The sequence below is a fragment of the Megascapheus bottae genome, chromosome 6 (assembly GCF_031878675.1).
Source record: "Megascapheus bottae isolate mThoBot1 chromosome 6, mThoBot2.hap1, whole genome shotgun sequence".
In the NCBI taxonomy this organism is placed as follows: Eukaryota; Metazoa; Chordata; class Mammalia; order Rodentia; family Geomyidae; genus Megascapheus; species Megascapheus bottae.
This window is the reverse complement of record NC_143514.1, coordinates 13,330,513-13,768,058: the sequence shown is the minus strand read 5'-3', so window position 1 is coordinate 13,768,058 and position 437,546 is coordinate 13,330,513. Positions and strand designations below refer to the sequence as shown.

At 37.6% G+C, this 437,546-nt stretch overlaps 1 protein-coding gene, 1 long non-coding RNA gene and 2 pseudogenes across 5 annotated transcripts; 1 reads left to right on the top strand and 3 right to left on the bottom strand.

Annotated features, from left to right (window-relative positions):
- The first annotated feature begins 9,034 nt into the window (after positions 1 to 9,034).
- On the top strand, positions 9,035 to 20,402 carry LOC150061402 (uncharacterized; annotated as a pseudogene).
- Positions 20,403 to 46,291: 25,889 nt separating this feature from the next.
- LOC150061399 (uncharacterized) lies at positions 46,292 to 388,341 on the bottom strand. 3 transcript variants are annotated; one of them, XR_016535821.1, is made up of 4 exons: positions 388,325 to 388,341; positions 58,454 to 58,521; positions 56,579 to 56,682; positions 46,292 to 46,451 (listed from the first exon to the last, which is right to left on the bottom strand). XR_016535821.1 is itself a non-coding variant. In XM_090333681.1 (4 exons), the coding sequence occupies exons 1-4, from the start codon at positions 75,414 to 75,416 to the stop codon at positions 46,324 to 46,326; spliced, it is 342 nt and encodes a 113-aa protein (XP_090189807.1). In that variant the 5' UTR covers positions 75,417 to 75,671; the 3' UTR covers positions 46,292 to 46,323. The 3 variants fall into 3 exon arrangements, 1 of the variants encoding a protein (XP_090189807.1); XM_090333681.1 differs by lacking the exon at positions 388,325 to 388,341 and adding an exon at positions 75,375 to 75,671; XR_016535820.1 differs by lacking the exons at positions 56,579 to 56,682; positions 388,325 to 388,341 and adding an exon at positions 75,375 to 75,671.
- On the bottom strand, positions 150,734 to 151,169 carry LOC150061401 (proline-rich nuclear receptor coactivator 2-like; annotated as a pseudogene).
- LOC150061400 (uncharacterized) lies at positions 247,960 to 253,781 on the bottom strand. Of its 2 annotated transcripts, none has more exons than XR_016535817.1 (4): positions 253,414 to 253,781; positions 252,273 to 253,040; positions 251,008 to 251,121; positions 247,960 to 248,154 (listed from the first exon to the last, which is right to left on the bottom strand). It is a non-coding gene; the product is annotated as an uncharacterized LOC150061400 (long non-coding RNA). The 2 variants fall into 2 exon arrangements; XR_016535818.1 differs by having other exon boundaries at positions 252,942 to 253,040.
- Positions 388,342 to 437,546: the final 49,205 nt, after the last annotated feature.

Sequence of the window (437,546 nt, the reverse complement as noted above, 5' to 3'; positions counted from 1 at the left end):
TCATCTCCTTGTATTCTGTGGTTCTGATATGTGTGGTCGTTTGCTCTTATGCTTATTAGTGGTCCTTACATTTATATGCACCATGTCAGAAAAAATACATAGAAATAATAGGTAAAATACCGAGATACATAGCATATACAGGGACTTCTAAGTGACATCTCATGATTTACCACCAGATGAGATTCCTTCCTCCATACTTAGGCTTTTTCTCTTAATGACTACTGACAGCCTTCCTTCCAAAAATGTCTTATCTTCAGAAAACTACTGTGAACTTGTCAATATTAGTATTATCTTTAAGTAGTTGGGATTTCCATTCATCATCTCAGTTTATGAGTACAGTGAATCTTAATTCATGTCAACCCTTTTGTCATTCTCCTGATTTTTAACAAGAAGCAGATCTTCATATCTGGGGACTCCTGGAAACCTTTCAATTACAAAATTTTCAATGAGAATTGTTGTGAAAATATAACTGAATAAACATTATTGCCCTTAAGACATAAGCTTTGTAAAAATCTGAGAGCAAAATGAAATGTACCCTTATAAGTTAAACGATTTTGAGAAATAAAATCATTACAATATTTTAAAAATCATGCCTTTTGCAAAGGGAATACTTTAAAAAGAAAAATGAAAATGGTATCTTTCTGGCTGGAAGAAGTGAGGACCATCTCAGCTTTTATCATACATGTAAAATAAGTTCCAGAGTCTAAAAGAAACTTCACTATCTCCATACTCATGGTAAGTGTGATGGACTACAACTAATTGTTTTATGTGGGTGCTCTAAAGCTGTAATCTCTGCCTGGAAAGTTAATTTTTCCCCTCTTTCTCTTGGTTCCAGGGCTTGAATTCAGGACCTTACACTCTCAGCTTTTATTAGCTCTCTACCAATTGAGCCATGAGTTCAATTTTAGTTAAGTGGAGATAAGAGTATGAGGCAACATGTATGGCTAAAACAATTACTTCTGAAAAAGACTCACTAACTAGTCTTCTGTTGAGTGAAAAGTTAGGCTGAAATTAAGTCCTGAAATGGTTTAGGATCCAAAGTTTAACTAAAGCCAGAATAAAACTATTAGGTAATAGTGTGTCAGGAGGGCCCTGAGTTTGGCCTAGTGGTACAGTGCTTGCCTAGCATGCACAAAGACCCAGGTTCGATTCCTCGGTACCACATACATAGAAAAAAAAAACCTGGAAATGGTGCTAAGGATCAAGTGGTAGAGCTGTAGTCTTGAGAAAGTCCAAGGACAGTGCTCAGGCCCTGAGCTCAAACCCAGGACTGGCAAAAAGAAAAAAAATAGTGTGTCAGGAAAAGTCTGGGATTTAAGAAAATATTTCTTGTGAGTTGTTGCAATTTTAAAATACACAATGAAGATATTAACACATGGAAGAAAAAATTTTGTTTTTTATTATTTACCTAAAAAAGTCATAAATCAGCCTTGCTACCTCAAAAGCAAACTTTGAAAGAATGATGGTTGAAGAGTATCTATCCTGGGCTAAAATGGTAGAAATTTCCCACCTCATCAAATAAGCTGATAATGTTTTGGGGTTTTTTTCATATATTTTTATTGTAATTAATAGAAGGGTTACATGATATTTGCAGCTAGGTGGTGCATTAATTCCCATACACTGAGACACTTTCACATGTCTTGGTACCCATTCCCCTCCCCCCCCACTCCTCATCTTGTTTTCCCCCCATTCCCTATCCAATTTCAAATAACCAAATACAAATATATCCAATATATCAGGTAACAAAGTGAGATACTGTAACAATATGAGATAACCAAGGGACAGCAAAGGAGATAAGAGATAACATAGTACCTTAAGAACACCAATCATTAATTATATGGCTTATGTTTCTATATCCTAGAGATCCTTTCAGTTAGCATCATACTATATGGCCTTTTGTATCAAGGTTTTGCTCTATTGCAAATCTCTGCTAGGAGAGCCCAAGGTTTCTATTGATTATGACAAATGAGGGAAACCATTGAGCCTAAGTTCTTTGAGTCTGGCTTACTTCATTTAATATGATCGTTTCTAAGTCTTTCCATTTCCTAACAAACGGGGTGATATCATTCTTTCTGACAGCAGCATAGAATTCCATTGTGTACAAATACCACATCTTGTTGATCCACTCATCAACTGAGGGACATCTAGGTTGGTTCCATATCTTTGCTATGGTAAATAGTGCTGCAATGAACATTGTTGTGCTGGTGGATTTAGATTTTCCTTGTTTCTGGATGATTGGGTAAATGCCAAGTAGTGGAATTGCTGGGTCATAGGGGAGCTCTATGTTTAGTCTTTTGAGGAACTGCCATACTGCTTTCCACAGTGGTTGAATGAGTTTGCACTCCCACCAACAGTGTAGTAGTGATCCCTCCTGGCCACATCCCCTCCAGCATCTGTTGTTATTCGTTTTCTTGATCCTGGCCATTCTAACTGGAGTGAGGTGGAATCTTAGAGTTGTTTTGATTTGCATTTCTTTTATGACCAGAGATGTTGAGCATTTCTTCATGTGTCTATAGGCCATTCTTATTTCTTCTTCAGAGAAGACTCTCTTTAAGTCTTTGGCCCATCTTTTGTTAGGATGGTTGTTTCTTTGGAGATTAGTTTTGGAGTGATTCAAGTTTTTGAGCTGTTGATATATTTTAGATATGAGGCCTTTGTCTGTTGTATGGTTGGTGAAGATCTTCTCCCACTCTGTAGGCATCCTGATTAGTTTACTAGCTATGTCCTTTACCATACAAAAGCTCTGCAGTATAATGCACTCAAACTTATCCAGCCTTTTTCTGATTTGTTGTGATTCTTGGTCCTTATTAAGCAAGTTTTGACCTGTGCCAAGGAGGCCTAGTGTATCTCCTATTCCTTCTTGTAAAGTTTTCAGTGTGTCAGCTTTTACCTCCAGGTCTTTGATCCATTTGGAGTTAATTCTAGTACAGGGTGACAAAGAAGGATCCGACTTTAGTTTTCTGCAGGTGCTTAACCAGTTCTGCCAGCACCACTTGTGAAGAGGCTATCTTTCTTCCATTCTATTTTTTGGATCCCTTGTCAAAGATTAGGTGGCCATAGGTCTGTGATTTAATATCTGAGTCTCAGTTCTATTCCACTGGTCTTCAAGCCTGTTCTTGTGCCAGTTCCAGGCTATTTTGATAATTATAGCTTTGTAATAGAGTCTAAAGTTTGGTATTGAAATTCCTCCTGTGCTGTTTTTTTTGATAAGAAGTGTTTTTGTTTATGGGGTCCTTTATTATTCCATATGAAATTTTGGATTGCCTCTTCTATTTCTTTAAAGAATGCCATTGGGATATTGATGGGTATTGCGTTGAATCTGTAGATAGCCCTTGGCAAGATTGTCATTTTCACAATATTGATTCTTCCAATCCAGAAGCATGGGAGGTTTTTCCATTTCCTCAGTTCTGCTTTAATTTCCTTTTTCAAGGTTTTAAACTTTTCATCAAAAAGGTCCTTTACATTTTTAGTTAAGATAATTCCTAGGTACTTTATATTCTTTGAGGCTATTGCAAAAGGAGTTGCTTTCCTGATTGTTGCCTCATTCCTCTCACTGTTGGCGTAGAGGAAGGCAGTTGATTTTTGAGGGTTAATTTTATATCCTGCTACCCTTCCAAAGTTTTGAATCAGCTCAAAGAGCTTGGGAGTAGAGTCTATAGGATTCTTTAAATATAGGATCATGTTATCTGCATGATAACATGATAGTTTTACTTCCTCTTTCCCTACTTGGATCCCCTTTATGCTTGCTTCTTGCCTTATTGCACTGGCTAGGAATTCTAATACTATGTTAAAGAGGAGTGGAGAGAGTGGGCATCCTTGTCTCGTTCCTGATTTTAGAGGGAATGGCTTTAGCTTTTAACCGTTAAGTATAATACTAGCTGTGGGTTTGTCAATCACAGCCTTTATTATATTGAGGAATGTTCCATGGATTCCTAGTTTCTCCAGAGCTTTTAACATAAAGGGGTTGGATCTTGTCAAATGCCTTTCTGCATCTATTGAGACAATCATGTGATTTTTGTCCTTGCTCCTGTTGATGTGTTGAAGTATATTAATTGATTTGTGTATGTTGAACCAGCTTTGCCTCCCTGTGATGAATCCAGTTTGATCATAGTGTATAATTTTTTTGATGAGCTGTTGTAGACAGTTGGCCAGTATTTTGTTGAGAAGTTTTGCATCGATGTTCATCAAAGAAATAAGTCTGTAGTTCTCTTTCTTTGATGAATTTCTGTCTGGTTTGGGGATGAGGGTTATACTGGCTTCATAGAATGAGTTTGGTAAAGAACCTTCATTTTCAATTTTATTGAAGAGCTTGAGGAGTATTGTTGTGAGCTCTTCTTTGAAGACCTTATAGAAAATCTGGTAAAGTTTATATTGTTGTAATCCTTATCAGCAGGAGAAGCATAGGTAGGGAAATCACAGTCCAGGCTAGTTCTGCAAAATGGTGAGGGGAGGGGAGGACAAAAGGGAAAGGAGGAAATGAAGAAGATGAAGGGGGAGAGAGAAGTGGGGGAGACAAAATTACCTAAAAAATAAGTAATTAAAATTATCATTATTTTTAAAGAATATTTGTGGGGCTGGGAGCATAGCATAGTAGCAGAGTGCTTGCCTAAGCATGCATGAAGCCATGGGTTCAATTCCCAGGGTGCCCCATTTTTTTATATTTTTATTGTAATTAATAAAAGGGTTACATGATATTTGCCAGGTAGAAGGTACATTAATTCACATACATTGATACCCTTTCACATGTCTTGGTACCCATTACCCTCCCCCCTACCCCCCACCCCCATCTTGCTTTTTCCCCCTTCCCTATCAAATTTCAAATAACCAAATACAAATCAATTCAATATATCAGATAACAAAGTGAGATACTGTAACAATATGAGATACCCAAGGGACAGCAAAGGAGATGACAGATAACATAGTACATTAAGGACAACAATCATTCATTATATGGCTTTTGTTTCAATATCCTGGAGGTCCTTTCAATTAGCTTCATGCTATATAGCCTTGTGTATCAAGGTTTTGCTCTATTGCAGATCTCTGCTAGTAGAGCCCAAGGTTTCTACTGATTATGACAAATGAGGGAAACCATTGAGCCTAAGTTCCTTTGAGTCTGGCTTACTTCACTTAATATGATTTTTTCTAAGTCTTTCCATTTCCTAACAAATGGGTCGATGTCGTTTTTTCTGACAGCAGCATAGAATTCCATTGTGTACAAATACCACAACTTGTTGATCCACTCATCAACTGAGGGACATCTAGGTTGGTTCCATATCTTTGCTATGGTAAATAATGCTGCAGTGAACATTGTTGTGCTACTGGATGCCCTAGATTCTGGATGATTGGGTAAATGCCAAGTAGTGGAATTGCTGGGTCATAGGGGAGATCTATGTTTAGCCTTTTGAGGCACTGCCATACTGCTTTCCATAGTGGTTGAATGAGTTTGCACTCCCACCAACAGTGTAGTAGTGATCCCTCCTGGCCACATCCCCTCCAGCATCTGTTGTTATTTGTTTTCCTGATCCTGGCCATTCTAGCTGGAGTGAGGTGGAATCTTAGAGTTGTTTTGATTTGCATTTCTTTTATGACCAGAGATGTTGAGCATTTCTTCGTGTGTCTATAGACCATTTTTGTTTCTTCTTCAGAGAAGACTCCCTTTAAGTCTTTGGCCCATCTTTTAATGGGATGGTTGTTACTTTGGAGATTAGTTTTGGAGTGATTCAATTTTTTGAGCTGTTGATGTATTTTAGATGTGAGGCCTTTTTCTGTTGTGTGGTTGGTGAAGATCTTCTCCCACTCTGTAGGCTTCCTGATTAGTTTACTAGCTATGTCCTTTGCCATACAAAAGCTCTTCAGTATAATGCACTCAAACATATCCAGCCTTTCTCTGATTTGTTGTGATTTTGGTCCTTATTAAGAAAGTTTCGATTCAAGAAAAAAAAGAGGAAGGAAAAGGGAAGGAAGATAGGAAGGAAGGAAGGGTGGGAGGGAGAGAAGGAAGCAGGGAAGGAGGGTGAGAAGGCTATTTACTATTAAACCAATCAGAAAATCCTCCTGAAATCTGAGCTCATGGAGATGATTTATCTGAAAGTCTGTTATGCTGTTTATCTCTCCAGTGATCTGCTCTATCCATCCCATTAAAGGAATTTTCAACCTTTTTCGAATCTGCCCCACTTCCCAAATGTCATACTGGTGGTAGAAAACGTCCCCCCTTTAAAACTCACTCCCCAACGACCAAATAAGTCTCACAAAAATAAATGATTCCTAAGGTTAAAAATGGTGCATAAAAGAGCATAAATTCATACCTTCTCAAGAAATGTACAATAACCTTATAAGTATGCCCTACGTAGACATATAAAGATATACAGTGAATACAGAGGGCTTCTCTGTGAAGCTCAGTACTACAAGAACAAATGTGGGGCCTGGAGCACGGCCCAGTGGTATACTCACTTAGCATGCATGAAGCCCTGGGTTTGATTCCCTGGTACCACATACACTGAAAAAGCCCGAAGTGGTGCTGTGGCTCAAGTGGCAGAACAGTAGCCTTGAGCAAAAAGTGTCCAAGGACTGTGCCCAGACCCTGAGTCCAAGCTCCAGAACTGGAAAAAAAATATGAATGTGGCTGCTTAACCATGCACATACCAGCAGCTCAACACCTGAATGCTGAAAGCTTAGGGCTGTGTAAGTAAGTATGCATCTCTGAGTCCTGGGATTTCAAGTCTGTACCATCATTTTTGGCCCCTGTTTATTATTATTAATATCATCATCACCTTTATTGATGGCATTGGGGTTTTGAATTGAGAATGGCATTATACTGTGTGAACAAGCCTCCATCCTAATTTATTTATTTATTTATTTATTTATTTATTTATTAATTTTTTAAAATCGAGCCAGGTGCTTTATTTACTTTTCCTTCTTACTGTGGCCTTAGCCAACCTCAGACTTGGAATGGGGTTTCCCCAGGCCTGTCTTCCAGCAGCTCCCAAGTCTCTTCTACACACATGTCATATGTCACACCTTCAGTGTTACCCCACATCTCGACACAGATTCTGAGGCTGTTTTAAAATAGAACCATGTCTCATGGACAAAGACTCGAGTCTCATTAAAATAAGAGAATCACTTTAAGTTTGTGTGGTTTTGTGTGTGTGTGTGTGTGTGTGTGTGTGTGTGTTGGTCCTGGGGCTTGAACTCATGTCCTGGGCACGGAGCTATTGTTGGTCAAGACTTTTGCTCCAAAACTTACTTATTTTCTTCTTTTGATTTTTCTTCCTTTTCCTTTCTTTCTTTCTTTCTTTCTTTCTTTCTTTCTTTCTTTCTTTCTTTCTTTCTTTCCTTTCTCTTTTATTCTTTTTCCTCCTTCTCCTCCTCCTCCTCCTCCTCCTCCTCCTTCTTCCTCTTCTCCTTCTCTTTCTGTCTCTCTCTCCCCCTTCTATCTATTTGACAGCACTTCAAAGTTATGACAATCTTACCTCAGCCTCACAAATGGTATGATTATAAGTTCACCATACTGGTTTGTTTTCTTTACATTTCTTCTTTTATGAAATTTTAGACTACAAGCTAATGTTAGGCTATTAGAAAATTCTAAACATTCTACCACGGAATGCCATGATAAGATGAGTTGAGTGTGGTTAATTAAAAAGCTCAGATAAATAATAAAAATATATGTAAGATAATAATAAATAAATAAATAAATAAATAAACAAAAAGCTCAGATTTAAATCTACAGGTTTCACTAGCAGTAATAATAGCTGAAGAGATGAAAGGAGTGTGCTTGTCACTGTTTTCACATCACCTGCCAAGTCCTCTATTTAAGGCCTAAAAGTATAGTTAAAAATCCTAGGTATGGGGCCGGGAGTTTGGCCTAGTGTTAGAGTGCTTGCCTAGCATGCACGAAGACCCGGGTTCGATTCCTCGGTACCACATGCATAGATAAAAGCCAGAAATGGTGCTGAGGCTCAAGTGGTAGAGCCCTAGCCTTGAGAAAATCCAGGGACAGAGCTCAGGCCCTGAGCTCAAGCCTAGAACTGGCAAAAAAAAAAGAAAAATAAAAGAATAAAAAAAAATTAAAAAAATCCTAGATATATTTTAATATGTATGAAGGTTTTTTTTGCCATTCCTGGCCTTGAGCTCAGGTTCTGAGCACTGTCCTTAGACTTTCTCAAGGCTAGAGCTCTACCACTTGAGCTTCAGCACCACTTCTGGCTTTCTTCTATGTATGTGGTACCAAGGAATCGAACCTGGGTCTTCAAGCATGCTAGGCAAGCACTCTACCACTAGGCCAAACTCCCAGCCTATGTATGAAGTTTTTAAATAAAGATTAGTGTTTAGTTTTGTTCAACAACCTAGCAAACAAAAATATTTATGCTTCTGATTAACTACCAATTTCCCTAGCTGCATTAGCTTTCTTCAAATTAATACTGACTACACAGATCTAAACAATTTTAATTTCACAAGCTTGGTTTCATGATATGTATGAGAGGATACTTCAGAATATATTTACTTAATTTAAAACAAGGAGAAGGAGAATGAAAGAAAAGGAAAGTAAAGGAACTAATCCTAACTTTTTGTCCAGGAAGTTCTCAAATTGTATTTTTCCTGACCTCCGCCTTTTAATTAGCTGGGATTACAAGCACCAGCTACTGTACCCAAGTCTGACCTTCACTTGTTATGTGGCTGAAATATTTCCACAATATGTATTTTCCTGTTATAATTTAGACTTACAAATATTGCAGATTAGCAGATCTTTCTAAAATTATATGTGATAAAAGACTAAACTGGAACAAGAATGTAGCTTAATGAAAGGCTTATCCTTTTAAAATTAAACATATGTAGAAAATTATCATACTATACTTAGGCCAGTATAGCTATTTATCTAAAACATTCTTAACTTGGCATGACTTTGTTTATAATACCAAGGGATGACTAGGGACTTTGAAAGCTCTTAAGATGGATAATTTATTAGTAAACACTCAACAGGCAACATTGTGATATCAGATGCTCATATATGATTACATTCTGGTATAAACAGGGTACAATGACAACAAAAATGAACAGAAATGAAGCTGTGATTGCGTTAGCTGCTAGAAAGAAAAACTTCAAGTCTATATACAAAGATGAATGGACGTTTTCTGGGGGCAAGGTGAGCAGAAATGATGTTTAGTTGAACTAGTTAAGAGAGACATCTGTGCAAAGCTGCCTGCTCTGCTAAGTTTATTCCAAGAATGCGATGGCACTATTGAGAGCAGTGAAAAATTTACATCTTCCCTCCTACTCTGAGAAATCTATCAGATAAATATCTTTGATAGTTTTTCTCCATGTCAAAATTTCAGAGCCTTTGGTATGTTTTGCTTTTCAAATTTTGGTTCAAGAAAGCACTACTGGTGATACTGATTCTCAAAAAAAAAAGAAGAAGAAGAAGGAGAAGAAGAAGGAGGAGAAGAAGAAGAAGAGGAAGAGGAAGAGGAAGAAGAAGAAGAAGAAGAAGAAGAAGAAGAAGAAGAAGAAGAAGAAGAAGAAAAGACACCCACAAGCCAAAATTAACATGTCTTCGCTGTTAGATCTTTCTAAGAATGTAGAATTGTTTCAATGTTCATCTAATTCTTTGAGTGATATAACCCATATCAAACTTATCAAATATGTTTCCAACAAGCAGTGAGTGAAATTTCAACTTTATTCCAAAAAGAAATAAAACTCTTAATATTTTTGTTACACAATTATTTTCCACCAGAACTTAAATATATATTTTTCTTTAAGAACTGATGAAATTTTGTTATATTTGGAGTAAATTCAAATAGGATGATCCAGATGATCATCATGTGATGATTGAACAAAATTGGGTTTTATTTTCTTGTTTTCAATGTGCTCTGTGAAGCTATTTCTTTTTTTTAAATTTTGTTTTGTGTTATCTTTTGGGTTACCCCATGTTGTCACTGCATGCAATTTTGATACCCTGTGTCTTGTATACATGTTTATCTGAATTAGAGAAGAGAAGAGGAAACACCAAATGGTGATACAAAGGACAAAGGGTAAACCAAGGTAACATCATGCTCACAAGACAATATTTTGGAAATGAACATTACAACTTGGGGGGTTAGAGAGGGAGGGATAGTGAGAGAAAAATGAGAGAAGGGGTAACAATGTTCAACAAGAAATGTACTCATTACCTTAAGTATGTCGCTGTAACCCAACTGTATATCACTGAGACAACAAAATTAAATTTAAAACAAATAAACTAATTAAGGATTCAGGTGCTAGTCTCTCAAGTCTATAATCCTAGCTACTCAGGAGGCTAAGATCTGAGGATCGCTACTGGAAACAAGCAAGGGAAGGAAAAACCAGTCTTTTTAGGCACAATCCTGTCAAATTTGTTGATCAATCGGCTTCTATTACAAGGTCTGTCATCTAGTCCTCTATTTGTGTTGGAAAGCAACATCTTATAATTCCAATGCAGCCTTTTGTCAAGGCCATTGGACTCTGAAACTAAGAAGATATGGTACATTGTATCAAATTTAACAGTGAACTGTTTTTCTGAAAGTAGCCACCTAAGTGCAAAGGAAAAGGCTTTCACATGAAGGTTGGATTAGAAACATTTTTAGCTGCCATGCAATTAAAGTTACACTAAGTGGAGAAATAAGGCTTTTCTGAAATATGCTCACTTTATTTTTGACCTCCAAATGACCTTTGTAGCTATGCTTTCAAAATAAACCAAAATTAATTCTTAAAAATCTAACTGTTTTTTTTCCTTTTGTCTTTTTGTAATGTCTTATTCTTTGATAGGGTCTAGCTATGTAGTTCAGGCTGGACCTAACATAATTATTTTTTGCTTCAACCTTCCAAGATATGGGGGGAAAACTATTTTCATTCTTTAATGTCTTTATATTAAACTCCATTAGTAATGACTTGTGATATTACCATTTTTAAATATATTAAACTACCTATTACTTTAATACTTTTGTATGTCTGTGTGTGTGCCATTCCTGGGACTTGAACTCAGAGCCTGGGTGTTGTCTCTGAGCCTTTTTGCTAAAGTACTTTTCTACCATTTAAGCCAAACTTCTACTTCCTTACATTAGTATTTTATTTATTCGGATATAGATAGATATAGATATAGATATATGTGTGTGCCAGTCCCTGAGACTTAAACTGAACACCTGAGTGTTGTCCCTGAGCTTTTCTCTCTCTCTCTCCCTCTCCCTCTTCCTCCCTCCCTCCCTCCCTCCCTCCCTCTCTGTCTCTCTCTCTCTGTCTCTCTCTCTGTCTCTCTCTCTGTCTCTCTCTCTGTCTGTGTCTCTCTCTCTGTGTCTCTCTGTCTCTCTCTCTCTGTCTCTCTCTCTGTCTCTCTCTCTCTCTCTCTCTCTCTCTCTCTCTCTCTCTGTCTCTCTCTCTCTCTCTCTCTCTCTCTCTGTCTCGCTCTACCACTTCAGTTGCAGCTCCACTTTTGGCTTTTATTCTTGGTGGGGTGCCTAATGGTAGATGAGTCTCACAAATTTTCCTTACTGGGTGTGTGTAGAACTGCAATCCTCAGATCCCAGCCATCCTATATAGCTAGGATTACAGGCATAAACCACTGGCATCTGGCTCGTTAACATTTTTTAAAAAGATAAAATCTAACGATGCAAATCAATGGCTGTTCTAGGTATTTGTTTCAAACCATTAGCTTCTAATTTGTGTGGTTCACCTATTATTTTCAAATGTTATTTCATCAGTCCTCAGATTTCCAACATTTGGAGAATTAACTCGCTGATCCCTGATTCCATTCCTATATAATTCTGTTAAAAAGGAGAATCAATATTCCATCTACTAATATCCTCTCTAATAGTTCTGCTGTTTACATTAACCAGTGACCACTTTTATTAACTATGGCTATATGGGAAGGCTTACTAATCACATTAGCCCTGGTTTTCTAAGGTAGTTAGGCCAAAGGTGAGGTGCATACCTATCTTCATAACTCATGCTCAAGACTGACCTTTCACTCCGGGATTCAATTCTGATTTATCCTTCAAAATTTGTTTTTAATATTGCTTTATTTCTGAAGGATATACAAAGGTCACTTTTGTGTTCCCATTATTGATTTTATATTGCCCACATGATATCACATTGCAGTCATTTGTTTCCCTTAAGTTTGTCTTTATGCCTTGTCAGTAGGAACAATTCATTCTTACCCAGACATTTCATTTCCAGAAACAGGACTAACACAGAATGTGCCATAAAAAATGTCTATTACCTAAGAGTTGTTTTTGTTTTTATTTTTGTTCAGACCTGGGGCTTGAACTCTGGACCTAATCACTGTCCCTGAGCTCTTTAGTTCAAAGCTAGCATCCTACCAGTTTGAGCCACAGCACCTACCTAAGAGTTTTGAGACTACATGGCCAAGTCTTAATGCCAAAAATGTTTAGAGCATTTTGAAAAACGCATTTTGAAAAATTAACATTTGCAAATTTATTGTGTTGGAAAGGGATTTCCGTTTCTTGTGTAGCTAACATTATACATACAAGAAGAACCAAGAAGGAAAACAGTATATCATTTACTTTTCTGGATGCATTGTCTCTCCCTGATATGACAAATTTTATCAGAGGATACAGGTATCAAAAGAGGACCTCTATTTATCTACCATATTCATATTCAATTTTTCAAAGACAAAAAACTATTGTAGCTATGATAGCTTTCATTTATTCAAATTTTAATTTCCCTATTTAGGATATTTTTCCTCTATAAATAAACATTGCTCTTCTGATATGCTTTATTTTAAAATAAATCTCCCTCTTTATAATTAATATAAGTTAATAATAATAATTAAGAAGGCATATGCTTTGTTTTTTGCAAAATAAACAAGATGTTAACAAAGGACCATGTGGTACCAGGCCTGATAAGCATGAAGAAGCCATAGTACCTTCATATTGCCCACCCTTCCATAGTAGCTGTGCTTTGTGAGACATCATCCACATCATCATGCAGTCTGGTGTTCAAAAACCATTCAAATACTTGCTTCTGATAATGTCTTTCTGAGGGGGAGGGGACTTTAATGGAACTTCAACTCAACACTTGATCTTGAACCACAAGTTTTTGCCTAGCTTCTTCTGTTGGCACTCTACTACTCCAGCTAAACCACTTTTGGCTTTTTGCTGTTTAACTGAAGATAGGAGTCTCTTGGATTTGTCTGTCCTAGATGACTTCATACCTCAATTTTCAGATCTCAGCCTCCTGTAAAGCTAGAAAAATAGGCTTTCACCCCTAGTGGCCAGTTTTGGTAATATGTCTTAAGTAACATTTATTTTAAACATTGAGAGACTTAAGGACATGCAATTGAACAAATTTCTGTTTTATGTAAACAAAAGTGTGGAGTGCTGTCAATCATCTTCAAAAGCTGCTCCTTAGGGTAGGAGTATCTGTAAGATTCTCTGAGAATCTACCATGAAGGAACAGATGAACATTTAGGTAGGTTATCAATCACAAACTCTACCCCTCAACCCCCTCCCACACACCCAATGAAAGCAACTTCATTCTTTTCTACTTTTTAAAATGTTCCCAGGTTAAGCTTTTATTTTCATTGAAGTCCTTTGATGTCCTTTAAAAAAAAGAGCATGAAAACCACTTAACTAGATGGAATCCAAGGTTTCCTTCTGCTCTAACCTACTGATCTGTATTTCCAAAAGATCAATAAAAGCTTTGCATGAACAAAGACTTGGATACTTGTATAGCTCAGTCCAGTGGGGGAAATACTACAGGGAAGAGAGAGATGAAAGTGAAAGTTTACTCCCTTCATTTCCAAAATCTTTTCAAGCAGTTTCTAGACAAGTTCCTTATATTAAAACTAAAACAAACATTTCCTACTACTCTCTTATTATTCAACTCAAACTTTCTAGCTATGAACTTTATTCAAATCCAACTTATATTTTTATTCTGCATTGTTTTTATGATTTGACCAACAGGTTCAAGATGACTTACAATTCCATTTTGGATCTCTAGACTTAGAACTATAAACTGTCTCACTAGCCTTGAGCAAAAAGTGTTCAAAGACAGTGTACAGGCCCCGAGCCAAGCCCCAGGACTGGTTAAAAAACAAAACAAAACTGTAAACTATCTAAATGGTGCCCATGTGCAAATGCTCCAGCAACCTAAAGCTGCATATTTATTAAGAAAGCAACTCCTTAGATTCTCACACTCCTAAGGGAAAGGCCTCATAAGCAGGCACAGTTCACACAGCCCTCTGTCACCCTCAAAAGTAAAAACTCAGGCCTCATTCTCCTCATTTTATCCCTATTGCCAGTAACATGTGTTACATGTCTTTTTTATGTGCTTACTTCCATCCTATTTTTCAAAAAGCAGCTGCTTCTTCTAAAATGCTTTCTTACCATCCCTTAGTTTTGCTCTTTTCCCCTTTCTGTATGCTGTCTATTAGCTTGTATGTATCTTTACCATAGCATTTCTACTACACTAAGTTTCTCTCCTTCAACCCTAGAATATGGGTCTCCTGGAGTCAAGAGAGATGTCTAAATTAATGTCATATTTCCTGAAAACATGTAAATGATGTCATTGCTTGATCAACCAGCCAAATGAGTGTATTTCATCCATAATATCACTATTTTCTGGATAGACTGTGGTCTACACTATCCTAGCAAGCAAGCCAAGAAAGTCCCAGGGCATAAATCTCAATACTGTCAAAAAAATTAGAGAAAGAGAACAGAAGTAAGATTAACTTAGATAGAATTGATGATTTTGTCTGGCCAGAGTAAAAATGATTTTCCAGGAAAGGACTAGTTCACATGTTTATAAAACATATACAAACGACCTTGTGCTTAACTGTTTAAAGTTCAAAAAAAAATCGCAGGCTAGGTTGACGTTGCAGATGGATATTTCTGCAAGTACCAATTCTAGTTGAAGGAGATTCCTTCTCCAGTGAATCTCCAAAAGAAATTGGAGTATTTATTGTACCTTTCTTTTTCTTGAGTTTTCTTGTTTTGGAGTCTGAAACCTAACATTCAATGAAATGTCTTGAAACCCTCCTACCTCAGCTTCACCCAAACAAGAGAGGTCCCCGAACTAGTTTAGATCAGAATACGTAATGAATTTTTTTTAAAGTGTGTGAGGGGGATAAGAAAGCTGATAGGATAAAGTTTTTAAGTAAGAATTCAAAGAAGCAGTTTAGGTTATGCACAAGTCAGATAAAAGATAAAACAATCTGTTCATTTCATTCAGCAAAGTTTTATAGTGTGGTCAGGAAATAAATACCACACAGAAAGTAATTCCAGGCAGATTTCAGGGCTGCTGTGGTAAATCTTTCAGTTTGTGGTAAGTAAAACTGGGTGTTGAATGTTGTAGGAGCAAATGAAGCATTGATTACCAGTGAGAACCTCCCTGCTCCCCACTGTAAGTAACAAAGCCTGCTTTTATCCACTGGTCACTTTGCTAAATGATTCTTAATCAGATCCATGGGCAAGACTCAATTGCACATCATCAAATCTGATCATTTCCTCTAATTTTTATGCACTGCCAGCCAGTGCATAAATTCCACCACAGCAGAAGCTATGGTTGTCTTACTAATGTTTTCTTTTTAGAGCCTAGATTAGTACCTAGGATAAAGCAATCTCCCTGCTAAATACCTCTTGAGTCAATTAATGTACAAACCAAAGAATAAAGCAATCCATTGTCAAAAATATAACCAATCATCTTCAAGTCAGAACTCAATGACATGCTCAGTTTTGTATTTCCTGATTAACTTTAACCTTTTATGGATGTTTTAAGTTCTTATTTGTAATTAAATTTGAGTAGGTTAAGTAGGGTTAAATTAACACATGGTAATTTAGAAGGTAGTTTGGAGAGTCCGCAAGAAACTAAGTATGGAACAACTCTATTATCTAGCAATACAGATCTTGGGCATTTTTTTCAAAAGGTTACAAATAGGATGCAATAAAGGTATCCAAAATTTCTTATAAAGGACCTATAATGAATGAGTGAATTCAGAAAACATAACACACACATATTCACTTTCTCTCTCTCTCTCTCTCTCTCTCTCTCTCTCTCTCTCTCTCTCTCTCTCTCTCTCTCACACACACACACACACACACACACACACACACACAATGACACAATGGATTTTACTTATCCATTAGGAGAATAATATTATCCATTAGGAAGAATAATATTATTATGTCACTTGCAGGGACATAGATGGACCAAGAAAAATTATGTAAAGCAAAACAAGTCAGGCTCAGAGAGACAAATGGTACATGTGTTTTCCTATATGTAGAGGTTGTATATAAATCATAAACATATGTGGAAACACTTTTAAGGCCATATACATATATGCAATAAACAAACTGTTTGAAATATGGTATACTCAGGGGAGTACTTCAATGACATAAGTCCTTTGAACAACCAATTTATAGTTTATAAAAACGAATAACAGCTTTGCCTCCCTGTGATGAATCCTGTTTGATCATAGTGTATAATTTTTTTGATGAGTTGTTGTAGATGCTTGGCCAGTATTTTGTTGAGAAGTTTTGCATCGATGTTCATCAAGGAAATAGGTCTATAGTTCTCTTTCTTTGATGAATCTCTGTCTGGTGTGGGGATGAGGCTTATACTGATAAAGAACCTTCATTTTCAATTTCATTGGAGAGCTTGAGGAATATTGGTGTGAGCTTTGCTTTGAAGACCTTATAGAATTCAGCTGTGAATCCATCTGGCCCTGGGCTTTTCTTGGATTGAAGGTCTCTTATTGCCATTTCTATTTCAGTGCTTGAAATAGGCCTGTTGAGTTGGGTTAGTTCTTCTTGGTTCAGTGTGGGTATGTTAATATTGGCTAGGAATTCATCCATTTCTTCTAGATTCTCAAATTTGTTGGTGTAAAGTTTTGAGAAGTATTCCCTCATGACACTCTGGATCTTGGTAATTTCTGTAGTGATATTACCATTTTTGTCTGTGATTTTGTTTATTTCTGTATGCTCCCTTCTCTTTTTTGGTAAGATTTGCTAAGGGTTTGTCAATTTTGTTAATTGTTTCAAAGAACCAACTCCTTGTTTTGTTGATTCTTTCTATAGTTTTTTTTTTGGACTCCAATTCATTTAATTCTGCTTTGATTTTTAATAATTTGCTTCCTTCTAGTGGGATTAAGGTTGGTTTGTTGCTCTTTTTCCAGGAGTTTAAGGTGACACATTAAATTGTTGGTTTGCGATTTTTCCAATTTTTATTGTAGGCACTCAGAGCTATAAATTTTCCTCTGAGTACTGCCTTTGCCGTGTCCCAAAGGAACTGGTATTTTGTGTGCTCCTTTTTGTTAAATTTCACAAACTGTTGGATTTCTCTTCTGATCTCTTCAATGACCCATTGGTGATTCAACAATGTGTTGTGCAGTCTCCATGAGTTACAGGGTTTTCGTTGGTGGAGATGTGTGTTCAGTTCCAATTTGATGCCCTTGTGGTCTGAGAAAGTGCAGGGAATAATTTCAGTGTTTCTGAATCTGTCCACGTTTGTTTTATGGCCTAAAATGTGGTCTATTTTGGAAAATGTTCCATGTGCTGCTGAGAAAAACGTATATTGTGTTGTTGCTGGGTGGAATAATCTGCAGATGTCTGTTAGATCTAGTTGGTCTATATAGTTGTTCAATTCTAAGGTTTCTCTGCTGAATTTTTGCCTTGTTGATCTGTCCAAAGGTGAGAGTGGTATGTTAAAGTCACCAACAATCAGCGTGTTTCGATCTATGTATGGTTTCAGTGAAAGTAAAGTTTGCTTGATGAAGTTCGGAGCTCCAGGATTCGGTGTGTAGATATTTAGGATGGTTATTTCCTCCTGGAGGAAAGATTCCTTTAGTAGTATGTAGTAACCTTCTTTGTCTTTTCTCACTAATTTTAGTTTGAAGTCTATTTTATCTGATATGAGGATGGCAACTCCTGCCTGTTTATGGGGGCCATTAGCTTGATACAGTTTATTCCATCCTCTTACTTTCAAAACACCAATCAATTAATATAATTCAACACATCAACAGGAGCAGGGACAAAAATCACATGATTGTCTGAATAAACGCAGAAAAGGCATTTGACAAGATCTGTTGTGCCAAGATTGTTCCAAGTTCTGGGAATGACCCCCTCTCCCCTTGTTTAGGGCCCATGTACTTGAACCCCAGGTGGTAACAGCTTGGTACTCAGCGGTTAGACACCTGAGTTCTAATTCTACCAGTGGTTAATTGTGATTCTCCTTTAAAAGCAGTGTAAAGTTCTTGCTCAGGGCCTTTCAGCGTTGCCGGCTGTTGGTACACGGAGGCCTGAGTCTGGACTCGAAAATAAACGAACCCCTACTTTTTAGCTTTGGCTGTGGTCTCTGGTGGTCTTTTTGGGGTTCTAGAAATTCGGGTACAACATTTGGTGCATTGGCCGGGAACCCCTAAGTCCACTCAGACGCCTCGTCAAGGGGTCTTGGAAAACCGCGGTAAATAGGCTGGCCTCGTTTGTCTCTGTGTATTGTGTTTTATTCGATAATCTGTTAATCTGGGTTGCCTATAGATTCTGTATCTGGGTCACTGAAGAATCCCGGCAGACGTGCTATAGGATTGTTGACGGGGCCAGTGGGAGACATCCCTTGTGCCCCTATTGGGAACTATTGTTAGGATGGTCATGCTGGCTTCGACCATCCCTCTGTCTGATAGTTCCATCTAGGCTGTATTGAGGAGCTATTGTTAGGATGGTCGTGTTGCGACCATCCCTCTGTTTGATACTCCCATTCAGGCTGTATTGGGGAACTGCTGTTAGGACGATCATGTTGTGATCGCCTCTCTGGTTAACAATTCCCTTCTGGTTATTGGTTTAAGCACGCACATGTTGTTTTTGTTATTTGTTTTTTTTGTATTTCTGTTTGTTTTTTTGATTTGGATATCTTCCCCTGAGATGGGTACTACTCCGCTTGCTCTTCTAATAATGGATTTTAAGGATGTTAGAAGCAGAGGTTCTGATTTGAGTAAAAACAAACTAATTACTCTTTGTAATTTGGAGTGGCCGACCTTTGATGTTGGATGGCTCCCAGAGGGCCCATTTAACCTTTCCATAATATGGAAGCTAAGGGAGAGGATACCAGAACAGTTTGGCTACTTTGATCAGATTCCTTATATTCTTGTTTGGCAGAATTTGGTAAAAAAAATCCCCCTGCCTGGTTATCTCCCTTTCTTCTCTCAACAAGCGACGTCTTGACCCTGTGCCAGGCTGACGCCTCTCGACCCAAGCCCTCAGCTCCTTTTCACCCGGTCCTGGCCGATAGTACAGACCCCCTTCTTCTTGAACCCCCTCCATCTTCTCCTCCTCCTTTCAATCTGCAATTTTCTATGTCAACAGGAGGAGTAGAGGTTTCTTCTTCGGGCGAGGTGGAGGCGAAAGTGGCTTCCCCAAATGCCGCTGAAGGCCCAGCGGGTAGGACAAGGGGACGTACTCAACGAGCAGTGAGCTCACGTTTTCCTGATTCCACAATGGCCCGCCACTGCGTGAAATTGGTTTTCCAGATGATACTGGGAATCCTAGGTTCCAGTATTGGCCTTTTTCCACCTCTATAACTGGAAAACCCAGAGTGCTTGTTTTTCTGATAACCCTAAAGTTTTGATTTCTCTTCTAGAAAGTGTTATGTTCACTCACCAGCCCACCTGGGATGATTGTCAGCAGCTCCTTCGAATCTTGTTTACTATGGAGGAGAGGGAAAGAATCCAGGTGGAGGCCAGGAAATTGGTCCCTGGCGATGATGGGCAGCGCACTGTTAATCCAGATTTGATTAATGATACTTTTCCCTTAACTAGACCTCCCCAGGATAAATGGGATTACAACACAGCAGAAGGTAGGGGAAGGCTAAGGGTGTATCGTCAGACTCTAATGGTGGGTCTTCGGGCTGCCGCTTGCAAGCCCACTAATTTGGCTAAGGTATATTCAGTTCTTCAAGGTAAAATAGAAACTCCTTCTGAGTACTTAGAGAGATTAATGGAAGCCTTTAGACGGTTTACCCCAATGGACCCAGAAGCCCCTGAAAATCAGGCAGCTGTAGTTATGTCTTTTGTTAACCAGGCAGCTTCAGATATTAAGAGGAAGCTATAGAAATTAGAGGACTTAGAAGGAAAAAGTATCCAAGATTTACTCAGGATTGCTCAGAAAGTTTTTAATAATAGAGATACTCCAGAGGAGAAACAGCTGAGAGCAACACAGAGCATGACTAAAGTACTAGCTGCCATAGTTCAACAGGGAAGACCACCACAAAGAGGTTCACATGGCCCACAATCTTCGAGGCCTTCAGTTCGAGATTTAAGCAAAGATCAATGTGCTTACTGCAAAGAGTTTGGTCATTGGGCTAGGGAATGCCTGAAAAGAAAAAAGAACAGATTGGACAAGTGGCAACGAAAAACTTCCGTGTTAGTCACTCATGACGTGGAGGACTAGGGGAGACGGGGTTCGGATCCCCTCCCCAAACCCAGGGTAAGTTTGTAGGTGGAGGGGACTCCTGTCCAGTTTTTAGTGGACACAGGTGCTCAGCATTCGGTTCTTACTAAGCCTCAAGGAAAACTCTCCACAGTTACATCGTGGGTGCAGGGGGCTACAGGAATAAAGAACTATCCTTGGACAACTCAAAGGATGGTGGACCTGGGAGCTGGTAAGGTGTCACATTCTTTTTTTGTCATCCCTGAAAGCCCCTACCCCTTATTGGGGAGAGACTTATTAACCAAGTTGGGAGCTCAGATTTACTTCCTGCCAGATGGACCTAAGGTAACAAACTCCCAGGGCAGGCCACTGACAATATTGACCTTAGCACTAGAAGATGAGTATCGCCTTCATCAACAACAGAAGCCCCCTGATTCGGGAATTGATGTTTGGCTTAAGCAATTTCCAGAAGCATGGGTGGAAACTGGAGGGATGGGATTAGCTAAGCACTGGCCAGCACTCTATATAGAAATAAAACTTGGAGACGACCCATTGCTTATCTATCTAAAAAGCTGGATTCTGAGGCTGCTGGATGGCCTCCCTGCCTCTGAATGATTGCAGCCACAGCATTGATGGTAAAGGATGCAAATAAATTGACCCTGGGACAGGAGTTACAGGTCACAACACCTCACGCTATTGAGGGCATTCTTAAACAGCCCCCAGATCAATGGCTCAGTAATGCCCGGCTTATTCATTATCAAGGACTACTGCTAACACCCCTCAAGATTCTTTTCCAGCCTCCAACTGCCCTTAACCTAGCCTCGCTACTGCCCGATCCAGACCTGGAAGCCCCACTTCATGACTGTGCTGAGGTTTTGGCCCAAGTGCATGGAGTCAGAGAGGATTTGCAAGATGAGCCTCTGCTAAATGCGGAGATTGTCTGGTTCACCAGTGGAAGCAGCTTTATGCACCAAGGGCAGAGATATGCAAGGGCTGCAGTGGTCTCAGAGACTGAAGTCATCTGGGCTTAGTTCCTGCCTGCAGGAACTTCAGCACAAAGAGTGGAACTGGTGGCTCTAACCCAAGCTTTAAGACTGGGTAAGGATAAAAGCCTGACAGTTTATACAGACAGTCGGTATGCTTTTGCCACTGCCCACATACATGGGGCAATATACAGAGAGAGGGGCCTCCTTTCAGCAGAAGGAAAGACTATCAAAAATAAGGAGGAAATATTGGCACTCCTGGCTGCTCTTTGGGAACCAAAGAAACTGGAAATAGTCCATTGCCCAGGACACCAGAAACCTGTAGATCTAGTGTCCAGGGGCAATTATCTGGCTGACCAGACTGCCCAGGAGGTGGCTTTATCTTCAACTCCAGCTCTAGCCCTCCAACTCCCAGACCCAGGACCCAGGGTTTTACCACCGATCCCAGGGTATACAGAGGAAGATTTGCAATGGATTGAGAAACTACCTATGGTACAGCTCCTTGATTGATGGTGGAGAGATTCCAGGAGTCACATAGTACTCCCAGAAAAATTAGGGATGAGGGTGTTACAAAAAATTCACCATAGTACTCATCTGGGAGCTAGAAAGATGCAAGACTTAATCAGACAAACTGGACTACGAATTAAGAAAGCAACCGTCAAAATTGATCAGATTATTTCAGGTTGCAGAGTATGTCAGCTAAATAATGTAGGGAGAAATCAGCAAAATTTAGGGGCAAGACAGCAAGGGGATAAGCCAAGAGCCTATTGGGAGGTAGACTTTACTGAAGTAAAACCAGGGAAGTATGGATATAAGTATTTGTTAGTTTTTGTAGATACCTTCTCAGGATGGGTCGAGGCTTTCCCCACTAAAAGGGAAACTGCACAGATAGTGGCTAAGAAGATACTTGAGGACATTTTACCCAGGTATGGTTTTCCAGTAATGATAGGTTCGGACAATGGACCTGCATTTGTCTCAAAGGTAAGTCAGGGACTGGCTTCCATACTTGGGGCAGATTGGAAATTACATTGTGCCTATAGACCACAAAGTTCAGGACAGGTAGAGAGAATGAAGAGAACATTAAAAGAGACCCTGACCAAATTGACCATGGAGGCTGGCGCAAACTGGGTAGCTCTTCTCCCCTATGCTCTGTTCAGGGTTCGAAACTCCCCTTTTAAATTAGGACTTACCCCTTATGAAATAATGTTTGATAGACCTCCCCCTATAATACTTAATCTTAAAGAGAATCTTGTTAAGAAAGAAGAGGATGGTGATTTTGAATTTTTGTTTTCACTCCAAGCCCTGCAAAGGGCTCACCAAGAAGTCTGGCCCAAGTTGAAGGACCTGTACAAGACAAAACCACCTCTGGTGCCTCATCGCTATAGACCAGGTGACTGGGTATTTGTGAAACGCCACCGGCAAGAAAATCTGCAGCCATGATGGAAAGGACCCTTTCAGGTCATCCTGACAACACCCACCACCCTCAAAGTAGACGGAGTAGCTTTTTGGATTCATTACACCCCGGCCAAGCCAGTGGATCCGTTTCCAGACCTTATAGAATCCTTGTCCAAAACAACTTGGAAGATTGATTGGACTAAAAGTAGCCCTTTAAAAATTAAGTTACATCGCCAAAATCAATAATAGTTATGGGCAGTATTTGGACAGGGACTTTGTGTGGGTAAATACTCGTAGTTGTCTATTTCCATCTACTGGTGTTAAAACGGGAAAGGGAGCAAAGTGAAGGAGTTTTTCCCCTTGGTTGATAACTCTGTTCTTTGTCTTAGCTGGACCCTAAGGCCCTTGTGTGATTATGCAGAGATAGCCAAGATTGGCTCTAAAAGTATCATGGGAAAGGGGAGAATGTCGTGCCAAGATTGTTCCAAGTTCTGGGAATGACCCCCTCCCTCCTTGTTTAGGGCCCATGTACTTGAACCCCAGGTGGTAACAGCTTGGTACTCAGCGGTTAGACACCTGAGTTCTAATTCTACCAGTGGTTAATTGTGATTCTCCTTTAAAAGCGGTGTAAAGTTCTTGCTCAGGGCCTTTCAGCATTGCCAGCTGTTGGTACGCGGAGGCCCAAGTCCGGACTCAAAAATAAACAAACCCCTACTTTTTAGCTTTGGCTGTGGTCTCTGGAGGTCTTTTAGAGGTTCTAGAAATTCAGGTACAACAGATCCAACACCCCTTTATGTTAAAAGCTCTGGAGAAACTAGGAATCCATGGAACATTCCTCAATATAATAAAGGCTGTGTATGACAAACCCACAGCTTAATGGCGAAAAGCTAAAGCTATTCCCTCTAAAATCAGGGATGAGACAAGGATGCCCACTCTTTCCACTCCTCTTTAACATAGTATTAGAATCCCAGCCAGTGCAATAAGGCAAGAAGCAAGCATAAAGGGGATCCTAATAGGGAAAGAGGAAGTAAAACTTTCCCTCTTTGCATATGACATAATTCTGTATTTAAAGAATCCTATAGACTCTACTCTCAAGCTCGTTGATCTGATTCAAAACTTTGGAAGGGTAGCAGGGTATAAAATTAACCCTCAAAAATCAACTGCCTTCCTCTACGCCAACAGTGAGAGGAATGAGGCAACAATCAGGAAAGCAACTCCTTTTGCAATAGCCTCAAAGAAAATAAAGTACCTAGGAATTACCTTAACTAAGAATGTAAAGGACCTTTTTGATGAAAGCTTTAAAACCTTGAAAAAGGAAATTAAAGCAGAACTGAGGAAATGGAAAACCTCCCATGCTCCTGGATTGGAAAAATCAACATTGTGAAAATGACAACTTGCCAAGGGCTATCTACAAATTCAACGCAATACCCATCAATATCCCAATGGCATTCTTTAAAGACATAGAAGAGGCAATCCAAAATTTCATAAGGAATAATAAAGGACCCCATAAACAAAAACACATATTAGCAGAAAGAACAGTTCAGGAGGAATTTCAATACCAAACTTTAGACTCTATTACAAAGCTATAATTATCAAAATAGCCTGGAACTGGCACAAGAACAGGTCTGAAGACCAATGGAATAGAACTGAAGACCAGATATTAAACCACAGACCTATGGCCACCTAATCTTTGACAAGGGAGCCAAAAAAATAGAATGGAAGAAAGACAGCCTCTTCAACAAGTGGTGCTGGCAGAAGTGGTTAAGCACATGCAGAAAACTAAAGTTGGATTCTTCTTTGTCACCCTGCACTAGAATTAACTCCAAATGGATCAAAGACCTGGAGTTAAAAGCCGACACTCTGAAAACTTTACAAGAAGGAATAGGAAATACACTAGACCTCCTTGGCACAGTTTGAAACTTTCTTAATAAGGACAAAGAATCACAACAAATCAGAGAAAAGCTGGATAAGTGGGACTGCATTAAATTGCAGAGCTTTTATATGGCAAAGGACATAGCTAGTAAACTAATCAGGAAGCCTACAGAGTGGGAGAAGATCTTCACCAACCATACAACAAAGGCCTCATATCTAAAATATATCAACAGCTCAAAAAATTGAATCACTCCAAAACTAATCTCCAAAGTAACAACCATCCCATTAAAAGATGGGCCAAAGACTTAAAAGAGTCTTTTCTGAAGAAGAAATAAAATGGCCTATAGACACATGAAGAAATGCTCAACATCTCTGGTCATAAAAGAAATGCAAATCAAAACAACTCTAAGATTCCACCTCACTCCAGCTAGAATGGCCAGGAAAACAAATAACAACAGATGCTGGAGGGGATGTGGCCAGGAGGGATCACTACTACACTGTTGGTGGGAGTGCAAACTCGTTCAACCACTATGGAAAGCAGTATGGCAGTTCCTCAAAAGACTAAACATAGAGCTCCCTATGACCCAGCAATTCCACTACTTGGCATTTACCCAATCATCCAGAAACAAGGACAATCTAAATCCACCAGCACAACAATGTTCATTGCAGCACTATTTACCATAGCAAAGATATGGAACCAACCTAGATGTCCCCTAGTTGATGAATGGATCAACAAGATGTGGTATTTGTACACAATGAAATTCTATGCTGCTGTCAGAAAGAGCGCCATTACTTCATTTGTTAGGAAATGGAAAGACTTAGAAAAAAATCATATTAAGTGAAGTAAGCCAGACTTAAAGGAACTTAGGCTCAATGGTTTCCCTCATTTGTCATAATCAGTAGAAACCTTGGGCTCTCCTAGCAGAGATTTGCAATAGAGCAAAACCTTGGTACATAAGGTCATATAGTATGATGCTAAATGAAAGGATCTCTAGGATATAGAAACATAAGCCATATAATGAGTTATTGTTGTCCTTAAGGTACTATGTTATCTCTCATCTCTTTTGCTGTCCCTTGGTTATTTCATATTGTTACAGTACCTCACTTTGTTACCTGCTATATTGGATATATTTGTATTTGGTCATTTGAAATTGGATAGGGAAGGGGGGAAACAAGATGAGGGGTGTGGGGGGGGTGGGTAATGGGGACCAAGACATATGAAAGGGTATCAATGTATGTGAGTTAATGCACCTTCTATCTGGCAAATATCATGTAACCCTTCTATTAATTACAATAAAAATATAGGAAAAAAGTGCTAATGCACTACCATATTACAGCATTTCTTAAAACTAAAAAAAGTGAATAACAGTAGAGCTGAAACATATTTTCTTGTAGGGAAAGGAGACCAGTATGTGTGTGGCGGCAGACAAACGAACAGAGAGAAGGGTAAGTGAATATGTTCATCATATTCAATGCATGTTACATAGATGAGAGGGGAACCCAGCAGCTGGAAAGGATGGAGGTACTGGGAGCAGTTGAAGGTGACATTGGTCACTATGAGAAACTGACTTGTTGCATTGCAATCCCTTTGTGCAACTGCTTTCAAAAACATTTGGAACTAGGCAGTGGTCATTCCTGTGGCTGTAATTCTAGCTACTGAGGAGGCTGAGATCTGAGGATGACAGTTTGAAGCCAGCCAGGGCAAAAATGTCCATGAGACTCTTATATCTAATTAGCTACGAAAAGCTGCAAGTGAAATTATGGTTCAAGTGGTAGAGCACTAGTCTTGAGCACAAAAGCTTAATGGCAGCCAGGCCCTAAAATTAAGCCCCAGTATTCACCCCCATTCCCCTCCCCCACACTTACAAAAACTTTTGAACACAAAAAAAGAAGTAAATTAATAAATAAGAAAGTAAACAAATAACAAAATGGAGTGATTCCAAGCCTTGCTTCTGCAATTACACAATCCAATTGCCTCTGTTACTTTATGGGTACTATTTGTCATCATACTCTCCATCAACATTGCCACGACTCTAACACTAACACTAATACCAAATAACAGTGTTAGGGAAGATAAACATCTGTTCCACTTCTGTGGTCAGCTTAATTATTGTCTTGAATCAATTAACACAAATTAGTATTTTGTACCATTGAGCTAAACCTTTCCCTCTTCCTTTTATTGTATGGATGGAGTCATAACAAAGAAGGAACCATAGATAGAAATTTGCTTCCTCTTTAATAAGAATAGAGATGAGTCTTTGTTATTTCTTTCTCTTTTTTTTCCTTCTCGGAATTTTAGTGTTTCTTCTTTTATAGCTAAGCTGTTCAGCCCTTCTGTCCTGAAAGCTAGAAGGCAATTGGAAATTCCTTATTTTTCCCTAAGAGAGAGAGAGACTTCCCATATAAAGTCCTCATTTCCCTAAGAATGATCAACATCTGTTGCAGTATTAAGTAACATGCCTGGAGAATCTCCCCAGAGTACCTGAAGAGCTGTGCCTACCCCCACTGCTTTGCCAGAAAAATAAAATAAGTGCCCTCGCAGAGTGATGTAATGATTTAAGGTTGTAGAACACAGTTGCGTAGAGAAGGCATGAGGTTTGCAGGGTACTTATAAGAAGAGGTATCTAGTTTCATTAAATCAGATAACTTGGATCATTTGTTCAGGGTTCCTGCCTATCAGTTTTCATTGCCTTCCAAATGCCATAGTTTATGAAAATAGTAGAGAAAAATTTAGCTCCTACAGATTCTCTTTCACACTTAAGTATAACATTCACTTATTTAGTTTATTGCCTTCTTTTTTTCTGCCACCATTCCTGGGCTTGAGCTCAGGCCCTGAGCACTGTCCTTGAGCTTTTTCAAGGCTAGAGCTCTATCATTTGAGCCACCACACCACTTCCACCTTTTCCTATGGACGTGGTACCAAGGAAATAAACTCGGGTCTTCTTGCATGCTGGGAAAGCACTCTACCACTCACTTTATTGCCTTCTTAAATTCTTAATTCAAAGTACATAAAACTTTAGTTCATGTCAACAAGTTCTGTTTTTCTCTGATATAACAACTCTCAGAACTAGTAGAACGGTCAAGCCTAGAGAATGTCAAGCCAGACTTTAAAATTTAATCCTCAAGGGAAGAATGCTAAGTTTTCATCCCCAGCAAGGACATCTGTGTCTCCCTTTTTTGTCATTAACTAGCAAGTTGGGCTAGGATGATTTCCCTTTTATTGAATGTCATTTATAAAACTGGCTTGGCACGGACTCCCTCGTTTGTCAAAACTGAAGTTGATTATCAGCATGAGATACAAGTTTTCTATACAGGAGAAATGACTGAGAAGCAAGATTTTGCACTTCTCTTATCAGGCATATTAACCATAGCTAATTTGGAAAATTATTGGTACAAACTGAGGCTGATAATTTGAGTGTCCTTAAAATTATGAATAATAGCTGACCACCAGAATTCATGCCTATAATCCTAGCTACTCAGAAGGCAGAGCTCTGAGGATCAAAGTGTAAAGCCAACCTCAGCAGAAAAATCCATGAAACTTATTTCCAATTAACAACCCAAAATCTAGAAGTGGAACTGTGGCTCAACTGGTAGAGTGCCAGCCTTAAGAGAAAAAGCTCAAGAATGTGAGTTCAAATGCCTGGGCCTTGAGTTCAAACTCCAGTATTTAAACTGGGTAACTCCTTAGAAAAAATAATCTCAGACCAGCAAAATGGATATTAGGAAACAGGGACTTGAAAAATATTAGGGAGGTCAGTGAGAGGGAAATAAAAAGATGAAGGGTGAGAATGCAATCACACTATTCAACACATATCCTATGACACTAGAAAACTAGAGGGGAGAAGGTGGGCTAGGAGTGGAAGAGGAAGGAGAGTGATGAAAGGAGGAACATCAATCAAAATTCATTCTACTTATAAACAATAAGCCAGGTGCTGATGTCTCATGCCTGTAATCCTACCTACCAAAGAGGCCTTAGTAGCTTTCTAAACATAACAGAAAAGCCATTAGCCAGCAAAAAAGCTGGAGATGGAGTACTGACACAAGTGGTAGAGCAACAGCCTTCAGTAAAAGAGTTCAGACACAATGCTCAGTCCCTAAGTTCATGGCACAAAACTGATGAAAGAAAGAAAAAAAGAAAGAAAGAAAGGAGGGAGGGAGGGAGGGAGAGAGGAAGGAAGGAGAGAAAAAGAGGAGAGATGGAGAGGGGGAAGAAAGAGTAATAAAGAGTGGAAAATAACTTCACTTTTGATGTATCCTCATTGCCAAGGTCAGGATCAAAGGAATGATGAGGAGGTTGCCTGCTAAAGTAAAGCTTTCCCTACCCTTTCCTGCTTGGGCCTTTTGGTAAAGAGAAAAATGGGAGGCTTGGAGTGTGGCCTAGTGCTAGACTGCTTGCCTAGCATACTCTTGGTTTGAGTACCTGGTTCTACATATATAGAAAAGCCATACATGGTGCTGTAGCTCAAGTGGTAGCCTTGAGAAAGCCTAAAGGACAGTGCCCAGGCCCTGACTTTAAGCCAAAATGAAGAATAAAAGGTAAGAAGAAACCCCTGAACACCAAGAATACCCTGCAGCCCCAACCACTACCAACCTAGCTCCCCAGGAAACTGGACCTTCACTTCTCACTTTACTGGAATGTGAAATTGGTTACTGACAACATTCCCCCATTTTTTCTGTGTGTAGAGCCTGGGGCTTGAACTCGGGGCCTGGCTGCTGTCCCCGAACTCTGCCACCACTTGAACCAAGCCACAGCTCCACTTCTTGACATTTTGATAGTTTACTGGAGATCAGAGTCTCACAGACTTTTCCGCCATGGCTGGCTTTGAACCACAATCTTAAGTTCTCAGCCTCCTGAGTAGCTAGGATCACAGTAATGAGCCACCAGCAGCCTTGTTCCTCACTTTTCTTTTTACCTCTGCTCCCAAAGTGTTTTCCCTTCATCTACTTGCACAAGCTCAAAAGCCATCTACAGTAGCAGCTCAACCTAGCTCAGTTTCCTGCACATGTTTGCAGGAGTTTGTTTTTGTTTGTTTGGGGGAGTTGCTTATTTTTTTTTTTTGCCAGTCTTCAGCTTAAGCTCAGGGCCTGAGGACTGTCCTTAGATTTTTCTCAAGGCTAGAAAGAGTTCCTCTACCATTTGAGCCTCAGCTTTTTCTGGCTTTTTCTAAGTATGTGGCACCAAGGAATCAAACCTGGGTCTTCGTGCACGCTAGGCAAGCACTCTACCATTAGGCCAAACTCCAGACCCAGGGAGTTGCTTATTTTTTGGTACCCTTTATTTTTAAGCAGTTTTGAATTCACAGAAAACAGCAGAAATGACAGAAATACCTCCTATATCCCCTGCGTTGTTGACTTTCTCTTACTGCAGCAAGTAACTGATATGCTCACCTTGTGGCTGGAAGCAATAGTGTGGATGAGGTCAGGGAGCCCTTCAGAGAACCCCACAACTCACCTACCCTCTCCCAATATTGCCAGTCTGTTTGTGAAACAGCCTTTTATGCACCTGGTGGGGATATGCACAATCCAAACTCTATAGCACTGCTATAGAGTGTTCTGTGTTTGCAACTCATGAATCTATACCAACTCATTATTACTCAATGTCTGAAGTGTCCACTAGGTTTCTCTCAGTGACATTCAGCCTGTTGACTTGGACAATGGTAAGAATGACAAATGTCCATCATTCGTGTATATGTGTTTTTGAATTCCTTTGGGTAAATTGCAAGACTTGCATTTCTGCATTGTGTTGCTTTGTGCTGCTTTGTATTGCATGGCATCGTACTGTACTGTGTTGAACTGGATTCTATTGTGTTGGATTGGATTGTGTTGTGTTGTTGCATTGTGAGAAACTACCAAACTCTTTCAAAGTAGCCATATCATTATTTATTAAGAATTGAGTCCTGGGCTGGGACTGTGGCCTAGTAGTAGAGTGCTTGTCTAGCATGCATGAAGCTCTGGGTTTGATTCCTTGGTATCATATACACAGAAAAAGCTGAAAGTGGTTCTGTGGCTAAAGTGATAGAGTTCTAGATTTGAGAAAGCTCAAGGACAGTGACCAGGCTCTGAGTTCAAACCCAGGACTGGTCAAAAGGGCAGGAAGGAAGGAAGGAAGGAAGGAAGGAAAGCAGGAAGGAAGGAAAGCAGGAAGGAAGGAAGGAAAGCAGGAAGGAAGGAGTTTCTGTTTTTCACATCTTCACCAGCAGTTAGTACTGTCAGTGATAACACAATTTTTTCCAGTAGTATGACTTGAACTCAGGGCTTCAAACTTGCTCAGGTTATTTACTCAATGCTGGTACTCTACCATTTGAGCCATGACTCCAGTCCAGCATTGTACTGGACATAGACTCTAACAAGTTTCAAACCACTATCCTTCAGGTCTTAGTTTCCTGAGGGGCCAGGATTCTAAAATCCCATAATCACTCTATAACTCTATAGTCATTCTTTTAATAATCTACTAGCACTTAGTTGGAGCTTTATTTTATATATTTTCTTACCTTCTGTATGCCTTCTTTGATAAGTAATCTGTTAAAGTCTTTTTTGCAATTTTCAGACCTGTTATTCTTAATACATTTTAATGATATCTATGATATTTTTAGCTAACAATCCTTCATTGAGCATACCTTTATCAAATATTATTCCTGAACTATGGAGGAAATTCTTCAATGTTTCGTGTTTTTATTAGTATGATAGGATCCTTCACAAAGCAGAGATTTTCAGTTTTAATGAAATTTCATTTATCAAGTATTTCCTTAAAGAATTTATCAGGCACAACGTCATGTGGACTTTTTCCTCCTACATTTTTTCCTAGCAGCCTCATACAATTTCACATTTGTTCTTAGATTTGCAGGTAATTTTGAGTTGAAGTTTATAAAGTGTATAAGGTGTGTGTCTAGATTCATTCTCTAACATATGGAACCCATTTGTTCCAGCAGAATTTACTTAAAACAAATGTTCTTTGCTCTCTTGTTAAAGACCACTAATTACATTTACAAAATTTTCTTTTTTTTATTGTTTTAGTTTTGTTTTGTGCTTTTTTGTTGTGCTGTTTGGGGTTTTTGTTTTATTTTTTTTCTTGTTTTTGCATTTACTTTTTTATAACTTTGAATTCTTTAATTTTATTTTAATGTATAGAGGGATTAGTTATATTTGCCAGATAGAAGGTGCATTATTTCTCACACATTGATACCCCTTCTCATGTTTTTGTCCCCATTTTCCTTCCCTCATTTGTAATAATTAGTATAAACATATGACTCTCCTAGCAGTGGATTACAATAGCTCAATCCCTGGATACATAAGGCCATATAGGATGAGGCCAAATTAATGGACCCCAAGGGTATAGAAACAAGAGCTTAATTATAAATGACTGTTGTTCTTAATGTACTATGTTTTTTTCCTCTTCTCTTGTGTTACCCTTTGGTTAATCTCATATTGCTACCGTATCTGGCTTTACTGCATTTACTTGTATTTTATTCTTGCTGTCCATTTCCTTCTCTGGAATCTACCATGATATAACCTGATTTAGTTGGTCTTGACTGAGGTACAGCAGGAGTATTGCTTGTGTAGTTTCTGGGAAGATTCTGAAGTGATCTGTGCTGAGAGGCTCTGTGGATAGAACACAAACCTCAGTCTCCCAAAGGTTACCAACTCCTCTTTCAGAAGATAACCATTACCTCTCCAGGTGGTCCTCGAACACTGGCAGGATGTGAGGCTGAGGCACTCTCCCGATCATTTGTACTCATTGAACACCATCTTTACAGAAGCACTGTTGAGTTCATCTTGGGTCCTTAGGTTGCAACATCCATTCACCTTCCTTGAAGAATTACTTGTATATTGAAGTCTTGTTTTTCCATAACTTTTCATCCTATTCATCAGTACTCCATTCAACCAACCCTACTACTAGGGGCTTCTTGACTCCTTGTTGACCTGCCAACCAGAAGCCATGTCATAAGCCAAGTGATTAGATGGTCATATCCCAGACTAGAGTGTTTCTACACAAATGGTTTTGTTTATTTGTTTGTTCATTTGTTTTGTTTTTGTTTGCTTGGTTATGGGGGGATTTTCCCCAATGGAAACTCTCTTTTCAGAGATTGGGAATTCTTTTCATAACACTGCTTTTTTTTATATGCTCACCTGACTGTTTGTTTTAGCCAAAAAGCAGAAGGAATCAATTAATCAGGAAGAGAACTAGGGATTGAGTCAACCTTAAAAACAATGTTTTAAAAACTCTATATCTCCATTTCCATCTATAAGTTAAATTTATGCTATTACTACAAATATAATAACTAAACCTTTAGCCAAATATTAAATCTGTTGTTATTAAATAAATATTATGATTTTATTTAGCATGAAGGGGCCCCACCTGTTTTTCTACATATCACCTACCATCATACTTTCTTCAAGCAAATTAGTCACATTTCCAATTAAAATAAATGTTTTTCAGTCATTATGTTGCATACAGGAAAAGGAAAAATGTCTTCCTTAATGGCACTTTACATTTCTACAGCAACTCTCATTTAAGAAGCTCAAAGCACTAATTTAATTAAACCTCCAAATGCTCTCTGTGATGTGAGTGTTATTATTTCCATTTGACAAAGACATGAGAGAAGTCACAGGAAGATTAACTTACTTGACTGTGGTTACTGAGTGAACAGGGGAGAGTAGGATCGACACAGATCTCAGATAAATGTCCTCTACAGTCTGAACAAACAGGGTCTTAATAGCTCCACTTTGACTTCAAGTCTCTCTAGCTTGATTCCTGCCTGTGGTTACAGCACTAGGAATGTTAATTCTTCATGAGTTTGGGGAATATAAAGAAGAAATCATTTCAGATTTTCATTCACTTATCTTATCTTCCTGGGCTGATAGACGTTCCAAAAATTCCAGGGGGGTAAATTCTCACGGTGTTTTCTTCATCTTCTTACTTCAGTCCTTTTTATTATTAACATATTTTCTCTTTCTCTCCCACCCTCCTTATAAGTAGGTACCTAATCCCAGAAAGCAAGCCTGTTTGCTTTTAATTAAGGGATGAATAGCACATCAAAGCTTCATGGGAAATTCTCAAAATCTTCATCTAATCTTTCCTTAATGAAAACAGAGCTGATGGCAGCTCTGTTTGGATTAGTCACAGCACACACTGTACGTGAATTTGAGGACTGCCATGAGCAAACAAAGTTAATATATACCAGGAACTATTCATTATCTAAGGGATGACTATTCAGACATTTCCAAGGGCAAAAAGTCCATTACTACATTAAATTACTATGTAGAGATCTCCCAATTTTGTTACAAGGCACTAATTTTAGCCTTTCAACCAAGGGCCCTCACAGACCTTTTAAAGCACAGTATTTTTAGAAAAGCTCAATCAGTCTCAGCTAATCATGTGCTACTTGATAGACATCAAGACCACCCAGGTCACATGGGCGAAATCAAGTCATATCCCTTATTGTTATATATTAGTGAACATGGGCTGTCCTAACAAAATGCCACGTATTGTGAAGCTTAATGAGGAGAAATGCATTTCCTTTTAGTTTGAGAGACTAGTATTCTACCACCAGAGTGCTAGTGGGGCTTTGTTTTGGGAGCACCTCTCTCCTTAACTTGGAGTTGGCTGAATTTCTCCTATGTCCTTCTATCGGCTGTATCCTATATTGTGGAGAAAGAAATGACACCTCTTTTCCTAAGAAAATACTCCCTGAGGCCCTCATATTGGCTAAACCTGCTAATGTTTAAACCACATCCTCAGTCCTTCTGTACCTTGGTATTTTTTAAAAAATGGATCTTCCATTTTTTGCCCTGGCTGGCTTGTCCTATTTTGTACTTTTCTCCAGTCACAGCCACATTGTGGATTGGCCTTCTGCCTATGAACCTGAGGAATTTACAATTCAGTCTGTGTAGAATGCTTTTTCTCTCTTTGTCAATGAAGAATGAGGAAAAAGGAGCAACTAGAGAGTGACTTTGCTCCATAAAGATATAATTTCATTTTCTTTTTCAATAAGTTTTTTATTTCAATATATAAAGGGGTTACAGTTATATTCACCAGATAGAAGGAACATTACTTCTCACACATTGATATCCTTTCTTATGTTTTTGTCCACATTTCCCTCTTCTTATTTTCCCCTCCTATTTCAAATAAACAAGTAAACTTCTATATAATATATCAGGTAACAAAGTGAGGTGCTGTAACAATATGAGATTAATAAAAGGTGAACACAAGAGAAGAAAGAAACACATAATACATAAAGAGTAACAGTCACTTATAATTAAGCTCTTGTTTCCATGTCCTGGAGGTCCATTAATTTGGCCTCATCCTGTAAGGCCTTATGTATCTAGGGTTTGAGCTATTGTAATCCTCTGCTATGAGAGTCTTAGATGTGTGTGAGGGAAATCCTTGAGTCTATGTTCCTTTGGGTCTGGCTTACTTCACTTAATATGATTTTTCCAAGTCTTTCCATTTCCTTACAAATGGGGTGATGCTGTTCTTTCTGATGGTGGCATAGAATTCCATTGTGTATAAATACCACATCTTGTTGATCCACTCATCACCTGAGGGACATCTAGGTTGGTTCCATATCTTCACCATGGTAAATATTGCTGCAATGAACATCGTTGTGCTAGTGGATTTAGTATGTCCTTGTTTCTGACCAATGGGTAAATGCCCAATAGTGGAATTGCTGGGGCATAAGGGAGATCTATGTTTAGTCTTTTGAGGAACTGCCATACTGCTTTCCATAGTGATTGAATGAGTTTGTACTACTACAATGTAGTAGTGATCTCTCCTGGCCACATTCCCGCCAGCATCTGTTGTTGGATTTCTGAGATTCCCCTCACTCCCGTTAGAATGGCTATGATCAATATATCCAACGATATATAATTTCATTTTCTAAACACAGATACTCAAAAATTTAACATGGATTTTATTAAATGAAAACCACATCCACAGTTCAATGCTGCCTTCCCTGCAACAAATCTCTTATTGCATAATATTTAGTTAATTATTAACTATCTTCCTCATATAGTACAATCTATTATCAAAAGTCAGTCATTCTGATACATACATGTAATCCCAATATCAAGAAATTCAAGGCAGGAAAATTGAGAGTTCAAGGCTAGTCTAAGCTACACCAAGACCTTGTTTCAAAATGATTAAGATAGCTGGGCAGAAGTGGCTCACAACTGTGGTAATTGTAGCTACTCAGGAGGTTGAGCTCTGGTTATCATACTTATAATCCATACTAGGCAGGAAAGTCAGTGAGATTCTTTTACTTTTTTTTAATATTCATCAATAAATTATTCATTGAGTCATAAATTGGCAAACCACTACATGTTACTTTTATGGAAAATAACAAACCATGTCTAAATCTGCATTGGCTATGAACTTCATTGCTTAATTCTCTTCTTGTGTTTACAGAATTTTTTCAATTTAATATAGTTGTACAGAGGGGCTACCATTGCATATATAAGGTAATGAGTGCATTTCTTGCCAAACATTGTTATCTCCTCCTTTGTTTCCTCCCACTTTTCTTTCCTTTCAACTCCCTACCTGCAAACTTGTAAAGTTAATTTCCAACATAATGTGTTGTATCACTGTTGCATTGGTTAACCCTTTGTCTCACCATTTTGTTGTTTCCATTCCCATTCCCAAATCAGATTATTGTATATAAAATACACAGGGTATGAAAATCAAATACAGTGACAATATGGTATAAACCAAAGAAAAAGAGAAGAAAAGAAATAACTTTACATGGTGCATTAAAAACAACCACATAGAGCTCCCCTATAACCCAGCCATCCCACTCCTGGGCATTTATCCAAATGTCCACAAGCAAGGTTGTACTGTACAGTACAACCATGCTCACTGCAGTGTTTTGTTTTGTTTTGTTTTGCCATAGCTAAGAAATGGAACCAACCCAAATGTCACTCAGTGGATGAATGGATTAAGAAAATGTGGTGTATATACAAAATGGAATTCTATGCCGCCATCAGAAAGAATATCACCCCATTCATAAGGAAATCAAAAGACTTGTAAAAAATCCTATTAAGTGAAGCCAGACTCAAAGAAACATAGGCTCCATGGTTTCCCTCATTTCTAATAGTTACGATAATCCTAGTAGAGGCTCATAATAGCTCAACAGCTATGTACATCTGACCATATATGATGAAGTTAATCAAAAGTATCTCCTTGATATGGAAACAAGAGGTTTTATTTTTCTTGTGGTTGTTGTTTTTAATGCCCAGAATGAGATTGCTTTTTCCTGCTTTTTGTTTTTTCTTTTGCCAGTCCTGGGGCTTGAACCCAGAGCTTGGGCACTGTCCTGGAGCTTCTTTTGCTTAAGGCTAGCACTGTACCATTTGAGACACAGTGCCACTTTCAGCTTTTTCTGTTTATGTCACATTGAGGAACCTAACCCAGGGCTTCAAGCATGGTAGGCAATCACTCTACCAATAAGCCACATTCCCAGCACCTGAGTGAGATTCTTATCTTGAATTAATCATCAAAAAGCATAGAGCTAGAAGTAAAGCTGTGGCTCAAGGGCTAAAGTGCTATCCTTGAGCACAAAATCTCAGTGACAGAACCCAAGCCATGAGTTCAAACATCAGGAAGAGAAAAAAAATAGTATAAATCCTTCATTGAAATGTATTTTTAGTGAAATTTCTTTTCACACTTGTTGAAATACATGATGCATAAAATGGCTCAAAACATTTTTGAACAATGGAAAAGTCCTCAAAATTATAGACAAATATATTCTCTAGAAGTCTGAAAAATTCTCTTAGCTTTTATAGATCTACATAAAAATGAAGAATGTAATAAAGTATTCAAATTATCATTTTTTTTATTTTTACCAGTCCTGGGGCTTGAACTCAGGGCCTGAACACTATCCTTGGGCTTTCTCAAGGCTAGAACTCTACCACTTGAGCCACAACACCACTTCCGACATTTTTCCACATATGTGGTACAAAGGAATGGAACTCAGATCCAGTACTAATTGAACTGCAATGCTGGACTTCAAAATAACAGACCTGATTAAATGCATATCATTAGAGTGGCCTTCCTGCCTAAATGTAATGCTTTTAAGGCAAGCACTCTACTTCTAGGCCAAACTCCCGCCCCCCCTCCCAAATGATTACTTTTAAAGATATTTGTCCTTTAGACACAATATAATTCATGTTAGCCTCTAAGTTAGATGTCTATACTGGCCAGTTTTAAAGTTGATTTATAAATTAGTATAAAAGCATGAGACATGGGGCCAGGAGTTTGGCCTAGTGGTAGAGTGCTTGCCTAGCATGCACAAACACCTGGGTTTTATTCCTTGGTATCACATGCATAGAAAAAAGCCAGAAATGGTACTGTGACTTAAGTGGTAGAGCTCTAAGCTCGGGACTGGCTAAAAAAAGTATGAAACATGAGATGATACTTAATCTTTGGTAGTCTAGAATTCTGAGAAGTTGTGATATAAATAATCAATTATCTATGGGATTGTGTTTACTAAATTTGTCTTTTATAAGAGTATTTTCTATATACTGTCAAGAAAATACCAGCAGGCAAGAGGGATGCATAGCCAGTGACTGGTTATTCTAAAGGGCATGAAGGACAATTGTCTGTCTGTCTGTCTGTCTGTCTGTCTCTCTCTCTCTCTCTCTCTCTCTCTCTCACACACACACACACACACACACACACACACACACACACACACACACACCGACAGCAGCAGCATCTGCATCATCATCCATTTCTCAATAATAATGTCCACAGGATACTGCAATGTACACTGATAGTTTCCACATGTTGCAATAGTTTAATTAACGTTCTGAACAGAGTAGGACACTGGAGATGAAAGGATTTCTTAAGTATATAAACATGTATGACTTACGAACTTGAAGACACATCTTCTCCACAAACACATTTGAGTAGTCTTTGACTCTTTTTTGAAATTTTTATTATAATTAATAGAAGGGTTACATTATATTTGCCAGATAGAGGTACATTGCTTAACAATCATTGCTACCCCTTCTGATGTTTTTGTTCCCATTTCTCTGCCGCACCCCCTCCCTTCATCTTGTTTTCCCCCTTCTCTATGCTATTTCAAGTAAACAAATAAACATATAGAATATGTCAGATAACAAGGTAAGATACTGTAACAATATGAGATAACCAAGGGACAACAAAAGAGATGAGAAATAACATAGTACATTAAGAACAAGTCATACCTTATATGGCTCTTGTTTCTATACATTGGAGGTCCTTTCTTTTTTTCAATATATTTTTTATTGTAATTAATAGAGGGGTTACATTATTTTCACCAGATAGAAGGCGCATTACTTCACAAACATTGATACACTTTTTCATGTCATGGTCCCCATTTCCCTCCCCTCACGCCCCGCTAATCTTGATATCCCCCTTCCCTATCCAATTTCAAATAACCAATTAAGCATATATAAAATATATCAGATAACAAGGTGAAATATTGTAACAATATGAGATATCCAAGGGACAGCAAAAGAGATGAGAGATAACATAGTGCATAAAGGACAACAATCACTCATTATATGGCTTTTGTTTAGAACCCCAAGCAGACCTGATCAGAAAAGGACAGGGAGAAGAGAACAATCACCTAAAAAGAAAAACCAATCCGAATAACCACAGATTTCACAGCAGACACCATGCAAGCAAGAAGATATTGGAAGATATATGTCATGCCCTTAAGACACATAACTACCAACCAAGAATACTGTACCCAGCTAAGCTCTCATTCATAACCGAAGGAACAATAAAAACATTCCATTCCAAGGAAAAGTCACAACATTATGTGGCAATCAAACCAGCATTACAGAAAATTCTCAAAGATGTTCTATGCATTGAAAACCAACACAAACGTAATACTGACAAAGAAATGGCACCTAAAACTCATACCATCTAAGTACCACAAGAATTGTCAAGCCACAGGCCCTAATGAAATTTTTTAAAAATGTAGAAACTAGTAAATATTTTTCAATCCTAACTCTCAATATCAATGGACTTAACTCTCCAATTAAATGGCATAGACTATCTAGTTGGATCAAAAAGCAAGATCCACCATTCTGCCGTCTTCAAGAGACACATCTTGCCCCTCCCCAAAAAACAAATATTTTTTGAAAGTGAGAGGTTGGAATAATCTTTATCAAGCTAACGACCCCCATAAACAGGCTGGAGTTGCCACCCTCATATCAGAAAAAATAGACTTCAAATTAAAATTTGTGAGAAAAGACAAAGAAGATTATTACATACTAATAAAGGGATCTCTCCTCCAGGAGGACATAACCATCCTAAATATCTACATACCTAATCCCGGAGCAAAAAACTTCATCAAGCAAATTTTACTTTCATTGAAACCATACATAGATCAAAACACAGTGATTGTTAGTGACTTTAACACACCACTCTCACCTACGGACAGATCAATCAGGCAAAAACTCAACAGAGAAACTTCTGAATTGAACAACAGTATAGACCAAATAGATCTAACAGACATCTGCAGATTATTCCACCCAGCAACGTTTTTCTCAGCAGCACATGGAACATTTTCCATAATAGACCACATTTTAGGCCATAAAACAAACCTGGACAGATTCAGAAACACTGAAATTATTCCCTGCACTTTCTCAGACCACAAGGGCATCAAATTGGAACTGAACACACATCTCCACCAATGAAAACCCTGTAACTCATAGAGACTGCACAACACATTGTTGAATCACCAATGGGTCATTGAAGAGATCAGAACAGAAATCCAACAGTTTATGAAATTTAACAGTAAGGAGCACACAAAATACCAGCTCCTTTGGGACACAGCAAAGGCAGTACTCAGAGGGCTCTGAGTGCCAACAACAACAAATTTAAAAAGTTGCAAACCAACAACTTAATGTGTCACCTTAAGCTCCTGGAAAAAGAGCAACAAACCAACCCTAATCCCTCTAGAAGGAAGCAAATTATTAAAATCAAAGCAGAATTAAATGAATTGGAATCCAAAAAAACTATAGAAAGAATCAACAAAACAAGGAGTTGGTTCTTTGAAAAAATTAACAAAATTGACAGTCCCTTAGCAAATCTTACCAAAAAAAGAAGGAAGCACACTCAAATAAACAAAATCACAGATGAGAATGGTAATATCATGACAGAAATTACCAAGATCCAGAGCGTCATGAGGGAATACTTTTCAAACCTTTATGCCAACAAATTTGAGAATCTAGAAGAAATGGATGAATTCCTAGCCAATATTAACATACCCACACTGAACCAAGAAGACCTAATCCAAATAAACAGACCTGAAATAGAAATGGCAATAAGAGACCTTCCATCCAAGAAAAGCCCAGGGCCAGATGGATTCACAGCTGAATTCTATGAGCTCTTCAAAGCAGAGCTCACACCAATACTCCACAAGCTCTTCAACGAAATTGAAAATGAAGGCTCTTTGTCAAACCCATTCTATGAAGCATGTATAAGCCTCATCCCCAAACCAGACAGAGATTCATCAAAGAAAGAGAACTATAGACCCATTTCTTTGATGAGTATTGATGCAAAACTTCTCAACAAAATAGTGGCCAACCGTCTTCAACAACTCATGAAAAAAATTATACACTATGATCAAACAGGATTAATCACAGGGATGCAAAGCTGGTTCAACATACGCAAATCAATTAATATAATTCAACACATCAACAGAAGCAAGGACAAAAATCACATGATTGTCTTTATTGATTCTTTACAGTTAGAAATTTGGCTTCATGCTGGGCATAGTAGTTCCTGCCTGTAATCCTAGCTACTCAGGGTGAGATCTGATGATCAAGTTTCAACGCCAACTTTGGGCACAAAAGGACTTGAGACTCTTATCTCCATTTAACCTCTGGAAAATGGGAAGTGGGGCTTGGCTCAATGGTAGGGTGGTAGCCTTGAGCAGAATAGCTCAGGGACAGCTCTTGAACTGCAGACTGAGTTCAAGCCCCATGCCCCCCCATCCAAAAGGAAAAGAAAATTGGCTTCATTCAGATCCCATGTTTTAAGATTACAGAAGGACTTAGTATAAAGACAAATTTTTAGTGTCCTCATTCCCAGGACTGCAATATCCAAAACTGTTGGGTGAGACCTAACAATCTGTGCTTTCAAAGTCTTCAATATTGTCAGAAATCTTAGAATTACTGGTACAAACTAATACCTGATGGTTAAGCCTAATTTTTCTGCTTTAAATCCCATTTTGCTTCAAATATTTTGATTTTCTCTTGAGACAATCAATGAATATCTCCTGATGGCATTGTTGTTGCTTTGTGCTCTCTGGGATTCTCTGGTTGGGCACTGGTGGTTCACAAGTGTAGTCCTAGCTACTCAGACAGTTGAGATCTGAGGATTGAAGATCAAAGGCAGTCCTGGCAGGAAGTCCGTGAAAAATCTTATCTCCAATTTACCAGTACAAAGCCAGAAGTAAATCTAGGGTTCAAGTAATAGAGAACCAGACTTCAATGAAAAAGGTATGTGAAAGTGAGAGGTCCTGAAGTCAAGTCTAGTATGACACACAGGAAATAAATAAAAAACAAACCATGAACTGAAATCAATAACTCACATCTGTCTTTCATACTAAAGTCTTTATATACCTCACAGTCATGTGCTCATTTTCAGTGGCCTCTACCTTTCGAGCATCTGTGGCTTGATTTTATCTTCCTCTCTGCCCTCTTTCTATTAACCATGATCATCACTTACACCTTCTCTAGCCCTGCAACTTACTGAATGAATTTTAATGCCAAGTTGTTTAGATAGAATTTGAAATTACAAAGGAAATTTATAGTTCAGGGAGCATCATCTGGAGCAGACCCTAATTTATTTTTTCACTTATGTAAAATTCAGTTCTCTTGTGTCTGTACAACCACCCAGAAGCAGCAGTGAATGTATTTCACAAGCCAGCCTGTACACATGATTTAAGCCAAACTCTAGACATTAGATATTTTCTGCCTTTTCTTTTTCTCTCAGCAACTGTGTGAATGTTTTGTTCAAAAGGAAAGGAAATCAAACTCTCGTGAATATAAACAAAATCAGACGATCCTCCCACATCCAGAAGCTCTGTATGTGGACAGGAAAACTGGATCAGGCAGCTCTTTCTAACTCCCAGTAATGTTGATGCCTTATTCTATAAGTGCAAGAGACCTGCTTTACCAATGCAGCCAATTTGTATTCCTTCCAAGACAGCCAAATAATGTCTACAGAATTGAAGAGTAGCTTCTTGATCTTGCCTTGTCCCCAGAGAATCACCTGGGCTGCTGAAGCTCTATTTACACGTTATGTAAACTTATCCAAATTCATATGTGTTGACCCTGACACCTGTAAACTAGAAAAGTCTCTCTCACACACACACACACACACGCCTATGCAAATAGGAGGATAAATTCAAAATCCATTCCCAGTTCCTAAATGAAAATAATTTTGGCCCCTAACATTTAACAATGTCTGGAGACATTTTAGGCTATCATACCTGGAGACAGGTAGAGTAGGTAATTGTGGATCTAGATTACAGTGGCCAGGGAGAATCCTAATAAGCCACCACCACATACACTAGGTAGGATAGTCGTTCATGAAAAAAATTGCTTCAGCACAGAATAATCAATAGTATAAAATCACTTTTTAAATTGAAAACACAGCTGACAAATACCTAACATATATTAGGCAGTGCTAAGAACCAAATGGTAGATTCATTTTAAACCTAAATGCAAAACATTGAGACATTAAAGTCCATAATCTTCGATCAGTATCTAAGGACTAACCTGTGTCATCCTAGTATCTTCTATCAATGATTGATATTTATGATTTACTTGACTGCTCAGTTTACTCCATTAAAACAAATCCCACATGGATCTTAAAAGTTGCCAGTTTTTCTTTTTTTTTTATCTGATATCAGGATTTGAACTGGGTATCTGATGATTTTGCTCATTGATTGGCTCTTTACCCCCTGAGCCAGGCCTCCAATAGTCCAATTTTTATTTTAATATTCAAAAATCCCCCTGTTAATCACCACCACAGCTACTCAAAAGCTGACAACACTTTTCACTCTTCAACAATAATTACAATGCTTTTCTGAAAATAGTGTACATAGTCAAATACCATTCCAGAACTGATTGTGTGACAGTATCATTCATTTTACTTGGTCAGCAAAACAAACAAACAAAAATCTCAGGGCTTAGGATCAACTGAACTGTCAAATTTGCATCACAACTGATGAGGAAAAAAAATAAGTTCCAGCTAGTTCAGTACTTAAAATATTCCAGGAATTTTCACTAATGTGAGGGTAATTAAGCCACACACCAATTTTTGAGGTAATAATTATTTTTATGTAGGGAAAAAAATGAGGCACTGAGAAATTCAGTAAATTTCTCAAGACCATATGCTTACTGGATGACCAAACTGGGATTTGAACCTCAAGTGTTACAGTTTGGATCTGGAATGATTCATGCATTAAGAGCTGTAGGGAGATGGGTCCTGATAGGTTTTAAGTTGTTGAGATGTGCCTCAGAATGATAGTGGAATGGGAGTATCTTACAAGTTTGACTCCAGACAAAAGTGTGCGTCTTCATTTTCCACTGGGATAAGAATTCAGCACATGATCCAAAAGCAGTGGACCCAATGGTCAGACCTCTGGAAGCATGAACCAAATGAAACCACTCCTCTTTCCAAGCTGATTGTCTCAAGCATTTTGTCATAATAACAAAATGCCCAGTTAAACATCAAAATAGACTGGCTCCAGAAAAATGCCTCACCACAAATCCATCAAGGCAAGAGGCAACTCTCCATTTTATCCAGCAAAGCCACAGCTTTGGCAGGCATTTATTTTACTGGTAGAATTAATAGATCGGCTTCATTCAGAACACTAGCACAATGAAACAGTTATGCACAGATGGAGAATTGTCCTACTTTAAAAAAAAAAAAAGACGTGCTGACATAGTTGAGTCAAAGCATAACGCCCCCAGTGAAGTGAAGTTGTAGCACTTCAAAACTCTGGGGCCCTTTGGCTTGGATCGAAGTGTTTACATGGCTTAGCACCTGACCTTCTAGCTTCTAAACACATGTTCTCTGTAGATGACAGTTCAGCAACTTTTTGAAGCAGAAATTGCTGCTTTCACTTTACACCAACCAATTGTGCAAAATGGCCCATTTAGCTCTGGTCTCAGTCACAGGCAACATCAAAGGCAGAGAGAAGAACAGCACTCATCTGCATGTCAACCAGCAAATCTAAGCCCATTTCCCACACTGAACTAGGAAGAGTGACACTTCCTGCCCTCAGTAGCACTCAGCAATGGCTTTATCTACATTCCAGGTTTTCTTCTTTCTTCTGCCAAATTCAAATTTCCACTGGATATGATACCAAGCTACAAAGCGTTTTCTTTTGTGAAGAACCACATCGTCAGCTTACAGCAACTTAGCTTGCAATCTAGGACTAAATCAAAGTAGCGTGGCCTCAGAAGGATCATGGAACTCCAGTAGATAAGACCAGTTTGCCTGTTAAAGTGATTGAAAGTCAGTTATTTCATTCATTCTGGCTATAACTTCCATTTAAAAATCAAGACTTTTAAATCTGCTGAGAGTACAGAAAAAGAAAACTCAGATTTATTCATGCACAAAAAAACCTCATTTTGACAGCATTATGACATGCCTCATTGACCAATCTTTGAAAACAAGGCTATAAACAACAATAACAAAAAATAACTTGCTACACATCCCAGAATTAGCCCATAAAACAGATGTTGATCTCTTCTCACAATTGTAAACATTTTTGAAAATATCCCTTTATTTCATTTAACTCCAACATCTTCCAAATGGGTGTGCATTTTAGAACATTGAGATAACATGACATGCAAAATGTAAGGGGGAAAAAAAACAATAAAAAGATACCAAAACTTGAAACTATGTATTGGAATGATCTCTGCAGCAATTATTCTAAGCTTTGATATATTCTCCTTGAATTTAAATAGCCATGTTACCAACATCACTGAGAGGATAAATTCAAATTTCACCAGCTTTTGAGTCATAATCAAAGGTAAAAAATAATATATGTGTATTAAAATATATTAAATATATAAAATATATGTGACTTAAAATTTTTGAACACTTTTATATAAATCAGCCTAGAATGTTTTCTCCAGAGCTTGAATATGGAAAGAAAGAAATAATTTATTTTCTGGTTCAAACTAAGAGACCATAGATGCAAATCACTGAAGTAATTCCTTTATCTACTAATATGTAATATCTACAATAATAGTGAGTCTGAGATTTAAAAGCTGGTCTCCTGCATCCCAGTTGGTTACTATCCCATTAAGCCAGGCATTCTTCACTATCCTGTAATCAGATTTTCACTTACTTTAGTAATAAATATAAACTTTAAGTGCAATGGTTTAAAAAAGTTAACTGATTTCTATTTTATAGGATTTTCTTTTGTTATCTCTACATGAAAATTTAAGATGTGAAAATGTTCTAATTAAATTTAAATGATAGGGGTTAGGAAAAGATGGTAACTTTCCATTTCTATATTGAAATAATGACATAAAGATGGAAACTTTGTATTTCTAAAGTCATCTTAGTCTATCATTTTGTACCCCTAAGGTAAAAACTAATTAAAAATTATTTCAGCTAAAAAGAAAATCTACTGACTCATTAATGGAGGTGTAGTTGTGACTTCACCGTGAAGTTAACTGATGTTTTCAGCACTCAGTTTCTCTTCATCTCTTAACTGTTTTGTTTTTTTAAAGGTCTTGTTCTCCAATTTGCTATGGTGGCCCCAGATTCCAGCATCTGTCATTCCTCTTTCACATCTTACTGTTGGAAAGAAAAAGTTATTCTTTCTGGCAGTTGTATAACATCTTACTGGATGTTGTTGCATCATACAGCTAAGCCTGAAACTAATCCTTTTGACCAATGATAGGATCATCTAATTGTCCTTCCAGGTCCAGGCAAAAGACATCTCTCATGAACTATACATGAGATGTATGTTGCACAAGCAACACCAAACGTTTATTATTAGAACATGCCTATAACTTTATAAGTAAAAAAAGCTGTGTGTTATGCAAATGGTTATAAATAAATTTGCTGAAATATATTAGACCCTATGGAGAGCTCACATAGTATAACTCTTTAGGAAAACTGCCAAAGCTCAAACCTCCAGGAAATGGGTACATCCAAGGAAGTGTAAGATCAAGGGGAAAAAGACAGATGAATGAAGGTGGGAAAGGGAGAGGCATGCAGCCAAGAATTCAAAATTAAGACAAATAAGGGAAGGGGTGAGCTGACGGGGGAGGAAACTGTTGAAGGCGGTGACGTGGATCAAGCTCAATTGCTTTGTTAAGTGACAAAAAGGTCAATTCATATCATACAAAATTAAGAATAGTGAGGGACAAGGTGGGGAGGGGAGGGATGGGTGAGAATGCGGAAAGGGGCATAACTGATTACGATGCATTGTATTCTTTTTTTTTTTTCTAGCCAGTTCTGGGCTTGAGCTCAGGGCCTGAGCACTGTCCTTGGACTTTCTCAAGGCTAGAGCTCTACCACTTGAGCCTCAGCACCACTTCCAGCTTTTTTCTATGTATGTGGTACAGAGGAATCGAACCCTGGTCTTCATGCATGCTAGGCAAGCACTTTAACCACTAGGCCAAACTCCCAGCCCAGATGCATTGTATTCTTAAACTGCTTTATTGAATGGCAGCTTCTTTGTATAACTAAGGCTAATAAAAATATTTTTTTAAAAGGAAGTGACTATGAATAAAAAATCTCCACCAAGCTTATTAAAATACTTGACCATGAAATATCAGCTTTTGTTACCTGAATTTCCAAAGATTGTACAAGATGCTTGTGATTCAACATGGCCATCCACTGCTTCGTCCATCATTCTCACGCATTCCGTGCACCCCTTCCCCGAACTTATTTCACCTTTGCCATTTCCTAATGTGTATGCACAGTGTGTATTCTTTCCTGCTCCTTTTTTTTCACTCATCTACACCCCTTCTACAACCTCTAGTCCAACTTATTTCAGCTTTCCGATACTCATTTTGTTAAATTATCTGATGATAATTTAAATTGGTTTGGGTTCTGTTGTTTGTTTTTTTAATTTGTTTGGATTCTTTTGTGGGGTTAAGTGTGCTGTCTCTGAGCTTTTGTGTTCAAGGCTAGCACTATTTTAAGCCACATCTCCACTTCTAGTTTGAAAATTAATTGGAGATTAATGTTTCATCACCATTCCTTCCTGGCTGGTTTTGAACCACAATCCTCAGATCTCAGACTTCTGAGTAGATAGGATTACCAAACAACCATGAGAGACCAGAATCTGGCTCTGTTAATTCTTTGAGAAATCTATTGCATGAGATTTCAATCCTTCATGTAACTTTCTAACAATGTTGCAATGCCTTCAAATTCCAAAGACTAAGAACCACTCTATTTAGAATACATGACTTGATAATAAGTACATTTTGAGGATGCCTACAGAAGAATCTTAGAAGTCTAAGACAGCTTCAAGTGCCACCAACCATAAGGTTTATAAGGCTACATAAATGTCTCAAAGTCCAACTATTCTTTACTAATAGAAGCATATGCCCATCAAAATTCCTACCCAAAGAACTGGGTTATTGAAGTAATAAAATACTATGGTGTGTGTAGCTACATATTAACTTAGTCTTATCACAGTTGAGAGAATAGAAGACAATCACATTAAAACAGTGTTGCCTACCAGCGCTGCCTCCTCAGGCAGCCTGTGCTTAAACAGAACTGAGGGTCCACTTCAAAAACTAATCCTGGGGCCAAGAGCATAGCCTAGTGGTTGAAGGCTTGCCTAGTATGCACAAAGCCATGATTTTGATTCCTCGGTACCACATATTCAGAAAAAGCCAGAAGTGGTGCTGTGGCTCTAGTGGCAGAGCACTAGTCTTGAGCAACAATTGTCCAAGAACAGTGCCCAGTACCTCAGTTCAAGGCCCAAGACTGGCAAAAAAAAAAGCTAGTCCTAACCATACCTGCTATCTGTTTGGCAGATAAAAACATGTTAGAAGGATTATGCAGTTTCAGAATTGTGTAAGAATAGCCTCTTACGAAAATAATACATGTAGAATCTCCAAATTGCTCAAATTGCTTTCTGTAGTAGCTGTGCCAGTTCACATCCAACCTGACATGGTGTTAGGGCTCGTTTCTTGCACATCTGCATCATATCTGGGATTGTTTGTATTTTTTTGATGGCTATGCCAACTGGGGTGAGATGAATCCTCGGTATTGTTTCGATTTGGATTTCTCTTACAATTAGAGTTGATATTTCTTCATGTATCTATTGGCCATTTTTACTTCTTCCGAGAAGTGTCTACTTAGCCTTGCTTGCCCATTTGTTAACTGAGAACTGAAGATTTGAATGAGAGGATGGATCAAAATGCTCAGTAAATTGATTACAGAGTGAGTTATTTCAATTTAACAGGCTTTCTGAATCTTCATTCTTCTGGTTGTATTTAGAGGTCTAGAACGAGCTGAAAGTTTTTTCTCCTGACATGTCCTCACAAGTAAAAATGGAATTCTATTTTTTTTATATTCCCAGGATCTAAGCAGTGTCTGGCCCAAAGGAGATAATAAAAAGCTTTAAAAAATAGCAAGTACCACTAAATGTCTAGGGCATATGGTCTATGAAATAGAATAATAGAAGTACTAAAAATGAATGTGGGGCAATAATAATCTGAAATTGAAGGATTTTGAACTGATTCTGTGTATATGGCAACCAGGTGAGGGGTCCTAGATATAATATAGATTATTTAATACATGTGAAAGCATTTAGGCCTATGTATGACATGTAATAAGTCCTCTATATTTCTTTTTTATTAATAGGAAATCTTATCTTTAAGAAGTTGTACAAAGGAGTTTCCATTTAATGTAGTAGTTTAGGAATACAATGCATCTTGATCATGTGACCCCTTTCTATGCTCTCACCCATCTCTCCAATCCTGACACCTTCCCTCTCTCTTCTTAATTTTCATAGAATAACCTTAATTCTTGTCTGTATTATCCCCTCATTCTTCATTCATCAATCCATTTCCCCTTGACCCTACCTCACCTCTTTCAATTAATTCTTATTTTTTATTACCACTGTGATCTTTATGAAAGTTACAGTTCTTTCATAATAAGTACTACTCCTCAATATTGTACAAATTCATATTCTTCATGTTCACATTAAATGTAACACACCTTGAGTTCATACTTTACTATTTTCAAGGTGCCTACTTGTAAAAACAAAACAAAACAAAACAGATTGCAGGGAAAATTGTTCCTACTTTTAGTCTCCTACTCTGTAAAAGTCTAGTTCCAAAGTTAACTACCTGCTTTAATCTCCAAAGCTCATCTCCATGTTAAAAAATCACTGGATTTTAGTCTGCCACAAAAGATGAAAAGTGTCAGCTTGAAAGGACTCCAGTCTCAGCTTTGCACCATGGGCCACAAGCTCAAGAGAGCAGTCGCTGACTGTGTGCTCAAATGAAAAGGATGAGTCAGAGCATGAAAGACATATGATCTTCGCAAAAAAAAAAAAAAAGAAAAAAAGTATGAAGGGACAACCACAGAGGTGACCCAGCTCAGGGAACAGGATAAATGAGCAGGCAGACTACAAGAATTAAGAAAATTGTTAGGCTTTGGAGCAATTTTATGATTCGACTTTGTGGTCGTTGGGGATAACTTCCTCTCAGTAGCAACTAAATGGCAGATCCATAATGCCTGCCAAAGATCTCATTTAAATTACCATGTTTTTGCATATATTGACATGCACAAAAATGCAGTGCTGCCAGCTCATCATCAGAAGGGCGATCTACCATCTCAGGAAAGCACTATTTTTTTCCCTGTGATCACTGCATTCACACAGGAAGAGTAGTCCTAGAAATCAGAATCTCCTTTGTTTTTCAGTGACTCAGTAGCTGCACTGCTCTAGGAAAATCCACTTTGGATCCAATAGCGATTCCAGGCCTTGCTTTTCTCATAAAATGAATAGAAGAATGCCTGAAACTCTCCAAAAGGGTCAGGAGCGTAGCCTAGTGGTAGAGTGCTCACCTAACATGCACAAAGCCACGGGTTCAATTCCTTGGTCCCACATACTCAGAAAAAGCCAGAAGTGATGCTGTGGCTGAAGTGGCAAAGTACTGTCCTTGAGCAAAAAGTGTCCAAGGACAGTGCCCAGGCCATGAGTTCAAGTCCCAGGACTGGCAAAAATTAAAAATAATTCTCCAAAATTCCAATTTCTATAGAATTTATTATTCCCAAAAGTGGGCTGGTGATCTAATTTCATCCTTGGTAAATGACCGAGAGGTCCCATCTTCCTTCCACCTGTATTTATCTAGCACATCTATTCATTCACATCCTGTGTAAGGATGCCTCTGTGCTACCGTAGAATCAAGAGCTTGTGCCCCAAATATTTACAATTTGTCTCTAGAAAACACTTTGTTATTCCCTGAACTGAATGAAAAACAGCAAAACTGTTCATTTTCTCATCTCTTTGTTATGTTAATAGTGTTTCCAATATATGAGTAAATTGAAAGGCCTAGAGACAAGTCGTGGTTGAGGCAGTGAGCACAGTTATGTGTTCTGCTCTTAAGCAGTATGTATTCAAGCAAATGGATGGCATGTTTGTGGTAAATTGCTTTGATCTTCAAGCCATCTGAAAAATGCAATTGGAGATGCTATCGTCACACCCCAAATCGTTTTCTGAACGCGTATGGCAATTGTCTAAATTGAAAACCCAAACTGTCATTATATTTTATGTAATTTTCTTGCACAACACATTCAAAGTAGGTCCTTATGTGTTCTCCAGGTCACTCTACTGGGCTTTATAAAATGAAAAATGTTTTAGCATCCTCGTCCCCCATTCTCACTCGAATGACTTCTTAATTAATAGCTGAAGGTAGTAACTATATGAGTCCCAGGGTGAATCTCATTCTAATTATACAAAAAAGGAATGATGTGAAATCATGTCATGAGTAGAAAAGGACTCAAAAAAACCTTAGCTAGGCAATACATGCAAAATACTTATGGACTGCTTTGTGTCTGAGTTGAAACTTGAATTTCAGAGTATCTCCTTAAGAACAGTAAGTACCAAATGCTATCAAGATTTTTATATACTTTTAAAATGGGACATGGATAAGAAAATATAAAACGCTTATGTTGAGTTGCATGGGTAAATACTCTTACTCAATTTGAACCTCAAGGTATTCTATGCTTCACACTTTCCCTGTTCTATCTTTCCTTTATTCTTTCCCTTTGATTCTTGTTTCTTGTGGTCCATCAAATAAAAAGCTCCTGCTTGTTTTTATCATTAAAATTTTATCAGCTGAGTATAGTAGCCCAAACCTGTAATTCTAGCTACTATGGAGGCAAAAAGTTGGGAATCAAGACTCTAGAACAACCTCAGCATAGAATTTTGTGTGATTCCATCTCAATCAGATGCACAGATAGCCTTAGCCTCTCTATCTTTTGCCCATATAGTAAGCATTCTTAACATCCCACAGCTATAAAGTATTAGCTGCGTTGAGTGTCAACCTGAAATTCAAAAGTCCAGAGACTCATTTGAATCACATACTGGTAAGACTGAAGTCATAATTGATTCCAATGATATTTTCTTTTCCACTATAAACAAATGGAATCTACAACTCACATGCTTCCAAAATACAAGATGACACAGGTACTATTACATAAGGGACAAAAACAGAACAGTAAGTGGTCCCAAAGAAGATTCCAGACTCTTAGGGTGGAATCCTATTAGTTACCGTTCTGCCACTGTTCAGTTCTGAGGTCTCATATAGTTTTTCTATCACATCTCTAGCTAGCTAGCTCTTCTTTCACAGTTCTATCAATGCTTTAAGATGCCTTACCCCTTGCAATGGCCTTGTTCCCATGGTTCTACTCTACTCCCTGTTGTCTCACCCAGGGCCCACTAGAGTGGCTGTGCTCCATGACAAATCTATGTCTCAGCTCTCAGGTTGTCTGCAACATCCTTAGAGATCTAGATGGAAGCACCCATAACCACATAATTCCTGTATTTTCTACTTCTGCAGAATTAGCACTATGGAGAACTGAGAAGGTAGCCCATTTATAGAACACCTGGATAGCATGAGAAAGACTCTGGGCTGATCCCTATCATTGATATATATGCACATACACATATAGAACATACATATAATATATATACATATATACATATATACATATATGCATGCATGTGCATATATGCACATACACATATATCTGTGCACGAATACACATATATACACTTACATATACATATAATGTATATGCACATATGCATATTATTATGCACGCATGTACAGATACATACACATAGCTATGTTCCATGGAAACCATTATTGTTTACTACTCCAGGATTCCAGAGCGGCATGTCAGTATGCACTTGGAGCCCTTGAAGTGTGGCTGGGGTAGACGTGTGGTACTCTGCCAAAATACCAAAAGCAGAGTAGGACAGTGAGTACTGAAGATCCACAGTCATCTCTCTATTCCTCACAATCCTCTTGCCTCACATTTGCTATATCTAGAAGTTCTGAAATGCCTTGTGCTAGCCGGGAGCTGGTGGCTCATGCCTGTAATCCTAGTTACTCAGGATGCTGAGATCTCAGGATCACAGTTCAAAGCCAGTCTGGGCACTAAAAGTCGATGAGACTTTTTTTCATATATTTTTATTGTAATTAATAGAAGGGTTTCATTATATTCACAAGATAGAAGGTGTATTACTTCACATACATTGATACCCTTTTTCATGTCTTAGTCCCCATTTCCCTCCCCCATCCTCACCCATCATCTTGTTTTCCCCAGTTCCCTATCCAATTTCCAATAACCAAATACAAATATATCCAATATATCAAATGACAAGGTGAAATACTGTAACAATATGGGATAACCAAGGGACAGCAAAAGAGATGAGAGATAACATAGTACATTAAGGACAACAATCATTCATTATATGGCTTTTGTTTCTATATCCTAGAGGTCCTTTCATTTAGTATCATAATATATGGTCTTATGTATCTAAGTTTTGTTCTATTGTAAAACTTTTATCTTCAATTAACAACCAAAAAAAATCAGAAGTGGTGCTATATCTCAAGTGGAAAAATGCTATCTTGAGCTGAAGAGCTCAGAGATAGCACCCAGGCCCAGAGTTCAAGCCCAACAACCACCACCACCAACAGCAAAAGAAATACCTTTAGGAAAGTTCTCAAATTGCATTGATAAATTGAACCTTTGTTTCACAGCAGTATCTGTAGTGAGCAATTTACCATACACTTTGTGATCTTTAAGGAATTATTATTCTTTAGATTCTTGAGAATTTTCAAATGTTTCAAATTTGCTTTCCCTAAAATTATATATTCTGTCTTTAATTCATTTGTCTCCTATAGGCGTTCATAAGAAACCCTGCAACCCTTTAAAGCATACTAGTAGCTAGGTTTCTTTTGGTATGCATTTTTAGTTTACTATACATAAATTCTGTCTTCCACAAAGTCCTAAGGCACAGACACAACTTCCCCAAGTTCTTTGCAGCTCAGTCCTCATTTCTACCTCACAGAGTGGCTTTTATATTTCTATAAGCACTGTGCTCTCCATCAAACCACTACTTCCTAATGAGACACAGCTCTGCCTTATAGCTCTTATCTACTTAGCTTTAAAGAGACTCGACCATAAAACTCTATTTATAACAAGCTGGGCTTTATAAAATAATCTTATCCTTCAAATTCTCCAAGTTTTCATTCATTACCCAATTCCAAAGCTATGTCTAGATCTTTAGATATTTATTTTAACAAGTGCCCTACTCCTCAGTTCCAAGTTCTATTTTCTTCTGTTTTGTTCTGCCACAAAACATAAAGGCTACAGGTGTGTTTATTACAGTTCTAAAAGTTGGGAAGTTCAAGGTCAGAATCATGAGGGAGAGGGAGAAAAGGAAAAGGAGACATAGAGAGACACAGAGAAACAAAGATAGAAAGAAACAGAACAAGCCAGAGAATAGATGGAGAAAAGGAGAAGATATGAGATGAGTCATACACATTATACCTGGCACCCATTCCTCCAGAAACCTACCCAGTCCTTCATTAATCCATCCTTGAAGACATTGCTCTTCTGACCCATGATTTTTACAGGTCCTATCTGTCGACACTGTTTTATGAGAAATTATGTATCCCAGACACATGAACTTTGAGGAACATATTCAGCCAGTAGCCTGGAGGTCTAATTTGAATAATCATAGTTGTGACTTCATGGGGTTGGTGTGAGATATCTATTAGGTAAATGAACCTCCTTAGTAGATAGCATATTCTAGTCAGTTCACCTTCTGCAAAAGAAAAACGAGGTCTTTCTTCTCTCTCCTCTTTGCATCCATTGGTGTTCTAATATTAGTGGATAGTGTCTGCCACTCAGCTCACAGAGTTCCATCACTCTCATCACCGACATGTTCAGATGGTAGGTATCAATCAAATCATATCCTTTGTGGGAATTTGCTTTTAAGTTACATTTACATGAAAATAAGATCATCCTTTTGCAGAGTGGAAATAAGGGGCTATTCTCAAAGACACTGTTCTGGATGTATTACTAATGAGATCCTAAAGGTTTAAAATGTCGTGAGGCAAGCAGTCCATGAAAGCCTAGAGGATTGCTGTTACTTCATCATTCCTGACAGTAACCTAAGTGGTGGTTAATTATTTTCTCCTTTCCTGAATACATCAAGTGTAAATCCACAGAATATATTAACCAAAGTCAATACTCAGAGAGGGATGAAACACTTAAAAGCATTACATTTAGGCAGGAAGGCCACTCTAATGATATGCATTCAATCATGTCTGTTATTTTGAAGTCCAGCATTGCAGTTCAATTAGTACTTTTATTTGTGAGATGCATTTTCCTAGAATAATTATTCATCTCAGCTTCCTAAAACATTATCAAGATGCAATTATATATATTTTTATATAATACAATATAAATATATTATTATGTATATACCATACATAATATATTTATATTACATATAAATTATATAAAGAAATTATAGTTATATATGAAATATATATATTATATATATATATATATGAAGGAATTCTCATAAGACTTCTTGGTGTGATTTCAAGCTTCATGTTGAAATTGTCCCATCATCTCTCAGTCAACTTTAACTCTCAGCATAAACACATTCAACAGAATAGATAAAATCTTCACACAGACAAGTAAACAAGACCAGGAGGATATTTATGGTGGTAAGTAATCTCTTTAGTTGGTTCTGCCAATAAATACCTCATTGAGTCTAAGTTGCTACTGTAAATCTTACTCTGAAATTTCCTCCTTCCTTCCTCTTTCTTTCTTTCTTTCTTTCTTTTTTTCCTTTCTTTCTTTTTTTTTTTTTGTGGGTCATGGGGCTTGAAATTGGCCTGAGCACTGTCCCTGGGCTCTTCAGCTTAAGGCTACCACACTACCCTTGAGCCAAGCCCCACTTCCGTTTTTCTAGAGGTTAAGTGGAGATAAGAGTCTCAGGTCATTTTATGCCGAGGCTGGCTTTGAACTTTGATCCTCAGATTTCAGCCTCCTGAGTAGCTAGGATTACAGGCATGAGCCACCGCACCTGAATAAAAATTTCTAGAAAATTAATTTTATAAGTATGACCAACAAGTATGTCAACTTGTATACACAATAGGGTCTACATTTCAAAATTTGTATTTTATATTTGTATTTATAAAGTATATAGTAAACTTAGAACAAATGCCAAAATTATTTTCAAAAATTGTCAGTATGATCTTCCCCATGCAAAAATGTTGGAGCAATTCAAGATAGGTTTATTTCATAGTAAGAGAAGTTGTTGTTTAACATAATCTGTTGCCAAAACTTTATTTCTGTTATTTGCATTGGGCTTATTGAGATTAAAACCACGAAATAAGAATTATTCCATAGGTCATTACCATTAGGCAACTGTACAACCTGATCACAAGTGAACATGTCAAAAGCCATGCTTACATTTTTTTCTTGCATTAACTGCAATGGTTTCTGTTGATTTGGGATGGCTCTGGAAAAAAAAAGAGGAATTTGAGTAGTAGAAAAGAAAGGGTTAATTTTGATTTGCACCAGAAACAACTGAGAGATGATTGCATGAATAGACTCCTGCCTATCTCTTTCTCTGTTTCTTTTTTTTTCTCTCTCTCTCCTCATGTGCTTGGGGTGTGTGCTTGTGTGTATGAATATGTGCTGTACTTTAGCTTTTTCACTCAAAGCTGATGCTCTACTTGAACCACAGCCTCTACTTCCAGTTTCTATGTTAAATAGAGATAAGGGGTTCATAGACTTTCCTTCCCCTGACTAGCTTCTAACTTTGATCCTCAGATATTAGCCTCCTTAAAGGTTAGGTCTATAGGCATAAGTCATTGGTACCCAGCAATTATCTATCAGTTTCTAATAAAATAAATTTTAAATTAATGTAAAATATGTTAGTAAGGCTGGAGTTTGGCCTGGTGGTAGAGTGCTTGCCTAGCATGCACGAAGACCCGGGTTCGATTCCTCGGTACTACATGCATAGCAAAAAGCCGGGAGTGGTGCTGAGGCTCAAGTGGTAGAGTGCTAGCCTTGAGAAAGTCCAAGGACAGTGCTCAGGCCCTGAGCTCAAGCCCAGGGCTGGCAAAAAAAAATAAAAATAAAATAAAATATGTTAGTAAATTAATGAGTTTGAAACTGGAATTGCTCATTTAATGCTCTTCACATTACAGATGATATAACATAAATGTTTGCATGTATGTATAGGGGTGACATTCTTTTTTATTGTAATTAATAAAAGGGTTACATGATATTTGCCAGATAGAAGGTGCATTAATTCACATACATTGATATCCTTTCACAATCTTGGTCCCCATTATCCTCCTCCCATCCCCCATCTTGGTTTTCCCCCTTCTCTATCCAATTTCAAATAACAAAATACAAATATATCCAATATATCAGATAACAGAATGAGATGCTGTAACAATATGAGATAACCAAGGGACAGCAAAAGAGATGAGAGATAACATAGTACATTAATGACAACAATCATTCATTATATGGCTTTTGTTTCAATATCCTAGAGGTCCTTTCAATTAGCTTCATACTATATGGCCTTATATAACACAATGTCAATATATTCGGAGAAAAGATGCAAATGCACAGCAAGCAAAATACTTTGTTAAACCTCCACAAATATTTTATTTTGTGTATCTGCTCAAAACAAACCAACTCAACACCACTTACACCCATTTTTAGACAGTCCATGCGCAGACATTTTCTTTAGGTTTATTATTCATTTCTCTCAACCGTTTTTCTGAACCAATTATTGAGCTTAAAACCAACTACTGCAGAACCTACCAGGTTTTCATCAGTCCAGCTACCTGATTTGTTGGCAGGCATTTCCCTTGGTTAATTGGAAAGATTAGCAATGCCACATCGAAAGAATTGGTAATAATGAAAGCCAGACTACCTGCCTAATGACACAATTTAGACCTCATTAGTGGACTGGTCGGCTCAATGTCTAAAGGCTGTTACACGGAAGAGGTAGGGCTAGCCCCCATCTGGGGCCTCTTCTTTCTGGCCCTGGTCTGCTCCAGCCCAAATAGAGATATCAAAAGTGTTCTGACCTTATTGGGTTGGAAGATAGAAAATAAATCAAGCAGGATATTGGCTAATTAATCATCCCCTAATATTAACATAAACATGACAGGCACTTCCTCCTTGTACCATTCTAACCTAACATTCACTTTTCAAGTGTATGAACTGCTTTGTAAATGGGGTCTCATTGTTTACTTAGCATTCCTTACCTCTCCCGCTGGCCACCAATAGGCTTCCTCAGAGCAGAGACTTTATTTAACCACTCTTTATGGGTACTCTGAAAATGAAGGCATTCATTAGAAGTTAATTGAAAGAATGACTGGATGAATAATTGAAACTTGCTAGCACCGAAAAAGAAAAAAAAAAAAAGGGAGGGGGAGAATCACATAAGAACTAGGATAGATGGACCAGGGTTAAATAGGTATACAAATTAAAAAGACATTTCTAAATTGTGTTCACCAGAAAGGCCCTGGGAAGGGAAAGAGGGGGGTCAAGAAAGGAGGGGGGGGGCAATCTGTGAGCCAAACAGGCTTGAGATTTGGGCGCCACCTGGTGATCTAAGGAAGTAACTGAAGCACCTAAGCCTGCTTGGCAAGAACACTGGAAAAATTGTGGACTTCAAATTGGAACAGGTCAAATACTCTAATTACATATATGTTCCTAGCCCAAAAGGTGCTGTCCTCAATACAGAGATATGCGCTTTTTCTATTCCTTTGAGTGTTTTCTGGATTGTGGAAGCTGAGTTGCAATACAATGGGCTATCTAGAAGAGCAAACAGATTGAATGATGGGTCAGAGGGATAGGAGAGGATGATAAAAGGGGTGATATTGACCAAGATGCATTCTACTCATAAACTGGCCAATTCAATTCAACTCATGCTGAATTGAAACCTTTTTACAGCTACTTGAAGATAACAAAAATTATCATTAATAAACATTGTTCACAATAGAAATCACATTTTTTTTAAAAAAAGAAAAAGTGCCTGTAGAATCCCATTCTCTAGGAAGCTTTATCTACAGAAGCACCATTTCTCACAAGAAACTGGGGAGAAATAGTCACAAGGCTATATCTAAATGTAAACATCAGAAGATATAGGCTGGTTATATGCTACCTTGTATCTTGTTATTAGGGAAAGAGAGAAAGGAGATGGAAGAGAGGAGTGAGCGAATTTGTATGTAAAATAATAGTATGCAGTTTAGTATTTCTAGAATTAAATGACAAAAACGTCAAAAGAGCAGATAATAGTAAAAAAATACATAAAAAGATTGACTCACATAGCTAGAGGAACCTCTGATTGTGCTAAAAGATTACTATAGCTTCTACTCATCGAAGTAGTAGAAGCAGTAGTAAAAGTAATTACCAGATAACCAGGCAATGCATTGAGTGCCAAGCACTGTGCTAGTCCCAGAACACAAATGAGATAAAAACACTGAAATCAATGCACAAAATTGACGTTCTGTCTTTAAACAGTTATTTCAACAGAGATGCTTAACATCAGTTATTAATGATCATTTTCCATCTTACCTTCTGTTCATCTCTGAGATAAAGGATATTTAAGAGAAACAACAATGCTGTGTATTGTGGGATATCCATGGATAATTTTCCTCATAATTAAGAACCATCATTTTGCAAACTAGTAAAACAAGAAAATCCTGTGTCCTAGAGAACAGTGAGTTGAGGAACTGATCTGATCTGTAGGTGACGGAAGTGGCAGGTGAACTCACACCCTATGACAGAGTTCTTGGTGCCCGGGGTATAAACTGAGGGTGACAGGGAATTTAACATGCATACCTGTCTATGGCTGGAAGACGCATGGACATTGACTGAACTGAAATTTGTCCAGTTTTTTTGATAATATACAATAAGTCACTAGAACTCCCTTGTGATCCAGCAATTCTACTGCTGGGTATTTACCCACACAACCACGAACAAGGCCACACTAACGCTATCAGCACATCTATGTTCACTGCAGCATTATTAACCATAGCTAAAATATAGAACCAACACAGATGTCTCAAGAAGATGTGGTATATATGCACAAAGGAATTTTAGCTTTCATCAAAAAGAATAACATTGCCCCATTCATATGGAAAAATTAGAAAAAAATCATATTAAGAAAAGCAAGCCAGGCCGGGAGTTTGGCCTAGTGGTTAAAGTGCTTGCCTAGCATGCATGAAGACCCGGGTTCGATTCCTTGGTACCACATACGTAGAAAAAAGCCGGAAGTGGTGCTGAGGCTCAAGTGGTAGAGCGCTAGCCTTGAGAAAGTCCAAGGACAGTGCTCAGGCCCTGAGCTCAAGCCCAGGACTGGCAAAAAAAAAAAAGAAAAGAAAAGCAAGCCAGATCCAAAGAAACATAGACTCCACGATTTCCCTCATTTGCAATAACTAGTATACGTATGTCTAGGATAGTCCTAGCCAAGGATCACAATAGCTCAGTAGCTATATACATATGACCATATAAGAGGAGGCTAAGAGAAATGATCTTCAAGATATGGAAATAAGAGGGTTTTGGGGGGGAGAGTTTGTTTGTTTTTGGTTTTTATTTTTAATGCTTGTAAGAATTCATTTCTTTTGTCTTTTTTCCCTTTGGTTTATCCTTTGTTGTCACTTTTTTCTTTTTTGGTACTCCATGTCTTGTGTACACATTTATCCAAAGGGGAACAGTAAAATAGTGAGGCAAAGTACAATGGGTGAACCAATGTAGCCGCAGCACTCACAGTACACTGTTTGAAATGAACTTTACGGCTTAGGCAGGGGATCGAGGAGAGAAAGCAGAAGAAAATGAGGGGGGAGTTAACAATGTTTGACAAGAAATGTACACATTGTCTTACTAGGTAACTGTAGCCCCTCTGACATCACACTTACAATAAAACTAAATTTAAAAAGTAATCATAGATAGTTGTAAGATATGCTATTAGAATAAATCATACAGACCTATAATCTATGTCACATCTTTTGAAGAAAAACGTATCCACAAACCTTTAAGCATGATTAATTTACATGTTTGTTATATTCTAGACAGGGGACTATTTTGTCTTGAAGTAGTGTGATAGAAAACAATTGATTCTGAAAAATGATTCTGAGAATGGTAATTGATAATTGGTTGAAGAAAAAGATCCATGATTCTACATTTAAGAACAGATCAATGAATAATACATTCTGTTTTAGGAAAAATTCGTCTAGGGAATACTCCAGCACATTGTACAGATTATTATTAGAAAATATTTTCTCTTTCTATTATCTTAACATGCTACTTTTATCATTCTTAGTATAAGTAGTTGTATCAAGGGTTTGAATTCAATGTGTCAGTTTGTGAGTAAATGCATCTTGATCACTGTCACCTCTTTCATAATTCATCCCAATCTCTGCCTGATGGCTCATACTTGTAATCCTAACTACTCAGTAGGCTCCTATCTGATGATCATGATTTGAAGATATCCATGCCAGAAAAGTTCTTAAGATTCTTATATCCAGTTAACCAGCAAAATGATGGAAGTGGAGGTGTAATTCAAGTGGTAGAGCACCAGCCTTGAGTGTAAAAGCTAAGGGAAAGCACAAGGCCCTAAATTCAAGTACCCCATACAAAAGTAGGGTATGTATACACTTGCATATGCTACATACCTATTATAATACTTGGAAGAGTACAGAAGAAATAAAAAAAAGAATTCATTAACAAGAGGAAATCCTAGCATTGTAGAACTATTTCATTTTGGGTTTTTTTTTTGACAACTTCAAAAAAATAAGCTTGGATGCTACAATGCTATACTTCCTCAGCAGCAGTACAAGGAAGAGTTTTAGTTTTCTTCTTTCCCTTTCTTCTTTCTTTCTTTCTTTCTTTCTTTCTTTCTTTCTTTCTTTCTTTCTTCCTTCCTTCCTTCCTTCCTTCCTTCCTTCCTTCCTTCCTTCCTTCCTTCCTTCCTTTCTTCCTTCCTTTCTTTCTTTCTTTCTTTCTTTCTTTCTTTCTTTCTTTCTTTCTTTCTTTCTTTCTTTCTTTCTTTCTTTCTTTCTTTCTTGTTGGTTATGTGGCTTGAACTCGACCTGGGCATTGTTCCTGAGCTCTTCAGATCACGATTACTGCCCTATCCCGGAGCCACAGTGCCACTTCCGGTTTTCTAGAGGTTAATTGGACATAAGAGTCTCTAGAACTTTAATGCCCAGGCTGGCTTTGAACTGTGATGCTCAGATCTCAGCCTCCTGAGTAGCTAGAATTATAGGCATGAGCCACCATGCCTGGCTAATTATTTCTAATTTATAGATTTGCAGTTATAATTAACTAGGATCATCTATATGAGTTCTAGTACACTGTAACCATTCAACCGATGGGCTAGTATTAGGTAATGTATTTATCAAGAGCTGAGTATCAGTGGTTCATGCCCCTAGGTACTTAGGAGGCTGAGATTTGAGGATCACAGTTCACAGCCAGCCCAAAAGGGGAAGTTTATGAAATTCCGATTGCCAATAGACTAAAAACAAAAGAAACAAACAAAAAACTAGAATTGAAGCTGTGGCTCCAGTGTAGAGTACTAGCATTGAGCAATAGAAGCTCAGAGGCAGTGCCAGGCTTTGTATTCAAGCCTCAGGACTGGAACAAATTAGGAGGGGGTAAGGGGAGGGAAATGGGGACAAAAACAGGAGGAGTATCAATGTGTGAGAAGCAATGCACCTACTATCTAGCAACTGTAAGTATAACCCCTCTATACATTACAATTAAAATATGACAAAAAAGAAATAAAGATAAAGGGAGAAGTAGAAGAACAGATAACTTTTTTCAAATAAATTCGGAAATATTATTTGTTTTTACACAAAAATATTCACTTCCTTCAATTTTAATCTTACAAATAAACTGGTACATATTAACTACTAATTATATCTTACACTTCCACATCAATTGGTATTTTTCAAATTTCTTTTGTGAGCATTAGTTCATTCAAATGTCACCCAGTCCATGTGAAATAATCATGGTAGATATTATTACCTATATTTATGGATAAGGTCACTGAGCCTCAAAGAAAATTGTATTAATTATATAGTTTGTGTACAAAGGGACCAGAACTTTATACTAGCTTTTTTCAGCCTTAGATCAACAGCAAAGTATAATCCTGCAAGGGATATGAGGAGAGGCATTCCCTTATGAGTGGAAGGAATAATTCCCTCATACAAATTCCTTCTAAGAGCCTCATCTGTCCCACAGTTTAATACTGTAGCTTTGAATTTCAAAATCAGTCTGCAGTGGAATACATGAACTATATTATGCTAATTTCAAAAAGCACCTGGGATTCTGCTTCAGAATTTATGATCTCACATAAATCTGAATCTTGTCAGCAAGCTGGTAACTGGAGCTTATCGGAGAAGGGAAAGAAAAATGCTATCAAGATTTATATCATAATATTTCTGCAATTGTATATCAGGAGCACTACATGTATTTACTAAATATTTACTGACTATCTATTTTAAGCAATCAAAGCACAGTCATATTTACTGGGAATTTTTGGTTAAATGTTAAAGATAAGATAATGAGACACAGAGCAGTATTTCAAAAAGTTACCAAGTAGTCAGGGAAAAGGATCATAGAGAGAAATTATTACAATGGTGTTTCCACTATCCATCATGGTTTTCCATATGAAGCTCTTCTTTCAGCTACCAGTGTCTCTTCTGGACTGAGAGCTTTTGATATTATCTGTACTTACAGGATAGTAAAGATAATAAAGAGATGTGTGTTTCAGGAAAAGAACGTGAGTGAGAGAAGGCTCTGAGATGGAGGCCATGTGTCTTTAGGGAAGGAGGGAAAGGAAGGTCTGTGTTGAAGATGGGGAAAGCAATTGTCTAATAGGTAAGACCTAAGGGAGTGTCCAATTTTCCATGTCTATCCAGTATGAGGAAAGCCCAGTTTGAAGAGAATAAGCTCAAACTTAGAGAAATAGTCTTTGTAGAAGTGTCAGATGATAACTCACTGGAAATACAGCTCTCCAACTCCAAAATTAAAGGTGGTTAAATCATTCTTGAGTAAATGGTGGTTAATATGATTTCCCAAGAAAGAGAAAATTATTTCTAGTAGAGATATAGTCCTTGTCCAAAAAGAAAATCCCCATTTTATTTGACATCATCAATAATATGGCTAGAGCTTGAAAAAGAATCTTATATTGTACCAGGAAATAGAAATTTTTGAAGTGGCATCATGAAAATCTTGGATTCTTTTCATATACTAAAATTGGAGCAAAGGTGACATATTTCATCATTATTGTAAAGGATAGAGAATTTGAAGTTTAAAAGAGCCACCTTCACTTGGGAGAAGCCCCTTGAAAGAATCATAACTGAAAATGGGTCCTTTTCTATTTTTCCTTCAAAATATTAAAGGACAAAGGAAGAGAGTTTTTCTATCATTGTGCTTCCGGATCTTTAGAGGCTTTAAAAATCTGTCTATGTCATTTTTTCTCCCTTTATAATAATACTCATCAAAAACATGTCTTACAACAAATTAACATCATTCTCAAAGCTTCACTTAGAGGCATTCAACTTCAGTAGCTTTGCTCATAATTGTTGGTGGAGACAATTTCCCTGATTATTTTATGAGTGTTTTAAAACTTTGCCAGAAGGATACAAATAAAAGAGAATCTGTAATATTCATTCTCATATTTTAAAGCAAAGCTGTGAAAATGTCATTGTAAGAACAACACAACAAGAAAACAATTAAAAACATGTAGCTTTACATTAACTGGTCTAAATGCATCAGGCTTAAAACTACGCCTGCTTAAAGCATGTTAATATACCATGCTGTATCTATTTGGGCATGATCCCAAAGAGTATTTAATCTACATCTCCATATATTATTTTTTAAAAAAAGATCTTAAATGAGTCAACAGAAATGCTTCAATGTATTTTTGTAATTTGGCCTTTTTAAGTCTGAGTCACATGAATATTCTGAATTTTATGTCCTGAAAAAGTCCAAAGATAAATTAAAGAAAGTACACATTATCTGGGGATAGGTGTCTTTTCTCAAGAAATATTTCAAGGTCCAGTGGTTAGCTCCACAAGTCATGACATTTTGTTTCATATATATAGATGATTATATGACTGTACATACATCCAAAAAATGGAAGAAAAAACTCAAAGAAGAAAAGTGATGGGACAGCCTCTAGTGGCTCAAACCTGTTATCCTAGCTACTCATCTGAGGATGGCAGTTCAAAGCCAGCCAAGAAAAGAAAGTCCATGGGACTCAATCAGAAACCCACTACCAGGAAACCAGAAATGGTAGATCAATAACCTTGAGCATCAAAGTGCAGGATAATGCCCAGGCCCTGAATTTAAGCCCTAAAATCAACAAAAAATAAAGAAAAGAGAACCACACATTAAGATTATTTTGTCATTACTTGAGTATGGTTAGTTCCCTCCCAAATTCTTGTCAGAATTTGATTCTTAATGGGATTCAGTTGAATAACAGTAGAACCTTTCAAGTGATTAAACCTTTAAGAGTGATTGATGTTGCTTTGAGATTTGAGTTCATTCTTACAGAAAAGAATGTCAGAAAAACCTCTAAAATTCCTTCTGTTTGCTCAGAAAATGGCAGAATGGCAAAGAAACACATGAAGAAATGCTCATTATCCCTGGCCATAAAGGAAGTACAAATCAAAACAATAAGTGCAATTCCATCTAGTTAGATCGCCAACATGGTGAATTTAAATGACAGTGAATGTCGATAGGTATGTGGGTAAAAAGGAACCCTATTGCATTGTTGGTGGGAACGTGAATTAGGGGACCCACTGGTTTAGCAGTGCAGAGGTTCCTCAAAACCCAAAGAAAGATCTGCCTTACAACCCAGCAATGCCACTCCTTGGCATCTATCTTAGATATCAATAGCCAGGATACTGTAAGGATATTTGCACATCCATGTTCATTGCACATCCATGGTCTTTCCACAATTGCCAAGTTGTGAAAACAGCCCAGAAGCCCTGCAATAGATGAATGGATAAAAAATGTGGTATCTGTACACAATGGAATTTTACACAGCTATTAGAAATAGCAATATTATGTCATTTGCAAGAAAATGGGAGGACCTACATTTGTAATAATTAGTACAAACCTTGGACTCTCCTAGCAGAGGATTACAATAGCTCAAAACCAAGATATGTAAGGCCATATAGGATGAGGCTAAATGAAAGGACCTCAGGATATGTGAACAAGGACCATATAATGTGTGATTGTTGTTCTTAATGTACTATGTTATTTCTCATTTCTTTTGTTCCTGGTTATTCTCATTGTTACAGTATCTTACATTGCTATCTATATATTATATGCATGATTATTTATTTGAAATTGGAAAGGGAAGGAGGGAAAAACAAGATGAGGGGAGAGGGCGGGGGGAGGAAAATGAAGACAAAATCATGAGAAGGGGTATCAATGTGTGTGAAGTAATGCTCCTTCTGTCTGGTGAATAAAACCGTAACCCTTCTATTAATTACAATAAAAATATGCAATTTAAGCATAAAAAAAGAAAATGGGAGGATCTAGAATAAATCATGTTAAATGAGGTTAGCCAACCTCTGAGAGACAAATGCTGCATGCTTTCTCTCATACGAGGAAGCTAGACCTAAAGTACACTGTGACAGGATAAATTATACTGTACTCTAGGCATTCACACCCTGTGACAGTAAAGGATGATATTCTTAGGAGTGGGACACAAAGGTTCCATTCCTACATGCATCTGGCATATTACAAAATAATATGTATTGAAATGAACTGTAACAAATGAAACAGCAATATTTTTTCTTTGTTGCTGCTTTCATTTTATTTTCTTTTGGTCTTGTTTATCCATTTATATGCCTTTGGGAATGTAAGGGGAAGTATAGAAATGGCCCGGCAAAGGTGAACAAAGGCAGCAGTGGTACTCACTAGACACTATGTTGAAAATGTGCTCTACAATTTGTACATGGGGACAGGCAGAAAAAATCAAGAGAGAGGGAGGGAAGGGTGACATTGTCCCAAAAGAAATGGGCTCTTTGTCTGATTTATGTAACTGTAAAAACTATGTACATCACCTTTATAAGTAATAAAACTTTTAATTCTTTATGATTCAAAAACTCCAGTCAGTAGGAAAAAAATGTAAGAACCTTTCGAATCATTTTGATATATTGATTGCTGGTTCAAAGTCAGTTATCTTCAGAGATATGCTTTAATGCAAATCTATCTACAGAAAACATGGGATGATTTATTTATTTATTTATTTATTTATTTAAAGGCTAATCCGGATTCCTTTTTTTTACAATGTTGTATTTAGTTTATTCAATTTCCAACCACCACTATTATCTTTTTCTTTTCTTAAAAAAATTATATTGTAATGTGGGGTTACAGTTATATTTGTCAGATAGTAGGTGCATTACTCCCCACACAGTGATACTCATTCTCATGTTTTTGTCCCCAATTCCCTCCCACAACTCCCTCCCAATAATCTAACTTGGTCCCTTTCTAACGAATAATATCAAACAGAATCACCATTATAGCCTTTTAAAAGCTAATTCATTTTGTGATTTCTGTCCCTTGCTTATTTAATCGTTCTCTCCAGTTAAAGTTACTAAAGCAGAATTTTTGAATACATTAAAAATTTTGAAGAGAATTACTTAAAAAACATGCTCAAGGTAATTTCTCCCTCTTAATTTTCTTTCCTTTCCTTTCTTCCTTCCTCCTTCCCTCCCTTCCTACCTTCCTCCCTCCCTCTCTCCCTCCCTCCCTTCCTCCCTCCCTCCCTCCTTTCCTTCTTTCCTTCCTTCCTTCCTTCCTTCCTTCTTTCCTTCCTCCCTCCCTATTCTTATCCTCTTCTTTCTTTCTTCCTCTCTCTTTCTTTCTCCCTTTCTATTTTTCTCTTTCTTTCTCCCTTTATCTCTTTCCTTCTTTCTTTCTTTCTTTCTATCTTTCTTTCTTTCTTTCTCCATTTCTCTTTGTTCCTCTCTTTCCTCCTTTCTTTCTTTCTTTCCTCCTTTCTTTCTTTCCTCCTTTCTTTCTTTCTTTCTTTCTTTTTTTTCATATATTTTATTGTAATTAATAGAAGGGTTACATGATATTTGCCAGATAGATGGTTCATTAAATCCCCTACATTGATACCCTTTCACGTGTCTTGGTCCCTATTTCCCTCCCCCCACCACCACCCCTCATCTTCTATTCCCCCGTTCCCTATCCAATTTCAAATAACCAAATACAAATATAACCAATATATCAGGTAACAAAGTGAGATACTGTAACAATATGAGATAACCAAGGGACAGCAAAAGAGATGAGAGATAACATAGTACCTTAAGAAGAACAATCATTCATTATATGGCTTATGTTTCTATATCCTAGAGATCCTTTCATTTAGCGTCCTACTATATGGCCTTTTTTATCAAGGTTTTGCTCTATTGCAAATCTCTGCTAGGAGAGCCCAAGGTTTCTGCTGATTATGACAAATGAGGGAAACCATTGAGCCTAAGTTCCTTTGAGTCTGGCTTACTTCACTTAATATGATTTTTTCTAAGTCTTTCCATTTCCTAACAAATGGGGCGATGTCATTCTTTCTGACAGCCACATAGAATTCCATTGTGTACAAATACCACATCTTGTTGATCCACTCATCAACTGAGGGAAATCTAAGTTGGTTCCATATCTTTGCTATGGTAAATAGTGCTGCAATGAATATCATTGTGCTAATGGATTTAGTATGTCCTTGTTTCTGGATGATTGGGTAAATACCAAGTAGTGGAATTGCTGGGTCATAGGGGAGATCTATGTTTAGCCTTTTCAAGCACTGCCATACTGCTTTCCATAGTGGTTGAATGAGTTTGCACTCCCACCAACAGTGTAGTAGAGATTCTTCCTGGCTACATCCTCTCTAGCATCTGTTGTTATTAGTTTTCTTGATCCTGGCCATTCTAACTGGAGTGAGGTGGAATCTTAGATTTGTTTTGATTTGCATTTCTTTTATGACCAGAGATGTTGAGCATTTCTTCATGTGTCTATAGGCCATTCTTATTTCTTCTTCAGAAAAGACTCTCTTTAAGTCTTTGGCCCATCTTTTAATGGGATGGTTGTTACTTTGGAGATTAGTTTTGGAGTGATTCAATTTTTTGAGCTCTTGATATATTTTAGATATGAGGCCTTTGTCTGTTGTTTGGTTGGTGAAGATCTTCTCCCATTCTGTAGGCTTCCTAATTAATTTACTAGCTATATCCTTTACTATACAAAAGCTCTGCAGTTTAATGCATTCCCACTTATCCAGCCTTTCTCTGATTTGTTGTGATTCTTGGTCCTTATTAAGAAAGTTTCGACCTGTGCTAAGGAGGTCTAGTGTATCTCCTATTCCTTCTTGTAAAGTTTTCAGAGTGTCGGCTTTTACCTCCAGGTCTTTGATCCATTTGGAGTTAATTCTAGTACAGGGTGACAAAGAAGAATCCAACTTTAGTTTTCTGCATGTGCTTAACCACTTCTGCCAGCACCACTTGTTGAAGAGGCTGTCTTTCTTCCATTCTATTTTTTTGGCTCCCTTGTCAAAGATTAGGTGGCCATAGGTCTGTGGTTTAATATCTGGGTCCTCAGTTCTATTCCATTGGTCTTCAGGCCTGTTCTTGTGCCAGTACCAAGCTGTTTTTATAATTATAGCTCTTTAATAGTCTAAAGTTTGGTATTTAAATTCCTCCTGCACTGTTCTTTCTGCTAAGAAGTGTTTTTGCTATACAGGGTCTTTTATTATTCCATATGAAATTTTGGATTGCCTCTTCTATTTTTTTAAAGAATGCCATTGGGATATTGATGGGTATGGCGTTGAATTTGTAGATAGCCCTTGGCAATATTGTCATTTTCTCGATATTGATTCTTCCAATCCAGGAGCATGGGAGATTTTTCCATTTCCTCAGGTCTGCTTTACTTTCCTTTTTCAAGATTTTAAAGTTTTCATCAAAAAAGTCCTTTACTTTCTTAGTTAAGGTAATTCCTAGGTACTTTATTTTCTTTGAGGCTATTACAAAAGGGGTTGCATTCCTTACTGTTGCCTCATTCCTCTCACTGTTGGCGTAGAGGAAGGCAGTTGATTTTTGAGGGTTAATTTTATACCCTGCTACCCTTCCAAAGTTTTGAATCAGCTCAAAGAGCTTGGGAGTAGAGTCTATAGGATTCTTTAAATATAGGATCATGTCATCAGCAAAGAGGGATAGTTTTACTTCCTCTTTCCCTATTAGGATCCATCCCCTTTATGCTTGCTTCTTGCCTTATTGCACTGGCTAGAAATTCTAATACTATGTTAAAGAGGAGTGGAGAGAGTGGGCATCTTTGTCTCGTTCCTTATTTTAGAGGGAATGGCTTTAGCTCTTCCCCATTAAGTATAATACTAGCTGTGGGTTTGTCATAAACAGCCTTTATTATATTGAGGAATGTTCCATGGATTCCTAGTTTCTCCAGAGCTTTTAACATAAAGGGGTGTTGGATCTTGTCAAATGCCTTTTCTGCATCTATTGAGACAATCATGTGATTTTTGTCCCTGCTCCTGTTGATGTGTTTAATTATATTAATTGATTTTCGTATGTTGAACCAGATTTGCCTCCCTGTGATGAAACCTGTTTGACCATAGTGTATAGTTTTTTTGATGAGTTGTTGAAGACAGTTGGCCAGTATTTTGTTGAGAAGTTTTGCATCAATACTCATCAAAGAAATGGGTCTATAGTTCTCTTTCTTTGATGAATCTCTGTCTGGTGTGGGGATGAGGGTTATACTGGCTTCATAGAATGAGTTTGGTAAAGAACCTTCATTTTCAATTTTGTTGAAGAGCTTGAGGAGTATTGGTGTGATCTCTGCTTTGAAGACCTTATAGAATTCAGCTGTGAATCCATCTGGCCCTGGGCTTTTCTTAGGTGGGAGTTCTCTTATTGCCATTTCTATTTCAGTGCTTGAAATAGGCCTGTTTAGTTGGGTTAGTTCTTCTTGGTTCAGTGTGGGTATGTTAATATTGGCTAGGAATTCATCCATTTCTTCTAGATTCTCAAATTTGTTGGTGTAAAGTTTTGAGAAGTATTCCCTCATGATACTCTGGATCTTGGTAATTTCTGTAGTGATATTACCATTTTTGTCTGTGATTTTGTTTATTTCTGTATGCTCCCCTTTTTTTGGTAAGATTTGCTAAGGGCTTGTCAATTTGTTAATTCTTTCAAAGAACCAACTCCTTGTTTTGTTGATTCTTTCTATAGTTTTTTTGGATTCCAATTCATTTAATTCTGCTTTGATTTTAATAATTGGCTTCCTTCTAGTGGGATTAAGGTTGGTTTGTTGCTCTTTTTCCAGGAGCTTAAGGTGACACATTAAATTGTTGGTTTGCAACTTTTTAAATTTGTTGTTGTTGGCACTCAGAGCTATAAATTTTCCTCTGAGTACTGCCTTTGCCGTGTCCCAAAGGAACTGGTATTTTGTGTGCTCCTTTTTGTTAAATTTCACAAACTGTTGGATTTCTGTTCTGATCTCTTCAATGACCCATTGGTGATTCAACAATGTGTTGTGCAGTCTCTATGCATTACAGGGTTTTCATTGGAGGAGATGTGTGTTCAGTTCCAATTTGATGCCCTTGTGGTCTGAGAAAGTGCAGGGAATAATTTCAGTGTTTCTGAGTCTGTCCAGGTTTGTTTTATGGCCTAAAATGTGGTCTATTTTGGAAAATGTTCCATGTGCTGCTGAGAAAAACGTATATTGTGTTGTTGCTGGGTGGAATAATCTGCAGATGTCTGTTAGATCTAGTTGGTCTATGTAGTTGTTCAATTCTAAGGTTTCTCTGTTGAATTTTTGCCTTGTTGATCTGTCCAAAGGTGAGAGTGGTGTGTTAAAGTCACCAACAATCACTGTGTTTCGATCTATGTATTGTTTCAGTGAATGGAATGTTTGCTTGATGAAGTTCGGAGCTCCGGGATTCGGTGTGTAGATATTTAGGATGGTCATTTCCTCCTGGAGGATAGATCCCTTTAGTAGTATGTAGTAACCTTCTTTGTCTTTTCTCACTAATTTTAGTTTGAAGTCTATTTTATCTGGTATGAGGATGGCAACTCCAGCCTGTTTATGGGTCCGTTAGCTTCATAGAGTTTATTCCAACCTCTCATTTTGAAATGGTTTTTGTTTTTTTGGATAAGATGTGTCTCCTGAAGACAGCTGAACGATGGATCTTGTTTTTTGACCCAACTAGATAATCTATGTCATTTAATTGGAGAGTTAAGTCCATTGATACTGAGAGTCAGGATTGAGAAATATTTATTAGTTCCTGCCATTTTTACAAGCTTTCTTTTTTCTTTTTTTTTTTTTTTTTTTTTTTTTTGCCCGTCCTGGGCTTGAGCTCAGGGCCTGAGCACTGTCCTTCGGTTTTCTCAAGGCTAGAGCTCTACCAGTTGAGCCTCAGCATCACTTCCAGCTTTTTTTTATGTATGTGGTACCGATGAATCGAACCTGGGTATTCATGCATGCTAGACAAGCACTTTAACTGCTAGGCCAAACTCCCGGCCCTTTACAAGCTTTCATTAGGGCCTGTGTCTTGATAGTTTTTGTGGTACTTAGATGTTATGAGTTTTAGGTGCCATGTCTTTCTCTGTATTACATTTGTGTTGGTTTTCTATGTGTAGAACATCTTGGAGAATTTTCTGTAATGTTGGTTTTGTTGCTACCTAATGTTGAAGCTTTTCCTTGGAATGGAATGTTTTTATTGTTCCCTCAGTTATGAATGAGAGCTTAGCTGCGTATAGTATTCTTGGTTGGTAGTTATTTGACTTCAGAGCATGGCATATTTCGTTCCAATCTCTTCTTGCTTGCATGGTCTCTGCTGAGAAATCTGGGGTTATTTTGATTGGTTTGCCTTTATAGGTGATTGTTTTCTTCTTCCTGCTGCTTTTAAGATCCTATCTTTGGTCTCTATTGATCCAGTTCGGATTATAATGTGGCGGTGGGATGTCCTTTTCTGGCCAGGTCTGTTTGGGGTTCTAAAAGCTTCTTGTATCTGGATGGGCCTGCCCTTCTGGATATTTGGGAAGTTCTCTGAGATGATTCCCTGAAGTATATTTCCAATACCATTGACCTCTTTCTCTAGACCCTCCTCAATACCAATTAGCCTTAAATTAGGCTTCCTAATTGTATCTTGGTCCTCCATTAGCATTTTCTCATATTCCCTAGATTTGAATTGACTCATTTTCTGTTCTTTTTCTATAACAACTAAATTATCTTCAACCCCGGAAATTCTCTCTTCTGCATTGTCTACCCTGTTATCAAAGCTTCTACTTTATTCTTCATCTCCGTTGCTTCTAATTGCTCATTTTTCATGTCTTTCATCTCTTGTTTAAATCATGTATGAATTTCTTTAGCTCCTTGATTTCCATTTGAGTGGTTAGCTCAACAGCTTTATTCTCTTTGGACATTTGTTGGAATTCAGTCACCTTTTTGTTTGTGGATTCTATGAATTCGTCCATTTTTCTTTGAAAAACCTTTATTATGGCCTCCTTTATGCTTCCCCTTTTTCACATATCACCTTGTTTATGATTTCCTCTTGTTTAGCTGTGGCTTCCTCCCTTATCTCTTTCTTTATGTTTTCACATTTTTCATTAATGATGTTTATCAATTGCATTTGTATAGCACTTGGAAGGCTCTACTCTAGATTTGCCCCGACTGCTCCATTGCCTGTTTATGTTGGGTGGGAGATGTCATTCCTTGATTTGACAATTTTCTTGAGTTTCTTGTTCTGCCCATTTGAGGATGGGAGCAAGAATAATACTAAACAAGATTATAATTTTTCAGATATAACCAACCTAGACCTTTTTAGTTGGCTGACAATAGATATTAACTCTTTTAGATTGGTAATAACACTCTTTCTTTTTGTACACTTACATACAAATCTAATACAATCACAGATGACCAATTTATGACCAAAATAATAAGCCCCTCAATCCAATCTCTATTGTATTTAAGTCCCTCTGGACCTAGAGTATAATTGAACACCTAGATACACAGCATTGCTCAACAACCATCAAATGTAGATCCATGCATTATAAGAGTTGAAGGATGAACAGAGGACCAGAGATAGAAAAATAATAATATGAAAGATGACAAGGGAGGTAGGAAAAGAATAATACAGGAGTGTAAGAATATTATAGTAATGAAGAAAGGGTATCATGTAAGGATAACTGACCTAAGGTGATAGACAGAGAGTATTTGTGTAGAAAGTTTAGAGGAACTTAGATAAAACTTATCAAAATAAGAATATATAGAGAAAAGAGAGAGGTTGATATAGGAGATTTCAATGATACCAATTTAAGAAAGAAAAAAAGAAAAAAGAAACAAAACAGCAACAAAATAAAAGAAAACAAAACACACACACATACACACACACAAACAAAAACAAAAAAGAAAAGAAAAGGTGCAGGGAGATTCCTCACTGTTCTGAGTTCTTACCCAAGAGATACTAGGGTTGAGAACCAGCAGTTTAAAAAGCAGGTGACTGTATCAATATGGATATCGTTTTTATTCAAACTGTACCCAGAGCTGTCACTGTGTTTCTAGGAACGACCACAGTGACAGCAGGATTGAAGAGAGGAGAAAAAAAAGAAAAAAATTTTTAAAAAAAGGAATGAATCATAACATTAGAAAAAATGGTGTGGGTTAAATGGCAAAGAGAAAAATAAGAACATTAGAAATGCAAATGTAATGGGATAAAAAAAATTAAAGGGTATTCTTCAGTTTTGGTTTTTTTTGGTGGGGGCAGGATAGGAAACTTGTGTCTCCACTAAATTTAGGATCTATACACTTCACAAAGCCTTTTTCTCTTGTGATTTGGCTTTGCGGTTTTTCGGATGAGATTGCTTGTTTGGTAAAACAAAGCTGAGAGATCCACGGGCTGCTTTGTTTATCAGGTCTGTGGTGGGCACAGGGGATGGACTTCAGCAGCGCTGGGGCTGGATTTCTGGCTAAGGGATCTCTGGGAATTCTTTTGCCACTTAGAAAGATGGCGCTGTCAGCAATACCTCTCAGGCTCCAATTGCTTTGGCCTGGGTCCTTGCCAGCAGTCAAGATGGTGCTGCTCTCAGCTGGTGAGGGAGGGGCTCCCTCCCAATGCTGCTCCCTGAGCAGAAGTGGAAACTTCTTAGAGGTACTCACAAATTGCTGGATTCTCCGGTTCCATGAAGCTGGCAGGTCCATGCACGGCTGGGTGTGGGCTCTGGGCTCGTGCAGGCTCTGTGTGGCTCTGTCTGCAGCCGGCGGGTCTGTGCTGCTGTGGAGTGCTTTCTCTGCTCTGTTTCAGAAGAGCCTTTGTCTCCCTGGCCGCTCCATGGCAGAGCTCCACGCTCTCTTTTTGCGCTGGTATTCTTCCTTTTTTTCCTCTCTGCATGAATTCTCTGTGGTCCTAAAGCTTACTTAGGATTAGTTTCTGGTAGAGGACTGTCTCCTGCACTGCCAGTATGTCTCACCCTGAACTGCGCCATCTTCTGCCAATCTCCTCCAGATTCTTCTTTCTACAGTGATTTTGTCAGTAATTCTTGAGAATAAATTTTAGTTACAAATGTTACTTTTTACTGAAAGGCTATTCTTGTATAACTGTGAAAATACATAATACCATAATAGAGTTGTCCTGTTTTGTTTCCAGCCATACCCATTCTTCAAATGCCCATCATCTGATTTTGAATTTCCAGCCTCCCAAACTGTAAACTAGAGAGATTTGTTGCTTGGCAACTTTACCATTCTTAGGTATTATGCTATCACAAAAGAAAATACATTCCTTGAGCTTTGTATGCGTGATGTCAAGAAAGACCTTGCCAGAGATCTTCCTGAACTTTTTGCTAGAAATCTTTCTAAATTTATTATAATAGATGAAATCTCAGAATCCTTCAAATGCCAAAGGAATTTTTCTTCAAGGGAAAATTGAGTCACGATCAAAGTTCACATGGAAGATGAAAAGCTACTTGATAACAATTGTCAATTATTGTCAACATAATAGCATGCTTAGAATTAGATCTTTCAAAGATCAGCCACAGTTATCAGCAGTCCCAGTCAAAGTAATAACTACCTAGTACTGATAACTTAATATCTCTGTGGCATTATTCAAAACACTAAATGTGTATTTACTATTGCATATGAGAAACATCACATTAGATATATTTAACATACTTTAGAATTGAAAGACAATGTACAATAAAAATCCTCCAAACAACAACAAAAATTCTCTCTAGATCTTCCAGTTGATTATTAAAGGAGTAACCCAGTAAGTAGAGTATTTTTGTTTTTTTTTTTATGAAATAAAGGAAATTCTCCATTACAAATTTGTAGCCAGATACCTTTAAATACTCCCAAAACAAAACATTTAGAAATTATCTGTGAAATATAGAAACATAATTTTTAAAGATATAACTGAATTCACAAGCAACTTAAGACATCCCAGAGGCAAAATAAAATGGGACTAGAAATGGGAGTTGTGAGCCTAGTCCAAAGCTATTGCTAATAATCAAAGATGATTTACTGATCTCAGGTAAATACTCTGATCTTTTTATGCCAGTCACAAGACAAGCAGTAAGATCTAGAGTTTCACACAAGGCACAATATTAGAAATGAGCTCCTTATATAAAGACAGATGCCTCAGAGGTCCATAACATCAATAAAACTGTGTGGAAAATATACCATTGGCAAAGGGGATAAATATGAAAACCATACTTTCATGTGAAATCTTGATGCAACAATAAATTTCCTCTGGAAGAATCTTTAAGTCACATCTATAATGGCAGTTCTAATTCATCCTATCTTGACACAGTAGAAAACACTAACAACTAAAATCAACTTGGGGCGTGTGTGTGTGTGTGTGTGTGTGTGTGTGTGTGTGTGTGTGTATACTAAGGATTGGACTCAGGGCTTCATACTCTCCTTGTCTTTTTAGCTCAAGGTTGATGCTCTTCCACTCAAATTACATCTCCACTTCTAGCTTTTGTTTTCTGGTTAATTGGAGACAAGAATCTCTTGGATTTATCTGCCAGAGTTTAAAGATTTAATACTCTTGGATAGCTAGTATCACATGTGTGAGTCACCAGCCCTTGACGATTTTATGTGTGTGTGTATGTGGGGGGGGGGGTGTTACTCGGATGGGAATTCAGAGCCATTTGCACTTGATATGCATGTTATTTATCCTATACTTCAGACCAGAACCTTGACTTCTTCACCGATAACAAAATGTTAAGGAGACCTAAAGTAAGGTAATGTAAAACCTTGACTTCTCCAGGCATTTCCTGCAATAATGTTTCAACTTAGCTCCTACTGTTTATTGGCCTGATTCAGAGAAGTTGCTCTAAGCAGGCAATGGGTCACCAAAGTAAGTGGGCTTACTGAGTAGAGTCTCACCTTGAACTTCAGTGGACATAGTAAGAAACTTCCCTGTTTACATCAGCAAACTGTCTAAAGGATATTATACCCAGAGAAAGAGTCCAATGGTGTAAACCCTGTGAACACATAATGAACATTTAACAAAATGAATACCAAGAAACTTAAACATGTTTTGAGAAGGGGAGATGGAAAAAGTGGGAACACATGAATAAAGGGAGGAAGGGTGAGAAAATGTAATCATTATAGTCAATATATATTCCATAAAAATTAAACTAGGTAACTTGAGGGGAAATGGAGGATGGGGAAAGATGCAAGCGACATTAATTAAGATGCATTGCGTTCATAATCTGGTTATGGAAGTGAAAGTCTTTGTACAACTTCATTAAAAGAAATAATAATAATACAAAGAAGCAATATATGTGTGTCTAACCATATAAAATAATAATATTGAAATGAACCTAGTAGTCATTGGCTTTTTCTTTGTTACCGTTTTTGTTTTCTTTCCTTTTGTCTTGTTTGTCTTTCTTTGGGAGGGTAAGGAGGAACACAGAAATGGAAGACAAAGAATGAACAAATGTAACAGTGGAACTCACTTTACACTATGTTGAAAATAAACTCTACAACTGTGAAGGAAAAATGAAGTGAGAGAGAAAGGATGACATTGTCCAAAAGAAAATGAACTCTTTATCTGACTTATGTAACTATAACCCTTCTATATGACACCTCTATAATAACAATAAAATTTTATACACCTATATTTTAAATTTTTTAAAAAGAAGGATGTAATAATAATATAAAAAGAAACTACAAGCAGGACTGCAGAAAGTGATAAATGTGGATGAATATGATAGATATAGTTTATTTAAATCTATGAGAATAGTAAAACTTTAGCTTGGTGAAACTGTTTTAATAAGGAAGAGTGGAATAAGGAAGAATGAGAGTGTGAGATTGATATATTTGTACATGCATGCAAATGGAATAATGAACCACCACATTCAACTAATGTGTGCTAATAACAAGAAACTGTTTTGTCTTATACTCTTTCTGAATTTGACATGGACATATGAAGAAACTTTCCTCAGCAGTAGAGATTGACAATTGTCCCCAAATATCTATTCCCCCAGTCAATCATCTGAATATTTAGATAAGCAGGTAGCCTCTTATTTCCTAGCCTACCTCATACCTGGATATGACCATGTAATGAAGGACAGGGCTTCAGTAAAACAAACTATTCAGGACATTTCCTTTTCCCTATCTTTGCTTTTCTTCTCTTGTCTTTGTCTTTTATGTGATGATGCTAGTCACTTCATGATGTACCTGTATATAAAACCATCTCATATGCATTAAGTATACATACACTATTTTCATTTTTCAATAAAAGTAAAATAGAAGAAAATTCCTGAATATTAAAATCCTGCTGTGTGCTTTTCTATCTCTGACCTCAACTCTGTCTCTTTATCTCACTTTCTCCCTCTTATGATCAAAGGCCTAGTGTAAGGCCTGCTAGAACTGAGTTACACACCCTTAGTTCTTTATTCATGTGATCTGCACTTTTTACTTTCATCTTTGTAAATTTATTTTCCACATCTAGTAAAAAGGATGGTTAAAGATTTGTGTCCTACTTTACATATCCACCTTATTTTTAATTGTAAGTAAAATAATTTGACTTCTTAGAGCATTCCAGAGATTGTAGCTATAAGCACATGGAGGCCCAAATATGTTTTCACAATATTTTGTGATATAAAAAACATCTCAATCATAAGTGCAAAAATGTGAGGTCAACAAAACTTAACAACACATCCAACACCCATGAAGCTTGTTAGTGGTCTTGCCCACAGAGCTAGAATTTATCTTCTTAAACTTCCTGCAGACTCCAGTAAGGCTTTGGAATACAGCACCAGGAACAGATGAAGTAGAACAGATAAAGGGCGTAAAGGAGAAATAAAACAAAGATATAAAATATAAGAGGAATTCATATCATCCATATCTCTATGTGATAATCCATCCTATTCTGTGATCCCGCATTCATTTCCAGCAGAATTTCACAACTACAGCCTCAGGAAGTCATTGTATATGTATGAAAACAAGCTTATATTCAAAAAGACCTTTCATTGGGCTTTTCCTGGCAGGCAAGTAATGAGCCGCCACACCTGATTCCATGAATCAAAACAAGCCTTATCTTTGCAACATTAATATGGAAGAAGACTTCAGAGGCCAACAAAATGATTGAGCTGCAATAATGAAAAATAAGATGGCAAGTTGTTCAAGAAACTTCAAAGTGGGATTTTTCTCAGGAGAACAAGTTATTGGAATCACTTTTTCTTAGCAAGACATCATGTCTAATGGAAAGCGAAAACTTACACCACCTGATCTAAGTCCCAATATGCAGAGCGAGTATAAGTTATAAGGATTAGAGATTAGGAAAATTATCACTGTTGCAGCAGTCTATCATATGGAAATGCAGCACCAGAGGCTTAGCCCATATTTTGGTAATTGAATCAACAAAAGTAAATTGATTAGATATGAACTGAAGATAAATATTACAGAAAAGAAAATGACTGTTTTCATGTGACAATTTAGGAACATAATTTTTTCTTGTTTTAATATCTCTAATTATCATCTGGATTTGCAAAGGAGAATAACCATACTTTGATAAAATAACTAATTTTTTTCAGTAAGAAATAAGAACAAAAAAATGAAATACCTCAATCCAGGTATATGGACATTTTCAAATATTTAATTATGTTTGAGAATAAGCTTTTAATAATTTCAATTTAAGAAAAATAGTACCAAATGGTGAATTTAAAGATTTAGCAACAAATAGTTCCTTCGTTTATATAACAATCACTATTTCTTATGTATATTTCTAATTAGGAAACTATCATTACACATAATAAAGAAAGAAATCACAAGCTGAATACAATGGCTCACACCTGTAATCCTATATACTCAGGAGAGTGAGTGGGGAGAATCAAACTTTAAGGCCAACTCAGGTAAATATTAAGTCCACAAACTTCATCTTAACAGATAAATTTGAACATGGAGTTCACACTCCTGCTTCTACAGGAAGCAGTCTGGGACAAAAGGCGAGATCTTATTTCAAAAATTAACAGAGCAAAACTGGCTGAAAATGTGGCTCAAGTGATAAAGCATCTGTCTTGCAAGTCTAAAGCCCTGAGTTCAAACCCTAGTACAGAGAGGAAAAAGGAGAAAAAGGTGATGAACACTACAGACAAAAGTCAAAATAAAAGAGAGCAGGAGAAAGTCCACTTCATTTTTCCAACAATTGGTCTTCGAGCCCATTAACAGATCTGGTGAATACCAGAGGGAAGGGTGGCCCAGATACAGCCACTATACCATAGACCTGTCCATGAACAGTTCCTTCAGCTTCCTCCAGTGCTGAGTGGATTCGGCTAATTGTATTTCTAGGCAAAGCTCCTTTTCTAGATCTTGGTGTCTCAGATTCCCACACTTGTCTGAGGCTAACTTCCTCTAGTAAATTTCTATTCCCATGAGATTCTAATAACCCTGCTTCCCCATTAGATCCCTCTCTCCCTCCCTCCCTCCCTCCCTCTCCCTCCCTCCCTCTCTCCCTCCCTCCTCTCTCTCTCTCTCTCTCTCTCTCTCTCTCTCTCTCTCTCTCTCTCTCTCTCTCTCTCTCTCTCTCTCTGTGATACACACACACACACACACACACACACACACACACACACCATTCACAGTACCACTAGTGTGTTCTTTCCAAAGACAAATTGTGCTATATCCTCACCTACTAAAAGAGGCTAAATGGTAGCCCATCTCCTTTAAGATAAACACTTGTATTGAAAAATAGCCTACCAGACCTTTATGATCCAATCCTACCTACCCAAATAGGCTTTTATTTCTTGTCCCAAAAGGCAGCAGATTTCTGTCATTCCCTCAAATACTCTTATTTCTAGTCATCAAATAACCTTTTCCTTTCCCAGAGAAATTCTCTCATTTTTGATCTCATAAGTTCCTCATTCTTCAAAAAAATCTCCAAATGAAAGATTACACTTTCTTTTTCAGCCATATGGACCCACAGAATTCTGTGATTTTCGTCCATACCTTCTTTAAGGAAATATCTAATCTGATAATATATCCATTCCACCACCAGTTCTCTTCAAGTCAACAATTACCATGTTTTCTCTTTCACCATTGTATTCCCAGAGCCAACATTGCTGTGATCATAAATACTTCATCAGCATTCTAGAATGAACAGATGGATTGAATGAATAAGTCAGATTGACATTAGTTACTTATCCCTGTGGAAAAATACCACAAGCTGAGAGGATTAGAATAATAAACATTTATTATTTCATAGCTTACTTGGGTCTCTCTCACACATAGCTCTCATTAATGAGTCAGCAAAGCCACCTTCTCATCAGAAAGCCTGACCAGGAAGGACATCCTTCTGAAATCACGTGGTTGCTGGCAAGATTTCATTTCTGATGGGTGACTGAGAGCTTGAAAGCCGCTATTGCTTTATAGCAACTGGGCAAGGGCTAATTTCAGCTCCTTCCAACATGTAACTTGCTTTATCAAAGCCAGTAAAGGAGAGTCTTTTTTCCAAGACACAAGCCAGGATCTTTTTAAGCCTAACAAAATAAGTGACATCTGGGTAACACTGAGGTACGTATGGTGTAAGTTAGAAGCAGGTTATTTGATAGAAGGGAAATACTCAAAGCCATGAATTCTAGAAGATGATGATTATTTAGGGCCTAAATTGTGGCCTGCCTGCCATTACAGATGAGTGTCAAATTGTGCTGGAACCTCTTGACATCCCTGGCAGTCAAATGCATGCTATTTTAGTGATTCAGGTCAGCTTACAAATTCAATGACTCTTTATTGAGGTTGCATCATACAGCCCATTGATTCATCTTGTCTAAACTTACTAAAATACTTGAGAGGTAAAGGTAATAAGATACTTTCAGAAATAATTTAGCCAAGATTGGTGGCATTTTAATATTAAATGTCTAGTTTAGAAAATCTACAGTACATAGGAAAGCTTAAAGAATCAGTGAGTGAAATGGTTTGCAACAGTTGTCTAATGGTCATCCACTGAACATACAAATTCTAGGTCAGCTCTAGATCTAAATAAATTTTTTTCTTGGCTGAATACTGAAATGTCCCCACATGTGTTCTAATCATAGATGGGAAACCAAGCTTATCTTCAGGAAGCCAGGTAATAACCTGGAACTGACGGGATTAGATTACTGATTAGAAATAATAGGATGCTATTGATTAGAAACAATAAGAGGATATAGCACAAGTTTATTCTATTCCAACACCTACATGGTATAGGAAAGAGGTACAGTAAGTTTAATGACTAACTAAATTAAACCTCAGGTCATTGATCTATTTGCTCATTTTTTTAATTGAAGGTTTACTTCACTTATATTCATACTACTAGAAATTATAATAGAAGCCGAAGCTACAACAAATAAGTAAACCTCTCATTTTGAAAATACAATTTATCCAGACCGATTAAGAATCAGGGCTAGATGAATACGAGTACAGAACACTTACACTATAAGTCTAAATGCTTGAGTTGGATATCCAGTACTAAAAGGAAAATTGTATTGACTGAGAAGGCCTCCTATATCAAGGAACACTCGTATTCAGGTATATGTTTAAGCCACAGTGCTTGCCTGTAATCCCAGCACTCAGAAGACTGAGATTTGAGGATCATGGTTCAAAGCTTGACTGAGCACAAATTCAGTGAGTTTCTGTCCCAAATTAACCACCAAAAAGCCAGAAGTAGAGGTATGGTTCAAGTGATAGAGCACCAGACTGGAGTGAGGAAAAAAAAGTGAAACTGAGAGGCCTTCAGTCTAAGCCCCAGTAGCAGCATGAAAAAAAATAAAAATAGATAAAATGCAATCATAAAATCCAATGCATAACCTACTAAATTAAGACATTGAAGAGATAGAGTAGCAAGGGATGGGGAAGAGCAAGGAAAGAGGTTACATTGACCAAGAGGCCTTATAGTCATAAACTGCTTTATTGAATGGAAAATCATTTGTTCAACTACTTACAGATAATAACTGATATGTATATATATTAGTTTTTTATTAAAGAATTTATTAACATTGATTTTTTACATCGTATTTCAAATGACATGTTAAACAAGTATTCAAGAAGGGAATCTCTATATGCAATTACTGACACTTAGATTTTAAAACATAATTAAAATTAGGCTGAGGGTTTGTATGTCATATATACATATTAATCTACGTAATAAAGCATTATATCTATAGAGTCATAAACTTGTATGTCTATGTAGCTGTGTTTATATTACAATACCAGATCCATGGCATTGGGTACAAAAATATTGAGTCCTCACTCTTGTGCTGTTTGGATCTAATAGCCACATACTAAGGATACCACATGTGTTTTGTTCATTTCATCTTGACCTGTATCACACAATATGATTTGCTCTAGATTCATCCACTTCCCTGTAAATGCCATTATTTTATCTTGTCTGTTGGCTATGTAGAATTTCATTGTATATATATAGATATCACATTTTCTGCATCCATTCATCTGCAGTAGGGCATCTGGATTGTTTCCATCGCCTGGCTATTGTGAATAGTGCAGAGATGAACATAGCTGAGCAGGTGTCCTTATCATATCTTGGGTTATGATGTTCAGGATAGATGCCGAGGAGTGGTATGGCAGGATTGTAGGGAAGGTCAATTTTCACTTCTTTAAGAAATCTCCACACTTATTTCCAGAGTGGCTGTACGTGCTTAAAATCCCACCAGCAGTGCAGTAGGGTTCCTTTTTCTCCACAACCCTGCCAGCATCTGTCATTGTCTGAGTTCAAAATCTTAGCCATTCTTGTTGGGGTAAGGTGGTATCTTAGGGTTGTTTTTATTTGCATTTCTTTTATGACCATGGATGATGAGCGTTTTCTCATATGCTTTTCTGCCATTTTAACCTCTTCTTCTGATAAGTCTCTCTTTAGTTCCCTTGCCCATTTAGTGATTGGTTTGTTGGGCTGGAGGGGGATTAGTTTCTTGAGTTCCCTGTAGATACTGGATATTAAGATACTGGATATATATATTTGTCTGATGTATTATTGTTAAATATCTTTTCCCAGTTTGGTTGGCTGTCTCTCTACTTTAGTGAATATGCTTTTATCTGTGCAGAAATTTTTTATTTTTAGGTAGTCCCATTTATCGAGTCTCTCCAATCTGTTATGACCCTGGGATTCTGTTCAGGAATTTTTTGCCTGTTTCTATGAGTTCCAGTGTCTCTCCAACTTTATCGTGTAGGAGTTTCAAGGTTTCTGCTCTGACATTGAGGTCTTTGGTCCACTTTGAGTTAATGCTTGTACATGGTGAAAGCCTAGGTTCAATTTTTAGTTTTCGGCGTGTAGCTGCCCAGTTTTGCCTACACCAATAATTGAATAGGCTGTGATTGTTCCACTGTATATCTTTGGCTCCTTTGTCAAATACTAGTTGACTATAGGTCTGTGGTTCTGTTTTTGGATCTTCTATTTGTTTCATTGATCTTCTGGTCTATTTTTGTGCCAATACCATGCTGTTTTTGTTATTATGGCTCTATAGTAGAGTTTGAAGTCTGGTATTGTAATACCACCTGCATTGCTCTTTTTGCCTAGAATTGTTTTGGCTATTCTACGTCTTTTCTTGTTATTTGGATTGTATTTTCTATTTCAGAAAAGAATGTCTTTGGGAATTACATTGAATTTGAATATCAGTTTTGGCAGTACGGCCATTTTCACTATATTGGTTCTACCTAGCATGAGCATGGGATGTCTTTCCATTTCCTGGTGTCCTCTTTAATTTCTTTCATTAGGCATTCATAGTTTTCATTAAATAATTCCTTTACATCTTTGGTTAAGTTAATTCCTAAGTATTTTATTCTTTTGGGGCTATTGCAAATGGGATCATTTTCTTGATTTGGCCTTCTGTTTGTATTGTTGGCATACAAGAAGGCTACTGACTTTTGCAGGTTAATTTTGTATCCTGCCATTTTGCTAAAGTGGTTTATTAATTCCAGGAGTTTGGGAGTGGAGTTTACTGGGTTGTTCAAGTATAGAATCATGTCTTCTTTTTTCCCCTATGTGGATCCCTTTTATGTCCTTCTCTTGCCTTATTGCTCTGGCTAAGGGTTCCAGAATTATATTGAAGAGAAGTGGAAATAGTGGGCATCCCTGTCTAGTTTCTGATTTTAAGGTAAATGGTTCTAGTATTTCTCCATTTAGTATAATACTGGCTGTAGGTTTTTCTTATAGGGCTTTAATTATTTTAAGGAATGTACCTCTTATTCCTATTTTTTCTAGTGCTTTCAACATGAATGGATGCTGTATTTTGTCAAATGCCTTCTCCGCATCCAGAGAAATTATATGATTCTTATCCTTAGCTGTATTGATGTGATGTATTACATTGATTGATTTGTGAATGTTAAACCAGCCTTGCATCTGTGGGATGAAGCCTACTTGATTGTAGTGTATAATTTTAAAATTTTGTTTCTGGATTCTGTTGGCTAGTATTTTATTGAGGAGTTTTGCACCTGTGTTCATTAGAGAGATAGGTCTATAGTCATGTCTGCGATCATCTCCTTGAACAATGTCATGTTTCCTGTTTCTTCAGGTGTCATTTCTTTGGATGGTGACATCTCTCTTGTCCCTTCACTCTTGTTTCCTTTTGGGCTTTGTGTGGTACTTTGATTATTCATATATGTCCTAAAGTCAATGTACTTTCCAAGGCATCAAAGACTGTTGTTGTAGGTTCGCTCTGTGGTCAGTAGGTGGCAGTCTTTACTTGTTTTGGGGCTGGTGGTTCTGGGAATCTGTGTATACGTGGTTCTCAGCCAAATTAGTTTAGCTGCTGACTGGTCAGAGATTGTAGCTTTAACAGGTGTGGCCGCCTGTTTCCGGAGGCTGTGTGCTGCTGCACAGCTATCTCTCAGCCCAACCTGTGGCTCCACAGTGGGCTGTAGGTCTCAGCTAGCCCAGGGGGATGGCTAGTTTGTCTACCCTGTTCCCAGGGGAGGAGCCCAACCGAGGATGTTGACTCCGAGGGCGGAGCCACACCTTTCTGGCTCTCCTAGTGTGAGCTTGGCCCCTGCTGATCTGCCCTTCAGGTCTCTGCTGTGTTTCAGCTGCTTTGGCAGAGAGTCTTTCTGTGACTCAGTGGGGGCCCTTTGGTGTTGTCTTGCTGGAGTCTCCCAGCAGGAGGGTGTCCCACTTAGGTTTGGGTCAGTCAGATGCTGGCTCCCAGACTCCTGCACACCCCTACCCACTGTTGGAGGGCAGGGTCTCAGCGCCCCTCAGTCTCCAGGTTCAGTGGCCTGGAAGAGGAGGCTATTGGGCAGGTGGGAGCAGGGACACCTCTGCCCCCTTTGGTGAGGTGCTGGATCTTAGCACCTACCTGCCTGTCAGTCTCCAGTAAATGTCCTGGGGGAGGGGGCTGCTGGGGAAATGGACAGGATTCTGAATTCCTTGCCCCCCTGCACTTGCCAGTCTTTCTTGGGCAGGGTGGGAGGGGTCTGGGTTAAGTTCTGTAGCTCGCCACCAACTCTGCTTTCCTGAGGGGTTTTGGGGAACCCGTTGGACTACTTACTCATCAGGGTTTGGCTGTGAGCTGGTTCGTGGTGTTGGAGGGTCGTTCAATTCCCCCTCTAGGCTCTGCCACCATCTGTGCTGCCTGTACAAGGTCTGTGTGGTTCCTGTGTATAGATTCTACCTCTTGCTGGTGTTGCTGGAGGTCAGGGCTTCCTGGCCCTGGCGCCCTCTGTCATGGCTTTCGAGGCTTGGAGCCAGAGGCGAGGTGTGGGGGAGGGGTCCTCGCATTTCAGATATGTTGGATATAAGCTGTATCTGGATTTCTTTTCGGGTTTGTATACTTCCCCATTGCTTCTAGAATTTGTAGCTGTGGATTTCTTAAGATAGTTGACTCATGGGATTCCCTGATTCTCTCTTTTTGTGGGAGAGAGCTAGGCTGGGTCCCTATTGTTTCAGCACCATCTTCCTTCCACTGCTATATATATTTTTAAAATCAGACAACTGCAATAACCTTAGTGAATCTTTTCTACATCTACAGAGCAGGAGAACATGAAGTCAGAATGTGGAGTATAGGAAGACAGAATAACCTCTTTCTTATTGAAATGTGCCATATTTGACCCAGGTATGCTCTGTAATCCATGAGGAGTCATCCTAAATTTACCAGGGCTACCACACTTACTAAAATTACAAATTGAGTCACAAAAGCATTATTTGACTATTTCCTTACTGTGCTTTCTCAATTAAAATCATCTGATGGTAAGTAGAAAATGTTTTAAATATGTTTATAGCCAGGGGTGGTAGAATATACCTTTAATCCCAGCATAGGAGGCAAAGGTAAGAAAATATTGTATTTGAGTTGAGCCTGGGCAAATGTAGTGCTGAGATCCCGCCTCAAAGACAAACAAAACAAAACAAAATTAGGGACATTGCTCAAGTGGTAGAATGTTTGCCTAATATGCTTAAGTCACTGAGCAAGCATTCCAAAAGCAATAGAAAAATGTGTTCACCTAAGGTAACACAGAACTTTGAAGGCCTTTAGTATTCATATATATTCTGTCAGCAGGTAGGAAGCAAATTTCACAGGTATCCATATATATTCAAGGATCATAAAACATTTCAAATATATTGACCTCAATTGTAAGGGTAAGGAGTGGTCACTTTTATGGTGAAAACTGCATTTATATTTCCTGTGTAAAGAAAATGTAAATCACTTCAGATTTTATGTGAACAAAACATACTTGTGCAAAACCAGAGGCATGTGACAATTCTTGAGTGCTTGTTTGCATGCTTTCCCCATGTGTTCATTCCTTCCTTCAAGACAATGAGGATGAACTTTATTGTCTCCATCTGTACACACATAAAAACAGAGGGGGGGAGGAAAAAAGCATATATTACTAGGCCTAGTGACAGACAGTATTAATGATGATTCTTCAATTTTTATATCTTTCCATTTCCCTGAGTTACCACAGCTACAGAGCTCTGAGCTGATAAGAAAGAGAGAGAAGGATTTTTTGCCATTGATGAGGAGGGTGACACGCCATCCCAGCTTTCATGAGATAGTCCTGATTCTCTCACTAAAAATTGCCTCTCTCAGGACATCCTTGTTCCTGATCATAATTTGTTTTGATATCCACAAGACAGAAAGTCATCAGGACCCCTTTGTCTGAATGTGGAAAGATTCAGAATTTTCATAGATACCACAGGAATGACGTATATATGGGCCAGAGAGATGAAGGGAATATAGTGAGGAATATAACTGGTTTTTCTTCCTACCATAAAGTTATCTTTGCATTTTTTGGTTCCCCTCGTTCTCTGTCACCATTCTCATTCACTTCAGATCAGCTTACATGCCTCCCACATGCTTTCTGACACCATAGATAGTTTCACCAGTGCTTTTATTTAGTCAAGGTGAATTTAGCTCATTAGCACAAGAATGAATTGAATATTGAGGCTGTTGCCACAAAGGTGTTATCACCAAGGGACCTGTCCTGCCTCTTGAGATGGACTACTCAGCCTGTTTCTAGCTCCCAGGAAAGACTGGTTAGGTTTTGGCTTATTCAACCTGGAACATTGGGCAGATCTCCCACTCTCAAGCATCTCCTATCCTGACTCGATTTCAATATCTGAAATGCTACATTAGTCAGGGTTGGGGGGGATGTGAAGATGTTCTAGGTTATAATAGGAAGAGGCAGGGACTGTAGATGGCTGATCAGAACTTTCATAGGCAATTTCATAGAGTATAAGTCCTTGTCTTATTGAAGAAACAGTAAATGCACACTTCTAGCAGTTTCTGCCAAGGTGAGCTACAGGCCAGTGAGACAAAAGTATCACAAATTCATGTATCTGTAAGGCTTTTGCTCTAAGCTTATTTATAAATGTAAAGACAGCATTTCAGAGAAATGCTAATTCCAGTCAGAGATATATGTATTTTTTTTATTCAAAAGACAGTTTCATTGAGTCAGGTAATTCACTGGAGACACAGTAGCTGTATTCATGGTTGAAGTCAAGGGTCTATTCCTCCAAGAGCTGTTTTTATCACCTTCAAATGACCTCTATTGGGCTGGCAGTATACTACAAAATAGTAATTTTGATCCCTGGCAATGTTTATTGCCTCTTTATACAACTGGGAGAACAGTTGTATTCCAGTATAATGAGGACACTTCCCAAGCCGCAAGTGGAATGTTTGGCCTTGAAGAAAGAATGAAGCCAAATCTCTGAGAGAGCATTACAAAGCCAGCTTTGCAAAAATGCTTTGGAGTACACAGTGCAACACAAGATCATTCTTTAATATGAAGAATCTTGCTGACACTGTGATTTGTAATGCTTAAACTACATATGCACAGACTTTACTTCTGTTGATGTATGAGAAAAGGAATTGCTTATTTTCTTTTTTTGAAATGTTTTATTAACACTGATTTTTACATCATATTTCAAATTATTTTCAGTGCTGTATGCAGATACTCATAGAGGGGAAAATGTGCTATGGGAAAAGTCACCATATTGACCACATTGAAATAGAACTGAGTATCCAGAATCCAGTTTCTCAAGAAAGAAAGTGGTCATAATTATAAAAAAAAGGTAAAATAGAAAAAATAAAAGCATTTATAGCCAAATAAATTCTGTAGAGTCAGAATGTAGATGAGTAAAATAAAAGACCCCTGGTATATTAGTTCAAATAACCAATAAAATTACAAGAATTTTACTTGAAGTCCTATTTAATGTGATTATCCTAGAGCACACTTAGAAAATATTCCTAAGGATCAAAGATTTTAAACACTTACTTTATAGAAAGGCAGAATCATTTCATATTGATATGGACTTTCATTAACTCTGAGTGATATTTAGGTGACCTTGTGAAACTATAGGATTAATTGAGATATGAAATTGTTATCCAATCATATCAAATCTTAGGTCTATGATCTTATAATGTTGAAATCATTCTCTAGTCTCCTTAAGCTGACTTACTCTGAGCATCATGTTATTTTCTTAAGATCCTTATTCTCTCTTTGAAATGAATGGAGCTTGTTGGACTCTGCTGCATTGACTAAATGCAAAGGACGTATGGAATGTTAGGAAATTACAAATCAAAATAATCTATATTAACTTAGTTCATTTGGGGTCACATGATCAAGTGATAACACCCCACTGAATAATGTCCTCCATTACTGCTGAAAATGGAAAACTTGCCTGAGACAGTGGCAATCTTAGTATAATTTACACATACCCAGAGAAAAGCATCATTATAGATGGCTAGTACAGAAGATTAAGCTTGATTTCATAGTCTGCCTGAGACTTCTAAGAGCTTTTATTTTGTTTCCATATAAGGATTATGTTTTAATGAATGCAGTTTTATTTAAAAAATTTAGACATGACTGGATGAATATACATTATATATATATATATATAATGTAGATTTTTTTTGTTCCTGGTTGTGGGGCTTGAATTCTGGGCACTGTCCTTGAGCTCATCAGCTCAAGGCTAGTACTCTACCACTTGAGGCACAACACTACTTCTGGGTTTCTGGTGGCTAATTGGAGTTAAGAGTCTCATGGACTTCCATGCCTGGTCTGGCTTTGAACCATGATCCTCAGATTTCAGCCTCCTGAGTAGCTAAGATTATAGGCTTGAGCCACTGGCACCTGGGTTGAAATTGTTTTGCTTTCTTTTCAATTTTTTCTTAATCTTAAAATAATTATAAAAGGATATGCTGTTCCAATAAGCATTATGTGAATATAATGCATCTTAATGTCACCCGTTTCATCATTCTCCCTCGTTCCTCCCAACACCATATCTTCCTTCAATCTCTTAATTTTATATAATATGTCCTGATGTTTATGACTGCATTAGCCTCCACCTCCTCTCTTCATTTGTCTCTAAGTCTTCTATAAGTCATCACAAAATATTAAAACAATAAAAAAAGAACAAAATATCCTATCATTGTTAAAGAGCCAAGATCATCTGTGTCTTGGGGATTGTAAAGAGGGCACAGAAATGGAGGACAAAGGGTGAACAAATGCAGGAGTGTTGCTCACTGGATACTATGTTGAAAACGAATTCTACAACTTGTGGGTGGGAACAGGAGGGGAAACTGGGAGAGAAGTAGAGACAGGTGACACTGTCCCAAAAGAAATGTACTCATTACTTGAATTATGTAACTGCAACCCTTCTGTATATCACCTTTACAATAACAATAAAAATGTAAAAGAAAGTCAAAACCTATGTTCTTTAGAAATCAAAGAATTCTTTATTAATGAGTTCAGAAAAAGGCAGCTCAATGTAATTATGAGGCAGGTAAAAGACGGCCTTAAATAATACCATGTTATACTCGTATTTTATGTGTTAAACTCATTTGTGAAGAGTAGAAGAATTCCTATATATGACTCTAATGTTCTGAGGAAGCATCTTTCTATAAACATTTTTTTCAATAAAATTGAGAAATTCTAAAGCTCTTTACTGCAGAATACTTTAGGAAATGACTCAAAGGAGGTATTTTATCATCACGAAGCGATTGATTCCTTCACAATGTATGTCCACTGGCACGGTGAAATAGTTTCAATGTAACTAAATCCATCAGCGTTAACACTGAATTCTCTGCATAGAAACAAACATTTACATTTCAATTCCTAGCTAAAATAAGTGTTTCAAAATAGTAGGAGCAAAGTATGCCAAGTAAATATTTGTTTGTGTGGCTTTAATGAATCCATAGTCAATAATTTCTTAAGTTATCATTTTCATCTGCAAATAATGTTAAAGTTTACTAGTGCTTATTTTAAAATTTCACGTGGCTGGACATCTAGCATGATAAAACTTTCACCAAAAGTTAATTAAGAATTTTACATATATAGAATTATTCTAGGCAACAGGATCCAAAAGTTGTTAGACAAGAGGGAAAAGTTTAGAAGCTCTATTGCATATCATGGAGACTACACTGTATATGGACTGTATATTTTAAATGAATTAGATTTTTCACATCCTAATAGAAAAGTATTCAATTTATAAATAAGTAAAAATGACACATTTCTTATAGTCAGGTAAAAGCAAACTGAAATTTAAAGTTCAATCTGGATACAGTAGATGAAATATATTTACAAAAGTTAGTAAGCAGGACCCCTTTCAAAAATCATTTTCTATTAACGAAGTACATTATAACACAATTTCATAAATTAATTCCTACATATGAGGCATTTATACTTTATAAAGAGACGGTTTAATAGTTCTGGAAAATATGTTAATGTAATTCTACAGTTTTAATTTTGTGCTTTTTCTATACCATCTAGAGTTCATTTTATCATAAAACTAGTGCTGTGTTTTGAGATGCAGAGAAGATGACTTTTAGAGTCATGTTTTCAGACTTAGTGTCAACTTCATGGCTTTGTTTCCTGAGGTTACCAAAAAAGCTTCTATTTCAATTCATTCAAACAACAGGAAGTATAAAATGGACTGCCTATGTTTTTCAAAGCCAATAACCTGCTCTTTCTTTCTTTGAGGGCTTTCTTCAGTGCAACTCAGTATTATTTCAGGTTTCTTGAGCAGAAAAAAAGTAAAAACTAAAAAAAGCAATAAATTGGTGAGAACACTGCTGGGAACAGTAATTGAATGAATAAAGTCTGAATGCTTACCGAGTTCAGGTTCAGCAAATAGAAGACATTTTAGAATAACTGTTTCCCCTTTGTACCTGTATTAGATGCAGTCCTTTCTTTAGATTGTGTACGAAACTATTCTGAAAACCATCCTTTGAATTTTCAAGTAGCACTGCCTAGGACAGAGATAAGTTTTATTATTTTTATGTCTTCTGCTTGCAATCGCATGGCCTACTTTTTAATTTAGGCATATAGCCATTTCAATCAAATTTATCTAAAATGTAGCACACAGCGAAGACTTCAAATAAATAACTGTGCTTCTTCAGTTGTTGAGAACAGGAACAAAACTTATCCTGAAATAGCAACTCAACTTAAACTAAAAAGCTATGACCAATCCTGTTTCCAGATATCTTTTAGTTTACAAACCCAATCTGTCATCTCTAATAGGATATGAGCATAGATCCCCTATTGGGTAAAAAAAAGATATTGAAAATATACATCGTATGTATAATAGAAATGGTATTTCCCTTCTTTTTAAAGCTCCTTTGTAATTTATCTTCCTTGTTACAGTGAATATAATATTTTTTACAAAAGGAAAGCAAAACAGATGCATGCCATTAAAGTTTAAACGAAATATCTTTGCCTTGTAAATTCCATATATTAATTTGTCTGCAAACCTATTTGTTCTAGAGGAAACATGAGCAACTTGCACCATGCAAATCACTGAAGGACAGGCTTCTTCTCTTCTGAATTACACTTGTAATCAAGTGGAGTAGATCAATTTGCTTGAATGTCCAGTGAATTAGAATGAAAATATAGCTATAATTCCTACTATACCATTTTTAAAAAGAGAAATTACACTTATAAAAGACATCATCTTACTGTTTTCATACAAATACCTTTTCCTTAAAATATATACATATATACATATATAGAGAGAGAAACTCTGGTCCTATGAGAGAAATGTAATTGTTCTCCTGTAAAGGGTTTTTCTAGTTTAAATCTATATTGTCTTCATCTTTCTGCATATTTCTCCTAGTTAATATACTTTATAGCTATTGCCATTTGAACATATACCACATGTAACACATACCACTTCAAAGATGGGACAGATGAAGACATAAACATTCTCTCGTGATTTCTTTTCTGTCTTCCCAGATGGGCTCTTGGAATCAGTGGGGACGGTATGCTTTCACCTGGTTTCCAGGCAGATAAGAGAGGGCAAATTTAGCCCAAGCTGAGGAACATGAATCTCGATCTCCGGAGAAATGAGCTCTTCTTGTAGAAATAATAATCCCTTATGCATGACTATTTTATTGTACTCTTTTTGCATTGCTGAAGTTTCAAGGTCAGAGCTTCACACTTCACACTTACTAGGTAAGAACTCTACTGTTTGAGCCAAGACTTCAGTCTCTTTGTTTTGGCTGTTGTTGCTATTGCTGTTGTTGCTGAGCCTGGCCAATTGGGGCAGAAGAGCAGGGCTGGTGGTGTATTCTTCTCAGAAGTAAATGTTGCCTTGCTAAGACAATTCTTTGCTGTCTTGTCTTTACTTGTGACTCCAGTGGTTTTTGGTTGTTATTTTTCAGCTAAGGTCTCACTTTTGCCAGGGCAGACTTGGATCATGATCCTATTTACATTTCCTGTCTTAACTGAGATGGCAAATGTATATCACCATGCCCACCTATTGGTCATGAGGAACTCAGGAACATTTTGCCTGAACTGACCTCAGCCTTCTAAGTAGCTAGGAGAATAAGTGTGAGCCTCCATGCCTAGTTTTCCTTGGATATTTCTTACTGATTTTTAACTTACAATTTATAGCAACACTATATATATATATATATAGTGTGTGTGTGTACATATATATGATATATATGTATGTATATATGTGCATATTTATGTGGGGATGTGTACACACACATACATACATACAAAAATACCAGAAAATTTACCTTCTTTATCATTTCCATACTTAATTGTCTTAAAGTTATGTGGCTAAACTTCTCTCTTGTGTTCTTCATGGGTATCTTCTTCCTTGAATGGGTAAACACTTTTGAAATGGGCCCAGGTTTGTGTCCACTATGTTTTCCATGACTAATGTAACCAATGCCCTCACCCTCTCACCAGCCATGCACCGTCCCTTATGTTCTAGCAGCAGTAAAGGGATTCTACATTTCCCAAGCTTCATCTCACCTGAGTGACCTTACTCATATGGGTCCCAAACTCTGCTAAAACCTTTCCTCTCCCCTACTTCATTCACTTAACATATTGGTTTTAAAAATCCAGCAGTGTTGTCTCTTCAAAGAAGACTTCTCCCATTATTCTCATTGGTCTCTTTGTGTTATCTAAGTCCCTGTACGAAACAATCCTTTTTGTCTTTTCATAGTACTGTGCACTGTTTTGCCTGCAAACTGTCTCCATGTCATTCTTGTTTCTGAACCCTCAACACAGTACCTGGAGCCTAAAAGGAGACACAGAAACCTTTGATTCATCAATGATGTCACGAAATGAGGAATTCATAGAACTGACTCACTCGCATGGGCAGAATTTCAAAATCTCACACATGAAGATTTTCAAAGCAAACTCCAGCTCAGTGTATGTATGGGTCCTACATTTTCCCCTTATCATAATTTCTGCTGAAATACTGTGTACAATTGGGAGCTTGAATCTATCAGGATTTGTATGGATTTTTTTTATTATATTACTCTGTGAAATGATTGCTTTGTGCTTTACACTTATATATGAAACTACTGGGGTATTTTCCTTCATCACTAGAGTCCCAAAAGTATTTCCAGAACACCAAGATAAACTTAATTTATCAAAGACACCAAAAAAGGTTGGGGGTAATATATTAAAGGAAAAGCATAGTGATGATTTCTAAGGCATAACACTCAGAGGAGTTACAGAGATATAAAGTTTATTTTACCAAAGGAAAATTCTGACTTCCACTAAGTCAGAATCTTACATATTCAGAACAACTGAATATGAAAACTAAGTATTAAAGAGAATGTATTATCCTCCTAGTTTGATGATTCTAATTATGACCTACATAGCCATGTTTGATTTCTTTTTTTGCTTGTTTTTTTTGTTTGTTTTTGCCATTGCTGGGAACTGAACTCAGGGCCTCAGCACTATCCTTGGGCTTTTCCTCAAGGCTAGTGTTCTGCCATTTGAGCCATAGTACCAGTTCTGGCTTTTTTATATATGTGATACCAAGGAATTGAACCTGGGTCTTTGTACATGCTAGGCAAGCACTCTACCAGTAGGCCAAACTCCCGGCCCTCTCCATGTCTGATTTCTAACATTACTTCCTGGCCTCCATGCCTCTGTTGTTAACTCTCAAAGGGACAGTTTCATATCAAATCCATAAGTGACAGGATTCAGCACACTAATATTTTTATCAGACACTTCCTAAGGGCTAACATACAATGGAAGCTATTTTTTGAGTAAAATGCATGTATATACTTGAATTTGAACATATGTTTATCCATATATGGTATGTATGTAACATACCTACATCATTTAAACACCAAAAAAAAATCTGACATGGTATATATACAACTGTTTTCTCCTGTTATTTACCAGAGTAGAAAGTGAGGCACAAAATACTTCAATATGTTACTTCAAGCCACACAGCTTACAGCCATGAGGTGAGACAGGCTGCTTGCCCTCGTTTTTGTTTTTGTTTTTGTTTTTGCCAGTCCTAGGCTTGAGCTCAGGGCTTGAGCACTGTCCTTGGACTTTGTCAAGACTAGAGCTCTACCACTTGAGCCTCAGCACCACTTCTGGCTTTTTTCTATGTATGTGGTACTGAGGACTTGAACCTGGGTCTTCGTGCATGCTAGGCAAGCACTCTACCACTAGGCCAAACTCCCAGCCCCCTTGCCCTCGTTCTTTTACCCGAGGATCACCACCAACCCCCAGTACCTCATCATTGTAAATTTGTGAATTAGAGTCAAGCGTGAGCTGGTTTCAAATCTGAACCCAGATAAAGTAATCATAGGACTTTTCTATTCTCAGAGAGAATTGACAAGTATATTAACTAAGCTGGATGGTAGGAAGGATTGTTATCTACATAATGAAGTTTTTAAATTTCATGGTGGTGTTGGAAAGTGTAAAGGCATTTATCATGGTACCCAAGTAGACAGTTCATAAGTAATGAATGGTAAGTTTTCCTGCTCCTTATTCCTCAGATGCCTCACATTTAAGACATCACAAAGCCAAATTCCAGATATGTGTTCTCTTCTTCACATGCCTTCATGAACTGAGGTACTCACGTGTGCCCAGTGATTCTCCCTAGAATTCTCTCCCACCCTCACTTGCAAAAGTTTTCATCAACTCCACCATTTGTTTTACTGGTTAAGTGTTCAAATCTTCTAGTCACTTACTTCCATCCTACCACTTCTTACTTTGGACTCTTAGGAACTCCATCTCAGCTAATCTCTCAGTTCTCAAGCTTCTGTACTATCCTCATTTCCCAATGCTCCAGTGGATGCCCCAGTCACTGATTCACTAAAATACAAATCTGAACCCAGTCCCTGATACTTAACAACCATTACTATTTCCACAAGTCTGATTTGATCCTGCCGTGGCTAAGAGCCCATTGCCCCTTTCTCAGTACACTCCTATTCAATTTCTTTTGCCAGTCCTGCAGCTAGAGCTTAGGGCATTGTCCTTGGGCTTTCTCAAAGCTAGCATTCTACCACTAGAGCCACAGCTCCACTTCCACCTATTCATTTTTTTGAATGAGGGAATATGAACTGATGGTTGCTTTCCCTGTCTTTGCCAATATTCTTTTTCTCAATTGAGGCTGGTGAAATGTCTAATGTTTATGCTAGGTAGATTGATAGATAGCCAGTTTGATTGTTAGATGAATCTGTCAAATAATAGATTTGTGAATTGCAATTTTCACCACTACTTTTGTCTCATATCTTGAGTCTTACATCATCTAGAAAGTGGTGGTATAATTGATGTAAATACATTTACAATGAAATCAAATGTAGGGAAAAGATAGTATTTCTCTTTGGCCATCACATATTAACTAGAAGTCACTAGAGGAACAATTCCAAAGAGACATAAAATGTCAGAAACTTTCAATGGGCATTATATATCAAAACTTTGGAAATTCCATAATTACAGAGATTACACTATTACACACAGTAACTTGTCATGAAGATGAACTAGGTATTAAGAGTCTGGTTGTAAAACTGTTAGAGCAAATATTTGTACTAACTCAAGGCACACCAACTACTTACTGGATACAGAAACTACACTAAGCACAGAATAACAAATTTTGAATTGAATTTTAAGAGTTCAACACCCAACCTTGTCCTCCCCTCAGCTATCCCCAGTTATATATTTTATTTTCAAATCTACAGAGAGTAAAACCTGTAGAATGTAGTATGAGGAGTAAATGGAGTTCTTGGTTTGCACATTGAATACCGGGAAGTTAAATAAAGTAAGGAAAAGTATAGGAAGTGGACATTGAAGTAGTGATAACATTACTGTGACATCATTTTCCACATTGCTCATATAGAAGACAGAGTGACAGTGGGATACAGACCATTTACAAAGCAAGGATACCAGTAACCAAAGCCAAGGTAAGTCCTTGAGTTGACCTTGGTGTATGAATGATCATGGTGCTTGACAAGGACAACTAAGGACTGAGAACACAAAAGAGCCATTCAGGGCCAAGTGCCAGGATGAAAGAGGCTGAGGACATTACATCCATCACCTGTCAACCTGCTGGAAAATGAAACCCATTTATTCAAGAGTGAGTAGATAGGGCAGACAAAGGCTGTGAGATTTCTGAAAGCATATTTATAATGTCAAGTAATCTCTGTTTTGAAGGCATAGGAGGAAAAAAACAGCACTGCAAATTGTTTTCCCGAAGATAAAACAGAAAAATTTGGAAAATATTCAAGAAAACATGGTCTGTAGATAGCAAAAAGAAATGACCCCCCTGACACTAGAGATGTAAAAGAACCTGGCTGCACTTAGAAAAATGTCACAAAAGATCACAATCTTAGTGCATAAATAAAGTCCAGAGAAGACTGAGAAGGAAGCAGTCACCACAAATGAATCCTGTAAAAGAAAACTGTGGAGAATCCTTTCAGAAAGAAGAGGAAAAGAAAAAAGCATCCAGGCAGCAAGAAGAGTATACAATTAAGGAATTAAGAACAAGAAATTGAAAAAGAACATAGAGAAGAATGATGAAAGGGGTAACTGATCAAGAAACACTGGGCACATTAATTAACTAGCAATCCTACTGGACAACCTTTTGAACATCAAGGAAAACAGAAACACTGAGCAACAGATTTTTCCTACACCCAAAAAATACCACAGAGAAAAATAAGAAAGAAGGACTAAAAGTATTGAATGAAAAAAAATCAAATATATAATTAATTTATGAGCATAAACATAAAAGATTATAAATCCAAATAGCTCATTATGGTCTTTAAAGACTACAAGGCTCCTGTCATATGAAGCTATTTCTTTATGAAAGTAGAGGAAAGATACAAACCTGAGACAGAGAAAGTACTGATAAATTTTGAAAACCTATCACAAACATTCAGAGAGGGAGCTACACAAACAGGAAAAAAAACATGGTGCACAGAGCTGCTCACCTCTGACACAATATTCTACAAGACAAAACTGCCAAACATTCAGATGCTACCTATAGGAAGGGTTGAGCAAGAGGAAAAATAAAGGTATTATTTGAAATATTAGATGAGAATGATTTTTTGCCAGGGTAGGCAGAGTTTAGTTCATCATCTCTACTCAGTTTGTGAGAAGGGGAAGGGAGAAAGGAAATCCAAGCATGAAGGACAGATGGTGAAGGTACTGGTATGGGATCATGAGACTCTTTAATTGATTAATTCTGTAAAAGAAAACTACATTCTTTTTATACATTTTAATACAAGGAATATAATGTCATAGTAACTGAGGAATTCAGCTAAGAACATGGATTCTTTTTTACTTTTACTGTTATTGAAAAGGTGATTATAGTTACATAAGTCAAGTAATGAGTATATTTCTTTAAAAAATTATTGTAAAGATTATATACAGAGGTGTTATGTAAGTCAGGTGCTGAGTACATTTCTTTTAGAACAGTATCACCTCCTTCCCTCATTTCCTCCAAGTTTTCCCTTCCCATCTCTCCCCTAGAATTGTATAGCTCTTTTTCAACATAGTGTCTAGTGAGTACCACTACTGCTTTTGTTCATTCTGTGTCTCACCAATTCTGTGTCACCCCTTGACCTCTCCCAACAGATAAACTTATATATAAGACAAAAGTTATAGAAGTCAAAAACTATGATGAAGGAAAAAAAATAAAGATTGAAATAAAAATCAAACTAACATAAAAATTCTTATTTCCATTTCTTGGAGTTCATTTTAAAAAACATAATTTTATATGATTATATGCTCATAGCTATTGAGCCTTTGTGATCCTCTCCTAAGAATATCCTCATTCGAACTCACTGTGTGAAGATCTAGAATCCTCTATAATCTATTAATTCCAAGTGCATTTTTGTCTTTTTCTATCTCATATGTCTACTTGTAGATTTATAGATACATTTTAGTTCTGGCTTGCTTCACTTAATACAATTTTTTCAAAGTCTTTCAATTTCTTTACAAAAGATACAATATCATTCTTTCTGATAGAAGCATAGAATTCTTTTGTGTATATATACCCCATTTTATTCATCTGCTCAGGGGAATCAGGGTTGATTTTTGTCTATGGGAAGAGTTGTGTTGGTAGCTTAGTGTGGCCTTGTTTGTGTTGTATTAGATAAGTGCTCAGTAGTGAAATTGCAGGGTCATATATGTTGTCTTTTTTTTGCCATTCTTGGGCTTGACCTCAGGGCCTAACCATTATCCTTGGGCTCTCTCAAGGCTAGAGCTCTACCACTTGAGCCTCAGTAACACTTCCGGCTTTTTTCTATGTATGTCATACTGAACAATCTAAGCTGGTCTTCCTGCATGCTAGACAAGCACTCTAACACTAGGTCAAACTCATGGCCCTCTATATGTTGTCTTTTAAGGAAACTCCATACTGCTTTCAAGAGTGGCAAAGGGCACACTAGGATTAACTCCAAATGGATCAAAGACCTGGAGGTAAAAGCCAACACTCTGAAAACTTTACAAGAAGGAATAGGAGATACACTATGTCTCCTTGGCACAGGTCGAAATTTTCTTAATAAGGACCCAGAAACACAACAAATCAGAGAAAGTCTGGATAAGTGGGACTGCATTAATCTGCAAAGCTTCGGTATGGCAAAGGACATAGCTAGCAAATTAACTAGAAAGCCCACAGAGTGGGAGAATATCTTCACTACCATACAACAGACAAAGGCCTCATATCTAAAATATATCAACAGCTCAAAAAATTGAATCACTCCAAAACTAATCTCCAAAGAAACAACCATCCCATTAAAAGATGGGCCAAAGACTTGAAGAGAGTCTTCTCTGAAGAAACAAAAATGGCCTATAGACACATGAAGACATGCTCAACATCTCTGGTCATAAAAGAAATGCAAATCAAAACAACTCTAAGATTCCACATCACTCCAGTGAGAATAGCCAGGATCAAGAAAACTAATAACAACAGATGCTAGTGGGGATGTGGCCAGGAGGGTCACTACTACACTGTTGGTGGGAGTGCAAACTCATTCAACCACTATGGAAAACAGTAAGGCAATTCCTCAAAAGACTAAACATAGAACTCCCCTTTGACACAGCAATTCCACTACTGTGCATTTACCCAATCATCCAGAAACAAGGACAAAAAATCCACTAGCACAACAATGTTCATTGCAGCACTATTTACCATAGCAAAGATATGGAACCAACCTAGATGTCCCTCAGTTGATGAGTGGATCAACAAGATGTGGTATTTGTACACAATGGAATTCTATGCTGCTGTCAGAAAGAATGGCATCACCCAATTTTTAAAGAAATGGGAAGACTTGGAAAAAATCGTATTAAGTGAAGTAAGCCAGACCCAAAAGAACACAGGCTCAATGGTCTCCCTCATTTGTCATAATCAGTTGAAACCTTGGACTCTCCTAGCAGAGATTTACAGTAGAACAAACCTGAGATACATAAGGGCATACAATATGACACGAAATGAAAGGACCTCCAGGATATAGAAACATAAGCCATATAATGAATGATTGTTGTCCTTAATGTACTATGTTATCTCTCATCTCTTTTGCTGTCCCTTGGTTATCTCATATTGGTACAGTATTTCACCTTGTTATCTGATATATTTTATATGTGCTTAATTGGTTATTTGAAATAGGAGAGCGAAGGGGGAAATCAAGTTGTGAGGGGGTAGTGGGGAGGGAAATGGGAAACAGAACATAAGAAAGGATATCAATATTTATGAAGTAATGCACCTTCTATATGGTGAATATAATGTAACCCTCCTATTAATTACAATAAAATATATGAAAAAAAGAATAGTAAAGGACATAGCTAGCAAGATAAACAGAAAACTCTAAGAACAAGAGAAAAATTTTACTCACTATGTATTAGACAAGGGCCTCATATCTAAAATATATTTAGAGCTCAAAAAATTAAACTCCAGAAAAAGAAACCCTCAAAGAAACAACAACCCAATTAATAAATGGGTAAAGATTAAAAGAGACTTCTTAGAAGTGAGAAAGGACTATAGACACATGAAGAAATGTTCAATATGTCTGGCCATAAAAGAAAGACAAATCAAAACAATATTGAGATTTCACTTTGTCTCAGTTAAAAGTTAAAAGAAAGCTAACAATAACAAGTGCTGGCAGGGATGTGATCAAAAGGGAACACTACTACACTGATGGGAATGTGAACTTGTTCAAGAACATAGATTCTAACGACAGACTTTCTGCTTAGAATAAAACTTATTAACCTTTTTGTATCACAGTTCTTTCTGATTTTAATTTGAGGGAATATGTGTAGACTACCATACATATTAAAATGTAAGTATTAGTACTTATAATTACTAGGTACTTATATATTTAACATTTTAATATTGACTATATATTATACTATAGTGCTAATTATAAATACAAATGTATTATTATATAAAAGTTACAGAATGTTTTAATATTAAGCATGTACTAATACTTTGGTATTATAGTATAACTTATACTTAATATTATGGTATTGTTTGTTAACATGTATAACACCTTTAATGTTTTAATATTACATACTTAATATAATGTAAAAATTAATGTTTAATGTATGGGGGACAAATGTTCATTAAATATATGTGTTTCTACTAGGAATAGTGGCTCATGCCTGTAATTGTGACATTTAGGAATCTAAGACAAGAGGATTATGAGTTTGAGGCCAGCCTCAAACAACCTAGGATACATAACAAGACAATAAACAAATAAACACTAACAACTATATGATGCTAATGCTCTACACCAGGCAATAAACAAATAAACACAAACAAATATATGATACTAAAGCTCTAAACAAGTGTACATATCAGTATATTCTCAAAATCTAAATTATGCCTCATCTAAGACACTTTGAAATTTTTATATTAGAGAAAAAATACACAAGTATTCACAACCTGTTTCTCTAGGCTACAGGATTATGTGCTAGTTTCTAAATTTGTCTATAAATCCCCTACTGTATATGTGTACTGAAGCATACCTTATTACTTAATCAGATACAAGCAATAAAGTTTACTTCCAATAAATATTCAGTCTCCAAGTCAAGGTTAAGGAATAAGTTAACGTCTTTGACACTTTAAAACACAATTGCAAGAAAGGAAATCAATCTATGATAGTTAAGGAAAGAAACTAGAAATCAGTAGGCAGACATTATTGACAGATCAAACAGACCTTCATGCTGTAATCCAGAACTCAGCATAAAGAAATTGCAATACAAGAGGGAGTCACTATTTCAGCCTAGAAAATCTCTGAGCTTAGTCTCCAAGAACAACTAACAACAAGCAGCAGAACTTCAAAGTCTGTCTACAGAACAAATGCACTGGTCACTCATACCTCACCTCTCCTAGAGCAAAGCTGAGAATTCACCCAAAACAGAAAAGCTAGTCTAATTACCAGACTTTTCTTCAGAAAGAATAAAGTAGCAATAAAGTTGCCAATTCTAATAAGAGTAGTGTTGAAATGTTTGTGCCTGTTCTTATCTACTTTTTCTAAATATAGTATTCATATCCATTTATCTATGGGAAATGGCTAACAAACTGACATAGTATATAAAGTAGACATTTGATTGATAATTGGTTAAGTATCTAAATTCCTTTCCACAATTAGAAGGAAAAATGGAATAGGAGCTAAACCAAATAGTAGTAGAAAAGAAGCAAATACAAACTAAGTGAAGATATCCAAGTATTTAACAATGACAATGCTAGGAGAATCTGAGAAAGCTATGTACATATCGTCATACAGGATGAGACTAAATGAAATGAAATCTAGGATATGGAAACAAGAGGTTTATCTTTGTGAATGTTGTTCTTAATGTACTATGTGAAGTGTTTTCTTTTCCACTTATACTTAATCTCATCTGGTTACCATATCTGACTTTGTTACCCGGTATATTTTATATACATTTATTTGTTTATTTGAAATAGGGAAGGGAAGAGGAAAACAAAGATGATTGGGAGGGTGTGAGGGAGGGAAAGGGGGACAAAAACATGAGAAGGGTTATCAAGTTTCAAGAAGTAAAGTACCCATTGTAAGTGTAACTCTGACATTATCACCACAATAAAATACAATAAAAATAACAACATCAACATTAGAGGCAAATTTTCCAGTTCAAAAATCTGAAATGGATAATGTTCTCAAATAATTATTTTTCCAAAATTAACTCAAAACCTGTTTATAGTATATATAGTCAGAGCTACAAATGTAGCAACAAATACACTGACTAAAATACTAATGGAGATTCACTAAGCTATTTTTTTCATAATAACTGGTATAAAGACTTCAAAAGTGATAATTAGAAGCAATCAGCAATTGCCTCCTTCTCCCAGGAGTGGAACCAAAATAGTTGGAAAGCAGCTGTCTTCTTAGGTGAGTGTGGGAAGGCTTTAACTGTTTAACTGTGAGGTCACAGGGACTTAAAAATCCTCCATGACTAAATGAAAGGACCTCTATGGTATAGAAACAAAAGCCATGTAATGAATGATTGTTGTCCTTAATGTACTATGTTATCTCTTATCTCTTTTGCTGTCCCTTGGTTATCTCATATTGTTACAGTATCCCACTTTGTTACCTGATATATCGGATATATTTGTATTTGATTATTTGAAATCGGGTAGGGAAGGGGGAAAACAAGATGAGGGGTGGGGGTGGGGGAAGGAAATAGAGATCAAGACATGTGAAAGTGTATCAATGTATGTGAATTAATGCACCTCCTATCTAGCAAATATCGTGTAACCCTTCTATTAATTACAATAAAAATAAGAAAAAAGAATCCTCCATGATCCTGGTGCCAGTGGGTCATGCCTGTAATCCTAGCTCCAAGGAATCTGAGATCTGAGGACTGAGGTTTGTTGTAGCCAGGCCAGGCAGTAAAGCCAGTGAGACTCTTATCTCCAATTAACCACTAAAAAACCGGAAGTGCTGCTGTGGTACAAGTAATAGAGTGGTAGTCTTGAGCTGAAGAGCTCCGGGACAACACCCACGACCAACCAAGGAAAGAAAGAAAGAACGAAAGAACGAAAGAAGGAGAAAAAGAAAGAAAGAAAGAAAGAAAGAAAGAAAGAAAAAAAGAAAAGAAAAAAAGAAAAGAAAAAAAGAAAAGAAAAGAAAAGTGAAGGAGGGAGGGAAAGAAGGAAAGAATGAAGGGAAGGAAGGGAGAAAGAGGACCTAAATAACAGATCATAGCACATTGTGTTGCATGCTTGGCCCTGAGTGAGGCTTGTTCCTCATGGTGTGGTATCAGGGAGACAGTTTAAGAAGATCTTGTCTGAGCCAGTTTATGATTATCTTTGGTAGTCAAAGGTCTCTGTATTTGGGTGTCCCAAGGAACCCCACAGCAGGAGTCATAAGTGTTGGCTTACAGAGCTAGTCAAGTATGATAAATGACTCTAAGTCAAATGCACTTTATGTATAAATACGGGCTTCTGGAATAATGTGTCCCACATTGTTTTGTTGAAAGAAGAAACTACTTTGAACGTGAGTCCTGTGCTCCACATCCGTCTTTTCCTACTCATGTTTCGGTTTTGTGCTCACCAACATGAGAACCTATTACTTTTGAGACTCTCAGATGCAGTGTCATTTTGGGGAGGTTCACAAGGATTTGCTGTTTGACTCCCAACAGACGAGACTATGGAGGAAGACAGACTGAGCCCTTGTACTGTTGGAAACTGTTCCCAGCCAGGAAGAAACCATCATCTGAGGCCTGAGTCATCCATCCTAAATTGCCATTTTATTCTTGGATTAATGTGGAGGCCACTCTAACCCTTCTTGTTTAGAAGATCATTTGGACTAATGGATGATGCTGTACCCTTGAGTTGGCAAGGGTAGAGAATAACACAGTGAAGAAGGATTGGGTGCATTTGGTAAGTGCAGAGACAACCCTGGGTCTGTGGTTGAATCAGTGCTGATATCAGTGGTTCCAGGCCCACTTTGTAAGGGTCATCAGTTAATGAGGCCTTAACAGAAAATCTTTCCCAGAGGATCTGAGAGATTAGAAGAAATCTCTATTCTGATTGCCAGAGATTTCAAGAGTGCAATGTTGGAAAACATTTCCACCCATTTCTTTACCTGTTTATAAAGGTAAAAAACTCCTGGGGGTGGAAATGTGAGGTCCCTGCATGAAGTCTCTGAGGTTGTTTTCAGTTTTCTTTTTGGTTGGTTGATTGGTTAACTGGTGGGTGGGTTGACTAGCTGGTTGAATGAATGGTATTCTTTGTAGATTGCACACCAACAGATGTGTACTTTCACACTTTCAATGCTATAAAATACTGAAGTCAAAAATTCAACTAGGTAGAGAGCTACAATTCATCACAATTTGCCTAGCTACATTTTCTTTACCACGGCTAATTCTTCTTTTCTGGCACATGGCTACAAGTTATGATTGGCCAGCTCATATCCAATCTCACTTTTTTTTTGGGGGGGTGGGATCTGACCAGATACAACACAAAGGGTTAATTACAGAAAGTGAAGGGAGTAAAGTATATTTTGCCCTACTTATTGAAGGACTACTTTCTAATTTAAGGACACTTGATGCCCTTAATAGGACATAATTAGCTATAAATCCAGAAAACTGAAATAAAACTTTGATTTAAAAGGCTAAAAATTGAAAACTGATTTGGGAGAATAAATGTGGACAGATGCCAAGATCTTGCTGCACTATGTGCTCTCTCTGGAAAAGATATTTTCATTTGTTATTCTGTTGTTGTGAGCAGCAGATTTTCATCTGCAGAAACCCTGACTGCTTTGCTACAAACAAAATATTCTGATTTGTTTCTCTTACGCTGGTTTATAAATCAATTGACTTTTATAGAGTAGTAGCTTGATTTGGGAGATGAGTTCCCAGAATGATCAGAATACTAAAGACTCAGTGTTCAATTGATGGTCAAAGTTGAGCAGAATTGAATTAAAAAAATACCATGAAGAAATTCTAAATATATATATATATATATATATTTGTTCTATTTCTTCTCATTTAGTTTTAAACACGGAAGTCCTTTCTTAACTATCTTATGTATTTCTACATTCTCTCAAAGATCATTTCAATTAGATACAATATTTAGGCAAAGTGTTCCCACATCTTTTGTCACAGAAGTGTGATCTGCACTATACAGTAGTTTTAGCTGTATAAAGAGGTGGTTCGAGCTCTGCTAGTTGCTTATACTTTACATAAATGCTACAAATTGATCAGAATATCTTGCGTTGTTTTTGTGTGTCATGATATGAAGTGGAATGGAATACAAGCCCTGAGAAATTTCATTGTTTAAATTAACTTAAAAACAATTCTTAGCTTCAGCCATTCTGATACAAAGCTAGTGAGCCTTACTTGGATGATTTCCATACAACAGTCTTCAATACTAATAATAATCTTTAAAAATGAAACAAAACTCTTTTTGTGCCAGACAGTGACGGCTCAAGCTTGAAACTGTAATTATTGAGGATGCTGACATTCGACATTCACAATTTGAAGCCATCCTAGGCAGGGAAGTTTGTGACATTCTTATCTACAATTAACTACTCTTCCCTCACTCCCCTCCCCCCAAAATGTAGAGCTTTGGCTCAAGTGATAAAGTGCTATCCTTGAGTAAAAAAGCTCAAGGAGAACATCCAGATCCTAAGTTCAAGTCTCATAACCGGCACCAGAACAAATTCTTTTTTAAGGACTACAGAGAAACAAACTTAAAAATAATCCTAACGTCTATGAACTTCTATTAATTCTAACATTTGAAGTTAAAGACACTTGAGCTTTATGTGAAAGCTCTATAGCTTAAAAAGCAATCATTGTCTCTGTTAAGAATTTTAGACACTTGGTTTTGCTCTAAAATTTATGTCTTCAGTTGTTCAAAAGTTCCACAAATGAGAAGAGTGGAGAACCTTGCACATTTCAGCCACAATTTCTTTCACATAGAAATGTTTCCTTTTAGAACAGACAGTATAAAAATGAATCTTCAGATATTTGGGGGTCAGGCTTAATACAGACTCAAATTATATTTATTCAAAAACAAAATTGATCATTGACTTTCTGTTGTAATTTGTTTTCTTTTCCTTAGTATTTTCTTATTTTTTTGTTTGCATTGAATCTATAGTCAGGGAAAACACTCACAACATTTCACATGAACTGCTGTTGAATCAGATCTCCAGTGCTACCCTAAGGAAAATACAGCAAGTAAGAACACAAGGCCCTGAGTTCAAAACCCAGTATCAACACAAACAAACATCTTTCTTCAGTCCGAATTTACTCATTCTGTTGACTAGAAGAAAGACAGAAATTTCTTCTTCTTGTTCCTATTTCAATTTTTTTTAATTTTGTTTGTTTTCTGAGGAAAAAAAAATGAGAGCTGGGCAAACATTCGATCAGGAAATAACACCAAGTGATATTGAAATAAATTACTTTGATTTCTCAGCTGGAAGTAATATTTTAATCTGTTTTGTAATCAATTAGCTTTAAGTGTTTATGGATCTTAGAAACATGATACATCTTGTTTATGTGTCATTAGTCAAATAATTAGAATGTAGTTTCAAAATGTGTTCTTTTTAAATTTTAATTTAATTTAATTTTTTATTGTCGGGGTAATGTCGGAGTTATAGTTACATTTGCCAGATAGTAGGTGTATTACCTTCTCACACATTGATATCCCTTCTCATGTATTTGTCCCCATTTTCCTCCCCCTACCCCTCCCAATCATCTTGTTTCTCCCCATCCCTTTCTTATTTCAAATAATCAAATAAACATATATACAATATACCAGGAAACAAAGTCACATACAGTAAGAATATGAGATTAACCAAATGGCAACAAAAGAGAAGAGAAATGGCATGGTACATTAAGAACAACAATCACACAAGATAAAGCTCTTGTTTCCATATCCTAGAGATCCTTTCATTTAGTCTCATCCAATAGGACCTTATGTATCTAGGTTTTGAGCTATTGTAATCCTTTGCTAGGAGAGTCCTAGGTATGTACTAATTATTAGAAATGAGAGAAATCATGGAGCCTATGTTCCTTGGGTCTGGCTTACTTCACTTAATATATTTTTCTAAATCTTTCCATTTCCTTACAACTGGGGCGATGTCATTTTTTCTGGTGGCTGCATAGAATTCCATTGTGTATAAGCACCACATATTCCAGTCAAGTACTGAGAGGCATCTGGGTTCATTCCATATCTTTGCTATGGTAAATAGTGCTGCAATGAACATCATTGTGCTAGTGGCTTTAGTATGTCCTTGTTTCTGTGTAAATGCCAAGGAGTATAATTTCTGGGTCATAAGGTAGCTCCGTTTAGTCTTTTGAGGAACCACCATACTGTTTTCCATAGTGGTTGAAGAAATTTATACACCCACCAACAGTGTAGTAGCAATCCATTCTGGCCACATCCATGCCAGCATCTGTTGTTATTAGATTTCTTGATCATGGCCATTCTAACTGGAGTGAGGTAGAATCTCAAGGTTGTTTTGATTTGCATTTCTTCTATGGTCAGAGATGTTGTGCATTTCTTCATGTGTCTGTAGGTCCTTTTGTATATTATTTTCCCTTACATCTTTCTCTACTATGATATAATAGAAAATAAGCAAAAATTCGTGTCCAGGTTCTGAGCTAAATAATGAGTTTACCTTCAAAAAGCTATCTAAAAAGATTAACTTAAATGTGTTAAAAATCATTTCTTGGCTTTTTCAAGGACTATAAGGTTTTCCTGACCAAAAACATTCCTCCAAATAATAATTCAAAGATGACAGAGACTCCTGCCCATGACGCTGCCACTCTCCACACAGGCCATTCATAGTGCTTATGCCCTCCAGATCAAGCTAAGAGAAATTGGAAAAGCCACCAAAAAGGCATACCAGCTTTTGAAGAACCCTCGCCTGGGAATAGGCAAAGTTGAGGAAATGGCTGGTTCAAATAATCTCATGCCAGTAAAAATTTCACCTCATAGAAGGAGAGAAATACATTGCATTGCGCTATTCTCCATCTTTTTCCTCTCACACACATTATATAATATGTGTATATAACATTTTTTACATAGTCAAGCCTTTATCAAGTAACATAATTCTGTTTCACCAAGGCACTTAATTCATGTCAAAATTCAGGCTGTCATGTTGAAACGTACCCTTCTTTATCTGCTCAAGGGATTCCTATAACTAAGCTTCTTTTCACCTACCGTATTCTCTCTCTCTCTCTCCCTCTCTCCCTCCCTCCCTCCCTCTCTCTCTCTCTCTCTCTCTCTCTCTCTCTCTCTCTCTCTCTCTCTCTCTCTCCCTCTCTCTCTCCCCATCCCTCTGTCTCTGTCTCTCTCTGTGCATCTCTGTCTCTGTCTCTCTGTGTGTGTCTCTGACTGTCTCTCTGTCTCTGTCTCTCTCTATTTTTCTCTCTCTCCTTTCCTCTGTTTCTATATAAATTCAGGAGCAAGATCAAAACTATAGTAATATTGACTGAGAGGCAAAGAGAATAGAAAATAATAACTTCACAAAGATTATTTCCTGCTGTGTAAGGATTAACACCCCCACTCCTTACTGGCCAGTAGAGGATATTTCTGTAAAACAGATCTCTGGTAGGAGCTTTCTTGCTGTTGTTTCCTTGGGCTTTCTATGAGCTCTAACCCTAAGAAGTTAGCCCCTTGCCCTCTGTCAATGTTGCAGAATTAGTCATCTTTGCATTTTCTTTAATCTGTAGATGCTTCTTCCTACTGATGCAAATCTGAGGATTAGAATATAGCTTGACAGTCACAGGCATTTTGTAGGATAAGTTCATGGGGATTTTGACAATAAGCATTCAAATCAGAGATAATTCTGATTCTTCACCCTTCGGTTTTTCCCATGTGTCAGTAATTGCAACTAAAATTTTTCATTGAGAATAAATTTCAAGTCCAACTGATTTCATTAATTTCTTATTCACATGCCATTCTTCCTCCTGTCAGTACTGTAGAACTCAAAGCCATTTGACAATTTATGCTTGATTGTGAAGAAAACACACATAGTCTGGTATTTGTCACAGAGGGGCTTTCCTGGGAAGCCTTAGTTTCTCTTAATTATTCAAAAATTTAAGTCATTTTTGTTGTTTAAGATATAGGAAAAAATAGCTTTTCTAACTCTACAAGACCATCATTCTATTCCCTTTAATTCTATTTTCACACTTACAATTCATCTTATTTTTGTTTTCTGAAACCTTGCTTTATGTAATAAAGAACAAACAGCATATGACCAGTATTTGTGTCTTATGAGTAGAGATTAATACAGTTGATAAGTTTCTAACCAAATGCAATATCACCAAATGTTACAAAACAAAAATTTAGCCAAACTAGATCTAAGGGCCTGGACACTGACCCTGAGCTTGTTTGGCTCAAGGCAAGTGCTCTACCACCTGAGCCGCAACTTCTGGATTTTTCTGTTTATCTGACACTGACCAATTGAATGCAGGGTTTCATGTAGGTAGACAAAAAATCTACTACTAAGCCAAATTCCCAACCTCCTGGTAGCCTCACCAGTTCACCAGCATAACACCAGACATGGAGGTATGGCTCAGGTGATAGAGCCCTAGCCTTGAGGGAAAAAGCCAAGTAAAAGTGCAAGGTCCTGAGTCCCCAGTATCAACACACACATGCACAAAACTGTATATAGATAGGCAACCACAGACACTTAGGGGAATGCTCAAAGCAAAACATCTGTAATAATTAAGGCAAGGGAAATGTAACTTTATTTTCAAATAACATAGAATGATTGAAAATGATTAAGAACACTCTATTACTATATGACACCATAGAAAGGAACCCCATAGATATTATGGAGTGTAAAAATGAGATTAAAATACTTACTAGATTACTTGCATTCATAAAAATATAGAAACAAATATAATCTGTGTCATTGAACTCTGAATAGTTGTTGCCTTTGGTTTGGGCTTAGAATTTAAGAAGTAATGTTCTCGCTACCTTACAAATGTAACTGAAATCCCTTTATACATTACCCTGATTATAAAATAAAAAATGCTAAGATAAAGAAAAAAGAATTTACAGGTTGGAACATGCATAAAAGGTTTTTTTAGATACTAGGTATTTCTATACCTTTATTTTGGAAATTTACACTTGTGTATTCAGTATTAATAAAATAAAAATTTTCTAGACTCAATATTTACAGATTTACAAAGTATTTATATTGCTAATGCTTAATTTTCTTTGTATTATTATTTCTAAGCTACTGACACTATAATCTCAAAGGATTTAGGTTCTAACCAAACTTCATTTCTTAATAGACAACAGGCTTTTCCCCTTGTACACATTCATGTTTTACGCAAAGACTCACATTATTTTGCTCACAATGTTTATGACCTCATAGCTTAGATTAGCAATAGTGAGACTAGTAAGGAATGGATTTAGGTGTGAAGATGCAGAGTAATGATGCTTCTCATGACTCATTTGGTCATCACTCATCCTTGCATCCAAGACTGGTCACGTGTGGTACAGATTCAGTGCATCATAGTGTCCATCTGACAAGTGGTTAAGTCACCTTAAGTCAAAGTGTACTGTTGCTTATATATTCTAAAAATATCTGCAGTATCACCAGTAGCCAGTCACCACTTAAAATTTCAAAATGTACTGTTTTATTTCATACCAAAAAGGAAACAAATTGTGTTCGCTAGAAAGTCCAATTCTATGTCTAATTTCAAAAGATTACTAAAATAGTTTTTATGTCCAAGATTTTTAAAACAGTCTTCATGAACTCTAAAAGATCTAGGAACAAAGAGCATATTATTTCTAGTACAATGTTAGATTAAGTAAGGGCAACCTTTTTCCTTGTTTTCAATAGGTGAACTGACATTGAAATTTTTAAAGAACTAAAAGAGTTTTTTCATAGTAAAATTCTGAATGATTTGTATTTGGATTGTGAATCTGATCTTGGGTCTATTGATTTCTTAAATCTTCTCATTGTAGTTCAGTCTCTGCTCTCTAAGCCCCTGCCAGCTTCAAAAATGAAAGGATAGCTTCTGGATTTAGATGTCTTTCATGTTGATGCATTAGTTTTAACTTAGTATTTTTGTTTGATTTCTCAGGGAAGATAGTATTTGAACTACTCTGTCAGGAACTTTGATAGGTAATTGGCATATAGCAATCATGGTAATAGGCTTTTGCCCTCCAAAAGATAAAAAAAATACTTTGGTCTAGCAAAACTTTAAAGATGATAAATTCAGATATGCACCACATACAATGAATACACTGAAGAAGTGAGAATCGATTGGACTTAACAAATCAAGAAGGCTTTAGAAAGTGGTAAGTGGTAGAAAATGAAAGAATGGGGTAACAATATTTAGAATGAAATGTAATCATTACATGAATTTTGTAACTGTAACCCCTCTGTTCATCACCTTTACAATAAAGAAAAAGTCAAAACAAAAAGCACAAAAACAAAAGAAAGCAGGTACCCTTGACATCTTAAAGGATCAGTAATAATAACAGCTTACATCCTATAGCACATACTATTTGTGAGCAGGTCATGTGTATTTTTTTGTGGGTTGTGGGGATTGAAATGGAACTGGGCACTGTCCCTGAGCTCTTCAGTTTAAGGCTAACTCCCTAACCCAGGGTCTGGGCACTGTCCTGAGCTCTTCAGCTCAAGGCTATTACCCTACCTTTGAGCCAAGCCCCACTTTCAATTTTCTAGAAGTTAATTGGAAATAAGAGTCTCAGGTCCTTTAGTGCCAGGGATGGTTTTGAATCTTGATCCTCAGATCTCAGCCTCCTGAATTACAGGCATGAGCCACTGCACTTGACTATTTTATTATTTTTTTCTTAAGGAAAACTGTCCATGATTTTTCCAATCATTATTGTTAAGTAATGTTGGGAGAAATTTATAGCATAAAATTTTGTGATAAAAGCTTCAGATCTGCCAGGTATGGTGGCTCACACCTGTAATCTTAAAATCTCAAGAGGCTGAGGTCTGAGGATACACTTTCAAAGCCAGCCCAGGCACTAAAGAATGTGAGACTCTTGATATTTGCCAGATAGAAGGTGCGTTAATTCACATACATTGATACCCTTTCACATGTCTTGGTACCCATTTCCCTCCCCCCCCCACACCCCCCACCCGTCTTGGTTTTCCCCCCTTCCCTAACAAATTTCAAATATCCAAGAATGTGAGACTCTTATCTCCAATTAATCACTAGAAAATGGAAGTGGCTCAAAGGATAGAGCGGGAGCTTTGAACTAAAGAGGTTTGCTAGAGCACCCAGACCCAGAATTACTCTACCACCAATGTGTGAGAAAATTATTTGGCTGTTTAGAGACTCAGTTTCTTTTTTTTCCTTTCCTAGGAATTGAACTCAGAGACTTTTGAATGGTTAACAAGTACTGTATCCATTACCAGCCTCTTCCAGCAAGACTTGGTTTCTTCTCTTTTTATTTATTTTTATTTTTTATTGTTGCTGTTCCTGAAGTTTGAACTCAGGTTTTGGGTGCTGTCCCTGAGCTGTTGTATTAAAGGCTAACACTTTATCCTTTGACCCGGAGCTCAATTTCCAGCTATTTGGTGCTTAATTGGAGTTCAGAATCTCATGGACTTTTCTGGCCAGGCTGGCTTTGAGCCATGATCCTCATATCTCAGCTTCCTGAGTAGTTAGGACTACAGGTTTGAGACACTGGTCTATAGCAAGCCTTGGTTTCCTAACCATGATACAGCCTGGTTTTCACATCCCTGTGAGATAACAAATACTTATGAAGGGTCAACTGCATATTGAATTGGCACTGAATAAACCAATGCTTTTTATTGTTCATCAGGTGCTGGGAGATGGAATGGTGACATGATTAATAAATGTTATAGAAAGATAATTAGGGAAGGAATGCAGAAGGTGGATCGAAATATCAAGAATTACAAACATCTGCATTGTTCTGCAGTAGTCATGTCAATAGAAGATGAATGTCAGAGCTAAAGCAATAGTTGTTGAGATGGAGAAGAGAGAATGATGAAAAACATTCAAAAGTACAAATGTCTTATCAATGAAAAGAGGGACAGAATTAACAGACAGCTAATAGTTTCAGAAAATTTTGAACCATGGTGTTAAACATGAAAATAAGAGGAGAGATGGGTAAGTTCGTAAGGAAGATACTGTGTCCCATTTTAGCCATGTTGATTTAAGTTGTTTTTTTTTGTGAGAGGAGATGCATATGGAGATAGTAAAGGCACAGCTTAAGAACTAAAAAAAGATGCCATGAATATTCTTTTTTAAATTTAGAGTTAGGAGTTGAGAATTATATGTGAGTCAAATATCACATATCATTATGAAGCAAGATCTATCAGAGAAGATATATAGACTACATAGAGAAAAAAATGTGAGGAATGAAAATTTCAATGTTCAAGTATGTGAGATGGGGTAAGAAGAATCCAAGAAAAGTCCAAACATACCTATTAAGATATTATAAGTAACGGGGCTGGGATGTAGCTCAGTGGCAAAGTGCTTGCCTTGCAAGTGCAATGTCCTCGGTTCGATCCCCAGTACCAAAAAAGAAAAGACAAAAAAATACAGTTAAAAAAAGATATTATAAGGAACATAAAGGAGAGGAGAAGAAGGGGAGAAATAAAAGAAGTTGGAGAGGAAGGGAGGGACAGAAAGGAGGGAAGCTGGAGAAGAAACTAAGTGAGGAGAAACTTATGGAGCAGGGCCAAGAAATTATCAGCAATGTATAAAAAAATAAAAATTAGCTGGGTGCTGGTGGCTCATGCCTGTAATCCTAGCTACTCAAGAGACTGAGATCTATCCAAGAATCAAGGTGCAAAGCTAATAGGGGCAGGAAAATCCATTAGATTCTTATCTCCAAATAAATCACAGAAGTGGCGATGTGGCTCAAAGTGTTAGAGTATTAGCCTTCAGCAAAAGAGCTCAGGAACAGTACCCAGGCCCTAAGTTCAAGCCCCATGACCAATTAAATAAATCAATATGGACAATAAGGCCAAGAATATGAAGAAGATACACAAAAATCAAAGTCCTAGACATAAGATGAAGTAAAGGGTGTTTGAGGAATACTGAGTGGATAAGTCCATCATGAGCTTATCTCTTTTGAGAATAAGATAGACAGAAGTACCCACTGTGGATGACACACTCTAAAAGCACCCAGCTAAGAAAGAGTACCAGCTGAAATTTTGCCTATTATACCTCTGCTGTAGAGCACCGTGCGGACTATGCAACCATTCTGCAGCATCCTGGAGAATTATTTTTTTGTGGTTCACATAAAGGGCACGGGAAGGGTAATTTTTGAACAAAAATGCTTATGGCTTCTTTTATAATGTTTGTAGGGCTTATATGATCACAAAGAGACAGTGGGGACCATGTTTTTCTGTGGGGTGCAGTGCAGGAGCAAGATCCTAGCAGTGCAGGGGATGGAGGGGGTAATGGCACAAAGGTTGGAGAGAGCTACTTAGAAAGCTATTTCAGTTGGAGACCAAAGTGTACAAGTTCAATTTCCCTTTGTGCTGGTGGCTTAAGATATCATAAATGAAGTCTAGAACAAAATGAAATGAGGTCAGGAAAAGCATAGTGTTTATCCATAGAACATTTGGATTTTCAACACTTCAAATGAATTAGCTCCTCCAGGAGCAAATTAGGCAGACAGAGAGAAAGAAGGTTTTAGCTCACCTTGGCAATAAGACTTAGACATCTCTTTCCCATCCTCTCACAGAAGCAGAGATTCTTTGATGTTACTAATGGTGGCCTCTCTCTGGGGTATTCCTTGTGTTTTCTGTTCCCAGGAAAAAAAACTGAATCCTAAAAGGTCAGATTTTTTTTATTGCATTTTATTGTCAGGATAATGTGTAGAGGAGTTACAGTTATATTCCTCAGGTAGGGGATTCATTACTTCTTGAACTTTGATAGCCCTTCTCATGTTTTTGTCTCCCTTTCCCTTTCCCTCCCTCTCCCAATCGTCGTTTTCCCCCTTCCATTCCCTATTTCAAATACCAAATAACAAAGTCAAATACAGTAATCACATGAGATTAACCGTAAGTGTAAAAAAAGAAAAAAGAAATGACTTCTCATAGTACATCAAGAACAATCACAAAGAAAAACCTCTTCTTTCCATAATCTAGAGTTTATGACCATATGTACATAGCTTTTGAGCTATTGTGATCCATTGCTAGGAGAATCCAATATGTGTACTAATTATTAAAACTGAGGGATGTTTTGGAGCCTATGATCCTTTGGGTCTGGCTTACTTCATTTAATATGATTTTTTTCATTCTTTCTGGAGAGAGCATAGAATTCCATTGTGTATAAATACCACATCTTCTTGATCCATTCATCTACTGAGGGGCATCTGGGTTGGTTCCATATCTTAGCTATGGTAAATAATGCTGCAATGAACATCATTGTGCTGGTGGCTTTAGTATGGGGGTATGCCCTTGTTTTTGGACATTTGGGTAAATGCCAAGGAGTGGAATTGCTGGGTCATAGGGGAGCACTATGTTTAGTTTCTGAGGAATTTCCATACTGCTTTCCAGAGTGGTTGAACGAGTTTACACTCTCACCAACAATGTAGTAGCGATCCCTCATGGCCACATCCCCCCAAGCTTCTGTAGTTATTAGATTTCTTGATCATGGCCATTCTACCTGGAGTGAGGTATAATCTCAGAATTGTTTTGATTTGCATTTCTTATATGGTCAGAGATGTAGAGCATGTCTTCATGTGTCTATAGGCAATTTTTATTTCCTCTTCAGAGAAATCTCTTTAAGTCTTTAGGCTACCTTTTAATGGGTTGGTTGTTTATTGGAAGGTTTGTTTTTGAGAGATTCAATATTTTTAGCTATAGGTATATTTTAGATGTGAACTAATGCCATTTCCTCTAAAATCAGGAAGGAGACACAGATGCCCATTCTTTCCACTTCTATTCCAAATAGTACGAGAATGCCTAGCAAGAGCAATAAGGCAAGAATCAAACATAAAGGGAATCTAAATAGAGGAGGATGTGAAACTTTCCCTCTTTGCAGATGACATGATTCTGTATTTAAAGAATCCTATAGATTCTACTCCAAAGTTGCTTGAGCTGGACCAAAACTTTGGAAATTTTGAGTAGGGTATAAAATTAACCCTCAAAAATTAATGGGTTTCTCATATGCCAACAAAGAGAGGAGTGATTCAGAAATCAGGAAAGCAAATCCTTTTGCATAGGCATCAAAAAATACTTAGGAATTAACTAAAGATGTAAAGGACCTTTATGATGAAAACTTTAAAAAATGAAAAAGGAAATCAAAGCAGAACTTAGGAAATGGAAAAATCTCCAGTGCTCCTGGATTGGAAGAATTAACATCATGAAAATGGCAATCCTGCCAAGGACTATCTACAAATTCAATGCCGTATCTATCCATATCCCAGTGTCATTCTTTAATGAAATAGAGGATTCAATCCAAACATTCACATGCAATAAATAAAGGACCCCCAAATAGCAAAAACAATCCTTAGCAGAAAGAACAGCATGGGAGGAATGCCAGTACCAAACTTCAGACTATTGCAGAGCTATAGTAATCAAAACAGCTTGTACTGGTGCAAGAATGAGCCTGAGGACCAATGGAATAGAACTGAAGACCCAGAGTTCAACTCACAGACCTATGGCTACCTAATTTTTTATAAGAGAGCCAAAAAAATAACCATAGAAGAAAGACAGCCTCTTTAACATATGGTGCTGGAAGAATTGGTTAAGCACCTATAGAAAACTAAAGCTGGATCCTTATATGTCACCGTGCACCAGAATTAATTCCAAATGGATCAAAGACCTTGAGGTAAAAGCAGATACCCTGAAAAATTTACAAGAAGGAATAGGAGATACACTAGGACTCATTGACACTGGAGAAAACTTTCTTAATGAAGGTCCAGAAATACAATTATAGAAAGTTTGGACAAATGGGACTGCATTAAACCGCAGAGCTTCTGTATGGCAAAGGACATAGCTAGCAAGTTAAGAATGCCCACCAAGTGAGAGATCTTCACTAGCCATACAACAGACAAAGGCCACAATTTTTAAAACTTTTGTTCATTTAAAAACAATGCACATGGTGGGATTGTAGGGAAGGTCTATTTTCAGTTAAGAAACCTCCACACTGCTTTCCAGAGTGGCTGAACTAGCTTACAATCCCATCAGTAGTGCAGTAGGATTCCTTTTTCTCCACAACCCTGCCAGCATCTGTCATTGTCTGAGTTCAAAATCTTGGCCATTCTTGTTGGGGTAAGGTGGTATCTTAGGGTTGTTTTTATTTGCATTTCCTTTAAGATCATGGATGATTATCATTTTCTCATATACTTTTCTGCCATTTTAACCTCTTCTTTTGATAAGTCTCTCTTTAGATCCCTTTATCCCGCCGTACCACTCCTGAGCATCTATCCTAATCATCATAACCCAGGATATGATAAGAACACCTGCTCAGCTATGTTCATCTCTGCACTATTCACAATAGCCAAGCAATGGAAACAATCCAGATGCCATACTGCAGATGAATGAATACAAAAATATGTGGTATATATATATACAATAGAATTCTTCATAGCCAAGAGACAAGATAAAACAATGGAATTTGCAGGGAAGTGGATAAATCTAGAGCAAATCATGTTGAGTGAGACAAGTCAAGACCAAAGAAACAAAAGGCTTGTGGTATTCTTAATATGTGGTTATTAGATCCAAACAGTACAAGAGAAAGAACTCAATATTTTCATACCCAATGCTATGGACATGGTATTGGAAATATAAACACAAGTACATAGACATACAAGTTTATGACTCTATAGATATAATGCTTTATTACATAGATTAATATGTGTCTATGACATACAGCCCCTCAGCCTAATTTTAATTATATTCTAAAATGTAAGTGCCAGTGATTGTATATAGAGATTCTCTTCTTGAATATTTGTTTGTTAAACATGTCAATTGAAATATGATGTAAAAATCCATGTTAATAAATTATTTAATAAAAAATAAAGAGTGCACATGGGCCAGGAGTTTGGCCTAGTTTTAGAGTGCTTGCCTAACATGGATGAAGACACAGGTTCCATTCCTTGGCACAACATACATAGATAAATGCTGGAACTGGTGTTGTGGCTAAAGGGTAGAGCTCTTGCCTTGAGAGAATTCCAAGGACTGTGCTCAGGCCCTGAGTTTAAGCCCCACAACTGGGGGGGAGGGGTGGAAACAGTGCATATGACCTCACAAGGAATGATTGCTGATTTTTCTACTCTGAATGATAATTAGCCTCAATGATTGTATCAGACCACCAGTTACCCACATTTGACGAATCCTGGAAGGCAAAACGAAGGGTCAAAATGAGAAAAATAATAGGAGAAAAAGGGATTAAGCTAGGAATCATATTGTCTATCATGTATACCTGGATCCATTTTAATAATATGACACATTATGTAATCCTTATTTTGCAGGAAAACAACATTTAATGTAGAAGTTTAACTTAAAAATTTGTACTTTGAAGATTTTGCTGAACTTTCCAATGTCTCATACTTAGCACTCAAGGTATTCAGTAAGCATTAATCTGGAGGATTAGAGTCTTAAGCCAGCCTAGGAAGAAAAACTCACAATAGTCTATCTCCAGTTCACCAGTAAAAAGCCAGACTGAGAGGCACTGAGTTCAACCCTTAGAGCTGACAAAAATGTCCAAATCCTTAAAGAAATAATAGCATTTTCCAAATACTCCTACCACATTTCAGTTTAAATGAATTTATCATGTGTAGTGAATTCACAGAATTATATTTCAGTAAATCAAAAAGTAACATATATGTTTTAAATATTTATGTGCAGAATGAAAACATTTTAACTTGAGGTTTTATACACACACACACACACACACATATATATATATATATAAATATACACATGTGTATGTATATTTTTTCTTTAAAATATCCTGATGATGGAAGTATTATTAACATTGCTATGCTTGGTGCTAGATAGTCTTCTTTGGTATAAAACTTGAGTTCAGTTTTCAACGACATGGAATATATTTTTTTTCTTCTGTCAACCTAGAATTCTACCCTCAGTGAAAATGATTTGTTCTTTTGTTTTCTTTTTTGGTTTGGGGTTTTAGAGTTTTTCCTCCTTTGTCACTGTTTTTGATTTCTGTACTTTTTTATCTTGTGTGTAATTTTCTCTATTTTGGAGAGTGTAAGGTGGAGGAGCATAGAAAGGGAGAGACAAAGGTTGAACAAATGCAGTATAGACTATGTTGAAAACGATCTATACAACTTGTGGGGGAGAGATGAGAGGGAAAAACTTGGAGAAAATGAGGGAAGAGGTAACACTGTTCAAAAAGAAACACACTCACTACCTAACTTATGTCACTATAACCTTGCTGTCCATCATCCTTACAATAAAAATAAACAAATAAATACAAATGTAAAAAATTACTGTTTTAAATAGGTGCAAATATTTCCCTAATTTGCACACTGGAGGAAATTGCTGTTAAAAAAATAAAAGAGAAACAAAAAGAAAATGCACTGCAAAATATAAAAACAAATCAAATGACTAAAGTTTTATGAAAGCTGAAAATATTCACTGTAGTTACTCTACAAGAAATGCTAAGAAATGTATTTCATCAAAATGAAACAAATCTATGCTTTAATAGGTAAGTGACATTATACCTGATTTTGAATATAGAATCTAGGAATGATTACATACTTCCCAGCTGTGTGACTTTGGACAGAAAATATTTGGGGACACAGTTTCCAGATAAGTATGTTGAGAAAATATATGCAACTAGCTTACTAGAATAATAAAGGCACAGTAACTTTTGCTTAATACTATGATTGCATTTTTCCATGGTAAGAGCAAGAATACATTGGTGAAAAGGATGCACACACTACAGTTCCATCACAGGAAAAAGTAAAAGACATGTTCCAGCCATGCAATGCATGAAGACTGATGGAACAGAGCAACCCTCATGGTCCCTGCACTTGAGAAGTAAAATGGAGTTCTGATGGTCTTCTTCTGCCATTTACATAGCATAAAGAAAGTAAAGAAAAGAATCCACTTAACTCCACTGAGCTTTTGAGTCTTTTTGGAAGTCCAACCTCAGAAAATATGGACACCTGGGATAAACACCCCATGTCTTTGAGGGGATGGATAGGAAATAAAGCTCTAGGGACTCAATAAGACACCTCTGCCAGGTAATAAAGTACAAATTTTGAAATTCTGAAGTCTGTGAATGAGTTTCAGAGATTCAAGATCCCTTAGAGGTTGAAGAAACAAAGGAAAATATAGTATTATGGGGTGTGTGTGTTTGTTGGGGAGCAGTTTCTTAATCTTTGTTGAACTATTACAACCAAGATTTTTTCCTTCCATATAGTTTTATTGTAATTAATAGAAGGTTTACATTATATTCACCAGATAGAAGGTGCATTACTTCACAAACATTGATACCCTTTCTCATGTTTGGGCCCAATTCCCTCCCCCCACCTCCGCCCCTTATCTTGTTTTCCCCCTTCCCTATCCTATTTCAAATAACCAAATAAGCTTATATACAATATGTCAGATAACAAGGTGAAATACTGTAACAATACGCAATAACGAAGGGACAGCAAAAGAGATGAGAGATAACATAGTATATTAAGGACAACAATCACTCATTATATGGCTTTTGTTTCCTTATCTGGAGGTCCTTTCATTTAGCTTTATGGCCTTATGTCTCTAAGTTTTGTTTTATTGTAAATCTCTTCTAGGAGAGCCCAAGTTTTCTACTGATTATGATAAATAACGGAAACGTTGAGTCTACGTTCCTTTGAGTCTGGCTTACTTCACTTAATATGATTTTTTCTAAGTCTTTCCATTTCCTTACAAATGGGGCAATGTCGTTCTTTCTGACAGCAGCATAGAATTCCATTGTGTATAAATGCACCTTGTTGATCCACTCATCAACTGAGGGGCATCTGAGTTCAACCAATATTTTTAAATAAAGAAAACAGCTGTAATACAAACTACCGAGCTAGATGAATGCAGATCAAAACCAACAAGTGTATTTAATAAAATTTTCTGGCTCATAAAAGTAGCTCTATGTGGTAAAGACCCCTGGAATTTTTGTCAGTCTAGAATATAATTCATTATCTGACTGAAAGAAACACAATTGCTTTTCAACATGAGTTCTAGACAATGGGTCCACAGTATTCTTTCACTTAAAAATCAATTTAAAACCAAAGCTTTGATAATTTCAGATATATTGATAGACTGAGCACTGGAAGAATATAGATGGTTTTACCAAAAACTCTCCAAATATAATAGTTCATCTTTCCCACTTAAAAACACTGTTCACGGGGCTGGGAGTTTGTCTGAGTGGTAGAGTGCTTGCCTAGCACGCACAAAGACCCAAGTTTGACTCCTCTGTACCATATACATAGAAAAGCTGTAAATGGTGCTGTGGCTCAAGTGGTAGAGCACTAGCCTTGAAGAAAGCCCAAGAACAGTGCTCAAGCCCTGAGTTCCCCAGGACTGGCAAAAGAAATAAACAAAAAATAAAATAAAACAATAAAAACAAAGTTCACAATAAGATTAGTGATGAAATATTTTTACTTTAGGGACATTCTCCTTTCTCTGAGTATAGCTTTTGTTTGCTTTCTGAATAAGCCTTTTGAAAGCTGCTTGATTTATGATTTATGTGTGTGTGCATTTTATTTATGACCTAAAATTTGCAATTATGGCATGGAGAATAAATGTTGGTTTTAACTTAAATGCACAACCCTCCAGAACTAGGAACATTTTCAAGTAAACTCAAGTATAACCTTATTGCCCAAATAAAAGTACTTCTCAATAACCCTTTATTTTATTGGGGCTATGGGATTTATGCTTTCTAAGAACATCCTTGGTAACTTTGGTAACTTGAGACATATTCCCAGCCATTTTTCATTTTAGTTTTTTTTCCAGAAAAGGTAAAATCTGATTTCTGATGTAGACCGATCTTGAACTGTTATTTTCTTTTGCACAGGTAGAATTATGGGCACATGCCACTGTGCCAGACTTATTTGTGAAAATGGGATTTTGTTACTGACATCACATTGTAATCCTCCTGATTTCTACCTTCTAATCTAGGATTACAGGTGTGAGGTGTTGTGCCTAACCAATGATCTTTTAATACTACAAAAGTTTGGTTGACTGAATTTTCAGCAATATATTAGATAATATGTCTCACCCTTCTTCCCTCACTGTCATTTCCCATCCCTACACATTGTTTATCTCAGAGGAAGGAGATATCAAATGTTCAAATGTGTGAATTTACATGCATGTCAAGCAAGTTCACATACACACATACAATCATATTCTAATATAAGATCTTTGGGGTTACTGTGTAACCAGTAGACCTTCAACAGCCCATCTCACAATTATCAGTCAATATTTATTTATTTATTTATTTGTTTGTTTGTTTGTTTGTTTGTTTACTGGTCAGTCATGGGCATTGAACTCAGGGTCTGGGCATTTTCCCTAAGCTCTTTTGCTCAAGGCTAGTACTTTAAGCCACAGATCACTTCTGTTTTCTGTTGGTTAATTGGAAATAAGAGTCTTGTGGACTTTGAACAAGGATCTTCAGGTCTCAGCCTCCTGAGTAGCTAAGATTCCAGGGTAAGCCGTCAGCACCTGGCTTCACTCAATATTAAACAGAGAGATGAATCACTCTGTAGTACAGGAAATAAAAACACTGTTGACTGGGGCTTGCCTTGCAAGGATGTTGGAATAACCAGTTCATGATAGAAAATCTCCTTTGAGAAATTAAAAAGGAACTATTGTAATTGTCTCCATGCCCTATTTCCATATATGTGCCCATTAAAAGAAGATTCTAGGTTTTATCCTCCCCATATGACTTAAAAGACTTTACATATTAAATGTTTCTTGGGAACACTAATTAAGGGCAGGACTATCGAATCACCTGTTATTCTTTGCTACTTTCCTTTCTCTGCTGTACTAAGGAAAATCTATGAATAGGACCTCTGATTATTTCATAATTATTTTAGGGAGTGACTTGGGGATGAAGAAGAGAAGGAAAATATTAACCCCAAACTACTTTTGTGCTCTGTACTTGTACAATTATGGCTTGTAAAGCTCTTGTCTCAGAAGAGTCAGAAATTCTGCAGAGATAACAAATAAAAAGCATTCCAAAAGAAGAAAAGTTCTCATCACATTTGCACTCCATAAAAATGGAAAATATTGAACATAAAAGGAATGAGAGTCCAAATAAGGAGATTCAAAACAAATGACTATTGTAAGACTACCCTGAAGGGGAGGCAGGGGCGAGGGAGTGTGTGTGTGTGTGTGTGTGTGTGTGTGTGTGTGTGTGTGTGTGTGTGTGTAATGAAGAGCTATAAAAGGTAAGGCAATTAAAAATGACTCAAACTTTTCAAATATAGAGCATTATAATAAAATTAACATGGAGGCAGTCGTAAAGTAAAACAAGCACTAATAGCTAAAACGATCCCTTTCTCTATCCTTAGGAATACCCCTCATCTCCATCATCCCTTTATCTCTTTAAATAGGCACCTGTTTCTTTAGAGCAGTGTAATATGGAATTTGCTTTTTTTTTAAAGCAACAGAAATGTATTTTTCACACTGGAATTTAATTTTAGTAAAGCTTCACCAGTAGCTAACTGAGGGTTAAATGAACACCTATAGAACACTTTCGGTTAACAAGGACTCTGCTAAGAATGGAAGCCATGGCTGGGTGCTGGTGGCTCATGCCTATAATCCTACCTACTCAGGAGGCTGACATCATGGTTCAAAGCCTGCCTGAGCACTAAAGACTAAATTGAATGCTTTCTTCAATTATGTATAAGTCATAGAGCCATTCTTCATTGATCAAAATGCATTGTACATATAAATTGACTAAAACTCCTTTGTATAACTATTTAAAGATAGTGATATTTATTAAAAGTAGAGCTATGTCTCACTCTAACTTCAAATGTAAGCTCCAGGTCTTCTAGATTTGTGACATTCTGAGCCTCAATTTCTTATTTGGTAAATAGTACTTATATTAGAACCCTTTTTGCAGTCCTGTGGCAAGAAATACCCGAGTTAATACAATAAAAGTTAATATGCAAATTGCATAAAGCAGCTTCTGGAATATGTAGGTCTCAGAAAAATGCTATTTTAAATTGTATTTATGATAAATATATGAATAAAATAGAACAGGAAAGTAAGAAGAGGAATTGGCAATTCCATATATTATTTCCAGAATGTGCAAATATTCCATCATTTGAAGAACTAAGGGAATTGAAAAGGATTTAGCACAATCCTGGCCTAGAAAGGAGATCCATCATTTATGTAACAAGAAGGCCCTCCACAGTTTGAGACATTAATGTAATGAGATATTTTGAATGGAGAATGACATGGCTATATTTCCATGTTAAGTTAAATGTCTATGCAAAAAACACAATGTAAGGAGAAAGTGGATGAAGAAAACTACAGTGATGATAACCTTGGGATGAAAAATGTTTAAAATAAACATACAACTATAAATACAATAGTTAAAGCTACATAAATTACTCTTTTTATTACTTAGGTTCCAAAATCTGTAATTGAATGGGTGGTAGTATTAACCACTAAAGTAGCAAATGATAAGAAAAAGTTGATGTAGCACTCAACTTGAAGAAAATCAGACTAAAGGAAAAAAATTATAAAAAATAAATTTAAAAAAGGCAATTCATGAGGTGTGGCCTATTAGCATACAAAAACATTAACTCAAAATTGATCAAAGACCTCAATATCAGACCTGAAGCTGAAACTGCTTATACTATAGAGTAGAAGAGACACTGGAACTCATAGGCACTGGCAAAAACTTCCTGAACAGAGTCCCAGGGTCACAACAGATTGGAGAGAGACTCGAAAATGGGACTACCTAAAAATAAAATGTTTTTGCACAGATAAAAGCATAGCTACTAAAGTAGAAAGACAGCCAACCAATTGGGAAAAGATATTTACCAATAAAACATCAGACAAATGCTTAATATCCAGTATCTACAGGGAGCTCAAGAACCTAGCATCCAGTTCCCCTCCTCACCCCCCCCCCCCCGCGCCCCCTCACAAACCCAACAAACCATTTACTAAATGGGCAAGGGAACTAAAGAGAAACTTATCAAAAGAAGAGGTTAAAATTTTAAAGGCTCTGGTGTGGTAGAGGGCTTCCAGAACTTAGATTCTGGACATACTGGACAGGTCTGAGATGCTGACTGCTTCATTAACTGATCTTTCATTCATCTGGAGATTATCATTCTTCTTTCTGTCCTGGCATGGATGTGACACACATACTTCTGGACAGTGACAGCATGGAATTCTCAGAGTGTGTGCAGCACATGCACCTAGGAGGGCAGCATGGCAATGCCCACCAAGAGGAGCCCTGGATCCCTGATATCCCTGAACCCTCCAATCCAGAGCAACTAAAAGAACAGGTTACATCAAGGTCATTATGAACATCAATTGCTCCCTAATCAGAATACAAGTGTCAGTAATTATGACAAGAGCATAACCTAATTCTGCACAAAGACCTGAAAACATTGGACACAGACAGATAGCTGTGTTTCTTGGTGCCACTTCCAAAAGGGCAATGGAAGCCTGGTGGAAACTCTGGGGACCACTGTTGTGTGATGGAAGCCCAGAAAGGTAACTTGTAAAAGTGTGCACCTATCCAGCAAGCTCAAGTCCCATCCCTCCCCCAATCAAACTGGATAGGAATGTATGGGGGAAGGCTGCAAGAGCAGCTGTCAGTAAGACTCTGTCCATTCTGTCTGGATCACAAGGTTCTGGCCACATCCCCTATTTTTCTTGCTTCTCTCTGACCACTGGTATGCAAGAATTAGGGCCACACCTGCATTTCATGGTGCCTAGTAGCACTGTTGTTCCCTCTGCTGACTTACACCACTACCAGCAGTTGAAGGAGGTAGAGGTGCTGCACAGTGAGTGAGCTAATTTTGGTGATTTTGGAGACATGGTAGGAAATAGATGTTGTTGGTAGTGATTGTGAGAATGGAGGTGATTTCAGAGAGCCTGGGAATGTGGACTCCCATCCTTCCAAGTCCCAGCACTGGGATGTCTGAACAAATAAGATGAAAAAAAGTTAGCTGCAAGAAAGAAACTACTGCAAGAATACAAGCAGAGGATTTGTCCTGATGGATCTGCAGAATTCAAGAAGAAAGCAATGAAAAAGATAGGTAACCCCAAAATCTACAGCACTGGAGACTGCCATTCAACTGAGGGTACAGCCAAAGACCACACTGACCCTGAGCCTTCCCTGCCTTTGGGCACAGTTAGAGCTGCTGGAGTCAAGAGCATCACAGGACCCAAAACCACCAAGGATCTGGAGAGGGATTACCAACACCTGGGGCTTGCCGTGGACTCCAACAAGAATAAGAAGCCAACAGCTCTGCAGTGAGATCAAACAACTGAAGCAGGAAAAGAAAGAAAAATCCATGGGATCAATAGGGGAAAGAAAATGAGAAGATGGCCTGTGTGCAGGAAGCATGGAAAACAGAGCTGGAGTTCCACAAGCTATCCATATAGATGTTGGTTTCAGAAAAATTCGATTTATAATCTGCCCTGGCCCACATGCAGCAGGCAGCCAATGAAAGAGAACTGGAGCATGAAGATCTTGCCAGCTGCCTGCAGGCTGCACAGCAATGCACTGCAGAGCTAGAGATGGCATTGTCTCCAGTCTCCACCATACAGAATGAGACAGAAAAAGAACAACCTAGATATCATGATAACCCCAAATTGCATGAAGCCTCAGGACTAGAAGTTATGAAGAGTTGGGGGATAAGAACACAGAACTAGCTGCAGGAGAGACTGGAAGTGCTCTTGACACAGAAGTCTGATTTGAAGATCAAAATTCATGAATTATAACAAGCACTAGAGGAGTGGGCACAGTTGAAAGACCATTAGATAACATGGAAGACTTGATGACATTAATGTTGTAGAGATACCTATGCAGAGGAACTGAGAGTAGAGGAGTTCCATGAGAGAGGAGAAGATCCAGCAGCTCTTAGAGCAGATAACTGGGCTGAGAGAGGAAAAAAAGAAAGGGCTGAGACAGGTGTTGGAGCTAGAGAGCAAGCTGGTAGACATGAAAATGCAACTAACTGGCAGAGCTTATGCCCCTGCAGCTTCCTGCCAGCCCATCTCAGGTGACAGCAGCTGCAGACCCAGGCACATCAATTGCAGAAGGTGCTTAAGAACCTGGAGGAATAACTTCATATCCAGGTAGAAGAAAACCAGAGCCTCCATCTCCAGAACCTGGAACAGTAGCAGTGGCTATGCATACTGGAGAAGGCTGAGGACTAAGATCAGCATGTCAGCACGCGATCCTTAAGACAATGGAAAAGGAACAAGAGACCATGAGATGCACAGTGGTGCACAAGCAAACCTGGAAAGATCAGCTTGCCCAGCTGTGGGATGCCTGCCACAGATAGAGCCGTGAGAAAGAGGCGATCATGACCATCCTGTACTCAGAGCAGCAGGTGAAGAAACAGCTGCAGAAGAAGCTGGAGCAGCAAGATGAGAAGTTAGGAGAATGGAAAGAATTGGCTGAGGTAAAGAGCCAAGCAGCTCCAAATCTATAGGAGTTATACGACCAGTATCACGTCCAGGTGCAGGATTTCAGAGAGACCTGTGAAAAGCACTGGGCCTGCAATCAGCAGCTGACCTAAGAAAAAGGGGCTCTGCAGCAACACCTGCTGAGGCACGACCAGCTGCTGGAGAGGCTGGAATATGAGCAGGTGCAGAGCAAGTTGGAAGACCAAACAGTACCTTAAAAGTTACAGGATATACTCAAGTGCCTGGAAGCAACAAGACAGGAGAATATGCAGGCTCAGCATAGCTTCCTGGATTTCCCTAGGGATGATGGAGTGAGCCAAGGAGAAGTGTGAGGAGGTCACCCCTCCTGATATGTCTGTCCCAAAGGATAAAGACAACCTTCAAACCATGTGGGACATTTTACCTTGGTGTGCTAGCAGTATCTGAATCAAGGAAAGTGAAACTCAGCCAGTAGCTGCAGGAATAGTGAGCCCATTACCAGTGTCTGGTCAACCTGTCAGGCCAATGCCAGAGAAAACTAGAATGCCAGGCTCTCTTACTCAAGAGCTGGAACCAATGCACATCTGGGGTCAGGAGGCAGGACACACAGATGCCCAAGAAGAAGCCAAAATCTGCTTCATCCACAACCTGCTCAACAAGGCATACTACCAAAGTTGAGTGGATGACCTCCAACATCGAGGCAGCCAGCTGGCACAGCACATCAGTGCCACTGCAGAATACTAGTTTTCCATAAAAACAAATGCATGTCCTAGATTAGCTGTATCAAGAGAAAGATGAGCATGTCAACTATCTCTCTCAGGAGAAAAGGGAAAAGAAGCAAGAGATACAGGAACTGCCTCTGCTTCTTGCTGGTGAGAGCAGAGTGCCAGAACAAGATGCTGGCAGCTGCCCAGACCTCGTCTGCTGAGGTCCCCTCAGACTTGTCAGGCCCTGCAAAGATGGAAGTTACAGAGGATCCGCTAGATTTTGAAGAGGTGTGACTTGAAGACAATGTGGAGCCTGTCCAAGGAGAGGTTGTGGGGGCGCCTTGCCCCCCGGAGAGCCCTGCCACTGAGCACATGTTGCCACTGTGTCTGATATCCAGCACCATCAAGAGCTTGCAGGCTTGGGCACAGAACCCTCCTTCCCTTTCTTCTCCAGACTGATGCAAATGATGAGTTTGAGATAAGTACTATCTAAAGACCTGCAGCCACTACAGAGAGAGGCTTCTGTTCTCTTGCATTACTTTGGGACATGGCAGCCGGGTGGCATTCTCTTGACCTTGTTATAATGGTGGATGGGAGGGAATAACTACAGGCTACACAGGGCAGAGGCTGCTGGCTGGTGGCCCAAATTCTAAAGACTTCTAATAGTCCTTTTTTTGGGGGGGAAAAACTGGATGGGACCAAATGATCCTTTTTACAAAGAGCAAGTCCTTTACAAAGGTAGAAGGGTAGCTGTGGAAGAGCCTTCTTTAATATATTGTATTTGTGATGTTAGTTTGCAAATCAATTCTATATTAGCATAGTCATGTTATTTTCTGATATGTATATATTCATGCTGATTTGTGCAACAGTTTTCATAATTATTCAGATTTTCAAGAAAAAAATTATATTATTTTCTCAAATAAGCTATTCCTCATTATTTAATAGTATATGTTGATGCATTCATGTGTTTTCTGTGGTTAGGGCTCTACAGCATAGTATATACCAAGTTAAAAAAAGCACAAACTGTGAAAAAAAGAGACAAGTTTATTAAACCTGATAGTATGGGGGGAGAAATAATATTAAAAGAACAAATGAAGATGTCCTATAGTGGAAAAATATACACCAAAGAAGTACAGAAATGTAATGCTGAATTACAATTATAGAACAATTATAGTGAGAATATCAAGCATCCCAATTTTGCACTTACCAATTTTTCAAGTGATAAATGTAGAATATTGTTCATTGAATTTAATACAATATTAAAGTTCAAAAATTAATGCTTTTGTTTGGGGATAGCTTTTTGTTTTTAAGTCACTAACTGAATGTTTTGTGGATGTAGTATTTATGTTCATGCTATTTTTAATTCACTAGAAAGGAAGCCGAGTTTTACTGCATCTTCCACTACTCCGAAATCCAGACAGCTATCTTTATTTCAACTTAATAATTCTTATGTTTGGTATTCTTAAGACAATATTTATAGATAGGGCACTAAGAGTTATTTATGCCTAAATTTCAATTACCCATGTTTTTTCATCCAACTAGCACATACAGAAGGCAAATAGATTTTATGATTTATATTTGTACACAGGGCATTGATCCAAATGAAAAAAAGCCATGAGTGAATTATCATTGCTTTCTCTACTTGAATATTCAAACCCTGTCCTATGTTGGTTTTGATATACTTAAAAAAATTCCAAAATTATTTCGTTTGGAATGATTTTCCAAATGTCTAGAATTGTCTCCCAGGTTTCTGGTTACATCAACATTTTCATGTGAAATAGGCTAAACGTAATGAGCTATTACAGACCTAAGATCCACTTCATTGTTGTAGCATCGAACAAATAAATATAGTAATTCAGATTAAACCAGTGATAGAATCAGTGTCAGTCTCTGGAAACCCCCAAGGCTGTGAAACCTGCTTATTAGCTATAGGAGCAAAAGCCTACCATTGTGATCAAGTATATTTGTGGTTCATGATGAAAACATTGCTGAGGAGCACAAGTTTTGAGTAAGCATAGGTGTAAGATGAATCATGGCTCTGCCTCAGGGCCATGTTTACAGTCTGATACTTATTCTCTACCACCTCAGAGTATTGTAGTAAAATAGGAAGATTTCACTTTCTAGGCTGGTATTGAGAAAATATATGTCTTGTGTGCCTGGCACATAAAATTGTGTTCCACACAGAACTGCCACATACACTAAGACAGCAGAGAACTATTACATTGTTTACACTGCTCTCCTCCATATCTCACATAAAAAAAAACATCATTCCTGCTGGGCACAGTAGCTCATACCTGTAATCCCAGCTACTCAGGAGGCTGAGATGAGAGGATCACAGGTCAAAGCCAGTTCAAGCACTAAAGAACATGAAACTCTTATCTCCAATTAATCACCAGAAAATGGGAAGTGGGCTGTGGCTCAAAGTGTAGGGCAGAAGACTTGAGCTGAAGAACTCCAATACAATGCCCAGGCCAAGGGGTAGGGTGGTAGCCTTGAACTGGTAGCCTATATTCTAAGTTTTCTAATTTTGTTAAACTCTGTTGTGGATGTGGTAGTTATAATTTATTTGCAATGGTATAATTTCTCATTGTTCTGTAAGAAATACATAATTGCTATCATATTTAAATGCTCAGTATCCATACCTAAAATCCTGGATGCAGTTACCAATTGATCTGTGAGATTTGGGGGAGACTAATTTTTCCAGAGTAAGAACTGACTTCAGGACCAATAGAGAAGGTCCTGTCCCCTCTCCCCAAATGACCTGACCAACTCCTCCTGCTTACCAGTAGACAATAGTATTCTTTCCATAATTAATGATAAACCTTGTCTCCAGTGCTGAGACGTATACAGATATATGTTTAGTATTTTGTTTACATATCATTTATATATTTATATGTAAAGTATTTTGTTATAGAAATGGAAGTCTGAAAGACACAGAGGAAATATTAATTGCTGGAAAAAGGAAAAGCAAAAAACGTAGAAAGGAGAAAATGGAATTGTTACAAGAAACCAAGAGTACCAAAGAAACATGACATTAAACCCACAGTAGAATTATACTAAAGGTAAGACTTTTCTGCAGTCATTTTGATACCCCACACCCCTAGCCTCATCCATGTGGACTTGTTCATAAAGGCACAGTAAATGAAAGACACTGCCTAAATGTCACATCGTGAAACTGCTTCTCCATTAGCACTCATCTTAAGAAGTTTAAAGCAGTAGGATGCTCTAACACCCTTTCTTAACAATGTATTGTTTGTAACATGATCCATTTCAAAAAGTACTAAACCATACAGCCCTCTCTTTTTAAGCAATTTAAGGTGTTCATACTGTAGTTAGTGTTAATGAACATTTGTTGCAATCTGTAATCCCACACACGTAAATTCTGAATACTCTCCTAATGCCCTATATTTCTTCTAGGGTAAATGTCAGGTTGTTGGCAAATGCTTTATTACGAATAAACTATGCATAGAATTAAGGAATACACTGTTTTCAACAAATAAGACCTATTTCAAACTGGACTGTAATGAGCAGCACAGCTTTTTTAAGTGATTTACAAATCTTGGAGCTACATAAATCCATGCCAGCATCTTTCTGAATAAGCTTTATGCCCTATGACTCAAGAGCCTTCTTTCTTGTAAAATGGAGAGGGAAATGATCAGAAAAAATGGGAGAGTCATAGGTGTTCCATCCTAATTAAGAACAATATGAATCAGGTTGTTCTCAAATCCTGATAAGAACCAATGCTGATGACAATTCTAACATAACTCTTCAATGATAATGTCTTCTAGGGCTGAATGATGTGACCAGACACAACAATTTGCATATGCATCTTTGTAGTGATGGAAATACAACTCAATAAATGTATAATAGGCTAAAAATGTCATAAGTCCAAATACATTTACAATGCTACACTCAACCTACCAAACATCATAGCTTAGAAATACTGTAGGGTATCTCTTATCCATCCTTGTGGTGATGTGGCTCACTAGTTGAGGATGTTGGCTTCTAATGCTTCCTGAAATTGAAAATCATACTGCACATTGCAAAATTCATTGGGTTGGGATGTAGCTCAATGACAAAGTACTTGCGTAGCAAGTACAATGTCCTGAGATGGATCCCCAGTACCAAAAAAGAAAGGACAAAAAAATACATTTCAAAAAATGTTCAAAGTTTGGTTTCATATCATTTCCCCAGTACCAATAACTTCAAAGGATGTTTATAATGAAATGTGTATTAATTACTGTTTCAACTACCTTCAGATACACTTTCCAATCACTGGACTATTGAGCAGAGAAAGATGAATATGATGCCATGCTCAGTAATTGTGTACTTTTATGTATGGATTCTAACTTCCTAAAGTTAGAATCCTACCGAGATCTCTTTGAAACATTTTTCTTCAATGAAAAGAAAGAAAGCTATTATTTTGGTTGTGCCCATACCTGCTGGCTGTGACACACTGTCCTATTAACTCAAAATTAGCAGTAGAATGGTTTTGTGACAAGAGAATTTTTTTTTCTTTGTCAGTCATGGGGCTTGAATTCAGGCCCTGGGTTCCCTCCCTGAGCTCTTTTGCAGAAGGCCAGTACTCTATCACTGTAAGCCATAGCTCCATTTATGGTTTCCTGGTGGTTATTTGGAGATGAGTCTCAAGGACTTTGAATTGTGACCTTCAGATGTCAGAATCCAGAATATTTAGAAATACAGGAATAAGCTATCAGCCCTTAGCTCTAGAGAATCTCTTAATTATGCATTCATTTAACTATATGATTGATGTAAGGTATTATTCTTAGATATGTAAAGCAATCAATGGGATAACTTCCCTACATCAATGTATATAATGGGATAGACAATAATATATTCAAAAGACAGAAGATTTATGGAAAAAGAGTTATGTGACTCATTATGTAGGTATAAGTTCCCTATATATTATGTATACATTCCCTGTTGTATGTATAAATTCCCTACACATTATGTAGGGATAAATTCTCTACATCAATGTGTTGTATATGCTAGAAGGCGGTAGATAATCTACTCAGAAGGCAGAAAATGAAATAGAGTCCTAAAAATGTTGAGAGCTTTCTGCTAAAAAATGGTCAGTGAGAAACCTCTAGAGACAGGCTTAAATTGTGAAAGTCAACCATATCAGAGATGAGATTCACAAGCATTGAAACTATTACAGTCTCCATGATAGAAATAGGCAAAGGTTAGCCTGAACAGAAAGAAGAGCCATGAAGTGGGCACAGAATGGGAGAAGGCTGGAGCCATTAGAAATTACTCTTCCAGTGCACACAGTTTTCAGGTACAGAGTGAAATTTGAGTTTATATTTCAAAGAACAGAGAAAGCCATGGAAAAGCTTTATGGGAAAAGAAAGATTTGATCTGATACATATCAGATGGAAAAGCCTTTACTGACTGAGAATGAGTTTGAAGTTTGGAGGATGGAGTTAAGGCCAGCAATTGAAAGATCAATTAGACTTATTAAAAAATTTTATTGCAGGATGATGTATAGAGGGGTTACAGTCACATTTGTAAGGTAGTATGTACATTACTTCTTTTTTTTTGCCAGTCCTGGGCTTGAGCTCAGGGCCTGAGCACTGTCCTTGGACTTTCTCAAGGCTAGAGCTCTACCACTTGAGCCTCAGCACCACTTCCGGCCTTTTCTATGTATGTGGTACCAAGGAATCGAACCCGGGTCTTCGTGCATGCTAGGCAAGCACTTTAACCACTAGGCCAAACTCCTGGCCCTGTACATTACTTCTTGTATATTGTTACCACTCCCCATGCTTTTTTCTCGTTTTCTCTCTCCCTTCCATAACTCAGATAAATGAACATAAATAAAATATGCCAGGTACCAAAGTCAGATACAGTAACAACAGGGGATAAACCATGAAGGGGGGAAGGAAAAATAAAAATCAAAGAGAAAAAGTAACTTCACATAGTACATTAGAAAAAAACAAGCTGCATTGGTGCCTCTCAAATAGACTTCTGCTGTATCAGAAATCAGAGATTATGTTGCATTTACCGGTGAAGTAAAGATGTTGAGAAGTAATCAAGCTTTGAATATCATTAGAGAGAATACCAATAGCCTTCTTGGTGGATTACCTGTATGGTGTTAAAAAAAACAAAACTAAACAAAATACTGCATCATATAGCACTATCCTAGACAGTAAAATTCTCCTCAAGCAACTTGTTCTAGGAAACAAAGGAAACATTTCTAGCAAGGAGAGATTATATAACAACGCATGTGATACAGGCATTTAGCATTATTCTTTATTATGTACTCCTAAGGCTTATGCGAAATTATACTTTGAGATTTTGAACGGATGGTGGTTTAATCTCCTTAAAATATTTCTTCAACTAGAGGTAATTTATAAAGGTACAAGTAAATACATATGGAACTACATGCAAGTATACAGAAATGTATTAACCAAAGTATGGAATTTGCAGGGGAAAAGTCGAATGATATGTTTAGAATAAATAACACAATTCAACAAAATGGATACCAGGAAAATGACACTGAAACAGTGAGGGATAGGAGCCAAGTGAAGGGGTGTAGGTGAATAAAGAGTGGTATTAGGGAAATTGTAAGCATAATATTCAATGAATAGCCTATGAAATAAAGTTGATTTGGGATGTAAAGAATGAAGGAGAATGATAACAAGGATCAAAATGCATTGTACTTATAAACTGACTTGTTGAATGGTAATTCCTTTAGTAATGACTTAAAGATGATAAAAATATATAATTTGTAAATGAATGAAGGAATGAATATTGCTTCTAAATTCATTTAAATGGAATCTACTAGAAGGTTTCATCTGCTTCATTTTTGTGGCATTCAATGAAAATGTAATCCGCTCTGAAGCTGTGTTAACATACTAGATACTCGATGTCTAAATTTTTAGCAGGTTTCTTTATAAATCTCATCTCTAGATTCCTAGGTTAAAAGTAAATTTCTCTGGATTAAAATTATCTATCTTAATTTTCTTTGGTGTTCTTATTTTTCATTCTGACAGTTGAATTTCTATTCTTACAGCCAATGCATACAACTGTTAAAGGATGGCTTTTAAAACAGAGCATTTTCCATGAAGCACTTGAAGTACATTGGACATGAAAAGGTCACGGCTTGTCAAACATCCCAACTGCTGTCAATACTTTATTGACTCTTGGTAAAATCATGTTAAACTTCAAAGCAAATATCTTACTGTGTTTCTCAAATACAGACAAATTGTTTAAGAACATGAGGCCATTGTTCTCTAACAAAATGGCCATTCATCCTTATGGAAGGAGATTATAAATAACAGTTCCTTACAATGCATCCTTTTTTCAGGATACCTAGTGGAAATATGTTTATTTCCCCACATGAAATCTTTTTTATGAAGTAATATCAGAAACATGTCCCTGTCTAATCAGAAGATGAACATTTACATCTAAATGTACTCACAAAATAAATGATTTTTCCTTTATTACCACTGTGAATTGTGTGCCTCAGTTTTCCTGATTTCATAAACTGTCAAAATAAAAGTAACACTTAAGTAAGTCATTACAATACTCATCTTAATGTTACTTCTGGTTTTCCTCTCTTTATATTTTATTTATTATTTTTTTTGCCAGTCCTTTGCTTGAGCTCAGGGCCTGAGCACTATCCTTGGATTTTCTCAAGGCTAGAGCTCTACCACTTGAGCCACAGCACCACTTCTGGCTTTTTTCCATGTATGTGGTAACAAGGAATCGAACCTGGGTCTTCGTGCATGCTAAGCAAGCACTCTACCACTAGGCCAAACTCCCGGCCCATCTCTCTTTATATTTCATAGATTTCGTGTTATATTTATTTTGTGCATCTTTATAAACTACTGGAATATGAGGTTGTACAAGGTATTTGACTTAGTTCTCTTTTTATCTCTTTTGCTTCATTCAGAATGTGAAAGTTAAGATTACAGCATCTCAAGCAATCTTTCCTTTAGTTGGGGGTATGGAACAGGAGCTCAAACTCAAGGTCCTGGGCTCTCTGCCAGTTTTGTTGCTCAGGGCTGGTACTCTACTATTTGAGCCACTCCTCTACTTTAGAGTGTTTGGTAGTTAGAGATAAGAATCTTATAGACTTTTTTCTTGCCAGAGCTGATGCCTCATCAAACTCTGATCCTAAGATCTCAGCCTTTTAGTAGCTAGGATTGTAAGTGTGAGTCACCTGTGTCACTCTCTAAGCTTGTTTTCCATTTTTGAGTGTGAATTTTTAGAGATATGAATACATCAGTTTGAAAGAAAGGATTGCAATATCCTTTAAATCCTTATATAGAAGTAGTCACTTATTCTGCCTTCATATAAAACCTTCCTTGGAGAAATTGAAATGAAATCCAATTTCTATCCTATGCTCATAAATTGAAAAAGTCACAATTAAAACATTACTCTTGAAGCATTATCTTTAGTTTTAGAACTCATGAGGTTATTTTAGGTGACTATACCCCTTCATCACTGTGCTACCAATGCCTAAGTCGTGTTTTTGCTAAAATGGTTAATAAAAAATGTATTTAGATCAATCGTAAACTTCAAGGGAGTATTTTATTTCAGCTTGAACTATTGACAATTACATTCTTTGTGTGTTCAGATGATCATGAAGTGAAAACACTTCTCTCAATCAAATATCAACTCTCAAGTATGAAGCTACTATATGAACCAAAATATGAAGATTATAAGGGAAAGAGAAATATTAATCTACAAATCAACAGGGAGAGTGTTTTATAAATCTTACTTTATTCTGTGCCTATGTCAAAAGCTCAAATGGCTGGCTCCAAGTACTGACAATATTTCACTACCATACATCTCCTACCTGGTGTTTTTAAAATGATTTGCAGACTAAAAAACGTTGGAACTACTGCTTTTGAATCTCTCGTGGCACTGCAAGTAAAGTAGGAATTATGAAACCACAGGCCCACAGGCTCCAGGAGTGCATCTTTCATTCAGTGGCCTTTTTGGGGATTAATTATTGTTTTACATACCCTTAGGCTCTTCCCCTTCACTATGTGTGAGTGGGACCCATTAAAGTTTATGCCTTGGGATTCCTGCCCAACTTGTGAACTTTGCCATAAAACATTTCTTTACTTGCTCTCCTTTTGCCCTAGTCCCTGTTTCCTTGCCAGTAAGATGAACACAAAGTGAATACTTCCGAAGTGATCATTAGTAAAATGTGAAAACTCATTCTTTCCATGCAGAATCTCATCACATATTCTATAGTTTCCATTTGTCACTTTTGCTTGATCACTCTACATTTTAGTCTGATGTCAATTCTTTCATTTCAGTAAAATTGCAAATCAGGCTACATTAAACAACAAAAAAAACCCTATAAAACTAAATATGGATGCCTAATAATCACCTCCACAGTAATTTCTTTGATTGTATTACCATGTAGCAACTAAATAATAATGTTATTATCCTTGAAGCACTAGCCTCATAAGCCCTACAACTACTTGATTTGTGTATAAGAATACATAGAATATGTGAATGTGTGTAGAAGCTCATTGATTTGGACTCTCAAAATGAAGTCAGATTAATTCTATTATAATTTCCCATTAATTCTTGGTTGTGTGCATAACTCTGAGAGTTAGCCTCCTTCAGTGCCATAGAGGAATTGAACCATTGGTTGGAAAACAAAAAATCTTGATAACTTAAAGAATCAGGATAGGCTGGGAATTTGTTATCTGATATATTGGATAAATGCATATTTGGTTATTTGAAATTGGATAGGGAAGGGGGGGAAACAAGATGAGGGGTAGGGTGGGGGGGAGGGAAATGGGGACCAAGACATGAGAAAGGGTATCAATATATATGAAGTAATGCACCTTCTATCTGGTGAATATAATGTAACCCTTCTATTAATTACAATAAAAATATATGAAAAAAGTTTAAACAGAATGTAAAAAACTAAATAATGTATTTTAATTAATAGAACAATACTGAAAGAAGACATAAAGAAATTGTAATAAAGTCAGTAAATTATAAGATAATTTATTTAAAAACCTAATGAATAATAAAACGTTGTAAAGATGAAGCAGAAATAAATTTAAATGGTAGATGAAACCCAAGTAATATAGTAATCATCTCAAATATTAATAAATTAAACTGTCCAAATAGAATGTAAAAATTGTCAGCATATACTTTAAGACAAAATTCCATGTACTCTAAATATAGACAAATATAGATTGGAGGTACACAATGAAATGTATTTAAATTATATGAAAACTTTTATATGTTGATATTTTATAAGTGCAACACAATCATAAAATAAACCTTGACATGTAAAGAGTCAACTCAATATTAAGATCTGAATTTGAATTATAAAGGAAAAATATTTCAAGTCATGCATGAAAATGATAATAAATCTTTTACATCATGTATACTTAAGGACTTAATGAATATAGAGAGAAAAAAATAAAACGTTCTAAATAGTCTCATTAATTAAACTTAAGAGCATTAGACAGTACAATAATGCTTTAGAAAGACATTTCTTAAAGTTCTGCGAGTAGGGAATCTATTGATTCTTTTTTAAGTCTTAGTTTTATTTCTAGTAGGTGAATACAAACTTCTCTGACATACTAGAGTCATAAATTCTTCTAGAAAAAAATTCTACTTTCCATGTGGTACATGATCAGGAGAGTCCTTTATACTAGTCCCAAAATTTAGTGTGTGTGTGTGTGTGTGTGTGTGTGTGTGTGTGAGAGAGAGAGAGAGAGAGAGAGAGAGAGACAGAGACAGAGACAGAGACAGAGAGAGACAGAGAGAGAGTCAGAGAGATAGAGACAGAGACAGAGACAGAGACAGACAGAAAGATAGGGGATGGGGAGAGGGAGGGAGACAGAAACCTAAGCAGAAATTTCTCCTGCCGAATCTCCTAAACTGCCAAGGATTATAAATTTAAAAGACCAGGAAAGTTGCTGTAATTGATTTCTTCCTCTAGGTAAAGAATTAAGGACATTAGGAAGAAGTATTTCTTCAAATGAATTTCTTAGGCCCTCCCTATACTTGGGCCTATACCAGGCACTGACTAAAAACATGGGGAGGAATCAAAAGAGGTTCCTATCCAGATTAAACACTAAATGTAGTGAAAAATGTAATTGTTTCAGGAAAGCCATTTACATTTTCTGAATTTGTCTTCTTTACTTCCTACTTTGTCCTCTGCTCATTGCATCTTGGTTCCACATCAACCACAGGACTAAAAGTATATGCCCTGATGCAGGCGGAACAAATCCAGTGCACTTTGTTCTGCAAAGTGCACACTCTTGCATTGCCTTCCACCTAGCAAAGGGGTCAATTCATAAACAGAATATTATAGTTATGAACATTTACTCCCCCAATATGGGAACACCTAAGTATATCAAGCAAACTCAGAGTTACAGAACAAGATAGACAGATCAACTCAACAAAAGATAAGCAAAGACACCAATAAGCAAACAAACCAATTTCATACAATGATATAGCAGAAGCAATCAGTGAAATACCAACCAAAAAGAGCCGAGGTCCAGACTATTTCATTACAGAATTCTACAAGACTTTTAAAGATGAATTAATACCTGTACTTTGGAAACTATTCCAAAAAATAGAACAAGAAAGAGCCATACTAAATTCATTTTATGAAGCTAATGTCACACTCATCTCCCCACCCTGGGAAAGACCCAAAAAAAGAGAACTACAGACCTATCTCTCTAATGAACACAGACACAAAGCTCCTTAAGAAAATATTAGCCAACAGAATCCAGAAACAAATTTTAAAAATTATACACTATGATCAAGTAGGCTTCGTCCCACAGATGCAAGGCTGATTTAACATTTGAGAATCAATTAATGTAATACATCATATCAATAGAGCGAAGGATAAGAAACATGATAATTTCTCTGGATGCTGTGAAGACATTTGACAATATACAACATCCATCCATGTTGAAAGCACTAGAAAAAATAGAAAGAGGAAGCACATTCCTTAAAATTAGAGCCATATATGACAAACCTACAGCCAATATTATACTAAATGGAGAAAGACTAGAACCATTTACCTTAAAATCAGGAACTAGACAGGGATGCCCACTCTCACTATTTCTCTTTAATATAGTGCTGGAACCCTTAGCCAGAGCAATAAGGCAAGAGAAGGACATCAAAGGGATCCACATAGGGAAAAAAGAAATTAAACTATCCCTTTGCACAGATGACATGATCCTATACCTGAACAACCCAATAAACTCCACTCCGAAACTGCTAGAACTGATAAATCACTTTAGCAAAGTGGCAGGATACAAAATCCACCTGCAAAAGTTAGTAACCTTTCTTTACACCAACAATACACAAACAGAAGGCCAAATCAAGAAAATGATCCCATTTGCAATAGCCCCCAAAAGAATAAAATATTTAGGAATTAACTTAACCAAAGATGTAAAGGAATTAATGAAACTTATAAATGTCCAATGAAAGAAATTAAAGAGGATACAAGAAAATGGAAAGACATCCCATGGTCATAGGTATGGAGGGCCAATATAGTGAAAATGGCCATACTGTTAAAATTGATATACAAATTCAATGCAATCCCATCAAACCCAAAGACAGTCTTTACTGAAATAGATGACATAAGCCAAAGGTTCATATGGAACAACAAAAGACCTAGAATAGCCAAAACAATTTTGTCAAAAAGAAATGCAGGTGGTATTACAATACCAGACTTCAAACTCTACTATAGATCCATAATAACAAAAGCAGCATGGTATTGGCACAAAATTAGAATGAAAGATCAATGGAACAGATTAGAAGATCCAGAAATAAAACTGCATACCTACAGTCAAATTATTTTCGACAAAGGAGCAGAAATATACATTGGTAGAAACACAGCCTATTCAATTATTGGTGTTGGCAAAACTGGGCAGCCACATGCAGAAAACTAGAAATTGATCCTAGCCTTTCACCATGCACAAGCATTAACTCAAAATGGATCAAAGAACTAAAACCTTGAAACTGTTACATGATAGTGTAGGTGAGACACTGGGGCTCATAGGCACAGGCAAAAACTTCTTGAACAGAGCCCCAGGGTCACAACAGATTGTAGAGAGACTCGACAAATGAAAAGAGACCTAAAAATGAATACTTTCTTCACAGATAAAAGCATAGCTACTAAAGTAGAAAGACAGCCAACCAACTGGGAAAAGATATTTACCAATGATACATCAGACAAATGCTTAATATCCAGTATCTCTACAGAGAATTCAAGAAACTAATCCCCGCTGAACCCAACAAACCAATCGCTAAATGGGCAAGGGAACAAAAGAGAGACTTATGAAAAGAAGAGGTTAAAATGGCAAAAAAAAAAATGAGAAAATGCTCATGATACATGGTCATAAAGGAAATGCAAATAAAAACAACTCTAAGATACCAACTTACCCCAATCAGAATGGCCAAGATTCTGAACTCAGACAACGTAAACTGCTACAGCAACTCTGGAAGGCAGTTTGAAGGTTTCTTGAAGAACTGAAAATAGACCTTCCCTACAATCCTACCATACCACTCCTGGACATCTGCCCTGAGCATCATAACCCAGGATACGATAAGGACACCTGCTCAGCCGTATTCATCTCTGCACTACTTACAATAGCCAAGCAATGGAAACAATCCAGGTGCCCTACTACAGATGAATGGATAAAAAATGTGATATATATATATTCATATATACAATGGAATTCCACATAGCAAACAGAAAAGATAATAATGGCATTCACTGGGAAGTGGATGAAACTAGAGTGAATAATTTTGAGTGTGAGAATTCAAGACTAAAGGAACAAAAGGTGCATGATATCCTTAATATGTAGATATTGAATCTAAACAATACAAGCGATGACTCAATATTTGGGTACCGAAGGTTATGGAGATGGCCTTGGATATATAAACTACATACACATAAAAACCTATTTGGAAGAAAGACAGCGTCTTCAACAACTTGTGCTGGCAGAACTGGTTAAGCACATGCAGAAAACTAAAGTTGGATCCTTCTTTGTCACCCTGTACTAGAATTAACTCCAAATGGATCAAAGACCTGGAGGTAAAAGCTGACACACTGAAAACTTTACAAGAAGGAATAGGAGATACACTAAGCCTCCTTGGCACAGGTCGAAACTTTCTTAATAAGGACCAAGAATCACAACAAATCAGAGAAAGGCTGGATAAGTGGGACTGCATTAAACTGCAGAGCTTTTGTATGGCAAAGGACATAGCTAGTAAATTAATTAGGAAGCCTACACAGTGGGAGAAGATCTTCACCAACCAAACAACGGACAAAGGCCTCATATCTAAAATACATCAACAACTCAAAAAATTGAATCACTCCAAAACTAATCTCCAAAGTAACAACCATCCCATTAAAAGATGGGCCAAAGACTTAAAGAGAGTCTTCTCTGAAGAAGAAATAAAAATGGCCTATAGACACATCTCTGGTCATAAAAGAAATGCAAATCAAAACAACTGTAAGATTCCACCTCACTCCAGTTAGAATGGCCAGGATCAGAAAAACGAAATAACAACAGATGCTGGAGGGGATGTGGCCAGGAGGGATCACTACTACACTGTTGGTGGGAGTGCAAACTCATTCAACCACTATGGAAAGCAGTATGGCAGTGCCTCAAAGGGCTAAACATAGAGCTCCCCTATGAACCAGCAATTCCACTACTTGGCATTTACCCAATCATCCAGAAACAAAGACATACTAAATCCACCAGCACAACAATGTTCATTGCAGCATTATTCACCATAGCAAAGATATGGAACCAACCTAGATGTCCCTCAGTTGATGAGTGGAACAACAAGATGTGGTATTTGTACACAATGGAATTCTATGCTGCTGTCAGAAAAAATGACATTGCTCCATTGGAAAGACTTAGAAAAAATCATATTAAGTGAAGTAAGCAAGATTCAAAAGAACTTAGGCTCAATGGTTTCCCTCATTTGTCATAATCAGTAGAAACCTTGGGCTCTACTAGCAGAGATCTGCAATAGAGCAAAACCTTGATACATAAGACCATATAATATGAAGCTAATTGAAAGGACCTCCAGGATATTGAAACAAAAGCCATATAACGAATGACTGTTATCATTAATGTACTGTTATCTCTCATCTCCTTTGCTGTCCCTTGGGTATCTCATATTGTTACATATTGCTAGTCTGGCAAGAACATACATTTGGTTAACATTTGGGGAGTCCTACTGAGGCTGAAGGTAAGAAGTTCCATGTGGAACTTCTTTTGTTTTTCATATATTTTTTATTGTAATTAACAGTAGGGTTACATAATATTTGCCAGAGAGATGGTGCATTAATTCACATACATTGATACCCTTTCACATATATTGGTCCCCATTTCCCTCCCCCTCACCCCCATCCCTCATTTTGTTTTCCCCCGTTTCCTATCCAATTTCAAATAACCAAATACAAATATATCTGATATATCAGGTAACAAAGTGAGATACTATAACAATATGAGATAACCAAGGGACAGCAAAAGAGATGAGAGATAACATAGTACCTTAAAAACAACAATCATTCATTATATGGCTTATGTTTCTATATCCTACAAATCCTTTCATTTAGTGTCCTACTATATGGCCTTTTGTATCAAGGTTTTGCTCTATTGCAAATCTCTGCTAGGAGAGCCCAAGGTTTCTACTGATTATGACAAATGAGGGAAACCATTGAGCCTAAGTTCTTTTTTTTTTTTTGCCAGTCCTGGGCTTGAGCTCAGGGCCTGAGCACTGTCCTTGGAATTTCTCAAGGCTAGAGCTCTACCACTTGAGCTTCAGCACCACTTCCGGCTTTTTTCTTTGTATGTGGTACCGAGGAATCGAACCCGGGTATTCATGCATGCTAGGCAAGCACTTTAACCACTAGGCCAAACTCCCGGTCTGAGCCTAAGTTCTTTTGAGTCTGGCTTACTTCACTTAATATGATTTTTTTCTAAGTCTTTCCATTTCCTAACAAATGGGGCGATGTCATTCTTTCTAACAGCCACATAGAATTCCATTGTGTACAAATACCACAACTTGTTGATCCACTCATCAACTGAGGGACATCTAGATTGGTTCCATATCTTTGCTATGGTAAATAGTGCTGCAATGAACATTGTTGTGCTGGTTGATTTAGTATGCCCTAGTTTCTGGATGATTGGGTAAATGCCAAGTAGTGGAATTGCTGGTTCATAGGGGAGCTCTATGTTTAGCCTTTTGAGGCACTGCCATACTGCTTTCCATAGTGGTTGAACGAGTTTGCACTCCCAGCAAAAGTGTAGTAGTGATCCCTCCTGGCCACATTCCCTCCAGCATCTGTTGTTATTCGTTTTCCTGATCCTGGCCATTCTAACTGGAGTGAGGTGGAATCTTACAGTTGTTTTGATTTGCATTTCTTTTATGTCCAGAGATGTTGAGCATTTCTTCATGTGTCTATAGGCCATTTTTGTTTCTTCTTCAGAGAAGACTCTCTTTAAGTCTTTGGCCCATCTTTTAATGGGATGGTTGTTACTTTGGAGATTAGTTTTGGAGTGATTCAATTTTTGGAGTTGTTGATATATTTTAGATATGAGGCCTTTGTCCGTTGTTTGGTTGGTGAAGATCTTCTCCCACTCTGTAGGCTTCCTAATTAATTTACTAGCTATGTCCTTTGCCATACAAAAGCTCTGCAATTTAATGCAGTCCCACTTATCCAGCCTTTCTCTGATTTGTTGTGATTCTTGGTCCTTATTAAGAAAGTTTTGACCTGTGCCAAAGAGGTCTAGTGTATCTCCTATTCCTTCTTGTAAAGTTTTCAGAGTGTCAGCTTTTACCTCCAGGTCTTTGATCCATTTGGAGTTAATTCTAGTACAGGGTGACAAAGAAGGATCCAACTTTAGTTTTCTGCATGTGCTTAACCAGTTCTGCCAGCACCACTTGTTGAAGAGGCTATCTTTCTTTCATTCTATTTTTTTTTTTGGCTCCCTTGTCAAAGATTAGGTGGCCATAGGTCTGTGGTTTAATATCTGGGTGTTCAGTTCTATTCCATTGGTCTTCAGGCCTGTTCTTGTGCCAGTACCAAGCTGTTTTGATAATTATAGTTGTGTAATAGATCCTGAATTTAAAGAATCCTATAGACTCTACTCCCAAGCTCCTTGAGCTGATTCAAAACTTTAGACGGGTAGCAGGGTATAAAATTAACCCTCAAAAATTAATTGCCTTCCTCTACTCCAACAGTGAGAGGAATGAGGCAACAATCAGGAAAGCAAATCCTTTTGCAATAGCCTCAAAGAAAATAAAGTACCTAGGAATTACCTTAACTAAGAATGTAAAGGACCTTTTTGATGAAAACTTTAAAACCTTGAAAAAGGAAATTAAAGCAGAACTGAGGAAATGGAAAAACCTCCCATGCTCCTGGATTGGAAGAATCAATATCATGAAAATGACAATCTTGCCAAGGGCTATCTACAAATTCAACGCAATACCTATCAATATCCCAATATCATTTTTTAAAGCAATAGAAGAGTCAATTCAAAATTTCATATGGAATAACAAAAGACCCCGTCTAGTAAAAACACTTCTTAGCAGAAAGGACAGCACAGGAGGAATTTCAATATCAACTTTTTTTGGGGAGGGGGATTAAAAGTTTTATTTCATGTTTTGAATTCACATGTAAAGTACTATATGAACTTATTCTGTTAAGATATCCAGTATTTATCTGGAGAAAATACACAACTTAGGTGTTGTGCTTTATCAAAGTATCAAATTAGCCAGGCACTGGTGGTTCACACCTGTAGTCCTAACTACTTGGGAGGCTGAGATCTGAGGATGGCAGTTCAAAGCCAGCCTAGGGAAGAAAAGTCCATGACATTCTCATTTCTAAGCACCCAAAAAAAAAACCAGAAGTGGAGCTGTGGTTCAAGTGGTAAGAGTGCTAGACTTAAGCAAAAGCAGCTCAGGGACAGCACCCATATCCTGAGTTCAAGCCCCAAGACTGCCTCTCCTCCCCCCCCTAAAAAAAGTCAAATTAGAAAACAGGACATTTGGAACAGGAGTGTGGACTCGTGTGGTAGAATGTTTACCTAGCATGCACAAAGCCCTGGGTTCAATTCTTTAGTACCACATACACAGGAAAACCCAGAAGTGGTGCTGTGGCTTAAGTGGTAGAATGCTAGCCTTGAACAAAAAGTGTCCAAGGACAGTGCCCAGGCCCCTTGTTCAAGCTCCAGAACTGACAAGAATAAAGACATTGTCTTGTAAATTGGCCCACATAAGTGGTAAAAACACATTATTGGGCTTCATCTTTTACATTAGCCTCTTATCCCCACCCCTTTGTTATAACTAGTCCTGATTGAAAAAATATATATATATATATATATTGAAAGTCACTAGGACCAGGTACAAGAATTGGTGAAAGCCAAAATGAATCTTTGGGTTTACAATTGAGGTGGAAAGATCCTGTACTGCATTTTACATCTCTCAAAAATAGAAGTGTTTAGCAGCTTAAAACTTCAGTATAATATAATTACACTAGGGTTTACTTTGTAGTATACAACCAAATCAATTTTGAGTACACAGCACTTAGCACAAGAGCAAACTAAAAACACAGGGACCTTTAAAATTAGGCCATAGCATAAAAACAGTCCATGATCTTACAGTCTGTAAATTCATACTAAAAATAAGTATTTTGTAGGATAAAAGCCAAGAAAAGTTGACATATGCTACAGACTTATTACATGGCTCTTTCTTCCCTCAGTACTTAAAACTTTCATATTATATAATTCCCTATTAAGCTAGCTTTGCAGGGATGTGAGACCAGGTCACTGTGAGAATAGCATGTATAGTGCTCTGATATAAACATAAACATGTTCTTAAAAACTACTATGTGGCTTGAAGCTGGTGGCTCACAAACCTGTAATCCCAACTACTCAAGGAGGTTTAGGATTTCACAATCTCATTTCAAAGCCAGCCTAGGCAGGAAAACCCATGACTATCTCTACAAAAAACCACCAAAAAAGCCAGAAGCAGAGCTGTGGACCAAATGGTAGAGCACTAGCCCTGAGTTAAAGGCCCAGGACAGAAAAAAAAGGAAAAAAGAAAAAAACTGGTGCATCTATTGGCATACACCTATCTACTATTTTTAAGAAATCGGACCACTGGGGTCTACTGTGCTCATTCTAATAAACCCCAAGCATCAGTACACATTTACTGCTGTACAATTCAATAAAATGTTGCTACTATTAAGGAAAATTCACATTTTCTTCTGGCAGTGCATTAAGCTATTGGCATTAAGCTTTCAAATGTCTTCAATCTTTGTACATCTTTACAAGTAAACCTGATCTACAAACCTTAAATTGCTCTCTCCCCCAATAGAAAGATGAATAATTTCTCTAACATTCCTCCCATATCTAAACTTCAGTGGTCTAACTTAAAAAGTTACTCAGTTGAGAACACTTACTCCCAAGTACAATCATTTAGTTATCTGAAGTTTCACTGGTACTATTACACAGTGCACATAAAAACATGATATAGCCTATACTTTTACATCATTAACAGTTTTGCACAAATAGATTCATTCTCTAATGAAATGTGAGACAGGTCAAGCACCATTTACAAATGTGGCTAAATTTAAACAGTAATCTTACATCTGTACTTTAAGTAAGGTTTTCAGTTGAAAAGTCATTGTTTCCTTACCTGAAGGATTTAAGGACACAGGAACCCAGTGGCTGGGTGGCTTCGGGAGAACACTTTGACATGGTGTCACACTGAATTTGGCTCCAGCATAGTTCTGGTTAGTTTCAGACTTAAAAAGTAAGCTAGGACTCGTTAAGTCAGAGTTCCAACCTGAATTATTTGAGACGTTTTTGGTTTTCCCCCATTTTGCATGGCTTGCCGCCTAGCTGCTGGCGAGTTATAATCCTGTCCTCTTTCTTCTTTCATATGAACAGTCTTCCTCTGGGAATTCTGATCCTTGCTCTTCTGTCTGTTGAGCTGTGGTTGGTTCTTACTAACATTTCTAGATTGAGGGTCTGGAATGTCATACCTCTCTCCACCACCCATCTTCAGCTTCTGTGTCACCTTTCTTTTTTTTTAATATTTTTTATTGTAATTAATAAAATGGTTACATGATATTTGCCAGATAGAGGGTGCATTAATTCACATACATTGATACCCTTTCACATGTCTTGGTCCCCATTACCCTCCCCCCCACTCCCGTCTTGGTTTTTCCCCCTTCCCTATCCAATTTCAAATAACCAAATAGAAATAAATCCAATATATAAGATATCAAAGTAAGATACTGTAACAATATGAGATACCCAAGGGACATCAAAAAAGATGAGCGATAACATAGTTTATTAAGGACAACAACCATTTGTTATATGGCTTTTGTTTCAATATCCTGGAGGTCCTTTCAATTAGCTTCATACTATATGGTGTTATGTATCAAGGTTTTGCTCTATTGCAGATCTCTACTAGTAGAGCCCAAGGTTTCTACTGATTATGACGAATGAGGGAAACCATTGAGCCTAAGTTCTTTTGAGTCTGGCTTACTTCACTTAATATGATTTTTTCTAAGTCTTCCCATTTCCTAACAAATGGGGCGATGTTGTTTTTTTCTGACAGCAGCATAGAATTCCATTGTGTACAAATACCACAACTTGTTGATCCACTCATCAACTGAGGGACATCTAGGTTGGTTCCATATCTTTGCTATGGTGAATAATGCTACAATGAACATTATTGTGCTAGTGGATTTAGTATGCCCTAGTTTCTGGATGGTTGGGTAAATGCCAAGTAGTGGAATTGCTGGTTCATAGGGGAGCTCTATGTTTAGCCTTTTGAGGCACTGCCATACTGCTTTCCATAGTGGTTGAATGAGTTTGCACTCCCACCAACAGTGTAGTAGTGATCCCTCCTGGCCACATCCCCTCCAGCATCTGTTGTTATTCGTTTTTCTGATCCTGGCCATTCTAACTGGAGTGAGGTGGAATCTTACAGTTGTTTTGATTTGCATTTCTTTTATGACCACAGATGTTGAGCACTATAGGCCATTTTTGTTTCTTCTTCAGAAAAGACTCTCTTTAAGTCTTTGGCCCATCTTTTAATGGGATGGTTGTTACTTTGGAGATTAGTTTTGGAGTGATTCAATTTTTGGAGTTGTTGATATATTTTAGATATGAGGCCTTTGTCCGTTGTTTGGTTGGTGAAGATCTTCTCCCACTCTGTAGGCTTCCTGATTAGTTTACTAGCTATGTCCTTTGCCATACAAAAGCTCTGCAGTTTACTGCAGTCCCACTTATCCAGCCTTTCTCTGATTTGTTGTGATTCTTGGTGCTTATTAAGAAAGTTTTGACCTGTGATAAGGAGGCCTAGTTTATCTCCTATTCCTTCTTGTAAAGTTTTCAGTGTGTCAGCTTTTACCTCCAGGTCTTTGATCCATTTGGAGTTAATTCTAGTGCAGAGTGTTAAAGAAGGATTCAACTTTAGTTTTCTCCATGTGCTTAACCAGTTCTGCCAGCACCACTTGTTGAAGAGGCTGTCTTTCTTTCATTCTATTTTTTTGGCTCCCTTGTCAAATATTAGGTGGCCATAGGTCGGTGGTTTAATATCTGGGTCCTCAGTTTATTCCACTGGTCTTCAGAAAACAGCTTGGTACTGGCACAAGAACAGGCCTGAAGACCAATGGAATAGATCTGTGTCACCTTTCAGTCCACTTTTCAGATTGCTGCATTACCACCTGGACTCTTCTTTGCAGCCAAGCCCAGGATAATAGGTGTTGCTTTCTACAGGATCCTTTTCTTTGTCTCAAAACAGAAGTTTTCATGGGCCAATCTGCCCAGTTTAGCCAACATCTGAGTCTCCTCAGCACACAAGCTTGAGTCCTGGCGACTTCGAACTCTGCGACCGCAGTGGCTGCCTTCCGAGGTCGAGGCCTCCTCCCTTTCAGGGGGAAATGGAGGCTTGGTTGGAGTGAGACCGCGAACAGTGATGAGCTGGCTGAGGACGGCCTGTGCCTCGCCTCTGATCTGACTCCTGCGGCCCCTGCCTACAAAATCTTTTTTTTTTTTAACCAGTCCTGGGCTTAAGCTCGGAGCCAGAGAACTGTCCTTGGATTTTTCTCAAGGCTAGAACTCTAGCACTTGAGCCTCAGCACCACTTCTGGCTTTTCCTAAGTATGTGGTACTAAGGAATCGAACCCGGGTCTTCGTGCATGCTAGGCAAGTACTCTATCACTAGGCCAAACTCCCGGCTAACACCAAAATTTTTAATATTTTTATAAAATAAATAATTTGGATAGATGTTTTATATGTGATTCAAAAATATATTATCAGGAGGCTGAGATTTGAGGATTGTGGGTTAAACCAGTCCAGACAGGAAAGTCTGTGAGACTCTTATCTCCAATTAAGCACCCCAAAATATGCAAGTGGAGCTGTGGCTCAAGTGGTAGAGTTCTAGTCTTAAGCAGAAAATTTCAGAGACAGTATCAAAGCCATAAATTAATACCCAGGACCAGCACGTTCACACACGCGCACACACACACACACACACACACATAGAAACACAAACACACAACGCAAGCTAAGTAAATCATAATTCAATGAATTACTGACTGTGTAAAGATAAATATTGGGCCAACTTAATTATTCTTTATTTTATTTTATTTTATTTTACTTTATTTTTGTGGGTCATGGGGCTTGAACTCAGCCTGGGCCCTGACCCTGAGCTCCTTAGCTCAAGGCAACTGCTCTGTCCTTGAGCCAAGCCATACTTCCCCATTTCTAGAATCTAATTAGAGATGAGTCTCAGGTTCTTTTGTGCCTGGGCTGGCTTTGAACCTCAGATCTCAGCCTCCTGAGTAGCTAGGATTCTGTGTGAGCCATCATAACTGGCTAAATATTCTTTTTAAGACAAAATGAAAACAAATGAAGACTTCTGGGAAAGTTGAAATTATCCTTCAAATCCTATATTAAAATTACACATGAATGAAAGGAAAACCTTAGCACAGATGTTACAAACATACACAATAGAGTAGATTTCACTTAACACTCAATCAATGATTTCTTTGTAGATAACCAATGTATTTTGAGATTACCATAATTTTTTCAATGGTGTTTGCTATTAAATCAAATTCTTATTCTATTGAAAGATGATGATAATAGTTCAGACACTGAAATCTAAGATAAGATAGAAATTCGGACCAGAATTGCTGAAGAAAATATTTTGTGTACTTACAAAATTATCACAAATATTGAAAACTTGATTAAAGAACATTTACCTGAAAAGTCATACTTAACTAATGTATGTTTAGAGATTTAATACTAAATTAGCCTCCCAAATTTCAGATTTTTCTGGCATCTCATATAAATACACTTTAAATTATATCCCACATATGTCAAGAACCTCATGAATTTGTCCAAAAAACATTACAGATTTTTCAGACTATTAGAAAGTTCCTCTTAACCTGAACACAAATGTTCTACTCATATAGTATATTTCAGAAAGGATAGAAAACAATGAAAGAATCAAAGAAATGACATTTTAGAAGTCTCTTGATGTAAATTATCAGTGAACTTGTGTTCTAAAATAATCTCACCTTTAATCTGTAATAGTGTAATTTTTCTAATTGCTGCCCTCTAACTGAAATTGCACATCTTGCTGCATTTAACCTTTTAGACTTTTAACTATTTTTAAATGCTGTTTGGGAAATAAGCTTTTAAAATATTTTAACAGCTTGGAATCTTCTTGAACGATTCTACTGGAATAGTCATGAGCTGGTAAAATAGATTCAGAGCAAATTTTCAGAGTCAATGACCTTTTCTCTTCCTAAATAAGCACATGAAAATGGCAGATTTGTTAAAATAGCTTCAGGACTAATAGATATGGGTTTTATTCAGTTTTCCAAAGGCCTAGAAGCAGGGGAAGTTGTGCTTAAAATTTTTTATTAGCATAAATTAATTGTTGAAAGAGGTTTCATTGGGATATTTATAACATGCACATAATGTCACATTGCTGCTCCTTACAAAATTCTACTTTAAATTAAATTTTTTTCTATTTATTTTTGCTTGGAGAACAAGGTAGAAGGCACACACAAAGACTCTGTAGTTTATTCAAAGTTCAGAAATGATCCTCCTGTGTGAGAAAGTCAACTGAGTTTGAAGAGGAAGAGTTATTACAGGGAACAATATTGACAGGAATCCTATTCTTTCAGTTATCTTCCCACTGATGTGCATGCAGAGGCATTGCCAAAGAGTGAAAATTTCTCTCTGAGCAGATTCCCCTGCAAAGGCTCTGTCCACAGTCTTTCTCAATTTCATTTATCCCTTATGCTCCATTCATGCATATTTTCTTTTCTGGTACATTTGACATTACTATAATGCAGTCATTAGGTAATTTTTTTATCATAATGCCCCTATAATGATGACTTGGAATGGATTCCCATATTTAGGTATTTATAGTTCCCATGTAGCTTTGCCTTTTTGAGAGAATCCCAATTTCAAACATTTTGCCCTATTGTTCTCATAAATGCATTCATACTTATTAACCATCTGCCCTGAATGTTTTTTAATTCTCAGATAATGTCTGGGCACTATTACAAGCTAGAATTGGAAATGCCTTTTTCCTCGGAAAACAATGTCGTACATTTTGTCTGAAATCCTAGAACCAAACTCATTTAACCCATAGTTAACTACATAAGGACAATATTAATGAATTATTTCTAAATCAATCCCCATTCTAAAACAGTTTTCATGGTGGACAAAGTGCTAAGAAACATCTCAGTATTGTGAGTTAACGGGACTTATAAGTTTACTCCAAAGCAGGACATTCCACTAATGGAGAGCAGAGAATGCTGGAGAAAATACAAATATTTCAGTCCAGGTGTATATCTATGTTTTAGGCTTTTGCAGATGATAAGGAACTAAGATAGAATGAGTTCCTCTTAGGTAATAAATGATTATAATGTGGATTATCAGGAAGTAAGCAATAACTGTAAAGAATCTCAATCACAAGAGATCTGAAGTAATGGGAAATATCTGGCATGAATCTGAGACCAGAATAGCAGCAGAGGGCTCTCTAGCACAGATACAGCTGCAGTTGTTTTTTATGCCCTCTGCTGTAAGGCTGTGTGGTCTATTTGGTGATTCAGCTATTCAAGTTCACCATTTCTCTTATTCAAGTTCCACTTCTCTTATTTGCTACTTGACTCAGATGATTTTTCATTTAAAATACCCCAGTGAGAGAACAGTATTGCTTTACATAGTCCCCATCTAATGCACTGAGATCCCTATTCATGACTGCCATCTACTCAATAGACAATTGCTTTGGGGAATACCACCAATCTTTTAATTCAATCGTCCCACCAGTAGTACTAAATTAAGGTGTCTATATGCCCTGGTTTGTCTCTGCTTACATTTATTATCCTGATGTCAGAGCAATACTTTCACTCTCAAAAGAATTTGGTTTATATTACATATCGTATGGTTGTTCAATGTGCAGAATCACATTGATCCAATGCATGAAGATTTATAGATTTATAGGTCAAAAAATGCCCACAGGATCGCAAGCGCTGTTACTCACCCCAACCATTTGTCCAATTTTAGTATGTTGTTGCCTCAGCCAGAGCCAACCCAATAAATTGCTAGATTATATGACCAAGTATTATCAATAAGACACTCCTCATGAGTTCTAGATGAAATGTACATTCATGCCTAGAGTACATTTTAATAGGGTGACTCTTTATTCTGGGCACTATTCTAGGCACTGAAGTTGCAGCAGTGAATTAAAAAAATTTTAAATCTCTGACTTTGTATATTGTATATACATTTATTTGTTTATTTGAAATAGGAAAGGGAAGGGGGGAAACAAGATGATGTATGAAATTACAAACCTTCTGTATATCACCTTAATGATAAGTTAAAATTTAGAAAATAAGAAATATGTCAAGGTAAGATAGCAGAGGAATCATAGACCTAGGATTAACCTGCTATTTACTTCTGTTCTTGTTCATAACTACTATTCTATACCACTTCTCCATTTACAGAAAGTATAATCTCCCTCCCTGAGAATTTCCAAGTACTACTGAGGAAACTTGAGAGACTATAATTCCAAAGGAGGACAGCCCCACTTAAAATACCAAAGGAAATCTTGCCTCAATTTTCCACATTAGTGTGGCATGGCTGGAAAAATTTCCATCTATCCCATCTTGCAGTCCTAAGGAAGCAATATCCATCATACTACATGTTCGAAGGTTGACTTTTTTTTAGATCACATGTATGTACATAGGCATCATTTCCCAAGTCAGTAGCACTTCCACACTGTATCCTGAGACATTTTCAGACTACACTTTGCTAAGACCAATGGTGTAACTGTACAAATACTAAAACTCTTGTCTTTCAACAAGGTCACTGGCCTGAACAGTATCTTTCCTCAAAAAATTGTCTTAAAATATGAATGTATATGGTTACCTTTTAATCTTTCTTTTTCAGTACAATGGTTGGTTATTTCTCAGAAAACTCTTAAGCTAAGAACCAAGAATGCAAGATTCAGTTGATACTTAAAAGCAAATCAATGTAAGTTATACTATTTGCAGAACCAAGGAGAAACATTTGGAGCCACAGAAAAGGCAACTGCTAAAATTCTTTATGCACACTTAAAATCCCATTAAACAAGGCATAGAAGAAAACCGCACCAATTTGATTTAAGGTGTTCATGGAAAACTTTTAGCCAACTTCTATAGTGATAAATTATATGAATTCAATTGCCCTGAAATCAGGAACAAGTTAATGTCTGCTCTTATTCTTCAACATTACAATGAAAATCTTAGAGTTGCCAGAAAGCAAGAGAAAGAAATAGATGTAGCAACAGAAAGGAAAAAATTAATATCACATGACATTTTTCATGTAGGAAGTTGTAAGGAATCTATAAAAACTGTTGAAATTAAATTTCAAATTAATTAATTGTCGGTAAATATAAGACTTTAACATGAAATCAATCTGATATTTCAATTATATTTCTTTCTGTCAATTAGAATTTAAGACCAGCAAATAATTTTGGCTAAATATTAATTTGTAAAACAGTAACAAAATAAAACCTTGGGAATTTTTGCTAATATTTATCATTTTAAACTACTAAAGTATAAAAATTTTGCATGGAATAATGTTTTTAAGAGAAAGTGATGTTTTCAAGGAACAAAAGCTCAATTGTGTTAATAGATTGTAAGATAATATTGTTGAAATATTAACAATCTGTGTTCACAATTACATGGAATCCCAAAAGATCCAAATTCAAAACTGTTTTTTTCATATATTTTTATTGTAATTAATAGAAGGGTTACATGATATTTGCCAATAGATGGTGCATTACTTCACATACATTGATACCCTTTCACATGTCTTGGTCCCCATTTCCCTCCCCCCTACTCCCACCCCTCATCTTGTTTTACCCCCTTCCCTATCCAATTTCAAATAACCAAATACAAATATATCCAATATATCAGATAACAAAGTGAGATACTGTAACAATATGAGATAACCAAGGGACAGCAAAAGAGATGAGACACTGTTGGTGGGAGTGCAAACTCGTTCAACCACTATGGAAAGCAGTATGGCAGTTCCTCAAAAGACTAAACATAGAGCTCTCCTATGACCCAGCAATTCCACTACTAGGCATTTACCCAATTGTCCAGAAACAAGGACATACTAAATGCACTAGCACAATGATGTTCATTGCAGCACTATTTACCATAGCAAAGATATGGAACCAACCTAGATGTCCCTCAGTTGATGAGGGACAAGATGTGGTATTTATACACAATGGAATTCTATGTGGCTGTCAGAAAGAATGACATCGCCCCATTGTTAGGAAATGGAAAGACTTAGAAAAAATCCTATTAAGTGAAGTAAGCCAGACTCAACGAAACACATGCTCAATGGTCTCCCTCATTTGTCATAATCAGTAGAAATCTTGGGCTCTCCTAGCAGAGATTTGCAATAGAGCAAAACCTAGATACATAAGGCCATATAGTATGACGCTAAATGAAAGGACCTCTAGGATATAGAATCAAAACTGTTTTTGTGTGCTATTCCTGGGCTTAAGCTAAACATTTTTACTCAAGGCTATCACTCTGCCACTAGAGACACATCTTCACTTCTGGCTTCTTGGTGGTTCATCAGAGATAAGTCTCATAGATTTCCTGCCCAGGCTGGCTTTGAACGTCAAGCCTCAGATCTCAGCCTCCAGATTAGCTAGGATTACAGGCATGAGCTACTACTCCTCTGATGAGTTTCAAGTTTTAAATGTGGACAAATATAAATCCTGTACAAGCCTTATAGTTGTCTACATTTGAATTACTCAACACAATTAGATCTTTTTATTTTCAAATTGCCTCCCCAAATACATGATTATATGTTTATGTTGGCTTAGCCCATAATGACTTCATATCAAAATCAAACATCTATCTCCTTCAGTGTTCATACACATAGTCATCACAGCAATTCTAATCCTATTTTGTGAATCAGATCACTTCTTCATTAGGATATATATCAAGTGAACAGTCCAGAATTGAAGCTCAAAATAAAACTACCACCAATGCCTGGTTAGTGGATTGAAAGATAAATATCATTTTGGCTCCCCAAAGCTAAATCCACATGGAACAATTCCTCCCCTAATAGAGAAGCATTCCCCCTAATTAAGTAGAAAATGAAGGCATATATCTTCTCAGCTAATTTTCCTAACGGTAACTTGTTATTTGGCTAAAAACGCACCAGAAACTACAATCATTTTAATACATGTTATTTTCTTTTATTCTTGGTCTCTAAAAACAAGTAATTACTGTTTTGGGTACAATAGTGAATGGAAGACAGCTAGACTCAGGTGTTTACTGTGAATCTCAGTCTCATAAAGAAGAATATGAATGACAAATTTAGGTTCAAAGTGCATCACTAGCATTTATTCTTCATACAGGGCTAGGCCAAATACTTCATGTCTTTGAGTCTTACTATCTTTTCATTATTTTATTTCCTTCCACATAGGGCTATAGTTGGACATCTTTGGTCTAATATATGTATGGTATGTAGGAAGGAATTAAAGATATTGTAACCTCTTTCCTATTCACTATTATAATCAACATAAATTCCTTGTGCTTATACTCCAAAGCCATCAATTATCACTGAAGCTAGCAACAACTCTTTTCTATCAATATCTTTTCTGGAAACCATCAAACACACAGAATTTCAAACAAATATAGATTATTATAAAACAGAAATTAAATTTAGACGAGAATGTGAAATTACAGAAAGCTAGTATGCTTGATGACATGGAATCCAAGAAGGATTTCATCAAGCCCTAATTATGAGCTAAATCTAACTGGAATTTAGGACGGATAAATTAAAAATCTAGAGCACAAGTCCAAAAATACAGCACCCCATACATAATCTTTTAGGGGGTTAAGATTTATATGAATCAACAATCTATCTGTACTTTAACACATACTAAAAAGGAACATGTTATTAAGCTCTACTTTAAATTTTCAAAATGTGGTGTTTCTCCAAAATCATCCTACCGTATCTGCATTGCTGGGTAAAAAGTACCACTTGATTGATGAATTAAGCTATTGAGAGAGACATTTATGTATGTAGTGCCAGAAGCAATATAAAGAACAATGAGTAGAATTTTCTGGGAGCTAGACTTGATTTCTCTTTATACATATATATATACACACATATGTATATTAAAATTCTCTAATTATATCTATTATTAAATTGAATAGACTGTCATAAAAAATTAAATCACTGATATTTTGTAAACAAAACCATTAGGGTTGCTCTGCTAAGTAAATAACCTCCAGTGAATCTTCCAAATAGACATTTGTTTTTCTTCATGCCTATAATCTACCAGCTTCACTGAACATACAAATACTGAAAATAGCATGACAGCTGGGCTCAAAAAATTCAAACAAGATCCCACTACATCTGCATATTTTGCTTAACTTTACCCTGGCTGTTTAAATTATTAGTCCTTCACTTAGGAAATAGTGTAAGGTTAGCAATGGCTAATATATTTTGAATGCAATCATATGCCATCTACAGTGTTTCACTTCCAAAGTAAGTAGCATTAGGTCATACTCAGTGTTTGCCATTCTGTTATTTGGTAGAACATAATAGGTCAGTTACCTCATTCCATGGTCCTAATATAAGAAAAAATGGCTTTAGATTTTCACCATTAATGTAATACTAGCAGTGGGTTTGACATACACAGCCTTTATTATATTGAGGAATGTTCCATGGATTCCTAGTTTCTCCAGAGCTTTTAACATAAAGGGGTGTTGGATCTTGTCAAATGCCTTTTGTGCATCTACTGAGACAATCATGTGATTTTCATCCTTGCTCCTGTTGCTAGTAAATTAATTTGGAAGCCCACAGAGTGGGAGAAGATCTTCACCAACCATACAACGGACAAAGGCCTCATATCTAAAATACATCACAACTCAAAAAATTGAATCACTCCAAAACTAATCTCCAAAGTAACAACCATCCCATTAAAAGATGGGCCAAAGACTTAAAGAGAGTCTTCTCTGAAGAAGAAACAAAAATAGCCTATAGACACATGAAGAAGTGCTCAACATCTGTGGTCATAAAAGAAATGCAAATCAAAACAACTGTAAGATTCCACCTCACTCCAGTTAGAATGGCCAGGATCAGAAAAACGAATAACAACAGATGCTGGAGGGGATGTGGCCAGGAGGGATCACTACTACACTGTTGGTGGGAGTGCAAACTCATTCAACCACTATGGAAAGCAGTATGGCAGTGCCTCAAAAGGCTAAACATAGAGCTCCCCTATGACCCAGCAATTCCACTACTTGGCATTTACCCAATCATTCAGAAACTAGGGCATACTAAATCCACTAGCACAACAATGTTCATTGCAGCATTATTCACCATAGCAAAGATATGGAACTAACCTAGATGTCCCTCAGTTGATGAGTGGATCAACAAGTTGTGGTATTTGTACACAATGGAATTCTATGCTGCTGTCAGAAAAAAATGACATCGCCCCATTTGTTAGGAAATGGAAAGACTTAGAAAAAATCATATTAAGTGAAGTAAGCCAGACTCAAAGGAACTTAGGCTCAATGGTTTCCCTCATTTGTCATAATCAGTAGAAACCTTGGGCTCTACTAGCAGAGATCTGCAAAGAGCAAAACCTTGATACATGAGGCCATATAGTATGAAGATAATTGAAAGGACCTCCAGGATATTGAAACAAAAGCCATATAACGAATGATTGTTGTCCTTAATGTACTATGTTATCTCTCATCTCCTTTGCTGTCCCTTGAGTATCTCATATTGTTACAGTATCTCACTTTGTTATCTGATATATTGAATTTATTTGTATTTGGTTATTTGAAATTGGATAGGGAAGGGGGGAAACCAAGATGAGGGTGGGGTAGGGGGGAGGGTAATGGGTACCAGGACATGTGAAAGGGTATCAATGTATGTGAATTAACACACCTTCTATCTGGCAAATATCATGTAACCCTTTTATTAATTACAATAAAAAATAAAAAAAGAAAAATGGTAGATTCCCATCAAAATCTAAAACTTACTATCTTGATTTTTAAAAATATTTTCATTTTAGAATACAAATGCATTGTGTGTGTGTGTGTGTGTGCCTCTGTGTTTGTGTTACCAGAGTTTGAATTTACAGCCTCAAGCTCTCACTCATCTTTTTTATTAGCAACTAGTTTTGAACCACTTAAGCCACACATCCAGTCCAGAACTGGATTATGGGAGATGTGTCTGGGTTGCAAACAGTGTGAGGACATGAAGAATAATGTGCATTATGCTCCAATTCAAAGATGATTGAGATTCTATGATCCAGAAGTCTAAATGTGCATTTCCAATTATACCTAAAATTTAGTAAGTTAATGCACATTATATCCTTCATAGGGAAAATTTCTTCTGCACCCAGATCCATACATCAGTCTTTTTGTTTATTCACCATCTCCTGTACTGAAACCACACCTGTTGTCCCCTCTTACAGTCTCAGCCTCAGACATTTGAATGGTATCACATATTATATCTTGTATAATAAAAGCCTCTGGAAGGGTTAGATAAAAAAATGAAGGTAATCCAGAGACTTTTCTTCCTTGTATGTTTTATCTATTCTTTTTTTTAATCTGAGGGTATAAATTATAACGTATTTGCCAATCTGCCCTGCATCCTCTCACTTGAAATCTGATTCTCATTTATCCAAAGAATTGTATAACAGGAAGTCTTTCTAGAAGCATGTAGAAAGCTGTGAACTCTTTTAAAATAAACAGAACCAGTTCTGTAATTAATTGTTCTGGCTGCATTAGAAACCCCCATTTATGTGTTGTGAATTCTTTCAAATCCAGCCACTCTCTATTTTATAATTAATATTCCATAGTTTTGATGGCAGAGTGTACACTCATCACAGCAAAGCTATGCCATTTTTTTCTTTTGATCGTTTTTGTTACCATGCCAAGTACTGCTGTGCAGTTTTCTCAGGGGAATTCTATTTCAACTTCAGAAAGTTGTTAACATAAGGCTGAGCCTGTAGTGTGACCTTATTATGACAGCTTGTTGAAAACTACAAAGGAGAAAGGACAGAGAGATGTTTGGAAATCATGTCTGTTGTATACATGCATGGCCCTACAATATGCTGACTTCGGAAATGCTAATGACAATCATCCAAGAAGAAATCAAAGCAGTCAACCATTCCTTCCTCCTTCCACCAATTACAATAGACAGTGGATCTCCAGAACTCAAAATAAATGTGTTAAAACTGTAGGGTAACCAGGTGCAGTGGCTCAATCCTGTAGTCCTAGCTACTCAGGAGGCTGAGATCTGAAGATCAAGGTTCAAAGCCAGCACAAGCACAAAAGGACCTGAGACCCTTATCTCCAATTAACCTCTAGAATATTGGAAGTGGGGCTTGGCTCAAGGGTAGGATAGTAGCCTTGAGCTGAAGAGCTCAGAGACAATGCCCAGGCAAGTTCAAGCCCCATGACTCACAAAAAAACAAAACAAAACAAAAAGTGTAGGCTAGCAGATAGTCAAACAAGAAAAATCCTTTAAAATATTTAGCTAATTGACTTATCTTATTCAACCCTTTTACATTAAACTAAATTTGGGTAGAGTATTATCCTCAACTAAGAAAGTGGGGAAAAAATCCTTTCTGATTTCACCTCGTGAAATAGTTTGAACTACTAAATGGCAGGAATTGAAGGCATATGCATGATATAATATCTAGATAAGGAAATAAAACCGTAAATATTAGTAACATATTTATTTAAACTGTATTTTAGCTAGAAGCCAGTGGGTCATTAATGACTCAGAAGGCTGAGATCTAGTCTGAAGCCAATCTGTGTGTGCTTTTGTATCCTGGTATTTTAATTGAAGAGACCATGAATAATTACTTCCAAACTAAATGTGAGGGGGAAAAATGAGTTCATTAATGTCAAATATTTAAACTGGGCCTAGGTCCATCACTCTGTTTAAACATAATCATAGATGATGTTAACATTTCAGATTTTTTTATGTTGGCTTTATGTTGAACTCAGGCACTGAGTTCAAGCCCCAGGACTGGCAAAATAAAAGGAAAAAAAATACTCATTACCTTACTTATAATTGTAACCCTTCCTTACATCACTTTCACAATAAAATAAAAGTTATAAAACAATCAACAGGGCCAGAAGTTCAGCCTAGTGGTAGAGTGCTTGCCTAGCATGCATGAAGACTGGGGTTCAATTCCTCAGTTCCACATACATCGAAAAAAGTCAGAGGTGGTGCTGAGGCTCAAGTAGTAGAGCTCTAGCCTTGAGAAATACCAAGGACAGTGCTGAGGCCCTGAGCTCAACCCCAGAACTGGCAAAAAAAAAAAAAAAAACACCAACAGCAATACACACACACACACACACACATATATATATATATATATGTATATGATCATATGAAATGTTTATGTGAATGACCAAGAAATGGAAACATGGAAACAAGGTTTTTGTAATGATGCTTTGTTTCTTTTTTTCTTTTTCTTTTTTCCAGTCCTGGCTTGAACTCAAGTTCTTAGCACTCTCCTTGGGCTTTCTCAAGGCTAGAGCTCTACCACTTTCAGCTTTGAGGAATTGAACCCAGGTCTTCCTGCATACTAGGCATGCACTCTACTGCTAACTCAAACTCCTAGCACTCCAATTTTCTTTTTTTTTCTTTTTTGGTCATGGGCCTTGACTCTGGGCCTGGGTTGTGTCCCTGAGCTCTTCAGCTCAAGCCCAATGCTCTACCACTTTATCCACAGCCCCACTTCTGGTTTTCTGGTGGAATTGTAGATAAGAGTCTTTCAGTGTTTCCTGCTCAGGCTGCTTCCAACTGGGATCCTCAGATCTCAACCTCTTGAGTAGCTAGGATTACAGGTGTGAGCGATGAGCTCCTGGCACTTTTCTTTCTTTCTTTCATTCTTTCTTTCTTTCTTTCGTTCTTTCTTTCTTTCTTTCTTTCTTTCTTTCTTTTACATTTCTCTCTGCTTCATTTTTTTTATTTTTATGCCTACTTGGAGAGGCTAGGAGGATTGCAGAAATGGTTGAACAAAGGGCAAGCCAATGCAACAGTGACACTAACACTGTGTTGAAAATGAACTACAGAGCCTGTAGCAATCACGAGGAAACACTGGGAGAAGATGAGGGAAGAGGTGACAAAAGGAATGTACTCATTATCTGACTTATGTGACTGAAACCTTTGTGTATGTGTGTTTCAAGAAAATTTGAGATATATATGTATATATAGCTGTTTTTGTCTCTATTTATCTCTATAGGTACACATAGGTTCATAAAAACCTTATTCTAAACATCATTGGTATAGAATAATAAGTATTAACCCAGCCATTTTTATTGTTAGTTTATTTTACCACACCAAACAAAATAATTGACTAAGGTATGTAAATATTTGTGAGAATTTTAAATTTCACCAAGTACCAACAAATGTCTTTAAATATGAAGAGTAAAAGAAGTCTGAATAATAGTTTCTTAAAAGCTGAGAAAGTGATTCCAGAGAGCCACAGTCTATTTTATAAGTGGGAGGAAAAACAGAAAAACACTAGATTCAGCAGAAGTATGGAAATGGAATGCCAAAGGCTATTTATTTTAAAGATTCAGAGGGTTACGGAATAGTCAATAAAATACGAATGCAAATTGTCTTGAGTTTCATTGTGAAACATGCCAACAAAACCTGGCTCACTGAACATTATTTTTATCATCCAGATGCAGAAATGTAGAAGATATACATTTTTTTAATTCAGAATCTCTGGTATAAATTTGTACTCTGACTTCCCCAGAACATCAGAAGTCCCCTATGGATCAATGATCTCTGTGCTTCCTGTTCTTACATTGTACAGGGAACACAAATAAGTATCCATTGTAACAGAAGCACTCTTCATAGACTTATACTATTTTTTTTAGTGAGGATGCTTTTAATTCTGTTGATAAGTAACCAGCCTAGTAATATTTTGTTGCTTGTTTAGAGAAGTTTATTTTGTTGCAAATTATGATTTCCCAAAGTATGCCTCAATTTAAGTTAATGTATAAAAAGCCATATCAGTGTAGTGTGTTTCTAATTTTGTACTGATTTCTCATGACTTCTCTTTCAGTTGATTAGGTACAATAAGCCAAGTTCTAGGAAACGTGTGCCTTTTACTGGGATTTCCATTATGTCCTGATTTCCCAGAATATAAGTCCTAAAAACAAAATAATGTGCTCTTCAATCCTCTACAAAGTATATTTAAAACTCTCAAGAAAAGAAATATTAGATAAAAATCTATCCAAAGTGGCAGAGTTAGACTTTAAAAGTGCATCTGAAATAAAATGTTTACACATGAGTACTTAGTACATGAGTTTACACTCGATTTTTAGAGGACAACCAAAGCAAGGAGAATCTTTAACTAGACTAAGAGGACTATAGCTACAGCCTATTTATGCAAGTTTTAAAGGCTTTATACTTCCTTCCATCAAATAACCCTAGAGAGGTTCTATTCTTGTTAGTTCCACAACAAAAAGCAAGAACTACTCTATTAAAAATGCTAGTCTGGGGGAAAGTGAAGGAAGCAATGATATTATCCAAAAAAATAAAGGTACTTATTACCTGACTTATGAAATTGTAACTCCTCTGAACAACATCTGAGTAATAACAATAAAATTATATTAAATTTTTTAGAGTTGATTAAACCATGTCTCAAAGTATAATCAAAAACACAGAAGAAAATCTTACATTTTCACAGTTTCTTTATTTAAAATGGCTTTATTTTGGGTTATTTTGGGGGTTCTCATAAAATAAGAATGGATTTATGACCAAAGTTGACCCAAAATTAGATTTCCAAGTATGATCCCTTCAAGCTTTCACACTGCTTCCTTTATTGCCTTGAATAGAAAAGTCACAGTCTTCCAAAAACAAAGACATAGATTATAAACACTTTCACATTTAGCCATAGCTATCAGATCTTTCCTGACAAAAAATGTGAATTCATTGTGCTTTCAATTTTTTTTTCAGATATCTCTTGATAGAAATTGTGAGGAAGGACAATTCAGTTCTTCAGGAATACCTTCTCCAGACCCAAACAAAAGCTAGCATATCTCTGTTATCTTCAGATATAAACAATTTGAATTCTGCCTAGTGACAACTCTCTAAGCACTGACTAGCAATAAAATAGTGCAGAATTTATTCTCTTGGTGGTAAGAGAAGGTACCACCTTAACATGGACTTAGTAGCTCCTCAGGGCAGGGAAAGAAAACTCAGGATGCTCATTGTTTCTTCAGTTTACTAGGTCTTTTAATGCATGAGCTTGTTTGGGTTTGGTAAAAATGATATCTTCATTTAGATCTCAATAGCAAAGCAAGACAACAATGTTCCAGCAAATGTAATATTAAACGGTCATTAGAAGCTATCTATTCTCTATTGCAGAGTTTATTCTGTATTTATTTAATGTTTGTTTACTTATTGCAATGTTGGGACTGAACCCAGAGCTTTCTTTGCACATACCATGCAAGCATTGGGTTACATTCCCAGTCCTGAGTGGAATTTTCAGAAGTTCTTGGAACAAATACATAAAATACATGAAGTTATTTGCAACTTCTGTCTTCCTAAGCAAGAGTTTTCTGGAAACTGGACACAAAGGTTAAGTAAAATAACTAATCTTCGTAGGTACAAATTTACTTCTCAAGGTCTCTAATATCAATGACCCCATGAGGTATTATCCAAAATAAGATGCCTGTGAGATTAAAAAATGACCTTTATTAATAATTGCATTGAGACACAGATACAAGTTGGGCTGCTGTGATGATTTGAATCAGAAATATCCCCTGAAGGCTCATGTATTGAGAAGTGTTTGTTGGATGATGAGTTTTAGGAAAGTGACTGGATTCAATCAATGTCTTAATTCTTCAATGGGATTGATTCTTCCCAAAGGAGGTACTATTCTTTTCCCCCTGGCACCTTCCTGTAACTCCTCTGCTTCCTGGCTACCATGAAGTGATCAGTTTTCTTTCACCATATTTTCCCCACATATTTCTATAATGCTATTAACCTTAAAGCAATGGAGCAAGCTGACTATAAAGTGAAACCCTGAAAATTATGGATGTAAATCAGTATCTCCTTATGTTAATTTTTTCAGGCTTTAATCACAACAGCAGAGTCTGACTAACACAAGTAAAACAGGCTAAAGGGCTAACCTATGTGTGACACAATCTGCATTCTTTCTAAGTACAAAATCTTGAGTCCTTTTCTTGAAGTAAAAGAACTGCCTAACTTCCAATCATGTTGTTTCACTGTGTGAATAAACCACTTTAATATCTACTGACTTTCCATCTAACATACTGAATAATGACCTAAAACATTCCCCAATCCACCATGACAACCATAAAATTGGAAATTATGTTCTTTTTTCTTTAGTTCACTTCCTATGTAGCCCCAGAAGTATCAGTAAATGGAGATTCATTATATTATCTGTGTAATGTAATATTTTTTGCTTCTTTAGCATGTTTGTGTTTAGGTCAGATAAAATTGGGCACAATAGTTCACAGATTAGACTGGATGGACTACATATACATTGAAAAATCGAGTTATGCTGCTTACTAGCTAAGTAACCATGATTTGTAGAGCATAATTTGCTAGCCTCTGAGTAAATTAAAGATCTATTATTTTAGAACTATTCATGTATCTACCTTAGACTGCATTGAAGTCTGTCTATCTTTAGGTGGAGGAAAAACTCCAAAAACCCAACTCTGACATTCCACAACACTGGTATGCCACATCAACTATATGATATGTCATGTAGACTAATTGGAAAGTTTAATTACAATGTTTTCTCTCAGAGGACATGTGATGTCATCCTCTGTATTTTAGGTTTCCTTTGCATTTCCCATTGCTTATGACAAGCTGTTATCCATCGTTACCTCCTCAAATACTTGTGACCCTGAAATCTTTTAAGAAATGGAAATTTGAAATTGGTCTTCTTCTACTTGCTGATGGTATAAGCCCATGTGAGGAGTCTCCTGTCCTTATTCTGTTTTGATAGGAATAGCTGAGGAAGCTAGGACAGCTGGGATTCTGACTCTTGGATGACTGGAGATAGGGACTGCAGAAGGTGGTATATCTTTTGGAGATCATAACCAGTTATACTTTTGTTTAAGAGGATGGGGGACCCAAACTGTAGAAACACTGAGAAAAGCCAATTGAGACTGATGAAATACAGCTGTAAATAAGGGACCAGAACAAGATCTCTCACATGTGATTATAGCCAGGTCAAAAGAGTAAAACAATAGTGTTTTCTCTCACCATGTGAACAAGGGACGAGAAGGGTGGGAGATACTCCAAGACTCTAGCAAAATCAGATGTTTCATTAATCTGGGCTCAGCTATATTGGATGAACTGTCTGAAATGTGAACACAGCAGTAATTCTTAATGAGGGCCCCCTTGTTGTCCTGTGTCATAAGATATCAAAGGCCATCTTCTTTCTCAGTATGGCTTATTTTGTCATCTCTACCTTAGAGTTCACTTGAATTAGCTCTTAGCCAATCATGTGCATGATTTTAAACATGATTTAAAAATAACAATAAAGACAAATTAAGTATTAAAAAATGCACCAGGGATCAATGGCTCACTCCTGTAATCCTAGCTACTCAAGAGGCTTAGCACTAAAGACTACAGTTTAAAGCTAGCCTGAGTCTGAAAACTGTGAAACTATCTCCAATAAAGTACTCAGAAAAAAAAAAACAGAAATAGTACTGTAGCTCAAGTGGTGACAGGCTAGTCTTGAACACAAAGGGACTCAGAGACAGTGCACAGGTTCTGAGTTCAAACCTCAGGACCAAAAAATAATAAAAAATGTAAGGTTTAATGAGGAGAGGAAACATCTAGTTATTTTTTTTGAATCTCTAGAAATAGCAAGTGAAAGGAAAATAGGGTGCAATTCCTGTCCAACTAGAAAGTAAAGAGGCATAAGTGACTCCATTTGGGATCTGACAATATTCCCTCATTAACTGAATCACTTTATCTTAACCATCCCTGAGTCGTCCTTCATTACCAGGATAAGCTTTGCTCCAATAGATCTCTTCTCGATGCTAGGATAAGACATCCTGTTGACTTTTCATCATTTCTGAGGTGAGATACCCCAGTTGATCATCCACTTTAGATGGAATGACAGGTCATGTGGAAGTCTATATCAGTAATAACCTTTTCAGGCAAATTTAATCAATGAAGGTATTAGAAGGAATTAGCTCTTACGAAGAGCTTACTGGTCCAGGAGTTTGGCCTTGTCACAGAGTGCTTGCCTACCGTGAAGGAAGACTGGGGTTTGATTCCTTCCTACCACATACATAGAAAAAGCTGGAAATAGTGCTGTGGCTCAAGTGGTAGAGTGCTAGCCTTGAGAAAGCCCAAGGACAATGTTGAGGCCCTGAGTTCAAGCCCCAGGACTGGCAAAAAAAAAAGAGCTTACCTGGATTCTATTAAATTTAAAACTCTAACTTGTGTGATAAATACTTATAAGAGCCATCTTCTATGAGCCCAACTGAAATGCTCCAGAAAAGGACTGATTCTTCAGTGACAAAAAAAATAATCATGCAAAAAATGTGGAAATGGCTATCAATTGACATAATAGCCTACTTATTTCCATGGTACATTGTAATTTGGGATAATAATTAAGTTAGACAGCACTGTTAAGTCCATTACATTTTCATTACCACCATTAAGAATGAATCCACTTAAATCTGAAAAGAATCAGCATCCTCAGCAACTTTAACTTGGAGGGCACCTACTTGGTAAAGTGTCTCTCAAAGTTTTTATCCTAGGAAGATTATATAAGATGATAATTAAAAATAAACCTTGATATGAATGCTCCAATAAATTGACCCAGTTGAGATTCAGTTTCATAAGTAATCCAATCCAGATAAGATCAACAATACACAAGCAATTACTCTGATAAATAAGTTTCTTGCAAATGGCACTAAGGGCAAAACATTATCATTATGAAAGTCTCAATCTTGAAGGCATAAAGAATTGACTGGCATTTCTACATGTGTGTATTAAATATTCAGCTTAGAAAAGCCCTTAGGTATTTTTTAAATTATAATCAACTTAATTACACATATTTTTACAGTTACCATCTTTTCTACATGCCACAAAACTTACATATATACTTCATAACTTTTTCTTAGCCTCCTGATTTTTTCATTCTAGCTTGCTCTGTCCATTTTGGAACACATTTGAAAACAAATATTACTTTTGAAATACTATTGCATCCAAAAGTATTTTTCTTTAATTACTTCTTCAAAAAATTGTTCTTGCACTCCCCTATAACTTTCTACTTGCTGATTTTCTTCTTACAAATTGGAAATTTGAAATAACTCTTATAAAACCTTTGAAATTAGATAACATTGTTTCTTTTCCCAGTAAAATAAAATACTCCAGGAAGACGAGAAATCCTAAATTGTATCTTTATGTAATTTGTAGTCCCACATATTATAAAAGAATTGAACTCAGAATGAGACAGATTATAATTCTTTATCCAGATAATCACATTTTAAGATCCCTATAAACAACTGTGATTAAAAGAGTCCCCTTCCATATTTTCTTTGGTTTGAACCTGAGTTAATTTCCAAATGCTTTCAGTTTTAGTTAAACCCAAGTAAGATAATATAACCAAAAGAATAACTATATATATATATATATATAATATTCACATACTCAACAAAGGTTTAAGTTTAGGCACACCACAACTGAAACTTACATAAAAAGTTGAACTTAAAATGAATATCAGCCATCATAATTAGTAATAACATTTTATGAAATTCCAGGACCTAAGGGAGATTTTGCTCAATACTCTATAGTCCAATGAATAAAATTAATATGTTTAAGGAAGTGCATACATTTAGAGTAGTCTTGGAAATTTGGTCCACAGGTTACTTATATTTTATCTTCCATGTTTGCCATGCCAGCAGTATTGTGGCAGGATGGATGCTGTGCAGTTAGCCTTTGAAAAGTATATCTCTGTCATGGTGGCAGAATATTTATGGATTTTCCACAAAACTCATGACCACCTGCTTTTCCCAAAAGACTTTCTGACTGCTTACGGACTACATAAGCCAAACTACATACAACATATAAACACAAATAAGCATAGAACAGAGCAACTAGAAATTTCTTTTATTCACTTGTAGCCCAAAGGCAGAAGGCAGTGAAACCAATTTAAGGAGCTATACCAAAACTAGGAGAACTTGTTTATTTTCTGATAGCTTGGAGAGTTAGAACAGCACAAAGATATATGTGAATGCTATTCCCTTGGGCAGATGGAGGACTGGCAAGTCTGTCCAGAGAGTTAGAATAGTAAAATAAGACAAGGAATTTAATTCCTCAGAAAATAAATCAAGGACCCATTGGAACTTCGCAGATGTTTTTCTTTTAATTTTTTTTTTTTTGCCAGTCCTGGGCTTGAGCTCAGGGCCTGAGCACTGTCCTTGGACTTTCTCAAGGCTACAGCTCTACCACTTGAGCCTCAGCACCACTTATGGCTTTTTTCTATGTATGTGGTACTGAGGAATTGAACCCAGGTCTTCATGCATGCTAGGCAAGCACTCTACTACTAGGGCAAAATCCAAGCCCTCTTTTAAAATTTTTAATGAAAACATTTAGTTGACCTTCTACATATCTATGTCATGCTGTGCTACTTTCTTTTTTGTTTTTTATTGTATTTTATTGTCAAAATAATGTATAGAGGGGTTACAGTTACATTCGTCAGGTAGTGGGTATGTTACTTCTCCAACTTTGATACCCCTTCTCATGTTTTTGTCCCTCTTCCCCCACTTCCCCTCCCAGTCATCTTGTTTCCCCCTTCCCTTCCCTATTTCAGATAAACAAAGAACCCGGGTTTGACTAGTGTTGGAAAAGCTAGTCATATAGGGTGATAGAAGAAAGTACTGAGAAGAAGGGGAAGAAAGACAAAGGGACTGTGTATGGAAGAATCAAACAGAAGACAGTTGAACATCATCTAGATTTTTCTGCACAGGCCTGACACATCTGGTATCCCCTCCTTATGTCAAGCCTGAGAAGCACATGAAGACCTAGACAAAGGAGATCTCAGACCATTTAGAGGTAGTACGGTAGAAAATAACACATATGAATGAGTGCTTCTTAAGGCCACTTACTTTTTTAATCTGGTAGTTTTTAAATTGGCTGTGACATATAACAAGTAGTAGAGCCCCATGATAAGCCTGTGAGAATACATAACCTGCCATCGCCTTTATGGAAGTGGGTCTTGTAATCATCTGTATAGATCAGACTCTTCCACCAAGAAAACTTTAGTTTAATTTACTTGAAATAAAAAACCTGGATTCTTAGACCAGAAGCCAAGTATCTTTGAGAGACACTTCTATTATACTTAAAGCCACTGTAGTGCTTTCTTTCTAGCCCCTGCCTGACACTTCTGTTTCTCCCAATGTACCTCCTATCTGTTTCTAGGTATCTCTCATGGCATGAATAATTTCATGTAGTTGAATCCACAATAGCACAGAAGGAAGACCTTGAAAAGTACAAACAGTAAGCCAGCAACAAAGAACATGCCTGAATAATGAGGTAAGACCATACTTGGAAAGGTTTTGTCTGAGGTGAGAATCTCAAGCAAGAATGTCAGTTCTAATTCAGAAGATTAGAACAGTAGGAACAGAGGAAGGGAAGGTTCTTAAAAAAGGAAATAAAGCTTGAAAAACGCACATTCTGGGAATATTTCAACTATCTTTCTTACAAGGGACAAACAAGCCCAACTCTGCTGGGTATTGGAGCAGAAGGAAACCATCAACTAAACTAGTTTCTGAGAGGGATAAAAGCAAGCTGCAAAACTGAGTAGGAGAAAGAAGCACCAGAAAGAATGACTGTAAGAAGTCAGTGGAAATGCCTGGAGGAAATACTAAGGCAAGTCAAACTAAGATGAGCTGTCAGAAGATAATACGGAGTGAAGAATACCGAACAGTTCAAAGTGAAAGTACTTGAAGAGTGGGGCAAACAGGTATGTCTTCAGTCAACAAAGAGGTGGTGGGGAGAAAAGATCTGCAGAAGCAGACCTGTTTGATCCTAGTCATAAAAGCAGACCCAAGAAACTTCCCAAGTCATGGCTCCAAAACATACTAGGGGAATTCCAGCCCAACCATTGATCTTGATTCTTAGCTCCAGAAAGAGAAGAATTCGAGTAAGATAAGAAAGACACTTCTATTGGGAAAGAAATTTACTTTCAAAAGACTGGGTGCCAAGTATTTATAGGAAGAAAATAACCACATTTATATTTTAATAGATAAAAGAGCCAAGGCAACATGATAACTTAATAACATGAAAATTTTGTAAAATTAACATTTTAGTGTCCATATTATTATGTATTACAAAATTGTTCCAATTATTATTATGGATTACAAAATTACTAAAAATTATTATTGTTAGTATTAACTAACTATGCAAAGGGATTATAGGAACCTTTCCTAGCCCACAACAGGCTTATTTATTGTAGCTACTTTGTGCTATAGTGGCAGAGATGCAACAATTGTTTTTTAAAGGAAACAACTCCTAGGCAAGCATCAATGGCTCAGGTGGCTGAGATTTGTTGTTCAGAATCAGAAGTGAGAGTCTAAAGTGAGAAGAAATCAGTCCTATTTTGATTAGAGTGAGGGAACAGACAGATCTATAAGACTCTTCTCTCCAAATAACCAGAAAAAAATACTGAAATTTTGGTTTCCAACTAACTAGGAAAAAAAAGTGACTCGATGGCAGAATACAGCCAATGAGCAAGAAAAGCTGAGAAAAGCCCTGAGTTAAAAACCTCAGTTTCAGAACACACACACACACATACACACACACACATTCTGTTCTTGCTAAGGCAGATACTTGTGTTCGAACTAAAGTCCACTTCTATGTCTATACTCCTGACTGTCTAGTGATGTTAGTGGACTCTCCCACAAGTCATGGTAAAGTTCCAGAATGAGAAGAATTCAGCTTAGACAAGAGACTGAATATAATAAAAAAGCTTATTAGGAAAGAAATTTACTTTGAAGAGACATTTTGGAGGTTTACTCTTGAACTATTAAGACACTAACTACAGAAAGAGAAGTCAGAAATACCTAGAGATAAAATTGTTTCAATGTTAACTAGTATGAATGTAGAGCCTCAAGATGGAATAAATTAGGTGGTAATTTATGCTTCCTAGATACTGTCATACTTCAAATATCTTTTCTTGGAGAATGGTTAATGTTCTTGCTTGTTAGTTCTTCATGGTAATAGTAAAGTTGAGCTTCATCCATATTATAGTCTTCTTACTAAATGAGGCAATGCAGTTAACACTAAATTGAAGATGAGCTGATTTTTTTTATTTTTTAGAAATATAGATGCCATATACTCTAAGACCTTCTCTTCTTTATACAGTTGTCTTAAATATTAGCTACATGATGAAATACCAAAGGCTGGGAAATCTTGTCATGAGCTTCATTTTTCTAGTGAACACATCCATTAGTTTTCTGTTATCTATTATGTACCAGGGTTCATGCTAATTGTTGAGAACACAATGTATGTACATGATCCAAACCTGAAAAAGTTCATAGGTTTTAGAGGTATTTGTAATCTCATGTGCCAATAGAGTTGGGAATGAATCTCCTATTCTGTGTCATATTATCAGATTGCCAAGCATAGTGATATGAATAAATATTTGTTAAATGCAATTGTACCTTATCATTCTCAAAACTGGAAATCCAGCTGGCTGTGGTTGCTGCTTAATTCTACATGTAATTCCTAGTAAAGCAGTTGTTGGCATATACACCAGCATTATGTAATGTCATCAGAATAGGAACCAGTCTGATAACCAAATAGCCTCACTTTTATTTGTTCTCAGACTATTAATAATCCCTGAGTGATTGTGCACAATTCTTTCCATTTCTGAGCATCAGTGTCTCTGATTATAAAATTATGAAACCAGACTACATTACTTAGAAAGATCATTTTTTACACTAGAATTGTAATTCCTTGAAATTATTCAACTAAATGGAAATGTTTGATTTCTCATAAACTAATAGTTTTAACATCAGAATCCTGTATAAAACCATTGGAATACAAAATTTGCTAGTGTTAACTTTAGCTTTGAGACAAAATTTATATATCCCATGATTTATTTATCTCAAGTGTGAAAAGAATTTTTCTTCATTTCATCATTTTTAGATTTTAATATTTTATAAGGAGATTATTAGTAAGTTCTTTAAACATTTATGAAATATTTTCTTATTCAGATTTCTATCCAGGACCAAGTTCCAATTGCTGTCATTATTTTCTGACCCAGCAAATTACTTCACTGCATTTTAAAAGTTATTTTTCAATTTCAGATAAAAAGAACTTAACACACTCAAACTTAGTATTTTCCTCCTAATCACTTCCTTTCTTCCTACTGCTTCTTTCTTCTCACACTTCCTTAGGTCTTCAGACCTCAGTAGAAGTCTTAAGGCCTGTAGAGAATGCCAACATAATGGAGGAATTATAGTTTTCAATACTCATCCTACATAGAAATGCCAATTCAAATAGCTCTCTCTGCATGAAACACCTTTGCAATGGGTAGGAACTTCTAAGCAAGATACATTGAAGGTTCACCTTACCTTCACCATACTTTCTTCATGTCCAGCTATGAATTGTATAGATATAATAGGAAAAAGAGAATAAAGACCTTAAAACGTTCCCACTGAGACGGGGAATAAGAGTTTCTCTTCTCCACTACTCAAGATAGTACTCAAGTCAGGACCTGAGAAATTAGACAAGAAAAAATACATAAATAGGATCCACAGCCAGAAATACAGAGATTATACTGTTTTCAGATGGTATGGTTTTACATGTAGAAGACCCTAAAGATGCTACCAAAAACTTTTACAAATAAAAAAACCACTAGTGCACAACCTTGAATTTATTTTAATACAAAGAATGTATTGTGTAGTGATTTAGAGTAGAGCTTTAGATCTGGTTATAGTTCTGTTACTGAGTGTTAACCTTATACTAATATTTGTCAGAAATTTATTTTAATGTTGTTCCAAGCATAAACTCATATGTAGAAATCTTGGCTACCTTTTCCTTATCTCTGAAGCTATAATTTCCCTTATTATCCTCATTACCAGTACTGATATCTTTATTGTCTATCCACTTCTTCTAAACACAGGGACACTTAGTGCTGGTGTTAATTCTAAACCAGGAAAATATCAGGAAAGAAGATGAGGAAAGTTTACCAGAAATTATATTAAATTTCATTTTGAAAGATAAGTGAAGTTATTTTATAAGCAGAGACTAGAAGGTGAAAAATACCCTAGAATGGCTGAAGAACAGCATCCTCCAAAAATTTTAGTAAGAATAATCAGATAGCAGAATATGCTTGATTTGTCTATGTAACCAGCACTGTTTCCTCTTCTTTGATGGATCAACTACAGGACTAGTTATCTCTTTCCTTTTTCCATTTGCAATGTATCAATCAACACCATCATTCAGTTCTGCTATCTTCTTAGGCCCTATTTGAGTTGTCATTTTAAAGTAGGAACCAATTGCAAATCAGACTCAAGGTCAGTTCTGCATTAAAATTCTGGCATTCAGCAGTTATGGATTTAGAAGGCTAAAAGCTAATCTTTTTAAAGAGGCAGGAAAAAAATTGGCTGCAGGTCCAAATCTTACAATCAGCAATGTATTTTGTAGAGTCATGGGTATATAAATCCCTTAAGACCATCATTAGAGAAAATGTAGGAATTGAGGGAAATTAAGAACAACTTAAAGTTATCTAGAAAGGTGAAAGGGAGCAGCACATTTGATACAAGGAAAAAGAAGAGAGATGATTATTTTATAAGCTGAGCACCTGCTTAGTCTCCCACCGCCATGAGGAACTTAATGTGTCAAAAATAAAAAATAAGGATAAATACTATTCCCACAATAGACAACCACATCCTGAATGGTGTCACAAACACATTTGTCTACATATATGTACATGTATGTGCACTCCTATAACCTTGTCCTTCGATAGAGGATAAAATCTCATGACATAGAATCAAGTCCAAGGGGCAGGGCGCAGTGGCTCACACCTGTCATCCTAGTTACTCAGGGGGCCGAGATCTGAGGATCACAGTTCAAAGCCAGCCCAGGCATGAAAGTCCTTATCTCCAATTAACCACCAGAAAACCAGTAGTGGCACTGTGCCTCAAGAGGTAGGGCGGTAACCTTAAACTGAAGAGTTCAGGACAGTGCTGGGGCCCAGAGTTCAAGTCCCATGACCAATAAAAAAGAAAATAAAACAGAAGAATCAAGTCCAAGGGTCAGACTGATTACTCACAGTCAAAACAAAGTATCCACAACTATCTCAATGAAACACACAATAACAGGCCTATCCACCCTCCCACACTATATTTTTTCCCCTTGTATTTGCTGAAGGTATCATGACCCTATTCTCTAATTTTATTTAATTACTTAATCACCTGAATCAGAAAGTAGCAGGCAAAATATAGTTAATTGGATTTTCTGTTCTGCTTGTTTTCACCCCCTTTTCTATTTCTGAGCATTGAAGCTCTTTCACTTTTGTTCCATTTAATTTTATGCCTTACTGGTATTGTTATGAGAAGCTTTCCCCTTATTTATGAAAAAGATTCTCTTCTTGACCAACTTCTACTCAACTCCCTCTGAATCCTGATCTTGACTAGTTCTCAACGCTACCTATAAAACTAGGGTTTAGTCCAAATCATTTAATAATTCCTCCAATCCTAAACCACGCATTCAACAGATTACATTATCATCTCACTATCAAAATCACATATTCTAGGGAAAACTAGCTTCACAAGCTATCTACCTGAAACAGCTCAATGCTACCAGGAAAAGATTCTCAATGAAACAATATGATATAATACAAAATGACCAAAAACCTCCTCCTAGAACAAGAACTTCTGAAATCTAACTGCAAACCTTCTATTTCCCTTTTTAAGATATGCGTCTGTCACTACTTAGATATTTCTGCAAGGGGACCTGAAAGTCCCTAATATGCAAAAATTCAGGTAAATAAATCCTCTTTACCCATAACCTGGTGACATTGCACTCTGTTAAAATGGTAAGAGGTCACTTCTGAAAGCCACCCATTCAATATAAAAACCATCCGTTATTCAAGCCCCCTTCTTGTTTCCTCTCTACTCTCTCATTCTCTGATTAAAATTCCCAATCACAGGCACATAAACCAAACCTGAGTTTAGTTCACTCTAGACTCTTGCAGTGGGAAATTGGTAGAATATGCCACCCCTAACACAGTATTTTGGCAAAAGGATTGTTTTTAACTGCAGGTGCTTGAGAAAAATCAGATCAAAGAGAAAGCTCTCTGGCTTACCCCTATTTTTTAAAGCAGAGAATAAACCTGCAAATGTTTTTTCTCTCCTGTTTCTATATAGAAGCACAGAAGTTCATCACTGGAAAAAAATATTCTAGACTCTTATCAGACCAGATGGCAAAGGAAGGGAAAGATCTACACAATGCACTTTACCAGCTAGATTTCATCTACCACAATTCAGTATATTTACTTCTTTACCCACAACTTGCAACCTTAGAAACTTAAAATCCCTTTATTTTTGTCTTGCAGTGAAAAATGTTTATTGTTCTTATTTTTCAGAATACTATATGGGACCAAGTTTGAATCAGCTTGCTACTGCACTAAAATACCATAGACTTCATAATTTATAATGAACAGAAAGTTTGTGTCATCATTTTGGCCATTGGAAAGTGAAAGATCATGGGGCTAGCAGATGCCATGCCTGGTGAGTGCGGGTTTCTGTTGTTCCTGTTCTCAAGATCACAGCTAGAGCACAGCCTCCTGTAGAGAGGATGAGTGCTGTGTCCCATGTAATGTTTGTTGCTCTGGGTCTGGCTTACTTAGTATAATTTCTTTCCATGTCTTTCCATTTCTTTATGAATGATACACTATCACTCTTTCTAATGGAAAAATAAAATTCCATTGCAACAGTGTGTGTGTGTGTGTGTGTGTGTGTGTGTGTGTGTGTGCACGCGTGCATGCACATGTGCATGTGATCACATTTTCTTGATCTTTTTAAGCACTGAGGGGCATCTGAGTTAATTCCATATCTTAACCTTGAAGACTTTTTACCAGCCACACATCAGAAAAATGTTTAATATCCAGAATATACTTAGACCTCAAAATATTAAATTTTCAAAAGTTAACCCTCAACAGAAGAACAACCTAGATAATAAATAGGTTAATGACTTAGAGAGGGACTTCACAGAAGAAGTAAAAATGACTAACAGACACTCACAATTTCTGTCTATAAAGGACATATAAGTCAAAACAACACAAAGATTCTACCTTATGCCAATTAGAATGCCCACAATCAAACAACAAATAATCACTGCAGCACTACTCACCATATTTAATACTTTTTCATGTGCACTATTTTACATTATCTTATTGGCAACTTAACATTGTTGAAATGAAAAAAAAACACCTCATAGTCCTGTATCTCCAATCTAAGTTTACTTATTTTAAATAAGTGTCTTTACCACCTTGTTGTTTACATAGGAAAATAAAAAGAATTCTCCGGGGTGACAGTGGCTCATTCCTATACACTAATCCTAGCTACTGAGGGGGCTGAAAGCTGAGTATCACAGTTCAAAATATCACATCACAGTTCAAAGTCAGCCAGGGCAGGAAAGATCCATGAGACTCTTATCTCCAATTAAATACCAAAATGCCAGAGTGGAGATGTAGATCATGCGATAGAACACTAACCGTTAGCACAAAAGTGTCAGAGATAGTGCCCAGTCCCTGAGGTCTACTCCCAGGATTGGTACCCAGACGAAAAAAGAATTCCTTTCTCAAGTATACTTCTAATTTCTTCCTTCTCACATCTTGTTTTTAGACATAAAACCTACTGAACTCTCCCTTTTCCCTGAGGCATAACGGAAACAATAGGATTTCAGGCCAAGTATACAAGCCTATCATGGGAGCTTAGAAACCATCAAACCTGTGACCAAATTGCAATTTTGATTCATGGTAAAATACATGGTTCCCAGAATCCAATGATGGAAGGCACTACCAGCATAGCATGGTGATTCCATTTTTTGGGACACTGAAGTATGATCACTTTTGATAGAATCAAACCATTTCTCCTCTTAACTCTTTAGTTGTGTAACCGTTTATTCTGTTATAATTCTACAGTGTCCACAGACGAAAGTGTTTGAATGGCTTTGGTAGTAGGTGATTCTTTTACTGAAGAGCAGAGCTTTGCTTTAATAAAATCATATGCTAAATTGAGAAATACGTCAGTTGCAGGCTTTCAAGAATAGCTGCTTTGTCATTATAAAGTTTAAGAAAAGTATTTATAGGAGTATTTTTAACATAAGTATTTTAATTTTATTTAACACATTACAATGCTTTAAGATTTGGTTGCACATTTTTCATATCTATGTTTTTATTCTTTTAGTTCAAGGCTAAAATGAAACCATCAGCACATCCATGTTTATTGCAGCACTATTAGCCACAGCCAAGTTATGGAATCATTCCCGATGCCCCTCAGTGGATGAATGGATTAAGAAAATCTGGTATGTATATACAATGGAATTTTACTCATCCATTGGAAAAATCATATTGTACCATTTTTATTTGTAAAGAAATGGAAAGAACTGGAAAAAAATATGTTAAATGAATTAAGTCAGGTCCAAAGAGACAAAGTTTGCATGTTTTCCTTCATATAGTCACTAGTTTTAAACATATTTGATATTGGAGGAAGGTAGTTTTTAGTTATTGTAGAGAAATCATGCACACATTTGTTTCTTCTAATCTTGGAAATTATAAAGACCCCAAAGCAACTCATTTTTTCAGCGTATTTCCTGTCAAGAAGCAATGAAGTGAAAATGGAAGCCAATTGAACTTAACATTTTGTTTACTCAGAAGGAAAACAGCTAGAGAAAAAAGCAGAGTATTTTAAAAATTAGTCAGTTGTGTCAGATAAGGGGCATTGTAGCTTATGATCTAGCATTATAATAAGGAGACTGCCACTTCCAGTGATGAAAAACTAGCAATTAACCTTCTTCTAGCTCAAGGAAGAGAACTCAGAAAGGGTATTTTTTAATGCAAAGAAGCAAGCTTTAATTTTGAATTGTATTCACTATGTCTCAAGGGTCAGAATAATGATTTTGAAAGTTTTACAAGATAATATGGTTTTTCATAGTACATTCACTGGTAAAGTGACTTTGTATTCAATGTGCATTGTGTAGAACATGAACTATGACACTTGAGAGTAAGAATAAGAAGGCAAAAAATTGGGCCAGGAGTTTGGCCTACTGGTTAAAGTGCTTGCCTAGCATGCATGAAGACCCGGGTTCGATTCCTTGGTACCACATACATAGAAAAAAGCCGGAAGTGGTGCTGAGGCTCAAGTGGTAGAGCTCTAGCCTTGAGAAAGTCCAAGGACAATGCTCAGGCCCTGAGCTCAAGCCCAGGACTGGCAAAAAAAAAAAAAAAAAAAAAAAGAAGGCAAAAAATGGAGGAGAATGAAAGAAGGGATGACATTGATTAATAATAACCTGATTTATAGAATTATAAATGCTTAGTACAACTGCTTAATAACAATAAATAAATAAATAAAATGACTTTATAAACTGTGCTAAACAAATTGCTTATAAAAGTCAAAATAAAATAAAAGTTGGAAAATAGTATAATTGTTTTAAGACACTCCTCAACTCTCTGAGCAGAAGTTTAAATTTGCTAACCCTTCCATTGTAATGTTTATACTCATTGAAAGAGTTATATGAAGTGAATTAAGTCAGACCCAGAGAAACACACCTTACATAGTTTCAGTCATTTGTAGGAACTGGAATGTGTTTGTGAATCTAGTTGGCACCTAAGTAGTTTTAAATAAATTATCTGAAGTACAATATCATATATGCAGTGCACAAATAGTATAATTCTTTAGAAAGACTGTCACTGTCAGGAAATGGGTCCTGGCAAGGGAGTTGGGCCAGAGTTGAGGGGCAGAAGAATGGCTGCGGGGAATGAATAGAGTGCAGAATGCATTGCATATGCCACAGAACTGAGAAAAATGAGGGAAGGGGCAGGCTGAAAGAGAAGTGAAGATGGTGAAGGGATGAGACAGATCAAGGTGCATTGTCTACATAATTGCTTTGTGAACTAGAAGACTGAGGGAAGGAGGAGGGTGGAAGTGGTGGGTGAGAATGCCAAAAGGGGTGGCATTGATCAAGAGGCTCGGTATTCATAAATGAATGGCAACCCCTTGTGACGACCCCTAATGAGGACCAGGACAACAGAAGCCAGGAATGCTTCTATCTTTTTCTTACCATCTTCCAGAAAATGCAATGCCTGAGCCCTCTTACAGAGAAGCACTGAGACTGTCAATACAGAAGATGTGAATTATAAATATATACGTAAACCTATACAGAGGAATGTGCATACATACAAAAGGTATAACAAAATAGAAGAGAATTTCAACTACTTTCAACAACTAACTTGACAGTTTGACAAAGTAAATACCAGGAAGCTGGAACACTTATTGTGGTGAATGGTAAGTTGAAGTCAAGAGGTGAAGAGGGCAGAGGAACTAAGAAAGGAAGATTAGATAAATGGAGTCATAATACTCAATGTGAAAAAGAAACTTGGTAAATTGAGTGGATGGGTGAGGCAGGGAGAAATGGGGGAGAATGATGAAAGGGAGGATGTGGGGCATGTCACATCAGGGGGACGGAAATCTATGCTGTAGAAAAAGAGGCCTAACTTGTGGCCCAGTGCTCATTTCCTGGTTTTGGGACCACACCTGTTTCCCAGTTGGAAGGTGTGGCTGTGGTTTGTGATGCAAAGTAAGGCTACCTCTGGGATAGGCCCCGAACCCTTCTGCCCATGATTCCCCTTCTTTACCTACCTCCCCTACCCTGCCCACCTTTGTGCTGATAGGCTCCTGCATCCTATATTAGCTGAATGGACTTCCTCAATAAAGGAGTTCCTGCCTTGATGGGTCTCCTGATGCATCTGATTGTCCTCAGGCTAGGGAGAGCTGGGTGTGGGTGCTCTCTCCTTTTTCCGCTCTCCTGGTCTTGTCTGTTCTCTCTATCCCTCCTACAGGTTGGGAGAGACCGAAAACTAAAATCCCCTACAGGAGGACATTAATCAAGATGCACTGCATTTACAAACTGACATATATTAAAATTCTGTACAACTATTCAAGGTAGTAAATATATAATTTTAAAAAAACTGACCTAGACTATAACCAAACAGATTGTTCCTTGGGGTCTCGAACAATTAGAGGGCTAACCCAAATAATAGATGTATGTGATCGATTTCAAGTAGGGTACAAAATGAAGTATGAATCATGTGAGAATTGCTTTAAATACCAGGAAGGGAAAGAAGAAAGGGACCTTACTAAAGGAATTGGGCATTATAGTACACCTCTATTAACAACAGCTCTCAGGAGGTTGAGGCAGAAAAAATCATGGGTGACAAAAAGAACAACAACAAAAAAAATCTAAAAGCGAATGTGAAGCAAAATAAGGATACTTTTTCCTATTGTTGGAAATTCTAGAATTGGTATACCAATTAAAATAAACAGCTACACTAGAATCAGAACAACTAATACCTGGAATCCAGAAAATGTAGCCATTATGGTTACAAGATGACTATTGTAATTGCTGGCTCTGTTGTTCCCCAAGAATTTCTCAAACAGCTGCAGAGAAACATTTGAGAACCTGGAGTCTGTGCAAATCAATGGCACAATGCAGCTGAATTGCTCATGGGTTTCCAACATCCAGAGAAATAAATCCACATAGCACTAACATTTCTTCCCATAAAAAATAGACTATTTTCCTCCTTCTTTGATCCCATAGATGTGATATAATGATTTTTTTAATCAAAACCACTTTATCCTATTGTTCGTTCTGCCAGAGAGATGGTGTATTGCATCTTCCTGGCTTTGATGCAGACAATGAAACTTTCTAATAGATCGCCGATTTCTGTGACACAAAAGCTAGAGAAAATGTAACTTATCCCAGAGCCCTGTTCCCAATCTGTCTCCAGCACTGCAGCTGTCAAATTTGGCCCCTAAAATGCCCTTGATTAAGGGAGTGAGCCAAAGAAAGAGTAATAGTCCGCCAAGTTAGGTGGTTATAATCTTCAATATTGGTAATTACACTTCAAATACACTGAGCTTTGTTGTTGAAGCTCCAAAAGCAAAACTCTGATTCATCTAAACAAAAGTTGATTCACTTCTTGCCAGCTTCAAAAGAAATGGATGCTCTAATGTATCTCCTACAGCTAAATTACCTTCATTTATGATTTTGTCAAATCTCTCCTAACCACTTCCACCTACTATGGACATCTGAGAAAATTGTAAGCAATCATAGAAAATACTACAGGTGGTTCATTTTTCTAGAGAAAAGCAACATGTTTGGTGCTAGCTTTTATGGATATGTTAGAGGCTTCTGCCACTTGTGCCAATAGTTCATGAAAAAGGACTCACTGACTTCTCCTCTAATGCCAGACAGAAGAATTAGTTCATCTTTTATTGCTAACCATGCATCTACCTGGTAATTACATTCAAAATATTCTTTTACTTACGGCAGTTCTTGTACCTAATGTTAGCAAGAATGCATTGTTCGATTTTACTCTGTACAACTCAAAATTTAGAAACAATTACTACCTAAATAGCAAAGCATAGTTGTCCCTTCCTAAGTAGTATATGCCATATCTAGAGTTTAGGTAGCATATTCTTTCTTCTACTTATGAATTTCTATCCTGAACAATAGAACAACTTTTTTGAAATTTCTATTGTTACCTATTTAATGCATCATGTAATTAGTTTTGCAATCAACAATGTCAATGTGAGTGTTGAAATCTTCTGCTGGTCCATTGTGGAGATAGATGGCTGCTTATGTAGCAAAAGGAAAGAGCAGTGCTGCCAGTTCACGAATAGGGTTGAATAACCCAAGACTTATGTCACAATTGTCACCAAAGAATTCATCCTCATGGACTTTCTCAACCACCAAGAACTCTTGTTACATTTATTCCTATTTTAACCTCGCTAATCAAGTCTAATTATTACAAGCAAAAGTATATCTGGACTATGTTTGTTCTTTCTGTGAGTGTTGTGCCAGTCCTAGGGCTTGAATCAGGGTCTGGGTACTGCCTCTTAGCATTTATCCTCACCAACAGCACTCTTTTTTTTTTCTTGCTAGTGGTGGGGCTTGAACTCAGGGCGTGAGCACAGTCACTGAGCTTTTCTCCAAGCTAGAGCTCTACCACTTGAGTCATAGTCTTCTGCATGCTACACAAGCATTCTATCACTTGGCCAAACTCCTGGCCCACTCTATCATTTTTTGAACTACATCTCTATGTCCAGATTTTTGGTGGTTAATTGGAGATAAGTATCTCCCAGCCTTTCCTGCGTAGGCTGGCTTTGCACCTCACTCCTCAGTTATCAGCCTCCTGAGTTGTTAATGATTGACTACCAATGTGAGCCACTGACACTCAGCTAGTTTTCTTTTCTTTAGCTCTTCTACCTAAAGTTCTCTTCACAGTTTCAATTAATTCCTTCAAAACATCTCTTACAATCATTTTAAAGTGATTTTTGAACCTACCTTTATATCTTAAAATCATTTCTTCATTACATTTTGTATGAACTTCTCTAACTCCGAACTGGATATGTTCAAATCCCTAGCTTAAGAGCTCATTTCAAACATTAATCTCACCAGAAAGCTATATTTCTTGTATTGTCACAGCTATGGCCAAATAATATTTTAGCCCTAGATGATGGTATATTGTCATAAATACTTAGTAGATATCATTCAAAGTTAGCGTCTTCAACCTTTAGTGCAAAGCCAAACCAGAGCCAGAGAAGCAACTCTAAGTTGATACTATGTGACTTCACTTTTCCCCAGGCCAGTAGTCCATGAAAGAAGTCACAATACTTTGTGTTTTCTAAGTCTGATATTTAATATTTTTATTATATATAATTATACTAAGAGTATATTATTTTATAATATATAATGTATGTCATGACATTATATATTTCTGTAATATATTTACCATACTACATATAATATATGATAATAATATATGCTGCAAAAGATATATTATTACTACAAGTAGTGGAAAAGTTATTTATTCAATATTATGCCTCAGAAACTATGTGAAATACACTACACATATTTCTACGCATTAATAATTAAATATTGGAGAAATATTAGCTTTAATGTTAGGAGCCCCATACCTCTGAATTGTCAAAAGAAGACCTAGCTTTCTATGCAGAATTTGACATTAGATAGCAGGAAAGTACTTGCCTAGCTACACAACTACCAGCCTACTGGAAAAGGAAAGAAATCTAGATAAGTAGTATCTTTAGAGGAATATTTGGGTTACTTCCAACTGAGCAAAAGAATCTAAATGAAAAGGGAATCCAAAGGGACTCTGAATCCAAATGGAAAGGGTGAAAAAGTAATATTTCAAAAACAAATCCTTAAGAACAATATAAGTACCACTCACGAAGTAATATCTCAATATTATACAGTGCTCATATTGAGAAAAGACTAAGAAAATACATTAATGGATGATCAAGGAAAGTTGTCTACTATATTCATGTCAAACAAAAGAAGATCAAGCCAGGTGCGGTGGCCTGTAATCCCAGCTACACAGGAGGCTGAGATCTGAGGATCGCGGTTCAAAGCCAGCCTGGACACTAAAATCCATGAGACTCTCATCTCCAATTAATCACTAGAAAACTGGAAGTGGCACTGTGGCTCCAGAGGTAGGGTAGTAGCCTTGAGCTGAAGAGCTCAGGGACAGGATTCAGGCCCAGAGTTCAAGTCTCACAACCGACAACAACAAAAAGTTCAAAGCAAGCTATATGAGGGAGCACACACCTGCAATCCTAACACTTAAAAGGCTGAGATTGAGAATAGAGAGTTGAGGACAGCAGACTTCCTGAAGGAAGGTCAAAGGAAAAAAAGGAAGTAACAAATAAATGGAGAGGGAAATGGTGTAGAATAATGATGATATTCAATGTATATTTGTAATCATGGAACTGGAATAAGTTATGAGGAGATGAGTTAGGTGGGAATAGAAGGGGAGAAATAATTCAAGTGGTGACACTGATCAAGATGTATTGCAGTTGGTTATTTGAAATTTGATAGGGAAGGGGGGAAAACCAAGACGGGTGGGGGGTGTGGGGGGGAGGGTAATGGATACCAAGACATGTGAAAGGGTATCAATGTATGTGAATTAATGCACCTTCTATCTGGCAAATATCATGTAACCCTTTTACTAATTACAATAAAAAAAGATGTATTGTACTCATAAATTACCTACCATGTTAAGTTGCAAACCATTTATACAACTATTTAAAGATAATGAGAAAAGTATTTAAAATGCTAATTTAAAAGAATAAAACAAAAACAGAAAAGATAAAAGAAAACAAGGTAGGCATTCTGGATCACCTGCTTCACTTAAATATACCTTTGCATTCATTAGCAAGCTGAGTATTTAAGTTCTAGAATATCTTTACCTGGTAATATTCCATCTGTGTTAAAGTTGGTATAAGACAAGAAATTCATGTTTTGGTTGCACTCTTTTTTTTCTTTTTCTTTTTGAAGTTAAATATTTTTATTGTCATTAAATAGTTGTGTAAAGGAGTTATCATTCAAACAATCAAATTATGAATACAGTGCATGTTGATCAATGTCACCCAGGTTATATTCTTTATCAGGAATCAGGACTAAAGCAATAGAATTTTAGGATACACTTTCACTTTCTATCATAAAATACAAATGAATCAAACTACTCTGCCAACACTGAACATTTCTATATAACATAGTATGTGAGATAATAGATAGGGAAGCTCTCTGAAATAATAGGAAACCCAGTCTAAGTACAAAAAGTATTCTCACTCTGTATCTGGATATAACTATCTTCAAACTGATAGCTAGATGCCACAACCTGTAATGAGAGTCACTGAACTACATAAAATATATCATAATCTAATAAGCCACTTGAGTTTCTGCCTCGTAGCTGACACTGGGAAAGAAGCCACTGGGCAACTTAGATAAGAAAACTAAATCTAAAAATACTTGCTGGAAGTTAGAAAGTATGAAAAGTGATACAGAGAATTCATTTAAAGTAAGGAAAAACTAAAAGCCAAGATATAATATTGTAATTTAATAATTCCACACATATCCCTGAAGATAAAGTAAAAATGAGGAAGAAGAAATGTAGTAACAAATGGTAAATTGGTGGGAGGTTCTACATGAGATAAAATGGTACTATGTAACCATTAGTGCACAGACATTTCATGTAATATTATGCAGAGTTGTGGACAATCTATGAATATTTACTTAACTGAAAGATATTGGCACGTGTTCATGTATGTGTAAAAGAACACGAGAAAGCAGGATAGACCTGACTGTAAATAAACTGAAATGATTAATGTTCCAAGAAAAGGTCAAAGTGCTCATTTTAATTATAAAATAAACACACACATAGCACACACACACACACACACACACACACACACACATCTGGGGTGGTGGGAAAGAAAGACATATCTAGAACTTATTGCCTGAAGGGGAAAAAAACAAGAAAGGAATCAGAGGGCATTGATCTCACTTTTCACATTAAAGGAAGGGAGAGATACCGAGATGGCAGAAAGGTTTTCTTAGTTCAGAGCTACAAGAGGCATTCTATCTCTCAAATTTTGTGTAATTCAAAGAGGCAACATGATAAATTGTTGAGCAGCTTAGTTTTATCTTTTATTATGAGGATCAAGTTGATAAAATGGGACATAAGATTATTATAAGCATGTCATTTGGATTTGAAGGGCATAGCCTGAAAAACTAGAATAAGTGTAGAGATATTATTCTAAAGGTAGGACAAAAGACAGTAAAGGATAGATACCTGCAACTTTTTATTTTCATTTCTCTGATTCTTTTCATACTGTGTATATATAAAATTTGGGTCACTTATATTTGGTTGTAATTGTATAATTTAATATCAAAGATACATATTTTACGTGAATACTGTATATATATATGTAGTACATTAAGCTTATAGCACACATGTAATTTATAACATAAATGTTGATGGAATGGAGTTTAAAAAAAACAGACACATTCTATGAGAGGATGTGCTCAAAAAATAAAATTAAATATAGCTCCCAAATCACAGCTGGTGAATAACTTCTGGACCAGACACAAAGAAGAACTGATGGGAGTATTATAAAATATTGCAATTACTGGGGTAGCAGCAATAATGTCATATTGGTGGTGATATAATAGCCATTTCTCCACAGAGAAATTCCCTGGTCCATCAGAGACTTGGCGTATTCCAGGTATTTCCACTGTGAGGATATAAAGTGCAGGTTTTTGCTATAATGACAATATTTTATTATACAAGAAAAAAAGTCATAGTACATACATTTTAAGAAGTTTCATTTCAAACATTTTTCAAAATGCTGAATGCAATTGGAAAAAGAAGGTCACATTGAAAGTCAACTTCACATAAACACTTACTCAGACAAACGCTGGCAATACATAAATAACATTTGAGAAGCAATTGTTTTGCCCTGCTACATACAAATGGACAAAGTTTTCCAATGCTTCGCCACCTTCATCACAAAAAGATTGTCAAGCACAGATGCTGTTCCTGGTAATGCATTATTGGAGATGTGTGCACCTTGCTTTCAGAGCCATTAGCCAAATGTTAAATATTACGCAAGTGCCATTTGAAAACATGGGTTTCTGAGATGTATTGATTTTGTAATTCATTCGGTAATGTTCTCACAAATAAGTAAGTAAGCACAACAGAAAATTTAAACAAGGACTAATTTAGCAAGAAAAATATAACGTTTCCGTACATGAGTTATTGAAAACAACAGATTTATTGTCAGGTAATAATTACAAGTGACATGTAAGTAAAAGGATGAATTAAGTTAATAAAAGAAGATCATATCCTAAATTTGATAGCATATTAACATAAGTCAATTTTCTACTTTCTTATTTTCATTCACCATGATTAATGATTCAACACAATTAAGAATTAACTTTCTCTATTTGAAGTACCATCACAAGGATCACCTCTGGAGAATGGTGAACTCCAATCTTTGACCAAAAGTCAAATGATTCACTGATAAAAACTGCAATTAGGTACATGGGGGAAAAATAAACAGGAGAAAACATTCTCAGATGAATCCTTCCATAGAGCCAATAATTAGCACCTGAGCCTTGGAAACTCAAAGCTAGTATCTTTCGTATGGACTCAAGTTCAAGGTCCTTGTGAATGACCTCCTTGATCACTAGACAGAGTATCCATCCAAAAGACTCTTTAGCTTTGTTGATTGACAAAAGTTATTGTAACACATGCCTTTATATTAGCAGAATCTTTTGTCTGGACATAATACTAAAATATTATAACCACTGTTGACTTAAAGCAGGAATGAAGATATAGACATTGAAAGGAAGAGAATATGGAGAAAAGGAAAGCAATTTCCTTATGTTCTATTAATCCTGATAAACAGTAGCAGTCCTGTTGATATTTCACTGTACAGTAATAATGCAGCTATTAATGTAATAGATGGATAATGCTGTATTTTCCATGTTGTTTTGAAAAAATTTTCCTAGCAGTCTTCCATTGGCAATGGATCTATTAGACATCTTTTTTTGTTTATTTTCTGTTTTGTTTTTGTTTTTGTTTTTTGTCAGTAATTGGGCTTGAACTCTGGGCCTGGGTACTATCTGAGCTCTTCAGCTCAAGGCTACTACTCTACCACTTGACCCACAGCATTACTTCTGGTTTTCTGGTGGTTAATTGGAGGTAAGAGTCTCACAGACCTTAGTGCCCAGGCTGGCTTTGAGCCTCGATCCTCAGATCTCTACCTCCTGAATAATTAAGATCACAGGCAGGAGAGTACGGCATGAGCCAACATCTTTCTCTAATTATCTTGCAAGAGGAAAAATCTCTGTCTTCAAACAACAGGGAGAGACAAACTCAACCACTACAAGTGTTCTGTCTCTATTCTTTAAAACAAGGTAGATAGCAAATTAAATACTATTTGCCAAGATTAAATTCACCCAATCTCCTCAAGAGAGTAAGAGTAAGGTTTGGAACGACTATGACTTATGAGGTATCTAGCGAGAAGGAAGAATCATGCCCTCCACGCAAAGCTCAAGCACAATGGGCAGCATATATTGGTGGATTCTGACATTGAACTTTCTGAAACTGGTTCCCCTCCCACACCTAGCAGTTTACTAATCACACAGTCTAAGGAAAGATATTCAACTTCTTTATTTCTCTATCTCCTTATCTATAGTTCACATAGGTATAATAAATATTCCATAGTATTATTGTGAAGATGAAATAGAGTAATATAAAAAGAGGGCCAGTATAATGTCTGGTATTTGATAAGAGTCCAATAAATTACCTATGATTTTTAACATTCCTGGCCTCCTATGTGCCTGGCCTGCAAAACAAGGGGCACAGGATAAACCTGAGTTGCATACAGGCTCAGCTCATATCCCTCGAGTTTCTAGACATATCTACTGGTTTTCCTGAAGAGTTAGAATTACCCTAGAACTAAGACCTATACAGGAATGTGTATGGCCTTGCAGTGGGAGTTAAGGCAGTGTAAGAGAAAAAGGATTTCTCTTCCTCAAATTTGTATAAAAAGCAAAGCTCCATGCTGTTCCAGAAGCAATGTACCTGACCTATGTAACTGTAACCCCTCTGTGCATCACTTCACAATAAAAGTAAATTTGAAAAAATATGTAAAGAAACAAGGATTTGACCCAATGGACCAGGAACAGTAAAAGAGCCTGAGTCTAGAAGAAAGCAGTAATTTCTCAATATGTAGAGCCGTCATTATTCAAGATTCTCATAATTCAGCTCTTCTAGTAGAATAAAAACACAAAAATATCAAAAACATTATTGTTATACTACATTAGAATCCAAACAATCATGGGAATATGCACTTCCCCTGACATAAGTCAGCAGAAGGTAGAAGATGTCACTAACACAGCAGGGGTAAATCAGTAGCCATCTGAATGTCAATAAAGCTGGGCAGATCAGAGCATCTCACACACTGAGGGTGGCAGCCATGGAATCCAGAATGAGCTCATCATGAGGAGAGCAGACTTGCAGACTGATGAGCATTGAGGTGGTAGAGAGAGCCTAGATAGACCCATCCAAGTTGTGACACATTTAAGAGAAGAAGAAACTGTCTAGAGGAATGGATTTACACTCTTAAGCAAGCTCTGAGACACTTAAGAAAATAAGCTGGGATATGGGGGTCCTCATGATTACAACAAGAATATTAATAGCCCCCATTTAAGTCATGTTTTGCTGCCTTTCTCACAGAAACCTGTCTATTATAGTAGCTGTTGTCCATATGGTAGCCCGACAAGTTGCTGCATAGAATTTTTCATAAGCTCCCTCTTCTTTCTGTCACTGCTGCTCCAAATCCCAAATGCTGAGTCACAGTTTTGTAGGTTTGGATGTGATAGCTGAGCTGAGAAAGAAGGTCCTATTTTTCCCACCTGAGGAAAAGAGATAGTTAGACAAGAACACATAGCATGTCCTCAATACTGATTCTATTCCTAAAATTTTTCCACAAATAAAATATAGGTAATCATGAATAGCAGTTGGAAAAAGGACATTATCTTAAAGAAATTACAGTTCTCTCAGATATGATCCTGATATGATACTTAGACATATAACCACCACTATTTTTTTTATTTTGTTCCATACATCAGAACAAGAAACATATTCAACTGTGAACTCTCCTCCCAAAAATCTAGAAGAAAACTCAGCTTTTGTCATTCTCAAGTTTTCCTCCCTTCTTTGCTTAACTCTGTTGCCTCCTCCTCTGATTTGAGCAAAGGATGAATATTTTGAAATTCATTTCACTTAGCATCATCTTATATGGTCAGAGGCACACAGCTATTGAACCATTGAGATCCCCTGCTAGGACTATCCTAGGCATATACTAATTATTTCAAATGAGGGAAATCATATACTCTATGTTTCTTTGGATCTGGCTTACTTCACTTAATATGATTTTAAATACCAGGACACTGGGAGGTCTTTTGAGTCTAGACCTATCAGATCCTGCTCTTTCCCCTGGAGACACACATGCCCCTTTAGTTCTTTTGGCATTATTGCTGTTGTGTCATATTTGAGTCAGGAAATCTTCAAGGAGGGTGGAGATTCCAGATTGCGTATAGCCTATTGTTGGAAACCCTAGCTTGGCCTTTCCCTCAGCAGTTGATTCCTACCCAGTGTGGAAGTTACTATTTCCTATTAAGAAAACATTTTTACCTTCTTTTTTCCTTTAAAGACATTTGGCAAAAGGAATCTTTAAAAGAAAGTGAATGTTCAGCCTGTTACCATTGGTTCACATATGTGATTGTCGCTATGCAGAAACCTGAGATATGAGAATCATGGCAGAAGCCAACACTAGCAGGAGATTCAAAGGCACTCTTATCTCTCATGTACCACCAAAAATGTGGAAGCCGTGCAGTGGGTCAAGTGATAGAGAGCTAGACTTTGGCAAAAAAGTTCAAGGATAGCATCCAGACCTTAATTCAAACCTCAGGAACCACACACTTACACACACACACACACACACACACACACACACACACACCCCTCTGAATTTTATCCAAAAAAAAACCCAGCAAATATCTAGAAGTCAAAATCATTTTAAACTCAAAATTTCTTTTTTTTTTTGCAAGTCTTGAGCTTAAACTCAGGGCCTGAGCACTGTCATTGGGCTTTCTCAAGGCGAGAGTTCTACCACTTGAGCCCACTGCACTATTTCGTGCTTTTTTCTATGTATGTGATTCTGAGGAATCAAACCTGGGTCTTTGTGCATGCAAGGCAATCACTCTACCACTAGGCCAAACTCCCGGCCTTAAACTCAAAATTTCTGAGCTTGAGTTTCTTCAATAAAAGAAATAGAGAAAATTCTAAATTAACATCATATGGTTTGCATGTTTCCTTATACTCCAAGCAACAATACTAGGAGGTGAAGCCTGAAGAGAGATGTTTAGGTCACAAGGACTGACCCCCTCCTCAATGGAATGGTGCGCTATAAAAAGGACTTGTAGCTGAGGCTATTTTTTCTCCACTGCTACATGTTCCTTCTGGAAGGAAGAGCTGAAACTGTAGAAACTTAACTATTTTGTTCTCCCAACTGCTACCCTCTTATCCTGACCTGTTATATCTCCCGGGCCTGATATATGATACCCAGGCGTCAAGCTTATATTCCAGGATAAAAATTTCCAACTGGACTTAAATTTCATCATTTTGTTTCCATCATTCCTTTCACACTACTCTTGTTTTTCTGTTTTCATTATCATCCTTAACACACAGAGCACTGAGCAGATTTGATTGTTCTGCCTTCAACCTCAGCATCTCCTCATGTTTCCGCTGGGAAAATTCTGGCTAATCCTGCTGACAAACTTTTAATGCTTAAAATCTAATTCTGACACGAGGCATCTTGACTACAGTCCTTGTCAAGCTTTGTTTAGACTCAGTGAAGAGGCTTTGTGCCCCTTGATCTCAGGGATTTTGATCTCAAAAACCCTTTTAAAAATAAGAATTTTTCTTCAAAAAAAAGAGATTTTACATTTGTATGTTTTATACTTGGAAAGTATTAGTTTATCAAACTTTTATTATAGCATAGCACTATTCTATCGCAGCAAATTCAAAATTAGCGGTAAGTTTATTAAAAAGATTTTTCACATGCAGAGCTTACTTTTATAGCATGCGCATTTGTACATAAATTTAGCAACAAATCCTTGAGCTCAAGAAACCTGAGCTGCTTTATGACAATGATTTTCAAATATTTTTGACTGCAGCCTACAGTAAGAAAAACAGATACTCGTGTAGCCAGTGCATAAGCCTGAAACAAAGAAAACAAAATGCCCTAACTATAGTTATTACCTCCCCAATATATAGCACATTCTGATTTGCGTATGTTTTGCTATTTTGTTTTTTTACATGAAATTCTCAATAATTTATTTCTGATTTGAAAAATAACACAGAATACTATTACAGAAGTACTCATAAATCCATGCTCTCCTTGCTTCTTACACATACACACATTTGCATGTATTGTAAATATATATTTCAAAAGTATGGACTATGGGCAGAATATGGTCTCTCAAACCCTGGCTGCTTTTACAAGCCTAATGGCCCTCAGAATAGTGTGTGAACACATGGATTTTCTGTCCCTTGAGTCTAATGGAACCATTTAGCAAGTACCAGGAGGTGTTCTGTAAGACTATCCTTAAGAAAATGACATGGGTAGAGCTTGTTATCTTGATCTAGATGAGGTAGTATTTGACCCTGGGACATATATTATTTGTCAAAAACATGTGGAGTTTAAAAGAGGTACTTAATACCGACCCCAAAAAACATGTCCTTTCTCTAGAATAGATTCCTTTCTGTTTGTAAAACCTTACCAGATCAAGAAAATGGCCATTTTCAACAGTCTGTCAAACTATGCATTCTTTTCTATGTTTGTGATGAAAACATAATTTACTTCAACCGCTTTCTCAAGAGTAGAGGGAAAAGCCTTAGATATCCTGAAGAAGGTCACAAAAGTCTTGTCAGTTTTTCCTTCATTTGACAAGGTTGGTGACCAAGACTGCTTGAGACCAGTTTTACAACCTCTAGTGTCAGCTCAAGAGGAATTATTTTCACTGAGCTAACAGAATTTATTTCCACTCAAAAGAACCACCTGGCAACATGGGCCAAAGAACCTAAGGGATTCTTCATAGGAGCTACCTCACTACCCTTCAGAGGACTATGGGGAGGGGAAACAATACCACTTTGCAAGGGGGCTCAGGCCATGGGAAAGCATCAAGCAGTCTATCACAGGACCTTTTTTTGGACTTAATTCTGTTAACTTTTAAATGCCCAAGGATAAAATATGATAAGGACAGGAGAAAAGCCAAGAATGCAAATGTATACAAAAATGAAGACTTCACTCAGGTGTCTGTTTTTACTTCAGATAAGGGAGTTAACACTCAAATGAAAAAAGGAATGAAAACATTCCTCAAAAAGCAGGAAAGGACAAGACCCCCAGCTCATTTAGGAGTAGACAATGTGGCATTTATAAATGATTTATTGTCTTCAAAACACCAAAGCCTGTCATTGCCTAGAAAAATATTTCAATTATTTAGTAAACTCATTTCAAAGTTCTATCACCTGTATTCCCCAGATTTAGTCTCTCATTTCAAATGTTACTCAGAATTCAACCACAACATAAAGACCATCCCATTAGACATCCCAATTCCCAGTAGTTGTTATCTGCATCCCTTACTTTTGCACCTGATCACATTGACACATTCATTTCTCCTCTCTCCCATGGGCACATAGATGAACATGGCTAAAGAGAAATCATATAACCACATGGGAAGGCATTTTGAGTTAATCATCCTAGTTCAAGCTGAGTGTTTATGCACCTGTTCTACTGAACTTCCATAGTCCAGCCACATAGTCCAGTCAGTCAGCAGCTAATGATAATTCACCATTTTCTCCTAATACCTCAAACATCTTTTTTTTTTCTGTCTTCACACAGTGTAGGAATCTGGTGACTCTGCTTTCTACAACAATGAGGAAATTACTACAAACAAAGCAATCTTTCATAGGGATGACATTGCAGGAGATGCGTGGGACTCATAAATGAACAGGTTAAATTGAAACCTCTTTATACAACTACTTAATGATCATTTTCAAAATTATATTTAAAAAAAGTTCTGTGTATATTCCATTTACTTAGTTCATTTTTCACTCATATTCTCAGTCCTTTCCTTTGTATAACTGTCACAAAGAGGACATAGTAACCAACTGAATAAAATTGCATTGAATCTATAGATTGCGTTGGGTACTATGAATATTTTAACAATTTTAATTTTTCCAATCCATGAACATAGGATATGCCTTTAATTTCCTTCATCAGCACTTTGTTATATTATATTTAGAGAAGATTATTTATAAGTATTGATTTATTTACTTTTTCTTTATTTTGATGCTGTTGTGAGGGGATCCTTTAACTACAACAAAAGAAAAACACTTTTTGAATGCTAAATTGGAGATGACTCTCAGAGGCTTTTCTGCCCAGGCTGGCTTTGAACCAACAAATTTCAGCTTCCTGAGTAGCTAGGATTATGGGCATGAGCCACTTAAATATGTTTTTATTAAAATATTTTATTAACACTGATTTTTTACATCTTTGTTGGGACCTGGTCGCCATCTCTGGGGCCTATTCTTTATTCCGGCTCAGCGGCCATTAAAGGGCTTTGGCCAGGCATTCCTGGCATACCTTCTTGAGGTATTTCTGTGTACTTGACTCAACTGAACGCCCCCAGCCCCTGTGTGCTTTCCTGCAAGGGTCCTGGCCAGTACCTGAAAGTTTGCCCTGACCCTTCCTGATAGCACCTTGGCCCTCTTCCTATTGGTCCTTTTTTTTTTGCTTCCCGATCCCCTCTTTCCCCACAGTATATAACTAAGTGCCCAACAAAATAAACCTGAGATCTGTTGCACTTTATTGCTGACATAGCTCCTGGCTCAGTGTTGTTTTCCCCCCGGTAATTGGGGGAAAGCTGGGTTATCGATACACTTGCCATCTTGCTCGGCTCCGAGGGACTTCAGGCTGGCCCTGGGTGTCCCTCTCATACCCGTGTTGCTGGAGAGCAACACATGGTATTTCACAAGTCATGTTAAACATGTATTCAAAAAGGGAATCTCTATATGCAATCACTTGCACATAAATTTAAGAGAATAATTAAAATTAAGCTGTTTTTGTATGTCATAGACACATATTGATCTATATGTATATCAGTATGTCTATAGAATATATCTCATCATAGATGTATATGTCTATATAAATATAGTTATATCTCCAAGTTCACGTCAACGATCTTGAGTAGCCAAGTATTGGTCATTGCCCTCATACTGTTTGGATCTAATATCCACTTATGAAGGAGACCATGGGCCTTTTGCTCCTTTGGTCTTGACTTTTCTCACTCACCATGATTTGTTCTAGTTGCATCCACTTACCAGTAAATGCCATTATTTTATCTTGTCTATTGGCTATATAGAATTCCATTGTAAATTTATCACATTTTTTGTAACCATTCATCTACAGTAGGGCATCTGACTATTGTGAATAGTGCAGAGATGAACATAGCTGTGCAGGTGTCCTTATCATATCCTGGGTTATGATGCTTAATGTATATTTCTGGGAATGGTACGATTGGGTAGTAGTCTATCTTCAGTTTTTTGAGGAACCTCCAAACTGCCTTCCAGAGTGGTTGTACTAGTTTATAATGCCACCAGCAGTGCAGTAAGTAGAGTTTTTCTTTCTCCACATCCTCACCAAATTTTTTTTGTCTCAATTCAAAATATTGGCCATTCTGATTGGGGTAAGGTGGTATCTTAGTGTTGTTTGTATTTGCATTTCCTTTATGACCATGGATGATGAACATTTTCTTACATGTTTTTTTGCAATTTTTACCTATTCTTCTGAGAAGTCTTTCTTTAGTTTCCTTGCCCATAGTGATTGGTTTGTTGGGTTTGTGGTGGCAGGGATTGGTTTCTTGAGTTCCATGTAGATATTAAGCATTTGTCTGAGGTATTATTGGTAAATATCTTTTCCCAGTCAGTTGGTTCTTTCTACTTTAGTAGCTATGTCTTTGTCTGTGCAGAAACTTTTTATTTTTAGGTAGTCCCAATTGCAGTTTCTCTCCAATCTGTTGTGACCCTGGTACTCTGTTCAAGAAGTTTCTGCCTGTGTCTATGAGTTCCAGTGTCTCTCCTTCTCCGTTGTGTAGCAGTTTCAGATTTCAGGTCTGATATTGAAGTATTTGATCCATTTTGAGTTAATGTCCATGTATGGTGACAGGTTGGGATCAATTTTTAGTTTTCTTCATGAGCCATTTAAATGTTTGTTGCATATTTTTTTCTTCTTCTCTTGCTGTTGGTGGATATGATTTTATCTGTCTGCTTTTCTATTGAATCTTTAACATACTGTTATATTTATACTTACTTTTATCCTTCAAGTGATTTTCATATTATCATTACAACATTGCCCCTATATTATTAACACATTTTCAATTTGATCATGTACTTTTTATATGAAAAATATACATTTTATTTTGTGTTGTGAGAGATGTTTTATTTCAGCATGAGGAACTCCCTTTAGCCCTTTCTGTAAGGCAGTCCTGGTGATGATGACCTTCCTCAGATTTTATTTGGGTGGGGAAATTTTTATTATCCTTCCTTTCTGAGGGACAATTTGGTTAGTAAATGGGTTATTCAACCCATTCCTTGCTCACTCCTCAATTTTTACCAGTCTTTAGTTCATTTAATTATGTGTCTATATGTTTATTTCACACCTACAAACAACATATTTTGATAATAGTCAGCCCCATATAATTCCTACATTTTCCTTCTTTCCTGTCCTGCAGGGCTCCCCAGACAGCTTCCCTTTTACAATCATGTCATGTCACTACTACGGCAATTGGTGTTACCATTTTTAGAACTATGTTCTACATATAAGCAAAGACATGCAATAATTGTCTAAGTTTTTTTCCCTTTACACAGTAATCTTCAGTTCCACCTATCTTCCTGCAAGTTACACAAATTCCATTCTTCTTAATTGCTGAATAGTCTAAGTAATGAATCTGAATGGTAAGTTTAGGGGGTTTCTTTTAATACCTTAAGTTCATTCATCATCTCATTGTCTTTATTCTTATAAAGTTATTTACTGAGAAATCCATAGATAATGTCATTAAGGGTACTTTGTATTTGATTATCCTTTGCCTTCTCTGCTTTAAGGTTTTGTTTACCTTTCACTTTATAAAGTATTCATGTTTGTAAAATGATAATATATCTAGAACACTCATTTCTTATGTTGAATCTAATTAGAAACCAGTGAACTACCGGTAATCTGACGTATATAGTTTGTGTCTTCCCCATATTATTTTTTTCTTTTTTTCATATATTTTTATTGTAAGTAATAGAAGGGTTACATTACATTCACCAGATAGAAGGTGCATTACTTCACATATATTGATACCCTTTCTCATGTCTTGGTCCCCATTTCCCTCCCCTCCCCGCAATCTTCCCCATATTATAAATATACTTCAAGACTAATTCTTTTTTTTATATTTTTATTGTAATTAATGAAAGGGTTACATGATATTTGCCAGATAGAAGGTGCATTAATTCACATACATTGATACCCTTTCACATTCAAGACTAATTCTTAAACTTTTGGATATTCTCTTTTTTATCTCCTACTTCTTGAGATACTAAAATGCAACAATTCTCTCTTGTGATGTTTCCCCCAAAATCCAGATGGCTTTCTTCATTTCTTTTATTTTTTCCTCCTCTGCTGCTTTCAAATAATCTGAATTTTTACTTAACTAGATCTATGCTACTTAATCAATTCTTCTGTTGGCTCTATTGCACGTTTTATTCATTCTTTGTATCCATTAGGCTTAAGACTTTCATTTGGCTCCTTTTATGTATTTAATTTATAGGCTAAATTCATTTTAATGAATTGTGTTGCTTATTTTCCTTGAATTAGTCCTCGTTTGTTTATAGTTTACTTAAAACAAAAGCAATGTTTTGAAGTATTTGTGTCAAAATATTTGTTATTATTAAGGAGTTTTACAAGTGGTTATAATTCCGTAAGTCAGATTATGAGTACGTTATCCCTCACTTTATTTCCCCCATTTTACTCCTCCTGTCTCTATCCAAGTTAAATAGTTGTACATCATGTACACTGAATACAATGATTATATTTGCTTGTCCTTCTTATTCTGTGCTCCCCTTTTATGCCCCCAGACATGTTTTCCCTTTCTGCTATTCATTTTGATATATAGTTCTTTAGTTATTCAGAGGAGTTAGGCCTTTTTATTCCTCCCCTGTATATACTCTCCTTTACTCAATTTGTTTGTGCATATATACTATCATGCCTAGCCATATTTTAGATCTAGTTTCCATAAATAAAAGAAAATATATATTATTTGTTTCTCTGAGCCTGGCTCACTTCAGTTAACATGATTTGTTCCAAGTCTTTTTGTTTCCCTTCAAATGATGCATTAGTCTTTCTAATGGATGAGTAAAAATTGATTGGAAGTACCATATTTTCTTGACCATTTATTGTTTGTAGCACAATTGGACTGCTTCCATAATTTATCTAATTTTTTTGCCAGTCCTGGGGCTTGAAATCAGGGCATGAACACTGTCCTTAGGCTGTCTCAAGGCTGGTTCCCTACCACTAGAGCCACAGCACCACTTCCAGCTTTTTTTTCTATGTATGTGGTACCGAGGAATTGAACCAGGGTCTTCGTGCATGCTAGGCAAGCACTCTACCACTAGGCCAAACTCGAGGCCCCATGACTTATCTATTGTTAATAGTGCAGTAGTGAACATGGATGTGCAAGTGTTTTCACCACATACTGCCTTGCAATGTCCTGAGTACATGACTGACGATGGGATTACTGAGCCATAAGGAACAGAGTCCATGTTTAGGTTTTTGAGGAGCCTCCAAACCTCCCTCCAGAGTGATTGCACTAGTGTACATTCCCACCAACAGTAGGATTCTTTTTCCCCAACACCCCTACCAGCATTTATTATTATTCAAATTCTCAATGTCAGCCAATGTAACTGGGGTAAAATGGAATCTCAGTGTTTAAATCTGCACACCCAAAGGGCCAGAGGTGTCAAGCATTTTCTCATGTGTTTATGGCCAGTATTGCTACTTCTGAGAAAATTCTTTTTTTGCTCTTTTAGATATTCATATCTGTTTCATCAACAGTCAGAAAACTAAGTGTTCTTTTAGTAACATTTATTCATATACTCATTTATTTATTTAGAATAACTATGGATGAAAGTAGGATCTTTACTGAAGAGACTAGAGCAAAGGTATTGGCAGACTGGCAGCAGATTCAGAGCCTGAGGCATAGACTGGCTCTCTTCTATACTGCAACCGTTGTCTAGAACACAAGCACTTCCTGGACCTAAGAGTTCAAGCTAGCCTATTTAGCAGTGGCTTTAATGTTGGATGCACAGTTATATGTAATATAGCCACGGATACAGATATTGAAGGAGCAATACAGATTTGAATCTGGGATCTAGGGAATGGGCGGCTCTCTATGGAATTACCTCCATTATGTTACTCCAAGATTTTTAAATGGACCCATGAGCCTTATTTAAGCCATTTTCATTTATAGTGGGCTATGTATTTTTTAAAATATTTTTTGGAAAATGGAATTGGTGACCTCTATCATCTTGCTGACATCACTGAAAACAGAGTTGTCATAAAAAGAAAACCTATAGGGTGCTGTGACTTTTGTAAAACAAACTAAAGCAGAATTAAATAATATATTGTTTCAATATGCATGTGTCTGTGGTGAAGCAGAAACATGAGATTGATATGCAAAACTTCCTGCTTACTGGTTTCCTTGACTGAAAACAGGCAGTAAGAAGGGGGTGGAGGAGACAAGGAGCAATCCAAATAAGCTGGTGGAAGAACCTGTGAATGATAGTTTACTCTTCTCCCAGGTAATACATATGCTTCATCATATTAATGACAAATATTTCATAATATCCTATTTCATGGAAGAAAATAAAGCAGAAGGAATACACAAAGCAAAGTCACAAAAGCAGATGTTTCTCTGGAGAGCAGAGATAATAAGGCTAATGGTTTAAGAGGATATTTCATGTCAATAAGTTTTGGGGATTTTTTTTTGTTTTCATTTTGTTTTGTTTGGACAGGGCTTGAACTCAGAGCCTTGCTGACTTAGTCAGATATTTGTTCATGGTTGGAGCTTGACCACTTAAAGCAGCTCCAGTTATTTTCTTTAATGAAAGTTGAAGAATATAGAACAAATTAAGTACAATATCCACAGGCATCAACTATGTAGGTAATTGCAGGGAATTTGATTTTTGTTGTAGCATTATTATTATTGCGTCATTTCAAAATAAAATCTGGTATGTTTACCCTTCTGTGGTGCAATTTAAGTCTTAAGTGTCATAGAGCCATAGGTAGACCAAAAGATAACTAGACAGACAAAACTCTAAGAAAAGTGAAGGATAATAGAATGTCAAGAAAGACAATAGATGCTTTGTTTTAAACTATGAGATACACTAAGTGCAGTGATGTAATGGGAAAAAATAAATAGCACTTAGCTCTTCATGACAGATACAAAAGCACTTTGAGTTTTTACCAAATCATTTTACTGGGAATCATTTTAGCACTATCTGAATCACCATAAGATCTTTTTCTGACAACAAAATTAAGAGAAGGTAAGCATTGAAATGAGTCCTGTCTAAGGAGGAAAAAAAAAACAGAACTAAGCTATTTACTACCAAATGGTGCCATTATATCAAATACAAACATTCAATGACTATAAAAAATATTTTAAAGGCTACTTCTACAATACCAACTGACAAAATAGCTTGAAGTACAATTGAAACCTACAAAATGCTAAAAGATGTTATTTGAATTCTCTAAGGCTTAGCAGTCAGAATGTGTCCTTTTGGAAAGCAAAGGAAAGAAATTTGTACAATGGAAAGATAAAATCTTCAATTGAGCAAGACTCTTGTTTAACCCAGAAAGAGTTATAAAATTGATATGTCAAGAAACTTGGAGAGTGAAATATGGAAACTATCAAAAACAAAGAAATGAAAAAAATACACAAGAAGATAAGGAAATTCTGTGTAAAAAATGTGGAAAGATTCATTGAGAATGTCAAAGACTTCAAGACAGCCACAGGAAACTGGATGCTGTATCTCTGTGGAAAACAGACAATCTTATATCAGCAGAACAAACAAGATTTGTAAATACACATACAGTTTATAGAATGCCATTGTCATTCAGTTTTCTTTGCTTGAGTGCTTACAGCCCAGCTAATGAATATAGAGAGACTGCTTTGTCAGCCCAGAAACACTCTGGCAACTCAAAGATGAACAGAAACTGTAATGTCCCCCTGAATCTCAAGGTGGTATCTGGTACATTTTTATCTCCCTAGTACTTATCATAGAACTTATTTGTTAATAGATGCTTGACAATTTATGAGTACAAACAAACCTGGATTGCTAAAGAAAAGATATATTCTCTCCTATGTTAATAATCAAGTATGCCCTAAAATATGTTAAGTACTTTTGTCAGTGAGGAGATGGGAAGCATCATATTAACCATCCACTGTACCTCAAGAGATCTATTTTCATTTGATTTTCTCTAACGTGAAATTGCAAATATTTGCTGTGCTCAGTAAATAAAAGCTTTATTATCGGAGAGTCTGTATAGAACAATAAAACAAGCTCTAGCTAAGAGATGCAGATATAGATTATTACCTCCTGTGGCATCTCCAACAAGCCACCTAACTTCCTTGTCTTTTGGTATCTCAATTTTGAAGGTGAGGTTGTTAAACTAGATTCCCTACTGCTCTCCTCCCATGTCACCTCTTGTTTTTACATAATGTCTGATGTGAATCCACAAGAAAACTAAACATAATTTATGATATTCATAGATGTACTTTCTGGAAAATATCTTTTCTGGTATGAAATAAAATCCAGATCTAAAATGGGAAAGAATAATTTGCAAGAACAACCTACCTGGGACTTTCCTAGCTAGGGGAAGATGTAGTAAAAACACTAGCAGAAAATGCAAGGACCTCTAGAATATAGAAACAAAAGCCATATAATGAGTGATTGTTGTCCTTAATGTACTATGTTACCTCTCATCTCTTTTGCTGTCCCTTGGTTATCTCATATTGTTACAGTATCTCACTTTGTTATCTGATATATTGGATATATTTGTATTTGGTTATTTTAAATTGGATAGGGAAGGGGGGAAAACAAGATGAGAGGTGGGGGTGGGGGGAGGGAAATGGGGACCAAGACATATGAAAGGGTATCAATGTATGTTAATTAACGCACCTTCTATCTGGCAAATATAATGTAACCCTTCTATTAATTACAATAAAAAATTTAAAAAAACACTAGCAGAGCTGTATGAATGTGATGAGGGCAAAATCGTTGCATCTGAAGTTAGTGTGCATGAAGAGATCCAAATTCATGACTAAGCTAACAAAAAAGGAAAAAACGTCTTGTTGCTGTTCTCTTACCAATACACAGGCCAGCCCCACACATAGAGAGAAGACACAGGAAATAACAGTCACATAGTTCTGCTCCTGCCTAATCACCTTCATCCTGCCCCATTCTACAAAAACAAAGCTCAGTGGAAAACTAGGGTTTGAAACCCCGGGCACTACTAAGGCGAGGTAGCAATTCACTGTTCTTAAAAACTTTGTGATGTGAAAGCCAAAACAAAAATAAAAACAAAAAAACACAAAACATTCTGAAAAGGATACTGGGATTGGGTGAATCCAGGGACCTGGGAAAAATTAAGGTAAGTTAAGTCAGGTCTCAGAGTGACAAATGATGCATGCTTTCCATCTTATGTGGAAGTGTTAGAGGTAAATACATACAGGGTTGTACACACATATACACAAGTAAGTTAACAGAAGTAGGGTTTATTCAGGGGAGGATTCCAGTGGTGTAATTTCCTCATGCAATTAACTTCTAGTCTAACAAAATGATATATTGGAAGCTGGAACATGTATTGTGAAAGGTGATAGTGAGGTCAAAAGGAAAGAAAGAAATGGAGAGGGGTAGGGGAGCAGAATGCAATCATGATGTTTAATGTATCTTTGTGAGGAAAAAAACTTGAAAGGATGGATGTGGGGAGACTTCAGGGAGAAGCATGGAAGCATTGTAATCACAAACCAACATGTTGAATCAAAACTTCTGTGTACAACTAAAGATAATGAAAAGAAAAAATATTGAAAAGAAAACAGAAACAAAACGATATGTCCTGAAACAAATGCAAAAGGACAAAAAGAATTTCATGAGCCATTTGTTTTGGCCTTGGAGGTAGAAATGATTCAACACACCTTCACTCTACAGTCTTCCATTTGTTTCCGTAAATCAACTTCCCTTTGCTATATCATCACTAGTTCTACAATGTAAGAGCTACACTAGATCAACCATAAATATAAAATATAATGTTCTTTTTTTCTAATCCTTTCTACTTGACCATAATCTTCATCTCACAAATAAAGAAAAAAACAACACAATTCCTTAACACAGAACCATTCCTCATATTTAAAAACAAAGCAAAACCCTATTTGCATGCCCAGGTGCTCAATGGCTCACATCTGTAATCCTAGCTATTCAGGAATCTTCAGATCTGAAGTAGTTATTCTCCAAGTAACCTCCACAAAACTCATAAATACAACATGGTCAAAGTATAAGAGCACTGTCCTTCAGTGAAAAATCTCAGGGATAGTATGCAAGCTCCGAGTTCAAACCCCAGGACTAGTGTGTGTATGCACCCGGGCACGCGCACACACACACACACACACACACACACACACACACACACACACACACATTCTGCAATAAACTAACCATTTCTAAGTCACAAATAAAGATACTCTAGAGTCGAGACTTTATTTGCAACTTTGTTACTTTCTGTTTGACATGTCTGATTAGGCTTAATGAGTTAGCTAAATTAATGAAGTATGATGTCCCAGTAAATACATCAACTGACAACATTCAATTCCTTGAGGCATGTTCTCTATTTGATTGATTGTTATTTATCAGTGTAGAAGAATTTAAGTGATGTAAATCTTTTAGCAGAAAGCAGGAGTTGAAACTCTAGGGCTTTAATTCAAAGAACATGATCAAGTGAACTTTATGCATCTGTTCAGAGAATGAAGTTGATCAATTGTCAAGAAGTTAAGGGAAACAGTGTAAAAACAAGTTACCAGTTAAGTTTTAAAAATTCCTATCATTGAAAGTCTTAAGTTGGGATTCCTTGAGTATCTCAAGTATATAGGATATTGTCTGCAGATATTATCTTCGATATATTAAATACTTCATTAAACTATCTGTACATAGAAGCAAAAAGAAGTTTTCAGAATTGGAAAATAAATAGAGAAAATTAATTGTGGATGTAGGGAGATTATTCATTTGGATAGAAGCCCAACTTTCTCTAAAACACCTATTTCTAAGAGGAAGTTTGTAAATAAACTATTTCATTCATAATAGGCTGGTACCAAGAATTCTTCAGGAATTCTGACAGAAACTATACAGGGTTTCTCAAGAGATTCACATTCTGTTCATAAATAACTCAAAATGACCAGAAGTGAAAGAGAAAAATATGCCAGTTAGAACTCTAAACTGTCATTTAAAGAAATATATCTATATTTGGGAAAGTTGGAATAATCCAAATATTACTAGGGAGAGTTAACTCAAATGTTAGGAAAAATACTAATTGTATATAAGCAGCAAGTACATGATAACAAGAAACTTCCATGACCCTGTCTCTTATATTGACACAGAAAGGACAGAAGATCATTACCATGTTAGAGAAGCACAGAAACTGAGAGATAAACTCTATGTCCTTGGAACATACATATGTATACTCCTTATGAGAGTGGGGTTCCCTATCTTGGTGCTTGTATGGTACAAAAAGTTTGCTTTAAAAAACAATACGTATTCCATTAAGTAGACTTTTAATATTTGCAAGCTAATCAAAGAACCTAATTGTTTGCTTCATCAGTTAATGAATATCAGATTAATATTAAATATAGTTGGCTGTGTCAACAATCCATTTCCAGTTCTTTTGTTTCAAGAGTGCTTAAGTCAGGACATAAAAGGCAATGAACAGCGATGGTGTTTTTCTATGTTCAGTTAAAATCCACAAATACATGTTTAACCTAACAGTTCATGAGAAACGTATTCACAACGTTCATGGTAAAAATTAATAACTTTATAGTATGTTATGGCTCTTCTATACATTCATGAAGTATAGAATCCTAAAAATTGATGAAACTGAACTGTTCTAAATGAAAGTAGGTGAAATTCCTTGACTGAAACTAATAAATATCTGCTTACTTCAAAAGCCTGGCCTGGATGAATACTAGCCATTTCTTAGCTACAGTCTAGCTCACTTCATAGTGGCCATTTCTACAACTTCCTCAGAACTGGTCTCAATGGAGGAAGATGAAGAAAGCATGTGCTATTCATATGCAGTTCTACCTTGAATCCCTCCTTCCTTAACCAGGAAGACTAAATCATTCTTCTGGTTTCTTCTGTTGTCCCTGCAAAGTGTTCTTTTTTATTTTAAAAATGTGGAAAAACTAGACTCAATGGTTTCCCTCATTTGTCATAATTAATATAAACCTTGGACTCTTCTAACAAAGGTTTACAATAGGGCAAAACCAAGATACAAAAGGCCATATAAGATGAGGCTAAATGAAAGGACCTCCAGGATATGGAAACATGAGCCATATAAGGCATGATTGTTGTTCTTAATGTACTATGTTATTTCTCATCTCTTTTGTTGTCCCTTGGTTATCTCATATTGTTACAGTATCTTACCTTGTTATTTGATATATTGTATATATGTTTATTTGTTTATTTGAAATAGGATAAGGAAGGGGGAAAACAAGTTGAAGGGAGGAGTAGGGAAGGGAAATGGGGACAAAAACATGAGAAGGGGTAGCAATGATTGTTAAGTAATGCACCTTCTATCTGGTGAATATGATGTAACCCTTCTGTTAATTACAATGAAAAATTTAAATGTGGAAAAAGTTCTTTTGAAATAATGGTTTCACCACAGACACGTTCAGGGACCACTTACTAAGTATTTTGGTTGCTTTCTTGGTTGCCACATAGAAGTTGCTGCTGTGAGCAATGAAGATAAATCCTCTGTCTATTCAGTTCAGGCTTCTACTGCTGTACAATCCTCATTGTCATTCCAATGTCTCATTCCAATAAATTTTATTTTAAAGGTACAAACAGCAAGCAAGAGGCATGTTGTATATTTATTATCAGCTAGTCCTAACATTAATTTTCTCTGTGTAGTCCAACACATCTCCAAAGTGTGGGCTTAACAATATCAGAATTGCTTCAGAAACACATTTATTAGAAACACAACAAGATTCTGGGGGAAAAAAGATTCTGGATATGAAAATGCCATTGGAGAGGACCCTGGGACTCTTCATTCACAATAAACACTATCATTATTATTTGTACAAATCTTTGAAATTAACAGTCAAGTCACTGAGCTAGTATTATTTCTTCTTCTGAATATAAAGAAAAAAATGTTATGAGTTGTTCCCACTAGTAATAGAAATGTTAAAATATTATCTTCCACAGGATTACAAATATACAAAAACAATTAATTGGGAAAATTATTCTGGGTCCTTACTTCTCTATGCCACACCTTCATTTAGTCTTAAATACAGTCCTCATATGTAATTTTTTTACATCATATTGTAGTTTTGATCCTAAATGTCCTCTGTGTTCCATTAGTTAAAGACATAGTCCCCATTTGAAGGTGATGGAAAGACCTTTGTTATAGTAGTGAAAAGCCAATGGATATAATATTTGCTATACCTTATTGTTCCTTCTTGACTATAATTTATTAGGAAACACTACTAGTGTCTTCTTTTCTTATCCACCTCACTGCCAATTAGTATTCTTCATTGATAAAAGCAATCTCCTACTTAAGTAGTTTTAAGCAGAAGAATGAATTTATCTTACTTTTTCACACCAATAGCTTTTATGTGGCAACTAATAAAGAAATCAATTATTTATTAAGGAGATATCAATAATATATGCTGAAATGAAGCATCTCATAAAGTTAACTTACTTATGAGTTACGTTGAGGAACTTCACTTAAACTTTCCAGAATAAAAATACATCACATCCCCTTAAATCTCACATGATTAAAATATTTGCCATTATGTTATGCATTACTAAAAAAAAGTCAGAAAAGTAAATGTGACTCCATCAATAATTGGAAGATACATTCCAGTTTTAGGATGATTAAAATGAGAAAAGTATGTGTGTACCATTAATAGAACAGCTACTACATCGCATGAAAACCTTGTGGCAATGAAGAGTAAAGGCACATATACTGAAACAGTTTTCTTGTCCTTACTGTCCATTCATTCCCATTTTAACATATTGGCAAGTATAGGTGATATTTTATCCCAGAAATCACAGCCTGGGGAACTATGAAGGAAGATGCTTTCCTTTCAAATTCTATTCAAAACATTTACAACCAGCTGTGATGTATGGACTTGATAGACACTGGCTCATTGATCATTCAAATAGGTCACTTGTCTCTCCATCAAGCATGTATTTAATTTAGGCCACAGAGCTTCATAACATGCGTCTTAAAGTGTATTCAATGTCTAAATGGGAATAATAAAAGTAAGTGGGTGGGCCAGGGATTGAAGCCATCTATTTAAATGAATTTTAAACCTAATTAGGTGACTAATTGTGCATCAGAACTTAGTTGGTGTACACCATGTCACGTATAGTTAATGATGATTTATTCCCAAATTCTCTATTTGGATTGCTTTGCTCTCAATTTTCAATGAGTAAAACCACTAAAAGACAGTTTTAAATTTGCAGCTGTTCTACTTTTTGATCATTCTCGGCCTGTTACTCTTACCGAAATTCAAAGGCATCATAAGATAAAATCCATGTTAGGAAAATAAAACTTAAAAACAAATTGCTGTTTATAAGCCTTCCACAGAATTGTATTGAAAAAGTAAATATTAGACCATAGTAAGTAGTATATGAATAATTACTAATATTTTAACACAAAGGAGTGTAGTATGGGTAAAACCTCTCACCAACATCGGTTGTATAATTGTCAGTAAGCTAACTTATTCGCCTGAGAACTACAAGCAACCTCTAGAAACTCAAAGGACTTGGTGGTGCTTTATATCCAAACATGAGAATATTTTGGAATCCTCTAGGACAAAGGAGAGTAAAATATTAAACTAACCAGGAGCCAGTGACTCTTCTCTGTAATCCTAACTACTCAGGAGCCTGAAATCTGAGAATCACAGTTCAAAACCAACCACTAAGGAAATAATTATGAAGGTTCTGTAACATGTAAAATAGAATGAGCTACCATAGGATTCTTCTTCGATATTACTGCTGAGCATATACTCAAAGGAGTCTTTTTCAGCATGCAATAGAAATACCTGCTAACTCACATCTCTTGTGGCACAATTCACAATATCTAACTAATAGAATTGGCCTAGAAATACAGCAATAGGATAAATGGATCATAAAGAAATCATGAAACACACACATACACAAACACGCATTCTCTCTCTCTCTCTCTCTCTCTTTCTCTCTTTCTCCTCTCTCTCTCTCTCACACACACACACACACACACACACACACACACACAATGATATTTACGTAGCCATAAAGAACAATAAAATTATTTCATTTACAGAATAGTGATGGAAATAGAAATTGTGTTAAGTAAATTAATCCAGAATTAGAAAACTAATACCATATTTTCTCTTATATGTGATATCTAGACCTAAAAAATTATAAAATGCAACAAGAAAAACAAAACACAAAAGAACCTACATGAACATAGGAAAGATGCTACTTGCTATTGGTAGAAAAAAGAGTAGAAGGAAGAAGTCAAGAGGTTCATGGAGAGTAAATATGATCAAAGTAGATTATAGACATGTATAAAAATAAATAGAATGGAACCAATTCTTTTGCAAAAATTTAAAAGTACAAAAGATATGAAATAATAATTGGTATATTAACAAATGATTGGTAATAATGTCATAACACTTTCTGCTGGTCATAATGTTAAAGATATTTATGTCTTTTTAAATTTAATAATTTAACTTTTTTTCATCATTTATATTCATTTATACATCCAAAATATGATAAAGTTTCTCTGGCCAACTGGCAGAAAAGTTATTCCAGGCAGAGAAAATTACTGAAGAAAATATTTCTACAAATGAAAAAACTTATGTATAGGAAAGACCCGTTGTTTCAATACCACATGTACATGAAGAAAGGGCCAAAACTGAAACTAATAATTTCTTAATGAGTTTAGACTTTGTCATTGAACAACAGCAAATAAGAGGCTTTTAAATCAGAGAGGGTCCAGGAGTTTAGCCTAGTGGTAGAGTGATTGCCTAGCATGCATCAAGACCCAAGTTTGATTCCTCGGTACCACATGCATAGAAAAAAAGCCAGAAGTGGTGCTGAGGCTCAAGTGCTAGAGTTTTAGCCTTGAGAAAGCCCAAGGACAATGGTCAGGTCCCTGAGCTCAAGCCCAGAACTGGCAAAAGAAAAACATCAAAGAGAGACTAAATCAAATCCTGTAAAGATCATTCTCATGCTAAGGTAGGAAACAGATTTCAAGCAAACATTTGGGAAGGGATTCCAACAGGAAGATCGTATCATTCCAGGAGAGAATGAATGAAAATACAAAACGAGATAGGAATAATTGTGAATAGATGGGAATAGAGACGTGAGAGTAACTAAGGGAAGAATAGAAGATCAGTTCTTTATATGGCTGTGTGAGCCAGGATAGGTAGGAGACAGAAATATTTAACAGGGATTTGATGAATACCGAGAAATCATATACTGTGTGAAATGACAGGATGCTCCTTGGTAACCAGAGGAGAAGAACCTTGCACAGGTGAAGTTTTGTTTCAGACGGTCTTATAATGTCTATAATAGTTAAAATGCCTTTCAGGAGGTAGGTGAAGTCTTTATGTGAAGATTATAAAGTTTAGTCAGCTAGAAGTACTACATATGGAGGAAGAATTTTTTACTTGTCATCACTATTTTTCAGTCTATTTTCTTCCCAAAACATGACTGGGTCTTTACTGATGACAGTCATTCTGAATGTCATAGACCAATTTTATTTTCTCATATTTGTTTTCAAAACTATGACAAATTTGTGCTAGAAAAGACACAGGAGGGAATGGCATGTGGCTCAAATGGTAGAGTGATAGCCTTGAGCTGAAGAGCTCCAAGACAGCTCCCAGGCCCAGAGTTCAAGTTCCACAACAAAGAAAGAAAGAAAGAAAGAAAGGAAAAAAGAAAGAAAGAAAGAAAGAAAGAAAGAAAGAAAGAAAGAAAGAAAGAAAGAAAGAAAGAAAGAAAGGAAGAAAGAAAGAAAGGAAGGAAGAAAGAAAGAAAGGAAGGAAGGAAGGAAGGAAGGAAGGAGAAAGAAAGAGAGAGAAAGAGAGAGCGAGAAGAAAGAGAGAAAAAAGAGAGAAAAAGAAAAAGGGAAAAAGGGAGAAGAGAGACAGAGACAAAGAGAGACAGAGACAGAGAGAGGAAGGAAGGATGGAAGGAAGGAAGAAAGAAGGAAAGAAAGAGAAGAAAAGAAAAAAGAAAAAACAGACACAAGAGCTAGGGGCCAGTGGCTGGTACCTGTAGTCCTCACTACTCAGGAAGCTGGAATCAGAGAATCAAGGTGCAAAGAACCTGAGCAGGAAAGTCTGAGAGACTCATTGCCAACTAGCCATCCAAAAACATAGCTAAAGTGAAGTTGTGGCTCAAATGGTAAAACACCTAGGTTTGAACAAAACTGCTCAGGGACAGCAATCAGCTCATGAGTTCAAGCCCCCAGGATGAGACCTCTGTCTCTGTCTCTGTCTCTCTCAGTCTGTCTCTGTCTCTCTCAGTCTGTCTCTGTCTCTGTCTCTGTCTCTGTATCTCTCTGTCTCTGTCTCTCTCTCTACACACACACACACACACACACACACACACGCACGCACACACAGGAAAGCATTTAAGGGAGCCAGGAGTGTGGCCTAGTGGTAGAGTACTTGCCTAGCATGCAAGAAGACCCAAGTTCGATTTCTCAGTAGCACATACATAGGAAAAGCTGGAAGTGGTGCTGTGGCTCAAGTGATAGAGCGCTAGCCTTGAGAAAGCATGGGGGACAAGACCCAAGCCCTAAGTTTAAGCCCCAGGACTGGCCAAATGAAAAAAAGAGGAAAGCATCTAAGTTTTGCCAGCTCTGCTGGCAGGACGCTGATAATTTTTCTAAAGAATGGTTCTCGATCTTAGTATGCAAAGACAGCAAACTGCATTTGTTGTATAAAGGCCAACTTTTCTCGATGTGCACCATTCATCTGACATTTTGTCAAAACATTTTCTAAGTAGACCTGAAAAGGCTGCGGCAGCAGATTGACTTGCCTAACACGTGGCAGGCTTTTATCAAATGTGGGCTGAGAGGGGAAAAGTGAGAAGAGGAGGTTTTCTATGCCGGAAAATAAAGAGCAAGCCAGGTCAGCACACTCTGAAAGAAAGAGATTTGTAGCACAGAAAGCTTGATAGAATAGTCTGTATAGTAATCTTGCACAAATGGAACAGAACATAAAAAGATGTGGCAACTAGCACACAATTACAAGCAGAAGCTAGAACTTTCCTTATTCATTTACTACTCTGGAAAGCTCCGCTTTGTATTCAACAACCATGAACGATGCCTTTGCCAATTGCATCAGGCACTTAAGAAAATGTTTTCCAAACATCCTAGTAGCACATCTTATTCTGATGCTGGTCATGTTCCTTTGGGCTAAATCAATGCTTCGCTTCTGAAATTCATTTTCAACAATTCGATCCATGAGCAGCACAAAACTGGCCTGGAATTCCCTTCCAAAGAAATGCTGATTATATTTCAGGTACTCATTAATGGAAGAATAGCAATATCCTTAATCCAAAATACTTCTGTTGTTCTTCTCATTTACATTAGAACTTTATTTTTATTTTTCCCAGTCCTGGGCTTGAGCTCAGGGCAGGAGCACTGTCCTTGGACTTTCTCAAGGCTAGAGCCCTACCACTTGAGCCACAGCACCACTTCCGGGTTTTTTCTATGTATTTAGTACCAAGGAATTGAACTACCTAATAGGACTCTTCTAAACAGTATGACAAAATGTAAAGTTCTAGGACCAGGAGTTTGGCCTAGTGGTAGAGTGCTTGCTGGCATGCACAAAGCCCTGGATTCCATTCCTTGGTACCATATACATAGAAAAAGCCAGAAGTGGTACTGTGGCTCAAGTGGCTGAGTGTTAACCTTGAGAAAGCTCAAGGGTCGTGCCAAAGCCCTGAGTTCAAGCCCCAGGACTAGCAAAAATAATAATGATAATAATGAAGATGCTGATGATGTTTCTGATGATGATCTGTGGACTCATCAGAGTGGTAATTGGTACAGGCAAAATTTAAGATTAGTTTTTTTTCTTTTTGTTTTTTTGATTTTTTTCTTTTTTCCAGTCCCAAGCTTGACCTCAGGGCCTGAATACAGTCCTTGGGCTTTATCAAGGCTGTATCTCTACCACTTGAGCCACAGCACCACTTCTCACTTTTTTTTTCTATGTATGTGGTACTGAGGTGTCAAACCCAGATCTTTATGCATACTAGGCAAGCACTCTACCACTAGGCCAAACTCTCAGCCCAAGATTAGTTTCTTTTGGTCTCCAAAGATGAGCTACTTATCTGTAGTCCTAAGTTAGTGTGTTCTGTTGTATTTTCTCCAGCTTGTTACATTCTCTTTTCTAAAATTATATGTTTATTATCTTTAAATGGTTTTACAGAAGTTATCATTCAACAAATCAATTGGTAAGTACAAAATATCCTGATCAATGTCATTGCTTTCAACATTCTTCCTCTTCTCTTCCAAATTAACTCCTCTCCATCTTCTTTTAAGAATCCATATAAATCAAACCAAATTGATGTTAAAGTCATGTTTTTTTAAATCCTAGATATATAAATGCTGCATAGAAATTGTAGTAGGCAGAATAATGTCCTCTGTCCTCTGAGATTCCATCTTCTCTGGAATTCATGAACATGTTACTTTTCATGCACCAGTATATTGTCAGATGTGATTCAACGAAAAATCTTGAGGAGATAGATCCTGGACCATCCACATAGACCTAATATTAATTACCACATACAGATTTTTATGAGTGAACTGAAGATGTGGTTGAAGTGGTAGACTAAGAGTGTAAAACTAGCAAGCATGTAGCCCAGTTCCAAACCAGTACTGCCAAAATAAGTGGAAGAGACAGGGAATTACAAAGGCATAGTCATCAGGCATTGGATGCAGGAAATATGAGAATTTGTTTGGTACAGACAGACTTCGTTACTTTCTGAGCAACCAAAGAATCCTAGCCAGGAAACACACTTGGATCCGTTTTCCTCCAGGATACTTTAACAAGATTAATCTGAAGCTTCTTTGGGACTTGTCTGATAAATGTCTCATTTTCCTTCTCCTCTCCTTCCTTCCATTTTAATCTCAGGGTAGATTTTTCCTCTGTATTATTTCCCAAAATCAATCTTAAAAAATTAATCATATCTACAGCATTTTCCTAAAAGATATTAAATCTGAATCCATGAGTATAATAATGTTTCTTTGTCTTCTTAATGCAGTGGAGTAAAGAAGAAAAAATTGGGGAGATACCAGCTCTAAGGAGCATGATATGAGACATGCTTGGAGACAGGCCCTAAGGGCTTCGGAAATATCCATCCAACGTCACAGATTCCCTATGGTTAAGTTAGAAACATGTCTCTACCTTCTCAGAACTTCGCTTCAGAAAAAAAAGCAAACAGGAGGCCTTCATCTTTTATAGATCTAGAAAGTTTGGCATCCCTTTTCTTCCCAAAGATTTATTTTGTAGGGAATGGTGATGCCTAGAGCCTTTGCAGAGAGATGTATAAAATCAGTGATCATGAGAAATTATAGTAACTTGGGTGCATGGCAGGACTTTCCATTTCCAAGCCTAATAAATTTCTTCTTCCTCTTGGAAAAAGCCCTAGTTTGTCTGCCAGAGGCCTGTATAGGCATTAACTTCCAGACAGCGTATTATTGGATATCATGGTCTTTTTCATTATTATAGTATCAACATTTAACAGCTTCTAATATCAGTGTTTGCTAACCAAATTTGTGGGAGGTTGACATTAATTCTTAACTAATATACTGCTCAGGTGACAAAAAATGTAAGGGAACTAGCTCCCAATCAAACCTACACACCAATCTGTAATAAGAAGCACAAACAAATCATGACACATTTACTTACACTGTCAAAGTATACCAAAAATTAATAATTTAAGCAAATATCTTGATATCATCTTGATAATATTATAAAAAATACTATCCATTCTCAATTAATCTATAGCTTTGGTGCAATTCCATAAAAGTAAAATTCTAGCAAAGAATTTGAGGAAATTGACGATCTGATTCAAAACTCTATAGAGAAAGAAAAAGGCACTGAATACCCAACACCACATAGGAATAACAAAGACAAAGATCCTATAATGCCAAATGGACTAACTATAAAACTAAGGACTAAATTAAGATTGTAAGAACAAAAATATCCTAATCAATGGTATTAGTACATGAGCCTAGAACCAAGCATACACATAATATCAAATCAGTTTGCACTCTGAAAAGGCTCTTCTCATATTACCTGATTACAATGAAATCTATTCCAAAGATATTTATGATATTCAGAGAAGGAGTTTCCAGTCAACTTTCTAGGTGCACTGGCATAGGTGAAAAACGTATCAGTCTACCTAACAAACCAGCATGTCCAGTTGCAGGCTTTTGAAGAGAAAGCTAAGAGAAATCCAATCGAAAAATGCTGTCTCTATGTACCTCCTAATTCTTGGGTGCATCTTACCTAACCCCTGGAGTTAATAAGCTGGGCAGAAGTCTAGAGGAAAAGCTATCCATTGAGACAAAGAGCATTAGGACAAACTAGAGCCCACCAGTATCTCTATTCTACCCCTTATCTACTTGAGAACACCTTTAAAAAGTCAAAGCCATTTCCTTGTGTTCTTCCTAACCTGTACATGTAGTTGTAGCCACTTGAATGGGAAATCACTCAGGAAGTTCTGGGAGATGCAGTTCCTAACATAGCCAAGTCAACACAGAACAATTCTACTAAGTTTGTAGGCAAAACTCAATTACCAGATTTATAGCAAACATAATACTATGGTACGATGCAAAAAAAAATACTTTCAATAAATCTTCCTAGATCAATGGAATATTAATGTGGGAAAAATAAATCTTTATGCCTAGCATATAGCATAAACATAATCAATTTCAGATGGATTATAAGACCTAAATGTGAAAGATAAAGCCATAAAACTTTTGGAAAGGTACACAGGCAAATACCTTCAAATGTTGAGGTAGGCAGCTATTTTTTTCCCAGTCCTGGGCTTCAGTTGAGGCCTGAGCACTGTCCTTGGATTTTCTCAAGGCTAGAGCTCTACCACTTGAGCCTCAAAACCACTTCCAGCTGTTTTCTCTCTTTTTTTTACATTTTCATTTTTTTCATATATTTTTATTGTAATTAATAGAAGGGTTACATGATATTTGCCAGATAGATGGTACATTAATTCACATACATTGATACCCTTTCACATGTCCTGGTACCCATTACCCTCCCCCCTACCCCACCCTCATCTTGTTTTCTCCCTTTTCCTATCCAATTTCAAATAACCAAATACAAATATATCCAATATATCAGGTAACAAAGTGAAATACTGTAACAATATGAGATAACCAAGGGACAGAAAAAGAGATGAGAGATAACATAGTACCTTAAGAACATCATTCATTATACGGCTTATGTTTCTACAGCCTAGAGATCCTTTCATTTAGCGTCATACTATATGGCCTTTTGTATCAAGGTTTTGCTCTATTGCAAATCTCTGCTAGGAGAGCCCAAGGTTTCTACTGATTATGACCATTGAGCCTAAGTTCCTTTGAGTCTGGCTTACTTCACTTAATATGATTTTTTCTAAGTCTTTCCATTTCCTAACAAATGGGGCGATGTCATTCTTTCTGACAGCAGCATAGAATTCCATTTTGTACAAATACCATATCTTGTTGATCCACTCATATCTTTGCTATGGTAAATAGTGCTGCAATGAACATTGTTGTGCTGGTGGATTTAGTATGTCCTTGTTTCTGGATGATTGGGTAAATGCCAAGTAGTGGAATTGCTGGGTCATAGGGGAGTTCTATGTTTAGCCTTTTGAGGCACTGCCACACTGCTTTCCATATTGGTTGAACGAGTTTGCACTCAAACCAACAGTGTAGTAGGGATCCCTCCTGGCCACATCCCCTCCAGCATCTGTTGTTATTAGTTTTCTTGATCCTGGCCGTTCTAACTGGAATGAAGTGGAATCTTAGAGTTGTTTTGATTTGCATTTCTTTTATGACCAGAGATGTTGAGCATTTCTTCATGTGTCTATAGGCCATTTTTGTTTCTTCTTCAGAGAAGACTCTCTTTAAGTCTTTGGCCCATTTTTCAATGGGATGGTTGTTAGTTTGGAGATTAGTTTTGGAGTGATTCAATTTTTGGAGCTGTTGATATATTTTAGATATGAGGCCTTTGTCTGTTGTATGGTTGAAATAGAAATGGTTGAAATAGAAATGGCAATAAGAGAACTTCCACCTAAGAAAAGCCCAGGGCCAGATGGATTCACAGCTGAATTCTATAAGGTCTTCAAAGCAGAGCTCACACCAATACTCCTCAAGCTCTTCAACGAAATTGAAAATGAAGGTTCTTTACCAAACTCATTCTATGAAGCCAGTATAACCCTCATCCCCAAACAAGACAGAAATTCATCAAAGAAAGAGAACTGTAGACCTATTTCTTTGATGAACATCGATGCAAAACTTCTCAACAAAATACTGGCCAACCGTCTACAACAACTCATCAAAAAAATTATACACTATGATCAAACAGGTTTCATCACAGGGAGGCAAAGCTGGTTCAACATACGCAAATCAATTAATATAATTCAACACATCAACAAGAGCAGGGACAAAAATCACATGATTGTCTCAATAGATGCAGAAAAGGCATTTGACAAGATCCAACACCCCTTTATGTTAAAAGCTCTGGAGAAACTAGGAATCCATGGAACATTCCTCAATATAATAAAGGCTGTATATGACAAACCACAGCTAGTATTATACTTAATGGCGAAAAGCTAAAGCCATTTCCTCAGAAACTATTTTTATATACTCTACCCTAATCTTTGATACCACAGGGTAATCTGTTTATAGTTCTCTTTCTTAGTGTTCATGAATTTATTGCTTTATGATTATTTTAGTTCCCACTGAGGAAGTACAACTTCCCTCACTTTCAAAAAAATTATTGCTTTCTCAAAATACTTCTGTGGATTTTTGTTTACAATCTATTGATTGATTCTTGCTGGGTGAATCAATAAACTTGTATTTGTCTCAATCATGGAAAAAACAATCTACCAATATTTCACAGGAATATTTTATGGTGTGAGAAAGGATATGTGATAAACAAAGATGGGTCAAAGATTTTTTCTGCGTATTTCTGTAAAAACTTATTTAAAATTAATTTATGCAGTTGATGGAAAAATGATCATCTACGTGGTAAAATTTTTGCAGTGTAAACAGATTTTCTGTATTTTCTATATTTAATTATCATAGTACTTGAGAGTTCAAACATTCATTTCTATATAATACCATACTGCTATGATATTTATGTGTATATAGATAACTCACCTTTGAATGATGCAGGTTAAGCTCTAACCTGCAAACAGGTCTTCAAAAGTGATATGTTTTCATGGCTCTCTAATGGATTTACTATTCATTTCAGGTACCTGGTACATTTATTTTCTCCCTTCCTAAGAATATTATGTTTTTTGTTATGTAATTTTCATTCTTTCTACTAGGAATCCAATAGAACAGTATGTATTTAGAAGAACAAAAGCATAGATACATGCTGACACCATTTGCTATATCTTTTCACTAAAGCAATTAGGCAAGAAAATGAAAGGAGAAAAAGATTAGAAGGTGAATTAGTTTGCCATGCTATGGTAACAAATTTTTACAAACTGTAGTTAAAAATAACATAAATTTACTGTCTGGTATTTCTTGAGGGCAGGAGTCCAAATTCATCTCACTTGATTCAAAGTAGCCTGGTTTCTGTTGTAAGCTTTAAAAGAATGGTCTATTTCTTTGTACATTTTTGGTTCTACAGACCCTCAGAGTTTCTTGGCTCATGATTCTTCCTTCAATCAATAGAAGTTCATATTTTCTTCATCACCTTTCCTGCTATTGTAATAAGATAGCTTTTGGCCCCTCCCCGTCTCAAGTTCCTTACATTTGCTTTGGGCCTTGCATGAATAATGCAAGAAAATGTCTATTTCTCAACATTTAATTGCATTTACAAAGTCACTTTCATCATATGAGGAAACAAATTAACACATTATAGGGATTTAGGATATAACATTTTTGATAGTCTTTATTCCATCTAACACAGATATACATCTGATATTCTATAGATAGGATTATAGTTTTAACATAGCCACAGAAAATTTGTTAGATATTGGTAACAAGAGTTCAGTTAGGTATCTAGATATTTTACATATCTAGATATTTTACATAGTTATGTATTTACATATTTTACAAATGTAGTTAATTTTTATAGATCAGAATATTAAATGCAAAAAAGAAGAAACTAGAAACAAGTGGTGTTGAGACATGTTCACATAAGAAGAAAAAATCCATCCTCACTCTCCTCTTTATTGAACCCCATGTGGAAAAAAATGATTTGGATATACATAGCAAAATTTGTGAAACTAGAAGAAAAATAGAATCTTGCAAGAAAGATATGAGCTGTAAAAGGAAATGTTGATAATGTGACTACAACAAAAGGGTTTCTAACATCTAAAGAAACTATAAGGGAAGTAATTTGGTTTAGGTTCTCTGGACAATGGAGAGTTCAAATAAAATGCAACTGCTCAGGATGAGGATGTTGGCTGGTGGTACAGAACTTGCCTGACATTTGCATGATCGCTCTAGGTTAAATTCCCGATCCTGCTTCTTCATCTCCACGAAGAAAGAAAAGTAAAATCCAGATCTTGTGACTTCCAATGCAACTCCACTGTTCCTAATAGCCAAGTGACTTTCCCCCTCTCAGCATTCAATTTCTTGATCCAATAAAATATATATTACATCAGAAAATATCATTTGAGTGTCAGCTTTGTGGAATCCCTTTTCCCCATTCACAGATAAGGCCAGGATATATTTTTATATCTTGTTTTATCAAAACATCAAGAGAATTGCTAAATCTACAGTAAAGATTCTGGGCTCCTTCGGTTACTGTAGGTTTTAGTGTCATTTTAGTACTAGTAGAATATAACTAAGTGCATTGTCTCCTAATATTAGATATGGGCATTTATTTGTTATAGGAAGAAAACCCCAACAGAAGAATAGCAATATTTTCCAAGGTTTTTGTTTACCAGCTCAGGAGTTTTACATACATTAATTTCCAATGTGTCTCACTCACTCTGTCTTTCTTACCTCTGCCACTCCCATGTATAGAGCTGGTGTCTGCTTGGGAGTTTACAATCCTACATTCATACTTTGGGGATGGGAGGTATTGTTCCTTTTATCTAGAACAATTTGAAAATTTGGTTCCCTTAGCTTATCCAATTAATATTTGATGGCATGTACTTTTAAAGGGGCTTTGCACAATAGCCGTAATATGTTTGCACAAAGCAGGCTTTGTAATGAAAACTTGATTGGATGGAGAATTTTTCAAAAGTGGCCTCAATCAGAGGCTATCAATTCTTAGTAAGCTATTCATTTGTTCCTTGGGTGATTTGTTTAGATTAATGCATTAATAAACACCTTGTGGTAGTTTACCACACTGGCTTAGGAGCTGTGGATCAAATGGTGGTATAGCATGAGTCTCTAACAAAAAAGCTCAGGGACAGTGCTAAGGATCCATACTCCTTTCTTACCAAATTAGGAACTATTAAACAGTGACTGTGTTTGTTCAGGAATGTAAAACATTTGAGATCTATGAAACATAGTGTTTTTCAGGGTGAGTTATACTGAGATTCTTCTTTGTTGATTGAGACTTTGATTTGTAGATTATAGAATATGCTTTTAGTAATAACGGTAATATTGACTTGCATATTATTAGGGCCCAGGAAAGGAAACACTCTAGGAGACAAGAGGAAGCATTTGTAAATGTTTAGAAGGAGTAGTAGTTTCTTTGTACTGCAGTGCGGTGAAGAGATAGAAATCTTGGTGTCATTTTTCCAAAAGGAAAAGATTTTTGCTTTGAGAAATGTTTACTAAGCCATTATTGTGAGAAAGAAATTATCCCAGGTGATGGAAAGAATAAAGAGAAGGATCTTTAATATTTAGTAAAACATAAAGTTTATATGAAATATAAAAGATAATTAAAGAGTTTACTAGGTGACAGTGAAAGACTATAGAATTTAATATAAGATTGTATGTACTTGTTACCTTAAATGACTTAAAGTATGCAAACATCGTGATTGTGTTTTCCCCAATAAAACACCTCTTTTAATCATTTTTAAAGGGAAGTAATAATGTCACACATTACCTGATTAATTACATATATTAGTGAGTTTTGTTTTATGGCTTTAAAAATCCTGACGAGAGTAATTGTGTGTGTGTGTGTGTGTGTGTGTGTGTGTGTGTGTGTGTGTGTGTGTATTGTGGCTTGAATTCAGGGCCTGGGCATTATCCTTTACCTTGTTTGTTCAATGCTGTCACTTTACCACCTGAGTCACATCTCCCTGGTTAATTGAAGAGTCATAGCCTTTCTTGCCCATGCTGGCTTCTACCCAAGCCTCCTGAGTAGCTAAGAGGACAGGTGTGATTCAAAGCATCCAAACAGGAGTAAATTTAACAGGCTAGTTTCATGTCTAAAGATGGTGACTACAACATATTATCTAGTGTCTGAAGAGCCTTAAAGTTCATTATCAGCTGCACTTAGGAGATTTGTCAATTCCCCTTCTTTCTTTGCCTACTTCATAGAAATCAATAAGTCCTCTATTTCAACTTGTTAGTCTGGCTGCCTTATGCCTGCTCCTGGTGATTTCAACATTTATCTTGAACCCTATAGACCCAATTCCTCTAGAATCACAGCGCCCTCTCTCAGAAAGAAATAAGTCCTAAAACTCCCTGGTGGCTTCTCAAACTTACCAGTACTATCACGTAGAACAATACTTCTTTTATGATGATATTACATACATGTTATTGGATAAATAATTAAACTTGAGCTCTTTTCATACCATTCGTCTTCTGCATTTTGATGCAGAATTTTCACATGTGTGCCAACTTCTTCAAGAAGGAAAGTGGAATTAATTACATCAGGATCCGAGCTCCAATGCTATGTAGCCTAATCTGAAGTAAAGTTTTTCTTGTAGATTTGCCAGATTCTACCTTGTGAGTTTGAAACTTAATATACCCCAGATTATATATGACTTACCAAGCAATCAGAAAAAGAGAAAATGCAAGAGGAAATTACAAATAAATTATAAACATTTTTAATACTATGTGAAAGTCTTCAATACTGAAAATGAAATAGTAACTATGTAGCTTTTTAGCATCTCCTGTAATATGCAGGCTATACAATGTATATGAATTTAGCATTATCTTCTTTTCTGAAAGCAATATTGTTAGGCTTAATGTGGAAGCAACTATGAATTGAAAATGCACTGTGAGTAAATTTTTCTGCTTAGTCTAGCTGTAATTCTGAGTTTGGTTTACATTTTTAATGGTATACATTTTATTTAAATTTATCACAATCATTTGGTTAATCACCCCTGATCCTGCTAGATATTCTGGGAAGTCTCCTAAAGCTTTACTAAAGATTATTTTATGTGCGACTAGCTTCCTTGAAAAAAAAATAGTGCCTTAGATCATCATTAGCAAAATAGATGTCTATCAGCTCACCAACAAGACATTCTGGGAGGGTTTTGTGAAGATTCTGTATCTTCCCATCTCTGAACTATCCTTGACTTTGCCTCCACTGTGTCAAACCATCATTATTATCTGATGCTGCTGAACTTTCTACAGCAAGTGAGGAAAGACTGGAGTTACAGTTGTATTTTCCTAAAGAAAAGAGAAAAACCATAAGATCATTCAATCATTATTCAACATCTGTTTAGCCAATGTTAATTGAGCAATTTCTGTGTTACTTTAATTTTGAAAAAAATTGTTGTTTTGTATGTTTGTTTTATGTGGGCTCATTTGGTGAATGTGATGATCAATTTAAATTTTGTATTGTTATTATTAAGGTGATGTACAGAGGAGTTACAGTCACATAAGCCAGGGAGAGTGCATTTCTCTGTGGACATTGTTATCCTTTCCTTACTCTCCAAGTCTTCCCTCCTGCCTTCACCCATAAGTTACATAGTTCATTTTTACACAGTGTCTTGTGAGTACCACTGCTGTGTTTGTTCACCCTTTGTCTCTGCATTTCAGAACAGGGTATTTTGATATCCAACATACTCAGGTTCTATTACCTTGTTTGGAGCGTAAAGGGGACTAATATTTATTTGATTCTCAAAGGTTTCCTGAAAATAGTAAATAAACAAATAACCCAGATGAATTCCTTCCAGTTACAGGAAGAGCCAGCTCTTATGAGTAAACAAAAACATAGCTACAATATGTATCACTAAGGTAATATGGGTCCTATATAATTAAGAAGCTGTGTATGACGTTCATGGTAAATGGAGAAATACTTTTAAAAATCACTATTACCTTAAGAAATTAATTCTGTTCTGATTTTGTGACAATCCTGGGATTTCAATTCAGAGTCTTGGCACTCTCCCTGAGATGTTTTTCTCCAGGAGGGTTCTCAACCACTTGAACCACATAGCTCTGCTTACAGATTTTTTGATAGTTAAGTGAAGATAATAGTTTCATGGGTTTTTCAGCTGGGGCTGGCTTGAGCCTCTATCCTCAGGGCTTAGCCTCCTGAGTAGCTAGGATGACAGATGTGAGCCAATAGAACCTGACTTCAATCTATTTTTTAAAATAATATATTAGAACAAAAGTCTTAACTGATCAAAGTGTCTTTGTTCATGCTTCTTTTTATCTCTAGCTGGATTTTTTATGTAATTCCCTGTGCTATTTCACTGAGATGTATCTACAGCTTTAAGGCTTGTTAGATCTCATAACTCCCTTGGTACATAAAAAAGGACTTTCCAACTGAAGGTAATACAAGTGTTTCCTCTGCCCCATGTGCCTTGTAAGAGTAGTGCTTCTGTTAATCTTGACACTATTGTAATCATAAATTTGAGCAAAGTATGTGTTTCCAACTCTTTCCCCAAGCAAATTTTTCTTTCAAACCCTTATGACCCTAATTCAGAAATGTCTGCATGGATGAATCAATTTGTTCTTATTCCTTGATCCCTTCTAGTCCTGGCTGAATATCTCATTTAATTTCTGTTGTGTGCTGGTAGAAAAGTTATAAGTACTCTCTCATTTTCTACCATACATATGGACTACCAGCTGCAAACCAAATAGTTGGCTGAATTAAAGGTATAAAAATGGCTGCCAGAAAGGTACTTGGTTGCTTATTAATTTGTCTTCTTTCCTCTCCTTTTCCATCTCTACTGGTTTCCAACATGTGTGTTAAGAGTCTTATTTTGGTATAAATAGCAAATAGTTGGGATTTAACACATTTTTTGTTTTATATTATCATCTTTGGTAGTATGTTGGATAGTACTAATTATTTTACATTCTTTTGAGTATGGTCCTTCCTCTATTCATTGTGTGTGCATGTGTGTGCGTGTGTGTGTGTGTGCGCGCATGCTCACTGATACTGAGACTTAAACTTAGATTCTAGCCACTATCCCTGAACATTTTTGCTCAGGCTACTATAGCACTCTAACACCTGAGCTCCACTTCGGGCCTTTGTGTGGTTAATTGGAGATTGGAATCTCAATGACTTTCCTGATCTGATTGGCTCCAAACCATGATTCTCAGAACTCAGTGTCGGAGTACTCAGGATTAGAAGCATGAGTCCGGATGTCTGACTTTTATTCCTTTCTCTGGAGCTCTCCGAGCTGGTAATGGAGGGACTTTGAAATATGAGCACTTCTCGACTCCCACTGGTCTTCTGAGGAAATAAATTTCCAGTTGCCATATGTTTCTGGCATTTCCTAGTGGTATTTAAAGAGCAACACGGTGACTCTGACATGGTGTGCCCTTGGAGTTTTAATTTCAACACAGTCAACAGTACTGTGATAGCAAATGCAATTTTGATTTCTTTGCCTGGAGAATTTTGGGGTTTACGTTTTCATTCTTGCTTTCCTTGTGGCTTTTCTAACCTTTTTTATGGCATTCTCACAAATCTCATTATTTGTCTTCTCAAGAACTGAATGTTTGCTAAAATGATACTCTATCTTTTTAATAAGACTCCTTCTTCTTCTCCTCCTCCTCCTTCTTTCTTCTTCTTCTTCTTCTTCTTCTTCTTCTTCTTCTTCTTCTTCTTCTTCTTCTTCTTCTTCTTCTTCTTCTCCTTCTTTCTTCTTTCTTCTTCTTCTTCCTCTCTGTCTCTTTTTCATCAGTACCGGGCTTGACTCAAGAGTTTCACATTTACTTTGCATTCTCGCTCATCACTGATCTCTTATCCTTTGAGTCGTGCATATAACCTCAGTTGGTTTTTTGGGTTTTTTTTGCTGGTTATTTTGGAGATGGAAACTTTTCTTGCTTCCATTTATGATCCGCCAGATGTCAACCTCCAAAGTAGCTGAGATGATAGATTTGAGACACTAGTGGCTAGCAAGACTGTAGTTCTCTCCTGAGTAAGATTGCCACATGAAGCTGAACCAAGAGCTACTTAATTCTTTTGAGATTTCCTTTTCTCTTTTTAAACTTGTGTATATCAATTGTACAAAAGGTTTCGTTTATGAAATTTTCATAAATGTACTCTCCCAATCTTTCTTATCCTTCTCCCCATGTCTTAAACAATTTAACAGTTTTATACTTCTGTATTTGGACATGCACATGAAATGTGTTTTTTCTTCACAAATTCTACACAGTGGACATTTACCTAACTCGACAATGAAGAATGACTAGGAAGGGGACAATCATCTTTAGAACATTCTTATAGACTGGCTAGATGTACGTACAATGGGTTCTAGCGTGTTCAGAAATGCTGCTCCTTGTTTGCTCATAATTATGGAACCTGAGAGGAGGAAAATGAATGCCCTGGAATCTACTCAAGATTGTTTTGACAGAATAAACAAAGGCTGCCCACTTCTATTGATCTTGGGTATCATAACAGAGAGGGTGAATGTATCGAAAGAGAAATGATGGCCTCTTTCCCTGTCTCAGTGTTATATTGGCCAAGTTACTTTCTTTAATTACTTCAATACTTTTTTTTTAATGCAGGAGTTTTGTGCCAGGGTGAAGTGATGGAGTTGGATAACCCACTATACCTCTCTGTGACATAATAATGGGGCCAGGATGAAGACTTGCTGTGGCTACTTGTGGCTAATGTTTTAATGAATTAATAATAACTGGGTTACTGAATGTGTATTATCTTGTATTGTTATTTATTCATTCCATTATTAATTTTTTCTGTTATTAATTTGTGAGCACCTTGGTAGATTATAGGATTTTTTCATTGTTTGTCCCTGTTCTTCCATCCAGGGATTTACATATAACTGAGGAAACATTTTTTGATGAAGATGATAATCTTCATTTGAATAATATTAATGAACTTTTTTTTGCCAGTCCTAGGGCTTGAACTCAGGGTCTGGGAACTGTCCTCAGGTTTTCTCAAGGCTAGAGCTCTATCACTTGAGCCATAGCGCCACTTCTGGCTTTTTCTGTGTATGTGGTATTGAGGAATTGAACCTAGAGGCTTTGTGCATACTAGGCAAGCACTGTACCACTAGGCCTTGCTCTTGGCCCCTACTGATGACTCTTTAGGTAAACTCCAGGTCATTCTTGTGAAGATATGAGGATGGAAGATATGGTGGTCTTACATATTCCTGCCATTGTTATGTTTAGTAATTTAGCTAAACTCTCTCTTAACATTGGAGACTGTATTCTCCCATCCTTATTCTGGGTGTAGTAACAAAATTGGCTTATTAATGACAATAAAATATATGAAAAAATGGCTTGTGAAGAAAGTACATGGTTTCAGAAGCTGTCTCTTATCAGGGTCTCAATGGATAAACCCTAGTAGTACAAACTGTTGGCTTTCACTGTACCAAAGGAAGTCCTCATGTTGTTATTGCATGCCTGCTCTTCTTCACTATTGGCTAGCTCACCCATTTCAGTGTCCCATTTATCTTTCATTGGCTTCTTAGTAGAAGACATATATGGGAAAATATATGGAACCAAATAGTTTATTTATTCATGTAGAATGCTGTCTGCATTTCCTGATCTGAAATCACTGAAGGCAAACAGGTGTTAAATGGGAACTTGAAAACAGAATGCTTCAGGTAAAAGTGTGTTCCTTGGGATCTTAAGGTAAGGCTTTTGGGAATTTTTTTTTTGGTGCAGCATGATGTTTGTCTGGAATGATACAGGAATAAGAAATAATTTCTAAGGAGATGTATATTAGATACTTGGTAGAGGAAATAGATTAAGTATAAAATATTGGGAAGGGCTGGTTGCTGGTGGTTCATGCATCTAATGCTAGATACTTGGGAGGCTGAGATCTAAGGATCCTGTTCGAAGGCAGTCCAGGCTCCTAATTCTCTATGACACTCTTACCTCCAAATTAACCACTAGAAAACCAGAAGTGTTGCTGTGGCTCAGAGTCATACAGTGCTAACCTTGAGTGTATAAGCTCAGGGATAGTGCCCAGAACCTGAGTTCAGGTCTGATAACTGATGAAAAAATAAATAAATAAAAACAAAAAGGAAGGATGTTTGGAAGAATGTATGGAATAAACTTGTTTGTTTTGAGACAAGACGTGGATAGAAAATATATCTTTAATTTGTGATTTTGGACAATTGCTGGTGTCAAACTGAATTATATTTAGTACTGAAAGATCTAATTGCTTATTATTTTCATGTTCACTATTATTGAATGAAGTTATTTAGCATTGGTATTTTTAAAGTTTTAATTATTCAGAACAAGAAAAATCAGCAAGATGAATATTGCTTTGTTTATGCTTCTTTTCTTCACTCTTTTCCAAAAGAAAATTATTTAGCATTTTTATGTAAATAGCCATTAGGTCTGGACTTAATTGCATTTAGATGTGTGACTGTAATTTGATAGAAACAAATCTCTAATTTTATACTTTCTAGATTTGTGAGTCAAGGTGGAATTAAGTAAACATGTAGTTATGTACAATTTCTTCATATAGGTATATAAACTTCTAGTTTATGGATAACTATTATCTTCAAATTTAAATATGTATTATGATGTTTTGAAAAGAATTTGTTGGTCATATGTGCAGATATTTGAAGTGCTTCCTTTAGTTATACAAGGATATTCATACTTATTTAACCAGGCCATGCTCCATCTAGTGAATATCTATTTATATCATCTATTAGGTTTTTCGTACCATTGAAAATGGTAGGTAGAGACTATCATAAAGTGTTAATAATCAACTTGTTGTTATAGGACACATATATGCTAAATGTTAACTTCCATTAGATTTATGATTATTTAGGAATTAAAATCTAAAGACAAATATTTCAACTTAATTATTATCTCTCTAATATAGGAAAATAATAAGGAAAATATAAACATATAGAATATAATAGAAAATATGAAAGAAAATGATTAATATGGGCTATGAACTATTTATATTCATTTGGCAAATGTTTGAGTCAAGTAAATAAAATATGAAATAAGCATTCATTGGGAATATACATTGTATAATTTCTGTCTGTGACCAGTGCACTGGCAAATAATTGAAAGCTTCTGATTTCAGTAAAAAAAAATTGTCTAGGCCGGGAGTTTGGCCTAGTGGTAGAGTGCTTGCCTAGCATGCACAAAGACCTGGGTTCAATTCCTTGGTACCACATACAGAGAAAAAAGCCAGAAGTGTTGCTGAGGCTCAGATGGTAGAGCTCTAGCCTTGAGAAAGTCCAAGGACAGTGCTCAGGCCCTGAGCTCAAGCCCAGGACTGGCACCAAAAAAAAAAAGTTGTCTACCAAAGCAACTGTCTTAATAGTAGTTATGAACAAATAACAGTTTACCCCCAATGACTTAAAAAATCAAGTAATTGGTTTGATGTAGTAAAGCTCCTAGAAGCTGGATGGTATAGATGATTTCATTGTTTTCTGTCTACATAAATTCCACTTCTCCCTAAGTTATCTGTGAGCCTCTTAGGCATCTATTAGAAGGAATGAGCACTGTTGATATAAAAAGCACTCAAGGAACCAAAATCCGTGGCCCATGTCTCTAATCCTACCTATCTGAGAGACTGAGAATGAGAGGATTATGATTTGAGGCAAATCTGGGCAGAACATCCATTACATTCCATATTCATGGAAGGAAAATTGGAAACTGTGATATGTGCCAGATTTTCCAGCTCTATGATCAGAAGCCCATCAACTGGATATTAACAGATGTTAATTTTGTCCATAGCTTTTGACCTTATGTTAAACACAAAACTACTAATTTTTTTACTTCAGTAATTGTAGACAGTCTCTATGATTCTCCTTGGTATAAGTCTGTACTGATCCTTGTTTAGTTTTTGTGATCCTCTTCTTTCTTATCCTCTCTAAGATTCCGGGTCTCTTATGTATTTATTTGACAAACATGTAGAGTGGAAATTGCTCTTTTTTGAAATTTTCTTTTTTTTCGAGTTCTTTGTGTTTGTCTGAGAAAAATCTTTCTATCTTTCGTTTTTTGAAAAAATGTTTATTTTATTTTAGGGGAAGGGGAACCTACTTATGAAATTCTCTACTCAGTAGAAGAGGGATTGACATTAAACAAGTTGATTCATTTGCAGATATTGATAAATGCCATGGAAATAAAGTAGGTTCTGGAGAATTTTTAGAGAGTGGTAAGGGACCCTTCTCTGTTGTACTCATATTTGAATTGTGTGAAGAAGGTGAAGATGAGTGGCATTTCTAGAATCTGGGGCAAGAGATCTCTGGGCATGGGAACACCAAGAGAAATGCCTAGGGGTAGAAGCTTGGTTGTAGGGCTTTGTGGAAGAGGAATAAGTAGGAGAGGACAGGAGATATTGGAGGAGTTTAGGAGACAAAACACAGTCTTGTACTTCAAAGAGTTCTAAACCAGATGGGAAATAATTAAATGACTTTTAAGCAAACACATGAAGAGTCTTATTAGACTCACCCCTTTTTCCTAGCTACAGCACTAAGAAATCTGCATTTATGCTGACTTTTAACACCATAGATTCATTTGGTTTATGGTTAAATTTTATATAAAAGGGAATGGTGATGAGTGTCCTTTACAGTCATATTATGTTCAAGATACTCATCAGTGTTGTTGGATACAGTCATAACTTACTCAGTTTCACTGGACTGTACAACTAAGGTCATAGTGAATTTATTTTTATCAGCAGTTGATATTTAGGTTGGCAGGGTTATCATAAACATTGTTTCTGTGAACTATATCGCCTGATTTTTTAAGAAATGGTCACATGTGTATATTTTGCTTAGCCATCTACAAAGCAATAGAATTAATGGGTCAGAGAATAAGTATGAAATTAATACATACAGTTTGTCTACTTTCTAAGAAGGTTACAATGTCCTATACTTTCATCAGCAGTGTTTGAGAGTAGATAATCACATACAACTTTGTATAGCACACTCCCCTCCCTGTTTGAAGGGATGGACTAACAAAGACTGTACCATCCTTATTGCTGGCATTTTTGCTACTTTGCTTTTTTGCTCTGATGATGGTAGCCAGCCATGCTGTGAGTTACTGGGTATAGAAAGTACAACACCAAGGAACATGGGAACTGAGGCCATCTGCCAATAGCCAGGGGGGAAGGAAATCTTGAAAGCAGACTCATCTCTGTTGACCTTAAGATGTCTGCAGACTTGTGAGATGTTCAGAGAACTCAGATAAATACCCGAGGATTTGTGATTCAGAAGAATAATGTGCATATGAGACAATTGAATGTGTGGTTACCAGCATATGCTGTTTGAAAATACTACTTTGGGGGCTGGGCATGTGGCTTAGTAGTAGAGTGCTTGTCTAGCTTGCCTTAGTCCCTAAGTTCAATTCCTGTGTATCATATAAATTACTTAGGGATGATTGGTTACATAGGATGAAACTAATATATACATTGAGTATTTGGGCCATGTTCATTCTTATCTTTGACCTGTTGATTTTTCTTTCTTTGTGAAATACTTACTTGTTTAGTTATCTGTAGTCTTTTTGTTATGCAGTACATGAATTCTTGAGACATACATTGCATAAAACTTCTTCCATTTTGTTTCAAACCAGTGACTTTACTCTTGTATTTGAAGTGCAACTTCCAGAGATGAGCATAAATGTTTCCCTCACTGCCATAGACTCTGTTATTAGTTTGATATATTTGGTGAAATCATAAAGGTCAGCTCAGCAAATCTAGAATTAAATAAACCTCATGGGGAAAACCATATTTGTGGCTTGTCCTTGCCAAGTAAGTATGGTTCTGTTAATTTGGTATAGTTCAATATATCAAGCCTCTAAAAAATTATTAATGTGTTGATGTTTTAGTTAAATATCTGGGCTGGGAGTTGGGCCTAGAAGTAGAATGCTTGCCTAGCATGCTTCAAAACTCGGGTTCAATTCCTCAGTACCACATAAAGGGGATCCAAATTGGAAAAGAGGAAGTAAAACTTTCCCTTTATGCAGATGACATGATCCTGTATTTAAAGAATCCTATAGACTCTACTCCCAAGCTCCTTGAGCTGATTCAAAACTTTGGAAGGTTAGCATGCTATGAAATTAACCCTCAAAAATCAACTGCCTTCCTCTACGCCAACAGTGAGAGGAATGAGGCAACAATCAGGAAAGCAAATTCTTTTGCAATAGCCTCAAAGAAAATAAAGTACCCAGGAATAACCTTAACCAAGAATGTAAGGGACATTTTGTGAAAAGTATAAAACCCTGAAAAAGGAAATTAAAGCAAAACTGAGGAAATGGAAAAACCTCCCATGCTCCTGGATTGGAAGAATCAATATCATGAAAATGACAATCTTGCCAAGGGCTATCTACAAATTCAACCCAATACCCATCAACATCCCAATGGCATTCTTTAAAGAAATAGAAGAGGCAATCCAAAATTTCATATGCAATAATAAAAGAGTTATAATTATCAAAACAGCTTGGTACTGGCACAAGAACAGGCCTGAAGACCAATGGAATAGAACTGAAGACCCAGATATTAAACCACAGACCTATGGCCACCTAATCTTTGACAAGGGAGCTAAAAAAATAGAATGAAAGAAAGATAGCCTCTTCAACAAGTTCTGCTGGCAGAACTGGTTAAGCAAATGCAGAAAACTAAAGTTGGATCCTTCTTTGTCACCTTGTACTAGAATTAACTCCAAATAGATCAAAGACCTCAATGTAAAAGCTGACACTCTGAAAACTTTACAAGAAGGAATAGGAGATACACTAGACCTCTTTGGCACAGGTCAAAACTTTCTTAATAAGGACCAAGAATCACAACAAATCAGAGAAAGGCTGGATAAGTGGGAATGCATTAAACTGCAGAGCTTTTGTATGGCAAAGGACATAGCTAGTAAACTAATCAGGAAGCCTACAGAGTGGGAGAAGATATTCACCAACCATACAATGGACAAAGGCCTCATATCTAAAAGATATCAACAGCTCAAAAAATTGAATCACTCCAAAACTAATCTCCAAACTAACAACCATCCCATTGAAAAATGGGCCAAAGACTTAAAGAGAGTCTTCTCTGAAGAAGAAACAAAAATGGCCTATGGACACATGAAGAAATGGTCAACATCTCTGGTCATAAAAGAAATGCAAATCAAAACAACTCTAAGATTCCACCTCACTCCAGTTAGAATGGCCAGGATCAAGAAAACTAATAACAACAGATGCTGGAGGGGATGTGGCCAGGAGGGTTCCCTACTACATTGTTGGTGGGAGTGCAAACTCGTTCAACCAGTATGGAAAGCAGTATGGCAGTTCCTCAAAAGGCTAAACATAGAACTCCCCTATGACCCAGCAATTCCACTACTTGGCATTTACCCAATCATCCAGAAACAAGGACATACTAAATCCACCAGCACAACAATGTTCATTGCAGCACTATTTACCATAGCAAAGATATGGAGCCAACCTAGATGTCCCTCAGTTGATGAGTGGATCAACAAGATATGGTATTTGTACACAATGGAATTCTATGCTGCTGTCAGAAAGAATGACATTGTCCTATTTGTTAGGAAATGGAAAGACTTAGAAAAAAAATCATATTAAGTGAAGTAAGCCAGACTCAAAGGAACTTAGGCTCAATGGTTTCCCTCATTTGTCATAATCAGTAGAAACCTTGGGCTCTCCTAGCAGAGATTTGTAATGGAGCAAAACCTTGATATAAAAGGCCATATAGTAGGACACTAAATGAAAGGATCTCTAGAATATAGAAACATAAGCCATATAATGAATGATTGTTATTCTTAAGGTACTATGTTATCTCTCATCTCTTTTGCTGTCCCTTGGTTATCTCATATTGTTACAGTATCTCATTTTGTTACCTGATATATCGGATATTATTTGTTTTTGGTTATTTGAAATTGGATAGGGAAATGGGTAAAACAAGATGAGGGGTGGGGGTGGGGGGAGGGAAATGGGAACGAAGACATGTGAAAGGGTATCAATGTATGGGAATTAATGCACCATCTATCTGGCAAATATCATGTAACCCTTCTATTAATTACAATGAAAAATATATGAAAAAAGTAGTTTCTGATTGGCTGGAATTTCCACTGGCTTTTCTAGTCAAATCTTACATCCTAAAACTAACATTTTTAGCTTTTTTTTAGGTAGAAAAGTGCCCATGAGATTATTCCAAATATCTACTCAAATACTGAAAAGTGGCACTGTGGCTCAAGTGGTACAGCACTACCCTTGAGCACAAAGAGGCTCCAGAACAGTTTGTTGGTGAAGCTCAAACTCTTTGTAGAATAGAATTTCTTTTTATATGCAGTATAGTATATTAGATCTAAAAAACAATATAAGGCTGGACACTGGGGGCTCATGTCTATGAAACTAGCTACTCAGGAAACAGACATTTGAAGAACATGATTAAAGCCAATCCCAAGCAGACAAATCCATGGGACTCATCTCCAATTAACCAAAAAAAATCTAGAGCTGAAGGATTGGCTAAGATGTTAAAGGACCATTAGTGGGCAGAAAAAGCTACGTGAGAATATGGGGCCCTGAGTTCAAACCTCAATACCAACAATAATAATGAAGATTAAGAAGAAAAATGCAAAGAATAACAGAGATGTCTTACTAATACTTCCTAAACCTAGTCACATAAAATAATACACTAGAATTCAACCAAGCACACATTTATTCTATTCCACAGGTGTTTACTGGACTTCGTATACGTCACAAACTTGCAAATAAGATGCCAAAATCAGAGTTTCAAGAAGAAAGAGGAAGGTGCATGATCTGTCTTAGAGATGTCAGTGTTAATGAGGAAATAGCTTGTCAGTTATGAAAGCTGTGACTCATATTTCCTATAGAAACCAAAACACTTGCCAAAAAGAATAGTGCAGATGCTAAACCTTAAAAGATGGATCAGTAATGCTTTATAAGTAGGACACTTTTAATTTGAAAATATAAATTTTCATTCCTAAATAAAATTATTGGTTGTAGTTAGCATTTTCTTGGTATATAGTTCCTATGGAAGCCTAAGAATAAGGCCTCTTCATTGCCACATTAAACTTCATATGTGGCAAATCAGTCCTGGAGAATGACTTTTGGAAAATCAATTTAGTGAGAAGCCAGTTGGTAGATCAGTTGACACACATAATGCCATTAGTATCCTCATGCTTGGAAATGATAAGATTAAGAACAGAAAGAAAGATTTATAAAATTGTATCTATTGCAATATCTTTTTATTCATTTCAGGAATCAAAGGATTTGAAAAAAATTTGTGGGTTTTTTGGTAGTGTTATTCATTTTACTTTTAAAATATATTATTGTGGAAGTAATATACAGAGGTGTTACAGTTACATGTCAGGTAATTACTATACATATATATATGTATGTATTAACCATATCACCCTTTCCTCTCTCTGTTTTCCCCTCCCATCCCCACATCCCCACTCACAAGTTATATAATTCATTTTCCACAATATCTAGTGAGTACTACTGCTATATTTGGCTATATTTGTTCATCTTTTGTCCCTTTTCTGGGTCCTGCTTATCCTCTCAAACACATATAAACTAACAAGGCAAAAGAAAAAAGAGAGCAAAAATAGCATTAACAACAAAAATCACTTGTTTCCACTTTTAGAGCTCATTGTGTATAATACTATATAATCATATGCACATGGTTATTGAGGCTTTGAGGATATTCATACGAACAGATCACAAAGGTTATTTGTTTTCAGCAATGTCAAAATCCAGTATTTTAACATATACGTGTATATATATGTATATATATATATATCATGTGTGATATATATGATCTACTTCAGATGCATTCATGATAGCATAACTCTTCAATCCCCTAGATCAGGTACTTTGTTTTTAAGGTCTCTAAGAATGAGTCCATGGACACAGGGGAAGAACTAAAATGGCAAAGATTTACTGAAGAAAAAGGTAAGGTGAGCTCCTGCTACACAGGAGAAGTCTTAAGGTAGGGCACCGCCTGATGTGACCTGTGTAGTAATAGTTTCTGGGAGACAGCTATGTGACTCAAAATCATTGGATAGCCTGAGAGCCATTACAGTCCCCAGAACCAATCAGACAATATGTATGACCTTGACTAGTTTTCTACACTTTCTTTAGCGTCTTGGAATGGATGTCTATTATAGCTCACACTTCTGGGGATCAGTAAAACCATTGTTCACATGCAAATCTACCAACAACTGGGCCATGAGATGTTAGGCAGAAGCCAGAATAAGCCCCTGTTGAAGATTCTGGTGAGGAATGTAGACTTTTATAACATAAAAGGCCTTTGCTTTAATTGCCTTCCAATGCTCTATTTCTCTCTCATTTTTCCAATATATTTTATCATAAACCCACATTCAGAGAAGGCATTAGTCTAAGAACAAAGAATACAGAAGTTAGCAAGGCAAGTAAGAAGTCAGCTTCAGGAAATTCACATCCTAATAGACAAAAAGTGACCTTACATACATAAAAATTAAATAGCATATTTTTATTTTATTAAAAGGATTTTATTAACACTGATTTTTAACATCATATCTCAAATGTCAAATTTAACAAGTATTCAAGAAGGTAATCTCTATATGTGCAGTCTCTGGCACATAAATTTAAGAAGAAATTTAAAATTAAGCTGTCTTTGCATGTTATATATACATATATATATATATATATCAATGTGTCTATATGTATCCCATCATAGACTTATATGTCTATATAGTTATATTTATATCTCCAAGTTCATGTCAATGACCTTGAGTACCTGAATATTGAGTCGTTGCTCTTCTGTTTGGATCTAATATCCAAATATCAAGGAGATCATGGGCCTTTTGTTCCTTTGGTCTTGACTTTTCTCACTCAACATGATTTGGTCTAGTTGCATCCACTTCCCAGTAAATGCCATTATTTTATCTTGTCTGGTGGCTATGTAGAATTGCATTGCACCTTTCTTGTACCCATTTATCTGCAGCAGGGCATCTGGCTTACTTTTTATCACTTAGCTATTGTGATAGTGCAGAGATGAACATTGCTGAGCAGGTGTCCTTATCATATCCTGGGTTATAATGCTCGGGGTAGATGTCTAGGAATGGTACGAATGGGTCATAGGGAAGGTCTATTTTTAGCTCTTTGAGGAACCTCCAAAATGCCTTTCAGAGTGGATGTACTAGTTTACATCCACCAGCAGTGCAGTAGGATTCCTCTTTGTCTATATCCCCACCAGCATTTGTTGTAAGTTCAGAATATTGGCCATTCTGATTGGGGTAAGGTGGTATTTTAGGGTTGTTTTTATTTGCATTTCTTTATGACCATGATGATGAGCATCTTCTCATATGTTTCTTTGCCATTTTTACCTCTTCCTCTGATAAGTCTCTCTTTAGTTGCCTTGCCCATTTACTGATTCTTTTGTTGGGTTTGGGAGGGATTAGTTGGGTTTTTTTTTGAGTTGTTACCAAGATGGGATTCGTTTTTTGAGTACACTGTAGATATTGGGTATTAAGCTTTTGTCTGATGTATTGTTGGTAAATATCTTTTCCCAGTTGGTTGGCTTTCTATTTTAGTAGTTATGTCTTTGTGCAGAAACATTTTTAGGTAATCCCATTTGTCGATTCTCTTCAAGTTGTTATGACCCTGGGACTGTATTCAAGAAGTTTCTGCCTGTACCTATGAGTTCCAGTGTCTCTCCTACTCTGTTGTGTCACAGTTTCAGTTTCAGGTCTGATAAGAAGGTCTTTGACCATTTTGCATTAATGTTCTTACATGGCGACAGGCTAGGATCAATTTTTAGTTTTCTGTATGTGGCAATAATTGAAGATAGCCTAATTTTTAAAATAGATCAGTGCTATGAAGTAAAACATGATAGATTAGACAGTGAATAGAGGGTCTTAAAGTAATATATTTTATATACAATGGCTCCTACAGCTCTCTGAAGATGTAGCACACTTTGAAGTCTCAGATGGGAAGGAGGAAAAGGTATGTGCAAGATATAGTGCAAAGGATTCCAGGGAGTGGAAAAAGCATATACAAAGGTTGTGAGTCAGAGCAGATGTGCTTGACAATAGAAGGAAAAGTAGAGTGACTTGAGAACAACAAAAAAGAATGTGGGGTTAGAGGATTAGGTCCTGAGGAAAAAAATAGACAAATTACATAGGATGCTAAAAAATAAGAAAAGAAGTTGGGGTTATTTTTCCAATTGCCATGGAAAGCCACTAGGTTAATATGGTCAAAGTAATGATACGATTCACTTTGAACTTTGAAAAATTGTTGCAAGAATTGAACAAAGTTAGAAAAGAATAAAGGCAGGAAAATGAGTCAAAAGGGAAGTGTAGTTGTGTAAGTAAGAGATGGTGGTAGAGCTAGGTACTATTGGCCTGTGTCTGCAAACCTAGCTTCTCAGGAGGCTGAAAAATGAGGATCATGCTTTGAAGCTAGACCAAGGAGGATGCTTTTATCTCCAATTAACTTCCAAAAAATAATTAGAAGTGTAGCTGTGATTCAAGTGGTAGAGCAACATCCTTGAGCAAAACAAGCTCAGAGACAGTGTCCTGAGTTGGAGGGTGGGGGTTGCTGGATCAAACCAGAGTTCTGGAATATGGTGAGATATGATGCAGTTTTGGACCTTGTAATAACAAATTGGGGTTTTTAATTTGGAGGATACTTACAAACATTAGACCTAGGAAGAAATTGAAAATGAACTATAAGGTAGAAAAAGAGGTTTTCCATGTTAGTATTATAGTATTTGGCTCTGTAAAAATGCCAAATATGCTTCTAAAGCTATGATTTGGGAAATTCAAATACATAGTAAATGGGATATGCATATCTGAGAGATATAGAAAATGTAAAAATTAATGGAAGTAAAAAATATACATATGAGAAGGAGAGCCACACATGTACCCTATAAACATCAACATTTAAGGATATGGAAGAGGACTGAAGAAGAGTACAATGAGGTAGATGAATTAGCTTTGTGGTAGAATTAGAAGGGCCTGATGACTTGGATAAGAATATTTCACATACTTAGTAACAACATAAGCTCTATTACCAGAATACAATAGATAAATGTTGCTACATAACACAAATCACCATAAACTCGGTGATTAACATAACAACTATAAAATCTTACAAGTTTGTGGGTCAACTGAGTGGCTCTACTAATCTATGCTGACCTCACCTTGGCTAGTATATGTTCCTACAATCAAACAGTGGCTAAACAAGGAATCACTATTCTAGAATGGTCTCAGTGACAATGACATCAGTTTCCTAAAGGACAGTCCTGGCCTGTTTTCAGAATGAGAGCAAAGTCCCAAAAAAAGATGATACATGCACACAGGAGCTCCAAAAATCTGGGCCAAAAAAATCAACACACCATCTCTTTTTCTATATCATATTGAGAAAAACAAATTCAAGTCCTGTTCCAGAATCTGATATCCTACAAAATTAGAGATAGAAGACATGGAAAAACAGAAGTTATTAATTAGAGCTGGCAAGACAATTAGGTTATCATAAGAGTGCTGAGAAGCCAGTAGTACATAGACACCAACAACTATTTTGAAGGATTTTGCTAAGAAAAAACAACACATATTGAAATTACTAAGGAAAAACAACACATAGATGAATACAAAAGCTAGAGGTACTATGGAAACTTAGATTTTCTTTTATTAACTACATGCTTATTTTGTAAAATGTGATATGAAAGTATGTTTATATGAAAGAAATAGGGGGTGTACAGTAAATATGGTAGGAAACTGTGGGAAGAAAGTTGATTGATATCTAGGCTAAAGTTAAAGATGATGGTCTTCCATGGGGGAAGGACATGCCCTCAAATGTAAGGCAAAGGAAAAAAGAGTTTATACACTCTCCAAATCCTATTAAATTAGATTTTAATTTTAGAACTCATAAAGATTAATAAATTTCTCTTAACTCAAGGGAATATTTTTTTTGCCAGTCCTGGGCTTGAGCTCAGGGCCTGAGCACTGTCCTTGGACTTTCTCAAGGCTAGAGCTCTACTGCTTGAGCCTTAGCACCAGTTCCGGCTTTTTTGTATGTATCTGGTACCGAGGAATCAAACCAGGGCGTCCGTGCATGCTAGGCAGCACTCTACCACTAGGCCAAACTCCCGGCCCGAGAATATTTAAAAAAAAAAATACACCTGCTCTCAAATCAAACACACAGAAAACTATTCACACCAGGGGAGTTTACATCTGCTATGAAATAAAGCTGTGGAGAGGCAAAGACAAAATTGAATTCAGAAGTGGAATCAGCTGTAATCAGTCTTGACTCCAAAAATCAGAATACACCACAACAACATGGATAAGTATTTAATGAGGTAAACTGTGTCCACAGAAATGTCACCTTTTACTACTACACACTATCCTGAATCCACTGGACAAAGTAACACCATTAACATGTTCCCAAGATGGTACATTTTTCTTAGTGCTTAATATTGAAACTTCCTTAATTTTGCTAATTACTTGAAAACTGAAAGAGCTGCTCAGATCATATTGTTTAGATTTTCAAATCACTGCATGCATGAGAAATTCATCAACTTATTGTAGCGGGCTGTTGAACTAATGGCTAATTTCTTGGGTAAAATATCTTTGAGTACCTAATACCATTTAGGCATCTTAATGAAAATACAGATGGTTGGAGGGAGAAAAACTTACCAAAATAAAACTTTATTCTTTACATTTATTACACAAAAATTTAGGTCGCTGCTCAATCTAGTAGATTGAGGTGGAGCTTAGCCATATGGCTAAGAATGAGCTTGATATTTGTAGTGACTGCTTAAAGATCAGAAATACTTTAAATGAGGTCATAATTTCACTGATAAGTCAAGCTGACTAACATATATATGAACCAGAAAATGAGGGGATGGATGGAGTTAGGATAGACTGGGTGGTAAGGTTGTAGAATTGTAGGGGACACTGATCAAGATGCATGATGCTCATAAGCTGACACAATAAATTGCAACCCCTTTGTACAACTACTTAAAGATACTTGAAAACATTGCTTTTTAAGAAATGGTTGTTATCCAAGACATGTGAAAGGGTATTAATATATGTGAATTAATGTACCTTCTATCTGGCAAATATCATGTAATTACAATAAAAAATAAATAAATATAAAAAAAGAAATGGTTAAAAAAAAGAAATGAATGTTGGGCCCCATGGCTCATGCCAGTGAGCTACTTACTACTCAGGAGGTTGAAATCTGAGGAATGGGCAGAAAAGTTCAAGAGATTTATCTCCAATAAACTACTCAGAAACACCTGGAGTTGTGGCTTAAGTGGTAGAGGGCTATCCTTGAGTAGAAGTCCCATTGCCATAAAAAAAAAAGGTTAAAAGGAAAATAAATGACGGCCAGAAGTTTTGCCTAGTGGTAGAGTGCTGGCCTAACATGCTTTGAAGACCCAGATTCAATTCCTTGGTACCACTCACATTGAAAAAGCTGAAGTGGTACTGTGACTCAAAAATAAAATATATAACTGTTGTATTGCCATGCACCAGTGGCTCATGCCTGTAGTCCTAGACACTCAGGAGGTTGAGATCTGAAGATTGTGGTTCAAAGCCAGGCCAGGCAGTAAAGTTCCTGAGGCTCTTCTCTCCAAATACTCAGAAAAAGTCAAATAAGGGATGGGAGTTTGGCCTAGTGGTAGGGTAGAGTGCTAGCCTCGCATGCACGAAGACCCAAGTTCAATTCCTCAGTACCACATATACATAAATAACTGGAAGTGGTGCTGTGTAATACTGAGAATGGTGGGTTAGAAGGCAGTGAGAAAGGATTTTGGGATTTAATAACAGAGATCCAATTTCTCCATGACTGTCTGCTCTCCATCATTTTCAACATAAAATTGGCTTACACATTTCTTTTTTCCCAGTCCTGGGGCTTGAACTAAGGACATGAGCACTGGTCTTGGGCTTTCTCAAAGCTAGTACTCACTTGAGCCATAACATGACTTCCAGCTTTTTCTGTGTATTTTTAAGTATTTGTATATAGGGGTTGCATTTTATATCGTGTCAACATATGAGTACAGTGCATCTTGAGAAGTGTCCCCCTTCCAACATTCTACAACCTTCTCACCCAACCCATCCTAATTCATCCATCCCTTCATTTTCTGGTTCATATATACAGGAATGGCAAAAATAAAAAGCCAAAATAGCAATGTGTGTCAAGTTTAAGAATACTAGTCTTGAGCAAAAATAGCTCAGAGTTCAAATCCCAGGACCAAAAAAAAAAAAAAAGGAACTAGTATAAACAAAAAAAAAATCCTAATTTTTCAACCTACCTGAATCTTTTGGCAATTCATTTCAATCCTGTCTCAATTTTTAACCCATAGAAATCAGATCATAAGCTAGGAGCAGATGAGTTATACCTATAATACAAGTTACTCTGGAGGCTGAGATTTGAGGGTTCAGTTCAAAGGCAGCCTCAGTAGAAAAAGTCTGTTAAATTCTTACCTATAATTAACTAGAAAAAAAGCTGGAAGTGGAGATGTGTATTAAGTAGAAAAGCACCAGCATTGAGTGAAGAAGCCATGCAAGAGCACAAGGTCCTAAGTACAGCATATAAAGGAGATGGCAAAGCAATACTTGGCAAGGCCGGGGGAGTCAGGAAAAGGGGATGGAAGATCAGAAAGGGGAGGACAGGAATCAGATAGTACTTTTGCACAGGAATTATTGTAAATATTTAGAAAAATTAATATATGCAGGGCTGGGAATTTGGCCTAGTGGTAAAGTGTTTGCCTAGTATGAACAAAGACCCAGGTTTGGTTTCTTGGTACCACATACATAGAAAAAGCTGGAAGTAGTGCTGTGGCTCAAGGGGCAGACAACTAGCCTTGAGAAAGCCCAAGGACAGTTCTGAGGCCCTGAGTTCAAGCTCCAGGGCTGGTAAAAGAAAAAAAAAGAAAAGTTAATATATGCAACAGTGTCTAAGCATATAAAAACTAATCAGTAAGCACTACAGCAAAGTGTTTTAAAAGTTGTCTCTAGATATGTGGAAGTCTAGATTATTCATTCTATGGAAACAAATTTGGACAGGGAAATGTTACTCAAAATAGGCAGTTACCAAGAACACACTCATGTCTGCAGTATGTAGTTTTACTGTCACCACTGAACTTTTCAAATCCTGCCTTTCCAAGCAGTCCATATAGAAATGACTGCAGAGGCCTTAGAAGAGCTTCAAAATCAGAGAGAAAAAGATGAATTAAACAATTATCAACACCTACGCAATTACAGAATTGTCACAGAGCATCTGAAAGGTAAAAAAAAAACCAAGCTAGCTAGGATTATTTGAGCTAGTATTTATTATACTCACATCCATATCTTCCAACTAGGGTAAACTCTGATTAAATAGCATAAAGGCCAAAGCACTAATCTTCATATTCAGTTTTTGCTGTTATCAAAATCAGACTAAACACATTTGACAACCTTAATTCTAATTTCTCTTTGCCAATAGAACACAATTATTTGTGCTTCAAATCTTCCTTAAAGCTTTCTACAAACACTTGGTTTCCTTGAAGCATCAAATTAATTAAATCCATTTAGGAAATTGGTGACAGAGAAAAAAGAGTTTTAGAGTCAAGATTTTGATAGTTTGAGTGGAATTAGGAATACTAATAACTAAAATAAATTGAATAAGCAATTTTTCATTCTCATTTGCTGTTTAACATTCCAGTAAGGTAAATCTCTGCAAAGTATACCTGAAATATTTTGAGTCAATGTTTTGTGCAATTTTATTTAGAAAAAAACCACCACCAACAATAACAAATAATTATTTTCTTTCAAAACTAGAAGTGAAATACCACAGTATCACAGAATCTGAAATTTAGATAGCTCTAAAAGATGTCATTCAAACAACGTTTTTAGCTGTCCTGGATAACAGGATAAACTAAAGTTTTGGGGTTTTTTTTGTTAATTGTGAAATTTCTCAAACGTGGTCATCATGTTATATGCAGATGTTCAGCTAAGAATTTACAAAAAAGCCAAATTACCAATAGTTAAGGAAACAACTGGCCATGTTACACCTGTAATATCAGCTTTCTAATGGGGAAAATAGAACCTCACAAAAACTGAGATCAAATCATTTTAATGGGCTTTCAACTTCCTCAAGAGGAAATCTGTTCGGAGCATAAACAAAACCTTCCAGAGATAGTCTATTTTATGTTGCTCTTAAATGTCTAGTAGGTGTTCCTCATTGGCTGTGAACTTGTGAACTCAGAAGAGATTTAAAGTTATTTAGAAAAATAGCTATAACACATATCTACAAAAATCAAGAGCTACCCTCCTTAACATGAAAACATTGGTTAACAGAATAGATGTTGTTTGGGGGTGATGAATTATTTAGACTATGCATTTTGTAGTCTTCATTGAATAACATCAAATAATAAACTTATTCCTCAATTGCAAACATACTTCACAATCTTAGTACTTCTTAAAGTAACAGAAAAGTTTACTAGAGTGAAAAGGTACTTTCAGAGGCACAAGTGAGTCATCTCAGGAGGAGGTTAAAACCCGTGACCACATCTACCCTAGCATAGATGTATACAGATATTCATGGTAATCTTGAATCTTTTTTTTCAAAAACCATTTACAGATTGCAAGTACTGATTTAAATTATTTGTTTTTGTGAACCATTAATTTTACAACTTTTCAGCCAAGAATTCAAAATTAAATTCAAATTTATTTAGTATTTTGGGGAAAAACTGCTGCCTATTTAGGCAGCATATGTACTTGAAAAAATTCTATAAAATCCAGATTGTTTTCCTAGTTTTCTTGACACAGGGTGCGATTATATAGAACTGGTTGGGCTATAGCTGTCCATTCTCTTCTCTCAGTCTCCCAGATGCTGAAATTATAGTCATATACAACCATGCATGACCAGAACATTTTGATACATTTTAATGTGGCAAATAGCTGGGAAATCACAAATCCTTTTGAAATGTGAATCCTTTGGTAAATCTAAAAAAAAACCTTTTGATAATGTTGATGTGATTGTTCAATCTTTTTACACTAAGCAAATGTTTTAAAAAGCAATTATATGTAAGATAGCTGATCAAAGATAGCTGATAAAATTAACGTCACTATTCCTCTCTTTGGTTACCTCAAAATCCATAAATATTTCTTCAGTTGTATAGAACAGTCTATGTTTGCCTATCGTATACAAGAAAAGAATGTGTTAAAGGTCACCAGGTCCTGTAAGGAAATAGCTGGCTGTAAATCACACGTCTACAAAGATTTAGAAGTATTACAATGGTAGTCAAATCTCACTAGAAAAAAAAGGTCCCACTGCCACAATCCCCAGATTTTGTGCTGCTTATCACATCATGGGACTATGTGACCACTGAAAGCATCTTGTCTCAATCATTCTCATTAACTCTCTATATTATATTACCTCATTATTGAACTGAGTCCCAAGTAGCTTCCCACCCTGCATTCTTGTTTAAAGAAAATAGGAGAACATTTCTGTCTTCTACCTTAAAATAATGTATGGTGAAAAGTCCTAGAAAGGGTACTGCAAAGACCATAAATGAGACAAATGTTCACTATAGTCTCTGCCTAGCAACTATATATTCGGTTTCCCTATGCCTTCATACCTACAGAGCAACAACTACACAAGAAATGTTGATATCTAACAACACAACTGCTCTTTTTATCAAAATGAAAATGCACTTGTTATTTTCCTGAAAGAAACACAATGAGGCAAGTCATTAGTCATTATATACAGCTAAAGTAAGAACCAATTGACTTCAACCTAGAAGTCTGTAACAAATGGCTAAAAGACAGGACTCAGCCATCACCATTACCACTAGTAAAATGAAGTAGGTAAAATCACAAGAGAAACCATAGAAATAAAGGTAATTTGATTTGCACAAAATATCTCACCATGTAGCAATCTGTCCTTATGGACAATGACTGTTCTCTGTTACTAGATAATTAATCATTCAACATTAAGGTTAAATAGGCCTTAGAGAACACCACTCTGGTATAATTTTGCAAGCATCGGTGTGGTTGCCATATATAGTTACATTGTACGTATCTAGTTATCAAGAACCTCTTCCATAAGAAGAGAAAATAAAATTATCTCTATTATTTCCTGCTCCTAGATATTCGACAACTCCTTGGTATTCTAAAATCAAATCCCCTATGTCTTCCACAAAAATCATGAACACTTGAGAATCATTAAGCATCATTCTCATTAGAATAAATGAGTAAGAGTTATACTTCCCAACCAGCTACACAGTAGGATTACCTATGCCACAAACCCTTAGAGCATTCCTCAAAGTGGGGCTTATATATTATAGCAGCTCAATATCAAGTTAACAGTATAAAATTTATAAGTGTGCCTTTCATGATTGTCTCCTGCAGTTAAGGTCACAAGGAACAGAGGTCACTGGTATAGGATGACGGAAGACTGCCAGCCTATTGAAGGATGTCTATGAAGAATGTGAGTCACCAGCTAATGGAATTTATGCCCTACTGAAACATACTTCTGATTTGCCAGGGAAAGTAGCAGTATAATTCTTAGTAGTGCTTCTTTGCCTTTCAAAAGTGTCTTAGTTTGGATGATAAATTATCAATTCACCCAACTTATATACCACTTCTACTTGATAATATAGTACAACAGGAGACCTGACTCTTCCTCTAAGTATATTACCTCATCAAGTAATCCAAATTCGTTATAACTCAGGCATTGACAATAATCAACTGTTTAAACTCAATGAAAGTCTGGCTGTATTCCAACTCACCAGGGAACTCTGCTGTAGCTCTCCTAACAAATAACCCAACGTGCTTGACTATCACTCATTGTATCTGCTAAGCTTTGAGGGTCAAATGGAAGTGTGTATTGGATTGCAGCCTAATTCCGCTGGAATGCCTTGATCTGTGGTTTCCTTATATCTGACAGCCTTTTGAGTGAGCCAATAAGTTACTCATTCCAAAATGTTATGTTTTTCTCTAATTTCTAAATAAACTCACTAGTCCTATTTCAAATAAATAATGATATATACAATATACCAGATAACAAGGTAAGATACTGTAACAATATGAGAATAATCAAGGGACAACAAAAGAGATGAGAAATAACATACTACATTAAGAACAACAATCACACATTATATAGCTCTTGTTTCCATGTCCTGGAAGTTCTTTCATTTAACCTCATCCTATATGACCTTATATATCTCGGTTTTGCTTTATTGTAATTCTCTGTAAGAAGAGGCTAAGGTTTATAAAAATTCAAATAATATTTTTATTACTTCTTATCTACCTGAATAATAGGAAAATTCCAGCACACTTACGTTGTCATTCAGTGTCTAAACAAACACCAAAGGCCAATTCCAGGCCATCAGGCCATCATTCCTACAATGTGGTTCCTAAGCTTTTTGTACCAAAGAATGTGAGATTTAAACTTTTTTGTAAAAATACATGACTTAACAAATAGTAATTTAGCATTTCTTAATAGCATTTCAAACATCAGCTCCAAATCATTTTATTTATTGAACATAAGAGCGATAGTAAATGTCCTTTAAGGAAAATAATAACTCAGTAAAAGGAAAAAGAAAGTCATTGTTTTAGAGTTTTATACTGAATGATTTCAGATCACAAATAAAGGTGTCTTGGCCCACAGCAATAATTGATGATCTTTATGCAAAAAGGGAGAAAACAACATATTTTACTCACACCTCACTAGGTCTGAGTTATGAGGCATTCATTATTTTAAGAGAACTTCCCACCACAAGTTGCCATCCATAAACTGTTTTGTTCACCTTGTACACTTGACAATATGAAAAGGGCAAATACAGCTTTGCATACCTCATTGCAATTAGGATAATGATCTTTCCATGTACAGGGCATTGTACTGCTCTTCAGACCATGCTAGAAAGGCTTGATGTAAGGTGTTATTTAAAAGGATTCTTTCCTAGGAAACTGCAGAAAGAAATCATCAGTTAAAGAATATCACTAGAAATCAAACTTGTATCTGTTTTACTAAAAATGCCAAATTCTCACAATATTTCTTTCTAGAATTCTAGTCTAAGGTAATAGTAAACTTTTTAAGACAACACTGCATAATTCAAAACAAAGAATATGTGCCTTGGAAGGAAAATTGGATAAATACTATGGTGTTGTGTAACAGAAGTCAGTATTATCCAGATCTCTCCCATCTTTATTTCAGTTGTTAAAGCACCAGGGACTCCATCAGTATGAACACTATATTCTCTCTCAATTATTTTGTACATTAAAAGTATTTTACAGCATCTATTAGCATTGTCATTACCCTTATGCCATACTCAATTGACCGAAGGGGTAGGGATTCTTATAGAAGTGAATCTAAAAAGCAAATTTGGTGGCATGCATAACGGGCACTTCTTGGGAGAATGCATTAGGCTTCAGTTCATTTCTTCTTAAGATGAGCATTCCCAGCAATGGTATCAGAGTAAACACCATGCCTCATTACTCCCTTCCATTGTTCTTACAGCATGCACAGAGGTATAATGCTGATTAATGGAAAGAAATTACAATATTCAATGGCTTTGAATAAGCAATGGAGGAGACAAACATTTGGTAGATGCCATGAGTGAAAAAATCTTAATGTGTATGTGGGAGGATGATGGTGGTAGCTATCATCCTGAAGGTGAGTGTGTCCCCTTTCAGGAGAATAGTGTAGCTTAAGTATATCGGCTTGCTAGGAGTTACTTCAGTCTTTGGTTTCTCTGTGGTTGAAAACTAATGTTTTTAGCTGAATATCACATACATACCTAGCAATTTGATCATCCTTACAGGAATATTCAAAAGGTGTACACGTAAGTCAGTAACATTAATAAGCCTTTTTTATAAAATAACTTTGTTTTCCAAGCCATATTCACAGTATTTTCTGACAAAGTTCCTAATCTGCCTTGCCTTCCCAGCAAAACTGCAATAGTAATAAAAATAGCAGATTAAGTAAAAATAAAAATAAAATTTTAACATTGACATTTTGCCAAAATCTCAAGAACAAAGGAACAGACTATCAATATTAACTTCCATTAACACTAAGGAAAATACATCAACTTTCATTAAATTAGAAGTATTGAAAGCACCTTTTATCCATGATCTCCAAACCATGCTGATGATGTATGAGCCTTGTTCCTTTCTTCTTTACAAGATGTCATTCTGCAATGCAATCTCTAAATTGTACACAGTTCAAACTCCATATGCTGAAGTTCTGACCTTCAGAGCTTCAATGTGACTATATTTGAAGATATATAATGAAGTAATAAGGTTCTGAGTATGAGGCCTGAGCCTCACTCTGACTGTTGTCCTTGTAAGAAGAGGTCAGTCACTAACAGAATGGAGTCCATTGAAGACAGAGCAAAAGTAGCCAAAATCCAAGCCTTAGAAGCAACCAACCCTGCATTTGTCTTGGCCTTCAGCCTCAAGTTCTGCAAAAAAAAAAACTGGTTTCCAATTAATACGTAGTAATTGATTATAATGTGTAATTATGTTACATCTGGGAGCCAAAGATGTTTTTTTTAAATACTTGAGTCTGCACTTGAAGGTGCTAAGCTAAATTTGAAAAGATAAAAAATATATGTATTTCATGAAAGCTCTTGGCAGAAAGAAGTCCTGAAGATGAAACAGACCACAGACTGCCAACAGTTCTTCCCTCGGCCTGCAGAGGCCATATATCCCATTAAATCAGAATTGTAAAGTTCCAGGCCTAGAAGAGGTAAAGGATGAACAATGCTTCATTCCACCATTCTCCCTACCTTTGAAATTTCCCATAAGCAGCAGCATTAAAGATATGTACTTAGCCCAAACACCTTAGTGTGGCCTCTCAAATTCCTCTTCTGAGAGCATTTAATAACCTGGAGAGTAGATTAAAATAAAATGTTTAGGGCAAAGGAAAAGAAAAATTGGGACTGTTACAATTATTTGTATATGTGTTTTTGTGGAACAAGATGAACCAAAGTTTCTGTTGCAATAACTTCCATATGGAGAGAATTAGGAGTGATAATGGCTAACCTCTTTTTTTCTCTTTACTTTCCTGGTTATTTCTGTTTTCCTTTCTGTCTGGCTTGTCTGTTTTTCTATCTCTGAGAGATCAGGGAGGAGCATCAAACGGGTGAAAAAGGTGAACAAGTGCGGCATTGGTGCTCACTGGACAGTGTGTTGAAAGTGCACTATACACCTTGCAAGAGGGACTGGGAAGAAATGAAGGGATGACACTATACTGCTTACCTGCCTTACACAACTGCCATGTCTCTGTATGCCACCATTACAACATGAAAGGGACCACCAGCACTGACTTGAAGCTCAGGACTGTGGGTATCAATCCTGTCAACGCAGAGCAATGGCCATTAGGCCACTGCCATCAGGGTGCAGGCCTCAGGGTGGTCCTGTCTAAAACCTCGGAGAGCCTGGCTAGGGGCTCCCCGCTCCCCTTTGCAGCACTGAGTGGCCACTGTCCACAAACAACAGTGCCAGCGGTCCAGCCCTTGTGACACCAGAGCACCCGTGGGAGCAGCCTGCTGCCATTGCGCCTGCTTCATGGCGACCTTCAGAGAAGTCGAGATGTCTCGATCCCAGCCCAAGGACAGGGTAGAGGGTGCCACACCAGGCCAAGCTTGCCGACTCTCAAGGCCCTGGTGGCAGTGCCGCGGGGCTGCTGGTTGTTTCCATCCCTGTGGCCGTTGATGTCATATCCGCTGACGTCATATCCGCTGACGTTATATCCGCCACGTCATATCCGTAGACGTCGTATCCGCCGACATCACAACCGCCGCTAACAACATAGCCGCTGCCAGCATGGCCACCATCGTCTCATTAGCCATCACTACCATTTCTTTGGCTGGTACAGTCCCCATGGCCTCTGCCAGCACCACCTCTGCCTCTATGGCCACCCGTGTGGCCCCAGCCGCTGTGGTGGCCGCCATGGAAGCCGCCATGCTGACGCTTTCCGGTTTGCTGAGGCTGCTGGTGTTCGCCTCTGCCCCACTCAGGCTCCTCAGGGCGTGGCCACCTGGCCAGGCCTTCCCTGGGCTCCGGCTCCCCAGTCCCCGGCGAGGCAGGGGGAAGACACGCCCGCCACCTCCACAGCGCCTCGTGTCCTGGACTGTCCCCGGCTGCCAGCATGCCCCAGGGTGGTCACCACTGGAAGCAGCCGTGGTTGGAATACTGCCACCAGGGCTCAGCCTCGGGCTTGCCCCGCTCTGGGCTGTCTGCACCCCTCCGCAGCATCCAGCCACCATGGGCCACCCATCTTCAGTGCCCTAGGCCCTTGGGTCTGCTGGCTGGCTGCTTGTGATGCCATCATCACCACGGCAACCATTGTGAGGACACTGCCACCCTGGTGCCTAGATCCTAGCAGCTTTGTGAGGAACGTTGGAGTGCTTCTCTCCAATCTCCTCCAGGCCCAAGGGTGTCTTTGGGTGACCTTGTGTACTCTCACTGCTCTGCAGCTGGACCTTGAGGCTGCACGATGCCTCCATCACTGCAGTCACTGACTACATATGTATGTATACTTATATATACACACATATACATGTATGTACATGTATGTATACACACATACAAATATTTACATATGGTATACATGTAGGCTATATATATGGTATATATGATATATGGTATATATGAGATATATATGCATATCACATATATGTACATAAAACTTATGCATACAGTTGTTGTATGTTTAACAAGATTTTTTAGTTTTACTAAGATAGCATTTTGTGGATCACACCTGTAACCCTACCTATCTTGGAAGGGTGAGAGCTGAAGGATACATTTCAGAGCCAGCCAGTGCAAGAAAGGCTGTGAGACATTTCTCTCCAATGAACTACCAGAAAGCCACAAATGTAACTGTGGCTCAAGTAGTAGAGATCTAGCTTTAATCAAAAATAAGCGCAGGGGTGGCACAAAAAAACATTGTATTTTTATTATTTATAGTAATTGTACAAAAAGATTAGCCTTCAACAATCAATTTATAAGTACAAAATTGATTGATTTCACTCCTTTCATCATTCTTGATACCCCTCCCAACTAACCCCTTCTTCGATTTTCTTAGTTTCCTAGGCTTCTCAATTGAATATAATTACTATATTTTCCTATTTCCAACTTATGACTTAATTTGCTTACCCCTCTCCTCATGGCCTCCCATGTACCATTCATTTTGTTAGATTATGAGTTTGTTTTTCTAAGGAATTAGACTGAAGTATCCCCTGCAGTTAATATGTTTGTGCATACTTGTACATAATCTCTTATGTATTTACTTGTATACGTATAAAACTGATCTAGTTTCTACATATGAGAGAAAACATATGTCCTTTGTCTCTCTAAGCCTGACTTTATTTAATAGAATTTCTTTCCAGGTCCATCCCTTTATTTGCAAATGATATATCATAATATTCTTCCTAAATGATAAGTAAAATTTAATTTGGTGTACACACACACACACACACACACACACACACATTGATCGAGGGTTTTTTAAAGTAGGTTGCAGAGCTTTAAGTATTTCAACCCAAAAAGATAAAGTAAAATAACAAGGAAATAGAAAAAAATAAGAGTAAAAGTATAAATGAAGAAAATGTGAGGCTCTCTGTAGTCCTGTGATACTATAGTATGTCTGAAGCCCAGCTGTATTTGATACTGCTTGGGTTGCTTTTTAAAAACACAATATTTGGATGTCTGAGCACTATCCAAAAAGGTTCTGATTATTCAGTCTTGAGGCTTTTCTGTGATTTGTGTGGGGATTCTTTACAGCTCTTATTTGGATTGTTTTCTTTCCATTTTGTAATGCTACTTCTTCCAAGCAAAATGAATTTAAAGCCAGAGTTTAAAAAAATCAATGCTTTGTACACGTGCATTATCTATAACTGATGAATCACTGTGTCTTGTGAACCTGAAAACACATTTGGACATTCACTAGCCTGAGGAAAGAAGCATGATATACTAGAAAATAACAAGAAAAACAACACACCATAAACTGTAGAGCCAGAAGCAAAAGAACTCTCAGCACTTTTGTATATATAAATATGATCGAAGGTCTTCAATAAGCTGAATTTTCCTTTGATTGCAAGTTAGAAATTTATTTAGGTAAGTTCAGAGAATGAGACAAATATTCATTTTTCTTGCTAAACATTTCAGCTGTGCAAATTTTATTGGTGGTACCAAATTCTACAGTGGACTGAAATTAGGCCAATCTTCTTTCCAGATGTCCTTGGACCAATAGTTGTATTAGCTGGGGTAATTGATGTTGATTTTAAATAGGAAATAAAGATGGTACTGCTTACTGGTGGTGTAGAAGATATCTTCTAAATGCCCCCTAATACCATCTTATCCAGTAATAACTTTAGTAAAGCCACAGGAAGACACTTTGGGCCTTGGGAGGCCAGCCTGCGGAAAATGACATTAGATAGTGGAAAGGGCAAGAAAGGAAAAAATTCCATCTCCATGGTATATTAAGTATATTTTTATTTTTTCTCCTCTTAAATTCCAAATGAAGAGCTAATGATTATCATAGGTTGAATATACTAATATCCGATAGTAATTATACTGGAAGAGTTTTGGACATCACAGCAAAAATAGATGTAATAATGGATGGACCTCCTACTTTGAAAATTTTGACTTGTGTCACTCTCCATACATAGTCAAATACACACACACACACACACACACACACACACACACACACACACGGCATTACATTTACCATTTGCTAGGATGCTGAGATCTGAGGATCATGATTCTAAGCCAGTCTTGAAAGTCCATGAGACTCATCTCCAATTCACCTGCAAAAAAATGGAAGTAAAACTGTGGCTCGAGTGCTATAGTGGTAGCCTTCAGCAAAAAATTCAGGGACAACATCCAGGCTTGAAGTTTAAACCCAAATACAAGCACCACCACCACCAACAACAACAAAAAGAATGAATGAATGAAATGAGGTTTTGAGTCTGAGAAAGATAATTAAGTACTAAGTGTCCCAAGAGGACTTACCAACAAGACATTACAAAGATTCCCTTTCCACAGCCTTACCAGATGCCTCTCTAGCAGCACAGATTTTGGTGGTGCACCTTTCTGTGGGAAAGTAAATTTTACCTTGCTGAAACAGTTTGGTCTATTATTGTGACTCAATGGTTCTTGGAGAACATATTGATAACACATGTTAGAATAAAGCAAAGTCCCTATCACATATGTGATGGTATATTTCTTAAAGACAAAAAAGAACTAATGTTTGAATAAAAATGCAAAACTGAAGAAAAGACCAGATAAGCAAAACTGTACATACGTGCTCCATGAAAAATGGAGGAATTCTCTCACAGGAAAAAGATCCACACACATCTCAGCCTCTTCCATTAAATCAGCACCCATTGTATTGAAGTACACAGTTACTCTGCCAAATGAAGGGACTTGCCTGAATCCAGTTGCAGCCCTGTAGGTTGGGTACAAACTAGATGGAGCCATCTGATTTGTTAGTAGAAATCCCATAAGGCATTATTTATTTTGCCAGTCCTGGGGCTTTAACTCAGGGCCTGGGCACTATCCTTGGACTTTCTCAAGGCTAGCACTCTACCACTTGAGCCACAGCATCACGTGCAGCTTTTTCTGTGTATGTGGTACCAAGGAATTAAACTCAGGGCTTTGTGCATGCTAGGAGAGCACCCTACCCCTAGGCTACACTCCCAGCCCAAGGCTAATTTAAATACTAATGAAAAAGGGGTAGTAACTGGATGTTTCTGCACAACTGGAAAGGAATTGCACATGTGTCAGAAATTGATGTCAACCCTACTGACATTTTTATCTGATCAATGTCTATTTTCTATGTAACCAGTTTTTATAAAAAACCAAGAGTTCCCTCCTTTTAGGATGTGAACCTGTTTCTGGCATTATCCTGGTTCAGATAACTGTCAAGGAACTGTTTTATTCTCCTTTAAAAATGGCTTTGTGGCAGTGGAGACAACATGTCATGTGGTAAGCATGTGCCACAAAGCATAATATTATCATATTAGGCCAAGTCTAACCCTGGTGTGTGCCTGAATTAGACCCTGTCTTGATTTCTTGAGGAAAATGCTGCCAAACTACTTTGCTAGAACTGTAATCCAAAGAGGTATACATTTGTAAAGAATAGAATCACCATTCCCATCATTCTATGTGGTACTCTCAAAGTTGCTTTCATTACAATACTCTAAATTTGTTGCAAAATGTGTTCCGAATGCATCCCAGAGCATATGTACTGCTCAGGGGAAGTTCTCCACACTTTGATTATGTAAATAATTTTGCATAAACCCTTGGTATGGTGATTCCACATACAGTACTGGCATCTTGCCTAGGATTCTTGTGCCTAGGGTTTTCTGATCTTTAAATGCCCAGTTTTCTTCCCTTTGGTTCAGTGAGTTGCTCAGCTCCAGAATTCAGTGGTTTGAGTTTGAGTTTATATTTATTTCTTGTCTAACCAGGCACTCGCCCAAGACAAGAAGTCACAAGCCACGTGACAGTGGAAGTGCCCACAGGCAGCTTCTTAGTCTCTTCAGTTTCTCTTTGAGCTTCAGTATTTATGCTGCTCCATGTGCAAGTGCCATGATGCCTTCTTTCTGGAGTGACAGTTCACATCATTTCAGCAACTACTTTTTGTTTAGAAATTTTAAAATCCCCTTAGTGGTCAGGAAATGCTTCAGAAATGACTACATCAAAGACTTAATGATGTGTACTCCATTCTTTTTTTTTAATGTAATGCTTATCCTGGCAGCACTAAATTAGACTTTAAATTCTAGAGGGAAGGGAAGGTGAAGCTTCTCCGATTGAACAATTGAATTTAGATAAAGATCTGCTAGGTTTCCAGGTGTGACATTGTGGATGGGTACTCTCAGGTACTCAGTAGCCTGAGGCAGGAGGATTGTTGTGAGCCCAGAGCTCCAGGCTAGGTTGGGTAATATAATGATACTTTGTCTAAAACCTCCCAAATACAGGATTTGTTAATACAGATGTGTGTGTGTGTGTGTGTGTGTGTGTGTGTGTGTGTGTGTGTATGTTGAATAGACAAAACGGAAGGTGACTTCAGGTGTTACCCAATACTGTTCTCTGCAACCCATGGAGTTTAATGTGCTGATTCCACACAGCAGGATGTCTGGCTATTCCTACCCCCTACGCCATGCTGAATTAAGTCTTATGTGTGCTATCTGAAAGGGGTTCTTCAGAATGGGCCCCCAGGGAGGGGCAGATGTGGTAAGCAGCAGGCCTGAGTACCATCCAGAGTTCACTAACTCCACAAGAGTCAGTTCCTCAACATCTACCTGCAAAGCTAGAGATGGCATGGTGATCAGATGGTGTAGAAGGGGTTTCTTCTTGAGTTTGTTTATCTGACAAAGCTAGACACTGCTTTTCCTGAGTCTTTCCTTAGGATCTAAGACAGGTCTTCCTGGAGTCGGGTAAGAGATATCTTCATGTTAGTAATTTCCAGATGTTTTTTCAAACTTCAGAAGAGGTTGTAACAGTGAAGTATGTTAATATGATCAAGAATAGCCTTCAGTGGAGTGTAAATGTTAATGTTCAGGCATCCTTTCTCTACAACTCCATGGTATGTGTTAGGAAAACAAAAGAGAACGGAAAAGGAATAGCCAGACTCGATTCTCCACAGGCTAGGATTGTATTAATGTAAAAGAGGTGCACAGACCTTCCTGCAAGTATGAAAGTTGTATGAGGGCATACATTTAGGGTCTGATTTATATGGGTCTTAACAAGGAAATGGAGCATAAAGCATAGGCTATGAACTTTTAGAGGCCAAGGGCAGTGTCCTTGGCCAGGTCCAGAATGGAATGCTCCACCCGGGATGAGGTGGCTTTCAGCTAAGTCAAGGTCAGAGTGACCTACCTTTCATACACAGGGTGTTTTGCCTGACCTGGAGAAATAAGGGAGTCAATCGTTCAATATGACTTAGCTTTTAAGCTGTGCCTACTAGGCATAACCAGTACAGACCTGTGGAGGACGTGTCATGGCCAGGAGAATTACTGCTGCAATAAGACTCAGGACATCCAAGAATGACCCTGGCTGAGAACATGTTCAATAAGTATCCCTCCACTGAGAAGAGCTTCATCAGCTTAACTCTGTATCTCTATTCATTTTAGCAATTTGTAGCTGCTTCACCTAGACAGACATTCACCTACACAAAGACAATAAATCAGATAGAAGTCTGGTGTTAAGAGGCTGTGTTTATTTTGCTGTTTTTTTTATTCTTTTTTTTGCCAGTCCTGGGCTTGAGCTCAGGGTCTGAGCACTGTCCTTGGACTTTCTCAAGGCTAGAGCTCTACCACTTGAGCCTCAGCACTACTTCTGGATTTTTTCTATGTATATCGTACTGAAGAATCGAACCCTGGTCTACATACATGCTAGGCAAGCACTCTACCACTAGGCCAAACTCCTGGCCCATTTTTTTTAACAGCAAAATCTCTTCAGGTGTGAGAAGAATGGAAACCCAAAGTGACAGGAATCGCTCCTTCATTAGGGTATTCTGGGAAATCAGAAGCATCCCCCTCCATCACTCATGCTTTCTTAGTTTATCACTCCTGCTTTCTCAGTTTATCAATCCTTTCATAGAATTGAAGTTGCCACTGGACTGCTGGTCATAGGCATGACAGCATGGGGTCGTGTGGAAATGCTGTAGTGTGCAGCTCTCTCAGAAATAATGTCTGCACTTGGTGACAACTGGGTTTTGGAAGGTCTGGTGACACATGAGACATTTGAATGGTATTTCATCATCATTGCTTCCCATCCCCAACGTAATGGAGGAATTTACAGCTGTCTCCGAAACTGCAGGAGCCAGCCTCCTTGTACACCGTACAGATAATTGAGTGGGTAATTCCAGCATGCAGGGGCACACAGATACTGGGGCTCTCGTAGGGCGGCTCCCTTGCTCACCATCCCGGAGCAAACTTGACCTTGGATGTGTCCTTGGGTTTCATGTATTTCTGGTAGTTATTGATTCCCCGATAGATCTTATCATCCTTCTTGCCTCTCAGCTTCTCATGGATCTTCTGGCTATCCTCAAAAGACAGACTGCGTGTCACACTCCTTCTCTGTGTCCAGCTCGTATACAGCTGCTGTCGTCCCCATATCTTCTAGCACCACAGGTTTCGAGGAGTGGGTGAACTTGTAGACCACGCCGAGGCTCTCAGGTGCATTTTCCTCTTCCTCCTCGCTATTGTAAGAAGGCTTTGGGTGTGCCACTGCGCCCCGGTTTTCCGGATCATTGGATTGTTTCTCCATAGGGCTGCCTTCTTTGCTGCGGCTGCCGCTTTCTCTGGGTTCCAGCTGACAGATCCGTTGCTTTCTGCGGGATGCAGCTCCTTTCTGTTCAAGCTTTTGGAAAAGAATGCTGGAGACTCGATCTGCTCCCTTTGCTGGAGACACTTCTTCTGCCATCTGTGATTCCCAGAGCTTGGAAAGTGCTGTGGTGTGCTTGATGGCACGGAGCCTCTTTCCTGAACGTCTTCTGCTTGGCCATAATGCAGACCAGAGCCAAAGAAGTGGATGTATGAAATGCCGGAAAGCCAGTGAGATTGTACGAGCAATCTTTATGAGCCTGGGAGGAGTCCGGTGCTTCTCGAAAGGACCTCAGCTGATTCCTGACATCTGAATTCTGAGCCCCCCCAGGACTGAACTATGGCACAGAATCATTTGCAGATAGTATGTTGTGCCCTAAGTGTCAAGTGAGTTTCCTTCCAACACTAGATACCTGTGGTTCTATCAGTTTCCATGTCATTCTTAACAAAATGCTATAAACTTTTTTGTGGAATGCATACACAAGGAAAAATATTAAGAAAAAAAGGCAAGTTAAGTCTGTGTGATTCTTTCTGTTCAATGAGTACTACCAACACAGTACATTCTGTTCATCAGAAATAAAACTGTGTTTCCATGAGAACTGCCTCATTTACTTCTTCATAATTCTCCACTAGCCCACCAGTTGGGTTAATGATATTTCTCACCAAGAAACTTCAATTTTTGAGCACTGTCTACCAACTCAATTCAAGTTTTTAAAACCTTTTCCTCTCAGATGTTCATGATTCTGAGTCCTTTAATTCTCTCATTAATTCTCATTAGTAGAAGAAGACTCCTCTTTGGGAACACCCAAATCCCTTCCCTAATCATGATAGCCCATTTAAGTCAGGCTAGTTTTAATAGGAGGCCTTATTAAAAGAATTTCTCAGAATCTCAACCTCTAGCTTTCTCCAATGGGCTGAATTCATTTGCCTGTGGTCTGGCTATCATCAATGTCCTATCTCAGTAATGCATGCCCTGCTCTCCACTATAAATTTAGCTACAAGAGTCACTGACTCATGTGGGCCTAAAAAATGGCCCACATGAATCAAATGTGGCATTGCACAGCAACACATGTGTATTTATAAAATGAATATAAAATGAAGAATCTAGACTTGTTATATTGTCACTGGGAAATTCAAATCATATGAGTCCTCATTAGATTTACATCTCTGTTAATTTTTAGATAACTGTTATAATCACAAAACTTTTTATTTAACTAGAAGACAGTTCAAGATGCAGGTAGGCATTCGTATCTGCTTGCTAGGAAAGAAAATGTTGCTATCCACTGCAGCTGTAACATCATATCACTTGGGACACAAAATCTGTTGTTCTGCCTAAAGTTCTGTCAGCCTTCCTTTTACAGATGTTTCAAACCCACATCATGTCTCCATCACTTAAGCTGCCTATGATATCCAAGCAGACTTGCTTGTGTTATGTAACTGTCACTATTGTCTGTTACTTTTATACTGCGCCTTTTTCACTGACTTATTTCTCATAATAATCCTACCATGGGTTAATTGTTAGCACCTTTTCAAAGTGAAATATAGAAGGCTAGAAATGATTAAGTACCTCACCCAAGACAACAGAGACCATAAATGATGGAGAAAGGACTCTAATCAGGTCTGTCATCTCCTGAATTTTTGTATATTTCTTCTCTAACTCATTATCTGTTCCATTTTTTCTGTGTGCCAGTTCTGGAACTTAAACTCTTAAGCACTGCCTAAGAACTTTTACTCAAAGCTAGAGCTCTACTACCTCAGCCACAACCCCACTTCCAGATTCTTGTTGGCTGAAATTGGAAATTAGAGCCACATAAACTTTCCTTCTTGAGCTGGCTTGGCAGCACGATACTAAAATCTTAGCCTCCAGAATAGCTGAGATTACAGACATGAGCCAATGTGCAAGAATTCCAAGACATACTCTTGGAACCAGCTATTATTTTCCCCGTGAAACCTACCATGTCGTCCACCCCCTTTTTTACGTATCTGGAATACCACATAAAGCCTGAAAGCACACTTGCCAAATGGTAGGAATCTAAACCACATGTAATTCATTATTCTTGGCTACCTCAGAAGCCCAGCGAAGATAAATAAATAAACCTATTTATTTTTGATAATCCTTCATCTGACAAGTCACTATTTTTATGATTAAAAATAATTTTGTTTGTAACACTACTAAGCTTTGTAAATTACATAATGTATGCACACTAACTAAAAGTAATTTTTGAAACCATTACTCAATGAGGTCAACTGTGTACACAAGTGTATCATAACAAGTAACAACACATCCATCTTAAGAATAGTTTGGTTATCCACACTTAGGAGATTTTAAATGTGTCTAGTATTTGAGCCAATAATCCCACTTCTAGAAAACTTTCACATGAAAATTACCAGAAGTGAGTATAGAATATATCCATCCACATAATTATATGCTTCTATGGCATTGCCCTATTATTCATAAGGTAATGGAATGACTTGGAAAAAATTACATTAAGCAAAGTAAATCAGACCCAAAGAAACATAGGCTGGATGGCTCCCTCATTTGAAATAACTAGATTACGTGTATGATATTCTTACAAGAAGACCACAATGGCTTAATAGCTATGTGTGTATGACAATATGTACTTATCCAAATGTGTTCCAAAAATAGAAACACTGTTGTCAGTTATTTCTCTTTTTTCCCTCTTTGATTTATTCACTGATTTTTTTAAATTTCTCTTCTAAATAAATTTATCTGATTTGGGGAAGGGAAGTGCAGTGCTGTCACAGAAACTGGTGGGACAAAGGCTGAACCAGTTAAATAAGATACTCACTAGACACTATGTTAAAAATGAACTTTACAACTTGGAGGCAAAAGGAGTCTGGGAGGGGAAAAGTAGGAGAAAGTTACAGAGGGTAGTACTCATTACTTGACTCCTCTGTACAACACCTTTACAACAAAATTAAAATTAAAAAACATTCAGAAAATGGTATTTTGAATAGTGAACCAAAAAACTGAAAAAAGAAGACATATGTTTTAATCATTCTGTTCATGCAATGATATATTGTACAATAGTTATGCCTAAAGTGAATTTTGACTGGTATTTTAAGTTATACAAGTAGGTAATAAAATTGCACAAAGTAATAATTTGACATTCTTAAATAGAAGGAAGTAATCAGAATTGGAAGTGATAATATTGAAATTTTAAAAAGAAAGGTAATTAAAATTAGTTGCTGGGCACCTGGACTCTCACCTGTAATCCTAGCTAGTTAAGAGGTTGAAATCTGAGGATCTCTGTTCAAATACAGCCCTGGAAGGAAAGTCCATGATACTTTTATTTCCAATAAACCACTCAAAATGCCGGAAGTAGAGATATGACTCAAGGGGTAGAAAAATAGCCTTGAGCAGAAAAGCTCAGGGACAACACTCAGACCCTGAGTTCAAGCCCAGCACTGGCACACAAAAAATAGAATTAGGTGGCTTTCCAATATTTCAGAGCAAGCAAAAAATGTAATTATATAGAATAAAAAGAAATACTCAAAAAATTCATGAGCAACTTATGTACCAAGAGAGCCTTTAGAGGAGAAAGCTTTTCAAATCCCTCTTGACCTAAGGCTCAGTACAAGGAGACAATCTAAAATGTCACTTAGAGCTTTTGTCTCAAGTCCACTGGAATTTATTATAATCCAGTTTTTCTGTGTTCCATTAATAAAAAGAAAAATCTGTCTATGTACTTGTTCCCTGGTAATTAACTCTTGGCACTTGGCTTTAAACTCTTTGTACAAGAAGCAGACACCATAGCCCTAAAATACATGTCTGTCTTACTGACCCTCATCATTAAACTGACAATTGTAATTCTATCAGCCAAATTATAAAGACTCTGGATGCTAATAGTTAAACCATCTGAATCCAAGATAAAGTGTCCTTGAAATTAACAGTGTAGATTCCTCATGTACTCCTAAAGAAGAAAATCTTGAATGAGATATATAGCAGTTATTTGTGGCCACAGTAATGCAGATAATAAACTACAATCAAGTCCATGCATGACCAATTTGGATTAGACAGGCCACTAGGTCACAAATGGGTTAACTTGCAAATCTAAAGTCAGCTGATGATCAGCAGAAAAGCCTGACTCTTTTTCACATGTTTCTCTCATCTTCCAGCAAATAAACCCAGTCCTGGTCCCATGGGAAAGGCAGAAGTTCAATAATAGAGAAAGCAAGGTGCAAGCATTTTTTCTAACCTTTACATATGTATCTACATATCACATGAGCAAACTCAGAACCAGAGAAAGGGAAAGACTTTCTGCTTATGTATGAGAACTCCATACATAAGTCATGAGGCAAAGCTTAAGAACAAAAAGGAAGACCAGACATGGTTACATTAATGTAATTACTCTGACACCACACAAAAGAATTAATTACTATTCCCTTTAACAAGGAGCCTACCTCAATGCCATAGTGAGTTATAATTTCTTTCTGGTTAATATTCTGTTTATAAAATGCTTTTTAACAAAATTTGCTATTTTATTCAAAAAAACTTCTTTCAACATGAAAATAGAAGTATCTGGGAAAAGGAAAACAACTAGCAAGAGGAGAAAGAAAGACCAAAGAAATTAATAGAAATATTAAAAATTATCAAAGTACGTTAGATGGATATATGAAAGTGTCATAATAAAACCCATTACTTTGTACAATTAGTATGTATTAATGAAAGTGGTCCTTTTCTTTCTCTTATACTAAATTACTCATACAGTTTTTATGATCACCAAGGATTAAACCTGTATCACGATTGTTTATGTGACTACTTTTAGATCAATTATTTTAAAGAAACCCTTACATTAAATTATACAATTGAGCTATTTCAAGATACACAAGCCTCTGTAAGGAAAAGAGTCCAGAATCTGAAGAGGACACTACAAAATCTGCCTAAGCCTAGACTCAAAAGTACTCAATCAGCCGAATGCCAGGAAGCTGAGAACTGAGGATTGTGGTTCAAAGCCAGCTCAGGCAGAAAAGTCTGTGAGACCCTTATCTTCAACAAACTTCTCAGAAAAAAAAGCCTGAAGATTAGCTGTGGCTCAAGTGGTAGAGCAGTAGTCTTAAGCAGAAAGAGAATTAGGAAAAGTGTGCAAACCCTAAGTTCAAGCACCAGGATCAAAAACTGTTGGGAGCCGAATGAGGGGTCAGGCTGGCCCATGGATCTGCATCACTGAGGAAGATAACCACCCACAGAAATGAGCTGTCATGTCTGACACCTTGCCTATGAACTTTGAGCTATATCATCAGTATTGTGAACTTCCTGGCTTTATTGATTTATTGCTTTATCACTTTCTGCTGAGACTTGATTACCACTTGGTAAAAATGTAACACCTGACAGTTTTTTGGGTTTAAGAGAGCATATAAGACTGGAACTATAAATAAAACAAGGCTGCAGTCTTAAGCTTACAGCCTTAGGCTATAGTCTTTGGCTGTAGCCCTCCTGACCCCATCTGTTTCTTGTCTTTTTCTCATCCTCATTTCCTGAATCAGGAATCCTGCCTTGCTGCTGGCTGGCTCCGGCCAAAAAACAACAAAAGCATATCATTTCTACTGCATTCTCTAGCTCAAAGCAAGTCACAAGGCCCTTCCAGATTCGTTATTAGAGAAGTCAACTTTCCTCTCAATGATGTTGCAAAAGGGTATTAGTACAGAGGCAGGAAGAAATATTAAAGCCTATGTACGTATATATTCTAACTTCTCCATTTATCCTTACGTTAGTCCTTTTTTCTAAAACAAAGCCTTGCTGAAGCTTTTTCAAAACTCTATGATCTATAGTGATGATCTATTGGATAGTATTGTCATAGAATCTGTAAAACTACAGTAACATGATTTTGTGAAATACATACACTTAAAAGTTATTCATTTAAAATAAGCATGGGAATTTGGTCTTTGCATAATATTATGTCTGTTCTTGTGTCCTAAAATTCCATGCCATATCTTACTTTTATTCCTACCCTGAATTTTTAAGATATGCAGAGTTTGTATGTTATTTTGAATAGAATTTATTCCATGTAAACTTTCCCATAGTTTTGTTTTGCCTTCTTCTATAGGTTTTTCTTAACTTTGAATTAGGAGAAAAAATGTCTTATTCTATAAGCAGAGATTCAGACCATTTCTGACTGAAATATGTGGCATATGTGAGTTTCATTTTGTTTCCAGAGTTGTTCCCCTCTGTTCATCACTTTCCCTTTGTTATAATGATAGACATAGACCTCACCTCTCTTTCATTAAGTCTATAGAACAAGAAAGCAATTGCTGGTGCTGCAACTCTTCATCTAACCCCCCAATTACAATCGAGTTAATAGCCCAATAAACAACAGTCTTTCTAGTCACTAAGAATCTTAGGATAATCTTAGGATAGCCTGCACAGCCTATGGGACATTCTGAGACATTGCATTATGCAATGGGTTGAGCAGTGGCTTTCTAAAATGTTTGAATCTTCAGAACCTGTGAAGCTGATCTGATTTATGCAGACAGAGTTGGGGGAAGTAGACATTGCAGATGTACTCAAGTTAAAATCTTGCAATGAATATGTGAAGCTATAACTCATTTATGTTTCAGGTAAACACATCAGGGTTATATGCAAGTGTACACAAATGTATTAACCAAAGCATGATTAGCAAGGGAGAATTCAAATGAGGTAATTTCTTAGAGAAACTAACTCACAGTCCAACAAAATGAATACCAGGAAATTGGTACTTGAAAGATTGGGTGAAGGGTAAAGGGGAGAGACTGCAGGAATGAAGAGAAGAAGGGAGGAGAACATGCAGTCATAATATATCCAATGCCTATCTATGAAATTAAGAAAATTGAGGGTAGGAGTTGTTGGAAGAGATGCATGAAAATGATGAAAGGGATGATAGTGATCCAGACACATTGTACTTATAAATTGATTTGTTGAACAGTAATCCATTCAAACAGCTAAAGATAATAAAAATATAATTTTTAAAATTATTTTTTGATGCACAACCCAGAGGGAAATTTTATTCATTGCCTTCATTCATTACCATTAAACTTTATCAAATTTAAAATGAAAATAAATGAGTATAATAAATGGTATCAGAATATACTAGGGAATGATAACAATAAAACATTAGTTTTTGATGACATTGCCATTTCAATTTTTAAAACTCTTGAGATGAATTTATTATGAATTTAGAATGTACCCCAAAACTAATGACAAATGTTCTTATAAGAGGGAGAGAGTATGCTCAGACACAGAAGAGAAGACCATGTGAAGACAGAGGCAGAAATGGGGTTTATGCTACCAGGAACCAAGACATACCTTCAGACACCAGAAGCTAGAACCAAGCAGGAAAGATTATTTTTTGCCTAGTATCCTGTTGATTCTATGACATCAGAATTCTAGCTTCTAGAACTATGACAGAATAAACCTCAGTAGATTTAAGTCACCCAGTTATAATTTGTTCTGGTGACATTCAATATTAATACACCTTACCTGAACAACATGAAGATATATATATATATATATATATGCAGAACCTAACAGAATGGTTCCTCAATTTGAATGCCATGATTTATGTTTAGAAGACAACCTCTATAACCTATATGAATGGCTCAGTTGTATGACTCTGAATCCCTTAATGACCTATCTCATCCTTTCAAGGAGGAGATAAACTGGCAAGGATTCTAGTCCCTATACACAGAACCTGTCATGGTAATATTCATACTTCATAGCCTCCAGTTCTGAGCTGCCACCACACAAAAGTTGGGAATGAAACTTCTGCTTTATTTCTTCTCATAAATCTTGTCAGGATGGAAAAGTTGGGAATCCCTAGGGCTCAAAAACAAGCAAGATATTTTTTTACACACAGCTCTCTGTATATACAAGTACATCCATACATGCACATGTGAAGCTATGTTTGGTTTTGGCAACCCATACCTATATAACCAATTACTGTAAAATTTGGTAGCTTAGACCAAAAATGTTTATTATGCCCATGATCTGTGGATCAGGAATTTTAATGTACCTTAGCAGTACGATTCTTGTTTAGGATATCTCTTAAGGCTACCATTCAGATGTAAACTGAAGTGAAACTTACTTGAAGGCCTGACAGAGGCTGGAATATATGCCCCCAGTTAGCTCCCTCGGGAGTCAGTTTCATTTCTTACTAACTTTTCTAGCAACTTCAGCGCCTCCACACATGGATATGAGTGCCTTCTCAGAACAGAGCAGTTGTCAGTTGATGAGTGGATCAACAAGATGTGGTATTTATACACAATGGAATTCTATGCTGCTGTCAGAAAGAATGACATCCCCCCATTTGTTAGGAAATTATTAATTGGAGTAAGCCAGACTCAAAGGAACATAGGCTCAATGGTTTCCCTCATTTGTCATAATCATCATATGAAACCTTGGGATCTCCTAGCAGAGATTTACAATAGAACAAAACCTAGAGACATAAGGCCATGTAATATGATGCTAAATAATAGGACCTCCAGAATAGAGAAACAAAAGCCATATAATGAGTGATTGTTATCCTTAATGCACTATGTTATCTCTCATCTCTTTTGCCATCCCTTGGTTATCTCATATGGTTACAGTATTTTACCTTGTTATCTGATATATTGTATATATGCTTATTTGGTTATTTTTTAATAGGATAGGGAAGGGGGAGAAATCAAGATGAGGTGGGGATGGGGGGAGGGAAATGGGGACCAAGACATGAGAAAGGGTATCAATGTTGGTGAAGTAATGCACCTTCTATCTGGTGAATATAATGTAACCCTTCTGTTAATTACAATTAAAAATATGTGAAAAAAAGAACAGAGCAGTTGACTTGCATCAGGGTGGTGTGTGTGTGTGTGTGTGTACGTACTGGGGCTTGAACTCAGTGTCTAAGCATTGCCTTTTCACTTTTTCACTGAACACTCGCACTCTACTATTTGAGCCACAGCTTCACATCCATCTTTTTTGCTGGTTAATTGAGCTAAGAGCCTTATGGAGTTTTCTGCCGAAATTGTCTTCAAACTATGATATTCAGATCTCTGCTTCCCTAGGATTACAGACATGAGTCACTGGTGCCCAGCTAAGGTATATTATTTGATATAAAGAGAAGGGAGAAGAGAGAGAAAGGCAGAAGAAATGATCCCTGCTCTTGAAAGTGATATACCACCACTTCTACAATGCAGAAGGCACTGGGCAAAGAGTTACCTAGCAGAAGGTGAGGATCACCAGAGAACCAGATTAGCTATTTTAGAGGTGGTCATCACAGATTTTCTCCTTATAAGTAGCATTAACTCTCAGATCAGTTTTTCTTAGCCCAATTTTAATTTACTGATTTTTCTCCCTCCAAGGATGGCTTGTCATTTTTTTTTGAAATTCTTAAATAGTAAACAATTTAAGTTAGACTGAGTGTAGTGATATATACCTTTAATCTCAGTATTCAAATCATTGAAGCAGGAGGATCACAGTGAATTCAGGGCCAGCCTAAGCTAATCTCAGAAATAGAAAAGCCAAAGGTAAAGTAAAATCACTACAAATTGCTATTAGTCTTTTTAGTGTCTGAAAAATCTGTGTGGAATAAAAATAGATAATGCTTTTAGGGAAAAGAAAATCTAGTTACTTTCATAATCTAGCATTTCATATTAATGGTCTATGAGATAGCATTCTTTACTAGCTAATGAGTTTCTCCCCACTGACATTTCTCATTATCAAAATAGATAGCAATAAAATATTCTCTTTAATTTTATGAGATATGGCACCAAAGTGAAATTCATTTAAAATTCTTGCGACACACTGACATAGAACTAAAAAAGACTGGGTCAAAGGAGGCAGTTGTAAACAATATGAATGCTGGTCCTCTCCAGTGTTCAAAACAAATGATCCACAAGATTGATGACAGGATGTGTTCAGAATATTCTTTCCTATTGGGAAAGCTTTAGGACACTTCTTTGCCTTTAAAAATCATATCACAGCTCTCAAAACACAACCACCATAAGTCAAAATTAGCTACAGCAAAACTGCAATGTGTATATGTCCTTCCTTTAATATTAAGACTGCAATTTTACATTATTGCCTAAGAATGCTTCATTGTTTTCCTTTTTGCCATCATTTCTTCACAAATTTAAACATACAGGAAAGAATCAAACTCTATATACTCTCTAGTATGCATATTAAATGCTCAATTTTGTTTTTCCAAATTCAGAAATACCAAGTAATTGGTAACATCTGCCATCACTGGCTATTTTCATGATTTGTATGGTACCTGGAAATTCATTGTAACTAGTAAGAGAACATGTTGACTTTATTTTTGTTCAGATATTGATTCCAAGAACATAACAGCAGCACCTGTGACTCACTAATCAGGGAGTCACTGCAGAAATATAGTACAATGACACATGGTTGAGAATTGAGAATTAGAACTAAATATAAAATACTAATACTGTTTTCTTTTAAGGTGGTGTGCAGAGACGTTACATGATTCAGGTAATGAGTTAATTTCCTTCTGAACAATGGCTCCCTCTTCCCTCATTCTCTCCAAGTTCTTCCCCTCCCAGATTCCCTCTTGCCCAGGTTGTAGAATTCATTTCTCCCAGAGTGTGAGTGTCAGGTGTCACTGAGCTGAAATGGTTCACCCTTTGTGCACAACCCCCCCATTTCTGTGCTTTCCCTTGCAATCCCCATATCAGATAAACTTATATACAAGACAAAGGGTACAGAAATACAAATAGCAACAATACAAATAGAAGGTAATGAATCAAACAAAAAAGAAAAGAAGTGAAAACAGAATAATATAAAATGTTTTACTTCTATTCCTTGGAGTTCATTTCAATAAGCATCATTTTATATGATGTTATGCACATAGCTATTGAGCGCTAGTAATCCTCTCCTAAGAATATCCTTCTTTATTCTCATTGTATGAATGTTTAGTTTGCTGTTTAATTGTGTCCAGGTATAATTATTTTTCTTTTTTTCATATATTTTTATTGTAATTAATAGAAGGGTTACATGATATTTGCCAGATAGATGGTGCATTAATTCCCATACATTGATACCCTTTCACATGTCTTGGTCCCCATTTCCCTCTCCCCACCCCCACCTCTCATCTTGTTTTCCCCCCTTCCTTATCCAATTTCAAATAACCAAATACAAATATACTGTCCATTGGGTTTAGTTGTAGAGTTAGAGGCACAGTCTAGTTATTACAATGAGGTAAACCATTCAGCCTATGGTTCTTTGGGCCTGGCTTACTTTTCTTAGAATAAATTTTCTAAGGCCGGGAGTTTGGCCTAGTGGTTAAAGTGCTTGCCTAGCATGCATGAAGACCCAGGTTCAATTCCTCAGTACCACATACATAGAAAAAAGCCAGAAGTGGTGCTGAGGATCAAGTGGTAGAGCTCTAGCCTTGAGAAAGTCCAGTGCTCAGGCCCTGAGCTCAAGCCCAGGACTGGCAAAATAAAATAAAATAAAATAAATTTCCCAAGTCTTTCCACTTCCTTATGAATGGGACAATGTCATTCTTTCTGATGGAAACATAGAATTCCATTGTGTGTGTGTGTGTGTGTGTGTGTGTGTGTGTGTGTGTGTGTATCTACATAGATAGATAGATAGATAGATAGATAGATAGATGGATAGATGGATAGATTGATTGATAGAGATATAGAGACCCATCATCTCTCACCCCAATTAGCATGGTCATTATCAAGAAAATTAATAATAACAGACACTGGCAGAGATATGATCAAAAGGGAACACTACCATACTGTTGGTGGGAATGTAAATTTGTTCAACCATTCTGGAAAGTGATATGGAGGTCCTTCAAAAGACTAAACGTAGAGCTTCCCTGTGACCTAACAGTCCCACTCCTGGGCATCTATCCAATCATTCACAAACCAGGCTACAATCAATCCACCATACTTGTTGCAGCATTGTTTATCATAGCCACAATATGGAATCGATCCAGATGCCACTCAGTGGATGAATGAATCAAGAAAATATGGCATATATACATATGCTAATTGTTTTCATTGTGTGTCTCTAGGCTACAGTTAAATGGATTGCTGCAGCACCATAAGAAATCATACCTGATTAAAAGCAAAATTTAAAAAAACATCACCATAATAATGATTAATAACAGTATTCCCAGAAACTATTTTTCACCTGTTTAAAAAGAATGAAATCTATACCAGCTGGAGTTAGCACCAGTGTAGATTCCATGAGAACCTGACTTTCTATAGTAAAAAAAAAAAAAAAAAAAAAAAAACCAGCAAAGCAGCAGCTTCTGAACTATGATGATGCAAAATTATTTCATTCTTCTTGTTGTCATTACTATCTTTTGACCAGCAGGGGTAGAGTAGTGATCTTCCTGCCTATTACAAAACCATTTGGTACATACAGAACAGCCATATATGCTGCTCATCAGCTGCCCAACAACTAATTCCGTTGATAAGTTTCTATGGACTCTACAATGATGTTACAAATATCCAAATGGTCTTTGACAGGAAAAAGGTTTCCCGCCCCTAGGAGGAGACAGTGTGGTTTTCTACAACAATAAAAACTCTGGATTTCAGTTTTAAATTATTGATCCACTATATTAACTAATAGAAGCATTTCTAAGAAGGCCAAAGTGTCTTCTGCCATTTTCATTATATTGTAGCTGAAGTAGTGATTCAACCCCACTCATGAGAAGGAATGAATCAAATAAGGTAAATAAATTGACAAGACTGAAAAAAGTCATAGCAGGGTTGCCTTATATTCCTTAATATTGTAATGACATGGATTTATCCAAATTGCATTTGTAGGAAAGGGAGAAAAAACACCTTTGCCTATGTATCACTTGTTCATTGGTGAGTCCCAGGAAGTAATTAAAAAACACATTAATAAGAGCAGCTTATTCATAAAAACTTTTTTATATGACACTGAATTCCCTCATAAAGAAAGTATGAGCTGAGACTGGGAGTTTGGCCTAGTGGTTGAGTGCTTGCCTAGCATGCACAAAGACTAGGGTTCGATTCCTCGGTACCACATACATAGAAAAAAGCTGGAAGTGGTGCTAAGGCTCAAATGGTAGAGCTCTATCCTTGAGAAAGTCCAAGGACAGTGCTCAGGCCCTGAGCTGAAGCCTAGGACTGGCAAAATAAATAAATTCATTCATTCATTAAGAGCTGCAGAAATGGGAAAGGCAATTTTATATTGAAAATAATGGAGAGTGGGCAGTCTTGGAGAAATAGGACGAAGTGCAAAGGGTACAGTCTAATGGTAGCAAAGTAGGAAAACAGCAAGGCCCAGCCTTTCAGGATTTTTTCTTCTTCCTACCTCTCCAAGAATAAAGATGCTTCCTCCCTGTGATACAGGAGGGCCCATGTCATATGGGGTCACCTGCACCTTCCAGGAAGAAAAGCAAGGTAATATCAGAAAAACCACTCTACTACAGTTGCTTTCCCAAGTTCCTTCAGCTGAAAATATTCCATATGTCAAGGGCCATCTTTAGGTTTGATCCGTATCTACTATATATGAATCTACCTGTGCTGACTTTTAGTAGGACAGAATATGGTATTGATAAAGTCTCCAAACTTTTCACTAATCTTCACATATTTTTAATTCCTAAGTGGGGATTAAACATCTTCAACAAAATGTTCTTGAGTTGTGAGAACTCCAATAATGACCAAGAAATGATCACCATACTCACAGAAGATCTAGTAGAGATAATAGACAAAGAAATAAATGTTAAATATAAAGTGACAAGTACTATAGGAAATATATGAATATATATTTACATATGCATAAATATATTTCTTAATAATGATATATTTCTGGCCGGTATTGTAGCCTAGTGGTAGAGTGCTTACCTAGCATGCATAAAGCTCTATGTTCAATTACTTGGTACCACATACACAGAAAAAGTTGAAAATGGTGCCATGACTTCAGTAGCAGAGCAATAGCCTTGAACAAAAATTGTCTAAGGACAGTACCCAGGCCCTGAGTTCAGGCCCCATGACTGGCAAAAAAATAATGATATACTTCTATTTATATATATACATTTTATATTATGTAATTTATAGCTGTTGTGGGAGCAAAGGGACCCACTCCTGAGTTCCAAAGCAGAAAAGGTTTCCATCACAAATTCATCTGAGATGTGGGAACAAGGTAATTCCAGGTTCAGGCAGTGATCCTACAGCAAGAGATCACTAGCAGGCAGGGGATATGTGTGTTGCTCGTTATGAATTGGAGCAGAGTAGAGAGGAGAAATGAAAGGATCAGAATTTAATGAATGTATGACACGTATTGAATGTGCCTGCACATACATGCACACAGATATACACAAAGGCATGCATACACACACACATACACACACACACACACACACACACATGCACACACAATCTCTACATTGATTGACAACTGCCAGTCAAAGCTGACACCAGTCTTTGTATATACCACATAAATTGAAGTGTAACTTCATTAAAAGCATAAATCTCAGTTAAAAAGAAACACTACCAAGAATTTCATTCAGTTCATTAGTGAAGAGGCTCAATAAAGTAATAAAATAGTTTCAAGAAGGTCAATTTGGTACAAACACACATATATGTATGTGTATGTATGTATGTCTGTATAAGCAATCAGTCCTACTAAAATAAATTTTTCAAGATATAAGCTAATAAATTAAAAATTAATGTTTGAGATGAACTTTTCTGCATGACAGAGATGAATCATTTGTCTGTCACAGTCTTTTTTTGTCACCGTGAATAATGCCATCAGTTTTCTGCATCGAACTTTCTGTGCCCAGAGTTGTAAAATAACACAGTTGTAGAAATTGAAGACACATGCCCTTATAAAAGTTGACCATCGTCAACATCATTTTAGAAGAACTGCCATTTCTTCTGCTTGTGAGTTTTTCTTAACCTATGAAACTTGGTTTATATAACAATTCTTTTCCATATTGGATACCTATTGAAAATAAATGTTTTCATTGGCTTATGAGCCATTTTTCTTTATATCAAGATGCGAATAAAACATTTGCCCTGTCTCATAACTAGAGATCATAAAATAATTCTACAGAATTATAACAATTTCAAACCATTTAAAGGAATGTAATATAATTAGAATATGATTTTACACTTAAAATATTTAATTGCCATTTTATCTTAATTAAATTATGCAAAAGAAATTAAGTTTGTGAACAGAGCATGAACTTAAAAGTTACATTTAATCACAGGTGCAAAACACACACACTTTTTTATTTTTATTTTTTTTACTTTGAGGGATACTGAGGTATGAACTCAGGGATTTGTACTTGTGAGAAAGGTTTCTTCCAATGGAGCCATGCTTCCAGCCTGTTTTTCTTTTGTTATTTTTGAAATAGGGTCTTGCTTTTTGCTCAGACCTGCCTGGAAACCGCTCATCAGAATTGAAATGACACACTACCACAGGCAGCATTTTCTATTGAGACATTGTCTCATAAACATTTGGGAAAGTGGGGAGACAGCCTGATCTAGAATTGCAGTTCTTGTACAGCTGGACTTACAAGCAAGAGCCCTCTCACCTATTAAGGTGAAATTCTTTAAAATATTAAGAACAATTATTTTTAAATCATATTTATGGAGTAGAGGCATGGCTCAATTATTAATCCACCATTTATGAGCAAACAAGCTGCAAAAAAGCGCAGGCCCTGAAATCATGCCCTAGTACTAGAACACACACAAAAACACAAAATACATAGGAATGAATTAATGATCTTCAGATTAAAATCTGGTTGAAATGATATGCTTTATGATACATACATATATATATATAACCAACATAAGAAAAAGCACATTTTTTTCTTTTTAAAGTATTTGAGACATGTATAAGTTTTAAGTATACATAGAATTAAAAATATCTAAAATAGCTAGGCACAGTGGCTCATGGCTATAATACTAGCTACTCAGGAGGTTGAGATCTGAGGATTGTGGTTCAAAGCCAGCCCAGGCACTAAAGTCTGTGAGACTCTTATCTCCAACTAACCACCAGAAAAACGGAAGTGGCACTGTGGCTCAAGGGGTAGAGGTTATCCTTGAGCTGAAGAGCTCAGGGACAGCACCCAGGCCTAGAGTTCAAGCTCCATGACTGACAAAAAATAATTTGAAGTTTTAGACAGGTAATATTTTTTGCTAGTCCTGGGGCTTGAACTCAAGACTTGAGCACTGTCCTTGGGCTTTCTCAAGGCTAGAGCTCTACCACTTGTGCCTTAGCACCATTTCCAGCTTTTTCTATGTATGTTTTTACCAAGGAATCGAACCTGGGTCTTTGTGCAAGCACTCTATCACTAGGCCAAACCCCTAGCCCTAAACAGGTAATTTCTAAAAAATAATTAACTACCTTATAAAATTATTAATTCAAAATTAACTAATTAAATTGAATGATTAACTACCATTAATGACAATTAGTACCAATTAACTACCTTAAAATTAAGTTGAAATAATTAACTACCTTATGAAATATTAATCCAAAACTAAGTTAAAAGGAATTGTTCTTCTTTATAAAATATTAAGAGACAGAGAAGAGCTTTGGTGGAAATAGACCATAATGTTAGTTTACGTTGTATCTTATTAGCAACAGAGACCTATCAAAATCAAGCAACAGGGACAAGAAAGGAAAGAGCTTGTTTAAACCTCAAGCCATTGTTAGATGGCTTTGAATCCAGGTGCCTTTAGCCTATGCTTGTAATCCCACTTACACAGGAAGCTGAGACCTGAAGATCACAGTTCAAGCAGAAAAGAAAACCTAGTAAGATTCATATCTCCAATTGACTATCAAAAAGCTGAAAGTGAAACTGTGGCTCAAATGTTAGAGCAAGCAGGGATTCTGAGAAGATGGCAGAGGTTCAAATTGAGTCTATCTGAGCTCTTGACAAGATATCAGTTTTAGCATTCTAGCAAAAAGTTTATGGTTGAAGAGTCACTTCAAGTAAGCTGTAATAACACAGAGATCTCGGCCACTTTGGAAAAAAATCAGACAGCTTACTTTAGAAGACAGTTTTGAGCACACACTAGAGGCTGCCGCGACATTGGCTATAAAACAGATTTCAAACTACAATTAGTAAAAAGATACGAGGATGGTTATTACATACTAGTAAAGGGATCTCTTCTTCAGGAGAATATAACCAATATAAATATCTACACACCAAATGTTGGGACACCCAACTTCATCAAACAAATGTTATTTACACTAAAAACACACACAGAGCCAAACAAGGTGATTATTGGTGTCTTTAACACACCACTGTCATCTCTGGATAGAGCAACAAGGGAAAAACTCAACAGAGAAACTTCAAAATTGAACAGTTGCATATACCAACTAGATCCAATAGATCTCTGCAGATTGTTCCACCCAGCAATGCCAGGATATAGGTTCTTTTCAGCAGCACATAGAACATTTTATAAAATAGATCAAATAGTGCACAAAGCAAATCTACGCAAATTCAGAGACACTAAAATTATGGCCTAAATTCTCTCAGACCACAATGATATAAAATTGGATCTCAACACCAAATGCCACCAAGAAAAATCTTGTAGCTCATGGAAATTGAACAACATATTGTTGAAACAACAGTGGGTCATTGAAGAGATGAGAACTGAAGTCTAAAAGTTTATGGAATTTAATAAAAAGGAACACAAAAAATACCAGCTCCTTTGGGACATAGCGAAGGCAGTACTCAGAAGGAAATTTATAGCTCTGTGTGCCTACATTAACAAATAGGAGAAGTCTCAAACCAAAAATTTAATGATGAAACTTAAGCTCCTGGAAAAAAAAAGACAAACCAAATTAAGTGGAAGGAAAAAATTATTAAAATTAAATCAGAATTAAATGAATTAGAGTCCAAAAAAAACATAGAATCAACAAAACAAGGAGTTGGTTCTTTGAAAAAATTAACAAAATTGACAGACATTTAGCAAATCTTACCAAAAAAAAAAAAAAAAAAAAAGAATGAGGCACAGGCTAATAAACAAAATCAGGGATGAGAATGGAACTATCACGACAGAAATTTCCAAGATCCAGAATATTATAAGGGTACACTTTTCAAATCTTTGCACCAACAAATTTGAGAATCTAGAAGAATGAATTTCTAGCAAATATTAATATACCCAAATGTGGGGATCTGCGAGGGCTGCGCCTTAAAGATGGCACCAGTTTCCACCTTCCGCCATCCCAACGGCGAGTGCTCTCTGTGAAAACAACTCCTTATATGGCTAAGTTTTGGCTTCTGGCTTGTTTGCTCGTAGTTGGCCCTATCGGCATCTCCCACGTGGCTTTTCAGGATTGGCCAGGCGGAGGTCATATCAGACCAGGGATAGTCACGGAAGAGAAAAAAGAAAGAAGAAAGAAGGGGAAAGGAAGAAGCTTGTTAAGGGTTCCTGAATAAACCACTTGGAGAAGAATCTTGTGTCGCGTCTTCCTTGCTGGTCGAGGCGGAAGCGACAAGTGGTGGCCCGTACGGGGAAACACTTATACAGAGGATTCAGAACTCCTTGTGGTGCGGTGCACCGGAAAGTTCCCAGGTAAGTGGGAATCTGCGGTCAAAGCGGGCATAGTTCGGGGCTCTACTCTGTAGATAAGAGAGAGAGCGGCAACCCGGGGAGAAACAAAAATAAAGGAAAAGTGCAAGCGTAACAAAGTGACAATTTTCTTAACTGAAGATGGGCGCCACGATGTCACATCCAATTTTTCTGGCCCTCGATGAACTATTGCGTTCTAAGGGGCTAAAACTAAGAAAGGGTACACTGCAAGGATTTCTTAATGAGTGTGAAACTGTGGCTCCTTGGTTTGTTGTATCAGGGAATCTTACAGTAGCTTCTTGGGATAAATTAGGGAAGGATTTGGACTTTGCTTATGAGCAAGGCACGTTAAAAGCTGGAGTTAGAACCATTTGGAAAATGATTAGGGGGTGTCTTCAAGACCAGCACTGTTGTGACGCTGTGGAAAATGGAGAACCATTTGGAAAATGATTAGGGGGTGTCTTCAAGACCAGCACTGTTGTGACGCTGTGGAAAATGGATGGTCAGCGCTAGAACAGCTGCAGGAGGAAAGATCTGAAAAGGCGTACAGTGAAAATTCACTTAGCGAGAAAGGGAAAGCGTCCAAAAGACTTTACCCTGACCTGTCTGGGTTTAAAGAGGAAGGAGGGTCTGATCTAAGCAGCTCAGAAGACGATGGGGAAGTACAGGCCTTGATACAACAAATGCGGAAGACTCGTTTAAAACGAGAGAAGGGGAAGCAGAGCAGTAAGAAGAATATAGGGGAGGAGGCTCCTGAGAAGGATCCTCCAGCCGCTGCCTCAGCACCCTTTAATCCACCTCCTTATCAGCAGGGGGCAGTTGGTCACACATTTTGCCCTGAGATGTGGAGTACAGTTCACACAGAATTGGCTTGTCCAGTTTTTCAGGACCAAAACCAACAGAGATATCATGAGCCACTTGAGTTTAAAGTGGTTAAGTCCTTGGCTGAGTCAGTTCGAACGTATGGCATAACTGCCTCCTTTACAGTGGCTCAGGTAGAGGCCTTGAAGAGAAATTGTATGACCCCTTCTGACTGGGCCGGATTTACTCATGCCTGTTTGAGCCCAGGGCAATACTTGGACTGGCGAGCTTTTGTGTTGGAGTTTTCCAATGAACAGGCAGCAATTAATCAAGCAAATGGTCACAGACCCTGGGACAGGGACATGCTTCTGGGGCAGGGAAGATTTGCTAATGTTCAAACAGGGTATCCACCGGAAGTGTATGAGCAAATTAATGACATTTGTATTAGAGCCTGGAAAGCCTTGCCTAATCGAGGGGAAGTTAGTGGCAATCTTACAAAAATCCTGCAGGGGGCCACCGAACCGTTTTCGGACTTTGTTGCTCGGACGGTTGAGGCAGCGGGGAGAATTTTTGGCGACCCAGATAGAGCCATGTCCCTAGTAAAACAACTGATTTATGAGCAGTGTAACAAAGAGTGCAAGGCTGCTATAACTCCATATAAACATAAAGGCATAGAAGCCTGGATGAAAGTTTGTAGAGAATTGGGGGGCCCATTGACTAATTCTGGCCTCGCTGCAGCTGTAATCCAGCTCACTAGTAAGAAAAGCAATGCATCCAGAGCATGCTTTAAATGTGGAAAAATGGGACATCTTAAGCGAGATTGTCCAGAACGAAGAGGAGCTGGAGGAGCAGGAAGGACCCAGCCAAGTAGACAACCTGGACTCTGTCTAAGATGCAGAAAGGGCAAGCATTGGGCAAATGAATGTAAATCAGTAAAGGATGTAAATGGACAGCCTCTAGGCCACCCTGCCCAGTCAAAAAACGGCCAGAGGGGCCCACGTCCCCAGGACCCGCAAATATATGGGGCTGTAGAGAGCCAGAGCGAGGGAGCGCCCCAGGAGAGATGGCCCACCCTACGCCATCCCAAGGACCATGGAGAGCCACTGCAGGTTCAGCGGGATTGGACCTCCGTGCCACCGCCAGGGTCATATTAACACCTCAAATGGGAGTGCAACTGGTGGACTCAGATTTTCAGGGGCCCCTAAAGAGTGGCACAGTGGGGTTGTTAATTGGCTGTTCCTCGGCAACCCTCCGAGGCCTCAGAGTTCACCCAGGGGTCATTGACCCAGATTACACAGGAATAGTTAAAATTATGGTTGAAGCACCAAAAGGCATAGTGGCTATTTCTCCAGGAGATAGAATAGCACAATTACTACTTCTTCCTAGTCTCCATGAGATTTTCCCTGCCAGGCAGGCCGCCAGGGGAGACAAAGGCTTTGGATCCACCGGCGTGGAACTGGTGCGTATGTCATTAGACTTGAATGAAAGGCCTACTATGGAACTAGAGGTAGATGGAAAAAGAATCATTGGACTTTTAGATACAGGAGCAGACCGCAGCATTATAGCCAAAAAGGACTGGCCTCGGGGATGGCCAGTGCAGGCCTCTGATCAGACTCTGAGAGGTCTAGGCTATGCGAGGGCCCCCGATGTCAGTGCTCGGCAATTGAATTGGAAAGATGAGGAAGGACACCCAGGAACCATTCAGCCTTATGTTCTTGAGCTTCCGGTCTCACTGTGGGGCCGTGACCTAATGAAAGAGATGGGCTTCTGTCTCAGCAATGATTATTCACCTGCCTCCAAAGACATGATACTACAGATGGGATATTATCCTGGCCGTGGACTGGGGAAGAAGTTGCAGGGCCGAAAAAACCCTATTGAGGTCCAGAAAAAATTAGATAAACATGGGTTGGGTTTTTCCTAGGGGCCGCTGAGGAACAAGTCTCCATTACTTGGAAGACGGAGGAACCAGTATGGGTGCCTCAGTGGCCGTGAACCTCCCAGAAAATAGCAGCAGCCCAAACCCTTGTGAAAGAACAATATGACTTACGTCATATTAGGCCCTCTGTGTCACCTTGGAACACACCTATTTTTGTTATAAAGAAGAAGTCTGGAAAATGGCGATTATTGCATGATCTGCGAGCCATTAATGCCCAAATGCAAATTATGGGCCCCATACAAAGGGGATTACCTGTGTTGTCTGCCCTTCCCGAGCATTGGCCCATTATAGCAATAGATATTAAGGATTGCTTTTTTTCCATACCCTTGCACCCCCGAGATTGTGAACGCTTTGCTTTTACTGTGCCATCTTGTAATCATGAGGATCCAGATCAAAGATATGAGTGGATTGTTTTGCCTCAAGGTATGGCAAATAGCCCAACCATGTGTCAACTATATGTGGGGCAAGCTATCCGCCCTATTAGACAAAAGTATCCAACTATGAAATGCATCCATTATATGGATGATGTTCTCTTAGCCGCAAAAAATGAGGAAATATTGAATGAAGCATATGGTGAATTAGTTAACACCATGCAAAAACAGGGATTGCATGTGGCCCCGGAGTAAGTTCAATTAGGAAGGGTAGTAGAATATTTGGGTGCAAAAATTACCCCCGTTTCTGTGATGCCACAGAAGTTAAATTTGAGAATAGATAATTTGAAAACCTTGAATTATTTTCAAAAATTGTTAGGAGATATTAATTGGATAAGGAATTATTTAGGTATACCAAATTATGAGTTGAAGCCCCTTTTTGATGTTCTTAAGGGCAGTTCAGATTTAGCTTCCCCTCAGGTCTTGGGTGAGGAAGCCCACTCAGCCCTTGCGAAGGTAGAGAATGCACTTAGTAATACTATCCTATGTAGGTTGAAGGAGGGTGAACCCTTTTCCTTGTGTATAATTCCCTCCTTTTATCAGCCCACTGGTGTTTTATGGCAAAAGGGCCCTTTATTATGGATTCATCCTCGAGTGTCCCCTGGAAAGTCCCTTGGATACTATCCTGATGCGGTTGCCCTATTGGCATTACAGGGTATCCAGCAAAGTATTCAATTTTTGGGACAAGCCCCCAACACAATTATTGTTCCATATACCTCTCAACAGGTACAGGTTTTATGTGCTGCTGTTGACAATTGGGCTGTTCTTAAATGCTCCTTTAATGGAGAAATTGATAATCATTATCCAAAGCATCCTTTATTGGGATTTATAAAGGAACACCCAATTATTTTTCTAAAAATTGCCGTACAAGAACCTATAGCAGATGCTCCCAATATCTTTACTGATGGGTCCAAAACAGGCTGTGGTGTGTATGTAGTTAACACCCAACCCCCAGTTCAACATCAATTTACTCCGGGCAACCCCCAAGTAATAGAATTAATGATTGTTTTAGAAGTTTTTAAAAATTTTCCTGGTCCCTTTAATTTAATTTCTGATTCTGCTTATGTAGTAAATGCTTTGAAAGTGTTAGAAGCCGTGGGCCCTATAAAGGCGACTGCATCTGTTCACCCCCTATTTGTTCAACTTCAAATATTAATATGGCAGAGAAGAAGTCCATTCTTTCCTCTACATATCAGAGCCCACTCAGGTCTTCCAGGTCCACTTACAGCAGGAAACAATATGGCAGATGTTTATACTAGAGCCCCATGGATCCTGTCAGTATCCTCTTTGGATAGAGCCAGAGAATTCCATCAGACCTTCCATGTCAATTCTCGGGCACTACGGACCCGTTTTTCCTTATCCAGGGCAGATGCCCGTCAAGTAATTTTGGATTGTCCCAAATGTGTTATTTACAAGCACCCTCCTAGTGTTGGGGTGAACCCACCCAGGTTACTCCCGTTGAAAATTTGGCAAATGGATGTGACTCACATACCCGAATTTGGACGTTTAAAGTATGTTCATGTGTCTGTGGACACCTGTTCCGGTGTCATTTATGCCTCACCATTGTCCGGAGAAAAGGCCCATAATGTTATTGCCCACTGCCTTGAAGCATGGGCAGCCTGGGGCCTCCCACAAATGTTAAAGACGGACAATGGTCCTGCTTACACTGGAAAGCAATTCACCTCCTTTTGTGCCCGTATAGGTGTTTCCTTAATTCATGGCTTACCTTATAATCCTCAAGGCCAAGGTATTGTGGAACATGCTCACCGCACTCTTAAGGAACTTTTACAAAAACAAAAAGGGGGAGAGGGCTTAGCCCCTACTCCAAAAGAGAGAATATCCCTGGCTTTATTTACCTTGAATTTTTTGAATTCAGATATCTATGGCCGTTCTATGGCAGATAAGCACAGCTCTCCAGCTGCCCCAAATTTAGGGACTGTAATGTGGAAAGATGTGATCACGGGGTGCTGGAATGGCCCCGTCCCCATGCTGGCATGGGCACGAGGATCTGCATGTGTTTTTCCGCAGGACCGCCTGGATCCGGTGTGGGTGCCTGAACGACTTATACGGAAAGCCAAAAATGGAGAAATGCAAGACACTGCAGATACTCCTCCTTCTGATGATACTGTGCTTGACAATTCAGCGAGGGAGTGCAATACTGAGATGGGGGATCCTGTCAGTCTTTCCGAGACCCATGCCCGTAAGATATGATGCAGCTTTATTCCCTCGCCTTTTTACCACTAATAAGACACTTAATCTCCCATTTTATCCTTTAGATAAGGAGGAGGCAGGGATTGGGGAAGAGCGCAACATCACCCTACTAGGAACTTTGTGTTTCACCGTAACTAATGAGACAGGGAGTAATATCACTTGTATAGGGCTCCCTCAGTCAAAGGCAGCATACTTTAGGGGCTGGCAAGAGTTCTCTGGGTCTACAGAGGTTTGGGCCAGTGCAACAGGTTTCACATATGCTGCAAATTTATCTAAACAATTATCAAGTTGTCTTTTAGGAAATTGGACAGGAGAATTTGAGGTATTATTGATGCAGTTGCGGACTGCCATTACGAGTGTGAATTCTACCCGGGTTGATGAAACTCTACTGCAGGATGTTTCTTCCTGGATCCTGCCGGCAGTTGGACATCTGAAAGAGTGGGCGGGAATGGGATCTCCTATGGGAATTTTGGCATAATTATCCTATTGTGCCTGTGGTGTATTTGCCGCATTAGGAGCCTCCATTGCCGGAACATGGCTGTGCTGGTTCAGGCCTTCACTGCCATAGAAGCAGGACAGTCTCCCTATGTGTGGCTTGCCACACTTAAAGAGTAAGCGCAGGATGCGAGGCAAGCGCACTGCACTTGGGAATCGCTTCCCGGCGCGAGCCCCAAGAAGAGCATGTCAGGGTGCATGTGGGTTGATGCCCAAAATCCCACCTCTGTAAAAAGGCATCAGACAGGTGTGGTAGTCCTTGGGAAAGGTACTGTCGAGGTGAAGACCAGTGCACGGTCCTGAACAACAATTTTTAGCAGAGCCCTGACCTCTACTCTTGCCTGCTGCTTAATAAATAAAAAAGGGGAGCTGTGGGGAGCTGCGAGGGCTGCGCCTTAAAGATGGCGCCGGTTTCCGCCTTCCGCCATCCCGACGGCGAGTGCTCTCTGTGAAAACAACTCCTTATATGGCTAAGTTTTGGCTTCTAGCTTGTTTCCGCGTAGTTGGCCCTATTGGCATCTCCCACGTGGCTTTTCAGGATTGGCCAGGCAGAGGTCATATAAGACCAGGGATAGTCCCGGAAGAGAAAAAAGAAGAAGAAAGAAGGGGAAAGGAAGAAGCTTGTTAAGGGTTCCTGAATAAACCACTTGGAGAAGAATCCTGTGTCACGTCTTCCTTGCTGGTCGAGGCGGAAGCGACATCCAAACCAAGAAGCTCCAAACCAACAGACCTACTTCAAGTAATGAAGTAGAAATGGCAATAAAAGACCTCCCATTCAAGAAAAGACCAGGACCCAATGGATTCACAGCTGAATTCTGTAAGGCCTTCAAAGCAGAACTCACACCAATACTCCTCAAAATCTTCAATGAATTTGGAAGTGAAAGCCAGTATAACACTCATCCCAAAACCAGATAGGGACTCATCAAGGAAAGAGAACTATAGACCCTTTTCTTTGATGAACATTGATGCAAAACTTCACAACAAAATACTGGCTATTTGACTTGAAAAACTCATCAAAAACTATACACTAATATCAAACAAGATTCATCGCAGCTGCAAAGGTAGTTCAATATAAGCAAGTCAATCATGGAGCAAGGACAAGAATCACATGATTATGTCAATAGATGCAAAAAAGGCATTTGACAAGATTCAACACCCCTTTATGCTAAAAGCTCTGGTGAAACTAGGAACCCATGGAACATTCCTCAGTATAATAAAGGCTGTGTGTGACAAACCTATAGTAGCTTTACTGTTACTAGGGAAAAGCTAAAGCCATTTCCTCTAAACTCAGGAATGAGACAAAAATATATCATTTCATTCCTCCCATTCCTCTCTCCACTCCTCTTAAATATAGTATTAGAATGCTTAGCCAGAGTAATAAGGCAAGAAGCAAACATAAAGTGGATACAAACAGGGAAAAATGAAGTAAAACTTTCTCTTGGTAAAGATGACATTATTCTGTATTAACATTGTAGACTCCACTCTCAAGTTGCTTGAGCTGATTCAAAACTTTGGCAAACTAACAGGGAATAAAATTAACCCTCAACTGGCAAAGTAACAGGCAAGCACTCTACCACTAGGCCAAACTCCCGACCCGAGTTGACAGTTTGGCCTAGTGGTAGAGAGTGCTTGCCTAGCATGCTCGAAGACCCGGGTTCCATTCCTCGGTACCACATTCATAGAAAAAAGATGGAAGTGGTGCTGAGAATCAAGTGATAGAGTTCTAGCCTCGAGTAAGTCCAAGGACAGCACTCAGGCCCTGAGCTCAAGCCCAGGACTGCCAAAAAAACAAACAAAAACAAAACAAAACAAAAAAACCTCAAAAATCAATGTGTTTCCTGTATGCCAAATATGAGAAAAGCGAGGCTGAAATCAGGAAAGCATGTCCTTTTACAATAGCCTCAAAAAATTAATATACCAAAGAATTAACCAAGGTAGTAAAGGACCTCTATGATGAAAATTTAAAACCTGAAAAAGGAAATTAAAGCTGAACTAAGGAAGTGGAAAACCTCCCATGCTCCTGGATTGGGAGAATTAACATTATGAAAATGGAAATCCTGCTAAAGACTATTTATAGATTCAATGCCAGTGTCATTCTTTAATGGAATAGAGGAAACAATCCCAAAATTCATATGGAATAATAAAAGAACCTGTATAGAAAAACAATCCTGAGCAGAAAGAACACCATGGGAGGAATACCAATACCAAACTTCAGACTCTATTACACAGCTGTAGTAATAAAAAGAGCTTGGTACTAGCAAAATAACAGGTCTGAGGACCAATGGAATAGAACTGAAGACCCAGAAATCAACCCACAGACCCATGACCACCTAATCTTTGATAAAGGAGGCAAAAATAGAATGGAAGAAAAACAGCCTCTTCAACAAATGGTGCTGGCAGAATTGGTTAAGCACCTGCAGAAAATTAAAGTTGGATACCCTACACCAGGATTAATTCCAAATGGATCAATGACCTTGAGGGAAAAACAGACACCCTTAAAACCTTACCAAAGGAAGAGGAGATACATTAGGGCTCTTTGACAAAGATTGAAACTTTCTTACTATAAGCCCAGAAACACAGCAAATTAAAGAAAGTTTGGATGAATGGATTGCATTAAACTACATAGCTTCTGTATGGCGAATGACATAGTAAGTTAAATAGAAAGCCCAAACTGAGGGAGATGATCTTCAGTAGTAATACAACAGACAAGGGCCTCATATCTAAAATATTCTTAGAGCTCAAAAGATAGAATCTCGGAAGGTTCATTTTGTATCCTGCCACTTTGCTAAAGTGGTTTATTAATTCTAGGAGTTTGGAAGTGGAGCTTATTGGGTCACTCAAGTAGAGGATTATGTAATCTGCAAATAGGGATAGTTTTATTTCTTCTTTCCCCATGTAGATTGCTTTGATATCCTTCTCTTGCCTTATTGCTCTGGCTAAGGGTTCCAGCACTATATTGAAGAGAAGTGGAGAGAGTGGGCATCCCTGTCTAGTTTCTGATTTTAAGGCAATGATTCCATTCACCATTGATTACAATACTGGCTGTAGGTTTGTCATATATGGCTTTAATTATTTTAAGGAATGTACCTCTTATTCCTATTTTTTTTCTAGTGCTTTCAACATGAATGGATGTTGTATTTTGTCAAATGTCTTCTCTGCATCCAGAGAAATTATCTATAATTCTTATCCTTAGCTCTATTGATGTGATGCATTACATTGATTAATTTGCCAATGTTAAACCAGCCATGCATCTGTGGGATGAAGCCTACTTGATCGAAGTATACAATTTTTTAAAATTTGTTTCTGGATTCTGTTGGCTAGTGTTTTATTGAGGAGTTTAGCATCTGGGTTCATTGGAGAGGTAGATCTGTAGTTTTCATTTTTTGTTGGGTCTTTCCCTGGTTTGGGGATGAGTGTAATATTAGCTTCATATAATGAGTTTGGTATTGCTCCTCTGCTTCTATTTCTTGAAAGAGTTTCAACAGTATAGGTTACTTCATCTTTAAACGTCTTGTAGAATTTCGCAGTGAAACCATCTGGACCTGGGCTCTTTTTGGTTGGCATTTCCCTGATTTCTTCCACAATTTCAGTGCATGAAATTGGTTTGTTCAATTTGTTTACCTTTTCATTGTTCAATGTAGGTAACCTATATTTATTTAAGAAATCATCCATTTCTACTAGATTTTCTTGTTTCTTTGAATATAGGCCCTGGTAGTACTTATTCATAATGGACTGAATTTCTTGGATATCGGTTGTGATTGTCCCCATGGGGTCTAATCTTGTTTATTTGGGTCTCCCTCTCCCTTTATTGATTAATCTTGCCAGGGGTCTGTCAATTTTGTTGACTCTTTCAAAGAACCAACTTTTTGATTTATTAATTTTGTGTATAGTGGACCTTATTTTGATCTCTGATGTTTCTGATTTTATTTTTGTTATTTCTGTCCTTCTAGTTGTTTTAGAATTCACTTTTTCTTGCTCCTCTAGGTGTTTCAATTTCTTTTTTAGTTTATTTACATACTCTTTTTCTGTCTTTTTAATATGCATTCCTAGTATGAAAAATTTGCCCCTTAGAACTGCCTTGCTGTGTCCCATAAGTTCCTTCGTGATGTCTCTTGGTTGTCACTATATTCAAGAAAGTTTTGAGTTTCTTCTTTGATCTGATCTATAACCCAGGAGTTATTCAGAAGTGTGTTGTTCAGCTTCCAAGTATTTGAATGTTTTTTGACTTTTACTGCATTGTTCAGAAGTAGTCTGACTTCACTGTGGTCAGATAGAATGCATGGGATTATATCAGTTCTCTTATATCTGTTAAGTTTTCTGTATGAATTATTATATGATCTATCTTAGAATATGTTCCATGTGCTGCTGAGAAAAAATGGATGGAAGACTCTGTGTATATCTGTTAAGCCTAGCTGGGCTATGGTGTCATTTAAGTCATTGGTGTCTTTGCTTAACTTTTGTTGAGTCGTCCTGTCATTTGGTAAGAGTGGCATATTGAAGTCTCCAACTATGATTGTGTTTGAATCTATCTTGTTCTGTAATTCTAAGAGAGTTCACTTGACGTATTTGGGTGCTCCTGTGTTGGGGGAGTGAAGGTTTATAACTGTAATATTGTGGGTATAGATTGTACCCTTTACTGATATGTAGTGGCGGTCTTTATCTTTATGTATTGATTTTACTGAAGTTAATTTTGTCGGAGATTAACATTGCCACTCCTGCTTTTTTGCATGGTGCATTGGAGTGGACAATTCTTTTTTTTAATTCATTTTTTATTGTAATTAATAAAAGGGTTACATGATATTTGCCAGATAGAAGGTGCATTAATTCACATACATTGATACCCTTTCACATGTCTTGGTCCCCATTACTCACTCCTCCACCTCCCCATCTTGGTTTTCCCCCCTTCCCTATCCAATTTCAAATAATCAAATACAAATAAATCCAACATATAAGATAACAAAGTGAGATACTGTAACAATATGAGATAACCAAGGGACAGCAAAAGAGATGAGAGATAACATAGTACATTAAGGACAACAATCATTCATTATATGGCTTTTGTTTCAATATCCTGGAGGTCCTTTCAATTAGCTTCATACTATATGGCCTTATGTATCAAGGTTTTGCTCTATTGCAGATCTCTGCTAGGAGAGCCCAAGGTTTCTACTGATTATGACAAATGAGGGAAACCATTGAGCCTAAGTTCCTTTGAGTCTGGCTTACTTCACTTAATAGGATTTTTTCTAAGTCTTTCCATTTCCTAACAAATGGGGCGATGTCATTCTTTCTGACAGCAGCCTAGAATTTCATTATGTACAAATACCACAACTTGTTGATCCACTCATCAACTGAGGGACATCTAGGTTGGTTCCATATCTTTGCTATGGTGAATAATGCTGCAATGAACATAATTGTGGTAGTGGATTTAGTATACCCTTATTTCTGGATGGTTGGGTAAATGCCAAGTAGTGGAATTGCTGGGTCATAGGGGAGCTCTATGTTTAGCCTTTTGAGGCACTGCCATATTGCTTTCCATAGTGGTTGAATGAGTTTGCACTCCCACCAACAGTGTAGTAGGGATCCCTTCTGGCCACATCCCCTCCAGCATCTGCTGTTATTAGTTTTCCTGATCCTGGCTATTCTAACTGGAGTGAGATGGAATCTTAGAGTTGTTTTGATTTGCATTTCTTTTATGACCAGAGATGTTGAGCATTTCTTCATGTGTCTATAGGCCATTTTTGTTTCTTCTTCAGAGAAGACTCTCTTTAAGTCTTTGGCCCATTTTTTAATGGGATGGTTGTTACTTTGGGGATTAGTTTTGGAGTGATTCAATTTTTTGAGCTGTTGATATCTTTTAGATATGAGGCCTTTGTCCGTTGTTTGGTTAGTGAAGATGTTCTCCCACTCTGTAGGCTTCCTAATTAATTTACTAGCTATGTTCTTTGCCATACAAAAGCTCTGCAGTTTAATGCAGTCCCATTTATCCAGCCTTTCTCTGATTTGCTGTGATTCTTGGTCCTTATTAAGAAAGTTTCTACCTGTGCCAAGGAGGTCTAGTGTATCTCCTATTCCTTCTTGTAAACTTTTTCAGTGTGTCAGCTTTTACCTCCAGGTCTTTGATCTATTTGGAGTTAATTCTAGTTTAGGATGACAAAGAAACATCCAACTTTAGTTTTCTGCAGGTGCTTAACCAGTTCTGCCAGCACAACTTGTTGAAGAGGCTGTCTTTCTTCCAGTCTATTTTTTTGGCTCCCTTATCAAAGATTAGGTGGCTATAGGTCTGTGGTCTAATATCTGGGTCCTCAGTTCTATTCCATTGGTCTTCAGGCCTGTTCTTGTGCCAGTACCAAGCTGTTTTGATGATTATAGCTCTGTAGTAGAGTCTAAAGTTTGGAATTGAAATTCCTCCAGTGCTGTTCTTTCTGCTAAGAAGTGTTTTTTGCTATACAGGATCTTTTATTATTCCATATGAATTTTGGATTGCCTCTTCTATTTCTTTAAAGAATGCCATTGGGATGTTGAAAATTCTTTTCCATCCTTTCCCTTAGAGTTTTTTTCTTTCTTTGGCAGTGAGGTGGGTCTCTTGGAGGCAATATATGGATGGGTCTTATTTCTTAATCCAGTCTACTGCTCTGTGTCTTTTGATTGGATTGTTCAGCCAGTTCACATTTAGAGAAATTATGGAGAAGAGGTCAGTTTACTTTGTCATTATTTATTTTTACTTCTGAATTTCTTTCTCTTTTTTCCCCTTTTGTGTTTAGTGATTTATAGGTAATCACTTCTTGATGGGAGTTCTTGCTATTCTGCAATTTGTTCTTGATTATTTAATATTTTGTAATGCTGGTTTACTGTGCATGTATTGATATAGCTTCTCTTTGGAGTGAAATATTCTTGTTTACAATACCAGACTTCAAACTCTACTATAGAGCCATAACATAAACAGCATGTTATTGGCACAAAATTAGACCAGAAGATCACTGGAACAGAATAGAAAATCCAGAAATAGAACCACATACCTATAGTCAAGTTGTATTGGATAAAGGAGCCAAAGATTTGGAACAAACATAGTCTATTCAATTATTGGTGCTGACAAAACTGGGCAGCCACATGCAGAAAACTAAAAATTAACCCTAGCCTTTTGCCATGCACAAGCATTAACTCAAAGTGGATCAAAGACCTCAATGTCAGACCAGAAACTGCTACATGATAAAGTAAGAGAGGCACTGGATCTCATAGGCACAGGCAAAAGATTCCTGAACAGAATCCCAGGGTCACAACAGATTGGAGAGAGACTAGATAAATGGGACTACCTAAAAATAAAAACTTACTGCACAGACAAAAGCATAGCCACAAAAGTAGAGAGACAGTCAACCAACTGGGAAAAGATATTTACCATTAATACATAAGACAAATGCTTGATATCCAGTATCTACAGGGAACTCAAGAAACTAATTCCCCCCCTTCAAACACCACAAACCATTCACTAAATGGGCAAGGGAAGAGATTAAAATGGCAGAAAAGCATATGAGAAAATGTTCATCATCCATGGTCATAAAGTGCCCCAGCCCGCGGGGATTTGTTCAACTAGGACCTGGGAAGAGAAGGGCAGACGAATGGAGGGGCAGGAGATATGAAGAAGGAGAGCAAGTCGGAAAGTTTGATCAAGCTCTCATTTATTGAAGGTTGCAGTACAGTTTTTATACTAGTTTAGCAGGTGGGGACTTTTCAGGCTAGGGGGAGATCAAAAACAAAAATGAGGAAGTCGTGGCAATGAAGTCATTGCAACAATTGTTCAGTTGTGGCGATGAAGTCAATGATTATTCAGTTGTAGTAATGTCAAACCGCAGGAGGTATCGCCTAACTCTTGAGAACCCACTGACTAACAGAAACTATATGGATGGCTGAGTTGACTAACTAGGAAACAGAAAGTATATGGATGGCTGAGAAGGTATTTCCTTTCCTGCCGGCTCTCGTCAATAAAGGAAATGCAAATAAAAACATCCCTAAGATACCACCTAACCCCAACAAGAATGGCCAAGATTTTGAACTCAGACAATGACAGATGCTGGCGGGGTTGTGGAGAAAAAGGAACCCTACTGTATTACTGGTGATATTGTAAGCTAGTTCAGCCACTAAAAAGAACTGAAAATTGACCTTCCCTACTATCCCACCATATCACTCCTGGACATCTATCTTGAACATCACAACCCAAGATATGATAAGGACACCTGCTTAGCTATGTTCGTCTCTGCACTATTCACAATAGCCAGGCAATGGAAGCAATCCAGATGCCCTACTGCAGATGAATGGATACAGAAAATGTGGTGTATACATACAACGGAATTCTACATAGCCAACAGATAAGATAAAATAATGGCATTCGCAGGGAAGTGGCTGAATCTAGAAGGAATCATGTTGAGTGAGGCAAGTCAAGACCAAAGGAACAAAAGGTGTATGGTATTCTTAATATGTGGATACTAGATCCAAACAATACAAGAGCAAGAACTCGATATTTGCATACCCAGTGCCATGGACATGGTGTTGGAAATATAAACACAACTACATAGACATAACAACTTATGACTCTATAAGTATAATGTTTTATTACATAGATTAATATGTATCTATGACATACAAACCCTTAGCCTAATTTTGATTATGTTCTAAAATCGAACTGTAATGATTGTATATAGAGATTCCCTTCTTTAATACTTTGTTAAACATGTCATTTGAAATATGATGGAAAAATCAATGTTAATAAATTCTTTAATAAAAAAACAAATCCTGATAGAAACAACTATTCCATTAAAAGGTGGGCTAAATACTTAAAGAGAGAAATCTCTGAAGAGGAAATAAGAATGGCCTATAGACACATGAAGAAATGTTCGACAGCTCTGGCCATACACAGAATGCAAATCAAAACAAGTCTGAGATTCCACCAAACTCCAGTTAGCATGGCCATGATCAAGAAATCTAATAACAACCATTGCTGGCAGGGATATGGCCAGAAGGGAACACTAGTACACTGTTGATGGGAGTGCAAACTTATTCAACACTCTGGAAAGCAGTTTGGAGGTTCCTCCAAAAACTACACATAGAGCTCCCCTCTAACCCAGCAATCCCATTCCTAGGTATTTACCCAAATGTCCAGAAAGAAGGACAACAAAAGCTACTAGCACAACCATGCTCAATGCAGCATTATTTACCATAGCTAAGATGTGGAACCATCCCTCAGTAGATGAATTAATCAAAGAGATGTTGAGTTTATACACAGTGGAATTCTATGCTGCATTCATTGCCCCATTTGTAAGGAAATTGAAAGACTTGAAAAAACTTATATTAAGTGTAGTAAGCCAGACCCAAAGAAACATTGGTTCCATGGTTCCCCTAATTTGTAATAATTAGTATACGTCTAGGACTATCCTAGCAGAGGATCACAATAGCTCAAAAGCTATGCATATAGAATGAGGCTATGCAAAATGAACTCCAGGATGTGGAAACAAGAGGTTATCTCTGGGATTGTATTATATGAAGTAATTTCTTTTCTCTTTCTTTTTTTCCTCTTATGGTTTATCTCATGTTGTTTCTGTATCTGACTTTGGTACTGGTGCATTGTATATTCATTAATCTGTTTGTTTGAAATAGAGAAGGGAAAGGGAAAATGAGATAATTGGGAAGGGTTGGGGGAAGGAAAGTGGAAGAACAGCATGGGAAGGGGTATCAATATTCAAGAAGAAATGAATCCACTACCTGATGAATTTAATTGTAGCCTCTCTATATATCACCCTGCCAATAAAATACAATAAAAATATTACAGCATGCATGTGCCTAAACACATGAAGGCATATACACGCATACACACACACACACACACACACACACACACACAATCACTTCAACATATTCTTTGTAGTAAAGAAAGTAGACTGATGACAGAAATATTAGTTAAAGAGGTTATTCATTTTAAAATGAAGAGTGTGGCTGGGGACAGATAAAATATAATCATCAGGACTGAAATAATGAAATAATAATTATAAACCATCTTGTATTGATGATCTTTTATGTGTTTTCAAGTCCTCTAAGGGGACCAAGAGTATGGCTTAACATACATGAAGACCTGGGTTCGATTCCTCAGGACCACATACACAAAAAACGCAGGAAGTGGTGCTGTGGCTTAAGTGGTAGATTGCTAGCCTTGAGAAAGCTCAAGGACAGTGCTTAGTCCCTGAGTTCAAGCCCCAGGATTGTCAAAAAAAGTCTTCTAAGGATTTTATTGACACTAACTTGCTTTACCCTTGAAATGGGAAATTAGTTAATATTAACAGAGAAGCAAAGAAATAAATAATAATCCATTTCTAACTGCTTGGAATTCTAACTTAAAAAGAGAATATATCCAGATGTTGGAGGTGTACTTCAGTTGGTACGGTGCTAACCAATTAGCCAAAGTATCAAGTACTAACTCAAGTCCTCATCTCAGATTTTAAAAAAAATTAAAAAGAGGATATATCCAATAGGGGAAACAATTTCAAATATCAGTTAGTGCTAGTTTGTAAAAGTAATTGATTAGAAATGATCAAATGCAATTGTTCATTTTTACATGTGTTGATTGTAGTTCTTCACTGCCCAAGAAATCTTATTTTATTGAATGACTGAACTAATGTACCCTTACAAAAGGATAAGGTTTTACGTTTGCCATGAAACCTCAAAGGCCTTATTTTCTGTCTTTGTAATAGTTTTAAGTTGCTGACAATAACATAAGTTAGATTATTGAGCTCTAAAAATGTCAAGCTGACCTTTTAATCTTCCTGATGATTCATCTGAGCTCAAGGAAGCACCCTAGATTTTGTTGTTCCAAACTTCACTCACTGGCCAGAACTTATGTAACCTTCAAGTTTGCTCAGTTTCACTGAAAAGCAACAAACAGATGACAAAGTCTTCATTTTCATCCATGTCATGGTAAGAATACAATTTACCTTGCAAGATGTGGTTTACTTAATGCTTGTGTTCCGCGCTGTGAATTGGGATGAGAGAAAATTGTCTGACTTTTGGATATAACCTAATGAAATGCTAATCTTGCATTCAATTGGGCAGATAATTATTTATGATTCATTTAATGTTTTAAAATTTAGTTTTGGTGCTGGAGATCAAATTTGGTGTTATCCACTATACCATGCTCAGCTCTGTTTCGTTGTGGCTTATTTTTCAGGTTGAATCTTGTACTCCTTGCCAAGAGCCAGTGTCAGAACATAATACTCCTGCCTCCATCTCCATCTCTAGCTGGGATTACAGATATATGTCACCACAATGGACTCCACTTTAGTTTGGCATTAGATTCAATCTTGATCTTTGCCCACATTATTCTTGGCATATGATCTTCCTATCCTATCCTCCTGAGGAAATGAGCCTTCACACTTAGATAAATTAGATACATTTGAATGTATTAAGCAAATTTCTACCTCTCTTCCCATTGAAGAGCCTTTTTGTAAGGCCAATTCACCCACTACAAATCATTCCAGTGATGGTACATTACACTGTGTTGTTTCCACCCATTTCTATAGTAGTACCATGAGTATACCAAATGATTAAAACATTCATCTTATTTTTTTAATGTGTGTGGTGCTTGGTACTGGGCATTGTCCCTTACATTTCTTTGTTCAGTGCAGGTTCTGTTTTGTTTTGTTTTGTTTTTCTTGAGCCGTACCTCTACTTATGGCCTTTTACTGATTAATTGGAGTTAAGAGGCTTGTGGACATGCCTTCCCGAGCTGAAATCCTCAGATCTCAGCTACCTGAGTAGTTAAGATCTAGGCACAAGCCACGGGTACCCAGCCTTTATTTCTCTTAATTGAGACTCCCTTAAAAAATTCTCACTGGAGGGGTGGGGAGTTTGGCCTAATGGTAGAATGCCTGCCTAGCATGCACGAAGACCGGGTTTGATTCCTCGGTACCACATACATAGAAAAAAGCCCAAAGTGGTGCTGAGGCTCAAGTGGTAGAGCTCTAGCCTTGAAAAATCCCAAGACAGAGCTCAGTCCCTGAGCTCAAGCCCAGGACTGGCAAAAAAAAATAATAATAACACTTCTCACTGGAAATTTCTCAAAGATTCTGTATGTGTGTATGCATGTGTGTATATGTTAGACTATATAGAACAGTATGCATAATTTAGGATAGGCGTATTTCAGGATATGCTCTTTAAAGAAACATCTTTGAGGGAAAAATCATGAACATGATTTTACAGTAGATCATAATGCTGCTATGTCTCTACCTTCTTAGGCAACTTAACTTGCATTAAATCTAATAAGCAATGATAAATCTGAAAGTCTCAAAACATTTCAGCCCACTAAACTAAAAGCCCTAGTTACTACACACTTCAAACTATTTTATTGGAAATGTGAGTAGTGAAAGACTAGTATTAATTGAAAGTAGAACCATACACTTGAACTTGCTTCATCATGTTGTTTAAATATTTAGTTCAGGATCACATTTTTTATTAAAAAAAATGTTTGGATCTTGAGAAGTTTGTTTAAATCTTGAGATCTTGTCTTATCATTGACAAAATTGGGGCTGTGATCATTGCTTTTTAAGTCTAAACACACCATTCCACCCCAACACCCTACTAAAGCTACTAAATGATGCACCAAATATCCCACAAATTACAGAAAACCACTGCTACAAGTCCTGTATATTTTCTTTAAATTGGCAGTGAATTATGGCATGCTTTTACAGATAAAAGCTTGCTAGCTAAGAGGTAGCCACTGTTTTTTTTTATCTACTTTAGATACTTCTCTGTATGTTATTTTACTCCCTTCTAGTGTTTTACTCTGCTTTATGCATAATAAGCATTCTGTAATTACTCTGCAGAAGATAACACACTGAACACAAACATAAGTCTTAATCGAACAACAGCTAATTTCAATTTAAAGGATATGCTACCATTGAAGTACACTAAACATGAGCTCTGATTTGGAGATGATTATAGCTTGTTAGTCAAGCAATATACTCTTCATGTTTTAACATCTTTACTTTCATCTTCCTTGCAGAGAAATTGTGAACTCATTTGCTCACATAAACAACTTGAAGTTTTTCATTCTGTTATATCCCAGCCATTTGGGGGTCCCTGAAATCCACCCCCCCCCCAGCAATCGAGTCACCAGCACTCAGTGAACGGAGCTAGGAGTCAGTTTAATAGCAGTCATGCAGCTACTCTCCACCTTCAGGCTGATAGACAGCATCCCATATATTCTGTGGGGATAAGCTTTTAAAGGAGAGTACCACACATGGATGGTCCAGTTCACCAGGAAAATACCACATGCAGGTGGTCCAGCAGTTTAAATAGTTGTACAAAAAACAAAACCTGAATTAGACAGCTAATCCTGACAGGTTACTATTGTTCACCTTCTTTCAGCACTCAAACACATATGAGAATTTTCCACTGAAATCATAATGCTGTGAAACACCCATCAAAGTAGCTTTCAACAACCTTACATATGTGAAACATTGATGAAGTCCCAAAATTGGAATCAACAATTCTTATTTTAGTGCATAACAACTGCGAGTGGAAAATCCAGCACTGTGGCTCACACCTTTAAACTTAGCCTCTCAGGTGCAGAGGATTGAGATTTGAAGCCGGCAAAAAAAGAAAAGTCCCCAAAATTCCATTTCCAAAGTAATCAGAAAGAAAGCAGAACTAGAAGAGTGGTTCAGGTGGAAGAGTGCCACCATACCAAGTACAAGTCTGTCCCACTATGAATCCTGCAGGAATGGATTCTAGAAAACCTTGCTAAATCTACTCATCCCTGACTACAGCATGGTCCATGTCTACAGGGACTAAAAAGAAGCAATGGCATGAGTGGAGAATGGCTCAATTGGTAGAGCATTATCTTTGAACAAAACTAGATAGTGAGGGTTCCTTACAGCATTTATCACCCATGAAAAATTCTTTCCAATGCCACAAGTTTTACAGCCCTGTGGTGTTCTCCAAGGGATCAAAATTGGCTGGAAGACCTTAAGAGATTTGTTTTGCACATATATTCTTTCACTTGATCAAAGAAATATTTATGTGTCTAAATGTCTTTGGTCACTCACATTGAGATTTATTGCCAAGCAGGGGCCGAAGAATAGGAATGATGAGATGAGTGATAAATGGAGCCCTGGAAGAAGAAACATAGAGGTGGATGCTGAAGACAGTGGACTGACAAGTTCCCACCCATTCACTGCCTTATTCTAATTCCCTATCATTTCATTCAGGCCAATTAGTCATTGTACACTAACCCCATGCCATCCTAAAATACTAATCAACCAGCGTGGCAAAACAAATGGCTCTGCTCAGCAGAACATGACAGTTCCAGTAATACAGTAAGAACAAATGAGGAGTATAGTATCATCACTGAGCATTTGAAAAAAAAAAAAGTGGAACCTCTTAGCCACCACTTTAATCATGGCGTTAAGCCTCTTCCTGTCACTTCTAAAAGAGGAAGAATCTATGTATTGGTACAAGCTTCTTATACTGGTCTTCAGTACAAAAAGTTGGCAAATCTTCAACCTTTCCACCCAGGGCTATCTATTCTTTCTTTTATTTGCTTGCATTTGGTTTGGCTTGTTTTGTTTGGCATGTGTTAAATGCATGTGGAAGACTTTCTTCTGTTCCAGTGGATAGTCATTCTAGCATAATCCACAGCTCTTCCCCAGAGTTTTTCCACTGTCCTATGTCAGCATGACCCCAGTGTCACAGGTACAAGTCTTCACAAGGATTTCTAATGGACACATGTCCTGTCCTAACTACTTACTGTCTTTTCTTTATAGACTGGCAGGCAGACTCCCAGATGGCTGCCTAGGCCCCTTTCCTGTTCAGATAATAGAACAAAAGGCTAATGTATTAGTCTCCAGCTCATGGTGCCATTGGGATTGTTCTAGCAACTTCATTCCAGGCGCTCCTTAACCCTACTTCCTGTTTGCCATTGTTAGTATGTCCTTTTCCATTTGGGGCTTTACAGTCTCCATCCTAGTCCCTCAGCATGTACCAGAGCGGTATCATTGCAACACCCTCTACCCAGACCTGAACTGCACCCTGCCCTTCACTAAGAAAAGAGACCTCACCCCAGAGATCCCTCCTGTTTCTTGATCCGCATTCTCCTCACTCTCCACCCAGATATATACTCTGCCCTGCCTACTCTTTATCTTCAGAGACCAGCAGAGCACACGAGTACTTCCAGCTTCTAGTCTCCGGAACTATATAAAGATGCCCGCTGAAAAAGACAGGCGCTTGTTAGCTTGGGCTGGCAATAAACCCCTTTGCTGTACGTGACTGTGTCTGAGCAGTTTTCTGGGATAGGTGCTTTCAGACATAGGTAAAGTTCTAATTTACCATAGGCCCAGAATCAACAAATCCAAATGCCATGGTCTCTGAAGCAGTTAGCTGATGACAATACCCTACACCTCCTTAAGTTGTTTATGTGAAGCAGTTTTATTAAGTCTGACTACCAAATCCAGTGGGCAGTAGCCTTCCATATTAAATTAAAAGCACTGATACGTGGTTCCTAAAGTGCAGAGAAATTATACTGGATAACTTTCAGGGCTGAGCTACCCATGCCATTTCAGTGCTGTTTTTGCTGGATTGCTTACTTTGACAGAAAGCAGCCATCATACAAGGACACCCACCTGGACTTAGATACAGAGAGACCATCTGGAAAGGAACTGTGGCTTCCCCAATCTAACTTGCAGCCATAGTATTTAGCCAGCAGCCTGGGAAGAGCCTCAATCAATCAAGACTTCAAGTCTGTAATAACAACCGACTACTGTCTCATGAGAACTTTAATGCCAAAAGATGTTTTTGAAGCTGCTTCCTGACATCTTACCCAGAGAAATCGCGAGGTAACTGTTTACATTATTTTCAAGCCTCTAAACTTTGTTTCGATGATGGTTGATATCAAATACACAGTGCCGGTTTTGTGTCTTTTAGCCACTGGCTAATTTCCCAAAGAAATACAATGGTCAATAGCTTCCATCAAACACTCCTTGAAAACCAACATGGCTGGGTACTGGTGTCTCATGCCTGGAGTCTGAGCTACTCAGGAAACGGAAATATGAGGATCACAGTTCAGTGACAGCCTGGGCATGAAAATCATAAGACTCTTTTTTCACATATTTTTATTGTCATTACAAGAAGGGTTGCATTATATTCACCAGATAGAAGGTGCATTACTTCACAAACATTGAAACCCTTTTTCATATCTTGGTACCCATTTCCCTCCCCCCATCCCCGCCCTTCATCTTGTTTTCCCCCTTCCCTACCTGATTTCAAATAACCAAATAAGCACATATACAATGTATCAGATAACAAGGTAAAATACAGTAATTATATGAGATAACCAAGGGACAGCAAAAGAGATGAGAGATAACAGTACATTAAGACAAAAATCACTCATTATATGGCTTTTGTTTCTAAATCATGGAGGTGCTTTCATTTAGCATCTTTCTATATGGCCTTATGTATCTAGGATTTGCTCTACTGTAAATCTTTGCTAGGAGAGCCCAAGGTTTCTACTGATTATGACAAATGAGGGAAACCATTGAGCCTAAGTTCCTTTGAGTCTGGCTTACTTCACTTACTATGATTTTTTTCTAAGTCTTTCATTTCCTTACAAATGGGCTGATGTCATTCTTTCTGACAGCAGCACAGAATTCCATTGTGTATAAATACCACATCTTGTTGATCCAGTCATCAACTGAGGGACATCTGGGTTGGTTCCATATCTTTGCTATGGTAAATAGTGCTGCAATGAACATAATTGTGCTAGTGGATTTAGTATGTCCTTGTTTCTGGACAAGTAAGTAAATGCCAAGTAGTAGAATTGCTAGGTCATGGGGGAGCTCTATGTTTAGTCTTTTGAGGAACTACCATATTGCTTTCTATAGTGGTTGAACAAGTTTGCATTCCCATCAGTGTAGTAGTGATCCCTCCTGGCCACATTCCCTCCAGCATCTGTTATTAGATATCTTGATAGTGGCCATTCTCACTGGAGTGAGGTGGAATCTTAAAGTTGTTTTGATTTTCATTTCTTTTATAACCAGAGATTTGGAGCATTTCTTCATGTGTCTATAGGCCATTCTTATTTCTTCTACAGAGAAGACGCTATTTAAGTCTTTGGCCCATCTTTTAATGGGATGGTTGTTTCTTTCGGAGATTAGTTTTGGAGAGATTCAATTTTTTGAGATGTTGATATATTTTAGATATGAGGCCTTTGTCCATTTTATGGTTGGTGAAGATCTTCTCCCACTCTGCAGACTTTCTAGTTAATTTGCTAACTATGTCCTTTGCTATACAGAAGCTCTGCACTTTAATATAGTCCCACTTATCCAGACTTTCTCTGATTTGTTGTATTTTTGGGTCCTTATTAAGAAAGTTTCAATCTGTGCCAAGGAGACCTAGTGTATCTCCTATTCCTTCTTGTAAAGTTTTCAGTGTATCTGCTTTTACCTCGAGGTCTTTGATCTATTTGGAGTTAATTCTAGTACAGGGTGACAAAGAAGGATCCAGCTTTAGTTTTCTGCAGGTGCTTAACCAGTTCTGCCAGCACCACTTGTTGAAGTGGCTGTCTTTCTTCCATTCTATTTTTTTGGCTCCCTTATCAAAGATTAGGTGGCCATAGGTCTGTGGGTTAATATCTGGGTCCTCAGTTCTATTCCACTGGTCTTCAAGCCTATTCTTGTGCCAGTACCAAGCTGTTTTGGTCACTATAGCTCTGTAATAGAGTCTAAAGTTTGGTATTGAAATTCCTCCTGTGCTGTTCTTTCTGCTAAGAATTGTTTTTGCTATACGGGGCCTTTTATTATTCTATATGATAGAAAATCTATAAGATTCTTATCTCCAATTTACCAGCAAAAATCCAGAAGTGGAGCAGTGGTACAAATAATAGAGTGTAATCCTTTAAAAACAGCTTTAGGAACAGTGTTCAGCCCGGCACGAAGAAAAGAAACAACAAAAAAAGAAAACTAGACATAATAAAACCTCCATACTCAGCTATGAATTGTAATTTTGGAAAAAAGATAAAAATAAATTGAATTTAAAATAAAATAAAACAGAGACATATATTTCAATGCATACTTGTCTCATTTGACAATATCAAACTAAACTTCATTGGGCACTCTTGTGATGCTCATATGTGATGGATTTGGCATACCTGCTTCAACTGTCATCCGTTTCCCCCAAATGATCTTGGAAAATGCCTTTATGATGTCATATTTTTAAAACCTCATGTTGTCCCAGTAAATCAAGGAAACAATATAAATCTTTAGGAATATATAGTCTCCTCCAGATTATATTAAAATTGTGTTTGTGAAAAATGTCTCTTCTTTATTTAAATATTCTTCCATATCTGCACAGCTTGGTTCTCCTGTTTTGAGAAATTCAATAGATCTGCTCAGCCAAGAAGGTGTATATATTCTTAATCAGTGCTCATCAGTGCCCCCTCCTGGACGAGTAGTGTTTTTTTATCATTAGAGTTTATTTAAGCAATGGACCCTGCCACCTACATACAGTGGTGCACCAAGACTGCAATTTGGCTTAGTTAGCAATTGAGGAAACACAGTTTCTCTTAATTGCTTATCTCTAAATCTATGTTTTTTGCAATATTTCAGTATGTGACACGAAACCCGTGACATAGGCTCTCTATCATTTAAAACAAATACAGGATAGTTGATGAAATAAGGAAAAGTAAGGTACATTATTTTAGAAAAATATTTACTGTGAATATTTAAAGTTTAAAAATTCAACTAACAAAAATGATCAATTAACATTGAAAATTTAAAACCTCAACTAACAAAAATGATCCTAAATTATATACAAGCTTATGTCCCATTTTATGTCCTTTATACTAGGTATAACATACTTATAAACTGAATATTATGGTTCACTTTCTTGTCAAATGCATATCTAACTCAGATATCTAACCTTCCCTCATTCATTGACTTCTTCTGTTTTTTATATACTTACAACACTGATTAAATTTACAATTTACTTCTCTCCACTCTTATCCCTTTTTATCAAACTGGATGCTTGAATGCAAGCAGTTCTCAAGTGCAGAGTGTAACATTATTTGTTTGCTAAAAGGAGATTTCCTTGTATGAATTCTAAGACAGTTCCTCGAAAGTGGTAGATAGAGCAGGTAATTTTTTATTGCATTCATGTGAGTAAGAGAATCATCTTCTCAACTGAGATGTCTAGTTCTCTGACCTCAAGCTGAGAGATGATCTCTCTTTTCTTCCTATGTACACATCCTGAGTAAATATTAAAAGCCACGTTTTTGAAAGGGGAAATGTTGACAATTCGACTAAACACATCCAGCTGCATTATCCTTTCAACCAATGACCCATCATCAAGAATATCTATCTCATTGTTTTGGCATAATTCCTTTTCAGTCATTCAGAACACATAAATATCTCAATCTCAAAGAAAGGAAAGGAATACAAAGTTGGCAGCTCTTTAGATTCTATTTCATTTTTTAAAAAATTCACTAGCTGTATTTATGCTATTCATAGTGAATCCAGTGAAGTGAGAAAACACTACTAGTAATTCCCAGAGATTAGTAAAAGCTCTCAAAATTGAGTTTGTAAGTTCTAGATCATACATGCCAACTTCGTGCTCTTTCCCAAATCCATCTTCTTCCCCTTGGAATATCCTTCACCAGCCTTCCTTGAGGAGTCAGTTTTATCTCCCAAAGACTACAATATAGAATTACTGAAAGACAATCTTCAATTGCAGCACTTCCTTCAACTTCTCAATGTCTCTTGGCTTCAATTGAACAGGCTGCTTGTCCTGAGTGAGAAGAGGGTAATATGCAAAGGATTGATAGAAAGCCAGCTTGGGAACCATATGCAAATGAAACAGCTTGAAGTCTAGCCTGCCTGTTCCTCTCACTTTAGCTTTCCCCAACTTTCAGCACAGTTCTCATAGCTGCTGCCTGACCATCTTTCCTCTGCCAGTCAACACCATCTCCCCTGCCCTACTTTTAACTCTGCCTCTCATGGCATCTCTACTTCACCTTCCTGTGAGGAACAGACACCCCATGTATTTCGTGTCATTATTTTCCTTTTCATCACCCTGAGCTGCTCATTTATTTTTAGCATTATGCATAGTAAATTGTCCATTTTCATTCTTAAAAAAAAAGAATGAAACATGCTCACATGTTTGAAAGATTCTTTCCAATAACTGCGTGAAGTGTTTGCTTTGATGAATTTTTGGAGCTGTGATCTTTGACATGGAAAATGTCATAAAGAGAACAAATCCTTATGGTTTATTCCCTGTTATTGCCATATCTGACTTTGGTACATGATGTATTGCATATCATTTATTTGTTTATTTGAATAAGATAAGGGAAGGGGAAAAACAAAATGATGAGGCAAAGGACAAAGAGTGAACCAATGTAACAGTGATATTCATAAGACAATATGTTGGAAATGAACTTTACAACTCAGGAATTAGGGGGAGAAAAAATGGGAGAAAAACATGGAAAGGTGTAACAATGTTTAAGAAGTGATGGACCCATTACCTGACAAATGTAACTATAACCATTACCATGACAAAAAAATAAAATTTTAAAAAATAAAAGAAGAACCAGGCAAAAACAAAAAAAGAACAAGTCCTAGGACTGAGTTATTCCAGAATTTTTAAATTATATTTTATTGTCGGGGTGATAGAGGGGTGACAGTTAGGTAGTTCATTAGGTAGTGGGTACACTACTTCTTGAACATTGATACCCCTTCCCATGTTTTTCATCTACTTTTTATCCCTCAGCCTCTCTTGTCCTCTTGTTTTTCCCTTCCCTTCCCTATTTCAAATAAACAAATAAACATATATACAACATACCAGGTACCAAAGTCAGATACAATAACAAAATGAGATAAACTATAAGGGAAAAACAAAGAGAAAAAATGTTCTAAATGGGTTATATTTCTTGTTTAATAGTTATGACAAACAACTACTATTATATTAACTATATCACAGGTAACAAGAATGCAGTCTTTGCCAAAATTAAAGGGATTTTGTGTTTATCCTAGCGAGCCTTCAAATTCCTCATCATTTTCCACCTCATCATCAAAGTCTTCAAATGTGAAGAAGGAATATATTTCTATTGTTGTTATAAAGGTGATGTACGGAGGGACTTCCATTTTATAAGCCAGTTAATGAATACATTTCATTTCAGACAGTGTCAGGCCTTCCTATGCTCTCTCCCAGTTTTTCCCTCCCATCCCTACCCACAAGTTGTATACTTCATTTGCAACATAGCACCTACTGAGTATGACTACTGCATTTATTCACCCTTTCCCCTCCATTTCTGTGATCCCCCCAACCCCATCCAAGACAGATAAACAAGACAAAATCCAAATAAAACTCTTGTTTCTATTTCCTGGAAGGAAAAAATAATCTCTCTTCAAATCAATTCAAATGGTAATCACATTTCTCCTCTTTTCCGAAATAGTAAGTCAACAAACACACACAAATGTATAACAGACAGGCCACAGTGTGCCTGAGGGTTTGTGAATGCACACACACACACACACACACACACACACACACACACACACACACACACAGAGGATGAGAGGAAAAACAGAAAGAAAGTAAATTAGGATGGGAGAATTTGTACACAATGACCTACCCTCTCAAGAGGGACCTCGCATCATTTTCAAAGAGCAACCTCCTCCACATGTTCCTTCTCTCCACCATTTTTTGTTTTCCTATGTTAAGGTTTGAATTCAGGGCCTGGATGATGTCCTTTAACTTTTTCGCTCAAGATTCACACTCTACTTATTGAGCAATAGCTCCATTTCCATATTTTGGTGACTAATTGAAAGTAAGAGTCTCATGAACTTTCCGGCCTTGGCTGCCTTTAAACCACAAGCATCATGCATGCATGCTAGGAATACTAGTATACACTGTGTAGTTTAGTCAGTTTGTTTGTATATATTTTCATTTGTCTGTATCTTAGATCTAATTCCCAAACATGAGAGAAACCATGTATCCTGTTGTTAGAAATAGTTTGGGATGTTAGGATGTCCTGCAGGAATCAAGATACCAATCCGCAAGGAACTCAGCAAGGCCAAGTTTACTTATGCCAAAGGGTGTACAATTCAGCAAAATTCAGGCAAGCAAGCAACAGAGCAGACAGGCTGCTCCCTTTTTATCCCTAAGCCAGTAGGCCCAACCCTTCTGCTCACATTGGCTGAGCTCACACTTTGTCTCCATGAGCCTAATTTATTTCATGCAGCATAAGGTTTTCCAAGTCTATCCATTCTTTAGGAGTTTTTGAGCTTTTATTTATTTTTAATATTCTGGCATTAGGTCTTTGTCAGATGTCAATAAAGATCTCTCATTCTGTAGGCTGGCTTATAAGTTTCATTCCCCTATTGCTTCCTTCTGTATCATTGCTCTGGCTAAAAGTTCTAATACTATAATGAATTAGAACATTTTTTGTTTTGTTCCTTTTCATAAAGAAAAAATATCAACTATCTCACATTAAGTATGATGTAGACTGTGGGTTTGTCATATGTACTTCCTTAGTGTATTGAGGTACATTCATTGAACAGCTAATTTTTGAACATTTTTACCACGAAGGAATTTTGTAGGTTTTATTAGGGGTTTTGTTTTTCCTAGTCCTGGGGCACTATCCTTGGGCTTTCTCAAGACTTAGCACAATACAACTTGAACCACAGTGTCGTTTCCAGTTTTTTCTGTTTATGTGGTACTGAGGAATCAAACCCAGGGCTCAGTGCATGCTAGACAAGCATTCTTTCACTAGGCCATGTTCCTGGCACCAGAATTTTGGATTTTACTCAGTTCTTTTTCTATGTTTAGTGACATGATAATGTGATTTTACCCTTCATTCTACTGAAAAATTGATAGCCTTTATTTATTTATTTATTCCAACATTTACAATTCCAGCATATGCATTTAAAATTGATGCTTCCCTGTTTTTGTTATGATATCTTATCATTGCAGAATCTAGTATTTGTCTATTATTTTTCTGTTTAATTAGATGTTACTATTCCTTCACACTTTTGGCTTTTATTTTCATTGTAACCATTCAAATCCTTCTCTGAATTCTCTAGCACTGAATGTTTCTTATAGGTAGTGTATCATTGGGACAAGTATCTTCCTTATGCATTCACCATTTTTGTAAGCATCATCCCGCAAATCCACACAGACTTAAGTCACATAGAAGAAAGCAAGACTTAATGTCCACCAAAGCAAACAGGCTGATCTCCCATGGGATAGAGAAGAGCCAATTGTTCTCAGGCAGGGGAGGTAACTAAGTGGCAGGATACAAAATTAACCTTCAAAACTAAATGGGCAAGGGATCTAAAAAGAGACTTATCAGAGGAAGAGATAAAAATGGCAAAGAAACATATAAGAAAATGCTCATCATCCATGGTCATAAAGCAAATGAAAATAAAAACAACCTTCTTTTGATGGTACTTGGGTTTGAAGTCCATACTTTTAACTTGTTAGGTAAGTGCTCTACCTCTTGAACCATGCCCTGAGCTCTTTTTGCTCTGGTTACTTTTGAAATAGGGTTTCACTTTTTTCTGAGGCCAGCCTGGACTTTGATTCACTGTTTCATCTCCATGTATCAGATGCATTATCTTCCTAATCTCAACTTGCCACCTAGCTGGGATGAGGGGCCTCACCTTCACAGATATTGATTGAGATAGGGCTCTGCTTACTTTTTCCTTGATTTCTCTGGAAGCTCAGTGTTCTAAATCTCTGCAGCTCAAGTAGCCAGGACATATAGCCCTGGTGCCCAGTTTAGGAGTTATTTTAAGTAGCAATTCTGTTAATCCTTTAGTATTTCATTTTCTGTAATTAAAGAAATATTTTTCCTTGAAATTATTTATATCTTACAACTCTTTCATATACTTTTGTAAATAAATAGAAAAAAAGACAATTAAATGAATATTAAGAAGGACTGTGTGTACCTTACTTGCTAATTGGTCTGAGAGAAGATCCATGATCCCCTAAGAAATTAAGGAGGAGGATCTCCATATCTCACCTTTTATGGAAAAGCAAAAGTTGAAACCAGTTATATTGGAGTTGATTTGACCAAGGAATAATTCACAAACTGATCAGTTCTAAGAACAAAAGAAAGATCAGAGTTTTCCTACCTATACCGTAGGCACTGTGGGGAATAAAACTGATTCCATCTGATCTATTTGGACGTATTGTACAAGCTTAGTCCAAGACAGACTCTCAAGTTCTATTTAAGATTATTGAACAACTCTGTAATTATTTGTTTCACTTCTAGCTGTATTGAAAAAGGTGTCCTGAATAGCATGTACCACCATCCAAGTCTAGAAAGTAACATTCATTGTATATTCATGAAATGTCACTTTGACTGATCTACTTCTTTCTCTCTTGAATGTAATTGATATTAGCTTTCCTAAGTCCACTGAACACTAAGTACTGAATGATTCAAAAGTCATCTGAACTGGAGTAAATACCCCAGATGAGGTCTTTTGACAACCAGTCTTCTCTAAGTGGCATGTTGTCTTCTTCTCATGGCTCCTTTGTTCATTTTCTGCCTAAAGTAATAATCAGTGTGGATTAGTTATCATGTTTAATTTTCATTCTGAAATTAGAAGGAAATTTAGGATGAAGACAATACTGTTACCAGAAATGAAGTATGTAAAATATGTGACCATTTATCAATAAAATAGGAAAAAAAACCTCTACTTATTCTATTATGTTTAGCATAAGTAAGTGGTAATAATTCTCAAGCAAAAGTACCACGTGAAATAAGTGTAACATATTTTAAAACAATAAGATGAGACGATATATACAATATGAGCAATCTGAAAAACTATTCTAATTATCTCGAGATACAGTCAAGATATCTCAAAACATAAGCGCTTTTAAACTTGAGAGTAAAGAATATGTCCCTCCAAATAAAACTGTAGAAAACAATATTTTCAGAATGAGTCATTATAAAATAGATATAGAGATCTTGGTTTTGTTCTTGCTGATTGGAAATTTACTGCATTTAAGATAAATGGCCTTGAAAACTGAAACAGATTGAATCCATTTTGGAGGACTATTCAAGATAGAGCACTATCTCTGAGGTTCTGTGGAAAATAATGGAATTCAAGTGCAGCAGTAATTCAATAAGAATTTTCAAGAGTCAACATCAGCTGCTTAACATGGCAATAGCAACAAAGCCATTACTGTTCACTCTACTTCCATTACTTGCAAGCATTGCTTTGCTATTAAACTATGGCTTTAGAGGATATTGGTATCTTTTCCCCCTAAGCATCCTTCATAATTTACTCCATCTGGAAGATTTGCATCAAACATAATTTGAAATCTGCTGGCTGTATTCACTCCTGGTGGGGAAGCATAACTCTCATTAGTAATAATGAAAGCTATCTGTATATCTCAAAGAGTATACCTTTCACAGTGTTTAAAGAACCAAAATGTTCTGTGTCCTGTAAGACAAGTAACACTACAGAGAATCTGGATATATTTTAATAAGGATAAAGTGAAAAGTATAGATTGTTTACCAAATGAAAGTTTTTCTTAAAACTTTCTGTCAAAAAAGCAAGATTTATAGATTTGTTCCCACTGGATAAAAAAGATCCTCAACTTGAAGCAAGAAAACAGCAAGAAATATTTCTATCCTTAAAATAAGATGAAAATTTGGAATCTCAGTTGCTAGTTCTACCTTTTTTTCTTTTTCCTATTCAATTTTCTTTTCTGTTCCCTGTAGATAAAATCCAACTTTTTTTCTTTTTCATATATTTTTATTGTAATTAATAGAAGGGTTACATATTTGCCAGATACATGGTGCATTAATTCCCATACATTGATACCCTTTCACATGTCTTGGTCCCCATTTCCCTCCCCCCCACCCCCACCCCTCATCTTGTTTTCCCCCCTTCCCTATCCAATTTCAAATAACCAAATACAAATATATCCAATATATCAGGTAACAAAGTGATATACTGTAACAATATGAGATAATCAAGGGACAGCAAAAGAGATGAGAGATAACATAGTACCTTAAGAACAACAATCATTCATTATATGGCTTATATTTCTATATCCTAGAGATCCTTTCATTTAGCTTCCTACTATATGGCCTTTTGTATCAAGGTTTTGCTCTATTGCAAATCTCTGCTAGGAGAGCCCAAGGTTTCTACTGATTATGGCAAATGAGGGAAACCATTGAGCCTAAGTTCCTTTGAGTCTGGCTTACTTCACTTAATATGATCTTTTCTATGTCTTTCGATTTCCTAACAAATGGGGAGATGTCATTCTTTCTGACAGCAGCATAGAATTCCATAGTGTACAAATACCACATCTTGTTGATCCATTCATCAACTGAGGGACTTCTAGGTTGGTTCCATATCTTTGCTATGGTAAATAGTGCTGCAATGAACATCGTTGTGCTGGTGGATTTAGTATGTCTTTGTTTCTGAATGATTGGGTAAATGCCTAGTAGTGGAATTGGTGGGTCAGAAGGGAGCTCCACAGACCTATGGCCACCTAATCTTTAATAAGGGAGCCAAAAAAATAGAATGGAAGAAAGATAGCCTCTTCAACAAGTGGTGCAGGCAGAACTGGTTAAGCACATGCAGAAAACTAAAGTTGGATCCTTCTTTGTCACCCTGTACTAGAATTAACTCCAAATAGATCAAAGACCTCAACGTAAAAGCCGACACTCTGAAAACTTTACAAGAAGGAATAGGAGATACACTAGACCTCCTTGGCACAGGTCAAAACTTTCTTAATAAGGACCAAGAATCACAACAAATCAGAGAAAGGCTGGATAAGTGGGACTGCATTAAACTACAGAGCTTTTGTATGGCAAAGGACATAGCTAGTAAACTAATTAGGAAGCCTACAGAGTGGGAGAAGATCTTCACCAACCATACAACAGACAAAGGCCTCATATCTAAAATATAGCAACAGCTAAAAAAATTGAATCACTCCAAAACTAATCTCCAAAGTAACAACCATCCCATTAAAAGATGGGCCAAAGACTTAGAGTCTTCTCTGAAGAAGAAACAAAAATGGCCTATAGACACATGAAGAAATGCTCAACATCTTTGGTCATAAAAGAAATGCAAATCAGAACAACTCTGAGATTCCACCTCACTCCAGTTAGAATGGCCAGGATCAAGAAAACTAATAACAACAGATGCTGGAGGGGATGTGGCCAGGGGGGATCACTACTACACTGTTGGTGGGAGTGCAAACTCATTCAACCACTATGGAAAGCAGTATGGCAGTTCCTCAAAATAAAATCCAACTTTATCTAAAGAATATGTCTTTTGACTGAAGTCAAGTCACCATCTCCTTTTTCCAGTTCTGGGTCTTGAACTCAGGCCTGAGCAATATTCTTGGGCTTTCTCAAGGCTAGAGGTCTACCACTTCAGCCACAGCACAACTACTGGCTTTTTCTGTGCTAAAGTGAGCACTCTACCTCTAGGCCACACTCCCAAACCTCAAGTCATGCGAGTCCCAAATATCCTTCAGCTTATTAGAAGGTTTGAACATTTCTTTGAGAATAAATTCTTTAATAATAATAATAATAAGTTAGTGTATTCTTTTCTCGTTTCTATCCAGTGGCTACTATTCATTGCCTTTCTGGCCCTCTCTCTGCTGGGTTCTTCCAAAGAATATCTCCAAATGAAACTAACAGCATCCTGCAGTTGCTCAGTCCTGGGTATCACTTGGAAGATTCTAGAGATTCCACTGGCCAGTTTGTGGGCTCGCTTAGAATTTCAAAATCTCTGGACTGCTCTGGGAATCCATCTGTCAAGTTCTAATCCTTACCCCTTAAGGAGACAAAGGGGGAAATTAGATGGCGCCAGAAAACACAGAAATAACCCCAGGGAAGATGAAATGATTTCTTCAAATGTTTCAAAATCTGGGATTGTCTCCAAGTTTTGATGCAGGGGAAATTTTGGTTATCATATTGTCCCTAAGACTGTAAACTACACAAAACATTGATATAAGGCCACATCATTGCTGATTATACACTATTAGTATATTCTGTTGGAAACTCAAATGTAAATACAGCTTTCCAATGTTTGTATCATATACAACTGTAATATTTATCTTGATGCAGATGTGAATAAACAGAGACAGGAGGGAAAAAAGCATGCATATCCAAGAATGAACAAATTAATGATTAGAAGGTGTTATCTTTTAAAACAAACTAGGTAAGTTCTTTTGAATTGCTTTTCTTATAAGCTTGTAGCTACTATGTACTTGTGATCTTGACAAGTAGAATGTGACTGGAAGCATATGTCTAATAAAAATGTGTAGGCCCAGAGACATACACATACCACATTAAAGCATTATCTTGGTTATCCTCTTAAACTGACAGATACAAAGCATTTTGGGAATTCTGTCATCTAACCTATTTTAACTCCCTGCCTTATGTTCAGGCCCTTGGAGTCTGAGTACATTTGCACAAAGGGAAATAAGGAAGACTTCCATTCACCAAGAGCCATAAGAGCTGGCAGAAATTCTAACTAAATTTATCTATGACTTAATGACATATAATGATATAATTTCTTCTTATCATCTAACTTCCAGTGGGATTCAATTCTTGCTTCTCAAGATGGGACAGTTGTAATATATAAGTGATTTATTTCTTAGCAACATAACCCATTGGTTCATGTGAAAGTTTACTTAGACCCAGTATTTAAGAATCAAAATCAGAATGAATTAAAATTAAAGGAAGCTTGGTGTTTCAGCTCTACCACCTTTACTTACACATCCCATATTACTTGCTTTCCCATCTCCTGTAGTATGTCTTTGTGATAATGTGTAATGTATAGATAGCTTTTTTCTTTAGAAAGCTATACCTCTATCTATCAGATGAAAATCAATGAGAGAGACACAAAATACCTCAAAGTCTTTATACTATACTGAAGTCAGGTTTTCCCAACTGAACACAGCCTTGAAGGCTATACTGAAAAATATATGAAATGTAAGACCTATCTGAAAGTAACCTGTTTTAACCTCAAGTTCTTATTATATAAGTTTCTATTTTATTATTAGAGATAGTAAACAACAAAATACCTTGGCTTAACTATAAGGCAAATAGTCATAGAGTGCCTTGTGCATAATGACTATTCTAGAAAATTTTATGTAATGCTTAACAACTACAACTCCTTGGGAATCAGCTGTGGAATACTGTGCAGAAGCTTGTGTCATTTAACAGAGTAGCTGTATTGGCTTTGAAGAGTGATATTTTTGTTGTAGACTATAAACCCATAGTGGATTTTCTTGGTGACGATTGCTGAGTTTGTCTCCTTTGTCAAGTACTTTGTCCAAAGTATATGCCATAGACTTCTTGAGATTTAAACTAAGGACTGTCTCCGGAATTAAAGAGTTTGTAGCTGCGAGTGATGATTAATTTTATGTGAAAATCTGACAGAGCCACAGGGTGCTCAGATATTTTATCCAGCATAATGAATTATGGATATGTCCACCAATGGTTTTTATGAGTGAGGTAAACTATACAATTGCTAGAGTGATTGTATGGGCTTCATACAATCCATTAAAGGTCTGATTAGAATAACAGGCTAAGAAAGGAAGAATTCTATGCCTGGAAGACTTCAAGCAAGGATTTGGATTACAACTTAAGTGTCACATGACATGGCCAGGACTTTTCAATTTCTATCAACACGTAAATCAACTTTATATAATAACATAATAAGCAAATGTATATATCCCAATATATATCAAAATTCATTATGATAAGTTAATGATGTTAGTCAACATTGACAAGATTTTATATAATAAACTAAATATAAGCACATTGTATGACCTTGGTTTTCTGGAGCATTTCACAAGTATGCCAAGGTTATTTATAGTTTGGACTGTGGGCTTTCCAGCTAAATTTGAACCAGGAAATCTAATAAAGGAAGCTATGTTCTTTCATTTGCTAAATCTCAGAAATCCAGGATATTTGTATTTGAAATAATTTCTGTGAAAATGCTTAGTAGTCCAGGAGTTTGGCCTAGTAGTAGAGTGCTTGCTAGCATGCACAAAGTCCCAGGTTCAATTCCTGGGTGCCATATACACAGAAAAAGCCAGAAGTGGGGTGGCTCAAGTAGTAGAGCACTAGCCTTGAGGAAGCCCAAGGATAGTGTTCTGGCCCTGAATCCAAGCCCCAGGACTAGCAAAAGGAAGAAAGAAAGAAAAAAGAAAGAAAGAAAGAAAGAAAGAAAGAAAGAGAGAGAAAGAGAGAAAGAAAGAGAGAAAGAGAGAGAGAGAAAGAGAGAGAGAAAGAAAGAGAGAGAGAGAAAGAGAGAGAAAGAAAGAAAAAATGTTTTATAAAACTAAAACCACTTTGCAAACACCTCTATTTTCCATGTGACCTTTTAATAGAGATTTCTTTCTTTTAAAATAATAATCTTGGACTGGGAGTTTGGCCTACTGCTAGAATGCTTGCCTAGCATGCACAGAGACCTAGATTCCATTCCTTGGTCCCACATAAAAAGAAAAAATAGCCAGGAGTGGTGCCGTGGCTCAAGTGGTAGAGCTCTAGCCATGAGGAAAAAAAAAACAAAACAAAAAACTTTAGGCCCTGAGCCCAAGCACAGGACTGGCCAAAAAAAAAAATCTAATGAGGAATAAATGAACTTTTCTAATAAAGAAAATCATAGCTAAAAAAATAAAATTAGATACATTTCTCTAATATCATACACATTGTAAAGTATGTGCCCAAAAGCTTTCTAAAGTTAATGTGACTCTGCTGATTAATTAGCTGGAAAAGCATTAAATCACCATTCAGTTTTATGATGCATAAACAAGGCCTGAATTGTAGTTTATAAAGAAGATGCCCAAAGCTTAATTACTTAGTACTTTCATCCAAACTTTCCTTGAAGTCTCCACTAGGAAATGACTCAGTTTTGAAATTTAATCCATTCAAGGCCAAGACAGGACACCAATAGAACTTCTAAAATTTTTTCAAAATATCCAAGGTTTTATATTCTTCTCTTCAAAACTGGTGCCTTCTTCTTAGAGAAGGGATACTGCCTATTTTGTCTCTGATCATATAAAGTAATATTTATTGACCCAAACTACATGAAATGGAAACAAGAGATTTGTTTCTTCTTTGCTGTTTTTGTTTTCTTCTCTTTGTTTTTTTTGCCTTTTGTAAATCACATTTAATTTTCCTAAATTTACTTGTTGAGAATATATAATGATTATATAGGCATAAGATATATTTTTCTTTATAAACACTGAATTGAAACATGTTTTTGGAAAGCTTATTTCTTTTATATGATAACATGTTGGTTAGAATTAAGAAGATGTTGCACAGGATAAAATACTTCTGAAGGGCATTCTTCCCAAGCATATAATCTCTTATTAGTAGGTTTTAAGAGACACAGAGCCATAAGGTGCCAAAGCATTTACTATTACCATGTGCATGCAAGTAGAAAAAATGGTCATTGGTGAACTCTGAAGCTTCAAAAAATTGCAGTCCACAGAATTACAGTAAAATAGTACTTTAAGTGCAATCTGAGTATTGACAACAATATACTGGGAAAATACGGCAAGACTTCAGAGAAAAAAGAAACACTGAAATTAATGCCTGTATTCCAATTATCTTTTGAGAACAAAAGTGATTTTTGGAATGTCTTTGCTTTCAGAACAAACTATACAGTTTGGTTTACACCTTGATCTCATGTGCAAATGTTTTCTTTTCTTTTTGTCTTGTTTGTTCATTTATCTGTCTTTGGGGAAAAAAAAGGAAAGGGGGACCCACAAATATAGTGACAAAGAGTGAACAAATGCAGAAGTGGTACTTACTCAACACTATATTGAAAATGAACTATATAACTTGTGGGTGGAGATGGGAGGGAAAATCTGCAAGAGAACAAAGGAAAGGAGGATAATTTCCAAAACGAAATATGCTTGTTATTTCATGTAAGAACTATTACTACTCTGTACAGCACCTTTATAATAACAACCCAAAATATTTTTAAATGAGCCTTTTTCTCTGTTGTTGGATAGTTTTTGAGTTCTATGCCTAAAAGGGTAATTGCATCCCTGCACTCCGCACGCAGTTCTATTGCTTCACTCTCCACATGACATCGTTCTCTGTGGTTTTCCTCATGATCCTCCCTGACTGAGAACTCCCCAAGGGAGGAGATATGTTTCAAACTCAACTTCAGTCTCCCAGGCCCAGGCGCCACATTTGATGATGCTTGGTCTCCTTAATTACTAAGTTACTTAAACGGTAAGCATGGCTGTATTCACAACAGCATAGAAATATTTAAATCACATTGAAAAGTTGCTATGTTGAAATACACTATTTATACTCAAAGCAAATGCAGCTGACACTTATCCTTATGAGATATATTTTAATGTACATTACCTTACTCAAAAGAATGTTGAGACATTAACCAATTAATAACCCAAAGAGGAGGATGTTCACAAGAACCTACAGCTCTGTATCTGTCAGAAAGATTCAAGTCTGGTGGTAGCAAGTCCAAGGCATTTTTCCTCTTTTTTTAATATCCTCCCACGGGGTACCAGTGATGTGTTTCTGCAATCCTAGCTATCAGAAGGCTGAGATGTCCAGATCATGGTTTGAAACCAGTCTGCAGAAAAGTCTGTGAGACTCCTATTCCCAGTCAACCAACAAAAAGCCAGAAATGGAGGTGTTGATAAAAGGGTAGAGATCCAGTATTAATTAATAAAAGAAAAAGGTATGGTAAAGCACCAAGGCCTTGGGGTCAAGCCTCAATATAGGCAGACAAGGAAAAAAGAAAGAAAAAAAGGGAAGGAGAGAGGAAGGAGGAAGACAGGCCAGCAGGCAGGCAGGCAAGGGAGAATATTACGGATTTTTAAGAGATTTAGCCTTCCCAGGTTTTTCAACTTTCTGTAGGAAGCTACTAACAAGGCATCAGTGAACTCTGCCTCCTATACCCAGACTCTTGTGCTTTTGACTTGCCTTGAATACTACGAATGTGGTTGGCCCTTTTCCTTCTTTTCTAATGAATAGAGTGGTGGAAATATATATGGTAGAATATATATAGTGTGTGTGTGTGTGTGTGTGTGCATGTGTTGTGTGTGTGTGTGTGTGTGTGTGTGTGTGTGTGTGTGTGTGTGAGAGAGAGAGAGAGTTAGAGCACTAGCCTTGAGTGAAAAAGCTCAATGACAGCATTCAGGCCCTGAGTTCAAGTCCCACAGATACATACATACACACGTACATACATAAATATACTCATATATACATCTGTGCATACATACATACATATATACACACATACTTAAATTGGGGTGTAATAAAAGTGATAGAAATAACAAAAGTGGTGGAATGTCACTTGTGAAGTTACAACTGTGTCTTCCAACCTGAGTTCCCTCTTCCCTCTCTCTGAAGAACGCCAGTGACATACTGTAGGCTTTTGTGTCTTGTAGGGAATTCCTCATAAGAAGAAACTCAGGCCCTCAGTACAACATCCCACAACCATTTAAATCCAACCACTCAGCACATAGTGATGGTAGAAGTGCATTCTTTCCTGGTTGAGACTTGAGATGTCTAAGGTATCACCATGAGTCCAGCCTGTGCCAACAGAGTTTGGGCCATAGGCATCCAAGTTTTTACTCATAGATCTGAGGTATAACAAATGTTGATATCTTGAATTTGGGATAATTTGTTATGATATAATCCTAGCCAAACCCCATTTTTTTCCAGTTCTGGGGCTTGAACTTAAGGCCTAATCACTTGTCCCTCAGCTTTCTAGTTCAAGGCAGTATTCCATCACTTGAGCCATGGCTTCATGTCTGGCTTTTTGGTAGTTAATTTGAGATATGACTCTTGAGAACTTCAAACCTTAATCCTCAGATCTCAGCCTCATAAGTATCTAGGGTTACAAACTTGAATCACTAGTGCCCAGTAAAACAACTCCTATGAGTTGAACAAAAACTCAGATTGTGAATCATTGCAATCGAGCCTGAGGCTGTCTCCTTTCCAAAAAGATGAATCAGACAAAACTTGGCAACACTGACCTCAGGATAATGACTCTAGGGTCAAAAAAAAGGGGGGGTGGAGTTAAAGTAATGCCCCTCCCCTTCATTCATCTCATGACTAGTAGTAGTAGTAATAAAATAATTGCATTGTCCAAGCATCTATGTGTTTTAAATTATTTACAATGGTTAATATGGAAGTGGATTGCTTTTCCCATCTTCCCCAAATCACCAGAGATATGCCCTACTTGTAGAAAATTGATACTAAGCACTGATTCTGTGGTACAGCACAACTGCCTTGCTACCACAAGACAACTTTTAATTTCTATCCTTCACTTACTCATTTCCCACATTTTTCCTTTTGCTCAGATTTTTCCTATACAATAGAGTGTGCTATTAGATAATTGAAGGCAACAGTAACTATTTTTTATTAAAGAATTTATTAACTGATTTTTACATCATATTTCAAATGACATGTTTAACAAAAAAAGTATTCAAGAAGGGAATCTCTATACACAATTACTAGCACTTAGATTTTAGAACATAATTAAAATTAGGCTGAGGATTAGTATGTCATAGATACATATTAATCTATGTAATCAAACAGTATGTCTATAGAGTCATAAATTTTTATGTCTATGTAGTTGTGTTTATATTTCCAATACCATATCCATAGCATTGGGTACGCAAATATCGAGTCCTCGCTCTTGCACTGTTTGGATCTAATATTAAGGATACCAGGCACCTTTTGTTCCTTTGATCTTGACTTGCCTCACTGAACATGATTCCTTCTAGATTCATCCACTTCCCTGCGAATGCCATTATTTTATCTTATCTGTTGGCTATGTAGAATTCCATTGTATGTATACACCACATTTTCTGTATCCATTCATCTGCAGTAATGCATCTGGATTGTTTCCATTGCCTGGCTATTGTGAATAGTGCAGAGATGAACATAGCTGAGCAGGTGTCCTTATCATATCTTGGGTTGTGATGTTCATGATAGATGCCCAGGAGTGATATGGCGGGATAGTAGGGAAGGTCAATTTTCAGTTCTTTAAGAAACCTCCACACTGCTTTCCTGAGTGGCTGAACTAGTGTACAATCCCTCCGGCAGTGCAGTAGGATTCCTTTTTCTCCACAACCCCACCAGCATCCGTCATTGTTTGAGTTCAAAATCTTGGCCATTCTTGTTGGGGTTAGGTGGTAAATTAGGGTTGTTTTTAATTGCATTTCCTTTATGACCATGGATGATGAGCATTTTCTCATATGCTTTTCTGCCATTTTAAACTTTTCTTTTGATAAGTCTCTCTTTAGTTACCTTGGTAACTATTTTTAAGATGAAATATTCAATTAAAATAGCTTAATTATGATGTGACTTTTCTTCAGAGCTCTAGCTTATAATTTCTTTCTTTTTCTTTTTTCTTATTTTTTTTTGTCAGACCTGGGGTTTGAACGCTAGGGGTTTGGGCACTGTCCCTGAGCTTTGTTCAAGGCAAGCCCTCTACCATTTGAACCACAATGCCACTTCTGGCTTTTTTGAGTAATTTATTGGAGATGAACGTCTCACTGTCCAAAAGGGTTTTGAATCACAATCCTCAGGTCTCAGTCTCCTGAGTAGCTAGTATTACAGATATTAGCTGGTGCCCAGCTTCTAGCTTCTGATTTTATTTGATTGTAGTATCAAGTTTTTGGTCTGTATAGGACATCATATGCTTCATTCTTTCCAAATGTACTTTTTAAGATTTTATTAACATTGATTTGTACATCATATTAACAAACAAGTATTCAGGAAGGGAATCTCTATATACAATCACCATATACATAGATAGAACATAATTAAAAATAAGCTGAGATACATATCCATCTATATAATGTAAAATTATGTCTATAGAGTATATATCCTGAGTCCCCAAGACTCCATCTCCAAAAGAGTCAGCAAAAAGTATTGTTAGAAGTGTTTCTCAAGTAATAGGGCATTGGAAAAATAAAGCCCAGTCCTTGAATGCAAATGTCATTATAAGTGAAAAAAATAACATGATTTCAGATCTCTTAACCTAATGTCTATAGTAAATTATTTTGTGGATGGTTTCTTAAATAGTATAAAAATTCAGAACGGATCACATAAAATCTGTCCGAGACTTTTGTTTCTCTTTTCCCTCTTTCATACCTCCATAAATCTAAAGTCAAGAAGTACATGAATGCTGAATCTTTTTCAATGCTGTTTTATAATGGATAGGTTGTTCTCAAGGCACATCTAACTTTTTCCTTCTCCACATTAATCTCACCTAAATCAATGACATTATCGGATGATGGTATTGTCTTTCTACTACAAGACTGATTAGACACCTGCCATAATCTGCAAAATTGCCTTTCACTTGTCCCTTAGGGAAAAATTGAATAAATCTTTAGCCACAAACTATTATTAGTGCAGAAACAAAATCCAAACTGTTATAAAATCCCACTATCCTCATTGATAATAATTTATCTGGTCCCTATTGATGTCATAATTTTTACTATATCACATATCACTGGCAAGAATAAGCTATATGTGTTTATTTTTTATATAGCATGCCATAGTTGAAAAACTAAATGTTGCTTTATTCATATAAATATTTGGCTGGTTGTTGGTGGCTCATGCTTGTAATTATAGCTACTCAGGCAACTGAACTCTAAAGATCACAGTTCAAAGTTAGCCTGGGTAGAAAAGTCCAATTAATCAGCAAAAAGCCAAAAAATGGAGGTATAGCTCAAGTAGCAGAGCTTCCACCTTAAGTGAAAAAGCTTAGTAAGAGCTCAGATTCCTATGGAACCAACCTAGATGTCCCTCAATTGATGAGTGGATCAACAAGATGTGGTATTTGTACACAATGGAATTCTATGCTGCTGTCAGAAAGAACGACATTGCCCCATTTGTTAGGAAATGAAAAGACGTAGAAAAGATCATATTAAGTGAAGTAAGCCAGACTCAAAGGAACTTAGGCTCAATGTTTCCCTCATTTGTCATAATCAGTAGAAACCTTGGGCTCTCCTAGCAGAGATCTGCAGTAGAGCAAAACCTTCATACATAAGGCCATATAGTAGGACGCTAAATGAAAGGATCTCTAGGATATAGAAACAAAAGCCATATAATGAATGATTGTTGTCCTTAATGTACTGTGTTATCTCTCATCTCTTTTGCTGTCCCTTGGTTATCTCATATTGTTACAGTATCTCACTTTGTTACCTGATATATCGGATATATTTGTATTTGGTTATTTGAAATTGGATAGGGAATGGGGGAAAACAAGATGAGGGGTGGAGGTGAGGGGAGAGAAATGGGGACCAAGGCATGTGGAAGGGTATCAATGTATGGGAATTAATGTACCATCTATCTGGCAAATATCATGTAACCTTTCTATTAATTACAATAAAAAAATATATGAAAAAAATTGAAATCTCAAAAAAAAGAGCTCAGAATCCTGACTTCAAATCCCAGTACTGGCACATATAGTAAATAAGTAAGTAAATAAATAACAAATAGTCTACTACATTTTAAAGTCTATGACACGCCAGACAAATTGACAATAGTAAAAAAAAATTTCAAAGGGACATCTGAACCATGTAGATATTTAGGGGGAACCAAATATTCAATTCTAAGTTATTTTCTTTAGTGTTTTAAGTTTGTTTCTTGATTATCTGTTCTCTCAAACACCAAACTTCACATTGTGATCTGATCACCAAATTACCATGGGAGAAATCTACAATAATCACCATGACCATTACCAACTCCTTCCCTTCAAGATAAGGTTAATGTGATTAAAATAGACATGTGGATGCAGCTCAATGATGGCCCAGAGCTGCTGCAGCATATATGTTGCCTTAAGTTGAGTCTCCAGCATCACAACTTTTTTTTTCCTAAAATGAAATTTGAGGTCTTTTATTTCTAAAATTCTATGCACCTTCTCATTCATATTCTCTGTGTGGTATTTTTTTCCTTACAGGCTATTGTTCACCCTGACTTACCAATACTCTCTTGTAACCTGGGCCTACTTCATTACAACCAGCCATCCAACTTTACACCCTTACATGCTTCTCAACTCTTATTTCAGGTCACTTCTGCCCAGGAACCTCTTCAGTTTGCTTCCTAAGTCAGATGTCTTACTTAGAATTCTCCTCTGCCATCTCTCATAATATCTATGGCTATGTTGTCCTTGACAGGTTATGTCTCTGAGTCCTCAGCTCCTCATGGGGAGCTGAGGACAAGAACCTTAACTTTCTGTACTGTTTATTCTTGTGAAACCTGAAGTAGATGGGATATAGTAATTGGGTAAATACTTTTTGGATTATCTAGCATGTTTAGAACCTCTTCAAAGTAGGGTATTTATTTTTGAGCTGGAGTTATATCTTCCTTTTAAGAGAATGCTAAGAAAACATAGATATTAGAAAGACAGATTCTTAGGAGAAGGGGTATCAATGTGTGTGAAGTAAATGCACCTTCTATCTAGGGAATATATCTGTAACCCTTCTATTAATTACAAAAAAATGTTGGGAGGTTAAAAAACAATACAAATTCTTCAGAAATTACTATTCATAATCCATTCATCTGGCCTTATATGAGTATTCATAAACTTTAGGAAACAAGTCTGTGAAACCTGAGTAAACTGATTACCTTGTCAATCAAATACTGGCAAGTTCAGTGGGATAAGAAATTAAGAATTGTAACATTGCAGCCTACTATTATACAGAACACCGGCCTCCCTAAAAACATCCTAGCAAGGCATTGTTCTATGACAGCAGTATCGCTATTGTGTCACTCAAAGGTGGGAATTGTTCAGTTCTACAAAATCTGTGTAAGAGCTGAGATACATTAATTACATAAATGGTCTGTCATTTCCCAAAATGTCTATAGTGAATGACTCTGTGTATACAATAAATCAAAAATAACTTCTGTTCAGGAATTCCATCCTATAGTCTTATTCAGGGCAATCTAATAAAATGATCAATGCAACATACGTTAGACCATTTCAGGATAAAGTTTGTGAGGGTTACACAAAATGTAAATATTCTCCAGTTTTTAGAAATAAAAAGGAACATGTCTCCAGTTTGAAACTGCAGCTATTTCAGAGAGATCCTAAAGGTTTACATTCACTTTATTTTCCACCACTTTTTGAAATGTGAAGAAAGCCATTACAATTGTATTTTCTCTTCTCAACTATGATTCAGATGAACTTTGTGGAAATTACAGTAAAAATCTGAAAGACTCTGAAGTGTCAAAGCCTAAGTGCTTACATAGGTAAGTCAGGGGGGTTGTTGTTGTTGTTTTGTTTTACTGGCTTACTCCCTTTAAAACTAACAGAACTGGCAAAGCTCAGCTTAGCCTTGGAGGTGGAATAAGATATAAAGCCCCAGAAAGAATGTTCTTGAATTAGAGAAACCTATACAGGCCTTACATTGGAGACTACAAATGGTTGAGAAAATAGTAGAGAAAATAGTTGAGAAATGTAGAGAAAATAGTCAGGAATCAAAAATCTACAGTGCTGCAATAAGCCCAAATCATTCCACCTACTCTGGAAAGTAAATAGACATCTAAAAGAGATAATGTATGAATGTGTTAAGGGGCCCCCCCTTGCCTTGTGTAGTATACCCCACATCCACAATGACTTGACTCTGTATGTGGGTGCTCAGAAATTATTTAATGGCCAAATGAATTACAATTGAATGAACCAGAAATATTAGGCTCAAAGACCATGTTACTACATTATCTATTGCCTATGCCACTCTCATTAGTTGGTTGTTGCTTTGTTTTGTCTACTAGCATCTTTCCACCCCCAATTAGCACTTCTGTGTAAAACCAAGAGGAGCTAACATCCCCAGGCTGGATATTGAACTCAGAGCCTTGAACTTACGTGGCAATTACTCTACCACCTAAGCCACAGTCTCAGCCCCATATTGCTTTAGCTTTTCCAAAACTGTTTTGAGCTATTTCTCTGGGGTCTGTCTCCAGATCCTGATCCTTCTACTTATGCCTCCTGAGTAGCTGGTATTTCATACATGCATACCACATCAGCCCTAGTCTGGATATTCTGAATACAAGAGAAAGCATTTGTGACTGTGATTCAACACTGAGGCAATTTTCCAGCTCTTTAAACCCTGTCAAAAATCTCAGCTCCGGGCCCAGGAGTGTGGCCTAGTGGTAGAGTGCTTGCCTAGTGTGCATGAAGCACTGGGTTTGATTCCTCAGTACCACATACATAGAAAAAGCTGGAAGTGGTAGAGCTCTAGCCTTGAGAAAGCCCAAGGCCAGTGCTCAGGCCCTGAAATCAAGCTACAGGAGCAGGAAAAAACAACAACAAAAAATCCCTTAGCTTCAAGGAAATCTCTAAGCAGCCTTTCCTATCCCCTACTTCCCACAGAATGGACTTCTCACACCTTAAGACTTCTATACCTTGCACACATAGAAGTATGTTTTAGTTGTAAGATACAAATGTAGTAAAGAATATGAAATATGACCTATTATTTTCAAATCATAACATTTTACAAAGTATATGTAATTTTAGTACAGTGGCTCTTTCTCTCTCTCTCTCTCTCTCTCTCTCTCTCTCTCTCTCTCTCTCTCTCTCTCTCTCTCTCTCTCTCTCTCTCTTTCTCTCTCTCTCTCTGCATCAATGCCACCAAGGTGAAAACACTAAAGTTGCCAAGCAGAGTAATCCTAGGTACTAAGAAAGCAGAGATCAAAACGGCTCTTGTTTGAGGCCAACCTAGGCATCTTTTCATGTATTCTGCATATAGAGCTGTGGTTTGTTAGTTCTTTGCTGGATGCCCTTCTATTGCTTTTACATGAATAAGCAATGTTGTCTCTTTATCTTATTATAGAAGAGTGTTTGGACAGAATCTCTTTTGGAACCATTTTGTCCATCACTGAATTTCCATGCCTACTCTTCTAGCATGGATTCTAGTAAGAAACCAAATTACAGAGAGAAGAAATTCTAATTATGCATTTAACATAAAAGCAAAATATTTTTCCAACATGTGTCTCTCCATGTATGCTTCTACTACTTTGTGAAGGCCTCCACTGTTCCACATTCTTCTCTTTGTATCCTGAGGCTTTTCAATGTTCTCTAATCTCTGGGACAGCCAAGGGCTTCTCATGCAAAATCTTGACATACTCCTGGTTCCCAATAAGCTTGGATGACATTTTATTTTTCTTTCTATCTATGTATTTGTTATTTGTTTGTTTGTTAATTACATTTAAGTAGTTGTACAAAGGAGTTGTCATTTAAGTTTATGAAATCAATATATCTTGATCAAATGTCACCCTCACAACATTCTCATTCATCCCTCCCTACTCACCCCTTCCTTCATTTTTCTTTTTTTTAATTGTCAGGATAATGTATAGAGGGATTGCAATTATATTCATCAGATAGTAGGCTCATTAATGCTCACACATTGATACCCTGCTCATGTTTTTGTCCCCATTTTCTCCCCCACCATCTCCCAATTTTCTTGTTTCCCCCCTTCCTTTCCCTATTTCAAATAAACAAATAAATGTATATACAATATACCAGGTAACAGAGTCAGATACAGTAACAATAAGAGGTTAACCATAAGAATAAAAGAAGAGCAGAGAAATAACATAGTACATTAACAACAATAATCACACAAGATAAAGCCTTTCGTTCTTCTTAATTTGGTTGGATATAGATTGTGTTCATAACTGCATTTTTCCCTTATCTCATCTTTTGTCTATCCATTTCCCCTTGACTTCACTCCACACTTTTTCAGTACCTGCTCCTGTTTTATTTTGCAAAACTTTTATTTTCCCTTCCTGAAGAATTACACTATTTGAGATCTCCTTTGCACGTACTATGTTTCAGTTAATATATTTGTATGCACTTGCATAGTACACAATGCACTTACTTATGAGTTTGTAAGCTAAATCTAGCTCGCACATAGAAGGGAAAACATGCATCCTTTGTCTCTCTAGGCCTGAGAGTTACTCAGTTAACATAATTTTCTCCAGGTGTTTTGTATTTCCTTTTACTTGGTAAAATAACATTCTTTCTATGGATGAATACAATTCGATTGTTTATATATAGCACATTTTCTTGACCCTCCATGGAGGAGCATCTGCACTGATTCCATACCTTGACTATGGTAAACAGTGGTGCAGTGGTCATGATTGTACTGGTAGCTTTACTGTATCCTGGTTTGTATCCCAGGAGTAGAATTGCTAATCCTCTCTTTAATTATGAGGAGCCTCCATACTACTTTCCTGTTTGAACTAGTTTAAATTCCCACCAACAGCGGATTATGACATTCTCACTTATCCTTCCCCTACTTACCTCTTCCTTCATTCTTAACTGTGGTCATACCCTCACCAACATCTGTTACTGTTTATTTTCTTGAAATTAGAGATATTGAACAATTCTTTATGTGTCTATTTATACAGTTGTCATTTGGATTCTCTCAGTTGTGAAATCAATCCTTTGCCTGTATTTCTGTTACCTTATTGATTGATTGACTGATTAATTTGTAAGAATTCATACATACTCAACTGCTTACATTTGTGGCAAATATCTTCTGCCACCCTCTGGTTGCTTTTTCACAGTTGTGAATTATGTGTAATGATGTTTATCAATTTTTATTTTTAGTAAAATCAACCTTACCAATCTTTTTCTTCTGGCTATTGCTTTTTGTGCCATGTATGCGGAATAAAATGTAGCTTTTTCTAAAATTTTATCTCTACCTATATGATCTCTTAATCCTATTGTAAGTTATATAAACATAAATTTCTTGAATGACTACAACACAAAACAATTATTTTGCATGCATTTAGAGTTATCTTGCTAGCCTACTTTATAAATTATAGTTGTTTCATTTTTTGTTGTTGTTACTGTTTTTATTTTTGTTAGTCAGGGGTTTAAACTCTGGGCTTGGGTGCTGCCCCTGAGCTCTTCAGCTAAAGGCTAGTTCTCTACCTCCTGAGCAATGCATCACTTCATATTTTCTAGTGGTTAATTGGAGATAAGAGTCTCATGGACTTCCATGCACCCTGACTAGCTTTGAATAGTGATCCTCAGATCTCCGCCACCTGTCAGCCACTGGCACCTGGCTTTATAGTTGCTTTTCTGTACACCGTCTCTTCTACATCCAACATCATATCATCCAATAATTAAAACTAGTTTTGTTCTTTCAAATTCATACAAGCTTTATTTAGTTTTATTGCTGTTTTGGTATTCATTTGTTTGCACATTTCCTTATTGTACTAAAGAGGACCTCTGGGAAAATATGTTGCATAAATGTAGTGGCAGTGAGCAACCATGTCTTATTAACAAATTGAAGGGAAGATCTTGTAAAGTCTCAATTTTAGACACAAATGCATATTAAGCAACATATGCTGCAAATGTTTATTAAAGACCATTTATCAAATAAGGGAATTCCATTCTACCTCTGTGTTGCACGGTATTCCTTAACTTTGTGGCAAAATGAATTTCAGCCAGGTATTGTGACTCAAGTCTGTCACTCAAGCTATAGCAGAAATACCATGGCTGGGCCTAGTGAGCTGGCCAGTCATCTTCTGCAACAAAAGGAAACACAAACAGGAAAAATTACTGGCTCAGGCATTAAGTGAAACCCTATCTTGAAAATAACCTGTGCAGCCAGGAACTGGGGTCTCACACCTATATTCCTAGTTACTCAGAAGACTGAGACCTGAAGATCACAGCCAGAAATGTTTGTGATAATTTCATCTCCAATTAACCACCAGAAATTTCAGTCAAAGTGGTAAAAACACTAACCTTGAGCAGAAAAACTCAGTGACAGCACCCAGGCCCTAAATTCAAGCCCTGTGACTGACAATATTTTTTTTTAAAAAAATGAAAAAGTGATAGAGTATCTATATTGCAAGCACAGGGCTCTGAGTTCAGTCACTAAGACTGAACTCAGAAATAAAAAAGAAAGAAAGAAATTAAGATATTTAGGAATTGGAGGCATGGCTCAGTAGGTAGAATACCAGCCACTTCGTGCCTAGCACGAAGACCCGGGTTCAATTCCTCGGTACCACATACATAGGGAAAAAAAAAGCTGGAAGTGGTGCTGAGGCTCAAGTGGTAAAGCTCTAGCCTTGAGAAAGCCCAAGCACAGTGCGCAGGCCCTGAGCTCAAGCCCAGGACTGGAAAAAAAAATCATTTGTACAACTTCATTGTAAGTCTGACATAATGTCAAATTGTAGCATTAATATAAAAAGAAAATACTTAGAGAAAGCTAAATAAAAATTGGGGAAAAATAAAAAAAAAGACTTCAAATATGGAGTCAAGGCCCAATTAAGGACAAAAATACATCCTAAATTCTGACAAAAATCTGTTTATCTATTAAAATTAAGATATGCATTTCTCTATTTTTGCTCTGTAAAGCTAATAAATGTTATTCAATTTGTCTATCAAAATCATATTCCTATAAGAAACTTAACTTGTTAGTACATTGTTTTAAATTTACTGCTATATTAGATTTGCTAATATTTTGTATAGGATATTTTCATCTACATTTATAGATATTCACCTACACTTTCATTTCTTTAGTGTGTCCTTCCTGAGATCTGTTTTAAAAGTCATGATGAACTCCGAAAATAAATTAAGGAAACTCTAGTGAAAGACTAGTTATTTGTATCTCCAAAGTTTGACAGAACTCAATAATTAACCCATGATGGCACATTTTCCCTATAAAAAGTTTTTAAATTATCTTTTCAGTTTTGCTCTTTATTATATAACCACTCATATTTTCTACCTTTTATGCTCAGTTTAGTACATGGTAATTTTCTAAAAATATAGCCATTTCATTTACATTTTGAGATTTCTGTCACAAATGTGTTTCTAATATCTTATTATCATCTTTTGGGGTACCTCAAGATATGTAGATAGATACCCAAACATTATTATTCACACTTTCTCTATTTCCTTTGTTCAGCCTTGCAGGGAGCAGGGAGGAAGGGTATAGAAAAGAGCTGTACAAAAAGAAAAAGAAATAGATCTTCCCTAATTTGATTCTCTTCATCATCTAATAAACACCTACAGCAACTTGTGTTTAATGGATTTCTTAGACTTCCATTGTATTCTTCCAAGTTCTATGGTCTGTTCTTTACGTGTGAGACATATTGCTAGAAATTTTAGTGCATAGTCAAAACTGAAAGACAGCTCGAAGTATTTTTTTCCTATTGTCTGTTTCTAATTCTTATATAAATAAGAGAGCGAACCCTCTCCTTTCTGGAAGAGCTGACAATACCACTGTACTTGAATAAGAAAGCTCCTGACCTTGAGCACTAACAGCTAATTGGCCTATGTCTCAGGGTTCTGATATACATAGAACCACAGGAAATCAGTCAGCAAAGCCCATGTAAAACTGGGAAATTATAATTCTACATGACATGTACAGCATAGGGTGAGTGGCATACTTGCCACATGGTTTCATCATTGCATATTGTACAACTATTTATCATCATTTCAATGTACAAAATCTCTGTGGGCAGCTATTAGTTCAAAATAAAATAAAATAGTTTACTTCAAGGCCCTGAGTTCAAGTACCTGTACCCTTCAAGGATGAGAGACAGAAAATAAAAGCATTGCTCTCATTTTCTATGGACGTGGTAGTAAAAATACACTGATGGATTAGTGACCTCCATCTTCTCTGTAAAACTACCTCGGGACTCTTGTACCAGATAGAGGGAAAGGAGCATATGACAGTAGATAGGGGAAGGAATCCTATTGAAAGTTCAAACTTGTATTCATTCTAATCCCTAAAGTAAAGAGTTATCCACTCTAATACCTAGCAATGGGCAGAGAGATGTAGGTAGCAATATGTTTAGCTCTCAAAGAAACTTTTCTCAATAATCAAAAAGCAAGTATTTCTGAAACTTATTCAAGTGAGCTTCTCCATAAAAATCTATGACATTATTTGAGGCCCTGCTTCTCCAAGTGCTGTCAGAATTTTTTTCTTAGCAGAAGCTGAAATCCTTCTGGCTCCAGGTGAATCAGATGAGATTAGGTGCATCCACGGTGGTATAGCAGTAGACAGCTCCAGGTGAATCAACCTCCCCTTTAGAAATCAGGGTGGGTGGGGAGGTAGGTAGGTAGACAAAATGACAAACACACACACATAGATGTCCAGTGTGATGACAGGCACCTGTAATCCCAGCATTCAAGAGAATAAGACAGGGTGTTTGCTAGAGAGGCTAGTCCAGTCTACATAGAGACCCTATCTCAAAACAAATGGACATAGACACAGGTGAAATGTCATGTTACACTCCATGATTTGTCTTACATTTATGTACTAGTATTACAAGTCTTTGAGTTGTTTGGCTTACTAATATTTTTAAAGTCTGTTTTAGCATACACTATCATAATTTAATGTACCATATTTATAACAATAATTCTAATCAAATGTTAACCATAATGTTGCCCTAATATTTCTAGCTATTTTAAGTTAAATTCTATCTTTCAATTTTTGTCTTTCCATTGAATTATAATTTTATTACAGTTTTCCCCATGGGTAATCTTGGCTATTTTCATATTCATTTCATGAATGTTAACATCACAGAAGTACTTTTAGCTTTTTAACATACATTGTTTTTAGTGGTTATATTGTTCTAAATATTTTAGTGAACTATTAGTTGTAAGCATTTTTTCTGGAACAAAAGCATTTTCAGTAAAGAATGGCAATAATTGCAATTATACTTTTAGTGTTCCTCCTGTGTTGGTTGGGATTTCCAGAATACTGCTAAGCAGTAACAATGGTTTATTCTTGTTTGGCTTCTGAATTCCTAGCTAACGCTTATGGGATTTATAACCATAAAAAACTGTGCTGACATAAACACTTAGAATAATTTACAGCATATTAAGAAAATGAAAGAAGACTGGCTCCTCATTGTTTACTTATAAAAGTAGAGGTGAAGTCTCAGCTAACTCTTTGGAAGATGGTTACTTGAAAATTAGGAAAGACAAGGAATAGAACACAAAAAATAGGCAATTCAAATTTTGATGCTCTATTTTATAGAAGCTATGACACGATTAAGTGAAACACCAACTTGATCTCACCCATGTGTGGGCATGAAATCCAAAGAATAAGCCAGCTTCCAAGTAGAAATTTAGTCATCAGCATTGTAAACATCAAATTTAGAGTCATGGGTGTGGAAAATGATTTGACTAGAGAACAAAAGGAGTTCCCAGACAGAGTCCAGGAAAATTCCAGATGTCAGCTGAAAAGGGAAATATGGTGAAAATGCAACTGAAAAACAGAGAAGAGAAAGGGAAGTCTTGTTTTAGCCAAAGTAGGAGGGTTTTCTCAAATAAGGCAATTCCACCCTGCATATTGATCCTAGATTGTGGCAAGTTAAGGCAGAAAGACAACCTTATAGTCAAGCAGGTCTTTGGTCATGCCGAATGCACAGTTTTCAGTGGGATGTAAAAGCAAAAGTCAAATGAGAGTTTGTTGTCATTTCGTCCACTATCTCGATTGCCTTGTAATTATTGTCACAGCAGCATCTCTTATTCACATTTATGTAATCATCTCTCCCTATAGATCAACGTCATATGGACTGGCAACTCCTCTCAGAGATGCCATCGACACTCTACAGCTGGCATATAGCAATAAATTGTGCATTGGCTTAGTCCCCCAGAGCATAACTCCTGGAGGCCAAGCAGAAATTGAAAAGGCATGCAAATGAGTTTGTATGTGCCCTGCTATGACAGTCTGGCTTACTTAAGCCTACCTCCAAGATCTTTGACAATGAAAGAAACTAAGAAGTTCAGCAAGATACCTGCTTTGGCTCTTTTCCAAATGTGGAGCTGGAAGCCCCGAGCTATTTAAACATCACAACCCCCAGAAGAAATTTAAAAGGTTAACATGACAGGTATCAATAGCTCATATCTACAATCCTAGCTACTCAGAATACCTGAGATCTGAAGAACATTCTGTCCTGTTTGAAACCAGAACACAAAAGTATATGAGACTCTTATTTCCAATTAACCAGCCCAAAGCCTTAGGTAGAGATGTGGCTCAAGCAGTAAAGTGTTGTGAGTGAAAAAGCTAAAGGAGAGAATGAAGCCTTGAGCCTTGGGTTCAAGCACACACACACACACACACACACACATACACACACACACACACACAGAACGTAGTTAAAGAATCAACAATCACTGAAGACTTGGAACTTGCTACTGGAGATTAGCTACTACTGCTACTAAGAGTTTCACATTTAGGGAGTTATTTTGGGAAGGACCAAGAGAAATAAAATTAAGAAAAAGATTCTCACTTTTCTTGGCACCCTTGAGGAAGAAAGTGGTCTTCATCACACTTCCTGCTTCTTATCTAAAAAGAGGTTAACATGCTAGAATTTTTTCTGTAACTCCCTCTCTAAATAATAATATACATCCTGAAATACATGGCATACTCATTTAAATATGTAAAGGATAGTGAAATCATATATCCAGCTGGGAATATCACATCCAAGGTAAAGATCTATAATCCATAACCCAGTGTACAAACACCTGGAACTCTGTTCTCTCTGCAGTTGACTTAAGAAAAAGCTTTGATTAAGCATAGTGGTACATACACACCTGTAATTCTAGATCTCAAGAAGCTGAGGCAGGTAGAACTCCCATGTTCAAGGCTACCTTGGAATGTATATCAAGACTAACAATAAAGAAAGCATTTCTTATGAGGAGGCACTCAACCGATTCTTCAAGCATTTGAAGAATCATGGAAAAGACACATTGCCATCAGACTGGCCTAGGTTTCCAGCCTAGCACACTATGATAATGTTACTGGTAAGAAAACACACACAAACACACACATACACACACAATGCACACAAGAAAATTGTGCAGTTTTTCAGAGCTCATCTTCTCAGGTAGTCACAATACATTGGGAATGAAATCCCTGCTTTTGAGCATCGTTAGGAAATCAATCACATTGTGTGCAGTAGAACACAGTGTCAATATTAAATAGACAGAAACAAATCTCTAAGCATAAAGGTTTTATTTGAGACTAGTAGCATGATTGGAATTGCCATTTAGAATGCATGCAGTCTGAGATGGCTTTCAAGATGTCTAAAGAACAAAAGAAAACATTGGGAATCTCACTGGGGAATAAAAACCTATGCAAATTGTTTTGCAAGTCAGTTCACTGCTGCTGGTGGCCTTCCTGGAAACCAGGCAGCTCTGATTCATGAGTGACAGCTCTTGCTAGGGAAAATGTGATCTTAAAGTCACAGTAAATTGTTTTGCTAGACTGGGCAAAACTTCCAGAACAAACCATCAGTCAAATGTGGCTGTACCAGCACCTCATGGCCCTTCCACAGCTAGCTGTACTTGTGTGATTTATGGAATTATCTATAGTTTGGACATATTTCTTGTGATAGTTTGTTTTCGGCAGAAAAATCATGCATAAAGACCCTCTATTCCTGGATGTTCTTAACACTATTTTACTAACTAGGACTTGATAAAAAAGACTCTGTGTGTGTGTGTGTGTGTGTGTGTGTGTCTGAGCGTGCGCACACGTGCGCGTGTGCATGTATGTATGCATGCGTGCGTGCACATGTACACACGCGCATATGCATGCTGTGCTGGTTCTAGTTTGAGCTTCTGGCCTGACCATTGTCCCTGAGCTTTTATTGTTCTCTACAACTTGAGGCACAGCTCTACTTTCGTATTTTTTTGATTGGTACTTGGAGATAGGAGTCTCAAAGACTTTCGTGAGTGTGCTGGTTTCAACCAGATCTCAGCCTCCTGAGTAGCTAGGATTATAGATGTGAGCCACTGGTACCTAGTTTAAGAGATACTTTGAAGCACCAAATTTCTGGACACAGAATAAATGAATAAACACAAGTTGACTGTTTATTCCATCCATTGGCCTCACTGCCTTATAGGAATAACTCTTCCAGTTCATTGTAATTCTGTGTTCCAGAGACATTGCCTTACCCACATGTGCAGGGGTGAAGGCATGCTTTGTGCGCATGGATAATATTCTTATTTGTATTTTCTCGCAGACATCTTCTCAGCCCCTTCCCACTTTCTAATCTGGCAGTATTTTATAGGGCCAATTTACCTTCCCTTCTGTTGCACGGAACAAGAAATGGTTTTCTGGAATAGGAAGGAGAGGCTAGCAGCAGGTTGAAAATGGCATGGCAGACATAAAATGCTCTGGTTATTGTCAGTCACACTGGGAAGCAGGTCATGCATAACAAACAAGGGCTTTATTAGCTTGGTGGAAGATGCAGCAAACAGGAAATGATGGAAAGCTGTGTGAAAATATGGTGAAGGCAAAATCATGGGTTCCACTGATGATGATGGCAGAGATTGCATCTGATCTGCACCCCTTTCCTCTCTGGGGAATGTTGGGACATGACACTGGAGAAGTTTAGCCCTACCGGGGTGATAATCTAGGTCTAAGCTGCACTTCTGTCATTGTTGAGTACTGAGTCTACTGTCAATAATACTAGATACAAATAAATAAACATGCATTGTGAATAAATCCGTGTGTGTGTGTGTGTGTGTGTGTGTGTGTGTGTGTGTGTGTGTGTGGTGTGTGTGTACTGGGACTTGAACTCTGGGCCTCAGCTGCTTTCCATGTTTTAGTTTTGTTGGTCCCGGGACTTGAAGTAGGGCACGTGCACTGCACTCAGCCTCTGTACTCAAGGCTGGCCCTCTACCATTTGACCCACAGCACCAACCTTAGCCTTTTATGAGTAATTTATTGGAGATGAGAATCTCACTATCCTGTTGAGGCTAGCTTCAAACTGAGATTCTCAGATGTGAGCATTCTGAGTAGCTAGGATTGCAGGTGTGACCACCACCATCAGGCTCGCTCAACATTTTTTTTCAAGGTTAGTGTTGTACCACTTGAGTCACATCTCCACTTCTGGCTTTTTGATGGTAATTGGAAATAAAGGCCACTGAAACTTTTCTGGCTAAACTGGCTTCAAAACCATGATCTTCAGCTCTCAACTTCCTGAGTAGCTAGAATTATAGATGTGACTCCCTAAGGCCTGGCTAAAATTGTTCCATCTTGATAATTCAATATTTGAGGGTTTGTTTTAGGACTCAAATCCAGGTATATTCTTCTCTTCTCATTGTGTGTGTGTGGGGGGGGGAGGATCAGTCTTTGTGCTTAAACTCAATTCCTGTACACTGATCCTGAGCTTTGGCACTCAAAGCTAGTGCTCTGTCACTTGGGCCACAATCTAGTTTGGGCTTTTGGTGGCTAGATGGATATAAGAGTCTCACAGACTTTCATGACTGGGCTGGCTTTGAAGCAGGAGACTTCGATTTCAGACTCCTGAAGAGCTAAGAAGAAGAGTACAGGCTTGAGCCACTGACTAGATGTCATCTTAAAAAAAGAAGAAAAAAAAAAGCAGATTCTGTTAGTGACTTTTTCCCTACTGGGAAAATTTGTCAATAGCATGCAAAAAACAATTAGAAATACTAAGTCAGCAAACCAAAAGGGCAGATGATATAAAGCAAAGAGGGTATAATAAGAGGAATCAAATGCCTCTGGTAAAGACCACCACAGTTTCCAAAAGACATGAAAAACAAATCATCTATACTAATTTGAAAATAGCAATCTTCACATACCAGAAAAAAGAAATACAAGAATGCAAGTTTTTTAAGTCCCTAAAATTTTCTAATATTTCCTCTCCTAATTTTATTTCCTTTTCAGAATACAATGTTTTCCTATCATTTCATTTTCTCCTCCTATACAGTAATGACTTTCTGATCCTTGAAGATGTCACAGAATAACATAATGTTGAAATTATCTAATTATAAAAGAATGTTCCTGAGCCCTTATCAAGCCAAATTAAAGTTATAAATAGCATGGGGGAGGGGAAGGGTTAATGGGATTACTTAATGATCTAGGTATTTCACATTCTAAAATTCTTTATGTGGGTATTTCAAATCAATTTTTGTTTTCCAGAAAAATCCGGGTAATTACCATAATTTTCCATTTTACTTGGCAGATATACAACATTAGGTACAACATTTTTAATAATCTACCACAAGCACAGTGGCTGTTTCTACATAATGACCTTACTTTTTGAGCCAAAAATAGGACACACCAGCCTCCAGGAAGGAAAACTGAATCAGATAATCCTGATTCAGTCTTTTCTCCACCAAAGGAATCCTCAAAACTGCCTTTAATGCCAGGCATGGTGGTTAGTCTGTAATCCTAGCCTCTCAGTAGGCAGAGAGCGGGGTATTGTGACTCCACACCAGCCAAGGCATAAGAGTTTATGAGATCCAATCACAAACAATGGTTGGGCACAATGGCACATGCCTGCCATTCACAACGACACAAAGAAGTACAAGTAGGAGGATCTCAACCCAAGCCACTTGGAACATGAATTGAAAGTAACCAAAAGTAACTTTGAAGATAAGCAAAGCAAAAAGTGGGGTAGAAGGCCTGGTTCGAGTGGTGAAGCACCTTCCTAGCGAGTACAAGATCCTGAGTTCAATCCTCAGTACAATTCCAATATTACCAAAAGAAATTTTTAACAAGGAAATGATGACAGCGATTATATTCCTCCCTTTGAAAGCTAGCACTGCAACACTTTTTGATATCCTTTCTTTCCCTATAGGATAGAGTCTAAAATTTTGTGTGGTCAAGTAAGATTCCAGGGAGTCTGGACCAAGCCACTACTCTCACCAATCCACTTCATAAGCTTTTCTACCACTTTCAAACATCTTATCATGTCCTACCCTATGCCATTTTTTGTGCTAATTCTGGGACTTGAACTCAGGGCCTGGCCACTGTCCCAGAGCTTCTTCTACTCAAGGCTTGCACTCAATCACTTGAATCACAGAGCCACCTCTGGCTTTTTGAGTCGTTTATTGCAGATAAGCGACTGGTGGACTTACCTTATGTGATTGTTGTTCTTAATGTACTATGTGATTTCTCTTTTCTTTTTTTTACCTTTATCAGTTATCTCATATTGTACGATATCTGACTTGATTACCTGGTATATTGTATACACTATTATTTGTTTATTTGAAATAATAAAGGGAAGGGGGGAAAGCAAGATGATTGGGAAGAGGTTGGGGGAGGGAAACAGGGACAAAAACATGAGAAGGGGTATCAATGTGCAAGAAATAATGCACCTACTACCTGTCGAATATAACTGTAACCCCTCTATATGTTATCCCAACACTAGAAAAAGAGAGAGAGAAAGAGACTGGTAGACATTCCTGTCTAGTCTGGCTTCAAACTGTGATCCTCAAAGCTCAGCCTCTGGGGAAGCTTGGATTATAGGTGTGAGCCACTAGCACTTGGCTAACTTAGCCTCTTTTACATTCCATATCTTGGTACCTGCTATCCATTCGGTGGAAACTCTCTTTCCCATAATCCCATATACACATAGAGGCACAGTCTACTTATCCTTCAAGATAAATTCATTCACCTGTTCCCTTTGGTATCTTTCCAAGATTCTCCAGTAAGCAACTTATTTCTACCTACCTTAGAGTATTCACAATACTTTATATATTTATCTGTTGATGTGTTTAGTCCTTTTCTAAGCTCAAACTCTCTATGATTTTTTTAAATAAAAAAAAAATGATGGCTAGCTCCAATTTCTAACACTCTGATGGCTGCTAAGGTCTCTTTTCTTCTATCTTCAGTGGGCCCTGCCATGTCCAGGACTACCACTTGGGGGCGATATTGTACAGCATGGGTAGGATAGCTAGATCTGATGTTTTTCAGTAACTTCATAATGCATCTATTATCAGATTTATAAGAAGAGGAATGTGGAACTATAGAAATACAGCAGCAATATAATGCTTTCAGTAATCTCAAACAAATAGTGAGAAAACTGGAGCTTCGTGAAATGTGGCTAAGTAGAAAAGCTGGTTCATTAGTTGAAATTCCACATCATTTTAATTCAACATAGCTTGGATTTAGCTGCTATAATTTTTTCTCTCTAGAAAGCTACTTGAAACAAAAAAGTCCTCTTATTTCTACTTTTCTTGGGAACCAAATAAATTCTAGAGATATACCTGTTGGGGGAATGTGAGACATTAAGTTAGTTTGAAAATGTGTGAATCCCAAAGAACAAAGAACACAGTAACTAAAAATTATATTTTCTAATAGTTCTTTTTGAACTATAAGCACCACAAATTTTGTTGGCCCAAGTATTTAGACTCCATCTGAAAATCTAAGTCAATAGTGATGGATGTTTACCTTGCAGTTCCTGAGCAAATAAGACAGAAAAAATACAATATGAACATCCAGTTCTGAAAGGTGTGCTTTGACCACAGAATATGATGATAATGTACAGAAACTCACATGAAAGAAGAAAATACTTTTGCTGCTTCCAAACACTTTTCCTTCAAATAATAAAAATAAAGAAATAAAGAACCAGGCACATTCTAGCTACTCAGGAGGCTGAGATCTGAGGATCATCCTTCCAAACCAGCCAGGCAGGAAAGTCCATGAGACTCTCATCTCCAATTAACTAGCAAAAAATCTGGAAGTGAAACTGTGGCTCAATGATAGAGCAACAGCCTTGATTGAAAAAATTAAGCAAACATGAAAAGCCCTGAGTTTAAATCCTAGAACTGTCACACATGTATGTGAGTGGACGCACACATACACACACACAGACACACACATAAACAAACACACCCACACACACATACACACATAGACAAGCAAACCTAAAATATGTTTCTGCGAAAATGAAGTATGACACAATAGTGCTCACAGTAGCTGATGAAAATTTGATATCATCTCCAGATATTCAAAATTATGAAAATAAAAGCCTATTACAAAGCTAACATCTTTCCTTCTCAACCCACCTACAGCCAATATCAGATCTAGTGCCAAGATATACAGATTCAGTTATGGAATCGACTTGGCCAACATCTCTACAATCTGTACTCTCTAACTCCCTCTTTATGGAGCCATTAAAAGTCATTTAATGCTCATATGTGAATCCAATGAAACTTGTTCTGAGACCAGTATTCCTCAGACCAAATTACTTGCAAGTCAAGAATGATAATAATAATGGCTTCAAAAAACTACAAACACTAGAGAGCTCAGGGAACAAGTCTGACCAATTTTTTTTATCAATTAAATCACCTTATCATTTGGCCTATCATTCTGAAAAGAAAACAAGAGCCAAACAAAAGCCACAAAGAAAGCAACAGAGGCCCTGACACCATTGATCTGCATACTCAGCCTGCTTCACTGTTTCACTTCCCTCAGCTAGCTTTTTCCTTGTGATAAAAATAAAATAAAATAAGATAAAAACCTCAAAATCAGATATTCAAACCAAGCTTATTTATAGCTGCTCAATTTCTTACCACATCCTTGCATGAGATTTTGATCTCGTTCTGCTTGACTAGGAAAAGAAAACTTGAAGTATCTCATTCAGAAGGGCCATGTAGTACTTTACTAGGTGTGGGCCTTCCCTTCTGTGAAGGAAAACAAAAACAGAAATAATGCAAAGATAGATGGCATCATTTGAAAAGCAAAAGAAGCAAGGGCCTAGGCCTGCAGAGACAATTTAATCACTTACAAGCAGTTTATCATTCAACATAATAACACAGGGCCTTAAAAAGCCTGCCCTGACACTCTCATTTGTCCTGTGATAGAGTACTCATTGCATGGGAATTTAATATCCCCAATGCAATCAAGCTTTGCAGCATACAGAATGTGCCAGAAGTCAGGGCATCACACATTTCACTCACCACGGCAGGGATGCTGCAGAGAGGAGAAGGAAAATTCTCATCTAAGTTCACTCATGGAGAATAAAACCCACTGAGAGATCCCCACACCCCACCTAGGCATGTGTGAGGCCAAGGTATCTTTCCTGAAGCTACACAGATGTTTCTGTGTCCGAGCTGTGTTGGGAAGCAAAAGGATACAATACTATCCTTTCCTTGGTGATTGCTGGGGCTTGGTTTGGAAATTTGCCTCAGGGCTAGGTGAGCACTGCTTTCCTCAGGACTTGCAGTCTCATCTGTACAGGGTATGTACTTTTCCCCCATGGGTAAGTGGCATCCAGGGGGTTCTCTGATGCTGGCCAGGTAAATCTCCTTTTCTATAAAAACAAACAAATCTCCTGGCAGTTCTGATACAGATTATCTATTTTTAAAAAGCTTCTCGTTTTTGAAAAGTTGATATTATTACCGTTTTATAAATACAGAAATGGAGTAGTCTGAGAGGAGGAGAAATGACTTAGAAAATGTCAAGTCACTGGCTAAAAAGTGATTGATTCAACGTTAAGGATAAAGGTTCCCTTCCCCTCACCCCCTCAGATTTTTCCAATTTTAAAATGTATTTTCATGTGTTCTCTTCACATATGAATAAAACTTCAAATATTGAGAAGCATGATACCTTCTTTTAATAAAAGTAAAGCGACTGATTTTGGAGCAGTGGATCTCGGGATATTAAACTAGCAGCATGAGAATGACTTGGGAATTCTTTACTTTAAATGCGACTACTCAGTCCCGTCCCACACTTAAACCAGCACAATATTTGGAGATGAGGGGCTTCTTTCAAGACTGTTTTGATATTCCCCAAAGTTTAAGAATCATTTAAGCAGCAAAGTTCAAGACTGGAGGCATGACTCAAGTGGGAAATCATCAGTCTATGGGGAGGGGAATGCTAAGCAAGAGCACAGGTCCTAAATTCAAATCCCAGTAACACATATACACACACATGCACACTCAAATACGCACATACATACCACAAATCAAAGACAGCAGACCTATAATCCTAGCTACTCAGGAGGCTAAGATCTGACGAGCTCAATCCAAAGCCAGTTCAGGCAAGAAAGTCCACGAGACTCTTATCACCGATCAACCACCCTAAAAGCTGGAAGTGGGATGTGATCCAAGTGGTAGAACACTACTCTTGAGTAAAAGAAGCTCAGGGACAGTGCCCAGGTCCTGAGTCCAAGCCCCAGGACTGCCACCACAAAAAAAAAAGAAAGAAAGAAAAGATAAATGATAAGTTCTATGCAGATCATTCTAATAGGGTGATGTGATAGGATGTGATTGGATGATCCCTCAGATTAAAATATAATAGCTTTCTGGACAGGTAAGATTGGGTATTTTACAAACAATTTGAATGACACAGAGAAGGTCAATAAGAAGAGTCCTGGCAGGAGTTGCAGGCTGAAGTTGGGAGCCGGAATCTGGCACAATGCCAGCCTCATTATGAATGTTCAATACACATTATTGACTAGCATTATGGACAAGCTGAGCCCACTTCGGAGTCTTCAAATCCAGGTGTCTCTTCTTCAGGCTTTCAGAGGCAGAGGGGGACAGAGGAAAAATGGCAGGTGCAGTCAGTAGTTTCTGTTACCGTTGCTATTGAAGGACAGAACTCCAGCGCTGCTCTTCAAGGAAGCTAGGTGTGACACATTGATTTTTCTAATTTCGATTGTGAGACAGGGATGGCTGGTCTTATTGACAAGAAAGACTCAGTAACTTGCACACAGTAAGACCCAAGATACACGGAGGGAAAGGCAACATCTGCTATTGCAAATCAACAGAAAATAGAATGCCCTGCTTCCATCCCTCCTAGTTCTGCATACCCGTAGTTTGTGGAAAGGGAATAGTGGAGACACACCTAAAACCTGCAGTTCCAGGTCTTCAGGCCCAGTGATTGAGCAGGTCTTCTCTGATTGATCTGTTGTCCTATGCTTCATTTGCATGGTGGCAAACAATCAGAGCTCAGGTCAGGATATAAAACTCCCTAGAGCCAGCCATTTGAAGACAGAATAGCAGTGGCCTTCCACTGAGACACTTCTGTCTTGAAACAAGTTCTTCACAGTAAACCCTGCCTTGTCCATGGGACTTTATTCATCTTGTTCAAAAGACAACCTGAGAAGGTAAAACCATGGGCAGGCATGAAGCTGCAACGCTGGCAGGGGTTGCCTGCTGCAGGGGCTGCAACTCTAGTGGTAGCTGCTTGGGTATGGAACCAGATGGGCTGTAATGTGAACAGAGTTGGCCCACCTAGAACAGGTATCACTAATGTGTGAGATGGTGGTAGCCTCATCTCCCTTACAATTAGTCAATACCATCAGGGTGGGCCACCCAGCCTATGCAAAGAAGGTAAGCAGAAAAGGCAAGCTACTATTAGTAAACTATCTGCTTATTAGGAGATTCAGACTTGACAACTAATGGCAACAGGGAAATGTTCAGAAGAAATGCATAACCTGAAGTGTGCTGATATTGCCAAAACACTCGATAGTTCTCTGGGAATGAAACTTAAGAAGTTGTCCCTCATTATAATTGATCATCAGAACCACCCAGAAAGCACTTTTCAAGGACAGTTTTAGAAGGGAACCCACCACTCAGCTAGGCTCAGGAGCAGTGACCTGAAGTAGAAATGCCTGGACTCCTATTGTCCATTGCATCACTTTTCCTTGCACAGTTACCCCACTTTTGTGATCCTTACTTTGCTCACCTCTTGGAAATAAAACGTAGTTGTTTCTTCCCTACATTGCCTACAAGGCATTTTCTAAATACCAAAACATCTGCAAATATAAAGCATAACTATTTAAAAGCAAAAAATGGTGCCTCTGTGAGGAAGGTTTGGGTGTTCTGAGTGTCTTTATTAAGCAATAAAACTAAATAAAAATATAGGTATGTGATAGGCATGGTAGCATGTGCCTGTAATTGCAGGACTGAGGAGCCTGAGACAGGGGCAATGTAAATTCAACACTAAGCTGTGAGGTACCCAGTGAGACCCTGCCTCAAATATGAGTGAGCATCCAAAGGAAGATGTGTAAAGGATGGAGAAGTGTCCGTGACTCGTGTTTAGTTTATATTCATACATTTTCTCCTTTTCCATAGAGATGTTAGGTATGTATGTATTTATGACAACATTTTAATCTTTATTATACAAAGGGACTTTAATTCAATATATCAAATTATGAGTACAATACATCTTAGTTGATCTCATCCCTTCTATCATTCTCCCCCATTTCTTCCAGCCCCACCCATCCCTTCATCACTTGGCTCCATTTTCGTGTGTGTGTGTGTGTGTGTGTGTGTGTGTGTGTGTGTGTGTATTATTATGACTATATTCACCCACCTTTTTCCTCCCCTTGTGTCTGCCCCACTCTCTTTGACTTCCCTCCCTCATGACAACATGTTTCAGCTTCCTGGTATTACCTTTTTTTTTTTTTTTTTGGCCAGTCCTGCACTTGAGCTCAGGGACTGAGCACTGTCCTGGGTTTTCTCAAGGCTAGATTGCTACCACTTGAACCTCATCATCATTTCCGGCTTTTATCTATGCATGTGGTACCGAGGAATTGAACCTGGGTCTTGGTGCATACTAGGCAAGCACTCTACAACTAGGCCAAATACCCGGCCCCCTTAGTATTAACTTTTTAAACTATGAATTAATTGTTTAAAAATGTTACACCATTGCAATCTCTCCTGTATACCACATGTTGAAGTTAGAGTTAAATCATAAACTTATCTGAACATATAAAGTCATATGCAGATACACATACACATACTGTCTAAATGAATGTGCCATTCTTTTCTTGCCAATTTTTTCAGTTAGCATTTATCTGTAGTATGCGGAGATTTTATGATGATATTTCCACACATTCATACAAGTACCTTTTAACAAATTCATCCCTGCCACCAGTATTCCCACTCTTCCACATTTCTCCTAATCTTCTTTACCCCTCAGTATCCCCTTATTACCCTCTCCCTCTCCCCCAGATCTCCCCCTAGACTGTCCCTACTTTACACTCTTTCTACTGTCACTCCTTAACTTAGAATATTACATTATGAGCTATGCTAAGAATACTCATAATTAGACATTTTTAAATGGTTCTTACCCCTCCTCTATTAAGGACCTTTAATTTTTTGTTGGTTTTATATTAATAGCATCTTCTCCCCTGCAATAACTACTTAAATTAAATTTGATTGTAATTTGGAACACATTTATAAAAGAAAGAAAGAAGAGAGTTTAAAAAAGATACCATGTGTTGGGGCTGGGAGTTTGACCTAGTGGTAGAGTGCTTGCCTAGCATGCACAAAGACCGGGATTCAATTCCTCAGTACCACATACATAGAAAAAGCCAGAAGTGGTGCTGTGGTTCAAGTAGAAGAGCTCTAGTCTTGAGAAAACGTAAGGACAGTGCTCAGGCTCTGGACTGGCCGGAAAAAAAAGGTACATTGTGTTCACAAACGGCTTTATAGAAGATAATAAATGATAATACTTCTTGAAGTCTTATTACTGAAGCAATAAGACTTCAAGACAATAAAAATATGTAAAATAAAGTCATATAAGTTTTAATGCATACACTAAGAAATAAAATTTTCTACTATGGTCACAAAAGGGATTTTTCTTATGAACCTAGGTCACAAGTTGTAAAAAAAAATGCAATTATTAAGAGAAATGATCTTGTAAATAAAATTCTTGCTCTAAGAAAAAGAAAGCAACTTATACTTCATTGAAAAAATAAACAGTGGCCACTTGATGTCCAGGAGAAAATTTTATCCCGTTGCTTTCTTAATGCTGAATATTAAAAATTAGAAAATGAGTAGGAAGATCAAGGGCATAAAAAGAACACAATCTCTAAGACTAAAAGTGATTCACACAGAATGAATAAGGTCTTCTGGCACCTAGGAAACATCCCAGAAGCAATTAGTAGACAGTCCATTGGAAAGGTACTTGCTGTAAAATTGGATGTTGACATTGTAAAGATATTTGGATGGTATTGCAGTGAGGTAGAAAACTGAAATAGGACTTAGGTTTCGGGCCAATGCAGGGACAACAGAAAAAAGCACTGGAGGAGAAAATTTTAGCTGTTTGCCTCAGCCACATCCAAAGCATGAGATAATATAGTTGGATTTTCTATTAAATCCAAGTTATAACGTTATATAATCAAAAAATCCTAGAGGAAAAAATGGAACTTTATCAGAACTTTATCAGGCCAATACATTAATCAAAGGCATTCCTAACATGTCACTGCAATTTTTCCCTCTAAGTTCTTCCTTCATGGGGAATTCTAAGCTTGAATTCCTCAAGTAATGTTTATGTATGGAATTAGGTTTTGTAGGAATGTAGCCACAGAAAACCTTCAAACACAATTGTCCAAAATGCCTTCTGTTGTAAATCAATGTTAACTTTCTGAACTATAAAATAGTGTTCTGGAGGTTTGGTTAATATCAATAAACCTCCCAGAAGTTGGTGACTCACAGTTGAAGAGTCATTAAGGAGCATCACTTTCTCTCCCACAAACTCACACACATAGACTCACACAATCACATACACAGCCACTCACCCACTGTGCACACAGTCACAGTCACACACATAATCATACATATGGTCACACAGCAATCCTATACATACACAGTTACAAACACAACCATACACCATCTCTCTCATACACATATACACAAATATATACATGAACATAATCACATACCTTCAATCTCTCATACACACAACAACACACACAAGCAATACTCTCAAATCTAAGATCTCAGGAAATCCAGCTTAGAAATTAAGGTTTAGAAAATAAAAACACAGCTGAATTGAATTTCAGATAACAAAAAAGTATAAATATGCCTACATAATTAGATATAGCAAATTTTATATTTAAAAACTAGTTATGACTTCTGGGTAGATTACAGTAGTATATACTGTAATCTGAGCTATGAGGCTTAACATGTAGTTCAAAGCTATCCCAGGGAAGGAAAATCCATGAGACTCCTATCTTTAATTAACCACCAAAAGGCAGAAGTGGAGCTCAAGTGGTAGAGTGCTAACCTTGCACAAAAGAAGCTCAGAGACAGAGCTCAGACCCTACAATGATGCTATGATGCTCCAGGACACCCCCACCCCTATACACACATATATAATTCATTTGTTCTCTGAAGTTCAAGTGTAATAGGCCTTCTTCACTATATCTGATAGTCTTACATAACAATATATAATTCAATTTCAAAATCATGTTAAAATGTCAACAAGTCCCCCAAATTATAGCCCCATTACAAATTTTATAACAGAAATTATATTATGGCCATTTGAAAGGAAGCAAGAGAGCTAGATGATCCTGAAGATAAGATTTTATTTGATAAAATGAAAACTTACAATTCTGAAAGCCAAAATAATAATACATTCTCTAGTATATTTTATTGTATCTTAGGGATATTGGCCAAGGTTCTTCAGAGGAAATATTGTGAGAGTAAAGGACAAAAAGAGATGGAGGGATTTCGTTTAAAGAATTGGCTCACAATTTCAGAGCCTTGGTGCTTACAGTTTGGGATTAACCTAGATTTTTTTAGTGTATTTTTTTCATTTCTTTTCTCTCTCTCTCTTTTCTTTTTTGGTGAGACCACTTTCTCAAACAGTATTGGGGCAAATCTAAGCTGGTCTAGGAATGCAGTGCTGAGAACGTCTAGGTGATCAACCCCAGGAAAAAAATACAACACAAGATTTGTTATTGGAGTCTCTACACAAGCATCTACACACAAGAAGGACTCATTGACTGAAATAACCACAAATCCAGTTGAAGCATTTCAGTGTTTTGTTGTTGTTGCTGTTTTGTTTTGTTTTGTTTTTCTGATGGGTCTTGAACTCTGGGCCCGGGCACCATTTCAAGCCTAGCGCTCTACCACCTTAAGCCACATCACCACTTCCAGTCTTCTCGTGGCTCATTGGAGATTAGAATCTCATGGACTTTTGTTCTCTGGGCTGGCTTGAACCTCGATCCCAGCCAGCTCTCAGCCTCCTGAATAGCCAGGATTACAGGCATGAGCCATCAGCACCCAGCAGACATTTCAGTTTTGACAAGCCACCTCAAATAAATACCTTCCCAGATATATTTCTCTATAATCATCCCATCCTTTTGTAAATTCAGTCTGCTTCCTGTTTATAACGTTACTGCGTTAAATTTCAGACACATGCAAATGTTCTGCCATGAAAATTTCACAGGGAAGGAAATCTTATGACTGAATTAGAAAAAAATAGTCAATCCCTTCATTTTATTTTTATCTTTTGTTAACTGTATTTTTTTGTCTTTTCTTTTTTGGTACTGGGGTGTTTCACTTGCTAGACAAGTGCTTTGCCATTAAGCGACATTCTAGTCCCGATCCCTTCCTTTTAAAAGGAAAATATTAAGTTTAGCATACTATTGAAATCTATCCTTCAAAAAGAAGATGTATTAGAAAAATGAAAAAGAATTTAGGATAAACACGATCTAGGATGTAAAGATGGCCATATGGAAGGTGATCATGAAAACTAAAATTTAGGAATATTCTAAAACTTTCAGTAGAGCTGTCAGCTACGGTACATTACAGTCTCACAGAGGATTAGCTTCTATTTCCTGGTACCATACTTATGTTTTCCTTGTGTTGAGTCACAGGCAATGTGACAAGAGAGAATAAAAATAAATCTAACCTATGTGCCAGTGGCTCAGCCTGTAATCCAAGCTGCTCAGGAGATAGAAATCTGAGAATCATAATTCTAATCCAGCTCAAGCAGGTAAATCTGCTATACTCTTATCTCCAATTCGTCACCAAAAAAAATGGGAATGTAGCTTAAATAGTAGAGTGCTACCTTTGTTTAAAAAAGGTAAGGGACAGCACACAGGCCCTGAGTTCAAACCCGAGTACTGGCACAAAACAAATTAAATAAATAAGGCTAGAAAAGCACTTGTATAATTCAGAGGACTTATTTCTCATCATCCTTTTTTAAAGCTTTATCCTTTATTCTAATGTTTTAGACACATTTTTCTTCATAATTTTCCTATGATATGGTTAATTATAATGAGCAACATACACAAATTTCCTACTGTTAATATTATACAGCAAAGGAAATTTTACAACTGGATAAGAAAATAATCTTAATCACTTCATTAGAAAAGGTAAATATTAAATTTAATGCATTGCTGAAAATCGTCCTTATAGATATTGTAATCAACAGTTCATGCTAAAGGTGTCTTATTTTATTTATTTACTCAATGCAATCATTTTAATGGCCAATAATGAAGACATGATTTTGTTTAATAATTGTAAGCTACAGATATTTTTTCATGTCTTTAGAGAACACAGTGAAAAATCAAAGTTCAACTGATAATATACTATAAAAAGAGATGACAGATGACAGGTAGATACATACATACATACATAGATATAGAAAATACATATATACATGGATGTATAGAGAGAAGACAGATGTTGTAGTAACAGAAATGTGATACTTATACATTACATTTTAATACTTTATAATTTTATAAGTTACTAATCATATTGAAAATATTTATAGGACACTAGCCACTTTATATATGAATTATATGTTATGTAATTTATCTATCAGTCAGTGATGGACCTCATTTATTACAGTGATCCCTTAAGTTATAATATAAACCTTATTAAATATTAATGCTGTACCATCTAAATTTGTGTAACACTGTATGAAATTCACACAAGGACAGGAATCTTCCATTGATCTGTTTCTCAGAACAAACACACATCTTTGAGTGGTGACTGACTATTGTTATCAAATCTTATTCTAAAATAATTATAGAACAATAAGATTTGGGGGATTTGATAATATATAAAATGTATGTTCCTGTCTTTATATGACTTGCAATCTAGCATAGAAACTAAATAACAAATGTTTTGTTGAGAGGCAATTTTCCACGAGTTACTCACATATTTTCTTGTAGAGGCAGAAAATCCTCCTATCCTCCTAAATTCTCAGGATGGGTATGTGAAATAAGTCAATAACAGATTGGCTAAAGAAAAGTGTTATTTAAAAACAAAAAAAGAGGAGCCAGGAGTTTAGCCTAAGGGTAGAGTGCCTCCCTAGCATGCATGAAGACCTGGTTGGATTCCTCTGTACCACATACACAGAATAAAGCCAGAAATGGTGCTGTGGCTCACATGGTAGAGCTCTAGCCCAGGCCCTGAGTTCAAAGTCCAGAACTAGCAAATAAAAAAGAAAAGAAAAGTGTTATAAACTTATTCTGTGCTAAAGGGGACTTCATAAAAGAAGAGAAAACTCTGGAAAGACAGTACGAGAAATGATGACACAAAAGAAAGGGACTTCTCTTTGACTTCAACATTTTTTATCCTACAAAATTCATACTGAAGCCGGGCACCGTGGCTCATGCTTAGAATCCTAGCTACTTAGGATGTTGAGATCTGAGAATCAAGGTTCAAAGCCAGCCTGGGCTTGAAAGGACCTGAGACTTATCTCCAATTAACCTCTGGAAAAATGGAAAGTGGGGCTTGCCTCAAGGGTAGGGCGGTAGCCTTGAGTTGAAGAGCTCAAGGACATCACCCAGGCCTAGTTCAAGCCCCATGATCCACAAAAACAGAAAAAAAATTCATACTGAACTGTAATTCTTAAAGAAATGATATTGGGCATGAATGGGGCCTTTGTGAGGTGGCTGAGTTATGAGGGTTTTTTCCTGTGAATGGGATATTTTTTTGTGTTTGTTTATAAAAGAACTTGACAGCATTAGTAGCTCATTCCTATAATCCTACCTACACAGGATTCTGAGAGCCAGAAAACTGTGGTTTGAAACCTGCCCAGGTAGAAAAGTTCCTTAGTCCCCCTCTCCAAAATAGCCAGCAAAAAGCAGGGCTGGAGTTATTACTTAAGTGGTAGAGTGCCAGTTGAGTAAGTAAGTCAAGTATGCATGAAACACTGAGGTCAAACCTCAGAGTACACACACACACACACACACACACACACACACACACACACACGAAAGTAGTTTGCTCTGCTAAATACATGGCTCATCCGTATTACTCCCCCGGAGCTGGGAGGAAGAGAAACTGGTGCACATTCATGAAAACTGGTGCTGGCTGTATTGCCATGAATACTGAATTCTTTGTGCTTGATCCAGGATTCTCATGTCCTCAACCATCACCCAGGAAAATGGGACAATCTCAATTACTAGCCTATGAAGGAGTTGAAATCTCAGACCCAGCACAGAACTTCAACCAATGGCTACTCTCAACCTCAGAATTCCCTCCTGAAGCTGATTATTTTCTTAGTTCTAAGACATCATTGATTGAGATGCCTTGATTTAATGACAGCGTTTGTAGCATTGGGATTAAGAGGGAAGAAAACTATCACTGAAGATATTCCTTTAACAGACTACATTTTCTCATTTCAAAATGATTACTAAAATGAAAAATGTCAAAGTTGTGCCCCCAAAAAAGGATAGAATTTGAGAATTTGGTTTACAAACCAACCTAGGACCCACAGAAATATTTGCCCATGTCGCTTCTTATGGAACTAGGATCGATTCTGCCAATCTCTTAGAGTCTTACTTGCCTTCTAAAAGACTTAACTCTAATATCATCACATTAGTTGGTGAGATTTCAACACGGATATTTTGAAGGGACATAGCCAGTCCATAGTAATAATTTGTCATCTTTTTTCATCAAATTTCCAACTTGATATGATTTATATAAACACATAAAATAATTTACTCCAGTCATCAATGTGGAACAAATGATAATTCTCTATTCTTGTTTTGTGTAATGGAGGAATTACATACACAGAGTGGCCCAGTGTTATGGTTGTTGGTAACAATGATCATAGGGAAACAACAGCAATAGGAAAATAATCACTTAACAACTGAGGGTGGTTTAAATAAGTTATAGCTCCTTAATGTACTGCTACTTCACCATGAAAAATGGAAACAAATGAAAGTCAAATTTGTTAATAGAACTATACATAGGAAGCACCTATGCTTCATACCTGTAAACCTAGCTACTTGAAAATGTAAAGGAAGCCATAGTTTCCTCCTCTTCTTTCTTCCCTTCATCCTAATATTTTTAGTGTGTAAAGTAAATTTATAGCCAGGCACCAGTGTCTCATAGCTATAATTCTATCTACCTTAGGAGGTTAAGAACTAAGTGCCCTAATTGAAAGCTAGCCTGGGTAGGAAAATCCTTAAGAGTCTTATCTCCAATTAATCACCAAAATGGAAATGGAGCTGTGGAATGGTAGTGCCAGCCTGTGTAAAATAGCTCATAGATAGTGCCCAGGTCCTGAGTTAAAGCCCACAATATTGGCACACACAAAAAAAGGAAAAGGGGAAGGGAAGGGGAAAGGAAGGGAAGGGGAAGAGAAGGGAAGGGAAGGGAAGGGGAAAAAATGGACTCAAGAGGGAGGGAGAAAGGGAAGGATGGAAGGAGAAAAGGAGGGGGAAGGGAGGAAGGAAGGAAGGAAGGAAGGAAGGAAGGAAGGAAGGAAGGAAGGAAGGAAGGAAGGAAGGAAGGAAGGAAGGAAGGACAAAAGGACAGAGCAGTTGAATTCTTCTGCTGGCACTGAAGTCAAAAAGAGAAGGTCAAAGACTGTTCCAGATCATCTTTCAAACTCTGGCACATCCTGAACATGTGTTTTCAGTGATGTTTTTGTAATGCACTTATCCTGAAAGCCTCCAAAATGTCCTTTGTATAATTCAATGGATGTGCATACACCCTGATGTGTGCAGAGATGTGTGTGTGTGTCATTGTGCATAGTGTGTAGATGCAGCTGTACATTTCTAGAAGAAGAGATCAAAAACAATATATACTCTATATAATGGCATTAATAGTTATCCAAGAACCCAAGATTGTGAATCATTTGTACTATACTTGCTTATCTATGTAACTTTTTCTACTAGAAGCAATAGTGCTTTGAGTATTTTTTATTATAACTATAAATTTCAGAGGGAAAGCATGCAAGGAAAGCCTCAGACAAGGGGATTCTAATATTCTCTACATGTTTTCCCCTGTGATAAGACAGAGAAAGTGTTTTGTATTTCTGGAAATTGCAAAGCTGGAAAGAATCATAGAGGTGATACAGTTCCTTGCTCTCATTTCATAGATGAAGAAACTCAGGCCTAGAGATGTGAAGTGCATTCTGCTCCCAGTGAAAGTTCACAGCACAAAGATATCGTTTAGATATGTTGATTCTTAATCCAATACTGTCAAGACATGGCTGGACAAACAGCATCACAGCAGTTTAACATTCTACACAGTCTCCAGTTAATTCTATCCAAAACTCAAAATGAAGATGCAAGAAGTTTTGGGCCAACAACAAAAGAATGAAGTCAGCAAAGCTGGGAAAAAAATAAATCTACTTAGAAATGTTGTCTTAAATCAACAGCCAATTTCTCGGGATCTGTGGAATGGATTTGCATAGATGCCATGCATAATAACCTAAAAAACTGTACAGTAATCTTTATGGCTTTCATTTTTAAAGATTTTTTTCATAGTTTTCTTGTTTCTGAACATAAAGCTGCCCTTTTATTTTTATGCTTAGAATTTTTGTTGCTTTTGCACAAAAGTGTGTGTGTGTGCGTGTGTGTGTGTGTGTGTGTGTGTGTGTGTGTGTGTGTGTATTCAATTCCCAGTACTGACTTGAGACTTGAACTTGGGGCCTCTTAATCTTAACGTTTTCATCCAAACCTGGTGATCTATTCCTTGAGCCAAACATATCCTCTTCTGACTTATTATTGGACATGAGAATCTCTTGAGTTTGTTTGCCAGGGCTGGTTTTGAACTGTGATCCTTAGATCTCAGCCTCCGAGTAGCTAGAATTACAGATACAGGCTACTGGCATCCTGCTTTTCTTCCTACCTTCCTTCCATCTCTCCATCTCTCCCTCTTTCCCTCCCTCCCTCCTTCCCTCCCTCCTTCCTTCCCTCCCTCCCTCCCTCCCTCCCTTCCTTCCTTCCTTCCTTCCTTCCTTTGTTCCTTCCTTCCTTTCTTTCCTTCTTTTGCATTATATATTTGTCCTACATAGCATTCCTGTCTCTTGAAATCTGTCCTGTGATTGGCTATCACCCATTACCTCCCTTTCCTATCCCAAGAAAATGAGTTAAAGCCATTTTTTGAAAACTTCTGCTGTTTTCAATTTCATATTTTCAAATTTCTGTCTCTGACTTATGGATGGCATTATCCTTTTATTTCTCCATCTCTTCTACTTAAGAGTGGAGTTTTACAGAAAATTGTACAATAATGCAAACCTCCAGTTCAGCTCAGAGGAAATGAAGGTGACATTACCACAGACAGTACTCTCAAGTATCCCAGATTTGGCCCTCAGAAGCTAGCAGCTACCAGACAAGGTGTCTGCACAGCCTAGTGAGATGCCAAACCTGCGACACCACTCTCTCACCCCTCATCTGTACAGAAATTGAAAGTAAGAATCAAGGAGCTTGAGGTAGATGGCATGCCACCAGAGCTTGGCAGCCTGTATAAGAGGAAAAAGGTGAGAGGAAAATCTCTGAAAGCAGAGAGTAATTAAGTCAACCTTCAAGTTTGTGTCTTCCTTTCCCACGGGTTTTTATGGGGACCCCTTTCTCCCAGGCCTGCAGGTGGTGCCTGGAGGGTGGGCTGTCACACATCTCCAAAGGTCAGAACTGGAACTGAAACCCACAAGCCTCGCACCTGTGAGGTCAGGCTCATTACCCAAGTCAGTCCTCATTTGTTTATCAGAACTGCCCTCAAGAGACCCTTTCTCATTCAGCCCTGAAATGACACATCACCTTCTCTCGGGCCATACATTCTAAGAGTCACACTATGTTGATCCAGGGTAGGTGGCTTAGGACAGTTTTAAAATCTCTGTACAGCTTGACAAAAATTTAACTATCAATTAATACCTTGAGCCTCAGTTAATATATGTTGTTTAAAATACATTTTTTTCTAAGTGAGACACCGGTAGCTCATACCTGTAATCCTAGCTACTCAGGAGGCTGAGATCTAAGGATATCAGGACCTTTCTATATCTGTAGAAGCATTCTAGAAAGTGCTATGAAAAACACAAATACTATGGATGAGAGGTAGAAAGAACTATTAAGAACTACTGAACAGAAAAAGGGCTCAGAAGCTTATCCACGGTTTTGATTTACCAAATCACAAATCTAGAAACACAGAGTTTAAGTTGTCCACTTTATACAATAAAAATCCCAATACAATTCTTGTAATATGTGATACACAGTATACATTTAATTGAGGCAGTAAGCATTTAATAATTATCATTTTAACAATTTAGGGGCATATGTTGTAAGAAATGAACAGAATCATTTGTTCTGAGCAAAGGTTTGAGCTGGCAGTGAATCTGGATGACAGTTTTACTATTGGAAAACAGCGGCTGTTGGCATAGTAAAAAAAAAATCCTTAATCACAAGACAAACTTGAACTGAGAACAGAAAAGACTGATTACATTCCAAATAGCACTGAATCCCTAACTAGTCTCCCCGTTGCTGTGCTGATTTGCCATAGCATTGTCTCCTTGCTAGTTTTCGAAATTCTGAAAAGCTAATACAATGAGAGATAGCCAACAATAACATAACCCAGAACACAGAAAATGCTAAATAGACTTACATGTAAAGAACATTCAGATTACAAAAGGAGGACAATAACCAAGAAATGTTCAAGAACTATTGGTTGCCCAACACTTAGGATTCACACCTGTAATCCTAACTTCTCTGGAGGCTAAGATCTGACAATAGAGTTTTAAACACAGCCCAGGCAGAAAAAAATCATGATACTTATCTCCAAATAACTAAAAAAATGTTGGAAGTGGAGGATTGGCTCAAATGGTAGAATACTACCCTTGAGCCAAAGAGCCAACTGACAGCATGAGACCCTGAGTTCATGCCCCATTACTAGCATACAATTTAAAAAGCAAAACAGCTATTTTTCCAATAGAAGCTTTTCAGCCACAATCACAGATATGAGCACTGTCTTCTAAACCCACGAATAAGCTATAATTACAGAAATGAATTGGAGATAAACTTGAACCTTATATGTGACACGCAAGATGGAAACCCATAAATTTTCTAGATGATCACAAAAGGGTTTGGAATCTAGCCAGGAAGAAGGAAATGTTTGATACATTTTAGACACATAAAAAATATTTTAAAAGGAGGAGAAAAGAACACAAACAAAAAGCTATACATGTAGTCAAAGCATTTAAGCAGTTTAGTCAATGGCTTCAACTTGATCCCAAGACAAATGAAGCTACACTAAAAACATCTTAAGTATTAGAGTAGAAAACTACTTGGAAACATGAAGGTCTTTTTCCCTCTAAGTTATTACTAAACACAGGAAGTTATGTCCAAGCTAAGCCTCTAAGGCAGATACAAGTCAGCCTTTACAATCGGGGAGTATAGTTTAGCACAGAGCAGGAACAGCAAGAGAAAAAGGCCATATAAACATGGATCATAAAGGCTCAATAGCTATGTGCATCTGATCATATAAAATAATATCTATCAAAATGAACTCCAAGAAGTAGAAACAAGAAGAATTGGAGTATTTATTCCCACTTTGTCACTGTTTTTGTTTCCTCTACCTTTATCTTGTATGTAAGTTTATCTCTTTGGGAGAGGGAAAGACACTGTAGAAAATTAACTATATCCCCTGTGTGAGAGTATGGGAAGGAAAAACTGGGAGCGAGTGAGAGAAGGGATGACATTGTTCGAAATTGTACTTTTATCTGACAGGTAAATGTAACTCCTCTGTCTATCACCTTTACAATGACAATAAAAACTTGCAAAATGAAAACAAATATAAAAATTAAAAATAAATGCCAAGTGAGAGTTGTATAAAAATAAGACATTTGAGGTTTAGAAGACAAAGTAATCAGAAACTCAGTGGAAAGGAGGCAAGGAAGAAAGAAAGGAATTATGATAAACAGGATGGATGAATGGGCTCGCAAGAAAAAGTACAAGGATATGGAACATTTATTTGAATTATATTAAACTTTTGTAAATAAAATAAATGAACCCTAATAGCTGTGGGACCTAACACATTCACCCACAAACACTGAAAGCACATTTTTTTAGTGTGCAACCTGATCCTCAATCAGTAGACAATGGCATGTTAAAGGTATGTTGTGATCAATGAAGTGGCTCAAAAAAGAACAAATGTTACCACCACACTGAATCCTCCTGCAGTCACTCAATTGATCCCATGGATGAGTTCTGACCCTTTCAAATGCCTTTCCCCTGTTAGAACAAGAATCTGGCCTGGTTCTGGGTTGTTGGCTTTGCCACTTGTACTACCCTGGAGGCCTAAAAAGAGGAATATGCAATGGCTGTGCTGAGCTTGACGATCATGTCACAGGATGGTTTCTGTTGCTGAGACAGAGAGGGGGGAGGGAGGGAGGAAAAGAGGGAGGGAGGAAGGGGGAGAGAGAGAGAAGAGAGAGAGAGAGAGAGAGAGAGAGAAGAAGAGAGAGAGAGAGAGAGAGAGAGAGAGAGAGAGAGAGAGGGAGGGGGAGGGGGAGGGGGAGGGGGAGGGAGGGAGGGAGGGAGGGAGGGAGGGAGGGAGGGAGGGAGGGAGGGAGGGAGGGAGATTTTAAACAATATGATTCAGCAGGAGAAAGCTTTTCTGGACAATCTCAGTGATGTATTTTTTGTGACAACACAACACTCTGAAGACAGAGTGGCACTAATCACTGTGAGAAACCCAAATTAAAACCAATTCCACACACTTAAATTGAAAAAAGAACTTCTAGCAAGGTGCTGGTAGCTCAGCCCTGTAATCCTAGCCACTCAGGAGGATGCAGTCAGGGAATGGGGTTTGAAACCAGCCTAGGCAATTAAATCTGAAATATTTTTTTTATTTTCAATTAAAAGGCGAAAAGCCAGAAGTGGAGGAGGAAGTACCTTAAGTGGAAGAGCACCAGCTTTCAGAGAAAAAAAAAAAAGAAAGAAAAACTTAAGCAAGAATACAAAGCCCTGAGTTTAAATTCCAGTACCAATGCGCGTGCACACACACACACACACACACACACACACACATCAAAAAAAAAAAAACCCTTCTAGATTGAGGAGTAGAGGGATAATAGTAGGTCTGTTTTTGTTGGACAAGTAGCAACTCCCATTCAACATGGAGGAAGATATCTCCAGTACAAATGATAGAATTAATTAGAAACCTCTGTGGAAGGATGATTATCTATAGAAGTGTGTACCTCTGGTTGAATTATTCAAATGCTTTTCATTTGTGTATGATAACTTTCAGAGTATCTTATACCTACCCTGGTGTGAGGGTAGTCAAGTATTCTGAAAATGTGAAATCAATCTCTTTTGTTTAAATCATGCAGTGAAAACTGACAATGCTCATTTGAATTTGCAAATATGCATTGTACTTACATAGTATAATTCATTTACTTTCCAATGCAATCAAGATTCAATCATCTCCCAAATATCTTACTGTCCTTTTTGAAGTCGTAATGTATTTCATGCTGTCCATTCAAATGTAAATAAAATGTCTAGAAGAATTCAGACAGCTAGTTTTAAAAACTTACCTTAATAATCCCAGCTTAGCAATCAGTTAAGACTCTTCTGGTAAAGACATCTAAGAATTGGTTGAAAATAACTATCTTCCATGATAGAGCAATCTATGGGTCCCAAATGCATCCACAATTGAAAGCCCTACAGCTGTGAACACTGGTTGGTAAAAGATAAAATATACACTGGGGCGAGATAAATTATACAGGTCTCTAGGCAGTTATACAAACTGAGACCAAAGGAGGAGGTTGACGGAGGCTAATAGGTATGCACATCTGACCATATGAAATAATATTTATTGAAGTTAACTCCAGAAAGTGGAAACAAGAGGTTGTTTGAGGGGTTTTGCTCTTTATCTTTCTTGGTGTGTGTGTGTGTGTGTGTGTGTGTGTGTGTGTGTGTGTGTGTGTTTCACTTTTCATTACAAGAGTTCTTATTGGAAAGAATCAGAAGGGTTAATATCAGAGGTTAATGTCAGGAGGGTTAACATGTGACTGAAAGTCAAGGTCAAGGTGTGAAGGAGGGGGCCACAAGCCAAAGAATGCATGAAACCTCTAACAACAGGACAAAATAGTGAAATAGTGAAATCTCCTGAAAGACACAGCCCAGCCTAGTTTACAATCCTAGTCTCCAGAGTACAAGATCATAAACGGGATTGTTTTAAGTGATTAAGGTACTGGTTCTTTGCTGTAGCACCAATATGTAATAATACACTCTCCCATTGAAATACAAAATGCTCATCCCACTGGCCCTGCATGAATGGACATGCCTGAGGAGATGTTTATTGTTCTAATGCAATGTGGTGACCATCTAAACATCCATAATCATCTGGGACTGATATATCAAATATAAATGAATGTCTAGGACTCTGGCTGACCAACTAACAATGTTCAACAAATTTTGGGGGGAGAGGGTGTGGATGTGTTTGTGTTTGTGTGGGTCTGTGTCTGTGTAGTTTGTTTGTTTTATGGATCATACAGCCTTATCACAACTAAATGTCTCTGCAAAAGCAAAACATGGACAACATTACAATGCATTCATTAGAATATAGGTTGAATTAAAAGACAGGGAAGTGTTTAAGGTAAACAATGTTTATTTGAAAGTGAAAGTGAAAAGGACAAGAAGAGAACAGATCAGACAAGAAAAGAACAGGAAAGAAAAGAAGACTCTAAAGGGTGAGAAGGGGATTTTCCAGTCTTGGTAGGAAAGATCTATGGCTTCTTCATTTGCTCCCACTAGATACTTGGATTAGTCCCCTTGCTCTAGGCAGACTTTGGTTTGATTGGCATATTTTTGCCAGTCCTGGGACTTGAACTTAGGGCCTGGGCACTGTCTTTGAGCATTCTCAAGGCTAGCACTCTAGCACTCACAGCACCACTTCCAGCTTTTTCTGTATATGTGGTACCAAGGAATCAAACTCTAGGGCTTCATGAGTGGTAGGCAAGCACTCTGCCACTAGCCCTGCAGGTATTTCATTTTCCCAGATTTCAATTCCCCATACCTTTCCCTCCCAAGCTCCTTCTCACAAATTTTTTGGATAAGAGTAATTTCTGTCTAAAGAATTCTCCAATCTGTGTTGCTATGACAAAGCTTAATTTCAGCTCATACGTTAGGTTCGTGGCATGAAAAATAGAAGGGAAGAGGTGGACTCGATTTCCTTCCTTTGCCTGTATATGCATTTCAACTTCCGCAACTTCTACTTTTGAGCATTTAAAATGTTCCAACTCCAGTTATGTCTACAGAATATGGTCATATTTCTCCTTCTTTATAGTTCAGACAGGATAGTATATTCCTTGTGGAAAGAAAGAAAGAAAGAAAGAAAGAAAGAAAGAAAGAAAGAAAGAAAGAAAGAAAGTAAGTTAGTTCACTACAATAGATTAGTTCTTAGTAAAGTTCTTAGTAAATACTTCTTCCTAATATTTTTACTTGATGCTGTTTGTGTCATTTACGCAGAAGAAATCGGATTGTCCTAGCATCTGGGAAGCTGAGGCAGAAGGATAAGAAGTTTGAAACCATCTAGGTCTACATAGCAGGACTCTGTTAGGAAGAGAAAGAAAAAGGAAGGAAAGAAAGAGGAAGGAAGGAAGGAGGGAGTGAAAGGAAAGAGGGAAGTTAGGAGGGAGGGAGGAAAGGAGGGAGGGAGGGAAATCACATGAAAAGTTTAAGATAACAATACAGAGATTGTAATTTTAATTTCAACCAATTTTTAAATGCTGTTCTAAAAACCAGAGCTCACATTTTCATAAAGTAGCCACTCATACTACTCCCACTATTTCTTTGCTTCCAAATATTTCTCTGTCACTGTCCAGCTACCCTGTTGAGTAAATCAGTCCTTTGTTGAGAAGACTTTTATAATGTGTCCTCTAGGAAAAGCTATCTATCTCATATCTGCAAAGTGGCATTTTTTCATTGGCTTCTCCATGATGTCCTAATGTACCTACCTGGAGTTTCAGTTCCTTAATATGGTATTGAACAGTGACATAGAAGAAAGGATATGAACAAGAGCTGCATAACTAATGTACTTAAGACTTTGCAACACTTGCCAGAGCATGAGAGAAGAGAAATCTCCTTATGTTTCTGTACATTAGAATGATGTGAGGGGAAAATGTAAACTTGTTAGACAAACTGGAAAAGATTTGAGGTCAGAACTTTACCACAAAGCAAGGTAGAAAGGTTAATAGATGTCCAAGTGGTCAATTTAGATTAAAGCACAACTGTGATGACAGACATTCAATACAAAAGTCAATACGCTTGGAGTGATTGAAATGACTAGTGCATAGGGATTGACTCTTAACCAGAACCTTTCTTACCCATACAAAATCATGCATCTAAACATGTGTAAGCTCACATATGTAATTATTTGTGCACATATACGTATTCTTACACATGTATGTAATGATCATGCAATGCCTATCATAATTCAACTTGTAAAATGGAACAAAGGAATGATCTCAAACTATTGACAGTTGGGAATAATTAGGATTTTCATGACTGGATATTTTATTTAAATATTCTTTTTGTTGTTGGTGGTGATGTCCAATCTAGATGTCAAGCTCACTGGTCAAGTAGTCTACCACTTATAACCCCAGCACTGTATTTCTAAAACATAGATGTTACTTTCAGAATAAAAATATTAACATTAGTAAGAAGCCTTCTACATTCTTTTTCTTTAACAATAAGATTCTAGGCACTTGCTGTTGGCTCACACTTGTAATCCTAACCACGCAGGAGGATGAGATTTGAGAGTCATGGTTCAAAGTGAGCCTTTGAAGAAAAGTTCATGAGACTCATCTCCAGTTAACCACCAGAAAACTGGAAGTGGCATTGTGTTGGAAAGGGATAGAGTACTAACCTTGTACAAAAGAGCTCAGGGCCAATGCCCAGACTCTGAGTTCAAGCCCTGCAACTGACAAAACGAATCTGCAAGAGCTTTCTCTGCCCTAGGCATCAGAGATCAAGAAAATGAAGTGGAGTAGGTCTTGGCAGACCATGGGAAGGGGTAGAGAGGACCAGGAGCTCCACAGAAGGAGGTAGTAGACCTTCAGGCTCCTCAGCTCTTCTCCCACACCACTCCCCAATCCAGGCTCCTCTCTCTCAACCAGTGTCTTAGGATGCTGTCCTGACTCACCACCATAAAAGTCTGATGTGTTTATTTATACTATATAGTAATTTGACCTCACCCACTAGTATTTTGATGCGCAAATCCCCTTGTGTGAAAAAAATGCCTGGGCGTACACATTCACACACAAACATACACACACACAAACTAAAGACCACTGTCATAGGTTACATACTTAGAAAAGGAATGGAATAACTTAAAGGAGACATTTGAAGTGACAGAAGAGAGTGTTCTAAGATCATTTCCCTCTCCCTAGTGTAAAAACCTCTGTGAAGCCTTGTGGATGGGACTTCTGAGTGAGACTTTTGAGTCTCTTAGCCCCAGTTCATTAACCCAGTTCCACCTCTTCCAAGTGTAAATTTGAATACTGTCTCAGTTTAATCACTCATAAAACTGGCATGAAAATATACTTTCCTGACACAGGTTTACCAAGAAAGTTAAATGAGGTGATCTATGAAAAGTGCTTAGAATAATGCCTACCACATAGCATAAAGACAAGAAATGTTAGTGAGACATGGTTATCAAAATATACACACAATTTGAAACTCCTATTTTCCAAGAGAAATGAAAATCTTCAGAGGAGGACATAGGCCCAGTTCTCCTACTCCCAGGGTCAGGGCCTGGGCAGACACTGTCTCTGAGCTCTACCACTTCCAGTTTTCTGGTAGTTAATTGAAGATGAGAGTCTCACAGACTTCTGTGCCTGGTTGGCTTTGAATCGAGATCCTCAGATCTCAGCCTTCTGAGTAGCTAGGATTACAGCTGTGAGCCACTGGCAATTGGCTAGGCCAAGTTCTTGAATCTAGTTCATATAATACAGAGCGCCAGTGTAATAAACCTATGTAAGGAAATCAAGACTGTAAAACATCCATCTACATGCCCCTCACTGGACTCCCTGAAGCCTAAGGAAAGAAAGTCAGGGCCTCTCTCTTCAGGATTCCTCCCTGACATATCCTAACCAGACCCATGTCCCATTTGTAGCTTCTCTTGCCACCATTTATTGAAAATCCCTCATTTTCTCTTTGTCTTTCTGACCCCAAGAGAAAGCTTCTTAAGATAAGGGGCTATGTTGTATGTGTGTCTGTGTTTGTCTGAGCACACGCATGTATATGTGGATGCGCATGTGTCAGTGCTGTGGCTTGAACTCATGGACTCATACTTTCTCTTAACTTTGTCCATCAAGACAATCTACCTCTTGAACTGCACCTCTACTTCTGGATTTTTTGCTAACTACTAGAGATAAGAGTTTCTTTTTCTAATTTGTCTTCCCTGAATGGCTTTGAACCTCTATCCTCAAATCTCAGCTTTTTGGCTAAGCTGGCCAGCTAGAACCATATTCTTGATCACTAAATTTAACCACCACTTTTCACCTAATTCCCCGTATAATATCTTTACATGAAAATGCTCAATTAATACATTTTTTTACTTTTTTTCATATATTTTTATTATAGTTAATAGAAGGGTTACATTGTACTCACCAGATAGAAGGTGCATTACTTCACAAACATTGATACCCTTCCTCATGCCTTGGTCCCCATTTCCCTCCCCCATCCCAGCCCTTTATCTTGTTTCCCCCGCTCCTCTATCTTTTTTCAAATAACCAAATAAGCATATATACAATATATCAGATAACAAGATGAAATACTGTAACAATATGAAATAGCCAAGGGACAGCAAAAGAGATGAGAGATAACATAGGACATTAAGGACAACAATCACTCATTATATAGCTTTTGTTTCTAGATCCTGGAGGTCCTTTCATTTAGCATCATACTATATGGCCTTATGTATCTAGGTTTTGTTCTATTGTAAATCTCTGCTAGAAGAGTCCAAGGTTTCTACTGATTATGACAAATGAGGGAAACCTTTGAGTCTGGTTTACTTCACTTAATATAATTTTTTCTAAGTCTTTCCACTTTCTTACAAATGGGACGATGTCCTTCTTTCTGGCAGCAGCATAGAATTCCATTGTGTACAAATACCACATCTTGTTGATCCACTCATCAACTGAGGGGCATCTGGGTTGGTTCCATATCTTTGCTATGGTAAATAGTGCTGCAAACTTAATTTAAAAAACCAAAGGTGGGGGTGAAGTGAGAGATTTCACACTTTGAGGGATTTTCCGTCTGTGAGCTATTTTTGCTTGTGAACTCTGCCATCTCTTCTCAGATGTGTTGCTCTCTGCCTGGGTGATTTACACTGCGCTGGTCACACTATTGGTTCTAGCATCACCTTCTCTTTCAAGTACAGCCAGAAATATGTCACTGGGAAAGGTGAATTACTGTATGTACAGGACACAAAAGAAAGTATCAATGGAGACTTCCGGTTAGAGGCTAAAAAAGCTTGTAATGGGATTTAGAAAGGAGCCATGCCTGCAGGTCTCAGGAACTTCCTGTGTAGTTTACCTGCCCAGCTCACAGATGGGAAGGGCTTTAATCGGCCCAATGTTCACATTTTACAGTGGAGAGAAAATGCTCAATAAATATTTTTGAGTAAATAAAAATAATATTAACATCATGTTCAGTCTTACACTGCACGGAGGATGTTTTTAATTCTGTGTCATTATTAATGTCATTAGACATGCAAAAATATCCAGGCTGCATCACACACACAAATACACACACACACACACACACACACACACACACACACTGCAAACTCAGGTTTGCCTGCTTAAGAATCTACTTTGCTGCTCAATCTTTTCTCTGAAGAGTTGAATTCTACCTAGGTACCAGTGACTCACATTGTAATCCTAACTAGTAAGCTGAGCTCTGTGAAGTGCAGTTTGAAACCAGACCAGGAATGAAAGTTCATGAGACTGATTTCCAATTAACCACTGAAAAGCCTGAAGTGGAGCTGTGGTTTAAGTGATAGAGCATGATCCTTAAGCAAAATAGCTCCAGACAATACTCACACCTGAGTTCAAGCAACAGTACTGGCACAGTAGTAAAAGGTAGATTCCAACTCACAAAGAAAACTGAAGGGCAAAGTAGTGCTCATTTACAGATTCTACAAACCCTACTATTTATATTTCTCAAACCTAACTTAGTAATTTAATTAAATAGGAGATTGATAGCTAGGTACTGAATGAATCAGTGCTAAGGAATTAGGAAGAAAAAATAGAAGTCAGCATATTTCAATGGTTCTGTGTTGAGACATGCTGGTGACAAAAGAAAAAAACAATAAAGAAAACTGATCATTAAGAGAGAAACACTGAGCAGGGCACAGTAGCTCACACCTATAATCCTCGCTACTCAGGAGGCTGGGATCTAAGGATCAAGGTTTAAAGCCAGACCAGGCACAAAAGGATCTGAGACTCTTGGCTCAAGGGTAGAGTGGTAGCCTTGAGCTGAAGAGCTCAGGGACAGCGCCTAGGCTGAGTTCAAGCCCCATGACCCACAAAAGAGAGAAAGAGAGAGGGGGGGGACAGGCTCTGGGCCAAGAGTAAACAGAATGTTTAAAGAATAAAAAATAAAAGCATCTAGGGCCGGGAGTTTGGCCTAGTGGTTAAAGTGCTTGCCTAGCATGCGTGAAGACCCGGGTTCGATTCCTCGGTACCACATACATAGCAAAAAACCGGAAGTGGTGCTGAGGCTCAAGTGGTAGAGTGCTAGCATTGAGAAAGTCCAAGGACAGTGCCCAAGCCCAGGACTGGCAAAAAAATAAAATAAAAATAAAAATAAAAGCATCTAGACATCAGTAGCTCACATCTGTAATGTTAGCTACTCAGATGGTTAGAGCGAGGGATCACAGTTCAAAGCCTGCCTAGGCATGAAAAGTCCATGAGACTTTTCTTGATAAAGGAATTTATTAACATTAATTTTTACATCATATTTCAAATGGCATGTTTAACAAATGAGTGTTCAAGAAGGGAATCTCTATATATAATCACTGACAGTTTTTAGAACATAATCAAAATTAGGCTAAGGGTTTGTATATCATAGATGCATATCAATTTATGTAATAAAACATTATGTCTATAGAGTCATAGGTTTTTACGTCTATGTAGTTGTGTTTATATTTCCAATACCATGTCCATAGCATTGGGTATGCAAATATTGAGTCCTCGCTCTTGTACTGTTTGGAGCTAATAGCCACATATCAAGGATACTATGTGCCTTTTGTTCCTTTGGTCTTGACTTGTCTCACTCAACATGATTCGCTCTAGATTCATCTACTTCCCTACAAATCCCATTATTTTACCTTGTCTGTTGGCTATGTAGAATTCCATTGTGTGTGTATATATATATATATATATATATATATATATATATATATATATCACATTTTCTGTATCCATTCATCTGCAGTAGGGCATCTGGATTGTTTCCATTGCTTGGCTATTGTGAATAGTGCAGAGATAAACCTAGCTGAGCAGGTGTCCTTATTATATCTTGGGTTATCTCCAATTAAGCATTAAAAAAAAGCAATAGATGGAGCTGTGGTTCAAGTGGTAGAGCACTAGCCTTGAACAAAACGGCTCAGAAACAGTGCTCTGGCCCTGAGTTCAAGCTCTAGGATCAGCATCAGAAAAAAAAAAGATGAAAAAAAAAACCAACAACATACTTATGCATTTCCACAGTTTAATTCTTCAAATTTCCTGAGACAAAATTCAAGGACAAAAATAATTTATGTTGACCAGGGGAGGGAAAGATGTGATTTTTGTTGTTGTTAAAAACAAATTTAAGTTCTCACCCAAGAATTCAATTCTCACCTTTGTACCTACCACCTTTGGGCTATAAGAGTGTAAATATGTCCAACCAGAAGGAAGATACTCTCTGCTTAAAGAAATGCTCCAAGAGAGATGCTCAGGAACTGACAGGATGAGGTTGACACCCCAGGCAAGCTACAGTCGCCAGAAAGCATCAGAGATGATGAGCCTCTAATTAGTGGACCAGAATACTGTCTGTGGTATAATTGCTTCATACTGATACATTATAATGTGATATGGTGTGTAATATGTTCAACTGCATATGTGATTATGCAGTGTTCATGTGTATGCATACTTGTGTGTATATAAATAATGTAGTATGTGTGTGACTGGGCATACTTGTGTGTATATAAATAATGTAGTATGTGTGTGAATGTCTGTGTAAATATAATGACCATCTTCATTAGAGTAACAAAAACATAATTATCCCTCTACAACAAAAGACCGAAAAGGCCTAGCAAATGCCCTGACAAGCCCAAAGGCAGAAGCTGGAAAAAGGAAGGATTCTCAAATCCTTTTCCTGCAAAAAAAGATAAACAGATGTCAAATCAAAAAAGGTCCTTGTTGGGGCCAGGAGTTTGGCCTAGTGATGGAGTGCTTGCCTAGCATGCATGAAGACCCAGTTCAATTCCATGGTACCACATACATAGAAAAAGCAAGAACTGGTGCTGTTGCTTATGTGGTAAGGCTCTAGCCTTGAGAAAGCCCAAACACAGATCTCAGGATCTGAATTCAAGGCCCAGGACTAGCAAAAAAAAAGTCCTTTAGGGTGGGGGGAGGGAAATGGGGACCAAGACATGTGAAAGGGTATCAATGTATGGGAATTAATGCACCATCTATCTGGCAAATATCATGTAACCCTTCTATTAATTACAATAAAAATATATGAAAAAAAGTCCTTTATATATAGTAGCAAAGTGAGGCAGTGGGCTTTTGCCAAATGGTTAATAATATTCAGTATTGGTAAAGATGTAGGAGCCTTACCCCTGTGGAGACAGGTCATGACAGAATATTTACAACTTTGCCACAGTGTCGTTGGCAATTTGTACTACAGTGTAAATCCCACATCTACTTTAACCGAGCAATTCCACTCTGGGGGAATATGTCATAGGAAATGGTATGGTTTGTGTGCAAATATATCAGTGCAGACATGTTCCATACAGCAGGGTATCTACTAGGGAATGTCCATCAATAAGGAATTGGTTAAGCAATGCTACTGTTGTTGTGTAACACACAAGCCTTAGACCTGAAGGTAATGATCCCAAACTACGTCCAGTACATAATGTTGAGGCTAAAAGATAATCTTGCAAAGGATAAAATTGCACTCACTGTGTGTGTGTGTGTGTGTGTGTGTGTGTGTGTGTGTGTGTGTGTGTGCCAGTCATCCTGGGGCTTGAACTTAGGGTTCAGGGCACTGTTCCTGAGCTTTATTTTATTCAAGGCTAACACTACCACTTACGCCACATTTCCACTTCCAGCCTTTTTGGTGCTTAATTAGGGGTAAAAGTCTCCCAGATTTTCCTGCTCCAGATGGCTTTGAACTGAGATCCTCAGAACTCAGCCTCCTGAGTAGCTAGGATTACATGCATAAGCCACAAAACCATGGCTATGTTCACTGTAATAGAGAATGTTTGAATGATTGATAACAGCATTTACACAATGGGTTATGTCTGGCGGTGATAATGTGTGAGAGACCTCCATTTTCTACTTCATATATATTTTTCTCCTAACGGGCATATATTATTGCTACACTTGGAAGAAAATAATAAATAAGGACATTTCCATTTACAAGGGAAGACAGGAAACTTTGCAGGTAAGCTTTGTGATAAGAATTCGGTTTATGTCTCTTCATTTCAGATCTGAAGCCATGGCCAAATTTTCAGCCTATGCTGTCAACTCAATATTGAAATCCCTAGGTTTCTAAATGTATTTTCTCTTTGATTCATAGCCTTATGTTTCCTATGCAGCTTTGGGCATCTGTAGCCATCTGGATAAAACAGCAAGGAACAGTCCATTTTGAGAGCCCAGCTAGTGCTCTCTGAGAGAGAAAAGGAAAGCTTTGACTGCTTAGGGCCTTATAGATAGTTTAATTTTCTTCTACAGTAAAAATGGATGCAATGGTGTCACAAGAAAATCATCAGAAGGCATTAAATTCTTAATACTATTCAGCATACAAATGCACAGATAACCTTTTTATACTTAGCAATTGTATTTAGCTTTCAAAGTGCATGGAGAACAATGTAACAGCATCCTAACTTTGAGCAATGCTATAGTACTCTCTAATTGTTTTGGGCTTTGTTTTGGAGCCTGTGACATGCTGAGCTAGAGCCTTTCAACATTCACTGCATGTCTTGCTCTCACAGAATACAGAATCTCTCCTCTCTGCAAAATAAAAGCCTTTATTTCAAGGGGAAAGATACCTTATATCTTATACACTATAAATACTCACTTCACATCCCATTTTCTCCAATCTATTATGAATTAAATAATTTTCTTTTGGACTAACAATTTGTCAACTTTTGTTTCTTTCATTTTTTATTGATCTTTAATTATTTTGTCCTTAAACTTTATGCTTTTTTTTCTCTGCCTTCTCTGCTACCACAACTTTCTATTTCTTTTTTTTTTGCCAGTCTGGGCCTGAACTCAAGCCCTTAGCACTGTCCTTGGGCTTTTCTCAAGGCTAGCGCTCTACAATTTGAGCCATAACACCATTTCTGACTTTTCTATGTAAGTGGTAACAAGGAATCGAACCTGGTTCTTTGTGCATGCTAGGCAAGCATTCTACCAGTAGACTAGACTCCTGGCCCAACTTCTATTTCTCTGTAAACTCTAAATAAAATTTTAAGTATATTAGATGTGTTTTATTTAGAAGAATTTGGTAGCAAAGGCTTTGGGAAATCAAGGAATCATGAAGACTAATGGTAGACCTTATCCTGTAAATTTTCTATTTTATTCATGTGATTTTTAAAAAATTTATACTTTCATTTTCTCATTAAGTAACTACAAATCTCAAGTGAGGGAAGGCAATGAAATATCTTGAAACAATGGCAACTGAATCAGGACTTCTAAAATCTCTATTGTAACCCAGGTATTTTCAGGGAGAATCCATGGAAATTCATACTTTTAATCCTGAAAATAGATTATCCTGTGATGAGAAACATGAATCTGTTGTTTTCACTAATTTCTCTTGAGAAAGCCACAGGTCAATTCTACTTGATATGCTGCTTCATATTTTTTGGAAAACCACAAAGATTTTTTAATCTCTCTGGCATCAACAGTTTGTCAGTAATGTGAAGGAGACATAAAGCAACAGTAAGGCAAAAATAACTATGGCCTCATATGTAGAGCTTGGAATTGAAGGAGAACTCTGAAAAAGACCATCCATGGGGTCAATTTTGTGCATGGACAGATGACACAAGAAAATGGGTGGGGTTTGTGCAAATGGGCAAAGAAAGAAACAGCTAAAAGATATGACCTATGAGTCTGAACCAAGTCCAGCTCTACAAATTTGATGGCTAAGTGACCTTGAATCTGGCCTGCAGCTTCTTGAAGCCTTTCTCTCTCTCTCTCTCTCTCTCTCTCTCTCTCTCTCTCTCTCTCTCTCTCTCTCTCTCTCTCTCTCTCTCTCTCTCTCTCTCTCTCTCTATTTGTTTGGAGCTGTATTGTTTTGAGAACTGAAGTTTCCTCTGTCTCCTATAATTTTATTGCTACAGGATTAGACTGTTAATACTTTGACTGGCTTCTGTCCAGGGTTTTCCTATGTCATTGCATAGGTAGAAATGCAGAGAAATTGTTGATATTCTTCTTCTACTAATGGAATCACACAGCATGGCTGGTTGTAATACAATAAATTAGTCTTGTTCACTATTGGCTCCTTTCCATAGCCTACTTTCCTGTCTCTTCCATATGATTTACAGTTCCTTCCAATTGTTACTTTTGAAATGATGGAAGTTTGTATAGACAATTGGAACCGCCCATGTAGATTTCAGAGAAATCTAAAAGAAAGTTATAGAAAAGCCTGGTCCATACCTGCATTGTAATCCTAGATACTTTGAGGCCTGTGGCTCAAAGCCAGCCAGGGCAGGAAAGTCTGTAAAATTCTTATCTCCAGTTAACCACCAAAAAGCCAGTAGATCTGTGGCTTGAATGGTAGAGCACTAGCCTTGAGTACAGAAAGCTCAGGGACAATGACTAGATTCTGAGTTCAAACCACAGGACTGACACACAAACACAGAAGAAAAAATGTGAAAAACTGGGGATTCTCACATGAATGGTGATATTGTGGGAGAGACCATGGAGAAAGTCCATAAATGACCTGGCTGTGGTCATGTAGGCAGCAGAGACAGTAAACAAAGGATTACAGACAGACAAAATGTAGACTCAGTGGGCACAATGAGAGTGGTGAAAATCTGAAAAGAAGAAGTTGCTGGCCTAGATCACTGGAAGAATTACAGAGAGCTGCCAGTTGCAAAGAACAAGGAAGGAGGGGAATAATATCAAATATCCTAGGCCCAAAGAACTGAAACTCTACACACCATCCATCATGCCTGAGGATCTTAACCCCCTAGCATGGAGACCAATAAAAATTGGCCCTGAGGAAGGCAGCACCTTAAGCGTATTCCAGAGCTTTAGCACTAGTGGTCACCATCTGTTGCTGTGGGCTGCTACTTCTGCTCCCTGAGAGAAATGAAAAGTTACATGCTGGAGCTACTGGTGGTTAAAGCCCAGAACAATAATAATGCTCTGACTTGAGAGCCTCTGACTTCTAGAGCCTGAATCAAAAGCTATAGCTCTCCAAATTGGAAGCTGTAGGCCTGAGCCTGTCATCCAGTTCCTAGAAATTGGACTTAGGCCTGAGTCTGCCAGTCCAGTTCCTAGGAATTCGATTCAGACTTGTGGCCAATATTGGAAGAGCTCCTCCTTACTTCCTTGTGGTTTCTATACATGTAGAATAAAAGGATCCCAGCTAACTGACAAGTAATATTCTCTCCAGTGGAATATCTTCAGGATGGTTGAATGTCTTCTATGTCTTCCAAGGCATCTGTCCTGAGAGAGTGAGGCATAGATAAGTTGTGTCCTCTTTATAGACACAGAAGTCACATCTACTGCACCTGTTAGTACGAGCAACAGTGTCTATGGAAGGAGGTCTCATTTTAAGAAATACACAAGACATACAGATAGAGATGATTGAGATAGAGATTATGATTACCTCTGGAAAATACAGTCTGCCACAACCAGGTATAGGAGAATCTGGTAATATGAGTTGATAGAGATCTTATCAAATGCCTTGTGAATTAAAAATTATGTTTATCATAATTAAAATCACAACTTCGCTAAGTATGTTCACCCAACTTACTGGCAAAATTTGAGATAATGAGAAGAAAATGGAGTTCGAATCATGCTTTTCTCTGTCATTAAGGGAAGGCTTTTACTCATGTTTATATCACTTTAATCTGTATATTAATAAACAGTTATATGAGAAAATTCATTGGCCTCTGCTACTTAAAGCTTTTTTCATGACTTTTTCAGAAGATGATTACTAAAAACATGTAAAGTTCCATATAAATAAGACGAATGGGAAGACTTTATTACAAACACATTGATAAATTGCTCATAATAAACATAATTTCCTTACTTCTGGGGATAAAGTAAAGATCTAAGAGGAGAAAATAGGGCTATAAAGCAAGTAATTTATTCAGAATGCTGCAAGTTTCTGAGATCTGTTCACTATACAAAAAGCAAAAGGCTCCACAGAGAATACAGTCATCCATAAGAAAGTTATCAGGCAGGGATTTCTGTCAGCATTTCTTAATAATTTATATCAAATGATTGCAGTTATTCTGCACATATAATTCAGAAAATGTGAAGACATTTACAAAATTAACCACATTTCCAATAATGAAGATTTAAAATGCCTAAATAAAAATATTAATAAGAGTTATAGTTATATATAATGGCTAATATTTTAACTCATCAAGAGTTTCTAGTTGGCAATTTTTCCATTGGCCACTGGTTTGTGATCCACAAAATGCTATACCTACCCTATCGAATTAAGTAACTGATCAAGATGAGTCATTTATAGACATAATAATCACTTTGCCATCAATTGTGTCCAATCTCTAGCTTAAAATAACAGATTTATGGGGCTGGGAGTTTGTGCTATTGGTAATATGCTTATCTGGCATTACTTGGGTTCAATTCCTTGGTACCATGTATAGAGGAAAAGCCAGAAGATGTGCTGTGGATCAAGTGGTAGAGCACTAGCCTTGAGCTGAAGACCTTAGGGACAGTGCCCAGGCAAAGAGTTCAAGCCTCATTATCGCAAAAAAAATAGATTTATCATTTACATCAAATCCTAACATTTCAATGCAGGAAGCATTTCATTCATTTTCTCTGAAATATATTTTGAAAATAATTAAACCCCACATCATTTTATACTTTTAACTACAGATACTTAACTATTGTAAATTTTTAATATAGTGAGTAGCAATAATGTAAAGATAATAGTTATTTGGTCATCTACTTTAAGAAACTACAATCTTGAGGAAAAAAAACCCTCCGAAATCATTTGCAAAATCTTAAAAAAAAAAAACATACTCATGTCCCAACCTAGTGTTCCTTGAAAATGAAATGTATTAGGAATGAAAACGGACCATTGAACACAGTGGTGCATCCATACCTGAGTCCCAGCTGCTCAGTAGGTGGAAATTAGTACTAGGAGCATCACAATACAAGGCCAGACAAAAAGTTAGTGAAAACTTCATCTGAACAAGTAACTTGGGCATGGTGCCATGCGTCTGTGATCCCAGCTACCTAGCAAGCATAGATTGAAGTATTGTCATCTAAGGATGGTCTCTAGTGAAAAGCAAAACTGTTAAGAAATTGAAATTTAAAAAAAAATAATTTATTGTCCAAGAACATGGAATAGTGGTAGAGTGGTTGCCTAGCATGCACAAAGACCCAGATTCAGTTCCTTGGTACCACAAACACAGAAAAAGCCAGAACTGGTGCTGTGGCTCAAGGAGTAGAGTGCTAGCCTTGAGAAAGCCCAAGGACAGTGCACAGGACCTGAATTCAAGGCCCAGGACTAGCAAAAAATTATTAAGAAATAACCTATGAAAAGAGCTTGGTCCTGGTGGATCATGTCTACACGTCTAGTTACTTAAGAAGCTGTGACCAGGAGGATTAGTTCAAAGCCAGCCTGGGCAGAAAAGATGAAAAGACCCCTTCTAAACCAATATCTGGTTGTAGGGGGAACATCTGCCATCCTATCTAGGTAGGAGGCAAGATTGGGAAAACTATAGTTTTTAGCCAGCCTGGGCAGATGTATTTTTAAGACACTTTGAGCAGAAAGAGCTGGCATAGTGGTATGTGCCTGTCATCCTAGCTACAACAAAGACTAAAGGAAAGAAGTGAGATTCTATGTCAAAAATGATGTGGGTATCAAAGAGCTGAAAACATGGGACAAGCAGTGGAGTGCTAGACTCTGAGTTCAAATCTTACTTCAGGAGGCTGAGATCTGAGGATCAAGGTTCAAAGCCAGCCCAGGCATAAAAGGACCTGAGACTCTTATCTCCAACTAACCCTTTGTAACTGGAGGTGGGGCTAGTTCAAGCCCTGTGACCCGTAAAAAACAAAAAAAAAGGAAGAGAGCAAAGTGAATGGGGAAAGGAAGAAGAGAAGAAAAAGAGAGGAAGAGAAAGAGAAACAGGACCATATTGTTGGTTCACATAAGGGAAGAGGGAAAATCTGGGGTAAATCTTGGACAATTCATCAGCAACACAGAGCTTTTTTTACTTCACACTTTAAACATAGTCTCTGCTCTCTGTATGCCTCCCATCCCTTCTCCCTCCCTCCTCCCTCCCTTCATCCCTCCATACCCCCCTCCCAGTTTATCCTGCATCCTGACTTGAAATTCTAAGGTTTGCTTGGAAACACTTCAGTAAGGGGGGAAAGAGAAGAGAAGTTGGATAGACCCAGGAAGAAAGTGATCAGAAGAGAAAAAGGAAAACAATATTTACATATAGCAGAAGTTGTGAATCTTTTTGTTCTGGGTAATAGATACATAACAAAGGCTCATACTGCTCTTCTCTATGAAATTTTAGAAATAATTTTAATTTTTTTCAAATCTTCACTCATAGACCATTAACATAACACCCCCTCACACACACACACCTAAAAAGTAAACCAGAAAAGTAAAGCAAATAAAAGAAGAAAGTACCTGCTGAATGCAGATTCAAGTTTGTAATCCTAGCTACTTTGGAGGCTGAGATTGGGGGATGGAAGTTCAAGGCTAGCCCAGGTCATGAGAATCCATTTAAGCAGAGACAAAGGTAAGCACAAATAAGAGGATCAAATTCTAACTGGCCTTAGCAAAAAACCAAACTCTACCTCCAAAATAACTAAGGAAGCCAGATTCTTGTGGCTCATACCTATAATCTTAGCTACTCAAGAGGCTGAGTTTTGAGGATCGTGGTTCAAAGCCAGCCCAGGAAGTAAAGTCCGTGAGACCCTTAATCATTGAGAAACCAGAAATAGAGTTGTGGTTTAAGTTGCAGAACACCAATCTATGGCAAAAAGGGACAGTATGCTCTATTGAGTCCAAGCCCCAGGACTGGCACAAAGATAGGTAGATAGATAGATAGATAGATAGATAGATAGATAGATAGATAGATAGATAGATAGATAGATAGATAGACAGATACATACATACATACATACATACATACATACATACATACATACATACATACATACATACATACTGAAAGAAATGACTAGCAGCATAGCTCCAGTGGTAAAATGCCTGCTTAGCAAGTGCAAGGCCCCAAGTTCAAATACCAACAATACCAATAGAGAGGAAGAAGAAGAAGAAGAAGAAGAAGAAGAAGGAGGAGGAGGAGGAGGAGGAGGAGGAGGAGGAGGAGGAGGAGGAGGAGGAGGAGGAGGAGGAGAGCCACCTGATATAGCTGATCAAGAAGATAAGTGATTCTACATAGTGCAGCTTGATGGGTGAGAAAGAGCATTGAGGGAAGATTTCTCATTCATCGAGTAGGCATCTCTAGTGGGTAACTGAAATTTTCTTAGCTTTGCTTTCTGGATTGAAGCCCCTTCAAGTTTGAAAATACTTTTTAGATTGAATTCCCTTGGGAGCCACTACAGTTAATTTGTACAGCTGTACAAATGTGTTTCTTCTGTGTGCTTTTTTGTTTCTACTGTGAATTGCAAGCCCAATTCTTCATGTTTATTTGAAAATATGGACATTCAGGACTCATCATATGAACAAACACATTGAATGTATGATGACCTCGGTTTCAAGCAGCAAAATATCTTGTCCTTTAAATACCAAGTACATTTTGACATAAAAACACTCATATACATACAAGGAAAAGAAAACTAAAGCACAAGAGAAAATAATGGCTCTTGAAAAAGGCTACTTGGATGATTTTAGAAAATCCACTTGAACAGAGGAGGCCAAAACATTCACTTATGAAACTCCTCAAAACCCTTCCACTCAGCCTTCTTCAGGGACTCAGGAGAAGAAAACATTATCCTACCTCATGTACAAAAAAAAAAAAGAAATCAACCAGCTGGGTTCCGGCTTTCAAGTATATGCCAAGGTTTTATTAGGCTCTGTGGTCTATTCAGGGTTTTCAAAGCCTTTTGCTCATTTTGCCTGACCAGCTCTCTTTAACCCTTGTGAGTCTCCCTTATCTTATATGTACAGGGTAATATGTGTCCACATATAAGAGATATCCTCCATAACTGACAGTTTATGGGGTTCAACAGGTGGAGATGAGACCTTTGGAATACAGCAGGAGGTATTACCAAGTAAGTAGGTGACAAGGCCTTGAGTGAAAAAGCCAAGTGCAAGTATGATGCCTTCAGTTCAAGCCTGAGTACCAATAAATATACATCTTTCTCTTTCTGCCTTTTAAGTCCCAGTGTCCTTTCTTTTGCTTTTCCTCTTGTACATCTCTCCTTGGTTCCTTCCTTCGGTTCAGTCCTATCAGCACCATAAACTGCTTCTGACAGAACATGTGCGGTGGGTCATTATCTAATCGAGCACTTCCTCATATTATTTCTTCATATTCCCCATTGCCAGGATTAGTATGAAGAAAATGTGGAAGGATTCTCTGAGGGCTTACTAAGCAGGAGACATTAAGTGACTTGCATTATCCTGGTCTCACTATTCCAATAACCCAAATAGAACATGTCATACATATGACCTAAATTCTTCTCTATAGGGCTCTACAAACCTCACTGCTTAACTCGAAGCCATCATGGGCCTATGAACGCTCATGTGTCTCTGCACATAGAGTGAGTGACAACTTAAGAAGAATGTCACATAATTCAGTCCAGTGTTTCACAAATCATAGCCATATAATACTCACCTGCAAAATCTGATTAGTAAATACATGAATAGAATCTTCTCCAAAACTACCAGCCCAGACTTCTGACAATGTGGTTTGAACAAATATCATCTTGAATAATTTCCATTGCTCACTCTTAGCAGGTGACGAGCCTCTGTACCACACACTGAAATATATTGGTTTAATGACCCCTGACAGGCTGTTTCCCTATACTAGTGGTTCTCAAAGTTAGTTACAGAGACTAGAAGCACTTAGAACTGGTTAGAAATATAAATGATCAAGCCCTATCCTGAACCTACAAAATGAAAAACTCCATAGAGTTGGGACCAACAATCAGTTTGTGCTTTAACAAATATATAATTTATGAGAAACAACATTCAAATTCATCCTGACTTTGACATTGTTGACCTCACATTTCCAGCATCATGAGAATTCAGGACTTCCATCCTTCCATATCTTTATCCTAAAAACCCAACTGCCCACACTAACTTGTATCTTACCAAACTCTACCCTGAAACCCCTCCTCCTGGAGTCAAGTTTTGTGATTCATTCTCTACTGTCCTTTGTCTGATATTCATTTCTCTAGCTTTGTGATTTTGTGCCCATTGTTCTCCAACCATAAATTAGCTAGGTAAGAAGCAAATTATTTGTCACGTCTGTTAAAATTGGTCCCCACAACCTATGAATGACTTATGATATCAGTTACTCTGTTTCAGCCATTTCTATATGAAACCTCTTAAACTTGATCCTAGGTAGACTCAGGGCTTCACCACTAGACTCTAATCTGTGCTGCTGGTTTTTTATTCAGTGATCCATTCCTTTCTTCCTCCTCAATGGAAGTCCATTTGTCTTCAGTAATGTGTTCTAGTTTTACCTTTTGACTAACACTACAGATCGATCCATATGTAAATTAGCCCATGAACACACTCTACATAGTTTTTGCCATTAAGTGAGCATGTGATTGGTTTTTCCAGTAAGATTAATGGGAATAAATTAAGTCCTTTCTTCAGGGAATACTGTTCCTCCTTTTTGTCTGTTAGATATAAACATGGAAGCAAATAGCTCCTGCTACCACTCCTGGCCTTCTTGCTACCACAGAGAAATTCACCTTCAGAACAGCATTCACATTGAGATGGCAGGGCGGAGAGATAGGGAGTTCCTGGTCAAAGCAATGAACTCCACTCCACATCACCAGGGAAGCCAGTCAATCTCCCACCTCTGTGCAACAGCCAAATTCTCTTACTTTGACTCAGTACCTTGCAGCTATAGCCAAAAAATCATAATTTCAAAAGCATTTATCTCTTGATAATTCTTCCCTAAATTCTGCTCAGCCTCTCTTCATCCACTGCATTCAGACTTAAACATCTTCCTAGACATCTCTCACAGCTGCTTTATCTGAGAAATTAACATGCTTTTGTTTATCTTGCTCAATCCCTAAACATTTGCATAATTCTAATCTCTTCTCCAGTTCTTACGCTTCTTCCATTCCAATCTTTTTCTTCGAGGTTTTTTCTAGGCATTGTAACTTATTTGTATATCTGTTGGGTGGCCAGTCAGTATTGCCATTGCAGATTATTGTGCTATCGTTTTTTCAGATTCAATTTTACTTTTCCATTTCTTGCACTTCATTTAAATGTTAAATTTTCTTTATTATTTATATATATTAATTGCTTTTGTATATTAAGTTCAATATGACATTATATGATTTGGGGAAAATGAAGAATCGGAGAGACTAATGTTAGGTGGTCCTCCAATAGAGATGCTGTCATTTGAATGTCTCATTTTGAATGTATCTCTCAAATGTACATGTTAGAAATCCCCAAATGTAAATGGTAATATTGGTAATGATAAGTAAGGCCTTGGGGAGGTATTTGGGGTTAGATTAGGTCATGATTTGGGGATGCACATTAGGGAATTAGTTGGTTTCTAAAGAGGAAGAGAGAATAAAGTTAGCTACTAAGTCTCACAATGAATACCATCTGCCATGCTTTGATGTAGCAAGATAGCCCTCACCAGATGTAATGTTTTCATCTCTTTTAGCCTTCAGAATAGTCAGCTGATATAAAAAAATAGACAGCTGAATAAATTTCTATTATTTATATTATATGGCCTTAACTATTCTGTTATAGCAACAAAAAAATGAATTGACACAGACAGCATATCAATTTCATTTATTCGCAAATTCTCCCTGTGAATCCAAACCTCACATTGCCATTCAAGTGCTCCCTATTAAAAGATTAAAGTTAATTTCCTCAATAAAAGAAATTCTTCCATTAGGGAGCTCTACTTGGCACCAAGAAGTAGAAAATAATAATGTGTTCTAATTTGGAACATCGTTCTATTTTGGTATCTAATCACTTGGAAATTTTTTTCTTGTGTCCTTAATTTATGCATTCAGCTAGGTTGGACCCTGGAGCATATTTGCAACAGGAAATAGAATAGGATAAACCAAACTAACAACATAGCCTTGGGAACCAGGCCTTATTTTGACTAATTTTAAAAATTATGGAGAGTGCAATCAAAAGGCCTTGGATTTTCTGTTAAAATATTCATCAATACTATTTTCAGCTGAAATGATAGATAGATGATAGATAGATAGATAGATATGGAAATATGGTAGGAAGGATAAATCACTTGAAGACCAATCTGAATTTCCTATCTATAATTTGATTTTAGGGTAATCATAAAACCTAAACAACAACTAGTACAAAAATCTTTCTTTAAAGCATGTAATCAAAAACTACATTGGGAATTTCCAGCACCATTTTCCTAAGTAACACAGTTACCCCTTTCAAGTCACCTAGAAATTGATATTTTCTAAAGCCCCTAGTCTGTTGCAGGGTCATAGAGTCCTTATAAAGTATCAGAGAAAGATAATATGAGTGTTAATAATAAGGAAAGTTAGTTATATTCTTAGGGCGGTTGAAAAGAATCTACATTCTAAAGTGAAATGCCTCTCCTCTGTTCTAACTGTATGATTGTGAGCAGATTGTATTATTTGTCTAGGTGCTAGTTTCCTCATTCTAACATTCCAACATTGTTTGGCACATTCTAATGACATAGGATGTACTGTACATAGAGCGTACTGAATAAACAGGCTTCTTATGCTCTTTTGTCCTTGTTAAACGTATACAATGCTCTTTTGTAGCATTACGCATTCATGTATAATGTGTGTGTATGCTGGTACTGGGGCTTGAAATCAGGACATCTCACTCTCATTTAGGTTTTTGTGCAAGGGTAGCACTCTAACACTTGAACCATATTTCCACTTTCACTTATTTTGCTGCTTAACTTTTTTTCTCTGCCCAGGCTGGCTTCAAACCTCAATCCTCACATCACATTCTCTTGAGTAGTGGCACCCAGCTGTAGGCAATTATCATTTGCCAAGATATTTTATTAAACTATCCAAATCTTATAAAATATTAACATTTATTTGCCCAAAATCTGGTATGTCTATTGGAATATTCTTTGTATAGCAATACTTCATTGACACCTGGTCTGGATTTAATAAAATGTCTGTTTAACATCCTTCCATCAGCCATGTACTCTTTGCTGTAAAGGTATCTTTGCTGCAAATCACCACCACTGGGAAGACTCGTCTACGGTGTAAGAAAAGATCAGTCATTATTCACCTCACAAAGGAATGTGCTGTTGCCAGAGTTTGTAAGTGGGCCATTTATACTGCCCCATATCAGGAACCTACACAGAGAGGGGACACAGGTTGGTCAGTATAGTAAGTGCCCTAATAACACATGAATATGACTTTAAAAGAGTTTCCTGGAGAAAATGGCAAATTAATGGATGAGAAAGAGGACAAATGAGGCAAAGTAGAACAGGTGTTGAACCCAAAGGGAGAAAGAATCTGCTAAGGTTTGGGCTCAAGGTAACAGAGTTTTTTGAGGAACTACGGGAGTTTTAGCATAATGTTTAATGGATGCAAGTAAAAATAATACAAGAGAAGGGGAAAGAAAGGGTAAAACAATGAAAGGCCCTATACGTCACATTAAAATAATTAAATCAGGGCATTAGAAACTATTCAGTGATTCTAAGCCAGACATGAAGGCCATCACATCTGTACCCAGAAAAATCAGAAATGAGACTGGAATTCAACACATCCATAAGTGATCCAGTTATTTTCAACAAAAAGTTAAAAACAATAGCAGAAGGGCATATTTTCAGTGTTGATGCTGCAAATATTAAAAATAAATTAAGTGAACTTTGACCTTTGCCTCAAAAGTGTACACAAAACTAAACTTGAAACTCATTTTTTGGGCCTAAACGTAATAACTAGCAGTATGAAACTTTCAGGAGAAAAACTCTTTTATCATCTTGTTATAGACAAATTTTCCTAGCAAGAGTACAAAAACTACAAACTGTCAAGGAGAAAAGTATAAATTAGATGATAAATTCAATGCAGGAGGTTGAATAACGGCCCCTAAAAGTGTCCATTTCTTATATTCTCAAATCTTGGAATGGGTTGTCTCATATGGCAAAAGAGACATTGATGATGTGATGACATTAAGGATCATGAAATGAATTATCTGAGTCAGGCAATTCATAAATTCAATAATTCAATAATCACAAGGGTCCTTGTACAAAGGATGCAGAGGCTTAGCATGGAGAAAGCAATGGGACAAGGAATCAAAAATTACAATGCTATGGCACCACAAGGTAAAGACAGTAACTTCCAGCAATGGGAAAAGGCAAGGAGTAGATTCATCCCTGGAGTCAGAAGAAGGGAGGCAGCCTTGTCAACCTCAGTTCAGCATCTGGAACTTTAAAGGAGATTTGTGCTGTTTGGAGTTGACTCATTTGTGACCATTTGTCGAAGTAGCAAGCAAAAGGGAAGTAATACATTAGACATTATTGAAGTTAAATTAAGCATTTATTTATTCATCAGAGGATAAACCTTTTGGGGAGAAAAATCTGTACTTACAATATATAAAGAAAGCCTGAGTTATAGGCAGGGTTCAAGTGTCAGAGTTCCTGCCTGTCAGCACAAGGCTCAGAGTTCAAATGCCAGTATTGTCAGGAAGGGGAAGGGGTAAGGAAAGGGCAAGGTAGGGAGGAAAGGAAGAAATGACAGGGGGAAGAAATAAAGAAATAGAAAAGGAGAAATGCTCTATGCCTTAATTACAGTGACAGCAATGCCAAAATATGCACTTTTCTGTAAATAACTCAATCAAATGGATTTCTTCAGAAGATACAAAGGTAATAAAATGTTAAGAGATGAAAAGCAGGGCTCAAGAGTAGAGTGCTTGTTAGCATGCAAGAGTCTGCATTCAATTCCCAGAATACACACACACACACACACACTCACACACACACACACACACACACAAATAAGTACAATAAAGTGCTCTAGATTGGGGACTATCCAGTGTCAAAAGACTCATTCAATATCATGTAACCCTTTTATTAATTACAATAAAAAATATTTTAAAAAAAGACTCATTCAAAAAGGAGTGACACTGTTCAAGTGACATTGATTTATTATAATTATAAACTGCTTTGTTAAATGGCTACCCTTTTGTACAACTGCTTAAAGATAATTTTTAAAAATCAAGAAATAAACGATAAAAATTTTAAAGTATAGACTCATTCAAGATGGGGGCTACATCCAAAAGAAGAAATGCCCAGCAGCAAATCTATTAGCAAAGGCTAGGCGTAGATCAAGGGGCAGAACTAAATATTCTGTTTAGTCAATATTTGATTTTAAAAAATATCTAATGGAATGTTGTCAGCAGTTAATAAGAAAGTCAGTACCATATATTTTGGAAGGACTGATCTTATATGGTATAATTTTCTACTTTCTACATTAGAAGACTGAACTGAATAGATTTAATGAGAGAGTTTCTTAGAGATGTAAATAGCAGCCTGCCAGAATTGTTCAGGTAATCATAACTCCATGGGCATGGACTGAGGGTGTGGGAACAAGCAAAAGAAGAACACAGGCCTGTCATGGCTTCAGGAATTCTCCACTTATTGTAGCATTGCAAGCTGGACAACCTTGAGTTGAAAGAGACTCCTGACTGATTCAGTAGTAAGTAAATGAAGAAATAAATTACTTCTCAATGGCATTTATTCTGCACTGGCTCAAGGCAATGTTGATAGTCTACCTTGCCACACAGTAAAAGAATTTGAATAAGAGCTGAACTGTTGAATTTGTATTACAATTAGTAGAAGTTTTCCCTAGGGATACTAATTCCAAGTTGTTTCATCTGAAGCTGAAAGAATTTTTGTATGTCTGTGTGGCTGCTGAGATTCAAAGTATTGAAGAAACTTCTAGCAAATTCTCATTTTCTATGGCTTCTTGCTGGCCCCTTCTATTACCTTCCCACGAGGGAAAGGAAGAAAAAGGAGAACATGGCTTCATCTAACACTCATTTATAAACTATGAAGGAATGTCAAATAATGATTAAATTAGAAGGGCTTCCTCAGAAGATGAATACTACGAGGTGCATACCTAAACAACTGGAAGACATGTTAGACTGAGTTAGGTGGCACAAAGACGGACTATCCTAATCCCTAGGACACAAAAACATGAAAAACTTGGCGCACATTATGGTAAGGATTTTAAGATGGTAATAATAGCATGAACTGAGTAAGCTTGTAAAGGAGGGTCTGCAGGAGAGGAAGCATGAGAGAAAAATCAAAGACTAGGTGTGGGGTACATATTTACAATCCAGCACTTAGAAGGCTGAGGCAAGAGAGTTATTGTGGGGCACGTCACGTCAGGGAAATGGGCTCATTTCCTGGTTTTGGGATCCAACCTGCCTGTCACCTGGTTGGAAGGCTTAGCTGGGGTTTGTGATGTAAAGTAAGGCTGCCTCTGGGATTGGCCCCAAACACTTCCGCCCTCCCGGACAGCACCTACGTCCCCCTGCCCTACCCACTGTTGTGCTGATAGGCTCCTGCATCCTATCCTAGGTAAGTGTACTTTCTCAATAAATGAGTTCCTGCCTTGACGGGTCTCCCTAACGCATCTGATTGTCCTCCTGCAAGGGAGGCAGTCGGCCCTCTCCTTTCTTGACCTCATCTTGGTTGGGGTGTGTTCTCTCTTATTCCTCCTGCAGGTTGGGGGGAACGAAGGACTAAAAACCCTGAAAAGGAATGAATTCAAGACTGGGCTACATGGTAAAATCCTGTTACAGCCTCAGAGAAATGGGGAAAGAAAAAGACAGACAACATGACAGGGCACAACAGAGCATAATAGAGGATATGGATGGGATCAAAGGAATTCTCTTTGGAGAAAAAAGGAAGCCAGGAGCCTCAAGCTACAGATTATAGGTTACCTCAAGAAATAGGGGGAAAAAAAGATCCTTTAGCATTTCCAGAAGACGTGCTGTTCTCATAACATAAGACCCATTTTAGCTGTATAATTTTAGGAACTATATGAGAATACATTTGTCATATTTTAAGCTATTAAATGTGTGGAAATTTGTTACACAATAACAAACAAGAGACAAATATAGGAGGAATCCTAAATTCTGGAAGGGTTACACAATGACACATGTGTTTATGGCGCAAAAACAGCAAAGGTAAAGTGCTAATACATTAAGATCACATACAAATTCTGTGCCCTCGAGGCTCTTTACAAATGCACAAGTCTGCCCTTTCTTTTCAGAATTCCCAGTCTTGTTGGTGTTTTCTTTCAGATCAGCATATTTTTATTGTAATTAATAGAAGGGTTACATTATATTCACCCTTCTTTGTCTTTTCTCACTAATTTTAGTTTGAAGTCTATTTTATCTGATATGAAGATGGCAACTCCAGCCTGTTTATGGGGGCTGATAGCTTGATAAACTTTATTCCAGCCTCTCACTTTCAAAAAATGTTTGTTTGGGGGGGCAAGATGTGTCTCTTGAAGACATCAGAATGATGGCTCTTGCTTTTTGATCCAACTAGACAGTCTATGCCGTTTAATTGGAGAGTTAAGTCCATTGATATTGAGAGTTAGGATTGAAAAATATTTACTAGTTCCTGCCATTTTTAAAAGCTTTCATTAGGACCTGTGGCTTGACAGGTCTTGATGTATTTAGCTGATATGATTTTTAGGTGCCATTTCTTTGTCTATATCCTGTTTGTGTGGGTTTTCAATGTGTAGAACATCTTTGAGAATTTTCTGTAATGCTGGTTTGGTTGCCAGGTAATGTTGCGACTTTTCCTTGGAATGGAATGTTTTTATTGTTGCCTCAGTTCTGAATGAGAGTTTAGCTGAGTATTCTTGGTTGAGTTATTTGACTTAAGGGCATGGCATACATCTTTCCAATCTCTTCTTGCTTGCATGGTCTCTGCTGATTAATCTGTGGTTACTCTGATTTGTTTTCCTTTGTAGATGATTGTTCTCTTCTCCCTGGCTGCTTTTAGGATCCTTTGTTTGGTCTCTATTGATCCTGTACGGATTAGAATGTGGTGGTGGGATGTCCTTTTCTAGTCAGGTCTATTTGGGGGTCTAAAAGCTTCTTGTATCTGGATGGGCCTGCCCTTCTGGATATTTGGGAAGTTCTCTGAGATGATTCCCTGACGTATATTTCCAATACCATTGACCTCTTTCTCCAGGCCCTCCTCAATACCAATTAGCTTTAAATTAGGCTTCCTAATTGTATCTTGGACCTCCTAAAGCATTCTCTCATATTTCCTGGATTTGGCTTGACTGATTTTAACAACTAGATTATCTTCAACCCCGGAGATTCTTTCTTCTGCATGGTCTAACCTACTATCAATACTTTCTACTTTATTCTTCATCTCTCTCCCTTCCAATTGCTTATTTTTGATGCCTTGCATCTCTTGTTTTAGATCACGTATGGACTTGTTTAACTCCTTGATTTCATTTGAGTGGAGTTCGGTCAGCTTTTTGTGGATTCTATGAATTTGTCCATTTTTCTTTGTCTAGCTTCCTCACATTCAAGTAAATCCTTTATTATGGCCTCCTTTATGGCTTCCTCACGTTCACATATCAACTTCTTTATGGTTTCATCTCATTTAGATATGGCTTCTTCACATATCTCTTTCTGCATGTTTTCAAACTTTTCGCTAATCATGTTTATCAGTTGCATTTGTGTAGCATTTACAGGACTCTCCTCTAGTTTTGCATTTACTGCTCCATTGCCTGTTTATATTGGGTGGGAGATGCTATTCCTTGATTTGCCATTTGCCTGCTTGAAAATGGGAGCAAGATTAATACTGCACAAGATTACAATTTTTAAGATATAAACAACCTAGAGCTCTTTAGCTGGTCAGACAATAGAAGTTCACAATTTTAGATTATTATCACTCTCTCTCTCTCTTTTTGTGCACATACACACAAACCTAATCCCACCATTGATCACCATTTTAGGACCAAAAAAAAAAAACCACCCACAATCCAATCTCTATTGTATTTAAGTCCCTCTGGACCTCCAGTGTAATTGAACACCTAGATATATAGTATTGTTCAACAACCCTGTACTGTAGATCCATACATTATAAAAGTTGAAGGATGAGCAGAGATCAGAGATAGAAAAATAGTATGAAAGACAAGAGGGGAGGTAAGAAAAGAGTAATGTAGGAGTGTAAGACTAATATAGTAATGAAGGAAAGAGATAGCATAAGAATAACTGACCTAGGGTGATAGAAAGGTAAAATAGTTGAGTACAAAATTTAGAAAAAATAAGATAAAACTTATAAAGATAAGAAGAGTAATGAGAATATATAAAGAAAAGAGGAAAGTATATATAGGAGAGATCAATCATAAATTTTTTAATAAAAAGAAAAAACAAACAAAAACAAGAAAAAAGGTGGGGGGAGATCCCACACAATTGTGAGTTCTTAAACAAGAAATACTAGGTTAAGAATCAACAGATTAAAAAACAGGTGTCTGTAACAATAAAAATATAATTTGTATCATCTCTACACAGTGCTGTCATTATGTTTCTAGGAATAACCACAATGACAGAAGGAGTGTGAGGGGAGGGGAGGGAATGGAAAGAATCATAACATTAAAAAAAAGGGGGATGGAGGTAAAATTGCAAAAAAAGAAAAAAGAAAAAAGGTAGTAAAAACAAGGGGGGTATTCTTCAGTTTGTTTTTTTTTGGGGGGGATGGGATGGGGTAGGAAACTTGTGTCTCCACTAAATATCGGGATCCAAAACACTTTAAAAAGTCTTTTTTTTTCTTGCAATTTGGCTTTGCAATTTTTCTGTTCAGTTTGCTTGATTGGGCAGAAAAACAAAAAACAAAACGGTGAAGCTGTGAGTGGCTTTGTTTGCCAGAAGTGCGGCCCCGCCCAGGAGGAGGAACTTCCACTAGCGCCGGGGTGGACATCCCTCTAAGCTGCCTCTGGGAAAACCTTTACCCTTTTGAATGATGGAGCTGCCAGCACCACTTCTCGGGCTGCAGTTGGTTTGGCAGGGTCTTTGCCAGCAGTCAAGATGGCGTTGCTGTCGGCTGGTAAGGGAAGGGATTCCTTCCCAATGCCATTCCTTGAGCAGAAGTGGGAACATCCACGGAGGTACTCACAAATTGCTGGATTCTCTGGTTCCGTGAAGCTGGCAGGTCCGTGCACAGCCGTGATGGCTCAGGGCTCTCACATGCTCTGTGTGGCTCTGTCTGGAGTCAGCATGTCTGCATTGCCAAGAAGCGCTGTCTGCTCAGGTTCAGGAGGGAGGCTTTGTCTCTGTGGCATCTCTGAGCTGCTGACATTGCTCCACGCTGTCTTCTTGCTCTGGTTTTCTGCCTTTTTCCTCTCTTCTCTGTGGTGCTAAAGCTTACTTAAGATTGATCTTTGGGTATGAACTTTCCCCTACGATGTTAGAACTGGCATCGTGGCGAGAGCTCAGAAAGATTCACACTGATCTGCTGCCATCTTCTGCCGATCTCTTTGTTGGTGTTTTAGACTGATATTCTACTCACATTAATGGAAAGGAAGACAGGTACAGCAGGCCAAGCATTCCCATGTTGGAAGTGTGGTTCCCAATATGGTGTTAAATGGTAATGGAACCTTTTGAAGACAGGAGACTAGTGGAATGGCGCCATGGATTCATTGCCAGTAGAAGGAAGGGACTGAAAGCTTTTGTTCTCATGGGAAACCAGTGAAATCTATTTAGTGAGTCACTGTAAAATAGCAAGTCTGGTCCCTTTCTACTCTGGGACACCCTGTTTCCAGATGATGTGTCTCCCTTTTGCCCAAGCTCCCGCCATTGTGCCCTCTATCATGACAAGGTTTAGTCAAGGGAAGTCTTTCTGAGGGCCAAATTAATGGAGCTATTCAATCTTAGACCTTCACCTCCAAGCATGGGAGCGAAATAAACCTCTCTCTTTATAATAAAAAGTATCCGGCCTCAGATATTTTTTATAGCAATGAAAGCAGCCCAGTACACAAACAGAAAAACCTCTTTCCTAATTTACTTCGTTGATTTTTTTCTTGTACCCTACTTTGGCAATTAAAGTATACTTAGGTAAGTCATATAATTTATAAGGTCTCACTCTATACCCCTGACTCCAAGATAATTCCCCTTTCCCCAAAATCTACCTCCTATTACAAAGACCTGAAACTACTGGCAAATTGGCCCAAAAGAATGACAAGAATTCAGAGCAGTTATTTTGGTAGCCCCTAGTATGGTAAATGAGAGAAAGACTGCAATATAGGATAGGTAGAACACAGTGAGTATGACTTGGCATTAAGATAGGTGGAAGCCAGGTATGGTGGCTCACACCTGTAATCCTAACTACTCAGGAGGCTGAGATCTGAGGATCAAGGTTCAAAGCCAGCCTGGGCATAAAAGGACCTGAGACTCTTATCTCCAATTAACCTCTAGAAAACGGGAAGTGGGGCTTGGTTCAAGGGTAGGATGGTAGTCTTGAGCTGAAGAGCTCAGGGACAGCACCCAGGCTGAGTTCCAGCCCCATTACCCACAAAAATAAAGATAGGTGGAGTAGAACCAGGCAGAAGTGTGCATGAAACTCTAATCTCCAATGAACTACCAAAAAAAAAATGTAACTGTGGCTCAAGTGTTGTAGAACACTAACCTTGAGTAAAAGCAGCACCCACACCCTGAGTTGAATCCTTAGAACCAGAAAGACAAAAAAGATAGGACTTAGATCTGGCAATGGTATCTCACCCTTATAATCCTAGTCAGACTAAGACTCAGGGGTCCACATTCAAAGTCAGCCTGGGCAGACAAATCTGAGAAACATTCATCTCCAACTAGCTATTGTTAGCCATTTAACTCCAACTAACCATCTTTATAGATGAAGAAACTATGCAAAAAATGGTTAACTAGCCCAGAGATATCTAACAAATTAAACAATGGTGCTAAGACCTGAACTGAGGGCTTACCTGCGTTCTTTTGTTAATTTAACAGCTGCCAGAGGACACTGACAAGGATAATAATGTCTACTATTCACTTGTGCAATGTGCCTTAGGATTCTACAGTCGCAGTGTTGAACCCCGACTCTTTGATTCAGCCTTCACTGCCTACCTATTCCAACAGCTCTTTCTAAATCCACCTGCTACTGGGATATGCGTGTGTTTCTTGTTAGCCAGAGAGCAGGAAATGGAAGTCATCTCATTTAGTTACTAAGCAATTCGGTATGTTGTAGCTAATTCAAGCCCTAGTGGTATTTCCTCTAGTTTCTCTGCCATCTCTTAGCCAGGGCTCCTGTGAAGCTCAGGCTGCAGGACAGAAAAAAAGGAAAAAATAAATAAATAAAAAGCTCCTCTATTGGAACACTGAGCCTTAAGCCTCCAGCTAAGCAAGAAAAACACCCATCATTTCCGTGGGCCCCATCAAGCAAAAGCCCCTTGGCTTGAATGGGAGATGACTTCTGAATGAACACAAGCTATTTGCAGTTCTCTGATTCCATGATTCTGTGATTTCTCTCCTGGAGGATCAGTAGGCCAAGCAAAAGCTCTTGGAGAGAAGATACAAAATGAGTTCAGCTGGCCTGGGAGTGACCTTGAGGGCAACCTTCCTATTTTCTCTTTATTTATCCCAGAGAGATACTAAGAGAAATATAATGCTCTTCCTAACCCCAAATCCCCAGCAGAGGCTGAAAGACTCATAAGTAAACATTGCCTAAAAATCAATTTCGAAATGGTGGCTTTAGAAAATATGGAGCATGCAGTTTTGGATTTTCTTTGATAAACTGAGGTCAATAAAATGGTACCAAAATTGGGGTATTGTTTGTATCCCTGAAACTTGAATGCGTGAGGGTGGGTGAACTGGAATTAAGAACACTTGGTCCTGAAGCCTGGCTTGCTAGGGGCTCATTTATGTCTCATTGCCAGCTGACACATTAAATTCATCATGTACACTCGCAACCCTGTGTCCCAGACTAATGCCTCCTGACAGGCAGGGGATTTAAGGCTGAAATCTCTCACAATGGAGAATTTCACTGGTCTCCAAAGGATAAGAAATAATGATGTGTTGAGCCTAAAGATGCACCATCTATTTTATTCTTCTTTCTCTAAGAAAGAAGTGAAAGGGGAGAAAAATTACTCAAAGGCAAAGATAAGAAAAGGGTGCTTTAATAGAATTACAATTTCAAAGGGCTTGCCAAGAAAATATTTTCAGCTGCCAAGTCAGCAATTTTCCAAAGACTGGCCTAACAGAGAAAGGGGGAAAAAAAGGATTAATGGAGGAAAAATTATCAGGGGAAATTTAACTGCAGTTTAAGGAACAGCAGGTAGTATGTAGCACATTATTAATTATTTTATTCACTACTTGCCTTAGAGTACCCAACACCTCAGCCTCCCCTGCCAAAAAAAAAAACAAACCCTAATCAAACGGAGAGGCACAGACTAATCTATAGTACTAAGATTTTATGAATATTAAATCTCTTAAATTATAACATAAGCCAGACCCTGTGCTCATCTTCTCTCTTCCCCCATACCATCCCCAGTCCCTTCCCATCCCAACCCAGAACTACCTTTCTGAAATGCACACACACAAGGTCCTCCATGATCTGCAAATTAAGATATCTGGAACATCTGACAACAAAAGCCTTCCCAGGACCCTGAAAAGACCTGTGGAGAGAAACATCCCCAGAGCTCTCTCTTCCCCTCCCACTCTGCCTGTGACCTCTTCACCCCACACCCAGGCCTCAATGGCAAAGGAAAACAATGACCAGGCTTGAATCAGTGGTTTAGTGTGATGTTTCATTTTCCTTAGAGAGTTTAATTTCAAAAGTAAAGAAGATTTATGTCAAAGAGGGATTTGGTGGGTAATTTTTTTATTGTGAAATGCACATGAATTTTGGGAAATTGCCATGGGAAAAATAAGAGTTTTATTCTTGAGCTTACATCAACTTTCAATTTATTCTAGGGCTGTTTTTTTCCAGTTTGTGTGTTATTTATATTTTTAATTCTCCTCTTTCCTGCTGTTTACCTTTTCAGCCATGTTAATGTTTCCAGAAATTTTTCAGGAGCACATTTCACCATTTTACAGAACCTCCACAAGAGAATAGGGAGAAAATAAAAATACTAATTATTTCAACTCTTCATCAGTTTGATTCTGTTAGGTCTACCTGGGAAAAATGATCCCTTTTCCTGGTTTCTCTGTAGACCCCCTCTCTCTTTGTTTTCCATAAGGAACCACACATGGCCCTCCTTAGAAGTCTCTGTACAGCATCTGTAACCTACATAACTGGAATACCCGGGAGCAATGGGCAATCCCACAGGCCCTGAGGTCACTTCCCCTTCCTCTGAGATCACTTTCTCATCTGCCCTGCTCAGGCCTCCTTCAGCCCATGAGAGACTGCCATTCTGAAGTTACATCCACATCCGCTGTGACCACGACTCCTCCCTTCCCTCTCCCTGTGTAATCCATCTACAAGATTAGCTCCTTCTGCACACCTTCATCGGTGCAAGCCGGCAGTTTGGAGCCGGCTGGTTCGGTTCTTGTGGTAAGCTCTCCTCTGCCTGAACAACCATGTGGAGGCCTCCTTTCTCCAAACCAGATCTCTGGTGCTGAAACTCGAGAGGGGATAATGTCAGCAGTCCGTGGGTCCCCTCTTCTTCTGGGTCTACCTCCTGACCCCTCTTCAGACCCAAACTGCCAAAAGCTGAAGGAACCTCTACCTCGGATTTCTCGCCTTTACTATCTCTGCTATGCATCCATACCACACCATCTCCTGTCTACATCTGGTAAGTGTCTTCCATCGATGGGCCCTCTCTTTGTCTGTCTGTCCTTTTCAATGTGGTACCATGCCAGATGGGCCCACTCCCCATGCCCCATGCCTTTCTTGGAAAGTCTCTTGTCCTTTCAGGGATGCCTGAATGTAGAATTTGACTCTCAGCTGGACAGCCCTTGTGTGGTCAGGGACACCTCTCTACCCAGTGCCTCTTTTTCTACATTCACAAGACTCCCTTTCCCCCTACTGTATCTTATTAGTTCTCTGGTCCTTTCATTCAAGGACTCCATAAAGCCCAAGCAACTTACTTTTATTGCCACTGTTTCTGCGAACACAAGGGTAAATGGCTATACATTCAGGCTCTCCGTAATATCTCTCTCTCTCTCTCTCTCTCTCTCTCTCTCTCTCTCTCTCTCTCTCTCTCTCTCTCTCTCTCTCTCTCTCTCTCTCTCTCCTCTCCCTCTCTCCCTCTCTCCCTCTCTCCCTCCCTCCCTCCCTCCCTCCCTCCCTCCCTCTCTCCCTCTCTCCCTCTCTCCCTCTCTCCCTCTCTCCCTCTCTCCCTCTCTCCCTCTCTCCCTCTCTCCCTCTCTCCCTCTCTCCCTCTCTCCCTCTCTCCCTCTCTCCCTCTCTCCTCTCTCTCTCTCTCTCTCTCTCTCTCTCTCTCTCTCTCTCTCTCCTCTCTCTCTCTCTCTCTCTCTCTCTCCTTGGATTTTGTTTAGGGACTAAACTCCCTCTAGAGTCCCTTTTCAAGGCTAGCCATCCTTTACTGTTTGTTTGCTATTTCTCTGCTTGTCTGCTTAAGTTGCTTACTTAGTAAAGCTCCACCAAATTTCCTTACCCTCATGACTTGTCCAGAAATCTGCCATTTTGTCCTCTCTGTGGGTTTTCATGTGACCCCCCCATCCTTCCACCAAGTGTTCAAAGGTTATTTGTATGCTAATGTGCTTCTTTCGAAAAATTCTTTAAAGGTTTTTTTTCTGGTAACTACATAACTGGCTGCACAAGCCAAAAAGAAAAGAAAGGGAGCCAGTTTTAAACTCAAACTCTGTATAGTTCTATGGTAACAAATATTTAACTGGCCCTGCAGGCCTAACAGAAAAAGAATGGGCAGTTTTAAACTCAAGCTGCAAAGAAGCGCATCTGATTTGGGTGTGAACAAATGTGTCTAATGTCTGTCCCTTGGATACAGAGCTAACAATAGTTTCAATTTTAATTAGTATCCTAAGTGTTATAATCAGTTAATGAGATTATTTGATCAGTTGCTGTTTCAAAACTCTCTTCATGTCTAATATTGAGTTTTGTCATTACAAATTTTACCCTCTGCAGCATTTAGTCAGACCCACAGAGGGAAAAATAACTCTTGCAAGTATTTATTCTTAACAAGTTTCTGGTAGGCCCTGCTTAAAAATTATTTCTATTGATCTTGTTGTTTCAAGTGGAAATATAGGAACAAAGATTCATTTGATCTGAGGATCACAGTTTGAAACCAGATTCCATACATGATAAGAAATAAGAAAAGTGTGTAAATCAATGATGTGATTAGAATTTGAGGATTGTGTATGTGTTTTATTTATGTGGCTACTAATCTTTCAAACATTACTAGAAGAAAAAGATGAAAAGGTAAAAAAGATGCATAGTTTGAAATCTGATAATATTTTGTCTTTGGTTAGTAAAATTTTCAAAGTGTTTTCACTTTGGAATAATGTGTTACTTATTCCTTAGATTAATACATATTGAATGTTGATAGCATATAAGAGTCTAAGATGGGTTCTGAGTTTACATTAAATTGCTCACTGTCAAAACTGGGACCTATTTTTGTGAAGAAATATCCTGATCTTCATAGCTATTATTTTACTGAGTACATATTATATACATGGAATACCTTACTAATTAGGGACAGTAAATTTCAGTGACTTTGCCAAATAGATCTTCTGCATTCCTGTACACTTTTCAAATAGAGACCTTAGCTGCCTGTGATCTAATTATTTTCCGTGATGTTTACTTAGATAGCAATCTTGGGAAGTATATTTTTTCCAGAACAAAGAGAGGGCTTACTTTCCATTATTCAAAATCAAAAAATAAAAACGCACCAATGGCTTATGCCTGAAATCCTAGCTATTCAGGAGGTATCACCTAGCTCTGGCTATCACCAGGCCTCGTGGGCAGATGAGTTCATTATTGATCCAAGAATCTCCTCTTTTGCCAACATCCATGAAGGCTATTAACATAATTTAGGGTAAAGCCATACCTCCCATACTTTTGTAGGATCTTGCATTTATAATTTCACTCACCAATCTCAACCATCTATTCATATTATTCATATTACAGAATAAAGATTTCTGATGGAATCTAATCCACAAGATGACAGATTAGAAACATCTGCCATTTTTTTTACTTCATGAATGAATAGAATCTGGTGATGCAGAAGAGAGGAGCTTATAAAGAAAACAATACATTAGTATATTCAGTAAAGCTATCTTTCATAACTGAAAGCAAAATAAAATCTATGATAAACAGGAGTGGAAGATGGCGCCGAGACAATAGGGACACTGCCTAGCTTTCTCTCACAAAAAGAGAGAACTAGGGAGTCCCACGAGTCAAATACCTTAAGAAATCCACAACAACAAACTCAAGAAGCAACAGAGAACTCAAACCAGAAAAGATATCCAGATAAAGCTCACATCCAACTTTCTCAAAGAATTCGAAATGCGAGGACCCCTTCCCCACCCCTCGCCACTGGCTCCAAGCCGTGAAAAGCCTTGGCAGAGGGCACAGGGCCGGGCAGCCCCGACCCACAGAAACCAGCATTGGACCGGGCCAGCAAGCAGCAGAAGCAGCGGAACGCAGACACGGACCAGAACAGCAAGCAGCGGAACCCAGACGCGGACCACAGGCAGCGGTGGAGATCTGAGGGGAGTGAAGGATTCTCCAACACCGTGCAGCACCCACAGACGAACGCAGAGGTGTGAGTAGCGCAGCAGGTCCCTAAACCCATCAGGAAAGCTGAGCTGGTGCCAAGCAATAGAACTTAACTCAGACCCCTCCACCCGGCCTGAGAAAGACTGGCAGGAGCAGGGGGGCAAGGAATTTAGAATCCTGTCCCTTCCCTCAACAGCCCCATCCCCCAGGTCATTGACTGGAGATTAACAGGCAGGCTACCTAAGACCCAGCACCCCACCAAGGGAGGCGGAGGTGTCTCAGCCCCCACCTGCCCAACAGGCTCCTCTCCCAGGCCTCTGACTGGAGTCCGACAGGTGACAGGCAGGCTATGCTAAGACCCAGCACCCCACCAAGGGAGGCAGAGGTGTCCCAGCTCCCACCCGCCCACCAGGCTCTTCTCCCAGGCCACTGGGTCTGGAGAGTGGGGGGCGCTGAGAACTTGCCTTACAACAGTGGGTGGGGTGTGCGGGAAAATAGGAGCCAGCATCTGTCCCCCTCAAATCTTGAGCCGGGCATCCTCCAGCTGGGAATCCTGAGCAAGACAGCACCAAGGGGCCCCCCACAGTCACAGACTCTCTGATAAAGCAGCAGGGAACTGAAGGGCCAAGATTTTGAACTCAGACAATGACATTTGCTGGCGGGGTTGTGGAGAAAAAGGAACCCTACTACACTGCTGGTCGGAATGTAGACTAGTTCAGCCACTCTGGAAAGCAGTGTGGAGGTTCCTTGAAGAACTGAAAATAGACCTTCCCTATGATCCCGCCATACCACTTCTGGGCATCTATCCTGAACAGCATGACCCAGGATATTATAAAGACACCTGCTCAGCTATGTTCATCTCTGCACTATTCACAATAGCCGGGCGATGGAAACAATCCAGATGCCCTACTGCAGATGAATGGATACAGAAAATGTGGTATATATACACAATGGAATTCTACATAGCACAATCCAGATGCCCTACTGCAGATGAATGGACACAGAAAATGTGGTATATATACACAACGGAATTCTACATAGCCAACAGACAAGATAAAATAATGGCATTCGCAGGGAAGTGGATGAATCTAGAACGAATCATGTTGAGTGAGACAAGTCAAGACCTAAGGAACAAAAGGCGCTTGGTGTCCTTAATATGCGGCTATTAAATCCAAAGAGTACAAGAGCGAGGACTCAGTAACTGCATACCCAAAGCTATGGACATGGTAATGGAAATACAAACATAACTATATAGACATAAAAACTATGACTCTATAGACATATGTTTTATTTCATAAATTGATATATTTCTATGACATACAAACCCTTAGCCTAATTTTGATTAAGTTCTAAATACTAAGTCTCAGAAATTGTAATTAGAGATTCCCTCATTGAACACTTGTTTGTTAAACTTGTCATTTAAAATATGATGTAAACATAAGCCATATAATGAATGATTGTTGTTCTTAAGGTAAAAAAAAAACTATGATAAACAAAGGCTAAAGGAATCCATGACTATTAAATCAACACTGCAAAAAAAGATAAAGAATGCTAGCCATGGAATAGAGGGGGACAGGAAAATGTAGGAAAGAATAAATCATACTAGATGAGTAGATTACCAAATAAGGAATAGAAAAGACACTAGCATCATAGAATAAATATTGTCAGGCTTGAAGATGTTAGAGAACCTGCTCAGGGTCATATAATAACTCACCTTCTCTTTCCCAGTCTCTAACAAGTTCTGTTTATAGTGAGTGCTCCATTCTAGTCCAAGGACAAAATTCCAAGCCCAGGAACCCAAAACTCTGTAGGAACATTGAGTGACTTAGATGCTGAAGCAAGCAGGGCAGGAAGGGACACAATGAAAACTTCCCTCATGAGATAAGATATTTTCCACTCAGAATGCAACTTCCAGGTCTGCCATTACTTAAGAGAAACAGTGCTGATTTACTAAGGCTGGGCTAGAAGCTTAGCTTGAGTTCTAGAGTGCCTTTATAACATTCATGAAATCCTAGATTCAATTCCCAGTGCCATAATGAAATAATATACATGAAATTAAACAGTGCTGTGACAGAGTCATGCTTTGGAAAGTGATTCAATTAAAAGAGAAACATTATTGGGAAAGGATCAGGTTGCTTTTGAAAGATGAGAAATGAAGTCAGTGGAGGGAGTGATGGAAACAAAGATTATAATAACAGAGTCTTTCACTGCACATTAGTCACTGACTTGATGGGAACTTGAGCCATGCCCAATTAAATCTCTCATGTCAGAGCTGAGAATAAGATCAGCCACCTACTGAGATCCTGGATGGGTCTCATACAGAGAAGTTGCTGTAGAAATCAACAAAACTTCTCCAAAGCCAAATCTGTTAGCCTCAAATTTGTCTATCTGGTTCAGGAAGGTGACAGAGGTCACACTGATGGATCCCTCAATACCTCAGACACATTATAGACTGGCCAACAATACAAGTGCCTTAACACTGCCAAGGCTAATAACAATTGTGGTAAAATTGTGGTAACCAGAGTATCTCCTGTGCTGTGAGACAAAACAGAAAGTGGGTCTTGTATGATTAGATTTCAGCCTCAAGAAGACAGTTCCCCACAGGGACACAGCATGGGTTATCATGTAGCTTTTCAGTGGTAAAATATACGCATGCACAGAAACCATATGGTTTTCATCAGATCCAATCGCCTAGCATGTCCAAAATTTTGACTGTACTCAGGGGTCAGCCAGAGTCAAAATGGCATAATCAAGATGGATACACATTTCAAAATTAGTGTGCACACATGCACACACACACACACACACACACACACACGATTATATAGTTTCAGGAATTCAAACTGCCAGCCCTGAATCTGCCCAAATCCAATACATAGACAATCCCAAATTCCACACATCTCATATTTTGTGATCCCTGGGGAAAAATTCACAATTGCTATTAAGAGCCTTTGACCTTAAACATATCTCATGGCAAAACAAGAGAAATTATAATTAGGAAGAACATTCTAAGAGGTAAAGGTCAGACCACGCACTAAAATACTGCTTAATATATAGAGTAGTGGTCTAAAAATGCTGATGTAGAAGAAATGACTATTGATTAAATCTGCTGCTTCAAATCCCCACAAATGCCATAAAATGTAATGGATTACAGAAGAAACACACAAACCACAAAGAAAACTATGGGAAGCACCCTTTTAATGACTCACCTCATTAAGGCAAGAAGACATCCATGGAATTTTTTAAATTAAACCTTTAAAGAATCAAAATAGCAACTGTATTTATAATTCCCTAATACCACTCTCCATTTCATCTTCTTGAGAATTTACTGCTCACATAAGGAACAGCCCTGGAGACTGTAGGACTCCTGTGGCTTTTCTTTATGGCCAGAATAATTTGGGCTTTGAAAGGTTCAAGCCAATTTCCTCATGCTCCTCTATTAGACTCCCTATCCTGTATTGGCCACAAGTCCAACATCAGCGATGCGGACCCGCTGGGATCACATCCAGCTGCTGTCATTCTTCATGCTTACCCAAAGCCTGCAAGATGGACATGAATGGAAGCCTGTGTTCCTTTTGGGACTGTGCAGGTGATTGTGAAGGGTCGTGACAGCAATTCTTACATGACAGAAGGATCCTTGCACCCCAGGATGGGAATACCTACATTTGTCCCCTTCCTTTTCAGTCTCAGTACATGTGCTAGTGATCCAACTGCATTAAGTCAGGGATGTGAGGTCACTTTAAAAACAACACCTTTTGGTTCCAGCTCAGACTTCCTTCTTAAAAAGAAGGAATCTTCTTGGAATGGAATGATCACAGAGAAGTCAGAAGATTAATGTGCAGCCTAGAAAAGCAGGCTCAGAACAACTCAGTGCACAAGCCCACAGAGGGTCTGAATAGAGCTCTGCTCTAGGTACCCCCTTCCTTCAGCAGACTCTGCATTTAAATCGTCAAGATTAGAAGTCCCAGGCTGAAGTACCCATTGTCAGGGACAAGGTCACACGACTTCCCATGACCTGCCTAGCTACAGTAGAGGGAACTTCTTGTGAGTGGTAAATAGCCACAAGCTCAAAACTTCAATAAGCCAGGCACCAGTGTGTCATACCACAGGCTTGACTTCTTAGACCTATAATGCTGTATACTCAGAAGCTGAGATCTAAGGATTACAGTTCAAAGCCAATCTCAGCAAGAAAATTCATGAGACTTTTATCTCCAGTTAACCAGTGAAAAGCTCAAATGGTAGAGTACCTTGAGCAAAAAAGCTAAGGGACAGTATCCAAGCCCTAAATTCATGCCCCAGTACTGGCAAAAAAAAAACTAATTAATTGAGAAAAAAAACGTCCCCAGTGCTTATAGCATGATTTTCCTCCACTACTTGGCATTTACTTACTCATCCAGAAACAAGGACATACTAAATCCACTAGCACAACAATGTTCATTGCAGCACTATTTACCATAGCAAAGATATGGAACCAACCTAGATGCCCCTCAGTTGATGAGTGGATCAACAAGATGTGGTATTTATACACAATGGAATTCTATGCTGCTGTCAGAAAGAATGACATCACCCCATTTGCAAGGAAATGGAAAGACTTAGAAAAAATCATATAAAGTTAAGTAAGCCAGACTCAAAGGAACATAGGCTCAGTGGTTTCCCTCATTTGTCATAATCAGTAGAAACCTTGGACTCTTCTAGCAGAGATTTACAATAGAACAAAACATAGAGACATGAGGCCATATAGTATGATGCTAAAGGAAATGACCTCCAGGATCTAGAAACAAAAGCCATATAATGAGTGATTGTTGTCCCTAGTGTACTATGTTATGTCTTATTTCTTTTGCTGTCCCTTGGTTATCTCATATTGTTGCAGTATTTCACCTGGTTTATCTGATATATTGTATATATGCTTATTTGGTTATTTGAAGTCAGATAGGGAAGGGAGGAAAACCAGAAGAGGGGTGGGGGTGGGGGAGGGAAATGGGGACCAAGACATGAGAAAGGATTTCAATGTTTGTGAAGTAATGCACCTTCTATCTGGTGAATGTAATGCAACCCTTCTATTAATTACAATAAAAATATATGAAAAAAGAAAATAGCCAATAAGTGAATAAATCATTTATTTTTAAAAATAGATTATGTAGGTTCCTGTGGTTCATATAGTAATCCTAACTACTTGAGGCTGAGAGGAGGATCACAGTTCAAAGCCAGTCCAGGAAGGAAACTCCTTGAGACTCTTATCTCCTAACCAGCAAAGTGGAGTTGTGGCTCAAGTGACAGAGTATTAGTCAGGAGTAGAATAAGCTAAGGGACAGGCACTCATGGGATGAGTTCAAGCCCTGATACCAGCACAAAATAAAATAAAACAGGTTATTTGGTAAAAGGCCATAGGAGAAAAAAAAAGAAAGAAAGCAAAGCAAAAATATAAAACAGAAAAGTAAATGACCAGGTTCACCACTCAGCAAAGATGTCTGGCAGTCCAAATCACAGATCATTCCACAAGTCAAACTCAGCATTAGTATTCTTTGATCTCATGGGAGGAATAAGGCAGAATCTGAATGATAGAGAAATCATATTTCTAGTACATTTTCTTTTTTAGTTTTTTGTTCCAGCAACACCTAGGAGAGATATGAAGAGTCAGTGCCAACCCACAAGGTCCCTGGGTTACGGCCTGGGAGATTCATATTTTCTCCAATCACTCCAACGATAATGAAAGACTCACAGCAAGCTGATTTCCCAGCTACCATGCTTAATCCGACTCAAGCTTCTGAACCAATAGAAATTTCAGGTTAAAGAGCTACCACACCTGTCACTTAACAAGGATTGGAGCGGGGGCGGCAAGAGACTGTCACCTGTAATTAAAAGCAGGCATGAACAAGCTTTCAGATAAATAAGATGTGGAAGGGAGGGTGGGGTGAGACACCCATATGCTCACCCTCTGTGGAATCCAATACACTGATTTTGGTCTATTAAACTATATGTGTTTATTTTCCTTCAACGAAAAATGTAACATCTGTCTCTATGTCCTTGTACTGCATTTCCATTGTGAATTTTGAGCTTTATCACATGCCAAAATAAAGTTACAGGAAATATGGAGGCCCATTACAGAAAGAGCATTCCCACAGAGCTGTCATTTATAAGCTCACCTCGGGCTGCCAAGTGCCTGCAATATGTGTCCTCCATCCAGCAGTTGCCAATCTGACCCCTGCTCCTTTGCTGTTCATATCCTTCTGTGTTTGCACTTTTCCAGGAACAAAAATAGCATTTGTGCATTCCCCTTCTACCACTGCCTCCTCACAAGGACAAACAGAGATAAAAGAAATCGTGAGGAGATGGGAAAGAATTCAGGAAATTGTCTGCTGAAAGTTAGCTCAGTCATGTAACAGAATTTGAAACTGGAACCACACATACATCCCAGCTCTGTTGTTGGCTAGCTACATATTTGTTTGGTTTTTTAATAAACCAATAACAGAAATTTTGGTGTAATGTAGAAAACTAAAGTTGGATCCTTATTCTGTCTCCCCGCACCAGAATCAACTCCAAATAAATCAAAGACCTGGAGGTAAAAGAGATAATTTACAGGAAAAAAGAAGAGACACACTTGGGCTCCTTGACATGGGTTGAACCTTTCTTAATAACGGCCTAGAAACACAACAAATCAAAGAAAGTTTGGACAAATGGGACTGCATTAAACAGCAGACCTTCTGTATGGCAAAGGACATGGCCAGCAAAATAAACAGAAAGTCCACAGAGTGGGAAAAGATCTTCACTTGGCACACAACAGACAAGGGTCTTGTATCTAAAATATACCTAAAGCTTAAGAAATTAAATCTCTCAAAAACAAATCCTCCTTGTAAGATACAAATGGATTGATTAGCTTTATTTATATTCTGCTTAGACTGGGGCTGGAAGCAAAGATTTCTGATTTTGTGAAAGAGTGGGCTTTTGTGGTCTGAATTTGCCATGAAGAAAATAGAACCCTAAAGTCCCGTAAAAGCTTGCAGAGAGGTCAGGCAAAGGAAAAGAGTGATTGAACTAAAATAACTATCCAATTAAGCCAAATTGAATCATTAATGTCTAGCTTCATTTACTTAATAAAATACTTTCTAATCATAAAATAAACCAACAAAGAAACAACCATCGGGGCCGGTAGTTTAGTCTACTGGTAGAGTGCTTGTCTAGCATGCACAAAGACCCAGGTTAGATTCCTTGGTACCACATACATAGAAAAAAACCTGAAGTGGTGCTGAGGCTCAAGTGGTAGAGCTCTAGCCTTGAGAAAGTCCAAGGACAGTGCTCAGCCCTGAGCTCAAGCCCCGGACTGGCAAAAAAAAAATAAAAATAAAAATAAATGAAACAACCATCCCATTAAAAGGTAGGCTGAAGACTGAAAGGGAGACTTCTAGGAAGAGGAAATAAAAATGGCCAATAGATACATGAAGAAATGCTCCACATCTCTGGCCATAAATGAAATACAAATCAAAGCAAAGCAACTTTGAGATTTTACTTCACCTCAGTAAGAATGGCCATTATGAAGAAATCTAATAATAACAGATGCTGGAGGGGATGTGGCCAGGAGGGATCACTACTAAGCTGTTAATGGAAGTGCAAACTCATTCAACCACTATGGAAAGCAGTATGGCAGTTCCTCAAAAGACTAAACATAGAGCTTCCCTATGACCCAGCAACCCCACTCCTTGGCATTTACCCAAATGTCCAGAAACATGGACATACTAAATCCAGTAGCACAACAATGTTCATTGCAGCACTAATCAACAACAGCTAAGATATGGAACCAACCCAGACACCCCTCAGTATATGAGTGGATCATGAATATATGATATATTCACATCATGGAATTCTATGCTGCCATAAAAAAGAATGGCATTGCTCCATGTATAAGACTATGGAAGGACTTGAAAGAAGTAAGCCAGACACAAGAAACTTAGGCTCCGTGATTTCCTTCATTTGTAGCAATTAGTACACATTTAGGATTCTCCTAACAGAGGATCATGATAGCTCAAAAGATAAATGTACATATATGTCCATTTTGGATGAGACTAAGTGAAATGAATGCCAGGATATGGAAACAAGAGTTTTATCTTTGTGATTGTTGTTCTTAATGTACTATGTGAACTATTTCTTTTCTCTTCTTTTCCCCTTAAGGTTTATCTCATGTTGTTTTACTGTATCTGAATTTGGTACTTCGTATGTACTACATACATTTGTTTATTTGAAAATGGGAAGCTAAGGTAAAAAGATAATGGGGAAAGAGGGGAGGGAAAGTGGGAGACAAACATGGGAAGGAATAACAATGTTCAAGATGTAATATACCCATGGCCTAATTAACGTAACTGTAACCCCTCTGTACATCACCCCAAAAATAAAATAAAATTTAAAAAAGAAATTTTTGTGTATGTTTGGAATAAGATAATCCCAGAGACTTTATTGTAACTGATTCTGCATTAGCATTCTTCTTAGCACACAGTGAATATTAAATATTAGATATTATATAAACTTATGTTCAGAGTGCAATAAGGTAGTTCTACCCTCTTGGTCAGATAGAATGAGAGGGAGGCTTATCCCTTTTGTAGGCTTTGGAATGCACATGCCTGCTTCTGTTTCCTCAGTGTTTGTGAAAATCAAACTCAAAACCCAAGCCAAACTTCCCACATCTGGGAAACAACCTCAACACCTGCTGTCCCCAGTAACTTAGGGTTCTAAACCCATGAGATCTTCACAACCTTTATTATTTTCTCTGATATTTCTTTATTATACTCTGAACCTAACTGAAGGACAATAGTACCTGTAAACACCTCTCTAACTTTCAAAGGTGCCTGGTGGGAAAAATCCAAAAGTCATTCAAAAGAGATGATGTCTAGTTGTGCAGAACCAAGCTGTCTCCTGGGTTTAAAAAAAAAAACAACCATCTGCCACGAATCATTTTTGCTGTGTGAAAAAAACACAGTTGCTGAACTTGCCTTTCTAATAAGTGCCAGCAAGCCTTTCATATGGAAGACTGGGAAAAAAATACGTTTAGAACTGCAGTGTTATTACAACCAACCTCATGCAAAATACCACATGCAGATGGGCCTGAGTTTCTTGATGAAACTCATAATAGATGGGCTCAGAAGTAGAGAGGTTACAGCAAGCCCAAGCTTACCGGTGCCTTGGATTTTTTCCCTCTCTGGATGGTGAGTTTTTGTGCACAGGCCAACACCTCTAGCTCACCTGCCTCGATGATCTTAAGTCCTGATCATCATAATCATCTATATTATACATAAGCTGTCCACACCTGTATGAAATCAAGGTACGTTCCTGATTATTATTCCAGAGTTTGATAAGAATTTCATCTATCTCTCTGGCTTTTTAAGGTCAAATAATTCGCTGTGCTCCTGATCATTGCATATTAACTCAGATAGGTTAAGAAAACAGCAACATTCAAAGGGGGAAAATGATGATAGTGAAAGAACCTTCTACCTGACCTTCATGACATGTCCCAGAAAAAATTACTAAATGTATTTAAGCTATATAGAAATCCTGTTAGGCCATACAATGGACAAAGGCCTCATATCTAAAATATATCAACAGCTCAAAAAATTGAATCACTCCAAAACTAATTTCCAAAGAAACAATCATCCCATTAAAAGATGGGTCAAAGACTTAGAGTCTTCTCTGAAGAAGAAATAAGAATGGCCTATGGACACATGAAGAAATGCTCAACATCTCTGGTCATAAAACAAATGCAAATCAAAACAACTCTAAGATTCCACCTCACTCCACTTAGAATGGCCAGGATCAAGAAATCTAATAACAACAGATGCTGGAGGAGATGTGCCCAGGAGGAATCAGTACTACACTGTTGATGGGAGTGCAAACTCATTCAACCACTATGGAAAGCAGTATGGCAGTGCCTCAAAAGACTAAACATAGAGCTCCCCTATGACCCAGCAATTCCTCTACTTGGCATTTACTTACTCATCCAGAAACAAGGACATACTAAATCCACTAGCACAACAATGTTCATTGCAGCACTATTTACCATAGCAAAGATATGGAACCAACCTAGATGCCCCTCAGTTGATGAGTGGATCAACAAGATGTGGTATTTATACACAATGGAATTCTATGCTGCTGTCAAAGAATGACATCTCCCCATTTGTAAGGAAATGGAAAGACTTAGAAAAAATCATATGAAGTGAAGTAAGCCAGACTCAAAGGAATATAGGCTCAATGGTTTCCCTCATTTGTCATAATCAGTAGAAACCTTGGGCTCTCCTAGCAGAGATTTACAATAGAACAAAACCTAGAGACATAAGACAATATAGTATGACGCTAAATGAAAGGACCTCCAGGATCTAGAAACAAAAGCCATATAATGAATGATTGTTGTCCTTAATGTACTATGTTATCTCTCACCTCTTTTGCTGCCCCTTGGTTATCTCATATTGTTACAACATTTCACCTTGTTTTCTCATATATTGTATATATGTGTATCTGGTTATTTGAAATCAGATAGGGAAGGGGGAAAACAAGATGAGGGCCTGGAGTGGGGGGGAGAGAAATGGGGACCAAGACATGAGAAAGGGTATCAAAGTTTATGAAGTAATGCACCTTCTATCTGATGAATATAATGTAACCCTTCTATTAATTATAATAAAAATGTATGGGAAAAAAAGAAATCCTATTAGGCAATTATTCATATAGCACTTTAAAGGACTACTTTAACTCTTAATGTCCTGGCTCACCAACAAGCTAAGAGTTTCTCCTTCCTACAGAGATAAACCAGTAGGTACAGTTGCTTCCATTTATAAATATGAATAGTTTGCTAATACTAGAAAAAGTAAATCCTTATCTCCAGAAAAGTTAAAGTATGTCTTCCAGGTGTGGCAACACACATGTGGAACTCCAACACTAGTTAAAAGAATCACAAGTTCCAGGCTATACGGCAAGACCCTGTTTCTCTCTTTCTCTCTCTTTATATATATACACATATATATGTGTGTGTGTAAGTGATACACACACACATATATATGTGTATATGTGTGTAAATGATACACACACATATATACTATATACAGATGTGTGCTTACATATGTGTGTGTCTCAAGACTAAAGTTACAGTTTTATATTAGTCTACCAATTTGGTGGTCATATCATGTCTAAGTATATATGTTTATTTGTTTATTTGAAATAGGATAGGAAAGGGGGGAAAACAAGATGAGGGTATGGATGGGGGAGGGAAATGGGGACAAAAACATGAGAAGGGGTAGCAATGATTATTAAGAAATGTACCTTCACACCTGCTCAGCTATGTTCATCTCTGCACAATTCCCAGTAGCCTAGTGATGGAAACACTCCAGAGGCCCTACGCCCTACTGAAGATGAATGGATACAAAAAATGTGTTATATATATATATATATATATATATATATATATATATATATACAATGGAATTCTACATAGCCAACAAACAAGATAAAATAATGGCATTCACAGGGAAGTGGATGAATCTAGAGCAAATCATGTTGAGTGAGACAAGTCACCATCAAAGGAACAAAAGGGCATTGTATCCTTAATATGTGGCTATTAGGTCCAAACAATAAAAGAGCAAGGACTCAAAATTTGCGTACCCAATGCTATGGACATGGTATTGGAAATATAAACACAACTACATAGACATAAAAATTTATAACTCTATAGACATGTTTTTATATATTTTTATTGTAATTAATAAAAGGGTTACATGATATTTGTCTATAGACATGTTTTATCACATAGATTAATATGTATCTATGACATCTAAACCCTTAGCCTAATTTTAATTATGTTCTAAAATCTAAGTGCCAGTGATTGTATATAGAGATTCCCTTCCTGAATACTTGTTTGTTAAATATGTCATTTGAAATATGATGTAAAAATCAATGTCAATAAATTCTTTAATAAAAAATGCAATAAATTCACCTTCTATCTGGTAAATATAATGTAACCCTTCTATTAATTACAATAAAAAATATATGAAAAAAAGAAATGTACCTTCTATCTGGCAAGTATAATGTAACCCTTCTATTAATAACAATAAAAAATTTAAAATAAATAAGTAAAAATAAAAAAGAAATGCCCATGTACAATATGTATATATACACATGCTTAAAAGTATGAATACATACTCATCCAAATACACATGCATACCAACACTTCCAACAGTACTTATGTGTGCATTTTTCTTTTTCCTTCCTTTCTTCTTTCCTTCCTTCCTTCCTGCCTTCCTTCCTTCTTTTCCCATCAGTCATGGGGCTTGAGCTCTGGGCCAGGGCACTGTCCCTGAGTTCTTTAGTTCAAGGCTAGAGTTTTACCACTTTGAGCCACAGTGCCACTTCCAGTTTTCTGGTTGTTAATTGGAGATAAGAGTCTCATAGACTTTTATACCTGAGCTGGCTTTGGACCACGATCCTCAGATCTCAGCCTAGGATTACAGGCATGAGCTATCAACACCTGGCTGCATTTTTGTATATGTGCCTCTCAAAACTTAAACTATAATTTTATGTCTGTCTATCACTTTGGGACTTATATCCAAGAAGAATAATCCAAGCAGGGAGTTTGGTCACTTGATAGTTTAACCCAGATCAAGTATAACACCCAGATCAAATACAACCTGTGTCTTAAATCTGTTTGTCCTACTATAACAAAACACCTGATTCTGGATAATTTATGGAACTGTATTTCTCACGATGTTAGAGATGGAAAGGCTCACGATAAGACATCTATAACATGTATATTGGCAAAGGCTGCTCCAAGATGGTACCTGATGCCATGTTACTCATATGACTGGAAAAGGAAGAGTATGAGAAAGAGATTCCAAGAAAGCATTAGTGAAGCACTACTCCATTCAGGACAGAGCCCACGTAAGATAGCCACTTCCGCACCAAAGGCCCATCTACTCATATCACCACAGAGAGCATTGGGTTTGAACATGAACTTTGAAGTGTGTACCATATCCAAATAGTGGAAACATCATTTCCTTTGCCTTAATATCCAGTTCATCTATATATATACACAGAGCTTTATTCCTCACAAATCAGTTAGCCATTTGTTTATTTGTTGTTGTTTTAAATCAGAAGTGGAGGCTGAATTCTTACTTTTTGTCTATTATCATTTCTTCTTAGCAGTATTCTTACTGTGCAGAGTTCAGTGGAGAGTGAAGTACTGCCCAGAAGCCAGTCCTGGAATGCAGGAGGCCCAGTTCAAACTCACCTCTTTTCACACTGGGTTTCTGAGCCCAGGTTCCAGGCACCCAGGTGTTTCCTTTGGCTCTGATGTTTGGCCTCTCCTCTTGGTTTCTTTATGTGCTCACACACAGGCCTCTCTGCTTCTTTCTTAGTGAATCTCTGCATTCTGGAATGAATGCCCTTCATGTGGCTTGTGTGTTTTCACATGTCCTGCCACCCCTTTTAGTTCTCATCTCGTGAGTCTCCCCCCTCAACTGTCACCACTTTCTTTGTCCTGTCTCCTGTGGACTAGACCTTCTTTCAGCTTCATTACACCCTGTCTTGCCAAAACATACATAAAGAGACTTAGAATCCTTTGCCTGTCCTTTTGACTTCTATCTTTTTCTCTTACATGTTTCTTCTACTGGAAACTGTACCTGAAGCTATGCTCGCCTTGTGATTTAAGTTGGTAGGTGTCAAATGACACTAGAAAGATGAAATTAGAAGAGTTATTTGGAAAAAATCCAACGGAAAGTTCTCCTTAATCACTCCATGTCTTTACATTTTTCAGGATACTTTTGTGATTACTCGGGCAGTCTGTTGATGATTACAGTGTATTTCAGCATCAGGCAGATCAGCTCCTTTCTCTTTTGGAGGTTTTCGGGACATAATGTCTTCAGATAGCCTCTGCCCAGGCAAATCCCCAGAACTTTGAAACATCAGATTGGTATCAGATCAATTCACACCTGGAGTGAAAAGACACCAAAAACTCTTCCTATAGTTATTTGTCTTCCTACTCACTGCTGTGGTAACTCTCTTTCAGCATCACATGTGAACCATCCTGACAGCTCTGAGATATATAAATAAAAAAGGGTGGTGAGAGTAAACTACTTGGGGAAAAAATTGGCTAAGGGACCAGGCCATAAACTATTTTTGCATAGCCACCCCATGGTCTGGAGTTGAAGAAGATGTTCTGCCACACCCACTCCAGTGGAGTCTGTGCAGCATGGAGCAGAAAGAGCTTGAATGGCTGCCAGTCCTGAGGTTCGCACCAACGGTGATCAGGCCTCCTGGAGGTCCCTGGCAGAGACCGGGACATATGCATGGAATGCTCATAATGCTGGGTGCTGGGATTCTTTTATCACTCTTTTCATTTCTGATAGTTGATGGTATGGCAGTAATATTCTGTGCCAGCTACTGGCCTAAACAATTAATTGAGCGACTAGATGCTCCAGGAACTAAAAGTGCATGCCCGGCTACTCTGGTGCAAGACACACCCACAGCAGCCTTGATGACCTCAATGCATTCTATTAATAATAAGACAGAATTAGAAACTAAAACGGAAAACATGATCTTTGAATTAGTAATAAATGTTAGTTTGCCTGAATATGCCTTTAATGCATCTGCATTACTTGTGTAAATGTTGCAAGTACATAATGAATCATATGGGAAAGGATTAGAAGGGCTAGAGCACCGTGGTGTGCTCTAACTGAACAGCAACAATGGACTCTTAGGTTTAAGGTTTTACAATTCCTGGCACAGGGTAATAATTACTAACTTAGAAACAGAATCATAGGAAGAACTAGAAAACAGATGGTAAACAAAGCTAATAGTGATTAATGCCAAGGCGGATGACGCCTAACCATAATGTCTGACTTATTAACCATGGCTTCTTAGAATGAAGGGAGAAGTTTCTTTTCTACTCAGAAAAATGTACCCTGTAACCATTCTTAAACGTGATTGTAATCTTTTGACCTTATGCCAACTGAAAGAAACTACTCCTACTTTGACTGTATATAATCTCACACTCAACAAGTAAAACTTCGCAGCAGATTTCAAACCTCCCTTGCGTTTGTGTCTGTCTGTCATCGCCGAATCCATTCCTGACCTGTGAATCCAGACTTGGTCTCCCCGCATTCCCGCTGAGTCGGTCTGCGGCAATGTTCCAAACTAGATTTTTTTAAACAGCATGTTTTTTCCTAAAGCTATTATCTACATGAAGCACGTCATTGTTTTAATCATCTTTATTAAAGAATGGGTAGTTTGGGGAGACTGTAGGAGTTAAAGCATTCATCACTCTTTAACAGTATCATGGCTCTAGTCTTCCATGAGACATTGTGAATATATTGAATTAAAAAATAATTTCTTTAAGAAAAAGAAACAAAACGTAATGGAAGGGGTGGGCCAAAGGGGGGGGTGAAAATGTGGAAGGGGTTATACAGACTAAGATGTGTTGTATACATAAAATGTTTTGTTCAATAAATAAAACATTAAGTTCAATAATAAATTCAATATGTAACCTAAATAAGAAAACTAAGGGAAGGAATGGGTTGAGAAGGGCGAGTGAAAATATAAGGGTGACATTGATCAAGCTGCACTTAATTCATAACTGCTTTGTTGAACAGCAAGCCCTTTGTACAATGACTTAAAGGATATTTTTAAAAAGAATTTCTTAATCTGTCTCATAGAATTTCCACAAGGCTGAGGCTTGTAAGCCCACTGATGGGTAATAGCACAGTAGAGCTGCTTCTGTGCTTGCCTTGTCTAATTTTCTCACATTGTTTCTCATATTTACCTATAGATCTTGAGGAAAAAGAGCTTTTCAGGCCATGTGTGACTTTACTGAATGAGAATCTCAAAGGCTGAGGCTGAGGCATGAGAAGACAAGGCCCAGACAGTGTAACCTAAGACAGTAGGCCTCACCTGATGAAGAAAGCCAGCTGACTGGAAGTAGGATTCCTAGCTTCAAGTCACATCTTCACTATTTCCCATTAACATGGCTCAGAGTAACTTGTGAAATTCCCAACCACAATTTTTTTTCTAATAAGAAATGTGAGAATACCACTTCTGCACTAACATTCTCTTTAAGGTTATTTACAAGACCCAAACAGAACAACAGCTGGGAAATGTCCGCCACTTACTGCTTGCACACTATTTCTTCTATATTTCCACTTGACGAACCCACGCCTTCACTGTGCAGGACTTGGAGGCCTTCCTGACCCACCACCTCAGAGACTTCCACCTTCCTCTTGATCTCTGCTTGAGCCCTGCTCTTGCTGTTATGAGGAAGAAACTTATTCAATTCAGCTCAACAAACACAGGTGTGTAGTGGGAGGACAATCAGGAAATCCTCATCCAAACCTAAGGCAATCCTAGGGACCATCAACCATCTCCAGCACTTTCTCCTCTGCACACCACCTAGCAGATAGAAGGGGCTTTGACCGCTTTCTGGCTTCATCTTCATAGGCCCCACAAAGCTCCTCACCAACCTTATGGAAACAACTACACCATAACCATCTTGTGCCTCCTTTCAGCTTTAGCTCCAGTGACAAGCAATCTGATATTCTTCAGGCTTTCTAGCTCAGTTACAATTCACACTAAGCCCAGGGTAATCTTACATTACTAGGTGGAAATGTCACTAGCCAGCCTAGTCTGCGGTGCTCACTCAGTAGGCCAGGATGAAAGGAGGAAGGAATTACCCATCATGCACAGGGAAGTGCCCACATCCAATGCTGTTTTTTACTAAGGCAAACCAAAGACCAGCAGCCTCCATGAGTGACACCTCTAAGGTCACATTCTTTTCTCCTAGGATATAAGGCAATTGGGGAAGGGTGTGGGGTGGGGGGGGATCAGTGTTCATTTGGGCTATAAGAAAAATCTCAAGCTCGCTTTCCTAGAGTATAAGGTCCTAAACTAATCTCTGTTATGGGATTTTTAGGTTAAGTAGGTAATCTAACCGAAATGGTTGAGTTTATGCAGAGTCCTTGGGCTCTAGATGCAACTATGCAGTGACTTTGGCTTCCTAAAGTGCCGTCTGCATATTGCCAGCCCCTTCCTTACCTCTGTCCACTTTGCTGTCTAACCCCAGCACCAAGTCTTCTTAACTCTCCTATGCCTCTATGGACTGGTGGTTATTGTCAAGAAGAAATAGACAACTCAGTTTTCCTACTTCATCTAAACAATGAGCTTCTCACAAAGGACTGGTGACTCATGCCTAGAGTCCTAGCTACTGAGTGGGTGAAATCTGAGAATCATGGTTTAAATCCAACCAGAATAAACAAGTGCCCAGGCTCTGAGTTCAAGCCCCAGTGCTGGTATGTACACACACATACAGACATACAAATACACACACGCACACACACACACACACACACCCTAAACTTGGGGTTATGGCTCAAGTGGAAGAGTGTCAACCATGAGAGGAAAAGCCAAGTGAGAACATGAGACCCTGAGTTCAAACCACAGATCTGGAACCAAAAATTAAAATTAAATAAATTAATAAAAGTTAAGGAAAGAGAATATGCTTCTATAATCTCCAGGTAATACAGATTCCTTTCTCTCGCCTTGGCCTGAAAGTAATGAGAAGCTTATGAAGATTCCAATATACTTTCTAGACTACACTGAACCTTTGTTGACATGGTGCTACAAAACAAAAACAAACAAGCAAACAAAAAACAAGCCTTTCACCAGCCTTTCATTTCTAGGTCATCTCCTGGTCCCCTGAATCCTCAGTGCCTCAACCAAACCAGCTGTTGCTATCCTTTTCTCTACCACATGATGGCAATGTTCTCTGGAAGCTTCCATCTGAGCAAAAATAAAGTCCTCAGAGTTATGAGTTTCTCCCTTACACAAGAAAAATGCTTGAGAATATTTGAGACTTATCAGCCTGAATGAATTCATCCCCACAGCACATGTGTTGGACTGAAGGCCTAACCAGGACATTTCTTTGTCTCCCACTGGAACGAGTACATGCCAGCATTTTAGGGTCCCCTTTTATTCAAGAGTCTTTAGAGGTGGCTCTCAGATAAACAGGACTCCTGGATGTCTCCACACCAGAACTTCATCCCACAAACAACACTATCCTCCCTGGCACAGAGGAAGAAAGGACAGGCTTTGGGAACACCTGCAGAGCTGAAATTGTTATTCTGCTATATATACTATAGGACATATTTTCCTGATATTCTCAGTTTTCTCTGCACCAAAATGAGGCCCATAATTGTCACCTTGGGGATTTGATCAAGAGTTACAAACAAAGCTCCTCAGAAAATTCTTAGTGTAGAGTGAATGCTACATAAGAGCTCCTTCTGTAATAGGAGCCCCCAGAATTAGGATCCCATCAGAAAAAAAATGCCATGCTCAGAATAAAAAGGTCCACTTCAAGAGTTATGGCATCTGGAGAAAGACTCCATCTCCCAAGAGAAAGACTGGCCCCTTGTTCTGGTAACTTGACCAGAGGGGGTATTTCTCTAAGTACAGCAGAGGTGATAGCCAGTGCTCTGATTTATTTCACCTTCTTATCCCACCACCTGGCTCTTTTATTCTAGAATCTATGATTTCCCACACTCCAGAACCAATCCAATTCATTATGTAGTACTATTCATTTGCCAGCAACTATTAATACGATATGTAGAAGATAAAGTTTTAGCTACAAGGCAAATCTGTTGTACATGTTACTATAAAAGTTGAAATATTAAGACCTTAATTCTCTGAAGCAGTGCTTTAAACAAGACTGAAATTTGTACTCTCACAAGCTAGAGAAACTCCACATAAGGAGCTCCATAGTCCGGGTTGTTTGTCCCTCATCCATTTCTAGAGTGTTTCCTTTGCCTTATGGTTCCAAAAGCCTCTCCCTGTATCTGCACATAGCCCCCCAAGAAAGGAAATCACAAAGGAAAGGCGAGCCACATCACCACAGAGGCTGAGTCAGTCACATTTTGCTATTACTAAAATATTAATTGCACCAAGATCCAAGGATGTAGGAAAGTCAAAGACACTACACCCAACTAAAATTCTGTTACCATGGAGGAAAAAAAAACAGGATTTTAGAGAACTGATCGTTTTTATAACAGAAGTTTTTTATTTTTCAGTAGGATTTTGTTTCTTTTTTCTTTCCAAACAAGCCTCAAAGCCAGAAAAACTCAGGTAAACGGAAAACTAAGTAACATCCCATTTACTTCAAACAAATCCATAAAGAAAATTTAACATCAGTCCCCAAATGCATGTATACACGACAAAGACTTTCAACCAAGTCAAGGAAATATAGCTGTCTGAGCAAACATTCAATATTTTATATAATCACCAATTTTTAGAGCAACTAGAAATCTGAAGGTAATTTGCTATAACCTTCCAGTTAAGGCCAGCATCTCTCTACAGTCACCTTGACTACTACTGCCCTGTCTCTGCTTAAACACTTTCAGATGATGGTCGCTCTAGCCTGAAGATCCACTATTGGTGAGAAATAGTAAGAGCCCAGGTTCAGAACCTGGCCTTGGAGAAGCTACAGGATACCAAGTCCAAACCCAGAATCAGTCAAGCTAACAAGAAGCAGTGAAGGGCAAGGTGTTAGCAGTGATTCTAGACTATAGTTATATTTGTCAAAATGATATGTCCTGCCTTAAACATAATATCAGAGACCCCAGAACATATACCTATGCCACAATTGTTCATGCTCAGGCCAAGTACCTCTGGGTCATACTGAATGACGGAGCCCAGACATTTGAGTGACTTCAAATGCACCATCCATCAAAGCATAATCAGAGGGGAAGGCCAAAACTAGCTGTGTTTAATTAGCTGTAGGGATTGTATTTGAAGTAACAGTGGTTAGAGAAAACTAGCTGAGAGAGAATCTTGGTTTTTGAACACTTTCACAAATGAATGAGTAAATAAATGGAAGGAAGGAGACAAGAAAAGGAAGGAGATAGAAACAGAGGTTAGGAGACAAAGAAAGAGAGGGAGACGTTGTAATAGGTTCTAACAAAAATGTCATATTATTCTAAAAAGTATAAATAATCCACATGATCCTGTCATGCCACTCCTGGCATATATATCTAAAGGAATGAAGAGACACAGACACAGAAGAGACCTGAGTATCTATGTGTCCTGTAACACCATATTAACATTTAAGCTGTGGAGCCAGCCTAGATGCTCATGAATGGGTGAACAGAAAAAGGAAATGTGGCACACACACATATATACATTATATATACATATTTACATGTATATATACATGTATGAATATACATGTATACAATGGAGTATTATTCAACTATATAAAGAATGAAGTTATGTAATCTCCTGGAAATGGATAGACTCACAGACCGTCATGATAAGTAAATTGAACTAGATTCAGAAAGACAAATAAAATACCTTGTTTGACTTATATGCAAAAATCTCGATGTTAAAAGATAGACATGAAAGTAAAAGAGGACAATTTAAGAAGAGGATGAGTGGAAAGGGTAAGGGGGAAAAAAGACCCCATAAGGGGTGGAGAAGACCAAAGCACATGTATAAAAATGTCATAATGAGGGGAAGGAAGATGGCGCCGAGACAATAGGGATGCTGCCTAGCTTTCTCTGACAAAAAGAGAGAACCAGGGAGTCTCACGAGCCAACTTTCTAAAGAAATCCACAACAACAAACTCAAAAAGCAACGGAGAAGGACTCAAACCAGAGAAGAAATCCAGATAAAGCTCACATCCAACTTTCTCAAAGAATTGGAATGCGAGGACCCCTCCCCCACCTCTCGCCCAAAGCCACGGAAAGCCGCGAAAAGCGGCAGCTGGCGCCGGACCAAGCCAAGAAAAGCGGCTTGAGCGGGTGCCGGCTCCAAGCGGGGAAAGCAGGGGCGGGCACCGGCTCTAATCCACGAAAAGCGGCGGCAGTGGAGGGTGCCAGGCTGGGAGCCCAAGGGCTGCAGAAACCAGCACAGAACCGGGCCAGTGAACGGCAGAAGCAGCGGAACCCAGACGCGGAACCAGACAGCAAGCAGCGGAACCCAGACGCAGAACACAGGCGGCGGCGGGGACCCGAGGGGAGTGAAAGACTCCCCACCACCGTGGAGCCCCGCAGACGGACGCAGAGGCGTGAGTAATACAGCGCATCCCCAAACACATCGGGAAAGCGGAGCGGGTGCCAAGCAATAGAACTTAACTCAGACCCCAACACCCCGCCCGAGAAAGACTGGCGGGAGCAGGGGGGCAAGGAATTTAGAATCCTGTCCCTCCCCTCAACAGCCCCCTCCCTCAGGCCATTGACTGGAGATTGACAGGCGGGCTACCCATAAGACCCAGCACCCCATCAAGGGAGGCTGGGCTGTCCCAACTCCCACCCGCCCAACAGCTCAACCCCCAGCCCTCTGACTGGAGACTGAAAAGCGGGCGGACACTAAGACTCAGCACCCCACCAGGGGAGGCGGAGCTGTCCCAGCTCCCACCCGCCCACCAGGCTCCTCTCCCAGGCCACTGGATCTGGAGAGTGGAGGGCGTTGGGACCCTGCCTTACAACAGTGGGTAGGGGGTGCGGGTAAATAGGAGCCTGTATCTGCCCCCCCTCAATTCTTGAGCAGGGCATCCTCCAGCTGGGAATCCTGAGCAAGACACCACCAAGGGCCCCCCCACAGTCACAGACTCTGACAAAGCAGTGGAAACACAGCAGGGATCTGAAGGGCCGACCAGCAGCCAAGCTCCCCTTCTGAGAACCAAAAAGGCGTGGCTCCGCCCTTGGAGCCCACATCCCCAGCTGGGCCCCGCCCCTGGGAACAGAGGGGCCCCCTGCTGGTCCTGCTGAGAGGTCCTGAAACTCTCAATCCCCAGACCCTTGGCTTGGGGCCGCCCCTGGAAGCAGCGCAGGAAAACATCCGCCAACCGCGCTCAGACGGAAGCTCGCAGATCCATCCCATGGTCCACTGTGAGGCCACTGGTTGGGCTAAGAGCTAGTCGCGCAGCAACACATAAGTTTTATTCTAATACTTTCCAAACTTTGTACTCAAATACGCTACCTACTTACCCCCTGACCTCTCTCATTCTATTTTTCTATCTCTGGACCTCTGCTCCTCTTTCAACCCTTATGCTGCATGGATCTACACTTGACGGCTGTTGAGCAACATTGTATATCTAGGTGTTTAATTATTCTCTAGGCTCAGAGGGACTTAAAGACAATAGAGATTGGATTGAGAGGCTTATTGTTTTGGATATAAATCGCTTATCAGTGAATAATTAGACTAGTCGGTAACTGCACAAAAAGAAAGAGTGATAACACCAATCAAAACTTGTGAACATCTAGAGTCTGCCAGCTACAGAGGTCTAGGTTGGTTATATCTGAAAAACTATAATCGTGTTTAGTATTAATCTTGCTCCCATTTTCAAATGGGCAGAACAAGAAACTCAAGAAAAATGTCAAATCAAGAAACAATATCTCCCACCTCCCCCACCCAATGTAAACAGCCAATGGAACAGTCACTGGCAAACCTAGAGGAGAGTCTTCCAAGTGCTGTACAAATGCAATTGATAAACATCATTAATGAAAAATGTGAAAATATAAAGAAAGAGATAAGGGAGGAAGCCATAGCTGAACAAGAGGAAACCATAAAGAAGGTGATAAGTGAAAAAGAAGGAGCCATAAAGGAAGCCATAATAAAGGCTGTTCGAAGAAAGATGGATGAATTCATAGAATCCACAAATAAAAAGGTGACCGAACTCCAGCAAATGTTCAAAGAAAATAAAGCTACTGAGCTAACCACTCAAATGGAAATCAAGGAGCTAAAGAAATCCATACATGATCTAAAAGAAGAGATGCAAGGCATCAAAAATGAGCAATTAGTAGTAAGGGAGATGAAAAATAAAGTAGATAGCTTTGATAGCAGGTTAGACAATGCAGAGGAGAGAATTTCTGGGGCTGAAGATAATTTAGTTATTATAGAGAAAGAACAGAAAATGAGTCAATCCAAATCTAGGAAAAATGAGAGAGCGCTTCAGGAGGTCCAAGATATAATTAGGAAGCCTAATTTAAGGCTAATTGGTATTGAAGAGGGTCTGGAGAAAGAGGTCAATGGTATTGGAAATATACTTCAGGGAATCATCTCAGAGAATTTCCCAAATATCCAGAAGGGCAGACCCATCCAGATACAAGAAGCTTTTACAACCCCAAACAGACCTGACCAGAAAAGAACATCTCACCGCCACATCGTAATCCGAACTGGATCAGTAGAAAGCAAAAAAAGGATCCTAAAGGCAGCCAGGGAAAAGGGTTCAGTAACCTATAAAGGAAAACCAATCAGAATAACCCCAGATTACTCAGCAGAGACCATGCAAGCAAGAAGTGACTGGAAGCATATATGTCATGCTCTTAAGTCAAATAACTACCAACCAAGAATACTGTACCCAGCTAAGCTCTCATTCATAACTGAGGGAACAATAAAAACATTCCATTCCAGGGAAAAGCTGCAACAATATGTCACAACAAAACCAACACTACAGAGAATTCTGAAAGATGTTCTATACATAGAAAACCAAAATAAATGCAATATAGGGAAAGAAATGGCACCTAAACAGCATACCACCTAAGGACCACAAGAACTGTCAAGACACAGGCCCAAATAAAAGCTTTTAAAAATGGTAGGACCTAATAAATATCTCTCAATCCTAACTCTCAATATCAATAGACTCAACTCTCCAACTAAACGGCATAGGCTGTCTAGTTGGATCAAAAAGCAAGAGCCATCATTCTGCTGTCTTCAAGAGACACATCTTACCCAAAAAAAACAAGCATCTTTTGAAAGTGAGAGGTTGGAATAAACTCTATCGAGCTAACGGCCCCCATAAACAGGCTGGAGTTGCCATCCTCATATCAGATAAAATAGACTTCAAGCCAAAATTAGTAAGAAAAGACAAAGAAGGCTACTACATACTACTAAAGGGATCTTTCCTCCAGAAAGACATAACGATCCTAAATATTTACACACCCAATCCCGGAGCTCCAAACTTCATCAAGCAAACTTTACTTACACTGAAACCATACATAGATCGAAATACAGTGATTGTCGGTGACTTTAACACACCACTTTCACCTATGGACAGATCAACAAGGCAAAAACTCAACAGAGAAACCTTAGAACTGAATGACTATATAGACCAACTAGATCTAACAGACATCTGCAGAATATTCCACCCAGCAACAACACAATATACGTTTTTCTCAGCAGCACATGGAACATTTTCCAAAATAGATCACATCTTAGGCCATTAAACAAACCTGGACAGATTCAGAAACACAGAAATTATTCCATGCACACTCTCAGACCACAAAGGCATCAAACTGGAACTTAACAAAGGACCTGCAAATTCAGGAAAGTAAGTGAAGAGTGAATCCTTTTGTAATGAGCTCCAATCTTACCCATTCCCAGATGGATGATACCTAGCAATCATGAGAAGATACACGGATTGGATTTCAGACTGTCATCTTTCAACATTGAGGAACAATGGCAAACAATAAAATGGAAATAGAAATGCACGCACTTTTCCATAGGGGTCAAAAGGCACGTTAGTTAAATTATTCACTCTGAAACTAACAAGCAGTTTTTATTATTAAACAGATGTTTTGTAAACACTAAGAAAAGCAAGTGTTATCCATTGTCACTACCCAAGATCTATGCCATTAGAAGTGATTCATAACAAATCAAGCCTATCAGCCTTTTCTGAAGAATTGCCAACTGGAAAATGAGAAGAATCTTTGAATTTATTATGCTGCTTGTGTTTCATAATATTTTCAATTGCCGGCTGAGTTCATCATTACCTAATCACTTCTGAACTTGAGCTAAATCTTCAAATGCAAAGATTTTCTTCTTTTAATTTGTCAAGCTGTTTTAATGTATGTCATTAGCAAAACAGAAAAGGTGACTAAAGACAGTAAATTATACAGTTGGAAGGGTAAGAAATTAATAAAACTCATAGATTTTACTATATATGTCTTTGTGAGAACTCTGAACTATTAGTCTTCCAAGAAACAATGTTACTAATTACCTTGGTGTTTCCTTTTCTTTTCCACTGGACTATTTTGATAGCCTCTTGCCTTTCTCTCATTGCTCTGGATTTGTGTTGCTGTCTGAGTTGCCTCCATAGACCTGATTATGCTAGCACTCTGCTGTCTCTTTGGCATTGACAGGTATACAGCATGCTTGTATACCATGCTAATTGGACCTGCAGAGTAATTCTCAATGTCTTTCTGGCTTTCCTAGAAAAACAATTGTTTCTATTTTCTGGATACTAATTCCTTGTCAAATGAATAGCTTGTTAAGATTTTCCTCTAAAGCATTGTTTGGGCCTCTGATTTTGCGAAATGAAAAATTTTCATTATTCTTATGTCAACATATCATACATTTAATTCTCTTTCATCATTAGAAATGTTATTATCGTATATTAATTGAACAAAATAGCACATTTCATTATGACATTTTTTTTAATTTTTAATTTTTTATTTTTTTTATTGTAATTAGTAAAAGAGTTACATGATATTTGCCAGATACAAGGTGCATTAATTCACATACATTGATACCCTTTCACATGTCTTGGTACCCGTTTCCCTCCCCCCCCCACACCCCCCACCTGTCTTGGTTTTCCCCCCCGTCCCTATCAAATTTCAAATATCCAAATACAAATAAAGTCAATATATCAGATAACAAAGTGAGATACTATACCAATATGAGATAACCAAGGGACAGCAAAGGAGATGAGAAACAACATACTACATTAAGGACAACAATCATTCATTATATGGCTTTTGTTTCACTATCCTGGAGGTCCTTTCAATTAGCTTCACATTATATGTCCTTATGTATCAAGATTTTGCTCTATTGCAAATCTCTGCTAGTAGAGCCCAAGGTTTCTACTGATTATGACAAATGAGGTGTCATGTTACTTGATTGGGCTTTCCAATTTTAAGTAATTTTTGTGGATGAAGACTGAAAATAAAGCAGGACTTGAACAGTTTTGATTTCTCTTTGTCATCAACAGCCAGCAACACACCATATATTCCAAGAGGCAAATTTCAAGCAGGCAGAACTGGTCCTTGTTTTCATGCCTCCAATGTGAGTGAGTGAGTGTGTGTGTGTGTGTGTGTGTGTGTGTGTGTGTATGTGTGTGTGTGCGCTTAATCAAAATATGGTGATACTTGTCATTTGCAAAAATCTGAAGGAATTCTTACCCACTGGTTTGCTAGCCCTGGTTTTATTGATTTCTACCACACCGTTGCATTATTCTCAGTTCCTGTTCCTCCTTGGAATCTGCTGTGTATAGATCATTTCTTTGAGCTTCTCACTACAATCTCCTTGACATTAGCTGTAATTACAATGTCAGGATTATGGGGTTTTGTTTGTTTGTTTGTTTTTAGGTCTACCCAAGCCTCTTGACAGTTAAATATTTTTGATACTGGAAAAAATACCTATCATTGTATTTCATGCATTGCATTCTGAGTACCCCACATCCATGACAGTACTCTATCCACATCCTTCACTAGCACACACCCCATGGTGACAGTCCCACCTCCAACATCTTCCTGCATTCTCATTGTTAGTCACAGCCAAGTCCCCCCAAAAGCGCTGCATTGAATTTTCACACTTTGGAGAGGTGCAATGATCTCTGATGTTGGAATAAGTCTCCCAGTGGCCAGGCAGCAACTCACCCGCCCCATCCAGCTGATGTCCTGTTTCCATGCCAACTTGGAAGTTTCCATTAAGAATTCATCAATATCATGCTTTTATAGATAAGAGTTCAACAAAGCCATTATCTTTTATCCTTACCAAAAGAAAATGTTCTGGGTCATTTATTTATCAGTTAATTTATGTATCTGTATTGAACTACTAGTTCAATAAGCCTCTCAAAACAAAGTCACAGACTGGATCGTGTTAACAACAGAAATTTTATTTTCTTAGTTCTGGAGGCTGGAAGCCTGATGTCAAGCTTAGAGTTGCCCTTTTCTGGAGATTATATTGAAGTAAATTTTGGGGTGCAGGCCCAAACTCCAGGGTTTCCAAAATGTCAGGTCTGTCCACTTACCCCAACTTAGCAAACAGGTGAGTCCAGAGAACTTAGCAAAGAGGTGAGTCCAGAGCAAAGAGGTGAGTCCAGAGAAAGGAGCTTTGTTACTGGGCAGTCACAGGACAAGGGAATGTAAGCCCTTCAACACAGAGAGAAGAGCAAAGAGTAAGAAGACAAAGGATTAGGGGTGAGGATGAATATTCAATCAATCAGCTCCAGTCACAGGTGAGGTCCAGCTGGTCCTTATCTAGTTCTTGATTCGGGAGGGGCTCCAGAGTACGGGTTCACTCCGTCAAACCTAGATGAAGGAGGACAAAGAAGTCTGCAATTTAGCCTTGGCTGGTTGCCTGGTAGATAGTCTGTCCTGATGAGGAACTATTTTTTTTGTCAGTTGTGGGGCTTGAACTCAGCGCCTAGGCATAGTCCCTGAATTTTTTCAATCACCCACAGCACCACTTCTTGAGGAGGAGCTCTTGCTGTTCCTTTCTTTTGGGAAGATGGAAGATAAATGATAAATATATGGGCAATTGACAACATTTTTAGAATTTAAAGAAGTACAAGAAATAGAAGGAGATGGACTGTGGTGTGGAAGGAAACAACTTCCTACTTCCTCACTGCAATAGAGATAAGACAAAGGGAGGGAGAGGGACCGCAGTTTAAAACTGCATCTTCCAGACAGAGGGAACACTACACAGACTGGAAGCAGAAGGAGAACTGTCATGGTTAAATGACAGGAAGAGAACAGGGGATAAAAGGAGGAGGAGCTAGGAACAGCTAGGAGATAGAAAATGACATCCTAGAGATATGGTATCTTTGTAAGGATTTGGATTTCATTCTAAGTATCATAGGAAATGATTTTCAGGTTACCCATAATGTAACCTGAGATGATAAGAAAAGTTGCGCCAAACCTAAGTATAATGTACAACCCTTTCTGAGAAATATATAATATCCCTGAGAAAATTCTTTAATTTTTCTGGTATATTTTATTGAAAGTATAAATTCCTAACCAGAACCAGTGGCTCACACCTATAATCCCAGCTACTCAGGAAACAGATCAGAGATGCAAAGGCTAGATTGTGAAGAACAAAAAATAAAACTCTTCATGATTCCACCTCCAAAATGACCAGCAAAAAGCAGAATTAGAGGCATGGCTCAAGTATTAGCGTATTAGCCAAATGAGCCAAATGAATATATGGACTTGAATTCCAACCCCAAAGAAAGGAAAGAAGGAAGGAAGGAAGGAAGGAAGGAAGGAAGGAAGGAAGGAAGGAAGGAAGGAAGGAAGGATTCCTGTAGAAAGAAATTTACCCATCACCTATCTCCCATGGAGAGAGATCTTATGAACAACCTAATCATTTTATGGTCTCGCTCTAAAAATCTTTCTTTCTTTTTTTTCCTTTTTGCCAGTCCCGGAACTTGAACTAAGGACCTGGGCACTACTCATTAGCTTTCTCAAGGCCAGTACTCTACCACTTGAGCCACAGCACCACTTCTGGCCTTTTCTATTTTTGTGGCACTGAGGAATGGAACACAGGGCTTCACATATGGTAGGCAAACACTACCACTAGGCCACACTCCTTTATTCCGAGAGACTCTTCTAATTGGGAATTTCAGAAGTTTCTTCCCTAATTTTAAAATTAAAACAGGTTTTTCATCAGTTTGTATGTGTAATAAGTTGGTTTAATGAATATGGACAATTGAATTCATTGTAGAATTTTCCTTTGGGTATAAATTTCTATCATACCATTTTCTTTTGCACAGTCCCCTTCATTATTTTTACTTTTATTTTGTTGGTTTTGGAGTTTGAATTCAAGCCTGGTTGTTGTCCCAGCTCTTTTACTCAAGGCTAGAACTCTACCACATTGAGCCAAAGCTCCACTTCCCATTTTCTGGTGGCTAATTAAAGATAAGAGTCTTATAGACTGTCCTGCCTGGGCTGGCTTTGAGCTGCTATCCTCAGATCTCAGCCTCCGCAGTAGCTAGGATTACAGTATGTGTCACCAAATGACCAACTGTGCTAATTCTTTTAAAGTCCAGTTTCTAATGCAATCTATTCAGATAATAAGCAAATAAATGATAGATATCTGAGATACCAATCGAGTGTCTTTCTGTTACAACCTGACTTTTCTGTAATAATCAATGAAAATCACTCTAACTCTTTTGCAACTGATTTCCCTCTTTAAAATGTTAGTTAAAAACAAATAAGAGTGGGGATGGGAGTTTGGCCTAGTGGTAGAGTGTGTGCCTAGCATGCACAAAAACCCAGGTTCAATTCCTTGGTACCAAATACATAGAAAAAAGCCCAAAGTAGTGCTGAGGCTCAAGTGGTAGAGCTCTAGCCTTGAGAAAGTCCAAGGACAGTGCTCAGGCTCTGAGCTCAAGCCCAAGACTGACACACACACACACACACACACAACAAGAGGGTTGGGTGTGTGGCCTAGTGGTAAAGTGATTGCCTAGCATGTATGAAGCCCTGGGTTTGATTCCTCGGTACCACAAACACAGAAAAAACTGGAAGTGGTACTGTGGCTCAAGTGATAGAGCACTAGCCTTGAGAAAGCCCAAGGACTGTGCCCAGAACCTGAGTTCAAGCCCCCAGACTGGTTAAAGAAAAAAAAAAAGATGCATGTTGAAAGCCAAAAGGATGGACTCAAATACCAATCAAAGGAAAGCCTATTATTACTTGAAAAAAAATTCAGACTTTTTCCTAAGTGATTTACATTTCCTGATATAAACCTAACACCAGTATTCACCAACGACTTTCAGAAAACATAGAAAGTAAATCACACCATGAGTATAAGTCATTTCTTATATTATCTGATAAGACTGAATGTTTGTGGTCCCAAATTTTAGAGTAAATATTATTAATGAAAAACAACAAATTAGAGGTTCCTTGATACACTAGCCTACTTTTTATGTCTAAAGTATACACAAATGTTCTCTATACATAAAGCACATGAAAGATGAATATCTTACAAGATAAATTAAATCTAGATCCTCTCTCTCCAGAATGAACAAATATAATACTATCATTACTGGTGATTTCTGCCTATACTAGATAGCTTTCTGGCATTGTGACAAAATACCCAAGGAAATGAACTTCTAAGGGGGGATTGGCGTTAACTTACTTTCCATACCATAGTCAGATGGTATGGAAACTCCATTGTCTTTGGGTTAGTGCTGAGGCAGCATCCAGAACCAGAATCCAGGCTCTGAGTTAAAGACCTAAGAGTGAGGAGGGAGGGAAATGGGGAAGACAGTTTAATTTACTTAGTTATGAAACCCAAAGGAAAAAATGAGAAATGCAAAAGATGGGATCAGAGAAAAAAGCAGAACAAATAAAAATAAAGAAGAGAAAAGGAACTGAAGGGAAAGGTAAAATTGTAATAAAGAATAAACATGAGGTCATTTTTACTCAAGATTATTAAAGATGAATCACACTGACATATTTCAAGTTATTAGTGTCACATTAAGCAACTGAGAAATTAAAAGCTTGTGCTGACAGGCAACATGTATACTAAAAATTGGAACTTAAAAATTAGTAATTAATGTCACAGTCATGATACATCTTTTTCCAAATATATTGTAGCTTATTTCTTTGCTTAAGGATTTCAAGCTTTCTGTATGCAGTGTTCCTGTTGGTCTTTGTTAATCCATGATAAGTATTTCTAATGCGTATAATATAATATATTGAACCTCACTTACCAAATTGATATGTAAAGAACATTAAATAAAAAGCAAATGCACTTTTGTGGCTGATTTGAAATTGATAAGCCTTATTTGGCAATCAACTTTCCATAAAATTACCTTAAATTTGAAGAGTTAACATCTTTATTTCTGCTCCCTTAGTTAAAAATCTGCAGATCAGAGCCTGAGAGTACAGCCTATTGGAGAGCGCTTGCCTAGCATGCATGAAGTCCTGAGTTCGATTCCTTGGTATCACATACACAGAGAAACCTGGAAGTGGTGCTGTGGCCCAAGTTGTAAGAGTGCTAGCCTTGAGAAAGCTCAAGGACATTGCCCAGCCCCTACAGATGAGTATGAGTTACCAGTGCAGTGGGAAAGGTTCATGACAAGAAGACTTCCCAATGTCCATAACTGTCCTTGCTACAGGACAGAGAGCAAGCTTCCTAGTTCTTAATGGCCCTTTGTTCTATAGAAGGCAAGAGATAAGAAAGATCTAAAGAAGATGGAGTAGCCAGTGGGACCACAGCTGACTGTGTATAGAAAGAACTTTGCATCTTGTTTCTGTAAAGGGCTTGAAGAATTATATAGGGTAGAAGTCCTTTGTCCTCAGAGTTCCAGCCTGGATATTAATCCACTGCGGTCAGTCCAGGCACAGGTAAACATGACTTCTCAGGAAGCCTTGGAGTCCTGTTTCACTGTCTGAGTCTCTCACAGCAGACATACCAGAGTCGGAAACAATACTTGCCATCCTTCAAAAATTCAATCTGTAAAGGTTCAAGGAATGACTTCCAATAACCCTACCATTCTCTCTCCATAAATCATATATGTGGATCTTGGTGATCATAAACCCATGGTATTTAATATTTGGAGCTCTTAGGTTTAGAGGTCCTAAATAAGGTTGTAAGGGTAGCCTACTGGAAGAACACCTACCTTTAAGTAAGACTCTTGAGTTCAAACCTTAAGACTGTCATAAAAAAAAAGTCTGTCATACAAGGAAAAAAATCCTAAGTATATCAAATGCACATAGTCCCAAATAATTTTCTCTAGATAAACAACTAATAGAGTTCCCAAAACCACTTAATCCACAGTTTTCAATTTCTTTGGTAAACTGAATCAACGAATTACATTAAATTAAATTTTTGTATGTGAGTGTGACAGTCCTGTGGCCTGCATTCAGAGCCTGCAATATGTCACTGAGCTTTTTGTTCAAAGCTAATACTCTACCACTTGAGCCACAGCTCCATTTATGTTTTTTTGATGGTTAATTGGAGATGAAAGTCTCAAGGACTTCTCTGACTGGTCATTCTTCAAACTTGGATCCTCAGATCTCAACCTCTGGAGTAGCTAGGATTACAGTTGTTATCCATGGGTACCCAGCTAAATTAATCACTTTGGGCCTACACTCTAAAGTGCAGGATCTCAGTAATCTTGTGAAAAAAAAATCTTACTCTTTATTTGGGTTTGGGGGAGGGGGGATTGCCAGTCCTGAGGACTGAACTCAGAGCCTGAGCACTGTCCTTGGGCTTTCCTCAAAGCTAGTGTTCTCCCACTTGAGCCACAGCACCATTTCTAACTCTTCTATGTATATGGTACCAAGGAATTGAATCCAGGTCTTCATGCATGCTAGACAAGCACTCTACCACTAGGCCAAACTCCCAGTCCCTCTTTATTTAGGTTTTATCTGGCTTTTGTTTATTATGGCAAGGAAAAGGTTAACAAAGGCTGTGAAACATTCACAAGAATACTGGGAAGCTCAATCTAGTTTCAATGCTGAGGGGTATTTTTGATATTGACTAAGAATTAGGAACTAATTCTCCATTTTCAAATTTTCAGGTAATTGCAAAGTAGAGATACTGAAAATAATCACTGGGTTCAGGTGTTGTCAGTCACCCTGCATATGCCAGCTTCAACTAAGCAGGTTCCATGTCAAATCAGGATGTAAGCCAATTTTGCATGAACACTAACTTACTTCCCCTTGTTATGCTGTGGAAAGTTAAGTGGTAGCTTCATTGAACTAAAATAGCATGGATAAAACACTACCAAAACTCATTTCAAAAATCAATAATTCCTGAAAACTTAAATGTAACCAGGAGTTCTTCTTGGTTTTGCTCATGTTTTGTCATTTAAATGAGACATTTACAGCTTGACAATGGTTACTCTAGCCTTATTCTGCCTTGAGAAGTTGTTCCAGGTTTCCAAATGAGAACACTCAAAGAGCAGTTGATGGCCAGGTCTTTTAATAAGACAATTCAAATTTTTTTTTATCTATTTTGATCTATCTCCAACTTTCCCTGAAATGCTTTAAAGATGATCTTAGTCAGATAAGTAGATAGACAGGCAGGCAAGGAGGCAGGTAGATGATGGATGGATAGATAGAGAAGAGAAGAAGAGAAACAGAGAGAGAGATTGATGGAGCCTAAGGCTTCATGTTCTATCAAGTAACCATGCTACTACTGAGCTATATCTCTAGCCCTTCTTTTTTCTCCACTTCAAATTTCCTCTTTGTGCCTGATTTTTCCTCTTCCTCCTCCTCCTCCTCCTCCTCCTCCTCCTCCTCCTTCTTCTTCTCCTTCTTCTTCTTCTTCTTCCTCCTTCACCCTCCACCTCCTTCCTCTCTCCCTCTCTCTGTCTCTCTCTCTGCTCTCTGTCTCTCTCTGTCTCTCTCTGTCTCCCTCTCCCTCTCCCTCTCCCTCTCCCTCCCCCCCCATCTCTCTCTCTCTCTCTGTGGGTAAGGGTCTCACTATGTTGTCTATGCTGACCTAAAAGTGAACTTTGGACTCAAGCAATCCTCCTGCCTCGGCTTTCAAGAATTGAGATTATTTAAAAAAAACAAAAGAATTGAGATTATAAGTATGCACCATCAAATCTGGCCAGCAGTTCTTTAAAAGTGATGTTAACATCCAATTTTTGTAGCACACAAAGGAATACACAAAAATATATCTTGGAATGAATCACCATGAATGCAATCCCTCTGGATCCAGAAAACGTATGTATGTTGGCCCACAGGCCAACATACATGGACACATTCATTAAAATTCATCAATGGGGTATCTAAGATATTGGGAATTGGTTAGCATAGTTAATATAATTTAATTCCTCTGAGTCAGAAGGTCTAAGAATTAAAAGCTCTAATATCCAAGAGCAAGAAAAGAATGCCTTAGTTCAAAAATGCTCTTTCTCTGTCTTCTTGTAACCAGGCCCTCAGCTAAATGAAAAATGTTCACAACACTAATAAGGTCAGATCTTTATTCACTCCAACAATTCAAGAACACCTGCAAAAATACATTCAGTAGTAGTTTTATCATTCTCGAGAACACTTCTTAGTCCAGTTAACTTGACACAAAATTAAGTATCCCATGTTCACACATGTTCAATCTGGCACATTTACACATCTCATTAAACCATACTGGATCTCCAAATAAGGAGAATAGCAACTATTGTTGGAGACCATTGCTTTCAGCCTCCTGAGGAAGAAAGATTATAAGATGGCACCTGGCAGCTCGCTAATGAGTCAGTACTTGTTGACCAGGAAGTTTCTTTGCATTTGTTGATTTGATACTTACGTGCTTGTGGATGGAATGTGATCGCTAGATTTCTTCCAGGTTTGTTTGCTGCTTGTACAGATGACCTTTATTGTGACTGGCTGCTTAAGGATATAAATAGTGTGGGATTTCTAGGGAAGGGAGGAGAAGGAGAAAGGCAGAGAAGAGGAGAAAGGCAGAGAGAGGAGAAAGGCAGAGAGAGAAGAAAGGAGAGAGAAATAAAAAAACTCTGCTTGCAACCATTTGAATCTGTGATCATTTCCAGTCTGCCTCCAAACTGATGCATCGTTGTGGCAGACAGCGACAAGTATATAATCCTGCCTCACAATACTGCTATCCTGCATATAAAAGAAGAGGCAAAGTCCATGAACAACCTATACTATTCTTAAATATTATGATGCAAAATCATAAAATAATTGAATTGTGATAACCACTCAAGACTTAGGATGTGGTATAAGGGAAGAAGAAGGGAAAGGAAACAAAAGTATCCATGAGTATTGATATCCAAATATATTCTTAAGCAACAAAAAGGAAATAGCCATAAGAATTAATGGTCTCACTGGGTGTGGGGGCTCACACCTATAATCCTAGCCACTCAGGAGGCTGAGATCTGAGGATCAAGCCAGCCCAGGCACAAAACGACCTGAGACTCTTGTCTCCAATTAACCCCTAGAAACTGGGAAGTGGGGCTTGGCTCAGGGTAGGGTGAAGAGCTCAGAGACAATGCCCAGGAACAGGAGTAGGTCAGTAGCCTTGAGCTGAAGAGCTCAGGGACAGCACCCAGGCTGACATCAAGCCCCATGACCCTCATTCTTGTAACTTGTCCTACAGCTTAGTTTATACTTACTATAATCATCTTCTGCTTTCTGTTCTATATTCCCTTTACCTTCAGCAAGCACCTCAGCTGGTCATAATTCTTTACTTTGGTGACACAGTCTTTGATTTCTGAAGAATCTGAGCAATTAATTCTTCATCTTTATTGGACTGTGTTATAGTTTTCCATGGAACTTAATCACAGGACATGATTGTTACAGTATCTGACTTTGTTACCTAGTATATTACATATATATATATTTATTTATTTGAAATCGGAGAGGAAAAAGATTAGGGGAGGAGGTAGGGGAAGGGAAACAAGGACAAAAACATGAGAAGAGGTATCACCTCTATTTGGCGATTATAACTATAACCCCTCTATACATTAAAATAAAATAAAAAGGATGTGAGAATATAAGAGATGCTGTAAGGATTTCCTGTACCCCAGGATCCTAATCCTTTCTTCTCTTGTGTAATAGAAGCCCAATTTCTTCTTGGCTATCTGGAGCAATGTCTGAATCCTTATGACTCAGAGCCATAGGAGTCCAGGGTACTTGTGTAGCACTCTAAACTTCAGATGATGAAATTCATATTATATCTTCTGGTAAAAAGTGTTATTCCTTCTGGAATTAAGTCCTGTAGGTGAAAGCCACAACAACAAGGGTAAAACATTTTTCTAATAGATTACTAAAAGTCATTATGAATAGCATCTGCCTCATTTCTGCCTCTTGATTCCTGGATCCATGGATCCTGGTGATCATAGAAACACTAGCATATATAACATGTTGATGTAGTGAAAACTGTACTCAGGCCCTGCAAGATACCTACCTGATGTTGTAACTGGATATTCAAAAAGTCATTTAATTAGGGGCCGGGAGCGTAGCCTAGTGGTAGAGTGTTCGCCTAGCATGCATGAAGCTCTGGGTTCAATTCCTCAGTACCACATACACAGAAAAAGTGGGAAGTGGTGCTGTGACTCCAAGTGGCAGAGCACTAGCCTTGAGCAAAATGTGTCCACAAACAGTACTCAGGCCCTGAGTTCGAGTCCCAGGACAAAAAAAAAGTTATTTAATTATTTTATCACACCAGCTGCTTCAGAATGGTGGGGAATTTGATAAGACTAATGAACTCCCTTTGTGTGGGCCCATTTCCACACCTATTTGGCTGTGAATTGATTTCTTCAGTCAAAAGCAACGGTGAGTGAAATATTAAAATGCTGGGTGAGGCATTCTGTAGAGTCTATAGATGGCAATTTAGGTAAAAGCATTGGATGCTGGAAGGCAGATCCATGCCTAAAGGATTGGCCTAGTAAGAGCAAAATAGAGTCTGCTTGGGTCTTCCATTTGACAGGATGTGCTTCTATGCATGCTCAACTTTATGATGTGATGGGTGAGATAATGCACTACTCACCACAATGACACCATCCGTTGCTAAACATTCAGTTTTTTACTGGGCTCAATACCATACAAAAGAACGAGTCAGGGGAGAACAATGAGATATGACTGACTTGAGAACCTTACTCCAAAATTCTAAGAGTCAACTATATGATTCATACATGAGAGTCTGCCAAAGCCTTCAGATTGTATCACCATCTGTTGCTAACATGACTATCATTGAATCTGCTGGGTCAATTGAATCTGCTGGGTCACATGGCTCCAGGAACTGAACACTAGGCATTGCCAATGGCCCATTGTGATGCCATCTCTTGTTCTGGGCTCCACTCAAAATTTACACGTTTGGATCATTCGCTAAGTAGGCTAGATTAATACATTCAGGTGAACACCATGTTACCTCCAAAATTCCAGCAGGCCAATTACGTGTTTATTTATTTCCTAGTCATAAGAAGATCCAGATGCGATAGTTTATCCTTCGTGATGTAGCTTGAAATGCCCCACCCTACCAAACCTACCCCCATTTCTCTGAGATGAGTCTCCTGAATGTTAGCTAGATTATTTCCTACGTTGTAGTACCCATTAATGTCTCACCAGTAAGCCTGGAATAGTTACTAGCTCTCGTTTACTAGATCCAATCAGCATGAGATCATCATCGTAAAAGGCCACTGTTGTAGAAGAGAAACATGATCAGGATTTCCATAAAATGTTACAATTTAGGGATGGTAAGTCAATATTCTCCAGACATAGAAAAGTGAAAGCAGATTGCTGGGCTTGCCAGCTGTAAATAAGCTGCTTCTGGGGCATCTTCTGGACAGGTATTGAGGAAAATTCATCTGCTAGATTAATAGCTGCATACCAAGTACCAGGAGATGTGTTAATTTGCTCAAGCAATGAAATCACACCTGGCATAGCAGCTGCAATTGGAGCTTGGTTAAACTTGGCAAAATGTTTACTAATCACATTCATTCTCGAGGATCCATTGTCTTCTATACAGACCAAAAATGAACGTTGATGTGGATGTGTTCAACATCACCATCTCTACATCTTTCAAGGGAAAGGAATAGCACTAACTGCTGCCATATTTCCAAGGATACAGGATTGTTTTATAGGTGTGGTGGTGGTGATTTGATTGTTACTGCTGGTTTGGGGTTTGAATGTAGTGCTTCCTGCTCTTGCTTGGCGTGTTTACTCACAATTGGCACTCTACCACTTGAGTCACACTGCCCATTGCCAGCATTGTTTTTGTTTACTGTTTTCTTATGTTCACTTAGTCCTTCCTAACAGAATAGATCTTATTCACCTAAGAACTCAAAGGAAGAACATGAGGATTTTGTCAGCTACATAGATTCCATTCTGGAAGTGGGGCAATAAACACTGGATGGGCTTAGAGTTCAACTACACTATCATGAGACAGACTTATAAAACTCCACAGAGGGGCTGTTAGTGCCCTTTGTAACTCTCCAAACTGTAGCATTAAATCCAGAATTTCTGCTTAGTAGGATCATATTAATAGATTCAGTTTGTATAGCTTTATATTCATTTCATCATTACATCACATTTTTGTGTATAAATATGCATGTGTGTGTCAAGACTGGTGGCCTGAACTTAGGGCCTTTTGCCTTGCCTGCCTTGTTTCACTTAAAGTTAGTGCTCTATCATTTGGGCCACATGTCCACTTTTAGAGCTAACTGGAAATAAGAGTTTCCTGGATTTCTCTTCCTTGGCTGGCTTCCAATGGAAATCCTCAGATCTCAGCCTCCTAGCAGCTAGGATTACAGGTATAAGCCACCAGACCCAGCTATGCCACATCCTATACGTACTTCTCAGATTTCTATGTGAATAAATTAGAAAATTAAGTCATGTGTTTGAAGTATAATATGTCTTCCCAAGGATGATAGTTTAGTCTCATCTTTCAGGGCCTGCTGAGCCTGAGGCTACTATGACTTGGCTGTGATTTATCTACCAAGGGTTCTATAACTGGGAATTAGTTCCTCCATGTGTCAGTAGAGAGATGATGGAATTCCTGGAGAGAACCCACTGGAAATTTACAAACTGGTTCCTCCCCTTCACTCTAACTGCTATTCACAGAATCACTCCCATGACACCTTCCCACTGTGATGGAGCCCAGAGGACGCCTGCCAGCACCCAGAGAATGCTGTTTGGACTTTCAACCTCCAAAAGCTTTGAGCTAAATAAAATGTCTTTTCTTTAAGACATCTATTTTGTATATTACTTGCACATACATGCACACTCACACAAATATGTGTGTTTATATGTTATATATACATAGAAAAATACATTATATATTATATATTGATATATATGGTATGTGCTATATATAATATATTATATAATATATAGTTGTATGTATATACTATATAACATATAAAATATGTATATAGTATATAATATGTAGTATATAATATGATAGGATATATTTATATGTATATATATTATCCAATATAATATATAATGGTGTATTATATAGTCTAATATATAGTTATATATAAATTATATAATATACACATATAGCTATGTATTATATGTGTATATAATATAACATATGATACATCATATGTTATCAAGATTCAGAAGATTGTGTGGTATAATTAGGTATAATTAGTCCAAGTCCAAGGACATATAAACCAAAGTCACCAATGGTGGTATTTAAGTCTGAATCTGAAAGCTTGGGAGTTGGATATATATGTATATATATTATGTATTATAATATATACTATATAATGTAAATAACATTATATACTATATACATATGTATATGTATATATATAATATATACTTAGATAAAGAGACAGAGAAAGAGAATATGGGAATTCACTTAAGATTATTTGAGATCAGACAATAGCAAGATTTAGAAGATGTGCTGTATAATTAGTCTAAGTCCAAGGACATAGGAACCAAAGTCACCAATGTTGGTACTTTAAGTCTGAATCTGAAAGCTTGAAAACTGGATAAATTCTCGCATAAATCCCAGACTCCAAAGGCCCAAGAAACAGAAGCTCTAATCTTTAAGAAAAAATCAAAATGGATATCTCAGTTAAAGAAGAGGACAATGTATCTTTCCTCTGCCTTCCTGTTCAACATAAGCATTCAGTGTGCAGCCTGAGGCCCATCCACACTGAGATAGGCCACCTTATTTCCTCAGTCTACCAATCCAAATGCTAATCTCTGCCAGAAACACCTGGAGATCCATACTCAGAAATGAAGTAGTTACCATCTGTGAGGGTATCTCTTAGCCCACTCACGTTGATACACAAAATTAACCAGCACAAATTGTGAAAACCCTGGTCCTCTGGTTTTGATATGACTACCATCACCTGGGGCAGAAGCCACCACAATGGCAGAGACCCTGATCCCTAGCAGAAGCAAAAACAAACAAAACTATATATCAAGTTAATGGGACAATTAATAGAGCCTGTTAACATTTCCTTCCAGAATCAGGGGCATGGTTAGTGAAAAACAAAACAAAATAAACAAACAAATAACTAACCTCCTGGACTGATGTTTAATTTCTGTTCCCTCCCTTGCCTGTACACCACAGCCCTTGCTTGCTACAGGTCTACAAAAACATAATCAAGAGGCAACAGAACTTTGGTGGAACATCTGTCTAACTTACACAAACAAACGAATAACTCGTACAAAATATCTAACCTCAAATAAAACCCATTCACTCAGCAAGTCTAATTTGTCCAACTCATTTTGGGGTCTGATAGACCCTCAGAGAAAGACAATCCTTTTACAGCTACCTTGGAAATTCAATACATGCAGCATACGTAGACATGAATGTGCATGCACACGCATACACACTCACACATGTGTGTGTGAATGCACACATACATTTTTTTATCGTCACTAGGTTCATTGAGTTTGGCATCTTTTTCCATAGAAACAAAAACCCAGATACTTTCTCACTTTCTGGACTTTAGAAAAGTCACTCACCTCTATTGAAGACAATAGAGAAAAGTGTTCTGTAAGGGTATCAATGTATGTGAATTAATGCACCTTCTATCTGGCAAATATAATGTAACCCTTCTATTAATTACAATAAAAAATATATAAAAAAAGAAAAGTGTTCTGTGTATATGTAGTTCTATACACTACATATATGCATATCCATATATACAAAACATATACACATATAATCAACCTGGATCAATTATAGTATTTGCCTGAATGAGATCCACAATAAAAAGCTCTTTGCCTAATTATCATTCAGTGTAACAGAAAGGATAGTAGGTTGTTGAAACAGGTCTGAATTGAGGTGTGATTAAAGACAGCAAAAGTTCAGAGAAAAAACTTCTGTTGATATTCTTTTTCCATCCAGGATGCTTCTTTTCTTCCTTTGCTTACCCTCCAAATGACTGTTTTCAAATCCCATCTGTGAATGCATCTCCTAGAACTGGTGACCTTTCCCTTCCATAAACTCTGGTGGAAGTCAGTCTAAAGCCATATGCAATGGCTGACTCCAAGCATATATGGGTTTTGCTGCTCCTATGTCTTTGCCTATGTTTTCCTTATACCTGGAAACTTTTTCTCTTTGTCCACCCTGCAGTTCTCACTTGCCCTTCAAGATCAATGAATATTACAAAGCTGGCACATCAGTTTTCAGAGGTGGGAAGTGAGGTCATGGGGAGGGGAAGACAAATGGAGAGGAAGAGTGGGTGAGTGCAGTCATAATATTCAGTGTACATACATGAAAATGGAAGCAGGTAAATAAAAAGGTTGGATGAGGTTGGAGAGATGGAGGAGAATGATAAAAAGGGGTGATTGATTAAGATTCATTGCACCCACGAACTGACATATTCATTGAAAGCCCTGAAAATAACTACTGAAGGATAATTTTAAAAAATATTACACTGTAAAATATAAATATGTAAAGTTAAAAGAATTACTAGAAAAATCAAAAAATAGAAAATGTAATTAAATACCTGAAAAGGAGACAAAATGATTAAGCTTTAATGTCACCTCTTCTGCTGTTTGAAGTTGGATAAACACCTCCTTCTACTGTTTGACATTCTCCTTCTTTGGCTCTAAAGTATCTTATGCTTTCTGCCATGACAACAAATATCACATTGTCACGTAGTTGTTTAACTGCCTTTTCTCAGGAGGCAACGAGCCCCTTGTGGGCTGGGATTTGCATCTGACACGTCTATCACTGTACCAGATGCAGGAATAGAAGTCCAAAAAGTCTGCAGAGTGGAAATGAAATGAAATAAATTAAA

Excerpts from the sequence above, each read along its gene's own strand:
- LOC150061399 (XM_090333681.1), bottom strand. The coding sequence starts at position 75,416 with ATGGACCTGCCAGCTTCATGGAACCGGAGAATCCAGCAATTT. Across the intron at positions 58,522-75,374 it reads ACCGGAGAATCCAGCAATTT|AGTACCCATAAAGAGTGGTT; the intron begins GTGAGTACCTCT and ends CTTCATTTTCAG. Across the intron at positions 46,452-56,578 it reads GGTTGTACAGTTGCCTAATG|TAAGATGTGAAAGAGGAATG; the intron begins GTAATGACCTAT and ends TCTTTCCAACAG.